This window comes from Podarcis raffonei, chromosome 18, assembly GCF_027172205.1.
Source record: "Podarcis raffonei isolate rPodRaf1 chromosome 18, rPodRaf1.pri, whole genome shotgun sequence".
NCBI lineage: Eukaryota > Metazoa > Chordata > Lepidosauria > Squamata > Lacertidae > Podarcis > Podarcis raffonei.
Genome location: NC_070619.1, coordinates 1,753,422 through 2,318,557, shown reverse-complemented (window position 1 = coordinate 2,318,557; position 565,136 = coordinate 1,753,422). Strand labels below are relative to the sequence as shown.

At 48.4% G+C, this 565,136-nt stretch overlaps 21 protein-coding genes and 1 non-coding gene across 39 annotated transcripts in view; 14 read left to right on the top strand and 8 right to left on the bottom strand.

Annotated features, from left to right (window-relative positions):
- Positions 1 to 6,234, top strand: part of LOC128405847 (uncharacterized) — a 7,826-nt gene extending 1,592 nt beyond the window's left edge. Inside the window, exons 2-6 of the mRNA XM_053372844.1 lie at positions 335 to 394; positions 1,683 to 1,902; positions 2,971 to 3,116; positions 5,181 to 5,297; positions 5,775 to 6,234. Coding sequence (XP_053228819.1) covers positions 335 to 394; positions 1,683 to 1,902; positions 2,971 to 3,116; positions 5,181 to 5,297; positions 5,775 to 6,068 — 837 coding nt within the window. The 3' untranslated portion in view covers positions 6,069 to 6,234. The remainder of the gene's footprint in view (positions 1 to 334; positions 395 to 1,682; positions 1,903 to 2,970; positions 3,117 to 5,180; positions 5,298 to 5,774) is intronic.
- A 7,977-nt stretch (positions 6,235 to 14,211) lies between these two features.
- On the top strand, positions 14,212 to 14,990 carry LOC128405803 (alpha-crystallin A chain-like). The gene has a single exon (XM_053372766.1). It carries the CDS (start codon positions 14,457 to 14,459, stop codon positions 14,964 to 14,966), a length of 510 nt encoding a protein of 169 aa, XP_053228741.1. The 5' UTR covers positions 14,212 to 14,456; the 3' UTR covers positions 14,967 to 14,990.
- Positions 14,991 to 17,411: 2,421 nt separating this feature from the next.
- On the top strand, positions 17,412 to 18,344 carry LOC128405802 (heat shock protein Hsp-16.1/Hsp-16.11-like). Its single transcript, XM_053372765.1, has one exon. The coding sequence runs from the start codon at positions 17,457 to 17,459 to the stop codon at positions 18,078 to 18,080; it is 624 nt and encodes a 207-aa protein (XP_053228740.1). The 5' UTR covers positions 17,412 to 17,456; the 3' UTR covers positions 18,081 to 18,344.
- Positions 18,345 to 20,648: 2,304 nt separating this feature from the next.
- FKBP8 (FKBP prolyl isomerase 8) lies at positions 20,649 to 40,204 on the bottom strand. Of its 2 annotated transcripts, none has more exons than XM_053372762.1 (10): positions 40,082 to 40,204; positions 36,225 to 36,299; positions 30,763 to 31,075; positions 29,827 to 29,996; positions 26,663 to 26,751; positions 25,794 to 26,011; positions 24,594 to 24,766; positions 24,062 to 24,139; positions 22,551 to 22,682; positions 20,649 to 21,181 (listed from the first exon to the last, which is right to left on the bottom strand). In XM_053372762.1, exons 3-10 carry the CDS (start codon positions 31,052 to 31,054, stop codon positions 21,095 to 21,097), a joined length of 1,239 nt encoding a protein of 412 aa, XP_053228737.1. In that variant the 5' UTR covers positions 31,055 to 31,075; positions 36,225 to 36,299; positions 40,082 to 40,204; the 3' UTR covers positions 20,649 to 21,094. The 2 variants fall into 2 exon arrangements, with proteins under 2 accessions (XP_053228737.1, XP_053228739.1); XM_053372764.1 differs by lacking the exon at positions 40,082 to 40,204 and adding an exon at positions 36,550 to 36,623.
- Positions 40,205 to 40,433: 229 nt separating this feature from the next.
- KXD1 (KxDL motif containing 1) lies at positions 40,434 to 45,780 on the top strand. 2 transcript variants are annotated; one of them, XM_053372768.1, is made up of 5 exons: positions 40,434 to 40,546; positions 41,508 to 41,621; positions 43,583 to 43,735; positions 44,271 to 44,317; positions 45,427 to 45,780. In XM_053372768.1, the coding sequence occupies exons 2-5, from the start codon at positions 41,527 to 41,529 to the stop codon at positions 45,651 to 45,653; spliced, it is 522 nt and encodes a 173-aa protein (XP_053228743.1). In that variant the 5' UTR covers positions 40,434 to 40,546; positions 41,508 to 41,526; the 3' UTR covers positions 45,654 to 45,780. The 2 variants fall into 2 exon arrangements, with proteins under 2 accessions (XP_053228743.1, XP_053228742.1); XM_053372767.1 differs by having other exon boundaries at positions 40,456 to 40,517.
- A 3,192-nt stretch (positions 45,781 to 48,972) lies between these two features.
- Positions 48,973 to 90,815, top strand: WDR18 (WD repeat domain 18). 2 transcript variants are annotated; one of them, XM_053372761.1, is made up of 10 exons: positions 48,976 to 49,229; positions 51,714 to 51,824; positions 62,841 to 62,974; positions 65,415 to 65,556; positions 67,679 to 67,822; positions 69,113 to 69,177; positions 69,518 to 69,642; positions 79,645 to 79,811; positions 88,421 to 88,489; positions 89,533 to 89,765. In XM_053372761.1, exons 1-10 carry the CDS (start codon positions 49,002 to 49,004, stop codon positions 89,662 to 89,664), a joined length of 1,317 nt encoding a protein of 438 aa, XP_053228736.1. In that variant the 5' UTR covers positions 48,976 to 49,001; the 3' UTR covers positions 89,665 to 89,765. The 2 variants fall into 2 exon arrangements, with proteins under 2 accessions (XP_053228735.1, XP_053228736.1); XM_053372760.1 differs by lacking the exon at positions 79,645 to 79,811 and having other exon boundaries at positions 48,973 to 49,229; positions 89,533 to 90,815.
- A 39,237-nt stretch (positions 90,816 to 130,052) lies between these two features.
- On the top strand, positions 130,053 to 166,401 carry GRIN3B (glutamate ionotropic receptor NMDA type subunit 3B). The gene is made up of 10 exons (XM_053372571.1): positions 130,053 to 130,691; positions 142,484 to 143,079; positions 143,817 to 144,099; positions 147,505 to 148,266; positions 149,079 to 149,224; positions 151,436 to 151,551; positions 156,585 to 156,736; positions 158,900 to 159,064; positions 159,567 to 159,634; positions 162,390 to 166,401. Exons 1-10 carry the CDS (start codon positions 130,206 to 130,208, stop codon positions 162,793 to 162,795), a joined length of 3,180 nt encoding a protein of 1,059 aa, XP_053228546.1. The 5' UTR covers positions 130,053 to 130,205; the 3' UTR covers positions 162,796 to 166,401.
- A 3,944-nt stretch (positions 166,402 to 170,345) lies between these two features.
- Positions 170,346 to 193,609, bottom strand: TMEM259 (transmembrane protein 259). Of its 3 annotated transcripts, none has more exons than XM_053372577.1 (11): positions 191,873 to 193,609; positions 188,260 to 188,532; positions 183,333 to 183,504; positions 182,302 to 182,412; positions 181,593 to 181,715; positions 181,274 to 181,374; positions 179,408 to 179,465; positions 177,456 to 177,539; positions 176,081 to 176,213; positions 174,339 to 174,438; positions 170,346 to 173,398 (listed from the first exon to the last, which is right to left on the bottom strand). In XM_053372577.1, the coding sequence occupies exons 1-11, from the start codon at positions 192,095 to 192,097 to the stop codon at positions 172,628 to 172,630; spliced, it is 2,151 nt and encodes a 716-aa protein (XP_053228552.1). In that variant the 5' UTR covers positions 192,098 to 193,609; the 3' UTR covers positions 170,346 to 172,627. The 3 variants fall into 3 exon arrangements, with proteins under 3 accessions (XP_053228552.1, XP_053228553.1, XP_053228554.1); XM_053372578.1 differs by having other exon boundaries at positions 183,387 to 183,504; positions 191,873 to 193,608; XM_053372579.1 differs by lacking the exons at positions 170,346 to 173,398; positions 174,339 to 174,438 and having other exon boundaries at positions 176,077 to 176,213; positions 183,387 to 183,504; positions 191,873 to 193,607.
- Positions 193,610 to 194,501: 892 nt separating this feature from the next.
- On the top strand, positions 194,502 to 194,608 carry LOC128405927 (U6 spliceosomal RNA). Its single transcript, XR_008328377.1, has one exon. It is a non-coding gene; the product is annotated as a U6 spliceosomal RNA (small nuclear RNA).
- Positions 194,609 to 198,335: 3,727 nt separating this feature from the next.
- Positions 198,336 to 200,854, top strand: LOC128405701 (uncharacterized). Its single transcript, XM_053372592.1, has 4 exons — positions 198,336 to 198,555; positions 198,824 to 199,485; positions 200,161 to 200,321; positions 200,450 to 200,854. The coding sequence occupies exons 1-4, from the start codon at positions 198,456 to 198,458 to the stop codon at positions 200,637 to 200,639; spliced, it is 1,113 nt and encodes a 370-aa protein (XP_053228567.1). The 5' UTR covers positions 198,336 to 198,455; the 3' UTR covers positions 200,640 to 200,854.
- Positions 200,855 to 202,141: 1,287 nt separating this feature from the next.
- On the bottom strand, positions 202,142 to 207,395 carry NDUFA13 (NADH:ubiquinone oxidoreductase subunit A13). Its single transcript, XM_053372593.1, has 5 exons — positions 207,249 to 207,395; positions 205,235 to 205,313; positions 203,954 to 204,025; positions 202,690 to 202,759; positions 202,142 to 202,348 (listed from the first exon to the last, which is right to left on the bottom strand). The coding sequence occupies exons 1-5, from the start codon at positions 207,346 to 207,348 to the stop codon at positions 202,229 to 202,231; spliced, it is 441 nt and encodes a 146-aa protein (XP_053228568.1). The 5' UTR covers positions 207,349 to 207,395; the 3' UTR covers positions 202,142 to 202,228.
- A 6,106-nt stretch (positions 207,396 to 213,501) lies between these two features.
- On the bottom strand, positions 213,502 to 290,589 carry GATAD2A (GATA zinc finger domain containing 2A). Of its 9 annotated transcripts, none has more exons than XM_053372583.1 (13): positions 290,453 to 290,589; positions 248,753 to 248,841; positions 241,855 to 242,000; positions 239,046 to 239,323; positions 228,643 to 228,772; positions 227,490 to 227,621; positions 226,410 to 226,502; positions 225,142 to 225,270; positions 223,098 to 223,286; positions 219,257 to 219,542; positions 217,937 to 218,229; positions 215,306 to 215,492; positions 213,502 to 214,031 (listed from the first exon to the last, which is right to left on the bottom strand). In XM_053372583.1, exons 3-13 carry the CDS (start codon positions 241,885 to 241,887, stop codon positions 213,898 to 213,900), a joined length of 1,884 nt encoding a protein of 627 aa, XP_053228558.1. In that variant the 5' UTR covers positions 241,888 to 242,000; positions 248,753 to 248,841; positions 290,453 to 290,589; the 3' UTR covers positions 213,502 to 213,897. The 9 variants fall into 9 exon arrangements, with proteins under 9 accessions (XP_053228558.1, XP_053228566.1, XP_053228559.1 ...); XM_053372591.1 differs by lacking the exon at positions 290,453 to 290,589 and adding an exon at positions 274,545 to 274,835 and having other exon boundaries at positions 215,375 to 215,492; XM_053372584.1 differs by lacking the exon at positions 290,453 to 290,589 and adding an exon at positions 274,541 to 274,834.
- A 3,755-nt stretch (positions 290,590 to 294,344) lies between these two features.
- On the bottom strand, positions 294,345 to 320,254 carry MAU2 (MAU2 sister chromatid cohesion factor). Its single transcript, XM_053372581.1, has 19 exons — positions 319,688 to 320,254; positions 316,374 to 316,391; positions 316,085 to 316,150; positions 314,883 to 314,978; positions 314,192 to 314,286; positions 313,627 to 313,654; positions 311,641 to 311,796; positions 309,826 to 309,972; positions 308,919 to 309,009; positions 307,514 to 307,617; positions 305,816 to 305,893; positions 305,162 to 305,227; positions 304,900 to 304,983; positions 304,620 to 304,669; positions 302,783 to 302,860; positions 301,304 to 301,415; positions 299,740 to 299,830; positions 298,575 to 298,702; positions 294,345 to 297,567 (listed from the first exon to the last, which is right to left on the bottom strand). Exons 1-19 carry the CDS (start codon positions 320,237 to 320,239, stop codon positions 297,493 to 297,495), a joined length of 2,115 nt encoding a protein of 704 aa, XP_053228556.1. The 5' UTR covers positions 320,240 to 320,254; the 3' UTR covers positions 294,345 to 297,492.
- A 397-nt stretch (positions 320,255 to 320,651) lies between these two features.
- On the top strand, positions 320,652 to 337,129 carry SUGP1 (SURP and G-patch domain containing 1). 5 transcript variants are annotated; one of them, XM_053372576.1, is made up of 14 exons: positions 320,652 to 320,676; positions 323,515 to 323,686; positions 324,275 to 324,378; positions 326,070 to 326,303; positions 327,122 to 327,245; positions 327,429 to 327,532; positions 329,692 to 329,815; positions 331,255 to 331,634; positions 332,815 to 332,921; positions 333,095 to 333,272; positions 334,175 to 334,281; positions 334,824 to 334,969; positions 335,535 to 335,664; positions 336,515 to 337,129. In XM_053372576.1, the coding sequence occupies exons 2-14, from the start codon at positions 323,544 to 323,546 to the stop codon at positions 336,539 to 336,541; spliced, it is 1,908 nt and encodes a 635-aa protein (XP_053228551.1). In that variant the 5' UTR covers positions 320,652 to 320,676; positions 323,515 to 323,543; the 3' UTR covers positions 336,542 to 337,129. The 5 variants fall into 5 exon arrangements, with proteins under 5 accessions (XP_053228551.1, XP_053228550.1, XP_053228549.1 ...); XM_053372575.1 differs by lacking the exon at positions 320,652 to 320,676 and adding an exon at positions 321,870 to 321,994 and having other exon boundaries at positions 327,471 to 327,532; positions 329,704 to 329,815; XM_053372574.1 differs by lacking the exon at positions 320,652 to 320,676 and adding an exon at positions 321,870 to 321,994 and having other exon boundaries at positions 327,471 to 327,532.
- A 1,343-nt stretch (positions 337,130 to 338,472) lies between these two features.
- On the top strand, positions 338,473 to 355,667 carry TM6SF2 (transmembrane 6 superfamily member 2). The gene is made up of 10 exons (XM_053372594.1): positions 338,473 to 339,015; positions 346,234 to 346,328; positions 346,532 to 346,629; positions 348,233 to 348,336; positions 348,676 to 348,758; positions 349,770 to 349,894; positions 351,384 to 351,485; positions 353,199 to 353,291; positions 354,220 to 354,339; positions 355,401 to 355,667. Exons 1-10 carry the CDS (start codon positions 338,927 to 338,929, stop codon positions 355,599 to 355,601), a joined length of 1,110 nt encoding a protein of 369 aa, XP_053228569.1. The 5' UTR covers positions 338,473 to 338,926; the 3' UTR covers positions 355,602 to 355,667.
- A 1,251-nt stretch (positions 355,668 to 356,918) lies between these two features.
- On the top strand, positions 356,919 to 373,108 carry HAPLN4 (hyaluronan and proteoglycan link protein 4). Its single transcript, XM_053372331.1, has 5 exons — positions 356,919 to 357,597; positions 360,971 to 361,082; positions 362,866 to 363,228; positions 368,332 to 368,634; positions 371,885 to 373,108. Exons 2-5 carry the CDS (start codon positions 360,971 to 360,973, stop codon positions 372,232 to 372,234), a joined length of 1,128 nt encoding a protein of 375 aa, XP_053228306.1. The 5' UTR covers positions 356,919 to 357,597; the 3' UTR covers positions 372,235 to 373,108.
- Positions 373,109 to 375,413: 2,305 nt separating this feature from the next.
- NCAN (neurocan) lies at positions 375,414 to 436,483 on the bottom strand. The gene is made up of 15 exons (XM_053372330.1): positions 435,876 to 436,483; positions 417,036 to 417,115; positions 410,124 to 410,525; positions 408,845 to 409,019; positions 407,043 to 407,170; positions 402,225 to 402,518; positions 397,927 to 398,907; positions 391,565 to 392,845; positions 387,201 to 387,317; positions 384,307 to 384,420; positions 382,420 to 382,578; positions 381,112 to 381,194; positions 380,405 to 380,549; positions 378,108 to 378,290; positions 375,414 to 377,483 (listed from the first exon to the last, which is right to left on the bottom strand). The coding sequence occupies exons 2-15, from the start codon at positions 417,106 to 417,108 to the stop codon at positions 377,344 to 377,346; spliced, it is 4,275 nt and encodes a 1,424-aa protein (XP_053228305.1). The 5' UTR covers positions 417,109 to 417,115; positions 435,876 to 436,483; the 3' UTR covers positions 375,414 to 377,343.
- Positions 436,484 to 465,018: 28,535 nt separating this feature from the next.
- Positions 465,019 to 471,459, top strand: NR2C2AP (nuclear receptor 2C2 associated protein). Its single transcript, XM_053372632.1, has 6 exons — positions 465,019 to 465,235; positions 467,465 to 467,607; positions 468,254 to 468,344; positions 469,897 to 470,002; positions 470,417 to 470,484; positions 470,572 to 471,459. Exons 2-6 carry the CDS (start codon positions 467,567 to 467,569, stop codon positions 470,686 to 470,688), a joined length of 423 nt encoding a protein of 140 aa, XP_053228607.1. The 5' UTR covers positions 465,019 to 465,235; positions 467,465 to 467,566; the 3' UTR covers positions 470,689 to 471,459.
- A 994-nt stretch (positions 471,460 to 472,453) lies between these two features.
- Positions 472,454 to 483,092, bottom strand: RFXANK (regulatory factor X associated ankyrin containing protein). Its single transcript, XM_053372550.1, has 9 exons — positions 482,351 to 483,092; positions 481,391 to 481,546; positions 480,929 to 481,012; positions 480,065 to 480,130; positions 478,996 to 479,096; positions 478,780 to 478,905; positions 476,695 to 476,761; positions 474,655 to 474,735; positions 472,454 to 473,328 (listed from the first exon to the last, which is right to left on the bottom strand). Exons 1-9 carry the CDS (start codon positions 482,391 to 482,393, stop codon positions 473,270 to 473,272), a joined length of 783 nt encoding a protein of 260 aa, XP_053228525.1. The 5' UTR covers positions 482,394 to 483,092; the 3' UTR covers positions 472,454 to 473,269.
- Positions 483,093 to 484,589: 1,497 nt separating this feature from the next.
- On the top strand, positions 484,590 to 491,439 carry BORCS8 (BLOC-1 related complex subunit 8). Its single transcript, XM_053372549.1, has 4 exons — positions 484,590 to 484,741; positions 486,055 to 486,167; positions 490,461 to 490,525; positions 491,195 to 491,439. Exons 1-4 carry the CDS (start codon positions 484,705 to 484,707, stop codon positions 491,298 to 491,300), a joined length of 321 nt encoding a protein of 106 aa, XP_053228524.1. The 5' UTR covers positions 484,590 to 484,704; the 3' UTR covers positions 491,301 to 491,439.
- An 8,620-nt stretch (positions 491,440 to 500,059) lies between these two features.
- On the bottom strand, positions 500,060 to 507,297 carry TMEM221 (transmembrane protein 221). The gene is made up of 3 exons (XM_053372390.1): positions 506,923 to 507,297; positions 502,568 to 502,653; positions 500,060 to 500,673 (listed from the first exon to the last, which is right to left on the bottom strand). Exons 1-3 carry the CDS (start codon positions 507,231 to 507,233, stop codon positions 500,153 to 500,155), a joined length of 918 nt encoding a protein of 305 aa, XP_053228365.1. The 5' UTR covers positions 507,234 to 507,297; the 3' UTR covers positions 500,060 to 500,152.
- Positions 507,298 to 518,261: 10,964 nt separating this feature from the next.
- MEF2B (myocyte enhancer factor 2B) lies at positions 518,262 to 563,233 on the top strand. The gene is made up of 9 exons (XM_053372597.1): positions 518,262 to 518,443; positions 539,191 to 539,269; positions 539,543 to 539,746; positions 540,480 to 540,608; positions 541,437 to 541,605; positions 542,394 to 542,533; positions 548,253 to 548,364; positions 551,321 to 551,429; positions 561,818 to 563,233. The coding sequence occupies exons 2-9, from the start codon at positions 539,216 to 539,218 to the stop codon at positions 562,119 to 562,121; spliced, it is 1,221 nt and encodes a 406-aa protein (XP_053228572.1). The 5' UTR covers positions 518,262 to 518,443; positions 539,191 to 539,215; the 3' UTR covers positions 562,122 to 563,233.
- Positions 563,234 to 565,136: the final 1,903 nt, after the last annotated feature.

Sequence of the window (565,136 nt, the reverse complement as noted above, 5' to 3'; positions counted from 1 at the left end):
GGCTGTTCCTTCAACAACACACCTGCGAGGTGCAAAAGAAGCTTTTTTCTTTTTTTAATAGTTGTGTATTCACTGATGCAACAAGGACAGGTGCAGGAGATGATGATGATGATTAAAATTTGTATACCACCCTATACCTGCAGGTCTCAGGGCGCTTCACAGGATAAAATCACAATATAAAAACACAAAATACATAAGACAAAAACAACCCAATAATCCTCTCCAACACATTTTGAAAGGGCATTGGGTTTCTTGCACCCTGTTTAAAATCTTGTGGGACAGTATGTGCTCCCCCTCCCTAACTAACTTGGCAAATTGGGCTCTCTTCCTATAGACTTCCGTGCCACAGACAGTCTGGTTTGTAAGAAGCCCTTGTCGTCTGCTGGCGTATCTGGTAAGTCACAGTCGGGGTGGGTTTGTGGATTGGGCCTTTTTAGGGTGTCGGGGTGCTTGCCGGTCTCCCCAAGTCTGGTCCCTGGGGGTGGCAAGGAATCCAGCAGCAGGGAAGGGCTGCTTGTGGGCTTCCTGGTTTACATGGCTGTCCCCTGTTGGAGGCAGGATGCTAGGCTAGAAGATGAAAAACTATTGAGATGCTCTTAATATTACTCCGCAGGGTTTGAGGTGGTTAGGAATTCGTCAAATTGGGGCAGAATAAAAGAGCATCTTTTAGGAATTGCAAATTGGCAAAATGAATTGGAGAGGTGCGAAAAGGGAACTTTTCACTTGTTCTCTTGCCGCACCAGGACATGGCAAGTTGTTTTTCACAGAGTCTTGACATCTTCGGTTCGCCAGCCCTAGATGACAAGCTTTTCCAGGAGGTGGGGGCCACTTTAGCTTCTGGGGCGCTAGTAGACTGCCTGACATAAGTTGGAGAGGAGGCCTTGAAATAGTCCTCTAAGCTTTCTTAGAGAATAGAACCTGCCTAGTCAGGGGCAGTCTACCTGCTGAATGTGAAGGGGGACGCGAAGGACTTTTCTGTAGGCTTCCCAGAGGCATCCCAAAGGTGGCTCGATAGATCTGAAATATATCCCTTTAAGCTTGAATTTGTTTTTATTCTGGGTTGTCTTATTTGATGTTTTAATGTGTTGTAAACACTGTGGGTTAAACCAGAGCCCAGGACTTGCCGATCAGAAGATCGGTGGTTCGAATCCCCGCAACGGGGTGAGCTCCTGTTGCTCGGTCCCTGCTCCTGTCCACCTAGCAGTTCGAAAGCACGTCAAAGTGCAAGTAGATAAATAGGTACCGCTCCAGCGGGAAGGTGAACGGCGTTTCCGTGCACTGCTCTGATTCGCCAGAAGCGGCTTAGTCCTGCCGGCCACATGACCTGGAAGCTGTACGCCGGCTCCCTCGGCCAATAAAGCGAGATGAGCGCTGCAACCCCAGAGTCGTCCGCGACTGGACCTAATGGTCAGGGGTCCCTTTACCTTTAAACTGCTTTGAGATTTGTTCTTTAAAATGTAAAGTGGTATAGAAATGGAAATAATAATAATACGCAGCACTGGTGAAACCTCAACAGCCAAATCTCCCAGTGTTTATTCCTTTCACCTCTTAGGATCCACTGCTGAGGTTCAGATTTATGTTTTATTCTCCCTATATATCCCATCCTACATGCCAATGTTTGCTACGAAAGTCTGCGACTGGTGTATGTCTCTAAATCGTTTCCTTTGCTCTTGGCTGCTCAGTTCCAGTTCCTTCGCAAATTCTTCCCCTGGGCTCGCCTCGCCATCCCTGCGGGGACTGCCACGGCCAAAGGATCCCTGGCACAGTCTCCAGACCGACCCGTGCGCCACGCCAAGAAGCGGCTGGGAACCATAGCGCATGTCATCCTTGCCTTTGCTCCTCTGAGGTTCCAGCGTGCTTTCGGATATCTGACCGTCATGGAACGGGATTTGGTCCCCAAAGGTGAGACCCGGGGGCAGGGGCAAAGGAAAGGGCAGGCGTCGCTACGCAGGGCTCATATTTACGGGACCGCCTCTCCTGGTCTGCCCGGCAGAGGACCTTAAGGTCCATGAATAATCATAGTTTAGAGGTCCCAGGCCCTAAGGAAGTCAGACTATCCTCCACCAGAGCCAGGGCCTTTTCAGTGATGGCTCCGACCTGGTGGAAGGCTCTGTCCCATGAGACCAGGGCCCTGCAGGATTTAACCTCCTTCCGTCGGGCCTGTAAGACAGAGCTATTCCGCCTGGCCTTTAATTTGAATTCAGCCTGATCTTTTATTCCCATTCCTTCCCTCCCCTTCCCCTTTTTATGAAGATTCCCCGCTCTGGGACCCCACAGCTAATTCTCCCCTGGCCGCCTCGCTGGCTCAAGTAGGACCAATTCAGCCAGCTAGCCCTGGGGATTATCTGATTGATTTTTGATTTTTTAAAAATTGTTATTCATGTTTTTATACTGCATTTTATGCTGCTGCTGTTATGTAAATTTGTTGTTAGCTGCCCTTAGCCCGGTTTTTGAACCGGGAAGGGCGGGGTATAATTATTATTAGTAGTAGTAGTAGTATTAGTATTAGTATTAGTATTAGTATTATTTTATTTATTTAATTAATTTCATGTGCATTTTTTTACACTCCCCCCCCATTTTGTGGCATTTCTCTTCCACCTTTCCTTCAAGCAGCTTCTCCCCCCCCCCTCCTCATTTAATCCCCACAACAAACCTGTGAGTTAGGTTACGCTGAGAGGTCACCCAGTCCCAGTGAGCTTCATAGCCGAGTGGGAGGATTTGAACCCTGGTCTCCCAGGGCCAGCACTCAAACCAGGGCACCACCCTGGCTCACGCCTGCTTTTCTGGATCTCCTCTTACTGTTCAAAAGCATAGAGTTGTAAGGGACCCTGTGGATTACCTAGTGGTCCAACCCCCTGCGATGCAGGAAGAGGCAGCTGCTCCACCTGAGGATCGAACCTGCAACCTTGGCAAGACCTCTGCAGGTGGTTTTGTTTTTGTCTGTTTTTAATCTTGCTGCTCCTCCTGCAGAGACACTGAACGCCCCCGTCCACCCATCGGGCAAAGGGAACAAAAGGAAAAAGGATGATGTTACTCTAGAGGAGGAGCTCTGCTGGGCTGAGCTTCTCCAGAAAGAATTACCGGATGAAGATGATCCCGAGGACCCGACTTATGAGGTACCTCTGGGACTTGGGAGCACATTGTTAACGCAAGCAAGTTGTTTTCCTCACAGCCATCCAAACGTCGGCCCTTGACTTATTTTGGATTTCATCCGGATCTCCCCTTACCACAGATAAATCCCATAAGTTGCTCCTTGCTTTATTTTTCCTTTAAGACATATAATTATAGAATTGTAGAGTTTGGAAGGGAGACCCAGGGGTCATCTAGTCCAACCCCCTGCAATGCATTTTTCCCCAATAATAATAATTTATTATTTGTACCCGCCCATTTGGCTGGGTTTCCCCAGCCACTCTGGGCAGCTTCCAACAAAGTATTAAAATACAGTGGTCTGTTAAACATTAAAAGCTTACCTGAGCAGGGCTGCCTTCAGATGTCTTCTAAATGTCAGGTAGTTGTTTATCTCTTTGACATCTGGTGGGAGGGCGTTCCACAGGGCAGGCGCCACTACCAAGAAGGCCCTCTGCCTGGTTCCCTGTAGCTTGGCTTCTCGCAGCGAAGGAACCTCCAGAAGGCCCTCGGCGCTGGACCTCAGTGTCTGGGCAGAACAATGGGGGTGGAGACGCTCCTTCAGGTATACTGGACCGAGGCCGTTTAGGGCTTTAAAGGTCAACACCAACACTTTGAATTGTGCTGGAAACGTACTGGGAGCCAGTGAAGGTCTTTCAAAACCGGTGTTATGTGGTCTTGGTGGCCGCCCCCAGTCACCAGTCTAGCTGCCACATTCTGGATTAGTTGTAGTTCCCAGGTCACCTTCAAAGGTAGCCCCACGTAGAGTGCATTGCAGTAGTCCAAGCAGGAGATAACCAGAGCATGCACCACTCTGGCGAGACAGTCTGCGGGCAGGTAGGGTCTCATCCTGCGTACCAGATGGAGCTGATATACAGCTGCCCTGGACACAGAATTAACCTGCGCCTCCATGGACAGCTGTGAGTCCAAAATGACTCCCAGGCTGTGCACCTGGTCCTTCAGGGGCACAGTTGCCCCATTCAGGACCAGGGAGTCCCCCACACCTGCCCGCCCCCCTGTCCCACACCTGCCCGCCCCCCTGTCCCCCAAAAACAGTACTTCTGTCTTGTCAGGATTCAACCTCAATCTGTTAGCCGCCATCCATCCTCCAACCGCCTCCAGGCACTCACACAGGACCTTCACCGCCCTCACTGGTTCTGATTTGAAAGAGAGGTAGAGCTGGGTATCATCCGCATACTGATGGACACCCAGCCCAAACCTCCTGATGATCTCTCCCAGCGGCTTCATATAGATGTTAAAAAGCATCCAATCACACCATACGAATCCTGATTGACTCGGTTTGTTAGAGTATGGTTCTGTTAACGCTTAAGTTTCCGGTTCGATACCCGTAAGGGACAGCTGCATATTACTGCATAATGGGGTTGGACTAGATGATTCCAACCCCATGATTTTACAAGTTCTTTGAGTTCTGTGATACCATTTACAACAGCTGCGGTTCCCCCTCACAAAGAATTGTGGGAGTTGTAGTTTAAGGGTGTTGAGAGTTGTTAGAGAGCTCCCATTCCCCTCACAGAGCTACAATTCAATTCAATTTTTAATTTGCATACTGTCTTTCTGTATACACAAGTAGTTTACAAGCTGAAGAAACAACAAAGATCACACACGCCATAATAATCTGATCCGAAACAAAACAAAAAAAGTCGTAATAAAAACATAACTTTAAAATAAACAACTTATTTCAAAGAAAGCAAGACTCCATTATCGTGTAATGGTACACAATGAAGTTAAATATCAGCAAACAATAATTAAATTGAAATTCACTCTCAACAATTACAATAAAAAAACTAAACTGTTACAAAAAAATTAAAAAACTAAACTAGGAACAATAAAAAACAGCAGGCCCCAATGCCTAAACTCCCACCATGCATACAAAACCATGTAAAAGTGTCAAACTGAGAAACAAATCTATAAAATTTTTGTTTTTTAAATGGGACTTAAAATGGGCCTACAGTTCCCAGAGTTTGGCGCGAAGAGTGATGGATTGATTGACTGAACAGCCACTGATCAGCCCCTTCTCTGTCTCTCCTTCCCAGTTTACCGTCTCTGAGACGGACAGCGAAGAATACAAATCTCAGAACGACACCGATGTCAATTTGGAGGTGGAGGAGAAAGATGGATTCTTGATGCTGAAGGAAGACCCAGCTCAGCAGGTTACGAAAGATGATTTGCCCTGGAGGAGGCAGTGAGGGGGAAAGAAAGGGCCCTCTTCACGTCCTCAGAGGTGCTCTTGACATCTTGCCAATGCAGAAAGAAGACATGTTTCTTCTTATGGCTTAGACTTAAAGATGGGTGGGGGCCACATTCTGCTTTTCTGGATGAGACAAGGAGGCTGTCACACAGCACAGCGTTAACATGTGGAACTCACTGCCTCAAGATGTCCTGCTAAGTTTGCTTAAGGCTTAATACCAATACATAACAGATTTTTTTGTTTGTTTTCCTAGCTTCCCACTCCATTTTCCACTGTGTTTTTTAATTTCTCCCCCTTGCTGCACCCTGTCTTCTCTCTCTCCTATCTTAACCATCATACAATGATCTCTAATTCCTTCTGTTGCTTGGAGTTCGAATCCTGACCGCAGAGCGCAGCTTCCTTCACAGTCCAGCTTCTCTCTCTCTGTGTGTGTTTGTAGGAGGCTCCAGGGAAGGAAATTGGGGCTGGGGAGGAAGCCCTGGACCCCCGCTGCTCCGGGGACGGGAGTGAGCAGCCAGACGAGGAGGTGCCTGACAGTAGCGGGGACAACCCGGGTGCGAATCCCACCAGCCCTGCTCCACCAGAGAGCACAATGCTCCTGCCGTCCCGCGACCCCAGTGCTGAGATGACCTCCAGTGACAACTCCCAAGACCAATGGGTGAATGTGAGCGGAGGTGAGCGTTACAGAATCATAGGATTGCAGAGAGGGAAGGGACCCTCGAGGGTCATCTAGCCCAACCCGCTGCAGTGCAGGAATGGCGGCTAACAGAAGGCCACCCAACCTCTGTTTCGAAACCTCCAAGGAAGGGGAGGCTCCACTGTCAGCAGCTCTTACCCCTGTGTTGCAATACAGAATAATCTGCTCAAATGCAGCCGCAACACATGGCTAATAAGTATGGCAAATGTACAGGTGAAACTTGAAAAATTAGAATATCGTGGAAAAATTCGTTTATTTCAATAATTCAACTTCTCCATGATTGTGCTTTCTACTGGACCAGGCTGAGAGACCATTTAAAGGCTCAGGAACCCATTGCAGGTGTTACGGATTGACCTTTTCACAATATTCTAATTTTCTGATATTGTTAATTTGGGGTTTTCATCAGCCGTACACCATAATCATCACAATTATAACAAATAAAGGCTTGACATATCTCGCTTTGCATGTCATGAGTCTATCTCATATATTAGTTTCACCTTTTAAGTTGAATTACTGAAATAAATGAACTTTTCCACGATATTCTAATTTTTCAAGTTTCACCTGTATTATTAGTAGTAGTTAGAATATAATCCAAAATTTACAATTCATAAACGTCATCTATGATGTGTGTATAAGTCCATGAACAAGAAATTGTTAACGTAATAAATTGCTGTCAGGGAACACCACAACGCAGGCAGAATTATTTCTTGTTTATGGACTTATACATACATTATAGATGACGTTTATGATTTGTAAATTTTGGATTATATTCTAACTAATAATAATAATAATAATACATTTGCCATACTTATTTGCCATGTGTTATGGTTGTATTTGAGCAGAGAGTTCTTAAGATCAGAAAGCTCTTATTTACTTGAGGGCATAGTGCATCACTAGAACAGCTGCCAAATCCAATTCCATAACTCTGCATCTGTTTGGATAATATTAGATATTTTCCAAATAGTTATTTCTAACACAGTTGCATAACTGTTGTTTTTTCACCTGCTGCGTTTTGTATAAATGAGGTCCAACTTCCGTTAGACTTGTCTGCGTCTATCAGCAAATCCGCTTAGAAGCGGCAAGTTCAGTCGGGATTTCAGTCCATTGAATCAATGGAGTGAAATAAATGCATTTGTCGTTCCAACGCAGCAAGGTAAGCAATAATTTTTTATTTATACCCCGCCCTTCCCAGTTCAGAAAACCAGGCTCAGGGCGGCTAACAACAAATTTAAAACACTTAATTGATGCAACAAAAAACAGCATAAAATACAGTATAAAATGTGAATAACAATAAATTCAGAATTCAAAAATTAATTTAGGGGGGAAATCCATCCAATAAACATTAGATGATAACCAGGGCTAGCTGGCTAAATTAGTCCTATTTGGGCCAGTGAGGAGACCAGGGGAGAATTAGCTGTGGGATCCCAGAGCGGGGAATCTTCGTAAAAAGGGGAGGGGGGAAGGAAGGGGAATAAAAGATTAGGCTAAGTTCAAATTGAAAGCCAGGAGGAATAGCTCTGTCTTACAGGCCCTGCAGAAGGAGGTTAAATCCTGCAGGGCCCTGGTCTCCTGGGACAGAGCATTCCACCAGGTCGGAGCCATCACTGAGAAGGCCCTGGCCCTGCTGGAGGAGAATCTGACTTCCTTAGGGCTCGGGACCTCTAAACTATGGTTATTCATGGCCCTTAAGGTCCTCTGCGGGGCAGACCAGGAGAGGCGGTCCCGTAAAGACGAGTAAATACATGGAGAATCCATTCACGTAGTCAGAATGTTTAGTTGGAATTTCCTTTCTAGGGGGCTCCTGCAGAGGTCCTGATCCAACATTCTGCCTAGGAATTTCCATGATTTGCAAGTTGTTTTTAAAATACTTTTTCATTGTTGTAGCCTGTCCTGGAACCTTAGGGCAAAAGGCCTGCACTTATATAGCAACTAATAATAATTAATATTACTTACTAGGTCTTGCAGCTGCTACTATTCTTATTAGTAAGGATATTGAATAATAAAAATGGGTTATGCTAGGGGCTCAATGAACTCGACAGGCTGAGTCTCCGGGAAGCAAAGAATCCGCAAATGAAATTGTGGTGGTCCAGGCGCTCCCTCTTGTGGCAGAACAGCAATACTACAACCTGCTGACCTGGAGGGGATCTTGTACATTTTCTTAGCTGTGGGGGGAGAGAGGTCGCATTCTGGAGGAATGTCATGGGTGCACAGCACGGGTGCCATTTATTTGACCAAATTTATACCCCACTGCATTGCAAGAGAACCTTCCGAGCTGTTTGCAGAAACAAAACAATTAGGGGTTTTTTAAAGTTATAAAAACTGGTATTTGAAATATTCCAAAGGTTGACTTTTCAACTTTGCCCTTAAAAAAAGAAAAGGGAAAGCAGCTGTTTTGGACTACAACTCCCATCATCCCTTTCTAGCAGGACCCAGTGGTGGGGATGATGGGAACTGTAGTCCAAAAACAGCTGGAGACTCAAGTTTGGGAAACCCTGATCTAGAAAGTTTGTGTGTGGTATGACTGTCATCACAATCCCCTCCCTGCCCCCCCAAAAAAATCTGCAAAGACAGGATGCTGGGCGAGATGGGCCTCCTTTAAGTCGGATCCTGCAGCCAGGCTCTTCTTGGTTCCTTATATCCCCTCTATGGAACCTCCATGGACAAAGCTAGTCTACCTTAGGATGGAGAACAAGAGTGGGAGGGGCTACTGCTCTCCACATCCTGCTTGTGGGGTCTTCCCCGTTTGGGACATCTGATTGGCTACCGGAAAAAAATAGGGGGGGGTGAGAAAAAATGAAGAGAAAATGAGAATTTAAAAAGGATTTTTAAAGAGGAAAGAAGAGTCAAAAAGCATAAAAAGAAATGGAATCAGGTTTGTTACATCCCTCTCATCTTAACAATGAAACTACAAATCACTCATAAAAATATAAAAAATGTAGAAGGTGCCAGTCCTCGTGGTTCTGGCTGATTTCAATAGGAAACCTCGGAAGCTGCCTTTATAAAGAGCTGGTCCATTGATCTATCTAGCTACCGTATTTTTGCGTGTATAACATGCCCCCGTGTATAAGACAACCCCTATTTTTTGAGACTCCAAATTTAGGAAATGGGGGGAGATTGGCCAGAGTTGTTGAACTTTTTGGGGGGAGGGTTGCCGATAATCGCTCACCCGCCTGACCGCCGCTGACAATCACACGCCTCAACAAAGCCACCCATCGCCTGCCCACTCGCCACCAGCAACTGCCAATCACCCGCCCAATCACCAATTACAATCTCCTGCTCACGACTGCTGCCAATCACATGTCCCCCCTGCACTATCCGTGTATAAGACGACCCCCAATTTTTAACAGTAATTTATAATAAAAAACCCCTCGTCTTATAAACAGAAAAATACGGTAAGTGTTGTCAACACTGACTGGCAGACTCTCTTTGGGGGGGGGGGTTCTGGCAGGGGATATTTCCTTCCCTTCCGCAGTTGCCAGGGGTTGAACTTTGGGCTCGTTTAACAATCCATGACCTTTTTAACTGGGGAGGGGGGTGTTGGTACGGTTTCATTTATTACTACATTATGTATTTTTTTGGTGGTTTATGTTGTAAAACACCCATGTGATCTTTGGAAGAAAGGAGGCATATAAATTTAATTCTGCATGCCCTATCGCTGAGCAACCGAAACGCCTTTTAAAAATTTGGAATACTGCAAGTTGTTTTCCTTGGGTGTGTGCTGTGCTCACTGCTGATTAGTTTTCCCCCTGGATTGACAACTAATTCCACACACAGAGAGACACACACACACACACACCCCGGAATTGAGAATTTACTTATGTTCCCCTTCCCTAGAATAACAGCAACTGTCTCATCTCCTGGCTGAGACTGGCACTGCAACATAGCGAGGTGAAACTTTCCGACGGTCTGCCGCCTTCTAGCAACCGGATGCCCTCTTTTTGATACGGAAATGTCTTCTCTCTTTGGAATTTGCAATAAAGCCTTACTTTTTCACACTGAAGTGTTTGACTGCTCCTGTCTGACCGACTCTGTCTTTCTGTAGGAATAATAATAATAATAATAATAATAATAATAATAATAATAATAATTTGTTATTTGTACCCCGCTCATCTGGCTGGGTTTCCCCAGCCACTCTGGGCGGCTTCCAACAAGGATTAAAAATACATCAAAATGTCACACGTTAAGAACTGAAGGGCTGCCTTCAGGTGTCTTCTAAATGTCAGGTAGTTGTTTATTTCCTTGACATCTGTTGGGAGGGCGTTCCACAGGGCGGGCGCCACCACCGAGAAGGCCCTCTGCCTGGTTCCCTATAACCTCACTTCTTGCAGTGAGGGAACCGCTAGAAGACCCTCAGTGCTGGACCTCAGCGTCCGGGCAGAACGATGGGGGTGGAGACGCTCCTTCAGGTATACAGGACCGAGGCCGTTTAGGGCTTTAAAGGTCAACACCAGCACTTTGAATTGTGCTCGGAAACGTACTGGGAGCCAATGTAGGTCTTTCAAGACCAGTGTTATGTGGTCTCGGCGGCCGCCCCCAGTCACCAGTCTAGCTGCCGCATTCTGGATTAGTTGTAGTTTCCAGGTCACCTTCAAAGGTAGCCCCACGTAGAGTGCATTGCAGTAGTCCAAGCGGGAGATAACCAGAGAATGCACCACTCTGGTCAGACAGTCTGCGGGCAGGGAGTGTCTCATCCTGCGTACCAGATGGATCTGATAGACAGCTGCCCTGGACACAGAATTGACCTGCGCCTCCATGGACAGCTGTCAGTCCAAATGACTCCCAGGCTGTGCACCTGGTCCTTCAGGGACATAGTTACCCCATTCAGGACCAGGGAATCCCCCACACCCACCTGGTCTCCCAAAAACAGTACTTCTGTCTTGTCAGGATTGAACCTCAATCTGTTAGCCGCCATCCATCCTCCAACCGCCTCCAGACACTCACACAGGACCTTCACCGCCCTCACTGGTTCTGATTTAAAAGAGAGGTAGAGCTGGGTATCATCCACATACTGATGAACACCCAGCCCAAACCTCCTGATGATCTCTCCCAGTGGCTTCATATATATGTTAAAAAGCATGGGGGAGAGGACAGAACCCTGAGGCACCCCACAAGTGAGAGCCCAGGGGTCTGAACACTCATCCCCCACCACCACTTTCTGGAACAGAGGAAGATGCCTTCTACAGAGTTCAATACTGTCTACACTGGCTGGCAGCAGCACTCCAGCCTTTCAGGGAGGGGCTCTCCCATCCCTGCCTGGACATGCCGTTGGACATCCAACACAGGACCTTCTCAGGGCTTCTCCACGCTTACCTGTCCTCCATGCTTTCAAGGCCTGGGCAGAACCAGGATTTTATTTTGGTCTCACCTGTCCTCATCCCCTGTCTGGCTCCGTCCAGCAGATTTTAGCAGCTGTTTTAACTTACAACATACAGTAGTACCTTGGTTCTCAAACTTAATCTGTTCCAGGAGTCCATTTGACTCCCAAAACCGTTCAAAAACCAAGGTGCGGCTTCTGATTGGCTGCAGGAGCTTCCAACACATATAAAAACAATAAAACATGCGTTTTTTAAAAAACCACTTCCCTATACTGGGCTGCTTTCAGATGTCTTCTATATGTTATATAGTTACTTGACATCTCCTTTTAAAGTCATCTAGGTTGGTGACCTAGATCCATAGCTGTCAACTTACAGATTTGAAAATAAGGGACCAGCAGCCTCAAAAATAAGGGATCAGCAGCCAAAATAAGGGATTTTCGGAGCGCAGGTATGTTCGACTTCTGAGCCCCTCCGAGCCAAAGGCAGAAAGCCCAGCCAGCAGCCAAACGAAGCCTCAAGCGGTGGTTCCCACAGCGCAGCAACCCGGCAAAGGGGATGCAGCAAGGAAAACCACCGTCACCTCTCTGCTGGGAAGCGCTGAGCAAAGGCGAGTCCCCAGGCAAGCAGGGAGTGGGGAGAGAAGCTGCTTCCTTTGAAACCCGGGAAATTGAAGGGACATCGTCAATAAGGGACAGCAGCGGGACACGGCACTGGGATAAGGGACTGTCCCGCCAAATAAGGGACTGTTGACAGCTATGCCTAGATCACTGCCTTCTGTGGCAGGGAGTTCCAAAGTTTAGCCAGAAAGGTACTTTCTTTTTTCTGCCCTTACTCTCCCAACATTCTAGTGTTATGAGAGAGACTTCTCGCCCTCCACGTTCTCCAACCTAGGCATAATTTTTATAAACTCTGATTGTGTGGCCTCTTCCTCTCCTTCTCTCTAAACTAAAAAAAACCTGCTAGTTCTGCAACTTTTCCTTGTAAGGGAGCCTTTCCACCCCCTTGGTCATTTTGGGCTGCCCTGTTCTGAACCTGTGGAAGGAGAATAATAATGTAAACAAATAAGGAATGGGTCTCCTAGATGGGCTCCCTTTGTCTTCATCCTGCACCCGGACTTTTCTCAGCTTCTGCAATGTTCTGGCCTGTTTGGGATTTTTAAAGTGATGTTTTCATATGATGGGGAAGGAATGGACCTGACAGCTGCTGCAGGAACTATTTATTGCTAGTTGGTGGGTGGAAAGGAGGAATCTGGGTGACTCACGAGGGGTCAGTGTCTATTTCTAGAGGCCTGGGGGCTTGGCATCCTTGCGATGTTTACTACGGATGCATATAAATAGAAACCTCCTAACGGGATAAACTATGTGAGCAGTGTGTTCCCATAGCTCTGCTTCCAGGTCACAGGTCCATCGTCACGTCTCGGTTCGTCGTTGCAATTTGGCAGCACCCGCCATTTTTAATTTTTTTTAAAAAAATTATTAAATTTTTCAAAAAATAGAAATTAAAGAAAGAAAAACAAAGAACAATACATAACACTGTAAACACACTTATATACATGTTTTCCAAAATGAAAACTAATAAAAATAAAAAGAAAGAAAAGGAAAAATAAAAGATATAAAGTAAAAAGAAAAGAAAAAATACTTTTCATAAACTGGAATATTACAAAATTCTTGCTTCAAATACTGCAATATAGTTAAAATATTATAAAAAACTTCCAGCGCATTCGCCACACGTCTCTTAGTTGTCTTACTCGCATTTACATCTGTTCTTCAATCATTTCCCTTCCTTAGATTCTTTCATAATCCATCAAATCTTTATGTTCTCTGAACTCTTCACAAGGTTAGTCTAGACACAACCAAACTTTCGTATTTGAGCCCTGCTTGTATAAATAATCATTTAAACATTTCCATTGTTTCTGAATTAAATTATTTGACTTATACCTTATTAAATCCGTTAGTTTTGCTAACTCCAGCAGCACTCGCCATTTGGGGTGATCCTCACAGCAAGCCTGTGAGGTAGACCAGGCTGGGAGGCAGCAACTGACCGCAGGACTTGAACTTGGGTCACCCTGGTCCTGGTCTGACGCTCTAGCGTGGCATAACATGTCTAAGACGGCTCAGTCGGTAGAGCATGGGAGCCTTGAATGTCATGGTTGTGGGTTCGAGCCCCTCATTTGGGGTTGGGCTAGATGACCCTTGGAGCCCCTTCCAACTCAACAATTCTGATTCTATGTGGTAATTCAGCAATGCGGGGAGAGGAATAGAGCAGGGCAGTTTCTGATTTGATCCAGGAATGTCCTGCTTTTCCTTAGGACACCCTTATTTTCACTGGAGAAATGTCGGAAGGTCTGGAGCATAGCTGTCAATTTTCCCTTTTCTTGCGAGGAATCCTATTCGGAATAAGGGAATTTCCCTTAAAAAAAGGGAAACATTGACAGCTATGGTCTGGAGATAAGTGACTATATACAACCTTAAAAGACATCTGAAGGCAGCCCTGAATAGGGATTTTTTAAAAATGTTTCATGTTTTGTTAAGGTTTTATACAGATGCAATCGAAATTATTCAGCCCCCATTGCAAATCAGGTTTATTATCAAAACTGACAGACTTTCAGCGACCCAGTCAGATAATAATAAAATTATTATTGTTATGGAATAGGACATCCGTATTTTCATTGGAGAGATATCGGAGGGTACGGATTAAGCGTGCACACATCCACAAAGCATCTGAATGTTGGGGGGTTTCCAAGCCTCGGATCTTGACTGACGTGTCCTTCAGGGTTTAACTCACAGCTGTCTTCCCAGTGACTCAGATGGATGTCGATTTCTATTTTGGCCTGGCTGCGCATGGAAGCTGGTCCCTAATTATAAACTCTCCTCAGCACTGAGAGCAGAGGGATGACAGCAGCAGGTCCCTTGCCTCACTGAGCCCTTTTGGGGGTCTGACTAACAGCCCCCTCCCTTTGCACCAAGTCCTTTTTGGGGGCGAGGAGAGCGTCGGACGCCTGGGACCCCAATAAAAGGTCTCAGGTTCCGGGAGAGAGAGCAGAACAGAGCCGCTTCTGGAGAACAACAGCCCACAAGCAAGAAGACCCTCGAAGCATCCCAAGGCGAAGATGCTGTGCCGACTGCACCTGGCGGCCCCCCGGAGCCCCCTGCTCAGCCGGGCTCTGTGGCCCCCCACCCACTCGCTCTTCGAGGACCTGGAACGGGAGATGGATTCGCTGTGGGAGCTGCTGGGCAACTGCAGCAACTGGCCGCTCCGGGGCCACGAGGAAGCGTCCCGGGGGCCGGAAGAGGCTCCGTTTGCGGTGACCCAAGACATGGCCGGCTTTGACCCCCGGGAGCTGGTGGTCAAGCTGGTGGGCCAGAAGCTGGTGCTGACCGGCAGGAAGGCCACGCAGACCCCCGGAGGACCTTTCCGCTACGAGCTCTTCCGCCGCGAGTGGGACGTCCCGGGCAGCGTGGACCGCCAGCAGCTCAGCTGCTCCATCTCCCGAGAGGGCCAGCTGCGCATCGAGGCTGCCGGGCCGCCCGCCAGGACAGTGCCCATCGAGGTCAGCCGGGCGCCGGGCAGCGGCCAGGAAGCCGCCTCCGCCACGGAAGGCCGCCGGACCAAAGGCTGAGGGGAAAGCGAGGCGCAGCAGAGACTCTGGAGCAGGGCTTTTCTGCCCATGAATGCTTTTCACTATAACCTTTCCCTTTGTGGTGGTCGGTCAATTTGCAGATATAACGCTGGAAAACAGGCGTCTCTATGAACGAAAGGAGAGGCCTGCAGGTCAGGGTGGAGGGTCTTTTTTGTCCTTGTTCATATCTCGTGTTTTGATGCTGTATTTTATGTTGTGAACTGCCCAGGGATCTCATACCCTCCAACATTTCTCCGATGAAAATAGAGATGTCCTATTCAGTAATAATAATAAATATTTATACGCAATACTATTTATGCATTATGGGGTGCTTATTTAAAATCATCTGAAATACGATTACAATTGACCATCATAAGGCCCGGGTCCACATTCTTTGTGTCTAGACAGGCTTTGCCCTAAACAAAAATGTTTTTAGCAGTTGCAGAAAATAATACCGTGACAGCACCTGCCCAACGTCAAGAGGCAGGGAGTGAAAAGATTCATTTCTTACAAATGCAGAATTTGGTATTATGCTTTTATGCAGAGGGCCTTCTCGGTGGTGGCGCCCTTCCTCCCATCAGATGTCAAGGAGATAAACAACTATTTGACTTTTAGAAGACATCTGAAGGCAGCCCTGCTCAGGGAAGTTTTTAATGTTTGATTATGTTTTTATAAGTGTTGGAAGCCATACAGAATGGCTGGGGCAACCCAGTCTAATAATAATAATTAATAATAAATAATAATAATAATAATAATAGTTATTATTACTGTTATTATTCTGAGGTGGTTCAGCTGTAGATTTGGGTCTGTCTGGACTGGCCAGTGTCCCAGGGTCTGACTTGTGAGAGGTAGAAATTCAAGATACACCCACTTCAACCCTGCCCCTTAGCAATTCGAAGTGTGTGCATTAAATTCCATTCCCCGGTTTTCATGGGCTTGAAATGTTTTAGGAGCGCCAACACCTGGGGGAATTTTGAGTGGCAGAAAAAAATATCCTTGCTTCTTCCTCTTTCTGCCTTGGTCCTGGACTGGGAGCTGATGCAAGGAGTTGCAAGAAAGTGATGATGCCATCCCTCTCTCAAGACCTTTCACCCAAATTGTGAGACTTGAAGCAGAAGGGGGTTGAGGCAGAAAGTGAGGAAGTGGATGTGCTTTTTTAAAAATATAAATTCCCTTTCTTAGCTCTCCCAGAACTTCCCTTTGCCTAGCCAAAGCAGGACTGTGACAGTAAAGGAGGGATGGATGGATATGGGAATCTAGGTGAGAGAACTTAACTTGGTGCTGTTTCTCAGCCTGGCCTCCCTCGCAGGGCTGGTAGGAAGAAAACGTGGTTGGCACCTGGGAGGGGGCTGTGTGTGACCCCTCCATATTCCTGCATTGCGGGGGGTTGGACTAGATGACCCGCAGGGTCCCTTCCCACGCCACGATTCTAGGACAAAGACAGAGCTCAGCTTTGGAAAGCAGGTCTTGCCAACAGTATCCTTGTCAGCCCCACAGCCCAGCCTGGCACCCCCCCTTCACAAGAACAGGCAGCCTTTTCTTCTCAGATTACTGTGACCTCGAAAAAAAGGGGGAGGAATTTCTCTACTAGTGTCTAGAGTCTTCCAGAAGGATCTGTTGATTTCCTGTTTTCCATGCAGCAGCTTTGGGGGGGGGTTGCTTCTGGCGCCCTTCCAACACCCCAGGGCACTTTTTTTGCAGGGTGGGGAAGCCTAGCTGAGCCCTGCACCTTTCTCTCTTTCAATTATATTTTATTAACTTTCAACATTTTTAAACATATACAGTCAAAACACAATTTCTCTCCTTTTTCTCGACTTCCCACCCTGTTTTCCGCTGAGTTGTTGCATCTCCCCTCCTGCAGACCCTCTACTCTATCAAATCACAACAACAATATTGTAATCCAATTCCTCCTGTTGCTCATTGTTCATCGTACTGTAATATTTCTTTAAACGGTCCGGAAAAGGCATCCATTCTCCCATAAAACACTCGTCGTTAGCTTTTCCTAATTTTGCTGCTAATTTTGCCAGTTCTGTGCCTTCCCTGGGGCTTCTCAGCACAACACCGGCTAGCAAATCCTCTTGCAAACTGTGGCGTCATTTCTGGACTTCTGCCAAGGCCTTCCCCTCGGCTGCATCTCGACGTCTCTGGAAGGGCCTCCTCGATTCCAGGCCTGCCTGGAACAGCCTCTTACAACACGTTGCGTCAGTCTCTGGGCTCGTGCCAAGGAGCTGGCTGGCAGATAAAAAGCCCGAGCGCACTCGAAGTCAGCCAGACAGAAAGGAACCACAGCCGAAGGAGCTCTGCTTGCTAGATCATCTCTTCCCCGGCTCTTTGGCCAGACGGAAAGGAACCTCAGGCAAAGCAGGTCTGCTTGCTAGATCATCAGCCGAAGGAGCTCAGCTTGCAAGATCATCTCTTCCCCGGTTCTTCGGCCAGACGGTTCTCCTTGCTAGATCATCTCTTCCCCGGCTGTTTGACTGCGGCACCACCATGGCAAGCTATTCCCGCTACCTGCTCCGCATGCTGCCCGTGCGCCGCTGGCCACTGCATGGCTTTGGCCCCATCTGGCTCAGTGGGCCGCAATCGGCTGGCGAGGCCCTCTGGCCGGCAGCCGGGCAAAGCCTCGTCGACCGGGTCGCAGCTGACGTGGAGAGGCAGTTCGTGGAAATGGAGGCGATGAGCAGGGCCTTCTTCCAGGCCTCGCCGCTGCAGAAGTTCCTGCGGGAAGCGTCGCCGGAGGAGAGCGTGGCTCGGGACGGCGAGGCGGGCGGAAAGTTTCGCCTCTCGGTGGACGTGGCTGGCTTTGCACCGGAGGACGTGGCTGTGCAGCTGGACGGCAGGAAGCTGACGGTGACCGCCAAGCGGCTGCATGAGAACACAAGCGAGGAGGGCGGCTGCGTGAGGGAACACCATGAGGTGCACCGCGAAACTCTCCTCCCCGCCGACGTGGACCTCCAGGCCATGACGTGCTCCCTGGCATCCGACGGGCAGCTGTGCATCGAGGCCCCTCGTCTGGCTACGGCAAAAGCCATCCCCATCGACGTGAAGGCGGCCGACCAGCAGGTTCCGGGAACCAGCGCAGAGAAGGACCCGGAGAAGCCGCAGGAGGCTTGAAAAGTGTGGACGTTTTGGGCACGCACCGGCTACTGCGGGAATTAGTGCGACATCTTAGCTCGGCTCCCCATTCAAAAGAGCGTTTCCCGGGATTGACTGCCTTGACTAATATTTCCAATTTATTAATCGCCTTCGAAAGCGATGTACGCTTCTTTTCCTTGTGTGCAATTAAAAATTGTGTGTCTTATTTTTTCCACGTTAATCGCCAAAGTGATTTATGCTTCTGTTCCTTATCCACAATAAAAATGGTGTTTTATTTTTGCACATTGGTTGTGTTTTTGCTTGCTTTCATAGAATTGTAGAGTTGGAAGGGACCACGAGGGTCATCTAGTCCAACCCCCTGCACTGAACCCAAGACCCTGAGACTAAGAGTTCTTGTGCTCTACCAACATCTATTCGGTGGGTCTGCTTTGAGCATGACTAATGTAGGAGGCACAACTCTTCCAATGGCATGGTTCTCCTCCTCCTGAAGACAGGATTCAATTTGGCAGGATTTCAAGACGGAAACCCAAGTTATCGGTTGCTGGGAGGCTTAGTAAGGGCAGACGGCCAGGCAAATTTTTGAGTGCCCCCTGCAGCGGTTCAGTGGTCCTGTAGTTGCAGCCTACCACAGCCAAGCACATTTGGCTAACAAACATCGTTTTGTGGTTGGATGAGATGGATTTACGGCCTTGTCAGTGATTTATAACCATGCGTGGTTGAGCCTCCAGCCAATTTTTTAGGACAGAGGGGAACAATCTTATTTGTGGGTTTACTGCATCATCAGTAAACATCCTAGTTTTACTTTCCAAAGAGAAAGTCAAACCCTGCACCTTCTACTTGTAGTTTTACAGAATAGATCCTGTCTGTAAAATCACCCTGGCCTTGCAGTAGGAGCCCAAACATTAGATGCTTCAGATACCTTAATGTTAAATGTTAAAATGTTTCAGAGAATCAATTTCTTAGAATCATAGGTAGTTGTGTGTGTGTAAAGAATATTTGCAATTGTTTGATTACAGAATTGTGAATAATCATTTTTACAAAAAACAACTATCTGATGTTCAGAAGACATCTGAAGGCAGCCCTGTTTAGGGAAGTTTTTAATGACTGATGTTTTAATGTATTTTTAATCGTTGGAAGCTGCCCAGAGTGGCTGGGGACAAATAATATATATATACCGTATATATTCATCATCACAGTGGGAACCAGGATGCAAAACAGGCCTAGAGATAGCCATTAGCTATCATGAAGGAGAACCTCCATCTTTAGCAGCAATCTATCTACAAATGCCAGATTGTTGGGAGGGAAACAGGAAGGAAGGCCTGGGGCAGCTACAGAGGCATCTGGGCAGCCCTAGTGGGAGGGTGAAAGCTGGAGTAAGTGGACCTCTGGGAGCCCCCAAATTTCCCCAAAAAGGACTTTCTTTTTTTAGATGGTTGCACTAATACATTACACGCACTTAGGAATTGTCAGCAACAGATCTGAACAATGATGTGTGTGTGTTGCTTTAAAAATGGGTTTTTTAAAAGAGCTTCTGAGCTGATTTACTGCAAAGAGCAGGAGCCAGGAACAGTCTATCTGAACAGCTAGAACTCAGAATTTTCAAGCCACAGCAACACCCTTAAACTGAACCAACTGAAAACACATCAATGCTTGCCTGTTGGTACAGCAGCCTTTGTTATAGAGGCGACACAGCCAGAAACAAAATGTAGTTGAAACTACATTACCGGGGAAGGTTTCTGGGGGCCACACAGACAGTCCTCGAGGGCCACTTTCCCAGCAGGTTGTGCTCCCCCATTTTTCATACACAGCTGCCCTCCTCCATCAGGCTCCATATTTATTCTTCGCTAACCCAAAGCTTTTCCATAATGCCCTCCCCTCAAAAAAAGAAAATAAAAACTGCATCAGAATCTTGTGGTCCGCTGCTGACAGATTTTCTTTATTAGAGAATTTGTGGGGCAGTGGTGGCGTTCACAGTTTAAAACCTGTCAGCGGTCGAAATAATGATAATAATTAATAAACGAGAGTGTCCTGCCTGGGCCACGGGCGGGACATGTCCTGGGGAAGGCCAGACCAGTGGGTGCTGGGGTGGGGTGGGGACCCAAGAATGCCGTCATAAGGCTGGTGCCAGAAAGGATCTGGGATGGGGGCAAAGGAGTCATGGGAATTCAGAAGGGGGGATTCAAAAGGGGGCCTCTGCCCCTTCGTTCAGGCTCCAGAGGGGGGGATTTGGGGGAAAACACCCACCCATCCTCACCTCCACTCTCTTCTCCCCACTCAACCCACTGCATGCCCCCCAAAAGTGTGCTGAGTTTCCATGGTGCTCACTTTGTGGGTCAGAATCAGTACAGCTAGAGCTCCCACGGTTCCCTGCACAGCCCTAAACCGTCCCCACGGTTCCTCGTGGCCGGACCAAAGCGAAGAGACAGCCCACCTGCCCCTGTCTCGCTGCGGAGGTCCGTTTCTGTACCCCCCTTCTCCGCAGCAACCCACCGGCTCCCCCTCTTCTGCACAGGACCCTACAAGAACCCCCACACACTTGGCTGCACAAGCTCTGCCCGCCACGCGTCTCCCGACAGAAACCAGAAGGGGCACTCAAGAAAGGATTGATCAGAACTTCCAGTGAAATCCAAGTCCCATTTCCCCCCCCCCACCGCAAAAAGATACCCACAAGTCCGGGTCCCATTGAGATCCTGCAAATTCCAGTCTCTGCAGTCAGAGAGATGGCGCCGAACCTCCCCACCACCACACCACCCTGCCCCACAGATCTCTCTGGTTCCCCTGCCGGCCCCACTGCAAAGGGGTCTGTTGCATCTCGCAACTAAGAGGAGGGTGGGCGGAGCCTCAGGGGAGGGGAGGGGCTAAGCCCCGCCCCCCACCCCAGCTGCCACCCTACAGTCCAGAGCCGCGTGTGCGTCTGTCGAGGAGAGCCGGAGTGGGGGTGGGATGGGGGTGCCGTGGTGGGGAGAAGGGATGGAGGAAAGAGGGGCTGGTTTTCCGCTTGGGCTCCTCGCCGTCCCTGCCAGCAGATGGTGCTAGTTCCTGGCTGCGATGACAACCGACAAGGCCACGCCCCCCAGCGCCACGGCTGTTGCGCCAAAGAGCCACTTCCACGGAATTGACTGGGAAAGAGAGATTGTATTGTCGTTACAATTATTGTTATTGCATTACAATTATCGTATTAATACTGATCGTTATTACTGCTATTATTATTACTATTATTATACAGTCATACCTCAGGTTACAGACGCTTCGGGTTGTGCGTTTTCAGGTTGCGCACCGCGTCGAACCCGGAAGTACTGGAACAGGTTACTTCCAGGTTTCGGAGCTTGCGCATGCGCAGAAGCACTAAATTGCACTTTGCACATGCGCAGAAGCGCCGAATTGCAACATGCACATGCGCAGACGTGGCGCTGTGGGTTGCGAGCGCTGCGGGTTGCGAACGTGCCTCCCACACAGATCACGTTCGCAACCCGAGTGTCCACTGTACTATTATTGTATTAAAACCAATCGTTATTACGGCTATTATTACTATTATTATATTCTATTTCTTATATAAATATTTCAGTCAATGACTAGTAGAGAAATAAGAAGAACAGCATACTATTAAACATGAAGTTAAAAGCAATGTTAAAAATGAGAAATGTCAAAGAATTATGTTAAAATGGTTTAAAAAAAAAACACAACAACACCAAGGTAAGGTGTTAGCAATTCTAAAATGAAGACCAGATCCAACCCCTTGCGTTGCTGGAGTGTCACTCAGCTAAAGCATCTCTGGCAGACGGCCACCCCCGCTCTGCTTAAAAGCCTCCAAGGAAGGAGAGTTCGCAAGTTCCAGAGGGAGACTGTTCCGCTGTTGAACAGCTCTTGCCAACAGTTTTCTCCTGACCAGAGGAGGAATGACCGCTGGGAGGAGCAAAGAGAGCAGGAACTCCCTGCTGCATCTACAGCTGCACAGTCGGGCGCCTTCCTCTGCCCTGCCTGCAAGAAAACACGTCTCTCCCACCTGGGTCTCTGCGGCCGCAGCAGCATCATCATCATCATAATTTATTATTTATACCCTGCCCATCTGACTAGGTTTCCCCAGCCACTCTGGGCAGCTTCCCACGGAATATTAACATACAATAACCTATTAAACATTAAAAGCTTCCCTAAAGAGGGCTGCCTTTAGATGTCTTCTAAATGTCAGCTAGTTGTTTATCTCTTTGACATCTGATGGGAGGGCGTTCCACAGGGCAGGCGCCACCACCGAGAAGGCCCTCTGCCTGCTTCCCTGTAACTTGGCTTCTCGCAGCGAGGGAACCGCCAGAAGGCCCTCGGAGCTGGGCCTCAACCGACCAGCGGCTTGACCTCACCCCCAAAGGCGCACCTCTCCATTGACTCCCGAGACAGACGGATGCCGGCCTGCAGGCGCACAGATTCCTGCATTTGCAGGGGGTTGGACTAGATGACCCATGGGACCCCTTCCGGCTCAGCGGCCGTGTGACCTACCCGGGATGACTTGTCTTTGCACTTGGCGGTGGGTCCGCTGGGGTTGCCCAGCATCTTGCGGTACATCTCCGTCTCCACGCACTTCTGGTCGGCGTGCTTCTTCGCCAGCTTCGAGAGCTCCGTGTGGATGGTCTGGCGGGGGCGGGGGGGTGCAGGGAAAGAAGGAAGACGTATTTTAGAGGAAGCAGGAGGGAGCCTTCCTGGATCAGACCAAAAGGGTCCCTAGACGAGCCTCTTTGGGTTTGTTTGCCGTTTCAAGGGATAGACTGCTGTGGAATGTGGAGGCTCCATTCAGATGCCTCGGTCAGTGTTTGGCTTATAGAAAAACTATACCGCACTTGATTTTTTTTAAAAAAAAGTTGAGCAGTTCAATTATGTGTTTTTTTGGGGGAAATGACTAAAATACATAGACCAATCTACACCAAAAAAAAATTCATTTGAAGAATATCAATAAAACATTGAAAACTGATTTTAAAAAGTAATGTGACCCGCCCAAAACAGAAAATATTTACTATTATTAACAATGTTGGGGTTTTTTCTGTGGGTACACAAAGGTATGCAATTCCGGCACCTTTTTTGTGTAGAAGAGAAGCACAGATTTTTATTTATTAAATTTGTATCCCGCCCTTCATCCATAGATCTCAGGGCAACTCACAGCGTAAAAACGCCAGATAAAAACACAAAATGCATAATAAAAATAAGAACGGGGGGGGGGCATTAACTCCCCTCCCACAAACATTTAAAAGGGTATAGGATGTTAATCAGCCCAAGGCAAGTTTTACTAGCCATGGATATATTTGGGTCTCCAGTTTTGTTTCGCTTTTTGCTTTTTTTGGACTACAAGTCCCATCATCCATAGCTACCAGGACCAGTGCTCAGGGATGATGGGCACTGTAGTCCAAAAACAGCTGGAAACGGTGCAAGAAATTATAAGAACACGATAGAACGTAACAGAGCATCGCAAATGCTGGATTCTGCTGGAGATTGCTGGACTCAGACTCTTGCAGGACAGATGAGCCCTAAAACTTGGGTTACACCTTTTGCTTCTCTTATATATAAGGACTCACCTGCCACCTGCCCTTTGCTAGAGCAACCTCAGAGTTCCCTCACCTGAGCCTACACCCCGGTTGGGCTTTGCCACGCTTCCTGTGGCCCTCAACCCCACCATACCTGGCTCTCGGCTTAATGTGATGCAGGGCAACAGAGTGTTCGCAATGACCTAACAGGCTGGTGGGCTCTCTCCCTTGCTGGGCAGGGATCTGGGGAACCAGCTTCAGGCACCGGGTTGGACTGGATGCCCACAAAGGGTACCAGGATTCTATCAGCCATCTAAGCCAGAAGAAAGCCACATCTGGGGGGAGTGGCGACATACGCCTCTGGCTACCAGCCGTTGACAATCGCCCGGTTCAGGATCCTGTAGCGGGTCAGATTCTGACCGACTTCTGCATTGCAGGGGGTTGGGCTAGATGACCCTCTGGTCCCTTCCAGACCTACGAGGCTCTGAGCCTTACCTTATTCGATGGCTCCAGCTTCAAGGCGGCTTTCAAGATGGGGATGGCCTCCCTGTATTCGCCTTGCTGTGCCAGGACCTAGGAGAGCATAGAAGAAACCCGTGTTTACAGTGGATTGTTTTGCAGGTTTCCAAACTCCGCCATTTTCAAGGACATAAGAAAAGCCAGCTGTTTTTGGACTACAATTCCCATCATTCCTGGCCACTGGTCCTGCTGGCTATGAAAGATGGGAGTTGTAGTCCAAAAACAGCTGAAGAAAAAGGCCCCATACGCTGCAACCCTTCCATGGCTGAGTGGAGGAATTGAAACCCAGGCTTCCAGGCACTCTAACCACTGCACCACACTGCCAGCATCCGGGGGGGGGCATCCATGCACCTTCCGGAGGCCTGGGTTCAAATCCAACCATACCTATGCAAGTCCACCGGGTGCCCCTGGACCGCTCCCTGCCTCTCAGCCACACCTAGGGCTGTTGCGAGGGTGAAACAAGGAGCCACCTGGACCCTCTACCCTTCCCCTGAAAGACAACCCCTACCTTCCCCTTCCGAAAAAGGGCTTTGATGTTGTCCGGCTGCTGTTCCAGGACTTGGTTGCAGGATCGCAGGGCCGCATCGTAGTGGTCCAACTTGAGCTGAGAGGCAGCTAAATTGTTCAGGCACTTCATCTTGACGTCCACTAACTCCTCCTCCTCCTCCTGGGTAAAGTCCACTGCAGGGGGGGGAAGGGGGGTTACTAGAAAGGGGGCGGGGTTGCGGCTTGGACAGGGGTGCAGGTTCGAAATGGCAAAACGAGGGCTCTTCCTAGGAATGGGAGACGTGTGGACCTCCAAAGAATCTGTAGAGCTGGAAGGGACCTTGAGGGTCACCCAGCTCAACTCCCTGGCAGGTGGCCCTCCAACCTCTGCGGAAAAACCTCCAAGAACGGGGAGACCGCCATCTCTCAAGGGAGCTCATTCTGCCATTAAGCAACACTCCCCTGCTTCTGTCATGCAAGGGAATGCAGACCCCCCGCAACCTAAATCTCCCCCTCCGCCGCCCCAGCTGTAGAGAGAAGAAGATGGAATATGCAGCACCATCTCGATATGTCTCCATTCCTTATTAATTATTATTATTATTATTATTATGCAGCCCATCTGACTGGGTTTCTCCACTCACTCAGGCGTCTTCCAACAAATTAAAACACAATCAAACATCAAACATTAACAGCTTCCCGATACAGGGCTGCCTTCAGAGCTCTTCTAAAAGTCGTGTACAGTAGACGCTTGGGTTGCAAACGTGATCTGTGTGAGATGCACGTCCGCAACCCGCAGCGGCGCTTCTGCACATGCGTGGGTTGGATTCAGCACTTGTGCGCAAAGCGTGATTTAGTGCTTCTGCGCATGTGCGGCTGCCATGACATCTGACGGGAGGGCGCTCCACAGGCCCTTGGAGCTGGATCTCTGTATCTGGGCTCCCCGAGTACACCCCGCCTCCACGCAAGTCCAGGACTGTGATGAGTCACTACAAATCCTGCCATGAGTGTTACGTGACGACAGCCTTGCGTTTTTATGTGTATAGGGAGATATCTTTTATCAAATTGTTGTTGCTTTTGATACTGAACTTTCAGGGTACAAGGCAGCTCAAGAAGTTAATGAACTCTTTTGAAAACTGGGGCTCAAAGCTGCTAGCCCTCCTATATTTAGCAAGAGTGCCTGTTAGCCCCACCCCACCCCCATCCGCCATGGGGGACCAGGCACCTTTTGAACTGGAGCCGATAATCTTCAGCGCAATGTCGTAGGAGTTGATAGCCAGAACATAGTCTGCTCGCTGGTAGTGGAAGTTGCCACGCTCCCTCTTCCGGTTCGCCAGCTCAATCTTCTCCTTCCCACTTAGGAGTTCCAGGTCCGGGGCATCCTGGGCCGCTAGAAGTTCCACTTCAAGTTCCAGAGATGAGTCAGGGGGGATGTCCGGACTCCTGATTGGAAAGGCCGAGGAAAAAACACCCCATTCATAAAAAGCATGGGCATTGCCCTACGGGATCAGAGCCAAAGCCCCACCAGCCCAGGACCCTGACTCTGACAGAGGACAGCAAGACTGCAGGTGAGGCACCCCAAAGATCCTGAAGGAGCGTCTCCACCCCCATCGTCCAGCCCAGACACTGAGGTCCAGCGGGTGGTTCCCCAACTGTGAAAAGTGAGGCTACAGAGAATTGGGCAGAGGGCCTTCTCAGTGGTGGTGCCTGCCCTGCGGAACGCCCTAACTGTAGATGTCAAGGAGATAAACAGCTATCTGACTTTTAGAAGACATTTGAAGGCAGCCCAGTATTGGGAAGTTTTCAATGTTTGGTGTTTTATTATGTTTCTGTATATGCTAGAAGCTGCCCGGAGTGGCTGGGGCAACCCAGTCAGATGGGAGGACTACAAATAAGAAAATTATTATTCTTATCCGGTTTACACAGGACACTCATGACACTTGAATCCCACAGGGTCATCCCAGGAAGGGGAGGAGTGGGAGATTCTGGACAAGCAAAAGGATTTCTTTAGGTTTCAGCGGATCCTCTTTCCTTGGGGTCTGATTCTGCCGTCAGCCCTCTGGGGGAAGGGATCCCTCGCCCCCCCCCACCTACCTCCCTTGCCGGCCAAAGCAGTACTTTGCGTCTGAGATAATGAGCGCCGTCTCTCTCATCTCCATCAGCTGTATGCAGAGGTCCAGGGCCTGCAGGGAGAGAAAGTGACTCCAGCAACTGTTGGGACGGAAGGAGACCCCTCCCAGGCCAGAAGTAAGATTCCTGGCAGCTGGTACTCTGAGGGAGAACACAGCCATTTCAGCTAGCAGGAAAAGGGGGGGGGCTCATCTAGTCCAACATCTGGTTCTCACTGTGGCCAAGAGGATAGAACAATTCAAAGTGTTGGTGCTGACCTTTAAAGCCCTAAATGGCCTCAGTCCAGTAGACCTGAAGGAGCGTCTCCACCCCCATCATCCATCCCAGACACTGAGGTCCAGCACTGAGGGCCTTCTGGCGGTCCCCTCATTGCGAGAAGCAAAGCTACAGGGAACCAGGCAGAGGGCCCTCTTGGTGGTGGCGCCCGCCCTGTTGAACACCCTCCCATCAGATGTCAAAGAGATGAACAACTACCTGACATTAAGAAGACATCTTAAGGCAGCCCTGTTCAGGGAAGTTTTTCATAGAATCATAGAATCATAGAATCATAGAGTTGGAAGAGACCACAAGGGCCATCGAGTCCAACCCCCTGCCAAGCAGGAAACACCATCAGAGCACTCCTGACATATGGTTGTCAAGCCTCTGCTTAAAGACCTCCAAAGAAGGAGACTCCACCACACTCCTTGGCAGCAAATTCCACTGTCAAACAGCTCTTACTGTCAGGAAGTTTTTCCTAATGTTTAGGTGGAATCTTCTTTCCTGCAGTTTGGATCCATTGCTCCGTGTCCGCTTCTCTGGAGCAGCAGAAAACAACCTTTCTCCCTCCTCTATGTGACATCCTTTTATATATTTGAACATGGCTATCATATCACCCCTTAACCTCCTCTTCTCCAGGATAAACATGCCCAGCTCCTTTAGCCATTCCTCATAAGGCATCGTTTCCAGGCCTTTGACCATTTTGGTTGCCCTCCTCTGAACACGTTCCAGTTTGTCAGTGTCCTTCTTGAACTGTGGTGCCCAGAACTGGACACAGTACTCCAGGTGAGGTCTGACCAGAGCAGAATACAGTGGCACTATTACTTCCCTTGATCTAGATGCTATACTCCTATTGATGCAGCCCAGAATTGCATTGGCTTTTTTAGCTGCCGCGTCACACTGTTGCCTCATGTCAAGTTTGTGGTCAACCAAGACTCCTAGATCCTTTTCACATGTATTCCTCTCAAGCCAGGTGTTTAATGTATGACACATTAGTGTATTTTTGGTCTTTGTGGAAGCCGCCCTGAGTGGCTGGGGAAACCCAGCCAGATGGGCGGGGTATGAATAATAAATTATTATTATTATTATTATTATTATTATAAGGCAGCCTGAGGACAGGATCGGAGGGCAATAGCCCTCTCTGCCTGCGGCTCCCCAGGATCTGTCACCCGGAGGTAGGGGCTCCATTCAGCTGTCATAAGAAGAGTTGTGAGAAAATCTTAGAGCTGCACCAACACAGGATGGGGCACACCTGGCTTGTCAGTAAGTTGTACATGTGAAAAAGATCAATAATAAATAATAATAGTAAAATTTTATTTATACCCCACCCTTCCAGGTTCAAAAAACTGGGCTCAGGGCGGCTAACAACAAATTTTAAATACTTAATTGATGCAACAAAAAACAGCATAAAACACAGTATAAAACGTGAATAACAATAAATTCAGAATTAAATAATTAATTTAGGGGGGGAATCCATCCAATAAACATTAGATGATAAACAGGGCTAGCTGGCTAAATTAGTCCTGTTTGGGCCAGCGAGGACACCAGGGGAGAATTAGCTGTGGGATCCCAGAGCGGGGAATCTTTGTAAAAAGGGGAGGGGGAGGGAAGGCAGGAGAATGAAAGATCAGGCTAAGTTCAAATTGAAAGCCAGGCGGAATAGCTCTGTCTTACAGGCCCTGCAGAAGTTACGGTAAATCCTGCAGGGCCCTGGTCTCCTGGGACAGAGCGTTCCACCAGATTGGAGCCATCACTGAGAAGGCCCTGGCCCTGGTGGAGGATAGTCTGACTTCCTTAGGGCCTGGGACCTCTAAACTATGATTATTCATGGCGCTTAAGGTCCTCTGAGGGGCAGACCAGGAGAGGCGGTCCCGTAAATACGAGGGACCTAAGTAAACCCCTAGCGTAACGTGAGTCTACCATGTGATGCAGCACCAAAAAAAAGTCTAATGTTATTCTAGGCTGCATCCACAGAAGTCCAGGGTCAACGTCAAGCGAAGGAACAATCCAGGTCTGTTCTGCCTTGGTCAGACCCCACCTGGAACACTGTGTCCAGTTCTGGGAGCCACAATTTAAGGAGGACATTGAGATGCCTGAATATGTGCAGAGGGAGAATGAGATGGCCAAGGGTCTGGAGACCAAGCCTGATGAGGAACGGTTGAGGGAGCTGGGTATGTTGAGCCTGGAAGAGATCTGAGAGCCATCTTCCAACATCTCAAGGGCTGTCCCATGGAAGAGGGAGCAAGCTTGTTTTCTCCTGCTCTGGAACCAAACTGGATCAAGCTGAGACCAACCAGGTACAGTTCCCTCACAACTGGTATTCACTGTCAGCATCGCCCTTGAGCCAGTGCCACGAACTGGACTCATCCACTTCAGCCCCGACTGGGCTAGGCGAGCTGGGTAGCACTTCCAGAGACCACCTTCTGCACAGGAACAGGTCAAAGTGCTGTGGACTCACAGCTTAGAGTTGTGAGCACCGGATTCACTTCCACAAGAAGACAGTCGTCGCACAGCAGAGTATAGCAGAGTATAGCAGAGCATAAATGACTCGGAGAGCAGCTCTGTAGATTATCTTCTTTATTCTATCTACAACTATAATACACAACTATTTACAGAGCTAAATGAGGTCTAAACGAAAATGCTGAACTGCACTGAGTGTCTGCAGCTGCTCTTAGCAGCAACCTTATCTATACACACGATCTCTCTCTAACACTCAGTCTCTCTCTCTCCTTTGATGTGGTGCTGGAGCGGAATAAGTAGAGAGCAGAAACCGCCCCTCCTCTCTGGAGAATCAGCAGAGAACATCAGCAGATTCTTGGATATGGGAGGGGTGAAATCTCCTCATTCACACCCCAAAAGAGAGTTTTACGCACCTGGATGACATCACAGTCCCCCAGCGTGAAGGTGAGGCTGGGGTTCTCCTCGACCACCGTCCCGTCCTGCAGCATGGTCTTAAGGCGGACGGTGACATCCTGGCTCTTAACCGGCCGGGTCTCCGGTCCCTGACCTGCGACGATGACTTTCTTTTTCAGCAAACCGCTCCCTGCGGGGAGGAACCAAGAGAAACATGAAGGAGAGCAGAAAGACGTTTGTATCCACTTTAATTAATTGGGATGATATTTGGTGTTCCTCACTGGGTCAGCAACAAGGCGTTGGGTTTATGAATGAGGGAAAATGGCAAGATGGGACCTTCTGTGTATATTTTTTGCAGATGTATAACTGAATGTGAAACAGATAGATACCAGAAATCTGTAATTTTTTAATCAGAGAAGCAAGTTTTGCTCTTCCTGATTTTTTTCAACAACTTTATGGAAGATTTTTAACATATGAAGCCCTAAAATCCAAACTCATTTATAATAAAAATCAATATATTAAGAGAGAAGCATAATAAAGAAAAATAAAATATAAAATAAAATACTATCCTTACAAAAGAGAGGAAAAAGAGCAGAGAAAAAGTAACTAAAAAGACCCTTTATCACACATCTGTCATATATTGTGTATATATACATATATAAAGGCAGAGAGGGGGATTTTTGAGTTGTTCCTATTTTTATTTTTCTTATGTATTTTGTGTTTTATCTTGTGAACCGTCCTGACACCTGCATCCTTTGCAATGAATTTTGACATGGGGGGAAGGGGACAACGAGGAAAAAGGAGAAGTGAAAGGAGAAGTGGGAGAATCATAGAATTTCTCCAGAAGGGAGAAATAGAGGTGGGCCTGAGGAGAAGCCAATCCCAGCTGCACCGGCGGAACTTCTGCCTGCCACAGCTTTTGCTGAAGGCGCTGTCCAAAGGCAAGGTGCCCTCACCTAACACATCCACCCACTCGGGGGTCTCCTCCGCGTCTTCTGGAGCAGGGGGCTGCGAGGCGGCCGTCTCTCGGCCGTCGTTTCTGGGCACGTCCTCCAGCGGAGGGAGGCCGCTCAGGTCCTCGTCTCGCCCTTCCTCTTCCTCCTCGTCGTTATCCAGGACTTCGAAATCCTCCCCGCTGTCCAGCGTGGAGGTGTTGGATTTCGCCAGCTCGGGAGAGGTCAGGTCCACCAGGCTGGCCCCCGCCCAGTCCGGAGAAATGTCCTCCAGACCTTCTCCCCCGGAAGCCATGGTGGCGGCGGATCAGGGTAGCTGGAAAACGAAAAAGGGGAGGGAAGAAGAACATACGTTTAAAGAAGATCAGGAAATGTTTATTGAATATATGGAGGGAAATTGTGTTTATTTGAAAACGTGGGCAGCATCAAGAGAAACTCAACAGTGTAAATAAGCTTTGATGGATGTAATAACGGAATACTGAATGGTTTAGTTTATATAAAATATGCAGGTATTTATGTTGTGCAAAATGAACCGTGGAAAGAGAGGAAGGGAAGTTACTGATATTTTAAGGATGGTTAAGTGAATATTAGGACCCACGTACCACCTCTCCTGGTATGCCCCACGGAGGACCTTAAGGTCCACAAATGACAACACCTTGGAGGTCCCAAGTCACAAGGTGGTTAGATTGATCTCAGCTAGGGCCAGGGCCTTTTCAGCACTGGCCCCGACTTGGTGGAACGCTCTGTCACAAGAGACCAGAGCCCTGCGGGACTTGACATCTTTCTGCAGGGCCTGCAAGACAGAGCTGTTTCGCCTGGCCTTTGGTTCGGACTCAGTCTGACCCTTATGTTTCCCTCCCCTTACGGTCTTGATTTATCAGTTGTTTTACAATGAGGCTGCATTTTAAATTGCATTTTAACCTGTATTTTAAATTGGGTTTTTTCCCCCCCTATTGTGATTTTACTATAATTTTACTGGTGTTAGCCGCCCTGAGCCCGGCTCTGGCCGGGGAGGGCGGGGTATAAATAAAATAAATTTTATTATTGTTATTTATTAATAAAATGTAAAACAGAAATTTTGTAAAAATTATTTCTAAAAAATAAAATAAAATGGGGAGAGGGAATGAAGGGAAGGGAATGGTGTGAAACCCCTATGAAGAAAGGTTGGGGCGCTTGGGTCTCTTATTTTTTCGGGTACGGCATTAACTTATTTATTTATTTACTTACTTACTTACTTAATTTGTATACCACCCTATACCCGCAGGTCTCAGCCCACCTTTCTCCCTGTATCCCTCCAAAAATCATAGAATCACAGAAACTGTAGCGCTGGGAGGGGGGTCCCCGAAGGTCATCCAGTCCAACCCCCTGCAAGGGAGGAATCTCAGCTAAAGCATCCCGGACAGATGGCCACCAACCTCCACCTGAAAACCTCCAAGGAAGGAGAGCCCACCACATCTTCATGTCGAACAGCTCTTACCCCCGGAAAAGTTCTTTCCGATATTTAGTCAGAATCTCCTTTCTTGCGGCTTGAAGCCACGGGTTCGAGTCCTGCCCTCCCGAAACAGGAGAAAACAAGCTTGTTCCCTCTTTCATTTCACAGCCCTTGAGATACTGAAAGATGGCCATTCCCTGCATTGCAGGGGGCGTTGGATTAGATGACCTTTGGGGGACCTTTCTATGATCTTATCCCCTGCCAGTCTCCTTTTTTCCAGGCCAAACACCCCATTCCTAATAAGGTTCTGTTTCCATCTCAGCCACCCTCCTCCTCTGTGCAAGGAGCTCAATGTGGCATACATGGCTATCCCATTTCTTAATTTTAAGCCCTTGCAAGGTAGGTCTGGCGGAAAGAGGAGACCGGCCCCCAAGCTCACACTTCTTGTCTCAGCAACGATTCGAACCCTGCACTCTCTAGCAGGTTCTAGCCCACATCAGAAGGCAGCCATGATAACTGGGGACTTCCTAGCTTACCATTCAGCTCCTATTTTGACAAGACCACCTCCCAGCTGTTAGGAGGAGACGGGTGCTAATCTCCCCTTTGTCCTTAACAGAACCCCAAGCATGCATATTGGAGAAATCGCCAGCCCCCCCCCCAAGGTTTGGGGGTGGGGAAATGACCCTATGGACAGATCAAGACATCTCCAGGATCTTAGCCACCCTGTGACCCAGTGAGATTGCAGACGCTGATAACTTTTAAAAAAAACCCATAGAGATTTTAATCCTATGTTCAAGAGGTGGGTGGGCAGGGAGGAAGGAGGGAGGGAAGCAAGAATAAGAGAATCTGTAGAGTTGGAAGGGAACCCAAGGGTCATCTAGTCCAACCCCAGGCGATGCAGGTAGATTTCCCCCAGTGTGGGGCTTAAACCCACAACCCTGAGATTAAGAGTCTGGTGCTCTGCCGACTGAGCAATCCAGAGTCGTCCTATTTTTTTCTATGTAGTGAACCGCCCTGAGAGCTACAGATTGAAGGGCAGTATGCAAATGTAATATTTAATTCTTTTTATTTATTTACTTTATATTTATTTATTTATTTATTTATTTACTTACTTACTTACTAAATCTGCATGCCGTCTTATACCTGTGGGTCTTAGGGTGGCTCACAACATAAAATCACAACATAAGACACAAAATAAATAAATAAATAAATAAATAAATAAATAAATAAATATTATTTATACCCCGCCCATCTGGATGGGTTTCTCCAGCCACTCTGGGCAGCTTCCAACAGAATATTAAAATACAATAACCTATTAAACATTAAAAGCTTCCCTAAAGAGGGCTGCCTTAAGATGCCTTCTAAAAGTCTGGTAGTTGTTCTTCTCTTTGACATCTGGTGGGAGGGCGTTCCACAGGGAGGGAACCGCCAGAAGGCCCTCTGCCTGGTTCCCTGTAACATGGCTTCTCTCAGGGAGGGAACCGCCAGAAGGCCCTCAGAGCTGGACCTCAGTGTCCAGGTAGAACGGACACTTTTTTAAAACAGTGGTGATGAGCTGTATTCAATGTTAGTCATAGCAATCAGCATAAACCCATTGAAGTTGCTGGGTGTGACTAACCTAGACCAATATGCTTGAATAGCTCCCTTAGCTGGAGACATATTATATAATATAGTGCTATATTCACTTTTCTATTATTTCCTTTCTCTCTCTCTCTCTCTCTGCAGAAAAGTAATAATATTAATACTAACACTGGGAAGTGTAGCGGATAGAGTGCCGGACTGGGGTCTGGGTTCAAATCCCCCAACTCAGCCATGAACCTTGGGTGACCTTGGGGGGGGTGCAGTCACTGTCTCTCAAGCCAACCTACTTTGTAGGGCTGTTGTGTTGATGAAATGAGGAGCAGGGGGACCACATACAATACTTTGAGCTCCTCAGAGAAATAAACAAATAAATAAATCAATAACAAACAAATCAATCCCACTTTCCCATAACAACAACAATAAATAATAATAAGTAAAGTTGCTTATTCATAGACTTTGTTGCTGGAGGAAGCTTTTCATGGACAAAACTCCCCAAACCTTCAGAAATTCACATGCCTTCCTAATAATGATAATAACAGGAATAATTTCATTATTTGTACCCCGGTGATTTGACTAGGTTGCCCCGGGCACTCTGGGTGGCTTCCAACATACGCAAAAACATAATAAAACAAATCTAGATGTCTTCTAAATCTAAGTAATGGTGATACAGTAATAAATTTGTTTGTCGGTTCTGTTCCTAGAGGAGCCTATTTTGGGGGCCAAGTCTCCCTGAACCTTCAGAAATTCACATGCCTTCTACACTCACAAGCACCCATCCTCTCCCCAGCAGACAGTCCCTGGGGCACCCCAGGCTGACCCCTTTCTCAGGCTCCACCAGGGCAGGGAAGGGAACAAACAACTCACGGTCAGCAGATTCGCAGCACAAACAACAGGAAGCCAGTGCCTGCGCAACATGTCATTAACCTGTGGAACTCCCCGAGGGAAGGGCTCGGTTGCGAAACGCCTGCGTCACATGCAAAAGGCTGCTGGTTCAATCCCTAATGGGATCCCCAGGAAGATCTGGGAATGTGCCCTGCCAGAAGCCCTGGAGGGCCACTGCCAGCCAGTGCAGGCAATGCTGAGCTCCAGGGACACAGTGTCAAGGCAGCTTTCTGCATTCCTTTGCTAAAAGGTTTTTAAGAAGATAAAGTCTCCTACCTTCGAGCAAGTCTGCCTGCAATTTTGCCTTTTGCAGAAGGAATGCTCAAGAGATGGTACGGAACAATATCAGAGTACTATTATGCACAAGGCCCTTAATCTTAGGGTCGTGGGTTCGAGACCCATCTTGGGCAAAAGATCCCTGCATTGAAGGGGGTTGGACTAGATGGCCCTAGTGATCCCTTCCAACTCTATGATTCTGTGTGCATGCAAGGGGGAAAGCAGGAAGCCAGGGCGGGTTCGGATTTCGCCTCTGCTGAACTCCCTAAGTAGATATCCTTATCCAAGACGCCCTCTGTTTCTTTCTGAGCCAAAGCCCTGGCACCCTTCCCTGGGCCCCACCTGCTGCAACACTTCGCAGGGTTGTTGTAATTTATTTGTGCTCTGATCTGACCATTCGGGCAAATGTAATAATAATAATAAGACCTGTCTGGTAGCCAGATTCTGCACCCAGATTTGTAGGCACAGATCATCCTCTAGAATAAAATAGCTTACTAGGGAAATGCTGAAGTTGCCCTTTGGGGAGCCTCAGGGTCAATTTTTATGGTAGCCCAAATCTCAGTTGTACAGGTGTCTGTATATATCTTAATTTTAACTCATGAGCTATTGCTGCAATCTGCTCTGAGTGTATATTTTCTCTTTATGAACGCTGTTTTTATTGTGTTATGCGAGCTGGTCTTTGACCGTAATAAATTATCTATCTAATAATAATAATAATAATAACCACAATTCCATTTTAGCATGCCATTTCAGGATTATAATTAAAATTAAAGCGTTCTGATACAGGCAGGCACGAAAGGACAGCAAAGCTCAGACCCAGCAGCCCGATCCAAAAACCAGGTTGTACCCCAACACACCCAAGCAGGCTGGCAGGCAGGCAAAGACTGCTGCAACCTCAACCCACACGCAGAGAGGAGGCAAGGGCTGGCGAGGCCGGGGTAAATGAAATTAGTAATAATGAAAATAATAATAATAAAGTGTATTTCTAGGCCACAAAAGTGAGTCGAGGGCGCACACCCACACCCAACGCACGAGATCTTGAGGACTAGGAAGCTTATCACAGCAACACGGGGAAACAGAGGGAAGATTTGTGTTGGATTTCAAAGCAGGGTTACGTGATGTGGCCTAGCCTCTGAAACGCCACCCACCCCACATGGGCCCAGGCGCCCCTTGGCCGGGCTCCAAGGTTTAGGCCTTAATCCCCAGGCGCTTCCTCCAATCCCTCCCCCACCCTGCCTAAAACTTGGCAGCCGGGCAGGAGGAGCAAGTGGCAAATCCGGGGTCCTGGGCTTACCGCTATGGGCTTCCCAAGAGCTGCGTGGAGTTCGAGCCCTCGAGTCCCGGATTCAAAAGGCGCCACATGCACGACCTGCAAAACAAGATAAAATTTAATGGAGGGGGAGAGAGAGGAAGGCAGCTAATGCAGAAAGGATTGCAAACACACAAACACCCCCGCCCAGGTTGCAAAGTCCAGGCAACTGCCTTCTCTGAACCACCCCCCTCTCCCCATTGCATGGGTGCAGTCTCTGCCTTCCCCACTGTTAAGAACTCCCCCCACATTCCTGCCCTCCCCTCTTCTCTGCCCCCCCCCCCAAATGTATTGCTTGCAAGACACTCACCTGGTCCAGGAATGATTCCTCTCCCACCAACCCCCACCTCAATTCCCCCACCACTGGCTCAGCTGACAACAGGAAGTCAACGCTACTGGCTAATGGGGCTGCCGGTCAAAGCCTGCCCCTCCCTCTTAAAGGGAAAGGGAGGAAAAATATTTCCCATGCATTATTTTGCTTCCTAAAATTCATAAACAGCCTGACTGTAAAATTATTTATAAATTTTTATTGTATTATTGCATTATTTCATTTTTTTAAATTAAATTATTTTTTAAAATAATTTTAGAAGTTGTGTGTCCTTGTTTTTCAGTTTGATCCATGTTTTTGTATAGGGCTTGCTCCCTAGCAAAAGGGTGTCCAGAACCCAACCTCACAGGGTCGTTGTTAGGGGGGAAACGGGGGGGGGGAGACGTCTGCATGCCCCCTTGGGCTGCTTCTGAAGAGAGGGCAGACTATTGAAGTGTGATAATAAAATGAGGAATAGGATGCAAAGGGCAACAATAAATAAATTTAAGGACTCTGGGTACAGATTAATAGCAAAATAAAGGCATTGGCCTTCATTTCAAATTACACTGCTATAGCCACCTATAGCAGTCCAGCAAGCAGATTCAACTGTCTGAGTAATTCTGTGTACGTTTACTCAGGTTTCTAGTCCTCATGGCAGCAATGCTTTCGAATGCTGCTTGCTGGAAGCTTTTGTGCTTGGATTCCGGACCAGCCCTTCCTCTTGGAACGTGGGATAGCTCAGTTGGTAGAGCATGAGGCTCTTAATCCCAGGGTTGTGGGTTCGAACCCCACGTTGGACAAAAAGATTCCTGCATTGCAGGGGGTTGGACTAGATGACCCTCGTGGTCCCTTCCAGCTCTACAGTTCTGTGAATCTGTGAGTCCTGCTTGTGGGCTTCCCATTGGCTGGCCACTGTGAGAACAGGATCCTGGACTAATAGGCTACATGGGCTCTTCTGACGGGTAATGTGGTTTAGTGATTAGAGCACTGGGAGGCCAGGGTTGAACCCCCCACTTGGCCATAAAGGTCATTGTGTGACTCGGGGCCAGTCATTGCCTCTCAGCCCCAAGGTACCTCATAGGGACATTGTGAAGATAATAAATAAGTCCTATTGCATCCAATAGAACTTACTCCCAGGTAAGGATCACAGTCATAATTCAGCTTGCTCCTGTGTAACCAGCAGCTGGCCAATAGGCACAGGGTCCAAGCCCTGGGGGGCCCCAGGGCATATTAAGAATAAGATCTGTCCCAACATTTAGCTATTAAAATAGGACACTATTCATTATTCTTCTCTCCCCGTTAAATGTGTTATAGATACACAGCCTAGCAACTCATAAAAAGGTAAAGGTAAAGGGACCCCTGACCATTAGGTCCAGTCGTGGCCGACTCTGGGGTTGCGGTGCTCATCTCACTTTACTGGCCGAGGGAGCCGGCGTACAGCTTCCGGGTCATGTGGCCAGCAGGGCTAAGCTGCTTCTGGGGAACCAGAGCAGCGCATGGACACGCCGTTTACCTTCCCGCCAGAATGGTACCTATTTATCTACAGTGGATGCTCGGGTTGTGAACGTGATCCGTGCTGGAAGCACGTTTGCAACCTGTAGCGTTCACAACACGCAGAGCTGTGTGTGTGTGTGTGTGTGTGTGTGTGTGTCACAATTTGGTGCTTCTGCACATGCGCAAAGCGCAATTTAGTGCTTCTGCGCATGCGCAAGCGCCAAAACCCGGAAGTAACCAGTTCCGGTACTTCCGGGTTTGATGTGGTGCGCAACCTGAAGCATATGACTGTACTTGCACTTTGACGTGCTTTCGAACTGCTAGGTTGGCAGGAACAGGGACCGAGCGACGGGAGGTCGCGGGATTCGAACCGGCAACCTTCCTATCAGCAAGCCCTAGGCTCTGTGGTTTAGAGCACAGCGCCACCCACGTCCCTAGCAACTCATAGGGATGTTTAATAATTTAATAGGAGTATTGAGGTGTTTGTCAGGGGATGAGGAAACTGAGGTCCTCCAGATTCATGGAAATGTCATCAGAGGGCACCCTAAGCGTCATCTAGTCCAGCCCCTGCAATGCCATGTCTTTGCCATCACCAGTGATGGGGGTCCAGAATCCAGCAACAATGAGGATGGCCACAGGTTCCATATCTGTTTCATTTCATTTGCACCTAGCAATGAGAGAGAGACAGAACCTCCCTATACAGAGAAAGTCTATCTCTGACTACCGGATGTGGGATAAACAGCAGGCAGGTACTTGTCCCAGCTACAGGAGCTTCCTGAAAACATTTAACTGGCTCAAACCAGCTTATAACCGAGGAAATTCTTGTTTTAGATCCATTCCACACTCAACAGATGCTCCACATCCAGCTGCAGTCTACCTGCCTGCAGAGTAAACCTCAGGAGGCAACTCTCTCAATTTCCCACACCTTGTGGGAAAATGCTGGATGGGGAAGAGGATTAACTTCCAGTGTCCTTAAAAGCAGAGTGCAGACTCGCCTGGATTGCCTAACACAAGAGTCAGGTTATGCATTAACCATTCAGCCAAGTATTTGTCCCACGCACCCCTCCAAGGAGAGGGGAAATTGCAATAGCTGGCATTTAATTGCATTAAGTGTGCAATAAATCAGCTTTTGCCAAGTTTCGCAGTCACAGAATGAGCTCTGTTGTGGCCAAGTTTGCAGATGAAACTAAATTGTTAGGGGTGCAATGCAAATGTAAAGGGATGAATGTTGGAGCCAAAAAAAATTTAAATTTTACATATATGCTCCTTGGGTCTTAACTGGCAATAACTGACCAGGAATGTAACACTGGGTTCATAGTTTGCTCAAATGAAGATGTTAAACCCAGTATGTGGCAGCCATGAAAGAGGCAAATTCCATGCTAGGGATCATTAGGAAATAAATTGAGAATAAAGCTCCTGTTCTAAAAATGCACATTTCAGCCTCAGGCCATGCGCCACTGCCAGGTAGGCTAAGCCAGCCTGTGCCTACCTTGTAGTATGTCAAGATCTACGCTCTGCATGTGCCCAGAAACCCTGGTGAGCCAACATATGCCTACCTTGCTGCCTCTGGAGTAACACCCTCTCCATGTGGCCAGAAAACCCAGGGGGGAAGGTGCGACCGACCATCTTGTTTAAGGAGAAATGAAACCTCTGCACATGCCCAGAAACCGAACTGGGAGCAGATTTTAACTAACCAGTTGTCCAGGGATGCACTCTGCACATACCCCGAAACCCTGGGGGCCAGCATATTCCCATCTTGCTGTGTAGGGAGAAACGCACTCTGCACATGCTCAGAAACTCGGAGAAGGGTGTCAAGCTTTACCTAATTCGTTTTCCATGTTGTTAATATATGTGTTGGAAGCTGCCCAGAGTGGCTGGCGCAACCCAGCCAGATGGGCAGGATGTAAATGTCAATTTTTTATTTATATTTTATTAATAAGAGATAAACTCTGCACATGCCCAGAACCTCGGGGTTCTCCCCCTCCCTTAAATTATGATTTATTACATTTACTTCATTATATATCGTAAATCTAGAGCCTACTTCGCTGTCTGTGGAGATGCGCTCTGCACATGCTCAGGGGCACCCGCTCCGCGTCTCCTTCGCGCTCCTAGCGAGCCGCTTGGGGGCGTGGCCTGGGGCGGGCAAGGGGGCGTGGCCAGCGGAGTTCCCCAATCGAGACGGAGGACGAGCCGCGCGGGGCTAAGCGCGGAAGTAGGCCCCGCGTTGCCAAGGAAACGGGCCGGGTTCCATACGCACGCACGCACGCACGCCGCGCAGGGGGACGCCGAGGTCGCGCCGTGCGTGGGGCCACGCCCCAACCCGGAAGTGAGCGAGCGGGCGAGCAAGCTGGGCTCCGTGCGCGCGCCTGTCCGGGGCAGGAGGCGGCCCTCGGCGGGGGCGCGGTACGAGGGGCCGCCGCCCTCACCTCCGGCGCCTCGACGGGCCCTCAAGGCTCCCCCGCCCCAGCCACGGGCAGGTGAGCCCGGAACTGGCGAGGCCCCTCAGGTAGGCCGGGGGCGGGGCCTCCTGGGAGGGCGGGGGCGCATTCCCTTCCCAGGGGCAGGAGCTGTTCTTGTGGGGGGGACTAAGCTGGGGGGGGGCTTGTGGGCGGGGTCTTCTGCATTAGGTGGGTGGGGCCTTTGCCTTGGTGGGCGGGGCCTTCTCTGCTCTAGGAGGTTTGTTGTGGGCGGGGCTTCTGGTTTCAATGGGTGGGGCTTATTGGGGAGGAGTTTGTGGGCGGGGTGTTTGGTCAGCGGGGTTTTGCTGTTGGGAGCTCGTGGGCGGGGCCTACTTGCATGGGTGGGCGTGGTTTTCTCTTATATGGGAGGGGGTTGTTGTGGGTGGGGCTTCTGGTTGGAGTGGGCGGGGCTTATCTGTTATTGGGGAGGGTCTTGTTTCAGGGGCTTTGAAGGAGGAGGAGGAGGAGGTCAGTGGGGAAGCTTACTTGGCTCCTGTTATGGGGAAGGGGCTTTGCCTGGCGTGGCAAAAGTGCTTCTCAGATAACAAGGGACTTTGATTTGTGGGGAAGGGGCTTTCTTACTTTTCAACAAGAAAAAAGACAGTTTACACTTCCTTTTTTGATCTTGCCACCCAGGAAGGTCAGGGCTGCTTGGTCTCTTCTACTGCTGCTTGCAGCTTGGCTCACTTACTTGATATAACATCCCCATTCCTTGTAGATTAGCGCCTGCCTCCTCTCGCATGGGTGGTGCTGTGGGGTAAACGGCATTTCCGTGCGCTGCTCTGGTTCGCCAAAAGCGGCTTAGTCCTGCTGGCCACATGACCCGGAAGCTGTGCGCCGGCTCCCTCGGCCAATAAAGTGGGATGAGCACCCTTTACCTTACCTCTCATGCAGATGCTCTTCTGGTCTGCGCTTTGCCTGCTAGATCCTCGTGGCTTCCTTGAATCACTTCCTCAGTGTTCTCCCACTTCCTTCTTTCCACCCTGACCTCTTCCTTCTTCTCCTCAGGTACAAGCCCCACGTTAAGATGGAGCCCACGGCCTCAGCCGTCTTCTGCAGCCGGGTCCTTGGCATGGTCAACTCGGAGGATGTGAACGCCATCATCCTGGCTCAAAAGAACATGTGAGTGGCCCCATTTTTATTTTGCAGCACTGGACTTACCCACCTTGGTACTGTTTCTTTCCCTTCATAGAATCATGGGTTTGTAGAGTTGGAAGGTTCCACCAAGGGTCATCTAATCTAACCCCCTGGAATGCAGGGATCACAGCTAAAGAACCCTGGACAGGAACCTCTGTTTGAAAACAAGGAAGGAGAGTTCACCACTAACAAGGGAGTTTGTTCCTCACCCTCTTGAGCAGTAGAATAAAAGTTTGCTCCATCTTCCCTGTGACAACCCTTCAGATATTTGAAGGTGGCTGCTGTATCTCCTCTCAGTCTCCTCTTTTCCAGGCTAAACATTCCCATTTATTTCACTTCGTTCACCTTCTTTCTCCCTTTCCAAGCTAAAAACATGGTTGGCAGTGTGCTCTCCTTCAAAATTCCTGCTCCATGTCTCCATCTTCTTGCCTTACCCTTCCATGGCTCTCAGCATTCACTGGAGGAGGAGTGCTGAACTTTGGAAGTCACTCCCGCAGCAGGCAGTGGTGGTCACTTATTTGGAAGGCCCCACGGAGGACCTTAAGGTCCATAAATAGCAACACCCTAGTGGTCCCGGGCCCTAAGGAAGTTAGATTGGCTTCAGCCAGAGCCAGGGCCTTTTCAGCGCTGGCTCCAGCCGGGTGGAACGCTCTGTCTCATGAGACCAGGGCCCTGCAGGATCTGATTTATTTCCGCAGGGCCTGTAAGACAGAGTTGTTCCGCCTGGCCTTTGGCTTGGAGCCAATTTGATCCCCTCCCCCTCTTTCCTTTTTCCTTTCTCCTTCTGTGATGGAACTCCTATTTGGGGACTTCACTGGCTTTTTTTCTGGCCCACGTAGGACCAGTCTGGATAGTTGGCCTTGATGAAGATTTGACGTTTTCATCCCCCCAAAAGTTTTTGATTTGAGTTTCCACTGAAATGAGGCTGCATTTTAATGTTGTATTTTATTCTTGTTTTTAAATTGTATTTTAATCAATTGTTTTTATAGCTGGTGTTAGCCACCCTGAGCCCAGTCTTGGCTGGGGAGGGCGGGGTATAAATAAATTTTATTATTATTATTATTTATTAAGAGGACTGGTCAAAACTGAAGGAGGATAAGGCCACCAGTGACTACCAGTCACTCTGGCTGTGCTCTCCCTCCAACGTCGGAGACAGTAAATGCCCCTGGAATGCATTTGCTGGCAATTGTAAGTGGGGAGAGTTGCTGTTGCCCTCGGGACCTGATTGCAGGCTTCCCGTTTGGGACATCTGTTGGCCACTGGGCTGGGCTCTGTGGGCCCCCTTTGGCCTGGCTCCCCTTACGTTCTTCATGCTTTTTATAATTAAGTTTTTCCATTAGTACTTTTTATTGAAAGAATTAGCAATTATAATAAAATAAAATAGAAATTAATAAATTACAATTATAAAGATACAAAGGAACAAACATTCATATAATAAAGAAAGAAAACACAAAAATGCAAAGTAATGTACTCCCATACATAAATTGATATAGTGTTATCATCCTAATACCTGTATAGATGTTAATAGCCTGCTACATTCTGTACAAACTCATTCCAAATGTTGTCATTTTATGCAAGCAAATTTGCATCTGTAACAGTCTGTTCGTAAGTAGCGAGTGTTCTCATATTGTCAATCCATTGATTAAAGGTTATCATATCTTTATTCTTCCAGTTCATCAGTATCAGTCTCTTGGGCGCCATTAGGGTGTGTGGAATCCCATTTCCATACAATAGGTACATAATTCAAAATAATATTCTCTGCTGAAAGATTTAACTTTTTCTGCAGTCAGTTATACAATCCAGCACTTTCTCCCAAAACTTGATAAGTCTAGAACACTGCACGTTCTTCATGCTTGCCTGCAGCTCCCAAAACATCCCTTAATCCTGGTAATCTTAAACCTGCCTCTTGAGCCAACCCAAGCCAACAGCTTGTCTTTGTTGCCCAGGCTGGACCGATTTGAGAAAACCAATGAGATGCTGCTCAACTTCAATAACCTGTCTGGTGTCCGCATGCAGCAGATGAGCGAGCAGTTCCTGCACCACACCCGGACCTTAGTGGAGATGAAGAAAGATCTGGACAGCATCTTCCGGAGAATCAGGTGAGGCTGGCCGACCACTAGGGCATTCTTCCCATCTTGTCCACGGGGCAAGTAATGCTGTTGCTTAGAATCTACGGCCTTCCAGATCTTACTAAACTACAACTCCCATCATTCCTTGCTATTGGCTGCAGCGCCTATGGGTGATTGGAGGTGTGGCTCAGTAACACTTTCAGGTTTACAGGTTAGCCACCCCTGGTGTCAGACTGTAAGATGTGGGAGATCAGGGTTCAGATCCTGCCTCAGCCACAAGGCTCACTGGGCAGCCTGTTTATGAGCCAAACCTCCCTCACAGGTTTTGGGGGGATAAAACAGAGAGGGAGAAGGTCTGGAAATTATTCTGACACACACACACACCCTTGTATTTTTGGCTGCTCATTTTTTATTCTACTTGTGTGGCATTAATGATATGCTTTAGTTCAAAGAACCATAGAATTGTGGAGTTGGAAGGTACCCAATCATCTAGTCCAACCCCAAACAATAGAGGAATCCTAGCTAAATAATACCTGACAGATTATCATGTTTGTGTCTCATACAGGACGCTTAAAGGGAAGCTCGCGAAACAGTATCCAGAGGCATTTAGTAGTGAGTATTATTATTATTATTATTATTATTATTATTATTATTATTATTATCATCATTATATTTATATTCCACCTTTTCCCCAGAGTGAGACAAGGCAGCTTACACCAGTGACATGAATGCAGAAGGTTAAAAAAGCATAGAAGTTAAACTATAAACACTATAGAAACAGACCTTTTAAAATACATATTGTAAAAGCAGCACAGCACTTTTTAAAAGCCATTTCCTTAAAAAAAAAACCCCAGTAATATTTCCTAGGGAATAGTTTGCATGTCGCTCTCCAGGCTGTGTGATTGAGCAGTAAAACATCAAATGCAATGCTGTGTAAATAAGTGTAAGGTAGAATTGTAGAGTTGGAAAGGATCTCTAGGGTCATGTAGTCCAATGCAGGAATCTCAGCTCAAGCATCCATGACAGATGGCCACCCAACCTCTGCTTACAAACCTCCAAGGAAGGAGAGTCGACAACCGGCCAAGGGAGACTGTTCCACTGTCGAACGGCTCTTACTATCATAAAGTTTTTTCTGATGTTTAGTCAGAATCTCCTTTGTTGTAACTTGAAACCATGAGTTCGAGTCCTACCCTCCAGAGCAGGGGAAAACAAGCTTCCTCCTTCTTCCATGTGACAGCCCTTAAGATATTTGAAGATGGCTCTCCTGTCTCCTCTCAGTCTCCTCTTTCCCAGGCTAAACATCCTCAGCTCCTTCAAGCGCTCCTAACCAGGCTTGTTCTCCAGACCCCTCATCATCTCCGTCACCCTCGTCTGCATACCTACCAGCTTGTCAGCATCCTTCTCAAATTTTGGTGTCCAGAACTGAACGCAGCATGTTTTATTGTCTTTACAACTCTTGTAAGCCTCTCCTAAAAGTTCACTTTGCACATTTTTCAGAACCCCCAAGCCCAGCGACGATTATTTTCCTGTGCACTCAAAACCCTTTTCACCTGCATTAACTGTAACAGTTTTCACAATGGTCCCATAGGCTAGACCACCTTTCTGCCTTCCACATAACACGCCTAATGCTTCGTTCCGTTGGCGAAGGTGGCATGTGCTTTTTAGCCACCCTCTTACCTGTCCCGTCTGTCAGTCTGCCTCATTACCGTTCTGATCCCCAGATATCCACGAATCTCCCATCCTGGAAGACGACGACTTTGACCCGATCCCCAAAAGCACCGCCACCACCATTGCTACCTCGGAGCAGAGCACGGAGTCCTGTGACACCAGCCCGGACATCATCTCCCCTGCCACCAGCCACGACTTTGAGGACCTTTCCCAGGGGCCGTACGACTCGCCGGCGGTGAATGGGCAGAGCATCACAGACGACGACAACGAGACGGACTAGTCTCTACAGTGAAGCTCTCGCATGGGGCAAACTGATGCGCCGTCTTGACCCCTGCTTGCTTCTGGACTTGCAAACTGGCGACCCCCTTCTTTTTCAAAAAACAAAACAAAACACCAACCAACCTGTATTTTCTGTGTTGTCTTGGCCAGCTGTTTCTTTGCGTCGGGGAGAGAGGGGCAAGCCTGGGCAAAAGTGGCTTTTCTTGCATGAACCGCCGTCTTCCCCTGCGGTGCTGATCTGTGATTTTTATGCCAAATATGCAAAATGGTGAGCAGCTAGTTCACATTTTTTTGGGGGGGGGACACTGCACTGGGGTGTGTGTCTGCCCAATTGGGTGTGTTCACTGAGGGCTACCTCCAGCCTCCCAGCCAACAGTATAACCATGCTTAAGACACACATGAATTTGCATGTGCTCAAAAGATTGTTCTCTAACAGGGATCCTATCAGCCCCAAATGTGCAGCTTTTGGGGAATTGGCCAACCGTGTGTTAGCTATGCGTCCCTGTAACGGCTGCCAGCTGGTTCATTTGCTACCCTGTAAACAGAATAACATGCAAAAAGCACTTGGTTCTATCCAAACCTCTTCGGAGAACTGCTTGAAATGAATCAACATGAACGTGGGGCCATGAATTTCAAGGGGTCTGCCCCAAGAGGAGCTTTCTTCAGTGCAGCCTATATACCCTGAATCCACACAAGGACATTTTTTACAGTGGTGGTGGTAGCGTTCCTAGTGAGAAGAAACAATTTGGGGTTCATCCCCGATTCCATTTTGCCGGGCACAAGTGTCGATAGCGGAGCTCAGTTCCTCCACCACTCGGGGCCTCCCAGTTCCTTGAGCCATGTTTTCCTGCACGCACTCTGTTCATGCATGGGCCTGTGGTTTTAGCTGCATTGTGCCCTGTTCCAAAGAAGTGCAGATCTGCTCCCCTCTCCTGGTTCTCTTGCTGACCTGGTGAGGGTTGGAGCACACAGCAGCCTCCATCGCGACTTCCTCTTAACTCCCCTTTAAAAGTATGTCTCTTCCTGCGCTACTTTTTCCATCATCCAATGATGCACCTTATATCTGACACAAGAGAGTGTATGTGCTTGCCTTGTTAGTGGCGAAGAAGAGCTGGAATTTTTTTTGCGCCTGGCAACCAAAGCGCCCCTTGGGTTTCAGATTTATAACTGCTCGTTGGCCAGAAGTAATGTCTTTAGCATTAACTTTAGAAGTGTAGAATCGATTCTGATCAAATAAAGTCTCCTGGAGCAAAATATACATCAGGACACTTAGTTTGGACAGAATTGAGTGTACACTTCCAGAGTTGACTCTGATTACATTTCTTCTGGAAAATGAGTCGCCATAGCTGCTAGAGGGTGTGGAAATTTGCGTCCAGGGGTTTTCAGACTTGTCTACCCATATTCCATCCAAAGCCCAAGGGGTGTGTTGGTTGCCAGATACAAAATACATTGGCATTAGTTTCAGCTCTCCTAGCCCACTGTGTGCTGCCCATCTTAAGCAGAGGTTGCCCACTGCTTCCACCCTCCTCTTAACATCTGTTACAATCATCCTGTTAGGTACTTTTCCCTAGAGGTATCCAGTGTAAACAGCTAACGCCAGCACAATAGCTTTTTTTCCAGCGAAACTTCCCCACTTCCTATAATTGCCTACCTTCCCCCCCAAATCGAGTGGGTTGGGGGAATCCCAAAAACAAATTTAGAAGAGGGCAGAAAAGTTAAAAGCCGTTGAGCTACCCTAAGTGTTCAGTTGCATCCCAGTACTGGGTTGTGTTCAACATTCGACCTACTCAGCACTGACCCACTGAAATCAGTAGCCACATCCATTGATTTCAGTGGGTCTACTCTTGAGTAGAATTTTGTTGGGTTTAACCCTGATCCCTGCCGCCCCCCTTCCATGACACCTTCAGTTACTGTTTACTGACAAGTGTTTGTGACTCTAGTGTTCAGTTTTTAAGCGCCCATCCCACACAACGGTCTGTATTATGGCTCCCTTCGCCAGAACTCGGGTAATGGCTAGATTTGTTGAGTAAAGGTTTGGGCAAGCTGCTTCCTTTCTCCGCCGTAAATAATAATAAAAATTCCTGAAATGCATTGTAATTCAAAGAATAATATTTTTGTACTGCTACAAGTTTACAGAGATTAATGAGGTAATAACCAATAAAAGAGTTGCATTAATTGATAGACCTGGTGTTTGTGAGCTGTTATTTGTTGTTTTTATTGATTGGCTTTCACGGGGCACGGAAGCTTTTTCAGCCAGGGAGGTCATTTTGGTGCTGCTCAAGCAGCGATTTGACTTTGTCCCCAGAGGTACACTCCATTGCCTCTTGAGACAGACAACTACAAGATCACCACAATAATATGGTTTTAGCACAGGAATGAAGGATTTGTGACCCCCTGGCTGTGCTGGCTGTTGCTTGTGGGAATTTGATTTCCAGCAATATTTGGAATAGGCTGCAAGTTCCCCATCCCTGGTCTGAGAAGAAAGGGGCATTCCCTCCTGAGAAAACAAGAGGCATTCCTTCAATGATATCTAGAGGGATAGCGGCTTTCACCATTCCTCATCTCTAAATAGAGGCATCCCTCAATCTCACATGCAGTAAGTGAATCCTACTTCTTAGAGCAAGGATGGGAGATGTGTGGTTTTTCAGATGATATTGGGCTTCCAGAAATCATCGTCTCTGACCACTGACCACGCTGGCTGCTGGAGCTGAGCTGGGTGTTCAGCCAACATCTTCCTGACCCCCCTTTTAGAAATTAATGGCATCCTTCCGAAAACTAGAACAAGCTTGTGGGAAGTGCCACTTGATGCTTCAAAAACAACAATTGGACGCATATTCACATACTTAATACGAAATACAACTATACTGCCATAATCATGATGATGATAGCATTTTTATTAATAACAACTCAGCCAGAATAATGTGGGAGGTCCGTTCAAATTTTTTGATTTGTGAAGGCGCCTGCTTGAGCTCAAGAGGCAGGGAGTTCCAGAGACCCACCCAGATCCATTAGGGCAGGGGTCTCCAGCTGCTTCCAGACCACAGTTCCCATCACCCCTTGGTAGCTAGGAATGAGGGGAGTTGTAGTCCAAAAAAAGAGCTTGGGGCCCAAGGTTGGGAAACGCTGTAGGGCTCCCATCCCTGACCATTGGGGGCTGAGGGCTTCTGGGAGCTGTAGTCCTAAGGGCAAACTACGCTTCTCCGCCTCTATTGTTTTGTTCGTCACTTCCGGCAATCAGGGGGCGGCGCCTGGAGCCGGAGGAGGCGTGACTTTAGGAGGCGAAGATTCCCACGCGCGCCCTCCTGCGGACGCGCATGCGCGCGGGGAGGAGGAGGCGTGACGGGCCAAGATGGCGGCTGCCGGCGGCCCCGTGGAGGTGGCGCTGGTGTCGGCGGCTGAGGCGGCCTCGTCGTCCGGAGGCGGCTGCTCGGTGTGGGAAGTGGGCTCCGGGGCGTCGGTGGCCGGATACCGCGGCTTTAGCTGCGCGGCTCGAGGGATGGCGCTGCTGGGCGGGGAGCACCTGCTCGGGGCGCAGCTGGGCAAGGCCTGTGTGGGCGCCTGGGAGCTCCAGAGGAAGGTAGGGCTGCGCGCGCATCCTCAGGAAGCCCCGCCCCCGGGAGTGACCCCGCCATGGGGTTCCCATGGAAACCCCAACTCTAGACATGACCCCCCCCCCAGATTCCCTCTAGACCAGGCATGTCTAAAGTCTGTTTCGGGGGCCTAATCCGCCCCCCACGTGGTAGTACAGTGGTACCTCGAGTTACAGACGCTTCAGGTTACAGACGCTTCAGGTTACACACTCCGCTAACCTAGAAATAGTGCTTCAGGTTAAGAACTTTGCTTCAGGATGAGAACAGAAATCGTGCTCCAGCGGTAGCGGGAGGCCCCATTAGCTAAAGTGGTGCTTCAGGTTAAGAACAGTTTCAGGTTAAGTATAGATCTCCAGAACGAATTAAGTACTGAACCCGAGGTACCACTGTATATGTCCTGGTAAAATCCTAAAGAAAGCTCATCAGCTTCAATCCTAAAGAAAGCTCAACAACTTTGGGGTAAAATTGTAAAAAAAAAGCTCAACAACTTTGGTCGGCCCCCACGCATGTTCACTTCATCAAATCTGGCCCTCTTTGAAAAAAGTATGGGCACCCCTGCTCTAGACTGAGTCTTGTTTTCCAAAGGATAGACTGACTGTGATTGATTCTCAGTTAAACATCTGGCTAGTTCAGCTTGAACCAGGTTAAGAGCTTTGAGAACTGAAGAAGAATAGTCACTTGACCCAGGGACAGTCCACGTATATATTGACCTATTCCAGCCTCTTTTTCTTCATAGTGACATGGACCATTCATAATGTAGGAATATTCTTCCCAACTCTGAGCAGGGCAGTGGGGTCACTGACAAGTGACAACCATTCACTATAACGATGTTAACTGCTACTGCTTAGGCAGCACTGACAACACATTTTGGTTCCTGAAATTCACCCTTATTGTGCAGATAAAATATAACGGATAGAATTTGACAGGATGGGGTATTAGTGTGTGAAAACGGTCCAGATGCAACGATCCCCAGGTGGAGGAGATGTCCAGCACCATCATGGCACCCAGACATCTTCACTTGATCGCAAGTGGCCGATAGCCAGCTGCTTTTTGGACCTCCAGCTCTCACCTGCTCCAGTATCCAGCATGGCCCATGTTCAGGGATGCTGGGAGTTGTACTCCAATGCATTCTGGGTGGGGAGACAAGGCTCTCCTCCACAACAGCCTGAAAAGCTATGGGAGACCAGCACCCTTCAAAAACATCACCCCCTCCTCATAATAAATAGACCAGGAGAGAAAACCTTTGATAATGGTACAGTGTGTTTATCTTGGGCTTTGCGTGTGTTTCATTATAAGCATAGCTGTCAACTTTTCCCTTTACTTGCAAGGAATCCTATTTGGAATAAGGGAATTTCCCTTTAAAAAAGGGAAACGTTGGCAGCTATGATTATAAGGCTTACAACACCCTGCAAGGTAGCCCTGTACTGTTAACCCAGCATTGCAGATGGAGGGGAGCTGAGAGAAAATGTAAGAAGAGCCTGCCAGATCAGGCCAGAGGGGGGTCCAGCTAGTCCATCATTCTGGTCTCACACTGGCCAACCAGACTCCCCAATGGGAAGCCTGAAAGCTGGACCCCCCAGTGCAAGAGCAGCGGCTCTCCCCTCCTGTGGTTTACAGCAGCTGGTATTCAGAAACATTACTGCCTCTGACCAGGGAAGCAGAGATTGGCCATTCTGGCTGGTGCCAGTTTGCCCAGTCTTCTTTTAAAGCCACCCAAGTTAATTGTAATCTGCATGCAGAAGTAACACAGTGGCTGTGGTTTCTGCTGTGTGCCAGGGCTTTAAACCGTTAGACCCTCAGAACTGGGTAATCTTTCACTCTAGCTGCTGTAGAATTTCCAGACGTCTTTCCACTCGCATTATGTCACTCCAGCTGAAAGATAAAAGCCAAGCCTATTATGCCTGTCTGGGTTTCAGTTCCTCTCTAGCCCTTCTGTCCTGGATAGCTTGATATCCCGCTCTGCTACAACACAGTTCATTTGCTTTCTTCCCAGCCCTCTTATCGTCTTAAGCTTCCTCCTCTCTCAACTGTGCTCTGCCAGAGTTTTTAAGCATTTTCCCCAAATACTGTAATGGATTAGAACTGAAATCCCAACTCACTTTTTTTAAAAAAGAAGTGTTCAGCCACATCTCCCAGTAGCTTAAACTCCTGACTGGGGGTGCACACAAAGGCATCTTATTTCAGCAGTCAAACTCAGATCTAGGTTGTTTTAAGAGTGGCACCTGCTCTGTAGTAAACTGTAACGTGTATGCAGTCCCACACTGGGGAACAGGTAGGGAGAAGTATCTCCCCCAGTCACACAAGAGACTTCCACCAGATCAAGTCTTCACAGAAACACTGCAGACCATCTAAATGAAGCTTGCAGACCACATTTTGCAGGCCCCTGCTGTACTATGTAAGATATTTATTGAATATGTGTTTATTGAATATGTTTCACGTAACCAGAGGTTTGTTGTTGTTCTTTTGTGTAGGATCAGCTCCAGCAGAAGATAATCTGCCCAGGCTTGGTGTCTTGCTTGGCTGCAGCTCCCAACGGTCTCTACATCTTGGCAGGTATCGCCGAAAGCATCTACCTCTGGGAGGTAAGGAAGGTGGCAAAAGTGGGTGGGTGATCTCTCTTGGCCACTCAGGGGTGGGGTGGGAGGAACTGGTGGCCTTCAGCAGGATTGGAGAACCTCATAAGAACACAAGGAGAACCTGTGGAATCAGGCCAATGGCCCATCTGGTCCTGCATCCTGTCCTCACAGTGGCTACCTAGGTGGCAGCAGGAAAACCAATAATAATAATAATAATAATAATAATAATAATAATAATTTTATTTATACCCCGCCAGAGCCGGGCTCAGGGCGGCTAACACCAATAAAATCACAGTAAAAATATAATAGGGGGGAAAGAGAGGGGGAAAAGAAAAAGAAGAAAAAAACCAATTTAAAATACAGGTTAAAATGCAATTTAAAATGCAGCCTCATTTTGAAGTAGCTGATAAATCATAAGGGGAGGGAAACATGGGTCATACTGAGTCCAAACCAAAGGCCAGGTGGAACAGCTCTGTCTTGCAAGCCCTGCGGAAAGATGTCAAGTCCCGCAGGGCCATAGTCTCTTGTGACAGAGCATTCCACTACATCAGGGCCAATGCTGAAAAGGCCCTGGCCCTAGTTGAAACCAATCTCTCCTTGAGGCTTGGGACCTCCAAAGTGTTATTATTTGTGGACCTTAAGGTCCTCCGTGGGGCATACCAGGAGAGGCGGTCCCTCAGGTAGAACCAGGTCACAAAAGCACTCTCCCCTTAATTAAACATTAGTTCAGATGACAACCTTGAGCCAGGTTAAGAGCTTTGAGAACTTAAAAGAAGGAAAGTCACTTGACCCAGGGACAGTCCACATACATACTGGCCTATTCCGAACTCATTTTCTTAATGGTGACTCAGACCATTCGTAACGTAGGAGCAGGGCTGGGGGGGGGGAGCGAAGGCAAGCAACAACAATTCACTATAACGCTGTTCACCACTCCTGCTCAGGCTGCACAGAAAAAGCATTTTGGTTCCTGAAATTCATTCCGATTGTGCAGACAAAATATAGCGGATAGAATTCTACAGGATGGGGTGTTGGTGTGTGAAAACAGTCCAGATCCAAGGATCTCCAGGCAAACGCCTCCAGATGGTGGAGATTTCAGATGCCATCCTGGCACCCATGCATCCTCACTTGTTCGCAAGTTGTCGATATCCACTTGCACATGCAAAATGTGCCTGATGCCTGGCTTATTTTGGGTTTTAAGTAATGAGTTTTTCCCAACCCTACCTGGGGATGTCAGGGATTGATCCCGGGACCTTCTGCATGCTTGGTCCTTAATGCTTCAGCCCTTGTAGAAGCCACTTCAGTATAGAATCATAGAATGGTAGAGTTGGAAGGGATCCCAAGGGTCATCTAGTCCAACCCCCTGCAGTGCAGGAACCTCAGCTCAAGCATCCATGACAGATGGCCATCCTACCTCTGCTTAAAAACCTCCAGTAGGGAGGTCACTTAAAGATACAGAGCCACTAGCAAAGAGGCAGAACGCAACAGTGGGAGATGGGCTGCTGTATTCCCTCCTCCTCAATCCAAACAGCAAACTAGGTGCAGGCAGAGGGCCTTCTTGGTGGTGGCACCCACCCTGTGGAATGACCTCCCATCAGACGTCAAGGAGATGAGTAACTAGATAACCTTTAGAAGACATATGAAGGCACCCCTGTATCGGGAAACGTGCAGTATTTTATTAGGTTTTTATATATGTTTGATTCCACCTAGAATGGCTGGGGCATCCCAATCGCAATGGGTGGGGTGCAAATAATAAAATTAATAGTATAAGATGTTCAAGTTTTGCCACCATACCTGAAAGAAAAGATATTTGAAAGCATTATTGATGTGCAGAATGAGACCTTGCCACAAGGGGGCAGGAGCTGGCTTTGTCTCCTCACCTGTCCATGATGCTAATCCTGTTTCCTAGGCAAGGAGCAAGGCTGGGAAAGTGAGTTCTTCAATCTGGCCCAAATTAGTTAGCTTTGTTCCTTTTCCTGCTGCCATTTTAAAGATCTCCAGCCAGGTGTTATGCAAGAAGAGACCATCAGTCCAAGGGAGCGCACCCCCAGTCCATTGGCCAAAAAGATGCCCCAAAGGGAAGCCCACAAGCAGGTCTTGAATGCAGCAGGATCTCTTCCCTCCTGCAAGTCCGAGAAACTGGCGTTCAGAGGCATTTACTACCTCTAACAGCAGACCTAGATGATGATTATGATGAAGAATAAATAAATTAGTATACCGCCCTATACCTGCAGGTCTCGGCGTGGTTCACATTATAAAATCACAATGTAAAATATAGCCGTTGTGGCAAGTGACCAATGATAGCCACCTCTGTGAGTTTGTCTAATCCTCGTCTAAAGCAGTCGTGGAATCGATGGCCATCACACCCTCTTACGGGAGCGAATTCCACAGTTTAAAAATGCACCATGCCAAGAAGTCCTTCCTTTTGCCTGAACCTCCCCGTGTAATTAATTGTTTTATTTGGTTAGAGCAGCTTTATGCTGCTCTTCAACCAAAGCAGAGCAGCTTGCATACAGTCAAAATGAAACAGTCTTTCCCTACAGACTTACAGTCTTAAAGAAAACACGACACACAAGGGAAAAGGGACTGGGAGGGAAGAGGAAAACAGAAACTCGGGCACCAGTTTCTAAAGAGTTGTTCCTGTAACGATCAGCTGGCACGGTTCAGGGGCAGGAGGTGCCTGATGGAGCTGGGCTTCCAGCAAAGCTGATGGAGGGAGCCCTGCTTTCTATCTTTCCCACTGAGGCTGCCCCCAGATGAAGGTTGAGGGGAGAGGAGACCCAATTGAGCTGGCCTGTCACAGCAGATCTGATGGAGGGAGCTCTACATCCTACAGTTGCCATTGAAATTATTCAACCCCCATTGCAAATCAGGTTTACAGTCATACCTTGGGTTGAATTAGCTTCGGAATAAGTATTTTTGGGTTGCGCACTGCGGCAACCCGGAAGTAACAGCGCGTTACTTCCGGGTTTCGCTACTCGCGCATGCACAAACTGTCAAAATGACGTCATGCGCAGAAGTGACGAATCGCGGCACGCGGGGACGTGGGTTGCGTTCGCTTCTGGATGCGAACGGGGCTCTGGAACGGATCCTGTTCGCATCCAGAGGTACCACTGTATTATCAAAATTTACAGACTTTTAGCTGTTTCCATTGACACATCAAACAAAAGCAATTTAAATAGCTCAACACAACGGATGCTTTGAGTGGTTTCCTCAAATTCAGCTGAAAATGCAACTTATACTGGCTTCTCCAGTCTCTTAATAGTAATAATAAAGAGGCTGAGGGGATATGGAGAGGGGGCCTGATGGAGCTGGCCTGTCACAGCAGAGCCAACGGAGGGAGCTGTGCTTCCAACATTCAGCTTCTTCCTACGGCCCCGAGTTCCAGCATTACGAGAGAGGGAGAAGAAGCAGCAAGTAGCCGCACTAGGTAGAGCACATATAGCCTGAGCAGGTATCTGGCAGCATACCCTGTTCTCCTGGCTGCCCTCCAGCGCTGCTCCCAAAAATACAACCTTTGGGTCCTTATGCTCCACTTAGCTGCAGATTCTTCTCCTTCCTTGCCTCACAACCCAGTATCCTGTCCCTGCCCCAATTTCTTCTGCACGTTTGAGCAAGGTGGAGAGGAGCGGGATGAATATTGCAAAAGATGAGCCTTGTGGAACTGCTGACGGCGTCTCTTTTCCCCCTTAAAACTTTCTCCTTTTGAAGTTGTCCGCAGCAGCCCAAGACGCTTGCTTGCAGCAACCCTTCACCCTGGGGTGAAGGAAGCGAAAGGACACCCACCCACCAAGCCCAGAAGATGTCACATTTGTGCTTTTTGGTGGCGGCGGGGAGGGAAAATGGTGGGTGGCTTAACAGCAATATTGGCAGCACTGTAAAATTATTAGATCCATCTTGGACAGTTTAAAGCTGCAATGGAATCAAATTTGAGTTTCCTTTTTGGTGACTTCAAATACATAAGTAGAGCCTGCTTGCTGGATCAGGCCAGTGTCACGTCTAGACCAACATCCTGTTCCCGCAGCGGCCAAAAAGAAGCCTCAGTGGGGAAACCTGCAAGCTGGATGCAAGTGCAAGAGCCCTTTCCTCTCCTGAGGTTTCCAGCAGCTATGATTCAGGTGCGTAGCTGCCTCCAACTGCGAAGGTAGAGTCATCATGGCTAGTAGCCGCTGATAGCCTTCCCCTCCTCCTTAAATTTGCCAAGTTCAAGTTAGGGCTGGGCAATACCTGGTTTTGAGCATCACTATTTATAACCAGATAATATCACGATAAGGGACGTGGGTGGCGCTGTGGGTTAAACCACAGAGCCCAGGACTTGCCGATCAGAAGGTCGGCGGTTCGAATCCCCGCAACAGGGTGAGCTCCCGTTGCTCGGTCCCTGCTCCTGCCAACCTAGCAGTTCGAAAGCACATCAAAGTGCAAGTAGATAAATAGGTACCACTCCGGCGGGAAGGTAAACAGTGTTTCCGTGCGCTGCTCTGGTTTGCCAGAAGCGGCTTAGTCATGCTGGCCACATGACCCAGAAGCTGTACGCCGGCTCCCTCGGCCAATAAAGTAAGATGAGCGCTGCAACCCCAGAGTCGTCCACGACTAGACCTAATGGTCAAGGGTCCCTTTACATTTTTAATATCACAACATAGCAATATGTCACAATGTCTGAAATAAGGATGTAGCTATGCAGAGGCACTGGCTGGCTTCACAGTTTTCCCTGCATTGAGATTTTTGTATCTCTCTATTACACACACACACCATGATTTTTTTTAATATATATATAATATTTATTGGAATTTTACAAAAACATCAGTTTACAAAATACAAAAAAGAACATATGAAAAGAACAAAATAAATAAAAAAGGGAAAAAAGAAGACCTAAAAAAGTACATAAAAAAGAAGAAATACAAATAAAAATACAACATACAAAAAACGAATAGGTAAAAGAGAATTAAAAACAAATCCATTTTTTATAACTTTATGCTCATTAACTTGTTTCCTTGACCACCTCACACCTCCCCTTTTTGTATTCCCATTTAGGTAATCAAATCAGCAAATCCTTACCCTCTTTCATTTATCTTAACTCTATATCTTAACATATTATAACACTATATTTTCATCCATTATCAATTCATTTTTGCATATTCTTATTAACTTTGTTGCTAATACCCCCTATTCAATCCAATCATCATTTTAACATTCATTAATTTTACAATATTTCTGTAGATAGTCTTTAAATTTCTTCCAATCTTCTTCCACCAACTCTTCTCCCTGGTCTCAGATTCTGCCAGTCATTTCCGCCAGTTCCATATAGTCCATCACCTTCATCTGCCACTCTTCCAGGATGGGTAAATCTTGTGTCTTCCAATACTTTGCAATCAGTATTCTTGCTGCTGTTGTTGCATACATAAAGAAGGTTCTGTCCTTCTTTGGCACCAGTTGGCCGACTATGCCCAGGAGAAAGGCCTCTGGTTTCTTCAGGAAGGTATATTTAAATACCTTTTTCATTTCATTATAGATCATCTCCCAGAAAGCCTTAATCTTTGGGCACGTCCACCAAAGGTGAAAGAATGTACCTTCATTTTCTTTACATTTCCAACATTTGTTATCAGGCAAATGATATATTTTTGCAAGCTTGACTGGTGTCATGTACCACCTATATATCATTTTCATAATATTCTTTCTTAAGGCATTACATGCCGTAAATTTCATACCGGTGGTCCACAACTGTTCCCAGTCAGCAAACATAATGTTATGACCAATATCTTGTGCCCATTTAATCATTGCAGATTTAACCGTTTCATCCTGCGTATTCCATTTTAACAGCAAGTTATACATTCTTGAAAGTATCTTAGTTTTGGGATCTAACAGTTCTGTTTCCAATTCTGACTTTTCCACCTGGAAGCCAATTTTTTTGTCCAAATTATAGGCCTCTCTTATTTGATAATAATGAAGCCAATCTCGCACTTTATCTTTTAATTTCTCAAAACTCTGCAGTTTCAATTTGTCTCCTTCTTGTTCCAGAATTTCCCAATATTTCGGCCATTTGGCCTCCATATTGAGCTTTTTCTGAGCCTTTGCTTCCATTGGTGACAACCACCTTGGGGTTTTATTTTCCAATAAGTCTTTGTATCTTATCCAGGCATTGAACAATGCTTTCCTGACAATATGGTTTTTAAATGCTTTATGTGCTTTAACCTTGTCGTACCACAAATATGCATGCCACCCAAAAACATTATTAAAACCTTCCAAATCCAAAATGTCTGTGTTCTCAAGAAGCAGCCAGTCTTTCGACCAGCAGAATGCTGCTGATTCATAGTAAAGTTTAAGGTCTGGCAGGGCAAATCCGCCTCTTTCCTTTGCATCAGTTAATATTTTAACTTTTATTCTGGGCTTCTTGCCCTGCCAGACAGGCTGGCTTCACAGTTTTCCCTGCATTGAGATTTTTGTATCTCTCTATTACACACACACACACACACACACACACACACACACACACACACACACACAGAGCATGATTTGCCATAAATTACCAGGTCAAAAATTATGAAACCAATATCATGATATGGACTTCAAAACGGTTTTGGGCCATATATTGCCCTGCCCTTGTCTCAAGTTGGTGGTCAGCACTGCTTTCTGTGGGAGGGGGTTCCATACTCTGTGCTGCGTGAAGAAGTCGTTTCTTTTATCTTTATACAAACTTTGCTGGTGGGGGTGTGGACGCAAGGAGCCTGCCTGCCTTTCTCCTTCCACACCCCCAACCTGCTGTTGCATTCCCTTTTTCCTCCATGGCCAGCTAGATGCTTCTGTGCAAGCAGGGCCCAGGGGCAGCCAGTGACCCTTCACCTGCTGCCGGCACCCCAGCAACCGTGATCTGCGGTCTCCGAAATCTGCCGCGTTCCTCAGAACCGCCTCCGTCAGCAGCCCTTCCGCCTGGCTGCATCAGAGCAGGGAAGCGTGGCAGCCCCCTCCTCGTCCACGAGTTGTAACAAGTCTGGATCAGCTCCTCCTTCCCACCTCTGCCTCCGTCAGCAGAGCCTTTCCACCTGGCTGGCAAGATATCAAAATGCCCCCTGGCTTCTCCAGCCTGGCTAAGACCATCTGCCAGTGAGCCCCTCCCAGAACAGCCTCGCATCAACTGACTCGTCTGCTTGGTGCGTCAATATTGGCAGGTGCTGATAATCAGCCTGGCTAGGACTGACCACTGTGTGTGTGTGTGTGTGTGTGTGTGTGTGTGTGTGTACACACACACACACACACACACACACACACTTATTTATTTTGTTTTGAGCGTTTGTACCCCAAAATGCTCCCAGAATGGCTTTCATACAGTACAGCCGCTGGTGCTTGCAGGCTTACAGTCTACAAAGGCATAGCACACAAGGGGAAAGGAATGGGGAGGGAAGAGGAAAACCCAAACTCAGGCACTGGTTTCTGTAACTATCAGCCAGCACAATTCAGGGGCAGGAAGTGCCTGGTGCTTCCTATCTCTCTCCCTCTGAAGTAGTCTAGTGGAACGGCTTCTCCCCAGGTGACCATTGAGAGGAAAGGCAATGGCATGAAGCTTTCTTCCTGAGGAGCTCAAGGGAGCCTGCCTGGTATTCTGCCTCCTACCATTTCTTCCTTGTCACAATCCTGCAAGTGGCGTTAGTCTGAGGAACTGCAACTGGCTCGCGAGGTCACACCCACTGAGCTTCAAGGCTGAGTGGAAGGATTTGCACCCTGGTAGCCTAGGGCGAGCAGCAGTGTCTATGCAGGTGAGCAATTGGGCAGCTGGAGGGAGGAATAATTAATAATTTTATTACTTACACCCCATCCACTCTAGGCAGCTTCCAGCACATAGAGAAACAAAAAAATAGATCTCTCAGGCCCTCCTCTTGGTTCCTGAGATGAAGTACTCACAAGCGCTATACAGAACTCCTTCCTTGAACTCCCAGGAACCAAATCCTGTGTTTCTGTTTTTCTGTAACCTTATTTTCCAGCCTTATAGTTATTATGCTGTCTGTCCGGCTTTGAATTCAAACAGGGGTGCAGAAAAGTTCAGGGCAGACAAGTCGCCCTCCCTATGGCACACAAGAAACCCTACCCCGTGTCCAGTAACCAATTTGGGGCGGGCCGGTTATCAAAATACATTTAAAGATTTCTGGTGTGCCTTTAAACTCAAACGCTCCTCAGGGTAGCTTCCTTAAGACACAGACCAGGATTCAAATTTTTAAAAATCAAAGCAAGTGGAAACAGCAGTCAAAAGGCCAGCATCACATCTGTGTTTAACTGATCCGCATTGCAAGGAGTCAAAAACTGAGGATTTGAACCCAGCAACAATACAGAGCTTAAAAGTTCGGCCTCTTAGTTAAAGGCAGCTGGAGATAAATGACTTTCTCCAGCCCTGCTTTTGAGAAGCTGCCAGTGGAGGGGGTCAGACAGGTATCCCTTGGGTGCTGGTTCTGGAAGAGGAGAGCGGCCTTGGCATCGCTCCAACCAGATCAGCAGCTCAAGCGATACTCCCAGAGGGCTGATAACTGTCCGCTTATTGTAATGCAAATCATTCCGCGATGCGGATAATAATACGCCAGGCGGCTGTGGCTTGTGGCTTCCTTACAGGTTCACCCAAGCAGCAGCCCCGAGGCTACGAGGCTCCTGTCTCTGTCTTGGTCTTGACGCCTCCTGCCTTGTCACTGTGTCATCAGACAGGAGGATATAGAGGTAGACAACTGGGCTGCAGCCTTGAATACGCGTGCCTGGGAATAACATGCTGGGTGCCTGCTTTGCATGCAAAAAGACCCAGGTTCGTTCCCATGGGGCATCTTCAGGTAGCGCTGCAGAAGACTCCCTGCCTGAAGCCCTGCAGAGCCTCTGCCAGTCAGTGTACACAATATTAAGCTAGATGGACGGTTTCATTTCACTTTTTGTATACCGCTTTTCTGTATTACTGTACACAGGGCGGTTTATGAGCTGAAGGGACAAAAAAATAGACAGCAAAGATCGCACAGATTCTAATAAGAATCTGATCCAAGACAAAAAGAAGTCATAATAAACAACTTCTATCAAATAAAGCAATATTCAGGAATCCATTAGAATAAAATAGTAAGCAGTAAAATTAAAATAGCAAATAATCATAGCATCGTAGGGACTCGTCAATAGTCCAGCCCCCTGCAATGCAGAAATATGCAGCTGTCCCATACAGGGATCAAAACTGCGACCTTGGCGTTATCATAACCAATTGAGCTATCTAGGCTTTAAGGAGTTTGCAATAAAGAATTACTCAACTATAATCAATATACCGGTAAATAATGGCAAGTCACAATGCATAAAACAAAACATACAAAGCCATGTAAAAGGATCAAATTGAGAAACAAGGACACACAACGTATAAAGTTGGTTTAAATATAGGAACTCCTCTCTTCACGGATGCTTCTACTGTTCTCAAAGTCATGTTCTGGGAAAGGCTCCCAGGGCTGGAGGGTGGGTCAAGGCAGGTGGAAAAGCCATTGCCTGGTGGCCGACACAAAGTCCTTCTTCCCTTTCAGTCTTTTCTTCAGTCCTTTGAATGTCAGTATAGTCATGAGGACTAGAATCATTTAACATTTTGCTGCTTCCTGCCTTTGTGCCTAGCTTAGCTGTTGAGCATCTCCAGGTAGGGCTTGGAATATCATACACACAAGCCCCAGCCTGAAACGCCAGAGATTCACTGTAGATCGTCCTGAGCATGAAGGTCTGACAATGTAATTTGGTATAGCTTCGTGGGTTCCTATCTAAATCAGAACAATGAGGACCAGAATCCTATTGTTTCAAAAGTCAGGTGCCACCCCCACCCACTGTAAGACTCTGGGAGTTCCAGGCACCCACGCAGGGTCTGTGGTCCTTTGGAGAATTGAGACACGGTGGAGACTGACATACCTTTAAGAAATATGGTTTAGTCCCCTATTTACACCTTCAGTCTGCCTGGAGGGAGTCCCGATCTTACAGCATGGTCCTTTCAAGAGGGGCTTGTGCAGCCCTGGACTCCAAGGCATCTCTCCCCGCCAGCCTGCAGCCAGCCTGCCCAAGATGGATCCCATCCTTCTCTCCCTTTCTTCTTCCCAGCACACCTTGCTTAAAAACCCTCTCTTTTCCTGCCACTTCACACCCAGTTACCCTGCAGCCTTCCAAACCCCCAGTCTCAGGGCAAGGAGGGAGGACAGCTATCCTCAATGGCCTTCTGTTGTTCCTAAGTGGCCCTTGCTTGGCCAGGTCCTTTGCGTAGGCTAGTCCAGGAATTCCTCTGCAGCATGTATTTCTCCCTCCACATCCCAAATAATAAAAACCCTACCATTTATTAATTTCTAGAGTTTAGGGGAAGGACTTTAACTCAGCAGAGGTGTGACTGCTTTGCATGCAGAAGGTCCCAGGGTCTTTCTCCGCTGGGCTGTGAAAGACCCCTGAGTCTGAAACCCTGGAGAACCGCTCCCAGCCAGTCCTTACAGTGCCAGCTAGGTGGACCAGCATCTCATTCTCTAAAAAGCCCGTTTCCTGCGTTCCTATGAAATGAGCCTTCGCACGGACCAGAGTCTTGCTTTCTTTTTAGAGGAAGGGGCATAGCTCAGCAGCAGAGTACCTGCTTTTCCCATTCAGAAGGTCCCAGGCTTAATCCTCGGTGCTGTATCCAGGCAGAGCTGGAATATCCCCCGCCTGCATCCCTGGGGAAGCATTTTGAATCACTGCAGATCAGGGTTTTCCAAACTCTGGTCTCCAGCTGTTTTTGGACTACAACTCCCATCATCCCGAGCTAGCAGGACCAGTGGTGAGGGATGATGGAAATTATAGTCAAAAAACAGCTGGAAACTGAGCTTTGGGAAACTCTGCTAGTCCTGAGCTTGCAGGTGGTCTTGTTAGGGAAATATTGGGGCAGTGTCAGAAGTGGGTATTAGGTGTTGAACTCTGATATTTCATTTACAGTCTCCCTTGGTAAATCAGGTCCAGGGTGTCATTCGATTCCTAATCTCTCCTGATTTTCTCTTCTCTTCCAAATATGTTGGGGTCGCTTCCCTGCCCCAGGTGTCTAGCGGGAACCTGCTTGCCATTCTGAACCGACACTACCAGGATCTTTCCTGCGTGGCCTTCACAGACGACAGCAGCCACTTCCTCTCCGGAGCGAAGGACAGCCTTGTGATAGTGTGGAACCTGTACAGGTAAGAGATGGAGAAGTTGGAAGGTGTGCTGAGGAGGGCGACTGAGATGATATTGAATCTGGAAGCAAAGCCTGATGAGGAACTGTTGAAGGAGCTTGGTATGTTTAGCCTGAGAAGGAGGGGAGTGAGAGACCATAGAATGGTGGAGTTGGAAGGAACCCTGAGGGTCATCTAGTCCAACCCCCTGCAGTGCAGGAATCTCAGCTCAAACATCCATGACAGATGGCCCTCCAACCTTTGCTTTAAAACCTCCAAGGAAGGAGAGTCCACAACCTCCACTGTTGAACAGCTCTTAGTGTCATAAAGTTCTTCCTGATGTTGAGTCAGAATCTCCTTTCTTGTAACCTGAAGCCATGGGTTCAAGTCCTACCTTCCAGAGCAGGAGAAAACAAGCTTGTTCCCTCTTCCACGGGACAGCCTTTGCTTGAGATATTGGAAGATGGCTCTCCCGTCTGCTCTCAGTCCCCTCTTTTCCAGGCTCAGCATTCCCAGCTCCTTCAACCGTTCCTCCTCAGGCTGTGGGGGTCTGATACAATAGCCATCTTCCAACTCTACGATTCTATGATCCATCTTATTATTGTTATTGTATTTCAGTGTTTTGTTGGAAGCCGCCCAGAGTGGATGGGGAAACCCAGCCCGATGGGTGGGGTATAAATAATAAATTATTATCATTATTATCATTACTATCATTATTATCATTATTATTATTAAGTCCAGTGTTGCATACACAAACTGGCAGCAGCTCTCCAAGGTTGCTTTCCTTCTCCTTTTATATCCCTTCTAACCTAGAGGTTGGACTAGTTGAACCTTGGGCTCCCTCCCAGCTCTGCGATCAGACGATTCTAAGAGGCAAAAGTCTTCACTGACCTTGCTTGCTCTGTTTGCAGAGGTTTCCTCTTCCACAACCTTTTGGCCCACTCGTGTCTGTCTCTGGCTGAGTCTCTTCTTAAAATGAAGGCTCGTTTTCCGAAGCTTCCCACCATGGCTGGCTTTGACGCAGCCCCAGAGCCGCAGCTCTTGCAGAGGCACAGCAGGCAGTTTCTGGGGCAGGGTTGTGGGATGATGGCAGTCGAGCCCATCACACAGACCAGTGGTTGATCAGAAGGAGGCGAGGGTGGAACAGCAACTCATGCAGGGACCCTGTGGGCAGCCGCCTCCTCCTCCTGAAACAATTTAGGTTTCATAGCACAGGAGCTGCCAGGATGCCAAGCCTTCTTCTGTTTGCCTCCCATTGCAAGCAGGCACCCAATTCCCGTTAACCAGGCTGCTTTGGGCCCCCTTTGACAGAAATAATGGCACTATGGAAGCCTCTGACTCTCCCCCCCCCCAACTTTGCACACTGTGCCAACGTTGTTTGCTGGCTCCCTCCACACCGAAGCAGCAGTTGGCATGGAGATGCCAGCACGTCCCTGACCCCCTGGGCCAGCAGAGCTTTTGACAGGCGGCATCTCTTCCTTAATTGCTTTGGCCATTGAGGCTGCAAGGCCAGCCAGCCGGAGGGGAGGCTCTCATGGTTGGATCCTGCAGGCGCTGTTCCCAGCCTCCTTTGCTCGCCACTGTTTGTCAACTGCCATCCAATGGCAGAGGGTGCTCTGAGGACAGCAGTCCGTCCGTCCCCCCATCTCACAGCCCTTAACCTCTTCAGTTTCAGGAGCTACAAAACATCATCATGTTGGGGAAGGGGCCGCATTGTCTTCCAGGCAGCACTCTGGGGGCCAGAGGCGAAAGTGGGTGGGGCAACGGCGAAAAGAAAGAATGAAAAAGTGGATGTGAATGAAAAAGAAAAAAGGAAAAATATACATTACCATACCTTAATATATGGCTGTGTTTATTCTTATTATCCTAATGCACGTTTAATTGTCAATAACCTAATAGATTCTGTGCAAGTTCCAAATATCATTGTATTTATGCAAAGAAAGTCTGCGTCTATAAGCTGTTCCTATGTTGTCAAGCCATTGATTAAGGGGAATCGTACCTCCATTCTTCCAATTCATCAATATCAATCTCTTGGCCAACATTAGGGCGCGTAGAATCCATTTTCGCTGTCCTGTTGTCAGTTTCCATACAATGGGTTCAAGAGCATATTCACCTCTGAAAATCTTGAGTTTTTCCGTATGGTGTTGTTTATATAGTCCAGCACTTTCTCCCAAAACTTAGTAAGTGTGCGACATAGCAGAAGCATTGTCTGTATTACATCTCCAACAAAGAGGTATATTAGATAGACAAACGTCAGGGAGTCCAGACTATAAGAAAATCAACATTGTCTCCCGTGAAAAGCTTGAGGAGAGCCAACTCCAGACATGCCGTTGCTTTTATTTGGGCAAATGCATCCGGAACTGAGCCACGTTCCCTCACACCTGCCATGCGCGTTTCCTGGGACCCCCGCTTTCTTTGCCCTGCTTGCTGTGTGCTGAGGCCTCTTCCTTCCCCCTTTCCCCAGCGTGCTGCAGGCCGAGAACTCCCAGAGCCCAGAGCCCCGCCATGTGTGGTCAAGACACAGCCTTCCCATCACGGACCTCTGCTGCGGCATGGGCGGCCCCATGGCCCGTGCTGCCACAGCCTCCCTAGATCAGACGGCCAAGGTAAGGGAGGCCAGCAGGCCAGGGGAGCGGAGTGCCGCTCCTCAGGTAACAGGGGCTGGCTGCACGGGGGGGGGGGGGAGTGGTGGGAGGTGCCAGCCAGGGAACCCCCAAGGGAAATCCTGGAGGAGGAAAGCTCAGGAATTGGTAGTGGGACACTGAAGAGGGGGAAGATTAGGAGGCGGTCTTGGATACTGAAAAGGCAAGAGGGTTTAGTGAGCAGGAGGAGTCTGTGACAGGGAGCAGTTCAGACTCCCGGCTGAAGCAGAGGAGGGGAGTCAAGTGGCCGCAGAAGAACCAGGGGGTCTCCCTCTCTGGCTGCAACAAGCTCTCTCCAAGAACACGCAGAATAACGAGGAAGGCAAAACAGAGGCTAGAGGTGTGGCAGACACAGCTTGAGACTGCTTGGGAAACATCTGGGAAAGGAGGAGCCTTAAGGTGGACCTTCAGTCCTGGCAACAGCTCCATAGGGGCAAAACCACCTGGGAAGGGTTGCTAAGTTGTATCCCGTTTCCTTGAATAATACGTTAACTTCACTGACCATGGAGCCCTCGCCTTTCATGCTGACCTGCATCTGGCTCCAGTCCTGAAAGCAGGGCAGAAGCGTTGCAAGGAAGCCCTGCGGCAGCTGGATCAAGCCCCTCTATTCCAGCGTCTTTCCCCCAGTGGCCAGCCAGATGGCCCAATGCGAAGCCCCAATGTTAGAAATTAGCCAGGTGCGTTTTGTGACTTGCATGGGTCCAATTGCATCTGTCTCTGGCTGGCCCCTCTAGCTTTCTCCAGCAGGTCAGCAGAAGAGCTTATTTATTGCATTTATCTCCTGCTTTTTTATCCAAGGAGTCCATTGTTCACCACCACCCCTTCTCGGTTAACCCCTGCAACAACCCTGTGAGGTAGGTTAAGAGGCTGTGACTGACTCACAAAGTCCTCCAGGGAGCTCCATGACTGAGCGGGGATTTGAACCCTGATCTCCCAGGTCCTGGTCCGACACTCTTAACCACTACTCCCCACACTGACTCTCTAAACTCCCACCTCCAAAATGATTCAGGGCAGGCTGTGGGGCAGGTGGTTCTCAGGTTGTGGAGTGCTGTACACAGCCTCCTATACACACACACACACACACACACACACACACACACACAAATAAACAAACAAACATGCACATGGCTACATTTTGTACAGATGCAAATGGGAGCAGCAAGAAAATGTAGTATGGAGCGCTTGGTATTCCGTTTTCAGGGAGTTTTTTCTATAAAGATTTGTGTGTGCGCGTGTGTGTATATGTCTTTGAACATTAGGGCTTCCTCCAGGATTGCTGACACCTCCCTCTTGTGCGTTTTGCCTGCATCAGCTATAATAATTCACATACCGGCAACATCATTCTTTGCTACTCATCTCTTGTGGCCTGAACGTTATTCAGCCAAGTCAGCCCAAAAGTTCACGGCAACGGCCGTCAGTGGCCCTGTGACAGCCACTGCCTCTCAGCCTCAGTGGTTCATTGTGGGGATTATATGGGGAACGGAAGAACCAGGCTTGGGATCCTTGGAGAGAGAGGAAGGATAGAATTGCAACAAATAAATAACAGATTCCTTTGAAATTAAACATGCTGGGGAGCATGGGTGGAGAGGGCAGGAGGGGTTTGATCCTGCGGGGGTCCCCGACCCCTGCCCCTCCTTCTCAGGAAGATGGGATTTGGAGCCCAGCAACTTTTGCGGGGGCCACAGATCTTCTCCATCCCTGATCTGATCTCTCAGGAGGGAATGCCATCTGTCATAGGGTCAGGAAGGATGGGACAACAAATGTTATCCCGTCCCCTGGTTTTATCTCATGTTCAGTTGCAAGTTTGCCCATCCATTCCCAAGCCCCTCTGCCGTGTTCCACTGCCGTTCCATCTTGAGCTGCAGGAATTCCTGGCCCACCTTTGTACACCCTTGGCTAATTGGTCCTAAATAAATCCATGGAATTGTAGAGTTGGAAAGGGGCCCCAAGGGTCATCTAGCCCAACCCCCTGCAACGCGGGAGTCTTTTGCCCAACGTGGGGCTCGAACCCACGACACTGAGATTAAGGGGTCTCGTGCTGTACCAGTTGAGCTATCTGTGTGGTTCCTCTTCTCCTCTCTTCCAGCTTTGGGAGATCTCCTCTGGCGACCTCCTCCTCTCTGTCGTCTTCGACGTGGGCATCCTGTCAGTGACCCTCGACCTCACAGAATACCACATGTTCTGTGGTGGCATGGACGGCTCCATCTTCCAAGTCGACCTCTGCGCCTGGGTAGGTCCGATTCCACACATGGCATTTTATGCATTGTGACTTTGCAGTTATTTTTATTGATTGCAGTTTAGTAATTATTTATTGTAACTGTTAAGAGCAAATTTGCTGATGTTTTGCATGTTAATGTTATTGTGCACTATTTATTATATTCTAATACATTACTGAATGTTACTTTATTCAAAATAAGTCGTTCCGTTTTAAAGTTATGTTTTATTACAATTTTCTGTATTGGACCAGATTAATATAAGGTGTGGGGTTTTTTTCTGGGAGTGTTTTTGTGTTGCTATAGACCGCCTTGTGCACTGTAATATGGAAAGGCAGTATACAAATTAAAAGTGAAATGTAGCACTTAACAAAGGAACCCGCCTGCCTTACACACTGAACCAAAGTATGTATGTTCTGTGTTGCTTCATACTGTCAACACTGACTGGCAGCAGCTCTCCGGGACAGGCAGGTGTTTCTCCCAGCCCTACCTTGAAGTGCCAATGAGCTACATGGGAAGTCAGGTGTTGGGCAGGTTAAGAGATTTTGTTTGTATTATATTATTTATTTTTAAAAAGTACAAAATTACAAGCGCACTGAGTAAGATAAGACACACAAAAAAGAGAAGAAACAAATAGTACCAATGTAGAAAACAAAACGGGGGAGGGGGAATATTGTGTACATTCCCCCCCCCAAAAAAGGCGGGGAAATTTGATACTGTAGTTAATTAGACCTTAATCTAACAGGTATTTATAAAAATGAATTCCAAATATCGTTGAATTTATCCATGGCAAGTCTACGTTTGTACACAACTTGTTCATGTGTAGCAAAGTTGTACATACCTTCAATCATTAAAGTGAGCTGCATTGTTATTTTTCCAGTTCATCAGTACCAGTCTTTTTGCCACGGTAAGGGTGCGGACAGTCCACTCTTAGTGTTTTTTAGTGACATTCAGTGATTGACAGGTGGGTGGGTCTGCCCACCTGCCAGTCACTGAACATCACTAAAAAACACTTGTCTAATGGTGGGGCGGGTTGGAGATTTGCCACTTCTGGAGCAGACAAATCTGGGCTGTATGCAGTGCTATTTTTTGAGAAAAAGAGGAGCTGGAACTGACCACCAACGCCTCCCTTGTTCTCGTAGAATGGCCATGTCGCCCACCTGAGAAGGGCTGGAATTGAGTTCCTGGCTGTGTGAACCAGAAGCCCCACCCAAGTACCTAAGGCAGCTTCCTGGTTCCCACCTACACACTTTTCCTGGCAATGCTTCAAAATATAGTTTGTAACTTCCCCCTCCTCTTTCTTTCAGCCCGTGCAAAGGGAGAGGGGCTTCCAGACAGAAAGGGAGTCTGCCAAGATCTTCAAGGGGCATCGGTGAGTGCTGCGGCAAAGGTGGGGTACAGCAACAAAGGGGAAAAATTTTTTACCTACATGTGGTGATTTTTGGTTTGATTGGATTACCCTCTGGGTCCCTTCCAAATCCACAATTCTTTCATTTGATCGGATGGGCGGAATTCCAGCCAGGCCACAGCACTCAGGAGAAGGTGCACAAAACACACAGGTCTGAGGGCTGCCCATCCCAACATAAACCTTAGATTCTAAGGGGCTTTGGCGGGGAGGGGCCAGACATTTGGCTCAGCCCCTTTCTCTATCAATGGAGATGACTTCAATTTCACTCAAGACACAACCTGGAGGCCCTTTGTCTTCCCTCCAGGAACCAGGTGACGTGTCTCTCTGTCTCCACCGACGGAAGCCTGCTCCTGTCTGGCTCGCATGACGAAACCGTCCGGCTGTGGGACATCCAGAGCAAGCAGTGTCTGCGCACGGTGAATTACAAAGGTACGCAAGTGCTGTGTGCCTATGTGCACCTCCGCAAAGGGTTGCAGCGCAGCCCCTGCCTTGCATGCAGAAGGTCCCAGGTTTGAACCCTCTCCTGCATCTCTTGAGCAGAACTCGCACCTGGGGCCCTGGACAGACCTTGCTCCCAAGTAGCACAGGCAGCCCTGACCAAGATGAGTCTCTGTGTGAGGCAGGTTCCCTACAGTCCGTTTGTTCATTTGTTTTTTAAAATTATATTTTTTTAAGTTTCATCATCTTCAACATATACAATCAAAACACAGTTTCGTCTTTTCTCGACTTCCCACCCCATTTTCCATGGAATTGTTGCATCTCCCTTTCTGCTGCTCCTTCTCTTCTTCCTATCAAATCACAACCACAATATTATAGTCCAATTCCTTCTGTTGCTCGTAGCTCAAATCCTGCTTGCAAGTTCATCATGCTATAATATTTCTTTAAATAGTCCGAAAAAGGCATCCATTCTTCCATAAAACGCATACTGTTAGAGTCTCTTAATTTTGCTGTTAGTTTTGCCAGTTCTGCATATTTGTTTTGCAGGTTTATCAAACTCTCTTCGGCGAAAAGCTACCAGTGCAGTACATAAGATCAGATGAAATGCAGAAAGGGAAGGGAATTGCAAGCTCAGTTAAGCAAAGCGCAATAGCTTGCATCCAGCTCAAGTTTTACCCAGAGTAAAAAAGGTAAAGGTAAAGGACCCCTGACAGTTAAGTCCAGTTGCAAATGACTCTGGGGTTGCGGTGCTAATCTCGCTTTACTGGCCAAGGGAGCCATCGTTTGTCCGCAGACAGTTTTATCCGGGTCATGTGGCCAGCATGACTAAGCCGCTTCTGGCGAAACCAGAGCAGCGCATGGAAATGTCGTTTACCTTCCCGACGGAATGGTACCTATTTATCTAGTTGCACTTTGATGTGCTTTCAAACTGCTAGGTTGGCAGGAGCTGGGACTGAGCAGCGGGAGCTCACCCTGTTGCGGGGATTCGAACCGCCAACCTTCTGATCAGCAACCACAAGAGGCTCAGTGGTTTAGACCACAGCGCCACCCACGTCCCCTTCTGCTATCTAGCTGAATGTTAAGATGCTCTGATTTCAGCTGGTAACCGTGATTCCAGAGGGCTGCAGCGGCCACACTAAAAACTCAAGTTTCTTTCCCCAGCCCTGCCTGGAGATGCTAGGAGTAAAAGTGATCCTCCCTGATAGTCCTCATGCTTCCAAGCAAATAGCTGAAATAGGAATGGAGGACTTTGCCTTATGCCAAATCAGACCCGTGGTCCATCTAGCAGAATCCTTCCTGGAGTTTCAGGATCAGAGTCCCTTTCCTGGGAGGTGCCCTTCCCAGCTCAGATACCCAACATGTTTTGTTTATACAACTTTCTACTCCAGAGCAGAGTTTTTAGGTATTCTCAGCAAACTGTTATGGGTTCCTTTCTTCTGGAATTCTTCTCCCTGAACAGGAGAAGTGGTGTCTGTGTTATTATCCGAGCCACCATTTCCTCATATCGAGTCATCTTTACGTAATCTTCATTTCAGCTATTTCTCTTTGTCTAGGGGCAAAACTCTTCTCTTCCCCACCCCCAAGAACACAGCACAATTTGCAAAATCCTCTTAGCCCTGGCTGGTTGTGTGCGTGTGCTTGGCATGTGCCCTGCTTTGTTTTGAAGCGATGCTCAAAGCCTTGCGCTGGCAAAGAGAAAAGGAGCCATAAAGCCTGCATGGCTGAATCTTAAAAACCTCACGATCTGTCTTGAGGATCGTAATTTTCTCAATGTGCTGAGCCGCGCTTGGTGCCTGCACCCTCTTCCCCCTAATCCTGGGTAGAAAAAAGTGCCAGGATATAACAATGCAGCTGGCAAGGGGAGTGTTGGTTCGGCGTCGTCCAATGGGGAGGCAGCCCTTGTCCACCCACTCCTTCCTGGAGAGGAGAGGCAAATTATTTTTGCACAAGTTTTATTAGGAAAGGGGATTGGGAGATAAAGCTGCTGGGTTTTGCAAGACCTTTTGTGGTGCAGCAACATTTGGAAAACTGGCGTGGGTGGTTAGGACTCCAGGCACCAGCCGATGCCCATGCGTCAGCCAGTGTGGGCAGGTGGTGGTGGTGGTAATAATAATAATAATAATAATAATAATAATAATAATAATAATAATTTGTTATTTATACCCCGCCCATCTGGCTGGCCACTCTGTCTGTCCTGACTCCAGGGCTGCTCCTCCATGCTGTGGCTGCCTGTCCCCTTGACCCTCTAAGCAAGTGTTGTGTGCCAAGGGGTGCCCTCAGGGTCCCAGTTATGGAATCATAGAAATGTAGAGCAGGAAGGAACATAAGAACCTCACAGGGTGAGCCAAGTGGCACACGGAGTCCAGCATCCCGTCGCCACAGGATTCACAACTAAAGAATCCCTGGCAGGGGACCGGTCCAACCTATTAAAAAACCTCTGAGGAAGGAGAGCCAAACACCTTCTGAGGAGACCGTTCCGCTGTTGAACAGCTCAAAAACCAGAACACTCACTTTTGGGTTTGAGATTCAAGGGATGACTGTACTGGAAGATGGCCATAATGCCATCCCTCGGCCTTCTCTTCTCCAGGCTGAACATGCCTGATGCCCCTGAAAACTCCTTACTCTACCACACAGGTCTCTCCCTGGGCACAGGAGTTGTTGTTGTTATTATTATTATTATTATTATTATTATTATTATTATTATTATTATTACAGTGGTACCTCAGGTTAAGTACTTAATTCGTTCCGGAGATCTGTACTTAACCTGAAACTGTTCTTAACCTGAAGCACCACTTTAGCTAATGGGGCTTCCTGCTGCTGCCGCGCCACTGGAGCACAATTTCTGTTCTCATCCTGAAGCAAAGTTCTTAACCTGAAGCACTATTTCTGGGTTAGTGGAGTCTGTAACCTGAAGCGTATGTAAGCTGAAGCGTATGTAACCTGAGGTACCACATTATTATTATTATTATTATTATTATTATTATTATTATTATTATTATTTATACCCCGCCCATCTTGCTCGGTTTCCCCAGCCACTCTGGGCGGCTTCCAACACAATATTAAAATACAGTAATGCATCAAACATTAAAAGCTTCCCTAAACAGGGCTGCCTTCAGATATCTTCTAAAAGTTTGGTAGTTGTTGTTCTCTTTGACATCTGGTGGGAGGGCGTTCCACAGGGCAGGCGCCACTTCCGAAAAGGCCCTGCCTGGTTCCCTGTAACTTGGCTTCTTGCAAGGAGGGAACCGCCAGGAGGCCCGCGGCGCTGGACCTCAGTGTCCGGGCAGAACAATGGGGGTGGAGACGCTCCTTCAGGAGCAGTGCAGTGGACTGGAGCTCAGAGACCTGCTACTGATTATGCCTGGCATGATGCAGTTGGGTGCTAACCAGGGCCATAGCTCTGTGGCAAAGGCTCTGCTGGGCACGCAGAAGGTCCCAGGTCCAGTTTGCAGGCAGGACTGGTAGCATCCCCTGCCTGAATCCCTGGAGAGCCACTGCTATCCAGTCTGTGTGTAGACTGATTAAGGGTCTGGAAACTAAGCCTTAGGAGGAGCGCTTGAAGGAGCTGAGAGGAGATAAGATACAGTGGTACCTCGGGTTAAGTACTTCATTCGTTCTGGAGGTCCGTTCTTAACCTGAAACTGTTATTAGCCCACTTTAGCTAATGGGGCCTCCTGCTGCTGCCACACCGCTGGAGCATGATTTCTGTTCTCTTCTCCAGGCTGAACATGCCTGATGCCCCTGAAAACTCCTTACTCTACCACACAGGTCTCTCCCTGGGCACAGGAGTTGTTGTTGTTGTTGTTGTTATTATTATTATTATTATTATTATTACAGTGGTACCTCAGGTTAAGTACTTAATTCGTTCCGGAGATCTGTACTTAACCTGAAACTGTTCTTAACCTGAAGCACCACTTTAGCTAATGGGGCTTCCTGCTGCTGCCGCGCCGCTGGAGCACAATTTCTGTTCTCATCCTGAAGCAAAGTTCTTAACCTGAAGCACTATTTCTGGGTTAGCGGAGTCTGTAACCTGAAGCGTATGTAACCCAAGGTACCACTGTACAGTGGTGCCTCGCAAGACGAAATTAATTCGTTCCGCAAGTTTTTTCTTCTTGCGAGTTTTTCGTCTTGCGAAGCACGGTTTCCCATAGGAATGCATTGAAAATCAATTAATGCGTTCCTATGGAGACCGCTTGCCAGGCTGGCGGTGCGGAGAAGGGCTTTTCTCCCCACCGCAAGCCTTCAGGACAGGTCCGGGAACAGAGGGGAAGGCGCGCAGCGCTTCTCCTCTGTTCCCGGGGCTTGCTGTGGGAGGAGGGTTTTTCCTCCCCACTGCCAACATTCAGAACAGCATTCTGAATGTTGGCGGTGGGAAGGAAAACCCTCCTCCCACCGCAAGTCTTCAGGACAGCCATCCGAAGGCTGGCGCGGGGAGAAGGTCTCTCCGCCCCACCGCCAGCCTTCGGGGGAGGTCCGAGGACAGTGGGGAAGACGCGCTGCGCTTCCCCGCTGTCCTGGAGATTTCCCTATGGGCTTTCGTCTTGTGAAGGAAGCCCATAGGGAAATTGGTTTTGTGAAGCGCCTCCAAAACGGAAAACCCTTTCATCTAGCGGGTTTTTTGTCTTGCGAGGCGTTCGTCTTGCAGGGCACCACTGTAATCATATTCAAATATCTCAAGGGCTGTCCCATGGAAGAGGGAACCAGCTTGTTTTCTCCTGCTCCGGAGGGTAGGTCTCAAACCAAAGGCTTCAAGTTACAAGAAAGGAGATTCTGTCTAAGCATCAGGAAAAACTTTCTGACAGTAAGAGCTGCTTGACAGTCTCCCTCGGAAGGTGGTGGAGTCTCCTTCCTGGGCAGTTTTTAAGCAGAGTTTGGATAGCCATCTGTCATGGATCCTTGGCCTGAAATTCCTGCATTGCAGGGGGTTGGACTAGATGACCCTCGGGGTCCCTTCCAACTCTACAGTTCTATGAACACTGAGGTTGAATAGGCCCAATGGCCTGGCTCTGCGTAAGGCAGCTTCCTCCGTTGCTTTTCAAACAGCCCATTATTCAGAAACATGAGGACTAGAATCTTACTTTTAGCGGAAGGGCCCTAGCCCAGCTTTGCATGCACAAGGTCCCAGGTCCAGTCTCCAGGTAGGACAGGGAAAGTCCCCAAACTAGCTTTGAACTGCTCCCCCCTTCGCAACAGGGCAAAGAGCCCCTTTCCCCGTGTCCTTTATATAACGGCGTTGTTCGTCCCTCCCTCCTCCCCTCCAGATGTCTAATTACTTTTCTCCCTTCTCCGAAAAGAATCCTGTCCAGACGCTGGCAACTCTCTCTGCTGTTATCGGTGCCCCGGGGGAGGCATTAACATCCTTTATCTCGGCTGCGCAGAACACTTGATAAGGCGCTGCCGCTGGCAGCTCAGTTCCCGACACGTCTCTCTTTTCTTCTAAACCCTCCCCTTTCAACATCGGCCTCGGAGCTTCCCTCCTCCCCACCCGCTAAACCCTGAGCCAGGCTGCCTGCTCTGCTTCCCAGCACCGCCTGCCTCTCTTCGCAGCTGCTCCATCCCTTCAAAACTCATCTCTTTTCAGGGCGCAGAAGCCAGTAAATCCTCTGTGCGGTGCAAGCAGCAAGACAGCCCTAATAACGAGGCTTTGGAGCACCGCTCAAACTCGGGTAATTTAATAACATTCCATGTCCGGCGCTTCCACTGAGCTCCGGGGCGGCGGGAGGAGAGAGAGAGAGGCCATCCTTCGTTTTGTAACGAGCTGCAGCTGGTTTTAAGCACTCGCCAGCTTTAGGAGCCGCACTTGGGTCAATAATGGCTGAGCCGGGAGCTGTGCCACGAGAAATGAGCAAGTGAAATAGCGAAAGTCTCCCATGAGCATGCCTGCTGCTTCTCTGCGTGAGTCTCTGCTCCCGCCTCACCTTGGCAGGACTCAGTTAATACCGCCACATAATGGCACGGGTTGCTGTAGGATTCTTTGGTCACGCAAACGTAGTAGTAGTAGTAGTAGTAGTAGTAGTAGTGAAGCAGGGGGCTCCTGTTGGCTCTCTGCATGAGTTGTTGCCCTGGGTTTGCTGCCTTGGGAGTGCAGTAGTGATTTGCACAGAGAACATGGGCAGATGAGTGAACCCACACTCCGTTTCCTGTGCGAGGTGCCGTTCCACTACCTAGGAGGCAAGCCCAAGGCAGTGACTCATGCAGAGATTCAACAGGAGTGCCAGAAGCGGACAGGGTGAAATATGCTTTTCACACTTCACAACAACCCGTCCTCTCCCCGCAGAGAGAGATTTCCCATCAGCACATGCCTTGTTTCAGATCAGAGCCTTCGGCCATCCAGACCACAACCTCCTGAGGGATTTCATTCCACTGTCGAACAGCTCTTACTATCAGAAAGCTCTTCCTGGTGTATAGTTGGAATCTCCTTTCTTGTAACTTGAAGCCATGGGTTCGAGTCCTGCCCTCCAGAGCAGGAGAAAACAAGCTGGCTCCCTCTTCCATGGGACAGCCCTTGAGATATTTAAAAATGGTTCTCCTATCTTCTCTCAGTCTCCTCTTCTCCAGACGAAACATACCTGACTCCTTCAACTGTTCTTCATAAGGCTTGGTTTCCAGACCCTTCACCATCTTGGTCTCCCTCCTCTGCCCACATTCCAGCTTGTCAACATCCTTCTGAAACTGTGGTGCCCAGAATCAGACACAGCACTCCAGGTATGGTCTGACCAAGGCAGAAAAGAGTGGTACCATTACTTCCCTGGATGAAGAAGGATTTCCTTTTGCCTGTTCTGGACCTTCCGGCTTCATTTGATTTCTACAAGCTCTAATGTTATGACAGGAAAGCTGCTCTCTGCTTTCTCCAAGAAATGCGTGATTCGATGCCTTCTCCTCCATCAGTACCAGTGAGCCGCAGTCCAGTCCGAGGCAGAACTTACTATCTTTCTGACACTCAGTTGGGGAAGCCAGTGTGGTTAGAGCATCGGGACTAAGACCTGGGAGAAAGGCCACTGAGCCATGAAGCTCACTTGGGTGGCCTTGGAAGCCAGCCTCTCTCAGGCCAACCTACCTCACAGGGCTGTTGCGAGGATAAAATGGGGAGGAGGAGAACCACACACTGCTCCTTGGAGAAAGGTAGGGCAGAAATGCAATAAATAAATAGAACCAGAGGGTCATCTGAGAGCCAGCGTGGTGTAGTGGTGAAGAGCGGTGGACTCGTAATCTGGTGAACCGGGTTCGCTTCCTGCTCCTCCACCTGCAGCTGCTGGGTGACTCTCAGCCCCACTCACCTCACAGAGTGTTTGTTGTGGGGGAGGAAGGGAAAGGAGATTGTGAGCCGCTTTGAGACTCCTTAGGGGAGTGATAAAGCGGGATATCAAATCCAAACTACTACTACTCCTCCTCCTCCTCTTCTTCTTCTTTTTCTTCTTAAGTTATTTATGGACGAATCCTCTTTGACCTGCCTCCCTGCCACTGGGAAATGGAGATGGATGGGTGTGGCACCCAGTTCTGCCCCAGCGCCTTGCAGATGGGGGGGTGGCGGGAGGCACACTTAAACAAAAGCTCCTGAGAGCTCCAGCTGCGGGCACTGCGGAGGTCCGCCTGGTTTTGCATGCAAACTCCAAAGGCAGAGCCAGGTTTTTTTTGGGGGGGTGGATGCAGAGAAAGCTCACAGGGACACGGCTGGAAATAGATCTGAAGAGTCAAAAGACCAGCCTTGAGCCTTTGGCAGCTGCAAGCGAGGGATTCGAATTTTGTTATTCCGGCTGCTGTTTCCAACGGGTGTTGCTCTCAGATGGGTTGGGAAGGACTTGCTGGATGCACTGTGTGTGTGTAACGCCTGGCTTGGTGAGCAATGAGCTGAGGCCCCTGCCTGGCCCTGTCCTCTTGCTTCCGAAGTCTTCTTCCTCCACTTAGTTTGCCAGGGCGATGGATGCAACAATTTGTGAGTGCAGAGGGGTGATCTGAGGTTGTGGCAGGGAGGTGTCGGGAGCCTGACGGCAGCCCGTGTGGGTAAATGCGGTAATTAAAGCGCTCATTAACTCCGCTGAGTGGATGTGTGCGATAGATCATTACCGCGAGACAACTTGCGAGCGCACCGGGGCCTGGGTGATGGATGGCTCGCTCGGCAGAGGACGGAGAGGCCGCGGAGCTTGGGGCTGTGCCTGGTCGCCCCCGGGGAGGTCTCCAAACAGTTCCCTCCGGTCGCCTCCAGATGCCTTCCTAGCTAATTGGAGGAGAAGCTTGGAGAGCTGGCGCGGGAGCCGACAGCGAGGAGGAACGCAGACACACACATGCCTTGGATTCTGTAGAGCAGAACCACCCAAAGATGGTGGGGAGGAGATGTGATTCCTCGGAGGCTTTTAAGCAGAGGTTGGATGGCCACCCGCCATAGATGCTTCAGCTGTGGTGCTTGCACTACAAGGGGTTGGACTAGAGGACCCCCAGGAGTCCCTTCCATTATTCCCTCAGGCAGGGCTTGGAAAATACACCCTGCTTGAAGCCCTTGAGCGCTTCTGCCAGCCAGTGTAGACCAGTGGTTCCCAAGGAGAATAGTACTGCCCCCTGGGTGGGGCGAATACCTAAGTGGGGGTTGCTAGGGGGCAGCAGGGGGCCCCTGTAAATGACAGTCAGGCTCTGGAAAGCTGGCATCTCCCTGGATCAAGTTTGTCGGCTTTGCTGAATTAATTGAACAATTTTTAATTGGGCTTTGAGTGAACGGGCAATTAATTGCCACTGTTTTGAATTTTATCATGTCATCATCTCCCTTAGTGCGCCGTGCGAGCCGCTGCTCTGAATAATGCTTTTTGTGGTGCAGAGTAGTGAGTACATGGGGCGAGTTGATGAACCAAGCTGGAAAAGGTTTGAGAACCACTGTTACAGACAATCTTGGGCGAAATGAACCCAAAGTCTGGCTTCGTCGAAGGCAGTCTTCCTGTGCCTCTGTTGAATTACCCCTTTAAATCAGTATGAGGACTGGAAACCTTACTGAGCTGTGGGACTTGGCGCCTAAATAGAAGGGTGCATGCTCTGTGTGCAGAAAGGCTGCGATTGACTCCTCGTCCGAAAGCCCAAAGAGCTGCTGGCAGTCACAGTCCTGAGATGGATGGCTTGGTGTCCTGACTCAGCATAAGGCTGGTTTTGACTTATCAAGAACCATGAGGACTATCATCTTGCTTCATTTTCAGGGGAGGGTCCACAAGCTCCATGTTCGAGAGGCCCTTGGGGGCCTCTTCCAAACTCTCCAGTTTCTGTGATTCCGCAGTTAGCCCCTCATACGGCATCCCACATGCCTCTTTGCCCTGCCATAAACATAAAGGGACCCCTGACCATTAGCTCCAGTCGTGGCCGACTCTGGGGTTGTGGCGCTCATCTCGCTTTCTTGGCCGAGGGAGCCGCCGTACAGCTTCCGGTTCATGTGGCCAGCATGTCTAAGCTGCTTCTGGTGAACCAGAGCAGCGCACGGAAACGCCGTTTACCTTCCCGCCGGAACGGTACCTATTTACAGTGGTACCTCGCAAGACGAATGCCTTGCAAGACGAAAAACTCGCAAGACGAAAGAGTTTTCCGTTTTTTGAGTCGTTCCGCAAGACGAATTTCCCTATGGGCTTGCTTCGCAAGACGAAACGTCTTGCGAGTTTGTTTCCTTTTTCTTAAAGCCGCTAAGCCGTTAATAGCCGCTAAGCCGCTAATAGCCGCTAAGCCGCTAATAGCCGTGCTTCGCAGGACGAAAAAACCGCAAGACGAAGAGACTCGCGGAACGGATTAATTTCGTCTTGCGAGGCACCACTGTATCTACTTGCTCTTTGATGTGCTTTCGAACTGCTAGGTTGGCAGGAGCTGGGACCGAGCAACGGGAGCTCACCCCATCACAGGGATTCGAGCCTCTGACCTTCTGATCAGCAAGCCGCAGGCTCTGTGGTTTAACCCACAGCACCACCCACGTCCCTGCCTTAAACATACCTTGCCACTAAATCTTTCCTTCCCTCCAATTTGCTCCTGCAGGTCCCGTCACCAATGCCTTCATCACCCTGGCTCCAACCAACATGCTAAACCCGGAGAGCAAGCCCCGCGTCCCCCTGCCCAAGTTCAGCCGCCACCTCTACACCTTGGAGAACGCGGGGAGCCCTGCCAGCGAGGGGATGATGCTGTGCCTGGGAATGCATCAGAAGGTAGGGGGGTCTTTGGCTGCTTCCCCAGCAAACATGGACCAAGTGGCCACCAAGCTAGAAATCCCCCTTCGCTCTTGAGGATGGTGGGCAAAAGGATGGCCGAATGCTTAACGCCCCAGGTCCACTGGTATAAAGGTCTCCCTAAGACCGATAGATTTGAGGCTATTTCCCGGTGTTTGATCCTCAGTCGGAAAGGCACAGTCATAGAGTCAAGAGTTGGAAGGGACCCAAGGGGTGGTCTAGTCCAATCCCCTGAGATGCAGGGGTCAAAGTTAAGAATAAGGCCTTTTGGCTGCCCAGGTGGAGAATAGAGAGCGGGACGTCTCTGAACTAGGAGAATGTACGAAGGGGGGGAAATGAAACAAAAAGAAGATTCATTGCTCTTCCACTCTCACAGCTCAATCTTCAAAGATGGCGATTGCCCATGGTTCTTGGCTAGAGATGCTCGCAGGAGATCTTGCAGGAGTTCGGACAGTCCTGGGAGATCTCGCAAGCCCATGCCAGAACTGGCACATGGGGAGGGCCTTGTCCCCCACCCCCAGCAAGGCAGGGGGCTTAAAAGGACTTCTGTCTTGAATGCATTTAATAATAATAATAATAATAATAATAATAATAATAATAATATGCAGCCCATCTGATTGGGTTGCCCCAGCCACTCTCACCGGCTTCCAACACATATAAAAACATAATAGAACACCAAACATTAAAAACATCCACATACAGGACTGCCTTCAGATGTCTTCTAAAAGTTGTGCTGCTGGGAGGGCATTCCACAGGGAGGGCGCCAGCACTGAGAATGCCCTCTGCCTGCTTCCCTGTAACCTCACTCTTGCAGTAAGGGAACCACCCTCAGAGCTGGACTTCTGTGTCTGGGCTGAACGATGGGGGTGGAGACATTCCTTCAGGTCTACAGGGCTGAGTTTGTCTTTTTCTTGCGGTTTGTAATTGCTTTCTCTGATTACGCAGCAAACCAAATAAAGACATGTTTTATAGCAGGAGAGGGGGAGAGAGAAGGTACGGAAGTGGGACCCAGGCATGGTGGGCGAAGGGAAGACACCTCTGAGCTCTGCGTGCCTGTGTGCCAAGCCTCCTTCCCCTTCCGATGCAAGCGGGAGCAGGTGGCTGTTCCCTCCTGGAAGAGGCGATGCAGATCTGAGAGAGGGAGGGCTGAATGTTCTGGTACAATTGTCCCTCAGGGAAAGGAACAGGTTGGCAGGAGAGAGAGAGGGAGTGTATTATAATCCTGTCGTTGGGCACTGAGGCAGTGATAGGCTGGAACGTCTCCACCGCACCTTGGCATCTCGAGGGACGAGGTTGGCCGTAACGCATAAATTAACTTCCAGTGTTGGGGGGGCCAGCAAGATCCCTGCCAGTGGCCCATTTAGCTCAGCCTCCTGTCCCCACAGTGGCCAAACAGTTGCGCCAAAGGGAAGCCCACCAGCAAGATGCGAGCGCAAGAGCCCTCTCCCTTCCTGTGGTGTCCAGCATCTGGGATTCAGAAAAATTTCTGCCTCTGACCATGGAGGCAGAGTGTAAACATCCCGGCTCGTACCCTTGATAGCCCATTCCTCCACCATGCATTTGTCCAGTTCACTTTTAAGCCATCTGGATTGCTGGCCATCACCACTTCCTGCGGGAAGGAGTTCCGCAGTTTAACAAAGGATTTTGTTTTATCTGTCTTGAATCTTCCAACCGGGCCTTCCTTGTGTCAGCAGCTTAGATCTGAAGTGCCTCAAGGACTGCCCGATTCCTTCTGCCCTGCCTTGATCACAGAGACCTTCCGGTGGGGCTCTCTTGGTGCTGCCGGACAGGCCCTGCCTCCTTTCTCTCCCTTGACTGCCGTCCGGTAGAATGACAGCTGAGGATAAGCAAAGGGCAGCTGGTCTCTGAGCAGAGGCAACTGAGCACCCCTCCTTTCCTCTTTGAGACTTGGGTTTCACAATGGCTGGGCCTCTGCTCCAATCCAGGAGGTTCTCCTTTCTGCCTGGGACTCTTCTCTTGGGTTCATGCAGGTGGCTTTGAGTGGAGACCACGTGACTTCAGGTGGACAGGGAGCGGGGAAAGGGTCCCGCTACCTGCTGGCGAGCTTTCCGGGGACACCTGGCTGCCTGACTGCAGGGAAACGGGAGGTGGCTTTGCTCTCATGTCCCCCACAACGTCATAAAATCTCAGCCTCCCCACTCAAACCTGCCAACACCCCTTTGCCAGGAATGCATTTCGTTTTCCCAGCAAGGGGTTGCGTCCGATGCCCTCTCGCAGCCGCTCCAAGGAGAGGGAGAACGAGGGAAGCCGGCGTTTCATCTGCCTTGCCTGTTAACCATCGCTCACTGCGGAGGCATTTTCTCCTCTCCTGCCTGTCTCCTCTCCCCCCAAAACACAAAGGGTGCTTTGATGTGTTATCTCTCCTGCCTGTCATTTTTCCCTCTCCACCCGCGAGACTGATGGGGCCGTCTTCTTTGATGGATTAGCTCCTTGCAAAGGGAGGCCTCGTGCCCGCTCCTCTCCCCTGGCACCACACGGCTTGTCCTTTTCTTCTTCTGAGTTTCCTTCAGCTGCGGCGGGCAAAGTGTCCGGCCGCCCACCCCAAGGCTCTCGCCAGGTATCTCATCTAGCGTTCCTGTAACAGATTCCCAGGAGCGTCCGCTGTCAGCCCTACTCCTTTCCTCTGCAACGTTGACAGCGGCCCCAAACCTCCAAGGTGTGATATCTCTTGTTCACCCAGCAAAAGGAAGGATGTTTCCGAACCAGGAAAGGGGGTTGTTCAGGTTGGATTGGTTTGGGAAACTTCAGCTCCCTTGGGGAGTCTGGCAGAATCCTGACAGCAGAACAAGATTCTAGCCCTCATGACTGCTTGGGGGAGGGTGGGAGACTGAAAACTTGTGAGAACACATAAGAAGAGTCCTGCAGGGTCAGGCCAGTCAGGGCCCATCTAGTCCAGCATTCTGTTTCTCACAATATCCAACCAGCAGTGTTTGAAATTAGTACGGCTCCAGGTGCATTTTGCACCTGGCTATCGGCCACTTGCGACCAAGTGAAGATTCCTGGGTGTCGCCTGACACCTCCACCATCTGGAGGTGCACGCCTGGGCATCCTTGGACCTTGACTGTTTTCACACACTAATACGCCATCCTGTAGAATTCTGTCTGTTGTATTTTATCTGCACAATCAGGATGAATTTCAGCAGCCAAAATGCTTTTTCAGTGTAGCCTGAGCAAGAGCAGTGAGCAACGTTATAGTGAATGGTTGTCACTTGTCTTCGCTCCCCCCACTGCCCTGCTGAGAGTTGTGAATGCCTATGTTATGAATGGTCTGTGTCACAGGAAGAAAAAGAGGTCGGAATGGGCCGATACATATGTAGACTGTCCCTGGATCAAGTGACTTTTCTTCTTTGCTTTCTCAAAGCTCTTAACCCAGCCAGGGGCGTAGGAAGGGGTGTGTGGTGGGGGTGGTCTGCCCCGGGTGTGATCCCAGAGGCAAGTGACAAAATCCCCCCTGGGTGGATTGCGCCACCGCACCGCGATGGGCTCCCCGCCGAAGGATCACGCCTCCCCCGGGTGCACGACATGTGCACCGCTCCAGGTGCCGGAATGGCTAGCTCCGCCACTGAACCCAAGGTTGTCCCCTGAACTAGCCAGATGTTTAACTGAGAATCAATCAGAGTCAGTCCCTCATTTGAAAAATAAGACTTAAGAACCGCCTTGCCCCCAAATGGCATCTAGACATTCTGTTTTGGCAACTGCAACCTTGGTTCAAGGAGTCGTTTAGTGCCTGGCTTGTGTATCTGAGTTTCTAACACTGCAGACCATATCCTCCTTCTGGTAAGAGGACCTGAGTGTTATAGTGGAGGGAGAACTTAGCCATTGTAGCTAGTAGGATTAATTTTGGTCAATTCTCTTTTCAGAGCCATCTGTGAAAGGGCCAACGGAGAGCCCTTAATTCCAGCATGTTGTTCTCACAGTGGCTGACCAGGTGCTTATGGGAAACCAGAAAGCAGGACACAAGCTCCTGGAGTCCAGAAGCATCACTGCTTCTGCTCGTGGGGCTCACTGCTTCTGATGCAGCATTTTTTGAGCCATTGGTTGCATTCTGAAAAGCCATTGGCATCAGTTGTGCAGAACCATCTCGCTTGTCGCTCCTGAATTGAGGGTTCTTTCGCTCGTTTTGGAGGCTGTGTTTTTGTCCCCGGTTTGTTTTAAAACATAGCTGCTTTTTTTTTAATACCACCCTCTGACGGAAACATTTTCCAGGGCGGTTTTACCACAGACCGTAAAACAGCAATAAAAAAAGCAGCACAGTTCAATAAAAAGCAAAACCCAGCGTTGACAGAAAATAAATAAATCAGAGGTTGAAAACCTGGGAAAATGAGAAACGTATCTGCTTGGCATCAGAAAGACACGGAGGCAGGGAAGTTTTAAATGGATGATGTTTTGTTGTGTTTTTAATATTTTGTTGGGAGCCACTCAGAGTGGCTGGGGCAACCCAGCCAGGTGGGTGGGGTATAATTAATGAAATCACTACAGTGGTACCTCGGATAACATACGCTTCAGGTTACAGACTCCGCTGACCCAGAAATAGTACCTCGGGTTAAGAACTTTGCTTCAGGATGAGAAGAGAAATTGCACAGCTGCAGCACGGCAGCAGCAGGAGGCCCCATTAGCTAAAGTGGTGCTTCAGGTTAAGAACAGTTTCAGGTTAAGAATGGACCTCCAGAACGAATTAAGTACTTAACCTGAGGTACCACTGTATTACCAATTGGTGTCAGACCAGGCGAGAGAGAGAGAGAGAGAGATCATGTCCCCCACAAGTAGGGGGAACAGCTGAAAAGACCCTCCCATGTTTGCCACCCACCTCCTCCAAGGCAGCCTGGGCAGGTGGACTTAAGAAAGGACTCCACATTCTATGGATTCCATTTGTATTTTTTGAAGCGCCTATCTTGTTGCAGTATGGAAAGCTTTAATGAAAATCTCATGACAACATGGGCAGGTGTCTGGGGCAAGGGTGGGGGGAATGACTGATAGCTACATCATCTTGAGGTCTGGGGGACTTCAGAGGTCATGGGGCTGAAATTTCCTACTCCCAGGCCATAGGAGGATCTTTCACTTGGCTTCCCATTGGGTCATCTGGTCGGCCGCTGTGAGAACAGGCTGCTGAAGCAGACCTTGTGAGGAATGGTTGAAGGAGGTAGATATGTTTAGTCTGGAAAAGAGGAGACTGAGAGGAGATATGAGAGTCAGCTTCAGATATCTAAAGGACTGGCACATGGAAGAGCTGTTCAGCAGTGGGAGATGGTGGACTCTCCTTCCTTGGAGGTTTTAAAGCAGAGGTTGGATGGTCATCTGTCATGGACGCTTGAGCAGAGATTCCTGCATTGCAGGGGGTTGGGCTGGATGACCCTCACAGTCCCTTACAACTCTACAACTCTATGATTCTGTGACTAGATGGGCCACTGGCCTGACCTTTATTATGTCCTTGAAGGTGAAGAAGAAGGACCTAGAGGGGCAGAGGGAGAGAAGCAAGAGTTTCTGTAACCTTTGAAAAAGGACGCAGCTCCCTTGCTATAAAATAGAGAGATTGCTGTGAAGGTCCTCTCGCTGTGTGTTTTGTGTGCGTTGAGAGAGTGAGAGAAACCCCAATAACACAATGTCTTCCTTTTGCAGACAGTAATAATCTAGAGATGATAGGGGGGCGGCTGGAATGAGAGTGCCAGAGCCGGGCTCTGCGGATCCCCCCCGTCCTGCCTGCAGGATAAAGATCTCCTCTATCTCCCATTATCGGCTGCGTGTCTGCTCCGAAATTAGAACAGAGAGTCTCGGGCTGCGTGTCTGGAGTTCACGATGAGCTGCTGCTGCTGAGGCTTGAGGTGGGGGGGGGGGGGAGGTTTTCCCTTTCCCACTGGTGACGGGAGGCAGGTTTTCAGGTACTTCTGCAAGGTGGCAGAGCAGCTGCCTTGCACGCTGAAGGTCCCAGGTTCAAATCTCCAGAGAGGGCTGAGCTAGACGGCTTGATGGTTTAGCTCCATATAAGGCACCTTCCTAGTTAGATCAGCTCTTTGCTTGGAATCATGAGGACCAGAATCTTGCATTATTTGGAAGGAAAGGACCACAGCTCGCTGACAGACCACCTGCTTGGCCTTCAGAAGGTTCCTGGTCCAGTTCCCCACTAATGTCATGGCCAGGTGGGGCCTGAAAACTTGGCAAGCTGCTGCCAGTCTGTGTGGACAATACTGAGGCTGTTGCGGTGTGGTCAGGAAAGGAGCCCTGTGTGGTCAGGCCAAATTGTGAAAGGCCTCGCGTAGCTAGTAATTTCTTCTGCGCTTTGTTGCTTGGGGATACTCCTGTGAGCCAGAGGGTGATGCTCCTTGGTCCCTGCACCCAGGGGTCCCTGCCCCCAATTCCGATGCTTCTCTTTCAGCACGCAGCAGCACAGAGTCCCAAAATGGCTCTCTGGGCACAGAGTGCTGAGCTTTGGCATGCCAAATGGCAAAGCTGCCTCGAACCGCAAAGGTGCCTGGGACTGGTTGGAGGCAGAGGAATGAGGGGGTCCCAACTGGGGGAACCCCAAGGAAGGAAGGCTCAGAGCCCAGGGAGTGGTGGTGGGACAAGAGGGAGTGGTCAGAGGGAGTAGCCTGGGGGGAGGAGGTGTCAGAAACTGGAGAGGTAACAGGGCTTAGTGAGCAGGGAGAGTTCGTGGCAGAGGGAAGTCAAGAATCGGAGGCAGAAACTGAAGCAGGAGAGGAGGGAAGCCAGGAGGCAGAGGGGAAGTCTGGCTGGGAGAGAGTCACAGATGTCTCCCCGTCCTGCTGCAAAAAGCTCCCCTCCCCGCTGGCCTCCCAGAACCAGGAGAGGCATGAAAAGGGTGGAGGAGAGGTTGGCTGCATGACGGCCCAGTCTCCGATTGCTTGGGGGAAACCCTGGAGAGGAGGGGACTGACAGCTGTGGGGAGGCAGGGACTTTGAATCTCAGCAACTGCATCATGGGGGCAAGACCTACCAGAGATGCTCATTGGGCCTGGCGCTCCTGTGCAGATCCTGTTTTTGCTAATAAAGACTTGTCTACTAGTCGCTCAGTGTGATTTACTGCTGCTCTCTCCTGTCGAAAGGCATGTTCAAACCTTGCTCCCTCCAGCGGCCTGCCTTGTCACTCCTCTCTCATGGCCGGCCAGCTGATCGTATCAGTCCTCTCTCTCTCTCTGATGGATGCCTTCTCAAAAAAAAAAAAAAGCCTCTCAAGCAATCATTTTGTCCCCTGTTATCACGTTTGGTGCGGTGTGATCCTCTTCCTTGAAAAGAATTCCAAGGCTGGCAGAGCTTCTCCGGATCTCTTTGTGAGAGATTATCCCTTTAGCTTCTTCCTTAAGCGTTGTGGAAACTCTTTATCAGGGAGCACTTGAAATTATTTGGCTTCCCTCCCCGCCACTATGCTGGAATATAGCTTTTGCTCCGAGGGTGTGGCTCTTAAGCCGACAGCTTGCCTTTGGCTTCACCTCGACCGAAGCAGAAACCTGGGACATACTTCAACCCTAGGCTCAATCCCCAGCATCTCCCCGGAGGGCTGCTGCCAGCCCATGCTGGGAATATTGAGCTAGGTGGCCCCAACAGTCCGACTTGTATGTATTTAAAATAGCTGTGTAGGAACCATGAGGGCTATATGCTTAGTTTTGTGTAAAGCAGTTTCTTGTATCCTCTGCATGGGGGTTAAGGGTTTTTTTATTTCATGCCGTAGTGTGTGTGTGCGTGTGTGTGTGTGTGTTTGATATTACAAAAAGAAGATAACAGATAAAAATTTAAACATGGAAAACAAAGCTATAGAATAGGCATAGAATGGGTACAGTTGCACATTGGTTGAAATAACAGAAGTCTATGAGTACAGTCATACCTCGGGTTACAGATGCTTCAGGTTGTGCGTTTTCGGGTTGCGCACCACGCCGAACCCAGAAGAACCGGAACGGGTTACTTCTGGGTTTCGGAGCATGCGCAGAAGCGTGAATCGCAACCTGCGTGTGCGCAGACACGGCACTGCGGGTTGCAAACACTGCTGGTTGCGAACGTGCCTCCTGCACAGGTCTTGTTCGCAACCGGAGCGTCCACTGTATAGGATATAGGCATTACCTGGTTATCAAGTCTAGTGGGGACAGCCTGGGTTGCTCTGATGGTTGGAGCCTGGTGCTGACAAGGCCAGGGTTGCAGGTTCAATCCCCACAAGGGACAGCTGCAAATTCCTGCATTGCAGGGGGTGGGACTAGATGATCCTCAGGGTCCCTTCCAACGCTGCAATTCCATGCCAGATTTGCCAGGCTTGTTCCAAGGGTCCCGAAAATGATGGTCCTTCTCTCTGTGTATGTAATAGAGGAATGCCAAATCATATAAAAAGAGCATGGGAGTTCTGGTCAAAATCTCAAATTACGCACAATTTCCTCCCATTTTCCAGAGCAATGGGTGCCCAGCGCCCTATGTATGATTTGTCAGCTGTTTCCAATTGGGTTGCAATTACTGTTTGAGCTGCTCAGACCACCTATAAGACTGGTTCTTTTGACAATATGTCTGCACAATGGCATTTTCAAAAATATCCTTGGCTTGTATCTTGAGCCCTCTGTTCTTCTGTCTCCCACAGGGATCCGGAGAGAGCAACCTGGAGAAAAAAGAGCGGCTGTACTCGCAGATGTGTGCGACAAGAGAAAAGGTGAGGCTCTCTTTCCCTGCAACAGGCGAATTTTGAGTTTTGAGAGGCTTGATCTTGACACATTGCAGACTTTATTTTTTCTTGACCAAATCAGATTTATTGCTAGTTAAGTCAACCATCGTGCCATTTGCATACACAGACAGTAAAAACAAGGCAGGTGTATAAGGCGCACTAAAATACCATTAGCATTTTGCTTTGCAGTAAAGTTTTGGCATTGTTTTTTAACAGTAGGCCAGCCATTCCTACACTGTGCACTGCGGCAGGTAATCCTTCACATTGCTCCCCTTGAAAAGCTGAAATTGAAAAATAAAAACCTTGAGAAATAAAAGCCTAATGCCAGGCGGCAAGACGTGCTTTTTGAAAAAAGAACCGTGAAAAATCAAATTGGGCCTCTGGTGGAAGCAGTGAGGGGAACCATAGGATCTTGAGAGTTGGAAGGGACCCCTGAAGTTCATCTAGTCCAACCCCCAGCTAAAGTGTCCCTGACAGATGGCCACCCAACCTCTCCTTTAAACCTCCAAGGAAGGAGAGGCCACAACCTCCCGAGGGAGACGGTTCCACTGTCAAACTGGGTGTGGCGACCCCAACACAACTCTCCAAAGCGACTTCATCTCTCTTAAAAAAGTGGGAGGGGAGAAAAAGGTCAGGCAAGCCTCTGGCAGGGGAAGAGTCACCACTTCCATATTGGATACAGCTATCTTAAGGGTTTGCATGGGCAAAAGCTGTGTTGGCAGAAGCTCGTGGCATCTGGAGTCGCAGTGCCCTCCGGATGGATGCGGGTTTCGCCATCCCAGGATGGAGTGCCTCTTCTGAATAGAGCCATTCCTCAAATTCTGCCTGGTGGGAGACAGGTTTTCTCCACCTCTTGCCAGGGATGGAGGTCGCTGTGGCCCTCACGCCAGCCGCCTTCTTTGCCGCTGAGTTCAGGGTCCCAGGACGGGCGAGAGCAGCGCCCTGAGCCAATACTCTGATCCTTCCTCCGCTTCTCCTCCCGCCCTGGTTCCACTCCCCATTTAGTTTTCAACCCCCTTTTTCCCTTGCAGAACTTGATGGGAGACCAGGAGCAGCTGAAGATCCAAGTGACTCAACTGGAGGAAGAGGTGGGCACCTTGCGCAAGATCAACAAAGGCCTCTTCGACTTCTCCAGCCGCCTCATCATGAAGCAGGGCAAATAGCGGGGGGACGGGACCTGCTCCTCCGAGCCCAGCCTGGTGGCAGCAGAGTGCTCTCCCCTTGGGACAAGAACCTGGCGGCAGCCACACGCAGCGCCTGGGTGCCAAAACCTCTTCCCTGGTCAGAGGGGCAGGAACGCTGTTCATACCCTTGCCCGCTGGCAGGATCAGGCTTCACACATCCAGAAATTGGGGGGGGGGCAGAGATGGTGTAAGTCAGGATGGTTCCAACAGGACGTTACAATCAGACATGGCCGTTCCCCCTCCCTGCTCCTCTTCCTCAAACAAACCAACAGGCCCTTTCCACATCCTCTCGTTTTGCAAAGGATTCTGGGCCGCGCCATACGACCTGTTGCTGCTCCACCGCTGCCTTTGCCGCCAGGGATTGGTGATCAGTAGTACGCCTGCTTCCTTTGGGGAGGGGGCATGCAGGTGGGTTTTGGGGGTTCACCAGCCGTTCTGGCATTCCGCAACTGGCAGGCAGATCTCCTGGCCACAGCCAGTCCAGGAGGAGAACAGTCGTCGTCAGCAAAGAGGCCTCGATTCCTTTTAACACGGTGTTTTTGAGAGCGACAGAGAGCGCCCCCCCCCTTGAAAGCGGGGGAGAGGGGAGAGTCTTGTGTTGCATCGTTCCTCAGGCTGCAGAAATGAGGCATTGGATTCTGGGCTGGGTAAACCTCTCCAGGTGATTTGTGCTTCTCAACGCTTTTCTCCCCTCATTAAAAACATGCACAAATCTCCCAAGCGCTCCCTGCTTTATGAAAGCTAGCCATTCAGGGGTTATGCACCCCCCCAATGCCTTTTTTACATGTAGGGAGAGATTTATTTATTTACATTTTATTGAGCCTGCGCAAATTAGACCTTCCTGCCATTGAACTGAACCACTAACATTCACGCAGCTCCGTCATGCACGGTGCGCCAGATCGTATCCTTAACCCTCCTCTCGTTGGTCAGGACACGCAGCTCCGTATCCCAAGCTGCTTTTTTTGTACTCTGGTGAATCTGCTTCTCCTTCCTGTCCTCTCTCTCCCCCTACAACCCTTGTCTTTCTTCATTTTACTTCCTTTAAAAGAAATACCTCTGACAAATCCTTTTCCTTTTATTTCTTGTTTTTTGTTTTGTACTTTTTTTAAATAAAGGACTGTTTACCGAAATTGCATTTTGGTGGAGTGTTTAGAGAGAAGGCGACTTAAGAGGCAACGGGATTGAAGCATATAAAATTACACATGGAGAAAGTTGACTAGAGAAAGGGTTTTTCCCTCTCACAACACTAGATCTCGAGGACATTCAAAGAAGCCGAATGCTGAAGGCTCCCCTTGCCCTTAGTCATCACAGCTAAATGGAACCTCCAGATTCAGGGGCAGCCTATCCCTGAATGCATCTGTTGCCCTGATACCCTGCCCATAGCCAACCAGCAGGACCCAACTGGCCTTAGGAGGCATTTGCTTCCTCCTTCGGCAGAGGGCAAACTGCCATGGTTGATGGCCGTTGGCACTTGTCTGCAGAGAGGATTCCCCGCTTGCCTCCGGGTCTTTGCAGGGGGCGCATCGCTCAGTACACAGACTCCTAGAATTGTAGTTTGAAAGGGGCCCCAGCAGTCTCATCTGCAATGCAGGAATCTCAGCTAAGGCCTCCATGACAGAGGACCACCCAACCTCTGCTTAGAAACCTCCAAGGAAGATGTGGCTTCGCAAGCTGATCTGCGGATCTCGGGTGCTGCTTTCCCTGCTGCACAACGGGAGCGGCTTGTGCACGTCCCATTCAATCTCGTCTCTCGGCCCCTGGAGCTGAGTGCTCTCATCCTGGCTTCCTGGAGGGGCCTTTGCTTCTCTGAGCGCAGGGTGGGACCAGCAGCTTCCTCTTCGAGCAAGTAGGCGCCTTGGGATGCAGAGATCACTTTCTGGTTCTCATTCCTCCCTGAAGACCCCGTTGTTTCTGCAGCAGTGCCAGGCAGAGGCTGCCATTTTTATATCCGGCTGTTCAGCCTCTAAACCAGCTGTTCCTGGACTTTTCTCCAGCCGGCCGCCATCCCCTTGGTTCCATAAACTCATCCCCAGTGCCCCCTGCCCTGGAAAATGCAACCGCAGTTTGCATGGCACACTAAGAGAACAGCACAATGAAATTCAAAGTGCCAGCGATTAATGGCACACATAATACAAAATCCAGTTGAAGCTAATTCTATGGAAGGGACGAAATTGATTCAGTGGTGGCCCAGTCATTTGCAACTCCAGCGCACCCCTAGAGGAAATGGGGGGGGGAGAAGGCAAAAGACCTATTCGCAAACCGTTACTCTGTGGAACTCCATGCCAGGAGGTGGGATTGCTACTTGCTTAAGGCAACTTTAACATGTGGGATACACATTAAGAGCAAAAGATGCTCTTAATCATGGGTTCAGACGAGATCGGGCGTGTTCAGGGTAGTATGGCCGTAGACATGGGTTCATGGGGTGAAAGATTTGCATTGCGGGGGGTTGGACTAGATGACCCTGAAACCCCTTCCAACAATTCTATGGGAGGAGGGAGAAGCAGTTTATCATCCTCTGAGGCCCTTTTCCGTGTGCTGCTTCCGTGAGAGGTCCGGAGGTTGGCAAGAAAAGAGCAGGGCCTTCTCTGCAGTGGCTCCCTGTTTTTGCAATGCTCTCCCCAGGGAGGTTCGCCTGGAGCCTTCATTTAGGCACCAGGCAAAAATGTTCCTTTTTAGCCAGGCCTTTGACTGATTTAAATGTGTTATGGAAGGGGAGGTCGCTTGTTCCTTTCTGCTCTTATTTTTATTATGTATTTTCTGTTTTTTATGCCATGGTTTTATGTTGTGAACCACCCTCAGGTCTAGGTATAGGGTGGTATACAAATTTAATCAATAATGATAGTATTGCCTGCTAAAACCCGTAACGGTGTTTTTAATGGAGCCTCCATGTCCCAACGCAGTCTACCCCAGAAGGAGGAACAGCCATTACAAGGGGCAGGGGTGGCCACTCATGTGGATGGGTTTAAAATAGAATTATAGAATTATAGAACTGTAGGGACGCGGGTGGCACTGTAGGTTAAACCACAGAGCCTAGGGCTTGCCGATCAGAAGGTCAGCAATTCGAATCCCCCTGACGGAGTGAGCTCCCGTTGCTCGGTTCCTGCTCCTGCCAACCTAGCAGTTTGAAAGCACATCAAAGTGCAAGTAGATAAATAGATACCGCTCCGGCAGGAAGGTAAACGGCGTTTCTGTGCTCCTCTGGTTCGCCAGAAGCAGCTTAGTCATGCTGGCCACATAACCCGGAAACTGTACACCGGCTCTCTCGGCCAGTAAAGCGAGATGAGCGCTGCAACCCCAGAGTCGGCCACGACTGGACGTAACGGTCAGGGGTCCCTTTACCTTTTTATGGAACTGTAATGTCGGAAGGGGCCATGAGGGGTCATCTAGTCCAACACCCTGCAATGCAGGAATCTTTTGCCCAACTTGGGGCTCGAACCCACAACCCTGAGATTAAGAGCATCTTTTGCAAGAGTCTGAATTCATCAGTCAATCCACACACAGAGCTTCTGAATACCAGTTTCTGGAAACCAGAAAAGGGGAGAGGGCTTGAATCCTGCTTGCGGGAATATCTCTGGGGCAGCTGGTTGGCCAGTGTGAGAAGACGATGCTGGACTAGATGGGCTGTTAGCCTGATTCAGCTATCAGGTTCTTCTTCTGTCCTTGTGGAACCTCCAGGTCAGAGGCAGTCTATCTGGATTCTTAACTTCTTCCTGGTATTTTGCCACTGTAGGAACAGGATGGGCTGTTGGCTCTCCTTAAGTTCTTCCTTCTCTTTTTAAAGCATTTTCCCTCTTAAAGCAGGAGTGGTAGACCCAGCAGGCTATTCCCAAAAGTGGGGAGAACCCATTTTGATTTAAAGTGTGGCTTAATAACCCAGAGTGTCTGGACCGACTGCCCATCTCGCATGCCAGTAGGCTTAGATAATAGTGCTTTTAGCTTAATCAATGCCTGCTCCCCTCGTTCCAACAAGGAGCTGAGGGTTGTTTTATGTTTTCAGGAGGAATGCATATTTTGATCTGTTCCCGACCTCGCAAATTAAAGAGTTTTTAACGGGGCCCGTCAGCCAGATGGGTTTATTCCGCTGTCCCCAGAGCACCCCGGACTGAATTTTTTAAAAAAAGAAACAAGCAAACTATTCAAGCTACGGAGGCAGTGATGCTTTCAAATAGCAGTTGCTGGAAATTGCAAGAAAGGAGATAATGCTGTTGCACTGAGGTTCTGCTTGGCCACTGCAAAGACAAGGTGCAGGGTGGGCCCCCTTGGGGGTCTGATCCAGCCACTTCTGACATCCTGATGGACAAATTTGTGTCTGGGAAGACTATTATTGGCCACTAGCCATGACAGCGATGCTTTTGCCTCCACAGTCTGAGGCAGCGATGCCACACCCTCCAACATTTCTCCAATGAAAATAGGAACGTCCTAAGGGAAAGCGGGACATTACTGGAGTCAAATCAGAAACCGGGACGGCTTCTGTAAATCCGGATCTGTACCTGGAAAATAGGGACACTTGGAGGGTCTCAGATGCTGGATCCTGAGCCCTGTATCTGCAGCTGATGTAGGGACCGCCTCTCCTGGTATGTCCCATGGAGGACCTTAAGGTCTTCAAACAAAAACATCTTGGAGGTCCCAGGCCACAGGGAGGTTAGGCTGGCCTCAACCAGAGCCAGGGCCTTTTCAGTACTGGCCCCGACTTGGTGGAATGCTCTGTCACAAGAGACTAGGGCCCTGTGGGACTTGACATCTTTCTGCAGGGCCTGCAAGACAGAGATGTTCCACCAGGCCTTTGGTCAAGACACAGCCTGACCCCCTCCTTTGGCAATCATCACAGAACTCTAGCCCAATGGTTGCCATTAATTTGAATATGAACTGATTTTAGAATGTATTTCAATTACAGTCATACCTCGGGATAAATACACTTCAGGATAAGTATTTTCGGGTTGCGCTTCACGGCAACCCGGAAGTAATGGAGTGTGTTACTTCCGGTTTTTGCCGCTCGCGCATGCTCAGATGGTCAAAACGACGTCACGCGCATGCGCGGAAGTGGCGAAACACGACCCGCGCATGCGCAGGTGCGCAGGTGCGTCTTATGTTCTATTCAGGATGCGAATGGGGCTCTGGAACGGATCCTGTTCGATCCTGAGGTACCACTGTAATTGACTGTGATTTTATGTAAACTGCTATTTTTACTGTTTTACCCACTCTGAGCCCAGCTTTGGCTGGGAAGAGCAGGATATACGTAAATAAAATTTTATTATTATTATTATTATTATTATTATTATTAATAATAATAATATCTGAATATTTGAATATCTCCTACAGTTCATTTATTGCGTTCATATACCCCCTTTTTCTCCAGGGAGCGCATGGTGGTGTTCATGCTTCTCCCTCCTTCTTTTGATCCCCGCAACAACCCTGTGAGGTCGGTTATGCCAAGAGGTGGTGACTGGCCCAAGGCCACGCCTAGGGAGCTTCCTGGACAAGTGGGAGGATTTGAACCCTGGTCTCTCCCCCGAGCCACTCTAACCACTGTGCCACGCTGTCTCCCAAGCCTCTGCTTGCGCGTTTGGGGGGCAGGAGGCAGCAGCACTATTAGATCAGGGTGGCTGGCCAATTGCTTCCGTCCACACCCCAAACTGGCAATCTCCATCCTTTTCTCTTCTCGGGAATAAGGGGCCTCATCTATCTCACTTTAGCCTGTCAGGGCACCAGAAATGAAAAATTGGCTTGCCAGCAGTGGGGTTGGAATGGTCCTTGGCAACGGTGGGGTTTCTTGCCAGGTCACTCTTGGGTCTTCCATCTCCCCTCTGATTCTAGATAAAACCTGGCCTCTGGGACACCATCTCCCCACAGCCCCCCACGGCCTTTCAGATGGGGATTTGGGGAACAGGCCCGCCTGCCTTATATCTCGTGCACCTGCCTTGGCCATCGATCTAGTTAATTAACTGTCGGCCGTTGAGCAGATAAACTATCCATCCTGGGAATTTGCTTAATTGCTTATTTGGCCTTGTTGCTAATATATGGTTTTTTTGTGTGTGTTAAGGAAAACTCTCCCTCTGTGCTATTCTTCCAAGAAGACGATCTTTCTTCCTTTCCCCTCCCACTGGATTCGGTCGCCAAAACTGCTGCCTTCTCAGCCTTGCAGAGAGAGGCTGGTCCTTCGTCCTTTTTGAGTAGCTCCGTTGGTTACAGCATGGTGCTGATTGTGCCAAAGGCTGCAGGTTCAATCCTTCAAGACGGATGTTGACAAGCTGGGATGTGGGCCCAGGAGGGTGACCAAGATGACCAAGGGTCTGGAAACCAAGCCTGATGAGGAGCGCTTGAAGGAGCTGGGGGTGTTTAGCCTGGAAAAGAGGAGACCGATAGCCATCTTCAAATATCTGAAGGGTTGTCACATAGAAAATGGAGCAAGCTTGTTTTCTCCTGCCGTGGAGGGCAGGACTCGAACCCATGGCTTCAAGTTACAAGAAAGGAGATTCCAACTAACATGGAACGGGCTCTCTTGGCAGGTGACAGGCTTTCCTTTCCTGGAGGCTTTTAAGCAGAAGTTGGATGGCCATCTGTCCTGGATGCTTTAGCTGAGATCCCTTCATTGCAGGGGGTTGGACTGGATGACCCTTGGGTGTCCCATTCCAATTCTTACCATTCTATGATTCTAGATCCCCTGATCTGAGAAGAGGCCTTCTTTGCTTTCAGGAGGGAAGCCTTTTCTGAACAGAGGCATGTCTCCACCTCTGGAAAGTTTCTCCTCTGATCAGGGATGAGGAACAAGCCCTCTGACAGATGCTGCTAGATTCCATCTCTGAACCCTAACCATTGGTCCTGCTGGCTGGCCAGGGCTGCTGGAAGTGGAGTCCGAGAACATCCAGAGAGGGCCACTGGCTCCCACATCTCTCTTTCCAGCTAAGACACATCCATTCCCACCTTGACGCCTGGGGAGCACTTTACAGATAAAAGGCTAAATTGAAAGAAGCTCATCGTCTCGCCGGCACGTTAATTCTCCAAACAGCAGTCGATTTCTGCTCCTTGCATTGATTTGTTTACATAAGCAGAAGACCTTTCGGCAATTCTTTTGGAAGCGGGGAGCGGCGGGGCGAGAGGATCCCACAGCCAAGTTGTATGTGCTCATGGAATCCTAAGAGCTGGGAGGGATCTCAAAGATGTCACCCAAGGCTGACTCGCTGCCAATGCGCAAAGTCTGCAGATACCTTTTGGGTCGGCCGTCTGGATCAACCTGCACTTTTGGAACCAAAAATCTGCCCTTTTTTTCCCTTGTGGGGTATCCAAGAGCCCATATAGAGTCCTTACGTAGGTTCCCTATTGGTGGGAGAAAATAACAGAGGCCAACCAGAGAATATTGAGAAGCAAAGCAGCTCGTAAGCCTGGTCTTTATTGAACTGTTGCAACAGGGTGCTCCCCTCACATGCTGGAAAGAAGGAGGACCCCAAACAAAGGCGTGCCTGCCCTTACATAGACATTTTAAATTCCCTGCCCCGGAGCTCCAGACCACCCCTCCATACATCATACATACATCACAGAAGGGGTGTAACCCAAGACCAACCCCCCAGATCATCATACCTACATCACAGAAAAGGTGGTCTACAGCAGAAATCTGAGTGCGTTGTTTATCTCCTGTCTGGCAGGTTACCTGTTAATGCTCGCTTGATTGGATACCCTGGGGAGCCTGGCCAGTCTTTTGTAATGATAAATACTTAGTTCCTGAGCCAGGTCACAGGCTCACCCTATTCATACACAGACATACCCTTAAGACAGGATTTGTGAAGGAAAAGACAATGGGGAGGCTTTTCCATTTTCCTTTGACCTTGCAGAGAAAACATGAGTTGGAAGGGACCCCAAGAGTCATCTAGTCTAACCCACTGCCAAGCAGGAACTGCAACTCAAGCATCCATGTGCATGTGCATCCAACTTCTGCTTTAAAATCTCCATGGAAGGAGAGGATATCACCTTCTGAGGAGACCATCCCACTGCTGAACAGCTCTCACTGTCAGAAAGCTCTTCCTGATGTTTAGTTGGAATCGCCTTTCCTGGAACTTGAAGTCATGGGTTCGAGTCCTGCCCTCCAGAGCAGGAGAAAAGAAGCTGGCTCCCTCTTTCATGCGCCAGCCCTTGAGCTATTTGAAGATGGCTATCAGTCTCCTCTTTTCTAAGCTAAACCTACCCAATTCCTTCAACCGTTCCTCATAAGGCTTGCTTCCCAGACCCTTGATCATCTTGGTTGCCCTCCTCTGCACACCTTCCAGCTTGTCAATGTCCTTCTTAAATTGTGGTGCCCAGAACTGGACACAGGACTCCAGGTGTGGTCTGACCAAGGCAGAATAGAGTGGGATTGTGACTTCCCTTGACCTTAGGGCTGCCATATGCCTGGATTTTCCCTGACATTACTGGGATTTCAAAGGTGGAATTGACGTCCGGGGGGATTTACAAAAGGCGTCACTTTGTCCTAGATCTTAGGCAGGTCAATCAAAAAATCACTTTTTGGTGTTCTAAAAAAAGCTCAGCGATTTTTGTGGGATCCTGGCTTTTCCTTTGTGAAATATGGCAACCCTACTTGACCTGGACTCGTAGAATCATAGACTTGGAAGGGAGCCTGAGGATCATCTAGTCCCACCCGCTGCAAAGCAGGAATATGCCACTGTTCCACTGCGGGATCCAACCTGTAACCTTGGTGTTATCTGCACCCGGCTCTAACCCACTGAGCTATCCAGTACACTTCCTTCCATACAAGTTCAGGATCAGCCCAGACTGGTGTGCTCAGGTCTGTTCAGCATAATGGCTTAATTTGCACAGAAATGAGAAATATATTAACAAAGGTTCAAAATGGAAAATGGCTCCATGTGTGTTGCTCACACTGGAGGGGAGGGGTCCACAAGAGTTTTTCTAAAGGACTCTGAGCTCTTGTTGAGTTAACTGTAAGATGTAACTTAAGTTAACTGTAATAATAATAATAACAACAACAACAACAACAACAACAACAACAATTATAATAATTTATTATTTATACCCCGCTCATCTGGTTGGGCTTCCCCAGCCACTCTGGGCGGCTTCCAATGGAGCATTAAAATACAATAACCTATTAAACATTAAAAGCTTCCCTAAAGAGGGCTGCCTTCAGATGTCTTCTAAAAGTCTGATAGTTGTTTATCTCCTTGACATCTGATGGGAGGGCGTTCCATAGGGCGGATGCCACCACCCAGAAGGCCCTCTGCCTGGTTCCCTATAATCTCACTTCTCGCAGGGAGGGAACCGCCAGAAGGCCCTCGGAGCTGGACCTCAGTGTCCGGGCAGAATGATGGAGGTGGAGACGCTCCTTCAGGTATACAGAACTGAGGCCGTTTAGGGCTTTAAAGGTCAGCACCAAAGATTAACTTAACTTAAGCCTGTAAGACAGAGCTATTCCACCTGGCTTTCAATTTGAATTTAGCCTGATCTTTTATTCCCCTTCCTTCCCTTCCCTTCCCCTTTTTTATGAAGATTACCCGCTCTGGGATCCCACAGCTAATTCTCCACTGGTCTCCTCGCTGGCCCAAATAGGACTAATTTATCCACCTAGCCCTGGTGATGATCTAATGTTTATTGGATGGCTTTCCCCCCTAAATTGATTTTTGAATTCTGAATTTATTGTTATTCACATTTTATACTGTATTTTATGCTATTTTTTGTTGCATCAATTAAGTGTTTTGAATTTGTTGTTAGCCGCCCTGAGCCCGGTTTTCTGAACCAGGAAGGGCAGGGTATAAATAAAAAAATATTATTATTATTAATGATTAGCTAACAGGTAGCTAACATCATGTAAGGTAGCTAACATGTGAGGGTTTGTACACCTGGGATCACGCAAGAGGTATTGGGTTGCCATCTCCATTTTGAAAGGAGTTGCTTTTGAGTCCTCTTGGCCTCCCAAAATGAATGGGTTGAAGATGCAAGTGGAGATGTTTCTCTGAAAGCCACAGGGAGAACGAGGCATGTAAATGGCTCTCCTGAAGGAAAACAGCCTGGAGGTTGGAAATTAGTCTGGAGAGAGAAAGAGAGACCTTTGCTTATAGGTCTGTTTGGATTATTTCACATTTTGTAAGATGCTCAGCCTGTGCTGCACAGCACAAGATATTGTATGGATATTTTCGATGTTTTGATTCTGTTTTGAAGAAAGTTCCGCTGGTAAAAGTTTGAATAATATTTTCAGGGGTGAAATATACTCAGAGTCGCGAAGTGATTTCATGCTCTTTATTCAGCTCATAGTGGTGAGGAGGAATGAATGTCCCCTCAAAGTATCTGCTTTATATACATTATTTACACAATGGGCTGCACATGATTGGCTAATTCCGGAATTCTACTGTAAGCCAATCAGGTTGTGGATTCACTTCTATCTGGAGCATGATTGGGTAGTTCCTGCCAACCAATCATACTGCTGCATTGTTCTAGGACCAATCAGACTGCTGCATTCTGAATCCTATTGTTCTAGGACCAATCAGACTGCTGCCTTTTGGATCCTATTGTTCTAGGACCAATCAGACTGCTGCAGTTTGGATCCTATTCAGCTCAGTACATAACAAGGGGTCTGGACAAGGCTTCATTTCCAAAGGAGCCAGTTCTTATGCTTTCAGTTCCTTCAAGCTTAGCAGTATTTAATATCTGCAACGAGGTCCTGCTTGCCAGCTGCTCTTGGGGGCATTTGGGGGCCACACTGAGAACGGGAGGCTGGGCTGGAGGGCACCCCTTCGGCCTCCTCTGAAGTTCTGCGCTGCTGCAGACAAGACAAGGAGCTCGTTTGCAATTGCTATAAGAGTTTTATAAAGGTCTTATATATATAAAATAAATGTTCATAAATGTAGCAGGCAAACACATACAAATATGTAAACCACATGTCCGAAACCCACAGAAAAGTCTTGAAACCATTTTCTCTCTCCCAAAATGACCTCAATATTTCTCTGCAAGGTCAAAGGAAATGGGAAATCTCCCCATTGTCTCTTTCACAAATCCTGTCTTAAGGGCACATTTAAGATATGAATAGGGTGTGAACCTGTGACCTGTGACCTGGATTCAGGAATTGAGAAGTTATTATAACAAGAGAGTGGCCAGGATGCCCAGGTAGTCCAATCAGGTAACCTGGCAGACAGGAAGAAACAACAGACCCAGATTTCTGCCCCTTCTCTGATGTATTCAGGGGGTGGTCTTGGGCCACACCCCTTCTGTGATGTATGTATGATGTTTCTGGGGTGGTCTTGGACTCCAGGGTGGGCAATTTAAAATGTCTATATACGGGCTTGAATTCTGGTGCTGGAGGAGACTCTTGAGAGTCCCATGGACTGCAAGAAGATCAAACCGATCCATTCTGAAGGAAATCAGCCCTAAGTGCTCACTGGAAGGACAGATCCTGAAGCTGAGGCTCCAAGACTTTGGCCACCTCATGAGAAGAGAAGACTACCTGGAAAAGACCCTGATGTTGGGAAAGATGGAGGGCGCAAGGAGAAGGGGACGACAGAGGACGAGATGGGACAGTGTTCTTGAAGCTACCAGCATGAGTTTGACCAAACTGCGGGAGGCAGTGGAAGACAGGAGGGCCTGGCGTGCTCTGGTCCAGGGGGTCACGAAGAGTCGGACACGACTAAACGACTAAACAACAATGACAATATAAGGGCTTGCGCGCATGGCTCGGGGGTTGCCCCCCCCATTGCAACGGCTTTAATAAAGATCATGCCTGCTAGCTGTTTTGCTTTTCAATATTCTCTGTTGGTCTCTGTTATTTTTTCCTACCGAAAGAGAACCTACAAAAGGACTCTATAGGGGCTCTTGGGTACCCCATAAGGGGAAAGGAACAGTGTTCTTTCTCATAACGCAGTAGTGCGCCTTTAGCTGCTCAACCGCTCACCACAGGCGGGTAGCAATTCTGGAAATATTGGAGGAGAACGACAGCATCCCGCATTTCTGTGCCCTTGACCACACGGCAGGGAGGGGCACTTCCATCTCTCCACCAAGCAGAGACACCATCTCCTCTCAAGTTTGCACGCCTGGCGGGAGATCTTCCTGGCAGATCTCATGCTGTCAGTCATGCTGTCCCTCGGCAGGAATTAAATGTTGGGGGAGAACCCGAGCTTCCTTCCCCCTGTCCTATTTATTCTCCTTCTGCCCTGTCAATCATCCGCTGCTGACCCAAAAGTGCAAAGTGAAGATGCTCGGCTAAGTTTTGCTGACGGAGGAGAGATGGTCGCTCCGTTCATCCGGAGATGCTGCTGTTTTCTTTCACTTGGGAAGAATCCTCAAATCTTAAGAGGTGGGATGAGACAAGATGGATGCAAGAGGACTGACCCGCCAAAGATGGATGGTTCCCTTGAGATTCCTGCCTTGAAGGGGGTAGGACTAGATGAGCCTCAGGAGTCCCAGTTCTACAATTCAATGATTCGTTGTGGAAAACAAGCCCTAGCTCAGCTAGGTATAATTGTCAATTATTATTCCTTATTATCATTATTTATTTTTATCCATTTCATTTACGAACCTCTTCCTACATCTCCAAGTATTCTGCAGTAGAACGTAAGAATCACACATATTAGAAACAATTCTGAATTCATCCAGATACCAACTGATATTTTATATATATCTCCTCTCCACTGAGAAAGATTTGATCTTGTTAAAAATGATCTTATTAGAAGGAGGTGGGATTAGACAAAATCGATGCGAGCAGATCGATCTGTCCAGGACAGCCTGGTTAGAGAGGACTGTATCCATTATTAGTCATACTCAGAGGAGACTAATCGAAATAAAAGGGGCATGGTTAATTTAGGCCCATTGATATCAAAGGGTCTACTCTGAGTAGAAGAATAATTTGAGAGGCAATCAGAATAGATGCACTCTGAGCACAGGTCACAGGTTCCCAACCATTTCTGCGGCCTACTGAGACCAGTGGTGTTAAGTTGTGGGCAAACATATCAGACGACACAGCGATTCTTCCAAAGCAGCTCTTTATCTGTAAGCTGGAACAGAACTGAACTGAGGAGCTCAGTCAGCCTGCTTATATAGAGCTCAAGAACAATGTAACTGTTGCAACTTTCTAAAACTATCCAATCACTGAACGTCACTTTCGATCCTTCATTTGCATAACTATCTACAGTATCTCCCTGCTGGCCCAGGGTGAGAACTTCAGTACATAACAGGTGGGGCAGAAGGCAGGGGAGACCCAGAATTGGGCAGAGCCAGAGGAAGTGAGGGGCAGAGACAAACCACTTGGGTTCCATCCTCCTCTTTCTGTTCCTTCTGCTCCCTGCTGACTTCTACAAGGGGGAAGACATGAGACTGAGGAGGAGGAGGAGGAAGATGACAGGACTGGGCAATATATCAATATATTGTGCAAAAACCGGTTTGAAGACCTTATCATGATATCAGGTTCACAATTTTTGACCTGGCAATATACAATGTGTGCGTTTGTGTGCTATGCAAAACCACGATGGAGCAGGGGAAAGCGTGGAGCTAGCCAATGACTCTACCTGACTCCATCCTTATTTCAGACATCGTGATAGAAGAAGAAGAAGAAGAGGAGGAGGAGGAGTTTGGATTTGATATCCCGCTTTATCACTACCCTAAGGGGTCTCAAAGTAGCTAACCTCCTCCTTTCCCTTCCTCCCCCACAACAAACACTCTGTGAGGTGAGTGGGGCTGAGAGACTTCAGAGAAGTGTGACTGGCCCAAGGTCACCCAGCAGCTGCATGTGGAGGAGCGGAGATGCGAACCCGGTTCCCCAGATTACGAGTCCACTGCTCTTAACCACTACACCACACTGGCTCCCAGAGCAATACAGTAGTACCTCGGGTTAAGAACCTGAAACTGTTCTTAACCTGAGGTAACACTTTAGCTAATGGGGCCTCCCGCTGCCACCGCACAATTTCTGTTCTCATCCTGAAGCAAAGTTCTTAACCTGAGGTAATATTTCTGGGTTGGCGGAGTCTGTAACCTAAAGCGTCTGTAAAGCGAGGTACCATTTTATATTGTGACGTTTAACTGCTGATACATCGCAGTGTTGAAAACCAGATCTCGCCCAGCCCCAATGACAGGAAGGGCACCTCCCTGCTCCCTGTCTGTAAGCAAGAAAGCAGGCAAGTGGGGGCTGGCAGAGGTCACTCATTCAAACACTGACCAGCCCCTGGGGGGCCACAGTCAGAGACGGGGTGACGCGGGGTGTCAAGCTTCACATATAGACTTCGACCTGAACCTAGGATTCTATATTTCATACAATTATGGGACTGTCATCCTGCTCCTTTGGGGGTCCTTTTTCCACCTTTGGGCCCCACCTGCACTCAACTCTCACCTGTGGCTCCTAGAAGCTGCCAGCAGGCGACAGCGGCCACAATCCTGGGAAAGGCTTTGACTGGCCGGCTGAACCAGGTGAGGGGAGCTGATGAGTCTCAAATCCTCAGTGAGTTAGGGGCTTTCTCTGCATGTGAAGATAGGCTCTGGTGGACTGAGCGGACGAGACCAGGAGTGGGTCCAAAGGTGAAGAAGGTGATTTCTGTTTCTGCTGTAGAGGGATGTGAGGGGCAGATGGGACTAATCTCCTATCTTCTAGAAGACATCTGAAGGCAGCCCTGTTTAGGGAAGCTTTTAATGTTTACTAGATTATTGTATTTTAATATTCGGTTGGAAGCCGCCCAGAGTGGCTGGGGAAACCCAGCCAGATGGGCGGGGTATAAATATATTATTATTATTATTATTATTATTATTATTATTATTATTATGTACTGAAGTTCTCGCCCTGGGCCAGCAGGGGGATACTGTAGATAGTTATGCAAATAAGGGATCAAAAGTGACATTCAGTGATTGGATAGTTACAGAAAGTTGTTACAGTTGCGTTGTACTGGAGCTCTATATAAGCAGGCTGACTGAACCCTTCAGTTCAGTTCTGTCCTGGCCTGTGAATAAACAAGAGCTGTTTGAAGAATCGCTGTGTTGTCTGATATGTTCACCCACAACTTAACAATTATTATTATTATCTAGGAGAAGGAAAACTCTGACCCTAAACTTCCGCTGCCTTGTGGGACATCTTTGGCAGAAGAAAAGGCTAAGAAGTAAAGCATGGGTAGGCAAACTAAGGCCCAGGGGCCAGATGCGGCCCAATCGCCTTCTCAATCCGGCCCACGGACAGTCTGGGAATCAGCATGATTTTACATGAGTAGAATGTGTCCTTTTATTTAAAATGCATCTCTGGGTTATTTGTGGGGCATAGGAATTCGTTCATCCCCCACACACAAAAATATAGTCTGGTCCCCACAAGGTCTGAGGGACATTGGACCAGCCCCCTGCTGAAAAGGTTTGCTGACCACTGGAGTAAAGCCTTCACAGTTCTGGAGTGGAGTCCCTAAGGCAGTTGGATGGCGCCTTGTACACCTCCTTCCAGCAACTCCTGCAGCCCAGCTGGTGCCAAATGTCTTGCTCTGCTTTCCTTTGGACCCCTCAGTGAGGCCAAGAGGGGGGTCTTGTCATCTGGGCAGCCCTGGACCGCCAGACACACTGCCCAGGCTTGCACCCCAAGGAGGTGACTTTGGTGCTGCAAATGCAGCAGTTGGGCTTCACCCCCGGAGGCACACTCCATTATCTCTCAGAACTGCAGAGTTAGAAGGACCATTTAGTCGAACCTCCCCAATGCACGAATCACAGCTAAGATGTTGCAAGACAAACATCCCTTTTGAAGTGTGGCTTGCAGCTACTGTTCAACAGTGGGGCAGATTCTCCGTCTCCAGATTCCTTGGGAGAAAGCAAGAGGAAGATATTCCACCAAAATTCAGCCTCCCGTTCGGCAGGAAAAAAAGCAACGACCATCTCAGAAATGGCAAGCAATCAAGATGATTTAAAAGGCTAATAGTTCAGCAGAAGGAGAGAGAGAGAGATGGAGAAATATGACCTGTTGAGTCAGCCCATCTTTCACTCTGGTGACTTTGCAGGGTGCTGTACAACTCGTCTATCTGCAGCTGTACAAAGCAGAGATGAAAGATGTTCAGGGTTCCCCACCCCCGCAAAACCACCTCCTCCTGCAAAACAGTTAACTCATATCGCACCACCTCCTTCTGTCTCAGGAAATCTAGTGTTTTTAGCCTGCAGGGAAGAAAATAAGAATCATAGTACTGTGATGTTGGAAGGGACCCTGGGGGTCATCTAGTCCAACCCGCTGCACTGCAGGAATCACAGCTGAAAAATTCTTGATGCCATCTGCTTAAAATCCTCCAGTGAAGGAAAGTCCACCACCTTTCCAAGGAAGTTGAAGATGGTTCTCCTATCTCCTCTCAGTCTCTTCTTTTCCAGGCTAAATGCCCCCAAGTCCCTCAGCTGTTCCTCATAAGGCTTGGTTTCCTGACCCTTGATCATCTTGGTCTCCCTCCTCTCCTCTCTAGAATAGCTAATGCAATTCTCAGCTGCATCCACAGAAGTCTAGTGTCCAGATCAAGGGAAGTCATAGTCCCGCTCTCTTCTGCCTTGGTCAGACCACACCTGGAGTCCTGTGACCAATTCTGGGCACCACAATTGAAGAAGAATGTTGACAAGCTGGAATGTGGGCAGAGGAGGGAGACCAAGATGATAAAGGGTCTGGAAACCAAGCCTGATGAAGAACAGTTGAAGGAGCTGGGGATGTTTAATAATAATAATAATAATAATAATAATTTATTTATACCCCACCCTCCCCAGCCGAAGCCGGGCTCAGAGCAGATAACAACAATAAAAGTAAAACAGTTTACCTAAAATCACAATCAATTAGTTAAAATTCATTCTAAAATCAATTCAGATTCAAATTAATGGCAACCATTGGGCTAGAGTTCTGTGAGGATTACCGAAGGAGCGGGTCAGACTGTGCCCTGGCCAAAGGCCTGGTGGAAAGATGTCAAGTCCCGCAGGGCCCTAGTCTCTTGTGACAGAGCGTTCCACCAAGTCGGGGCCAGTACTGAAAAGGCCCTGGCTCTGCTTGAGGCCAGCCTAACCTCTCTGTGGCCTGGGACCTCCAAGATGTTTTTGTTTGAAGACCGTAAGGTCCTCCGTGGGACATACCAGGAGAGGCGGTCCCGTAGGTACGAGGGTCCTAGGCTGTATAGGGCTTTAAAGGTTAAAACCAGCACCTTAAACCTGATCCTATACTCCACCGGGAGCCAGTGCAGCTGATAGAGCCCTGGGTGAATGTGATCCCGCAGCAAGGACCCCGTAAGGAGTCTCGCCGCGGCATTCTGCACCTGCTGGAGTTTCTGGGTCAGTCTCAAGGGCAGCCCCACATAGAGCAAGTTACAATAATCCAGTCTGGAGGTGACCGTCGCGTGGATCACAGTGGCCAGGTCAGGGTGAGAGATGTAAGGAGCCAACTGCTTAGCCAACTGTTTAACCATCTTCAAATATCTCAAGGGCTGTCACATAGAGGGTTAAGCAAACTTGTTTTCTTCTGCTCTGGAGGGTAGATCTCGAACCAATAGCTTCCAGTTACACGAAAACAGATTCCAACTAAACATCAGGAAGAACTTTGGCAAGAGCTGTTCAACAGTGGAATCATCTCCCTTGGGAAGTGGTGGCGTCTCCTTCCTTGGAGGTTTTTAAGCAGAGGTTGGATGGTCATCTGTCATGGACGCTTGAGCAGAGATTCCTGCATTGCAGGGGGTTGGACTAGATGACCCTTTGGGGGGGTACCTTTGTTGTAAACAAAAATCTGCCCTTTTCCCCTTATGGGGTATCCAAGAGCCCGTATAGAGTCCTTAAGTGGGTTCCCTATCAGTATGAGAAAATAGCAGAGGCCAACCAGAGAATATTGAGAAGCAAAGCAGCTCGTAAGCCTGATCTTTATTGATCTGTTGCAACAGGGTCTCCCCTCACACAAAGGAAAGGAGGAGGAACCCAGAACAAAGGTGTGCCTACACTTATATAGACATTTTAAATTCCCTGCCCTGGAGCTCCAGACCACCCCTCCATACATCATACATACATCACAGAAGGGGTGTAACCCAAGACCACCACCCCCCGATACATCATACCTACATCACAGAAAGGCGGTCTACAGCAGAAATCTGAGTGCGTTGTTTATCTCGTCTGACAGGTTACCTATTAATGCTCACTTGATTGGATACCCTGGGGAGCCTGGCCAGTCTTTTGTAATGATAAATACTTAGTTCCTGGGCCATGTCACAGGCTCACACCCTATTCATATCTTAAATGTGCCCTTAAGACAGGATTTGTGAAGGAAAAGATAATGGGGAGGCTTTTCCATTTTCCTTTGACCTTGCAGAGAAAACATTTGGTCAGTTAGGGAATCAAAAATGGTTTCAGGTCGGTCTTCCTGTGCATGCTTGGTTGGTACATTTATGAACATTTATTACATATCTAAGACTTTACAATTCTACAATTCTGTGATTCCACATCTTCCAGATTGTCAACATCCTTCTTAAATTGTAGTGCCCAGAATTGGTCACAGTATTCCCGGTATGGTCTGACCAAGGCAGAAGAGAGTGTGACTATTATTTTCCTTGCTCTGTTGAAGCATCCTAGAATAGCGTTAGCTTTTTTTTTTGCTGCTGCATCACACGGTTGTCCAATGTTCATCTTGTGGTCCAACAAGACCCCTAGGTCCTTTTCACATGTATTACTGGCAAGCCAGGTGTTCTCCGTCCAATATTTTTGCGCCCGGTTATTCCTGCCTAAGTGCAGAACCTTGTTTGCCACTATAAAAATTAATTTTGTTTGCTTTGGTTCAGTTCTCCAGTCTGTTCCATAATAAGCCTTTGATTTGGGAGGGGGGGTGTTGGTCGTCGTCTGACTTCTCCCCCTTCCTGGTTTTAAAAAACAGGAGAGCATTTTTTCCCATGTATCCAAAGCTGAAGACGTGGGCAGAACTGGGCTGCAAGGAGAAGGTTCGGAATCCATCAGCTCATTGCAGCTCATTACATTTGCCTGTGGGGTGATCAATATTTTTGGGCAAGGGACATTTGGCAATTATGATTCATTTTATAAAAAACCACCGCTTTTTAAAGTGGTGGTTATTATCATAATTGGTTTTTGGTTTTATGGAGGGAGCTGCTGTTTGGGGCCAGCTGAGAATAAAACAAGATTTTGCAATTTCAACAACCCCCATAAAAGGAGCACGGATCCCTTCAAACAGACCCATTGGAGGGGCGTATGCAGCTCAGTTAGAGTAGACCTATTTCAAAGACTGCACCTAAGTTATTAACGTCGATCCGTTTACCGTATTTATATCCTGCCTTCCTCTCTAAGGAGATCAAGGGGGCTCACAGAGCTTTCCCCTCTCCTTGTTTCATCCCCACAACAATCTTCTGAGGTAGGTTGGACTGAGGTTGAACCACAGAATTGTAGAGTCGGAAGGGACCCCGAGGGGCCATCTAGTCTGACCCTCTGCAATGCAGGAATAGTGAGCTTCATGGCCAAGTGGGCATTTGAACCCTCGTCTCCCAGGTCTTGGTCAGACACTCAAACCACGCTGCCCCCCAATTTCAAGGGGTCTACTCTGGGTAGGACTAAGATTTGGATGCAACCCACAGTCATTGATGGACAGGAATGTCACAAAAGATGGCAGCACTAGCTGCTGCTTGTCCACGTGACCTCAAGGCAAGCTGGTATAGTGGTCAGAGTGCCAGACGAGGACATGGGAGACCCGGGTTCGAATCCTGGGTGACCTTGGGTCAATCACTGTCCCCAAATCCTACTCAGAGTTAGACCCAGTGAAATGAATGAACCTAAGCTAAGTCATGCCTATTAACTTCCATAGTGTCTACTCTGAGTAGGATTAGCATTGAATACCAACCCTGGCTTGGATCTGATTTGAATGGGGGTGGGGGGAGGACAGTGTGAAAATGCCAAAAAACAAAAAGAACAAATGTGATTAAATTTCTTTATTTTGCTGGCAAGGTTTTGACTTATTCCGCACAGCTGGCAGAGACCATCTCTTCACCCCTCCGATTTCCCACGCCGTTTTTTTTAAAGCCTCTGTAAATCTAAAAGCGGGGGAAATAGATTACCTGATTACCTCTGCACAGCTGTTGCGGAGTTTCTGGAAGACCTGCTATCTTTCTCTCGCAGTTCTTTCAAAATGGGAAAAAACTGATTAAAGGAAAAGGGAGGGGGAAATTCACAGAATCGTAGAGTTGGAAGGGACCCCAATGGTCATCTAGTCCAACCCCCTGAGATTCTTGCCCCTCTGTTCTAAAAACTGCTCAAACTTCCACGTGGAGAGAAAATGTGAGAAGAAGAAAGCAGTGATGGTTGGTCAAATGATGTGGGAATAAACTGCAGAGCCAGACCAGGTGTGTCCCTCCCAACTTCTCTGCCTGCCTCTCTCTTTGGCCACGCCCCTCTCCTTAGGCCACGCCCCTAGGGAATCCCTGACAGACAGACATCTAACTTTCAGAAAGTTCTTCCCAAAACCCCAGTGTCCTTCCTTTCTTGCCATTTGGATCCATTGGTCCAGGCCCTCCCCTGTGGAGCAGCAGAAAGCAAGCTGGGCCCATGCCTCCATGTGACAGCCCCTCAGCTGTACTTTTTAATAATAATAATAATAATTTTATTTATACCCTGCCCTTCCCGGTTCAGAAAACCGGGCTCAGGGCGGCTAACAACAAATTTAAAACACTTCATTGATGCAACAAAAAACAGCATAAAATACAGTATAAAACGTGAATAACAATAAATTCAGAATTCAAAAATCAATTTAGGGGGGAAATCCATCCAACAAACATTAGATGATCCCCAGGGCTAGCTGGCTAAATATATATTCTTTATTGAAAGATGAAAACCACACAATTACAAGTGCACAGAGTAAGATAAGACACAAAAAAGGAAGGGAGAAATGTAAGGAAATAGTACCTGTGTAGAAAATTAAACAGAACAACAACAAAATGTGACTTAATCTCAGGCTTGTAGGTTCGAGTTGTTGTAAGAATTCTAAGGTCTCAAATATAGAATAAATATTCATAAATGCACACATATCTAAATACCTGTATATAAACCATGTGTCTGAAATAGTACAGGAGAGCCATTGTGACTCTCCCAGGGACCTCCAATATTCCTCTGCAGGAAGGGAGGCAAATGGGGAAAGTCTTCCCATTGTCTTTTTGCTTACAAATCCTGTTTTAAGGGCATATTTTTGTACGGATAGGGTGAGGCTGTTACCTGGACTCAGGAACCATCACAAACTATCACAACAGAATGGCCAGGCTGCCCAGGTAATGCAATCAGTGACCATTATCAGGTATCCTGGCAGACAAGATTTCTGCTGTAGATCGCCTCCGATGATGTATGTGTGATGGTCTTTGGCTAAGGGGGTTGGGCAACGTCAAAAGTCTTTAAAGTTTCCTGCACACTTTTGTTCAGGGTCTCTCCCTCCTTGCCTTCCACTGGATCCTGCCTCCATCCAGTCTTCTCTGACCGATCATGGACTTAGGGGACTCAGAGTCACATGGGGAGCTGGGCAGCAAAAGCCAAACCCCAGTTTTTACATCAGAGTCCCACATTGGGTGGAAGATTCCTGCATTGCAGGGGCTGGACTACATGACCCCTGTTCTCCCTCCCAACTCTACAAGTCTGTGATTCTGTGAAAAAACGATATACTGGTACATTACCAAATAAAAATAAAAATGTTATTGTAGTTAACCAGACTATAACCTAATACAGAATTTATAAAAATGAATTCCAAATATTGTCGAACTTGTCCCTGGCAAGTTTACATTTCTGTGCAACTTGTTCATGTGTAGCAAGTTTGTACATATCTTCAATCCAACCGTTGAAGGTAGATGCGTTTTAATTTTTCCAGTTCATCAATACCTGTCTTTTTGCTGTAATAAGAGTGTGGAGAGTCCGTTCATATTGTCCCCTTGTTAGGTTTCATATATTGGGTATATAATTCAAATCTTTTCCTCTGCAAATGTAAGATTGTTCCGTAGAGCTGTTGATCGTCTCTCTTACCATCTGCCAGAAATTTTTTGATGTGGGAGATTGTACAAATGTCTGCTTGGGCTCCTTGATCACTGCAGATGGTGACAGCAATCACGAAATTAAAAGACGACTGCTCCTTGGGAGAAAGGTGATGGCAAACCTAGACAGCATCTTAAAATGCAGAGACATCACCTTGCCAGCAAAGGTCCGTATAGTTAAAGCTATGTTTTCCCTGTAGAGATGTATGGAAGTGAGAGCTGGACCATAAAGAAGGCTGATCATTGAAGAATTGATGCTTTTGAATTCTGGTGCTGGAGGAGACTCTTGAGAGTCCCATGGACTGCAAGAAGATCAAACCTCTCCATTCTGAAGGAAATCAGCCCTGAGTGCTCACTGGAAGGACAGATCCTGAAGCTGAGGCTCCAAGACTTTGGCCACCTGATGAGAAGAGAAGACTCCCTGGAAAAGACCCTGATGTTGGGAAAGATGGAGGGCACAAGGAGAAGGGGACGATGGAGGACGAGATGGTTGGACAGTGTTCTCAAAGCTACCAGCATAAGTTTGACCAAACTGCGGGAGGCAGTGGAAGATAGAAGTGCCTGGCGTGCTCTGGTCCAGGGGGTCACGAAGAGGCGGACACGACTAAACAACAACAACAATCTCTGTCATATCTCCAGCAGCTCGATGTCTTAGAATACTCCTTTCATAAACAAGCATAATGGAGTCCAGTAAAGTTCTAAATATTTTGTTGTTGTTGTTGTATGAGTCTTGATTTGAGGTCCAGACACTTGCAACAGCTGAGCAACCGGAGTGCCCCCTCTCCCCAGACTTTCACAAGCCCATTTTATAACCCCATCTATGTGGGGAGATGGGACATCTTGACTGCAGGGTCCTGCAACGGGAAAGGACCCTTTGCACATGCTCAGAGGTTCCCTCCTCACCATATCACCCGCTGCAGGCCAGAGGCTGTGCTCAGAATAGATTCTGGGTCTGCATGGGGTAGTGAGCCTTCAAATTAAGATGTTTCCATACCAAATCAATAAGCACCAAAGAGGCCAGAAGATGTTATTTTGGGAATGTACTATTTTACTATTGTCATAGGACTAAAGCTTTTTAAACTCTCCGATTCCTTTCTCTTTTATAGGAGTCCGGACTTAAATAGATAACAGTTTGTGAGATGTTTTATCGATCCCTTGTTGAGGGGAAAGAGACAATCTTTCTTCCAAAGGGGAGACAATTATCCTTTATATAAAGTGTTAGTTGACTCTCATGCAGGGATTTCACCTTCTATTCCACCACCTTTAAAAACTGCACTGTTACAAACTGCCTGAAAGGCAGTACCCACAGCCGCACCAGTTGGATTTCTGCCTCTTGCACAGTTGCTGGGAGTTCAGTTAGGGAGAGAGAAATGGCTCTGCCAACAGTGATGCCATTGGCTCTCCTCCATAAACTCCCATAAGACCCCAGACAACATGGCCATTTGTTGGCATCCATCTGTCTCGAGAGACAATAGAAGTGACCTCCCCAAGTCACAAGCGCGGGCAGCGTGTCTGGAGGTCCTGGACTGCCCAGACGACAAGACCCCCCTCTCAGCCTCACTGAGGGGGTCCAAAGAAAAGCAGAGCAAAATGTTTGGCACCAGCTTGGCTGCAGGAGTTGCCGGAAGGAGGCTTGCAAGGCGCCACCCAAGTGCCTTAGGGACTCCACTCTGGATTTGTTTAGGGCTTACTCCTGAGCCTTTTTTCCTCCTGAAGATATCCTGCAAGGCAGCGGAGTTTAGGATCAGAGTTTCCTTCTCCTGAATGGGCAGGTGGACCGGCCCCTCTACACCTCAGGCAGAAACCGCTTTCTTGACTCTTGGACCCGTGCCACCCGATTCATCTTTGCATGCAGCCTGTCTTCGCATGCAGAGAAAGCCCCTAACTTGCAGAGGGGTTGCTCCCCTCAGCTGGTTCAGCCGGCCAGCCAAAACCGTTCCCAGGATTGTGGCTGCTGTCGTCTGCTGGCAGCTTCTAGGAGCCGCAGGTGAGAGTGGAGTGCAGGTGGGGCCCAAAGAAGAGGAAGAGGAAGAAGAAGAAGAAGAAGAGTTTGGATTTGCTATCCCGCTTTATCACTACTAAGGAGTCTCAAAGCAGCTAACATTCTCCTTTCCCTTCCTCCCCCACAGCAAACACTCTGTGAGGTGAGTGAGGCTGAGAGACTTCAGAGAAGTGTGACCAGCCCAAGGTCACCCAGCAGCTGCAGGTGGAGGAGCGGAGACACGAACCCGGTTCACCAGTCTACAGTTCTTAACTACTACACCACACTGGCTGTAGTGTAGTAGAAAACAACCCCAGAAGGAGCACATATGACGCCCACGAGAGGTGCTACCCCTCCCCATGCAAGATAAAAGCACAAAATAGGTAAGAAAACAAGAACAACAGCAAAAACATATCCAGTAACGCCACCTTCTATGAAAGATAGTTAATTATCCATTTATTAGCCGCCAAGCAATTGTCATGGCCAGTTATGGAGAAAGCGCGACTCTGCTGTCTCATAAAGCACAGCGGACGAAGGTTTTCGAAATGAGAGATGTGGATAAATGAGCTAATACGAGACGAACGAGGAACGCGCTTGTCTCAGAAGCCTCATCCTTCAAGTGGCACCTCTATTATTTATTGGAAGGCAAACTGTCTGGTTTTGTTTTGCTAAATAGGGCTTTCGGTTTGATACAGTGGCATAGCGTGGTGGAGCGGGGGCTGTGGCCTTGGGCACAATATTTGGAGGGGGAAACAACCAGGCGCCCCATGCGGGGATCCCCACCACGGCAAAGGCAGCTGAGCAGAGCAGCTTGTCAGGTGCTGCCACCGCTGCCAAGGTGCGTCCTGGCAGGACCTATCCCCGCCTACCTGCCGCCAAGGGTCTCTGCTCCCCAGAGCCCAGCCTGGCCTCACTGCCCTGGTGCCGTCAGGGACAGGGAACAGGGGAATTGTTCCCTCTTTGCTCAGTGCCCTGTGCTCCCAGATGGCAGCAGGAGCAGCCCAGGCCCATGGTGAGTGGGCACGGATCGAGGGAGGTGGGCAAGGGGCGACCCTGGCTGACCCGGCCCCATGTTCCTCTCTGTGGCTGTTGTGGGCATTTACCTGCCAAGGGCTCCCCCCTGTGCAAGCCGGCTGGTGGCACAACACAACCTTGCTTGGCTGTGGGGTTGGTGGGTCACCTCGGCAGCACTGGTGGCTTGCCTGCCCTGGGCACCTGCAACCCACGCTACACCACTGGTTTGGTATAAACTTTTTCCTCTGTCAACTGAATTTGCAAAAATTAGAACATGCTGCGAGCTTAGGGGAAAAGGCCAATTTGGGTCCCTGTTTCAAACAAAATGATTTTTATCCCAAGCCTGGGGGCCGCAGTCTTTTCTCGGTGAGTTTCTGGGGGCCGCATGGCAGTGGTGGGTGGGGCTGGAAGGAAAAGTGGGTGGGGCCAATTGTCAGGAGTTCAGCCTACACTCGAGTAGGACCCTGGCAGAGACACATGCCCGACTGGCATGTTCCCTCCCTCCTGGTCTTTCGTTCGGGAGCTTCAAAAGCTTTCTTCAGCCCGAACATCCCAGCGACTGATGCCAAGAGACACCGGCACACTTAGGGATCCGCAGAGTTTGCGCATCATGCGTGATAGACCTCAGCAACTCAGCATTTTGGCTAATCTACTTTATTCACATATAAACACACACAGAGCACGGCAACATGGCTCCCTCTCTGTCTAACATCACACAGCAAAGAGAGAAAAAACAAAGGACAATAGTCCCACTTCATGGAACACAGCAACACAAACATCCTGTCTCCGTCACTTCCCACTCTGTGGAGTCAAAACGTACACCGTCATGTGATAGACAACAATCCCATGACTGCAACCATGGAGCAGGAATTCTAACACCAATTTGGCCTTCGTCCTCTCTAGATCCCCTGGCAGGAACCTCTCTGCATCCTGCAAGCAAGAGGCATGATCCGGGTTCAAGGACGCATGTCTCAGCCAGGCAAAAACACCTGAGGAAGGTGGGAAGGGGTTGTGGCCTGAAGAGGCTTCCAAGAGCCAGGCCTGTGGGCTTCTGGGCTAGCATTACCCTTCGCTCTCTTAGTTCCATGCATCTAATTTCTAGGGGAAGTTTTTCTTTAAAAGCTCTCAGCTCTCATTGGCTCGGACTGGGCCATTTCTTTTCCTACATTTTTATTAAATTCTACTTTTATTTGTATTCCAACATGCTGCTCACTTTTTTGCGGGTCCCTCGGGGCTGAGTAGCAAACCTGTGGCTCTTATTTCATTTGTAAATGTGACAAAAAACAGGAAGGGGGCGGGTTATTAAAGAGATAAAATAAAAACCTTTATGAATAATGCTAACAGAAAACCTCACATGGTTGTTAAAAAATGCTGCCCTGGGGCCCTTTGGGAGGAAGAGTTGGTTATAGATTTAATACATGAACTATTGTTCTTCAGTGACCCTTATCTTCCTGCCTTCGGAACGCCAGCAGATCCGTTTCTGTGAGGGAAAGGGCAGCCATCCGTTCGGCTGGGGCTTACACTCTTGCACAGTCATCAGCCGGTTTTTAAGATTTTTTTTTTAAGGGGGGGACAGGAATTAAGGTTTAGAAAGCAAAAATACAAGTAAGAGGTGGCTGTAGCGGCAGCGCCCCCCTTAGAAAAGAAAATATTTAAAAAGGAGAAAGGAGGGGGGAATGTGTTTTTAAGGAGAAGAAGAAAAGATTTATTTTATTATTATTATTTTAAGAAAGGGTGGGAGGGAATTGGGATTTAAAAAGTAAAAATATGAGTAAAAGGTGGCTGCAACAGCAGTGCCCCCCTTAAAAAGGAAAATATTTTTAAAAAGAGGAAAATGGGGGATCAGCCTGTTGTAGTTCTAGAAAGAATCACTGAATTGTCATGCTGAAAGGGGTCCCCAAGGGTCATCTAGTCCAACCGCTGCAATGCAGGAATCTCAGCTAAAGCATCCATGACAGATGGCCGCCCAACCTCTGCTTTAAAATCTTCAAGGAAGGAGAGTTCACAGCCTCCCAAGGGAGACCGTTCACTGTTGAAAAGCTCTGTCAGAAAGTTATTCCTGATGTTTAGTCAGAATTTTCTTTCTTGTAACTTGAAAGTCACGGGTTCAAGTCCTACCCTCCAGAGCAGGAGGAAACAAGCTTGCTCCATCTTCCATGTGACAGCCCTTGAGATATCTGAAGATGGCTATCTTCCCTGATTTGGGGTTGCCTTCTGAGATTTGCACCATACACTTAAAGCACATCCGAAGAATCCTGGGAAGCGTAGTTTGCAAAGGCTTCTGGGCGCTGCAGCAGAGGGCAGGGGGAAACTACCATTCCCAAGATTCTTTGCAGGAAGGCGCACACTTTCAGCGTTAGGTGCGTGGATCTGCCGAGGGAAAGGAAATGCTTCTCTTTTTTTAATCCTTTATTATTTTATTCACATAATATACATTCTTTACAACAAACAACTCCAAAATAAACAGACAACTCCAAAATAAAATCATATGTAACAAAACCATAAGTCTTATGTTTTTGAAGGGTCGGTGTGGAGTGAACAAGAAGAGAACAGGGATCCAGGAGGCTTTGATGGAGAATGAGAGTTGCTGTAATTAGATATCACTGTAATTAGAAACTACCTGTTTGGGAAGGTCACACTTCAGCCTTGATCTCACAGTGCTAATTGTCCCTAGTAATTGGTTTGGGGAGACTCTGCAAAGTCCCAACCACTGCTGGCAAAGCGAGCAAATTAACGTAGAAAACTTAATTAATCCTTAACGAGTTTTTATTTAGCCATCAACTGTTAAAGGGAGAGTTTCAACGCACTCTTGTTCATTGTAAATCGGACTGGCAAACATTATCCATTCCAAGGTCTACAACCCGTTCCGGGCAACTTGGGGGCGGGGCCAGAAGCAAGAGTGGGCGGGGCCACAAATGCAAATTGTTTGCTTTTGGACAGTAGGCTGAGCCCCCCTCTAGCCAGGCAAGGAAGAGGCATTGCAAGGGTCCAAGGACACAATACCAGCCAGACCAAAAACCTCAAGGAAGGAAGCTGTGAGGCAGGGCTGGTGGGGGCGTGGCCTGGGAAAGAGTGGGTGTGGCCTGGGAGGAGTGGGTGTGGCTAGAGAAAGGGTGTGGCCTGAGGACCAGGTGGAGATGGAGTTTTGGAACTGATAAGACAAAAAGGGAAGCAGGTCTCATTCTGTACCTGGTCCTTGAGTAGCAAAGTGGTTCGACTGAGACCTAGGAGACCAGGGTTCAAATCCATACCCTCCAATATTTCTCCAATGAAAATAGAGATGTCTATTATTATTATTATTATTATTATTATTATTATTATTATTATACCCTGCCCATCTGACTGGGTTGCCCCAGCCACTCTGGGCAGCTTCCAACATATATAACAACATAACAAAACAAAACATTAAACATTAATAAACTTCCCTATACTTAGTTCCTTGGTTCAAGGGTCACATAACTCCATACTCTTCAACATTTATCCAAGGAACATAGGGACGTCCTAAGGAAAAGCGGGAAATTCTGGGATCAAATCAGAAGGCAGGACAGCTTCTGTATATCAGGGACTGTCCCTGGAAAATGGAGAAACTTGGAGGGTCTGCAGATCCCACCCCACCCTTTAGCCTTGAGGTTCACTGGGTGATATTGGGCCAGCACCCCCCTCTTTTCCAGTATAGGAACAGAAGAAGCTGCCATATACCCAGTCAAACCAGTGTTAGAAACTCAGATATACAAATGGCTCCTTAAACCAAGGTTGCAGTTGCCAAAGCAGAATGTCTCGTTGCCATTCTGGGGCAAGATGGCTCTAATGTCTTATTTTCCAAATGATCGACTGACTCTGATTGATTCTCCGTTAAGGATCTGGCTGGTTCAGAGGACAACCTTGAGCTGGGTTAAGAGCTTTGAGAACATAAAATAAGGAAAGTCACTTGATCCAGGGACAATCCACATAGATATTGGGCTATTTGACCTGCTTTTCTTAATGGTGACAATATATGGACCATTCATAATGTAGGAATATTCTTCCCAACTGTGAGCAGGGCAGTTGAATGGGGTAAGTGAAGACAAGTGACAACAATTCGCTATAACGTTGTTCACTGCTCCTGCTCAGGCTACACAGAAAAAGCATTTTGGTTCCTGAAATTCACTCTCATTGTGCAGATAAAATATAACGGATAGAATTCTACAGGATGCGGTGTTAGTGTGTGAAAACAGTCCAGGTCCAAGGATCCCCAGGCATGCGCCTCCAGATGGTGGAGATGTCAGGCGACATCCTGGCACCCATGCATCTTCACTTGGTCGCCAGAGGCCGATAGCCAGGTGCTGAGAGCCAGTGTGGTGTAGTGGTTAAGAGCGGTAGTCTCATAATCTGGTGAACCGGGTTCGTGTCTCCGCTCCTCCACATGCAGCTGCTGGGTGACCTTGGGCTAGTCACACTTCTTTGAAATCTCTCAGCCTCACTCACCTCACAGAGTGTTTGTTGTGGGGGAGGAAGGGAAAGGAGAATGTTAGCCGCTTTGAGACTCCTTCGGGTAGTGATAAAGCGGGATATCAAATCCAAACTCTTCTTCTTCTTCTTCTTCTTCTTCAAAATGTACCTAGAGCCTGGCTAATTTTGACGACTCAGACCAATGGCCTATCTAGCTCACAGTGTTAGAAACTCAGATATATGAGCTAATTGCCAAATGGAACCTTAAGCCTGGGTTATGGTTGCCACAGCAGGCTCTTTCAGCCTGATGCAGGAGCCTCTTCTGAAGTCCTTAACCGGAGGAAATCGGCATCCGACAGCTCATGAGCCTGTACAAAACTAAAAAACCACAGCAGAACTGCCAAGAACCCAGAAGAAGAAGAGTTTGGATTTGATTTCCCGCTTTATCACTACCCTAAGGAGCCTCAAAGCGGCTCACAACCTCCTTTCCCTTCCTCCTCCACAACAAACACTCTGTGAGACTTCAAAGAAGTGTGACTAGCCCAAGGTCACCCAGCAGCTGCATGTGGAGGAACGGGGAATCGAACCCGGTTCACCAGATTATGGGTCTACCGCTCCTAACCACTACACCACACAGAGTGTTGATCCCAGTGCCAGATTTATGTATAGGCTAAGTAGACTGAAGCCTAGGGCCTCTAAATCTAGGGGGCCTCGCCAGCCCTCCCGCTCCCCAATGCCACAGTCTCCCCTCTCCCAAAATTGTAAACCCAATACTTCATGCAAGGGCAGGGCAACTCAGGCTCAGCAACTATTAGGTCTAGCCAGTGGGGCACAATTTGAAGCAGTGGGGTGCAACTTGAAATTTTTTTTTTGTAGGGCCCCAGTTCACAGCCAAAGTCTGCAAAATCTTATAGATATAAATAAAATCCATCTAGATTGCCCTGGTGCAGGGACCCCCTTAGGAGTGGCCCACGGGGCCCAATTTGGCTCATTTGTTCCAACTGCCTTAAGGTCAGCCCTGATAAGACTGTGCAGGGGTTGGACTGACAAGCCCTGCACCTTCTAGGTCCCTGGTGTCAGAGTACAGACTCAATGACTTGTTATGGAAATAAAGAGGGGGCACTTATTGGAAATCAGTTTGTCACCTCTTCCTTCCCAAACCTCGAGACAATGAGCCCAGCCACCTTTTATTCACAGTTGCATAGGCACTACACTACAGCGTGGCCATAAACTTGTATGTTCAACCGCTGAAATATACACCCAATATGTAGCAATGGAGATTTATGTTACTGCTTTATGAATGAACACTGTGTTTTATGAATGGACTCTGTATTTTGTGAATTACCTAAGAGCCACCAGTAGGGAGTTCTAGAATCTGATAGCTAACAAATTGGGTACTACCAAACAGCGAGCCCTATTGCTGAAAGCAGGTAACCAGCAGGGAATGCTTCAGCTCAGCCTTTGCACTGTTGACTGAACACCCACTGCTGTGCAGATAATGGAGAAAGCTCATAAATTGTATCCCTTCTGGCATCCTGGCCAACTCTATTACGCTGGTGTAAACCCTGGTGCACCAGAAGCACAGAATAGCAGCAAATAAAATCCGCTCATACGTCAGCAACTGATAAGATTTATCAACCAGTTCTTCCAAAGTATTCCTAATTTATAAAGCTCCAAAATACAGGCCAAAAGAGAGCAGTTCTGGGAAGAGCAAAGCATACAATGGGCACCACCAGTGAAAAGGCCTTGCTCCATGTAACTCCTGCCCTGTCATTTGATAGCGTGCCCACTTGCCCTCCTTCTTGACATGGAATGCTCTCTATTGGAGTCTCCAGGTCCAGTACAAAGACCATAAGAAGGGAGAGCAGGGACCTTGAAGTTCCCAACAGCTGTTAAGCAAGCAAGCAAGCACACAGGTCACCTTTGTCACAGTCAGGACGCCTGCACCCAATCTTGTTTTCATATAATCTTGTTTTTCCTCAGTAACCAAAATTATGTTATCAACATATACAAGCAGAAAAGTTGTTTTCCTTCATTTGCAAGGAATCGTACAAAACAAAGTGGCACTAATAAAGAAAAGTTCCAGGGTGGCAACAGAAAGCAAACTAAAAATGCTTTTGCAGTTCATCAAAACTATCCAGCAATATCAAGTTATAGGAAAACTGGTGATATTAACAGTAATCCTTCTAGTTGGTTAATTGGTTCGGCAACTTCCATGCACATGACGTGTGATGCTAATTATTTCCCCCAAGAGTTAAATGATAACTAATCAGAGGCAGCTACAGGAGAGGTATGAGATTCATGTTAGGTTCAGATGCCTTGTCAATCCCAGCAGGTATATAAGAGGATGGCCCGGCCTGCAGCCTGGCCAGCATGGAAGACATGTGCTGATAGTACGCAGATCTGAAAGGGCCACAAAGGGTAATCCACCCAAAAGGTATGCTGAAGAGTTTGCTAAAACAGTCAAAGCAGATACAACTGTTGTTAGTAACTCAGAGAAGGTTTGGGAACCTTTAAGCTTCAAAGAGGTGCAAAGTTTAACTTCAGAGGATGCTGAGCCGTGGTTAAATGCCATGAAGGCTGAACGTGATTCCTTAGAGAGGAACAAGACATGAGAATGAGTTCCAGGCCTGCCCAGGCAGAGCCGTCTTTCCTATTGGGCTTACAGGCGCGTTGCACCAGGGCGAGGCATCTCAGGGGCGCCCCAGCGAGTGGGGGAGCTGCGCGGCTTTGCCAGTGGCCTCCCCTTTCCCTGCACACCTGCCAGCTGTGCCCTGTCAACCATATGGCTTCCTTCCCAAGCCTCCGCGGGAGGAGAGCAATGCCCGCAGAGGCTTGGGAAAAGGTCAACAACTCTGGGAAACGGGGCGGGAGCAGAGAGATCTTCGCACTGTGGCGCCGGATATGCTTTAGACGGCCCTGTGCCTAGGCCACAAAAGGTTTACAAAGTTCAGTTATTGCAAAAGTTTTTCATTGTTAATTTTATGCATTTTTAAAAACCACCATGGTATTTAACAATACAGTGGTACCTCGGGATGCGAACAGGATCCGTTCCGGAGCCCGGTTCACATCCCGAACAGAACGTAAGACGCGACAGCTCGTCTGCGCACGTGTGGGTCGCGTTTTGCAGCTTCTGTGCATGCGCGTGACGTCATTTTGAGCGTCTGTGCAAGTGGCGAAACCCGGAAGTAACGTACTCCGTTACTTCTGGGTTGCCACGGAGGGTAACTTGAAAACGCTCAACCTGAAGCACATTTAACCCTAGGTATGACTGTATCATCTTATGTCCTTTAGAGGAGAAATTGTGAATTGTAGAATTTTAAATACCTGTCACCATCCTTGGCTTCACTTAATTTTGTTTATACCACTCTTTCATTTTCTTCTAGTTGTGAGGGTGGGGGAGGGGCCTCACAAGTGGAGTAGCCCAGGGCCGCTCTTCATCTAAATCCGGCCCTGGTTGATGCCACCTAGACCCCAAGGTTCTGCAGATCAGCGCTGCAAAATCCAAGGAGACATTTCAAAAGCTCTCCGTGCTAGAAAAAAGATGTGGTTTTATCCTTTCTGGGCTTGGTTTTTTTGTTTTAAGAAATGCATTCCAAGACGCTTGTTTGAGCCTCTCTGAAAGTCCCATCTTCCCGGGAACAGTGATCTCCTTAAGACTTTCTGCAAGCACTCTCTTGAAAACATCCCTCTCCCCCAGCTCCCTGAAATGAAGTCTGGGGCTTAGATTTTTGAATTCTGGTCACACGCACATCGATGCATGACTGAGGGAAAGCGGCGGAGAGTGATAATAACAGGAGGGTTTAGCTCTGGTTACTAAAAAGAGAGCTCTCGAAAACGGTCTGGCTTTCGCAAGTCTCATTCAATACCTATAGACACCAAAAGGCTTTTCGCTGCCAGGATTAATGCCACGACAATAGAGATCTCTGGAATCCGTAATGGAGCCAGGGCGGGCAGGGAGCCGGTGCCCCCACAATCCTGCCGCATTAACCCCCCTGAATCTGCCGAAGAGATTTGGCTGGCTGGCTGGCTGTGGGCACGCAGGCTGCAATATCCCGGGTGAGTGGGTGGGTGGGTGACGGACGTTTGGCGCATTGGCACAGCCCATCACTCCGTGCCAGCGCTGCCGCTGGGCACCACCTGTTGTCACACGCCCAGTGCGCATAGGTAGGGACGTGGGTCTGATGGCGGAGAGGGAGGGGGTATCTGTGTGGGCGTGGGCGTTTTTCAATTGCAAAAAGTCCTAGGTTTTTTGGGGGGGGGATTTAACCCCTGTGCAACTGTCTTTTCTGAGGCTCAGCACTCAGTTTGCATGCACAATGTCCCGGGAGCATTGCTTGGCGTGCCCAGGATTGGGGGCAGGAGAACGAGGCCTCTTTTGACCTAAGAGGACCCCCGCAGCTGGGTCAGGCCGAAGGGGGCCCAGCATCCTGTCCTCCCAGCAGTTGCCCAAAATGGGAAATCCTACAAACATGATCAGAGGGCAACAGCCTTCTCCAGTTCTGGTTCACCTGCATTCTAAGCTAGACTGGCTCTCTCCATGGAGGCTCCATTCAGGAATCGGGTAAGAAGCGGGGAAGCGTCTGGCTGCTAAATTGATAACGCCAAAGAGGGTTCCTCCAAACCAGGACTGTAGCTGGTGGGGCCACCCTGCCTGGGTGTGTGTGTGCAACTGTGAGTAGGGGGTGCCAAACTGGGTCTTTGACCCGGGTGAAATAAAGCCTAGTTTCGCCCCTGATCTAAGTCCAGCATCCTGTTTTCTTGTTGGACAACCAGACCCATCCAAACAGGACCTGAGTGCAACTGAAAACTCTCCCCAACAGCAGGAACTCAGAGTTGATGCCTCAGATTCTAAGGCAGCCAGCAGGACTAGTAGCTAGCGACAGACCCCTCCCCTCCACAGATTTGTCTAATGCCAGACGAATGGATTTTAAAGCTAATGGACTCTGTGGAGCTGGCAAAATGAGCAGCAAAAGTAAGAAATCAGCATGACAGACTGTTCATGGAGGGACGGAAGTCCTTTTTGGAATATCTGAAAAAATATCATAACCAGGTGGATTTGTGAGCAGAATTTGAAATATGAGCAGCGCTAGAAGATTGATAATATCTGAAAGGCAATTTGTCTTAGAATGAAGTATGCAAATGGGATGGGATTAAGAACAGCAAGGAGGGAAATATGGGAAGTCAAGTCTTAAAGAGAAACACATAACAAATTTGGAATCTGGAATTTATAGGTAAAGATTTTAAAAATTGGGCAAAAAACCAAGGATTTGTCTAATGTTTTTTCAAAGTCGGGCGGGCCGAAGGGGGGCCATCTAATCCAGCGTCCTGCTCTCACAATGGCTGACTGGATGCCCCCCAAAAGAAGGCTCCCAGTGGGACTGGACCACAAGAGGAGCAATTCTGCCCACTTGCCGCTTGGGCAAGCACTCGTTCACCAGCCAGTCCTACCCCGCAGGGTTGTTGTGTAGGCAGAAGCAGAGATTGTCAGAAGGAAGACGAGACCAAAGAATATTATTTACAGTATATGATAAAGGTAAAGGAAAAGGTAAAGGACCATTAGGTCCAGTCGCGAACGACTCTGGGGCTGCTGCGCTCGTCTCGCTTTATTGGCCGAGGGAGCCGGCTTACAGCTTCCAGGTCATGTGGCCAACATGACCAAGCCGCTTCTGGCAAACCAGAGCAGCGCACAGAAACGCCATTTACCTTCCCACCGGAGCGGTACCTATTTATCTACTTGCACTTGACGTGCTTTCGAACTGCTAGGTTTGCAGGAGCAGGGACCGAGCAACGGGAGTGCACCCCGTCGTGGGGATTCGAACCGCTGACCTTCTGATCGGCAAGCCCTAGGCTCTGTGGTTTAGACCACAGCGCCACCCACGTCCCACAGTATATGATAGCCATCTTCAAATATCTCAAGGGCTGTCACATGGAAGAGGGAGCCAGCTTGTTTTCTCCTGCTCTGGAGGGTAGGACTCGAACCCATGGCTTCAAGTTACAAGAAAGGAGATTCTGACTAAACATTTGGAAAAACTTTCTGACAGTAAGAGCTGTTCCACAGTGGGCGGCTGTGGACTCTCCCTCCTCTCTTTTAAGCAGAGGTTGGATGGCCATCTGTCACTGAGATTCCTGCAGTGCAGGGGATGGACTGGATGACCCTCGGGGTCCCTTCCAACTCTATAATTCTTTGATTCTATTATTCATTTAAAAAAGAAACAAGAAACCAGACCAGTCCTTATTCCTGGCGGTGGAGTCAATGTTTCAATGTACTTGCAGGAATCTGGCTCGGAAAAGAGAGAGGGGCAACAGTGACTGACATTGAATTGCACTGTGCAAAAAAACCTTCCGTGCGTTTTGACGTCTGCTTTGGAGGAGCGGTGAGGAAATCCGAGTTGCCCGGCTTTTCCAAAGCGCTACAAGGAAATTGTAAAATTAGCAAGAGGCGGCTTCTCTTTCTGTCTCTCTCTTTCTTTCATTACTGATAAAGCTAAATGGAGTCAGGCTATTCAAGGTTCTCAATTGGGGCTTATGACTTTTAGCCATGCAGAGCACGTTCCGGGGCTGTTACGTACAATGCTCCAACAAGGAGGACAGCGTCAACCGAAAACAAGAGGGAGGGAAACCCGCAATAATTCTGCATCACAAAAACCCCAGAGTTTCGCAGCCCTGCAAACAAACAGGAGCATCTTAAGTGCATCCACAAAACTGTCTTATTCTGCGGAATACGGCACAAATTTATTTGCAAGGAGGTCTTGCACACTTTTCCATCTCCCACGGCTCACCTATCCCCTTCGTTACCCTGAGATCTAGAAACTTGCAGACCCTCTAAGTGTCCCTATTGTCCAGGGACAGTTCTGGATTTACAGAAGTGATTTGATCTCAGAATGTCCCGCTTTTCATCAGAGATATTGAGTGTATAGAGTTATGCGACACCAAAACAAGGAGATAAATAGGACGTTTTTGAGCTTTTTAAAAAAGTAAAATTGCCAAAATCGGCACTGCTGACATGGGTTGCCATACTTTCGGACATTTTGCTAATTTCCGCCCGGAGACTGCTTCTGACGGCAGTATTCTGGGTATGTCCAGGAAATTCTGCAACCCTCCAGTAAGGAACTGGACAACCTTTAGAAGATACCTGAAGGCAGCCCTGTAGAGGGAAGTTTTTCAAAGTTTAATGTTTTGTTATGTTTTTATATACGTTGGAAGCTGCCCAGAGTGGCTGGGGCAAGCCAACAAGATGGGAAGGGTATTATTATTATTATTATTATTATTACTAAATAGGGTGTCCCTTTTTTCATCAGAGAAATGTTGGAGGGTGCGGACCTGAAGCTGAGAAAGCAGGGCCGGTGGGCGTTGGCGAGGAATTCCCCTGGTTTATATCTCACTTTGGCAATTCTCATTGATTGTTTCTAACCCTGGTGACTTTGCTTTGCCTCCACAGTTTTGCCATCTGAAATATGGGAACATTAGCCTACCTTGCAGGCCTGTTGTAACCGTCAACTAATGCACGGAACATTGGAAGTGTTATCATATATATATATTATATTATTAATACAGTCAAGCTATTTATGGCACTCAGAGTCTGTTTCTGTTTCCCCCTCTCTGAACAGTGGAATCATAGAATTGTAGAGTTCGAAGGGACCACCAATGGCCATCTAGTCCAACCCCTCGTAATGCAGAAATCTCAACTAAAGCACCCATGACAGAGGGCCACCCAACCTCTGCTTCAAAATCTCCAAGGAAGGAGAGTCCACCTTCTCCTGAGGGAGTCCTTCCACTGTAGAACAGCTGTTCATGTCAGAAAGTTCTTCCTGAGGTTTAGTTGGAATCTTAAAGCCATGGGTTCGAGTCCTATCCTCCAGAGCAGGAGAAAACAAGCTTGCCCTCTCTTCCCTGTGACAGCCCTTGCTTGAGATATTGGAAGATGGCTATCATATCCCCTCTTAGTCTCCTCTATTCTCAGCTAAACATGATTAATATCCTATGGATATTAATTATTATGAATATGTTATATTTTCCTTAGGTGGCGGGGAAGCGTCTAGCACCAATCAGCCCAGTGGCTTTGACCTCACAAATGTAAGCTGTCTGGTTTCTGTGAGGGAAGGGGAAGGTGTCAGTTTGGCTGGGATTAAAACCTCACGGAGAGCCACACGAAGGAGGACAGGATTTGTGGGTGCAGCCGAACAGAGATATTTGTATGTTTTTATATGTTCTGTAAGCCACCCAGAGTGGCTCGGGAAACCCAGGCAGATTGGCAGGGCATAAATATCATCATCATCATCACCATCATCTGGTAGGGAGGCTTAAGGGAGTCCACAGGCAAGGAGGCTGAAAGATTCGCTAAGGTGAGATAAAAGACAAGGGAGACAGAGAACTGAGATGGGGAAGGCCTGGTGAGGAGGTGGTGCTTTCACACAGCTCCCGGACTCTAACGGCGTTTTAATATTTCGCCACCTTGCCAAAATCCCCTAGTGGTCGGTGAAGGGCTTCCGTGACAGCGAAGGGTAACGCAGGTTGAAAACACAATTACCGCCGTAAGCGAATTGATCTCCAAATAAAACAGGAGAGAAGTGAATGGGGACGGCATTCATCAATAGGCCGCTGAAAAGGAAGAGAGCAGCGAAAGCCTTTTGTGGCTGACGCTCCGCACGTGTGTCTGCGCTTCTCATCCCTGGCCATTTGACCGGCTGGCCTTCTCCGGGGTCCCAGTTAAGGCACAGCCATCCCCACTTCATACGTCCCCTGGGCCTGGAATTCGGAGATAGACTGTGGCTGAACAAGGAGGTTCTACTTAGCTGTCCTGGTTGACCACCATTTGCAGACTGCTTAAAATCCTGAGTTTGGGTCTTGACCTGTTTGTTGTGGGATTTGCTTTCCCTCTGTGTAAGACACAAAGGTGTGGGGAAATCAGGGAAGTGGGGTGGGATGTGCGTCTGCTTGGAGTGGGGGGTTGTCAGACTCCAACTCCCATCAGCCTTAGCTGCCAGTCGGGGATGATGGGATATGAAGTGCAACATTATCCAAAAGTCACAGGTCCGTCCACTGAAAAAGAGGCAAGAAATGGAAGGCTGCCTCTTTTTTATTTTTTTTATATTAATTATTAATTAATTTAAATGGCTGCATACAAATTCAATTTAAAAAGAAAACAGCACAAAGCAATACCTGGTGCAACAACTGCTTCTACTTTAGTAGGGCTGCTACATTACGGGGATTTCAAAGGCGGAATTGACGGGGGGAATGAATTTATCCTGGATCTTAGGAAAATAGTGTGGGGGTTTTGGTATTTTTGTAAAAAAACAAAACAAAAACCCAACAACTTTGGGGTTTGTTTAAAAAACTTCAACAACTTTTGGAGTCTTCCTAAAAAAAAGGAAGATGCCTTTACTAATTTTAGAAGATGCATTTTCTTGCAAGAGAGAGAAATGCTTCTTCCTAGTTTAATGCACATATATCTCGACTTTGACCAGTTTTTTCTATATCACATGTGTTTTAAAAGTATCCTTGTGAATTTTATAAATTTTATGACTCTAAATATGAACAGGAGGAGTTTAATAAGAACACAGTTTGTGAGGGGGAGGCAGGCATTCTGCATATGTTCAGAGCAGCTCTTTCCACTTTTCGCAACCCGGAGCCTGAGCAAAATTTACGCTGAACCCAGCAACTTGCTTCTGTCAGTGGGCAGCCAAAATGAAAGCTAACACCTTTCCCTCATCTGTTGATCTCAGCATCTGTTGTTCCGGAGGTAGACTGTTTCTGAAACTGGAGGCTCCATTCTGCTGTTCTACTAGCATGAGCATAACCAATGGGAGCAGGGGGGCAACTGCCCACCCCCCGAAAATCAATAAAAATACATAGCTAACTGAGGTATACTGCCCCCCCACAAAAATCCTGGCTACGCCCTTGGTACCTAATGCCCCTCTACTGACCTCTAATTAGTGAATTCGGCTAATTGGATCAGAGCTAGCCAATCTTTTTAGCGGTTTTGGGTGTCCATGTCCTGTGGCGGCATCACCAGCCCTGCCTTCCTCTGCCCCTCTGTGTATGCTCAGAGATTCTTTTCCTTTTCATCTGACACTCCCCCCCCCCCGCGTTTCTGGAAAAGTCTGGTGCGCCCCAGCCCAGCCCGAGTCTTCTCCCACCTCTGTGCCTTTCTAGCACCTTCTCCGAACTTTGCACGTGCCCAGGGACACACACACGCGCGCAGCCTGCTTTCCCACAGAGCTGGAGCCGCCCTCAACCTCTCCTCCTTTGACGATCTTTCTCAGCAGCGTCTATTCCGATCCCTTGTTCTCTGCACTCTGCACATGCTCCATTCCTTTGGCATCTCCGATCTCCTCTCCCTCGCTTTGCCTCGTTCCTCCACCCCGCTTCGCACTCTGCACACACCCAGAGCCCACCGAGCTCACGTCCCTCCTTCCCCCTGCACTCTGCTCCTCCCTCGCCGCCTCTCCGCGCTCTGTGCATGCCCAGAGACTCCTTGCTCGCCTCGCGCCGCCTGCATCTCCCTGGACGAAGCGCAGACCTCTCACCTCACCTAGATGACCCTTCCAACTCTGCCATTCTAGGTTTCTGCGATTCTTCCTCGCCCGCGCTCTGTGCATGCCCAGAGGCAGGCTCGCCCTCCTCTCCGCTTCCTCGCCTCGCGCCGCCCGCATCTCCTTCTCCGGAACGCAGACATCTCTTTCCGATGCAGCCTCTATATGTGTGCTTCTTGTGGGCGCGTTAGGCGCCCGTGCCAAGCGGCGCTTCTCCTCTCCAACAGGCTGGCGAGGGTGCCATCATCTCCCAAATACCATCTTCATCCCCAGGTTGGCAGGGTCGCCCTCGGCCGCCCCTAGCGGCGCGCTCCCGCCAGAGCAGCCTCCAGCTCCGCCTGGGAGCGAGCGAGCGAGCAGCAGCCAGAGCGCGGGAGCGGAGGCGCAGCGGCGGAGCGCCCGGCGCGGCGGCTGCGTTTGGATAGGGCGGGGGGGACCTCACTTTCCCTCTGCTCCTGCTCTTTCCCGCTGCTCCCGCTCTGCCCCACTTCAGCGGCCCCTGATGGGCGGGCCCTGGGAGACCCCCTCCCGGCTGCCTCCTTAGGGGACCCCCCACCCAGCGCGGGTGGGGGGCGGGCGCAGGGGTTGCGCGCCCCTGCGCCTTGCGCGCCCTGCCCTATGGAGAGGCGCCGGGCGCTTTGCTGCTGGTGGTGCCTGTCGCTGCTGCTGGCGGGGCAGCCGGCGGCCCGGGGGCACCCGCAGCCGTGCCACATCCTGGCACGGATCGGGCACACCGTGCGCCTGGGCGCCCTGCTTCCCCGCGCGGGCGAAGCCGAGAGCCGGGCGCGCAACGCCCTGGCCCGCGCCAGCCGCACGGCCACCTCCGCGCTGCCCTACAACCTCAGCCTGGAGGTGGTCCCCGGGGCGCCCCGGCAGAGGGACCCGGCCTCGCTGGCCCGCTGGCTGTGCCAGGCGCTGGTGGTGCGCGGAGTGGCCGCCGTGCTCGCCTTCCCCGCGTCCCGCAGGGAGCTGCTCCAGTTGGACTTCGCCGCCGCCTTCCTGGAGATCCCCTTCGTCAGCATCCGGGAGGAGGAAGAGGAGGAGGAGGAGGAGGAAGGCAGAGGGGGGCAAAGTGCGAAGACCCCCATGCCCTTCAGGAGCCGGGTAAGGAGAAAAACACCCCCGCTTTTTTATTTTAAAAAATCCTCCCCGATGGAGAGCCTCCTAGGGCAAGAGCAGTCTACCAGCCCACAAGCAAGTAGGCAACAGATCGACTTAGGCAGGGCTTTTTTCCAGCTGGAACTCACCAGAAACCTCTCATGTGGGTAGCAAGGATTTAAGTTGTGGGGTCAGGTTTTATGTTTTGGACGCAGAACCCATCTCTATGAAACAATTGATCGGTTAGTTAAGTATTTGTACTTATTTACTTGATTTAGGGGGGTGCCGCTGCCCCTGCCACCCTTTGCTACACCCCCATTGCCATTATAAGAGAACAAGGAAGGCGTTCATGGTGAGTTCTGGCGCCTCTTTCTCTATAAAAATAGCACTGGATTTAGGGATCATGGAATTGAAGAGTTGGAAGGGACCCCAAGGGTCATCTAGTCCAACCCCCGGCAGTGCAGGAATCCTGCCCACAGCCGTCCTGGGCTCAAATAACAGACCTTCTGGTTGGGTTCCCTGAGTGATGGACCTGGAAGGGATTCTGTGGGTCATGTGGGGCAGTGCCCACCCTGCTGTGCCGAAATCGCAGCTTTGATTAGTTACGTGGTTGAACCTCCACATTCAAGGGCAGTCTACCTTGGGGAGGCCTCAGGGACAGGTAGCTAAATGAGGCTGTCATTGCCCTTCAGGAGGAAGGCAGCCCTCCCTATCCGAGAGCCTGCTCACAGGATTCTGCTCACAGAATGTTAGAATTGTAGAGTTGGAAGGAACCTCAAGGCCACCCCTCGCAGAGCAAGGATCACAGCTTTGAATGGTTGGTGTCTAGGAACATCCACAGTCAGGAGCAGTCTATCTTGGAGTCACCCAGGCAGCGCACAGGCTAAACGTGGCTATTAATTTAAAATATTTCTCCACCCATTGTAAGCAAAGTCCACAGCAGGTTACAGCTACATTACGAACAATGATCTATTATTTTTTATTGTCCTGAAATACTTGTTATTCTTATTACTTGCATAACTCATTAATACTGCTGTGATTGTGGCTGTCGTACCATTTTATAATGCAGTATTGTGTTCCTTTCTCATAATTCAAGAGTTATTATTGCTTACATAACTTATTAATACAACTGTACTGTATTAATTGTATGTAAGGCTACACATAGGATCATAGAACTGTAGAATTCAAAGGGACCCCCTTGAGTCATCTAGTCCAACACTCTGCAATACAGGAATCATGTCCACTGAGAATTAAGTCCCACTTGAAGCCATGGGGCTTACTCCTGAGTAAGCAGGTAAAGGATTGCAGCCCAAGTGGCTGTTATGTCCGGGGTCAATCTTACCTGAGGGTCCTGGATGCAGGGGGAGAAATGGCAAGGAATGTCTGAAGCTATTAGCTATGATTAATAATCCTTTTATTGCTTCGATCCCTGAGCTTCCGTGTTTGGGAGGAGTCAACCTCTGAGCACCCGAGGCTGGCAAAAGGCAGCAGAGCAGGCTGTCCCTGAGTTGCGAGTACACCTGGCGAACCTCCATTGCAGTGGCAGTCTACCTTGGCTGGAGAGAAAGGACCGGGGGAAGGCTGTGAGCCTCCTCCTCCTTCATCATCATCAGTGTTGCTAGCTGCCTTTTCGGTCCTTTTCCCCCTCAGAGGTCGGCTGCATCTGAAGCTGGAAGCTCGAGGGAAATCGGTTGGTCGCAAATGCCCATTTTGCACCCGTGCTAAGAGGGAAGTTGTGGATGGATAATAAGTGGTCAAGGATAATCAGGGAAGGATATCCCTTTCCCTGGTTGGCTGGACTAGATGGAGACCTCAATTGGTACTTCTTCTTGAAGTGAACAGAAATATATATTCTAATAATGATGATGATGATGAGGTACCCAAGGGCCATCTAGTCCAGCAATGCAGGAATAAAAAATAACAACAGCCCTGTAAGTTCATTGCTTCTGCCCTTAAAAGGTTCTGTCAGCTCCTTATTAGCCTTTGCATTGCAGGGGGTTGGACTGGATGACCTTTGTGGGTCCCTTCCAACTATAATGAAACTGAGCCTCTCCATATAGACATAGTCTACCTCTGAGCACCAGCTGCCAGGGACTAGGAAGGCAGCATCGCCTTTATTCCATGTCGGTCTCCTTTCTGAGGACACGGATCTGTCTCCTGTTTGGAAGCAGGATGTGGTCCTTTTGCCCCAATCTCAGCAAGGCCACCCCCCATCCCACCCTGTTCTTATTTTAGAGCAAAAGCCTCTGCATCCAGGGGGTTGTCTACCCCCTGGTGCTACGGACAAAGAATTAGTGGGCGTCCATTTTGCACCCCACTGTTGGAGACAGGAAACTGGGGTGGGTTTCGGGGGAACACACACACACTGAACTTTTCCTTTCCCACACCTGTTCAGTTTGAACCCAATGTTATCCCTACTCTGAGTAGACGTACTGAAATGAAAGGCACTGCTTACTCAAGATGATCAGTCCCAGTAAATGAGGCACAACCCAACAGGGTGGGTTTTTAAATTGAGGGGGACAATGACTGTCATTCGGCTTTTCGGCTCTCAGCCCAGGACCGTCGGCCTGCCTGCTGGCTTTTAATGCCGGCGATTGATGCAAGAGGCGTCCGATCGCCCCGCTCTGGAATAAACAGGCGCAGCTGAGCAGTTGTTCAAAAAAGAACGAAGCCTGTCGATGGGATGTCATGCTCAGACAGGCTCTGGGCCCCGGGCCCCGTTTGTGGCTCATAAATCAAGATAGGAAAGCAGAGGGGTGGGCGGGTGTAATCCTGCCACAGTCCTCTGGCAATTCATGCTGGGAGTCAGTAATCCTCTCATTGAGCTGGTCTGTTTTACAGCTATAGATATAGATACCGGAAGATTCACTTGATAGCTCTGCTGGTTACAGTAAATGCTGAGAACGCCAAGGTTGCAGGTTCGATCCCCGTACGGGGCAGCTGCATTGCAGCGGGTTGGACTAGATGACCCTCAGGGTCCCTTCCGACTCCACGAGTCTGTGATTCTACATCGATATCCTTCCTCCGCACACATGAGCCCATGCTACTGCATTCTGGTGGCCCAAAGCCACCAGGAACCCCATCTGTGCCAGGCTCTTGGCCGTTCTGCGTTTAATTTTGTTTCTTAACGGGAAAGGATTTGGTAGCTCTCGGCCTGGGAAGTTGATTTATATCAGAGGAGACGGTCTAGCTCAGGGCTGCCGGACGCTGGTGGGTAGAGACTCTCTGGGGGTCTCTGGCTGGGAGGGGGCCTCTCTCTCTGGAGACGCCTCAAACCTGGGACTTTGTGTGTGTGCTAAGCAGGGGACCTCACTGCTGAGCTGTGCCCCCTAAAATGAAAAGATGTTGGTCCTCAAGATTCTGGTTTGAACAGGGTTACCAGAAGCTCAGATCCTTTGGCCCATCAAAATTAGTGTTACCTGCACAAACTGGCAGGAAAAGAGAGGCACCCACGGTCGCCCAGTAAGCTTTGTTGACAGAAGGCAATTTGAACCCAGCACACTCTGCTTCTTCCTCCACCACGCTACCCATTGCACCGCACCACCCCTGAGAGCTGAGAAGCGGCAGCTTTGCTACCGCATACCTCAGTCTGTAGAGCATGAGGCTCTTAATCTCAGGGTTGTGGGTTTGAGTCCCACATTGGGCGAATGTTTTCTGCGTTGCAGGGGGTTGGACTTGATGACCCTTGATGTTCCTACCCACCTCTACAATTCTGCAGTTCTATGTTCTTCATACCCTGGGTCAAAACAGATACCCCCTCCCCCTGGCAAGCAGGCCTAGTGCATAGACTATGCCCCTTGTTTTCCCAGCAGATGACAGCAAAAAAAATTGGTCATTATTATTTTTTGCAAAACTCGGAGGGAGCCCCCCCAACTCTTCTTGAATGCATGGGGAATGCAATTGCAGTGGCGATAGGGGAAGAAATTGCTAATCAATATGTGCTGGGGCACCGGGACCTTGTCACAGCAGCAGCCGTCTATTGCAGCTTCTAGGGACAGTAACACCCCAATGCCGTTTGGATTTGGGGAGCAAAAAGATAGCCAAATCAGGTGCAAAGATTGGGGTGGAATCTGGTTCCAGCTTTAGAAGGAGTTGGTTGTTTTGTGACACCAAACAAGCTCAGGTCTCCTTCTCCGTCTTTGCCACTCAAGGCTGCTGTTTGGAAAAATCCAGGAATTATTCCAAGATGATAAATAGTAATATCCTCCCGGCGTCTTGCCAAGATCTGGGGGCAAAGGGAGGGATTTGATTTGATTCTTTCTTTTCTGTTGTTTCCCCTCCTCTCAATTGCGCTGTCTTGTCACCTGGACATTAGTGATCTCAGAGAATTCCTTCCTCGTCGCTGGTTTCCTTTGGTCCAATTCCCCGCAGCCAATATAGGCAATCTGTATTTTGCTCACAGGTTCTCGATGGGGGAAGGAGGGAGAAAAAAACCAATTCCCTCTCGGCGCAGAAGCAAAAGGCTCAATTTTAAACAGGTTTCCAAATAAACCTGAAAAAGAAAAGCACAGCCTCTTTCAAACATCACATTTTCAGACCTGTGAGGTGCATATTTCCCAGGGGCTGGATGCAGAGAGGTGCGCTCTTGTGGCATTTAAGCACATAAGAAGTCCAGCTTCCTATCTCCACAGCAGCCAGTCAGATGCCTCAAAGGGAAGCCCACAAGCAGAATAATAAGAATAATAATTTTATTATTTATACTCCACCCATCTGGCTGGGTTGCCCCAGCCACTCTAGGCAACTTCCGACACATAATACCAAACATTAAAACTTCCCCATACAGGGCCTCCTTCAGATGTCTTCTAAAAGTCATTTGTTTATCTCCTTGACATCTGATGGGAGGGCATTCCATAGGGCGGGCGCCACCACCGAGAAGGCCCTCTGCCTGGTTCCCTGTATCCTCACTTCTCACAGTGAGGGAACTGCTGAAACGCCCTCGGAGCTGGACTTCCATGTTTGGGCTGGATGATGGGTATCTTTCAGGTATACTGGGCCGAGGCCGTTGAGGGCTTTCAAGGTCAGCACCAACACTTTGAATTGTGCTCGGAAACGTACTGGGAGCCAATGCAGGTATTATGTGGTCCCAGTCATCAGCCTGGCTGCCGCATTCTGAATTAGTTGTCATTTTGGAGTCACCTTCAAAGGTAGCCCCACAGAGAGCGCATGGCAGTAGTCCAAGCGGGAGAAAACCAGAGCATGGACCACTCTGGTGAGACAGGGTGCAAGCAGGGAGGGTCTCAGCTGGAGCTGGCAGACCTGGACGCAAAATTGACCTGTGCCTCCATGGACAGCGGTGAGTCCAAAATGACCCCCAGGCTGTGCAGCTGGTCCTTCAGGGGCATACTTACCCCATGCAGGACCAGGGAGTCCCCCACCCCCGCCCACCCCTTGTCCCCCACAAAACGGCACTTGTATCTTGTCAGGATTTAACCCCAATCTGTTAACTGCCATCCATGTGAGAGCAATAGTCTTCTCCCACACTTGTTTACCACTGTTCTAAGGTAGACTGCCTCTGTTCATGCAGGCTCCACTGAGGAATCATAAGAAACTCAGAAAAGCCCTGCAGTGGGATCAGGCCAATGGGCCACTTAGTCCAAACTCCTGTCCTCACAGAGGCCGACCAGATACCCCAAATGGGAAGCCCCCCACAAGCAAGACCTGAGTGCCACAGCCACTCTCCCCATTTGCAACTCCCAGCAACTTGTGCTCAGAGATACTGGATGCTGGAGGCAGAACATTTGGCCATCAATAAGTTCTTGCAAAGCCCAATTTGCACGGCAGGTTTAGCAGCGGTGTTGTAAATTCCCCGAGATCTTTAGAACCGTCCACCCTGCCTTCTTTGCCTCGCTTTTTAGAACGCAACAGCCATTTCTTTGACGCTGCCACACACCCATCCGTCAAGAAGCCCAGCAGGTGTTGAGGTTCCAGCTAAAAAACAAATTAAAAAAAAATACATTTGGCAACTTTTCTGGAGGTTTTTTTTACCTTGACATCGCTCCCTTCTGCCATGAAAAATAGCCTCGTTATGGAGCAGATAACTTCTGGATCCAAGGTAAAGTGACATCGTAGATCTCTCTCCTGCAACAAATGAAAGATGAGTCAACACGGTCATCGCTTGGCAAGGCGAGGTCTCCCATCTGCAGAGGAGAGAGGGAAGGAGTTGGGCTGAAATAGAGGTGGCTTCAGGGCTGAGCACGGTTTATGGTGCAACACGGGGAAAGTTAACCTCCCCTTGGCCTGTAGATTTCTCCATGCCTGGTCTTTGAAGGGGGCACTTTCTCTCTCCAAATGGAGGAGTTCTTCCATCTCTCAGGCTTTGTTTGGCCCTGACAAAGCCACACCACACAGGCAGTATAGAACTGTAGAGTTGGAAGGGATCCTTAGGATCATCTAGTCCAACCCCCAGGAATGCAGAAAAATGCTGGCATATTATTTACACCCTGCCCCTCTGACTGGGTTGGCCCAGCCACTCTGGGCAGCTTCCAACATACAGTGGTACCTCTGGATACGAATGGGATCCGTTCCGGAGCCCCATTCGCATCCTGAAGTGAACACAACCTGCGTCTGCGCATGCACGGGTCTTGATTTGCCGCTTTCGCGCATGCACGTGACGTCATTTTGACTGTTTGCGCATGCGTGAGCAGCGAAACCTGGAAGTAACGCATTCCGTTACTTCTGGGTCGCCGCGGAGCACAACCCGAAAGTGCTCAACCTGAAGCATATTTAACCCGAGGTATGACTGTACAGTCATACCCCAGGTTACAGATGCTTCAGGTTGCGTTTTTTCAGGTTACAGACCGGCTGAAACCCGGAAGTACCGGAACAGGTTACTTTCGGGTTTTGGGGGTCGCGCATGCGCAGAAACGCTAAATTGCGCTTTGTGCATGTACAGAAGTGCCAAATCGCAACCCACACGTGCGCAGACGTGCTGCTGAGGGTTGTGAATGTGCATCCCGCACGGATTACGTTTGCAACCCGAGCGTCCACTGTATATTAAAACATGAAACATTTTTTAAAACTTCCCTATCCAGGGCTGCTTTCAGATGTCTTCTAAAGGTTGTTTAGTTAACTCATCTCCTTGGCTCTGGGGTCACATTTCTCCATACCTTCCAACATTTTCCCGATGGAAATAGGGACTTCCTAAGGAAAAGTGGGACATTCTGGGGAGAAATCAGAAACTGGGACGGCTTCTGTAAATCCGGGACTATCCCTGGAAAACAGGGACACTGGGAGGGTCTGGCCTTGGGGAGAGGGGCAGATCCTTCCCTCCTCTTGTGAGAGTCATTCATTGAGAGCTTTGGAAACCACCAGTTGACAATGAGGGGCCCAAAATTAAAGCCAGATAGCTTTGTCAATCTGCATCCATTTGCCTCAAATTGTCACCTTGTCCTCCCTGCCATTTCACTCTTTGCTAAATAAAAGCAGCCAGAGCCTGTCAGCAGAGAGGAAAATGTTTGCCCAGGGTGACCCCTGGGGTCCCGCTGTCTCTCCAAAAAGATAACCGGCTTCCATTAGTAAATAATTGCTTTGCCCACTTACGATCTCAAGGACATCCATTGCAGAGACTCCCCAAAGCCTCATTCTCAGCAGGGCTGGAGTTGCAGCCGTATATTTATGGGGTAGCAGCGGAGTGGGGTTTGGGGAGGGGGCAGGAGACAGGGGCTTTCCTCCGCCAGGGCATTCCTGGTGATCTTTATCAGCTGCGAGGCAAGAAGGGTTATGTTAATTTCATGATCCCACAGTGAGGATCCAGAACCCCTTGAGATTTTGCCATGGCCAATTAGTCGCTGCTCCCATCACTGCTGCTGGAAAGTGTGTCATTTGGGGAGGGGGGGAGGCTGACTCCATACGCAGCGCAAGGAGAAACTTTCTGGGAGTCTGGCTCACTTTCGAAATTTGAGGATCGGGGGCTCATCCGCACTGCACTTTGATAATTTTAGACCCCAGACTAGGCAGCCTTATGGCGGGGGCTCATTGGATCAGAGAGGAGGTGGTGGAGGGGTCTGATGTGGCCCTCAAGACCTCTCCCCCCCTCCACCCTCAGGGCTCTCCCCAAGCCACAGCCCCTCTCCACAGGCCACGCCCCTCACCAGTCCTGCTTTAGTGCTTTTGGCAGCCTGGAAATGTGTCCTTGAGCTCTGAAAATGCGTACCCTCCAACATTTCTCTGATGAAAATAGGTAAAGGGACCCCTGACCATTAGGTCCAGCGGTGGCCAACTCTAGGGTTGCGGCACTCATCTCGCTTTATTGGCCGAGGGAGCCGGCGTACAGCTTCCGAGTCATGTGGCCAGCAGGACTAAGCCGCTTCTGGCGAACCAGAGCAGCGCACGGAAACGCCATTTACCTTCCCGCTGGAACGGTACCTATTTATCTACTTGCACTTTTATGTGCTTTTGAACTGCTAGGTGGGCAGGAGCAGGGTTCTATTCCATCACCACAACCATCATTTTATTATTTATACCCAACCCATCTGACTGGGTTAGCGGCAGTATTTCAATAGAACCTCCATGGCCAGTCAGTGCCTACCTTTGAATGCGAGGTCCCATCCCTCCACGGTTTGTGCCATTCCCAAATGTTTCCTTTTCCTACAGAGGCGGGCACCAGCAGCTCCTATTTGTGTGGTGTCATCTTGCAAACCTCCGCCAGGGCTTCCATCCAGCCCACAAATCTCTCTTGCAGCAGAGTTGCCACCCGGAGTCCGGAGCCTGAGTTAACTTTGGAAAAGCTGCCTGGGCACTTTCCGTTTTCCTCCTGCTTCCTGTCCAAAGCGATATAAATGATGGTTGAACTCGGAGAGAAGGTTTTTATTGTGCTGTATTTTCTCTGTCTCCAGACAGTCTATTAGAAAGTTCTGGACATGGGCAGCTGGGGCCGGTGGTTCTCCTTGGGACTTGGCTGAAGCAGCAAAGTCGGCCGAAGGAGGAGATCTGGTGGGCTGGACAGCCCTGTTTTAAAGCCAGGATACCTCAGTCAGTAGAGCATAAGACTTTCAATCTCAGGGTCCTGGGTTTGAGCCCCATGTTGGGCAAAAGTCGATTCGAATAGATGGCCCTCGTGGCTCCTTACAACTCTACAATTCTATGAGGAACAAAAATGAATTTACAAGGGATGGAGAAACACCTCTGTTCAGAAGAGGCATTGCCTCAATATTCCCTGCCGCATGCAAGAGACAAAGGAACACCTCTATTTTAAAAGAGCAATTCTCCGGAAGGTGGAAGAATGCCTCTGTTTCGAACATGGTTTCCCAAATTTGGGTCCCCAGCTGTTGTTGGACTACAACTCCCATCATCCCTAGCTAGCAGGTATGGTGGGAATTGTAGTCCAAAAACAGCTGGAGACCCAAATTTGGGAAAACACTGATTTAGAAGATGCATTCTCTTTTTTTAAAAAAAGGATATTTATTGAGTTTTTCCACCTTTATACATTAAAAAATCAAAAAGAAAAAAAGAAAAAAGTTAAAAACACATAAAGTTTACAATCCTTATTTTCAATAACATATTTCCCTGACTTCCCCACACCTCCCCTTCTTATATTCCAATTCAAATTGTTAATTCAACAAGTTCTTGTCCCCAATTTTTGACCTTTGACGTGCAAAATTAGAGATAAGAAAGAGACCGGTTTTTAAAGGTGATAGGAAAATGTCTGCAGAATGCTTAAAAACTCAGTGTAAAATATGTTAAAATGCAAGTAGGGTTTGAGAGAGAACAGCAGTGGGGGTGAACTTTCCATTTTTCTTTTGTGGTAAGGGCAAGGTCTATAGCAGGCATAGGCCAACTCGGCCCTCCAGATGTTTTGGGACTACAATTCCCATCATCCCTGACCACTGGTCCTGTTAGCTAGGGATGATGGGAGTTGTAGTCCCAAAAGCATCTGGAGGGCCGAGTTTGCCTATGCCTGGTCTATAGTAACTATAACATGCAGCAGAAATTGAAATTCTGGGGGAACCCTGGAGGGAGGGAGAGGAAGTCGCAGGTGGAATGATTGATTGCTAAACTTGAAATGATGTTGAATTGTTGAATTCTGCGTGTGTGTGTGTGTGCAATAAAAACCTATGAGACAGCTGTGGAATAGCCAGCTTCATATAAGCAACATGCTTAAGTCTAATTAATGCATGATGGAGTTAGTATTTATTCATTTATTAGATTTTTATACCACCCTTATCATAAGATCTCAGGGCGGTTCACGGAATAAAATACAGGATAAAAACAAGTAAATAATTGAAACAAAACAGCAAAACAGTAACCCCCCTCTTCCTGTAGACACATTAAAAAGGCTGTAGAATATTAATCAGCCTGTAGAATATTAATCAGGTTATACAATTTTAATCACAATTTTAATTTTTGTTAGTGTTCCATGCTGGGCTTCCAGAACAGAACTGAACAGGCTTAGGATCCAGTCTAAGTCCCCCCTCTCTGGTCCAGGATGAACAAATTATGCCTGTATATATTTGACTGTCCTGGGATTGGGGATTTACAGCTGGCCAAACAGGAATCAGCCAGCTGAGCTGGAGATCCACTGAATCCTAAGCTAGATCCCTGCGGATTTTGCCATAGAATCGCCCCTTAAGTGGGAGGTGGGATTTTGGGTTCGTTTTTCATTATGCATTTTGCTTTTTTATCTCGTAATTTTCTGTTGCAAACCTCCCCGAGATCTATGGACGAAAGGCGGTATACAAATTTTATGCATAATAAATAATAATAATAAAACCAAATTCCTTACTGGTGCCGTGAAGCAAATACCACCCTCTGCTGCGTTGTTGCCGACTGAGATCCCAGCAGCAGATTTTTATTTTTTTATTTTAAATAAACAATTCAACAACATTTCAAATTTAGCAATCAGTCATTCCACCTGTGACTTCCCCTCCCTCCCTCCTTCCATGGTTCCCTCAAAAATTCAATTTATGCTGCAATGTCATAGTAACTCTAGACCTTCACCTAATCTCACTATACAAACAAAAAGTCCACCCCCGCCGCTGTTCTCACTCAAATCCTATTTGCATTATAACATTTTTACACTGAGCTTTTCAGTATTCTGCAAACATTTTCCAACCTTCTTTAAAACTGGTCTCTTTCTGATCTCTAATTTTCCACATCAAAACTTGCCAGTTCTACATATTCCGGCTGCCATTCTTCTTTGGCAGGTACCACCTCCTTGTGCCATTTTTGTACGCATAATATTTGTGTTTCAATGGTTGTGTAAAGAAATAACTCTCTTCTCCGCGGACCCCCCTTGTTTCTCTTTTTTATATATATTAAAAAATTATTACTTTTTTAACATATCATTTTCAACAGTAATTAAACATACTTTTACACCTTACTCATTTTTTTAACTTCCATCAATCCTGTCTGAAAATTTTCCAGTCTAATCTCTTAGTATGCATTTCTTATCTTCCCTATTACAGTGGTACCTCGGGTTACATACGCTTCAGGTTACATACACTTCAGGTTACAGCCTCCACTAATCCAGAAATAATACCTCGGGTTAAGAACTTTGCTTCAGGATGAGAACAGAAATCAAATGGTGGCGGTGGGAGGCCCTATTAGCTAAAGTGGTGCTTCAGGTTAAGAACAGTTTCAGGTTAAGTACGGACCTCAGGAACAAATTAAGTACTTAACCCGAGGTACCACTGTACATTTCAAACTCATAACCAATATCTCTATCTTTAACTACTTGGTAACACTTTGTATATTTCTCCTTACAAAACTTCTTGTAGTCCTACTAGTGTAATTTGCTGATTACAGTTGCTCTTCAAATAATTCAAACCACCCCCCCTTGTTTCTCGTCTTTTCCGGATCAGAACCCCTTCCACCTTCACATGGACCGGAGCAACGACTTTGAGACGCTCCTGGAGCTGCTGGCTAACATATTCCGCTCCAACAAATGGCGCGAGGTCACCTTGGTGCTGTGCCAGGCCTGGGACGTCCCTGCCTTTGTGGACCTGTGGAGCAGCTACGCCGAGCTGGAGAGGACGGCCGTGGTGGACCTGAGCTTCCTTGAGGAGAAAGAGGCCGCCCGCCTCCTGCGCCGCCACTTGGAGGAGTACCGGGAACTTCCCGGCCCCGCTCTGCTCTTTGGCTGCAATGCCCACCACTCCCAGCTGGTCTTCCGGACGGCCAGGGACCTTGGGGTGCTCCAGGAGTTCCACTGGGTGCTGGGGCAGCCCCAGAATGTGGACGAACTTCGGACGGAAGGGCTGCCCCTGGGGCTCTTAGCCTACGGGGAGGTGGGCAGGCCGTCCCTGGAGCAGTTTGTCCACGACGCGGTGGAGCTGGTGTCGAGGGCCATCTCCAGGGCCGTTTACGTCCGCCCGGACCTCGCCCTCATCCAGAACATGGTGAACTGCAACGACAAGCACACCGTCGCCTCCGAGTCCTCAGGGCGCTACCTCTCCCAGTGAGTAAGCCGGGGGTCCCAGAAATTTGTGGTGGCTAGGGGGAGGACGAAAAAGCATTTTAGAAGACCTGTGGCCAGTGCGAGTTCCCGTTCTCAGCAGACTGAGAAGGGGCACTCATCCAGAGGTGCAACGGGCAGGTGATTGAGCTTCACCACTGCATGGATTAGGTGATGCCTGACATAGACGCAAGGGACCTGTCAAGAGATGTGACAGGCTAAGAATGGGGATTCTTCCAGAGATGCAATAGGCAGCCTCTCCTGTGTGCAGGTGATTCCATTTCTTCTTTGCAGGGACTGGGTGATCTGGTCTGGCAAGCCCTGACTCATACAGAGTTGCGACGGGCAGCTGCCTGTGAGGACTGGCAGCTGTGCTGTATCCCTGCAGTGGGAGAGAATGACTGATTCGATTATGCCCAGAATAGAGATGGAGTCATGGAGGCTGAGTGGCAGGAGGCAGGCCCAGATCCGCAGGCTCCTTTGGGAACCTGGGTGCTCCTCATCAGGAGGGGCTTGCACTCACTGCCTGTTATCCCCTGAGACAGTTTTAAGGCTCTGCTACTTCCGCAAATTAACATCCAACTATTGCAGCATGACCAACCGGGAATGTCATGCTCCTGCTCCCCTTTCTTGTGGCAGGTAGTTCCACAAGTTTACATATGCAACCAATGCAGCGTATCTTACCAGGAACCCAGACTCCTGCTTTCCTCTCCCTCCCTCCCTCTTTCTCTCGGTTCCAGGTTTTTAGCCAACACGTCCTTCCGCGGCCAGACGGGGGAGGTCTTCGTGCACAACACGTCCCGCGTCCACACAGATCGCCACTACAAAGTCTGGAGCCTCCTGAGGGACTCTGTGGGGCAGCCCACCTGGGTGACGGTGGGGACCTGGAAAGGGGGCGAGATGGAGGTGGAGGAGGGGACGTGGCCCCAGCACCTGCAGCGCAGGAACCAGGCAGAGGGCTTTTGCCGTATGAAACTGCGCGTGGTGACCTTGGTAGAGCACCCTTTCGTCTTCACCAGGGAGGTTTGTACGAACCAGAAAGAGCCTGCATTTATTCAAAAGTCAGGCGTAAGAGGTGTGGGTTAATGTGCATGACAGCCAGTCATTGTGCAACATTCCTCACAGCCTCTTGGACCTTATGCACAACAGCTGGGAAGTGTACCAAAAGAACAAAAAGAAAAAAGCAGTCGAGATACACGTGCTCCCCAAGGCCTGCTGGTAATTGTCTACATTGACCAGGAAATGTGCAAAATCCCCTCTCCCTGGACAGGTTATGTGCACATTCTCTAGGAAGGCTGGTCAATGTGCAGAACGGCTGGCTGTTAATGCACATTAACCACTCACAGAGGAGGGTGTCCATCCAAGTCAGGCTCAGAGGAGCTCCACTTTCTTAAATTGGTCATGCCCATTGATTTCGGTGGACCTACTCTGAGTATGACACAACCCACGAGGACAAGGAGACAGAGCCATCATTTTATTTTATTTTATTTTTAATTTAAATTTTTAAGAATACATTTTATTAATATTTTCCACACAACAGCAACAACACGAAAAATATTGAAAAATAAAAATACACAAACCACAAAAACCAGCATACAAAAAAACCCACAAATCCATATCTTACAAGTTAATAATATAAACCCTAAAAAGAAAAACAAACATTGACTTCCACCAATCCCACAGCACCTCCTTTATCTCTCATTGTGTCTTCCTGTTTTCCTGATCATCTCTATCCTAGCATCTAGATATAAATCCCTCTTTCTTATCCTTTCACTTCACAAGGTTATTCCAGACTCAGCCAGATTTCTGTCCTCGAACCTTGGCTTTTAAGGTATTCATTTAGGCACTCCCATTCCTTTTTCACTTCACTTTTTGGTTTTTGTCTTATTATATCTGTCAATTTGGCTAATTCTAAATATTCTGAGGGACGCAGGTGGTGCTGTGGGTTAAAGCCTCAGCGCCTAGGACTTGCTGATCGAAAGGTCGGCGGTTCGAATCCCCGCGGCGGGGTGCGCTCCCGTCGCTCGGTCCCAGCGCCTGCCAACCTAGCAGTTCGAAAGCACCTCCGGGTGCAAGTAGATAAATAGGGACCGCTTACTAGCGGGAAGGTAAACGGCGTTCCGTGTGCTGCGCTGGCTCGCCAGATGCAGCTTGTCACGCTAGCCACGTGACCCGGAAGTGTCTGCGGACAGCGCTGGCTCCCGGCCTCTTAAGTGAGATGGGCGCACAACCCTAGAGTCTGGCAAGACTGGCCCGTACGGGCAGGGGTACCTTTACCTTTACCTTTAAATATTCTGAAGAAGACAGGAGTGCCTGGCGTGCTCTGGTCCATGGAGTCACGAAAAGTCGGACACGACTAAACGACTAAACAACAACAACAGCAATATTCTGAAAGCTTACATAACCATTCTCCCCATCATTTTAAGCCAAGCTTTCTTGCTGGGCTAGGGCAGGGGTTTTCAACCCGTGTTCTGTGGCAGCCTGGGGTGCAGTGGGCATCACTGTCTTCTGTTCCTCTTCCCTTCCCTCCCTCCTCTGATGCCCTCTTCTATCTCTGCCTCCCCAAGGCTTGCACAGCTGTTTGTTGCAGCAGCCCAGGCTACAAGCTCCGCAGGCGAATGGTGCCTCTGGGGCTGGCCAGGGGGTGCTGGTTGCCAGGAGCTGAGGCAACCTTGGAGTAAGCAAGCAAGTGGACGAGGGAGCCCAGTCAGCCAGTTGGGAATGGACAGACAAGTGGGCAGCTGGGCAGCCAGGCTGGCAGGCACTGTGCTGGCCGTTCTTGTGCTTGCTGCGTGCCAGGCCTGCCTGGGAGCTGAGTGCCCAGTGCTCAGAAGAGGAGCTTTTCCGCCCTGCAGGCCTGGCAGCACCCACTGCTGCCTCCCAAGGTAATGTCAGGAGATCAGCCTACACTCGAGTAGGACCCTGGCAGAGACACATGCCCGACTGGCATGTTCCTTCCCTCCTGGTCAATCATTCGGGAGCTTCATAAGCTTTCTTCTGCCCGAACATCACAGCGACTGATGCCAACAGACACCGGCACACTTAGGTATCCGCAGAGTCTGCACAGCTTGTGTAACAGACCTCGGCAACTCAGCATTTTGGCTAATCTACTTTATTTATATATAAACGCACACGGAGCACTGCAACATGGCTCCCTCTCTCTAGCATCAAACAGCAAAGAGAAAAAGGACAATAGTCCCATTTCACGGAACACAGGAACACAAACATCCTGTCTCCATCACTTCCCACTCTGTGGAGTCAAAACATACACCGTCATGTGAAAGACAACAATCCCATGACTGCGATCAGGGAGCAGGAATTCTAACAGGTAAGGTGCTGGCCTCATGTTCACCTTTGGCCAGTCTCTGTTGAGCCACTTAGGCTGGGAGCATCCTCTTCCCAGGCTGCCCAGAGGATTCCCAAGGAGAGAGCAGAGGGGAGGAGGCTGAAGGAACTCTCCACAAGGGAGGGTGTTCAGAAAAGCATGAGAGGCTGCCAGCTCTGCAGGCAAGGGGGCGCATAACTGGGCTCCTGAGTCCCACAAGGGTCCTACAGGAAGAAAGTCGTTGGTCTAGGGAGCCGTAGACTCAAAAAGACTGAAAACCTCTGTCCTAGGGATAAGGAACACCCTGCAGCGAGGAGTTCTACCAGTTAACGGCACAGGGTCGAAAGCGGAAGGAGTAACTGAGCTTCGTGAGCAGGGAGAGTCTGTGGCAGAAGCTGAAGCAGGAGAGGAGGGAGGCCAGGAGGCAGAGATGGTGAAGAGTCACGGGGGTTTCCCCCTCCTGCTGCAAGAAGATCCCCTCCCTGCTTGTCTCCCAGGATTAGGAGGGGCATGAAAAGTGCAGAGGGGAGGTTGGCTGCACACAGATGCAGTCTCCAATTGCTTGGGGAAAACCCTGGAGAGGAGGGGATTTAGATGGCTATGGGTGACTTTCAGTCTTGGCAGTCTTGAAAGAGCCAGTGTGGTGTAGTGGTTAAGAGCGGTAGACTCGTAATCTGGGGAACCGGGTTCGCTTCCCTGCTCCTCCACCTGCAGCTGCTGGGTGACCTTGGGTTAGTCACACTTCTCTGAAGTCTCTCAGCCCCACTCACCTCACATAGTGTTTCTTGTGGGGGAGGAAGGGAAAGGAGAATGTTAGCCGCTTTGAGACTCCTTCGGGTAGTGATAAAGCGGGATATCAAATCCAAACTCTTCTCTTCTTCAACTGATCCATGGGGCAAGGCCTAGTGGGGGTGAACTGCTGTGCTTATCAGGCCTGACACTCCAGCAAGTCTGTGCAGATTGTGTTTTTGCTTGTAAAGAGTTAACTCCAGCTTGCACAGTGTGATTTATTGCTGGCTGGCATCTGACATCTAGGGGAGAGAGAGAGAGAGAGAGAGAGATAGAGAGACAGACAGACAGACACTAATCTGTGGTTTATGCAGGTGGATGAAGAAGGCAACTGTCCTGCTGGCCAGCTGTGTCTGGACCCCCGAACCAACGACTCGGCCGTGCTGGACACCCTCTTTGACGAGCTCAACTCCGAGAACGGCTCAGTCCCCGCTGAGTACCGGAAATGCTGCTACGGCTACTGCATTGACCTCCTGGAGAAGTTGGCCGAGGACCTGCCCTTTGACTTTGACCTCTACATCGTGGGGGACGGGAAGTACGGGGCCTGGAAGAACGGCCGCTGGACAGGGCTGGTGGGGGACCTCCTGAGCGGGACAGCCCACATGGCAGTGACGTCCTTCAGCATCAACTCGGCCCGCAGCCAAGTGATCGACTTCACCAGCCCCTTCTTCTCCACCAGCCTGGGCATCTTGGTGAGGATCCGGGACACGGCGTCTCCCATTGGGGCCTTCATGTGGCCGCTGCATTGGACGATGTGGGTGGGCATCTTTGTGGCTCTCCACATGACCGCCCTGTTCCTCACCCTCTACGAGTGGAAGAGCCCCTACGGGATGACCCCCCACGGGCGCAACCGCATGAAGATCTTCTCCTACTCCTCGGCGCTCAACCTCTGCTACGCCATCCTCTTTGGGCGAACCGTCTCCAGCAAGACCCCCAAGTGTTGGACCGGGCGCTTCCTGATGAACCTCTGGGCCATCTTCTGCCTCTTGGTCCTCTCCAGCTACACCGCCAACCTGGCTGCCGTGATGGTGGGAGAAAAGACCTTCGAGGAGCTGTCTGGGATTCACGACCCCAAGGTCAGTGCAGGGTTGGGTAACCTCTGAGTGCTGCCATCTGCTAGCCTTGCACGGCACTGCTTGCTGCACAGCGCCACCTAGTGGCCCTCGCACGGCACTGCCTGCTGCACAGCTCCACCTAGTGGCCCTCGCACGGCACTGCCTGCTGCACAGCTCCACCTAGTGGCCCTCGCACGGCACTGCCTGCTGCACAGCTCCACCTAGTGGCCCTCGCACGGCACTGCCTGCTGCACAGCTCCACCTAGTGGCCCTCGCACGGCACTGCCTGCTGCACAGCTCCACCTAGTGGCCCTCGCACGGCACTGCCTGCTGCACAGCTCCACCTAGTGACCCTTGCATGGCACTGCCTGCTCCACAGCTCCACCTAGTGGCCCTTGCATGGCACTGCCTGCTGCACAGCTCCACCTAGTGGCCCTTGCATGGCACTGCCTGCTGCACAGCTCCACCTAGTGGCTCTTGCACGGCACTGCCTGCTCCACAGCTCCACCTAGTGGCCCTTGCATGGCACTACCTGTTGCACAGCTCCACCTAGTGGCCCTTGCATGGCACAGCATCACCTGCACAGCTCCACCTAGTGTCCCTTGCACAGCACAGCATCACCTGCACAGCGCCACCTACTGGCCCTTGCCATTTATACAACTAATGCCGTAGTCCAGCTGTTGCTCCCAGACCACAACCTCAGAGTTGGGAAGGACCCCAAGGGTCATCTAGCCCAACCCCATGCAATGCAGGAACCTCAAATTAAGATTTTAAGCCTGCTTGCTTCTATTTAAAAAAACCCACCATGTGGTCCCTGTTTTGCTTTTGGGCAGCTGCACCATCCGTCACAAGGATTCCGATTTGGGACTGTCTGGGAGAGCAGCGCGGAAGAATATATCAAGAAGAGTTTCCCAGACATGCACGAATACATGCGGCGGCTGAGTGTCCCCACGACCCCCGCAGGCATCAAAATGCTCAAGTGAGTTGGGGGTGGAGCAGGTGGGAAAACTCGGTTCAGTTTGCATTTGAAGGGAGACCGACCAAATCAACACTCCCCCCCCCCAAGAAATATGCAAGCCAAAACAAACCCATCTTTTGAAATTGTGCTGCCAGCACAGCCAGGACAAGAGGTAGCGTTGGAAAGGTAAAAGAGATACATGAGCGTAGCCCCCTTCTGTAACCAAGTACATAAATAGAAATACTTAACTAAAAGCAGAAATTGTAGAAGGGTTTTGACAGATTTTTCTGAGCACTTGGGGTCAAAAGAAAGTAATTTGAAACAACGGTTGTGGAAACATTTCATTCCAAATCTGCTAGACAAAGCCAGATAAAGAATAATGAGTTGGGTGTCCTTCCCCCCACGACATACGGTAAATCCTGGCTACGCCCATGGATAGATAGATAGGTGGGGTGTATGGGGTGTTAGGGGAGGGGTAGTAATAATAATAATAATAAAGGGACGCGGGTGGCGCTGTGGTCTAAACCACTGAGCTTCTTGGGCTTGCCTATCAGAAGGTCGGCGGTTCGAATCCCCGCGATGGGGTGAGCTCCCGTTGCCCGGTCCCCGCTCCTGCCAGCCTAGCAGTTTGGAAGCACGTCAAAGTGCAAGTAGATAAATAGATACCACTCCGGCAGGAAAGTAAACAGCATTTCCGTGCGCTGCTCTGGTTTGCCAGAAGCGGCTTAGTCCTGCTGGCCACATGATCCGGAAGCTGTACGCCGGCTCCCTCGGTCAGTAAAGCGAGCTGAGCGCCGCAACCCCAGAGTCGTCCGCGACTGGACCTAACGGTCAAGGGTCCCTTTACCTTCTAATAATAATAATAATAATAATAATAATAATAATAATAATAATTGGACAAGACCAAGTGTGGGTCCAGGAGTCAAGAAGGCAGGTGCCTTCACTGTGCTCTTTTCGGCGCCTGCTAAAAACACACCTGTTTAAAAAGGGGTTTCTGTACATGCTGTGGAGGGAAGTGAGGGGCAGGTGGAGTTCATCCACCTGGGAAGGGAGCCTATCTGGGAGAAGGAAAACTCTGACCCTGAGCCTCCCCTGCTTTGTGGGATATCTTCAGAAGAACAGGCTCAGCAGTAAATCCAACACAAAAGCAGAGTGGAGTCCCTAAGGCGGTTGATTGGTGCCTTGCACACCTCCTTCCGGTGACTCCTGCAGCCAGTAGGTAACCAAACAACCCCCTGTGTTGCACAGAGAACGTCAGCAATGTCTAGGCAATATGACCATGTACATATGCAATGGACAATCTTTATTGAATTCCTTCAAACAAAATGAAATCTTTAGTCTCAAAGTCTCTGAAAATCTTTAAATGAAGCAAGGTACCAGTCTGTGTATGATGAAAGACAAGCTGTGAAGCTTTGTGTATACAGCCAATATGATGTCCAACACTGAACAGTGATTCCGGATATAGACTACTGTTTCGTAGAATTCTTCGTCAGCCTGGTGGGAGGATATAGAATTGCTTCATAAATCCATCTTATTTTGAATGAATGTATGTAAATGAAAATATCAAATGCTGTGGAACAGTGTTCATATAATAATGTAGTCACTGCTCATGTCTTCCTTGTTTTCCTTTAAACCCCATCAGTGAGGCCAAGAGGGGGGTCTTGTCACCTGAGCAGCCCAGGACCCCCAGACACATTGGCCAGGTTTGCCCCCCAGGCAGGTCACTGCAGCAGTTTGACTTCACACCTGGAGGCACAGTCCATTGTCTCTCAAGACTGATGGAGGCCAACAATATATACTACTGTTTGTGTACCTGCACTTTGCAATACCTTAGGCCTGAGCTATGCAACAATTCAGGTTTAGCAAAGGTCATGGCTTGCTGACCTGCCAAAGTTCTGCAGCAAAGGAATGGCTGCTTTGCTGAAGATGGAGCAACAGAGGCTCAGCGCCATTTGCCATCATTTGTTCGGTGCTTAGCTCAGTTCTCTAAGGAGCTGGAAACACAGACTTGTAAAGTTGGAAGGGACCCCAAGGGTCATCTAGTTCAACCCCCTGAAATGGAGGTCAGTTGATCTGCAACAGAACTGGGTTATATGGCTCAAGGGCAATTCAGACTGGGCAATTCATACCTCTAATAATTTATGGTGTCTGCTTGCAAAACCTTCAGCGCTTCAGGCTTAGCTCTGTCTATCTGTTTTAATTAACTCAGGGTTTTGGGTCTCTCCTCATCAGGACCAACCCTCCGAAGCTGAACGCCTTCATCATGGACAAGTCTCTGCTCGATTACGAGGTGTCCATCGACTCCGACTGCAAGCTCCTCACCGTCGGGAAACCCTTTGCGATCGAAGGTTTGGGGGGAAACGTCAAAGGACTTTATTTCATGGCTCCCCGAGCCCTGCTCATTTAGCGAGGAAGCGTAGCGGAAGGGTTTTGAGATGGAGAGAGAGAGGAGAGGGGAGGCGGAAGGGGGGCGATCGCAGTCCCAATCTCGCCGTAATGAAACTGGGTCACCTCAATCAATCTTTTAAGTGGGGCTGTTAAATATTAAAGTGCGGGAAATGAGAGATGCCTCTCCGGGGGTCAACTGTTTTCCTTGGGGGGGAGGAGGCAGGAAGACGCAGCGGCACAGTTGGCTCCTTTGGAGACTGCAGACTTCACAGTCTCAACACCACCACCCCAAGCTGTCCTTTAGGGGAAAGGTGTCCCCCCCTTGAGGGCCATGTGCTCTTCTGAGTGACCTATCGGGAATGTGGCGTTAAGTTTGGGGAAAGGTTCATAAGAACATTAGGAGAGCCTGCAGGATCAGACCAATGGTCTGTCTACTCCAGCATTATGGGAAACAGAGAAGCAAGACAGTGGAGACGCGTAGAATCATAGAATGGTAGAGTTGGAAGGGGTCACCAGGGGTCATCTAGTCCAACCCCCTGCAATACAGGAGTCACAGCTACAGCATCCCCAAAAGGTGGTGATCCAACCTCTGCTTAAAAGCCTCCAGTGAAAGGGATCCCCTCAAACTCTCCCACTCTGTCGTGCTGTGACTTGAACTGAACCTTAATAGGTTCTAGAGTAAAGGTAAAGGGACCCCTGACCATTAGGTCCAGTCGTGGCCGACTCTGGGGTTGCAGCGCTCATCTCGCTTTATTGGCCAAGGGAGCCGACGTTTGTCCGCAGACAGTTTTTCTGGGTTGTGTAGTCAGCATAACTAAGCCACTTCTGGAGAACCAGAGCAGCGCACGGAAACGCCGTTTACCTTCCCGCCGGAGCGGTACCTATTTATCTACTTGCACTTTGACGTGCTTTCGAACTGCTAGGTTGGCAGGAGCAGAGGCTGAGCAACGGGAGCTCACCCAGTCATTGCAGGGATTCGAACCGCCAACCTTCTGATCGGCAAGTTCTAGGCTCTGTGGTTTAACCCACAGCGCCACCCGCGTCCCTAGGTTCTAGAGTAGCCCCCATTAAATCAGTGGACTGGAGTGAGTCACCACCTTTTCATTTCAATAGGTTGCCTCTGAGTGGGACTCCCTAAGTCTGCGAATTTCAAGGAGTCTTCTCTGAGTAGAACTCACAATCGGGGGTTTGTCCCTAGCACTTGGGGGATCTACTGAGCCGTTCCCTGCAACTGAAGCTCCTGCACGGAAATCTGTTTCATTTTTTGTTTCTTACTTCCTCTCCACTCCTTCCCACGCTGGAATATTCTGTTTCCCCATCCCTCTGCCCCAGGAAAAGCCAGGGGTCTGCAGGGGGCGGCCTTGCAAACTTTGCTGCAAATCCTCTTTGGGTTTATGGGGTGGGGAGCACCCGATACCCCCTAACGCTTTCGCTCCTTCTTGACATCCCTAATTATTTCCAGGCTGCCCTCGCTGGAGCATCATCTCAAATGCCTTTTGATCTCCTCGTTTCTCATTAGCTCTTTGGCAAACTGGGGAGCCGAGCAGAATACAAATGAACCCATTATTTCTCTCTCTCTTTCACCCCCCCCCACTTGCTTCCCACTCCCCAATAATTGATCCAGTCTCATCTGCCAGATTTATATTTTTTGAGAGGCGGGGGGGTTTCCAGGGGTGGGTGGGTAGGAGATTCTTTATTTCATTTTATAACGTACATCAAACAGAGAGAACAGGTGAAAATTGAAAGATGAAAACGATAGAATGAGTGCAGTTGCAGAGGGGTTCAAATAACAAAATCTAAGCTGAGAATATAAGTTTTATTAGATTATCTATTTGCAAGGCTCGTGATGTGGGCTGCCGTGAAAATGATGCTTTATATGGCGTAAAGGAGTGCCAAATTGCATTAAAAGCGCCAGGAGGTCCCAGTCCTTGTCAAAATCTCAAATCATGCATAATTTTCTCCCTATTCCAGAGTGAGTGGTACCAAATGGCCAGTGTAAGATTTGAGAGGTGTTTTCCATTGAGTGGCTGTCAACGACTGTCAAGAGGAGACTGATTGTTTTGACAATATATCGCCAAAAATATTCTGTGACTTTTAATTTTGAACAGCAAACAATAGCTTCTTTAGTAATGTTTAGTGTTTCTGCCAAGATTAAACTCCAGAAATCTTTTACCAGTTTGTACATTCCACCCTAAATGAGAGTTGACTGCCAGGGGATATTCTTGACCCCGAGGTGAAGTGATTGACAGGTCAGAGAATCTCCCCCCCCCAAGAAAGCAAAGCTGCAATTCTCCTTCTTCCCCAACTGTAGACTGTTTATAACATTAGTGTCTCATATGGAATATGAATGATCTGTAGAAAGAACTCTTATGAACTGAAAGCAGAGACTCTGTATGTACTTTTGCAACCCAAGGAAAACTTTTAATAAAAACAATTAAAACAAAAACGAGAATGGGTTTGGAAAAAATTGTTCTTATTAAAGATTTCCTTGGGTTACCTAAGTACATACAGTGTCTCTGCTTTCAGTTCATAGTTCTTTCTACGGATCAGTTACATTAAGGTGCAAAGTTGCATCAGCAACAATAGTAAGGTTGAATAGATTTGTCTTGTCGGTCCATATCGACTTATTTATCCATCCGCCCACCCACTAGGATATGCCAGTGCCGTAACGCCATTTATATCCATCTGTGGTCAGACTACACTTGTAGAATCATAGAATGGTAGAGTTGGAAGGGGACGCCCAGGGTCATCTAGTCCAACCCCCTGCAATAATAAATAATAATAAAAATAAAAATATTTATTCCCCGCCCTTCCCGGTTCAGAAAACCAGGCTCAGGGCGGCTAACAACAAATTTAAAACACTTAATTGATGCAACAAAAAACAGCATAAAATACAGTATAAAACGTGAATAACAATAAATTCAGAATTCAAAAATCAATTTAGGGGGGAAATCCATCCAATAAACATTAGATCATCACCAGGGCTAGCTGGCTAAATTAGTCCTATTTGGGCCAGTGAGGAGACCAGGGGAGAATTAGCTGTGGGGTCTCAGAGCGTAATCTTCATAAAAAGGGGAGAGGGAGGGAAGGAAGGGGAATAAAAGATCAGGCTGAATTCAAATTAAAGGCCAGGCGGAATAGCTCTGTCTTACAGGCCCGGCGGAAGGAGGTCAAATCCTGCAGGGCCCTGGTCTCATGGGACAGAGCATTCCACCAGGTGGGAGCCATCACTGAGAAGGCCCTGGTCCTGGTGGGGGATAATCTGACTTCCTTGGGGCCTGGGACCTCTAAACTATGGTTATTCATAAGGTCCTCTGCGGGGCAGACCAGGAGAGGCGGTCCTGTACATACGAGGGCCCTAAGCCACAAAGGGCTTGAAAGGTCAAAACCAGCACCTTAAATCTGACCCTGTACTCCACCGGGAGCCAATGCAGCTGGAAAAGCACTGGATGAATATGCTCCCATGGCAGAGACCCTGTGAGGAGCCTCGCTGCAGCATTCTGCACCCGCTGGAGTTTCTGGGTCAGCTTCAAGGGCAGCCCCACGTAGAGTGAATTACAGTAGTCAAACCAGGAGGTGACCGTCGCATGGATCACTGTGGCCAGGGAGGGGCGGGAAAGGTAAGGGACCAACTGCTTGATGCGGCAAAACAGCCCACAACTGTTGCTGGTGGGGCTCTAACCACCAACCTCCTGGTTAACAGCCAAATGCTTAGGTTTCTGTGTCCAATTTTGGTGACCTCGCCTCAAAAATGGGGATAGAATCAGTTCAGAAAAGGCCACCCGAATGATCAGATGGAACGGATCAAATGTGAGGAGAGGCTGCAGCATTTGGAGTTTTCCAGTTCAGGGAAAAGACGAGTGAGAGATGTCCTGAGGGAAGTTTATAAAATGATGTGTGACATGGAGAAAGTGGGGGGGGGGAGTTTTTAATATTTGACATTTTATTAAGTTTTTATATGTGCCGGAAGCCATCCAGAGTGGCTGGGGAAACTCAGCCAAATGGGCGGGATATAAAATTATTATTATTATTGTTATTATTATTCCTTCCTCTCCTGAAACACTACAGCTTGCATAAAGCTGAAGGTTTGGGTTTTCAGGACGGATGAAAGAAAGGACTTTTTTCACGCAGTTAAACTATATTTTTTTTATTTATTAACGTTCTTATGTTACATCAGTAAAGAATATCATCTTACAATACAATGCTTATTATCATATAATTTTCAACATGTATGCAAAATTTATATACAAAGTTTATATACCTAAAGATAACAAAAGAAGGGGGGGGACAAGGACAAAAAACTATTCCAAAGTCGTATGTGTACTAACACTTTGGACTTCCTGTCTATCCCATTGTATATTCCTTTTTTACAATTGAATGTACTCTTATTACTGTATATTTCTTTACATTTTGTCCAATGCATTCCTATATCAATATTTACCCTTGGTCTTATTTCTCAACTCAGTCTCTCTCCAACGTCAATCGAATGCTAGCATAGATAGCGAACCTTTGCTGTATTTTTGAACATATATCTTATATCTATCCCAGTTTTCCATAATTTTTTTGTTTTGAGTTGCCTCTCAGGCTGTTTCTCAACTGCGCCATTCCAGCAAATTCTTGTAGCTTGTTATGCCAATCTGTTATTGTCGGCGCTTCTTCTTCCTTCCACCCCTTTGCCACCAAAGTCCGAGCTGCAGCCATTGCGTATTGAAGATATTTTAATGGAACCTCCATGCCCAGAGGCAGTCTATCTGGATCCTTAGGTTCTCAGGGGGACTTGGCCACGGTGAAGATGCTGGACCAGAGAGGCCACTGGCCTGATCAGCCAGTCAGGCTCTCCTTGTTTTACGTTCTAATATCTGACTGATATTAGAACCAGAAGGCACTCTGCACATGCTCGAAACCGAGATTGGTGTTCCTCCAGCAACACCCTTTATTTATTTCTTTTTTTGCATCAACCCACCTCAATATCTGTGTTTCTGCCACCTTCCAGGCTACGGGATCGGCCTTCCCCAGAACTCGCCCCTGACCTCCAACATCTCGGAGTTCATCAGCCGCTATAAATCGTCCGGCTTCATGGACCTCCTGCACGACAAATGGTACAAGATGGTCCCCTGTGGAAAGCGGGTCTTTGCTGTCACCGAGGTACGGGGGGGGGCTGGGGAAAGGGTGGGTTGCGGAGCACACAATTAAAGGACAATCATGCATTGTTGCAAAAGTTGGGTGCCAGCCCCCACTCTCTGCAAGATTCAAGGGGGTTCCAGGCCCAGGTTCTGTGGTCCATTGGGTCTTCAGCTGGTTTTGGACTACAATTCCCATCACCCCCGACCATGGGTCCTGCTAGCTAGGGATGATGGGAGTTGTAGTCCAAAAAAAGAGCTGGAGGCTCAAGTTTGGGAAACCCTGGGTTAGAGTATCAGACTAGGACCTGGGTTCACAGAAGGCTTCCTCCTAGGTATTTTAGGCCAGGATATACCGAAAGAAAAGAGGATTCTATTTATGTATGCTACTACAGCTGCAAGAATGCTGATTGCTGATTGCACAAAATTGGAAGAAAGACTTGAGAAATACCAACTAAAGAACAATGGCAAGAGAAATTGATGAACTATGCAGAACTGGCAAAAATGACAGACAGACTAAGAGAAAAAGACAGAAACAAAGAAAGTCTATAGGCTGGACGGCAGGATTTAAATAAACATCCGCATTGTTAGTATTAGAAAATGTGTAGAAGATAGAGAAATAATATGGTGTACTCATTTTTATGTTTTTAGGTTTGATTTTTGTATAAATATGTTATTAGTAATTTTTTCTTCTAGGAGGCAGCAAAGTGGGTGAAAGGAGAAACAAACCAGAAGCGGAACTTGGGGGAAGCCTAGAAGGGGAGGGAGGAATATATAGTAAATGTTAAGAATTTGAGATGTGTGTAATGAATGAAAAAGAAAAATGAATATATATTTTTTTAAGGACCTGGGTTCAAATCCCCGCTTGGCAGTGAAGCTCGCAAGGGGTGGCCTTTTGGGTCCAGTCACCGCCATCGGCCTTGCCAGCCTCGCAGGGTTGTTGGGGGGATTAAATGAGGAGGAGAAGAGCCACCTTGAGGAAAAGGGGGGCATAAATAGAATGATAATAGATACAGTGAGGGGGGGAAATATTTGATCCCCTGCTAAATTTGCCTGTTTGCCCTCTGATGAAGAAATGACCAGTCCATAATTTTAATGGTAGGTTTATTGTGTGGGACGCGGGTGGCGCTGTGGGTAAAACCACAATGCCTAGGACTTGCCGATCGTATGGTCGGCGGTTCGAATCCCCGTGGCGGGGTGCGCTCCCGTCTTTCGATCCCAGCTCCTGCCCACCTAGCGGTTCGAAAGCACCCCCGGGTGCAAGTAGATAAATAGGGACCGCTTAGTAGCGGGAAGGTAAACGGCGTTCCGTGTGCTGCTCTGGTGCCGGCTCGCCAGAGCAGCTTCATCACGCTGGCCACGTGACCCAGAAGTGTCCTCGGACGGCGCCGGCTCCCGGCCTCTAGAGTGAGATGAGCGCACAACCCTAGAGTCGGACACGACTGGCCTTCGGGCAGGGGTACCTTTACCTTTATTGTAGCTGTGAGAGACGGAATAACAACAGGAAAACCCCCAGAAACCCAGAAGATAAAAGTCAGAGATTGATGTGCATTATAATAAGTGAAATAAGCATTTGATCCCTTTGCAAAAGATGACTTAGTACTTGGTGGCAAAACCCTTGTTGGCAATTACAGAGGTCAGACGTTTCTCGTAGGTGGCCACCAGGTTTGCACACATCTCAGGAGGTATTTTGTCCCACTCCTCTTTGCAGATCCTCTCCAAGTCAGTAAGATTTCGAGGCTGATGTGTAGCTACTCGCACCTTCAGCTCCCTCCACAGATTTTTGATGGGATTAAGGTCTGGAGACTGGCTAGGCCACTCCAGGACCTTAGTGTGCTTCTTTTTGAGCCACTCCTTTGTTGCCTTGGCCTTTGTGTGTTTTGTGTCATTGTCATGCTGGAATACCCATCCTCGACCCATTTTCAATGCCCTGGCTGAGGGAAGGAGGTGCTCACCCAAGATTTGACGATACATGGTCCTGTCTATCGTCCCTGCGATGCGGTGAAGGTGTCCTGTCCCCTTAGCAGAAAAAGACCCCCAAAGCATAATATGTCCCCCTCCATGTTTGACGATGGGGATGGTGTTCTTGGGGTCGTAGACAGCATTCCTCCTCCTCCAAACATGGTGAGTGCCCGCTGTATGCGTGGGCTCCGAGCTGTGCTCATTCTTTCCCTCTCTCCTTGCCCAGACCCTGCAGATGGGCATCTACCACTTTTCGGGGCTCTTTGTCCTACTTTGCATTGGTCTCTGTGGTTCTTTGCTGACTTCCCTCGGAGAGCACATCTTCTACCGCCTCATCTTGCCTCGCATCAAACGCAAGAAGAAGTTCAACTACTGGCTTCACACCAGCCAGGTAAGAGGTCGCCTCCCAAACTTGCCAAAGCGCAGGACGGCGATCCACTTGCAGGGCGGCGATCCACAAGTGGCAGCCTCCTCTTCTGTTCCCCTCTCTTAAGCCTGGGATGGAGGGCGGCTGGTTCATCCACCCACCGCATTCCTCCCAGGTGCGTCTGCAAACAAGAGAATTCCTGCCTGCCAGAGACCAGCTAGCTCTTTGTGTCTCAAAAGAACCGGCTCCCAAGCTTGCGTTGTTGATAGGATTTGCAGCTTAAATTCAAATAAGGGAAGGCTACTTCTCAGGGGTGGCGTTGCAAGGTGTTTCTGGTTTCAACAAGTGGGTTGGGATGGATGACCTCCTGGGATCCCATCCATCTCTGTGATTCTGTTGCATGCTGATTGGACCACTTTCCTGCTTTCTGCTCACATTGCAAAGCATTTAACTGTGAAAACCTGAGGATTCCCAAGGAAATCTAGCCTCACCATTACTTTCTTAATTTGTTTTTAATATATGCCAGAAAATCCACCGGGCGCTGAACATGGGTTTGGAGGAGCAGAGGAACAAAAAGCTGAATTTGGAGAAAAGGTAAATAAGGAAACATTACGCACTCGGCCTGCTGCTTGCTCTGAACTCTGTTGCTTTATCTCCGGATACATTTTGCAGCCGGAAAGAATTTGGCTTCCATTGTCCGGATTTAATCGGCTGCTAAGGAGGAGCTTTGGGGACGCGGGTGGCGCTGTGGGTTAAACCACAGAGCCTAGGACTTGCCGATCAGAAGGTTGGCGGTTCAAATCCCCGTGACGGGGTGAGCTCCTGTTGCTCAGTCCCTGCTGCTGCCAACCTAGCAGTTCGAAAGCACGAAGTGCAAATAGATAAATAGGTACCACTCCGGCGGGAAGGTAAACGGCGTTTCCGTGCGCTGCTCTGGTTCGCCAGAAGCAGCTTAGTCATGCTGGCCACATGACCCGAAAGCTGTACGCCGGCTCCCTCGGCCAATAAAGCGAGATGAGTGCCGCAAGCCCAGAGTCGGCCATGACTGGACCTAATGGTCAGGGGTCCCTTTACCCTTTACCTTTTAAGGAGGAGTTTATGCCATTGGGCTTTTCTTCCTATATACATAAAATTGTAAGGCTATTGTCATGCTATCGTCTTTTAAAAATGATGCAGGGGGCACTAAGAAAGATGGAAGTGTAGTGATGGAGGAAGGGGGAGGCTGTTGTTGTAGGACAGGGCTGTCCAACAGGTCCACGATCTACTGGTAGATCCCTGCGAGGTTTTGGTAGATCACGGTAGATTGCTAGCTCCCTTTCCTTAGCGGTGGTAAAATAGATTCCAGCCCCCTTGGCCCGTCCTCCATTGTAGCACAATCTGCCGAAGGAGAGTTTTTAATTCTGTGAGTAGATCACAGTCTCTTGGGAGTTGGCCACCCCTGTTGTAAGAGAGGCAGCCACTCCACATCAGGATTTGACCAGGTGCCCAGTATAACTAGCACATGCAAATTCCATGCAAATTAGCATATGCAAATGTCATGCAAATTAGTACAGACAAACGTTATGCAACACAGCGCAGGGAAACGTTATGCAGCTTAGCGTTGGCAAATGTCACGCAAATGTCCCCCAAATTAGCAAGGGCAAATATGCAAACCAGCACAAGCAAATGTAAATTGGCATAGGCAAATCTTATGCAAATTTCCTTTGGGAGCCTGTGCACCAAGCTCTTTAACTACCCAGCAGTGCCCCCGCAATTGGACATGAAGCTCACTCCTGGGTGACCTAGGGGGGCAATTACTGCTTCTCAGCCTTCCCTACCTCACAGGGTTGTTGTGCTTTTTCCTTTTTGTCCAAACAAAGGCTTTGATCTAAATACAGTAAAGAGAGGGGGGAGAGGGAGAGGGAGGGGGGGGAGAAAGAAAGAAAGAAAGAACGAGAAAAGAGGTGAAAAGAGAGAGAAATAAATTTCAGAAAGGAAAGTACTTCCGATGCTTCATCTATTCGCTACAAATATAAACAATATTCACCCAACAATCTTTAACAAATATTAACAATGACTTTTCTCTGATTAAACATGTCCATTTGCCATCTCAGCTCAGTCCATAAGTTTTAATAGCCATTCTTCCATCGTTGGTCATGATTTGTCCTTCCACCACATTAGCGCATGTAAAAGTCTCACGGCCATGAACATAGTGGTACCTCGGGTTACAGACGCTTCAGGTTACAGACTCCGCTAACCCTGAAATAGTACCTTGGGTTAAGAACTTTGCTTCAGGATGAGGAACAGAAATTGCACGGCAGCAGTGGGAGGCCCCAGTAGCTAAAGTGGTGCTTCAGGTTAAGAACAGTTTCAGGTTAAGAACGGACCTCCGGAACGAATTAAGTTCTTAACCCGAGGTAACCACTGTACCTTCTAACAAATTTCCATAGTCCTTTTCTAACTGTATACCCATAAGTCCCAGCAGGAAGAGGTCTGGCTTCAGCCGAAAACCAGCCTTCAAAATTCTCTTAATCTCAGAGTCATGGGTTCGAGCCCAAGTTGGGCACGTTTCCTGCATTGCAGGGGGTTGGTCTAGATGACCATTGTGGCCCCTGGTGGTTCCCTCCCTGCTAGAAGTGAGGTTGCAGGAAACCAGGCAGAGGGCTGTCCCGGTAGTGGCACCCGCCCTGTGGAACGCCCTCCCAGCAGATGTTAACAAGATAAAGAACTACAGTGGTACTGGGTTACAGACGCTTCAGTTTACAGACTCCGCTAACCCAGAAATAGTGCTTCAAGTTAAGAACTTTGCTTCAGGATGAGAACAGAAATTGTGCTCTAGCGGCGCGGCAGCAGCAGGAGGCCCCATTAGCTAAAGTGATACCTTAGGTTAAGTACAGTTTCAGGTTAAGAACGGACCTCTGGAACAAATTAAGTTCTTAACCCGAGGTACCACTGTATCTGACTTTTAGAAGACATCTGTATTGGGAAGTTTTTCAATGTTTGACATTTTATTTTGTTTTTATATATGCCAGAGTATAAATAATAAAATTCTAATAATAATAATAATAATAATAATAATAATAATAATAATAATATATTATTTATACCCCGCCCATATGGCTGGGTTTCTCCAGCCACTCTGGGCGGCTTTCAATAGAATATTAAAATACAATAATCTATTAAACATTAATTATTATTATTCCAACTCTACAGTTCTATGCTTCTATTATATGTTCCCACTGTGCCATCCGTATACAGGGTTGTTGTGTTGAGGACGATCTGCCTTGAGCTGCTAGGAGGAAAAAGTGGGGCATGAATGAATAAATAAAGCCAATTCTCCCTCTTTTCTCCTCTCTGCCTTCCCCCAAAGGTGCAACATCCAAAAGAGCCAAGAGGAACCAGAGGCCCCCCCGCCGCCCCCGCCGCCCTCCAACCAGCCAGGTTGGAACAACCTCCGCCGGGCAGCCGTGAAGAAGGAGGACAAGCGCGTCCACTTCAACATCGAGAACGCCCCGGACGAGGCTTCGGATGAGGAGCGAGAGGCCCCCGTCTGGCACTGCATGAACGGCCAGGATCCGCAGCAGCAGGGCAGCAAGGAGGACAAAGAGAAGGAGCTGAAGGAGCTGGAGAGGAAGATCGAGGACATGCGCGAGCAGCTGCGGGCTGCCCTGGTGCGCAAGAGCGAGCTGATGGTGGCGCTGGGGCCACCACCCAAGGCGCCCCGCCTGCCGCCCGCCCTCAAGGCCTTGATCAAGGAGAGCAACGAGGACAGGTGATGCCCAGGGGCAGGGGCCGCCTCTCGCCGGCTGGCTGTGCGGGGCGGCTCCAGCCAGTTGTGGAGACGGACAGCAGCAGCAACATGTGCTCGGGCTCTGGAACACTTTCGGAAAGGCTGCAGGAGGACTTCTGCGCTTGAGTGCTGCTGGGATACAGCTTGGGGTGGCCAGCCGTGGGCTCAGGGAAAAGGTTTGCTCTGGACTCTGCCATGTTTCCCGGAGTCGATTTGCAAGAGGGGGCTGCGGCAGGTGGCGTGCTGAGCCTGCACTTTGCATGCAGACGTTTCCAGGATCAACTCGCGGCAATGCCAGTTTTTGTTTTTTTAAAGATCTCAAGTAGCAAACAAGTCCCAGGAGAGAGCCATTATATATATATAAGGCTGCTGTGTTCGTACGTTCAGACCCTGACACGCTAGATCTTGCCATCGCAAGCTGGTTCTCGGTAGGTTTGCCAAGCGGCTGCTGGGCGCATAGGAGCAGGCCTGCAAGCAATCAGTTGGCGCACTCTCCAGCCACCAGGTGCTGTCCCAGTGAAACGTATATTGGAATGGCAGAACAATCAGGGAAGGGGAAGGCTGAGGTCCAATCCTTTCCAGTGACACCAGGGCTTGGGAGGGCGGTTGTCTTTGAGCCCCTCCACGTAGGACTCCAACTCCCAGCATTCCCAGGGCCAGTGGTCAAGGAGGAGGATGGGAGTTGGAGTTCTGCAACACCAGGAAAGCCATGGGTGTCCTCAGCAGTGTCAAACGAGAGATGGGCAAATGTCTCTGTTCAGAAGAGGCATTATTTCCTGGGAGCAGGGAAGGCCTCTTCAGAGGTCAGGGCTGCAGACCAAGAGGCGGGAGTGATGGGCACCAATCTGGAGGGTTCGAAACAGGACCAGACAAATTCGCAGAAGAGGGGAGAGCGATTGCGGGCTACTAGTAAGGATGGGCAGTACCTGGTTTCCAACATTGTGATAGATATCACCAGCTAAACATTGTGATACATAGATATGTCACGATGTCTGAAATAAGGATGGAGCGATGTAGAGGCATTGGCTGGTCCTGCATTGTGATTTTTGCATAGCACACAAACACATCATGATATCACGAGATGGACTTCAAACCGGTTTTGGATGATATATTGATATATCACCCAGGCGTAGCTACGAGCCAGGACAGCTGTGCTCTCTGTGTCCACAGTCAGAGCAGCCACACTTCTGAATCCCAGTTGCTGGAGACCTTGGGGCGGTGTGTGTCAGGGGGAGACGTGCTGCTGCTTGCATTTGGGGGGCATCTGGTGAGGACAGGGGGCTAGACTAGATGCCTCTCTTTGTCCTCAACCAGCTGAAAAACTCATCTCTGGTTCTTTTGAGCTGCGAGTTCAGCAGTTTCTTGGAGGGGCACAAGACTCCCCCACGATCCCTGGGGTGGACGCCCTATGGTCTGACTGTTAATGGCAGATTAAGATGTTCACATTTCAGAGCCTTTCAGTCTATTTCTGATGGGGCCTTTCCTTCGCTTTTCTGCAGGCAATTTAATTTTAATGCATTTATTCCTTACGACGACCTGTTGGGTTTCCTGCACAGCTCAGAGGCCTTTGGTCTAATCAGGCTGCAACCTGGCAATATTATTGTTGTTAATAATAATTAATAGATTGCATTGTTTGGGCTCAGATTGCTAGCATTTCTCACCTCCTGTTCAAATGCAGGTGTTGGGCTAGGCTGCCAAAGAGGTTCTTAAGCAATGATTGACAAGATCGAGAGCCAGTGGGAGCCACACGGACTCTTCATGCACCCTCCCCTAGCCCCTCCCTTGAGTGGCCCTTAATGGCTGGCATGGGCCCAATCCGCACTATAGAGATAAAGCAGTGCCAAGCTGCTTTAAATGTTCTTGGGTTTTTCTCCCAAAGTATCCTAGTTTGCTTGGGGCACTGAGAATCAACAGCAATTCCTGGAGTGGTTTAACAACCAATTAACCACTTTGAGAATTGCAAATTCTCTAGGAGGGAGAATAGGGGGCACCCTAATGATTCTCCTCACCCAAACTCCACTTCCCAGGACTCCATGGGGGAAACTGTGGCTGTTTGAAGTGGCACCATAACACCAGAAATGCATAGCGGACTAGGAATGCCGGAATGGAATCATGTGATTTGGGCCTTACAGATCCTTGCCAGCGCAGTGTAGGCTACTATCCACAGTCTTCTGCTGGGATATCATCCCATTCTCAATTTTACGATGAACAATCCAAGATCTGTTGAGCAGCACAGGTTAGGCGAAGGTCAACTGAAGCCAGCAGCTCAGGTTTCGCAAAGTTTAGCCTAAGTAACTTGAATAACTGGAGGACTGGGTAAGGGGCTTGTGCAGAGCTTAGTGGGTTTTTTGTTCAGGCAGCGCCAGTTTAGCAAAACTGAGTGTGGTGTTCTGCTTTGATCAAGCAGCTCATGTTTAGCAATGCTTAGCTTATAGCAAAGATTAACTAACTTGCCAAGGAGCAGAGGGACTTTTTTGCGGATCTGCAATTTGACTGAGCTGCGGAATAAGCGGAAATCTTCCAAAATTAGGTTGCAGAGGACATATTGCAAATGACATCATTGCTCGGGCAAAGATCAGTTCCCGGAAAAGTCTTGCTTTCGTTAATCAACAGTATAATTAAGCTCAGATGTGATGCCGGTTTTTGCCAATGCTTCCAGTTGGGACAAGGGAGGGGGGCATAGCTATTGGGGATCCTCAGGTTGCTGATATAATTTATTATCCCCCTCCTCCTTTCTGCTTATCCTCACAGCACGTAGGTGCAGCGAATGAACCTGCTGTGCCCATTTTGCAGCAGGGAAAAACTGAGGCTGAGAGGCAACAAGCCAGTTCACAGTTCATTCAACATTGGCGCCCTCCAAGAAGACCCACAACGAAAGAGTGAAAAAATTCACCCATGCAATCATCACTTGCAAATACATATTGAAAGAGCCAGATCGGTGTCTGTGAAATATGGATGGATTGTTGAAGGGAACATCAAAATTCTGCAAAATAGAATAGTATACAAAGAACAACTTTGTAACATGAAAAGGAACAAATTAAAACTGGGATTACTTTTAAATGCTCATTTGTTAGAAAGAGAATTCAACCTGCCTGTTATTTTGCTCTGGTTGTACAGAGCATTTTAAATTGATTTTCTGTGTATGTGCATGTATCTTCCTATATATATAATATTGTAAGGCTGTCATCACGCAGATCTGGGCTTGCACTACAAATCCTCCACTGTGGGCTGGGTGATGCGGACCCTACATTTTTATGCATATAATAAGATATATACATGGATGGGTGGCTTCATAATAGATCACTGCAGGAGGTGCGTGTTCAAAACCAACTCATGCAGGTTGATTCCCTCCCCCTCCCCAAATTAGTATTTCAGGTTCTTCCCATTCTAATTTGTTCATATGCAGAAACATTGTTGTTCTATTGACACATCTACACCATATATTTGAACACATGGCTCCCCCTGCCCCAACAGTCCTGGCAACTGTAGTTCACCCCTCAAAGGGTTACAGCAGAGGTCCCCAAACTAAGGCCCGTGGGCCGGATAAGGCCCGAGGGACTCGTTTATCCGGCCTGCAGCAACCCCTGCCACCCGCTGCCACCGCTCGCTCTTACCGGCGCTGCGCTGCGTGGCTGCCCACTTCCGCGTCAGAGGAGCACTGGAAATAGTTTGTGCGCATGCGTAAGCATTATTTGCGCACGCACAAGCGTTCTTTCCAGTGCACATCCGGGTCAGAGGAGGCCTGTGCACATGCGCACAAGCTATTTCCGGTGCTCCTCCGACCCAGAAGTGCGCCGGAAATAGCGTGTGCGCATGCATATGGGCACGCCCTCCCACGCCCTCTGGCCCGCCAAACGATCGGCACTGGAGACACCGTTCAGTTTGCTGACTCCTGGGTTACAGCATGAGTAGGCAAACTAAGGCCTGGGGGCCAGATCTGGCCCAATCGCTTTCTCAATCTGGCCCGCGGACGGTCCAGGAAGCAGCGTGTTTTTACATGAGTAGAATGTGTCCTTTTATTTAAAATGCATCTCTGGGTTATTTGTGGAGCATAGGAATTTGTTCATTTTCCACCCTCCCCAAAATATAGTCCACAGGGTCTGAGGGACAGTCGACTGGCCCCCTGCTGAAAAGGTTTGCTGACCCCTGCGTTACAGTGTCCAGCACCATTAACGAACTACGGTTTCCAGGAATCTGTATGGAAAGGCAGCTGCGTCAAATGTTTGGTATAGATGTGCACTATATACTAGCCGCAAGGGACGTGGGTGGTGCTGTGGGTTAAACCACAGAGCCTAGAACTTGCTGATCAGAAGGTCAGCGGTTCGAATCCTCACGACAGGGTGAGCTCCTGTTGCTCGGTCCCTGCTCCTGCCAACCTAGCAGTTCAAAAGCACGTCAAAGTGCAAGTAGATAAATAGGTACCGCTCTGGTGGGAAGGTAAATGGCGTTTCTGTGCGCTGCTCTGGTTCGCCAGAAGCGGCTTAGTCCTGCTAGCCACATGACCCAGAAGCTGTACGCCGGTTCCCTCAGCCAGTAAAGCGAGATGAGCGTCACAACCCCAGAGTCGGCCACGACTGGACCTAGTGGTCAGGGGTCCCCTTTACCTTTATATACTAGCCTGCTTTGTGGAGGTTTGATGTTCATACCCCATTTCCTTGCAGATGTAATGCTGCGGTACTCTAATGATGCAATTCCCAAGCAATTCACCCCAAATCTCACCTAGCTACTGGCTAGGCAAAGGCTTGAAAAAGGAACACAAACCGAACCCGCAAACAAGGTAAAAATTCAGGAGGGGGGGGGATCCCTCTCTGCTGGAAGAATTTATTACAAAAATAACAGCACCTTGCTCAAAAACCCCAGCTGTCAAATATTCATTAAAAATAATAATCTCAGTACACCCACATTTCAGAGCTCATTATACCTTCTGCTTCAGGGGAAAGAAAATGTAGCGGGTTCTATTTTTTTATTTATTAAAAAGAGACCTCTTTGTTTTTTTATTCAGCCTAGCCAGAAGCTGTTGTGATTATACTCAGGATGCAATATTATTTTCATTCATGAATTGCCTTTCACATAAGATATATGAAATGCAGGACACGGGATAAGATTATAAGGGGGCGGGGAGGTAAGAAAGACTTGGAAAAGAACCCAAAATGCAATCTGCATTCCAAGTAAGATGCTCTGTTTGAAATAATTTGATGCATTTTTGAGAAGCCACCAATGCCATCTCTCCTGAATGCATCCGTTGCAACTGATGCGGCACCAAGCTCGGTTTTGGACTCCAAATCCCATCAGCTGCTGTGTTATACAGCTGCACTGGCTGATGGGAGCTGTAGTCTAAACTTCTATAGGGTGCTTGGTTGGCAAAGGCTGGCATTTAGCCTTTGGGCACCCAGAGGGGGCCCTGTTCCTAATGATGGGCAGACGGATGGTACAGGTAGCCTGCTAGATGTTGCTTGACTACAATTCCCATCATCCTCAGCGATGCTTGCTGGTTCTGTTGGGAGTTCAGCAACACCCAGTGTGGGGTAGGTCTCCTCTCCTTGGAGATCACGGATGGGGCCCATTGGATCCCGTCAACATGGCCTAGGAACAGAGGATGATGGGAGTTGTAGTCCAACAGAACACCTCCGGTTCAGTCGCTGGCATCTCCCTTTAAAAATGCAACAATAGGGCAGGGCAACAAGCAATTTCAGCTTTATATGATGCCAGAATTGCGCTGGATCATCTCATTTCCTAGAATCGCAGATTTGGGACACCCAAGGGTCCTCTAGTCCACCCCCCCCGCAATGCAGGAATAAAATAACCAAACTACCACAGATCCGAATTAATGCAAGCCCAAAGGCTCCCTGTTAGGCACACATGCAGCTACTTGACCAAATATTTGGATGTTGACAGATAATATATATACAGAACAAATTTAGAGGGGGTTGAATGTATGAGAGAACGAACTTTGGAACTGTGGTTAAGCCTTAGATTTCGGTCTCGTTTCAAAAGACTAGCTCCATTGCTTATTACAATACTCAGTAGACTTTAAGGACTCCCCAAAACAGCTTTCTGCCGTCTTCTTAAAAAAGATTAGGATGCTTTTTTGGAAGAGTTGTAGCTGAGTTGCACAGCACCCGCTTGGCAGTCAAGACGGTCCCGGGTTCAAATCCTGAATTTCCACGTAGAGCTGGCCGTGTTCCCTGCCAGTAAGTGTAGAGCTGTAAGCTAGCTGGACCAACTGCAAGGTAACTTTACTGCTCAGAATAATGAGGACTAGGAACTTCTATTTTGAAGGTAAAAGCATCTCCTTTGCATGCAGAAGATTGCAGGTTCAGTGTCCAACAGCATCTGCAGGTAGTGGCTGTCTCAAAACCTCTGAGCTAGACGGACAAATGCGCTAACTTCTGTCACTTGTTTGCTTCTGCCTAGCTGTGTTCCGGAAACTCACAAAAACTGCCTAGAATTCTTGACATCTGGAATATAGAGGGTGGTGTTTCTGCAGATTATACGTTGGGGCAAAATAACCTCAAGAAGTTGCCACAGATTTCAGGCTGCAGCATGGCAGGTCATGCTCAATTTAGGCTGATAACCACTGGGTGAAACTCTTCACAGGTGAGGCTGAGGATGCCAAGATCAGTTTGGACCACTCCTTGAGGTCTGGTCATTGGAGTGGAGAAAATAAACAACACAGCATTTCAAAGAAATAAGGGTTGCAGCCAGTGTTAGACTTGCTCAAAGTGAATTTACGGAAATCAATGCATGTGACTAATCTAGGTCCGTTCTGCTCTGAGAAAGCCTTCGCTGGAGACAATGCTAAGAGGTCAGGCTGAGACTGCGGACGGGAGCTGCTGGGCCGTGTAAGAAACTGAGATATGAAAGCTAGGAGCTAAATGGCACCTTAAACCAAGGTTATGGGTGCAACAACGGAATGTCTAGGCTCTTTTTAAATAACAAGAATACAAAGCTGAAAATTAATGAACTGCAGCTAAAATCTTATGTTCATTTTTTTCACATGCTCTAGACCTTCCCTTGACCACCCCGCTAATATTCTTAAGAGGGTCTCCTCCAGTCTTCAGAGAGTAGCTGGAAGTGGGGAGGCAGAAAAAGGTCCTCCTTTCCTTCCACTGCAGTTTTAATCTGAAATCTTAGGCTCAGTACTGCACTGCTCTCAGAAACTGCTCGCGCTAATGAAATTCCGTCGCAAAACGCGCCTAGAACAATGGGAGTTTCAAACACGGCTGCTGGGGATGGCTGATGCGACGAGCATCACGTTTGTTTAATTCTGGGATTTTGCGGGGTGCAGAGCAAGTATTTGTGGTGCTGAGCAGAAGACAACTGTTTGATTTTGGGACGAATGTGTGTAAAATGGAGATTTGGTTTTTCAGCCCTCCATGAACGGGGTGTTTCTCCGGAACAGAAGCTGCCTTGCAGACATGACTGGATTTTGCACGGCTTGGGGGGCGGGCGAAGTTCTCCCTCTCCCCCCACCACCCCAAATCGTACTCTGTTCCACCCCAAAGTTAAGGGAAAAAAGGAGCACGGAAGCAATGCTGTTAGATATAGTATTTATTATATATATAATATATATAATATATACATACTTTTTTGTACATTAAATAGAATGAACTCTACTCTTCATTCCTGGTATAGTTTGGTGTGATTCTTCTCTTTTTCTCAACCCCTCAATCCTTTCTGCCTGACGACTACAACGTAAAAACCCTAATGTCCGGTTACCTACAAGCACTCCATTGCCAAGCAGCGGTGGGTGGGCGGGCAGCGAATGATCCCACCAACATATTGCACATGAATGGGGGTTGGGGGGGGGGAAATACCACCACTATGCTTGTTGTCGGCCAACCCACCCTCCACCCCAAAACTACTTTCACGTCACCCATCTAAGGGGTTCTCCCTTCCCTGGCTTTAGGGTAGAGCACAGCAGCCAAAGGTGATTTTGACTGCAAAATCAGAGCATCTCACAGACGCTCCTGGGCTCCAGTCTCGAAAAAGGCTGCTGCTTGCTTAAGGGTGTACCTGCCTACTGCACTTTGCACCTCATGGCAGAACTAAAAAAATAAGAATTAAGATTCCCAGGGTCCTTGGCTCCTGCCTGCTCCCAGGGACCATGTGGCAGGACAGGGCAGGGTTTCCTTAGGTCCAGCCGCGCTACCCCCTGAACCTTCCAGCCTCGGAATTCCCCTTGCTATTGCTAGATCACCTGAGTACAAAGGCACTCAAAAGTTTGGAGCCAGCTGCGTTCTACGATGCTTCCTATTCCCAGCTAGCGCACACACACATACACCCCACAATTTAAGGGGTACAGCTCTGCTCCAGAAAGGGATGGGCAAAGACTCCTGGGAAGCGGGTCCTTTTCCGGGAGGGGTGCCCCCTGCCCCCCACCCCACTCTCTTCTTTATGTTTCCAGGAACTTAGGTGGCATTTTTTGATGTGCACACTCTTCAAAACACATCCTGCTTACGAGATAAGGCACTGGGCTAGGAAGCTTTTTAGGGTGGGGGAGTGGAGAATATTCCTAAATTGCCACGCTGCATAAAACATGAACTGAGTTCACCTGTCAACATCTGTGCAAGGGCATAAGAGAGAGGGAGCTGCAAGGGTTCTCACCAAATGACAGCTTAAAAAAAACACACCACCCAATTTTTAAAGCACCCAAAAAGCCCCCTCATTTAAGAAAGGGTATTGAGAGCCACCTGGTCCTCTCTCATGATGGCCATGTCAGACTGAAAATCAGGAGCTGCTCCCTCTTGCAGTCGCTAAGGATGCACCGTTAAGATGCAACTTGCTAGAACCTTGGAGCTCTGGGAACAAAATAACTTCTGGGCTTTCCTATGTAGAGGTTAAAAACAGGGAGGTGGGGGGACGATGACACACAGTCCAGCGACCAGGCAAGCCACTGCAAAGTCAGCCAAACGTTTGGGGGGGTGGCTTTCTGAGGACCCCCTTCCCCAGTGGCCAAAAAGGGCTTCCTTATCAAGAGAGAGATAGAATCCACCTCCAGATCTTCCCCATCACGTTAATTTTTAAAAGCGCCTTTCTAACAAGAAAGATCTACTGCTGTTTTACTCTGAAAGAGGCTGCGTATATGCGTCTATAAACGCGGCTTCTTTCAGAGTAAAATGCAGTCTGTCCCCCATGCTAAAAAGGAAAAAAGGAAAGGAAAAAACCAGGCAGAACTTTCTATGACTCCAGCGCTTCTGGGGTGACAGATCTTTGAGAGCGGTGGCTGCCAGGAACCCCAGATTTAAAGGGGGTTCATCTTCAGGGCCCCCTTCCGCACAAGGGTCTCAAGTCCTTCTCCAGCAGCCACCCGTTTCCTCCCCTCCCCGGACACAGAGTTCGCCATGATACCCGTTTCGGTCGCCTCCCCAGCGCCCCCTCCTGACAAAAGCAGAGAAGCACAGGGAAAAAAACTGCAGTAATTCCAGGGCAAAATTAAGTCCACATCTCCGGCAGACACCAAAGGAGGAGGGGCGAGGAGTCCCATGATTTGAAAAAAGCTTGGTGGGGTGGGGGGCAGAGAGACTGGCGGGGGGCTGTGGCTCCGTATGCCCAACAGGAAGGAACCAGAGGACTCTCTTCAAATGCGGGGGGCGAACTGGCTATGGGTGTGAGCCCCTCGTTTTTTTATTCACATTTTTTCCTTCCTTTCCTGGGTTTGGAGGAAGAAGGGGTGGGAGAGAGAGAGAAAGGGGGGGCCCGGTTCTCTCCCTCTCCCTCTGGCCTTTCAAGCTCTGCACCTCCTCAACGGAGGAATTGCAGGTGAGCCCAGGGAGAATGGACGGTCGAACTGAGAAGCATCCCGTCCGCCAGGAAGCTCAGGAGAGGCGGCGGGAATCTGGGCCTGCATCAGCCGCACTGTCCAAAGGCGCCGGCGCCGAGGAGTCCGCCTGCGCGAGTCCCTCCTCGGAGGCCTCGCCTGGGGCCCCGCTTGCAGCAGAGCCGAGTGGACAGCGGCCTGCAAGGCAGTCTGTGTCCGGGGGTTTGCCGCGGCCGGCTGAGCTCTCTGGAGGTTGTGGGTTGTCCTCGCGGGCTGGACTGAGGGGGGTGGCGGCAGCAGCAGCAGAAGAAGCCGATCCGCCTGGTGAGGGAACCCCAGCGGTGGACGTGACCTCGATGGCAATGGACCCTACAGGAGCCTCTGCGAGGTCGCTGCTGACCAGAAGGCGGGTCATGACACTCGAGGCAGACGCTACGTCCTGGAGGTCCCCGCTGGGCCCGGCTGCTTCTGGCGCGACGCTGGGGTCCAGGAGGGAGCCGCTCAGGTTGGAAATGAAGGAGGCCTCTGCGATGACGGCGGTCTCCGCCACCCAGTTGAAGTTGTCGCCCAGGGAGGCCACCGTGGCGGCTACGACGGCTGCTGTGTGGGCATCCTCGGGTGCCAGGGGGCCGTCCCCAGCGGGGCCCCCGTCCAGGTGGGGCCGCGGTCCGGCCGGGTCAGCGGGAGCAACGGTGTTGTTGTTGTTGAGGTTGTCCTGCAGGGTGGTCTGGGCCCCACCCTGCTGGTTCTGGAGCAACATCTCCTGGATCCGGATTTGCTGCAGGATGGCCGGCAGCTCGTAGTGGTGGAAAAAGTAGATCATGGAATGCTGTGGGAAAGGCAAGGGGCAGAGGGGGTGAGCTGGGGGAGGGGGGCAAAGACGGCTGACATCTGCACTGGCCAAGCCTTCTGAATCGTGGCCCATTCCGCTGCCTGCTTCCCCCTCCCAGCCCCTTGAGCAAAACTGGGTGTTTTGCTTATCCACCGAAATAACTCAGGCCAGCACTGAAGAATGCAGAATTCTGTGCCCCTTTTTTGAACTTTTTAATTGACATTTTCACAATACAGTAAAAGGAACCAACCGAACATCTGAAGGTAGCCCTGTTCCATCATGGTTGATGTTGCACTGTGTTTTTAATATTTTGTTGGGAGCCACCCAAAGTGGCTGGCACAACCCAGTCAGATGGACAGCACATGAATAATAAACTTATTATTATTATTATGAAACATTTTTATGGAACAGCCCTTCAGATATTTGAAGATGGGTCTCATTTCACCTCTCTGTCTAGGCTCCAAATGGCTCCTTAAACTAAGGTTACGGTTGCCAGAAAGGGAATGCCTAGTTGCCATTTTTGGGCCAAATGGCTCGAAACTTGTATTTTTCAACACGACTTTTCAGTTCCTGAAATTTGTTTTATCTGATCATGCAGATAAAATAGAACGGACAGAATTCCACAGTGTGTGAAAACCGTCAATATCCAAGGATCTCCAGGCAAACACCTCCAGATGTTGGAGATGTCAGGAGCCATCCTGGCACCCGGGCATCTTCACTCGGTTGCAAGTGGCCAATAGCCAGGTGCAAAATCCGCCTGGGAAATTTTGAATGCTGGTTCCAGGCTAAATGCACCCAGCTCCCTCTACTGTTCCACAAAGTCCTGCTGAGTTCTACATCATCCTGCTTCCTTGCTATGGCTAGTTCTACATCCTGAACGGTTAACCCTGTGGGTTTTCCTGCACTCCAGACAAACATAGTGAAACTGCCAACGTACCTGTATGAAAAGCCACGATGTGACCAGTGCCAAGCTGCTGTATTGCCCATTGAAGCGGTAATGGTAGGCATAGAAGGCAAAATGGTACAAGTAGAAAAACCTGGAGAGGAACAGAGACATGGGGGAAAGGGGGTTAAAGCACATCTATCAATACTGGACTGCTGCAGCACACGCTCCGTAGGGCTTCAATCACACTTGATCTGAAGCTGCAATTAGTGCAGAATGATGGGTACTGACCTCTTGGATCAGCTGAACTAGCCCTGTTACAGACTCCACATAAAGACCGTTTCCACATTTATAAGAACTTGACCTTTTATCATGGCAGCACCTGTGGAACTCCCTGTCTACTGATGCCAGATGCCTTCGCTGTGCTCTTTTCGGAGCTTGCTAAAAACATGCCTGTTCAAAAAGGGGCTTCTGAACATGCTGTGGAGGGAAGGGAGGGGAAGGGAGCCCATCTGGGAGAAGGAAAACTCTGATCCTAAACCTCCGCTGCCTTGAGGAATATATTTGGGAGAAAAAAAGGCTCAGGAATACACCCTACACAAATCCAGAGCGGAGTTCCTAAAGCGGTTGGAGGGTGCCTTGCATGCAGGTGCAAAAGGTCTTGCTCTGCTTTCCTTTGGACACCAGCAAGGCTGAAAGGCAGGTCTTGCTGTCTGGGCAGCCCAGGATCTCCAGACACACAGCCAGGCCTGCGCCCAGGGAGGTCACATTGGTGCTGCAAACACAGCAGTTTGGCTTCACCCCCAGAGGCGCACTCCGTTGTCTCTCGAGACAGATGGATGCCAACAACCCAGAAAGTTGATGTGTGTTTTAATCTGTTTCTAGTCTATTGCTATATTAACTTTCTGAAGGTTTTAAGTTATTGTTGCTAGTTCTTTTCTTACAATCGAACAGTGTAAGTACAGTGAAATAAATAATCTCTCTCTCTCTCTCAAATCCACCTCTCCCCTGCCACACAACTGAAAGATGGGAACGGAAACATTGTGGAAGAAGGGTGGAAGTCAACCGAATAAGGACCACTGGAAACAGACAGGGCTGAGTTCAGTGGTCAGATCTGGCACAGAAGAGAGCCAATGTGGTGCAGCCGTTACTGAGCTGTGAGTGGTGTTAGAAACTCAGAAATAAAAGTTGGCTCCAAATGGCTCCTTAAACCAGGGTTACAGCTGCCGAAACAGAATGCCTAGTTGCCATTTTGGTGCCGGAAAGCTGGAAAATCGTATTTTTCAGTATGACTTTTTGGTTCCTGAAATTCATTCTGATTTTGCAGATAAAATAAAACGGGTAGAATTCTACAGGATGTGTTGCTAGTGTGTGAAAACAGACAGATCCAGGGATCCCCAGGCAGGCACCTCCAGATAGTGGAGACATCAGGCGCCATCCTGGCACCCAGGCATCTTCACATGGTCGCAAGTGGACAACAGGCAGGTGCAAAATGTGCCTGGTTCCTGGCTAATTTTGAACGCTGACCGGGAGACCATGCTTCAAGTCCCACACTTGGCGATGAAGCTCACTGCGTGTGACCCTGGGGCCTGTTCCTTGCCTCTCAGAGAATCAAAGAATTGCAGAGTCGCAACGGACCCCAGGGTCACAGCAATGCAGGAACCACAACCTATCTCACAGAGCCACTGCATGAATAAATGAATAAATGGAAGGAGGACGTCACAGGCCACCTCAAGCGGGCTGGGGGAAAAGGAGGCCTATAAACACCAGGAATTAGAAGCTCTGTGTGCCCTTACCTCAGCCAATGCCTCTTGCTGGTGTTGGTGTGGCAGCAGATGGCGTCGTACTGGTCTGCCAGCCACACGATGAGGATGATGTAGAAGGCTGTGGTGGTGTCGTTGAAGAACTCGGACATGATCGCCTCCATGCCTGCCGCAGGATGAAGGAGAGGAGGGGAGAGAGAAGGCCAGCAAGTCATCAGGGAGCTCAGCATCCCAAGAGAGATGTATGAAGAGCCTGCTGGATCAGGCCAAGGGCCTCCTAGTCCAGCATCCTCTCCTCACAGTGGCCAATCAGATGCCCCAGATGAGAATTATTATCCTTATTATTTATATGATGCCCATCTGACTGGGTTGCCCCAGCCACTCTGAGTGGCTCCCAACAAAATACTAAAAACACAGTAAAACAACAACCATGAAAAACTTTCCCATACAGGGTTGCCTCCAGATATCTTTGGAAAGTTGTACAGTTCTTTATCTCCATGGCATCTGACGGGAGAGCGTTCCACAGGGTGGGCGTCACCACTGAGAAGGCCCTCTGCCTGGTTCCCTGTAGCCTTCCTTCTCACAAGGAGGGAATGAGGGAACTGCCAGAAGGCCCTTGGAGCTGGACCTCAGTGTCTGGGCTGAATGATGGGGAGATGCTCTTTCGGGTTTACAGGGCCGAGGCCATTTACGCCTTTCAAGATCAGCAGCAACACTGTGAATTGTGCTCGGAAACATACTGGGAGCCAATTCAGGTCTTTAGGACCAGTGTTGTATGGTCCCGGTAGCCGCATTCTGGATTAGTTGTAGTTTCTGAGTCACCTTCAAAGGTAGCCCCACAGACAGCACATTGCAGTAGTCCAAGCAGGAAATAACCAGAGAATGGACCACCCTAGCGAGACAGTGTGCAGGCGGGGGGGGGGGTCTCAGATAGAGCTGGCAGACAGTTGCCCTGGACACAGAATTGACCTGCGCCTCCACAGACAGCTGTGAGTCAAAAATGACCCCCAGGCTGCATACCTGGTCCTTCAGGGGCACAGTTACCCCACGAAGGACCAGGGACTCCCCCACACCCACCTGCCCCTGAGGGCCTGAGCACAACAGCAGCAACTCTCCCCCCTTGTGATTCCCAGGAACTGGTGCTCAGGACCTAAGCTTGCGCTATGACCCGGTACAGATCCCCACTGAAGCTCACCGGGTGACCAGGGGCCAGTAGCCTCTGACTCTTTTCCAGCCTAGCCTACCTCACAGGGCTGCTGGGAGGATAAAACAGGGAGGGGAAAGAATCGTGCCCATCACCTTGAGCTCCTTGGGAGGAAAAGGTGGTGCGCAAGATGTAAGAGACAGAATGAATGGGCCTGGTACATCAAATGCAGTTCTTGGCATTCCTGAGAGGCGGTCTCCTTACCCACAAGAGCCAAGATGACGGTCAGCAGCGGGGCTGCCGGGAAGGCAATGGTCATGTTCATCTCCAGCATTTGCAGAAGGTCCACTGTGAGAGGGAGGAGGAAAAAACATTCAAGAGGAGAAGAAGCAGTTGCAGCCCAGGGTGGGGGAAGAGGAACCCTCAACACAGATGACCCCAGGGTTGATCTCCAGTTAGAAGGAATGCGAGAAGCAGAGGCGAGAGAGAGGCTGCAAATTTTGCCAAATTTTGTTTAGAACATCTCGGTCGACAAACTGTGGTTAGTGCTAACTACAACTTGGCTTCAAAATACAGTGGTACCTCACAAGACGGAAAACTCGCAAGAAGAAAGAGTTTTCCGTTTTTCGAGGTGCTTCGCCAGACGAATTTCCCTATGGGCTTGCTTTGCAAGAAGAAAGCCCATAGGGAAATCTCTAGGGACCTCTTTTAAAATGCTGGCGGTCGGCAGCAAAGACTTTCGCCCACCGCCGGCCTTCAGAAGAGCCTTCGCTGCCGACCCCCAGCATTTTAAAAGCCCCCGGGACAGCGGAGACTTCTCCGCTGTCCCGGGCGATCTTAAAATGCTGGCGGTCGGCAGCAAAGGCCTCCTGTCCCCGGAGCTTGCGGGGCGGGAGGTGGGGAGAAGGGCTTTTCTTCCCACCGCCAGCCTTCAGAACAGCCTTCTGAAGGCTGGCGGTGGGAAGAAAAGCCCTTGTCCCCCCCCCAGCCTTCAGAAGAGGTCGGGGGACAGACTGTCCCCGGACCTGATCTGAAGGTGGTTTCCATAGGAACGCATTGATTGATTTTCAATGCATTCCTATGGGAAACCGTGCTTCGCAAGACAAAAAACTCGCAAGAAAAAACTCGCGGAACGAATTAATTTCGTCTTGCGAGGTACCACTGTATTATTTTTAACTTTGTAAATAAATTAAGTTAAATTAGCATTCCACTGCATCTCTCTCTTTTTTAAAAAAAAAAGTATCAAAGCAGTTTCAGCAATGAAACCATTAAAAAGTTAGACACCAATTAACCATTCTTTATCGCCTGTATAGGCTGGGCGGAATAGTTTCCAGCAGGTGTTTAAAAATTGGCACAGAAGGCACCTGCTAAATCTCTAGTGCAGTGGTTCTCAAGCTTTTTTCTCTGAGTCACACTTTCAAAATAAAAACTTGCTCGCAGCACACCCATTTTTTTATCAATAAGAAATACACTGGAAAACAAAACAAAAAAAACTAGCAGTGCTTGTTTTATAATATAGAACACAACTACTTCCTAATACGATCCAGAAAGTATAAAACAACGCAGTTACATAAAAACTGTTCAAAATTTATTTGATTGCCCTTGAATCTTCCTGCCACACTTGTCATTCTCTCTTGCAACACCCTTTGACAACCACTGCTCTAGTGGCAGGGAGTTCCACAGGACTGGGCCAATTACAACGATGGCTCCATTTCTTGTTGTCAAACCAGCCTCACCGACTCGGGGAATAACCAGCGACACTCCTGCAGGTGGCATCAGTGATCAAGCTGGAATATAAGGGCTCAGGAGGCCCCTGAGGAACCCTGGGCCTAAGTTGTTCAGGGCTTTTAAAATTAATACAAGAACCCTGAACCTGGATTGGCAGCAAAGTGGGCAGCCAGAGCAGCCGCTTCAACAATGGCCTCACATTCTCTAACTGTTATATACAAGGTCTCCCTCAGGAGGTTGTCGAGGTTTTTAAGCAGAGGTTGGGCTGTCATGGATGCTTTAGCTGAGATTCCTGCATTGCAGAAATGATGACCCTCGGGTTCCCTTCAAACTGCGGACCTTCTGATGCTGACTGATCCGAAGTGGCAAGTCTTGTTTGAACCCTCTACCCAGGGGGTTGGGGAAAGAAGAAAACTACTGTCTTTGTCCTCCAGTAAATGGGCCACTTGGGCTCTCGGAACGCCAGCAAGACTGGATGAAATACTTACCGATAAAAACGAAGATCTGGTGGTGCGAGTATCGCAGAAGCATGGAGACAGACAGCGTCTGGAAAAGAGAAGGGATGGGCAAGTGTTAGAGCCCTGGGCTCCCTATGAATGTAGGGCAGTGTCACCCCCCCAAAAAACCCCCCTAACCAACCAAAATTCTAATAGTTGCAGACACCTGCCCTTTCGCCTGAATTAAATGCGAAGGCACTGTACACATGAGCTCCCAAATAATTAGCTTTTAATAATCTTATCTCCAGTGCTATTTAATAGTCAGTGCTTATTTAATCATCTTCTTCCCTGGAGGTTTCTAAGCAGAGGTTGGATAGCTATCTGTCATGGATGCTTGAGCTGCAATTCCTGCCTTGCAGGGGGTTGGACTAGATGACCCTCGGGGTCCCCTTCCGACTCTGTGATCCAGGGGTGGCTCAACTAGGAAACTAATGAACCTTAAGCTTCGGGGCCTCCAATTCCAGAGGGACCCCAGAAGCGAATTTAGTCCACACTGCCTAAAATTTTTGAGTCGCACAAATTGATTAATTTGTTGTTGTATATACAATATTTCAACAATCCCAAAGTTTGAATGTCAGTAGTGCAGATGTTTTAAAGGTGTGGTGATCTGTCATGGAACAACCCTCTCCCCTTGAAGAAGATGATTTCAGTAATTATCCAGACCTCATTACTGGTTGTGAAGGCCTCTGAGCTGCATCCCTCAGTATCACCCAGCCAGGAACTTCACTGGGTTCTCAGTCAATTATTTTAACCACAGACCACTCAGGGAGCTTTGGCTGGCTCCTTCATTATACACCTTTAGGCACCAGGTGAAGTTGTTTGTCTTCAACCAGGCCTTTGGCTGATATTATATTATTATTATTATTATTATTATTATTATTATTATTATTATTATTATTATTCTGTCCATCTGACTGGGTTGTCCCAGTCACTCTGGGCAGTTCCCAGCAGAATAAAACATTAAACATTGAAAACTTCCCTGAACAGGGCTGCTTTCACCCCCGGGCGCCACCACCGAGAAGGCCCTCTGCCTGGTTCCCTGTAACTTCACTTCTTGCAGTGAGGGAACCCCCAGAAGGCCCTCGGAGCTGGACCTCTGTGTCCGGGCTGGACAATGGGGGTGGAGACGCTCCTTCAGGTCTAAAGGCCCGAGGCTGTTAAAAGGGTATTCACATTCAATATCCTTTTAAATGTGCTGTGGGAGGGGGGTTATTGATTTGTTGTTGCTCTTATTTTTATTATTTTTATTATGTAACACCGGTCTTGAAAGACCTACATTGGCTCCCAGTACGTTTCCAAGCACAATTCAAAGTGTTGGTGCTGACCTTGAAAGCCCTAAACGGCCTCGGTCCAGTATATCTGAAGGAGTGTCTCCACCCCCATCGTTCTGCCCGGACACTGAGGTCCAGCACCGAGGGCCTTCTGGCGGTTCCCTTACTGCGAGAAGCCAAGTTACAGGGAAGCAGGCAGAGGGCCTTCTCGGTGGTGGCGCCCTCCCTGTGGAACGCCCTCCCACCAGATGTCAAAGAGAACAACAACTACCAGACTTTTAGAAGACATCTGAAGGCAGCCCTGCTTAGGGAAGCTTTTAATGTTTGATGCATTATGATATTTTAATATTTTTTTGGAAGCCGCCCAGAGTGGCTGGGGAAGCGCAGCCAGATGGGCGGGGTATAAATAATAAATTATTATTATTTTGCAATTTTATGTTGTGGACTGCCTCGAGATTTAAGGGTGAATGGTGGGATACAAATTTAATTGAAAATATAATAGTAATAATAATAATGTGTGCTCAGGCACTCTCCTGGGATCTCCTGGGGCTGAAAAGCAGCCCACGAGCTGACACAGAATACTCACGAATATGACCATGATGACGAACGCTGCCAGGTACGAGGTCCGCGCCATCCACATGCTGATGAATCGGTAGTGTTCCCCAGATACCACATTGCGGAGGAATCCTGAGCAAGGACAGAAGGGAAGGGAAGGCAGCAGTGGTGGGGATGGACAGGAGGAAAAAACAAGGTGGTTTCAGCAACAAAGATCTCCCAAAGTGGACTTAGTCCAATTAGTTGGCTCTGGCACCATCTAGTGTTGGACTTGCACCAGAGATTGCAACAGCCCAGCCCAGATCTGTAACTGAGTGAGAACAGAGACCAATTATATACATATGCTAAACCTTTGTTCTCTTCGTTTTCAGCCAAGGCTTTCACGCTGGACATGAGGATGTCGTCGTAGCCGAGGAACTCGTCCAGGAGCAGGCGGCTGAACCGGTCTCCAAAGCACTGGTCACGAGTGGGGTCTGGGATGGAGAAGAGGGTTTGTGAAAACAGGTGGAAAGAAAACTGGCTGTGCTGATAGCAGCAGGAAGAAGAAAGTCGAGGGGTGTTTGTGCATTTCACGGGACGCTCAGAAACATTCCAACTGCTGGAGGGGAAGGAGTGGGCATTTTGTGATTTGGGAGGGAGGCACCATGGCACAGGGAAAAGAAAAAGCTGGGGCCAAGTAGTGGCCAACGCAGGCCTAAAAGCAACAAGGAGCAATCCCGGGTTCTAATCTTGCCACCACCCCTTTAAGTTCACTAGGTGAATCAATCTTTCAGTGTGGCAGAACAGGAAAGGGAATCTTTGTACAAGTTAACGCTTCATTATCCCCTTTGCTGAACCTTTGTACTTTTGTCCTTACAGGCTGTGACACTTAATGATTTAAATTGTTGATTATGTTTGCAGCTATTTTCCCCCGTTAACAAATTATATAGATCGACAGAGATAATAATAATAACAAGAACATTTGTACCCTGCTGCTCAACCTCCCCCCCCCGCCCCAACCAGGCACAGCAAATGAACAAAGCTCCACCCTCAGCTGAACAGAAAAGCAAAACTTCTTACCCAGCGTCACCACCATGACAGGGATGCTGAGGCGCTGGCGGGTGCTGTGCGACAAGCGAAGGAACCCGTATTCAAAGGAGTATTCCACGATGTACTCTTCCTGGGGCCAGACTGGAAGGATTTTTTTAAAAAAATAGAAAATTGTATTTTTGAAAAGGCCAAGAGGATGGAAACCCAGAGGTGCCCCCAGGGGTACTGCCTCAGCCTAGTTCACCACAGCACGCCCGTCGATTAAAAGAAGCCTCGTTGGGCGCTCCAAGGAGCTGGGGAAAGTTCCGAAAAGGACAGGGAAAATGACTCTGCTATGAGGAAAGCTTGCAGTGTTTGGATGTTCTTACTTAAGGAAATAAGAGGTGACATGCTAGAAGCCTGTAAAATTAATGCAGGACATGGAAAAAGAGAAAAATCTTCCTCCCTCTCTCATAACATTAGGAGTTGTGGACGTCCAATGAAACTGAACGTTGAGGGATTCAGGACACTGTCCCGCCCCCCCCATACAATTTTTACTTAATTTCCAATTTTTTACAAATTGACTTTAAATCAAATGCTTACATTCGTTTCCTGATAGATTTCCCACTTACACCCCCCGTGTTTTTGTATATATCAAACACTTGCCTATTGCAAAAATGCCTCTAGTACAATTACGTTATCATTTTCCTTCTCCTGCTCCTTTCCTGCCTGCAATTTGTTTGTAGTGCTTTTCCAAATAGTCCCCACCCCCCAATGCCTCCATTCTTCTATAAAAAGTGCATCTTTTCAACCTCTTAATATTGCTGCCTGCCCCTCTCCACGGCATTAAGGTCATTGAGAGCAGGCCAGTTTCAAAGGCTGCATACCCCGAGAGTGCGCAGGCAGCGGGGCCTTCTCTGCCGTGGCCCCACTCACTCTCAAAAAGGAACCTCTCCCACACACAAGGAGAGGAGGCAAACACCGAAAGAAAAGGAAAGTGGCAGGTGCAAAGGGAAGGGTGTGGCAAAGGTGAGGAGTGGGAAGGAGGGTTATTTAAAGGGTCTGCAATGTCGTCTCTTTACCTGCTTTGGCTAGCATCTCAAACTGGGACACCGTCTCGCTGAGGGGCTGCATACCTTTAGACGCCGACTCGCCGCTGAAGGAGAACTCTTGGCTCTCGTTGGGGGCTGGCACCTTGGCGCCGCCCAGGCGGGAGGGCTTGAGGAAGACCTTGGGCTCGATATCCAGCTCAAACTGGGATCAGCGGAAACAGAGGAGAAGATTTCAGGGAAACGCAGGAGCTGCCTTCTACCAAACATCAGATCCACTGGTCCTTCTAACTCAGCGGTTTCCAAAGTGGGCATTGCCTGGGGGGGTGCTAAGGGGCAGGGGGGCAGCGGGGGGGGGGGCAGCGGGAGGTGCAAATGACCACCAGACTCTGAAAAGCTGGCATCACTGGATCAAGTTCATCCATTGTGTTGAATTAATTAAGCTAAATAATAGGACTGGGCAAAACTGGTCTGAAGTCCCAATCATGATGTTGGTTGCATAGTTTTTGACCTGGCAATATATCATGAATCATAATGTGTGTGTGTGGGGGGGGTGCTATACAAAAATTACAACGTGAAGCCAGCCAATGCCTCTACATAGCTCCATCCTCATTTCAGACACTGTGATATATCAGTAGATCGCAATGTTTAGCTGGTGATATATCATAATGTTGAAACCAGGTATCGCCCAGTCCTACTAAATAGCTTAAACAGGATTTTTTGGGGGGAAACGGGCAATTAACTGTTACTGTTTTGAACTTTAGGGCTTTTTATAGGGTAGGGTAAGGGATGTGAGTGGTGCTGTGGGATAAACCACAGAGCCCAGGGCTTGCCGATCAGAAGATTGGCAGTTTGAATCCCCGTGACGGGGTGAGCTCCTGTTGCTCGGTCCCTGCTCCTGCCAACCTAGCAGTTCAAAAGCACGTCAAAGTGCAAGTAGATAAATAGGTACCGCTCTGGCAGGAAGGTAAACGGCATTTCCGTGCGCTGCTCTGGTTCGCCAGAAGCGGCTTAGTCATGCTGACCACATGACCTGGAAGCTGTACGCCGGCTCCCTCGGCCAATAAAGCGAGATGAGCGCCGCAACTCCAGAGTCGGCCACGACTGGACCTAATGGTCAGGGGTCCCTTTACCTTTTTATAGGGTAGGGTAGGAGGCACTGGGGATGGAACCAAGGGGGCAGAGACCCAGTATTTTTGGGAACCACCGATCTAACTCATTGGCTTCTATTATTATTATTTGTCCGCCATAAGGTTGCAGGGCACATGACAGCAATTTAAAAGAAGCAATATCCAAAACCATTAAAACCATTTACAGTCAGAAGAAGAGGGTGAGTCCCGACACACACACACACACGCCTTCATCTCCCCCAGATGCAACGAAGTGCGTCTCTCCCATTCAGTCTCTGCAGCCACAGCAGGAGCTGCAACTCTCCAACAGGTTGACTTCACCCACTAAAGCCAACCAACCACATACTGTATTTTTCGCCCTATAGGGCACACCGGCCCATAGGGCACACCTAGGTTTTTTGGGGGGGGGGAGAAAAAAATTATTCCCCCCCCCCAGGCGCGGGGCTGGGGCGGGGGAAGCCTGAGCTTCCCCCGACCCCAGCCCCCAGAACAGGCTGCTATCCGCAAGCCTAGTGCTCCGCTGCACTCCCTGGGTTTCGGGCTGCAGGCTGCTGTCTGCAAGCCTTGGGAGCCAGGCGGGAAGTCGCGCCGGGCTCCCAAGGCTTGCGGATAGCTTCCTGAAGCCTGGAGAGCGAGAGGGGTTGGTGCGCACAGACCCCTCTCGCTCTCCAGGCTTCAGCGAAAGCCTGCATTCACCCCATAGGACGCACACACATTTCCCCTTCATTTTTGGAGGGGAAAAAGTGCGTCCTATAGGACGAAAAATACCAGGTGTCAAAGATCATGGCAGCCTGGTGTGTCTGCAGCATAATGAACATAGCTAAGAGCCTAAATAAATGGGAGTAACATCTTGAGGACCCCACCCTGCCTAACCCTGAATGAGAATGCAGATTCACAGTCACATCTGACCATTTGCTGCATCTGTGGGATCGGCCTCTGTACTTTTGTGCACTATAAGCAACAAGGCATTTCTCTCAGGGGGCGATAAAGAATCTAGTCGTTTACACTGCATTTGACAGCTCCTCTCAGGAAGAACATTTGTTGTGCCACAGAGAAATAGTGCATCATTGTTAAGGATCCAAAATTACTCTTATAACACGCAGCAACCTTTAAACAGCCATATGGAGAAGCTAGACACACACACACAAGCCCCCGCAGCCTCCTGCCAACCTCCCCCAAGGCAAAATAATCTCTAAAGAGAGAAATGAAATAGTCCCCCAGCCCTGAAAGGCAAGATGAGGTCTAATACGAAGCACAACTGCGGTGGCAGACAGCAAATGGTAGCTTTCAGCTGGTTTATTTAATCCCCGTTCTGGGTTCCACTCAACGCAAATGGAAATATGTATATATAAAAGAGGAACCATATTGGAGAAAATTAAATGAAATTAAGGAGTAAATTGAGTGAGTTAAATCAGCTGCGTTGCCACCCAGGGACTCCTGGCAATTTGTTCACACAAGGCATTAATTTGGTTTAACAAACCTTTAATGTACTACATGCTGGTTCGATCGCAAGGGAGGAAAGGAAATTACTGTTTGGTGGGTGGGGAAGAGGACCCGTTAATTATTGCCGACTCTGTAGGGCTTGGAAGAAATGAAACAAAAACCCAGCCCAGCAGGACCACATAATGTTTTTCTGCACTAGTGAGAAACAGAATCATAGAATCATAGAGTTGGAAGAGACCACAAGGGCCATCGAGTCCAACCCCCTGCCAAGCAGGAAACACCATCAGAGCACTCCTGACATGGTTGTCAAGCCTCTGCTTAAAGACCTCCAAAGAAGGAGACTCCACCACACTCCTTGGCAGCAAATTCCACTGTCAAACAGCTCTTACTGTCAGGAAGTTCTTCCTAATGTTTAGGTGGAATCTTCTTTCTTGTAGTTTGGATCCATTGCTCCGTGTCCGCTTCTCTGGAGCAGCAGAAAACAACCTTTCTCCCTCCTCTATATGACATCCTTTTATATATGACATCCTAAACAGACCTTTCAGTGTGGCAACAGCTGCCCTCTGGAACTCCCGGCCTCTTGATATGAGGCAGGCGCCTTCACTCTACTGTTTCAGACACCTGCCAAAAACTTGCATACATTTACTATATGGGCTGCGTCCAACGAAGTTCTACTCAAGGGTACACCCACTAAAATTAATAGGCTGTAATGTCACACCTTTTAATTTCAACGAGTCTACTCTGAGTAGGACTAAAGGCAGAGACAAACCCTATATACTTTTGGAAAGCTGTTTGTTCGCAATGTTATTTGGAACCTCTTTATAACATCAAACCATATTTTGCATCACAGTTCCCAAGATCAAGGAGCATGTTTTCGTCCAAGTAGGGATACAACTGGACCCAATTCTGAATCAAGAATATAGGGCTGAACCTTTCAAAGCTGTACTGATAGATCATTCATTACTTGACGGCTTCCTAGAAGCAACTGTCTAGCTCTGGGACTAGATGGGAGTGAAATCTGACGGGACAGGAGTCTGATGGCTTTAAAAGACAATGAGCATCTTGGAGGCTGAGTTTTGTCAGAATCAAGTACACACTTCCAGAGTTGGCACAAAATACATTAGCTCTAGTAGATGAGCCACCAGAGTCAGTGGAGGGCCATGAAAATTTGCGCCCAGGGATTTTTAGATTCGTTTACTCATGTACTAACTGAAACCATAGGGGCACATGGATTGCCAGATGTGAAATATATTGGCATTATTGTCAGGTCTCCTGCTCCACTATCTAAGGAAGCAAGAGTCATGATCAGAGTGCAAGGACACATTTCAGCCAGGCAAAAAATGCTCACGGAGGGTGCGGAGCAGGGCTGGTGAGGGTGCATGGTGTTATGTACTGAAGTTCTCACCCTGGGCCAGCAGGGGGATACTGTAGATAGTTATGCAACTGAAGGATCGAAAGTGACGTTCAGTGATTGGATAGTTTGTATGCAAATGAAGGATCAAAAGTGACGTTCAGTGATTGGCTAGTTACAGAAAATGGTTACTGTTGCATTCTAGTGGAGCTCTATATAAGCAGGCTGACTGAGCTCCTCAGTTCAGTTCTGTTCCAGCTTACAAATAAAAAGCTGCTTTGGAAGAATCGCTGTGTCGTCTGATATGTTCGCCCACAACTTAACTCGTGGCCTAGGGGAAAGTCCCCAACACTAAATAAAGAGGCCCAGAATGTCCACACTTAGGGTTTTCCAGCTGCTGGTGTTGCTTACGCATTGCCTTGTAACTGAGGCTGCTCTCAAACAGTTCCTTGGGGCCTCAATTAGCCACTGAGAAGTCCTCTCTCTCAAAAGCATCCAGGTTTTGCATTCCCAGCAGGGAGAACCAGTGATGACGGATCGTACCCAAGAGGATCTCCACAGCAAGGAGATGGGAAAAGAATGCAGTGGGTGAGGCAGTCCTCATCCTACAGAATCACAGAACTCTGGAGTTGGAAGAGACCCCTTTAGGCTCATACATCCAACCCCCTGAAATGCAAGAATCAAAGCTAAAGAATCCCTTGCAGGTGGCCGTCCAACCAGTGATAGAAACTGTGACATGAAAGCTAGGAGCTAAAGGCACCTTAAACCTAGGTCTTGGGCACTGAAACCGAGTGTCTAAGCAGGCTTTTTTTATAACAAGAATACAGAGCTGAAAATGAATGAATGGCAGCTAAAATCTTATGTTCGTTTTTCACATGTTCTAGTCCTCATCTGAAGACTGCAAAAAGCAAAGCCATACTTCCCATGCACCAAGAACAATGGGAGTTTTGAAAGCTGCGTCCAACCTCTGTTTAGAAACTGCTAACGAAGGAGAGAGTCCACCCAGTTAGAGATGGTCTGCTCTGCTCCACCCTACCTTGATGGAGCTGTTCTCAAACATCTCCACGCTCATTTCCTCCTCCTCTTCTTCCTCCTCCTCCTCCCCGCCAGCTGCCTCAACCACCATACCCGGGAAGCGGTCGCTCTCGCAGAACTGGAGGAAGATGGGGGCGCGGCTGGAGTTGCGCTGGATCTCCACCCGCAGGATCCCGTCGCGCGGCCACTTGTCTCGGACGTGCTCCAGACAGTTGATGGGGGAGCGGGAGAAGGCGATGTGGATATACGCCAGGATGAAGAGCACAAACAGGGCCTGGAAGAGGGAGGAGAGAGGCGGAAAAATTAGAAGCAGGAGAAACAGGAATCAAGGACCGCATTCCCTTCTTAGAGTAGTGCCACAGGCTAGTTTCTGCACACTGCACCCGTCTCTCTCTCCTCCATCTGAACAAGCAAGTGGCATTATCAGAGGGTCAACCTTCCTGGGGTCACGTGACTGTGCTGGCTGGGGCCAGATGCAAAAGTGGGCGGGGCGATAGGCAGATGCCAATAGAGGCAATAGATGGCAAGCTAGTTTCTAGACACACCGACAGGAGCCAGCCAGCAATAAATCACACCCTGCACATTGAAGTTAACTCTTTATTAGAACAGGATCTGCACAGACCTGGTGGAGGGTCAGGTGCAATGGGCACAGGAACTCATGCCCAATAGGTCTTGCACCCATGGATCAGTTGCCAAGACTAAAAGTCCCCTCCTCTCCAAGCAATCAGAGACTGCGCCAGAGTGTAGGCAACCTCTCCTCCACCCTTTCATGCCTCTCCTGGTTCTGGGAGACAAGGGGGGAGGGGAGATTGTCGCAGCAGGAGGGGGAGACACCCGTGACTTCACCAGCTGGACTTAGAGTTGGTTAGAGTGCAGGGCTGATAACGCCAAGGTTACAGGTTCAATCCCCATAAGGGACAGCGGCATATTTCTGTATTGCAGGGGGTTGGAGTAGATGATCCTCAGGGTCCCTTCCAACACTATGATTCTATGAGAATCACTGTCCCACCACCAATCCCCAGGCTCTGAGCCTTCTTCCTTTGGGGGTTCCTCTGCTGGTACCTCCCACCATCCCTCTGCATCCAACCAGTGCCTGACATCCACACACTTACACACCCCACTCTGTCCTATAGAGGCATTAGCAGAGTTCATGGACACATCCCAGACCACACAAAGATGAGAGAAGGTTTTTTGGACACCCCCCCCCCCCAAAAAGCTGTTGACTGAGAATTTTTGTGGGCTAGTTAGCTTCTGTGTATTGATTTGCAAGGCTGAATGAACAGGAAACTTCCTCAAATGTTTACAACAGGGATAGGGACCCCCGGGGCCTCCCAGAAGTCATTGCACTCTAACTCTGGTCATCCTTGAGTCTTGGCCAAGTGGGTTGAGTAGAGCCAAAGGAGTTACAGGACGGTAGACCTTGGCTGACCGTTTCGAGGAGCTTCCAGAGCATGTTCTCTCCCAAGTCATCACCACCCTAAAACTCTGAGGGCAGTGGCACTACCAAGAGGGACCCCCCCCTCCAGTGAGAGACCCCTCCTGAGAGTGTCTGAAGGGAAGCGGCCAAAGTCAGCTTAGATATTTGGTACCCGAGTCATGAATACTAATATCAGGACCTTGAACTGGACCCAGGAATGAACCGTCAACCAATGCAGCTGTTGTATAACAAGGGTCATGCGAGTCCGAAACGGAGGCCAGCCAGTAAACAGGCAGCTGCATTTGGGATGAGTTAACGTTTTTCAGGTAGTCTTCAAGGGCAGCCCCACACAAAGTGACGTAGCACCTGTCAGGATTTCCTGCAAGAAGCTTGAATAAATGACCTACAAGCTCCCCTCTGCAATTCTATGAGCCTGGACTCGCAAAACTGTCCACGCAAGTTGACAGCTCTCAATAAGTTCTGCTAGGGGGGCTGTTTTTGTGGGGTTAACAGAGAAGAAACTTCCTTTTGCCTGGCCAGACCATCCAAACTCAGAACTGCAACGCATGACAGGCACAGGTTCTCCGGTCAAAGGCCTTTATCCAAAGATGCTAGAGATCAAACGAGGAGCTTTTGCAAGCTCTACAACCAAGCTACAGCATATGTCAACATTAGCATTCCTAACACTTCTGGTGTGTGGTTAAGCCACCGAAAAACCCCACCTTCCTATTTCTTAAGAGTTGTGATGTTGGAAGGTACCCCAGGGGTCATCCAGTTAAAACCCCCTGCAATGCAGCAGTTCTAAACGGCTAGTTGCCAGTGTTAAAAACTGGGATAGAAAAGCTAGGAGTCAAATGGCTCCTGGGATCTGGGCTGTGGGCGCCAAAACATAATGTCTAGTCGCCATTTTGGGGGGTCGGCAACACTATTTAATTGTAATTTTGATAAGCATGAACTAATATGCAATTCACATGAGACACATTGCTAATATCACGTTTTTATCAGAAATTGTTAATACACGTTAATTTGGTGTTTGCAATAAAAATATTGGTACCATACTTCAGTTTTCAAAACACTCTACTCTTTATTATTAAACTCCTTAACATATTGTCTATCTTTAACTTTGAGGCTTCAAAGCACATACTTTACAGTAATCCTCGAGCATCAGCTGGGCGCAAGAAATGGCACCCAGACTTTTTGAGGTGCTCGCAAATGGATAATATTTTGGCGCAAAATGCACCTGGCGTCCTGCTAATTTCAAACCCTGCTAATCGCCTGTGTCAGTTAAATGTTGCAACCGGCCAACCAGTAAGAATCCAGTAAGCTTAAGAGAGGAGTGGGGAGGGAAAGTGTTTCCAACTCAAAATTTAGGTGCCACAAATTATTTCCATGTGACTGTGCGCAAATGCTGTGTTAAATGTATGTTTGAAGCTGGAAGTGTTTAGGATTCAGCAGGTGGAAAGTAGAATCATAGAATCATAGAGTTGGAAGAGTAAAGGCTTCCTTGATATATAAGGGGTGGGAAGGCTTTCTCTGACAGAGGAGCACATTGAGAAACCTTCAGGAAGGACCAGTGTTGGGTGGAGCCAGGGGCAAATGTGGGAAGAGCAAGAAATGTATTTTTTACTTTGCGTAGACTAGTTCCTACACACCTTGTCTCTGCTCCGCCCAGGCAAGGAGGAGGCCTGATCTGAGTTAAAAAACACATTTCCAGCAAAGGAGAGTTCAGGGCTGGCAAAAAGTGTGACTAGGAAGAGGCCTGAAAAATGGAAGTTTGGAGGGCCACATCCAGACCCTGAGGTATCCCCAGCACAACTTATTTTATTTTTATTTATCCATTTATTTAATCTATATACCACTCTTCCTCAAAAGATCTCAGTGCAGTTCACATAACAAAATACAAGATAATTGAACCAAAACAACAACCCCCACCGCTTCCCACAGATACATTTAAAAGGCTGTAGTATATTAATCAGCCAAAGGCTAGTTGAAGAGGAATGTTTTCATATGGTGCCTAAAAATATATAGTGGAGGCGCCAGGCAAACCTCCTTGGGGAGAGTATTCCACAAACAAGGAGCCACTGCAGAAAAGGCCCTGTTCTCATGTTGCCACCCTCACGTGGAGGAGGTACACAAAGAAGGGCCTCAGATGTTGAACACAGTCAACATCCCCCCCCCCCACAAAAAACCACTTTACCTTGAGAAGTACGAAGAATTCAAATATACGACGGAAGGAAGGTGGGAAGAGGCGGGCGTAGGTGACGGCCATCTTGAAGAAAAGGGCATGGAACAAGCGGTCACGTACGTTGATGAGGGGGTTCTGGTTGAGGTTGCGGACCCCACGGTTGTTTCCGGCAGGGGCCCTACCACCCACATTATTGTTCATTGGGTGGTGGTGGTGGTTGGCTTGGTTCTCTGACATCCTTTTCCAAGACAGGTGTTAGCTTTCCACAGGCGAATTCAGATTTGGTGGGCAGCCCAACTTTGCTTGGAGAAGAGAAAGTGTTCAGGAAGCAGCCTGAGGGGTCGTCTTGGTAAGGTTTCTCCAGGGGGTGGGGAGAAGCGGCCGAGGGGGAGGTGGGGGGAAAAAAAAGAGTCACTCCTTCCCCACAAGCGGGAAAAAATAAATCCACGCACAGCAGGATAAAGAGAAATTGTCTTTTAAATGGGCTGATGCAAAAGTTTCAGTAACTTTGTAATCCGGTGGGAATTTTTTTTTGGGGGGGGGGAGGCACCTCAGATACTTTTGAAAAGTCACCCAAAGAAAGCAAGGGAGGGAGAATGTTAAGCTTCCTAGGTTGCAATTTATATAATGTTGGAAGGTAGCGGGGGGGGGGGGCGGGGAGAGACTGAATCTAATGGGACTTTTGGGTCGGAGGGGTGCAACACTAATAGTCCCCAGAAAGAAGAGGAGCTACCCCAAGACAACAGAGCAAAAGGGAGTCTGGGGGGGTCCAACACGGTAGGGTTCCGAGGGGGGAGGCAGAGAGAGATCCTAAAGAGATCAAGTTGTGGGTTTTCTTAAGGGGGGGAGCCAAATATGTGTGGTGAGGAGAGGTGGTGAAGCCCTTCTTTAAATTGGGGGAAAGGGTCAGACAAAGAAGAGACTATGCTAGCAAAATAATTAGGGGGGGGGATGCCTAAGTTTAAAACACCCCAAGTTGGGCTGGGGAGAGGAAAAGAAAAAGGGGTGGGGGTGTTAAAACCTTTGCTTTAGATGTTGAGGGCTGCCAAATCCCACCGTTGTGGGAAGAGGATCAGGTTGAATGGGGGGGGGAGGAAATGCCAGCCTCAAAAAGGGGAGAAAGAGAAAAGGAGTCTTAAAGCCCCTTCCTTTTTGGGGGGTTGGCTGGAATGCTAAGCAGACCCCAAAATCGAAGGGTGGGGGTGAAAGATAGATATAAGGAAGATATTAAAGGGAGGAGGAATATGCCTATTTTAAAACACCCCAATCTAGGGGGGGGAAGGAGGAAGATGGATGTGGGGCGATTGCGGGGGGCCCCCAAACCCCACATATACACCCTTCCCCTTCAGAACTGGAGGGTGGGGGAACAGACACCTTTCCCCCCAAAAAAAGAAATACAAGGGAGGGGGCGAGGGAGGAAGGAGGACTAACTCTCCCCCCCAAAATGGGCCCACCCCCCCAAAAAAGAGAGAGAGCCGCCCCACAGATGTCAATAGGTGTGGGGAGGGGGGGTGACAGGAAACCAGGCTGGGGTGGGAGCGAGGCCCTACGGGGAGGGAGGCTCCAGCTGGGCCGGCTTCTCCCCTCCTTTTCGGGGCGCCTCCTCTGAGGGGGGGCCGGCGAAGGAGCGCCCCGCCGCCGAGCTGCCTCCTCTCAGTCCCCCTTCGCGTCCGCGCCGGCCGCCGCCATCTTGTTTGGATCTCTTCCCTCCCATCTCCTCTTCCTCCTCCTCCTCCTCCTCGCCCCGCCCACCACGACGGGCGCGGTGACGTCAGCGGGAGGAGGCGGGGCGAGAGAGAGGGAGAGAGAGAAGCGCCGAGCCGGGAGAATGGGAGGGACGGAGAGGATTCTGGGAAAGCACGCAAAGGACGCAAACCCTCTAGTAGAACGTCATGTCTAAACCAAGGAAGAGGAGGAGGAGGAGCTCCAAAGGGGATGCGGTCAAGATTGAGAGGCTGTAACCCAATGCTTCCGGCTCTGAATTAACATGTGTCCTAGAGGGCGGAGATGAGCTGAGCTTGAGTCTTGACTGATCAATTTATTTTTTTAAAAAAGCACTTTTATTTTTCCCTGAATGTGATTGCGTACGTTGGGGGAAAATGTTCAAAAAATGTTTTTTTTTCTTTTACTTCCTCCACTCACCCACACAATACTTTTCATGAATGCACCTCCACCTGTTGAATTTCTACCTGCGTCGTGAAGAAAGCTATTGCAGATGCCGAAGGAGAACTCCCCATCCCCCTCCCCCCTCTTTTGACCTCTTTGATTCCCCAGTACCTATGAATACCGGAAGCTGCGGTCGAAAACCGGAAATTATGTCCCATCGCAGAAGCACTTTTCCTACCTCTTTGTCCCAAGGTTCACCCGCCCCGTCAGCCTCATTATGAAGACCCCGCCTCCTTTCCCCATCATGCATCGCCAGAGCAATGCCAAGTTTCCTTTTTGGTTTCTCCGATTCTTTTGCTACTTTCCTTTAAAAAACTTCACTCCAGAGGAGAAGAGGCGCAGAATCATTTCCTTTGATTAAAAAATGCGAGAAAGAGTCTAATGGGAAATAATGGCTTTCCATTTGTGGTCACCATAAGCTGATAATATTTCCAGTATCGGAGCTTTATATAGCAACTGCGCGCATGTAGCATACGTGCTCGCTTCGGCAGCACATATACTAAAATTGGAACGATACAGAGAAGATTAGCATGGCCCCTGCGCAAGGATGACACGCAAATTCGTGAAGCGTTCCATATTTTGCAATTATTGCTAAGTGACATTTTGCAATTCTAGCTAAGTGATCCACATGCAAAATATATTCATACATGTATATGTGTTTTTAAAAAATAAATGCATCCTCCCTGCTCTCTTTCCTCCCCCTCTCCACTTTGCTAACCTCATAACCACTTTTGCAATGGGGGGAAGAAGGGCTCTGCCGTAGTATTTGCATAGTAGGCCCATTTAAATCAGTTACCTGCTTATTTGGTTCTCTTTTTTTTCTATTCCCATCTTCTTTCCCCCTCCAATCTCAATTCATTTCCCCTGCCTTTCCCCGAGTTTGTCCCTGCACAACAGCCCTGCCAGGTAGGCTGCAGGTGAAGATGCCCTGCCTGGGCCTCTAGCTCCAGGTTAGACTGTCAGGCAGTAGGGATCCTGGGATGGGGCCTCTCAGGCAGGTAGCCACAGTCCCCCAAGGGGGAGCATGGGATGGGGCCGGCTGGTTGCCAGCATCCCCCAGCCCCTATAAATCTTGGGGTTAGCCTGCCCTGGGGAGAGAACATGCCACGTTTTGGACTTGCTGCTTGATGTTCTGTAGCTGGTGCCAGAGAAGCCAATAAAGCCCCAGAACCCTTTCGGTTCCTGTGTGTGATGCATAGCTGCCAAGCGTCCCTTATTTGGCGGGAAAGTCCCTTATCCCAGCGCTGTGTCCCGCTGCTGTCCCTTCTTGAGGATGTCCCTTAAATTTCCCGGGTTTCAAAGGAAGCAGCTCCTCTCCCTCCCTCCCCGCCGGCCAGGGAGGAGGGAGGCTCCAACTGTGTTGCTTGGCTGCGTTGCTCACCCAATAAGGAGTCTAAGAACGACCGGGGGGTGGAGCTTGCATGCCTTGTGCCAATCAAGTCGGCCGCGTTGCCTGGGGACTCGCCTTTGCTCAGCGCTTCCCAGCGGAGAGGTGACGGTGGTTTCCCTTGCTGCATCCCCTTTGCCGGGTTGCTGCGCTGTGGGAACCACCGCTTGAGGCTTTGTTTGGCTGCTGGCTGGGCTTTCTGCCTTTGGCTTGGAGGGGCTCAGAAGGCGAACATACCTGTGCTGGGAAAATCCCTTATTTTGGCTGCTGATCCCTTATTTCTGAGGCTGCTGGTCCCTTATTTTCAAATCTGTAAGTTGACAGCTATGGTGTGATGCATAGCTGTCAACCTTCCCTTTTTTTGCGGAAAATTCCCTTATTCCAGCGCTGCCTCCCGCTGCTATCCTGGATTGTTAGATATCCCATAGACTGTCCCTGGGACAGGTGAGGCTGCTGATACCTTATTTTCAAATCTGAAAGTTGACAGCTATGGTGTGATGGACTTGGAGAGAGGGCTGGGGAAAGCGACCCCCTCCTTGACCAAGATAATAATAATAATAATAATAATAATAATAATAATAATAATAATAATTTATATCCTGCCCATCTGGCTGGGTTTCCCCAGCCACCCTGGGCAGCTTCCAACAAAACACTAAAATACAATAACCTATTAAACATTAAAAGCTTCCCTAAACATGGCCAAAACCCATTCATCCAGCTGGGAAGGCATGTCGGAACACAAAATGTCTTTAATTATTAGCAGCTAGATACTACCACAAAGCAGCCACTCAGATTTGGGGTGTATTGAGCAGGAGAATTTGGAAGTAGTAGGAAGGAAAATAAGAATATTTGATAGGAGGAAAAGGAAAAGGGAAGTAGATAAAATATCTACAGTCATATGTGGTGGGATTGTCCGCTAGTTAGTGAATTCTGGAAACAGATTGGTATAGAAATAGCGGGAATTGTGGGTAGGAAGGTGGAAATATCTAAATTAATGGTTCTTATTAGCCTGAGTAGCACCGAGTTAAAAATAAAAGAGGAATGTAAATGGGTAAAACTGATGGTAATTGCAGCCAGACAGGTTATAGCGAGTAATTGGAAAAATGCAGAAGAGCTAGGGGTGAACCAATGGAGGAAGAAACTGAAAAATATTATAATTTTAGAATATCTAACTGTGAAGATACACAAAATGAAAGGGTTTAAGGTCAGTGAGAAGGAGGAGGATTGGTTTGAGAAAATATTGAATTATTTGGGCAGGTTTGAACAATTTGGGGCAATTAAAATGTTAAAAGTTAAAAAAAACTTGTGGATGGAGGAGTGTTAACGTATATAATTTTGTACATATGGTTGATTTGAATATGTTATTATTGATTATGTATATCCAATGTATCAGCCGCCTGGGGGGGTTTCACTGTTTGTTTTCACTGTTTGTGTTTTGGTTTTTTTGGTAAAAAAAAATAAAAAATAAAAATAAAAAAAGCAGCTGCTCAGCTGCAAGCTTCCCCAGAAGTCAGATTCCAATCCTCGTCATTCTGAATACATACAAATTTTGTTATCTGGGCTCTAGTGGCCACGTCAGCCGTGCAGAATTCAGCGGCCAGGTTGCAAGACGATTTGAGCATATTGCACTGATCCTGGTCCGGCTGCACTGGCTGCCAATTACTTTCCGGGCCCAATTCAAAGTGCTGCTTTTGACCTATGAAGCCTTAAATAGTTCAGGACCACAATACTCTTTCCATATGAACCTACCCAGACCCTGAGATTGTCATCTGAGTCCCCTCTTTGTATGTGTCCCTTCTGAGGGGCACGAGAACGGGGCCTTTTCTGTGGTGGCTCCCTGTTTGTGGAATGCTCTCCCCAGAGGTGCCATTGCTACATGATCTTCAGGCACCAGGAAAAAACATTCCTTTTTAAAGCGACCTGTGGCATTTACCTGTCTATGGGTAGGATGTTTTAATCTGGGTTTTTAAAAAATAGAATTGTCTTTTAGATTGGCTTTTTCATGCTTGCGTGCGTTTGGTTTTGCTGATTAAAGTATTGTAAGTGCTGTGGCAAAAAAAAGAAAAAGCAACTAATAAATTTATTTAACACTTAATAATATTTCCTCCCAATTATATTTTATTAAATTTCAACTTTTTAAACATATACAATCCAAACACAATTCATCTTTTCTCTTACTTTTGTTGACTTCCCACCCTGTTTTCCAGAGTTGCTCTTTCTCTCTATTATAATCGAATTCCTTCTGTCGCTCATTACTCAAAACCTGCTTGCATGTTCATCATACTATAACATTTATTTAAATAGTCCGAAAAGGGCAACCATTATTCCATAAGAACACACACCATTAGCTTCTCTTAATCCTGCTGTTAATTTTGCACAGGCAAATAATGCATCCTCATAAGGAGCAGAATGAAATTCAAGAGCTCTTGTCCGTCCCGACTCGCACCTTAGTCCTTGGTAACCTTGCCATTTCTTGCAGGAGGAAAAAACAAATATTGTTCGACGGGGCGGCCAAGCTATTATTTAAGCATTATTTCCTTTGTGTGCTTTGTGAGCAGAGTGTTTTGAAGCACTCCAGCCCTCATTGCTTAGATACTAGCTGGGTCTGAACACAGCAGAGAAAATGCCTGCGAAAAAGAAACGCTGAACGGAGCCCCGGAAAGCAGGAAATCTGCCACACAATACGGATTGGGTGGGGCCACACAAGCTGAAGGGTCCCAGCCCCAATACCATCCTCTCAAAAAATTATCCGAAAGGCAGACTATCTTTCAGAGGTGGGCAACGCCATCCTTGCATCTTTCCTGGTCTCCCTTTTCGCCTCCTTTCCCATCATCTCATGCACAGAAATCAGCTAAGCAGTGGTCACTGAGATCAGCTGTGCTAGAGGTCAGCTGCGTGGAGGAGCAGGAGGAAAGAAGCATCTCTCCAGAGCTCAGCTGCTTCGCTGGTGGATGAGCACGGATACTCGTTGCGCTCAGCTCCCACCAGGCGTTGCCCAAACCAGTAAAGTGCGTTGCTCCCTGGAAGAAGACGACAGCCGTGATGCCAGCTGGCTGGGGCTCCCATGAGACAATGAGGCCGCCGCGCATCGTTTGGGCTGATCTCGTGATCCGGGTCCCTCTCCACCAGGGCCGGTCCAAAGGTAACCCCTGTGCAACTGTACTCATTACATGTGCTTCTTTTTGTTTTGTTTTTTCCTGTTTTAATTTTCATCGGTCATTACAGCTGTTCTCTCTGCAGCCCTGCAGAGGGAAGTTTTTTTAATGTTTAATTTTTGTTATGTTTTTATATATGCTGGAAGCTACCTAGAATGGCTGAGGCAGATGGGTGGGCTGAAAATAATAAATTAATAAATCATTTTTTACCACATTGCAAAATGAAATGGAAAAGAATATTATCTGCCATTTCAGTGGCACCCAAAGAGATGCAAGACGCGACCTTTGCGGCAGCCATGAAGCAGCACCAAGGAAGCGAGGGTCACAATTTGGGCCAAAGGAGCAAGAGGACACATCTGCCCCAGCGCTGCCAGGATTGCACCCGAGGAGCCGAGGCGGAAGACAGAAGGGAGCCCATTGCCCCGGCCTGCCATGCAGTGCCTCCCTCATCCGCTCCAGAAAATGGAGACTCTCAAGAAAAACGTGCCGTCCGAACGATCCTCGTCGACCTGAGACCCATCCTGGAGAAAGCATTGGATCTCTCGGACTCTTCTCCAGGGATGTCGGAGAGAGATTCCCAAAACGATGAAGAACATATGCAGATGGAGAGTGGAGATCTCCCCACTGAAGGAGGAGGACACAGCTCAGAGATGGCCACTGCTGCTTCCATAGATACCAGCATCCCTGAGGACACCTTGCCGCCGCTGCCCAGGGCTCCCTTCCGAGCACCCAGTGCCCACGCTGAGAGCACCCACAAGGCCTCTGAGATCTGTCCTCAGTTGGACGACTCGACTGAGCTTGAGGAAACCACGCTGCTGGCTGCGTTGACCCAGGAACCGAAACTCAGAACAGCTGTTTCCTTGCCTAAGATTACACCGCCAGAGCTAGGAGAAGACCATCTATTGCAATCAATCAAGGTAAATTCACACACCCAATATGGGTGCTGTTGTGACCCAGGTCTGTCCGTGCGTGAGGATGGGGATGGGTTTTCAACCAGGGATGAGCAGATTTCTTTTTGGTTCCCTCACCGTCCAAGGCCTGGTTGCTTAGTGCAACTGGAATGCACCTTAAACATGCTCAAGGGCAGAGCCTTGCAGGTGTCCCTATTTTCCAGGTACAGTCACACGTTTACAGAAGGCATCCTGGTTTCTGATTCGATCCTGGAATGCCCCGCTTTTCCTTAGGATGTCCCTATTTTCATCAGAGAAATGTGGGAGGATATGGAAGTTATGCAACACTTGAAGCAAGGAGATAAGTCACTAGACAAGCTCCATCTGAAGGCAGCCCTGGAGAGGGAAGTTTTTTAATGTTTAAAGTTTTATTATGTTTTCATATATGTTGGAAGCTGCCCAGTGTGGCTGGGGCAACCTAGTCAGATGGGCAGGGTATAATTAATAAAATGATGATGATGATGGAATAGGGCATTCCTATTTTCATCAGAGAAACATTGTAGGGTATGCCCTTGTCACTGCAAAGTCATGCCTCTCTTCCTACCTTCTTGGGTCAAGCGTTGGACGTGCCCCCAATTTAAAACAATACCTTGCCTCTTTCTCTTCCCGCCCCACTCCGCTCGCCTGCCCCGCTTCCCCCAGCCTCCCGCCTCCCCCCCAGACTTCCATCTCCCCACACAGCTGCTGCTGCAGAGGCTGCAGGAGACGACCACCAGCCGGCATCACTCGCTGATCGCGCAAGTCCTGAGTTCACTGCGGGAGGAACTCTTGATGGAAGAGCAGCGGCTGCCTTTGGATGGTGGGTAAGGAAACTTCTTTCTCCCAGGCGCACAGATGTAAGATGGGGCACACCTGGCTTGCAAAGGATCTAGGGGTCTCAGTGGACCACAAGGTGAAGAGATTCATCCTCTCTCTCTCTCTGCACTTCCAGGGACAAGGCAAGCCCCCTCCTGCAGCTGCCCAGCATCAAAGCTCCAGAAAGGAAGACGGGAGGCCAGAAGGTGAAGCCTTTCAAGCCCAGCCAAGTGGCCACTGAAAGGATGCTTGGCAAGTTCACCTGGCGCAGGTGCCACAGGTCTGTCTATGGGGCCGGCTCAGCCCCACAAGCCACAGACCTTTGAGTTGCTGCAAGGTCTTTTATTAAAGATGATGTTGCTGTTGTTACAAGACAAACAACTTAAGATCATTGGTTTCTATGGGTCCATTCTGACCCACAGAAGTTTTGCTGATAACAGGGGTTTGAACTGAACTTTACTCAGAATAGAACCCACTAAAATTAATCGACCCAAGCCAGTCAATGTCTTTGGATCTCAACAGCTCTACTACTCAAGCTGAACCAATTATTTTGCAAGGTTATATATATAAATAGATAGATAGATATAGATAGATATAGATGATAAAAATAGATTCATGATTGTGGGGGTCTGTTTTTTTCTTAAATAAATAAAATGAAGTCCAGTGTGCCGGCTTTAATTTTTTGCTTTTTGGACCTGTGACTGTGGCTGTTCATAGAATTGGAAGGGACCCCCAAGGGTCATCTAGCCCAACCCCCTGCGATGCGGGCTTCGAAGCCAAAGAAAGAATCCCAAGCAGACAGCCATCCAACTGGTTTAAAAACCTCCAAGGAAGCAGAGTCCACCATCTTTAGACAGGTTTCCTAACCACACAATCCTATCCACATCTACTCAGGCAAAAGCTGAGCTCAGCAAGGAGTTACTCCCAGAATAAGTGTGTACAGGATCAGGGCCTGAGCAGCTGCATAATTTCTGGATGCAAGTCTGTAAACACACACATACCACATTTCATTATTCTAGTGGTGAAAGCACACCAGACAGCATTTTTTCCAATTTCAGTCCCTCCGCATGTTTTTCTCTTTCGGGGGCAATTTTATTTATTGAATTCATATTCCGCCTAGTCCTCCAAGGAATTCAAGATGGTTGTTAAGGTTAACAGCCCTTAACCTTATCCACAGAACATTAAATTTGATGTAATTTGGCACTGATCCGTTAAAAATTTGGAGAAACCAATAAATATTAATTGGCAAATAAGAAAAAGAGAGAATCTTATCTGCAGAACAACAGTCCTGTGAGGTAGGCTAGGCTGAAAGGCAGCGATCGTCCCTCAAGGTCCCAGCCATGGAGCTTCATGGCTCAGCTGGAATTTGAACCTTGGCACCCCATCTCAGAGTCTGATGCTCTAAGCCATGCATAGGCAAACTCCGGCCCTCTAGATGTTTGGGACTACAATCTCCATCATCCCTGAACACTGGTCCTGTTAGCCAGGGATGATGGGAATTGTAGTCCCAAACATCTGAAGGGCCGGAGTTTACCTATGCCTGCTCTAAGCACTACACCTTGCTGCCTTTCTCTTGGACTCTCAGCTGCTCACCCATCGGAGCCCCTGTCAAGATCTTGCCCACTCCCAACACCCCGAAATGGTTAAGACTTGCAGTGCTGATAACAGCAAGGTCGCAGGTTCAATCCCCATATGAGAAAGCTGTTTATTCCTGCACTGCAAGGGGCTGGACTGGAAAATCCTCAGGGTCCCTTTCACCTCTGTGATTCTATGACATAAGAGGGAGGATGGTTACAGGAGCACAACAGAAACACGCAACGGAAATGTGTTCCCTTCCAGATTTGTTTATTGAGAAATATATTGTGAGAAACGGGCTGCCCACCCCACAGCCCTCTCCCCTTGCCTCCCGGGCAGCTCACACGTAGAACTGGCACCCGAATTTCATTTCTTCCTGCTTGCTCTGCGGGTGCAGGAAGTAGAGCTCGTCTATCGTGGGGTTCGTCCAGCGGGTGGTGTGGTAGCGGGACTCGCCCACCTGCAGGGAGGAAGAGGAGAAGCTATCAACAATCTGTCGGCCTCACCTGGGTCAGGCAACAAGGAACTTAAAAGAACAAAAAATAACCCAATATCCTTATGATAAGTGATACCACCTCTGACCACTTATCGTGGGGGCAATGAGGTTCAGTCTGGCAGCTTCCTTTGGTCGCTTGGGAGAGCCCCTAAGCTCGCCATAGGTGAGCGCTAATTCAAAAGAGGACGCTCTCATTCCACTGTACAAGGGACTTTGCTCTTTTAAGGCCACGGGGGTGGGAAAGTGCTTGAGCAACCCCATTTTTTTACACTGCACCCCAGAATCATCCCCAGGTTGGTCCTCACCTGCCAGTCGGGGACGTCCTTCATGATCTTGGCTTCCTCGTCCAAATTCTGCCGCAAGAGGCGCAGGGTCCTTTAAGAGGGAAGACGAGAGATGGACAAGAAAGTGAGGCACAAAATGAAAACAGCCGAGTTGCACAAGTCTGTTGATTTCAATGGATCTACTCAGGTGTCAGCGGGTTATTTCTGCGGGTTGGAAGCTGGCTTATCTGCATTTTTATTTGATCCATTGCTAATTATCACAGCAACACCTGCTTGGAGAAGGACCTGGGTGTAACTCAAGGATTTTGCAGGCTTCTGGCCACTAAGCAGAGGTTGGGTGGCCATCTGTCATGGATGCTTCAGCTGAGATTCCTGCATTGCAGAGGGTTGGACTAGAGGACCCTTGAGGTCCCTTCCAACTCTACAATTCTATGGGGGAAAAAACCTAAAAAGCTGGCAGAGCCAGTGCTTTGACTCCCAGACTATAAATACCCACTTTTGATGGAACGTGGGTACTGCCATGCGCAACATTGATAAGACTCTCCCAGCTCAAACAAGCGAATGAAGCAATGATGAGGCTTTCAAGTTCGCTTGCAAAAGATGAGCATAGATAGCCAGGTAATGTCGAAAAGCATGGAGCAAGAGGCTGGGCACATCTTTCCTTTCCTTTGATAGGGTCCCTGCTAATCACTGGCAGTTTAAATATGGACACACTTGCATTAAGAGCTCAAGGTTGCATCTTTGGCTAAACCTCTTCTGTGTTTTAGAAACTGAACGAGGGCATTTGCACGTAAACGCTGGCGAGCTGAACGAAGCTTACTCCCAGGATCACAGTCCGACTGACCCAAATAACACAGCAACACACGATTATTAACAACAACAACAACAATAATAATCCAATTTCTTACCCACCCTGCACTTTCAGGTCCCAATCACAACAACTTAAAATCCAATATTTAAAACACTTTAATGGTTTTAATGATGCAAACCACCTTGGTATATATTTTTAAATTGATGGAGCAATATACAGATTTTTAAAAAAAGAAATAAGTACACACTGCCCCCTGGTTTGTTTATGGGTATGCTTACTGGATCAAGGCAAACACCTGCGTTTGGGGCTCTCCTCGGGGAGGGGCAGTGCCACAGCGGCTATCACAACAAGCCCCCTGGGCTTCTAAACCCACCACAACTTCACGAATTCTGAGGTCTATGTCCATAGAGAAAGGAAGGACCCAGGAGGGGCGCGTCACTTGCTTCAGAGGAATCCCGTGGGATCCACACATACCTCCGGTCGTTCTCCGCCAATAGAAGAGGATAGATGGCAATCCGTGTCTCCAGTTCCTCAATGTTCAGACGTCTGGCGAAGGGAGAAACACAACAATAACAACACCCCGCCCATCTGATTGGTTCAGCTTCTGGGTTTGACAGTGGGGAGGGAGGAATCCTGTTGCGTTCTGCGCATGCAACAACAGGTGAATCCTGCCCCTTGTTTCTCTTTTCCAGCGGTACTCTTTAACCAGGGTTTCTCAACCTTGGGTCTCCAGCTGTTTTTGGACTACAACTCCCATCAACCCTGGCAGTGATCAGGGATGATGGGAACTGTAATCCGAAAACAGCTGGACACCCAAGTTTGAGAAACGCTGCTTTTAACATATTGGTGGAGTATTATATCCCCATGACGCTTGGCCACTGAAGTTGACAAGTCTGTAGCTGCTTAGTGTGTGTGAACATGCACCAGAGTCAAACACAGAGGAAGGCATCTGCAAGGAAGTTGGGAATGGACAGAAGGCTGCCTCGCTAGGGTGGTCCATGCCCTGGTTATCTCCTGCTTGGACTACTGCCATGCGCTCTGTGACTTGGAAACAGCCCTGTTTAGGGAAGTTTTTAATGTCTGATGTTTTATTCTGTTTTTAATCTGTTGGGAGTCGCTCAGGGTGGCTGGGGAAACCCAGCCAGATGGGTGTGGTATAAATAATAGAAGATTAATAGTAGCAATAATAATAATAATAATAGTAATAGTAATAGTAATAGTAATAGTAATAATAATAATAATAATAATAATAATATAATACCAGTCCTGAAATATCTTCACTGGCTCCCAGTCCGTTTCAGAGTCCAATTCAAAGTGTTGGTGCTGACCTTTAAAGCCCTAAACGGCCTCGGTCCAGTATACCTGAAGGAGCGTCTCCACCGCCATTGCTCAGCCTGGACACAGAGGTCCAGCTCCGAGGGCCTTCTGGCAGTTCCTTCCCTGTGAGAACTGAGGTTACAGGGAATCGGTGGCTCAGTGTCCAACCCTCATTGTACAGCATGAGACTCTTAAATCTGAGGGTCATGGGTTTGAGCCCCATGCTGGGCAAAAGATTCCTGCATTGCAGGGGGTGGACTGGATGACCCTTGGGTTCCCCTCCAACCCTACGATTCTCTGACCGCTGGCTGCTGGGAGTCCAATGGAAGGTGGGCAAGTCTGATGTGGAGGCTTAGATTTTGCAAGAGAAAAGGGTCGTTTCAGCTTCTTTCATCTCCCACGCAGCAGCTACTCAGCAGAAAGGCTAGAGAAACTCACCTCCTCTCTCGGTTCCACTTCACTATATTGTAATAGCCGACGATGAGGGTCCCCAGTCCAATTGCAAAGAGGCTGTAGCCTGGGGAAGGAGAAACACAAAACAAAAGGGTGAGAGCATTCAGCAATTGCCTATACAAAGATCCCTTGAATTAAGGTTACTAGTCCACATTGAGGTTCTGGCTGCTTTGACAGCTATTGCCTTTTGGATGGAGAAATTAAGCTGAGAAGCTGTTCCAATGGCCAGTTCTAGTACTATAATGCTCGACCGAGTAAAGATTATTGTCTTTGTACCCGAAAACTGATTCTGAGCACTCCCTATCATTTGTGAATTGCATATGCATATCATTGATTTACTGAACTGGCATGTGCTGCCTTAACAAAATGTTTGTTTATAGGTTTTTCCTTGTACTTTTAGGGGCATTTTTCATTGTTATTTGGTTGGCTTTTGATGCTGCCCTGTTTGGGCTTCGTTTGCAGAACGAGCAAACAAATGATAGATGATAAAGAAAGAGAGGACACATGTGAGCCCCTGAACATTTTGTCTCCCCCAACCCTTTGGAGAAGAAAAAGAGAGTGGGACTTGACCTCTATGCAGCGGTACCTTGGTTCTCAAACTTAATCTGTTCCGGAAGTCCGTTCCAAAACCAAAGCATTCCAAAACCAAGGCACGCTTTCCCATAGAAAGTAATGCAAAATGGATTAATCCGTTCCAGACTTTTAAAAACAACCCCGAAAACAGCAATTTAACATGGATTTTCCTATCTAACGAGACCATTGATCCATAAAATGAAAGCAATAATGTACTCCAGTCATACAATCAATCAATCAGTAGCTGAACTGGGTTCTACACAGTCACAAAAACAAAAAGAGAGAACTGTAAAAACATAAATGCAAAATAAATAGCAAAAACAAAGAGACCTCAGCGTAACACTCAAAACAAAAGTGTGGCACTCAAATCGGAAGCATAACACTCCAAATGGAGCATGTTAGGCTTCCGAAAAAAGTTTGCAAACCGGAACACTTGCTTCCAGGTTTGCAGTGTTTGGGTTCCAAGTCCCCCCCACCCCCCGGTAAATCTTTATTGGTTTAAAATACAGATGTAAATGATCATTTACAATGAAGGTAAATATAGAAAAATTCAGTACAGAAGAAAAAACATCATGACATAAGAGTAAGAAAAAAGTTACAAAGACGAAAAAGAAAAGAAAGAAAAGATGAAGGGAAAAGGAAAAAAACAACCCCAAACATTTATACAAAATCATATTCATCAAATAAAAATTTCTACTTAAAACTTCCAATCATTCTCATTATATTATTTCTATTACCATGGTTTTGTCGCACAAAAATTAATGAAACGAATACCTTAGTGGGATATACGAAAAAGGATATAACGCAAAGCTGGGTTCCAAGTTGTTTGAGAACCAAGGTCCCACTGTACAGTGGTACCTCGGGTTAGGAACTTAATTTGTTCTGGAGGTCCGTTCTTAACGTGAAACTGTTCTTAACCTGAAGCGGCACTTTAGCTAATGGGGCCTCCTGCTGCCACTGCAGCGCCTGAGCACGATTTCTGTTCTTATCCTGAAGCAAAGTTCTTAATCCGAGGTACTATTTCTGGGTTAGCAGAGTCTGTAACCTGAAGCGTATGTAACCCGAGGTACCACTGTAACGCAAAGCTGGGTTCCAAGTTGTTTGAGAACCAAGGTCCCACTGTATTCCCACGACATGAGGCGCCCCTGACTGCGCTCCCCCTTTCAGAGGAATCCTGGCCCCCAGGCGACCCTCAGAGGCCCCCCCCAGGCAGGGGGCCAGGCTGGGAAGGGGGGCCAATGAGAGTGGACCCCGCCACTCGGGGAGCCGGGACTTGTGTTGGGGGTGGGCAGGTAGTTAGGTATTTCTCTTGTTTTCCTTGATTTTTGGGGATGGGTCTCCCCCCGCCCCTTTCTGACCCAGCTGCCCGAGCCCCCCCTCCCCCCACCTCCGAGGGACCCAGGCGTCCGGGCGCCCCCCTCCTCACCCGAGAGCCCCCTCCGGGGCAGGTTCCTCTTGTAGTCGATGGGGCCGTATCCGCCCGGCGGCGGCATGTCCTGCTTCACCTTCCCGGCTCCCGCCGCCATCTTGGAAGCGGGACGAGCGCTCCGGGCAGCGCGCCCTCTGACGTCAGAGCCGCCGCCGGGCGCCTTGGCGTGACGTCGCCCCCGCCCCCTGCCGGAGCAAGCGGAACCCCGGCCGCCCTCTCCGTGCTACCGTAAGCCCACGAGCAGAGGCGCACGCCATTCTTGGGAGCAGGGCGCAGTTCAGAAAGGAGCGATCCTCAGGGCTCTTAGCCAAGGCTTGCAATTGAAATACAAAGACGTTGCTCTGTTTTTCCCCCGCCCTCAGCTGACTTCCCTGGCTTTTTTCTGGCCCACGTAGGACCAGTCTGGATATTTGGCCTTGGTGAAGATTTGACGTTTTCATCCCCAAAAAGTTCATGATTTGAGTTTCTACTGAAATGAGGCTGCATTTTAATGTTGTATTTTATTCTTGTTTTTAAGTTGTATTTTAATCAATTGTTTTTACCTGGTGTTAGCCGCCCTGAGCCCCGTCTTGGCTGGGGTATAAATAAAATTTTTTATTATTATTATTATTATTATTATTATTATTATTATTATTATTATTATTATTTCTGGAGGCAGTGGAAGGCAGGAGTGCCTGGCGTGCTCTGGTCCAGGGGGTCACCCGAAGAGTCCGACACTACTAATTGATTTCTGCATCGCAGGGTGTCGGACTCAGTGCCGGATTTACGCAGAAGCTCAATAAGCTATAGCTTAGGGCCCCGCTCTCTTGGGGGCCCCAAAAAACTGAAAGGAAAAAAACCACTGGATGTACATTTCCAAAATATAAGACAAAAAACAAATAAAATAAAACCTACCTACAGCAACAGTGTTTTGTGTTGTGTAGGCTCTTAGGATGTAAGTCATGGGCTCTGCCTGCTTCCTAAAATATCTCTGGTTTGCTCATTTCTATATACAGTGGTACCTTGGTTCTCAAACTTTAACCCCTTCTGGAAGTCTGTTTCAAAACCAAAGTGTTCCAAAACGAAGCTTAATAATTATTTCACTATAAATATACTGTACTTCTTCTTAATTGTATTTCAGTTCAACAATTATTTTGATAAAATACATATTTTGCTATGTGAAAATGGCTTGAGATACCTAGTAAAGGTAAAGGGACCATTAGGTTCAGTCGTGACCAACTCTGGGGTTGCACGCTCATCCCTCCGAGGGAGCCGGCGTACCATATAGCATATATTCAACACAAAAAACAGCGACAATTTGTTGTTGACAAAGGACAGCTGGACATATAAAGGGCCCCATTACCTTCAGGAGCTGAGGGCCTCATCAAACCTAAATCTGGCCCTGATTGTAACTGAAACAGAAAGAGGGGAAGTTGCTTTTTTATTTAGCGCATCAAGCACAGAAAGGGCTTTCCCCCCACCCTCAGCTGATTTCTGCATCGCAGGGGGTCAGACTAGATGACCCTTGGGTCCCTTCCAACTCTCCCATTCTGTGATTCTCTTTACACAAGGAGACCATCAGCAGGGATTGAGCCGGGGAGCTTCTGCATGCCCAGCCGGTGAGCAGCGGTCTCCCTCTACCAGCCACCCTGGCCAGCCTTCAGAGGGCTTGCTTCCCAGGAGAAAAGGATAAATTTGCCCATGTGCAAAAAAAGTCTTAACAGGTTCAGGGAGAAAATTGTATGTTTGGTAATGTTTTGGAAGAAGTTCAGTGATTTTTTTTTTTAATTAATATCCCTAAATTGTGTGTCCTTCTTTCTCAATCTGACCGTTTCCCATGGTTTTGTGGTATTTCATGCATTGTGATTTGCTGTTATTTTATTGATTAGTTTAGTAATTTTAAAAAACTATTTAATGCTCTGGTTCATAGGGTCATGGAGACAACTAAACAACAACATTTAATGATTATTTGCTGATATTTTGCTGTTTATTACATTCTAATAAATTACTGAATACTGCTTTAGTTGATTGGAGTCCAACAATGTGAGGCAGTGTGGTGTAGTGGTTAGGGACTAGGGTCCAAATCCCCCTTAGCAGTCCTGAAGTTCACTGGGTGGGGCTTTGCTTCTCCCTGCCTAAGCCTACCTGACAGGATTGTCGCGAGGATGAAATAGGTAGGAGTAGAACCAAACACACGACCTTGAGCTCCTTGGAAAATAAAGGCAGTATATAAATGTAAATAATAATAGTAATGATAATTAATAAATAGCCTGCCTCACAGGGTTTAAATGACTCCTCAAAATGGCTGATGTGGAGACAGAAATTAGAAGCAGCCGGTCAGATCAGCAAAATTTCCGATGTTACCAGAGGGAAAAGGGCAGATGAAATGAAACTGGGCTAAGGTACTGGATGCTTTTGTGTGTGTGTGTGTTCATTTGCTCCCGATTATTTTTAAATAACTTGCCCTGCTTAGTAAGAAGTCCTGTTAAGAGTTGGGAGAAGCCCTCTAATCCAACGCCCTGCGGCGCAGGAATAAAGAGTTTAAGGATGTTCTTACTTATTGCCGGTTCTTAAGATTTTTAATGCACTCTGTGCATGTTCATAAATACTCGGAACACTCTCTCTTCTTGGAGGTTTTCTAAACAGAGGTTGGTTTGCCATATGCCAGGGATTCTTTAGCTGCGGTCCCTACATTGCAGAGGGTTGGGCTGGATGACCTTCAGAGCCCCCTTCCAACTCTACAATTCTATTGAGCTGAACTGGAACTAGTAAGGTTATAGACTAGTAAACCCACTGAAATGAATAGGCAAAAATAAGCCATGTCCTTTTAATTTCTATGGGTCTGCTCTGAGCGGAACAATATGCAGCTGAAAAATAGGTTAATTGGCTGGATGGAAATCAACCAACCCTGCTAGGTAATCCTGTCTTTTAGGCCCAGTATCCCTGAAGGAGCATCTCCACCCCCCTCGTTCTGCCCGGACACTGAGGTCCAGCGCCGAGGGCCTTCTGGCGGTTCCCTCCCTGCGAGAAGTGAGGTTACAGGGAACCAGGCAGAGGGCCTTCTCGGTGGTGGCACCCGCTCTGTGGCACGCCCTCCTGTCTGATGTCAAGGAAATAAGCAAGTATTTCTGACTTTTAGAAGACATCTGAAGGCAGGGAAACTTTTAATATTTGATGCTGTATTTTGTTGGAAGCTGGGGCTGGGGAGGGGTATGAGAAATTTATTATTATTACTATTACAGTGGTACCTCAGGTTACATACGCTTCAGGTTACAAACTCCGCTAACCCAGAAATAGTGCTTCAGGTTAAGAACTTTGCTTCAGGATGAGAACAGAAATCGTGCTCCGGTGGCGCGGTGGCAGCAGGAGGCCCCATTAGCTAAAGTGGTGCTTCAGGTTAAGAACAGTTTCAGGTTAAGAACAGACCTCCGGAATGAATTAAGTTCTTAACCTGAGGTACCACTGTATTATTAGAACCGAGGAGGTGGTGGTCGTCGTCCCCCCCCCCCCCCCGGTTTGGGAACCACTGTTCTAGTCCTTAAGAGCAAAGTGATACGGCATGAGCAACGCCAGTCTCTGATGACATTTCTCCAGGATGCAACGAGTTTAAAAACAACCCCCCCCCAATTTTCACCAAGTGTCTTCTAGATATGTCACCCCACCCCGTGTCATTCTTCATGTCTGCAAACACCCCCCCCAATAAATTGTGCTAGTGATTTTGCTGTAGCTGAGGAGGAAGGCATGGGGCATGAGAGCATGCCAAAGGATGTTTGATCCAGGCTTGGTAAGGGGGAGCTCAGAGATATCTGGACGGCTCTGCAGAATGCTGGCTAATTCCCCACGCTGGATCCAGTTCTTGGCTACCTGGGCAACACAGATTTTCTGCAAAGAAAAGGCCCAGGACAGAGGATGCTGCCTTATACTGAATAAAAACAGCACCTCCTCAGTGGCTCTCTGGGATTTTTGGCACGGAGTCCTTTGTAGCCCTATGTGGAGATGCCAGGGATGGAGGACAGCTAAGGTCAGATACAACCTAATGGTTTCAGGTGGTCTGTTCCATGTGTGACATCGCGGGACCCTTTAGACAGCAGTGCCAGATATCATGTGTGTGTGTGTGTGTGTGTGTCTGTTGGGTGTTGAGCTAGGACCCGAGAGAGAGACCAGGGTTCGAATCCTCCCGTTCAGCCACCAAGCTTGCTAGGGGTGACCTTGCGTCAGAAGCGATCACCCTCAGCCCTGGCCGACCTCGCAGGGTTCTTATGAAGGTGAAGAGGACTCCCTCCCTTGAACTCCATGGGGGGGGGGGAAGGTGGGATATTATAACATATAGACAGGTCCACGTAGAATAGTTAAAACCCAAATATCCACACTTGTGGGGAGGGGAAGAAGAAAGAAAGAAAGAGGAATTATAAGGAGCTTTTTATTACAATGCAACAGTCATAATCTGAAGAGGGGACCCCCCCTCCTCACTCCCCCCCCCCCACCCCTGTACAGCAATGGTTGTTTTGTAATATTTTTTTTTTGTATTTTTAAAAATTTATTTTAAATTAAGTATCTAACTTGCTGCTAACAAAATACCAGACTGGCTCCCCACTGCCCCACCTGCCTGAAAAAAAAGAGAGAGGTTCAACTGCATTAACCCTTCCCCACCCCTTCCTCTTTATATATAGATATATATATTTATATATTTATATAATTTTTATTTTTCATTTTGCAACGAACCCCTCTCCTATCAGCACTAGATCTAGTACCAACATGTTGTTAGGAATAAGTCATTTTAAAAACTGGGGGCTGTAATTCCACCTCTAGAAAATAAAAGTTTTTTTTTTTAAAACAACCTTAAAAACACAAAAGAGGGAACAAACTGTAGGTGCTCCTTTGATTTTAAAGCTTGGAGTATTCTGTTTTTTTGTGTGGGGTAGGGGTGGGGAATGCAATTTAAAGCAAAAATAAAGGTTACCCAAGGTGCTACTAGAAATTAAACATTTGGGGGGCAGGGGGGAGAGAATTTGCTTGTAGGGAGGAGAATGAAGTCTGGGGCACTGTGAGCAGGGTCTGGGTTGTGCTTTGAGGACAGCGACCAGCCCTGCGGAAAACTCTTCAAAGAGTACAAAGGCCGTTTTGCACCCCAAAAAAAAAAAAACTGGTAGCAAACGGCGGCTCTCGTGGCACAGCTGAATCAATTTTCTCTCCCACTCCCTTTTCTTAAAAAAAAGCGCCTCTCCACAAAATTTCCTTTTCCAAAATCCACCGGACCTTTTCTTTACTCCAGGTTGCCTAAAACTGCATATGCTCCTGGAGAACAAAGTCCAACTCCCCCCCCGGCCACAGAAAGCGCACGGCGGAAGGATGAGAGGGGGTGGGAGGGACCCAGTAGAGATTTAAAAATAAAAATTCAAAAAAATTATACATCTCTTCTTCCTTGATCCCTGTTGGGATGTTTCAGGTGGGGAAGGGGGAAGAGAGGCTCAGCCCCCCCTCCCCACGGTTCATTCTCTCCAGATGAAGGGAACTCCTTTTAAACTGTCCGGTAAAGTTTTTGGGCTATCAAACGTCCGGGGCAAAACATCTATCTGAGACAGGATCCTGTTTATTTCAAAGAAAGACAAGACAGGTGCGCCTCCGACCCCCACCTTGACGCAACCCCCCTCCCCGCTGAGTCCTGTCGCTCCACATCTTCGGGGGGGGGGGGGCGGAGAGTCCGTTTTGCATTTGTTCACAACATAAGTTATCAGTGGGTTTGTCTTTAATTAAAAAATAAAACCAACAACCCTAAGAAGCCGCTCACGCCCCCTCCACCGCAACAACCCCCTGGCTGCCCCCTCCGTTTTTCACGTTGCCACCACGGGAATTGCAGGGGGGGGAAGCAAAATCGAAAAAGGCAGGGCTGGAGCCAGTCCGTCCCCTTTGCGGATTTCTCTCTCCACAAGCGCTGGGTCCCAGTTCCACTTTCCGTGAGCGGGAAATAGTACATCCTTGATCGCTAACGACCGTTGTACGATCGCTCAGAAACGGAAATAATTATAATAATAATAATAATAATAATAACGACAACGATAAAATCTAAAAAGGAACTAAAAAAAAAAAGCGGCCTTTTTTTTTCCTTTAAAGGGGAGGGTGGGACGAAAGCAGGCGAGAAAGACAGAGAGAGAGAGCGAGTTTCTTGCGCAATTAATCCTCGTTCTGTACTACTGCTGGCTGGGGGGAAGAATGACATGTAACTCCCCCCCCCCAAAAAAAATGCTAATAAGAGAGACAAAATAAGTTGTGGCCAGCAGGAAAGAATGATAAAGGCGACTCTCCTCTCGAAGACAGCAGAACAAAAATGATAATAATGGAAATGCGAAAGTCCGGTTGCCTAATGTCCGTTGCAACCTCCCCGAGTGTCCGTTCCACCCTGCAGGGAAGTGTCGTTGCCCCCCTGCCGCCCCCATTCCTTGCTGAGAGCGGCGCTGGTGGGAGCAAGCTTTTCCCTCCTGCGACCTTTGCAGGCGTGATCCGGGCGAGGCTTGAAAGCAGGCTTGCCGCTGTTGTTGTTGTTTTCCCCACCGGATGGTGGGATGCTGGGCAGGTGGCGGAATCAAAGGTTGGGTTGGGGAGGGGGGGAACGGGGGGGGGACAAGAAGAAAAAGGGAGAAGTCTTCCACTCTAGGCGGAGGTTCCTGCGTTATTTCCACGTGGCAGACTGAGAGATGGATCGCGGGGGGATCATGTCTAGGAGGTACTCACGCTGCCGGTCCACAGCCGAAGCAGCAGTTTTATGCACAGCGAGACTGGGGTTGACAAAGTTCAGCGTCCCACCTGGAGGGAGGGAAGAAAGGAAGGAAAGAGGGGGTCAGGGTGTGTGTGTGTGGCACAGCACAGGTCTGCATAAACAGGGTATGTGGTAACTGACAATCGTTCCCGCTAATGGCAAACTCTGCCGGAGCGTGCAGATGGTTTTGGAGGCAAAGCTCAGTCAGTAGAGCACGAAACTATTAGAGTCTATTAACCTCAGGGTCGGAGGTTTGAGCCCCACCTCGAGAAAGATTCCTGCATTGCAGGGGTTGGACAAGATGACCCTCGGGGTCCTTTTCAGCTCTACAATTCTACTATTCTATTAAAAAAATGGGGGGGGGGCAGAATGCAAGGTATCAAAAGGATCAGTTACTGAATCATATGTTCATTTATGCTGGCAATGTGAAAAAGCACAAACCTTTTGAGTCTGTGGTTTTTAAAGAAAGCACTAACATGAAGGAGCGTCTCCACCCCCATCTCTCTGCCCGGACACTGAGGTCCAGCGCCAAGGGCCTTCTGGTGGTTCCCTCATTGCGAGAAGTGAGGTTACAGGGAACTAGGCAGAGGGCCTTCTTGGTGGTGGCACCCGCCATGTAGAACACCCTCCCATCCAAAGAGATAAACAACTACCTGACTTTTAAAAAACATCTGAAGGCAGCCCTGTTTAGGGAAGCTTTTAATGTTTGATGCATTACTGTATTTTAATATTTTGTTGGAAGCTGCCCAGAGTGGTTGGGGAAGCCCAGCCAGATGGGTGGGGCATAAATAAATAAATAAATAATAATAATGAATTGTCGTATTATCCCTTTGCCGCTGAGCTACAGCCTCTCCCCCCAACACAAGCCTCCCAAAAGACAATGAGATTCTTTTCATCCATATGCAAATGTGAACCAATCAATTAAAAATTGCATTCCTGCACTGCAGGGGGTTTGGGCTGCATGACCCTTTGGGCCCCCTCCCAACTCTACAAAAAACACAAACAATCATGAATCAAAGTTTTATAAGCAGGGCCCTGAGAAGCCACCGAAAGAGAGAGAAAGCGTCCCAGGAGGGAAATTCTGCAAGGCGGTTTGGAGTCCCAGAATGCTTTGCAAAAGGCACCGAAGAAGAGAGAGGGGAAGACGGAGGGAGAACTAATAATTCTAATTAAAGGAATAGAGAAGCACCCTTTTCACCCAGGAGAAGAAAAGAGAAGAGAAAAGAGCCAGCCTTGCCCCCTTTGCCGGCTGGGCAAGGGAGCGCAGCCAGCGAGGGCAAATATTTGTTTTTAAGAGTGTTCTCGAGAGCAAATGGTCTACCTGCGTTGACGAGAGTCTTCTTCCAAGTGCAAGCACTTCCTTTGCCGGCGGGTCTCTGAGCACGCTTACCTTGCCTGCCGCCAAGCACGGCCACACTGGAGGCGGCGTTCTGCAACTTGGGCGACGGGCTAAATGCATGCAACACTCCGCGGGGGGTGCTGGCGCTGCGGGGAAGCTGGCTGGAGGCCTGGGCGAGGGAAAACGGGAAGAGAGGAGGAAGGTGAGAGAGGCCGGAGCAAAAGTCCCGCTTGGTGCCCATGTGAGAACTCTGGGAAGCATTCGGCGTTTCCCAAACTCGGGTCTCTGGCTGTTTTTGGACTACAACCCCCATCACCCTAGTGCTCAGGGATGAAGGGAATTGTAGTCCAAAACCAGCCAGAGACCCAAGTTTGGGAAACAGTGTTCTAGATCTGTAAGGATGATGGAAGTTGGCCTCATACTGGAGATGCAGGTGGCTGGCTAGTGGAGTATTTCCTGCACGGGCCGGCAGCATCTCTCCAGGGTGTCAGACTCAGGTGTCCCTCCACCCTACTGTGGATCGGACCTGGGACCTTCTGCATGCATAACAGGTGGTCCAGCCCTGAGTGGTGGTGCTCCAGGCAACACTCAGCCTACCCTAGGACCTTCTACAAGCGCAGAGTCATGGTCATCCCCTTAAAATCAAAGCTAAGATCCCAGCCCTCATTGTTTTAAACAGGCAGAGAGGAAGCTGCCTGACACCGAACCAAGCTGTCGGTCCATATGACAGAGGTGCACGTAGCACTTCCACTATATGCTGGAAGACACAGCTCTTTCCCCTGGTCCTTGGCACCCAAGAGAGGTGTGCGCATGTGGATTACCGTATTTTTCACTCTATAAGACGCACCTGACCATAAGACGCACCTAGTTTTTGGAGGAGGAAAACAAGAAAAAAAAATTTTGAATCTCAGAAGCCAGAACAGCAAGAGGGATCGCTGTGCAGCCTGCATTCTCTCCATAAGACACACACACATTTCCCCTTACTTTTTAGGAGGGAAAAGGTGCGTCTTATAGAGCCAAAAATACGGTATATTGTAGCTGGCATTGTCTCGAGAGACAATGGTGGGCATCTTTGGCGGTGAAACCAAACCACTGGTGAGCAGCAGCTCCTGGGGTGCAAGCCTGGGCAGTGTATCTGAAAGTCCTGGGCTGCCCAGAGGACAAGACCCCCCTCTTGACCTCTCTGAGGGGGTCCAAAGGAAATCAGAGCAAGATGTTGGACACCAGCTGGGCTGCAGGAGTTGCCAGAAGGAGGCGGACAAGACGCCATCCAACTGTTTTAGGGACTCTACTCCGGAATTGTGTAGGGTGTACTCCCAAGCCTTTTCTTCTCCCAAAGATACCCTGCAAGGCAGCAGAAGTTTAGGATCTTCCTTCTATTTAATGGGCTCCCTTCTCAGGTGGACGAGCCCCACCTGCCCCTCACTTCCCTCCACAGCATGCGCAGAAACCGCCTTCTTGACCACTGGACCCCCTCTTGGTCTCATCCGTTCCATCTACTGGAGCCGATCTTTGCATGCAGGAGAAGCCCCTAACTGTGGGTTTGAGACCCACTGACTCCCCTTACCTGGTTTAGCTGGCCAGTCATTACAGCCAGCCACCCCTCCCTATTTTAGGACCCACCCCTGTTCATCTGACTGCAAACTGATTTTATTATTATTTACTTTATTACATTTGGAACATAGGAAGCTGCCTCCTACTGAGTCAGACCACTGCTCCATCGAGCTCAGTATTGTCTGTACAGTGGTGCCTCGAGTTGAGAACTTTGCCCCAGGATGAGAACAGAAATCGTGTGCCGGCGGTGCAGCGGCAGCAAGAGGCCCCATTAGTGAAAGCACGCCTCTAGTTTCAGGTTAAGAACAGCCCTCCGGAACAAATTAAGTTCATAACTAGAGGTTACTGTACTGACTGGTAGCAGCACTCCTGGGATTCAGGCAGAAAGTCCTTCTCAACCCTGTTTGGAAACGCCAAAGATTGAACCTGCGATCTTTTGCTTGCAAGGCAGGTGGTTCTACCACTGAGTAGGGTTGGGCAACATCGTGATATATTACCAGCTAAACATATACAATACATCACAATGTCTGAAATATTGTGGAGCTAGGTAGCGGCATTGGCTGGCTTCACATTGGGGTTTTTGCACAGCACACACACCATGATTTGTGATATATTGCCCGGTCACAAATTATGAAACCACTATCCTATGGACTTCAAACCAGTTTTGGACGATCTACCAATCTATTGCCCAGCCCGACCACGGAGCCATATATCCCACCTTTTCCTCCAAGGAGAGCTCCAAATACATGGCTCTCCTCCTCCAGGCCTCACCCTTCACAACAACCCGGTGAGGTAGGCCAATGATCTTGTATTTCTATACCACTGTCACCTGGCACAGGTGGGGAAATGGCTCTCCCCTTGGGCCTGCAGACCAAACTAACTGGAAAGCTAAGTTGGATACAGCATGCTGCTGATAACGCCAAGGTTGCAGGTTCAGTTCCTGTAAGGAAGAGCTGCCTGTTCCCGCATTGCAGGGGGTTGGGCTAGATGACCCTCAGGACCCCTTTCAATGCTTCGGTTCTTATGAACTAAAAGCAAGGGAAAGTGCCGTGTCCCCACCTGCTTGAGCGAGTGATGCTGCTGTGCGATCTGCTCGGGTTTGGTCTGGACGGGGGAGGCCGCCTGCTGCAGTATCCGCTGCTCAATCTCCTGCTCCTGCTGGAGGGCCTTGACGAAGGCGGCCTTCAGCCGGCTGGTGTGCTCGGCTTTCAGCGCCTTCTTCTGGTTGGAGGACATGCATGTCTCGCACATGATGGAGCCGCTCTTCTCCTCCCGCCACCGGCAGGTGAAGTCCGTCTTGCACTGGACACATGTGTAGGGGTCCTGAGAGGAAGGGGCAGCAGAAACCTTGCCTGCAGGGAGAGGGAGAAACGGAGTAAGTCAGCCCAGAAGAAGAAAAAGCAAAACAGGACAGCCTTTCCCCACCCCCAACCCATCAATTTCCCAGAGTTGTGGGATGCACGCAGGTCACAGAATTGCAGAGCTGGAAAGAACACCCAAGCCCTGTTGGAAATTCGCCAGCTTGCGATGCCCAGGCGCTAAGATGGCACCTGACTCTCCACCATCTGGAAGTGCACGCCTGGGGATCCTTGGAGCGGGACTGTTTTCGCACACTGATACCACATCCTGTAGAAGTCTATCTGTTATATTTTATCTGCACAATCAGAATGCATTTCGGGAACCATAATGCTTTCATTGCGCAGGAGCAGTCAGGATGGAATGGGCCAATAAATATGTGGGCTGCCCCTGGATCAAGTGTCTTTTCTTCTTTAAGTTCTCAAAGTTCTTAACAGAGAACCATCCAATCTCTGCTTGACAGCCTCAAGGAAGGAGAGCCCACCACTTCTGAGAAAGTCTGTCCCACTGTTGAGCAGCTTTTACCCTCAGAAAATTCTTCCTCATGTTCAGTTGGACTCTCCTTTATTGTCATTTGTAGGGTTGCCATACGTCCAGGAAAACCCAGACATGTCCTCTTTTTGGGGGCCCAACATGTCAGATGGGCATGTTTTACATTTTAAAGGAAATGTCTGGGTTTCTTTGGGCTCAGGCTGTTCTGCCTGCCGTGGCATTTCTAGTCATCTGAATCCATTGGCTCAGGTCCTACCCTTCTTCTTACTAAATAAATGAAGTGGATTAGCAATCCTTCCATCTCCGCAGGGAATTCTGGGAGGGGAATGGGGGCGGGGTCCCCCAACAACTCTCAGCACCCTTATCAAACTACAGCTCCCAGAATCCCTTGGGGGACACCACAGCTGCTTAAAGGGATATCACCCTGCTTTAAACGTATGCTGTGAAGGTAGCCTTGGATTCCAGTTTAAAAAGGAGAAAAGAAGGATTTTTTACGGAGGAGAGAATGTGTGTGCACGTCCCTCTTCTTACCTTGAGCTTCTAGGAGGTTCTGCACCACCTCCTCCAAGCCCACCAGGTAGATGAACTCATTGTTGGCCGCGCTGGGCAGGAAGTTCATCTCGGGGGCCGGCGGCTTGGGCGGAGGGATCTCCAGCAGCGTCTTCTCCAGCTGCTTCCGCAGCGCCAGCTTGGCGGCCGCTTGGCGGCTGGCAGGGGAGTCATTGGAGTTGACGATGGAGGCTACACTGGTGGCAGTGGCTGCAGCGTTCACCTGGGCCGCCGTCACGGCCGCACCTTTGAGCGAAGTTGGCGAGGCCTGAGGGAGGGGGGAGGAAAGAAAAGGGGTGGTGTTGAGCTTGGCAGCGGGTTGGACTAGATGACCCTCAGGTCCCTTTCCAACCGCTATGGTTCTAGAACTCTTATGATTCATGCAGACTCCACCACCCTGGTGTCGTCACACTGAAATAATAGCTCATTGCTTGCTTGCTTGCTTTTAAAGGTTTTGACAGTTGCTACCAGTAATTTGATCACTGGCTGCAAAAAGGATCGGGAACAATGAGTTAGATAAAATTGCTATAAGCTGCTTTGGTGATTGGGAGGTTTAATTTGAAATTAAGCTCATTTTCCGGTGTCTCCTTTTGCCCACACCACGGATGTCAGTTTATATCGCAGGTGTATGTTCTGCATTATCTTGTTAATATTATGGCTACAAACTTGTCATGGCCTTTGGCTAGATTACAGTGCTTCCCCAACTTGGGTCTCCAGCTGTTTTTGGACTACAACTCCCATCATCCCTAGCTAGGGGGACCCGTGATCGGGGATGATGGGAGTTGTAGTCCAAAAACAGCTGGAGTCCCAAGTTTGGGAAACCCTGGGCTAAAATAATAATCTTATTGATTGATTCAAATAGTTTTCTTGTTTTATTCATTTAAAAAACCCCAATGAAGCTGAGTATAAATTTTATGAAATAATGATATATCATCACAATAACCACCCTCGTTTATTGCCTACCATTCACCCTAAGGTCCTACAGCAGGTTACAATATCAAAAACACTTTTTTATTTTCTATTTATTCCATTTATATACTGCACTTTATCCAAAGATCCTATGGTGGTGTACAACGTTATATAGCATAGTAGTACCGTATTTTCCCCCCTATAGGACACACTTTTTCCCCTCCAAAAATGAAGGGGAAATGTGTGTGCGTCCTATGGGGCGAATGCAGGCTTCAAGAAGCTATCCACAAGCCTTGCGCGCCCGGGGGAGCTTGCGGATAGCAGCCTGTTCTGGGGGCTGGGGTCGGGGGAAGCTTGGGGGATAATTTTTTTTATTCATTCCCCCCCCCCCAAAAAAAACCCTGAGGTGCGTCCTATGGGCCAGTGCGCCCTATAGGGTGAAAAATACGGTAATTAAAAAATCACAGAAAAAACCCGTAATAACAGACTCCCTTCCCCATTTTTAAAAGGTCATAGATTGTTTAATGGTCAAAGGTCTGGTTTAAGACTTTAAAACAGCCTTTGCAGTCACAAAAATAAGGCAGGTTCTGAAAATATACCCCTCGGAATTCAGTAGCCAGGTTGCTCATCAGGGCAAGACGGTTTGAGCATATTGAAGGAGCATCTCCACTCCCATCGTTCAGCCTGAGGTCCACCTCCCTGCCATCAGTGAGGTTACAGGGAACCAGGCAGAGGGCCTTCTCGGTGGTGCGCCCACCCTGTGGAATGCCCTCTCATCAGATTTCAAGGAGATAAACAACTATCTGACTTTTAGAAGATATCTGAAGGCAGCCCTGTTTAGGGAAGTTTTTAATGTCTGATGTTTTATTGCTTTTTTGTCATTATCATTAATTCTGTGGTGAGCCGTCCAGAGTGGCTGCGGAAACCCAGCCAGATGGGTGGGGTATAAATAATTTATTATTATTATTATTATTATTATTATTATTATTATTATTATTATTATTATTATCATCATCCTGGTCTGACTGCACTCACTACCAATTAGTTTCCAGTCCCAATTCAAAGTGCTGGTTTTGACCTATGAAGCCTTAAACGACTCAGGACCACAGTACCTCAAGGACCGCCTCTTTCCATATGAACCTGCCTGGACCCTGAGATCACCTTCTGAGGCCCTTCTTTGTGTGCCTCCTCCTCAAGAGGTCCAGGGGTGGCAACACAATAACAGGGCCTTTTCTGCAGTGGCTCCCTGTCTGTGGAATGCTCTCTCCCCAGGGAAGTTTGCCTGGGGCCTTCATTATACACTTTTAGGCGCCAGGCAAAAACTTTTCTCTTTAACCAGGCCTTTGGCTGATTGACATCCAATGCCCGGGGAGGGGAGGGGGGTTATTGTGCTGTTCCTGTTTTAATTTTTATTATGCATTTTGTGTTTTTTATATTGTGGTTTTATCTCGTGAACTGCCCTGAGACCTGCGGGTATAGGGCGGCATACAAATTTAAATAAACAACAACGTGTCTTCAACATTTGCCAAAATCTGTTTAGCGAAGGTGCCAAAATCTCTGGGGAGATTTTGAAGGCTTAGGACCTGCTGCACAGAAGACCTCTCCTTCCCCCAGCGCCCCCCCACCCCAAGCGTCTGAAGTCAGAGAAATCGCCACTCTGCTGATCTCAGCACCCAAGAGGGTCTGCAGAGAAAGAGGCTGCCTTTCAGACTTTGGGGGCCTGAGTTGTTCAGGGCTTTGAACACCAACATAATAATAATAATAATAATAATAATAAAATTTTTATTTATATCCCGCCCTCCCCAGCCGAAGCCGGGCTCAGGGCGGCTAACATAAAATAATCAAACAATCAAATAATCCAACATTCTAAAAACATGTGCAACTTCAAACTGGACACGGAAGGTGGCCAGAATTTTAGTAGCAAGAAATTGGAAAAACACAACAATACCCAACACGGAAGACTGGCAAATCCTAATGGTAGAACATCTGCAGCTACCGAAAGTGACAGGAAGAGTAAGAGGCCAACCAAAACAAAAAGCCTTTAAGGATTGGAGAATCTTTAAAGAATATGTATAAATACAAGTTCGTAGGGAGGTAAAAAGAAATGATATAAGAAATATGTGACTGTGCGGTATAAAGTAATGGATAGACAAAGTACAGTGAGATAAATTGGAAGTCAGTTTTAAATTTCTTTTCTATAAATTTTATAACTGTGTTCAATACCAGGAGTATATATGATGACAATTACCGTATTTTTCGCTCTATAACACGCACCAGACCATAACACACATGTAGTTTTTAGAGGAGGAAAACAAGAAAAAAAATATTCTAAATGAAATAGTGGATATATTATTTTTGTGGTTCATGCTGTGGCCACAGACATGTGATCTGACAGTGAGTTTGGAGTAGCCCAATGCAAAAATCCTGAGGATCCATGTGGATCCATGCTTTGTAACCATGGAGGAGGGAAGGAAGGGGAACCATGGATCCTCTGCTCACGACTGCAGCAGATCCCCCCGCCACCCGCAGGCATTCGCTCCATAACACGCACAGACATTTCCCCTTACTTTCTAGGAGGAAAAAAGTGAGTGTTATGGTGCAAAAAATACGGTATATTAATCTTCTTTTATCTTATAGTGTGGTGGTTTGTTTGATTTTTCTGTCACTTGTTTGTTTGACTGAATGTTTGTTTACTTGTATGTACGTCTGTTTTTCATAAATGTATTTATTTTAAATTAATAAAGATATATTAAAAAAAACCAAAAAACGAACTGGACACGGAAGTGAACTCGCAACCACTGCAGCTGTGTTAAAACACGAGTTATATAACGCATAAATGAGACTCCAGCTAGTACCACCTGGCTGCTGCCTCTGGGGTGGCGCCTGCCTGCCCCCCGCTCTTGCAGCTCCTCACCTGTGGGATGTTGACCAGGAGGCTTGCGTTGGGGACGTTGGCGACGCGGATGAGGCCCTGCTGAATGATGCGCTGGCCCTGGATCTGGACGCTGGGGACGGAGGCCCGCGGGGCCAGGAGCAGGGGAGGGGGGCCCGAGCTGGAGTGCTGGCGGATGTTGTGGATTTGCTGGGGAGACACAGAGATGGGCTGATATAGATGGGATCCGAGGGGGGATGGAAGAGAAATTTTAGAAGAGGGGGAGCGGAGGGTGACAGCCAAGGGGGAAGGAGGCAGAGAGGAAGATGGCGCAATGGGGGGGATGCAGAAAGGAGGGGGGAATAAGAGAGCAAGAATATTAACTTCTTTTTCCCTTTGAAGACAAGAAATGGCAGAAAAACTGATCCTCCACTTAAAGGTACCCCTGCCCGTACGGGCCAGTCTTGACAGACTCTAGGGTTGTGCGCCCATCTCACTTAAGAGGCCGGGGGCCAGCGCGGTCCGGAGACACTTCCGGGTCACGTGGCCAGCGTGACAAAGCTGCACCTGGCGAGCCAGAGCCGCACACGGAACGCCGTTTACCTTCCCGCCAGTAAGCGGTCCCTATTTATCTACTTGCACCCGGGGGTGCTTTCGAACTGGTAGGTTGGCAGGCGATCCTCCACTTATATCCCAGCTTTTCCTCAGGGAGCTCATGGTTCACCCCCTCACTGAATCAGAACAACAACCCTGCCAGGTTGACTGAGAGGAGACAGGGGAGCCATCTTCAAATATCTGAAGGGCTGTCACATGGAAGAAGGAACAAACTTGTTTTCTCCTGCTCTGGAGGGTAGGACTCGAACTCATGGCTTCAAGTTACAAGAAAGGAGATTCCAACTAAATTTCAGGAGGAACTTTCTGACAGTGAGAGTTGTTCCAAGAGTGGAGCACACTCCCTATGGAGGTTTCCAAGCAGAGGTTGGGTGGCCCTCTGCCATGGATGCTGAAGCAGAGATTCCTGCATTGCAGGGGGTTGGACTAGATGACCCTCGGGTCCCTTCCAACTTTACCATTCTATGATTCTATAGGTTGGTTAGGTTGAGATAGGCAGTGACTGCCTCCTTGCCCCCTGCCAGGGAGTGCCCAGGGAGTTTCATGGCTGAGTGGGATTTGCAACCTGGTCTCTCCTGGGTCCTGAAGTGACCCTCTCACCACTGGTTCTCCAGGGGACAATTGGGCCACACCACAAGGTTGGAAGCTGACATTTCGGCCTTTTCCCATCTGCCAAACTCCCAGTCATAATGAAACACCCAACTGAATTCCACCAAGATTTAAGAGCATGGAGTTATCCGGGTCCTTCGCTTTCATAGAATCATAGAGCTGGAAGAGACCCACAAGGGTTATCTAGTTCAACTCCCTGTAATGCAGGAATCTTAATGGGTGTCCTCTGAGTAGGGCTAGCAGCTGATGCATCCCAATGTCTGAATGAAGCGCCATTTAAAGCAGGAGCCCACTACAGAATCACAGACCTGCAGAGTTGGAAGGGATGATGAGGGCCACCTAGTCTAGTTCAACCCCCTGCAAGGCAGGAATATGCAAGCTGTTCCATACTGGGATCGAACCTGCAACCCTGGCACGATCAGCATTGTGCTCCATCTAACTCAACACTCTCTACACCAGAGCTTTCCAAACCCTTCATGTTGGTGACACGCTTTTTAGACATGCACCATTTCGCGACACAGCCATTCAGTTTCACTAGTAAACTGGAGGTTAAACTAAGCCCTTTTGCAGCCCTAGGAGGAGTGCAGGGAATGTTTGTGCAACACACCTACACACTGCAGCCGACACACTAAGGTGTTGCGACACAAAGTTTGGAAAGCTCTCCTCTACCCTGACAGACCGTGGCTCCCCCAGGGTTTCAGACAGGGGTCCCTGCTTGGAGAAGCTGCCGTAGACTGAACCCAGGACCTTCTGCCTGCAGGGTGCATGCTCTGGCCCTGAGCTGCAGCCCCAACTGAGCCCTTCAAGCTGAGGCTGTGGGGGCAGAAAGAAAACGGAAAGCACAAGGTGGGGAAAAGCAGCTCACCTGTGCTCCTCGCACCAGAGGAGGCATGACTATCTGCGTGTTCTGCTGAGAGCCCAGCTTCAAAGATGCCTGCTGCCCTCCGCGGATCAAGGGGGGAGGAATAACAGTCCCAGGAATACGCGAGGAATTCTGTATGGCATGAGAAGACAAAGGAAGTGAAGGAGGAAGTCCGGTCCAAAAGCACCCCACCCACCTATGCATCATTTGTCGTCAGAATCTTTGCTATAAACGGACTAAAGAAGAGCGGTAGGGCCAGTGTGGTGTAGTGGTTAGAGTCGGGCTAGGATCTGGGGAAGACCAGAGTTTCCCAAACTTGAGTCTCCAGCTGTGTTGTTGGACTACAACCCCCATCATCCCTAGCTAGCAGGACCAGGAGTCCAAAAACAGCGGAGACCCAAGTCTGGGAAGCCCTGCTCTAACCACACCACACTGGCCCTCATCACATGGTTGCTGACAAGGCACAATCACAGGGTTTTTGTCAGGGAATTAAACAAGGAGAGGGAGAATCATGTAAGCCGCCTTGAGTTCCATGGAGAAAAAGGGGGGATATAAATGCAAGAAATAAATAGATTTGCTTGGGGTGGGGGGCGATGTCTTTCTTGCCCCAGAACCTCCAAGTAGGCTGCCTGTTGCCCACCTGGGGGTGAGCGGCTGGGGGAGACTTAAGGTCCCAAGAGTCAGCCTCTGGGGGGTCTTTCCACTGGACTGAACCCAGCAGAGGCTTCTTCCTGTTGTGTTTCTGAATAAGCAACTCCCCTGGGAGACTCCCTGTACTGGGCTACATTTGAGATGACTCAGTCAATCCCAATGCAGAGAGAAGGTGTCTAATTCTTAACCGCTGGGTGCTTAAAAAGAAGAAGAACATTTTAACATTTTGAGGGAAGGAGTGAAATGTGGCGGCTTTGTAATTCAGGAAAAAATATATATCTGGGGAGCACCAGTGTAGATTTCGGTTCCCTTGCTGTTGAATAGCTTTGGATTTCTGTCAGACCTGCAAACTTGCACTGTTCTGTTAGTGTGAGCAAGATCTGCTTAGTCCCCCCAATAAACAGCACAGAAACTGACCTGCCTACGGTTCAAGCAAGGCTGCATATTTGCTGGTCTGAACCAACTTGCAAGAGGTCTCATCTGCTGGGATGGCTCTGGAAGAGCATTCGGGCCAACAAACTGCATTCCCCTCCTTAACCTCCTCACTCCCCACCCAAAATGCACACACAGCTTTGCTTCCATTTCTGCCATGTGCAGACGGCTCCCTTGTGTTTACTGACCTGGAGGAGGGCTGACTTGCTGGAGGCGATGCTCTGCGTCCCTCGCACCAACGGCGGGGGAGTCGCCACGGCATTTCCTGAGGATCCGGTGGGCTACAAGGAGCAACAGCCAAAAGGGACACGTTGAGGGGCGGAGGAGAGAGATCAAAGAGAGATCAATTAGGGAACAGACAAATGAAAATCCTTGGGAGTGTTGCGGTAGTTGGCTTCCCCACCTGCCCATACCCAGCACTCTCGCTTCCTGTGTCCTGGGGATACAGAAACTGTGTTGTATTGAATCAGACCATAGTCTGTCTAGCTCAGATTTGTATACCCTAAATGGCAGTGCATTCAAACAAACCATCAATTTTTATTGTGTGTGTGTGTGTGTGTGTGTGTGTGCGCGCACACACACACACACACACACACACATCGTATTTTTCGCCCTATAAGACACACCACCAGACCATAAGACGCACCTAGTTTTTGGAGGAGGAAAACAAGATTAAAAAATATTCTGAATCTCAGAAGCCAGAACAACAAGAGGGATCGCTGCGCAGCAAAACAGCGATCCCTCTTGCTGTTCTGGCTTCTGGGATAGCTGCGCAGCCTACATTTGCTCCATGAGACACACACACATTTCCCCTTACTTTTTAGGAGGGAAGAAGTGAGTCTTATGTACTGTTTATCACACTCTGTGGAGCTTACTTCTGAGTAGGCTTGCAAGGGATTGGGAATATTTTAAACCAGGGGCACCCAAGGGTGAATCTTTATTCTAGGTGAGTTCACCCAGAAGGCTTTTGCACCCAGTGGCAGCATGCGGCCAAGAGATTCTCTCAGAGGAAATGCAGCCCTCGATGGGCTGCTCACACCTGGCCTACAGTGTTAGAAATAAGTAAGAGCTAGGCACCAAATGGCTCCTTCATCCAGGTTTACAGTCGCCAACACAGAATGCTAAGTTGCCAGTGTGGGACCTGACAGCTCCTAAGTCAATGTGACTGTTTGGTTCCTGAAATTCTTGGGACACCCCACCCACCCCCAGCGCACAGCTGCCTTGGCGATCCACCGCGGAGTAGCCAGCAGCAAGCGAAGTGTTCTCACCTTCTGAGCCGTCGTCTCCTTCTGTATCTGACTCTGCCGCAGTTTCTTCAGCAGGACGAGTTTGGCCTCCTCTAACCGCAGCTCCTCCTTCAGCTGCTTGATCATCTGCTCCCGCTCCTCGGGGCTGCTCTTCTGCAAGAGGGAAAGGGGGCTCAATTCTCCAGTTAGGGGGGTTGCCAAAAGGGATGACGTTTTGGGGAGGGGTCTACAGGGAAGAGAGGTGGCAGCCATGGGGAGGTAAGGGGTGCAGGACTGGCCCCAGCCGGCAGAGTGGATCCAGACCTCCTTCCTCCCCTCCTTGCTCTATGGGCCCCTTTGACAGGTGGGTGGGGCTGCTCACCTGTCAATCACCTGTCATTACAGATCCCCAGTGACGACCTTTTGTTTTGCTTGTCTGCAGGCGTGGTTTGGGGACAGCACCTGCAGACTGGAACTGTCACATGTGGCATGTGACTCTTAATCTCAGGCTCATGGGTTCAAGCCCCACGTTGGGCAAAAGACTCCTAGATCACAGGGGGTTGGACTAGGTGACCCTTGGAATCCCTTCCTACTGTACAATTCTATGCGATGAAGCAGGCACCTTCACCAGTCCCTTTTCAGCACCGGCTAAAAACATTTTTTGTTTAGACAAGCCTAGTCAGATATTTAGAAAGCTGGTGTGAGTTTTAATCTGCTTGCAGTCTACTGCATTTTAGCTTTTTAAATATCTCAATTATTATTGTTAATCTTTCTTAGTGATATTATTTTTCAATAATAAAACTGTACAGTGGAACTTCGGAAGCCGGAAGCCTGTAAACTTGAACATTTCGGTTCCCGAACAATCAAAAAAAGGAAGTGATTTTTCCAGCTTTCTAATGATTTTCAGAAGCCAAACGTCCAGAGTGGTTTCCGATTGGCTGCAGATAAAGCCCCAGAGGCTGCAGAAGTCAAGGCAAGGAGTGACTGGGTGAATCAGTTTTAGCAAAATGTGCGTGGATGAGGGGCAGAAGAGATGTACAAAAAGGGATTGCTTGTTTCAGCGCTGCACTCAAGGAAAAGTCCCAGCGGAAGACAGAACAGTAGGGAGCTATGAAAACAGAAAGCTCACAGCTGCCTGGCCTGAATGCATCGAGGGAGGAGAGGCAGCTACGTTAAGGCAAGGGCTAAGACTTACCATCAGCACCTCTGTGCTGGTCTCCTTTAACGGGATTTTCGTCAATCCATTCATTCTTGGGCTCGACGGCTCGTTGTCCGATAGTACTATTACATCAGGCGAAGGGACCCTCCTCTCTCGCTTGACGTCGCTGGAGGAGCCACCCACACGCAAAAAGAAAAGCAGAGAGAAGAGAAGAGAATAAATAACAGTAAATTAAGACAACACAGTGAAACAGTTCCATCTGGCTGTTGTTCAATTAATACCCCACCTTCCCCAATGTATGTCTTCATCATCCCTGACCACTAGTCATGCTGGCTACTGGCAGATGGAGTCCAGTAGCACCCAGAGCGCCAAAGGTTGTTCGGTCCTGCAGTAGGAAGAGGGATTCCTCTTTCTCAGGGGAGAATGGCTCTTCTAAACAGAGGCATTCCTCCACCTCTTGTACACAGCAACCGAACTTTTCAGGGCACTGTCCCCCCTGATCCCATAAACTCACCCCCAGTGCCCCCTACCCTGAAGAAGCATCGTTCAGAAGTGGTTTGCACAGCCCACTGAAGCAGACAACAATCAAATTCAGCAACAACTGGGTGCACATTCATTCAACATCCAACTGAAACTATTTAGTTTCGACAAAATCGATGAACTTGATCCAGGGATGCTGGCTTTTCGACAGCTATTTATACCCGCTAGGCAGTGGCACTGCCCACTTGGAGAACCACTGCAGTACAGAATGCTCCTTCTGAGAGCAGGGATGGGGCACCCATGACCCCCAGATGTTGTTGCACTATAACTATGTCCATCACCACTGGCTGTTGGCTGAGAAGGCTCTAGGTTTTGGAAGGCTGGCCAAACATGCGGACTGGTCTTTGGAAGGGAGACACCAATATTTTTATTCATTTATTACCAAATGTACATCTCCTTCAAGGAGATCGAGATGGTGAGTATGGTTCTTGCCACACATACAAGCGCTCCTCATGGCATGCCTGTGAGGCCGGGTAAACTGAGTGTGAGTAGCCCAAGTTGCAAGGCAGAGTGGGGATTCGAACCCAGGTCTCTCAAGGTCCTGAGACTAGGAGCTTCTAGTTCAGCTCAGACACTTAGATCAAGCTCTCAGGGCTTTCTGGTGTGAGACACGAAGCTACAGGGAACCCTGTGGAATGCCATCCCATCAGATGTCAAGGAAATAAGTATGATGATGATGATGATGTTTAATCTTACTGTTTATTAGTAGATTCTAATGAATTATTGAATATTGCTTTATTTGATAAGTTGTTCATTTGAAAGTTATTGTGACTTTTTATATTGATAAGATTGCTATTATTCATGTTCAATGTTTTATTATGTTTTTGTATATACTAGAACCCTGGCTTGTATCTTTTCCAAATAAACTTGCACTTCCAGGAGAGAATGAGAAGTTTGATGGGTGGGGTACAAATAATAAAAGTCTTGTAGTAAATTAGCAGAACTTTCCTGTGGATGCAGCAATACTTAGAAGAGTCTCTAGAGGGCAGCCTAATGCAGTTCAAAAAGCATCATTCCCCCAAATGGGGACAAAAGGTGAGAGAACTAAGCCAGACCTGTGGACCCAATAGGACCCCCTGCAATTAAACCATAACTCAACGGAGACCCACTAAACTGGAGAGGCTCAAGCCAGATAAAGCACGGCTTGTGAAAGAGCACACTTCTTTCCCTGCAAACATTACGCAAAGGGTCCTATTCCTTCTTAGAATTATAGTGTTGGAGGGGGTTCTAAGGGTCCTCCAGCCCAACCCGCTGCAATGCAGGAATATGTAACTGCCCCTTATTGGGATCGAACGTGCAGCCTTGGCATTATCAGCACCAGGCTCTAACCAACGGTGGTCCCCAGGCCACCTTTCCCAAGTCGCAAGGTGGTTAGACTGGTCTCAACTAGGTCCAGGCCCTTTTCAGTACTGGCCCCGACTTGGTGGAACGCTCTGGCACAAGAGACTAGGGCCCTGCGGGACTTGACATCTTTCTGCAGGGCCTGCAAGACAGAGCTGTTCTGCCTGGCCTTTGGTTTGGACTCAGTCTGACCCTTATGTTTCCCTCCCTTTATGGTTTTGATCTATGGGCTACTTTTAAAATGTGGCTGCATATTAAATCACATTTTAACCTGTATTTTAAATTGTTTTTTTCCCATTATGTTTTTACTGTGATTTTATTGGTGTTAGCCGCCCTGAGCCTGGCTCTGGCCCGGGAGAGCGGGGTATAATTTTTTTAAAATTATTATTATTATTATTATTATTATTATTATTATTATTATTATTATTAATAATAATAATAATAATAAAGTAAAGGTAAAGGGATCCCTGACCATTAGGTCCAGTCGCGAACGACTCTAGGGTTGTGGCACTCATCTTGCTTTATTGGCCGAGGGCGTACAGCTTCCGGGTCATGTGGCCAGCATGACTCAGCTGCTTCTGGCGAACCAGAGCAGCGCACGGAAACACTGTTTACCTTCCCACCAGAGTGGTACCTATTTATCTACTTGCACTTTGACGTGCTTTCAAACTGCTAGGTTGGCAGGAGCAGAGACTGAGCAACGGGAGCTCACCCTGTGGCAGGGATTCGAACCACCAACCTTCTGATCGGCAAGTCCTAGGCTCTGTGGTTTAACCCACAGCGCCACCCGCCCTCACTTCTTTCAGTAGACAATAAAACAAGCCCCTAGCTCAAATACTCTCTCACAGGCCCCCTCTTTATTTTGATAAGGAGACCTGATTCCAGAGAATAAGATAAATAAATAAATGGATGGATGGATCTAAACACGGGACTTTTGCTGCAGACTCAACTTAGTTTCCACTCGCTTGTTTTTTTGGTTTGCTTTTTTTAAACATCATTTAATGCATTTACATTCCACCTTTTTATCCAAGGAGCTCAATTCTTTCCTCACCCCTTATTCTACCCACAGAACAACCACCCTGTGAGGTAGGCTACCCTGAGAAGCAGTGACTGACAGACACCCAGTGAGATTCATGGCTGAGTGAAGGGATTTGAACACTGGTCTCCCAGCTCCTAGTCTGACAATCTAGCCCAGGGTTTCCCCAACTTGGGCCTCCAGCTGTTTTTGGACTACAACTCCCATCATCCCCGACCACTGGTCTTGCTAGCTAGGGATGATGGGAGCTGTAGTCCAAAAACAGCTGGAGGCCCAAGTTGGGGAAACCCTGGGCTAGCCACACCACACTACACTGCAGAAGAGCTCTTCCAGCAACCCTCAAGGAAGCAAGCAAGCGTTCCTGTTGTATCTGGCGGTAGTCACACTCTGAGCAGAGGAACCAAAACACATGGGCACAACTAACATTGTGCAATACAGAAAAGAGCCCTGCAGCTGAATCAGGCCAGAGGGGAGCCATCTGTTGGTTACAGTGTGGTGCTGAGAACACCAAGGTTACAGGTTCAATCCCCATAAGGGACAGATGCATAGTCCTGTATTGCAGGGGGCTGGACTAGAGGGCCCCTTCCAACTCTGATCCTATACTAGCCCACCCTCTTGTCCTCACAGTAGCCAAATAGATGCCCCAAAGGGAATCCCACAAGCAGGACTACAGCACAACACTGACTCTCCTCAGTTACGACTCCCAGAAACCCATATTTAAAGGTGTTTATTGCCTCTGACCGTGGAGCCCATTCATTTCAATGGGTCTACTCAGAGTGGAACTAACTCAGGTAAAACTTCTTTCTTGCAGTTGATGCAGATACTGGCCAATGTACAGCCATACCTCATGTTATGTTTGCATCCTGTTACGTTCTTTCATGTTATGTCCCGCGGCGACCCAGAAGAACCGGAAAGGGTTGCTTCCGAGTTTCGCCGTTTGCGCATGCACAGAAGTGCTAAATCGCACTTCACGCATGTGCACAAGCGCCAAATCGCACCGCGCACCTGCGCAGATACGGCGCTTCAGGTTGCACTCTTTTCATGTTGCGAACGGGTCTCCGGAACGGATCCCGTTCGCAACCAGAGGTACCGCTGTACCCTTCCTTGAAAACTTTTCAATTCTGGCTTGTGGTTTTTAAAGTGTCAGGTTTTGCAGGAATGAACTCTTGAGGAAGAAAGCAGTTTCTACCAGGCCAATGCCAAGTTGAGCAAACGGGGCAGACAGCTTAACGATTTCAAACAATGAAAATAAGGCCCTCTCTTTGGGAGATACCTGGGTGTGGGACGTCTGCAACATTCCAGCCTTGACTACAGAAGGGAATGTCCAGTCTTGATCACAGAATCATAGAATTGTAGAGTTGGAAGGGACCCCAAAGCCCATCTAGTCCAACCGCTTGCAACGCAGGAATCTCAGCATCCTCTTCTTACAGAGGGCCCACTATACCAGCCTGCTTTTAACAAAGGAGAGCATGCGCCTATAGTCTTCCCTGCCACAAAATACCGTACTATCAAGCAGAAAGCTTCCCATACCATTAGCTTCTGTTAAAACCCCCAGCACGCCCACCCCTCCAATTTGCGAACTGTGCAAGATGTTTTCTCTGATCCGGAACCTCTGCTACCTTGTGGGATTATTATTATTATTATTATTATTATTATTATTATTATACACCACCCTTCATCTGAAGGTCTTTGGGAGAAGAAAAGGCTCAGGAAATCCAGAGTGGAGTCCCTAAGGTGGTTGGATGGCGCCTTGTACGCCTCCTTCTGGCAGCCCAGCTGGCACCAAACCTCTTGCTCTGATTTCCTTTGGATCCCGCATCAGCGAGGCTAAGAGGGGGGTCTTGCTGTCTGGGCAGCCCAGGACCCCCAGACCCACGGCCCAGGCTTGCACCCGGGGGGGGGGGGGAGTGACTTCAGTGCTGCTAACACAGTGGGTTGGCTTCACCCCCTGTCTCCATTGCCTCTCGAGACAGATGGAAGCCCAAGGCAGCAGCAAGATGTAAATTCAGCCTGGGAAGTGGTCGGATTTTGGGTTCAGAAGCTCCTGGTTTGATGCCCAGAATTTCCAGACGCGGCTGAGAAAAAGAGACTCTCCATCCGAAACCCTGGAGAGTCGCTGGGGATCCTGAGCTGCACTCTTGCACAGAAAAAGAATTGGCCAAGTTTTAACCCCTTCTGCTATGTGCAAATTAAAATCTTTCGCACACGGTCACCCTTGTATAATCAGTTATCACAGCATCATCATAAGACGGTGAACTCCCCCCCTCCATGCCGCCAAAAAAGTCACATGATCCCATTGGTCATGTGGATTAAAAAAAAACAACCCCAAAAAACAATTCCTTTCCACATCCTGGAAAAAGTCATGGCAACCAACCGGTCGGAACCGGTTTCGTGACACATTTGCTTTCATTTTGTGGAGTGGGAAGTTGTTGTTGTTGGGGGGGGTCGGAAGGAAGGGAGGAGGAGGAGGAGGAGGAAGAGAAGGCGGAGACAGGTAGTGGAAAGAAAATGGAGGGGGTCGGAAGGAGGAGGAAAAGTCTCTCTCATTCAGACACATACAGAAAAAAAGGGCAGGCAGGCAGGCAGGCAAAGACGAAGAACCTTGAAAAACTTTCTGAAACCAGCTGAACTGTGAGATTCTGCAGAACCTGTTTTGTACACCTAACATTTTTTTTATTTCTGCATTTAACATCGTAATTCCTCCTGCTTCGTTTTAAGGCACTAATTTCATTGGCTAAGTTGCATCGTTTTGCATAATATCTTTATATATTTATTGCAGTGACTACCAAACAGAAACTTTCTATTCTTATGGCAACAGATATTATGATTATTATTTAGATTTGTATAAATTCATTAAATTTATATATCGCCCTTCATCCAAAGATCACAGAGGGTATTTTACAACATAAAACCACAAAATGCATAACATAATATACATATTTTTTTTAAAACCAAACCATTACTATATGTGGCTTCAGAGATTAATGGCATCCTACTAGGTTCAAGGAAAAACTTTTATTATCTACCTACTTTTATTTATTATCTACCTACTTACACAATTTAACGTTTCTAGGTGGGTTTCCTCCAACTAAGAGTAGACCCATTAAGGAACTTAAGTTAATTCGTTCCTTTCAATAGCTCTGCTCTCTAGCTAATGTTGGATATAACCCACAATGGATTTGTTTTCTGTATTGATTTGCATTATTTTAGTTTTTTTTTTTTACTGCAACGTTTATTGTTCATGTGGGTATTTCTATTTTTATATTATCATTATTTATTTTCAATGATTTATATGCCGCTTATTAACAACAGCCACTAAGCAGTGTACAGTATAATAAATTCTAAACAATGCAAATATCTATTATGATTACCATCATCATCATCATCATCATCAATAATTTTATATACCAAAAGGTCCTACAATGCAAATGATTTATTTTCAACAGTTTATGTACCACTCAATTACAACAGCCCCTAAGCAGTGGATAATAAACTCAAAACAATGCAAATAACTATTAGAATTACAGTGGTACCTCTAGTTGCGGACACGATCCATTCTGGGGTGCCGTTCGCACCCTGAAAAGTCCGCAACTAGAGCGGTGCTTCTGTGCAAGCGCGGAGCGCGATAGAGCGCTTCTGCACATGTGCGAAGCGTGCAGAACACTTCTGCGCAGGGGGCGGGCACAGTGAAACCCGGAAGTATACACTTCAGGGTTTGCCATATTCACAACCTGAAAAGCCGCAATGTGAAGCAAACACAGCAAGTTAGAAGAGACCCTGAGGATCATGCAGGAATATGTAGCTGTCCGGGGATCAAACCTGCAACCTTGGCATTATCAGCACTGCGCTCTAACCAACTGAGTTATTACTATTTTCAACAATTTATATATCACTCAACTGCAGCAGCCTCTACGCAGCAGCGTATAATAAACTCAAAACAATGCAAACAGCAGCAGCAGCTGAAAATGAAAATATCAGGGTATCCCACTTTGGGTACAATGGTGGGAACTGTATGCAAATCTAGGAAGACACTGCAAAGAAAAACTGTGCACAAAAGCACACACTTCTACTGCCCACAGCGCTTTTTAGGTAGGGCCTCCTCCCTTGCTCAAACGTCAACATACCGCATACGTTTACTTGGGAGCAAGCCTCCATCAGGTCCAGTGGAACTTATTCCCCCCAAATATTAAAGTCCTTTTTCAGGGGGTTGGGCGTTGGAGGAAGGAGAATAGAATGGTTGCATTGGAAGGGACCCCTGCGGGTCATCTAGTCCAACCCCCTGCAACAGCTGTCCAGGCAGCTTTTTTTTCTTTTTTCTTTTACTGCAGCATTTATTGTTCATGTGGGTATTTCTATTTTTAATATTATCATTATTATCATTATTATCATCATCGTTATTCATTTTCAACCATTTATGTACCACTTATTACAACAGCCCCTAAGCAGTGGATAATAAACTCAATACAACGCAAATAACTTTTATCTATCTACTATCCATCCATCCATCCATCCAAGCTGCTTCTCCATCATGCTGTTGGAAAGTTGCCTTGTACGGAGCCCTGGCTTCATTCAGCTCAGCCTCCCCTCCCCTGTATTGTTCACTTGGCAGCAACTGCCCAAAGTTTTAGGGTGTGTGTGTGTGTGTGTGTGTTTGTCTTCCTCAGCCCCCCACCTGGATATAAATCAGGATTAGAACCTGGGAGGTTTTGGGTACAGATGCTCTAGCACAGAGTTCAGGCTCCTGCCTTTAAAAGACAAGAAGAAGATTCTAGCCCTCATGGTTCTAGATCCAAACTTGGGTCTCCAGCTGTTGTTGGACTACAATTCCCATCATCCTTGACCACTGGTCCTGCTAGCTAGGGATGATGGGACTCGTAGTCCAACAACGGCTGGAGACCCAAGTTTGGGATCCACTGATCTAGAATCTGAAATCAGACAGGATGCAGAGTCAGACACTAGCTCAGTATTAAAGAACAAAGAATGGCAAGTATTGTCTCCTACCAATTACTGGTGGAAGCTGCCCAGGCGAGAACCTCGCCTACCTGGAGATGGCAGGGACTGGACATGGGGCATTCTGAGCAGAGGAACCAAAACTGATGGACACAGCTAACATTGTGCAATATAGAAAAGAGCCCTGCACGAGGCCTTCCTCTAAAAACGTAGCAAGGTTCCAGTCCCTATTGTTCTGGATACACAGCAGATTTGAATCTCCCTCCCAGGTCTGGACAAACAGGAAGAGTCATGTGAGTGTGTGCCTGCAGTAACTTATCTTGGGGATGAAAGAAGTCTCTGTGGAATCCTGGAGGTTTTTCTCAAACAGGAAGTAAAAAGAGCCCCCGCCTCCTCAAATAAAATAAAATATCTCAGAAGAACATCTTTGCAGAGTTTGAAATTGTGTGGTGAATAGTCCCTGTAGGGTGGGGTGTGGAGAACAAACGAACACACACACAAACAAACGACACACACAGAGCTCATCAGCATAACCTGTCCTCCCGGAAGATCCAGTAGGTCAAGGATCCTTGTTATCAATCCCAAATAAATCTTTTAAAATTCAGCACAGCCTTAAACGCTACCAGGCGTCAGGTAGTTTTCCAAGAAGGGCGAAGAGACACCTGGGCAGGACGGGGCAGTTGATATTAAAATTAAAACGTGGACCTTCTCACATTTCCATCAATTGTGCCCACAGAATAAATGGCTCCTGGGTTAAGAGTTTAAAAGAGCAGGGAAAGCGGAGCCTGCAAATGGCCCCCCCAGAATGCTGCTTGCTCATCACCAGCCTTGGAAAACACTTTTTAGAGATGGCCGCTGTGCGTGTGTCTTTTGGCCAAATGAAGGCATGCACTTAGAATCATAGAATCCTAGAGTTGGAAGAGACCACAAGGGCCATCGAGTCCAACCCCCTGCCAAGCAGGAAACACCATCAGAGCACTCCTGACATATGGTTGTCAAGCCTCTGCTTAAAGACCTCCAAAGAAGGAGACTCCACCACACTCCTTGGCAGCAAATTCCACTGTCAAACAGCTCTTACTGTCAGGAAGTTCTTCCTAATGTTTAGGTGGAATCTTCTTTCCTGCAGTTTGGATCCATTGCTCCGTGTCCGCTTCTCTGGAGCAGCAGAAAACAACCTTTCTCCCTCCTCTATGTGACATCCTTTTATATATTTGAACATGGCTATCATATCACCCCTTAACCTCCTCTTCTCCAGGCTAAACATGCCCAGCTCCCTTAGCCAAAACTTACAAAGAAGACACCATGCCACTCAAGAAAAACTGCAAACTGCAGCCCAAAATAAATAACAACCGGCTTTTCACCTAAGACTGGGCCCAAGATTCTCCCACTAGTCTGCTTTAAGAACATAAGAAGAGTAGGCAGAGGCAAACTCGGCCCTAACAGAACCAGTGGTCAGGGATGATGGGAACTGTAGTCTCAAAACATCTGGAGGGCCGAGTTTGCCTCTGCCTGAAGAAGAGCCTGCTGGATCAGGTCATCTAGCCTGTTCTCGCAGGGGCCAACCAGGTGCCTTTGGAAAACCTCAGGTAGGACCGGAGCGCAAGAGCAGCTCTCCCCTCCAATGGCCAAGGATGATGGGGAGTCGAACATCTGGAGGGCCAAAGAGGCTCCCCATCCCTGCTATGGAAGGAGGTCCCCTGGAGGCATCTTGGTGTTTTCCTGACCTAAGAAGTCACATTCATTCTGCATGCAAGAGACGGAGGAGTGCCTTTATTCAGACCAGGACCTCGAAAGACCTGCCCCCCCCCCGGGGGTTATACAGAGTCAGACCCTTGGATCCACGAGTTCAGAACTGCCCACTCTGACTGGCTGTGGATCTCGAGGGCTTCAGGCAGGAGTCTCTCTCAGCTATACCTGGAGAATGCCTCTCTTCAGAAGAGGAATTCGCCCTGAGAAAGGAGAAATGCCTCTTCTTTGATCAGGGACAGGGAAACCAGTGGCCCTGCAGATCTCATGGGAGGAATGCCTCTCTTCCGAAGAGAAATTCTTTTCTGAGAAAGGGGAATGGCTCTTCTTGGATTAGAGATGGGGAAAATGTGCATCCTCCCAGGTGCTGTTGGGACACCCAAGGGTGGTATAATAATAATAATAATACAGTGGATGCGCTCAGGTTGTGAACATGATCTGTGAGGAATGCACGTTTGCAACCCGCAGCGGCACGTTTGCACACACGCGGGTTGCGATTCGGCACTTCTGCGCATGTGCGACCGCCAAAACCCGGAAGTAACCCATTCCGGTACGTCTGGGTTTCAGCCGGTCCGTAACCTGAAAAAACACAACCTGAAGCGTCTGTAACCTGAGGTATGACTGTAGTAGTAGTAGTAGTAGTAGTAGTAGTAGTAGTAGTAGTAATAATAATAATATACTATCCATATACTCTGGGTCGCTTCCAGCACATATAAAAACACAGTAAAACGTCAAATATTAAAAACGCCCTGATACAAGGCTGCCTTCAGATGTCTTCCACCAGCTGTGTAGTTCTTTCTCTCCTTGACATCTACAGGCCACCTACCTTTTTGAGGTGCTCATGTCCACCGGCTCGTCTCCCGTCTGCACCTCCACTTTGATCGTGGCTTTCATCTCCCCTCCTTTTAACAGTCCCTGGATTCTCCCAGATGTGGGTTCACTCTTCACCTTGAGGTCTCCCCCTTCCGCGTTGGCCTCGGGGGCCCCCAGGAGCCCCTTGTCCATCTTCATCTTCTTGCAGTCCACGTCGTTCTGGGTGATCTCCCGCTCGAGGGCGCGCTTCTGACTTCGCGTCCGGCAAGCTTCTTCTGTCATTATGGTACTCTGATGGTGTGGGGAAGTAACACGAGGAAAGGAAAAGGGGAGGGAAGAGGAAGAAGGTATGTCATCCAGGCAGCACAGATCAGAGTATCACAATGTGTTGTGGTTTTTTATAATAGTAATAAAAAAGCAGCAGTTTGCACTAGCTGCTTAGGGAGTGCAAAAGGGGGTGCTCAGCTCTGTTTTAAGCAGCACTCACAACCCAACCCATGGAGAAATAGAAGAATCCGAAGTCAAAATGGGTTTTTGGAAATCAGGGGCAAGTTCACTGCAAGAAGATATGGAAACCCCCTACCCACAATTTTTTTTAAAAAAAATCTGCTTAATTTTGCTTGCCTCCCCCTCCCCTTTAAAAACCTGCCCGTTATCCTGAACACCTGCTTCTCATGACTGAAAGTTTCCAAGTCCCTCCTGGCACATCCTGGGGTTTGGAAAAGGCCTTGCATTTTATTTTTTTAAGGTACAGAGAACATGCCTTTTACTGCTAAAGAGATTACAGGCTTTATTCCGCCACTGGCCCTAAAAGCCACCAGAGAGAATGTCTTAAAGGAGAAGGGCTGTGGGGGAGCCATTCTCTGCCCCTCTCCCTCCCCACCGGTTTTGCACAGGAAGTGCTCAAAACTCGTGGAAGTAGTTGGGAGAGATTTGGGGGGCTTTTAAAAAAAAGTTTTTAAAAAAGTGGTGGTGGGGTGGAGGGTTGCATTTTGCCCCCACCCTGGGGGGCCGTGTGTTCCCTCTCCAACTGTACCTGCAAGAGAGGCAGACACACACACACACACACACACACACCAAACCTCTTCTGATTTGGGGGTTGGCGTGGCGGGGGCGGGGAAGGGCAGGGAGCAAAGAGCTGAGTCAGTTTGTGATCCCATGACATCACTGGGTCCACACATGACCCTTTCCCAGGATTCAGTGGGAGAGACAAAGCACTTTCCAGAAAACCGGTCTGAACTGGTTCCAGACAAGAAGGCTATGTGTTGTTAACCCCTCGCAGCAGAGAGAGCGCGAGAGCGGCTGCGGCCACCGTCCCTGAATCTGCTTGTGGGTGGGTGGGGTGGGGCTGGGGGGCTGCAGATGGGCATTCCAGAACACAGAGTCCCAGGGAAGAAACGGGAAGGGGGTGGGGGAGACCACCCCACGGCGTGCTCTTAAAGGGGCAGCGCAGGTGGTGGTCAGCCGGCCGGGCTTCAGAAAGCCATTTTGGAGAAGCGGGGTGAGACGGGGTGCCCGTAAAAGACAGATATGGAAAAAAGGGGGTGCAAAGTCAAGGACTAGGGGGTGTGCAATAAACACCATGAGCCCAGCCCCCAGGAGAATCACCCAGCGGGGAGTTGGCAAAGAAAAAGCAACTTTTCTCCAAACCAGGAAGGTGGGGGGGGGGGAAGGAAAGGCTTCCCAGGATGCATTGCACAGAAGGAAGAAACTTCCCCCTCCGTAAAAAAACAAGGTGGAGGCAGGAAAAGAAATGCTTTTGCCGCAGGTGGCCTGTCCCTGCAACGGAAAACCCTTCCAGACTTCACAGAGCCGAAGCAGCAGCGCATTTAGCAAACCACGAGGTCTAGGAAGCTGCTTTGTCAATTTGGGAGAGAGCCAGGATTCTCTGGCATCCAGCCTGCTGCCACCGGCTGCCAGGAGTGCCAACCTGAATAAAATATTGAGGTGGGGGGCAGGTAAGCCCCACCCCACAGAATCAATCACATGCTGCGGTGCATGGACACCATTTGAATGGCAATGCCCATCAACTTTGGAGAGGGGCGGCCCCCTCAAATATTCTAGGGTGGGGGCCCAAGGGACCTTGGCCCCTAGGAACTGGCTCCTCAGATCAAGGGGCTTGCCCCCCCCCTGCAGATGGTGTAGGGACTCCCCCCTCCCTGCAGGCAGCATAGCCAATGGTTAGGAGTGATGGCAGTCGGAGCCCAACATCGGGGGGGGGGGTTGCAAGTGCTCCCCATTCCCAAAGCTCACAATTTGTCTGCAGAATTGTGCACCCTTAGAGAGCTGCCAGTGTGTTGTTTGTTTATTAAATAGGTACAACACCCTGCCAGGGCGGTGGACAGCACAAAGATGCAAAACAGAAGCACAAAATGCGCTATGAACAAAGTTGTGTTTGTGTGTGTGTGTAAACACCTTGCACAACCGGATCCCAGCAGGACTTTAGGAGGAAGGAGAACTGGACCTACAGCGCTCCTTCCTAGGGGTAGGGAAGCCGCAAAACTCCTGGGCAGAGACTTCTTTCAATGGCCAAGGAGCCTTCCAACTCTGCAATTCTATGATTTAGTGGTTAGTCCAGCCTGCAAACTAAAGGAAGAAGAAAACCTCACAACCTTTGTCAGTTTCAGCCTAGTTGCCTCTCTGCAATTCTTGACTCGCCACTTGCTCAACACCCGCCACCCCTTTCCCTGTCTGTCACAATAATGGGGACAGGCCCTTCTATCACCTGGAAGACAGGAAGTTGGGGTTTGTTTGTTTGCAGCCCCAGAAACGTTTTTTTTTAATACCCCCAACCGCCTTCCTTTAAAGAAATGGAGACAAACCTGGTATAATTCAGGCAGTGTCTTTTCCAGCATGGGGTGCCTCGTGACAGAATCCTATCACATATTGACATAAATTCACCTCCTGCTCGGAAGAGAGGCGAAGGGAAAAGGAGCTTGCGGGAGAGTAATACCGCTTTCTTTCGCCACTGCAGGGAAGGTTATAAGGGAAAGGAAAGAAAAAGCAAAGGGTAAATTTCAGTTTATGAAGGTGAGGAGAGCCCTGCAGCTGGCTAGACCAGAGGGGAGTCCCATTGAGTCCGGCATCGTGCCCTCACAGTGGCCAACCAGATGCCCCCAAACAGAAATCCGCAAGGAGCAGCAACCTACCCAGCGGCTCAGCCAGCAACTCAGACAAAAAGAAATCAGCTATACAGACATTTCCATACATAGCTGCCACTACAGCCGCCAGAGCAAGTTCTACCTGCTGCCCGAAAATAAAGGAAATCTTTCTTGATCCTGTGAGTTTTGGGCAACCAGCTAACTCTGCGTGCAAGCAAACGTATTAGGAAAGGGGCGGTTTGCAACACATTAAAACATCAAATCAAACAATCCAGAATAAAATAAATTCAAGCTTCAAGGAAAATATTTCAGATCCTTCTAAGGGACCCCAGTTGCCAAACTGGAACCCAGAGGTCTCCGTGTGGTCGCAATTGGGACAAGTGGTACAAGTGCATAAGGCAGCTTCCAAAGTTCCTATTTCCACCTCTGATGCAGGGATATTGAGGGAAGAGCTTTGGGAAAGGGCATCACCCTCACCATATGGACAGGTCTACACGGGAGGAGGCATGCTGATTCTTTGAACACGTTCCTTGTTTACCCAAGCATTTGGTGGTGGCTGAAGAAGACTGTTGCAGGCAGCCCGAAGACCACTGGATAGAAGAATGCTGTAACAGCTCTGAGATGTTTTTAATTGCAATTGCTTTAAAAATGTTTCAGCTTTATTTCTGGATTGCCCATCTCTCTGCTGCCCTGGGCTCCTTCGAGGGGAAGTGGTGGGTTGGGGTTATGACAGGCGCAACTGGCTTTGTGGCTAGCCCTACCTTGCAGGGTCGCTGTCTACAGCAAGGACAGGGATGTTGAAGCCTGTGGGGGGTGGGGACAAGGCACTCTTCCCCTTGAGTGTTTTTGTCTGGTTGGAGTCACAGTTGGAAGGGACCACAAGGGTCATCTAGTCCAACCCCTGCAATGCAGGAAGCTTTTGCCTAATGTGGGTTTCGAACCCACGACCCTGAGAGTAACAGTCTCTCAACCAACTGAGAATTGCCCTGGAATCCCGATCGCACCTCTCGCTTGCCTGGATGCATGCAGAGGGGCATGTGAGAGTCCATGTATAGAAACTAGCTTGCTTTCTAAAAAATATAAATGTCATCTGAACAGAAGCAGCAACAACAACCTGCAAAGGAGGGCCACATGCACAGACCTCTCTGAGCTCCTTCTGGAGGAAAGTAGGGGTGCAGGGAGGATAAACCGAGCAAGCCAATGAAAAACAGAAAGCCACTCAACTTAGCATGCAGAACGGCAGCCTCTCTGGACAAGAACCAGGGCTGTTGCCTCCAGCACTAATGCAAATCAAAGGCTACATCTTAAGGAAATGGGTCTCCAGAGAGAGCAGGATGCTGGAGAGGCGAAGAACAATCCCCACTAGACAACCTAGGAAAAACATCGGTGTGTAAGGAAGGCAAAGAGAACAGGACGATTCCACGGCTACCAGTCAGAATGGCTGCTGTTCTGCCAGCATGGTCAGAGGTGGTAAATGCCTCTAGATCAGGGTTTCCCCAAACTTAATTCTCCAGCTGTTTCTGGACTACAACTCCCATCATCCTTAGCTAGCACGACCAGTGGCCAGGGATGGTGGTAATTGTAGTAAAAAACAAACAAAAACCCACCAATAAACAGCCTAAGTTTGGGAAACTCTGCGGTCTGGATTCCAGTTGTCCTTGTGGGCTTCTCATGGGGGCATTTGCCTGGCCACGCTCAGGACAGGATGCTGGGCTAAATGGCCTGATCCTGCGGCCGCAGGGCTCTTTTTATGTGGCGAGCGCTCCATGCGAGTGCAAATAGCTTGCGCCAACTTTCATTTACAAGCTTTTCAATGTCAAGTGAAACAAAAGTTTCTTCCGCCTGGACCTTTTTTATTACACTCTTCCTCCCTTGATCCTTCATAAACCCACCCTTTCCTTATTTATTCTGTTGAATCAGAACCGTAGAGTTGGAAGGGACCCAAGGGTCACCTAGTCCAACCCCCTGCAATGCAGGAATCTCAGCTAAAGCATGGAATTGTACCTGTGGACATACTGAAATATGTATTTTTTTTAAAAAAAGGAAGGCCCCCTCCTCTCTCCAAGTAAACAGAGTAGTATTCTTGGTTGTAATAATAATAATAATAGTAATAATAATAATAATAATAATAATAATAATAATAATGATGTTATATATGTTTTAGCCTTAAAGAAAAGCAGAAAATAAAAGTTTCTCTCCTTTATGAAACAGGTCCCTTAAAAAAAAAACAACCCAACACATTTTCCCTACATTCCTAGAATTATTTGGAAAAAGAAAAATATCAGATATTACAGCTCATATTCCGGAATGTAGTTGTCTTCAGTTCTACTCAGAGTAGCTCTTTGAAAATAATGTTGGGCAGGACAGTGCAATCCAGTCAGGTCTACTCTGAAGTAAGCCCTATTAAATTTGCTGGGGCTTACTCCCAGGTAAGGTTTAAGGATTGCAGCCAAACTGTAGGTCCATTGATATCAACCAACCTACTTACAGCAGGACTCAAGTTGAATAAAGACTGACACTTATTTTAAAAGGCAAGTTCTATTTCATTAACCTGATATGTATGCACATATATATATATGCTATGTCTGAAGAGAGAGAAATCAAGTTGCATTTTGGGATTCTTTTAAAAAGGTGTGTGTGTTTGGAGTCAAAGCTTTAAAAACAAAACAAAGGGGGGGGGGACTCCACAGAGTCGAGCTTTGAGCTGCAGCACACGAAGGGTTAAGCCCTGCCATCTTCATGCCATTCACTGATATGTCCATTAAGGGTGTTACATAACAAAATGGCAGACCTTAACCCTTCCTGTGCCACACATCCCCATCGCTTGTCAGTCACAGGAGCCAGGCTGAGTTGAAAGCAGCATGAGGACACAACCAAAATACAAAAAAACCCCCAAACCCCGCCTTCTTCGGGGGGGTGAGTGTAGAGAAATGGGGAAAAGAAAGGACAGTGGGTGCTTTAAGGAACCCTACCATGCCTGCAAAATAAATAAATAAAAGTCGGGGGTGTGTGCATAAGTTTGTTTTTTTAAAAAACATTTTGTTTGGTTATTCAGGATTAAAGCTAATTAGAAGTTATTTAATTTAAAAGCCACAGGGCAGTGTGGAAAGATTCTGAAACATGTTGTTAGGCAGTATGTTTAATACTGGGGGGGGGGGTTGATGTGGGGGGGTGAAGGGGACACAGTGCCTCCCAATGTCAGGGCCAGGGAAACTTCTGTGTCCCTCCAGCTGTTGCCCCCCACATTGTTTGATAGTGTGCGTGTGCATGTACATGTGTGTGTGGCAATGGGAGTTGTAGTACAGCAGCGCCTGGAGGGCCACAGAGCTCCTGCCCTCTGTGGATGGAATATGCATTACATGCGCACGCAACTTCAGGATCTCTGAAGGGGACGCAGTGCAAGGAGCGGAGGTCTTCCTGCAAGCACCCTTCTTCCACACAACAGCAGCACCCCAAATCCCTCTCCTTTACACATAGGGAAGAAAATGGTGCTTTTGTCCAGGAACTTCAACCACTAAAAAAAAGGGTCTGCAGCTGTAGTGGTCACACTCATATATGACCACAACGCAGAAGCCAGGCAGTGGATACGGGGAGAAGGAGGTTTCGATGCTGCTTTTTCTTACAGGGAGTCCCATTGCAGGTGTCAAGTCCAACAAGTGTAGCGTTAGCCACCACTACTATGCCAAGGAAGTCAGGTTTCACCTGAAGTTTCCACCTGTTGACTTTTGGCAGCTGGTAGGAAAGGACAAGGACTTGCCCCCTTACATACCTATGGGGCATAGCTGTCAACTTTTTAAAAGGGAAATTCCCTTATTCCGAATAGGATTCCTTGCAAGAAAAGGGAAAAGTTGACAGCTATGCTATGGGGTTAGGTCCTCCTTGCTCAAAGTCAGGTGGAGAAGAGAGTATCTGGGAGCAAGCAGAGAGGCTTCCCTACACACACACACCAAGGACCAGCCACCTGCATTTTACGGGTCCAGTCCTACCTGGGTCACTTACGGATCATGGCAATTTCACTGCAACACCTGGGCTCAAGTGGCCTTGTTTGCCAGCGGGAGAAAGAGAGGGAGGGAATGCATAGGAAACTAGGCTGAGCACACCTCAGACGATACGTGGTGGACTTCCTATTCCTGCCTCTTGCTCTCGCACACACAGATTTTGCAACACAGGAATATAGGTCTGTCGCATCAAGCAGCATCCGAATTCCCTCAGCGCCCAGCCAGAGATGCCTCGGGAGATGAGCACCACCAGCCCTCCCTGGCAACCGATCTTAAAACTCCAAAACTCAGGGGCTGTTTGAATTCCTCTCTGCCACCAATTTGCCTCCTTCGCTGCTTCCCATGGCAGAGAATTGCAAGAACTGCTTGTGCTCGTTAACTAAAGGCTGCCCCTTAAACAGTCTCCAAGGTTTTCCTGGCTATATCAGATGAGTTACTGCCCGTTCCTAACCGTGCCACCACATACCCCAGATTGTTTGTAGGGGGGCAGGTAAGCCCCCCCCCATAATCGATCGCAAGAGGCGGTGCACACATACCATTTGAATGGCAATGCCCATCAACTTTGGGGGGCCTTAGCCCCTCAAATATTTTATTGTGGGGACTCAAAGGGACCTCAGCCCCTAGGAGTGAGCTCCTATGCTTGTATTGCACAGCTACTGTGGGGGGGCTTGGGGGGAAATGTGACCCACTGTCCAGCCCTGAGGACTCTCTCTTTTTCCAGGCCACACCTCTTCTCTCCCAGGCAATGCCCCTCATCATGGTAGTCCTTTTGCTTGGTTGTAATAACAGAATCACAGAACTGTGGAATTGGAAGGCACCAAGGGTCATCTACTCCAACCCCTTGCAAGGCAAGTGGGGGGTGGGTTAGACAAATCTGCACAGGACAAGACTTATCAGCAGATACCAGCCACAGTCACTTATGTTCTCCCTCTACCGTTGCTGGGAGTTGCAAGTGGGGAGAGTTGCTGCTGTTCAGTGTTAAAAACTCAGATACATAAGCTAGGAGCCAAATGGCTCCGTAGACCAGGTTAGGCAAACTAAGGCCTGGGGCCAGATCCGGCCCAATCGCCTTCTCAATCCAGCCTGCAGACTGTCTGGGAATCAGAGTGTTTTTACATGAGTAGAATGTGTGCTTTTATTTAAAATGCATCTCTGGGTTATTTGTGGGGCATAGGAATTTGTTCATTCCCCCCCCCCAAAAAATATAGTCTGCCCCCCCCCCAAGTCTGAGGGACAGTGGACTGGCCCCCTGCTGAAAAAGTCTGCTGACTCCTGCCGTAGACCAAGGTCACAGTCGCCAAAACAAAATGTCTAGTTGCCATTCTGGGGTAAGTTGGCTCTAAAGTCTTATTTTCCAAATGATGGACTGACTGTGATTGATTCTCAGTTAAACATCTGGCTAGTTCAGACGACAACCTTGAGCTTGGTTAAGAGCTTTGAGAACTTAAAAGAAGAAAAGTCACTTTATCTAGTTCCCATATATACTGGCCTATTCCAACCTCTTTTTCTTAATGGTTACTCAGACCATTCATGACGTGGGAATATTCTTCCCAACTCTGAGCAGGGCAGTGGGGGAAGCAAAGACAAGTGACAACAATTCAGTATAACATAGTTCACTGCTCCTGCTCAGGCTGCACTGAAAAAGCATTTTGGTTCCTGAAATTTATCCCGATTGTACAGATAAAATATAATGGATAGAATTCTACAAGGTTGGGTATTAGTGTGTGAAAACAGTCCAGGTCCAAGGACCCCCCAGGCATGCACCTCCAGATGGTGGAGATGTCAGGCAGCATCCTGGCAAATTCACTTGGTCGCAAGTGGTCAAAAGCCAGGTGCAAAATGTGCCTGGTTAATTTCGAACCCTGCTGCTGTTGCACTCGGGTCCTGCTTTGGGTTTCCCATAGTGAACATCTGGTTGGCCACTGCAAGAACAGGATGCTGGACTGGACGAGCCCTTGGCCTGATCCAACAGGCTGATTCTTACATTTGGAGCCTAAGTCCTTTATCAGGGCAGCTTAATGTTTCTGGGGAAACAAGAAGCTAGGGCTGGTCCCGGCGGATTGCCCTCCAGCAACTGTAGTACCTTGCCTTGGAAAAAGCAAAACGGGAGAGTCCAGGTCTAGTCGCCAGAACCAATTCTTATCATTTTTCTTTTTTCCAGACACCAGGCCACAGTGACATCTTAAAATCATCATCCTCATCCTCAAGGGTTGTCACCAACTAAGTTCTCCTCAGAGAAGACCCATTGAAATTAATGGATCTTACACAGTCAAGTCCGTCAGTAAGAAAATAAGAATAGGCTGCTGGATCAAGCCCATCTAGTCCATCATCCTCTTCTCACAGTTGCCAACCAGATGCCCATTGCAGGAAACCCCAAGTCGGATTTGAGCACACGGCCCCTCTGGTCTCCTGAAAAGCATTTGCTGCCTCCGACCGTGGCGAGCAGCCACTGATCGCCTCCTCCTTCTCCATGAATCTGCCCAATCTTGCTTTAAAGCCATCCAAGTTGGCGGCCATTCCTGGGAGGAGTGAGCTCCACAGTCCGGTTTCTGTGGATCCGCTCTGAGTTTGACTACTGTTGGGCTCAACCCTCCAAGTCACACAAGACAGGAAGCTCCTACCTGTCCCAGCCGTTCATGGGTTCCCAGGAAAGGTGTGCTCAGTCCTTCCGAAGGTTGTTTTGGGGAGGGGGATCCCGACTACAAGAAACCTAGGGAGAAGGCAAAAGAGAAAAAGGTGTACTGGGTTACTGGTGGGGCAGGCAGAGATTTAGACAAGAGGTTTGTAGACCTTAAAAACATAACCTGGTCCCTGCTGGATTTGGCCAAAGGGAGCCCATCTGGTCCAGCATCCTGTGCTCACAGCGGCCAGCCAGATGCCCACAAGGAGGACCAGAGCAACCAACTCTCCCTGCTTGGGATCCCCAGCAATGGCATTCAGAAGTACTGACCATCACAGTGGAGGGAGAAGATGGCCATTGTGGCTGATAGCCACTGGCTTTTTAAAAAAAGAAGGGGTGGAAGATAGGAGCCTGATCCCAACATGTTCCCTGATTGTTTTGTATCCCGCCCTATACCCACCAGTCTCAGGGTGGCTACAACATAAAATCACAATATAAAAACACAAAATACACAATCAAAATAAAAACAAAAGCAGCCCAATTAACACTGATGCAGAGATACAAGTACCCTGCTGAAATAAAAAGCATGAGCTCCAGAGCTCTTCTCATCTGAAGCTGCCTTCGACCGAGGTGGACAGGTGGGGTTGTTAAGAGCAGGATTTGGGGATGCCTGAGGCCTTGCGGGAATTGCTGGGACATTGACTCTTGTCAGCCCCCCTAGGCGGCATGACCAACGATCAGGGACGATGATGGAACTTGTGATCCCCGCACCATCCGGAGGTTCCCCACCTTACTTTGCTCCAGGCTTCCCAGTCCAAAGGCCACATTCCCTTTCAAGGGTTTCCACCCCCTCTCTATCCTGTATTTCAGGATTTCCCAAACTTGAGCATCCTGCTGTTTTAAGACTACAATTCCCATCATCCCAGACCACTGGTCCTGCTAGGTAGAGATGATGGGAGTTGTAGTCCAAAAACAGCTGGAGACCCAAGTTTGGGAAACCCTGCTCTATTCAAATGAAGACATTATTATTATTAATTGCCTTTACATCCCACCTTTTCCTGCAGGGAGCTCAAGCTGGTGTACATAGTTCCTCCCCTCTCAGCATTTATAATTCAAACAACAACCCTGTGAGGTAGGTTAGGCTGAGAGGTAGCGACTGGAGCAAGGTCACCCAGCGAATTTCCTGGCCAAGCAGGGACTCGAACCCCAGTACTAGCCCAACACCTGAATCACTACACCAAGGACATACCCCAGCCAGGCAAACAAAGGTGCAAAGCAGGGCTGGGGGCTGGAGGGAGGTGTATGGCCCTTGAACCTGAGGCCCCCACCCCTGTGGTCTACTCTGACTGATGGTGGGCTCTTGAGGCATTCAGGTCGAGAGGGGTCTTCCCCAACCCCAGAGGACCTGAGACCTTCTACATGCAAAGCAGGTGTTCTACTGCAGAGCTATGGGGACTGCCTTCTTTCAGAAGCTGTTTCTAATATGGCTTCAGCATTAGAAATTCAGGTATATAAGCTAGGAGCCAAATGGCTCCTTAAACCAAGACTGCAGTTGCCAAAATGGAATGTCTAGTTGCCATTTTGGGGCAAGACAGCTCTCAAGTATTATTTTTCAAAGGATGGACTGACTGAGCTTTGAGAATGTAAAAAAGCGAAGTCACTTTTATCCAGTGACAGTCCACAAATCTATTGACCTATTCCGACCTCTTTTTCTTATAATGGAGACACGGACCATTCATAACATAGGAATATTCTTCCCAACTCTGAGCAGGGCAGTGGGGGAAGCAAAGACAAGTGAAAACAATTCACTATAACGATGATCACTGCTACTGCTCAGGTGGCACTGAAAACACATTCGGGTTCCTGAAATTCATTCCAATTGTGCAGATAAAATATAATGGATAGAATTCTACAGGATGCGGTATTAGTGTGTGAAAACAGTCCTGATCCCCAGATGGTGGAGACGTCAGGCGCCATCCTGGCACCCGGGCATCTTCACTTGGTCACGAGTGACCGACAGCCAGGTGCAAAAAGCGCCTGGCTAATTTCGAATGTTGTATGGCTTGGCCCCAGGGGTGGAGAGAGAAAAGATTGTCTTGAAGTCCTAACTGAGAGTAGTTCTTTGGACACGGACTTGGCATTATATTCAGCTTGAAAAGCAAAAATGAAAGGAAATGAGAATGTACCGAGGCAAGAGGCTCTGCTTTGAGCCAGGAAGTTGGTGGCTTAAGTATATCTTTAAAAAAGGTGCAGCCCATCCACACCTGTCACTCACGCTGCTTTTTCACACTGTAGTGGGGGGGCCTCACAAAGTGGTTGCAAGGCTGTCCCTGGTACTAACGGAAATGGCCCTCCCTGTCCCATCACTATGTGAGCCATGCAGAACCACCCCCAAAATCTGAACCATGGCACCTCCACCGCCAGTATTTGTTTGGCCAGGATTCTTGGCTTGTATCTAAGCTTAGCAATACTCAAAGGAGACCCATAGCATCGGAGTAAATGACTTACATAGGCCCATTAATTTGAATGCATCTGCCTTAGGTGCACCAGTCTCTCCAGGCGGCTTCCAACACATATAAAAGCAAATTAACATGTCAAACATTAAAAACTTCCCTATGCAGGGCTGCCTTCAAAAAGTCAATGGTACCTTGGTTTAAGAACAGCTTAGTTTATGAACAACTTGGATTAAGAACGCTGCAAACCCGGAAGTAGGTGTTTTGGTTTGTGAACTTTGCCTTGGAAGCAGAACATGTTCCGCTTCCTGTCAAGTGTGTTCCATTTAGCTCACCTTGGTTTAAAAATGCTTTGATTTAAGAACAGACTTCCTGAACTGTAGTTTTATTTCCTTGACATCTGACGGGAGAGTGTTCCACAGGGTGGGCACCACCACCGAGAAGGCCCTCAGAGCTGGACATCAGCGTCTGGGCTGAACAATGGGGGAGTAGATGCTCCTTCTGTTATACTGGGCTGAGGCAGTTTAGGGCTTTAAAGGTCAGCACCAACACTTTGAATTGTGCTCAGAAACATACTGGGAGCTGATGTAGATCCTTTAGTGTTATATGGTCCAGATGGCTGTTTCCAGTCACCCGTCTGGCAGCCGTATTCTGGATTAGTTGTAGTTTTCAAGTCACCTTTAAAGGTAGCTTCAGCTGGATGTAACCTCTTGTGGCAGTGCGTTCCACAAGCTAATCGGGATCTATTCTGCACAAATCATTGTTAGGAAGCTGCAGCTCAGTGGTCAAGCGTCTGCTTTGCCTGGTTCAATCCATGACTTCTCCAGGGAGGGTTGGGAGAGACCCTTGTCTGAAGGGATGGAGAGCAATTGATGCCACTCAGTGCTGGACTCTGCATAAGGCAGCTTCCTATGTTCCCAGTATATGCAGCCAGCATGGGCACTGATCGGGGGGGATGATGATAGGTAGGAGGTAGAGCCCAGCAACATCCAGAGCATCCCAGATGTTCCTCTATCCTTGGCCTATATGGAGGGACACACCTCTGGGCTACAGATGGGCCCAGGGTCCTACTCTGCTGCACATATGGCAAGTATCATAGAATCACAGAATTGTAGATTTGGAAGGGACCACAAGGGTCATCTAGTCTAACCCCCTGCAATGAAAGAATCTCTTTGCCCAATGTGGGGCTTGAACCCACGACCCTGGGATTAAGAGTCTCATGCTCTACTGACTGAGTTATTTCAGCATCCAGGGCACATAACCCAAATGCTCACTTAAATAATGCTCAAGTGCACATCTGCAAACCAGTAAGTTACAGGTCGGGGCAACGGACAGGTATATTACAGAAACCCAATACTGGAGGGGCTCTGAATTCGAACATCCACCCCACCCCACACACAAAAAAGCAAGGAAACACACAAATTCCTGGCCCCCAGGGGTCCAAGGTTAGGCTTGAAAAACCACTTGAATAAATTAACCCCCCCTCCCACCTCAGAAACTTGGGATGGGGCAGAAGTCCCCTCCCCCAAGAGCTGTAGGAGAAGAGAGAAACTTGAGTAACTGGCCAACGTTCCTTTATACAGGGCCACAGATCATTTTATTATGGCATGAAGCCTTGCTCTTCTAATTTAAAAGAAACAAAAAACCAGAACAACAACATAAACGAGCCTCTCCTTGGGCAGAGTTTTGATCACAAACACAGCTGACACAAACCCCCAACTGCACAGGATATTAAAACTAGAGTTGGAACACCTTTGCCCCCCCCCCAAAAAAAGTAGCACGAGACTGAAAACACTGTTTTTCAACACACACACACTTAAAAACCCTTGTGCCCCTTAGGATTCTGGAAGGATGGAAGTTGTGGATCTTGACAGGTTCTGTTGTTGAAACAGGAAGCCCCTTTGGGTGTGCCAGGCGAGGCGTAGAGTGGTATCTTTTGTAAGATTATATATATATATATATATATATATATATATATATATATATATATATATACACACACACACACACACACACACACATATATTAGGTGCAATGTTTCAGAATCTGCTTCCCTTCCACTCTCATTCTGCTTTGCAAAGAAGAAATTACCAGCTGGCCGGCTTTCTGTAGGTTCCCTCCTCCTGTTTCCCGGCCAACTCCAAGTCAACTTCTCTCACGCAATTCCCCCCCTCCCTGAAACTGCCTGTTTTTTTGGGGTGTGTGATTTGCTAACAAGAGAGGGGAAGAGAAAAAGGGGTCCGGCTTTGGGGAGCAGAAAGAGGCGAGCCCAGCACCCCGGACCCCGGTGTTACCTACGCGCGGAAAGTGCCTGGCATCCCGAGCAGCTGGGAGCTGTTTCTCCCGTGGGCGTTTCCAAAAAGAGGAGAAGGGGAAAAAGAAAGAAAGAAAGAAAGAAAGTCAGGGATGAGGCTCTCGCTCGCCTCTTAAGGGAGCCAATACCAGGAGGCTGGCTGGCGGTGGTGCCCCTCTTGTAAGCTGGTTTTAAGCTTCCGGGGCAGTTGCAGGAATGACCTTAGGACTCTGGAGCGGGGAGGGAGGCAGAGAAGGGACCGTCTTCAAAGAGGCAGGATTGCAAGGCAAGATTAAGTCCCCCGCGCGCCCGGTGCCATTATGCACAAAAGCAAAGTGGAAATGGATCCTGCGGGGAGGGGGATGCCGCCCCACCGCCACACAAGGCAGCCAGCCACTTACTGGGGGGGGGGGTATTGTGGCTGCTGTCTGCTTGCTTGTTTTGCAAAAGTCAGCTCCGGAGGATGAGGGCGGTTTGGGATTTATTGGGGGTGAAGGAGAGCAGAGCGCGCTCAGAGTCCCAGGAGAAGAAGCTGCTTCGCTTCCGCACGGAGGACCCCAAGTGGGAACTCGGGAAGCCGCTTTGTGTTGAGTCCATCTGGCTCCCGGGGTTGCCTACACTGACTGGCAGCGCAAGGGGGCCTTCCCAGTCCTCACCTAGGTTTGCACCCAGGACCGTCTGCCTTTAAAACTTCCGCTGCAAATAAAGGAGGATTCCATGTCCTCATCGTTCTGAATAAAGTGCTGATTCTGCTGGGAGTGAAAGAAGGTGCCCATGCTGACCAGTACTGTTTACACTGGCTGGCAGCAGCTCTCTCGGGTTTCAGACAGAGAATGCAAAGCAGGTTCTCTACCAATCAGCTACGGCCCCTCCCTAAACAGGAAGCTGTCTTAAGCTGGGTCAGTGGTCCATTGAGCTCAGTACTGTCCGCACTGACTGGCAGCAGCTCTCCAGGGTTTCAAACAGGAGATATTTCCAGCCCTAAGTGGAGTTGCTAGGGACTGAACCTGAGACCTTCTGCATGCAAAGCAGTTGCTCTACCATTGCCCTTCCTCCTTAGGACATCCACGGCAGGGAGTGCTATTTTGCTGCCTATATGCCCTGCCATAACCTGGCTGGGGCTACTGCTAGTTGAGGTGGTCCCTTCGACATTCATAAGAATGCTGAGTGGCTCTGGATATACTGCCTCTAACCATGGAGGTTCTGCTGGATCAGACCAAGTCCTCACATCCTCCAAGCAGCCCAACTCAGGGAAACCCAGAAACAGGCTGCAAAGGCAACAGCCTTCCCTGGCATTTTTGGTGTCCAGCTCCTGGAACTCAAGAGATAAGACTGCTCTTCAATATGGAGGCTCCACAACAGCCATCACAGAATAAATCACAAAGAGATCTGCTAGGCAGACGGAAGGGTGGCTTGTCACAAGCCGACAGAACCCCAGACAGGGGCTAACCAGATGGCCATGGAAGGCAATAAGCAGGAAAAGGAAGGCCACTGTCCTCCTGGAAATGGAGGGACCAAACGCCATGCTGGTTCTGCCACACAAAACTGTGACACACACACACTCTGCACCCCTGAGACAGCCCTGCTTTAATATTTCACAGAGAGGTGAGGAGAGACTCCAAGAGGGAATTTCTCACAAGTTTCAAACAAAGCACTTTGAGACATGGGGTGGGGGTGGAAAAGAGAGATACGGGTAAATTGTGGTTTGCTTATGTTTTTGTTTGTTTTCAAGGGCTAGGTCCAAGATCACATGACCTGTTGCAACAGCTTTGCAAAACTTTGTAGGAGCAGCAAGTGGTGGAGAGGTGTTTATGGGGATATTTCAACTAGGGAAGCTCTTGGTTTCCTTAAAGGTGATGTTTGCATACAATCCCCCCCCGCCCCCCGCTGCTGGATCAGACCCAAAGGAGACCCACCTAGTCCTGCATCTTGTCATCACAGCGGCCAGCCAGATGCCCCAATGGGATGCCCACAAGCAAGCGAAGACAACTCTCCTCTACTGTGGTTTCCAGTTAAAGGCATTCAGAAGCACCTACTCTCTCCCAAATGTGAAGACAGAGCATAGCCTCCTCCTCGACTCTTAAATGGCTCCTTAAACCAAGGTCGCAATCGCCAAAACAGAATGTCTAGTTGCCATTTTGGGGCAAGACGGCTCTCAAGTCTTATTTTTCAAAGGACGGACTGACTGCGATTGATTCTCAGTTAAACATCTGGCTAGTTCAAAGGGCAACCTTGAGCAGGCATAGGCAGACCTGGCCCTCCCAATGTTTTGGGACTACAACTCCCATCATCCCTGACCACTGGTCCTGTTAGCTAGGGATGATGGGAGTTGTAGTCCCAAAACATCTGGAGGGCCAAGTTTGCCTATGCCTGGTTAAGAGCTTTGAGAACTTAATGAGGAAAAGTCCCTTGACCCAGGGACGGTCCACATAACTATTGGCCTATTCCAACCTCTTTCTTTATGCTGACTGCTCCTGCTCAGGCTGCACAAAGAAAGCATTTTGGTTCCTGAGATTCTTTCTGATAGCGCAGATAAAATATAATGGATAGAATTATACAGAACATGGTATTAGTGTGTGAAAACAGCCTAGATCCGAGGATCTCCAGGCATGCACCTCCAGATGGTGGAGACATCAGGCGCCATCCTGGCACTCAGGCCCCATCAATTGGTGGCCGATATCCAGGTGAAAATTATGCTTGGCGCCTGGCTAATTTCGAACACTGGTTCTCACAGCAGCCAACCAGGAGCCTGTGGGGAACCCCCAAGCAGGACCTGAGCACAAGAGCACTGCCATTCATGGTTTCAAGCAACTGGAATTTGGAAGCAATTACTGCCTCTGACCATAGCCATGGTGGCTGGAAACCATTGATGGCCTGCTTCTTCCACCTCCAGTATGACAGTCTCATCCTCTTTTAAGGCCATCCAAGCTGGTGCTCATCGCTGTCTCCTGCAACAGTGAGTTCCACAGTTTAACTCCGCACTGTGTGAAGGAGGGTTGTCCCGAACCTTCCAATGTTCAGCTTCCGTTGATACCCATGAGAGAGGAAAACTTCACTCTATCCACTTAATTTCATAAACTTCCAACAGTCTTACCTCTTTCTCGCCTTTTCTCTATGGGAGTGCAGAGGGAGGCTGTGGAGGGGTGTGGCCTGGGGCAAGTTTCTCAAGGGGCAGACACAGAGGCTGGGGGGGGGGGTATTTGGCCCCTCAGGGGCTGAGGTTCACAATCCCAGATTTACAAAGTGGTGTTGAATTTCTCCCTTCCAAGGCCACAAATGACAAATCTAGTACTGTATGTGCAACTGGGGGGGGGGGTCGGTATTCTGTGTTATGAGCCACAATGGCAGCCCCAGGCCTCTGGAATCAAGTTACCAGCTGAAATCAAGACAGGGCCTCAGTGTTTTCGGCAGCTACTGAAGAACTTTGCATTTAAGGCCCCCTTTCCTTGAAGCAAACATTAATTGTGCAATTGTAGAAACGGTACTTGTTGATTTTCAAGAGTTTGGGTTCTTTTTTCCATTTCATCTTATTGAATGCTGATTCAGTAGCTGCCAACTGTTTATAAATTTGTAAGATAGGCTACTAAATAAACAGAATCTTCATGTGACAAGGAAAACATCAAAAGCTGGGAGAGACACTGGAGATGAAGCCCACGGCTCTCCAGCTCTCCTTAATGGGCTTTGTGGAAGCATTTGAAGAACTTCAGAGAGAAGCAGGATGCTGGAACATGTGCCTCCCTGCCACCCGACTGAAACAGAAAGCCTGCTCTCAAAATCTAGGAGGGTCCCACCATATGTTGAAAAGTTAGGTGATGATCCATCAGAGTATACAATAAGAACATCAGAAACTGCCTTTTATCAGGTCAGTTCCACTGGCTCCATCAGAATTTCTACACTGACTGGAACAGCTCACCAGCAGTGTCAGAAATCCCCCAGGTGCATTTTGTGACTGGCATCTCCACCTAACTGGGTCTTCCAGCTTTCCTAAGCAGGTAACCAGCAGAACTTATTTATTACCTTATTCTCCCACCTTTTTCTCCAAGGGGTGCATGATTCACCCTCCCTGTGATGACCCTGTGAGGTAGGTTAAGAGGCTGTGACTGGCCTAAGGTCACACAGTGAGCTTCATGACTGCGTGGGGATTTGAACCCTGATCTCCTAGTTCTAGTCTGACCCAAATCACTATACCGCACTTGCTTCCTAGAGTACTTTTGCTATGGGGCAGCTATATAAATTAAGTAGGTAAATAAATAAATATATGGGGAAAGCTAAATGTCACTTAGAGAAGGATCTGAAATATTTCCCTGGAAGCCTGAATTTGCTTTACTTTGGATTGTTTTATTTGATGTTTTAATGTGTTGTAAACCGCTTTGAGGTTTTTCCTTTAAAATATAAAGCAGCATAGAAGGGGGGGGGGATTGGCGAGTAGACATTCTGCTGTGGTGACCACAACCCTGGTTAAAGGTGCCACCTGGCAATTAGCTTATATATATCTGAGTTTCTAACACTGCTACACTGCTCTCCAGGGTTCCAGGAAACAGCCTTTCCCAGCTCTTCCTGGAAATGCTAGAGATTGAACCAGGAGCCATCTGAATACAAAGCATTACTCTGCCACCGAGCTACAAAGTACTCAGTCCTCAATGTTCCGAATAGAGATGATTTACACAGGAAGCCACCCTACACTCATGTTGCCCACACTGACTGGCAGTGGCTCTTTATTCATTGCCACGAGGACTGCAATCTTGCCCTTTATTTTTAGGGAAGGGGCACAGGTGTACACACAAGGCCCAACAGGCACCTCTGGGTAGGGGTGGGAGAGATACTGTATTTTTCCGTCTATAAGATGCCCCCTATTTTGGGGGACTCAGATTTAAGAAAGGGGGGGAGATGTATCCGTGTATAAGATACCCTCTAATTTTTAACATTATTTTTTTAGGAAAAAAACCTAGTCTTATACACGGAAAAATATGGTATCTGCTGCCTGAAACCCCAGTGAGCTGTGCTGCCAGTCAGTGTGGACAATACTGGTGTGGTCCGATTTGGGATAAAGATTAGAGCTGGGTGATATATCGATATAAAGTCCCTAACATGATATTGGTTTCATAATTCTTGACCTGGCAATATATCGTGAATCATGATGTCTCTGTGTGTGCGTGCACTATGCAAAAATCACAATGTGGGGGAAACTGTGAAGCCAGCCAATGCATCTACACAGCTCCATCCTTATTTCAGACATTGTGATATATCAGTAGATCGCGATGTTTGGCTGGTGATATATTGCGATGTTGAAAAGCAGGTACCGCTCAGCTCTAACAGAGAGGCAACTTGCTCTCATCCCAGCAAGCCCCTCGTGATGGCAGCCAGAGCTTTCCCGCAGCATCCTTGGCTTTCAGAGGCAGCAGGAGTTTTCGCTCCCGGTTCCCCAGTGGATTGCACAAGGAGAAGGCCTTAAAATGGTCACCGTAACAGTATGCTGGCACCAGCCCAGGACTTAATATAGCAGAGCCACACCCACTTCTTCGGGCCTGGTGTGTGTACGTGGGGCCTGTGCGTGTGAGAATGGAGCTGCAATCGCCTCCTCCAAAAGCAAAACAAAAAAGCGCCCCCCCCATGCCATCCTCACCCACCACCAGGTCAGACACAGAGGAAAAAAAACACCCCAAAAGTTTTACATCCTTCCCTGCCTGCCTTCCCTTCACTAAAGGGGTGTGTGTGTGTGTGTGTGTGTGTGTGTGTATGTGTGTCTGTGTCACGTGCACAGGAAGAAGTTGGTTCACTTGCTGCAAGAGAGGAGGAAATAAATTTTAAAAATCCATCTGGAAATGAAAAATGGTTCGCCCTGATGAGATCATAATCATTTCTTTTAAGAGGAGGGGGTTGCAGACGCCTGGAAATAAGTGTTTGGGCGGGGGCTCAATATGGAGTGCCCTGCAGCTGGATCTGGCCCAAGGGGGCCCATCGAGTGCAGTCCCCCCCCCCCGTCCTCACCAACCAGATACCCCCAATGAGAAGGCCACAAGGAGGCCTGGGGCACAAGATCCACCAGCACTGTTCGGAGGTAGACAGGGGAGGGAGAACCTAGCCCTAGTGGCCAGTAGCCCCGGAGAGACTTCTCCTCCATGTATTTGTCTTATTCATTCTATTTACAGAGTTTGTTAAAAGATCAACAATAATCCAACAACATTTCAGGCTTTGCAATCAGTCGGTCAACCTGGGACTTCCCCTCCCTTCCCTCCATGGTTTCCCCAAAATTTCAACTCGTGCTGCATATTAGTTACTCCATGTCGTTGCTTCTGCAAAAAACAAAAAAACCACAAAACTCCACCGTCCTTCCCACTGCTGTTCTCAGTCAAATCCTATTTGTGTCTTAACACGTTTACACTGAGTTTTTAAATAATCTACAAACATTTTCAAATCCTACTCAAAGTCACTCTCTTTTTTATCTCTAATTTTACAAGCCAGACCACCCAATTCTGCCGATTCCAACTGCCACTCCTCTTTCGGAGGCACCGCTTCTCCCCATTTTTGTGCATATAATATTCAAGCTGTCGTTGCTGTGTAAAGAAATAGATTCACCTGGTTTTTGAAGGGGACATCTGTTCCCATTATCCCTAATAAAGAGGCTTCTGGACTTTCTGGGAGAATTACCTTAAGTATCTTTTTTATCTCATTATAGATCATTTCCCAAAAGTGCTTAGCACTTTATACGTCTATCATATGTGATGAAACGAGTCTTCTACTTCTTCACATTTCCATGAGATGTTTGACGCAGATTTATGCATCTTCGCCAACTTAGCTTGGTGTCAGGTACCACCTGTATATCATTTGCATTCAGTTTTCCCTCAAAGTATAACACTTTCTCCATGAGATATAAGCCAGGCGCATGCAGGAGACAGACCCAGATGAAATGAGAGTCCTCCCAACATTAAAAAGACCAGCTCCATCAAGGCTCCTTTCCCACAACTGTCACCAGGCAGCAGCCATCCCATTAGGCTGCCTCCGAGGAGGAGAGAAGAAGCGGGACACTTTCCATCAGCAGCTGCTGAAAGACTAGCTCCATTCAGCACCACCTGCCCCTGGACTCCTTCTATGCCAGCCGGCCATTCTGTGTGGGAATCAGTGCCCGGGTTTGCTTTATTCCTCTGCCCTCCCTGTCCCTTTTGCCTTGCATGTTGTGTTTTTGTCTTTATTTCAGATTGCAAGCCTTGGTGTTACGTAAGCCACTTGAGGAACCTTTTTTTGGCTGAAAAGCAGGCCATATTATGTTATGTTTTGTTATATTAATTATATTAACTTTATTATTATTATTATCCGGAGGCCCATTCGCAACATGTGCAGAACGCAACCCGCATCTGCGCGTGTCGCAATTCACCGCTTCTGTGCATGATGTCATTTTGCACGTCTGCGCATGCGGTGAAACCCAGAAGTAACCCTTTCTGGTACTTCCGGGTCGCCGCGGGATGCAACCTGAAAACGCTCAACCTGAAGCAAGCATAACAGGAGGTATGATTGTATTATATTATATTATATTATATTATATTATATTATATTATTAATTACCCTGCCCATCTGACTTGGCTTCCCCAGCCACTCTGGGCAACTTCCAGCAAATATAAAAGCATAATAAAACATTAAAACTCCCCTATACAGGGAATAGTTCTCTTTCTTGTGACATGATGAAAGACAGGGAGGCAGTGTTCTTGTAAGCTTGCCCACTGAAGAAAAGAAATGCCCCAATCACTAGGGACAATCGTAATTCTGACAAATGCGCTTAAATAAATAAAAATCAAACAACAAAAACAACATTTCCTGCACTACAGAACGCAAACCAAGATCTGCTGTCTGATCATTTCTCCAACAAATCCACTGTATGATAGGAGTGTGCTGGTCCCCTCCATCCACACTGGACACTTCTGCAATTGTTTTAATGCAAAGGAGAATTAACAGAGCTAGTAGCAGGAAGCATAGCCAGCTTCACGAGGCCTGGCCCTTCTGGAGGAATAGCGGCCCTTTTTTTTTACTTTCTAAATTTCTCAAGAGGGAGTCGCCGGAGAACTCCTGTGGTTGCTAAGCAACCACCTTGGGGACCTTAGCTTGGCGGACACCATTTCAAGAGGTACAATATACACCCCCCCGCTATAATTATTATTATGTTCATATATATACACACACACATTGCAGACAGGCAGGCTTTGTTTGTTTGTTGCAAAGTTTTGCTGCGGCCCCTAGCTTGGTACATTTGCAGCTCTTGTATATTTTGGGGGGAAAGGGTCCTTAAAAAGCGGGGAGAAAAAGAAAGAAAGAAAGAAAGAAAGAAAGAAAGAAAGAAAGAAAGAAGAGTTGGAGGGAGAGGCATTGAAAGGTGTCATTAACAGGAAAGTGAAGTTCTTAATTTAGCCACAAAGAGAGAGGAGGTTGGCGATTGCAGGTGGGGGAGGGGAGGGAGAGAGGGGAAAAAAGCATAATTAGCCCAGAAAAAGGTTTCCTGCTGGCTGGCCAATTTGCCTCGATTTTTTGGCACAGAGGGGACCAAAGTCATCTAGCAAATGAGATGCAAGCCCCCCCCACCCTCTCTCCCCACCCACAGATTTTGTGACGCTCAGCTGCCCAAAGGTAGCTCAAGATTCCTGCCTTTTGCTGGGGAGGGGCAAGATCCGCAAACCAGCATGGCTCAACTCACTTGTGGATCCCCCTTCGGGGGCATCTGGCTGGCTGCTGCTGTGAAAACGGGATCATGGGCTGCATGCCCCCCCCAGTATGATCCACGAGGAAATCCAGATGTTCTTGCAGACAGCTTGAAAAAGAGGATTAGACGAACTCATGGGGGAGGAGACGGCTGTCAGTGGAAACTGAATACCAGTTGCTGGGAGCTGTAACTGCGGAGCTCTCAGGCTGCTTATGGGCTTCTCTTTGGGGGGATCTGGCTGGCCACTGTCAAGACAGGATGCCGGACTAGATGGGCCCCCTTTGGGCCTGATCCAGCCGCGGGCCTCTTCTGATAATCCGATTACGTCTATAGGATTGAGTTCTTGGCATGTCGAAGTGCATCAAAGCTTGCTGTTTGTTGGCTAACATTTTCAGCACTGGCAAAGGGGAAAAAAGGGAAGTCTGCACCTGTGATTACAGTCATACCCCGGGTTACAGACGTTTCAGGTTGCGTTTTTTCAGGTTACAGATGCACCAAAACCCGGAAGTACCAGAACAGGTTACTTCTGGGTTTTGGCAGTTGCGCATGCACAGAAGCACCGAATCGCAACCCACGCGTGAGCAGACACACCGCTGTGGGTTGCAAACGCTGTGGCTTGCGAACGTGCATCCTGCATGGATCATGTTCGCAACCTGAGCACCCACTGTATTTGTACACCACTTCCGAAAGGGGGGAGGACAGCACCCTCAAGGTAGTTTCAGCAGGTACCTTGGAAAGAATCCCTGAGTTGTCCTCCCAATGACATCACACAGTCCACTTGGCTGCGCAGAGCAGTGATATCACCATGACATTAGCACATGACTCCCTGGCAGAGTGGACCAAGGCTGCAATCATAACCCCACGCACCTGGGCATAAGCCGCATTAGAGTCAATGGGACCTACTTCTGAGTAGACATAGTTAAGAAATGCCCATCCTCCCAAAATTGCTGTTTGAGCACCAAAAAGATTCAAATAAAAAGCAGAGAACATTCGGAAATGCCTTATTTATCAGTTATAATTATTATTACAGGTAGCTAGACATGTTGCTCTGTCGCAGTTGAAACAAAATAAAAAAATTCCTTCCAGTAGCACCTTAGAGACCAACTATGAGCTTTCATGTGTATCTGAACAATTATGATTACATCTATGTATTCTACCTTTTCTCACAGGAGCTCAAGGTATGCATGACCCGCCTCCTCCCAATTCTATCCTCAGATGGGCGGGGTATAAATAATAAAATTATTGTTATTATTATTATTCTGAGCTAGATAGACCAGCAGTCTGTCTCAGTCAAAAGCAGCTTTCTAGGTTCCTATTTAAAACTAGGACCATGAGGACTAGCACCTATAGCTTAGTGGTAGAGCACTAGCTTTGCAAGCAGGAGGTCCCAGGTTCAACCCCAGGCAGCTCCAGGTGGCGCTGGGAATGTCTGCTGCCTAAATCCCTGGGCAGCTGCTGCCAACTGGTCTTGACAGCGCTGGATGGGGCAGTGGTCTGACTCAGCAGAAAGGCGGCTTCCGGGGTTCAAGGCTTCCTGAAACAACTCCCTGCTCCCTGAAGAACCTGTTGGGTTAGAAAGAGCAGCCTCAGAGGCTCTGCACTCCAACCACCTGAAGTCGAGTGGAAGAGGGTGAGCGGCAGCAGGGCCTTGTCAGTAATGGGACCATGCTCTTGGAACTAATCTGCAAGAGAGGCGTCATGGTTACTATATTTTCAGCACCAGATGAGAAAACAGGGCGTGAAAGCTGTATTTTAGCTCTTAAGCTCTGTCAGTGCTTCATGCTGGATTTTAAAACTGCCTTCTGTTTAGAGCCGAGTTTCCCAAACTTGGGTCTCCAGCTGGTTTTGGACTGCAACTCCTCCCATCATCCCTAGCTAGCAGGACCCGTGGTCAAGGATGATGGGAATTGTAGTCCAAAGACAGCCAGAGACCCAAGGATTAAAGCCTTTGAGGAACTCTCCCCTCTGGAAGCCTGCCTGGTGCCATCACAGTCAGCTTTTAGGCTCCAAACTAAGACCCCCCTTGGCCTTTTTGAGATCATGCTATCTTGACACCTGAGATAGAATCATAGAGTTGGAAGGGACCCCAAGGGTCATCCAGTCCAACCCCCTACAATGCAGGAATATCAACTAAATCATCCATGACAGATAAACAATAATACTAATATTAATAACAATAATACTCTACAATGGTGTGCATCTTATGGGTGGCTTTAAAAGGGAGATTGGACAAATCAATGGAGGTAAAGGCTATCTGTGGCTGCTAGACATGAGGGAGGCTATGCTCCATCTCTGTGCTTCTGCCTGCCAGCTGCTAGAAAACAAAGGGATGTGGGGGGCGGCAAATACTCCTGTGTGTTTCCAACAGGCATCTAGGTGGTCACTGTAAGAAAAGGATGCTGAACTAGACAGACGGGCCATTGGGCTGACCCACCAGGTCTCTTGAGTTCTTACAGGTTGAGGTTTTCCTTACTTTGCTATATGGTCAGATAAGCATTTTCAGCCATTCTGGCACAAGGGTTTTTCTGATTTTGAATGTTTTTTATTAAGAGCATGCGTGCGCGCGCACACACACACACACACACAAAAAAAAAACACATATGAACTACAAAGAACTATTATGACTGTTTAGAGGCACTGTGGTCTGTCAATACTCAGTAGGTTCCAAAGATCAGCATATGGCAGAGGCAGCGTGATTTACGCGTTCTGTTAACATGCATCATAAACCCTAGCTGATCAGAGACAAATCTGCCCCTCTTGCCCTTTTTATTTTTACTCAGTAGCTTTTATTACTAGTGTGATGCTCCAACTTCCTTTTACTCCAAAAGTGTAAGCCTGGATATATTATCCCAGAAGAGTGCTACTGTTAGTCTGGCTGCCACTAATGAGTGGCAAATCAACACCTTGCTTTTTAAATCCTTATTATCATCAATAAAGATATAGTGTGCTTTCTTCTATCTTTTCAAAAATTGGCTTCTCCTTTATTTTTACCCATTTTGTATTTTATCTTGTTGCAAAGCCCCTTTGGGGCAAAGCGACAGGCAAATGTGAATAATAATAATAATAATAATATTGCAATGGTGTGAAAGAGGAACAGGTTTAGGAAGCCATTGCCAATGGGGCTTTTCCTGGGGTGTGGGTGCATGGCTGATGCTGAACCATGCCAATGCTAAATGCCAGGCCTGCATGACGTAGCCAAAGGTTGTCCCACCATCAAGGAACCCTGAATATTGAACCTGCCACTTGCTCCTATTCCCCTGCGGCAGCGTTTGCCTGCCTGCCTGCCTTGTCCTCCCCATCCTCTTCCTCAAGGAGGAACTCAAGATTGCCAACAGGACAGGAGTTTGCCTTCTTTGCTTATTTCATTTTGTAAACTGCTATGCACACAAAGTTGCTACAGAGGGAAAGAAAAAGGAATATATGCAATTTTTAAAACTGCAATTTGTTCCTCTGCATCATTTTTTTAAAAACGCATTTTGTAAGAAGGATAAAGAGAGTCCAGCTTCTGAGTCAGGCCGAAGGGATCCCATCTAGTCCAGCATTCTGTCCTCACAAAGGGAAGCAGGTCTCCCCACTTGTTCCCAACAACTGGTTATGAGAGGCTTTATTGCCCCAGATAGTGGAGGGAGAACACAGACATCGCGGTCAATGGCAGCCTTAATTCTCCATGGACTGGTCTAAACTAGTATTTCCCAAACTTGGGTCTCCAGCTGTTTTTTGGACTACAGTTGCCATCATCCCTGACCACTGGTCCCGCTAGCTAGGGATGATGGGAGTTGTAGTCTAAAAAAAATTGCTGGGTACCCAAGTTTAGGAAACACTGGTCTGATCTAAGCAGCTCTGTACTTAATCTTGTTTTTAAGTTGTATTTTAATCAATTGTTTTTATACCTGGTGTTAGCCGCCCTTGGCTGGGGAGGGCGGGGTATAAATAAAACTTAATAATCATCATCATCATCATCATCATCATCATCATCCAGTCCAGCATCCTGTTCTCACGATGGCAAACCAGACACCCCTTTTACAAAGCCTGCAAGCATAGCCTGAGCCCAAAAGCAATTCTCCCCTCCTCCCCACTTCTGGTTTTCACAACTGTACAGGTGTGCAGAGCACAGCTATCATGCCCAGTATCCCTTGAAAGCACCCCTCCCTCCTCCACAGTGTTCAAAATTCCCCAGGCACCAGGCTCATTTTGCAACCGGCGCAGGTCCAATTGCAACCCTGCGGAGATCTCTGGGCGACTGAAATCTCCATTTAGCCAGCCCTTCCAGCTTTCTTAAGCGGGTCAGCAGAACAGCTCAATTACTGCCTTTATACCCCCCCCTTTCCCTCCAAGTGGTGCATGAGTCACACTCCCTATCACGACCCTGTGAGGGAGGTTAAGAGGCTGTGTCTGGCTCCAATGTCACACAGTGAGCTTCATGACCAAGTGGGGATTCGAACCCTGATCTGCCAGGTCCTAGTACGATGTACGCTTGAGGCCTAGGATGCCTTGATTTCTCAATTCTCCCTAGTACTACGCTCTAGCCACTGCCCCACCCTGCCAACCTAGAGTCCTTCTGCTATGAGGCAGCTCTATAAATCAGTGGTGTCCAAAAAATTTTCAAAGAGGGCCAGATTTGGTGAAGTGAAGGGCCATGGAGGCCGACCAAAGGGTCAACCAAAGTTGTTGACCTTTTTTTAGGATTGAGGTTGAGGGGCTTTTTTTAGGATTTTACCCCAGGAAATTAACTGCCACAGGGGCCAGATTAAACTGGCTGGCGGGCCGGATTGGGCTCCCAAAACGGACTTTGGACATGCCTGCTCTAAATGAAGTCACTGAATAAATTTGAGGAAAGCAAAATGTCTCTTGGAGAAGGATCTGAAATATATTGCTGGAAGCTTGAACTTCTTTTATTATGGATTGTTTCATTTCATGCTTTAATGTGTTGTAAATCGCATTGAGATTTTTTTCTTTAAAATATAAAGCGGTGTAGAAATGAAATTAATAATAGTAATAAATTTTAGGCGGGGGGAGCATCTAGACAGTCAGTGGTGGCGACCACAACCAAAGCTTAAGGTGCCATTTGGCAATTAGCTTTTATATCAGAGTTTCTAACACGGTTCCTCCACGAATTTATCTCTGACACTTTAATTTGCAAGTTGCTCCAAGACATCAGTGGAACATTGTCCAAATATTACCAGGAATGAATGAACAAATGAGACTTGCTCAAGGATTCCATGGAGGCTGTGTGTGTCCGTGTGTGTCCATGCATCAGGGCGTGGGAGCAAGAGGGCACACAACACCAAATGCCCCCCCCCCACGGGGCAGATGCGTCCTTCCCTGCAGCACCCACCCTTCTTGCGCACCCCCCCAACTCAAACTCCCGGGAGACGTCTTAAGGATCCAGATGCTGAAAAACAGCCAAGGGTTGGGATGTTTGCCAAGTACACAGCGATGCTGATGCAATGCTGGGACACGACTACGCAACATCCTCCCTCCCCTCCCCCCCTGCCCATTCACGCAGCAGCCAGACGCCAAGGTGCCTTCGCAGCAGGAATTTCTTTAAAAAGTAGTGTGGGATCTTCACCGTGCAGCCAGGTGATTGTAATAAGGCGAAGTTTATGCTCCCACTGACCCAGGAAAAGGAGAGGCGAGGAACAGGCAGAATTCTGGGTGTCTGTTGGGAACACGAGGGAGAACTCAAGGCATCCTGGGTCTTCAGCCTACCAACCCTGACATCCTGGCTCCTAACCAGCTGCAAACTCTGGGGAAACCTGCAAGAGTTATGAATGCACAGGGGCAGCTCTCATTGGGTCCATCTGGAGCAGTGTGGCCTTCCCGGACTGGCAGCTGCCCTCCAGGCTTTCAGAGACCCTACCTGGAGACGTCATTGGGGATAAAAGCTGGGACCTTTTGCTTGCAAAGCAGGTTCTCCACTTCTGAGCTACGGCTCTTTCCCCACAGGGGTATTTACTTATTGGTTTTTAATTGCCTTTCTACCCCACCTTTTTCTCCTAAGAGCTCAAGGTGGCAAACATGATTCTTCCCCTCCCTCAATAGACCCCCACAACAGCCCTGCAAAGCAGGTTACCTGGAGGCAGGGAATGGTCCAGTGAGCTTCACAGTTGAGTGGGCATTCGAACCCTGGTCTCTCAGGTCCAAGTCTGACCCTCTAACCACCACACCACCCCAGGGCTGGCTGATATATTGATACAGTGGTACCTCTGGTTAAGAACTTAATTCGTTCCGGAGGTCTGTTCTTAACCTGAAACTGTTCTTAACCTGAGGCACCACTTTAGCTAGTGGGGCCTCCCGCTGCCGCCATGCGATTTCTGTTCTCATCCTGAAGCAAAGTTCTTAACCCGAGGTACTATTTCTGGTTAGCGGAGTCTGTAACCTAAAGCGTCTGTAACCCAAGGTACCACTGTATATCATCCAAAACCAGTTTGAAGTCGATATTGTGATATTGGTTTCATTATTGTTTACCTGGCAATATATCGCAAATCATGGGGTGTGTGTGTGTGTGTGTGTCTGTGCGCTAAGCAAAAATCATGATGCGGGAAAGACCATGAAGCCAGCCAATGGCTCTACACAGCTCCATCCTTATTTTAGACACCGGGATATAGCAGTATATCATGATGTCGCCTAGCCCTACACCACACTAGCTCTCGCCCCCAGTGAACAGCTAGCCTTACAACAAATCCTGTGTGAGAGGCCAACTTTTACCACCCCTGTCTGTTTTAAAACCTGTTATTTCTGGAGACAACAAGGTTACCCCCCTGGAAATTATTACTTTGCAACTGCTGCAGACCTCTCCCTCTGTCTTTCTCCCTTGTGCTCAAGCCACCTTCCTCTTCTACTGAATTATGGGAGAGCTACCCATTTTAGCACGGGTGGTGCTGCAGGTTAAACCACAGAGCCTAGGACTTGCCAATCAGAAGGTCGGCGGTTCAAATCCCCGCAACAGGGTGAGCTCCTGTTGCTCGGTCCCTGCTCCTGCTAACCGAGCAGTTCAAAAGCACGTCAAAGTGCAAGTAGATAAATAGGTACCGCTATGGCGGGAAGGTAAACGGCGTTTCCGTGCGCTGCTCTGGTTCGCCAGAAGCGGCTTAGTCCTGCTGGCCACATGACCCGGAAGCTGTACGCCGGCTCCCTCGGCCAATAAAGCGAGATGAGCACCGCAACCCCAGAGTCGGCCATGACTGGACCTAATGGTCAGGGGTCCCCTTTACCTTTTTATCCATTTTAGCAATATTTGGGTCTTACCCTGTCCTGACCACCTATTAAACCTCACTCCCCCATTCAGAGTTACACACACACACCCCTACACCTTCACAGGGTTTTTTTTTTAAGAGCAAGGGGAAGTACAGAGCTCAGAAGCGAAAGTAAAAACCATGAGCATTTGCATGCATGATAGCTTTTAACCCCAGAATCTGTAAAGCCACAATCCCAGGCCCTGCAAGCTCCGAAAAGGAGCGGGGGTCTTCAGTTCAATCAGCATGAACAGGACTTATTTCCAAATAAAACCGCTCTTAAATAAATAAATAAGAGGATAAACTGAAGTACAGGGAAGAAGCCCTGCAGGATCAGGCCCAAAGCTTCCATCTACTGCCTCTGAGAGAGGACAGTCAGCAGAGAAATTCACTTAGCAATGTCAGGGAGTCCAAAGCCCTACCCAGTGGGATCACCCCAGTGATCTAGTCTTCAAAGACATGTTGCTAGCTTGCATGCCATGAGACTTAAAAGGAAGATTATCCATGGGCAAGAAGAATTGCTGGATCAAACCAAAATTCCATGTAACCCAGTGTCCTGTTCCCAACAGCGGTCAGTCACACACTCCAAGCAAGACCACAAGGGCAGCATTCAACTAAGTTTCACAGCAAGTACACCCGCTGAAATGTATGAATACAACCAAGACAGGTTTGTTAATTTCAGTGGGTCTACTCTGAGTAAAATGGAGCTGAATACCACTCCATGGCATCAGTCTCTGTCCTCCGCATGTGATAATAACTCTGCAATGTAGCACAGAGGTAGCTGCCAGCATGATGTTCTCAGGCAGTGTTCGAAATTAGCCAGGCGCACTTTTTGCACCTGATTATTGGTCACTTGCAACCAAGTGAAGATGCCTGGACGCCACAATGGCACCTGATATCTCCACCACCTGGAGATGCATGCCTGGGCATCAATGGATTTGGACTGTTTTCACTTACTAATACCACATCCTGTAGAATTCTATCTATTTTATCTGTACAATCAGAATGTATTTCAGGAACCAAAGTGCTTTTTCTGTGCAGCCTGAGCAGGAAACAGCGGTTTAGTGAATTGTTGCTTGTTTTCTCTTACCCCACTGCCCTGCTCACAGTTGGGAAGAATATTCCTAGGTTATGAATGCTTCCTGTTACCATTAAGAAAAAGAAGCAGGAATAGGCCAATAGATAGGCAGACAATCCCTGGATCAAGTGACTTTTCTTCTTTAAGTTCTCAAAGTTCTCAACCTAGCTCAAGGTTGTCATCTGAACTAGCCAGATGTTTGACTGAGAATCAATCAGTCCCATCACTGGAAAAATAAGACACGAGAGCAATCTTGAACCACAACGGCAAGTAGACAAAGTTTTGGCAAATGGTTTAAGGAGCCTTTTGGCACCTAGCTTATATATCTGAGTTTCTAACACTGGAGCCCAACATCAGGAGGGTGACAGATTCCCCATTTCTGATTTAAGAGGCATCCCCCGCTCTCCATAAATAGAGGCATTCTTCCATCTTTTGCATGCAGTAGGGAATGCTGATTCCCAGGAGCAGGGATGGGGAACATCTATAGGGCCCCTTCAGAAGTGTCTGGACTCCAGCTTCCATTACCCTGACCACTGGTCATGCCTTCCACCCAGATTAGCCATCCACCTTATGCTGTCTTATGGCAGCATAAATCCCATGTTTATCTTTATTTATTTCCAGTGCTTGAAATTAGCCAGGCGCCAGGCACATTTTGCGACTGACACGGGTTCATTTGTGACCATGTGGAGATATCTGGATGACAGGTTGGCGAATGGCCCCTCCAGTTGTCTTAAGCAGGTCATTTATTGCATTTATCTCCCACCTTTTTCTCCAAGGAGTACATGGTTTACCCCCCGGCTCAGTTAATTCCTACAACGACCCTGTGAGGTAGGTGAAGAGGCCATGACTGATTCCAAGGTCACCCAGCGACAGAGTGGCGATTTGAACCCTAATCTCTCAGGTCCTAGTCTAACGCTCTAACCACTACACACTACAGGCTTCCTAGAGTCTTTCTGCTATGGGGCAGCTCTATAAATTAAGCAGGGAACTAAATATGGAGAAAGCAAAATGTCACTTAGAGAAGGATCCGAAATATTTTCCTTGAAGCTTGAATCTGTTGTATTCTAGATTGCTTTATTTAATGTTGTAAATGGCTTTGAGATTTTTTTATTTAAAATATAAACCAGTAAAGAAATGAAATTAATAGGAATAAACTCCACTGCAAAATGGCACCTACACATACTGCTGTGGTGCCTGTAACCCAGGTTTAATTTAATATATAACCTAATTTGGTGATTAGCTTATATATCCAACACGATCTCGTTCTCCAAATTTGGAAGCCCCTCTGTCATGCCAAAGGTGGTTTTCAAGCAATACAGAAATACCCAAAAATGTTTTTCTGAAGGCCTTCTTGAACCTACTGCCAACCTGTCACATTAGGCAACCCCTCTTCTTTGGGAAGGACCGCAGTTCAGTGAGAAAGCACCTGCTTTTCATGCAGAAGGTATCGGGTTCAATCCCCAGTGCTGGCTGGGAAAGGGTCCCTTCCTGAAACCCCTGAGAGCTGCTTCCAGTCAGTGTGGACAACACTGAGCTAGATGGACCAAGAGTCTGACTTAGTTTAAGTCAGCTTTCTATGCTCCTAGTGTTCAGGGAGATGAATATCCCTCTGTCTGCTCTGGAGAGGGGAACAACACCTGTGGCCTCTGGCACCAACATCTTCCCTGACCATTGCCCATAATTTCTGCTTTGCAGGGGGTTGGACTAGATGACCCTGGGGACCCTTCCAACTCTACAATTCTGTGGTTGCTGCGAGTTCAAAGACAGCTGGAGGGCAGCATGTTGGATATCACTGGGAAATGTTATGTTTGTGGGTGCAAGACACCCTAAATTCCTGTGTCCAGCAGGAGTTAGAATTTAATCAAGGTAAATGTTAAAATATATTTCCTGACTAGGAAATTGCCCGGGGTGATGGACAAAAGGAAGGTAATTAGCCATTAGTAAGGCAAAAGAGGAGGGCCCCCTCCCTCAACTCAGAATTAGTTTTGGAGAAAAAGCAGAGTTTTTAAGTAGAGTTTCAGAATTGGCTGTGATGTGGGAAAAGGCAGAGCACAATGTTTAGCTTTCTGCTTGAATCCAAGGCCGCAGCTATGGGAGAAACAAGACGCTTTTGGGGTGTTAATGCTGTGAACCTCTCCACTACAGGCTTGGGCGGGATATCTGTGTAAATAAGCCATACATCCTAGAGACACCCGTGTCTTCGCTGTGCCTCATTCCCAAAGGCCAAGCGCAGACCCTGGCGAAGCACTCGGAACCCCTGGAATTCTGCATGACTCACAGATTAGGGTGGATTCGGCTAGAGAAGTGTTTCCCAAACTTGGGTATCCAGATGTTTTTGGACTACAATTCTCATCATCCCTGACCACTGGTCTTGCTAGCTAGGGATGATGGGAGTTCTAGTCCAAAAACAACCAGAGTCTTCCCTGATGGAAAGCGGCTCCCTGTTTATATACAGACTCTGCAGACTGAAGAGGGGCAACATCTGTGGCCTTCTGGCATCGATAACACCTGGAGAGGAGCCCCCATTCCCCTCCCTCCCTCTCTGTGGCTTAAAGCGATGCCCATTAGGAATGATATTTTGAGAAGGATTTGAAGGTGATGAGGGAGATTGGAGGGGGTGCGGGAAAGTAGAGAAGAGGAACTACTTCCCTATAAACAGCGAGTGAGAGCAGCCATCTGAAGCAAAAGAAGACCTGGCTAACCAGAAAGCCTGAAGCAACAGTGGCCAGTCCATGGAGTGGGAAAGGAAACCGTCACAGAGACAGAGCTCAGTGGAAAATAAAATAAAATAATAAATGCAAAACTCCAGGAAGAGGTGGGGCAAGATTTCTGGTGGGGGAGGGGGCAGGCAAGAGTGAGAAAAGGTCTCTGCCAGGCGAATCCGGCTACAGGGGGAAGCTTAGGTCCCGCCCCTCCAGCACATCACCACCATCATCATCATCTTCATCCTAACAGGAGGACTGAGGAGGGACTTTTATTCTGGAACAGAATCCTGTCTGGCGACCTGCCAGGTTTAGGTGCTAAGAGAAGACGCAATTATGTCCTCAAGCTCCCCTCCCCTCCGAATCTTTTTTACCTCTCCCTCTCTGTCCCCCCCCCACGCCCCATAAAGCCAGTGGCCTGCTCATTCAAAGTCAGGAAGCCATTTCAGGCGCCCCAGAAGCCCCACTGACCTGTCTCCTAAGCTCCCCCCAGAAGTACTCTCCCGCCCCACACTCAATAAAACAACTGTTTTGGGGGGGGGGAGAGGGGAGTTATTTTCTAAACCAGGCTTTGTATTTAAGCGCTCCGGCCGCCCTCTGCCTCCCCGCCCCCACTCCACTCCAGTCTCTCTCTCTCGTCTTCCCAAACTGGGAGGGAAAGGAGGGAGTGCGGGATGGTGGCAGGAGGAGGAAGAGGAAGTGAAGAAGCAAGGCCGGGGAAGGAGGACAAAACAGGGCTCTAACTTTTTGAAACAAGCTTTTTTCCTCCTTCCCACCCAAAAGGCCGCGGTGGGTGTTTTTATCAGATAATGCTACAGAACCCGGCGAGCGGAGTAGTTTGGAAACTACTTCTCGTGGAAATAAAAGTGCATATTGTCAAGAGGAAGCCTCCTCCAAAACACAAGGTCCAGCTTCCTGTCTCTCTCTGTGTCCCCCCCCCCCACTTCCATCCTCGGTGAAGCGCCAAAGAAAGAAGAAAAACCCACTTTCTTGCGAGTTTTTATGAACACGAACCCTTTTTGGAAAAGAAAAAGTTCTTGGCCAGCTGCTTAGCGCCCACCTCCTCCCGAAATCCCCCTCGAAGGTTCGGAAGACGCTTTGCCAGGAAGTCGAGTAAGCAAAATCTCACGCCTCCCCCCCCCCGCCCGCCAGGCGAAGGGGCCGGAGGCGCAGCAAACTCCCAGGCCAGCCAGGCCGGGGAGATAAGGAGGCTTCCAGCCACAGCCCCAAGCCCGCTGCTCGTGCCCCACTCCTCCCGAGGCCGCGGGAATCCCACTCCCACCGCCGCGCTCCTCCTCCCCCACCCCAAGGGGGGAAAACCCCAACTTTTAAAGAGACGCACTTACAAAGCCGCTTCAACGATCCCCCAAATCGAAAGGGCGGGTGGGTCCACTTCTTTTTAAAAAAGCCTCCCTTTTCTGTCCACCCCCTTCACCGGGGGGGGGGGGAAGAGCAGCCTCCTCTTTCGAACCGGCCGGCGAGGTCCCTCCTCTCTCCCAATCCTGCTGCGCTCTCGCCCCCCTCCGTTGGCCAAATGCGCTCTTTACACATGGAGTCGCTGGGCGCGAGCATGCGCGCACCGCCCGCCGCCGGCCCACTTGGCTCTTGAATCCTCCTCCGATCTTCCTCTTCCTCTCTTCCCTCCCCCGGCCAAGCTCTTAATTAGATGGCAGCAGGCAAACTCCGCCCCTGCCATCTCCTTCCTTTTTCTCCGCCCGCCCTCGCCAACTCCGCTCGAAAAACTTTGCGCAAAATGGAACGGCTGGAAGAGCGCGCGCGCAACGAGGAGACTCGGGCAGGAGACAGGCGTAGAAAGAGAGCGCAGCGAAGGATCGGCTTGGAGATCGGGGCAGAGAAGGAAGGGGGGTGGCTGAGGATGCGACGGGGGTGCTCCCCACTTTTTTGGTGTTCCTCTTTCTCTTGGGGGCCACGTGGAGAGGCTGGACCGCGGCAGACCAAGTCTGGGTATGTGCCGATAGAGAGGCAGGGGGCTTCTCTCTGCGTGTCCCACCCCGGCGGCTGCCACTGCTACATCCGATGGGGCTTTGCATGCTGGGGGGAGGAAGAGGAGAAGCCGCCCGGCCTCGCTAGGGCCTCGGTGCCAGAGAGGGCTTGTTGTCGGACCTGGAGTAAGCGGAAGGAGAATGACGGCCGCCCGGGACTCGCAGCTGCCTGGCGCTTTGCGAGGCCCAGGGGTGCTGACGACACGCCTTTGCTTGCTGCGTTTACTCGGGAATAAGGGCGGCCGCGGCCGGAACGGTAATCCCTTTATCGGGGCCGGCCGACTCAACTGTCAGCAAGCTTCCAGGTGCTCCGGAGCTCTCCGCTGACGCTGCGGAGTTGAAAGCCAGCTTTCAACGGTTGGGGCCTAATGCGAGGGACAGGGTAGCTCAGTCGGTGGAATCTGACTCTCCGGGTCGTGGGTTCGAGCCCCACGTCGGGCAAGAGATTCTTGCATGGCAAGGAGTTGGGCTCGAAGCCCCTCGCAGCTATGCAGTTCTATGGTTCTCCCACCCACTCCACCACAATTGCTCGGGACAGTTTCCGCGAAATTGGGGCATTCACAATCTGGGTTAAAATGAGAGCTATAAAGAAGCACCTATGGCCAAACCCCTTGAGGCCTCCAATCACTGCTGGGCTCCAAACTTCAATCAGCCACAGCCATCATAAGGCAGGTTTCCTTTGTGTTCCCCGTTAAAACCAGCGCTTGATTCGGAGCTGGAGGACTGTAATTTTAATTTGTTTTTGGGGGAGCAGTTGGGCACCTGCTTTGTATGCAGGAGGTCCCAAGTTCAAGCCACTGGGGTGGGGGGCACACACATCAGCCACCTCCGTCTACTGCTACTGGCAGTGGCTTCCAGGGGTCGCAGGCAGAAGCACCCCACCTCATCTTCTATTTAGAAGGAGAGACTCCAGGAATTGGCTGCATGAAAAGCATTGTTCTACTCAACAGTAGAGCCACTGAAATGAATGGGCCCAGTCTAGCCATGTCCTTTCATTTCAGTGGGCTGTATCTAATGCTAATTCTATCCAGGAATTAGAACTGTTGAAATTGATGGACATAACCAACACAGGTCCATTCATCTCAGTGGGTCTGCCCTGTGTAGAAGGTGCAACTCAGTGGGTCTACTTGTGAGTACAACTTTGGATGCAAAGACCCTGCTCCAGTCTCTTGTGGGCTGCAGCTCTTAGGCTTCTTCCATCAGCAACTTTGAAGTCTCTTTAAGGTTACCATATTTATTCAAGTCTAATGTGCCCTCGGATCTAATGCACACCTAAATTTTCAGAACCTTGAAACCAAAAAAGGTATTTGCTGGCGAATGCAAATGTGCCATCGAATCTAATGCGCACCTGAATTTTCGCAGCATAATTTGGCCAAATGAGATTAGATTTGAGTAAATACGGTATTAATAACTTCCATCCAATCTCTTGTGCCCACTACTGCTCCCCCGCCCCATCTTTGAGGATGAGATTTCAAGCCTACACCAGAGGCAAGTGCAGCGGCAACACGCCCAGCCCTTACACCAACTACCCTTTGGTGAACACAATAAAACCTGGAATGCAAAGCAGGTGAAAAGGTGTGGTCTGGCTGGTCATGAGGCTGAGGCTGGCCATGATGGCTGTCAGCATTCCAAGGTCTTTTAGGTGTCACGTTCTGGGGTGTGCCTTTAAGGTAACGCTGTGCTTGAAGAATGGAGGGCATCAGCTGTGCTGCATTAATTATACTCCCTGGTGAGTTTGTAGGAGCAGGGTGGGTCCGAAGGGACAATGGCTATCTACTGTCTTTTTTCCCCTTCTTCACCTAAACAAATGGAATAGAGGAAGACCTTTTTCGTTTTCTTATATTTTGCCAGGGAAACATGGCCAGCTTTCTTAAACCTAAAATTCTCAACAGGAGGGCAGATCCTATAAGCTGAAACAGGAATCTGCTACAGAAGACGCTGCCCAGTCCTATGGCATTTTAAGAGGGAGTTTGGACCACGTGCAAAGTTTAAGGTCAGAGTGGCCACGAAATAAAGCCCAATACCAGTCCTGCTTAGAGTAGACCTGCTGCAGTTGATGGGCATGACTCACTTTGGCCTTTTAATTGCAGCATGTCTGTTGTGAGTACGGCTAGATACTCCTCTTCCCCATAAGATGCTGGGGCAGGTTACAGCAATGTTGAAAGACAATATTGAAATTGTTTAAAGAATTGACAATCAGGAAGGAGAGGGTGGGTCCTAAAATATAGCAACACAGGAAGAGCCCTGCTGCTCAGGGCAATAGGCCATCTAGCATATGATCCTCTTCTCAAAGTGACCAACCAGATGCCGCTTTTGAGAAAAAAACACAAGCAGAACACAAGTGCAACAGTATCTCTCCACTTGTGATTCCCAGGAACTGAAATTCAGAGGAACAAATAAGGGTGTCAAAGGTGAGGGTTAAAAAGGTGTCTTTTCAGCATACAGTAAAGTTCTTTCCTTCCTGGGATGTTTTTAAGCAGAGGTTGAATGGCCTTTAGCTGAGATTCTTGCATTGCAGGGGTTTGGATTAGATGACCCTCAGGGTCCCTTCCAACTCTACAGTTCTGATTCCATACAATTTAAGGTGCCATGCTCACCTCTGTAGAGAGGGGGTTCCACAGCTTAGGGGCTGCCACAGAGTGACCTGTTTGGCAGCTGCTTCCCTTGTTCTACACTGGCTCCCAGTATGTTTCTGAGCACAATTCAAAGTGTTGGTGTTGACCTTTAAAGCCCTAAACGGCCTCAGCCCAGTAGACCTGAAGGAGCGTCTCCACCCCCATCATTCAGCCCGGACACTGAGGTCCAGCTCCGAGGGCCTTCTGGTGGTTCCCTCTTTGCGAAATGTGAAGCTACAGGGAACCGGGCAGAGGGCCTTTTCAGGAGTGGCACCTGCCCTGTGGAATGCCCTCCCGCCCAATTTCAAGGAGATAAACAACTACACGACTTTCCAGAGACATCTGAAGGCAGTCCTGTATGGGGAAGTTTAAAATATCTGATGTTTCATTGTATTTTTACATTCTGTTGGAAGTTACCGAGAGTGGCTGGGGCAACCCAGTCAGATGGGTCGGGTACAAATAAATTAGTATTAGTATTATTACTAGACTCTAGCTGTCCCTGACTATTGCCCCGCATCCCCAATGGAAGCTAATGGTGAGGTGCATGTGATCTCCCTGACCTTGTCTGAATAATAGGTTTGCAACTAATAGCATGCAGTGTTAAGAACAACATAACCTATGGATAATTTCAAAGATGTAGTAAGATTTCAGTCCCCATGGTTTTGGTTTTTTTAAAAGATAGGAGTGTCTCCGAGTCCTACCTGGAAATTCCTGGAATTAAACCTGGGACCTTTTGCATGCAAAGCAGAACATACAGTACAACCTCTTGCAAATATGGGAACAAAGACAGTCTCTCTGGAAGCAGGCCTAATAAACTAGGTTAATGCCATTTCACAACGGTGAGGCATGGAGACAACAACGCCAAGTCACAAATCACAGGCCTACATTTGCACATTTGTTTAACTATTGATGTTCTGATTCCAGGGCCTTGGAAGAGGAAGAAAGCATGTTGGGTCAAGCGAGGAGGGCCTTAGTTAAATACTGCTAATATTTTTAAATGAACAAAACGTGGAGTGGTTTCCCTTTAGGTTCCTTCCAGCTAAGGATAGTGGCGACAGAAATAGCAAGGGTTACATCATCTGCTTTCCTAAATATTAATGTACACACACACACACACACACACACACACACACACACAGTGTGTTCTCTTGAGACAGGCCAGAGATTGCACACCGTTCTGAGAGCGAGGGAAGAAAAGGGGGACAGTTCAAGGTATACCTGTCTGCCTGGTAGGCTGTGTGAAGGCTAGTCACCTCCCCTAGGGTTAGCCAATGTAATGCCTTCCAGATGCTGTTGGAGTACACTTCTGCTATCATCATCTCTGACCATTGGGCCATGCTGATTGCCAAGAACGAGGAATGTAACAAGAGCCCTGCTGGATTGAGCCAATGGCCTATCCAGTCATAGAATTGTTGAGTTGGAAGGGACCCCAAGGGCCATCTAGTCCAACCCCCTGCAATGCAGGAATCTCAGCTAAAGCATCCAGGACAGGTGGCCACCCAATCTCTGCTGAGAAACCTCCAAGGAGTCCACCACCTCCCGAGGGAGTCTCTTCCACTGTCAGAAAGTTATTCCAGAAGTTGAGTCAGAATCTTCTTTCTTGTCACTTGAAGCCATGGGTTCAAGTCCTGCCTTCCAGCAGCCTTTTTTCACAGTGGCCAACAAAATCTGCATGGTACCAAGCTGGTGTGTACCTCTGATCTACACAGACCAGAACTTCTTTTTAAAAAAATCATTATAATGAAGCACAGGAATATTTCAGCACATGGCAAACAATACAATGACAGAAGAGCAGGGGAATGAGAAGAGGTTTGTGCATAGGAACCATCCATACAGCGGAGATGGTGATTTTAAAATAAGAAGAGCCCTGCTGGATTACACCAAAGGCCCATGTAGTCTGGCATTCAGTTAGGAACATAGGAAGAAACCTTAATAGTGAGTCAGATCATTGGTTCATTGAGCTTAGTGTTGTCCACACTGACTGGCAGCAGCTCTCCAGGGGTCTCTTCCCTGTCATGCTTGCAGATGCCAGGGACAGAATTTTCTACATGCAAAGCAGATAATCTATCACAGAGCTATGAGGTTGAGCCCCAAGGACCTTCTGGCAGTTCCCACACTGTGAGAAGTGAAGTTGCAGGGAACCAGGCAGAGGGTCTTCTTGGTAGTGGCACCCACCTATGGAATGCCCTCCCATCAGAAGTGAAGGAGATAAGTAACTATACAACCTTTAGAAAACACCTGAATTGGGAGGGAATTTTTTAATGTTTAGTTATGTTTTTATATATGTTGGAAGCTGCCCAGAGTGGCTGGGGCAACCCAGTCAGATGGACGGGGTACAAATAATAAAATTATTATTATTATTCCTTGCTCTCCACCCAGATTGAAAGCCCTGCCCATGGCAGAGAGGTGTATTATAAACCACCCTGTGAGTCTCAGATGAAGGGTTGTATACAATTTTTAACAACAACAACAGCAGAAGGGCCAGTGCTCTTTGGGGTCTCCCTGCTCCACAAAGGAGATGATGCTTTCAAAATGGCAGTTGTCTTTTTCAAGCCCTGGCATGGAAATCACTCGTGTACTGAATCCTATTAGGATCTAAGTTTTGCTTTTTTGGTTTTTCAAAAGGAAAACACATTTAAAGGGTGGTTGGGGAGCCTCAGGTCCATGGACAGAATTCAGCCCTCCAGCTTACCTGGCCCTCAAAACTCTCCCGATACATCACCCCATAGGAGCCAACTCCTATGGTCTGAGAGGTCTCCCCCCCCCACAATAAAATGTTTGAGGGGGCTGCCCCTCCCCCAAAGTTGATGAGCATTGCCATTCAAATGGTGTGTGTGCACCGTGTCATGTGATCGATTATAGAGGGTGGGGCTTACCTGGGCCCCCCAATATTTGATTCAAGTTGGCACCCTGCATCATCCTGTCACAACTCCTGCTTCACACCGTCCTTGAGTGTTTTAGTTTGACCGCACTGTGCCTTTGATCTGTGATAAAGCCTCTTTCCTTGCCTTGATGGAGGATGGAGAGAAATGTGTGGGTGAGCAGAAACCAGCCTACTGCCCAAAGGTTAAATTTGCACCCATTGCTCTGCCCAGTTTTGCCTGTGGCCCCACTCACCACCTGCATGCAGTCCTCAAAAACATTACCAGAAGGGAATGCAGCCCTAGAACTGAAAAACGTGCCCCCCCACCCCAAATCCCTGACTTAAAAGGATTGTCTGTGTATTCATTGGAGAATTAGCACCCTTGGGTGTCAGACTTTAGCGGGGCTTGTTCAACTGGGCTCTTAAGTGAAACCACTTAGCATAACTTGTTCAGGTGGATGCGGAAAGGTGCACTTGGAATGACAAGGAGAAGATGAGTCAACTTACATTAAATAAATAGGTTTGTGTACAGTATATGAAAGGCGGAGGGAGGGGGAAAGGAATCTGTTGACCTCAAAGCAAGATTTGCACACCTGGGATTAAAATACAACTCATTGTTTTTCTGAACTGCTGATGGGGACAAGAACAGTAGTGTGCTGCAGAATTCTGGAGGTGGCGCAGCTCTCCTGCGCACTACACTCCACCCTAACAGTAGATGGCTTTGGCTCTGGGGGGATCAGTTCCCAGTGCTCACTTCCATCTTTTAAAATGGGAATAAGCAGCCTTACAAATAAGTCACCAGCCCACATTTATCTTTTTGCTGCTGCTAACCATATTTTAAAATGGTTTTCCAAAAATGCACAACTTGTGTCAAAAAGGTTAGAAAGAAAGAAGAGACACAGAAACGGGCTCTCATAAAGCTTCCCAACCTGTTCTGCCGGAGATGATTCTTGCTCTTCCACAGGTAACCAAGGTGTGGGGCATTTGGAAGCCTGCTATTATCCTGCCTCACAGATTGGGTTGGGATATGTGTTCTTGAACTCTGAGAATGCCCCTGAGGAGCTAGAACAGACATGAAATTCCCTCGGCATGCAATGGCCTGCACCCCACTTTCCAATTGAAATAACTGGGAGTCCTGGAAAAGTTGTGGACAGCGATTAGATTTCGCACCAAGCGAAAAGTTGTTCCTTTTTTCCTCTTTTAGCTTCCTGCTTTTCCTATGGCATCCTTCCTCATCCACATTTCACAATCTGTCCCTGGATGGGAATAAAGACCTGGGCTAATCTTCCAGGGGCCACATTGCGGTGATGGGCAGAGCCAGAAGGGAAAGTGGGCAGAGCAATAAATGCAAATTTTACCTTTTGTACCATAGGTACAACACATAGGTGTGTTCTACACCCACGCCCACACACCCCTCTGCCCTCCATTCAGGTAAGCAAGATGCATTGTCAGAATTAAAGGACTGCTACCCAAGGAGATAAAGAGGCAGGGCTGGTGAGAGATGCTGGCCTGGGTAGAGTCCCAAGAAGTGAAAAAAACTTGGCACAAAATGGCTCCTTAAACCAGGGTTACAGTCGCCAAAACAGAATGACTAGTTGCCATTTTGGGGCCAGGCAGCTTGAAAGTTGTATTTTTCCAATATGACTTTTTGGTTCCTGAAATTCATTGATTGTGCAGATAAAATATAATGGATAGAATTCTACAGAATGTGTTGCTAGTTTGTGAAAAAGGTCCAGGTCCAAGGAACCCTAGGCATGCACCTCCAGATGGTGGAGACGTCAGGCCATCCTTTTGCCAAGGCATCTTCACATGGTCGCAAGTGGCCGATAGCCAGGTGCAAAATGTGCCTGGTGAATTTCGAACGTTGGTCCTGAGGGCCAAATGGAGAGGCATGGATGGAGCTGCTTTTGTGCAATGGGCCTGAAGTTCCCACCCTTGCTCTCTCCCCCCCCCCCCCACTTTATAAACTACTTTGTACATTCCCCTAACAAAATAAAGTCTTAAGGGAATGCGGCCTCGCATTGGTTCACATCCATTGTGCTATACTCATATTGCTCCATTTCTCTCCCACATTCCTTTGCCATCAACCTTTCTAATTGTAAAGTCATTGGAACAGAGACTTCTCGTTTCTCTGCTGTTGCTCATGTACCCCTACAGAGCCATGTTTCTAGAACATGCACACTATAAACGATCATGCTTTCTGCAGGCTATGAAATGTGGCCCACCCTCCCCATGCAACCTGCAAAAGTAAGTTAAGATTGTTTTTTGTACATCAAGTTATAGAAAACAATCCCCACAGCAAAGACCAGCATCAATCCAAAGCCATCAAAGAGAAGCATCAGGCAGTGTAGTCTGAGGGTCATAACCAGAGTTAAGATCATCATTATAAAACTAGCAGTTCATAAAACACTCCGGGGGGGGGGGGAGTTGCATTGTTTTTAAGGTGGGTGAAATTCTTCAGAATAGTTTTATTTTTAAAGGCAGGTTGCATCCAACTAAACTAGAGTAGCCCCACTGAAGTGAATGGATCTAAGTAAGTGGTGTCCTTTAATATTAGTGAGCCTACTCTGAGGATGACTAGCACTGGACACAAGCTAGCGCTACTCAGAGTAGACCCACTGAAAAAAACAGACATGCTCGGTTCATGTCCATTAATTTCAATGGGTCTACTCTGAGTAGGAAATTGTTGGAGACAACCAAGTGTTTACTAGGGTGAGAAAGAAGCTATCACCACTTTCAGTAGCAAGACACCCGCTCCCAACATAAACAGGAAAGGTGTGTTTCATAACCCCCCTTTTAAAAGAATTTTGCAAGAAAACATTTCAGTGAGTCAGACTGAAGCTTCCAGTCTGACATGGGCTTTTATACATTTGGCAATTGTTCAATGAATGGAAGTGGGGACACACAGAAGCAAGCTTTCGAAGTAAATACAGTTCCATGCACAAAAAGTTTCTAGATAACGCCCCCTGCTTCTGCCTTTATGCTGGAATCTCAGCCTGCACCAGGCAATTCTGACAGTGAAAAGTATGCTGAACGTTGAGGGAGTGGCAGGTGCTGGTTGGATATTTTAAACTGGACCTCACATTCACATGACACTAATAACTTGCTAATAAATGTGTGCTCCATAAATTAGTCTAACTGCCATCATCATGGGGCTTCCAGCAACTGGTATTCAAAAGCATTGCTGTCTCCCAGCAAGGAGGCCCTGAGCACAACCATCATGGCTAGCAGCTGGGAATCATGGGTTGGTGTTATATGGGTTGGTGGGGCATCCGGTTCACTGCTGTAAAAACAGGACTCTGGACTGCTTGGTCCTCCTTTGGCCTGATCCAGCTGCAGAGTTCTTCTTTGGGCTGCATTCAACTAAGATTTACTCTAGAGCAGACCCACTGAAATTAATGGGCCTACATTAGTCATATCCATTCATTTCAAAATGCATACTTTCTAGCATTGGATACAACCCTATGTTCTTAAGTTCCAATTCTATTTCCATTCAGTTTTACCAGACCCTCCAAGTGTCCCTGTTTTCCAGGGACAGTCCCAGATTTATAGATGCTGTTCCGGTTTCTGATTTGATCCCAGAATGTCCCACTTTTCCTTAGGAGATCCCTATTATCATCAGAGAAATGTTGGAGGGTATGGTGGGCTGTCCCAATTTTCATGGGAGAAATGTTGGAGGGTAGGGTGTTATGCATCCCCTGAGCCAAGGAGATACCGTATTTTTTGCACCATAACACTCACTTTTTTCCTCCTAAAAAGTAAGGGGAAATGTCTGTGCGTGTTATGGAGGGAATGCCTACGGGTGGCATGCCTACGGATTTTCCTCCTCTAAAAACTACGTGCGTGTTATGATCGGGTGCGTGTTATAGAGCGAAAAATACGGTAAGTAACTATACATCCCTTAGAAGACACCTGGCGGCCATCCTGTATAGGAAAGTTATTTTTAATGTTTAATGTTTAATGTTTTATTATATTTTTATATATGTTGGAAGCAGCCCAAAGTGGGCAGGGTATAATTATTATTATTATTATTACTACTACTACTATAACTGTTATGGAATAGGACATCCCATTTTTCATCAGAGAAATGTTGGATGGTATGTTTTACTAGATGACTCCCAGTACTATGAAAAAATAAAGGAAAAAATAAACACCCCTTTATTTCTACATTTCCGTGTTAGTTGCCTTTCCCTGTCTCCTAAGGTTAATATCTCCAAATACATTTCTCACAGGGAATGTGCCACAGCTGTCTAGCACAGGTATGGGTGGGTGCACAGCATGGGCTAATAAACTCCCCCCCCCCCAAGATTTGCACAGCTGACAACCTTCCTAATTTTTCAGCTGTTGTCTTGGAGATAATGGAAAGGTAGAACAAAGGCGCACACAAAAACACAACGCAACTCCATCTCTAAAATAAGTTTTTGAATGGAGCATGAGAAAGCAAAGGTTTGATTCCTAACCTATAAGGAATTGTTCAACCCAAATCCCCAACCATGGCCTGTGTAAGCGGAAGGGGCACACACAATGGATCTCCAGAGCATGTAACATTTTCTTCCAAAAGCACATTTCTTGGGGAGAGAGGGAATGACATATGAAAATAAGAAATCCCTGCTTTTGGTGGCCCCACCCCCCAGCATAAACACACAATGAATGGCTTAATGATTTGAAAAGTAGGGCAGTTCTCTCATCACCTGAGGACTTAACATCCCTGTCATTGTATCCAAGAGGAAGGAAATGTCTCACTTCCCCAGCTATTTCAGGAACAGAAATCAATTGCGGGGTAGGGGAGGGGAGAAGGGTGGTTAGCTGAGCATTCCATCATAGGCTATTGGAATTGCATTCCTGGGCCACCCTAGGCAGTGAAGTGAAGTGGTTAGAGCACTAGTGCATCCATCCGTCCGTCCCCCCAAAAAATCATGTCTCAAGCAACCTGCCTCATGGGCTTAGAATGAAACAGATTCTCCCTTTGGAAGGGTGGGGAACACCTGTGGCCCTCCAGATGTTGCTGAATTACAACTCCGGTCATCCCTAACCACTGGGTCATGTTGCCTGGGGCTGGATGGAAGCTGATAGTTCAGCAAGGTCTGAAGGGCCACAGGTTCCTCGCCGCTGTGCTAGGTACCTGGGCTACTGGCTGGCTCCAGGTAAAATATCTGAGGGGCTAGTTTACTTCTGTGGGCCTGCATAGCTCGACACCCCTCTTCTGACCCTCCATGGATTCATCGGGGGGGGGGGGGTTAGGGGGAAAAGATGCAGCTCGGAGGTAGAGAACATGCATTGCATGTAGTCAGTCCCAGGTTCAATCCCCAGCAGCTCCAAACAGGGCTGGGAAGCTCCCCTGCCTGAAACCATGAAGAGCAGCTGCCAGTCAGTGTTGATCTGGTTCAGCATAAGGCAACTTCCTACATACAGCTTAGATCTGGTTTTTATCTTAGTACGAGTTTCAACTGCCCTATCAATGCCAGGACGTTTGAACAGCAGCACTGCTTCCTGATGACATAACAATTACTTTACACTGATTTAAGCTGTAGCTTCTTGCCATATAATGCCCTTAACAATTTGAGATCCGGGCATCTCGCCATATTGTCCTGCTGGGGACCCAAGATCTGCAAGGGATGCCCTGCTGCAAGTTCCAGCCTTAAGTGTGTTCAGTACTGTGGGCCCAATTATGTGGAGCTTCCTCCTGACTGGGAGTAGAGAGGTCTTCTTGCAATGGCCTTTCCATTTCAAGCAATGCACTGCAGTGAAGTTTTCTGTTGCATAATAGGTTTTATCCACTACATGCTTTTTGTTATTTTTTACAGAGAGTTTAGAGATCTAGGTAATTAAATGGCATATGAATACTGCATTTTAACTAATATAACTAGTTAAATCTGAGGACCAGTCACCCGTCAGAGGGCCTTCTCAGCAACAGAAGCTCCAGTTGTGGAAGGCACTTCCTCTGGGAGTTAGGCTGACCCCAGCATTCATGGTACTGCAGAGTTGGATAAGACCATGAGGAATCCTTTGCCCATTGTGGGGCTTGAACCCACAACCCTGAGATTAAGACTGAGCCAGGTTAGAGCAATGTACTCAGCTTTAGATGCTGCCTGAGGACCTGCCTTTCTGTGAAGACTGTAATATCAGCCTGTGTAGTGAGAAACAAGCATCCTTGACAACATTATGTGATATTTTATTATTGGGTTTTATTTACGTAGTTGCTGTAACCAACCCTGAGGTCTTCTGATGATGGGCAGGAATGAAGGTTTATATATATATATATATATATATATATATATATATATATATATATATGCGCTTGTCATGAACTATATTAATTCCCCCCAGCCCTCATAAAAACTTTAAAAGTGCACTGCAGTTCAGTGGCTGATCTGGTTTGGCATCCTGTTCTCACAGTGGCCAACTTGATGTCCCAATGGGAAGCCTCCAGCAGGACCTAAGTGCAACCACAGCAACTCTCCCACTTCTGATCCCAAACAACTTGCATTATGCCTCTGATCCTGGAAGTAATGTATGGTTATCATAGGCAGTAGCAACTGATAGCCTTATTCTCCATTAATTTATCTAATCCTTGTTGGGAGCCATTACTACTTCTTGTGAGAGAGGATTCCAGTTTCATCATGCACTGTCTGAAAAAGTATTTCCTTTGTCTGTTCTAAATCTTCCAAGATTCATCTTCATTAGATGGTCCTGAATTCTGGCGTTATGAGAGATGGAGAGAACAACTCTCTGTCCACTTTCGGCACTCCAAGCATACTTTTAGACACCACACTGCTCGCATATGGCAGGGTTTATACACCAGACAAGTGACTTTACGTGTCTGAGGGCACTAGACTCCAGTCCACGACAGCTTCCACCATAATACATTTGTTACGTCTTTTTAAGGTTTAATTTCTTTTTCCTGCCAGAGACTTAACACAGCTAGCCAAAATGTTGCCTGGAGCGTTCTTTCCTTCCCTTTGCTGCTCTTTCGTTGCTCAGCCTTCTGCCACCAGCAAAACTTCCATCTCTAAGACAAAACAAGCCCCTGCATGCCTCTAGTTGTACCTCTTGATTTCCCACCTCCCTGATCTCAGTTCAGCTTGCCCTTCCTTCTGGAACACCTGGACCCAGTGGATTCCCATACCACCCTGTGCATAATTGCACCAACCCCACCCTCTTCCCGAGTCTCCCTAACCGGCTCTTCTCCTCTCCTGGCATCCTCATTGAGCCCTCCATGTTCCCTCACATACATCTCTAGAGACTATATTTGGAGATGGGCTGTAGCCTAGTGGTAAACTGTTTTTCATGCAGAAGGCATGAATAATAATAATAATAATAATAATAAATGTTCCTATTTAAACCAGCCCTCTGTTCATAAGCATGAGGATCGGAAATTTACATTATCTTTAGAAGGTCCACAGCTGAGTAGTATAGCACATGTTTTGCATGTAAAAAGTCCAAATCGCAGGCACCTCTAGGCGCTGGGAATACCACCTGACTGTGAAACCCTGTAGAACTATTGCCAGTCAGTGCAGAAAATACTGGGACAAACAGAGCAATGATCAGATTTTGTTTAAGTCAGCTCCATATGTACAAAGCAAATTCCTTCTTCACCCACCACTCTTGGTACCTCTTTTCTTCCTTGTTTATTTTTTGATATTTCTATGCCACCCCATAACAAAGTCCTTTGGATGGCTGGTGATAAATAAGGAGGGGGGGAAGCTAATAAAGAATTTTAAAAAAAAACATTTAAAAGGGGAGGTGGATGAATAATTACATAAAAACAACAAAACAGAACTCCCATGCCACACCCCCAAAATAAAAAACATCAAAGGCTCAGATTATTGAAGCCAGCCTTTGCCAACCTGGTGCTCTCCAGATGTTTTGGACTACAGTTCTCATCTGCTCTAGCCAGCCTGGTTCTATGATGTCAAGGCTGATGGGTTCCCGACTGTGCTGGCTGTGGCAGCTGGGAGTTGTAGTCCAAAACACCTGGAAGAAACAAAGGTGGGAAAGGTTAATATAAGTTCAGGAGACCCAAAGCCTAGAATCAGGTGTGGGAAATCTTTGCCCCTCCCCCAGATGTTGATGAACCACAGCTCCCATAATCCCTGGCCATTGGCCATGTATGCTTGGGGCAATGGGAGCTGCAGTTAGCAACATCAAAAGAAAGGACTTCATCACCAGAGAGATGGGGCCAGGCAAGCCTCCTTGGGAAAGTTACTCCATAAGTGTGGGGGTGTGTAAACTACTGAGAAGGCCCATTTTGGACCAGGTTTCCAGATGATTCTGAACAGCAGCCCCGACAGACAGTGTGTTGCAATAGTCTTAACATAAAGATAGCCTGTTCTTCAGCAACTCCTTTCCCCCACTTAATGTGTGAGGGGAGATGTGCCAGACACTTACCATCTCCTTGCTTAAGCTGCCACCTACATGCAGAACAAAAACTTTGGGGTCTGGATCCAGAAAGCTACATAGAATTGTAATGTACAACAGGGCTGGACACATACGCTGGGCTCCCTAGATGTTGTGAACCACAATTATTATTTTTTAACTCTTAATTTCAATTATCTGTAAATGCTTTTATTGATAATTTTAATATTGCTTGTAAACCCCCTTAAAAGCCTTGCGACAATCAAGTGGTATATTGTTAAATGCTGTCCTCAGTGCTCATTCTTTCAGCACCCCCAAAATCCCTCTGAACCCCCCCTCCCACAAACCATCTCCAAAGCCCTCCCATTAGATGTCAAGGAGATAAGTAACTATATAACCTTTAAAAGACATCTGAAGGCAGCCCTGTATAAGGAAGTTTTGAAATGTTTGATATTTTATTATGTTTTTTTATGTGTTAGAAGCGACCCAGAGTGGCTGGGGCAACCCACTCAGATGCGTGGGGAACAAATGAATGAATGTTAGCCATTGATGGTAAAGATGATGATGATGATTGCTCCCCCTGAACCTAAACCACCCACCCCTCCTGCTTCCTAGTATCAAATCCCTCGACACCTTAGCACAAACCTCCCTCTGCTCATCCCCTCAACCCCCCCAAAACTCCTGCTTCTCGGCCCCTCAAACACCCCCAAACTTCTACTCAGCCGCAAAACCTGAATGCCCCCTAAACTCCAAACGCTTCCCCAGATTTCTCTCCTCAACCCCTCCAAACCCCCCAAAAAGCTCCCTCTGCTCAACCTCTCGAACACCCCCTGCTTTCTGCCCCTTAACCAACAAAACCAGCTGGAAAACACACAGACGTTTACATGGCTCCCGGTGAGAGCGGGTGCTGATAAGGCCACGTAGGGACAGCTGCCTATTCCTGCCTTGCGGGGGTTGGGCTGGATGATCCTCAGGGTCCCTTCCAACTCGAAAAAATTCTAGGAATACTCACACTGGCCTGTCAGACAGACATGTATTATATTATATATACATAGTGCTTTTCTTCTTGGAAATAAGGTGCCAGTCCTGCACACCCCCTTGAGTACCGCCAGAAAAAGCGCAGACGCCACACACCTCTCCTCTCCCCTCCCCCACACTGCATCCTCGCGAGACAGAAAATGGGGGGGCTCCTTTGGGAGGAAGGGCGGGATATGGAAATTTAAGAAATAATATTAAAATAATTAAAATATTAGAAATCCGCCCCTTTCCGTTTGCTCCCCCTTCCCCCCGAGTGACACGCGGTGGGTGTTTGTGCGGCGGGGGTGGGGATCCCCCCCCAAAAAATTTCCCCCTCACGCAGGAACTTCTTTCTTCGCCCTCCCCTCGAAGCCCCCGAACGACGGCCCCGCGGACTTTACCTCAGCTTTTCCTCCCGAGGGCCTCCTCCTCGCTCGTCCTCCTCCTCGCTCGTCCTCCTCCCTCAGCGAGGCAAGGCCCGGCTTGGCCCGGCTGAGGGGAGGGAAGCGCGGTGGGGGAGGGGAGGAGGCTCCCTCAGGTGGCCGCTGACAGGAGGCGGGAGGAAAGGCCCGGGAGGCCAGTGCGCGTGCGCGCGGAAGGGCAAAGGGGAGGAAAAGGCGGGCGATCGGCTTCCAGCCTCGGGCCACGCCCCCTCTTGCCTCTCTCGCTTTCGACGACGCCGGCTGCTCTCCCCGCCCACTTGCCGACCGCAGCCTATCCGCCGGCTTCGCGGCGCCACGCCCCCTTCTGTTTTTCCTCTCCGCCGTCACTGCTTTCCCCTTCCAGGCCCCGCCCCTCTCCGATCAAGCCACGCCCCTCCCCTTTTCGCCTCGCACGTCTGCGTGCCTGTTAGCCGCACCCACTTTCTGTAGAGGCCACGCCCTTTGTGACTCCCCGCCTCTCCTCTTTTCGCCTCGCGTATCTGCGTGCCGGTTCGAGGCGCGCCCCCTCACGTGATATTCTAATCCGCCGATTTTGTTTGATAGGCAGCGGGATGCGGCCAATGGGAAGTTCTAAAGGGTGAGGTCAGTGTAGAGGGAAGGGGAGGAGTAGGCCAATAAGAACAAACAGAGGGCGGGTCTCAAAGGAGCCTTCAACCTCATCGCACCCGGTTTAAGACACGCCTCCTTCGTCATTCCCCTTCTCCACGCCCCTTTTCTTCTGTCATAGAGTTAGCTGAGAGACAATCGCGTCTTCGGGTAAGAAAGCGAAAGCATCAGATGGTGGATATCATTTCCGCCCCATGGAATCAGAGTGGCAGTCGGTCTCTATGGGAAAATCCTCTTCGTTTTTGCATTGATAGTTAAAAATAAAAGGCACACAGGTGCCATTGCAAGTTGGTGTATTAATATATTGCTTTGTCCAACAGGTATCTCTATGTTGCAGACTCTGTGCAAGCACATAAAAGTACAATTTATTGCACTGGCCCTTCTCAGGTTCCCATTTGAAAGCAATGGAGTTTTGAAAAATAAAAGTTATAATTGTTTTTACCCGCTTTGTAAGGAGTTTTGTATTTCCTCCCTAAATTTTCAGGGTCACAGCTGTAACTGGGGATAGAACCTATGTACTGCCAATAAATAAATTCTCATTTTCCAGATTATGCAGTAAGATTCTACTCCTCAGGGAAGGTTCAATAGGAAGTTAGGAAAGGACAGAATGACCTCACCTCTCACAGACACTTATTAGGGTGTCCGTATCCCTCTCTCTCTCTTTTTGCTTTTGCTGTGGTTTTTTTTGTGTGGTGACCTACTTCTTAGAGCCTAGGTTTTCAACCAGTGTGCTGTGGCACCCTGGGGTGACTTCTTCCTGCCAAAGCTGTCTCTGTTGAAAGATAGTGGAGCAACCTGGACCCGTTGACCCCAGTGGATTCTACACTTGAGTAGGCCTTTGCTGGGGAAACCCATTTTCATCATTATTGGGTTGTAGGCAATGTTGGGTCCTGCTCAAGAGGAAACCCATTAAAATAGGTGGGTAATGGATGGGCAATAAACTGAAACAGTAATAATACCCAAGAGACCTACTAAAATTGATTGGTGCGGTTGACTCAGGGGGTCACTGGCCTCCAGTGGGTCTTCCCTGAGCCAGATTTATATTATTATATTAATATAATATCTTATCTTCTATAGGGTTGTTGCCAGTGTTAACTTTACTCAGTACAACTGAAACTGAAACCATTGAAACTGATGGTTACGGCAGACGGTGTCATTGACTTCCAGTGAAGCCTGTGGGGGTTAGAACATGGTAAAGGGACCCCTGACGGTTAGGTCTAGTTGCGGACAACTCTGGGGTTGCGGCACTCATCTCGCTTTATTGGCCGAGGGAACCGGTGTACAGCTTCCAGGTCATGTGGCCAGCATGAATAAGCTGCTTCTGGTGAACCAGAGCAGCGCACAGAAACGCCGTTTACCTTCCCGCTGGAGCGGTACCTATTTATCTACTTGCACTTTGACGTGCTTCAAACTGCTAGGTTGGCAGGAGCAGCGACTGAGCAACGGGAGCTCACCCCATCACAGGGATTCGAACCGCCAACCTTCTGATCGGCAAGTCCTAGGCTCTGTGGTTTAATCCACAGCGCCACCCGCATCCCTGGGGTTAGAACATAGCAACCTTCGAATCCAAGTCCCAGTGTTAAGTGGGGTTTCCCCTGTATCCCACAGGGGACCCACAGAAATAATGTGGTCGGTAAAGGGAGCTGTGGACTCGAAAAAGGTTGAAAACCTCTGCCTTAGGGCACAGATGTAGAAAACACATTGATGGAGGTTAAAAAATGCATACCATGATGCTGTGCATGCACACTCAGAATGAAGCCCTATAGAATTCTATGGGACTTACTCCCAGGTAAGCATTAGGCACATTTGTGGGCTAATTTAATCTTATTTCTAAATCCCTGAAATGGAGCAGGGCACTTGAATCAGAACCGGATGTGTTGGCTGATTCAAACTCCCCAACCCTTTACCGCTGTGCTCCACAAATGTTCTCATCATCCTCTGTGAAGAATGGATTGTTGGCGCATCAATTAAGCAAGCCCAACCTATCAAAATCAAGGCCCAGTACCATAACAATCCATGTCCTTCAATTGATTCTTCAGCTCTCTTTGACTGACAAAGCCAGTTCACCAATAAGAAAGTTTTTAAAGGGATAGGTTGGGACTTAAAAGTGTCTCAACAGGCTCCATGCTTCTATTAAGGAGAAATGAATGTGAGGGGCTGAATAGCTCTGCAAGGGAGACTTTAACTTGCTTTTCTTTCTTAAGAATAGTAGTCAAAATTTCCTCCTACTCATTCTCTTTTTTTGCAAGGCTTACCACCCTGCAAGGAAGAGCAGTATTGATTAGGCTCCCTAGCACAGGCAGGGAAAACTGATGTGGAGAATCGATGCAGAAGGGGCTTAACTTAAGACACCTGGTGAGGCAGGATTAAAACCAGGGAACTTGCTCAATTCCCAGCTCAGGTCTTAAGAGCGCACCCACTCCTCCACCCTTTTACAAGTTTGCGTGTAGCCAGACAGTTCTTTCTCAGAGCATGAAACATGCAAACAAATGATTCAGCTCTCCGGGGGATCAGGGCTGATGAACAAGAACTGCTGCCTCTTCTACTCTAGTTTAAGCATAAGTATTTTTGTGGGAGATTGCAGCCAACTATAACCATAGCATGTGCCATGCTAGTTATTGCACCAAGAGGTTAAGACCATAAATCTGTATCCCTAGACTCAGCTAGGCTGTGGTCATACCCCTCACCTAGAAGGAAGGTAAGTTTTCTCCAGTTGTTCTTTCTATTATCCTGAACACTGTAAGTACTGAAGGTCTCGTCTGGGGCTCCAGGCTCAAACCTCGTAAATGACTCGCTAGCCATTTTTATGCTTCTTGACCTACAATTGAGAAACATTTTACCATATCATGTAACCATGATGTTTGTACCTGCACTTTACCTACTGCTTAATGGATAAATGCACAAATCAAAGAACTGTAAAGTTGGATGGGTACCCCAATGGTTATCTAGTACAACCCCCTTGCAATGTAGAATCTCAGCTAAAGCATCCATGACAGATGGTCATCCAACCTCTGCTGGAAAACCACTTGGTTCCCACAGGCACCACTGCTCCTACCTAGGAGTCAAACCTTGATTAGAAACCAAGCTGAAAGGAAGCACCTGCATCCAGACACCTGCACACAGTTCTGCTCAAAATAGAGAGACACACCCAATGACAAAAGAGAACCCGAGGTTCTCCGAAAACCCACCCCATGGACTAAGGTGAAAAGCCACTTTTGCTCCTGAGAATGAAGACAAAATAAACCACTGTACATTTTTTTTAATGTCTGCACGTTATCGCTAGGAAAAGATTAAACACTTTTTTGGAAAAAGGCTAAAAGACAAAACTGTACAAATTTACTAAAGCGCACTTTCTTTTTTTAAGTACATAAAAAGAACTCTTTCACAGAGAGCCTGACATCAGCAGGAGAGAGGAGGACTGTTAAGAGTGACCAAGCAAATAATTTCTCACATCAAGTTGAGCAGGTGCCACACTTTTAACTGTGCAAAGTTACAAAGGTGCCCACCTAACTGGCCCAAAGGAGGGTTTTCTGGGAAGGTGGGGCCCCTGGTCGTAAGACAGGGGTCTGCTGGGATGGGGTGGGCAGGTGGGAAACTTTTGGGGAGGGGGGCGCAGGTATTACAGCAGACATACTCAACACACGGCCTGATAGAGCCAAGCCCTCCAAGCGATTTCAACACGGGGCTTCCCCAAAGGGGTGGGGAGTTTCTAACCCAAAGTGTGGAAGAGTTCTCTCAGGATCAACTTAGTGCTTTTTTCCAAGTTGTAAGAACCACTTAATGCCTCTCAAACACACTTGTCAAAACATGCTTAATTTGTCACTAATATCACTTTTTCCTCTCTCTTTTTTTTAAAAAAATAAAAATACTAATGCCAATATTGAACAACCTGACCTCTTGTTAACTCTAGAGATGGTGCCCGAAGGGTGTCTTGGAGGTGGGGGCAGAGGGAGGGTGAAGAGTTCAGCCTCTGCGGCAGTATACACTTCTGGTCCCTGATCTGGGAAAATCAACATAATCATCGCCTCCCCTTTGCCTGAAAATCCTGGGAATAGGCCATCCTTCTGTGCTGCCCTCAGACAAACAAGCAAATGAAAGATCCATTCCATTCAAAAGGGTTTGCAGAAATGTCAGGTTTGCAGATCCAGCTTGACTTGGGTCTCAGCTGAAAAAGCAACTGAGGAAAGGAGGAGCTAAACACTCCCCCCCCCCCCCGCAAAAGGCAACAGGTCTATTATCACTGGTCTCAACACCTTCCTGGAACATTTGGTAACTCTGGTGCTCTTTATCCCAAGTGTAGGACAAGTCTGTCAGAGAAAAAGCAGGTCCGAGGGTCACGGCAAGGATGAGAAAGACACAGCTCAAGGCTGAAGGGAAGCTTCAGTTCATGATCTCTTCTAGGGGTAAGAGAAGCAGAGACTCCGCTCTACTGAGCCAACACACTCAGCTTCTTTGAAACATTACTTCCAAACCCTTTGCAGACACTGAAAGCAACTTCCCTGCTGGGACTTTTTTTTTGCACATCATCAACCATCTTCAGAAAACCTGGAGGGTCTGCAACAGGTTTCAGTAGCAGAATGAAGCAGCCCCACGAGAGAACATGATTAGATAGAGGACACAGGTCATTTTTTCAGTTTATGAATACAATGGTACCTCCAGTTGTGGATGGGATCCATTGTGGAGGTCTGGCCGGATCCCAAGGTTTTTGAAACTGGAGAGACTGCTTCTGCGCACATGCGCACAGCAATAGAGCGCTTCTGCGCATGCACGCAGGGCAAAAACCCAGAAATATACTTCCGGGTTTGCCGCTTACGTATCCCGAAGTTTACGTAACCGGAGGGAAATGTAAGCAGAGGTACGACTGTATTCTTGATTTGAAAAATCCATGATTGAATGCTCAAGTTAATCTGGTTGAAAGGAAATATTTCCTTTTTAAAAACAAAAACCCACACACGCACACTAAAAGCATGACTGTGTCCCTGTGCTAAAAACAGAAGTTCTGCACCAAGAAAAGCAGGATTCTGCAACACGATTAAATTATGCAAATTGATCACAATGCATAACTAGTTTTAGTACTCTGCATAAAATATTCCTGTTTTTGCTAGCCAGAGCAGGGCAAGGGCACACTTTTATCCCAACACAGGAAAGCCTCTTGATTTCTACGATCTCGGAACATAATTGCCCACAGAAAACTTTCAAGTCCACTGAGGGCTGGGAACCTGCCTTTTTGAGAAAGAGAGAGGAGATTCTACATGCACTGAACTCTGGCCCCAGTACCACATCCTGCACTTCTCTGGTGCCCCTTGGTGTCCATCTATGCAGGCACATTCAAGCCAAGCCTTCATTCCTTCTTGCTCCCACTTTCTCCATTGAGGACAAGAAGGCTGGGAGAAACAGGGTCCTTTCTGAGCCACCTTGGTAAAAGGTGGGGGCGGGCAAGGGGCACTTGGCTCTGGTAAGCTGGAGGTATGGCAACTGGGGCAGCCTGCATCTATGAACCTCAGGAGCTACGGAAAGGAAAAGGACAAGGTTTGATGAGCTTGCCTTCCCAGTGGGAAATCACTGATCTGGGTGTTCTGTTTTGCTTTTAAGAAACAAAGATGAAAAAGCAATTAAAGGGAAAGAGATTTATCATGGGGTGGGGGGGTGGGGAGCCGACCCGGCAGATTCAGTAGTAGTTGCGATCTGCTCTCCCGCATGAACTGCCCAAGCCTCCCGTCCCCAAGAACATGGAACAAATGTTCCCTGAAGTGCCCCACACTCCATTTTCACTTTGCTTCTATGCACAGTTCTTTCTACTATATGCCAAGCTAAAAGGAGTCAACTGTTAGGGAAAGCACAGTCCGTGTTGGCTGGTGGCTACCGGACCACCGAATTGATTTCCTTCAAAAAAACAAACGTAACAGCCTTGGGAGTGTGCCAGTTAAAATGCAAGGATGTGACATTATAACAGGCAGGTTCAAATTAGCTGGGTGGTTTCCTCCCCTGCTTCCCCACACCCAGTTTTTTTCCTTCATTAGAGAAAATTGTCTGTAAAGTTTTGTTGAAAGGAATCAGCTTAATGGAAAGAACACTTTTCCATGTGAATTGCGTAAAACCTAATTCTGGGTCAGGGAACGGATGTATCAAAACCCCTTCGCACAATTGTGTGTGTGTGTGTGCAATGCAGACACACACACACACCTGCAATCCAGGCAAACCACAGAGACCGTAAGAAGGAGCTGAGAGTGGCCATGCTATCCTGCAAGTCTGTGAAGTATCCTTCCCTAACGCAACACTTGCAAGGCAAGGAATCAGCAGCCCACTGTCTGTTTAAAAAAAGCTCAGCGTAAGAAAAACCCCAACTCTGTCGCCTCCTCTTCTCCGAGTGAAGACTGCACATCGGCCTCCTTTCACAACAGGCTGGCCAGACTGGTGGTGGGTCCGTTCTGCGCCTGGAACTGTACAGGTGGGGGTCCGTCTGTCCACTGCAGGTGGGGGTGGAGAAACACACACACAAGCTGAGGGTCAGTGAGCAACCAAAGTGGGAAATGTTATTTTACCCTCAAAACCAGTACCATTTAGCAGCCTGTATTATGGGGATGCTTGACTGTTTACATTTAAGTAGAGTTTATTAGCCACTTTGCTACTGAAAAAGCATCATATGCAGCATACACACTACTAAACAATACACTCCCCAACCAAAGCCCCTAAACAATACTCCAGCTCACAAATAAAAATATCCAATTAACCTATAACATTTAACAAGAAGTTAAACCACCACCACCCCACCCTCCAAATGAAACAGCACCCACCCAAGTTAAACCCCCATCCCTGTTAAAACAATAATTTTAACACAGCAGGCCTCCCTCCACAATTGGAAACCCACAAGAAGAGCCTAAGCACAACAGCAACAACTCTCCCCACCTGTGATCCCCAGCAACTGGTATTCAAGGGCAGACGGCCTTCCCAACAGTGGAGGGGGAGCACAGCCTTGTCCTCCTCCATGAACTGATCTAATATATTTTTAAAGCCATCCATAAGAACTGCCCTGCAGCCCATCTAGTCCAGCATCCTGTTCTCACAGTGGCCACCAGATGCCTCAAAGGGAATCCCACGAGCAGGGACTGAAGAGCAACGGTGGCGACTCTGCCCAGCAAATGACATTCAGAGGATTAATTATAATAACTGTCACCATTAAAATTTATATACCACCCTTCACCCGTAGATCTCAGGGCAGTCCACAACACAGAATTACAATATTAAAACCACGAAAGACATGGCAGAGGTAAGACCAACAGAAAACCAATAATCCCCCCTCCCACAACACATTTAAAGGGGCACCCTAAACCAGCTCAAATCTGGAAGTTCAGGATGCCTATATAAAGGCAGGCTGGGAAACAGATGCTGCTGGCCTCCTATCGCCCCCTGAACATGAGCTACAGTGGTGGCGGCTGGGGCCAGAATCCAGCAACGTCCGGAGGGTCTGACATACCGTGATGAGGTTGTGCTCTGGGAGACTACAGGCCTCGATGTGGTCCTGCAGAAGCTGCTGAGAGAAGTTCTGGTGCATCTGCGCGGCTTCGTGGGCATCAATGGCGTTCCCACAGGCTTTGTTCAGGTCTTTTTTTCCGCAGAGGGAAGGGAGAAAAGAGGAAAGGAGAGTGAGATGGCAGACTCCTGGTGGGGATACACACCTAGTCTCCGTCCATTTCAGAAGCACCAGCCACGAAGATGGTGCAATGTTAGGGAGGTAGGCAGGCATTTGGCCTGTCAGGCCTAATTGCCTTTTTACTAGAACACTAACCAGAGCCGAGGGCAATAAGCCGCACAGTCAGAACTTTCCCCAATATCTCCCCAGGAAGATCCAGGTGCAAAAGATATACAGAGTTAAATTTAGAAAGGGCTTTTCGGCAAATGATATAGAATAAAAAAGATGTTTAAAGTGATTATACCAAAAAAAAAACCCTGGAAGCTTTTATCTTAGGGATTATAGAGACAGAATTCCCCCAAAAGATGATTAAGTTGTTCATGTAGAATTCTTTATGCACAAAAATGGAAAGAAGTTCCCATGAAAGAAGAATGAGTCTCTGCTTGCCATGTGGCAGAGCAAACATGGCAATAAAATAAGATGATAAACACCTATATGGTAGCTGCACGGAAGGTCCTTGGGAAGCCCAGGAAATGGCCACCATTTCGTTTTCACTACCAGGAACGAAGCAAAGGTTCTGTATTTGAATGTGGCATCCTGACTGTTCCCAAACAAAAAAAACCCCTGCATTTTGCCTTCTTTCTTTCTTTAAGAGGCCTTATTTTGCAGCGATTGAAAACCGGAGACTTTCCCCCTCTCCAATCAAAGTTGATTATCAGGCACCTGGAGGAAGAGGGAAAGTCTCTCCCCCCTCCCTCCAATAACTAGGAAGAGAGTTCACCCTCAAGGACAGTTTGGCAGGAAGTTTAAAGGCAGCACATAAAAAACAAGTCAGACTCTTGGTCTATCTAGCACAGTATTGTATACTATTGACTGGCAGGTGCTCTCCAGGGTCTCGCCATCTGCTAACTGCCCCTTTTGAAACAAAACATGCCATCAGCGATTGAGCTGGGGTCCTTCTGCATGCCAGGCAGCTGCTCTGCCACTCACCGCCTTCTCTGACACTTACCTCGCAGGAGAGCCGATGACCACAGCTGCACGGACATGTCTGGGATCTTGCTTGCCAACTGCATGGCAGGAACCACCATGTTGTTACTCTCCTAGGGGTAGCAGAGCAAAGGGTGTGAGCAAATCACATGTGGACAAATCCACCCCCACCTCCAAATTTCTGCATGAAATGCCGCACACCAAACCGCAGGAGTGGGCTGTGCCTGCCACCTCTAAAAAGACTCCCAGGAATGGAATTCCAGAATGCCTCACACAAACACCGTTTGGAATCACAGTACAGTAGAGCAGGAAGAGACCCAAGAGCTCATCTAGTCCAACCTCCTGCAATGCAGGAAAGCTGCAAGGCCGCTTGAGAAAACTGGGCTTCCCCCACCCACAAACAGTAGTATTTTCTAAACTTCCGGTAGCTCTCTTCCAAGTTTTGATTTTGATGTACGGATGGGTACATTACCCTCAGAATGAGTGGTACCCACCATGTTCCTGTGCGAGTCACTATTCCACCTCCAGATCATAGGTTCCTACAGAGACACGGTGCACTGCCTCCTCTGAGGAGCTCCACTGCGTGCATTGCTGCACTTAGACTGGATGAGTATTCCAACCTCAGGTAAAGCTGTGGCAGAATTATCCAGCTCTAAATGGAAGCAACTCCAGAGCAGCCAATCACACCGAGATGCAGGAGGCAGCCTCCTCCTCACCGAGGGCTCAAATAATCCCATCATTTCACTTCTTGCGGCAGCCTAGCAGAGTTCTCCAAAGGCAGCACTTTGGAAGCAACTGTTCTAAACACGTGGACAGTTATCTGTAGGACTTATTTATGTACAGCGGGGGAAATTGCTGTCTGCACTCCAACAGTGTGGAGAGCGACCCAAATGATCAAGGTCCTGGAAACCAAACCTTATGAGGAACGGTTGAGGGAGTTGGGTGTGTTTAGAATGAGAAGATATGATAACATGGAAGACAAGATGAGCTTGTTTTCTGCTGATCTAGAGGGGATGACCCGAGATTCTGGCTAAACATTAGGATGAACTTTCCAGGTGGTAATAGCTGTTCAGCAGTGGAACGAACTACCTTAGGTGATGGACTATGCCTCACTGGCAGTTTTTAAACGGAGGTTGGATGCTTTAGCTGTGATTCCTGTATTACAGGGGGTTGGACTAGATGGCCTTTGGGTCCCTTCCAACTCTATCATATATTCTATGATTCTATGATTCCACCAGTTTAAAGGGAATACGGTGCAGGGGGAGGGGGATTTACAGTTCCAATCTCCTCAGCAAACCCCTGGACGTCTATTCTGTGCATCTCTCCCCCCCCCCCCCAAATAAGCAAACCACATCACAGAAGTTGGCAACTGATTGTGAGTGTCACAATGTGCCCAATATACCCCTGAGGCACCGCTGCTTTCTTGGCAATTTTGTAAGCAGAGGCCTGATGAGCTCAGGGGAATGGAGAGCATTGCTCGGCGGCATTCTTAAGCTGGATTGATTCCACGCTCCAGTCCCCTTTGGTGACAGAGGAGAAGTGAAACATTGACAAGAGCACGATTCTAGAGAGCCTGTGCTGCTCACCCTGTGATTCCCCAACACATAGAAGATGTGACCCAGGAGGACGAGGGAGCAGGCTGTTAACCGATTCAGGTCTTCCGCGTTTGACATTTTCAACGTCTCCCGCAGAAAACGCCTGTCGGAAAGAAAAGGAGGAGCCTGAAGCGACAACTGGAATGCAACAAGCCCTGCTGGTTTTTGTCCAGTGACCAGAGGCACTTAAAAAGCTGGAATCCCCCACTAACACCCTCCCTGCAAGGTGGGTATTTCCCCCCCAAAAAATGTTCTGTGGATTTCTAGGGGACTGTTAAGGAGCGAAGCTGATGGTGTTGCCATTCTGCCAGTCTCTTGCCTGCAACTGAGGAGACTGGATAACTTTGGAATTTGGCTGATAATGTGGAGGATGTATTACAGTGGTACATACGCTTCAGGTTACATACGCTTCAGGTTACAAACTCCGCTAACCCAGAAATAGTGCTTCAGCTTAAGAACTTTGCTTCAGGATAAGAACAGAAATCGGGCTCCGGCAACGCGGCAGCAGCAGGAGGCCCCATTAGCTAAAGTGGTGCTTCAGGCTAAGAACAGTTTCAGGTTAAGTACGGACCTCTGGAACGAATTAAGTACTTAACCCGAGGTACCACTGTACCTGCCTTTTATCCTAAGTCCGCAAGATAGCTCACAACAATTTAAAATCAGACACTGATACAGTCATACCTTGGAAGTTGAACGGAATCCATTCTGGAACTCTGTTCCATTCCCAAAAAGTTCGGAAACCAAAGCGCAGCTTCTGATTGGCTGCAGGAAGCACCTGCAGCCAATCGGAAGTTGCGGAAACCCTGTCGGACGTTCGGTTTCCAAAAGAATGTGTGAAAACCAGAACACTCACTGGCTACCTCAGTGGGAGAGAGGGGAAGCAGAAGGCTCACTCCATCATCTTTGCTGGGGGCCCAGCTCCATCAGGCACCTCCTGCCCATGACCTTTGCCAGCTGGTCAGTGCAGGGAACTACGCATTAGAAATTGCTGCCTGTTGTGATCCTCCTCATCTCTCCCTGTCCCTTTTCCCTCGTGTGTCGTGGGGTTTTTTGCAGATTGTGCGGGCACCAGGGACTGCCTTGTTTTGATTCTATGCAAGCTGCCCTTGGCTGAACAGCAGGATGCATAACACTTTACATAATGATAATAGTAATAGTAGTAATCCAAGTTTGCTGGGAGGGGGAAGAGGACAGAGCGATCTCTCCAAAAAGGGGAACAGGCTAGGGGATGCCTACCTGTGCCTATCACCCCAGCTTTGTCAGAACAATGAGGGTTTCCCACCCCACTCTCATTCATTCCAATAAGCCACATCTGCACAGGATGCAGCGCAGAGAGGCAGGTTGCCACTTGACTTCACTAAGTGCCATAAAAAACCAGGCAGCCCCCATTCTCACTCTCTGCCCTCACTTGCTTTTTCCCTCCCTCTGCATAAGCTGGAGCAGCCAGCCAACCAATCCCAAACGACTCACTTGGCTTCGTTGTACCTCCCTTGGAAAAAGGAAAAGAGACCTCGGATGTAGAAGGCTGCGGCTCTCAGGCAGTGGGAGCTGGAGGAGAGGCAGATGCAACAACAAAGAAATGGGCATTAATGGCAATTGATGGGCAGTGATGGCAATTAACTCTCGATGCAGAGACTGGGGAAGGCACAAGCAGAGGCTGTACCCAATAGTTCCCAAACTTTCCCCTCCACAGGACACTTCTGCCTTGCATTCAAAAGGTCCCATGTTCAATCCCTGGAGACATTGGGTAACACAGGGCTGGGAGAGCCACTGCCTGTCAATGCAGACAGCGTTGAACTAGAGGGACCAATGGTCTGATTCAGTGTATGTTTGCTATTCTTCTTCAGAATCTACCCATGCAAGTGGATTAAGGCATGGAAACTGTGTTTATATTATTATTACTAAAATCTGTATACTGCCCTATACCTGCAGGTCTCAGGGTGGTTCACAACATAAAGGCAAAAAATACATAATAAAAACAAAAACAAGAACCACCCAATAATCCCCCCTCCCCAACACATTTTAAAAGAGCATTGGATAAGATCTGGTTAAAGAGGGGCATTTTTGCCTGGCACCTAAAGGTGTATAATGAAGGTGCCAGCCAAACCTGGGAACAGCATGAGAAAGAGATGCCCCCCCGACTTCCAGATCAGCTGAGTAGTAAAAGCCTGCAATAGCAGGCAATGTGTGTTGGGCTTGTTTTTACGCTACAGCCAACTAAGCAGATGGACTATGACAAAGCTGTCCACTGCGAGGTTCGATGCCAAAGCATTTTGCTGCTGCTATTGGTGGCTGCCTTGCTTCCGCTGGCCAGTCAGGGGAAACTTAAAGCTGACGCTGTGTGACTCAATGGAAGTGCCAGCACTTCTAGGCTTATTGACATGCAGTTATTCTGGTGCGCAAAGAGAGCGCTCACCTCAGGGGTCTGCAAAGGTATTAGAGCCAGCATCAGGTAGTAGAGTGTGGGAAGACCCAAGGGCTCCAATCCCCACTTGGCCATGAAGCTCACTGGGCCAGTCACCTATGCTCAGAGTTAACCTACCTCACAGGGTTGTTGTGGGGATTAAATGAGAAGGGGGAGAACTGTTTATACCACCTTGAGCTACTTGGAGGGAACGGTGGAGCATAAAGGAAATAAAAGGAATAGGAATGAAAATAAAAAGCACTTGCTTGTGTCAGGTGGTCACTACTAGTGTTAGAAACGTAAATATATAAGCTAGGCGCCAAATCGCTCTGTAAACCAAGGTTGCAGTCACCAAAGTGGAATGCTGTATGCTGCCTCTTTGACCGTAATAATAAGCGTTCATTCAAAACAGAAAGTCTATTTGTCATTTTGGGGCAAGATGGCTCTAAAGTCTTATTTTTCAAATAATGGACTGATTGTGATTGATTCTCAGTTAAACATCTGGCTAATTAAGATGACAATCATGAGCTAGGGCAAGAGCTTTGAGAACTTCAGGAAGAAAACCACCTGATGCAGGGACAGTCCACATATCTATTTGGCCTATTTGGACCTTTTTTCTTAATGGTAACTGCTTCTGCTCACGCTGCACAATAAAAGCATCTTGGTTCCAGAAATTTGTTCTCTATTGTGCAGATAAAATATAATGGATAGAATTCTATGGGATAGGGTATTAGGGTGTGAAAACAGTCCAGATCCAATGATCCCCAGATGGTGGAGACATCAGGCACCATCCTGGCGCCCAGGCATCTTCACTTGGTTGCAAGTGGCCGATAGATAACTTCAAACACTGGTCACTACTAACCCATAAATCTATTTGCTTCCAAGCATAACTGGCGCACATACCTCACAGGGAAGTTGTGATCTGGATTTATTCTTTCCAATAAACTGTAAAGCTAGAGGAGAGGAGAAAAAGAAGGAGGAGGTTTAATGTTCCGCAATACACATTAAAAACAGCGAAAGGGTACATCTGTGGCTTTCTCAGATGTTGCTGGACTCTCAGCAGCCATAATCAATCCTGACCACAGGCCACACTGGTAGGATGAGGTTGTTGGGATTCCATAGATGTTCCCAACCAGTGCTCTGAAAGGCAGCTCCAGGACTGAAGCCAAGGGAATCTTCCTACCTCTTGATGCCGGTTCCCCTCCCTGATGTAGACGCTCGCCAGGTTAGTCACGATGAAAGCCCACAATTCCTGGTGGGTGGTGAGCTGTGGGTGTGGGGAAGAGGAAAAAAGGCAAAGTCAGAACATGACTAAAAACAACAACAACCCAACTCATAGAAGGCAGGATTTCCCACTTTTGTTAAGGAACTGTGTTTGAAGGAGCATGCCTGGATACAGGAAGCCAATTTCTGGCTCTGTGTTGAGACACTGAATCCAGCCTTACCCTGAGTGCTGTGGTGAACTGAGCTTCCGCGTTGTCCATGCAGTTTACGGAAATGCAGTACAGCCCCTGCGAGGGAAAGAGAGAAATTAACATTCCAAGGTTCAACAACTCTGGCCTCTAGAGAGAGGGGTGGGGTGGGAGAGAGCATAGAAGCAGCAGTGGGTATAAAACCCTTTTGGCATGAAACTTGATAGAAAATAGAAATGAACAATCCCCTCTCCTCACTACAAAGGAATAGAGCAGGGACCCCCCCCCAAGTTTACTTTCAGAGAAACTGGAAGGGGCGAAGAAGCCGGAGCAGCTTTTTCTGAACTAACAATTTGTCTTTTCTATTCTCTTGCAGCTTTAAAAAATTTAATGCTTATCGCTGCAATAATCTTAGGCAAACTGCTTTATACAGTCCGCCTGGAAAACAGTTTATAAATACTGCAAATAAATCAATGTAAGTTGTTTAAAACAATAAAGTATAACAACAAATAAATTTTAACTGGATAAGTTGAAGGAGGTTTACCCCCCACCCACCCCTGCCCCAATTACATGGCTTAAGAAGAAGAAAGACAGAGTCTGTTGGGCTTAATTTTTTTAAAAAAAGAAATCCTCTGTGCATTGTAGAGCTGGAAGGGAATCACAGCAAACTCAGGCTGCTATACTTACCAGCAGAGTGTGGAGCTGAGCTGCGTGGTTTGAGAAGAGCCGAGGAGACTGCTGGCAGAGCTGGCAAACCTGGGAGATCTTTTGGAAGACGAGGCAAATGGGAGGGAGAGGTGGCATTTAAGTCAGTGCTGTGGGTTTCTTTCCCACACTGACGGATCTTTCCCCACAAAGCCCCAGAAGGGTCACCTCCCGCCCTCTGCCTGCCATTCCTCCACCATCTTTCACCAGCCCCAGCTAAGTGATGTCTGCAGTACTGCTGCTGCTGCAGTAGAACACCCATCTCTCCTCAAGGTGGGGGAGCCTTGGGGCTTTCCCCCAGACCAGCCACCCCATTTCTGGCCTCCAGCCCCTTGAGGGTTCTTGCCTTGCTGGGATTGTTTCCTTGCACTCCAATGATGCCTCGATTGACCGGACCAAGGACAGAGAAGTGTGTCCTGCTCTACAAAGCTAAAAGAAACTAGCCTGCTCTACAAAGCTAAAATGTTTACCTGTTGTCCCACCTACTTTTGCCTCTGGCCCCTGGAAGATTATCCAGCAGAGAATGTGGCCCTTGGGCTGCCCACCCCTGTGCTAAGACAGCCTTTGCCAAACCACAGCCCCTCTCCTGATCACAGAATTGTAGAGCTGGAAGGGATCCGATGGTCATCTAGTCCAACCCCCTGCAATGCAAGAATCTAATGAGCTGTAACTGCTATCAGCTGTTTTGGACTGCAACTCCTACCAACTCCAGGCTGCACTAAGTGCTTCTCAGCGCTGCTGCGCCTTCAGCAAGCACCGCGGGGCTTTGCCTGCTCCTTTGCCCTCAAAGGATGTGAGAAAGGAATCCCTGGAATTCATTTTTATAAATACCGTATTAGATTAAGGTCTGGTTAACTACAATAATACCGTAATTTCACAATATTTTTTTTCTTCTCTTTTTTTGTTTTCTATATGGGTACTATTTCTTGTTTCTTCTTTTTCGTGTCTTACCTTACTCTGCACACTAGGCTTATAACTTTTTTACAACCTGAGGTTCCTGTAGCTTAGTTAGATGAACTTTTGCCTAAAAACAAAGGAATGAACTTTGTCATTTCCAAATCTTTTGAAAAGAGGTCACCCCAATATCAATAAATCAATTTTTGTATATGTAACTGTATAATGTATTATGTAATATGAACAGCATGTATATAGGAAAAATCGAGTTTGCAAATTTTCTAATACTTGTACAATGTTTTGTACACTGTGAATCACGTATTATTGCTTAGAATAAATCGTGGTTGTACTTTGTCTTTGTTTCTGCAACAAGCACCATAACATTCCCGCATCACTTGGATTGCATGTTCTGCACACAGATTACTTTTTGGTATCTGGAGTATGGATGGCTCTTGCTTCCAGTGCTTTTCTGATGCTTTTAAAAGTTCTTTTACAGATGTAAAAATTCTAAACAGTTCCAAAAAGTTTTTAAGAGTGCTAATACTTATGAGTATTATGCTAATACGTTACATATACGGTGATTTCAACTCTTCATTTTGGGGTGACCTTTTGTCGCAACTGAGAAGAATTAGTCCCTTTTTCAGTGTTTCTAAGAAAAAGTTCATCCCTTTATGATATAGGAAATTGTTTTTATAACCCTACTGCACACTTGTTAATTTTGTACTTTTTATTTTTCCATAAAGAATATAAAGCAGGAACCCCTGGAATACAGAAACTGGGCTCTACCTCCTGCAGGGCTGTGGCTTTGTGGCCCGTCACGAGGCGGCACATGATGATGTGTTCCAACAAAATCACTTGGAAGGAAGACAAGATAGGGCTGCAGTCCAGCACTGGAAGTGAAAAAGAAATGGTGGCGCCTTTAGTGTGGGTGGAGAGGAGGGCAAACGCAGCTGTGATAGCCTCTCCAAGGGCAAGTGGAAAGAGCTGCTCAGCAGTCTTGATATTCTATGGGCACTTCTTTGGGCTGGCAAAGCCACCTTCTGGCCCCAGCCTCCTTTCCAATGGGGAAGGGGGGGCGCGTAACTGAGCACACCAAAAAGGGATATGCCAGAAGCAGTGAGGCGAGGGGTCCTTGCATTTCTGAAGTCCCAGAGGGGAATAAAGAAAACTCGCTCATTCACATATGCTTACAAATACAGTGGTGCCTCGCAAGACGAAATTAATTAGTTCCTCGATTTTTTTCGTCTTGCGAAGCACAGTGTCGGGAAAGTTTTGGAAAAGCTTCAAAAATCACCAAAGTCTTCAAAAACCTCAAAAAAGGCTACCACACCGCGTGCTATGAGTTGCTCCTCGAAGTCAAGTCGCAACTGTATTAACGGTGTTAAGAAAAAGGAAACAAACTTGCAAGACGTTTCCGTCTTGTGAAGCAAGCCCATAGGGAAAATCGTCTTGCGAAGCAGCTCAAAAAACAAAAAACCCTTTCATCTTGTGGGTTTCCGTCTTGCGAGGCATTTGTCTTGCGAGGTACCACTGTAGATCTTGGTTGACGTAGTAACAAAAGGATACCATATTTTTCTGTGTATAAGACGATCTTTTTGCTTAAAAAATAGGCAAAAATTGGGTGTCGTCTTATACACAGATAGTGAATGCAGAGGGGGGATGTGCGATTAATGGCAGCAGCAAGCAGGAGATTGGCAGTGGTGATTGGGCAGGTGATTGGTGGCTGCTGGCAATTGGCTGTGGCTGCGGCAATTGGCGGCTGTGGCAAGTGGGCGGGTGGGCTGCTGGTGGCGGCAAGTGGGCAGACAACTGGCGGCTGCAGCGAAGTGTGCAATCGGCAGTGGCAGGCAGGTGGGTGAGCGATTGGTGGAAGTCACCTCCCCCCCCCCAAAAAATGCTAAACAACTTAATTTTGGGTTAAAAAAATAGGGGTCGTCTTATACACAGAAAAATACAGTAAATGGTATTTGCTGGTAGTGGGTTGGAGATGGGGGTATGACTGGCCTTAGAAAAGGGGACTGACAACCCTCCACAAAAAAGGTGGCAGTGATAAAGGGGAGGTGCATAGTGGGGGTGGGGGAGAAGGACACCCCCTGGTAGAGATTTAACATGCACATGGTGAGCATTCGAAGCACGGAATCTCAAAAGAACGAAGACATGGGCAGGGAAGAAAATAATTCCTGCTGCTCACTTTTGAGTTTCTCCAGCTGCATAAGCGCCTTGTCCGTGTACTTCTGTGCCTTCTCCAAGTATCCGGCCTGCATTGAGTGCATTACTGTCACCTGTGGAAACAAACAAACAAAAGCCTTTTACCATCATTCTGCAAGAAAACAAAAGAGCCAGTGTGGTTACAAGTGCTGGACTGGGACCTGGGAGACCAGAGTTCAAATCCTCACTCAGCTCACTGGGTGACATTCGGAGCAGTCACTGCCTCTTGGCCTAGCCTACCTCACAGGATTGCTGTGAGGGTTAAATGAGATTGGGGGCGGGGGAGAGAACGATGAACGATGTACTCCACTGTGAGTTGTCACACTCATCCCTCACAGCAAAGATAACTTGACCCACTTTCCCACCAAGGGCTATAAAAGAGAATTTTTCATTAGCTGCCCAAAAACTAAAAGAAACCTGCTCTTGTATTTCCTGCAGGGGAGAGCTGAGCTGGCAGTTAATAGGAGCAAAACATTGGCTGGCTTCACGGTTTTCCCGACATTGTGATTTTTGCATAGTACATACATATATATATATATCATGATTTGCGATACATTGCCAGGTCAAAAATTATGAAACTGTTATCACGATATGGACTTCAAAACAGTTTTGGAGGATATATTGATGTATCACCCAGCCTTAATCTGGTATGAGTCACATGCATTGCATTTTAAGTTCTACACAGCTAGACCCATTGAAATTAAATGGACCTAAATTTCCAGTAGATCTACTCTGAGTAGGACTAACACTGGATATAAACCAAGCCTTTGGCCTCCCCTACCATGGGCCACGTGGCCCCTGTGACCTGGACAGAACAGTAGTGCAACACTGGTATAACTTCCTAGGATGTGGCCCCAATCTTGGGTTCACAAGTGCATTGAGCGGCTCACCAGGTAGACCAGCACACACATGTGCTCCTTGGGTAGCCAGTGGAAGAGGTCAGCAGGGTTGCTGGGCAGGATCTCGTCGTCATGGAGGGTGGAGATGGTCTGGATGCACTGCTGGAGCTGCTTCAGGCAAGGCTTGACACTCTTCACCTGGGGAAAGGAAGGGGTCGCCTCAGCAAAGAGAAAAGCTGCCACCTGCTGATTTTAATGTTGTGAAGCGCCCTGAGATCTACGGAGGAGGCAGTATACAATGATTATTAATCCCATTGAATGAGGAGGCGGGGGGGGGGGAGGGCTTCCCCTCTGTTCCTCTCCCAGCTGCCTTCCTTCTCTCCTGCTACCCCTCTTGGCTACAAAGCTGTCATGGCACTGCTGGTGTGGGTCCAGGCTGCAACCTGGATGCAGTTCAATTGTTAAGCAGATTTCTAAGTTGTTAGGAGAGTGCCCTGGGAATCCCAAGAAACTCGAAGTTTTCTTTTCGGAATTACAGATAATGATGTAACAAAAGAGTTGGTTAACTTATTTAAGTATATAACGACAGCAGCACAAATACTGTATGACCGAAGATGAAAAGGAGGAGAGGTTCCAAAAAAGGAAGAATGGCTTTTGAAAATGATAGGAGTATGCGGAACTGGCAAGATTAACAGCAAAAATTAGAGACCAAAATTACAAAAAAAAACCTTGAGGACTGGAGACCTGTTACTGAGTATTTTAAAAAAAACTACTAAAGGGAGATGAAATATGAGCAACAGCATCAATTATTAAAATAAATAGGTTAAACTGTATGTATTGAATAGTGTATATGAAACAGGCAGCATTCAAAGGTAAATATGGAAACCATGTAAGGGGAAGATGGGAAGTCAATAGATAAAGTAATTTATGGTCTATGTTAAAATCTGTAAGGCTTTTTTGTGGGTGAAAAATCAATCAATGGGGTTGTGTGTTTTTTTAAAGGAGAGTACCCTGGGAAGAGGGAATGATTATTAAAGCACCCTGGGAGTCATAGCTCTTGAAGAGGAATGGGGGCATCCAAGCAACTCCCAGCACCCTCAACAAACTACAGCTCCCATAATTCTTGGGGGGGAGGCATGACTGCTAAAGTGCTGTCACAGGGCTTCAAATGTATAGCGTGAAAGTGGCGCAAGGGTGCCTTAGTTGGATACAAGCCACGGAAATGATTGGAGATGGCTTAACCGAGGCCTATTCATTTCAATGGGTCCAGTGTTTCCCAAACTTGGGTCTCGAGAAGATGAAGAGTTTGGATTTGATATCCCGCCTTTCACTCCCTTTAAGGAGTCTCAAAGCGGCTCACATTCTCCTTTCCCTTCCTCCCCCACGACAAACACTCTGTGAGGTGAGTGGGGCTGAGAGACTTCAGAGAAGTGTGACTGGCCCAAGGTCACCCAGCAGCTGCATGTGGAGGAGCGGGGATGTGAACCCGGTTCCCCAGATTACGAGTCTACCGCTCTTAACCACTACACCACACTCCCTCTCGAGCTGTTTTCAGACTACAATTCTCATCATCCCTAACCGCTGGTCTTGCTAGCTAGGGATGATGGGAGTTATAGTCCAAAAACAGCTCGAGACCCAAGTTTGGGAAACACTGGACTAGTCCCAATAATATTTGCTTGAATACAACCCAAAGGCTCCAATCCTAACTTCACTTATCTGGGAGCAAGCCCAAGTGAATTCAAAAAGACTTAGTTCCAAGAAGACATAGCTAAGCTTGCCACTACAAGTTTTTTGCTTCTAACCACTGCAGGATGCAAGGATGGGGGAGGCGGAAACTGCCAGGCATCTGTAGTGCCTTCCACTCACCTGACCAGCATCCAGGTAATGTGTCACTTGCAGCACCAAGAAGAAGACTCGCAGAGACTCCTTCTGGATGGGGTTCCCCTGCCAGTTCTCCACTATCTGCCCGCACAACGTAAGGAGTGGATGCACCTCTTGTAACTTCCTCTCCATAAGGAGCAGCTGGCGAGTATGAAAAAAAGGAGGGAAGAGGCAAAAAAGGAAATAAAATGGCTGCAATCAGAAGATCAAAGTAAACCTTGCCTGTCATGTGACTACTTTAGAATTCTAAATCTGGTCCGGAGGGGTGAGGGACTCTCCGGAGAAACATTTGAGAAGGCTGCAGGGCAAACAAGAAGGATAAATTCATTCATGCAGTACTGGATGTCACCCAAGTTTTTTTTTTTATGTTTTTATTGTTTTGTTCCAGGTAATTAAAAGGAAAAGCTCTAAGCCCCACCCCCCGGCCTGTTCCCAGAACAGTGGTTATCCCCCCAAAAAACCAATATATTGGTTTTATTGGCATAAAATGTGCATATGGTTCATTCATGTCATCTGGTAGAGTGTTTGTGAGTTAGCTTTTCCATTAATGCCAGGTGACATACCACAGCTGTCCACTCCACTATCAGGTTAACACTTAAAGTCCTCCAGTGTTTAGCAATTGCCATCACAAGAGGTTGTATGAGTTCTTATCCCAGAAGGTGCAAATTCCTCCCTTTCCTTTCCCATAAAAGCTAACACTCTTAATAAAGTCTTAAAATTAACTTAAGATGTTGCGCTTTGTCAAAACTTGCATTTCCAAACATTGTTATTTTTCATGGGAACATTTACTAGAACTCATGACCTTTTGATTTAAAAAATACAGAGTGATATCAAACATCAGCCCTACTCAGAATAGACCCACTGAAAATTAATGGACCCAAATTAGTCACGTTCATTGATTTCAATTTCACTGTGTGAATGAGAAAGTGTGGGGGAGAGGACTGTTATTATGATGACTATTTCATTATTAGGCTGTCCATCAGTTGACTTTTTATATTTTTATCACTGATATTCTGTAATGTGTTTTTAATGTTGTACACCACCCTAGGGGCTTCTGATGAAGGGTAGTATATAAACTGAATGAATGAATAAAATAATAGTACAGTGGTACCTCGGGTTAAGTACTTAATTTGTTCCGGAGGTCCGTTCTTAACCTGAAACTGTTCTTAACCTGAAGCACCACTTAAGCTAATGGGGCCTCCTGCTGCTGCCGCACCACCGGAGCACAATTTCTGTTCTCATCCGGAAGCAAAGTTATTAACCTGAGGTACTATTTCTGGGTTAGCAGAGTCTGTAACCTGAAGCGTATGTAACCTGAAGTGTATGTAAGCTGAGGCACCACTGTACTACTCTGTAGAGCAGATGCTGGATATAACCAACATTATTTGTTTTAAAACATCCCCATAACATGCCATTTGGGTTTCAAGGCTGTGTGGCAAGAATATAAGCAGAGCCCTGCTGGGCTGCACCCCATTTATTTCTGTATTTTTATCTTAATTCAAGGATTCAAGCAAGCAGCAAGAACTAGATCAGAGATGGAGGAACATCTGTGGCTCTACATATCCTGCTGAACTAGCAGCATGTGACCACCGGCTACACAAGTGGATGCTGGAGTCCAAGATCCAGAGGGCCAGAGATTTCCCTACCCTTGATCCAAGGAGAAGCATTCCCTACTCTCAGCAGAGAATATGACTTCTAAGGTTGGGGATAGGGAACCTGCCACCCTCCAGATGTTGCTGAATTACAACTCCCATCATCGCCCCTGACCATTGGCCGCAATAGTTATTGGAGACATCTGTGGGGGGGGCACACAGGCTGCCAACTTCTGTATTAAAGATATGTTTAGGGTGATGTGTGGCTTAATGCAGCCTTCTATTTGTAGGCCACAGCTGAACTGCCCATCTGCAGGTTTGCAAGCTAGCAAATCCAGAACGATTTAAACCCATTTCTCCAAACACACATGCAACTTACCATGCCTTTGCTTAGCAGAAACAGGGCTCTGAAAGGAGAGAAAAATAACAAACTGAAGACTCTAAAATACAGGCAAGACAACCAGAAGTGCAAGGAAGCTAAGAACTTTCAATTAAAGTTTTTATACCATGCCTTTCCACTGCAATGAGCTTAATGTATTTAAAACATCTAAACACAATTACAAGCAAACATCTAAACACAATTAAAAGCAAGCATCTTAAAACAATTCTATTCTCTGACAGCTAATAACTTCAAGGCTGCCAGGAACAGTATCTTTTGGCCATCTTATGCTTGGGTGAACAGGAATACTTTTCAATTCCTCCTGAAAGCTGATAATGAGAGAGAGAGAGGGGGGGGGGAAGGACATTCCACAAGCAGGGAACCACCACTGAGAAGGCCCCCATCATGAGCCTGTGACAACCAAGCAGCCCCCAAGGAAGCTTTGTAACTCTCTCTTGGAAGGTTGAATGAGCCCCCAGAGTACCCCTAATAATCCCGGCCCCCGCGCCCAGACTCCATCAACTTTGGTGGCAAAAGACCAGTTGCCCCATAAGAAAGGACTCACCTTGTATATTCCGACCCTACCACACGGGCGTATTCTGCTCCAACCCCCAGGAGGTCACAAGCAGATACCAAATCTTTTTCAAGTGTATGAAGTTGCTAAATGGAGAAAGAAATACACACACAGTTACATTTCGAAAGTAGGCTACTTCTTCCTTTCAAATCTGATCCTACAGCTAACTGCAGAAGCTGACAGTGTCAGTACTGAGTTTTCTATTACTGTTGGGGGAGGGGCTGGTGGTTTTTCATTTGTTTCCTCAACGTGTTGTATGAAATATAAATGTGTTATATCGTATATATTATACAATGCAATTATGCATATACATACACACACATATATATACACCTACACACACACTCAATGTAAGCCACTGGGAAACCCTTTGAGTGACAAGTAAGTAGAGAGTTTAATCAATGAAAACAAATCAGTCAGCAGAGCATGAGATTCTTAATCTCAGGGTTGTGGGTTCAAGCCCCACCTTGTGCAAAAGATTCCTGCATTGCAGGAGGTTGGGCTAGATGTCCCTCGTGATCCCTTCCAACTCTACACTTCTTTGAGTAAGTAAACTGATCTGCTCACTTTTGCCTCTGGCCCCACCCACCACTAACACACAGCCCCACTTAAGGTCACACAGAAGGAAACACAGTCCTCCGGCTGAAAATGGCTCACCACCCTTGGCTTAAAATAAGCATACCGCCAGCTGGAAGAGGAGGCGGCAGTGCCAGTATGGAGTCTGCTGTGAAATCTGGATGGCTTTACGAAGCAGGGGTTTTGCAGTGTCGACAGAGTTCTGAAACAAAACAAATCAAATAAAAAAAATTGGATATAAAGGGAGGGACCCAAAATAGGAGAATCAACAAGAAGATGTCAGACTGAGCTAAGAACTTCAGCCAGTACAGATGTACCTTGGAAGTTTAATGGAATCCATTCCAGAAGTCTGTTCGACTTCCGAAGTTCAGAAACCAAGGCGTTTGGGAACCGAGGTATTACTGATTAGAAATTCAGATATAGAAGACAGGAGCCAAATGGCTCCTTAAACCAAGGTTGCAGCCGCCAAACCAGAATGTCTAGTTGCCATTTTGGGGGCAAGACAGCTCTAAAGTCTTATTTTTCAAATGATGGACTGACTGTGATTGACTCTGAGTTAAACATTTGGCTAGTGCAGATGACCACCTTGAGCTAGGTTAAGAACTTTGAGAACTTAAAGAAGAAAAGTTACTTGATCCAGTCCATATATCTATTGGCCTATTCCTACCTCTTTCTCTTAACGGTCACATGGACTATTTGTAACGTAGGGCTATTCTTCACAACTGTGAGAATGGCAGTGGAGTAAGTGAACACAAGCAACAACAATTAACTATAACGTTTTTCAGCACTCCTGCTGAGACTGCACATAAAAAGTATTTTGGTTCTTGTTAGCTTGCACAGATAATACATAACTAATAGAATTATACAGGATTAGGTATTAGTGTGTGAAAACAGTCAAGAGCCAATGATCCCCAGGAATGTTGAGAAAGCGCTCTGTCCCATTCTGAGTAACCCAATCTGAGCACGGAGGGAGTGTCTGTCATCCCTCCTCTTGCACTCTGCCAGGCACTCAGGATCAACCGAGCGCTCTGTCTCTTGCCTGCCACCACAGATACACACTCCGACATGCAATCCCATGTATCAGCAAGCAATAACACTGCAAGAGCCTGGCTGCCACATCAGGCCAAAGGCTGATTCAGCACTCTGATCTCAGTGTCCAACAAGATAACCTCATGGGAAGCCCACAAGCAGCACTGTCTCAGCTTAGCTCTATTTTGTAAAGCACCTTTCTAAGTCTTCTCTGGCTGCTGACCCCACTGAACTTTGGGATTTAAAGAACCGAGTGGGAAATATTCTTTCTCCACTTACCTCTTGACAATACAGCTCCGACAGCAGGCTGGCAGCTTCAAATTTGACATCCTCAAACTGCGGAATCTGACAGCATCCAAGTTAAGCTAATATAGTAAAAAAAAATGGTGGAGCAATTGTTTTAAGGGGTATCCAAAAAACAGGGAGCCCAGTTGCTTCTCAAAATTTATATTAACAAAACCAAAGCATGGAATCAATGGGGCTTGTTAAACACTCTGTTGACATGTAGTTGTGTTTTCCCCTCCAAGAAGCAAAACCCCAGTTTCCATGAGACCAGAAAAAAGGATACTTGCTGTGATATCAGCCACTGTAAGAGAAACAGAGAGAAATGAGGTATTCTGGAATCAACAAAAATGAAGCTCTCGACATAAATGGAAGGGGAAGACTTTGAGACAGCTTTGAGTTGTCACTACTGAGCTGTCTTGTCCCTCACACCACATTTTAATCCTTTCCACAACAGGGACATAGGAAGCTGCCTTCTACTGAGCTAGACGTAGCAATGTTTCTCTCCAGAGATTCAGAACAGAGTCTCTCCCTGTCCTACTTGGAGATGCCAGGAATTGAACCGGGGACCGCCTGAACGCAAAGCAGGCGCTCTAACCACTGAGCGATGGGGCTTCCCACTGGAAATAAAAGATGAACAGAACACCCTTTTTGGGTGTCCACCTTTCACTTCTCTTTCTTTCTTTTCTGTTCTCAAGATGCCGACACAGCCGTGCCCCTTGAAAAAGTCCACAGTCCACTTTCATTCTCCCCACACACTTGCTGATGGTCTCAGTTCATTCATGGGATGCCCCCACACCTACTTTATCCAGTGTAGGTGTGGTGGTTAAGAGCGGTAGACTCGTAATCTGGTGAACCGGGTTCGTGTCTCATGCAGCTTCTGGGTGACCTTGGGCTACTCACACTTCTTTGAAGTCTCTCAGCCCCACTCACCTCACAGAGTGTTTGTTGTGGGGGAGGAAGGGAAAGGAGATTGTTAGCTGCTTTGAGACTCCTTAGTAGTGATAAAGTGGGATAGCAAATCCAAACTCTTCTCCTCCTCCTCCTAAAGGGCTCCAGCTCAGCCACAGAGCCCCTGCTTTGCATGCAGAAGGTCCCAGGTTCAATCCCCAACGACATCTCCAGGCATGGCTGAGAAAAGACTTCTTGCCTGAAACCCCTAGCAGCTGCCAATCAGTGTAGACAGTACTGAGCTAGGCTGACCAATGTTGACTGACTCAGTGCAGTTTTCTACACTCCTACTGAGTTGCTTCCTCCTGCTTTGTTGTTCCTTTTCAAGGGTGTTCTCTTTGCTCTCCCTTCTATTAACTGAGGCAGCTCACACCACCAAACACAACAAGCAATAGGGGCCCTTTCAACCTCCTGCTTATTCTCTAACACACCGCGACCTCAAGGTCTCTCCTTCTCACTGTTCCACATAGGCACTGCTACATGTATGCACAGCAGGGGAAATTACGTAGCTCAAACCCTTTCCTGTATGTCTACATGTAACATTTTAACAAAATGGGAGAATTTTGGGCAGCTGTCAAGAAATTCCTACACCATTGTAATAATACAAGGAGTTCAAGCTTTCTTCCTGCCCTTCCTGTTTAACACTGAACTGGGGATGAGGACGCCAATAGGACCATAGCCAAAAACGGCCAACGACAGAGAGATGGGGGTGGGTATCAACATGCTCTGCGAAACCATGAAGTTTGCAAAAGTACAAATATGTTTTTTTGAAACAAAACAAAAAATAATGAGGGCAAAAAATACAGCCCAATGAGGGCAGGGGATTGTTATCCTATCAGAGACAGTAGCTGAAGAACTTTTTGAATTTTTTTTATTGTTCTTCACCTAACGGCACACTCCCTCCACCCCGATATATCTACACCTAGCAAACTGTATAACAGGCATCCCCAACCTGCGGCCCTACAGATATTTTGGCCTACAACTCCCATGATCCCTAGCTAACAGGACCAGTGATCAGGGATGATGGGAATTGCAGTCCAAAACATCTGGAGGGCCATAGGTTGGGGATGCCTGCTCTATAACATCCACTATCACATTCACACACATAACATGCACCTAATATAAATACTTGACATCCATCCCCAAACACACACACACAAGATATATACATCCACGCAGATGTAAAAATACTCTGCGTCCCCTTCCTGGACATGCAACACACGACAGACACACATACGACATTAAAATGCAACACCCCTCCACATCACACATGCATGCATACACACAAACACTTGTGCAAGCACATAACATTCTCTCTGTAATATATAAACGCATATATGCACTGTCTCTCTCACGCACAAGCAAAATATATCGTATCAGTGTGTATGTGTATATATACACCGTCCCCCACAAAATGCAATACACACACATGGGCAAATCACTCTCTCTCTCTCCAGGCTTGATTATTGTAACTCGCTCTACGTGGGGCTGCCCTTGAGGCTGACCCAGAAACTCCAGCGGGTGCAGAATGCCGCGGCGAGGCTCCTTACGGGGTCCTTGCCACGGGATCACATTCATCCAGTGCTTTACCAACTGCACTGGCTCCCGGTGGAGTACAGGGTCAGGTTTAAGGTGCTGGTTTTGACCTTTAAAGCCCTATGCGGCCTAGGACCCACATACTTATGGGACAGCCTCTCCTGGTATGCCCCATGGAGGACCTTAAGGTCCATAAATGACAACACTCTGGAGGTCCCAAGTCGCAAGGTGGTTAGATTGGCCTCAACTAGGGCCCTGCGGGACTTGACATCAAGACAGAGCTGTTCCGCCTGGCCTTTGGTTTGGGCTCAGTCTGACCCTTATGTTTCCCTCCCCTTACGGTCTTGATCTATGGGCTACTTTTAAAATGAGGCTGTATTTTAAATTGCATTTTCACCTATATTTTAAATTGTTCCCCCCCCCTATTATGTTTTTATTGGAATTTTACTGGTGTTAGCCGCCCTGAGCCTGGCTCTGGCCAGAGGGCGGGGTATAAATAACATTATTATTATTATGACATATACACCTGCACAGACAAAACGTATCTCTCTCTCTCTGTGTGTGTGTGTGACAGCCTTCTCATTCACTGCTCCCTTCCTAGAGAAGCCAAACTGGCTCCCTTCTTTGCTGTCCTTCAGCCCTTCTTGTTGCTGAAGACCTTCTTGTTCCAACAGGCTTTTGGGAAATGACTGCTGGCCCTGTGCTGCTTTTATTCTCATCTGTGTCTTTTCAATGGAATTATAGCTAAAATCTTTCTCTCTCTATATATATATATATGTGTGTGTGTGTGTATGCACACACCATATATTCTCTCTCTCTATACATATAACACCACCTGTAAATCCACGTGCAACATAAATACAGTGTATCTGTTATCTGGACATACAGTGCACGCACACATACGCATCTGCACACAATACATGGCATCCCACACAGGCACACAAACACGAATGTGCACGCACAGCCTTCCTTCCTTCCTCTCTCTTTCTATACACACACACACACACACGGGAAATAAGCTCGTGCTCCTTTGTCACTGTGTATCTAACACGCCTGCACACAAACGCCTCCCGCCACCCCATATACGCCCGTGCGTGTCCGGCCTTCCCTCACCGCCTTCTCGAGGTGGCTGCGCGCCTGCTCGCCGTTCCGCGTGTGGTGGTAAAGGACGGAGCCGAGCTGCAGGTGGGTCCGGGCCTCGACGCGCGCCGGCGGCTTCCTGGGCAGCACGGCCTGCAGGCAGTGGACGCAGAGGCGCACCTTGGGCGGGCTGGAGGTGCGGAAGTGCTCGGCCAGGCCCAGCAGCGCCACGTACCACGACTCCGAGGAGCCGCCCGACGACGAAGAGGCCGCCGCGGCCGCGGGAGACGACGACGACGGAGGGCCTCCGGCCGCGGAAGAGGAGGCCGAGGACGACGACGAGCCGCCGCCATTGCCGTCCCCGCCTCCTCCTCCTCCCGCCGCCTCAGCCCCGCCGGGCGGCCCGCCCGACGGAGGCTGAGGCGCCGCCGCGGACGACGATGAGGGGGCCGTGGTCGCGGACACCGAGGAGGAAGAGGCGGGCGGGGGCGGAGGCGCCGTCGTCGTCGCCGTTGCGGAGGAAGAGGCCGCGGCGGCGGCGCCGGAGCCACCGGCTGCCCCGGCCGCAGCGCCCACGGCCGCCATCTTAGATTTACCTCAGAAATGATAAGACATGGATTGTCAGGGCCGAGGGGAAAGGGGGCGGGGCGGCGACGCGCGCGGGCCTAGCGCAAAGCGTGACGGGAAAACGAGTGCCGGCGTTGTATGAAGGAAGGAGTGGGATGGGCTCTTGGACTACAATTCCCGTCAGGCAGCGGGGTGGGGAGGAGTGACGGGAGTTGGAGTCCGACAAGCGTCTCCGGAGGGGAGAACGCGAAATGCGCCGCGAAGGCGCCGGGCTCCCGTTTCAGCCGGCGCGAGAGGTAAAGGAGATGCGCTCCTCTCGCGAGACTTTCTTCCGCACACCGGCTGACGCTTTGTGTACAGTATTTCTGTCTTTTTATTATTTCTGTTTCATTTTTTATTTGTGTGCCGCCTCCCCACAAAACTGTGGCACATCTGGTGGTTTTGGAGTCAGCCTGGTTAGTTTAAAATAAAATAAAATACGTTTTTAATGTTTTTATTTTTTATTCTAACTTTTTGGTGCGTGTGGTCCGGGATTTAACAACAAAAAATTAATACTACAAATTTCATTGCCCTCCTATAACAATTTACATTGTAAACTTGAATTGTTTTCAGCCTTCATTTAATTTTAACAATTGTTTTTAACTTTAAAGAGTGGTGCTGTGTTAGTTCGGTGTTCACTTCCCAAGATAGAAATGTTAACTATTTTTCGTAATGCAATACATAAGGATTTAAATTATAATCCTTTCGAGGATAAAAATTTAGCAACATTCAAGGATTATAATATAGTGCATATAGTATTTCTATATTTCATTGATTTCATAATTTCAAAGCGGTTTACAAAATAAAACGGTATAATCAAGAAAACAACCCTATTTAAAACATACAAAAGTTAAAATATTAAAACGATGAAAATATATAAAATACCAAAACGATAGAAATATCCTATTATATTTTTCTATTATAATAATACTGTAGTTATAGCAGATAATAGTACATATTTACCATAATATTATAGTACGCTATTATACGAAATACAGTACAGTAATATTAAAAAACCTGCTAGCTACAGTTGTACATAGTTCCTCGTATATAATTGTTTCTAAACGGTAGGGAACGTCCTCCTTGACGTTCAAATGGCCAAATGTCCTCAGTCAAAATAAATGCGATTATTTTAATAATATTGCTAAATATTAGTATGACTCAATATCATCGGACATTACTATGCAGGAGTATTTTCTCCCAGTTCCCTTCGCCTCATGGGAATTGTAGTCCTCCCTTAGCAAACTACACTGAGGAATGGGGAGGGGAAGCTTAATTTCCACAAAACTCGCGAGAGCGCCTTCCTCTCCTTTCATTGCGTCTCCAAGTCTCGCGAGAGCAGCTTTCTTCCTCCCCAGTATATCTCAACCCCCCGCGCAGCGCTTGCCGGGAATCGTAGTCCGCCCCGTCTCCCGCTCCCTGGCTGCTTTATTATGCCTCCAGCAGCAGCCGAAGCCGATGTTAAGAATCCTCAGAGATGCTGCTGGCCTGAAAAGACCGCCTTCTTCACCTCCCTGCTTTCCCCGCATTCCCCCACCCCCTCAACCAGGCGTGGACTACAATTCCCGGCATCCATCCAGGCGCGACCATCTTGCCTCTCCTTTCTCCTCTCCGGCCCCCCCCGAATGCAACGCGCCTGCGTCAACGACGCTGGCGGCGGGCTTTCCGCGCGGTGCATTGTGGGAGAAGGGTGGGGCATCCTGAGAGCGATGGACGGCAGCAAAGATGCGCCAGGTGAGTCTGCCCTCCCCCGCCCCGCCCCTTTCCAGCCAGGTAAGCCCCCCCCGCCCCACTCCCTTCTCCCTCCCCCTCTTCTCCCTCCCTCCCTCCCCACTGGGCCCCCACGAATTAAAAAAACAACCCCTTTCTCTCCCTTCGCTGGGCCTTCCAAGCTCTTTCTCTGCTGCTGCGGCTGCTTTGGGGGTCGCCAAGCTATTATTGCAGGTCTCGTCGTTATTATTGTTACTGTTGCTACTACTACTACTATTAATAATAATAATTAAATTCGTTAGCCGCTTCATTTCACCCGAGGCAGTCCAAAGCGTCTTAACAATACTAAACATTTTAAGTACAGTGGTACCTCGGGTTGAGAACTTAATTCGTTCTGGAGGCCTGTTCTTAACCTGAAACTGTTCTTAACCTGAAGCGTCTGTAACCCGAGGTACCACTGTATTCATTTTGCACCTGCCTTTTGACCACTTGCAACCAAGTGAAGATGCCCAAGTGCCAGGACGGTGCTGACGTCTCCCCCCCCCATCTGGGGAATCACTGGATCTGAGCTGTTTTCACTCACCAATACAGCATCCTGTAGAATTCTATCTGTTATATTTTATCTGCACAATAGAGAACGAATTTCTGGAACCAAGATGCTTTTTCTGTGCAGCCTGAGCAGGAGCAGTGAACAACATCATAGTTACAGTGGTACCTCCTGTTACAAATGCTTAGGGTTACAAATTCTTTGGGTTGCAGACTCTGCTAACCTGGAAGTAGTACCTCAGGTTAAGAACTTTACCTCAGGATGAGAACAGAAATTGTGCGGTGGCAGCGGGAGGCCCCATTAGCTAAAGTGGTACCTCAGGTTAAGAACGGTTTCAGGTTAAGAACGGACCTCCGGAACGGATTACATTTGTAACCAGAGGTACCACTGTAATTGTCGCTTGTCTTTGCTTACCCCACTGCCCTGCTCAGAGTTGTGAAGGATATTCTTACATTATGAATCGTCCTTCTCACTTTTAAGAAAAAGAGGTCGGAATAGGCCAATAGATATGTGGACTGTCCTGGGATAAAGTGACTTTTCTTCTTTAAGTTCTCAGAGTTCTTAACCTAGCTCAAAGTTGTCCTCTAAACTAGCCAGATGTTTAATAGAGAATCAATCACATTCAGTCCATCCTTTGAAAAAATAAGATTTTAGAGCCATCATGCCCAAAAATGGCAACTAGACGTTTTGGTTTGGCAGCTGTAACCTTTGTTTGAGGAGCCGTTTGGCTCCTAGCTTATATATCTGAATTTCTTAACACAGGACTCAATCCCTGACATCTTCAGGCTGTCTGAAATCCTGGCAAGAGCCACTGCCAGTCAGTGTAGGCAGTGCTTAGCTATTTGGACCATTGTTTTGACTCATGTACATGCCAGATCCTGCTTTCAGCTGAGGGTTGTAACAGATGTCCTTTGAACCTCTTTCCCTTTGCAATGATTATATGAAGGGTTAATATAATTTCTTTTGTTTTCTTCTGGTGCCCCTTCTTCTCGGCCAGGGAAAACCAGCCGGTGGTTTGGCATCACGATGCCCAAATCGGAGAAGACCAATGTGAACATCCTCCACCAGGAGAAGCTGATCGCCCAAAAGAAGCGGGAGATCGAGGCCAAGCTGGAGCGTCAAGCCAAGCGCAGCCATTTGGCTAGTAAGCAGGCCTCGCAGGCCAGCGAGTACGTAGGATTGCATTGTTCATACCTTTCTGATAGGCTGGGAGCAATGGGCAGGCAATGCCTGTGTGATGGGGCCAGAGGATGCAGGAAAGCGCATAAGTCTAATAAATACACAAAGTAAGTGTCTCTGAGTGAGTCCCTGCTCTTCTCATGTCCCATTCCAGCTGACCTCTGAGGAGAGGCTGACTGCATTTGCCTCAGGTGTGAATTGAGCCTTAAATTATTCCTGATGCTCAAGATTTAGCAATCAGATTATGAGGCTGTTTTGATGCAATCTCCTGCTCAGCATCTGCCAGGGGCCAGATATTCCTGGCATGAGCAGTCGCTCTGAGCTTCCTTCCAGTCTTGTGGCATCAGCACACAGATCACGTGGAAGTCAAGGGGATGGGATGGCAACCGAGGACACACAGTCCTCCTTTTGTGAGTCTTTTGAAAACAGTGATAGAACTCCGTAAGAATGAGCATAGGCTTAATTTGCGAAGGGAGGGAGTCTTAGTTATTGGATTATTATTATTTTTTGCTGGTGGGGGAAGCTGTGCTCCACAGCAGCGCTGTGGCCTCTAACCTCCTCCCCCTTTAACCCCACAGTGATGACAGCGGAGATGGAGAAAGCTCTGTTTCCAACAAATTTGCCAATGATGGGAGTTTCCTCCAGCAGTTCCTCAAGCTTCAGAAGGAGAAGTTGGGCAGCGGTAAGCACTTGTTCCTGAGTCCACTCTGCCAATTCTGTGTGCCTGTTGTAAGTTCCAAGGGCAGGGAATTTCTTTCAGCACAAAGAGCCATGTTCTCTTCTGGACAGATCTTTTGGGGGCCACATGTCAATAGCAGGCAGGGCAATGAATGTCAATTTTTTCCTTCTATGCAGTAGAGTGAGTTTCTGCACACACTCGTGCACCAGCCCTCTCAAAGAAACCCGTTTTCTTTTTTCTTTCAACTTTTATTGAAGTCAAACAAATCAATGCAAAAAAATTTGCAGAAGTACAAATACAAAAAAAAAAGAAACAGTGTAGTATATCAGGAAGAAATTTAAATCAAGTGAGCAGACCATTAGGTAAGCTAAATTTTACATTGTACCATGGAGAGGGAGTCCAGGTATTGGCTATATACATGATTAAGTTGTCCCCAGACAGCATGGACTTTTTCAGGATCCTCTGAGCTTTTCGCCACATGTAATTTATGCACCTTCTTTGTGGGGGCTTCCTGTTTGTAGGGTGCTCTCTCCAGAGAGGCTCACATGGCACCTTTGTGACATATCTTTAGGCACCAGGGGAGAGCATTCCTCTACACCCAGACCTTTGGCTTTTAAACAATGTCCTTTTAAAGCAGCGTGAGGGGTGGGTGGTTGAGGTGTTTTTGTTTGTTTGTTTGTTTTACTACTATTATATTTATCTTGTGTTGTATGTTGTGTCCTGAACCCGTGGTGTACCTGGCAGCAGGCCAGTATGCCAAGTCCAAGGGTCAATCCACACAAGTCCAAAGGTCAGGAATGAAGTTCAAAGTCAGAGCCAAGTCTCAAATCCAGCAGTCAGGATACAGCCCAGAGCCAAAACCAAAACCCAGTCCCGTAGAGGTCCAGGAGCACTGAAGCCAGGGTCTGCCAACATAGGTAGTTGAGCATACCCAGCACCTCAGCTCTGCTTCACTTTTGTACTTTCCATGCTGAATGCAACATCTGGGCTTCGTGAGGCATGTGACCCTCACCTGCTCCAAGCCTACTCCAACTGAGGAAATCACATCCCTCCTTCCAGAGCTAGCAAGCCCCACCTGGACAGCTAGGGAGCTGGGCTGTGGATCCTTGCTTCCTCAGCCTTCTGGAGTGACCCTCCTGCTGCTCCCTACGCCTCAGAGCCTGCTATGTTTGTGGGAACACGGGCCCCTCTGGCTCTTGCAGTGGGTCCTGCTGCTTTGGTTCCTGTGCACTGACCCCCCCATCCCCTCGCCATCCTCCATCCCCAGTGTGTCCCAAGTACACCCCTTGCCGGGGTCCTCTTCCTCCTCCCTGTCATTCTTCCAATTCATGACATGTTGTAAACTGCCCTGTGGTCTGTTGAGGAAGAGCAGTGTATAAATTTAGTTAAGAATAATAACAATACAGTGGTACCTCTAGATACGAACGGGATCCGTTCTGGAGCCCGTTCATATCTAGAGCTAAATGTAACTAGCGACGGCGCGTCTGCGCACATGCGCATTGCTTTTTGCCGCTTCTGCGCATGCGCGTGACGTCATTTTGAGCATCTGCGCATGTGCAAGTGGCGAAACCCAGAAGTAACACGCTCCGTTACTTCCGTGTTGCCGAGGAGCGCAACTCGAATGCGCTCAACTCGAAGCATATTTAACCTGAGGTATGACTGTAATGTCAGCCTCTGTCTCCCCACCCCTCCAGACGCTTCCTCCAGCTCTGCCAAGGCCTCTGCGGCAACCCCCCCGGCTGCCAGCACCGCAAAGAAGCCCTCACTGAGCGGGAAGCGCCCCAACCTGAGTGTCACCAGCATGCTGAACCAGGTCAAGAACTACACCCATTCCAAGCAGACGCCCGTGACCAACCGCCTCAGTGTTTTCCAGTCGCCAGACGATGAGGATGAGGAGGAAGACTATGAGCAGTGGCTGGAGATAAAAAGTAAGTGGCGTTTCTTTACAAAGCAAGGGAACAGGGCCCTCTGCCCTGCACAGCTTCCCGTCGTTTTTCCAAAGGGGGATTCTGGCCAGCTGAAAAGATACTTAATTTGTTTGAGCGCTTAAAATTCCACTCAGTGTTGTAAAAGCAGTTAAAAACATGCCTTGAGAGGGAGGCACATGTCCAGGTCAGGACCAACACCCTCTCCCCATGCCCCAGCCTTATTTATTGATTAATCCCACACTTGAGCCCAAAAAGGGCTTTTAGGATGGACCTAACACATCACTGAGTCTTTGCCCTTAGGCCTACAGTCTTAAAGGGACGCAACACAAAAGGGAAGTGAGCTGGGAGGGTGTAGTTTAGACCACAGTTGAGTAAACCATGGCTTGATATACTGTAGTTGAGAAAACCATGGTTTGATAGTTCACGGTTGAGTAAACTGTGGTTTGATATAGTTGATATACCATAGTTGAGTAAACTGTGTGAACCAGGCAATTGTACAAACAATAACAAGGAGGTTTACAAAATAAAACCAAAAACAATACAGCGTAGACACAGCTGCCCCAGTGTTCAGTAGGTCTTGGTAGGTCAGTCCTGCGTGCCTGCGCCTTCCTCCCCACCCCCACCCCCGTATTGAAAGCATCAGGCTTAGGTTGCTGCCTGCTGTGGTTCCATCGTTTCATCCTCTTTCTCCTCGTTCCACCCACCCCGCTCCCTCCTTCTCCCCCGCCGTCTCGTGGGCCTACTGCTGTGGTTCTTAAAGAGGTAATGTGCCTGTTGGGTGTGTGAGTTGAGCCCCAGTACTGACAGCCTGCTTAAAGTTTGTCCCCCAGAGGACACCCGGACTCGCCGAGTGGTGGAGAAGCTGGCCAGGGTCGTGGCGGAAGGGGGCCCCGATCTGGAGAAGGTGGCGCTCGAGGACTGCAAGGACAACCCGACTTTTGCGTACGTTTGCTGCTGTTCTTGTTCCTCCCTTGTGTGGTCAGTCATGGTGCAGGAAGCCAAGGACAGCCCTTGACTCCCCTCCATGCTTGTTGCTATCCACCTCTTCTGCTGTGCACCTTTTACACTAGGACGCTTCCAAGACCCGATCCCCCTTAATGCCCTTTTTTCTCTCGCACCCTTCAGATTCCTGCACGATAAGAACAGTCCGGAGTTTCTGTATTACAGGAAAAAGCTGGCGGAAATGTGGAAGAAGGGTCAAGATCCAGAAGAGGCCTCTTTCCAGAAAGGTAAGGCGAGGGTCATTGCTCCCCTCCAGCAGTTCTTGCGTTAGCTATCTTTTTATAGGCAGAACTCTCCAAACTATTCATTTTGGTGACGCACTTTTAAGACAGGCATCGTTTTGTGACACAGTAATTCAGTTTTGCTAGCAAACCGGAGGTTAAACTAACCCCTTTCCAGCCCTGGGAGGAACACACCTACACACTGCAGTCAACACACTAGTGTGTCATGACTCACAGTTTGGAAAGGTCTGGGCTACGGGCTGGTTGTGTATAGAGATCAGCCTGGCTAGCATGGCACCCTCCAGATGTTTTGCACTATGACTTCCATCAGCCCCAGGCAGCACAGACATTTTGGACTACAACTCCCACAATACACCATTGTGCCTGCCAAAACATCTGGAGGGTGAAGTTTGGTGTTGATGATATTAGAGCTGAGAGCTTTCTTTAAAAAAAAAAACCAACAACAACAGTAGATTGATCTACTGATAAATCAAGCCGCAGATTTTTAGTTTTAGTTTTTTAAGAAAAGATAATTTGGCTGCTACCCTAACCCCTCATAACCTGAGAGGAAGCCCCATTGAATTCAGAACAACTTATTTCTGAGTAGACATGGTTTGGGTTGCTGTTAGCTGCTTTTGGCTCAGATCTGTTGGAATCGATGGCGGCTCACTTGAGGCCTAGTGTCTCCAGGGGACCTGCTCTGGGCATGCCTAACTCTTGATCCACCCTTAATTATTTCTTGAAGAACTAATATCCTGCCTTCAGGGTGCAAAGCACCAATCAAAAATAGTTTACAACATTTTGTATTGTTGTTGTTAATATTTTCAGAGGCAGTAAATGCTTCTCTGTACCAGTTGCTGGAAACGGCAGGAGGGGAGAGTTGCTCTTGCACTCAGGTCATAGAATCATAGCACTGTAAATAATAGTAATAGTTCAGTCCCCTGCAAAGCACTAACAATTAATTTGCTTGCTATGCGTGTCTTTTGGCCATTCACAGACGTACCATAAAGACAGCTAAAAATAGTTTTTAAAAGCAGTCTAGGAAACCTGCTGTGAAGGTAGGTTTAAGCAATTTGAATGAAAACTCCTAAGGCAGACCTCAAGCTGGAAAAGCTTGTCAAAATGAAAACTGTTTGTGAAGAATATGGATTTTGGGTGTTTCAGAGCAAGAGGAGGGCGTGCAAAAGATCTAGTTCACCATCTTGCCCTAACTTGCCAGCAAGGTGCCCCATGGGGAAACCCACAAGCAGGATCTGAGCGCAAGAGCCCTCTCCCCTCCTGTAGGTTCTGGCAACTGGCATTCGGACGCATCACTGACTCTGAGCAGCAGCCAGGCTTAGGTGTTTACCAGATGTGACATTTAGTCAGTAGACCAACCTCCTGAAAACCCATACAATGAATTGGGCACAGATTCCTTCAGACAGGGTGACAACCTTAGTCTAGCATGCCTGTCTGCCTTCTGGTTTGCAGGTGTGAGTGCCGCTGCTTGTGTAACAGACCAGGGTGGGGTGGGGAGAACCAGGAGGGGGTATATCTGTGCCAGGAGTGAGCAACCTCTTGCCCTCTGGGTGTTTCTGAGCCACCAGAGTTTTTTCCAGGCCCTTTTATGTGCACAATGAGGCAGTTAATGTCAGTGGTTATGCTCTGAGACCATACATTTAAAGTGCCCTGAGAGCACTGCATACAGTCTTGGCTTCTTCTGGGAGCTGTAGTTCATTAAGGGGGCTGGAAGTACATTATTCCCTTCAAAGAGTGACAATTCTCAGAGTGCCCTGTGAAGTGGGGTTGAAGGTTAAACCTCTCTGGGTATTGATCCGGGGAAACCAGCTTTTCAAAGGCTGAGAGTCATTTACACCTCTGCCACCCCCTTCCTTCTTAGCACCCCCCCCCCCGGTAGCCCCACTGCCCCCAGGGAGCAGTTGACAATATTGGGACTTACCTGTGGATCTGTTCTGAGTGCAGCCGGCATTATTTCCTCCTTTTCTGTTTGTGATCAAAGTGGGGAGGCGAAAAGGCAAGAAACAGACTGAGAAAGAGAAATTTTAAACCCTCCTCTTCCCGCTTATTCCGTCCCCTCCCCTCCCGGGGTTCCTTAAAGCCAGATTAAGAGCTTGTGGCTGTTGGGTATGTGAGTTGGGGGCACCGTACTGACAGCCTGCTTAAAGTTTCGCCTCCAGACGACGAAGAGACCAAGGACTGTGCTGAGAAGCTCGCCAGGTTCGTTGCCGACGGGGGCCCCGTGGTGGAAATGGTCGCCCTGAAGAACCACCGTGAGAACCAGTCCTTCAGGTGCGGAGGGTATATAAATGTAACAACGAAGCAATGAGGAAAGTGTATGGTTGGCATAAATCTCCTAAACCTCCTACCCACCTTTCTTTGGTGAACTAGGCTCACCTGTGAGGAAAAAAGGGAATTTTTTCATTTTAATCAATCCACTTGCCATAACAGCCCTTATATCACTAGGTGGCGCCACAGCTGTTTGAATATTTTGAATAATGGTTACCGTATTTTTCGCCCTATAGGACGCACTGTCCCATAAGGCGCACCTAGTTTTTTGGGGGGGAAATAAAGGGGGGGAATTATTTTTCCCCCCCAGGCGCAGGGCTGGGGAAGCCTGAGCTTCCCCCGACCCCAGCCCCCAGAACAGGCAACTCTCGGCAAGCAGCGGGAGCCCAGCGCAGGGCTCCCGCAGCTTGCGAAGAGGTGCGCGAAGTCTGGGGGCGCTGGGCTCAGCGCGCCCAGCCTTCGTCATGCAGGCAACTCTCCGCAAGCAGCGGGAGCCCAGCGCGGGCTCCCACGGCTTGCGGATAGCTTCCTGAAGCCTGGAGAGCGAGGGGTCGGTGCGCACCGATGCCTCTCGCTCTCCAGGCTTCAGCGAAAGCCTGCATTCGCCCCATAGGACGCACACACATTTCCCCTTCATTTTTGGAGGGGGAAAAATGCGTCCTATAGGGCGAAAAATACGGTACTTAATTTTATTACTTCATCTCAGTGCATCATTTTTTAAAGTTTTGCACAGTATTTCAGTTTTGTTTCATTTTTATTTTTTTACATGCTTCAGGATTTGGTATATATTATGTGTAGCTCGCTGCATTCTTTGACTATTTTTTTATATTCCATTGAGTTTAACACCAAATCGGGTATTTCGAACATTACCATTGTGGGAGATTTCCAACTTCCATGTTTTGAACAGTTCTTGTTGGAAAAATGTGACATTCATTGTTCTCGTTCTTAAAAATCCAACAAAAATTATTAATGAAATTATTATTATTATTATTATTATTATTATTATTATTAATAATAATAATAATAATAATAATAAATTTATTTGAAATAGATTTTCTTCCCTTTGTACGCTCCTTTTGCGGGATGCAGGTGGTGCTGTGGGTTAAACCACAGAGCCTAGGGCTTGCCGATCAGAAGGTTGGCAGTTTGAATCCCTGTGACGTGGTGAGCTCCCATTGCTCGGTCCCAGCTCCTGCCAACCTAGCAGTTCAAAAGCATGAAGTGCAAGTAGATAAATAGGTATCACTCTGGTGGGAAGGTAAACGGCGTTTCCGTGCGCTGCTCTGGTTCGCCAGAAGCGGCTTAGTCATGCTGGCCACATGACCCGGAAGCTGTACGCCGGCTCCCTCGGCCAGTAAAGCGAGATGAGTGCTGCAACCCCAGAGTCAGCCACGACTGGACCTAACATTCGGGATCCCTTTACCTTTATGCTCCTTCTGCAGATTTTTGTATGAGCCTGGCAGCTCCGGCTACAAGTATTACCGGCAGAAGCTGGAGGAATACCGGAAAGCCAATGACGACGCCGAGGGGGTCCCTCCCATCCCGGCAGCCAACCTGAAACGCAAAGTTCCTCCCAAGGGGGCTCCCTCTCCTTCCTCTTCCTCCTCCTCCTCCTCCTCTTCCTCCTCCTCCTCCTCAGTGGCACTGCTGCCTACACCAGCCGCCCCTCCTGCAAAGCCCCCGCAACCGCAGCCACTGCCACCTGCGCCTGCCACCAAAAAAAAGAGGAAAAGCCGGTGGGGCCCAGAAGAGGAGAAGGTGGACTTGCCTCCCCCAGAGCTCGCTCAGCAGACCAAGGACCCCTCGCCCACCCCGTTGTCAGGTGAGTGGCGGTTGCGGGTCGGGCAGCGCTTTGTTCATCCCTAGAGACCAGGGCACTCCTGGACTGATTTAGAGGGGAGGCCCTCCTGTTCCCACACTGGCCAGCCAGCTGTAGCCTTCTCACCATTCTGTTGTAGACTGGCTCTCTCCATGGAGGCTCCTCTTAGGGGTCAGAAGAATCTAGGAAGAGCCTGACCGCTGAATCAGGCCAAGGAGACCCATCTAAGTCCAGGGTCCCACACTCACAGTGGCCAACCAGGTGGGAAATCAGCAGGCAGGATCTGAGCACAAGAGCAGCTGGAATTCAGAAGCATCACTGCCTCGGACCACGGAGGCAGGGCACAGCCATAATGGCTAGTAGCCATCAATAGCCCTCTCTTCCATACATTTGTATAATCCAACTCAGCTAGAAGCAGCCTACTGTTGATGGGGTCGGCAGGGCATAGCGACACCAAGTGTGTCACAGACTGGTGGGAGGCAGCAGCCAGGGAACCCCCAGAGGAGGGAGGCTCAGAGCCTGGGAGTTGGTGGTGGGACACCCAGGAGAGGTCAGAGGGAGAAGATTGGGAAGATGTGCTGGATGCTGATAGAGCAACAGGGTTTCGTGAGCAGGAAGAGGCTGTGACAGGGAGCAGTTCAGACTCTGAGGCTGAAGCAATGGGGGGCGGTTCCCAAGAGGCTGCAGAAGAATCCAGGGAGTCTCTCTTTCTGGCTGTGACAAGCTCCCTCCACCCTAGTCTTTGAGAATGCGCAGAACAATGAGGAGGGCAAAACAGAGGCCAGAGGTGCGCAGGCACAGTTTGAGACTGCTTGGGAAACATCTGGGAGAGGAGGAGACTTAGAGAGGGTGGAGGGCAGGGCCTTCAGTCCTGGCAACGGCTCCATAGAGGCAAGACCACCTGGGAAGGGTTGCTAAGTCGTATGCTGTTTCCTTGAATAAAGGAACTGACGAAAGCCTGGCATCTTTCGTGCTGACCTGTGTCAGCCCTGACACTAAGCTTGTGAGCTATTGCAGTATATGTGAAAAAAGGAATCTAATCTCTTGACTCCTTCTTCCCCCACCTCACTCCTCCTGGCCATCGCTTCCTGTGTTGGGCACAGATAGAAGTAGGGGGGGGGGATACTGTCTCCCACAGTGTGCAGTCAGGGCTAACCCTTCCAATTCTCCTCCTTGTCTTCAGTCCAGGACCTCAAAGGCCTCGGCTATGAGAAGGGGAAGCCCGTTGGGCTGGTGGGGGTGACGGAGCTTTCGGACGCCCAGAGGAAGCAGCTGAAGGAGCAGCAAGAGGTAACTGGTTCACATCTCCGCTCTCTCAGTGCTCGCTACCTGCCGTCAAGAGTTCGAGTCTTCCTCAAGCGGGGGCCCAGTTTGGTGGGCCCGTCCGACTTCTGCAGGGGTGGGGGAAAGCATCATTCTGTCACCCGTCAGTCACGGCTTCTTCTTTCTCCACCCGCCCCCAGATGCAGCAGATGTACGACATGATCATGAAGCACAAGCAGGCCATGCAGGAGATGCAGATCATGTGGGAGAAGACGGTCAAGGAGCACCAGTCCGGCTATGACAGCGACGAGGAGGTGGACAGCGAGCTGGGCACCTGGGAGCATCAGCTGAGGCGCATGGAGATGGACAAGACGAGAGGTGTGTATGTCTGGCAGCGGGGGCCTGGTGGTAGGCAAGATGGGATGGCAGGCCCTAGTACAGCCTTTCTCAACCTTGGGTCCCCAGATGTTGTTGGACTACAACTCCCATCATCCCTGAGCTCTGGCCTTGCTAGCTAGGGGTGATGGGAGTTGTAGTTCAACAACATCTGGGGACCCAAAGTTGAGAAAGGCTGCACTAGGCGCTTCTGCATATTCCCATTTCTGGAAGCCACACAAGAGGAGTCGTGAGCCAGAAGCAGGGGACTCAGCTGATCAAGGCAACTTGAGCTGGCAGTACATCGCCGGCTGCTGCCAGCACAGCACAGGCAGGCGGGAGGGAGGTTGTGCTGGCAGTGGCTGGGGAGCCGTAATGTGTCACTGGCTCACACCGGTTTCAGACTTGTAATGCTGCCCAGGTCTTCAAGGGGTTTGTCTCTTGCATGCCTTCTGGTTAATCCACAGAAGAGTTTCCACACTGGCAAGGCGACAAGACCCTTCGCTTTTTCAGCAGCTGGTGCATTTGTTCCTTAAAAAACAATGAAAGAAGAACTTCACATTTGAAGAGTTGAGGTTGTGCTGCCTCTCCACACAGCACAGTGTTCACTATGGAGCTCGCTTCCGCAGGAGGCAGCAGTGCATCTTTAGGTGGCTGTAAAAGAGGACTGGGCAAATTCACGGCGGAGGGCCAGGCGATCAACGGCTGCAGCCACAGTAGCTGTGCTCTGCCTCCACAGTCAGAGGCAGCAATGCTTCTCCGTTTCTGGAAATCCCAGGAGTGGAGAGTTGCTCTTATTCTCAGGTCCTGCTTCTGGGTTTCCCATCTGGGCACCTGCTTGGCTGCTGTTTTTAATCCGTCTGCCTCTCCCCCCCCCCCCATGTCCTTTCATCCTCCTCTCTCAGAGTGGGCGGAGCAGCTGACTCAAATGGGCCGTGGGAAGCATTTCATTGGGGATTTCCTGCCACCTGACGAGCTGGAGAAGTTCATGGAGACCTTCAAGGCCCTGAAGGTAACATGCTTTTGCACCCCCTGCTCTTCAGGCCCCCCTCCCCATCTCTCACACACACCTCTAAGTGCCACATGCCGGAAACAAGCTTGCAGGGAGTGCTGTCTCCCTTGTGGGATCCCAGAAACTGGGCTGGACAGATCCTTCTGCTGGATTCTGCAAATCTCTTAGTGTTAGTAACAGCAGAGTTTGATTTCACCTATGCTCTCATTAAGCCTTTGACCTGGTTTGGAACTGCCCCTGAGCATGAGCAGAGGGCAGTTCCCTTGCCACTGAACAAGTACAGTGCCCTGAGCCCTGCCCGTAGTGGAGAGGGAAATGGTTCTGTTTGTGCCTGGCTGGCTGCTCCTTTCCAGAGAAGCTTTCACATTCCACCTCCTCTCGAGGAAATCAAATGCCGAGTGAGGCTACCCTCCAGGGGTGGCGTTAGGAGGTGATCCAAGGCACCTGTGCCCCAGAGCTTTTGTAAGCAGTCAGCACACACACCCCCCCGACTTTGCTCTCCTTCACAATGCAAAGCCCCCTGGTTTTCTTTAACCTCACAGGAAGGTCGCGAGCCAGACTACTCCGAATACAAGGAGTTCAAGGTGACGGTGGAGAACATCGGTTTCCAAATGTTGATGAAGATGGGCTGGAAGGAGGGCGAAGGCCTGGGCTCTGAGAAGCAGGGCATCAAGGCCCCCGTCAACAAGTATGCACCTTGTCTCCATCTCTCTCCTCCACCTCCTCTTGGTTGTTGTTTTTTTACTAGGGTCTGCTACTCCTACTCACCTCCCCACCAACCCCTTTCCCTCCTACACCAGACCAACCCTCCCTTTCGCCCGTCACCTGTCCCCTCTGTTCGCCCCGAGCTCCTTTGTACCCCCAACAGTGTTCTCTCTCTCCTGCCTGCCATCGTGCAGGAGTTGGCGTGGCCACCGACTGGCAGCTACGTGAACTGCACCATGACAACAACCTCACGTTCTTATGTATATAGGAAGATACGGCCTTCCCCCATACGGTGCCTTCCTGGACGTGACCCAGGGAGGCCACTTCGGTGCTGCTCACACAGCAGCTTGGCTTCACCCCCAGAGGCACACTCCATTGTCTCTTGAGACAGATGGATGCCAACACCAATCTGGAAGCTCTGTTGGTGGAGCATGTGCCTTGCCTGTCGGGTGGTAAGAATCTGTCCCTGGTACAAGTCAGCTTCTGAATCCTTTCCTAATAAGCACCCATGGAAAATCAACTTAGCCTCTTTTTCTTCCTTGAAACAGGGGCGTGACAGCAGTAGACGGGGCGGGGTTTGGGATCGACCGCCCTGCCGACCTGACCAAGGAGGACGATGAATACGAAGCGTTCCGCAAGAGGATGATGCTGGCCTACAGATTCCGGCCCAACCCGCTGGTGAGATCGCCTGGACCTCATTCTTCTTAACCCTCTGCCACCACCTTCTAACCCCTGCCCCACTGACAGGGCCTGCTGCAGCCCTGCCAGCCTGGTCACTGACATGCAGCCCAGGGGGCAGCCCCACCTACCAACTTCCTTCACTCCTCTAATCTCAGTGCTGCCCTTCACTTAAGGCGGCAGGGAGGAGGATGGGAGCAGACCTAGAATGAGTTGCTTCTCTGCCTCTCAGGGTTGGGCGATAATCTGGTTTTCAGCTTTGTGATATATTGCCAGCTAAACATCACGATATATATATCAGTGTCGGAAATAAGGATGGAGCTATGTAGAGGCGTTGGTTGGCTTCACGGTTTTCCCCACGTTGTGATTTTTGCATAGTGCGCGCACGCACATCACGATTCACAATACATTGCCAGGTCAGCGGTTATGAAACCAGGATCATGATGTGGACTTCAAACCCATTTTGGACAATATATCGCCCAGTCGTAACACACACCATGATTTGTGATATATTGCCAGGTCTAATAGTATGAAACCGATATCACAATATGGACTTCAAACTGGTTTTGGATGATAATATCACACAGCCCTACTGCAGGCCCCGCCCTCGAAGTTTGTGAGAGAGCTGGAACTACACAGAGGGGTCCCTCTTCTCTTGGCACCCGTAGGGAAGGATTGTCAGGTTTCGTGCGCAGGCTGCCAGTCCGCACCCACATCCCACCCAGGCCACTTGTCATCTTTTCTCTGCGGAGGTGGATGTTGGGGGGAGGGGACTGAGGCTCTCCTGTGCTCCCCTTAGTCCTCCTAACTCGTCCTCTGACCATGTTTTCTTCCTCTTCCCCCACTACAGAACAATCCCAGACGTCCGTACTACTGAGACCCAGCGACCTGCTTTTCCTCCCCTCTTTTCAAATCGTCGGTTGGTTGGTTTACTGTGTTGCGTTTATGGAATCGACATCTCTGCCCCCAACACCACCCCGCTTTTCCTTTGAAAGCACTCTTGTTTTTAAAAAACTCAAGACCGGTCTCGTTTGCCCAGCCCATAGCAATCATGGGGAGGGGGCTGCGCTGTTATTGTTGTCTACCCCCCAAGTAAAGAAGCAGCCTTGGGGATTCCTGTAGCTGGATTTGGGTGAGAGGGTTTGGAAGTCAACCCCCACCCCGAGCTATCGCTCCCCGGGGGGCTGTCAGGAGTGAGGTGGGTGGGGTTGTGTGTTTGGGAATGTCTTCAGATATATTGGCTGAGTAACACACAAACACACACTTGATTTGGGGCAGTCCTTTCGCTCTGATTGCCCAGAGAGGTTCCTCCTGTGCTGGTGCAGGGTAGAGCAAGCGAGGGCATTTTGACCCACATAGAAGCAGGGGGCAGGGGGTGCCAGGGGGCCACCTCTGGAGAGAGGCAGTGGGGAGATTTGGACTCTTCCCCCCCACACACACACATTCTCTTTTCAATAAAATAAATCAGGCCACAATATTAGTGTAGGGGGAGCAGCCAGAGCGAGGGGGTGTACACACTCTTGCTTGGGGGCGGGGGTCATGGGGTGATACCAGTGGCTTTCACGACCCCATTCAGGGCTGTTCCTGCCAAGGGCGTCACTTTTCACCTAGCGGTGGAGCAGAACCTTTTGGGCGATGGTAGATCCTGTTTTGGAGGGCAGACAATCCCTCTTCCCTCCACCCCCCATTTTGCTAGGAATGGAAATTTGTTTACTTGCTACACTGAGTGAAACAAGGGGTCCCCGCTCTGCCTGGATTCTCACTGAAGTGGAAGCTGAAAAGCCTCCAGGTTCTCCCCCAAAGGAGAAAGTTTGGGGCAGGGGTGTGGAGAGATGGAACGGAGACGGGCGTTCCCTCCCCAAAACGTCTAGGGAAGCCCCCTTGCCCCAATATACATCTCATTCTCTGCTGTTTTAGTCGAGAATCTCTCCTTCCTTTCTCTCTCTCTCAACTCCCACACCCCCATAGCAGACTTGTACCACTTCTATTATTATTATTATTTTGGGATGTCGTGACCTTTTTGGTTTCTATTTTTATTATTATTATTATCATCATTTCAACAATGAAACTGTAGCGTTTGGCTTTCAACAAGTTAATAAAGCTGTCTGTAAATCTAAAAGGCAGGTTTGTCTTTTGTTTCGAAAACCCACATAACGTTTTGGGATTTCGCCAGAGAGAAGGGGTGAAGCCGCCTGATGCGCAGGAAGCAATGAGTGCAGGTCTTGCAGGAAAGGTTGCTGGAAGATGGAGAGGGGCGCTGGGGAAAGGGGGGGTGTGCTCACCCCAAACGCGGTAGTAATCTCCTGATTGCAAGACTTGCAACCCGTTCTTGAACCTTAGACCTTCTTCACAAATGGGCGCTCCTAGAGGCAGACGAAGAGGGCGGTGCAGTTTTCGAAACCGGTGTGCCAGCCTGTGCCACGTGGCCGACCCTTGCTCCTCCAGGATTGGCGCAGCCCCTTGAGGAAACTCTGGCTGGCACAGGGCAAGGTCAAGAGGCAACTTCCTCCACCCCTGAAAGATCTCTGGGGAAAGGGCCTCAGGTCAGTGACAGAGCCTTGCATGCAGAAGGTTGCAGGTCCACCTGCCAAGGGCATCTCTGGGTTGCACTGGGAAAATCCCCTGAGTCTTGTCTGGGGAGCCCAGGACCTCCAGACACACTGACCAGGCTTACCCTCCAGGGAGGTCACTTTGATGCTGCAAATCCATTTGACTTCAGCCACGCAGGCACACTCCATTGTCTCGAGACAAGCAGATGCCAGTAATTTGAAACCCTGGGGACAGTTAGAAACTTGGATATATCAGCAAGGGGCCAAGTAACTCCTTAAACCAAGGTTGCAGTTGCCAAAACAGAATGTCTAGTTGCCATTATGTGCTTTGCCACCTGGGGCTCCCAGCGATCAGCTTGCCCAGTGGTCAGGGCTGGTGGTAATGGGAGCCCCAAGAAAGGATATGTGGACAGGACCACCTTGGGAGAAGCAAATGTTTAAAAAAGCTGTGTCGCCCTTTTAAAAGGTGGGTCCCTGGGTCTTGTGCAAGGCAGTCTTTCTCCTTTGACCTTTGGACTGCCAAATAGTTCCCTTTTGCCTATGGGGTGGGCAGTGTGGGAAAGCGGCTGGCGAGGCGTCGCTGGAGCTGCGAGAGGAACGCCTGCGTGTCGGGCTGGCCGGCCGGCCGCTTAACCCTCCAACTTGCTTCCCAGTGCGTTCCCACGACCTTGCACTCCCAGCCGGCTGAGCCACGCGGAACTTTTTTTCTTACCATGAAACCCCATCCACTCTTTTTGACCATCGCCTTGTTCCTCTTTGCCTTCCCCTTCTACATGATGGACGGCCTGGCCGTCCTGGACAAGTGAGTATCATGTGAAGGCGTCGTCGGGGGGTGGGGGAGAAATAATAATAACCCTGACCATTGCTAAATCTCCTCTCTCCGGTGATCACCCTTACCTGGCCATCTGACCCTGGCCCTCTTGGGAGCAGCTGAGGCAATCGTGGGTAAAACATACATTCTGGGTCCTACCAACATTTCTCCAATGAAAATGGGGACATCCTATTCCATACACCGCAACATTTCTCCGATTTAAATAGAGGCGTCCCCTCCAATCTTTCTCCGATGAAAACGGGGACGTCAGCTTATTGGAAATTTCCCCTATTGGAGCATGGCCATTCAAAGAGACTGTGTGGTGACTGCTGATTTTATTTCTTTATTGCTTTAAGAAAGGAATTCTTAGTTACGTATTAAGGCCAAGGAGGTGGTTTGGGGGTTTTGCAGGCCGATCTTGCAACTTGTCAAGAAGGTAATTTTAGTGCCATTTTGGTGCATTGTTTTACTGGACTGTCTACGCCGCTGTTTTGCTTTATTAGTTGTTAAGGACATAAGAAAAGCCTCCTGGATGAGACCAGTGACCCATCGAGTCCAGCATCCTGTTCCCACAGATGCCACAATGGGAAACCTGAATGCACAGAGCCAGGATTTGTGTTGTGGGGGTGGGAAGGGCACCCACATGTCCTCTGCTTGGCTCTGTCTAGCCAATTCAGAATGAAATGTTTCAGCAGCTGTAGTTCCAAATTACTTTCTTTTGACTCCAAATGCTCAGAAAAATCCGTCAAAATCTTCTTTCATTTGAAAACTAGGAAGTCAAATAAAGAATTAACATCAGGGAGTACCTTTTATGCAGCTGGCGAGTATATTTTGCAAAATTACAAAGAGCGCGCCTTTTTTATATTGTTTTTTAAAAGGTTTATTGGATTTGCTGAAAACCTTTTCAGCACTTCCTTCTCAAATTCTTCCTTTTCCGCAATGCAGTTTTTCTAGTAAGCACAGCCCAGGGAGACGCTCTCTTGCCCTTCTCAACCTTAGCCAGGTCTTTGCTCTCCGCAAGGTACAGAATGACGTCTGCATGGCACAAGTGGTGCCTGGCTGAGCAAGAAAGATGCTGTAGTATCCTGAATTCTGATGTTCTGCAGAGAATAGCTTGCACATTGCAATGAAGGATGACATGATACGCTGCCTGCAAAAAGCAGGCACTGACTTTTTCTAGGGAAATGCTCGCTAGAGAGGGAGATGGTGGCATCTCAGCAAGCATTTCAATTTCAAATATTCAGATTATTTCTACTTTTAGTTAAGCTTTTTTTAAAAAAAAAAATCTTGCAAGCAGGATTTGAGCCCAAGAGCCCTCTCCTGTCCTGAAGCAGCTGGAATCCAGAAGCATTGCTGCCTCTGACTTTGTTTAATCCTGTGGCAGGGAGTTCCACTGTTTAACCATGGGACGCTTCTTCAATATAGCCATCTGAAGAAATGGGCATGCTCTATAGGGCAACAACATCCCCTATTAATGCAGAGCGGTTCCTGCAGCACAGGGGGGTTGGGGGTCCGCTTCAACTCAACAATCCTATGATTCTATCTGAGGATTGACAAACATAAGAATTGGGGCACAGATCCCCAGCATTTTCAGGTGTTGCTGGAAATGTCCCCAGTCTGAAATCCCAGACCCTCCAAGTGTCCCTATTTTCCAGGGACCGTCCCGGATTTACAGAAGCTGTCCCGGTTTCTGATTTGATCCCAGAATGTCCCACTTTTCCTTAGAATGTCCCTATTTTCATCAGGGAAATGTTGGAGGGTCTGGAGTTATGCGACCCCCAAGCCCAGGAGATAAGTAACTGTACAACCTTTAGAAGGCATCTGAAGGCAGCCCTGGATAGAGAAGATTTTTGATGTTTAATGTTTAAATATTTATTGGAAGCTGTCCAGAATGGCTGGGGCAACCCTATCAGATGAGTGGGGTATAAATAATAAAATTATTGCTGTTATTATTATTAGTAGTAGTAAACAGGACATCCCTATTTTCATTGGAGAAATGTGGGAGGGTATGTAATCCTGGAGTTGCTGCTACTGGTCAGAGCAGGCGATGCACCTATTTAAAACTGCCCTTTTCAGAAATGTGTGGATGGGGAAGAGGCGTTTAGGGAAGAAGCAGCTCAGTGGTTGCAGCATCTGCCTTGCACAAAGAGAACCAGGTTCAGTCCAGTCCAGCTTCAGGCAGGGATGGAAAAGGCTCCTTGCTTCAAACCCTGGAGAGCTTCTGCCAGTCAGTGCAGACAGTATTGAGACAGATGAACCATAAAGGCAGCTTTCTTTGTTCTTGTTCAGTTTAGCCGGTTTATGAACAAATTCTGCATTACTTCCAACGAAACCTTCCCACTATTGTTGCATTGGCATTGTAATAAACAAAAATCTGCCCTTATTCCCTTATGGGGGACACAAGAGCCCTTATAGAGTCCTTTGCAGGTTCTCCATCGGTCAAAGAAAATAACAGAGGCCAACCAGAGAATATTGAGAAGCAAAGCAGCTCGTAAGCCTGATCTTTATTGAACTGTTGCAACAGGGTGCTCCCCTCACATGCAGGAAAGGAGGAGGACCCAGAACAAAGGTGTGCCTGCCCTTATATAGACATTTTAAATTGCCTGTCCTGGAGTCCAAGATCACCCCCAGAAACATCATACCGACATCACAAGGGGTGTAACCCAAGAACATGCCCGCCCCCCAATACATCATCCCTATATCACAGAAAAGGCAGTCTACAACAGCAATCTGAGTGCGTTGTTTATCTCGTCTGACAGGTTACCTGTTAATGCTCACTTGATTGGATACTCTGGGGAGCCTGGTCAGTCTTTTGTAATGACAAATACTTATTTCCTGAGCCAGGTCACAGGCTCACCCTAGTCACACACAGACGTACCCTTAAGACAGGATTTGTGAAGGAAAAGACAATGGGGAGACTTTTCCATTTCCTTTGACCTTGCAGAGAAATATTTGAGGTCAATTTGGGAGGGACAAAATGGTTTCAGGACCTTTTCTGTGGGGTTTCAGACATGTGGTTTTTATATGCAGTTATGAACATTTATTCTATCTATCATCTATCTATCTATCATCTATCTATCTATCTATCTATCTATCTATCTATCTATCTATCTATGGCCTTAAATTTTTTATTTCAACCTCTACGACTCCAATAGTCAGCAAATGGCATAACAACTTTTGGATGAGACTCCCCCCCTATTATTTCTCACATCTATTTTTCTTTTTAATGCATGCATTAACATTCCATGCCGGATTTCTCACTCCTGTTTACAAAGTGGACAATTGCCCACTTATCCCTGTTTGGCTATCAGCTTTCTAACTGCATAGAATCATAGAATTGTAGAGTTGGAAGGGACCTCTGAGGGTCATCTAGTCCAACCCCCAGCAATGCAGGAATCTCAGCCAAAGCATCCATGGCAGACAGCCATCCAACCTCTGCCTAAAAACCTCCAAGGAAGGAGAGGCCACAAGCAGAGGAGTGGCAGGTGAAGTTTATGGAATATGCTGAATTAGCAAGTTTAGCTAGTAAAATTAGAGAGTGAGATGAGTCAGTCTTAAAGGAGGGTTGGAAAATGTTTGTAGATGATATTTAAAAAACCTCATTATAAATATGCTAAAATGCTAACAAGTTTGGATTAAGGACAGTAGTCATCGAGATACTGAGAAAAAAGTTGGAGGAAAGAAGGCGTGGTATAATTACAATATGCAGCAGTAATAGAGAAATTGAGGAAATCATGGTGGGGAGTGAGGGAAGTTGATTTTTGGAAAATCAATTACAGTGGTACCTCGGGTTAAGAACTTAATTTGTTCTGTAGGGTCGTTCTTAACCTGAAACTGTTCTTAACCTGAGGTACCACTTTAGCTAATGGGGCCTCCCGCTGCCGCCACCGGAGCACGATTTCTGTTCTCATCCTGAAGCAAAGTTCTTAACCCGAGGTCCTATTTCTGGGTTAGCAGAGTCTGTAACCTGAAGCGTCTGTAACCTGAAGCATCTTTAACCCGAGGTACCACTGTAATTAAACAAAGAAACGAACAACTGTCAAACATACCGGTATTTACTGCAGTTTCCCCCTACTATTTTATTAAGGGTTGTGTAGGGTCCATTCACAAACACACACACACACACACACACACACACACACCCTGCTTGGCCTGGTCTGGCAGCTGTAGGACTCATGTCCTAAAGGCTCTGCTGGCTGACGCCTGATGCACTCTGGACAGGCGGCCGGACTTTGATCTTTTCCCTGCGCTATCTGGGAAACAGGGACCTGCTATCTGGCCCAGCAGCCTGGTGAATCATAGCTAGGCTTACCCTTGAGCGGGGATGGGCAGGTTGGCGACATGCAAGCAGCCTTCCTATTAGCCACATCAGCTAATAAATAGCTCACAAGGTGGTTGTTTTTAAAGGAATAAATAGAAACCCCAAGTTCAGGTGCAGTCTATCTCTAAATATCCATTAAATATATATATATATATATATATATATATATATATATATATATATATATATATATATATATATTTTCAAGTAGTATAAGTAATGGTAAAGGTAAAGGTAAAGGTGAAGGACCCCTGGACAGTTACCGGTAAGTCCAGTCAAACTTGACTATGGGGTTGCAGCACTCATCTCGCTTTACAGGCCAAGGGAGCCGGCATTTGTCCACAGACAGCTTTCCAGTCATGGGGCCAGCAGGACTAAACCGCTTCTGGCGCACCGTGACAAGTGCCAGAGCGCACGGAAACGCCGTTTACCTTCCCGCCGGAGCGGTACCTATTTATCTACTTGCACTTTGACATGCTTTCGAATTGCTAGGTTGGCAGGAGCAGGGACCGAGCAACGGGAGCTCACCCCGTTGCGGGGATTCGAACCGCCAACCTTCCGATCAGCAAGCCCAAGAGGTTCAGTGGTTTAGACCCCAGCGCCACCGGCATCCAATAAGTAATGGAGGATAGTTCAGTCAGTAGAGCATGAGACTTTTAATCTCAGAGTTGTGGGTTAGAGCACCACATTGGGCAAAATATTCCCGCGTTGCCGGGGGTTGGACTAGATGACCCTCGGGGTCCCTTCCAACTCTGCAGTTCTACGATTCTATATACCACTCAATCACACACAAACAGAGAGAGAAATTGCATTTATATCCCACCCTTTGCACCAAGGAGCCCAGGGTGGCATATATGTATTTCACAGAATCATATAACTGTAGAGTTTCCTAAGGAAAAGCGGGACATTCCGGGATCAAATCAGAAACTGGGACGCCTTCTGTAAAGCCAGGACTGTCCTTGGAAAACAGGGGCACTTGGAGGGGCTGAGCTTCCTGGGTTCCTTGTAATTCAGCCCTTTGTTCATGAGGACCAGAATCCTGCTCTCCTCTTCCAGGGAAGGGACCCTAATCCAAGCGTGGAGTTTTATCGCTTGTGCATCTGCTGAAGGAGCCCTTTTAAAAAATCTGAACCGGATAAATCTTCTTCCTCCGTGATCCACTTGTCCTCTGCTAGCTTCCACTGCAGGCAGCGATTGATCTGGAAAGACCCCCTGTGCAGCTCTGCGGATGCTTTTTCTAGAGCCATATATATATAATCTGCTGCAAGGAGGTTTCTGAGTTTGGTCTGGATCTGCATTGCAGCTGTGTGGCTGATGCACAGTGGCTGCTTCTGAGCTGCCTCTCTCTCTCTCTCTCTCTCTCTCTCTCTCTCTCTCTCACACACACACACACAGAGAGAAAACCACCTTTCAATTTGCAGCTCAGGGGCTGTCCCTACCCCTTCCCGGGTGACATCTGCAAGTGCTGGAGCTGCAGGTTTGCAGAGGAAAAGGGTTTTTTGTGTGACCTGAATGTCAATTCGGGTTTTGGACCAGGGTTGCAGCAGAACAGCTCCTGTGCATGCAGAAGGCTGCAGCCTTGATCTCCAGCCTTGATCTGCACACAGACTTTCTGCCTGGAAGCCTGGAAAGCTATGGCCCTTCCTCAAACCCAAAGTGGGGCTCTAGTCCTCAGGGTTTGGAATAAAGAGCCGAAATGATACCCTCTAACATTCCTCAGATGAAAGCGGGGGTGCTTCCCCTCCCCGTGCAACTGACCCTCCTCGCCCTGCAAGGTTTTGTTGTTCCCCACCCCACAGAGCACTCCCTACCAGAAGGAAGGTGCTCTATTAGGACACACAACATACAACCTCCACCCTCCTGAGAAAAGCCCTTCATCCCAGTTTGATGTTATTTTATTTTTCAGTAGCTTGCCAAAAAGAAAAGCACAAACCAATGAATAAATTTGATAAAAGGGCAAGATTAGATGTGGACTCACAAAGCATTTTCATGGCCTCCAACATTTCTCCGATGAAAATAGGGAAATCCTATATAATAGTACTATTAATTAATAAATAATAATAATAATAATAATAATAGTAGGTTATTACCTTTAGAAGACATCTGAAGGCCCCATATAGGGAAGCTGTTTTAATGTTTAATGTTTTATTTTTGTTTTTATATATGCCGCAAGCTGCCCAGAGCGGTTGGAGCAACCCAGGCAGATGTGTGGGTGGGTGGGGTATAAAAATTGTTGTTGTTGTTAACTAGGCCACCTCCATCCCTAGAGAAATGTTGGAGGGTATGCTGTCGATGTCTCCTAGGCAGGACGGCTGTGCTCTGCCTCCCCCCAGATGTCGGCAGCATACTTCTGAATCGAGGCCAGGATGCTAGACTAGGTGGGCCCTGTGGGCTTGATCCAGCAGGATGACTCTTACGTTAAAGTAGCAGGATGTCTGGTGAAATATACTCAGAGTCGCGAAGTGATTTCATGCTCTTTATTCAGCTCATAGTGGTGAGGAGGAATGAATGAAAGTCCCCTCAAAGTATCAGCTTTATATACATTATTTACACAATGGGCTGCACATGATTGGCTAATTCCGGAATTCTACTGTAAGCCAATCAGGTTGTGGATTCACTTCTATCTGGGGCATGATTGGGTAGTTCCTGCCAACCAATCATACTGCTGCATTGTTCTAGGACCAATCAGACTGCTGCATTCTGAATCCTATTGTTCTAGGACCAATCAGACTGCTGCCTTTTGGATCCTATTGTTCTAGGACCAATCAGACTGCTGCAGTTTGGATCCTATTCAACTCAGTACATAACATCTGGGCATAGGAAGAAATGGTTAAGCCATGCACAACCAAACGTGTTGCTTCTTTTTCATTGTTTTCTCCTCCTTGCAGCCCCTCGGCCATCGCAGTGACTGCCTTCGGGATCCTCTTATTCCTGTTTGCTCTGGTTTACTCCGCAAGTGACTCTGAGGATGCCCTCTTCTACGGTAAGTCTCTCCTTTCTCTTGGGGCATCTTCCTGCCTGCCCCCCCCCTCCCTGCTTCTCTTTCTCTGTGTGTGTGTTTAACGTATGTGTGTAAACAGTTGGCCACCTGGTCACCTTTACAAAAAAAAATGTCGCTATCCCTCATGAAACTCAAAAGTGCATTCAGTGGAAAACACAAATATTTATTTCCCCATATCCCTGCAGTGTTCGTTGTACTTTCCTTCGTGTCGGGAATCAGCGCCGTCATTGTTCTGGAAGAAGATGGCTACATAAGCAACTTCCTGGAAGGCTACACGAGACAGGCAAGTCCTCGCAGGCAGGAGTGCAACCGGGAGGGCGCGGAGGGTGTGCGACCCATATCAGACGCTTCAAACCTTTCTCTGAGCGGTGGGTGGTTTTATCACATAAAACCTTTCAGCCAGGTTTCCTTTCAGCCAGGCCCCCGAAGACACAAGACCTTTTAAGAGAAGGGGGTACATCTGTACCTTTCTACAGCTTGGGCATAGGTAGTGACACCATTAACAGCCAGTGCTCAAAATTAGCTAGGCACTCTTTGCACCTATTGGCCACCTGTGACCAAGTGAGGACGCCTGGGTGCCAGGATGGCACCTGATGTCTTCACCATGTGGAGGCGCATGCCTGGGAATCATTGGATCCGGACTGGTTGTGCAAATAATAATATTATTAACAACAACAACAACAACAACAACAACAACAACAACAATAATATATTTATACCCCACCACTCTGGGCGGCTTCCAACAAAATATTAAAATACAGTGGTCTGTCAAACATTAAAAGCTTCCCTAAACAGGGCTGCCTTCAGATGTCTTCTAAAAGTCTGGTAGTTGTTGTTCTCTTTGACATCTGGTGGGAGGGCGTTCCACAGGGCGGGTGCCACTACTGAGAAGGCCCTCTGCCTGGTTCCCTATAATCTCACTTCTCGCAGGGAGGGAAGACTCCCTGGAAAAGACCCTGATGTTGGGAAAGATGGAGGGCGCAAGGAGAAGGGGACGACAAAGGACGAGATGGTGGGACAGTGTTCTCGAAGCTACCAGCATGAGTTTGACCAAACTGCGGGAGGGAGTGGAAGACAGGAGTGCCTGGCGTGCTCTGGTCCAGGGGGTCACGAAGAGTCGGACATGACTAAACGACTTTAAAAAAAAAGGTTCTAGTCCTCAGCGTTTTGAATAAAGAACCGATTCAAATAGGCAGCTGCCTCAAGTCAAGTCAGATCATTGATCCATCCAGCTTAGTGCTGTCTACACTGGCTGGCAGCATCTCTTCAGGTTTTCAGATGGGGATTTAGGTACCATTTCCTCAGCCACAGCTGGAAATGCCAGGAACTAACCTGTTTGTGTGTGTGTGTGTCTGTTTCATGCAAAATCTGCTTTTTGGCCGCAGAGTCACAACTTTTAATTTCTGGGGGACGTGCAGATGTTGAAATGGATGGTAGAAGGACGGGACGGGTCATAGAATCCTAGAATCCTAGAGTTGGAAGAGACCACAAGGGCCATCGAGTCCAACCCCCTGCCAAGCAGGAAACACCATCAGAGCACTCCTGACATATGGTTGTCAAGCCTTTGCTTAAAGACCTCCAAAGAAGGAGACTCCACCACACTCCTTGGCAGCAAATTCCACTGTCAAACAGCTCTTACTGTCAGGAAGTTCTTCCTAATGTTTAGGTGGAATCTTCTTTCCTGCAGTTTGGATCCATTGCTCCGTGTCCGCTTCTCTGGAGCAGCAGAAAACAACCTTTCTCCCTCCTCTATGTGACATCCATTTATATATTTGAACATGGCTATCATATCACCCCTTAACCTCCTCTTCTCCAGGCTAAACATGCCCAGCTCCCTTAGCCGTTCCTCTGGCCGTGACTGACATCTTGGTTTCTGCTTCCTATAGGGTGAGCCATACCTAAGCACAGCTCACGGTATGATGAACTGCTATTGGTCTGCCACCACCCACTTTGCCCTCCAGCTGGCCATGATTGCAGCCATCACTCAAAGGTGAGACAGGTCTGTTGTCATAAACTTGTAGAGCTGGAAGGAATATCAAGGGTCATCTGTTTAAAAACCTCCAACAAAAGAGAGTCCAGAGGTCGTCCGTTCTGTTGGGGATTTTGCAGAACCCTTGTAAAGGTGCCAGGCAGAAATCCAACTGGTAGTGCTTTGTGGAGTCCCTGGGTTTTTGCAGGTCCTGGAGCTGTTTGGGGGGCATAAAAACTCTCTCTGGGACAGAGGGGGGAGGATTTTTCAGGCTGGGGGTGAGGAGTGGGGGAATAGACCCCAATTGTACTTGGTGGGGCTGAGTAGGCCAGCTGTGCTGACTCTCTGTTTGCTGTCCAGAAAGAGTTTCCGGAACTTTGGGCTCTACTGGGTCGGATCCCTCACCATGAACTTTGCCGTCTACCTGCTGGGGAATGTGGTTGGTGAGTTGCTCCCTGAGAAACGCTTGCCATAATCCTCCCTTTCGAATGAAAAATGGGAAGAGTTTAGTTCTCCTTACCTCAGCTTTGGCTGAGATTTCGGCACTGCAGGGGGTTGGACTAGATGACCCTTGGGTCCCTTCCAACTATACTATGCTTCTTTTAGGGATTTGCCCAGACGCTGGGTGGGATTTCTGACACACCTCAACAAACTGCCTTTCTTCTGAGCCAGACCATGTGGTCCACCCAAACCAGTATCGTCCACACGGACTGGCAGCAGGTGGGGGGCAGATGATTCCACCATCCATGTTCTAATAAAGTCCCTCAGGAGAACTGGGCTGACTGGCGTCCCCAAGATTTAACTTTGTGGCTTAGGGCCCTCGTATTTACGAGACCGCCTCTCCTGGTCTGCCCCACAGAGGACCTTAAGGTCCACGAAATAACCATAGTTTAGAGGTCCCGGGCCCTAAGGAAGTCAGACTATCCTCCACCAGGGCCAGGGCCTTCTCAGTGATGGCTCCGACCTGGTGGAACGCTCTGTCCCATGAGACCAGGGCCCTGCAGGATTTAACTTCCTTCCACAGGGCCTGTAAGACAAAGCTATTCCGCCTGGCTTTCAATTTGAACTTAGCCTGATCTTTTATTCCCCTTCCTTCCCTCCCCTTCCCCTTTTTATGAAGATTCCCCGCTCTGAGACCCCACAGCTAATTCTCCCCTGGTCTCATCGCTGGCCCAAGTAGGACTAATTTATCCAGCTAGCCCTGGTGATGATCTAATGTTTATTGGATGGATTTCCCCCCTAAATTGATTTTTGAATTCTGAATTTATTGTTATTCATGTTTTATACTGTATTTTATGCTGCTTTTACAATTAAGTGTTTTAAATTTGTTGTTAGCTGCCCTGAGCCCGGTTTTTGAACCAGGAAGGGCGGGGTATTATTATTATTATTATTATTATTATTATTATTATTATTATTAACTTGTGGGTGGACTGAGACCAATCCTTGCTTCCCAGGGAAATACGGTTCTGAGATCCGTCCGGACTTCTTCCTCAACGTCCCTTTGCTCCTTGCCCTCATCTGGGCTGCCTCCAGGATCTATGCCCAGCCCAAGACGTTGTCCCTCGAGACGGCCGATAAGGTAATGGAAGAAAACGCCTTCTAAGCCAAAGCATCCTGACTCTGATAGCTAGGAAACCCATCACCCCAGAAAAACCCCAGAGGCACCAGCGTTCTCTTCCCTCCAGCATTTGGTAGGAGGTAGACTGCCCTTTTGAGTGGAGGTTCTTCTTAGCTGCCCTAAACCACTGTCAGAAGAGCCTCCTTGAATCAGAGCAAAGGTCTGCCCGGTCCAGAATCTTGTTCCCAATCGACCTCCCCAGTGCTTCCTCTCTAGACACCAGCTTTCTTTCTTTCTTTTTTAATCACACATCAGGAGATTTAAGTACCGCTTTCAGCAGGGACAGCTCAGTTGGTTAGAGCACAGGGTGCCGATAACACAAAAGTTGCAAGTTCAGTCCCCATATGATTCTATGATTTTATGGTGGTCAAAGCAATCTACGGTCAGAATAAAACAATAATGTTATCAGAAACACGCCCTGCAAAAATCAACAACAATGATGGAAAGCATTTGAAAATAAGAATAAGTAAAGCCAACTATCAGTTTAAAAGGAAACACGTTGAGACATCTGGATAGGCTCGCCTAAATGAAAAAGAGGAAAAAAGCTTTCAGCAGGAGCCAGTCAGCCAGGAGTTCCAAAGTTCGGTGCAGTCACACCCAAATGATCGCGGTCACCCTGTGAAGTTGGCAGTTCTGCAGATTGAAGTGGCTGAAGGAGCCTGCATGATGTGAGGTGATGTCATAGGTGACCTCATTTTCCTTTCTGCAAGTGGTTCAGGGTTTTTATTTGCTTGTTTGAACTTGGCCCAGTAGCCAATTGTTAACTAATGAAGATCTCTGAGCACAGAAGTGACATGCAGATGGCGTCTCACTCCTGTCAGCAACCCTGATGCAGCATTTTGCACCAACTGCGGGTTCCAGCTCAAGTGCTAGGAAATAATAATAATAATAATAATAATAATTATTATTATTATTATTATTATTATTATTATTATTAATTCTCCACCCATCTGGCCAGGTTTCCCCAGCCACTCTGGGCGGCTTCCAGCACATATAAAAACATCATAAGTCGTCAAACATAAAAAACTTCCTGAAACAGAGAAGCCCCACATGTGGGGCGAGATAGACTGCGAATGTCTGCAGAAGATACACTCAGTTACTACAGCGAATGTGTGCCCCATAGGCTTATCTAAGGGCCTATAAGGAACTGTCTCGGTGGCTCAGACTGCCCAGCGCAGTGCCCTGTTTCTGACAGAGGACAGCAAAATCCCCAGAGCCGGTCAGACCTCCGTGCCTGAGTTTCAGAACTAATAATAATAATAATAATAATAAATAATTTTATTATTTATATTCCAGCCACTCCTGGTTTATAGGCTCATGCCACACATATCAAACGCACTATCAGCTCAAGACCCGCAGGGGGTTGGACTAGATGGCCCCTGGGGTCCCTTCCAGCTCAACAGTTCTATAATTCTGTCAGCTTACTTTCCTTTTTCCTCCTTTGGGGAAGGTTTCGGAAGAGCAGCGCAAAAGCCTCCTGCAGCGCCCGCTGGACTTGGTCCTGGTGGGCTTCTTCCTTTTCGACATCAGCTTCACTCTGTTCCGGGGACTGGTGAGCATATGGTTATCTTCCGGAGGCAGCATTGCTCAGTGGTTAGAGTATCTGCTTTGCGGGCAGAATGTCTCAGTTTGGTCCCCTCCAGGTAGGGGGTGGGGGTGGAGGATGCAATTCCCTCCTTGAAAACCTGGAGACCCGCTGCCAAGTCAGTGAGACAGATGCCCAAACAGAATTCATGAGGACTAGAACCATCTTTTTTTAAAAAAATCATTTTTTTGCCAAATATATTTCATTAAATTTCCAGAAATTTCACATGTGCATTCCAATACAGAATAGATTCTTCTTTCACTTGGTCAACGTCCCCTCCCATTTCCCAGGGCGTTTTTTATTTCTCCCCCTTGCTGCACCCTGTCTTCCCTCCCTCGCATTATGACAATAATTCAATAATCTCTCATTCGTTCTGTTGCTCATAGTTCAAATCCTGCATGCAAATTCATCATACGATCCTATTTCTTTAAATAGTCCGAAAAAGGCTTCCATTCTTCCATAAAGCAATCATTGTTAAGTTCTCTCCTTTTAGCGATTAGCTTTGCCGATTCAGCATAGTCCACCACTTCACTAATCCTTCTTCTTTTTTCCATTTTTATGCATAGGGAAAATATGCTGCTGTTTACATACATAAGCAGCATAATCTTCTTTCCCTATAATCACTAGAAGAGCTTGATTTTTGAAAATATATAATCACTTTAAACATCTTTTTTATCTCATTACATATCATTTCCCCAAATTCCCTTGCTTTATAAAACAAAACCCAAATCCTTATCAGTTCTGCTGTTTCATGGTTGTGCCCCCCACTGTGGCACAACTTTGACAGGTTTGTGGGGTGGGTGGGCGACCCACCTGGCAATTGCCCATCATTGTAGCCATAGGCTGGTGGCTGGCCTCTCCCATGGCAGCCAGCCAGGAGTTGGGTGCTTGGGAGACATAGCGCACAGGGCTTCCTTGGCTGGCTGCTGGCCGAGTGACCAAGTTCCCCACAAGAAGCTGGCTCTCTCTACCTTGTGCCAACTTCGTCCCCCCAATAAAATATTTGAGGGGGCTGGGACCCTCCATAGTTAATGCACACTGCCATTCAAATGGTGTTGCACCGCAACATGTGATCGATTATGTGGGGGTGGGCCCCTCAACATTTTATCCAAGCTGGCCCCCTGCCCTAATGTGCCATACATAAGACAGGGGGGTGTAGCTTTAGAGGGGGAGAAATGTCCTTGTGGTCCAAACTGGGACCCATGCTAGGCCAGATTTGGCCTGGGGGCCGGAGGCTGCCCACCCCTCCTCCCATTAGGTAAAGGGACCCCTGACCGTTAGGTCCAGTTGTGGATGACTCTGGGGTTGTGGCGCTCATCTCGCTTTAGCTGGCGTACAGCTTCCAGGTCATGTGGCCAGCAGGACTAAGCCGCTTCTGGCGAACCAGAGCAGCGCACGGAAACGCCGTTTACCTTCCCGCCGGAGCGGTACCTATTAATCTACTTGTACTTTGACGTGCTTTCGAACTGCTAGGCTGGCAGGAGCAGGGACTGAGCAACGGGAGCTCACCCCATCATTGCGGGGATTCAAACCGCCGACCTTCTGATCGGCGAGTCCTAGGCTCTGTGGTTTAACCCACAGCGCCATCCGCGTCCTTCCATTAGCTGCTCCTAATTTCTCCTGATAAAAAGCCCCACCAAATTCCGCCCCCCATCCTCTTTGATCTGCTCTTGCCTCCAGGTTGTTCTGGACTGCAAGGCGGACGTCTGCTTTGACTACATCAACCAGCAGGAGCCGTACCTGCGCGACCCGGTGGCTTATCCCAAAATCCAGGTGAGCAGAGCCTCTTATTCTTCTGCGGGGGAAAGGGAGCGTCCGTGGAGAGAGAGAGGTTTTCCTCCCTCTCTCATAGCACCAGAACTCACCGAAGTCCATACCCTCCAACATTTCTCCGATGAAAATTGGGACGTCCTAAGGGAAATCAGGACATTCTGGGATCAAATCACAAATTTCTTGTGGAAGAAATTGGGACTCATACTTGGCCAACTGTTAGTCCTGAGCCCTGCTTTGATCCATTGCACACCTCAATCTGCCACAAATTAGACTACGTCACTGAGTGAAAGGAAGGGGGGGAACTCTCTCCCTGGGGCAGCCAGACTGGCTCCCTCCTCGCTGTCCTTCCACCGCAGGCAAAGGCTTTTCTATTCCAGCAGGTCTGTGTTTTAAGGGCTTTTTGATAGCACTGTTTTTATTATGTGCATTTTATGATTAAAAAAAAAAATCTGTCGGAGTTTAATTACATTTGACTCTTTTACATGTTTCAAGCTTTCTGTATTTTATCTGTGGCTGTTTTAATTTGTGGAAGCCGTCCTGGCTGCAGGAAAGGCAGGATAGGAAGAAGTATAAATATAACAACAACAACAACAACAACAACTGGATAGCTCAGTCGGTTGGAGCTGGGCGCTGATAACGCCAAGGTTGCAGCTTTGATCCCCGTCTGGGACAGCTGCATATTCCTGCATTGCAGCGGGTTGGACTAGATGATCCTCAGGATCCCTTCCATCTCTGATTCTATGATTCCAACAACAAGCCTTTGCAAGCACACTGTTTCTCATTTAAAATATTTTTAAAAACTTGGCTTGCTTTTTGTCCTTGTGCCTCAAAGGCAGTCAAGAGTTTCTGCGGTCGCCTAGAGATTTGACCGAACTCTGACTGCTGCCCTGCTCTGCCTCCTAACTCTCCTGCCTGCCTTTCTTCCCAGATGCTCGTCTTCCTGTTCTATGGCCTGCCATATTTCTGCCTCTGCCTTTACGGCTTGCTCACCCCGGGAAGCTTATGGATGCCCGACTGGGCCCTGATCTCCGCTGGCGCCGTTGCCCAGGTAACGTGGACACGTGTGGACTGCAGCAGGGGCTAAGGAGCTTTCTTCTGCTTTGTCACAGGACACCAGTTCCAATTCTGGGATTTCCACAGGGTATTCTGAGGGAGGCGAGGGCCGAATTCCGTTCTGGGCAGCTTTGCGGGGGCCACATCCCAATGGTGGCGGGGCCATGACCAGATGTGGGCGGAGCAACACATGCCAGGTTTCTCTGTGCAGAGCAGGCTGGTTCCCAGACCGCCTTGCACACAGCCCTCTCCGCCCTCCTTCCCGGCATGCTCAGATTTCACGGACACCCCGGTGAAAATGTTTAAGGAGGGTGGGAAACAGGGCTGGTGGGTGTGGCTTAATAGAGTGTGGTGGAATCTACACACATATAAAAAAACGCTGTGAAAATGCTTTTTGAAAAAATATTTTGAGAAATATGCTAAATTTGCTGTAGCTCACCATCGCCATCTAGTGTCACATTTGAATACTGCACTTTTAAAAAGGTAAAGGACCCCTGATAGTTAAGTCCAGTCACGGACGACTCTGGGGTTGCGCGGTCATCTCGCTTTACTGTCCGAGGGAGCCGACATTTTGTTTGCAGACAGTTTTTCTGGATCATGTGGATCCACTAAGCCACTTCTGGCAAACCAGAGCAGCGCACGGAAACGCCGTTTACCTTCCCGCCGGAGCGGTACCTATTTATCTACTTGCACTTTGACGTGCTTTCAAACTGCTAGGTTGGCAGGAGCAGGGACCGAGCAATGGGAGCTCACCCTGTTGCAGGGATTTGAACCGCTGACCTTCTGATCGGCAAGTCCTAGGCTCTGTGGTTTAGCCACCCACTTTACAACACACTTAAAACATTTTATTTGCAACTGTATAGCTGAGTCCTGTGTGCGGTTTGTGGAGAGGGGTGTGGCTTAAGAGAGAGGGTGTGGCTTGGGGAGAGGGGTGGGGCCTGCCTTCAGATGTCTTCTAAAGATTGTCTAGTGACTTATCCCTACCCTCCAACATTTCTCTGGTGAAGATAGGGACGTCCTAACAGCCCTCCTCTCTCTGTCTGTTCCTCCTTCCAGGCTCAGTTCTCTCATACTGGCTCTTCGCTCCACCAGCACACCCCGTTTCCTTACCGCACCCCCGAAAGTGCCTGGTGGCTGGTCACCCTTTTCAACCTTGCCTACGCTGTGGGGCCTCACCTTCTGGTGTACCGCTGCCTTTGCAATCCGGCCTTCTTCTCCCCGGTGGTCTCGCAAGACGACATCAAGAAGAAGCAATGAGGCAGAGGAGCCGGGGGTCGCCTCCCTCCACTGTCCGGCTGCAAACCAGATCGCATTGTGCAAAGCCAAAAAAGCACAAACCCTGCTCGCCAGTTTGCCTGTGGGTTTTTGTTTTTTAATATCTCTGTGGCTTCATGTCCACTCGGGGGCTCTCCTGAAGCTCCCAGCAGCAGCAGCTGCCTTGTCTACTCAGTGCTAGCACACTTCACAGAATTGTCAAGGTGGAAGGGACCCCTGAGGGCCATCTAGTCCAACCCCCTGCAATGCAGGAATCTCAGCTGAAGGATCCCTGGCAGACAGCCACCCAACCTCTGTTTAAAAGCCTCCAAGGAAAGAGTTGAACAGCTCTTGCCATCAGAAAGTTGGAGTCCCCCTTATTCCTGTTTGAATCCGCTGGTTCGGGTCCTGCCCAGACTAGCCAGCCAGGGCACCACAGTCAGCAAACATCGCCAGGTGTCTGGACAGAAAGAAGCCGAGCCACTCTCTCAAATTTCAGCTGTAGGCTGCCTCTTTCTGTGGCACTTGTGTGATGCTCTTGGGTGGTCTTTGGCTAAGGGGTTGAGCAGTTTCTAAAACCTTTAAAAGCTCTTATGTGCCCTTGTTCTGCACCCTCACCTCCTTGCAAGGTGGGAGACAGGAAAAATAAAGATCTTCCTTGCTTTCCTTTTCCAGTTCCTGCCTCCACTCACTTTCCTCTGACGGAGAACAGATTTAGGGGGACACTGGATCCCTTGATGGAGAGATGGGCTGCAAAAACCAACCCTGACTAGAACAATGCTGACTTGCAAACAAAAGGTGTTGTTGCACAAGATAGAAGTGGAAACCTAGAATTGGAATGAGCATGGGGACACTCACATATGTCATTGTTTACAAAATAAAAACATTTATAGATGGTTTTTGAACTGCTTGCTTCTTGTTCAGTGTGTGTTTGTGTGTCCTCACCCCGCCCCCCCAAAAAATCTTGAGGTTTCCAGTGTCCCCAAACCACCGTGGCATTCTTTTAACTTGATGCCTTTGAAATCTGGTGTTATAACCAGTGCTTTTTCGGGGGGTGAAGGGGGGACTCATCCTGATATTTGTTTGTTTGTTTGTTTGTTTAACACGGGCCCAGTTGCAGTACCCGAGCAGGGGCTAAATGTAAGATGTGATTAATAAACTCAAGCAAACTGATATGCATTAGAAATGACCACAGCTTTATTGATTACAGATATAAGTGGGTTTTGGTCTCAGGCATTGGGTGTTCCAGCCCCCCAGACCAAAAAAAGAAATTACTTAATTTTTTAAAAACGTAAGGGAACTCAGTTTCCTCAAGTTCCTACTCAAACCCCCCCCCACCTAGTTATGACTGTTTCCTCTGTTTTACATTATAAAATTTTAAAAAATTACCAAAAAAAGAGGAAGCGGAAGAAAAAGAACACACCGGGAAAATCCCCAAAATTGGCACTGGTGTGCTGCGCTGTGGCGTCTACGCTTGTGTACTTGGCTGGAGTCCCCCAGCTTTGAGGTTGCTTTGGAGAAAAGCACCCAATAGGTTTGCAGGTTCCCCTTTAAAACATTTTTTTCCCTCTCTCCTCGCTCCCCACCCCATTTTTATCCCAAACCCTCCTTTCTTCTGCCCTCATTGCAGGCTGTTCCCTAATGCAGTTGTCCTTCTGCAAAACTTCTTTCCCTCCCTCCCTCCTTCTTTCCCTCTCTCCTCCTCTCTCTCCTTCCCCCCCCCCCCCCCCATAGAAGTCTGCTGACTAAGATTTGACAAAACCGAGGAGGCTGCAATACCGTCAGCATTATGCTGATGAACTGGGGTTGGGAAATAGAGGACAAGGAAGGAGGTTGAAAGGTGGGGGGAAACTCAAGGCACTCGGGGTGGGTGGGGCGGGAATCCTCTTTCTCTCTCAGCGCCCCCCCCTCTCCTGCATCATCTCCATCTCAACTTCGGCTGAGCTTCTGAGATTTCTCTCTTTTTGCCCTGGGACGTCCCTCTTCTCAAGGAGAAACAGTGAGTCCTCTTTTTTTTTTCCTGCAGGGTTGTCCTTTTTATTTTTAAAATCAAGTTCCTTCCCCGGGTCCGTTCCCCCCCCCCCCACCTGCCCCACATTTCACCTTGATGAAATGCAGTGCTGGCTCGTTTGGGGTTTTGCTGCAGGATGCAGAAAGAGAGAGGGAATCATTTTACTGGCTGACTTGGGTACCACTTTTTTGCAGGGATGCAGAGCTCTGTAGGAGGGAGATGAGCCACATCTTTGCAAAAAAGGGGTTTGTGTCGGATAGATGCAGGGGAGGAGAGAGATCAATGCAGAAAGTGACCACTTAAATCCTAGAAGTGGGAGGCACTTAATTGGGAAAATGTTTGTTAGTTTGTTTAAAAGAAGACTCTTCTCTCGCCAAATTTTAAGTAGGCTGAAACATTTTAGGAGGGCTCTGTGGGATGCTCAGAGATGTTCATAGATAGGGCATCCTTTCTCCTGGCTGAGTTGGGTACCACTTTTTAAATTATATTTGTTTGCTTTATTTCTGCAAGGTGTTCTATCGGATGTAGTGGAAAGGAAACTATCCCTGGCTGAATGGGGGCGGGGGCGGGGGGGGGCTTAGTTCTGAAAATGGCCTTTTTAAAAGACTGTTTTTGCCACATCTCGAAGGGGACAAAGAGATCAGGGTTCGGAATCTTCCTTCCTGACCCTGCTTCTAAAGGGATGGAATAATAATAATAATAATAATAATAATAATAATAATAATTTCTTGGCCACAACAGGAGGTCAGGAGAATTTTGTAAATCCCTTCTGCTTTGTGTCCTTGCGAGGAAAGGATGTTTCTTTATATGGGTTAGGCAGGACAGAATTATTTCTCGTCTCTTGAGCAAAGTCTTGCCTGCCTGCCAGAGACTTCAGTATCACCTGCCACCTGGGTCTTTAACAAGCAAACTCCACCCCCTGAGGCCCCCTGCTGCTTACCTGCAATCGAACTCCAAAGGATGTAGGAAGTTGTTTTATAGCCTTAGACAGATATAGATATATATTTAGATATATATATCTGTCTCACCTGGAGATGCTGGGGACTGTACCTTTGCTCCACCTTTTAAAAATGAAGTCAAGGTCTCAGTCCTCATTGTTCTGGCTTTAAACAGTGACTCTGGAAGGTGGCTTATACTTAATCAGGCCAGTCTTGCTTAGTATTGTTTATTATTATTATTATTATTATTATTATTATTATTATTATTATACTGCCCATGATGGATAGCTCAGTCCAATCTAATCCAAATAACTTTATTGTACTACCCGTTGGCCAGACAAATCTCAATCAAAAATAAATACAAGCAAAAGGGGTGTCGTGCCACAAAGAATGGTCTCTATTTAGATCTGTGCATCTCCCTTACAGTTCACGGCTATATTGTCTTCTTTCTGATCTTTTTGGCTGCCAAAGCAAATGGCAACATTAAGAGTCACTGAAGTGTTTACATCGCCAAGAAACCACAGGACCTTTTCTGCCGAGCAGAGGATAGCCCAGTTGGTAGAGCAAGAGATTCTTAATCTCAGGTTCGCGGGTTCAAGCCCCATGTTGGGCAAAGGAGTCCTGCATTGCAGGGGGTCAGACTGGATGACCCTCGTGGTCCCTTCCAGTTCTATGATTCTGTTAAATTTATTCCCACCCACCTGGGGGGATAGCTTAGTTGGCTAGAGCGTGGTGCTGATAACACCAAGGTTGCAGGTTCAGTCCCCATATGGCGCAGTGACATATTCCTGCATGACCATCAGAGTCCGTCCAACTCTACAATTCTATGATCTATAGGTGTCTGTGGAGGGGATATATTGACTGAAAATGTCTAGCAAACCGGAGGATATTAGCAGACAGGATTATAACTTGTTTTTATATGCAACAACAGCAGCAAGAATATTATTGGCACAAAAATGGAAGCAAGAAGAATTAGCGACGAAAGAAGAATGGCAAATGAAATTAATGGACTATGCAGAATTAGATAAATTAACAGGAAGGATTCGAAACCTGCGGGATCAGAGATTCTTAGAAGACTGGAGTAAATATTTGAACTATTTGAAAAGCAATTGTGACAAACAGATTGCACTAGTAGGACTGCAAGAAGTTCTGTAAGGAGGGCTTTGTGAAATATTGCAAGGAAGACTTTGAAAAGAATTATTAGTTAAGGACAAGTAAAAGTAATAGAGAAATTAAGAAATGCAGAACAAGTGATAAAGAATGGAAAATCTTCAGAGGTGGTTGACGGAAGTCTAAAATACTGTATAAGATAAGAAGTTATATTAAATGATTGTTGGAACTGAAAATGTCTAGCAAACCACTTTGGTAGTAGTGGGCATTCAGCAAGCCCACATGACAGTGACGTGGGATTGAGGATTGGAGTGGTCATTTTGTGATATTATGGCCGTGGACAAAGCTGTATTGTCACTTTTGAATAAATGTTACTTTATTAAAATGATAATAATTTTAAGAAAATCTCCTCCCTAGGGTCCCAGGGTGGCTTGCGGCAACGTTAAAAGCAATTTTAAAAACTTACAGCCACGAAAGGAGACATCTAATAAGAATAACAAAAGCATCTAGTGAAAAGGAACAAATGTCTGTAAAACTGCTTGTATTATATTTAGATTTCCAATCTTTCAGTGTTATAAATATATGCTAATGGGCAGCGGCTCCCTGGGAGATGCTGTAGACTGAATTTTGGACGTCCTGCATGCAAGGAGGGACTCTGCAAAAGAGTAAAGGTTGCAGGTCGTGTGCCTCTGAATAAAGGGCTGCCAGAGTTGGAAGGAACCTCAAGGGCCATCTAGTCCAACCCCCTGCAATGCAGGATGCCAGACTAGATAGATAGGCCACTGGCAGACTCTTTTATTCTCTTGAGGCTGCCTCCGAAAACTCCGGCAGTCTCCTGCCAGCCCAGGGGTGGATCTGCTATGAAACTAATGAAGTTTCAGCTTCAGGGCTCCTAATCCCAGAGGGGGCCCCCAAAAGCAACTTTAGTCCACATTGCTTAAGATTTTTGGGACTTTGATGCATGTATGTAACGTTTCACTAATTTTCATCCCTAACTTGAAAACTATAAAGCATAGGAACTTTGTTTGCACACCAGTGACTTTGAGATCATCCAGTCCAGCAATTTTAATCAAAATCCGAGATGTAGTAGTTAACGTTTTTCACAAAATTGTGCTGATCTGTCTTGGAGCAACCCCACTGAAGAAGACCTTGTTGCCAAGGGGCCCCCATGACAGTTCAGGCTTCAGGGGCCCCACAAATGTAGGTCCGCCAGTGTTCCAGCCCAGAGCTCAGCCGCCTTGTTTGCGGACTCCAGAGTTGGTTCTACAAGCCCAGGCTCCTTGCCCATCAGCCGCCTCTTCCTCCCTCTCCAGATGCTCCCTGCGAGGGCTGTGACAGGCACCTGCCTCCACCTTGCCATCTTGACCCTCTGCTTCCGGCTCGCGGCTCCTCAGAAAGGACGGAAGAAAGTCGTGCATGTCTCAGGTGCGTGGCACATACGCGATTCGCTGAGCTGCCCAGCGGATTCATGCAATAGGCGCCAAAGCACTTTGGCCTTGTACAGTTAACCCCAGTTCAGCAGTTGCCAAAGTGGTGCCTGGGGACACAGGGGTGCCCTCGAGGTCTTCCTCTGGTGCCCATGAAGGCTCCACACAAACTTCCTTATTTGTAAAGCAGTGAAGGCGGTTATGCTACTCTCCCTCGAAAAGGACATAGAGTTGAAGGGGACAGTGATCTCTCTGGGCTTTTCAGGGCTCAGTCCAGTTCAACCGATGTGGCCTGGGGGAGAGGGGTGTGGTCTATGAGAGGGGGTGTGGCCTGGGGAGAGTGGGTGTGGCTCCACAAATTGACATATTTGCCCATCCCTAACCTGGATCAGCTAACCTTGGATAGCTCAGTTGGGTAGAATGTGGTGCTGATAATGCCAAGGTTGCAGGTTTGATCCCCTTTTGGGACAGCTGCATATTCCTGCATTGCAGGGGGTTGGACTAGATGATCCTCAGGGTCCCTTCCAACTTGACGATTCTATGATTCTAACCCAGACTTTTTATTTTGCCTGCCAATCATGGGGCTTGTGGAGTACAGTCATACCTTGGTTCTCAAACGCCTTGGTACTCGTATGTTTTGGCTCCCAAATGCCAAAAACCCAGAAGCAAGTGTTCCACTTTTCAAAGCTGAATGTCCAACGCGGCTTCCACTTGAGGGCAGGAAGCTCCTGCAGCCATCTATTGTCACTACCATTGCAAGATGTGTTTGACTAACCTGCAGAAAACTGGAACAAAAATTCTGTAAACAGGCAGATGATTTGTAAATGATTAAGTGCATTATCGTTTACCTTCCCGCTATAAAGGTAAAGGTAAAGGTACCCCTGCCCGTACGGGCCAGTCTTGCCAGACTCTAGGGTTGTGCGCTCATCTCACTCTATAGGCCGGGAGCCAGCGCTGTCCGCAGACACTTCCGGGTCACGTGGCCAGCGTGACAAGCTGCATCTGGCGAGCCAGAGCCGCACACGGAACGCCGTTTACCTTCCCGCTGGTAAGCGGTCCCTATTTATCTACTTGCACCCGAAGGTGCTTTCGAACTGCTAGGTTGGCAGGCGCTGGGACCGAACGACGGGAGCGCACCCCACCGCGGGGATTCGAACTGCCAACCTTTCAATCGGCAAGTCCTAGGCGCTGAGGCTTTAACCCACAGCGCCACCCGCGTCCCTTCCCGCTATAAAGCGGTACCTATTTATCTACTTGCACTTAGGGGTGCTTTCGAACTGCTAGGTGGGCAGGAGCTGGGACCAAAAGACGGGAGCTCACCCCGCCGCGGGGATTCGAACCGCCGACCATGCGATCGGCAAGTCCTAGGCACTGAGGTTTTACCCACAGCGCCACCCAGGTCCCAACGTTTCCGTGTGCTGCACTGGTGCTGGCTCGCCAGAGCAGCTTCGTCACGCTGGCTACGTGACCCGGAAGTGTCTCTGCACAGCCCCCGGCCTCTTAAGTGAGATGGGCGCACAACCCTAGAGTCGGACACGACTGGCCCGTACGGGCAGGGGTACCTTTACCTATTTAAGTGCATTATCATTTTTATTTATTCAGTACTGCTTTTTCTTAAGAAAGGGGAGGGGGAGATCCCAAATCTGTTTAAAATCCCCACATATTAACCCAGTTTCAGTATGACACAGCTCACAGCCCCATCTTGCATCCATCTGTCCTGGGTTCGAAACCTGGGATGCTTAAAAAAACCCCAACAAAACCCTTCTCTTTTCTGCTTGCAGAGGATGACAGTGGTGCCGTCGTGGTGCAGACAGCTCCGGGCAAAGTGGTCACCCACCGGGGCGGCACCATCATCCTGCCCTGCCGCTTCCACTACGATGTCTCGGCCCACGACCCTGACGAGATCCGCCTGAAGTGGACCAAGCTTGTGGAGCCCATGTCCTTTGAGGACGTCTTTGTGGCGATGGGCGTGGAGCGCAGGGCTTTCGGGAGCTACAGGGGCCGCACGGCGCTGCAGGAAGACGGCTCTGGGGACGCCTCCCTCATCATCCGGAACGTGACCCTCCAGGACTACGGGCGCTATGAATGCGAGGTGACCAATGAGCTGGAGGACGATGCTGGGATGGTGAACCTGGACTTGGAAGGTGAGGGGAGACGGGTGGGTCGGGTGGGGTGGGGCCCACCGGCCAGGTCTCCACAACCCCCTGTAGGAGGAAACTAGTGGGAGATAATAGAATCCTAGATTGTAGAGCTGGAATTGACCCTGGGGATCATCTAGTCCAACCCCCTGCAATGCAGGAATCTCAGCTAAAGCATCCCTGACAGATGACAGTCCAACCTCTGCTTAAAAACCTCCAAGGAAGGAGAGCGCACAACCTCCCAAGGGAAACCGTTCCACTGGCAAACAGCTCTTAACATCAGAAAGTTCCTCCTGGTGTTGAGTCAGAATCTCCTTTCTTGTAACTTGAAGTCATGGGTTCGAGTCCAGAGCAGGAGAAAACAAGCTCGTTCCCTCTTTCATGTGACAATCCTTCAGGTATTGGAAGATGGCTATCATATCTCCTCTTAGTCTCCTCTTCTCCAGCTCCTTCAACTGTTCCTAATCAGGCTTGGTTTCCACACCCTTGATCGTCTTGGTCGCCCTCCTCTGCACACCTTCCAGCTTGTCAACATCCTTCTTACTTGTCTTACTTCTTACTTAATGGATCCTCCTTGTCCGCAGGCAGCCCACCTCCTTGGAGGGTCTGGCGGGGTGAGGGGAGCAGCTGTTGCCTTTACCTCTCCTCCTTATCAATTTCCTAGAGGCCCCCGGCTGACCACTGTCAGAGGCAGGATACTGGGGAGGCTGGAACATCTCTGAAATTTTCATCTATCCACCTTTGCCTCCTTCAAGTCAGAAAGAGTGGGGGAGCCCCTCCAAAAAGAGAGTTTCTTTCCTGTTTGGGAACTTCATAGCCAAATAAGTTGGAAGTGTGTGAGAGCAAGAGAGAGAGAGAGAGAGAGAGAGAAGGAAAGCTGGAATACGACAATACCCTCAATGCTATAATTCACCCCACCTCGCGGCAGCAAAAGCAACCCAATTCTCTCTCTTGTTGGGATGTTTTACGAATCCACCAGCTGCTATCATTCTTCCTGGTTTTTATTAGCTTCTGACACCGAAACCTGCAGCGACAATGAAAGTCAATAAAAGCAGCAATAAAGCACCCCAGAGACTCTCAAGCAAGGGAGGCGGAGGGAAGAGGAGAAGGAAATTGGGGGAGGGAGACAGGACCCTGCATGCTCTCCGTGAGGGTGGGAGCTGCAAGCAGAGGCTACTAGCTGTCTTTCATCATACATTCCTGCTATGGGCCACATCCCATAGCAGTGGGCAGAGCCAGAGGCGAAAGTAGTTGGAGCAACTGGTCTCAATTAGTTAATCACTGAATATCTATCTGTCTTGCAAAAATGTGGTTTCCACAGACTTGGTAGAGTGTCAGGCGTAATGAGCAGAGCAGCTCATTCCCTTTTGTCTTCCTCCATGGAAATCAGTTGCCAATAATGCCCACCTCCCCACAGACATCTATGGCCCCTCCTCTCCTGGTCATAGAATCATAGAATCATAGAAGAGTTGGAAGAGACCACAAGGGCCATCGAGTCCAACCCCCTGCCAAGCAGGAAACACCATCAGAGCACTCCTGACATATGGTTGTCAAGCCTCTGCTTAAAGACCTCCAAAGAAGGAGACTCCACCACACTCCTTGGCAGCAAATTCCACTGTTTTTTGTTTTTTTAATATTTTATTTAGGATTTTCTTGTTTTACAGAAGTGTAATGCCTCGTATTTTTCCCCCCATGTAACATTTTTACAAATCCGTTTCATTTGTTGAGGCATTAGGGGGAGAAGAAAAAAAGGGGGGGAAGAAAGGGGGTGGAGGGAGGGAAGATGGATGGGGGTGGGGTCAGGTGGTGGTGTTTCTATTATGCTTAGTGTATGTAGAGTTTGGTGTCAGCGTTGTTTGTGTTGTTCACTTGTGTTCCTTTGGTGGTGAGAGAGTTTGGGGTTGGCGTAGGGTGTGATTGTTTGTTTGTGGTTGGCTGCGGTGATCTTTGTTTTCGTGTGTGAGTGGGGTGGGTGGGTTTTTTGGATCAGGTTAGCCATATTGATTTGTATGCTGTTGGTGGATTATTGTCATTGTCTTGTTGGGCTGTGTATGTGATAAAGGGGAGCCATACCGGGGTGAAGGCGTCTTCTTCTGTTTGTCCCCGTGTCAGTTTCAGTTTATTAGTTAATTTTTCCAGTAGGGCTGTTTCCCATACTATTTGGTACCATTGGTCCATGCTTACTCCTGACAGGTCTCTCCAGTGTCTGGTTATGGTGTTTCTGGCTGCTGAAAGTAGGTGGGTTATGAGTTCTTTAGCAAATTCCACTGTTGAACAGCTCTTACTGTCAGGAAGTTCTTCCTAATGTTTAGGTGGAATCTTCTTTCTTGTAGTTTGGACCCATTGCTCCGTGTCCACTTCTCTGGAGCAGCAGAAAACAACCTTTCTCCCTCCTCTATGTGACATCCTTTTATATATTTGAACATGGCTATCATATCACCCCTTAACCTCCTCTTCTCCAGGCTAAACATGCCCAGCTCCCTTAGCCGTTCCTCATAAGGCATCGTTTCCAGGCCTTTGACCATTTTGGTTGCCCTCCTCTGGACACGTTCCAGTTTGTCAGTGTCCTTCTTGAACTGTGGCGCCCAGAACTGGACACAGTACTCCAGGTGAGGTCTGACCAGAGCAGAATACAGTGGCACTATTACTTCCCTTGATCTAGATGCTATACTCCTATTGTCCCCAGCCCCCAAGTAATTGGAGACAGTGCCTTCATGCAGCCAACCTCTCCTCTGCACTTTTCATGCCTCTCCTGGTCCTGGGAGACAAGCAGGGAAGGGAGCTTGTTGCAGCAGGGAGGGGGAGACACCTGTGACTCTTCACCATCTCTGCCTCCTGGCCTCCCTCCTCTCCTGCTTCAGCTTCTCCAGAGAAGCAGACACGGAGCAATGGATCCAAACTGCAGGAAAGAAGATTCCACCTAAACATTAGGAAGAACTTCCTGACAGTAAGAGCTGTTTGACAGTGGAATTTGCTGCCAAGGAGTGTGGTGGAGTCTCCTTCTTTGGAGGTCTTTAAGCAGAGGCTTGACAACCATATGTCAGGAGTGCTCTGATGGTGTTTCCTGCTTGGCAGGGGGTTGGACTCGATGGCCCTTGTGGTCTCTTCCAACTCTATGATTCTATGATTCTATGATTCTGCCTCCGAGTCTGGACTTCTCTGCCACAGACTCTCCCAGCCCGCTAAACCCTGTTGCCCCTTCAGCTTCTGACACTCCCTCCTACCAGTCTTCTCCCTCTGACCACTCATCGTTGTCCCACCACCACTTCCCAGGCGGATCCTTCTGCCCTCAGTGGCTCCCTAGCTGGTTCCTCCCACCCTCCCTCTACATCCAAGTAGTCCCTGACACTCTTAACAAGGCAATCACTCTCAGTAAACAAGAAAAATAGAAGCTTTACTCTCATCAGAAAGCCTGACAGGGTTCAACAGATGCAGTGATGAAAATCTGGAAAGGATCCTCAAAAGTTGCAGAAGTCCATAAAAAGGTAAAGGGACCCCTGACCATTAGGTCCAGTCGTGGCCGACTCTGGGGTTGGGGCGCTCATCTCGCTTTATTGGCTAAGGGAGCCGGCATACAGCTTCCGGGTCATGTGGCCAGCAGGACAAAGCCGCTTCTGGTGAACCAGAGCAGCGCACGGGAACGCCGTTTACCTTCTCGCCATAATGGTACCTATTTATCTACTTGCACTTTGACGTGTTTTCAAACTGCTAGGTTGGCAGGAGCAGGGACCAAGCAATGGGAGCTCACCCCGTCGTGGAGATTCGAACTGCCGACCTTCTGATCAGCAAGCCCAAGGCTCAGTGGTTTATCCCACAATGCCACCCGCATCGCAGAAGTCCATAGTCCTTCTCAAAATGGAAAAGCGTCTGTTTGCGACTCTCTAGCAATTGTGTGTTTGCGATTCGGCTGCAGATTCTCCCACACAGAAGAGGCATTCCAGCTGGTCAACATCCTTTTTCAATTGTGGTGTCCAGAACTGGACACAGGACTCCAGGTGTGGTCTGGCCAAGGCAGAATAGAGTATTGCTATTACTTCCCTTGACCTGGACGCTAGACTTCTGTTGATGCAGCCTCGAATAGCATTAGCATCTTTTGCTGCTGCATCACACTGCGGACTCATGTTCAGCTTGTGGTCCACCAAGACCCCCTGGTCCTTTTCACATGCACTGCTAGTAAGCCCATACTATTCCCTCCTGAGAGTGGGGAATGCCTCTCCATTGATCAGGGAGGGGGAACCAGCATGCTTCAGCAGTGTTAACGGAGGAATCTGAGGGCTCCCTTGGAGAAAAAACAAGGAGACCAGCCAGGAATACCAGAGCAAAACAGCAGCCAGAAGGCTTGGTCTTTATTGAAGACCGTTGCGACAGGACTCCCACCTGCCACCAGGTGGAACAAGATGGAAGCCCCAAACAAAAGAGAACCCAAACTTTTATTAGCTGCTGATCCCCCATGTTACACCCCCCCAAACTATATCACTAATGCATCATGGTTACATCATGAAAGGGGAGGTCTGGTGGCAGTAATCTGAGCATCCTGGACCCTGCCCCATGGTTCCCCTTGCCCTCCACCAAACACCCATCAAGCGGAACAAAAAAGATATTTACATTTCCCTGTTTCCCAGCCAAGTGAATCACACCTTTTTGTCTTCATCTGGGTTTGTTATTTCTGGAATGGCTACCTGTCTGGCACTCAGGTATCAGGAGGCCAGGGATCATCACTCAGGCAGAGGAGCTGCTGAGGAGCTGAGCTCACATGTATATATGGAATTCTGAAGTTTCCCCAGTGAGCCAGTACATAGGTACATTTATCAGTGAATTCTTACATTTGGTATTGTGCAGCAGAGGCCCTTTGAATAGACAGGAAGAAACTGTGTTGAAGTGTTTTGTGGGGACAAATCACAAAAGTCACAAAAGTGATGGTGCTGATTTTGGTAGTGGGCTGCATGTGCATGATATCTGCTGGAGGGGCAACACCCCCCCACACACACCTATACATAAATTCCTGCAACAAGCAGTCAGGGTGATGATGGGAGCCGGAGTCCAAGAATGCCCGGAAGGTCCTGATCTGCTCTGAGGTCTGTTTTTTACTCCTCCTCCTCTTCTCTTCAGGGGTGATCTTCCCTTACCACCCCCGCCTGGGGCGCTACAGCCTGAACTTCCACGACGCCCAGCAGGCCTGCCTGGAGCAGGACGGGATCCTGGCTTCCTACGACCAGCTCCACGAAGCCTGGCTGGAGGGGATGGACTGGTGCAACGCCGGCTGGCTGCAGGACGGCTCGGTGCAGTACCCCATCTCCAAGCCGCGGGACGAGTGCGGCCGGAAGGAGACCCCCGTCGGGGTGCGCAACTACGGCTACCGCCACAAGGACGACGAGCGCTACGACGCCTTCTGCTTCACTTCGAATCTGAACGGTGAGTCTAGAACCGTAGAATCACAGAATGGTAGAGGCGGAGGGTCCCCCAAAGGTCATCTAGCCCAACCCCCTGCAAGGCGGGACTTGCAGCTAAAGGATCCCTGCTTAGGTGCCCAAAGCAACCTCTGCTTAAAACTCCCCCCCCCCTCATTCGTCCCACTGTCAAAGGACTCTTCCTGCCTAGCGTCAGGAGGGGGGGGGGGACACACACATTTTCCCAGTCTGCTTTCTTCGAGCCATGCATCATTTTATAAACTTCTAGGCTTCCTCGCTCCTCCTCGCACCCTCCGGAAAAATCTCAGAGCAGCATTTAACCGATTGCTGGCCTTTTCCGCGTCCCCCAGGACCAGGCAAGGAGGCAGTAATTCAGCTCAGAATGATGGATGAGCCTGGGGGGGTTTGTCCAAAGGCGTAAATTACTCTTCACTGGGAGGGTCTGCGGGGGGGGGGGGAGTTGGCAGGAGGGGGGCTTCATTTGTGTAATCAGGGGCAGGATAAATAGCCCCGGATCAACTCGGAAATGGAGTGCCTTTTGCTGCCTCATCCATCTTCCTGAAGGCATGTGTTTAATTCTCCTCTCATAGGGCTTGGCAGCGTAAAAATGGAGGGGGGTTTTTGTGGGGAAGATCAGGGGTCTGCAAACTTTTTCAGCAGGGGGCGGGTCCACTGTCCCTCAGACCTTGTGGGGGGCCGGACTCTATTTGGGAGGGGGGGGAATGAACAAATTCTTATGCCCCACAAATAACCCAGATGCACTTTAAATAAAAGCACACATTCTACTCATGTAAAAACACGCTGATTCCTGGACCGTTTGTGGGCCGGATTTAGAAGGCGATTGGGCCGGATCCGGCCCCCGGACCTTAGTTTGCCTACCCATGGTCAAGATATATCCCACACATGTGTGTGGCTTTTGTTTTTTTAAGGAAGAAAAGGGGATCTAGGAAGCAAAACCCAATAGCTCAGCTGGTGGAGCATGAGGCTCTTAATCTCAGGTCGTGGGTTTGAGCCCCACATGGGGCAAAAGTTTCCCGGCTTGCAGGGGGTTGGGCCAGATGACCCTCGGGGTCCCTTCCAACTCTGTGACTTGTGGTCACTAAGGTTTTTCTTCTGCTCGTTGTTGGCATCCATCTGTCTGGAGGCACAATGGAGTGCACCTCCGGGGGTGAAGTCAAACCGCTGCTTTGCAGCACTGAAATGAGCTCTTTCTGCTCTGCCAGGAAAGTGAGCACACCTGCTAAATCTGAGCTCCAGAGTACATTTTAAGGACGTGGGTGGTGCTGTGGGTTAAACCACAGAGCCTAGGACTTGCTGATCAGAAGGTTGGCGGTTCGAATCCCCGCAATGACGGGGTGAGCTCCCGTTGCTCAGTCCCTTCTCCTGCCAACCTAGCAGTTTGAAAGCACGTCAAAGTGCAAGTAGATAAATAGGTACCGCTCTGGTGGAAAGGTAAACGGCGTTTTTGTGCACTGCTCTGGTTCGCCAGAAATGGCTCAGTCCTGCTGGCCACATGACCCGGAAGCTGGACGCTGGCTTCCTCAACCAGTAAAGCGAGATGAGCTTTTACCCCAGAGATTTACCCCAGATTTACCCCCGAGTCGGCCACGACTGGACCTAATGGTCAGGGGTACCTTTACCTTTACCTTTAAGTATGTCTTTGTCACTGAATTACCATTTTAAGCCTGCCTGAAGCAAGTTGCTGTGTCAGTGAGTAAATGCTCTTTTCTTTTTTTACCTTTTGAAAGAAAGTTTGTGTGATTATTGTTTTAAGGGGGACAAAAAGGGGAAATACCAGGAGAACCCAGTCTGCTTTAAAGTTAAAAGAAAGGAGATTCCGACTAAATATACGGGAAAAACTTTCTGATTGTAAGAGCTGTTTGACCGTGGAATGTGTTAACGGAGAAATCTGAGGGCTCCCTTGTCGGGGGGGGGGGGGGAGGACACCAGCCAGGAAGACCAGAGCAAAACAGGAGCCAGTAGGCTTGGTCTTGATTGAAGACTGTCGCGAAAGGACTCCCACCTGCCACCAGGTGGAACAAGATGGAAGCCCCAAACAAAAGAGAACCCAAACTTTTATTATCTGCTCATCCCCATGTTACACCCCTTTAACAAATGCTCTCCCCCAGGAGGTTGTGGTCTCTCCTTTCCTTGGAGGTTTTTAAGCAGAGGTTGGATGGCCATCTGTCAGGGATGCTTTAGCTGAGATTCCTGCATTGGACTAGAGGACCAATAATAATAATAATAATTTATTTATGCCCCGCCCTCCCTGGCCAGAGCTGGGCTCAGGGCAGCTAACACCAGTAAAATTACAAAAAAAACCCACAAAAAACCAATTTAAAACACAGGTTAAAATATAATTTAAAATGCAGCCTCATTTTAATAGTAGCCAATAGATCAAGACCGTAAGGGGAGGGAAGCATAAGGGTCAGACTGAGTCCAAACCAAAGGCCAGGCGGAACAGCTCTGTCTTGCAGGCCCTGCAGAAAGATGTCAAGTCCCTCAGGGCCCTAGTCTCTTGTGACAGAGAGTTCCACCAAGTCGGGGCCAGTGCTGAAAAGGCCCTGGCCCTAGTTGAGACCAGTCTAACCACCTTGTGACTTGGGACCTCCAACGTGATGTCATTTGTGGACCTTAAGGTCCTCCGCGGGGCATACCAGGAGAGGCTGACCCGTAGGTACATGGGTCCTAGGCCGCATGGGGCTTTAAAGGGCTTGGAGGTCCCTTGCAACTCTATGATTCTATGATCCTGAATTGCTTATCTAAAAGGCTAATTTTAAGTAATCTAAGTAGATTTAGATTACTAGATTTACCAAACTAGATCTAAATAGATTTGGATTAAGTAATCTTAAATACAGTGGTACCTTGGGTTACAGACGCTTCAGGTTACAGACTCCGTTAACCCAGAAATATTACCTCAGGTTAAGAACTTTGCTTCAGGATGAGAAAAGAAATCGTGCTCCGGCAGCGCGGCGGCAGCAGGAGGCCCCATTAGCTAAAGTGGTGCTTCAGGTTAAGAACAGTTTCAGGTTAAGTACGGACCTCCAGAACGAATTAAGTTCTTAACCCGAGGTACCACTGTAATTCTAAGATGCAAAGGAATGGCACTCTGTGAACTCAGAGACGCAACGAAGGATAATATCCAATCAATATATCCTCTGCTGGCATCTATTCGCATCCTAACACCACTCAACTTGGGAATCGCTGCTCTAACCACTGCACCACATTGCCTCTTCCCCTCTTCTCCCTCCCAGGCAAAGTCTACTTCCTCAAGACCTACCGCAAGCTGAGCTTCCCGGAAGCTGTCCAGGCGTGCAAGAAGAACGGAGGCGCCGTGGCCAAAGTCGGCCAGCTCTACGCTGCCTGGAAGATCCAGCTCTTGGACAAGTGTGAGGCCGGCTGGGTGGGCGACGGCAGCATCCGCTACCCCATCGTCAACCCCAGAACCCGCTGCGGGGGCCGCGAGCCTGGCGTCCGCAACCTGGGCTTCCCCAACAAGAAATACAAGCTCTTTGGCGTCTATTGCTACAGAAGCGCCACCAGTGGAGGGTCCAAGGTGGCCGCCAAGGAGGGAGCAGGCAAGTGGAAACCTTTGCAGGTGTAAACAAGGTCGGCTTTGAACGGACATGAATCCTTGCATCTCCCTCCATCTTCCAGCCTCGAGGGACTGGGAGGGTTTTTCCTTGACCTTCCTCTGGAGAAGGAAACAAGTCTGCTGTGAAACATGCATTTGCTGGTCGAAGAGTCCCGAAAAACCAGAAGAGAAGGGCCGTTCCAGATTCAGTTGATTCTTTGCGGACTTCCAGAAACCCTGGGAATCCAAGTTGCACCCAGCTTCTCACAAACCATGACTTACGATGCCCGCCCCCCGCTCTGCTTGAGTCTTCTTTTCCAAGAAACCCTGGCTGTTTGCAGTTTGCTATTATATTAACGCTTCAGATATAGCTTTTACAAGGTGTGTGTGTGGGGGGGGTCTCCCCTGCCTTTTGCAAAGGGAGGAGGCACACAGGGATTTGTCGCCACTGAGGATTCAGCAGCCACCTGTCGCGAGGGATCTGCTCCCCCCCCCTTATAAACTACAAAATGAAGACAAATATTTCTTCTTTTATGCATGGTATTTGGGAGCGCCACAGTTAATTGGACAGCATTGCGTTGCACTGAAGGGCACTGCAGTCGCGCTGAGCTTCTTTTCTCTCTTCATCCTGCAACCTGAAAGGGGGGGAGGCACACACCCCATTACCGTTCCCGCTCTCCGTGCTCCTCCAGAGGTCATTTTGCCCAGACAACCAAATCCTACAAGTTTCTGTTGTCGTCTAGAAAACTGGAAGCGCATGTTCATCAATGTGTGGTTTGTTGGGAGAGACTGTAGGGTCCTTGGAGCACAGCTCCTGTCATTTTGTTTTGTTATCTATCTATTATAGGGGGTTGGACTAGATGAGTCTTCTAACTCCACAGTTCTACAATTTATTGTCCTTTTTGCTTACTGCCAAAGGCCTTGTCTACATGGACGACACTGTATACCTGTTAATAAAATTGTGCAGGGTGGTGTCAATTCTGTGCTCTTGGCTCTCACCTGTGACTCCTAGAAGCTGCCAGCGTGTGACAGTGGCCACAATCCCAGGAAACAACCTTGACTGGCCAGCTGAACCAGGTGAGGGGAGCTGATGGGTCTCAAACCCTCAGTGAGTCAGGGGCTTCTCCTGCATGTGAAGATTGGCTCTGCCAGATGGAGCAGACAAGACCAAGAGGGGGGTCCAGCGGTAAAGAAGGTGGTTTCTCTGTGTGCTATGGGGGGAAGTGGGGGTTGTCTCCCACCTGGGAGAAGAAATACTCTGGCCCTAAACTTCTGCTGTCCAGAACCAGAGGTGGAAGCTGAAGCAGGGAAGGGGTCATTGTGGCTAGAAGCCATTGAAAAGCTTTACTCTCCATGGGCAAATGCCCAGCCCTCTTTTAATGGCCTCCTGCAGAAGTGAGTTCCACCATTTAACTCTGCACTGTAGGTTAAATATTAGTTCTCTTTAGCCTCCCAGTTTCATTGGACGAGTCCCAGAGGCACAGATTGGCTGGATGCAGAGTAATGGCAGGAAAAAAGTAGAAGACCCAGTTCCACAGAATCCTTTTACAGAGTCTAAGACAAGCCTTGTTTCGCAGTCTTTGGCTTCATCAGTAGTTGTTGTTTAGTCGTTTAGTCGTGTCCGCCTCTTCGTGACCCCCTGGACCAGAGCACAGCAGGCACTCCTGGCTTCCGCTGCCTCCCGCAGTTTGGTCAGACTCATGCTGGTAGCTTCCACAACACTGTCCCACCATCTCGTCCTCTGTCGTCCCCTTCTCCTTGTGCCCTCCATCTTTCCCAACATCAGGGTCTTTTCCAGGGAGTCTTCTCTTCTCATGAGGTGGTCAAAGTCTTGGAGCCTCAGCTTCAGGATCTGTCCTTCCAGTGAGCACTCAGGGCTGATTTCCTTAAGAATGGATGCGTTTGATCTTCTTGCAGTCATCAGTAGTACAAACTCATATATGATATCATAGGACAGTGGATCTTATAGCATAGTAGTAGCTGCTGTAGCTATAAGATCCACTGTCCTGTGATACCATATATGAGTTTGTACTACTGATGAAGCCCAAGACGGCAAAACAAGGCTAATATTCCGGAAATCCTTGTCTTAGACTCTGTAAAAGGTTTCTGTGGAACTGCAACAACCTTTCGTGTGGATTGTTGAACTCTATGAACAGACAGGTGGAATAGACACTTTCACATATACAGACGTTATGCATAAACTGATTAGAGAATGAACTGATCCGCTGAGTCTTCTACTTTTTCCGTTGAACTTTATGAGCTACTTCTGTTGAAATCTATGATTCAGTACAATGAATAGTATATATTATGTTTTCAAACATACAGCCGGTTACGTCTTGTGTGTTTATTGAATATGTTTCACGCAACCAGAGGTTTGTTGCTGTTTTGAGTAATGGCGGGAGGCAGCAGCTGGGGAACCACCAAGGGAAGAAGGCTCAGAGCTTGGGGGCTGATGGTGAGATGACAAGGAGTGGTCAGAGGGAGGAGAGGGAGACCACCAGGAAAGGGAGGTGTCAGAAGCTGAAGGGGTATCAGGGCTTAGTGAGCGGGGAGAGTCTGTGCCAGAGGGAAGTCCAGACTCAGAAACGTAAGCAGGAGAGAAGGGCGTCTGGCTGCTGAAGAAACCAGGGAGTCCCCCCTCCTGCTGCAACCAGCTCCCCTCCCTGCTTGTCTCCCAGAACCAGGAGAGGCATTAAAAGGGCGGAGGAGAGGTTGGCATATATCGTGGGGAAGAACTACAGCTCTGTATGCCAGGCTTTGGGGAAAGGGACAGCAGATCACCCAGTTTGCACCCAGAGTCCCCAGTGGCATCTCCAGGTAAGCCAGGTAAACTCACACCTGAAACCCCAGAGAGCTGCTGCCAGTCAGTGTGGAGGAAAACTCTGAGCCAAATGCACCATCCGTCTGACTCGATGTGTTTCCTATGCATCCTGCTATCTTAAAATTTCAGGATTTCTGCGCACCAGTCACAGGGGCATCTGTTGAGGAAGGATGCACCAAACATACACAAACACCTGCATTGTCAACCCCACTAACTCAGACCTGATTACAAAAACTTCATTTAAAGGGGAGAAAGAGACTGCCTTGAATTGCATGCTGCAAATGTGCTATGGAGGCGCATAACCCAGAGTAGTGCGACACCCGTGCGCAAGGTTTCCGCAAGCTTCAACCCCGGAGCGAAAGGAAGAAAGACAGACAGTGGTCTTAGGAACTGTTAAAAAAATTTATTAAAATGTCCAGCAGTACAGATACCGCCAAAGGATTCCTCCCCACACCTCTCCCCCCCTTTTTTGCACACAGGGGGCGGGGGAGAGAATGCCACAGGCGGAGGGGGCATAGAAGGGGAAACACACAGAGGAATACCGGACACTGCAGTTAACAAGGAAACAGCAGAGATCAGGGATACATCTGCCACACGCCCAACACTCTCTTGTGTGTGTGCACACTCACACAAACACATTTCACCACCCACCCCCTTTCTAAATTTTTGCATGGAAGGCTGTTTTCTGTTGCAGACATGGGCACTCACTTCACATGTGGTGGAAGAGAGCTGTTTGGGTCGCCTCCTGCCATCCCTGGGAATCGGACTCGCTGGACAGTTGCAGACCCTCCAAGTGCTCCTATTTTCCAGGGACAGTCCCGGATTTACAGAAGCCGTCCTGGTTTCTGATTTGATCCCAGAATGTCCTGCTTTTCCTTAGGACGTCCCTATTTTCACTGGAGAAATGTTGGGGGGTCTGGAGTTATGCGATTCCCAAGCCAATAAAATAAGTAACTATGCAACCTTTAGAAGACATCTGAAGGCAGCCCTGGATAGGGAAGTTTGTTCATGTTTCATTTTTATTATGTTTTTATATCTGTTGGAAGCCACCCAGAGTGGCTGGAGCAACCCAGTCAGATGGGCAGGGTGGAAAAAATAAAATTATTATATAGAATAGGACGTCCCTCATTTCATTGGAGAAATGTTGGAGGGTATGGAGGTGGAGCACAGCAGCACCTTGGAGTGTGTGGGTCGGTTTCAGGCCCCCCAAATGGGTGGGCTGGGTGACACAGCACAGTTGCATCATGCTCTCTCTCACCTGCCCACCCTCCATGCCATCTCTGCAGGCTGCACTGAGCGAGGGCCGCATGGAATGAGACGGAGGGCCATGAGCTACGATGTCAAAGAGCAGAGAAGCGCTCAGGGTGTTCTGTGCTAATGGAGCCCAGGCAGGGTTAAGAGTTGCACAAAGCACTTTCCATGTGGTTACCCGCCTGCCCCCCCCGAAATACACACACACACACACACACACTCCTCACAATTGTGACATTTGTGGAAATCATTTTCCGGTGGGGAAAAGAGGGTCACACCCAAAGGTCGAAACAGGAAAGAGTCTGTAAACAAACAAACAAACAAACAAACAACAAAACCTGGGGGGGGGGATTGGGTAAATCTGGGCTCCATCCTGACCAACCCCTCTTCCTGTGCTGGCTATCAAAATGAACTTTGATAGAGCACTTTGGTAGGCATGTTTGCAGCACCTCCTCTGCAACCCTGACGACGGCCCTGTAAGGCAGGCTGGTGGTTCTGATCCCCCTGCTGCTGCGGAGGGGCAAGTAGCGAAGGAGGGAAGGGATAGTTCCCTGCAGGTGATTAGCTGGGGTAATAAAGGGCCTCTCCTCCTCCTCCGAAGCCAAGTGGAGAGGGAGGAGAAGCTTTCAGAAAGAGAAAGTGAGCTTGAGAGAAGCAGATGTCAGGAAAAGAGAGAGAGAGAAGTGTATGTAAAAAAGACCTGTGGATGAGAGAGGAAGAGGGAGAAAGAGGGAAAGATGCTGACAGACTGCCTTCAACAGAATAAAGGTTTGCACAGCGGAGCTGCCTCAGGTAGCCTGAACTCAAGAAAACCTGTTTTCTGCAACCCCTGCAGATCCTTAGAAAAGGTGCAAATCATCTTCTGGCATTGTAAACTTGCACATGCCGACAGAAGAGATTTATCCACAGGGGAGGGAAGACGTGGGGGCATCAACGATTCCCATCTTTTTCTCGCTCACACACACTTGGAAACCCATTGCATCCGTGGGGGAGGGGGAGGAAGGTCAAGGGGGGGATGGGGCGGGAAGCGGAATTGGGAGCTTGTGCTTTCTTTCCCAGGCCCGTCATTAAAAGTAGTTCCCGTCTTCCTCCGTCCAGTCCAGCTTTGGGTGCTGCTTGGAGTGTTTCCTGCGGTCCTTGCGGGATTTGTGCTGGTGGTGCTTGTGGTGGCGGCGGTGGTGGCGGCGGATTCGGTGGGACCGTCTGGCTGGAAGGCGAAGGGGCGGGAAAAGAGATTTAGTTGCAAAGCTTTGCTAGGTTACAGGACACAGGTGGCGCTGTGGGTTAAACCACAGAGCCTAGGACTTGCCGATCAGAAGGTCAGCGGTTTGAATCCCTGCAACGGGGTGAGCTCCCGTTGTAAAGTTGCAAAGTAAAGGAAGATGCCAACATGTTTTCTCTCCTGCTGCTGACTGAAACAGAGGCCAAACAACTGCCTCTCACCCTTCAGTCCTGCTGGGGCTTTATGGAGGACGAGAAGTAATGAACAGAGTCTCTTCTGAGCAGGTCAAGTCAAGCCTGGGCAAAGCCCACGAGCTTTATTAACTACAAACCCTGAAATTTGGGATCCCCTCCAAACAGGTGCCAAAGTTTTGAGCTTGTTTTGCGCCATTTTGTGCCGCAAACCCTGAGGTTCATACCAACCCTGGTTCCTGCATTGCAGGGGGTTGGACTGGATGACCCTTGGGGTCCCTTCCAACTCTACAATTCTATGAGTCCCAGAATCCTCTGGTGGTGGCGATGGGGACCCTCAAACAAACCATGCTGAACACACAGCCTCAGGTCGGATGCGCGATGGCCCCCCCCCCGAGCCGCTTCCCTGGGGACTCACGTTTTGTGCAAACGATTCTGGGCCTGTCCCACGTCCCGTTGACGTGGCATTTGATGGTGGGCACGTGCCTCTGCAGGAAGCCTTCCTGGCACTGGTAGCGGACCGTGGCGTGGACGCTGTACTTCTCTCGCTTCTTGCCGATGGGGAAGGCGTTCTCCACCGTGGGGGGAGGACCACACAGCACTGGAGGGGAGAGGGCAAAAGGGCAGAGGAGGAGGCCATGAGAAATTCCCTTTCCTTTCACTTTTAATTTGTATGCTGCTTTTCCACATTACTATGCACAAGGAGGCTTACAAACCAAAGAAACAACAAAATCGAAAGAGGAAATGTTCCTGTGGTTGGTTTGTTAGGAGAATAAGAAGAGTCCTGCAGGATGAGGCCAAAGGTCTGTCTGTCCAATCACAGGCCTCCAGGAACCCATAAGCAGGCATAAAAGACACCAGACCTCTTTTGAGAGGAAGTGTGGTGTAGTGGTTAAAGTGTTGAGCCAGAACCAGGGAGGGATGAGGGTTCGAATCCCTGCTCAGTCTTGAGGCTCACTCTAGGTGACCATGGGGGCTAGTTGCTGCCTCTCAGCCTAACCTAACTAAATAATAATAATAATAATATGCTGCCCATCCAACTGAGTTGCCTCAGCCACTCTGGGCAGTTTCCAGCAAAATATAAAAGCAAAGTAAACATTAAAACTTTCAGATGTCTTCTAAAAGTCAGATGTCAAGGAGATATTGTCAAGGAGATGTCAAGATGACAAGTCAAGTCAGATGTCAAGGAGATGGGAGGACATTCCACAGGAAGGGAGCCACCACTGAGAAGGCCAGGATGAATGACAGGGGTGGAGATGCTCCTTTGGGGACACAGTGCATTGGGGGACACTCTGGCCTGTGGATTAGACCTTGGCGCTGGATATTTTGCCAGGAACAGATGCACTAATAATGATTTACTGCAACTGTTGAGAGTGAATTTCTGTCCAATTATTATTTGCTGATATTTTGACAGTTAATTTTATTGTGCTACTATATTCTAACAGATTATTGAACATGTATTACTTTATTGGATATATTACTGATATCTATTTATTGTGGGTATATATGACTTATTTTAAAGTCATAGATAAGTAGATAGCAAATTTATCCTACCAATATAACAAACATATCTGTGGAGAGCCTATAATGACTATTAACGCTCTAAGATACATACAAATGAAATGAAATTGCCAGCTCTCACCCACCAACACCCCACAGAATCGGAAGCCTGTGATTTCTTGGGTGAACAGCTTGTGGTTAATGCAATTTCTCAGATAAGGAATGGGGTGGGCCTGGGCTTCAACCGTCCTCACGGCTTCATTTCCGAACACATTAATAAAGAGGAAATTGAGGTTGTCTGGGGAGAGGGCTTGAAGAGGGAAATGTTTCACCGCTGATGGCTTCCGTGGGTCGGGAAGCAGACAAATTAAGATCCCAGAGGGCTTGATTATGTGAAACTCGGCTTTAATTCACTCTCTGCATTTCAAAAAAATCAACAGCAGCAAATAGTCCCAAGACAGAAAAGGTGATGGGTTGTACAACTGGGATTGCTCAGCTGGTTAGAGCACTGTGCTGATAAGGCGAAGGTTGCAGGTTCGATCCCCATGCAGGACAGCTGCATATTCCTGCATTGCAGGAGGTTGGACTAGATGACCCTCAGGGTCCCTTCCAACTCCACAATTCAGTGATTCTATGCTCATTCATGTCCTCATTCCTGACCATTGAGCAGCGCTGCCTGCTGGGGTGGAGGTTGGAGTGGGACGGAACCAGAGACATAACAGGCAGGACAAAGATTCAATAACAGACAGGGGCCAGGCAGAAGCAATCCTAGAGAGGCAGTGTTGCATAGTGGTTAGAGTGCCGGACTAGGAGTTGGAAGAGACCAGAGTTCAAATCCCAACCCCCTTTCGGCCACAAAGCTCATATGTGCCATTCCCTGCCTCTCACTGCCTAAGCAGTGTTTCCTAAACTTGGGTCTCTGGCTGTTTTTGGACTACAACGCCCATCATCCTAGTGGGTCAGGGATGATGGGAATTGTAGTCCGAAAACAGCCGGAGACCCAAGTTTGGGAAACACTGGCCTAGCCTACCTCGCAGGGTAGGGGTAGGGGTGCTGTGCGCGTTAAAGGAGTAGGGGGAGAACGTGATGCATGCTGCCCTGAGCTGCTTGGAGAAAAAACTGGAAACTCCGCCTTCCTCCTCTTACCTAATAAGAGACTGGGGCGGGGCCTATCCACACGCCAATGGCCAATCAGAGAAAGGGGAGGGAGTTTACCTGTATCCTTTTTGCAGACGTAGGGCAGGTTGTAATTGCAAGGGACGTCATTCCATTTTCCGGTCTCGTGGGACACCAGCACCACGCAGTCCTCACCGCCAGCGAAAAAGTTGTCCGGCTGGTTCTGGCGCCAGTTCTCGTATTGCTAGCCAACAGCAGAGGGCGACAAGGAGTTAGAAGCCGACAGAACAGGGGTTGGGCTAGAGGACCTTTTAGGTCCCTTCCAACTCTGCGATTCTCTAATTCTAGAATACAAAGAGGCACTCAGGGCGGGTGTCACCGTCACCACCAGGTAGGAGCAAATCTCTCCGTTTCACTTTTGCTCAGCTTCTCTCTCTTTTTGTAAAATCTGAAGTGCCATTTGCAAATTTAACAAGGAAAGGACAAAAGAGAAAGAGATAAAACAAACTGAAAGAATTTTTTTTGTTTTGATTTTAAATAATAATAATAATGTAATGTAACTTTGGAACTCCCTGCCAATTGACACAAGGCAGCTGGCTTTGCTGTACCCTTTTCAGCACCTGCTAAAAACATGTTTGCTTAGCAAAGTTGAAATGCTGACATGTGTTTTAATCCTTTTTTTAAAAAGGCTTATGGTTGATTTAATTTTTTTCAAAGGTTTTAAATAGTTGTCTTTAACCAGTCCGTCCAGCTCAGCGGCAGCCGGCCCGGCTCCCCTGCCCTTTCCACCCACCCGCTGGGCTCACCAGTCCGGTGTTGTCTGTCCACTGGAAATCCTGCTCCACAATGCGGTCGTTCAAGCCAATCCATGTGTTCTCCTGTCCAAAGCCTGTGTGGAAAACAAGGAGCGAGTGGACACGGGGCGCAGAGGAGAAGGAGATCACGGCTGCTACCTGTGACGGCTACTTTCCACACCTGCTCCAAAGTGCCACTGACTGGGAATTGCAACAAGGGTGCAATTGCTGCTGTCCTGCTCAGGTTCTATTCGGGGGGGGGGTCCCCACTGGGGTGCATCTGACTGACGACCAGGGGCAGACCTACATTCTGGGGGTCCTGGAGCTTTAACTGCCATGGTGCACCTTTGCATCCAGCAACGAGGTCTAGGCAGCTGCGAGGGCTGGGCGATATATCGATATATCACCCCAAACAGGTTTGAAGTCCATTTCGTGATACCAGTTCCATAATTTTTGAAATGGCAATATTCACGAATCATGATGTGTGTGCAATGCGAAAAGCTACCTGTTGCTTACTGTTGTAACCATTGTTTTCTCAAAACTTATCTTCTGCACCATGAAAATAAATAAAAACAGTACTAAAAATAAAAATTCACGATGCGGGGAAAACCGCGAAGCCAGCCTATGCCTCTCAATAGTTCAGTGTTCTGCCTTGGGATCCAACTCTACGATTCTGTCATGATATTTGCTAGAGAAGGTCTATTTCCTCACATGCCCTGCCTGTGAGATTCCCAATGGTACACTGTTTGGAGATTGATTGATTGATTGATTGATTGTTGATTGACCCATTTTTTTTAAAAAAGGAAATTGATTAAGCGATTTTAGAAATTTAGATTCTATGTGCTCTTAGGACGTCAAATTAGGAAAGAGACCTAGCTGGGCACCATATAAGAGGGACTTTGCTTCAAATAATTTCAATGGTAGAACAGTCTCTTTTCTATCTAAAGAATTTTTGTATAGCGAATGAGCATTGCTAGAAACATGGTCCCCATGCGCTTTTCTGCAATTGATGTCCTTTGCTTTGATACTGGTCATTGACCGTAATAAAACGACTAGTACAGTGGTACCTCTGGTTGCGAACGGGATCCGTTCTGGAGCCCTGTTCGCAACATGAGCAGAACGCAACCCTCGTCTGCGCGTGCCGCGGGTTGAGATTCACTGAAGTAAACGTAACAAGCGGTATGACTGTACTTGATTAAGTGATTTATACATTCTTTTGAAAATAATTAAAGCACGCTCTTGCTTGGGATTCTTCCCCCTGCCCGCCAGCCCTGGGGCACCTCCTTCTCCTCAACCCCCACCCCTGGACTGCCAACCTACTATTGATGAAGTTGTGCTCCTCCCATGAATGGATGCTGGTCAGGTGACCCGACCGGTGGCGGCAATCCCTCTCTGCGTCCTCCCAGGAGCGTCGGTGGGCAAAGTAGCGGTAGCAGTGGCCCTGGAACTTGTTCCAGTTGTGGTCGCAGCCCTCCGTGTCTGAGCGGGAGAGAAAGGAGAGTGAGAATCGGCAGAGGAGCCCTGAGAGTTGACACTCGTCTAAGGCGAAGCGTGGGCACCCTGTGGGCGATTAGAGGAGGGAGCGTGGGAAGGGGGGAAACTTCTTCTTCTTCTTCTTGATTAAAATATGTATTATTATTAAATAAATTTAGCTGCGCTGATAAAAAGACAGTTGGAAAAATATATATTAACAAAGCTGTATTCGACGGATGAAAGTATAAGATGTTTCACATAATTGAGAATTGTGGACTCAGGGACAAAGAATTATGAAGCGTTAAAATTGAGATGTGGAAATTATGGAAACAACGAGGAGAAGCAGGAATAAGGTGTGGAGATTTGCTTCAGAGATCCCGACTGTGGGGAGCTCCGAAAAATTAATAAATATATTTTGGACTATAATTTGGTCTTCTTTTATTTTAGTTTTTTATTTTAATTGGAGTGTTATGATTGGATATATTAACTGGATGTTTTTTACTGGAAAATCAATAAAAATGATTTTTAAAAAATATTAATTAAATTTGACATTTGCAACAAACGTCAATTTCACCGTAGGCTGGCTTCTGATGCTCAAGGAAGGTGAGAAGCAGGGCAGGTGAGGGGGCGTGGCTTAGGGAGAAGGGGTGTGGCCTGTGGCCAGGAAGTATGGCCTGGAGAGAGGGGCTGGGGGCCGTGTGCTTATCCTGAAAAGAAAATTTCCACACCAAATGAAGTGGACAGTGAAGCTGGCATGCGAAGCCCTTCCTATAATTTTGAAGGAAAATGTCACCAGTCTACTTTAACTGCAATGCTTCTGCAGCCAGCCATTTCTTAGGAAATACAGGGAGTGTTGATTCCTTTATTGCACTGTCTACTCAGAAATAAGTCCCACTGTATTCAATAGAGCTTGCTCCCAGGTAACTGCGTCAAGACTGGGCAGCCTTACACTGTGATCCTAAGCATTTTTACTCATAACTAAGTACCATTAAGTTCAATAGAATTGACTGTCTGAGCATTCTCACAGTTTCCATTATTATTATTATTATTCATAGAATCATAGAATCATAGAGTTGGAAGAGACCCCAAGGGCCATCGAGTCCAACCCCCTGCCAAGCAGGAAACACCATCAGAGCACTCCTGACATATGGTTGTCAAGCCTCTGCTTAAAGACCTCCAAAGAAGGAGACTCCACCACACTCCTTGGCAGCAAATTCCACTGTCGAACAGCTCTTACTGTCAGGAAGTTCTTCCTAATGTTTAGGTGGAATCTTCTTTCCTTATTATAGTAATTATAGTAATTATTATTACTATATATAATAATTATTACTATTACTACTACTACTACTACTACTACTACTACTACTACTACTATTATTCTGCCTTTTTCCCTGACAGGGCCCCAAGGCAGCTTACTAGCCAAAATCTTATTTCATTCCATTTATCTGTGGAAGGTGTTGATCCCTTCCCTCCCACATTTTCCCTGTACAACACAAGGTGACCTATGTTGATGTGCATATGACGTCTATGTGTGCAACAAGATCAAACCATAGCTGTCAACTTTTTCCTTTTCTTAAGGGAAATTCCCTTATTCCGAATAGGATTCCTCGCAAGAAAAGGGGAAATTTGACAGCTATGGATCAAACACGGGAGAAGCTTCCTGGTGTAGAATAGGATGCCCCTATTTTCATGGAAGAGAGGCTGGGGCAGAGGGAAGGGGCTCCCCGCTCTCACCTCGGTCGCAGAGGCTACCTCCGTAGCTGGGCAGGCAAAGGCAGACGAAGGAATTGATCTCATCAATGCAGGTTCCTCCGTTCTGGCAGGGGCTGGACAAGCAGTCGTCAATATCTGTATGGGGAGGAGGAAAGAGGAGACCCATTTTAGAGGGGGGCTGGCCTTGAGAGAAGGGGTGTGTCCCACACAGAGCCCCAGTGGCCATGCATTTGTGGCTCCCCCCTCTGGTCTAACTGCAACTTTAAAAACAAAGCTAAGGTCCTAGACCTCATTATTGTGATTTTGAACAGCAACACAGGGAGCTGCCTTCTACTGAGCGAGAGGGGGTGCAGCCTGATGGGAATCCAGTGAGGGCCACTCGGCGAGGCTGTGAGAGCCGCAACTGGGATCCTGGCCCTGAGGCACTCCACCCCTGATGTAAACCTCTGCCACCCTGAAGCTGCCTTTTGACTCTGACCATTGGTCCAGCCAGCCTGCGGCCATACAGATGGCCATCTGTCATGGATGCTTCAGTTTGGATTCCTGCATTGCAGGGGGTGGCCTAGATGACCTTTGGAGTCCCTTCCAACTCTACAAGTCTATGATTCTAAGACTCTAACAGATCCCACTGGTCTCGGGGAAAGAGAGGTCACTTCCTATCTTCTTAGCATAGAATCATAGAATTGTAGAGGGACCACGAGGGTCATCGAGTCCAACAGAAATCTTTTGACCAACTGGGGCTCAAACCAACCATCTCAAGATTCAGTCAGACTGCTGCCCCAGAGAGCCTGTGAGCCACAGCAGCCTGGCAGGAGGGGTGGGTGTGTGGCCCTCCACACCTCTCTATCTGGCCCTTGAGGCCACCTCCATGGACCGGGTTCCCTGTAACCCTGGAAAGAGGCAGGCCTCCTGCCCCTGTCTCGTGCGAAGTGTGTGATCTTTCGCACGTCCGTCAGGTGTGCGTGGGTGGCCCTAGATGTGCTGGTGCATCAGAAAAGCAGCATTGTGAGAGCCTTAATTCTCCTCTTTGGATGCAGCTGGCTGCCTCCTGTCAAAGCCCAGATGGGCTCTGAGCTCAAAGCTGTCCTCCAGATGCACAGCCGCCTCCTCCTTTCTTGTGTTCACAGCCTCACACGGCATTAAATGAGCACATCAGGAGAGCCTGCAGGATCAGGCCAGCGGCCCATCTGGTCCAGCAGCCTCTTCTCACAGTGGTCAGCCAAAGGCCTTTTCGTTTATCTGTCCTGAATTTTCCAGCACGCAGCTTCAAAATCATGGGATGATAGAATTATTGGAAGGGGCCACGAGGGTCATCTGGCCCACCCCCCTGCTATGCAGGAATCTTTCGCCCAGATGCCTTTTCCCTCTAAAGGGACACCCTTCCTCAGAGTGGACCCACCGAAATTTAGCAGCAGCAGCAGCTGGGTGTCGCCTGGAAGATGGAGCAAGCTTGTTTTCTCCTGCTCTGGAGGGTAGGACTCGAACCCACGACTTCAAGTTACAAGAAAGGAGATTCTAGCTAAACATCAGGAAAAACTTTCTAACAGTATGAGCCTTCCTCAGGAGGTTTTTAAGCAGAGGTTGGGCGGCCGTCTGTCATGGATGCTTTAGCTGAGATTCCTGTATTCCAGGGGGTTGGACTAGATGACTCTTGGGGTCCCTTCCAACCAGTGCCAGATTTACATATAAGCTAAACAAGCTATAGCTTAGGGCCCCTCTCTTGGGGCCCCCCCAAAAAATTAAAGGAAAAAAACCTGGATGTACATTTCCAAAATATAAGATAAAAAACAAATAAAATAAAACCTACATACAGCAACAGTGTTTTGTGTTGTGTAGGCTTCTATTTGTTATGTGCAAATGACTTTAGATACCTATGTGGTCCATAAATTACCATATAGCATATATTCAACACAAAAAACAGTGACAATTTGTTGTTGACACAGGACAGCTGGACATATCAAGGGCCCCATTATCTTCAGGAGCTGAGGGCCTCACCAAACCTAAATCCGGCCCTGCTTACAACTCTTCTGCAATTCTATGATTTCGTTTGTACCCACTACCCCTGCTGAAAAGCCCTCTTTTATCCATCTGTTGAGAGAGATGGGTCCTTCCCTCCAGCGGTTAGAAAGCTGTCAGCCCGCAGCACCCGAGTTTGCTGTTAGAGGGAGGTGACAATCACACACAATCACACAAAAACACACACAGTGGCTAAATGTGAGCAGATTTCAGGTTTGAGTCTCACATTGGGCAAAAGATTTCTGGGATGTGAAACACAAGAGCAGTCAAGTACAACATTCCTAGAGTGAAAATGTTTACACATGGGGAGAAATGTTTGTCCAGCCAGAAGGTCAACTTCCTGTTTCCTTCTGGGCTGGGACAAACTTCCTCTGCATGTGACCAGAGGTGTGTGTGGCCTCACCTGTGCAGGTAACGACAAAAGCACAGGGCAGGGCAGCCATCTGCTTAGCCAAAGATGCTCTCTTGGCCTCCAGTCAAGAGAGGACAAAGGGATAGTTTCCAGGTGTCTGTTACTTTTCTAAGCTAAGTCTGCCTTCTGTGATCCGATTGTGAACAGAATGTGAGTAAACTCTTTTTATACTTTTAAAGAAGACTGTGTTGTGTCTTATCTTTTATGGGGGAATAAGGGGAAAACACCAGAACAGTTATTATAGAGGCTTTAGCGAGCCTGAGCAAACGCATCCGCTGTGAGTTTCAAAGGGGGAATGTTAGTCTGCTAAAATTGTGAACTTGTTAACACAAGTTGGAAAGGCTATAATCAAACAATATATCCTCTCCTGCATCCCTGAATATTCCCACAAGATTCATGCATTTCAGGGGGCTGGACCAGATGACCCTCCTGGTCCCTTCCAACTCTTCTAGGATTCTAGATCCTCCCTCCCCTAGCACCCATTCACCTATTTCGCAGTTCTCTCCCGTGAACCCCCGGGGGCAGCTGCAGGTGGAGAGGTTTCCGCTGGACTGGCAGGTGCCCCCGTGCAAACAGGGGTCGTTGTCGCAGGGGTCAGTTTCAGCTGCAAGGGGGGGGGGAGGAGGAGGAAGAAGAGACAGGGAGGAAAGCAGTAAGATCAGGCCATACCAAATTCTGCGCCTTTGTAAAATCAGGATGCAAAAGGAGAAACATCTCTGCATAATCTCGCTTTGCATAATCCACTCTGCTTCTGCTAATCGCCAAACAGGGGCCAGGAGAAAAAGCTGCATATTATTACTCTGAACACTGAGTTTCCGCATACAGAGCCCAGTATTCATCAGGCATTGTCTTTTCAAGCAAAGCTTAAGGAGACTGGAATTTCCCAGCAGGATCATACCAAAGGCAGACCCTCCCAGTGTCCCTATTTTCCAGGGACGTCCCTATTTCCATCTGAGAAGGGTTGGAAGCTATGGAGTTATGTGACCTCCGAACCAAGGAGATGAGTTAACCAAACAACCTTTCGAAGACATCTGAAAGCAGCCCTGGATAGGAAAGTTTTTGATGTTTGCTTTTTAATGTTTTTATATATATTGGAAGCTGCGCAGAGTGGCTGAGGCAACCCAGTCCCACAGGCAGGGTATATTATTATTATTATTATTATTATTATTATTATTGGTAAAGGGACCCCTGACCATTAGGTCCAGTCCTGACTGACTCTGTTCTTGCGGTGCTCATCTCGCTTTATCGGCCGAGGGAGCCGGCATACAGCTTCTGGGTCATGTGGCCAGCAGGACTAAGCCGCTTCTGGCAAACCAGAGCAGCGCACAGAAACACCATTTACCTTCCCGCTGGAGCGGTACCTATTTATCTACTTGCACTTTGACGTGCTTTCAAACTGCTAGGTTGGCAGGAGCAGGGACCGAGCAACGGGAGCTCACCCTGTCGTGGGGATTCGAACCGCCGACCTTCTGATCAGCAAGTCCTAGGCTCTGTGGTTTAACCCACAGCGCCACCTGCGTCCCATTATTATTATTATTATTATTATTATTATTATTATTATTATTATTATTAACATCCTTTTTTTTCATTGGAGGCATGTTGGAGGGTATGCCATAGGCCTGATCTAGCAGACTCTTCTTAGGTCTGTAAATCAGCCGGTCATAATGACCCATTCTAACGAGGCAGTTTGCACCGTTTAATCCCCATTTAACGATTTCCACACTCCTCGCTTGGCTCGGAAATCGTGGGACTCAGCCAATAAATCAGGGGTCTTGGAAGCCGACTGAGAGTCCCCTGCCTCTCCCCTTGTGCTGGAAACATGTTCGGGGGGCCAAAGACGGGTATCCCCTCCCTCCTACAATTAGCGAGGCCCCTCTTTCAAACGGTCTCCGGGGAAACAGGTCAGCAATCCTCTTTTTCAAGAAAGCTAGAGAGAAGGACCCGTGTGGGTGTTTGAGCAGTTGCCAGGAATCGCAGGCGTCGTGATCACCTCTCTGAAGCAAAGGCTGCGTGTTGAAAGCACCTTTCATCTTCCGAGTGGCACTTAAGCAGCTGGAGAGGACCAGGCTCCCTCTCTGCACATTCCAGCACAAGAAATAACCATTAAAAAGCCATTGGCGCAGGAGCCGCTCTCTTATCTGAAGAAGACGCCTTCAGTAGAGTCAGCCTATCGATTCTCAGGCAGCCCGCAGTGGGGGCGAGGGGGGACCTTTTTATGTCTGAGCACCACATTCCCTCCAGGCTCCCAGGATGTTTCCCAGCACAACCCAAAGTGCTGGTGCTGACATTTAAAGCCTTCAACAGCCTCGGCCCTGTAGACCTGAATGAGCGTCTCCACCCCCATCATCCAGCCTGGACACTGAGGTCCATTTCCAAGGGCCTTCTGGTGGTTCCCTCATTGCAAGAAGTGAAGCTACCGGGAACCAGGCAGAGGGCCTTCTTGGTGGTGGTGCCCTCCCTATGGAATGCACTCCCGTCAGATGTCAAGGAAATAAGCAACTTTCTGACTTTTAGAAGACATCAGAAGGCAGCCCTGTATTGGGAAGGGTTTGAGGTTTTATTATGCTTTTGCATATGCTGGAAGCCAACCAGAGTGGCTGGGGCAACCCAGTTAGCAATGCTTCTTTATCCGTGTTTCTGGAAACTGTAGGAGGAGACAGGACTCTTGTGCTCAGATCCTGATTGCGAGTTTCCCACAGGCATCTGGTCAGTCACTGAGAGAACAGGAAGCTGGACTAAATGAGCCACTGCCTCATCTAGCTCATTCTTCTCTTCTTATGTGATGAGTGCAGCAGGGGCCCTGCCACTCCGCTACAGCCATTTCCTTCAAAAATAAATCAAGATTCCAGCCCTCATTGTTTTGACTCACAGGCTGTGTGCTCTCGTGCTCTGGTCCTGCTTGGGGATTTCCTGTGGGGACTGCCCACTGTGAGGAGACAGGATGCCACCGGCCTGATCCATACTTTCCAACACTTTTCCGATGACAATCGGGGAAATTGTATTCCATGCCTTCCAACATTTTTCTGATGGCAATAAGGATGTCCTAAGGGATGCGGGTGGCGCTGTGGGTTAAACCACAGAGCCTAGGACTTGCTGATCAGAAGGTCGGTGGTTCGAATCCCTGTGACGGGGTGAGCTCCCGTTGCTGTATGCCGGCTCCCTCGGCCAATAAAGCAAGATGAGCGCCGCAACCCCAGAGTCGGCCATGACTGGACCAAATGGTCAGGGGTCCCTTTACCTTTACCTTTAAGGAAAAAGAGGCCACTCCGGAATCAGAAAGCAGGACAGCTTCTGTAAATCCTGGACTGTCCCTGGGAAAGAGGGGCACTTGGAGGGTCTGGGATCCAGGAGGGCTCTCCTCATGCTCTCACATTAATAATTCTCCTTTGCTGTTACTGAATGTGCAGGAGTCCTGTCCCACTTTGTCTGTGTGTCTGGGTGCGCCAGTGCGCTGATGATATTATTTTCGCTGGAGATATTATTTTTCCACGTCCATTTGTAGCCCCAGGAGCGCTATTTAATATTAACTTGGTTGGTTTTTAAATTCCTGCCTCTGTGTTCTTCCCCCACCCCTCCAAAAGTCTATTTGCTTTCCCCATTCCTTCGTGAAAGACTTCAAAGGCTGTGTAGCAAAGCCTTTGCCGCCAGGACACTTCCACGCCGACTATTCTGATGCGCGGAGGCGGGTGATGAATATTGGATTGGAAGCTTCCCTAAGGGGTGTGTGGAGAGCTTGGGGTGGCAGGAAGGGAGGAAATAAAGAAATCAAAGGTGGTTCCTGACAGCCCATACAGACCCTCCAAGTGCCCCTATTTTCCAGGGACAGTCCTGGACTTACAGAAGCCATCCCTGTTTCGGATTTGAAAAGGTCCCGCTTTTCCTTAGGACGTCCCTAGTTTCATCCAAGAAATGTTGGAGGGTCTGGAGTTCTGTGACCCCCGAGCCAAGGAGGTAAGTAACTAGACAACCTTTAGGAGACATCTGAAGGCAGCCCTGCATAGGGAAGTTTTTAAATGTTTCATGTTTTATTATGTTTTTATATACATTGGAAGCTGCCCAGAGTGGCTGGGGCAACCCAGTCAGAGGAGCGGGGTATAAAGAATAAAATTATTGCGATTATTATTATAGAATAGAATGTCCCTATTTTCACTGGAGAAATGTTGGAGGGTATGTTCTCCCCCCCCCCTCCATCTCTTCCTCACAAGAGCCCTGTGAGGTAGGTTTGGAAGAGCAGCAGCAACTGGCTCTCAGGGTCACTCAGTGGACTTCTTGGCTGAGCAGGGACTTGAACCCTGGTCTCCCCCAGGTCTAACCACTACTACACATTACTGTATTTTATGTGAACTGCTTAGGGGTTTTTCAGGGGGTTGGACTAGATGACCCTCGTGGCTCCTCCCATCATTATGATTCTATGATATTAGCCAGGCTTAAAAAGGTAAAGGGACCCCTGACCGTTAGGTCCAGGTGGGAATGACTCTGGGGTTGCGGCGCTCATCTCGCTTTATTGGCCAAGGGAGCCGGCGTACAGCTTCCGGGTCACGTGGCCAGCATGACTAAGCCGCTTCTGGCAAACCAGAGCAGCGCACGGAAACGCCGTTCACCTTCCCGCCAGAGTGGTACCTATTTATCTACTTGCACTTTGACATGCTTCTGAACTGCTAGGTTGGCGGGAGCAGGGACCGAGCAACGGGAGCTCATTGCAGGGATTCAAACCCTTGACCTTCTTATCTGCAAGCCCTAGGCTCAGTGGTTTAGACCACAGCGCCAACCGTGTGCCAGGCTTACCAGAGTTCAAAACCCCCAGCACCTCCCTCACCTGCCCAAATGTTTTCTGGGTGGCAAGAAACTCACCAAGCACGGTGGCATTGACCTCCCCAATCCACGCCAGGCCCTCCACCTCCTTGGCTGCAGACACGTCGCCTCCTTTCTCCTCTCCACTTCCCCCGTCAGACTCCATCGGAAGGATCTGCCCCGGGGCAGTGGGGAGGTAGCTCTCGCTCTCTTTCCCAGTTATGATGCCATCGCTGGGATAAACAGGCAGCTCAGAGGTGTCGAAATTGTGGTGTGCAGGTTCTGATGTGCTCCAGGGAGGCGAGGGAGACTCAGGCGTCCCCCGAGATGCCAAGTCCTCGCCGTCTTCTGATCCTTTCGGGAGGAACCCAGGAGGGATCAAATCACGGGCTGTACTGTGGCTGGGAGTTCCAGTGGTGCCTTTGCCTTGCTGGGGGCCAGAGCTACTCCCTACCAAGCTGACGGCTTCTGGGACTGGGGATCGGTCTGCCACGGCATCATCAAAGTGACCATTCATGCTCGGAGTTATGACCTCCCAGCGGTCTTCTGCTTTGGATAGATTCAGGACCTTGGTGACGGCCGGTCCGTCCACCAGCCCTGAGCTTGCCCTCCCTTTGATTTCCATTGTGGCGGCTTCCTCGCCCCCCACCGCCCCCCAAGCATCAGCCTCCCCAGAAATCAGCCGTGCCACTAGCGGGTAGTCATTGGCGGCCATTGGGGAAGGGATGTCCTCTGCCGAGAGGGTGACGGCTTCTTCTCCTCTCAGCTCAGCCAGTGCCACCTCTGAATGCTGGGTGGTTTCTTGCAAGACGGGGTCTTCTCCTGCTGTGTCTTCCTGTTTCTCTGATCGTTCTGGAACCACCCTGGGCAAGTCTTGCCCAGCTTCCTCCAAGCCAGGGAGCTCCTCTGCAAAACTCACAGCCCTGGCATGGCTTTCTCGGAAGTCGTAATCCGACTCTCCACTCGCCTCATCGGCCCGGGACTCATTCTTCAGAGGAGTGGTTGGCGTGACATCGCCGTTTCCAGAGAAGATCTCCTCGATCTCCCCAGGCTTAGTGATCCCTTGAGGGTAGTCTCCCCGGATGCTGGTACCCATGACAGAGCCTTCCAGAGCATCGTCTGTTGTCATGGCAACTGCCTCCAGACGGTGCAATGGCCCATTGGGTGTGGCTGGCGAGGAGGCATCAGGGTGCTCATCAGAAGTTGGCCGTTCCTGGCTCTCTGGCACAGAGGCCTCCTCGTGTCCCTGGGTGGTCTTTTCAGAACTGGGGTCCTCCAGGAAGTCCGAAGCAGGGGAGAAGGTCATTTCTGGGTGGCCTCGATGCTCAGGTGGTGCTAACCCTGGGAGCAAAGACAGGGGATAGAAGTTTATAAAATTATGCATTGATAGAGGAAAGCTAAGGGTTTCTGGGAAATGATATACAATGAATTGAAAAAGATCTTTGAATTGACCAGTCCCGAAAAACCCAAAGCCTTTTTATTGGGGATAATAGAACGGAGGTTCCCAAAAAGCTGACCAACCTTTTTATGTATGCGACAACTGCAGCTAGGACTTTACATGCACAGCAATGGAAAGGCAAAGAGATTCCAGTTAAGGAAGAATGGTTTATAAAACTGGTGGACTGTGCAGAAATGGTGAAACCGACTGCTAAAATAAGAGGACAAAAGAATGATATTTTCATAGAAGAATGAAAGCCATTGGTAGACTACCTATCAAATTATCTTCCTTATATGATATCATATGCAGGATTTGGGATATGAGCAATGGAAAAATAGAGAATGGATTTTGGGGGCTTAGAAAATAAATGCAGGTGTGTTCTAATGCAGCTGTTAAGGGGGAATAAAAAAACTAGGGAAGGAGGGGTGGGAAGTCAAGAAGAAAATGAGCAGCAAAAAACCACAATATATGTGATTGCAGGTATGTAATAATTTGGAAGATTTAATTTAAAAATTATAAAAAAGAGGAAAGTTTTCCTCTATCTCTCATAACACTAGAACCTCATTGAATGAGGCTGAATGTTTGGACCCCATCAGTGAGGCTGAGAGGGGGGTCTTTTTTCTGGGCAGCCCAGGACCTCCAGACACACTGCCCAGGCTTGAGCCCCGGGGAGGTCTGACTTCACCCCTGGAGGCACACTCCATTGTCTCTCAAGAAATGGATGCCAGCAACAGCAGTGTATTATTATTATTATTATTAGTATTAGTATTAGTATTAGTATTAGTATTAGTATTATATTATGCCCTTAATGTTGCACACCACCATGGGATCTTTGGATAAAGGGTGGTATATAAATTGAATAAGTAAATAAATTCTTAAGACATATGCATAATAAAAAAAGGAGAATAAATAGAACACACCAAATTTCCCCCACTGAACATGGCCTCTTCCTTTCTGACCTTCTCTGCTTCCCCCCTGCCACACGCCAGCCACCCGTTTGTCCGTGGTACAGTCACAAAAGGCTCCCGCCACGATTGATGCAAGGGAGCGTTCTGGAGTGGTTGCCGTGGCAACTGCCTCCTCATTAGCAGGCTGCTCCTGGCTGCTGAGGTCCTCTTCTGCTCCAGGGGGCGGGGAATTAAGAGATAGCATCCTTAGAGGGGTTATTTTTTTGGTTGTTGTTCCTATGCACCACAGGTGCAGGTGATGGAGCCCTCAGATCCAGGGGTCCAACATGGACCCCAATTCTCTTTTTTGGGCTCACACACCCTGCCGGCCTTGCTTTGCAGCTTCAGACCGCCTCCCCCTCCAAGTGCCCCTATTTTCTGGGTTGCCCAGAGTAGCTGGGGCAGCCCAGTCAGTGGGGGGAATTAATAATATTTATTGTTATTATTATTATTATGAAATAGAACAGGGATCAACAACCTTTTTCAGCAGGGGGCTGGTCCACTGTCCCTCAGACCTTGTGGAGGGCCGGACTATATTTTGAAAAAAACATATGAACAAATTCCTATGCCCCACAAATAACCCAGAGATAAAATAATAAAAGCACACATTCTGCTCATGTAAATACACTAGGCAGGCCCCACAAATAACCCAGAGGTGCATTTTAAATAAAAGGACACATTCTACTCATGTAAAAACACGCTGATTCCCAGACCGTCTGTGGGCCGGATTTAGAAGGCGATTGGGCTGCATCCGGCCCCCGGGCCTTAGTTTGCCTACCCATGGAATAGAATGTCCCTCTTTTCATCAGAGAAATTGGGGGGGGGGTGCAGCTGCCCTGACATCTTCTGCCTGACTGGGTAAGTGTCCTCAAACTCTGGTGATGCCTTTTGCTCGTGAACCGAGAATTTTGTGTGTGTGTGTGTGTGTGTGTGTGCGCAGCTGAAATAGTTACCAAAAAAAAAAGTATGATTGTTGCACGGCTGGAATCAAATAATCATAGAGTTGGCAAGTCCCCTGAGGTTCATCTAATCTTCCAGCAAAAGCGGCCGACTTCACAAAGTTAAAAATGAGCCCCCGTTGCCAAGCCTTGTTCTTTTGCCTCTAGCTCCTCCATCAACCACCTGGCCTTCAGAAGGTTTTGGAGAAAGAGAGAGCAGCAGCCTCCGGAGTGGAAACGCTTCTGCTAAATGGTGGGAGATAAGCCCTATGGAACTCCCTTCCACAGGATGGCCACCGCCCCAGACAGCTTTAAAAGAGGGTTAAAAGAATTCCTGGAGGAGAGGGCCTGGTGGCTAGACTCCACCTCCACAGCTGCAGGCAGAAATGCTTCCGCAGTCCCAGTTGCTGAAACTGCAGGAGTGGGAGAGACTCTTGTGCTTGGGTCCTGCTTGGGGGGGCTTCCCATTTGGGGTATCTGGCTGGACAGGATGCTGCACAAGATAAGTCTCCTTTGCAGATATGTCTCACCCCTTTTACAAGCCCTGAAACAATCACACAGGCAGCTGGAGCAATATTCCCTCCTTGCCCAGCAAAGGACTGGAATCCAGGTAATCTTTCATACCCCTGACTTGGAAGGGCTGTAAAACCTCCTGGCTCAGGGTTGGAGCTGTGTTTGGAGACAGACAATCTCACTGGTCTCTAAGGTGCTACTGGACCATTTTTTATTTTTATTTTTATTTTGACTGCGTCAGACCAACACAGCTACCTACATACGTGAATCTAGAATCATTGCAAGGTGTGAGACTTTCCTGAATGCTCCCTGCTTGATTTCTCTCTTTCCCTTTCTGATCCTAGAGAATTTTGCACTTCTCACCTAGACCATTTCCCACACATCTTGACTCCCCACCCTGACTTCTCGCCGCCTGGCTACTTTCTCTTAATTTGAGAGCCATCGCCTGGGACAATTTGGCAAATTCTCCACATAACCCTGAGTGTCAAAATTATGCATATTTGCAAAATAACTCCGCCTGCAGAGACCACACACACATACATACGCTTCTTCCTTAATTGGCTTTAAGGCTTTTTTTTCTGAGCGGAAATTATGCATAAGTGCATCCCATCAAGATGCAAACATGCTCTAATTGGCATAGAATGCCCACTTTGTGCCTTGTGGATTGCGGGCGTTTTGAAGGTGATGGCAGGTCTTTTGGGGGAGGGGGGAGAGAGGGAGGAGGAAATGACAGGCTCAGCACTGGGAGATTCTGGGGTGATAAAGGGTAGGCAGAGGGCAAGGCGGATGAAGGGGAGTCTTGACTATTATGGGATGCCTCCACAGAAGCTAATAACATTTCAGCCCTGCAAAATTGAACATGGGGGATTCATCAGGTGGATGTATTATGAGAAGTCTTCCTGAATTACTATAAATTAGCGCAGTGCCACAAATGTTTCGTTTAAGGATGTCAGAAGAGCCACGCAGTGGCAGGATAAGGCCAGTGGCCCACCCAGCTGTTGAATCATAGAGTTGTTGAGTTGGAGGGGACCCTGAGGGTGACCCCGGAAATGATCTCTTTCAGCTTCTGCCTTCTGGAAGAAGGTACAAGGTTATAAAGACTAGGACTAGCCACCTGAGAAACAATTTCTATTCAAATGCGATTTTGGTTTTAAACGCAGTGTAAGGTAGTCTCTGTGGGAGTATATTGTATTTAATTATGGGGTATCAGAGTTTTTTGGGGGGCTAACCAGGCTGGGATAGCTGGGATAGCAGGCTTGTTGGTTTTTGAATGTCTGATGTAGATTCTTTCAATTTCGTTGTTCTGTATGGGACAATGGCAATAAAGATTATCATATCATATCCATGCAGGAATCTCAGCTAAAGCGTCCATGACAGGCGGCCTTCCAGCTTCTAGCATCCTGTCCTCATGGTGGCCAACCAGTTGCCCCAAAGGGAAGCCCACAAATAGGATGTGAGAGCAAATAGTCTTCACCCATTCTTGTTCTCCACTGCTCTGCGGTAGACCAGCTCTGCCCATGGAGGCTCCATTTAGAAATCGTAAGAAACTAAGAAGAGCCCTGCAGCCATCTGGTCCAGTGTCCTGTTATCATAGCAGCCAGCCAAATGCTCCAGCGGGAAATCCCCCAGGACCCAGCACAAGAGCCCTTTGCCCTCCTGCAGGTCCCACTTTTGCAGGAGAAAGGGGCTACGATGAAAGGGGATGACAGATTTTAGGCATCCATTGGCATTATCACAGGTTCTTCCTGCCCTGGGGGTCCAGGGGGCATAGGTTTACCCCTGGGGTAGATCAGGCCAAGATAGCAACAGAGAGAGGATAACCTGGTGGGAGACGGAGTGGGATAGCAGCTAGGGGGTCAGGCTAGGACCCCCCTCCGCCACGGAAGCTCCCTGGGCAATCTTGAGGATAATAATAATAATAATAATAATAATAATAATAATAATAATAATAAAATTATTTATACCCCGCCCACCCCGGCCAGAGCCGGGCTCAGGACGGCTAACACCAGTAGAATTACAGTAAAAACATAATAGGAAAAAAACAAATTTAAAATGCAGGTTAAAATGCAATTTAATGCAGCCTCATTTTAAAAGTAGCCCATTGATCAAAACCATAAAGGGAGGGAAACATAAGGGTCAGACTGAGTCCAAACCAAAGGCCAGGCGGAACAGCTCTGTTTTGCAGGCCCTGCGGAAAGATGTCAAGTCTCGCAGGGCCCTAGTCTCTTGGGACAGAACGTTCCACCAAGTCGAGGCCAGTACTGAAAAGGCCCTGGCCCTAGCTGAGACCAATCTAACCACCTTGCGACTTGTGACCTCCAAAATGTTGTCATTTGTGGACCTTAAGGTCCACCGTGGGGCAGACCAGGAGAGGTGGGACCATAGCTACGTGGGTACGTGATGATGGTTTGTACCCCACCTATCTGACTGGGTTGCTCCAGCCACCCTGGTCAGCTTCCTCACAGGGCTGTTGTGAGGTGGCAAGGATGAACCATGCACACGTCACCTTGAATGTGACTCACTGCACCTTCAGAGCACAAGCTCTGGGTTTGACTGAAATGAAAACAGATCTGGAGATTTGCTTACCATTCCCTTCCACTTCGTTGGAGAAGGCGTAGATCACCCCGCCCCGTAGGGCAGAGGCAGGGCTCGGTGCCTCCCTCGCGGTGGCCTCGATGGAGTTGTCTGCCATTGTGCGCACTGCCAGCGCCAGGACAGAGAGCGTTGTGGGCACTGCGGTGCCGTCTCCCCCGTCGATGCTCGGCTGGCTGCCGCCACTGTCTCCTTCTTCCTCTCGCCGTCTCTGGAAGTAGCGGCCGTTCAGCCCAGAGTAAATGCTCTTTCGGGTAGATTCGGGGAGGCCAGCAGGAGCCGGAGGAGCCTCAGTGCCAAAGGGGCTGTGGGTCCGGAACGGGGGCTGGGGGCTGAGTGAGCTGCTCCCTTCTGTGGTTCCATGCAGCCAAGTTGGAGAGGTTGGACGGGCAACATCCTCAGGTGGTAAGCCATCGTCAGAGTCTTCCGGAGGAGGGGACTTGGTGATGGTTTGACCGGCTTTGGCCGACTCTTTGCCAACGGTCATCTCGCCATTGCCATGCTCCTTCATCTCACCAACCGGAGTTTGGTCAGCTGTATCCAACGGATGTCCACCGTCCGCCCCACCCGGGATGGAGACGGTGAATGGTCTTGTAGATGCGGGACCTTCCAAATCCAAGGGGTTTGCCTTTGGTGCTGGTGCTGCCCTCTCCTCCCACGGATCCACAGACCCAGCCGGGAAAGCCGTCACCAGCTGGAGCTGCTCGTCTTCCTCCAGGAAGGGGACGGCGGCCTTCTGTGAGGGAGCGTAGGGATCCTTTGAGAGCTCTTTCGAGTCTCCCGACATGACGGCGTCGTCATTCTCCTTGGGGAAAAGCTCATTCAGCAGCGGCAAGTGGGAGTCGTGCTCCACCAAGACGTTCTCGATGCCTGGATCCTGGCTCCCCTCAGAGTCCTGATCCATGGGCTCCCGAGCCACCTGGCCGTGGTCGACCCCCAGTGTGGCTGGGCCTGGTTTTGTGGGCGGCTGCCAAGCTGGAAGGAGAAGAGAGGTATTAGACCGCTTGGGTTTGAGGCTGACCTTTACGCAGTGCTTTTTTTCTGGAAAAAAGGTGAGGAAATTCATCAGTGCCACCCCCACCCCCCAGGCAGAGGCTAAATGTAAGATGTGATTAATAAACTCAGCAGAAAAATACAGTGGTACCTCGGTTTAAGAACAGCCCTGTTTATGAACTATTCAGTTTACAAACTCCGCAAAACCGGAAGTAGTGTCCCGGTTTGCGAACTTTATCTTGGTTTAAGAACGGAAACTGAACGGTGGAAGGGTACCGGTGGCAGGAGGCCTCATTAGGGAAAGCGTGCCTCAGTTTAAGAACGGACTTCTGGAATGGATTAAGTTCATAAACTAAGGTACCAGTGTATACGGATTAGAAATGGCCACAACTTTACTGAGTACAGATGGATTTTAGGATCAGGTATTGGGTGTATATCCATCCCAGCCCCCCCCCCAAACAAATAATAATACTTACTTTATTTTAAAAATGTAAGGGAAGTCAGTTCCCCTGAGTTCCTGCTCAAGAATACTCCATTCTAACTTTACCAGAGCCTTAAAAAAGTTTCATCTTCCTAGCCATAATCTCCTGTCCTCTGAGGCATTTAGTGCATAAGAATTGCTATCCTGGGTCAGGCCCCAAGACCAGTGGCCCATCAGATGGTCCACTGGGAAGCCCCCAAGTGGGGATGGAGGCGACAGCCACCTCAGAACCCTCCGGTAACAGAGGGAGATTGTTCCTGAACGTGGAGGTTTCATGTGAGAACAGAAGAAGGTAAGGAAAGCCTGTTGGACCAGGCCATTGGCCCATCTAGTCCAGCGGCCTCTTCTCTCAGCGGCCAGCCAGATGCCTGTGGGGAACCAGCAAGCAGGATCCGACCACAAGAGCAAGACTCTCCCTTCCTGCAGTTCCATAAACTGGTATTCAGAAGCATTCCGGCCTCCATTGTGGAGGCAGAGCTGGGCCGATGTGGCTAGTAGCCATTGATAGCCCTCTGCTTCTCCAATCCTCTTTTAAAGCCATCCAAATTGGTGGCCATTGCTTCCTCCAGTGGGAAGGAGTTCCACAGTCTAACTCTGCGCCGTGTGAATAAGCCTTTCCTTTTATCTGCCCTGAAACTTTCAACATTCAGCTTCACTGAATGCCCATGAGTTCGAGTGTTAGGAGAGAGAGAGAGAAAAGTTCTCCACTTTCTCCAGGCCATGCAGAATTCTCCCTCTCCAAATTGATTCTTGCGTTGCAGAGGGTTGGACTAGATGACCCTTGGGGGTCCCTTTCAACTCTACGATTCTGATTCTTCCTTTTAATTAGCTGTGAGAACAGGCAAGGAGAGACGTGGAGAATAGGAAAGACGTGGATTTATGACGCTCCCCCCCTCCAGCCCCGGCTGGCTCCCCCCGATACTGCTGCTATACAAGTACAGGCACTTTGTTTTATTAAAAGGAAGGGAGTTTGGAAATGCCATTTTATGCTCTGCCTCATGCCAAGGGTGCGCTCATAAATCAGCCGGCATCGCCAAAGGCAACTTCTGCAGTCGCTTGGGCCGACGAGAAGAAAATTGCATCCCACCATCCCCTGACCACTTCCCAGCTCCAAATGCGTCTGGAATGATTGCACCTTAAATTGTGTCACCTCAGAGAGGAGTGGCTGCAGGGAGCGGGGAGACGGTGGGCTGCGGGTGGGGCCCGGCAACCCCATTGCAGCATGCAGGATTTGAGCGTGGGAATAAATAAAAATATAAATAAATTTGTATTTATACCCTGCCCTTCCCGGTTCAGGAAACCGGGCTCAGGGTGGCTAACAACAAATTTAAAGCACTTAATTGATGCAACAAAAAACAGCATAAAATACGGTATAAAACAAATATAACAATAAAATCAGAATTCAAAAATCAATTTAGGGGGAAATCCATCCAATAAACTTTAGATGATCACCAGGGCTAGCTGGCTAAATTAGTCCTATTTGGGCCAGCGAGGAGACCAGGGGAGAACCAGCTGTGGGATCCCAGAGCAGGCAATCTTCACAAAAAGGGGAGAGGGAGAGAAGGAAGGGGAACAAAAAATCAGGCCAGGTTCAAATTGAAAGCCAGGCAGAATAGTTCTGTCTTACAGGCCCTGCAGAAGGAGGTTAAATCCTGCAGGGCCCTGGTTTCATGGGACAGAGCATTCCACCAGGTCGGAGCCATCACTGAAAAGGCCCTGGCCCTGGTGGAGGATAGTCTGACTTCCTTAGGGCCCGGGACCTCTAAACTATGATTATTCATGGACCTTAAGGTCCTCTGTGGGGCAGATCAGGAGAGGCGGTCCCGTAAGTACAGGAAGTCTCTGCCTTCTCCCATCCCCTGTCTAGCAAAAGGGTTTTCATAAAATTACTCCGCTGGGAGCAGTTTGGCCTGGGGGTTCACTGATATGCGGATGATACCCAACTCTACCTCTCCTTTAAATCAGAACCAGTGAAAGTCCTGTGTGAGTGTCTGGAGGTGGTTGAAGGATGGATGGTGGTCAACAGATTGAGGTTGAATCCCAGCAAGACAGAAGTTCTGTTTCTGGGGGACAGGGGGCGGGCAGGTGTGTGTGGGGAACTCCCTGGTCTTGAATGGGGTAACTGTGCCTCTAAAGGACCAGGTGCGCAGCCTGGGGTTCATTTTTGACTCACAGCTGTCCATAGAGGCGCAGGTCAATTCTGTGTCCAAAGCAGCTGTTTACCAGCTCCATCTGAGACCCTGCGTACCTGCTCCCTGTCTTGCCAGAGTCATGAGTGCCCTGGTTATCTCCTGCTTGGACTACTGCAATGCGCTCTACCTGGGGCTACCTTGGAAGGTAACTTGGAAATGGCAGCTAATCCAGAAGGCAGCAGCCAGACTGGTGACTAAGGGTAGCTGCCGAGACCACAGAACACCGGTCCTGAAAGACCTACATTGGCTCCCAGTACGCTTCTGGGCACAATTCAGAGTGTTGGTGCTGACCTTCAAAGCCTTAAATGCCCTCAGCCCTGTATACTTGAAGGAACATCTCCACCCCCATCGTTCAGCCCAGACACTGCTGCATCTTGTGGGAGTGGAAGTGTGTGGACAAGGGCCAGCTTCCGTCTGCCCTGAATATCCTTCAAGCACCATCATTTCATTGAAAGAAGGAAAATGAAACAATGCCAAAATGACAACAGAGTTTTCAACAAAGAGCAAATCCTCTGTGCTATATTTTACATACAGTATTTGCATTTCCACTGCTCTGTGTTTTGATTTGGTCACAGCTTGCTGTGGGAAAAGTGCCATAAAACTTAAACTCAACCAATCGACCCAACCTTTGTAGCAGTAGGCATCAAACTTGGAAGCTGGATCTGGGAAGCCCGTCCGGTTTGAGAACTGGTAGACTGTCCGGACGCCAGGCTCGTCCCCTCCGCACTTCTTCCGCGGGATCCGGATAGGGTAGCGGACGCTTCCGTCGGCCAGCCATCCTGGGTCGCACTGGTCCAGCCCTTCTCTCCAAGCGAGGTACAGCTGCCCTGCAGTCGCCAGCCGAGCACCTCGGCTCAGGCAGTGCTTTTGAGCCGTCTGAAATGTCAGCCGTCCAGGGCTGGAGGCATAGAACACCTTTCCTGAAAGCAGGGAATGAAAAAAAGTTCAAATTGCATTGCTATTTTGTATACACACCACTTGACTGCTCCCCAAAATCCCCTCAAACCACTCAGAGCAGTGTGCAGAAACTTAAAGCAATAAAGTTATCAGGAAAACAGTTTGAAACATACTATTATTATGCAATGCAGAGGAATTACGATGGGAATTAGTGGAGGTAAAGCTAATTATTATTAACAATAACAATTTGAGGTTCCCTCTTGGACTTTTTGTTGGGAGAAGAAGAGAATGGTGCAGCGACACTTTGACTAAAAAGAAATGTGGTTTAACAGAAATTGGAGAAGTTGAACTGAGTCCTTTTTCTAATGTAAATTAGCAGGAGGAAAACAGAAGGAGCCCCTTCTTGTCTTTGGTGTTTCTTATCTCTCTGTCCTCCCCTCCTCTTTTTTCCTTTCTTTTCTTGTTCTCTTTCTCTCTTCTTGTCTTTTCAATTCTATTTGTCCTAGGTATTACTTGAGTGTGTCGTGAAAACTTTAGTAAAAATCAGTTTGAAATTCAATAATGATGATGATGAAAAAGAAGAATAAACATACAAAAAGTTGAAATTCCCAGACAGGTTAAAGTCCACATCAATTTCCTAAAGCATCTGGGCAGACTTGTCCAAACAAGAATGCTTTTGGCAGGCACCCAAAAGAAGGCACCTGCTTGATATCGATGGGCAACGAGTGCGGGTTCTGCCACACTAAACAATCTGAGTTGATGCACTTATATCATAGAATCATAGAGTTGGAAGAGACCCTGAGCATCATTGAGTCCAGCTCCCAGCAATGTAGGAACATGAAGCTGTCCAACGTGGGGATCAAACCCACGACCATGGCGTTACCAGCACCATGCTAAAACTGAGTTGTTACTGGCAGGTTTGCTGCTCTGGTCTCCTTTGGGAATCATAGAATCACAGAATTGCAGAGTTGGAAGAGACACCCAGCATCATCTAGCCCATCCCTCTGCAATGCAGGAATGAATGAATTGTATTATTACGGTCCCAGACCAGTTCCGGCTCACTTACAATACCAGAAAAATCATAAAACACAACAGGAATACATTGAATTGCAATTGGGTACAACAGAGACAATACAGCAGCAGTTATAAAATATATATTAAATCTTGATCACTAAAATACAACCTAAAATTGTCATTTAAAACCTTAATCATTTTGGTAGTACAGCTTGTTCCCTAAGTTTTATGTCGCACAGAATTTGGCCACCTTTAATGTGATCTCTAGATCCTTGTCACTCTATCAGGAGTTTTAGACATTGAAGTTCGGACCCATTTGGAGATTTTTGCATAGCAGGAGTGATAAATACCGAGCGTATATCCCTGTAGAAACGGCAGCATAACAAGAAGTGAGAGACAGTTTCTACCTCCCTCAAGCCGCAGGGGCAGACTCGTTCAGCGTTTACCCTCGAATCTGCCCTGCAATAAGGCAGATGGTAGCACGTTGAATCTAGCGAGGGTAAATGACCGTCTGTATTTGGGTATTTGTAATTTTGACAAATGATTTGCTGGGGTAAATCCTCTCCCATTATCTTTTATTGCTGGGTGTTTATTCATCTGGCTCACGTGGCATTGCAGTTCCATATCCCAAATTTGTTGGTGGATTATTGCTCTAGCTTTCTCATAACCTACAACTATCAGGGCCTGTGGGGAAGCAATGCAGGAATCACAGCTAATGGAGACAGCTTTCTCCTCCCTGAGTAGGTCCAATCCTCTGTTAAAGCCATCCAGGTTGGTGGCCATGACTGCTTACTGTGGCAGGGAGTTCCAGAGCTTAACTCTGTGTTGCGTGAAGAAGTCCTTTCTTTTCATCTATCCAGAATCTCACAATATCTCTTCATTGGATTCCCACGAGTTCTTCAGGCCACGAGGGAGGGAAGAGAAGCTCCTCTCCATCTACTCTCTCTCACTCATCAGTTTACAAACTTCTCTCCTCTCTCTCTCTCGTTCGCTTTTTCTTGGAACTTAAAAGCCCCAAACACTGCAGCCTTTCCAGAGTCACTCCATCCCCTTGATCATTTTGGCTGGCAGCAAAGTTGCCCAGGGTGAGGGTCCAGGGTGACCCCCGCCTTCACCCTCGGCCTGGACTGAGCTTCAGAGAGGCTTCTGCCAGACTCTGAGGTTCCTGTGTTCCTTAAACAACCATCATTACTTAAGGAACAAAGCCAAGACAGGATAAGTTACCCTTTTGTTCGATTGTTCCCTTTCTCCAGCGGAGACAAAGAGGAACTCGAGCGTGGCCGATTTATCAAAGCGATGCCTGCTTACGATTCCCCCTCCGGGATCTCGGGAGAAGCCTGCGATGGTTTTTTGATGGTGCCTTTCATTTCATTAGCAAAGCTGTCTGGGGCTGTTGAAATGGGCCGTTTCTGCTCATCGTGACTGAGGATCAACCCCAGGCAACGATCCATCAGCGTTCCCTCGGGTTTGCGTGTGTGTTTTATTTCTAAACAGGCTGAGGATTAAAATCTTCTTGGGCTGTTTTCAGAAACACGGCTTGGCTGTCTGGGAACCTTTCTTCTTGACATCCAAAAGGCAGAAAATGTCCCAAAACAGAGCAAAACTGGGCTTTGGTGTTTGATAAAGGGAGCTGCAGGTTACGGCCTCTTGGCAAATGCTGGATTAAGGGGTAGTGGTGAATCCAGACCCTCCAACATTTCTGTGGTCTAAACCACAGAGCCTAGGACTTGCCAATCAGAAGGTCGGCGGTTCGAATCCCCACGACGGGGTGAGCTCCCGTTGCTCAGTCCCTGCTCCTGCCAACCTAGCAGTTCAAAAGCACGTCAAAGTGCAAGTAGATAAATAGGCACCACTCCGGCGGGAAGGTAAACAGCATTTCTGTGCGCTGCTCTGGTTCGCCAGAAGCAGCTTAGTCATGCTGGCCACATGACCCGGAAGCTGTACGCTGGCTCCCTCAGCCAATAAAGCGAGATGATCGCCGCAACCCCAGAGTCGGTCACGACTGGACCTAATGGTCAGGGGTCCCTTTACCTTCACCTTTAAGGAAAAGCATGACATTCTGGGATCAAATAAGAAATGGGGACAGTTTCTGTAAATCCGGGGCTGTCCCTGGAAAACAGGGACACTGGGAGGGTCTGTGAATCAGAAGGTGGAATCTGCAGATAAGTCTGGGGTTTGCATTGCAATCACTGGGGCAGTGGACTGGAGTTGCGGGGTGCTACGTCCTATTGCTATACTTGCTTGTGATGAGGACGTAAGAGAAACCTGCTGGATCAGGCCCAAAGGGGGCCCATCAGGTCCAGCATCCTCTTCTCACAGAGCACCAGAGCCCTCTCCTCTCCTGCAATTCGGAAGCACTGCTGCCTGCGATTGTGGTGAGCAGCCATCCATAGCCCTTCTTCATGAATGGGTCCAATCCTATTTTAAAGCCATCCAAGTTGGTGGTCATCACTACCTCCCTGCAGAAGGGAGTTCCACAGTTTAACGCTGTGAAGTCCTTTCTTCTGTCTGCCCTGAACCTTCCAACATTCAGCTTCGTTGGGAGTCCATGAGTTCTGGCATTACGAGAAATGGTTAAAAGCTAATATCTATCCACTCCATGTATGCTTGTTTTTGAATTATTATTGTTATGCAAGAATCTTTTGCCCAATGTAGGGCTTGAACCCACGACCCTGAGATTAAGAGTCACATGATCTAGCAACTGAGCTATCCCAGGAATAGCCTGTTTCCCTTTAGGAAGGTTATTTGGCATAAACACAAAACTGTAGAGTTGAAGGGACCCTGAGGATCATCCAGTCTAACCCCCTGCAATGCAGGAATATGCAGCTGTCCCATACAGGGATTGAACCTGCAACCTTGGCGTTATTAGCACCATGGTCTAAGCAGATGAGCTATCCAGGCTAATGCTTTGGCTCTCTCTTTCTCTCTCACACACACATTTCTTCTTGAAGGAGAAATCTGGACCCATAAATTTATTTCTCTTGCATGATGCCGGAAGTTAGCCCTGAAGAGGCAGCAGTGGTCTAGTGGTTAGAGTGTCAGACTAGTAACTCAGCACCTGAAGCTCACTGGGTGACCTTGGGCCTGCCACTGCCTCTCAGCCTGGCCTACTTGACTGGGTTGTTGTTGTGGCGAGAGATCTACATGCCGCTTTGAGCTGCTAGGAGAAAAGGTATGTTATAAATGCACAAAAGAAATAATGGTAAATGAATAAGATGTCAACCCACTGAAAACAATGAGCAAGACTGCTCTGAGCAGGATTAGCTGGGAGCAAACCAGAGTAAGATTCTAGGCCTCATGGTTTTCAAGCATAATGGGTGGGCATGGTTATCTTAGAGGTCCATTAACTTCAATGGGGCTTGCTCTGGGGGGAACTCGCTTGGCGACAATGCTCTGCACCCATTGCTTGACCAAGAAACTGCATTGCAAAATTCAGAGAGGTCCGGATTTCAAAGGACGGCTGTGGTTCTGTTTCCAAAAGTTCTGGCTGCGTCTATTTCACCCCCTGCCCCGTTTGCATGGGCCATACTCACCCCGAAGCTCCTTCGAGTAGCAGTAGACATCGTAGGCCTCCCCGGCATCCCTCTCCCCATAGCTCCGGACTCCCGGGAGGGTGTTGCGATCCCCGTAGCAGCCAGGCCTTGAGAAGGTGATGGGGTACCTGTGCCAGGAAGGAGCAGGGGAGCGTTGGATGGGAGGGAAGACGGAGGGGGAGCACTGCAAGCCAGGATTCTCCCAGAATCCTTTGCCAAAGGAAAAGAGCTGGTTGGATGGAGGTCCAGCAGCCGGAATGCCTTTGAAGGGAGGGGGGAGAACAGAGCAGGGGGGCAACCCAGGGAGAGGAGGGGGAGGGGGGAATGGGGGTGGGAGGCAGGACAGGGAGCACGTATCAAAATGACTCAGCAAAGGGTCCCGATTTGTTTTCCCCTGCCTCCCTCTTGGAAGCTACGAAAGAAAGGCAGACTCTCCAATGTTTCTCTGACCAAAATAGGGGCATCCTATGTTCCTGTTCAGGAAAGTTTTTAACGTGTGATGTTGTATTGTGGTTTTTCTTCTTCTTTTTTTGCGGGGAGCTGCTCAGAGTGGCTGCGGCAACCCAGTCAGATGGGTTGGTGGCTTCCAACATATATAAAAACATAATAAAACATTAAATCTTAAACAAATTCCCTATACAGTGGACGCTTGGATTGTGAACATGATCCATGTGGGATGCACGTTCGCAACCTGCAGAGTTCACACCCCGCGTCTGCACACATGCGGGTTGCAATTTGGTGCTTCTGTGCATGCGCAAAGCACGATTTAGCGCTTCTGCGCATGTGTGACCGCCAAAACCTGGAAGTAACCTGTTCCGGTACTTTCAGGTTTGGGCGGTCTGCAACTCAAAAAAACGCAACCTGAAGCGTCTGTAACCCGAGGTATTACTGTAAAAGGTCTGCCTTCAGATGTCTTCTAAAGGTTGTGATTTACTTATCTCCTCAGCTCAGGGGTCGCGTAACTCCAGACCCTCCAACATTTCTCGGATGAAAATAGGGACATCGTAAGGAAAAGCGGGACATTCCGGAATCAAATCAGAAACCGAAACAGCTTCTTTAAATCCAGGAGTGTCCATGGAATATAGGCACACTTGGAGGGTCTGGAAAGGTTCCGTCTTAGAACCAGAGCTTTATTAGACTGTTTCTCACTTTATTAGACTGCTGTAAGCAAATGAGAAGAGCATCTGTTGGATCAGAGGGCCACCTTGTCCAGCTTGCTGCTCTCCCAGGGGCCAGCCAGGGGCCCCAATGGGAACGCCATAAGCAGGATCTGAGAACAGCAGTGAAACTCCCCTCTTGCCGTTTCCAGGAACAGGGATTCAAAGATAGACTGCCTCTGATGCTGGAGGTGATGTAGCTGCCTTGTTTATTTTTGTTTATTTTTAATTCATTAATCCGTTTATTTAATGGACCTATTTATTAAATGGATCTACCGCTTGGGGTTTTTTTCTGTTAAAAAATAACAACCTCAAAGCGGTTTACAAAAAGAATGAAGCAATCAGAAGAAAACTAAACCCTCAAAAAACTAAAGCACATCAACGGTTGAGATATCTGCACAGACTTGCTTAACCAAAAATGTTTTAAGCAAAAAGGCACCTGCCAAGAGCCAGCGAGTTCCAAAGTGTAGAAGCCGCCTACGAGTAGCTACTGACAATCTAGGAATTTTTATATTCCTTCCCCCCTTTAAAGCTGTCCCAAATTGGGGGGGAAATTGACGTATTAACCAGGGGCAGTATTGAGACAGAAAATCAGGATTGCTCCTTATAAATCAGAGAACAGTGGCAGATGCCTTCTCCATGTACCTGACGGTGCGGTCAGAGAGCCACCCTGCGTCGCAGTTGTCATAGCCATCCTCGAAGGCCACTTGGAGGTGGTCAGGGGAAGCGATGACGGCCGAGTTCTCCTCGCATGCCTTCTGGGCCTCTGGGAAGGTCAGCGCGTAGCGGTTGCTGGCAGCTCGGTAGTGGAAAACCACACCTGGGCGGGCAAGGAAATGGGCACAAGAGGGTGTAAAATTCCTAGGACCTTTTTGGCATTGCTCGCTTTATATTTTTCACTTCCCTCTAAGAGCTGGTTTCAATACCCTTTAGCAGGCAGGCAGAGTGAGTGCCAGCAGTAAATCACACTGTTCAAGTTGGAGTTAACTCTTTGTTAGCAAAAACACGATCTGCACAGACTTGGCTGAGCATCAGGCCTAATCAGCACAGCCGCTCATCCCCAGTAGGTCTTGCTCCGACGAAGCAGTTGGCGAGACTGAAGGTCCCTGCCCCCCACAGCCGTCTAAGTCCTCTCCTTTCCAGCACTTTCCCCAAGCAATCAGAGACTGGGCCTGCATGCAGCCAACCTCTCCTCCTCTCTTTTCATGCCTCTCCTCATTCAGAGGCTCTGAGCCTTCTTCCCTTGGGGCTTCCCCAGCTGGTTCCTCCCACCATGATTCTGCATCCAACCAGTCCATGACCCCTTGAGGAACTGTGGAGGCGCCACTACTGAAAAGGCCCTGTTCGCTGAAGAGACCAGCCTCGTTTCGAACAAGCAAGACCAGGACCAAAACTCCCTCTTAAGAATCCACTGCAACTGGAAAAAGTTAAATCTTTCAGCAGAGAATATTCATTTGAATGATATACCTGTTGTATGGAAATTAACAATGGCACAATGGAAATGGATTCTATGCACCCTAATGGTGGCCAAGAGACTGAAACTGATGAATTGGAAAAATAAAGATAGGATACCACTTAATCAATGGACCGACAATATGACAACACTTGCAACTTATGAATGGACTGCTTACAGACGTAGACTTTGTTCCGACAAATATGACAACATTTGGAATATGTTTTTACAGAATGTAGTAGGGTATTAACATCTAACATAGATATTAGGATAATAACACCATATCAATTTATATCAAAATCTATGGGAGTATATTACTTTGCATTCTTGTTTCTCTCTTTTTCTTACATTTGTTCTCCCCCCCTCACTTTCCCCCCTTTGCATCACTTTATTTCCTTATCATTGAAATTCTTTCAATACAAGTATTATTATTCTTTTTAAGAATGCACCACTATTGCAGATGCTTCTCACCTGTGACTTCCAGGGGCACCAGGTCCTGCTCGTCGTGGATCCCGGCCACCACCTCACAGCGGTAGAGCCCGGCGTCGCTGGCTCGGGCGGCTGAGAGCAGCAGAGTGGCATTGTGGCGCCAGGAGGGGTACCCAGGCAGAGAGACCCTCCCCTCGTAGCCTTTGGAAACCTTCACCACGTTGTCCTTGGCCACCAGGATGGGGACATCCTCTGGCTGCCCCGAGGCTGACTGGACCTTGCTCCACTTGATCCGAGGGGGGTCAGGCGGAGCGTTGAGCCCAAGGGAGGCGGGCAGCTGCAGGAGGAAGAGGCAGGGCAGGGCGACGGGCTCCGCCAGGCCAACCCGGAGAGGCTGGTGGTGGACTTTGTTGATGTGGATCACCTTCGCATTGTCTTGGGAGCCTGCACGGAAAAGATGGGTTTGTTTTGTGGCTCCCAACAATAACCCTGCGAGGTAGGTTGGGCTGGGAGAGGCAGGTCACCCTAACCCCAAGCTTCATTGGACAGCGGGGATTTGAACCCTGATCTCCCAGTTCCTAGTCCAATGCTCTAACCATTACACCTTGCTGGCTCCAGCTCAGTCATACTTGGAGCAGGTCAGCTAAAATCAATAGGTTTTTGGACTCCAATTTGGAAATTACAAAAGAACTCAAAATTTAAATAAATATATAAAAGTAGAAAATTTCTGCTTACAACCCTGCTAGTGATGTTAATTGCTTACAATTTTGTAATGAGTGTAATTAGAATTGGAAAATGTACAAATGCAATGATATAAAGATTAATTTTGAAAGCCATGAGGCGGGAGAGAAGGAAGTTGATAGGCTCTAAAGAGCCAGGGACGTAAAGTGGGTAGTAATGATGTGAATGTATATTATTAAATGGAAATAAATAAAAATTATATATAAAAAAGAAAAGAAAAAGAAAACCAATTTGGTATTTTGTAACAAAAAGATATTTCACCTGCATGGTACTTTGATGTATTTGCTGCCTGCATTGAAATGTAAGTAAAGCTTCTTTGCTTTTCGTTACTAAAACGTGTGGTGCATTCTTAGCAACCGGGACAGAGAAGGGAAGGTGAGCAGTCCACAGATAGAGGGGTAAAAAGGCACAATTGCCTAATTCCTTGCTTCCAGCAAGCTGCAAAAGCACACTAGTGTTTTTACTGTGCTAAAAGGGCTTCACAGCCTGTCTCGCTCATTTGGTTAGAGCATGATGCTGATAATGCCAAGGTTGCAGGTTCAGTCCCTGTATGGGACAGCTGCATATTTCTGCATCACAGAGGGTTGGACTAGATGATCCTCAGGGTCCCTTTCCAGCTCAACAGTGCTATTATTCTGCTCTCTCATTTCTCCCACCCAGGTGGAACAGGAGGTTTAAATTTTTTAATCCTCAATCCATCCCCATCAATCCGGAGGCACGCTGGCTTTCACACTCCCAAGAAAAGGCATCCCCCACACTGCCTGGAGAACAGTGGGCCAGAGAAGGCTGCCTTAACTGGTCACAGAAGGGAATTTTTTGCAGCAATGAAAAGCACCGCTCTGTGGACTTTGCAACCGGTGAAATTAATCATCTCCGTGGCTGCGACGGACACCCGTGCTCCTTCTGAGCATTGATTTTCTGCTGCAGCCAGCTGGACCCAATTATAGGACGAGGGGGAGGGTAGCCAGGAAGGGGGGAGGGAGTTAAAAAAGAGGGAGGAGAAGAAACAAAAGGAAATTGAATGGATAGTCCTGAAGCCAAGATGAACCACAGAGCTTGGCTCTCTGGGACCATCCAGCTCCCCCCTGCCCTTTCTACAAGCAATAAGGGCAGCTTGGTACCCTGTTTTTCAAAGGCTAGGAAGCTGAGTTACTGAAACTGCACTCCAGGGATACTCACATGCATCCTGACACTCGGCTGCTAGGTGGCCCATCCAGGAAAGGGAGGGCTGTGCCGTGCAATGGTTAGCACGGCTCCAGATCTCCTGCAAATTTCCACCATGGCAATTAAGGATGCGTCATTCCGCAATGTGGTTAATTGATCTTAACTTTTTGATGGTTTTATTGCGTGGGGTTTTTATTGCTGTAAACAGTTTGTGTGTGTGTGTGTGTGTGTGTGTGTGTGTGTGTGAGAGAGAGAGAGAGAGAGAGAGAGAGAGAGCGCAGTATACAAACACTTTTATAAACAAAAACATAGTAAGTGGTTTGGTCTTCTATGAGAATGCAAGAAGAGCACTGCTGGATCAGGCCTAAGGGGGCCCATCTAATCCAGCATCCTATCACAGAAACACAGAATTGTGCAGTTGGAAGGGACCCCCGAGGGTCATCTAGTCCAACCCCCTGCAATGCAGGAATCACAACAGCAAGGCAGGTTGGGCTGAAAGAGACCCATGTGGTTTTCGGCAAGCCAGACCATTCCTTACCCTCCAAGTGCCCCAATTTTCCAGGGACAGTCCCGGAATTACAGAAGCCATCCCAGTTTCTGATTTGATCCCGGAATGTCCCGGTTTCCCTTTTCCTCCATGTCTCAGAGGACAATTAAAAGTGGTTTGTATGTAGGTGCAGAAAGAGAGTCCTGTTTATAAGGAAAATGAAATCACTGAGCTAAATGAAGGAAACGGTGAATCTGGCATACGAAGCCCTTTCTACATTTTTGGAAGAAAATGTCACCAATCCACTTTAAATTCTTTAATTGCAATGCTTCCGCAGCCAGCCATTTCCTAGGAAACGTGGGGAGTGTTGATTCCTTTAATGCAAATGGAGCCTTGCCCTGTCTACTCAGAAGTAAGCCCCATTGTATTCAACAGAGCTTACTCCCAGGTAACTTGGTCAAGACTGGGCTGCCTTACACTGCGATCCTAAGCATTTTCACTCAGAACCAAGTCCCACTGAGTTTAATAGGATTTTCTGTCTGGCATGTTCCTGATCATTCTCAGTTTATTCTCCTATTATCATCATCATCATCATCATCATCATCATCATCATTATTATTATTATTTCCTGTTTTTTCCCCTGACAGGGACTCAAGGCAGCTCAAATCCTATATCCTATTTCCTGCCATTTATCTGTGGAAGGTGTTGCACACAATCCCTTCCTTCGCACATTTTCCCTTCGCAACAACCTTGTGAGGCAGGTTCAGCAGATAGGTTGGAGTTGGCTCAAGGTGACTAGGGTTGATGTGCCCACTAGGTCTATGTTTGCAGGAGAAGCTTCCTGATGTAGAATGTTGTTTTCGTTTAGTCGTGTCCGACTCTTCGTGACCCCCTGGACCAGAGCACGACAGGCACTCCTGTCTTCCACTGCCTCCCGCAGTTTGGTCAAACTCATCTTGGTCTCTTTGAGAACACTGTCCCACCATCTCGTCCTCTGTCGTCCCCTTCTCCTTGTGCCCTCCATCTTTCCCAACATCAGAGTGTTTTCCAGGGAGTCTTCTCTTCTCATGAGGTGGCCAAAGTCTTGGAGCCTCAGCTTCAGGATCTGTCCTTCCAGTGAGCACTCAGGGCTGATTTCCATAAGAATGGATGGGTTTGATCTTCTTGCAGTCTATGGGACTCTCTAGAGTCTCCTCCAGCACCAGAATTCAAAAGCATCCATTCTTCGTCGATCAGCCTTCTTTATGGTCCAGCTCTCACTTCCATACATCACTACTGGGAAAACCAGAGCTTGAACTATACGGACCTTTGTCGGCAAGGTGATGTCTCTGCTTTTTAAGATGCTGTCTAGGTTTGTCATTGCTTTTCTCCCAAGAAGCAGGTGTCTTTTAATTTCGTGACTGCTGTCTCCATCTGCAGCAATCATGGGTGTCCCTATTTTCATCGGAGAAATGTTGGAGGGCTTTGCCTTTGGTTCATCTGCCTCGCTGTCGTCTGCCCTGCCCTGAGATGCTGTGAGCTACTTCCCTTCCCCAAGTCCTGACTGCTCAGAGAGGCATCACAACATAACCCTCTTGTCTTTAGGGTGGGGAGGATAAATGTCAGACCAGGAAGTCAGAATTTTGGCCCAGATATTGGATCTGTGCAGCCACAGAATGGCAGAAATGGGGTGGGGGAGGTGAAACACCCTGCCTGACACAACTTGGCAGAGGAATTGAGATTCTTTTTTCCCTATTCTCCCGTGCATCATTCCTTATTCATGCCTGTCTTCCAGTTACCATTAATACTTAATTACCCGTACATTATTTGATGCTTATGGCTGGCAGGTCGTTTGCAGCTTGTTTGTTTACAGTGGGTTGGGGGGGGTAGGAGGGGGCAGAAAACAGATCCCAGATTCTTGCCTGCAACTACAAGGTTTTCCCAAACCCAGGCTTCTGCTCCCAAGCAGGATCTTGTCCCTAAGATCTCTCCTAGGAAGAAAAGCTGCAGCAGCATTTGGGACTCTTTGGATTAGGCTTGTAAGAGGCGACTTGATAGAAATTTACAAAATTGTGCAAGGCGTAGAGGAAGTGGACAGAGGAAACTGGAACTCATAACTCTAGAACCAGACCGTGCCAGTGTCCCTATTTTTAATGGAGAAATGATGGAGGGTCTGGAGTTATGCAACCCACAAGGCAAGGAGATAAGGAACTAGACAACCTGAAGGCAGCCCTGCAGAGGGAAGTTTTTTAATGGTTAATGTTTCATTGTGTTTTTAAATATGTTGGGAGCCACTCAGAGTGTCTGGGGCAACCCCGTCAGATGAGCAGGGTATAATGAAATTATTGTTATATCAAATTATTATTATTATTATTATTATTATTATTATTATTATTATTATTAAATACGACATTCCTATCATGGATGTTTTAGCAGAGATTCCTGCATTGCAGGGGTTGGACTAGATGACTCTCGGGTCCCTTCCAACTCTACGATTCTACTATTGTACGATTCTGTTTTCATCAGAGAAATGTTGCAGGGTATATAAGATCTCTCCTAGGAGGAGAGGCTTCTGCAGTGTTTGGGGCTTTTTAGCTTAAGGTAAAGATGAGTAAGGGGCAATAGGATAGAAATTTATAAAATTCTGCGCAGCAGCATTAGAGGAAACTAGAACTCGTAACCTTAGAACTGGTGGACATCCAATGAAGGCGAACCCTGGAAGATTCAGGGCAGAGGAAAGAATGCAGCCGAGAGTTGCATTGTGCATGGCAGGGAGAGAGCGGGTGGAGAAAAGCCTTTCTCCCTCTCTCTAAGAGTCGAACTCAAAAGCTGAACGTTGGGACAGTCGGGACGGATAAAGAAAGAACTTCTTCATACGGCACAACTATGGAACTCCCTGCCACAGGAGGCGGCGAGGGCCACCACCAACTGGGATGGCTTTAAAAGAGGAGGGGATAAACTCAGGTAGCAGAGGGCTATTGGCGGCTATGCTCTGCCTTCGCAGTTGGGGCAGCCGTGCTTCTGAATCCCAGTTGCTGCAAACCATGGGGTGAGAGTGGGCCCCTGTGCCTGGATCCTGTTTGTGGGCTTCCCTTTGGGGCACCTGCTTGGCCACTGCGAGAGCAGGAGGCTGGACTAGATGGACCATTGCACTGATCCAGCAGCCAGGCTCTTCTCATGCTCTGGTGGAGCCTCCAAGCCCAGAGGCAGTCTATCTCTATCCCCAGGTTCTTAAGTGTATTTGGCCTGATCTGGCTGCCACTCCTTATTTTCTTGTCTTACAGGCTAGAAGGAGCAAGGTGCATGTATTGCAGCCCACCAACAGCGTTCCGTCTAGGTCAGGGGTCAGCAACCTTTTTCAGCAGGGGGCCGGTCTGCCGTCCCTCAGACCATGTTGCGGGCTGGACTATATTTTTTGGGGGGGAATGAACGAATTCCTATGCCCCGCAAATAACCCAGAGATGCATTTTAAATAAAAGGACACATTCTACTCATGTAAAAACATGCTGATTCCCAGACCTTCTGCGAGCCGGGTTGAGAAGGCGATTGGGCCACATCCGGCCCACGGGCCTTAGGTTGCCTATCCGCTTGGACTACTGCAACTCACTCTACGTGGGGCTACCTTTGAAGGTGACCCGGAAACTGCAATTAATCCAGAATGCAGCAGCTAGACTGGTGACTGGGAGTGGCCGCCGAGACCACATATCTTCTGAGAGATCTGCATTGGCTCCCAGTACGTTTCCGAGCACAATTCAAAGTGTTGGTGCTGACCTTGAAAGCCCTAAATGGCCTCGGTCCTGTATACCTGAAGGAGCGTCTCCACCCCCATCGTTCAGCCCGGACACTGAGGTCCAGCGCCAAGGGCCTTCTGGCGGTTCCCTCATTGCGAGAAGTAAGGTTACAGGGAACCAGGCAGAGGGCCTTCTCGGTAGTGGCGCCCACCCTGTGGAACACCCTCCCTTCAGATGTGAAGGAAATAAGTAGCTATCCTATCTTTAAAAGACATCTGAAGGCAGCCCTGTTCAGGGAAGTTTTTAATATTTAACGCTGTATTGTTTTTAATACTTGATTGGGAGCCTCCCAGAGTGGCTGGGGAAACTCAGCCAGTTGGGCGGGGTATAAATAATAAATTATTATTATTATTATTATTATTATTATTATTATTATTATTATTACCCGGGTCTAGGTGCTCACAGGAAGCTGGCAAGCAATGCCTGAAGGAAGCAGCTTCCCTTTCTTCTTCTTTTTGGCCACAGATCCCTGATTTGGAGGGAGGGGAAAGCCTTCCTGAACTTGTTGCCAGAAGCACACACCCCCCCCACGCAGGTGGCATTCGGCAATAGGCTTCTCCTGGAAATGGAAGTTCCATTTAGCTGCCCTGATTAAGTCAACAGGTGACAAACAGAGTCAGACTCTTACAAGAGCAGTTCTTGATTGTGCAAATGAATGCCACATCTAATAAATGCATTTTTAGGGCAGTGGGAAGAGGAAGAGAAATGAAATTGTCCAATTTTGTTTTATTTTTAAAAAAATACTGCTTAATGTCCTGTTCCTCACCACATCTGATGGCAAGCAGAACTTACCCACAACAGAGAAAGGCAGGAGCAGATATCCAAGCAGGACCCAGCAGCCAGCATCATCCATTAAATGGACCATCCTTAATCTGGAATAACAACAACAACAAATCTTATTGATCATCATCATTTTATTATTATTACATTTATACCCTATCTTCCCTCCCAGGAGCTTAAGGGGCTGTACAGATAGGCAGGGTATAAATGATAAAATTATTGTTATTATTATTACATTGTTCTCCTGCTCCCTGTTTTATTCTCGCAACGACCCCAGGAGCTAGGCCAGGCTGAAAGACTGTGGCTGGACGCGCATTGACTGGGAAGTTCTCTGATACAAGTGAATGTGGTCGCTCTCCCCAACTGCTTTGATTTCATCCTCATGCTAACCCCACGAGGTAGGCCAGATGGAGAGACAGTGATACCCCTCCCCAAGTTCCACATGGTGAGTTGGGGTTTTAAAAACTGGTCTCCCAGGTCCTGATCTAACTACTACGCCACACTCCCTCCAAGGCATGTCACTATGCCTGTTAGCGCACAGGGAAGTAGAGTCAGCAGAGGCCTAAGCTCAGCCTCTGCCTGCCTGCCTGCCGTCCTACCAAAAACCACTCTATGGGGTGACCCTCGCTGCCATCTTCCCCCTCTTCTGCCTCTGTTTACCCTAAGCAAAACTCAGCAGGTACCTATCTCAGATCCACCTACCTCTGTGTTGCTTTTTGAGGTCCCTCCCTCTCTCTAGATACATCTCACATCCATTTCTCTACATAGCTGCCCAAGATCTATCTATCTAGAGCGGTATATAATTTAATAAATCATCATCATCATGCATTGCAGAGGGTTGGACTAGATGACCCTCAGGGTCTCCTCCAACTCTACAATTCTATTCTGCCTGTCTATTTCCCTCCCTATCTCTCCATCAATCTACTTATTTATCTAATCGCTCTCTCTCTCAATGTCTCTCTCTCTCCCTAATCTACCAGCTAGCTAGCTAGTATCAGAACTGATCACAAGAGCCAACTCTTAGAGCAGGCAGAGGCAAACTCAGCCCTCCAGACGTTTAGGGACTACAACTCCCATCGCCCCTAGCTAACAGGACCAGTGGTCAGGGATGATGGGAGTTGTAGTCCCAAAACATCTGGAGGGCCAAGTGGGCCTATGCCTGTCCTAGAGGCTGAGATCCCTTCACACCCACCCAATGAAGTATTTTAGGGGGCCTGGCCATTCAAATAGTGTGTGTGGACCACATCATGTGATGGCTTGTGTGGAGCAAGCAGGGCTTATCTGCCCCTCGGCCGCCAACATTTTATTTAAGTTGTCACTCCTGGGGCTGACTCAGGGCCTTACAATCCTGAGCTATGGTTCTGAACGAAGGCAAACAACCTTTTCTCACCCAAAAGGTTTTGATCCACCTTCCTTCCTTTTTTTAAAAAAAGGCTGGGATCATTCTGATTCCAGCAGCATCTGACAGCCTTTTTTTCTTTTCTGGAGAAGAATTGCGAAGAGGGAGAGAGAGCGAGAGAGAGCAAAGATGCGCGGTCTAGTGGGGAGGGGAGGGGGCCCTTTCATGTCAAGGCAAGTTTTCCTCTCCAGCTGCAAATCCCCCCCCCCCCTCACAGCGCCCTCCGCCGCGACTCCTCCTCGCATCAGCCGCCTCACCTCCTGCCAGTTCAAAGCGCAACGAGGCGGCGGCGGCGCTTGGCAAACGGGGCGCGTCTCCGAGCACCCCCCGCCCCCGCCGAGAGTTTGCTTTGAGGGCTTCTCAAAGGAGACAGCTCCCTCCCTGGGGGAATGCGAGGTGCTTGTTGTGGGTTACAGGAGGCCACGGAATTGCGTGTGCGTGTGAACGCTTCTCCCTTGAGCTCGGCGGCCCAAGGCCCTCTGAACGCCACTTGCTGGGAATCGAATACATATTTTAAGACATTTTCTTTTATATTGTCGACTCCCCATTCCATTTCCCGTGATGTTTTCATTACCACCCCACCCTTTTGCTACTCCCTGCATTCCCCCTTTTTTTAACATAGTCATAAGACAAAAACCTTTAATTCTTTCTGTTGCTCATATTTCGGAACATGGGAACTGCAAGGTTGTTGCAGTGCCTGGGTCCTGCTGTGGGTGGGGGACTTCCCTTTGGGGGCTTGTGGCTGGCCACTGTGGTGACAGGAGGCTGGGATATGACGCACCCCCTTGGGCCTGGCCCAGCTGAAGGGATCTCCCTAGTTTCTTGTGATTCCTAAGTGGAACCAGGAGCCTGGGAGGAACGTCAATGAAGAGAGTATCCTTCAGAGCATCTCCCCCCCCATCGTCCAGCCCGGAGACTGAGGTCCAGCTCTGAGGGCCTTCCAGTGGTTCCCTCCCTGCCAGAAGTGAGGCTACAGGAAACCAGGCAGCGGGGCCTTCTCGGTGGTGGCGCCCGCCCTGTGGAACACCCTCCAGTCAGATGTCAAAGAAATAAAGAACTTATCTGACTTTTAGAAGACATCTGAAGGCAGCCCCATACAGGGGAATTTTTAATGTTTGGTGTGTTGTTGTGTTTTATATATGCTGGAAGCCACCCAGAGTGGTTGGGGCCACCCAGTCAGATGGGTGGGGTTGTTGTTTAGTCGTTTCCGACTCTTGGTGACCCCCTGGACCAGAGCACGCCAGGCACTCCTGTCTTCCACTGCCTCCCACAGTTTGGTCAAACTCATGCTGGTAGCTTCCAGAACACTGTCCCACCATCTCGTCCTCTGCCGTCCCCTTCTCCTTGTGCCCTCCATCTTTCCCCACATCAGGGTCTTTTCCAGGGAATCTTCTCTTCTCATGAGGTGGCCCAAGTCTTGGAGCCTCAGCTTCAGGATCTGTCCTTCTAGTGAGCACTCAGGGCTGATTTCCTTCAGAATGGAGAGGTTGGATCTTCTTGCAGTCCATGGGACTCTCAAGAGTCTCCTCCAGCACCCAAATAATAAAATTATTATTAATTATTATTATTAAGGAAGGAGCGAGTCAGCGTGGTTAGTGTGTCAGACAGTGATCTGCGAGAGACTGGGGTTCAAATCCTGCACTCAGTTTTGAAACTCACTGGGTGACCCCAGAGGACCTGTCACAATCTCTCCGCCTGACCTACCTTGCAAGGTTCTTGTGGGGCTTCAGTGGGGAGGTGGAGAAAGAAGCTTCTCTAGGAGCTCCTTGGAGGAAAAGGTGAGAGATAAAGGCAGGCCATAAAATAGCCCCTCAGGGGAGACACATTAAGCAGCGCCTTCCTCTTCGGGCCCCATCAACGCTAATTATTTGTGATGGAAAAGCGGAGCCTGTCTCCCTTGTCTCCAAGAAAGTCAGAATTTGCATTTCAATGGGGATTGGGAGGGGGCACCCAGGCACTCTGAGTGAGTGATAATGCAGCCCTTCCGTTTTCCCCTGGGGAGGGAAGGGGTGGGATGGTTCGTGGTGAAATTCATTTCTTCCCCGCAAGCGGCTTCCGAATCAAAGCCACGTCGCTCTCAGAGCCTAGAGATTCAACAAGGAATCAATAATAGCAATCAACAGCAATTAAAAAAACAAAGGCTGGGCTATAGATCAGTGGCAGGACCAGAAATAGCCCCCCCCCCCATTTTCTATGTGTGCCACTTGAAGATACGGCGGTTGCGGCTGCAGACAACCCACAGGTTGAAGGAACATTTAAAAGATGCGAGGCTCGCTCGGAGCACATTTTCCTCCCCTCCAAACAATCGCGGAAAATGTAGTGTATCCTCTCGCCAAGCTACAATTCCCAGCACCCTTAACAAACGACAGTTCACAGGATTCTTATTTTGGGGGGGTGGGGTGGGAGAGCGGGACTCACCTATTTGTTTCATGAAATGTATAAATAAACAAACCTCAAAGCAGTTTACAACTTGAAAAATCATCAAGAGGAGAAATCAACAACAAAAATAATTTAGTGAGGCTGGGGTATTGTTTAGTGAGGGGTTGCTGTTATTGATACTATCTTTATTTTAGTTCTCGCTACGATTTGTGTTCAATTTGGCTGTGGGTTTTTTTATGATTTATTTATTGTTTATGACAACTTTGGGTTATATGTGTAATTATGTGCTTTTTCATGTAGTAAGCCGCATTAAGCATGGCTTGAACTATGGGAAGGCATCATACTAATACTAATTAATGCTAATGCTACTAATGATTTTATTATTTATTCCCTGCCCATCTGACTGAGTTGCCCCAGCTAATAAACCATCAAATAATATAAACTTTTAGATGCCTTTTAGATGTGTTCTGAAGGTCAGGCAGTTGTTTATCTCCTTGACATCTGACCTCAGGGCATTCCACAGGGAGGGCGCTACTACCGAGAAGGCCCCGTGCCTGAATCTCCGTGTCCAGGATGAGGGATGGGGGTGGAGACGCTCCTTCAGGTCTTCGGGGCTGAGGCCGTTTGGGGCTTTAAAGGTCAGCACCAACACTCTGCAGGTTTCCTATTGGGGCATCTGCTTGGCCACTGTGAGAACAGGATACTGGACTAGATGCTGGGCCACTGGCCTGATCCTGCTGCCATGTTCTTCTGCTGTTCTTACCCTCCTTTTGCACAAGGCAGAAATTGAGATGGTTCCCTTTAAGCATGACTGCTGTGAAAATATTTCCAATCGCCTGTCCCAATAGAGGGCTTGCCGGTGCATTGACTTCCTCCCATATTACTTAGGGGGAAGCAGGAGGTTTTTATTCCAGTCAGCCACAAAATAAGATGAGTCATTGAAAAGGGAAGGTGGGAGACACACAGACAGAATTATTTCTAGACTCGTCCCCTGAAGACGAGTTCAGGAAGGGGGGGGTGGCAGCGGTGCTTTCAGGCTTTGCTCCCTTCGGAAAAGAGAGGCTAGGAAGCATCAAGGCTAGAGAGGAAGGCTGGCAAACCTGCAGCCTTCTGGATGTTGGTTGGACTTGAACCCACAGCAGCCCGGGTGGCCGATGGTCAGGGGTGGCAAAATTTGGAGGCTTGTTCCTGATCTAAAAGGTAGCACCTCCCTCCTCCATGGGCTAATGTTCTGACTTGGCACGAGGCAGTTTCCTATGTTCCTGCTTACAGCAGCTGTTTATTCAAATCCATGAGGACTAGCACCTTATTTTGTCTTTAGGGGAGCAGCTGCAGCTGAGTGGTGGAGAAAGCTGCTTTTGGTCCAGGCCCCAACACCCCCAAGGTCAGTCTGGGAGGGACTCCTGCCCGAAACCCTGGAGAGCTGCTGCCAGCCTGTGTAGACAGTACTGAGCCAGATGGGCCTACTGGACTGACTCTGCATCAGCACAAGAGTTCCTGGCAATGAGAAGGCAGCAGAGAGGGGAAACAAGAATTAGCCATGAATCCTGCATTGCAGGGGGTTGGACTAGATGACCCTGGGGTGCCTTCCAACGTGACAGTTCCATGATTCCTCCATTCAGATCCCTCAAATGGCTTGTTCCTTTCCTCCTCCTCCTCCTCCTTTTTTCCTCCTATGCTTGAGCCGGCCATTCCAGGAGCATCTGCCCAGCTTCGCGCAGAGCAAATTAAGCCGCTCAGCCCTCCCTCCGTTGCCCAAAGACTCTCAGCCTGGCAAAGAGCAGCTAAGTCCTTCCCCGAGCAGTTTCTGCTGTGCGTCCCTGAACACAAAGGGAAGGAGAGGATGCCCAGCGCCTTATTAATCACGAAGACAGCCAGGGAGTCTTTTAAAACAGACACGTTGGAGGGGTCTCTTGTCTTGATAAATGCAGCGAGGCGTCCGCTGCTCTCCAGAGAGGTGGCAATATCAGGCATTTGCAGCTGGCTGCAGGAGTGTTTCTTTTTGCTGGGAGGGGGGCAACGCACACAGACAGTGTTGTGTTTTCAAAGGACGCCCCCTGTCCTGCCCCCCTCTTGGCCAACCCCAGCGGCTCTCTTTGGGAGACGAGCCCACTTTCAAAGAATCATAGAATTTTGGTGTTGGAAAGGGACCCCCAAGAGTCATCTAGTCCAACCTCTCCAGCTCGTCAACAACCTTCTTAAATTGTGGTGCCCAGAACTGGACACAGGATTCCAGGTGTGGTCTGACCAAGGCAGAATAGGGTGGCATGATTACTTCCCTTGATCTGGACACTAGACTTCTGCAGATGCAGCATAAAAGTGCTTTATTTGTTGCTGCATCCTTGCAAGGTGTCAACTTGGGAAATCTTTTCTTAGGCCTCGATATTTTCCTCCAGCAAAATGCTTTCCCTCTCTGTTTCTTCCTGGGTTGTTGTTGTTTTACAGCTCCAAACACCACAGAGAAGCTGACACCTTAGGGATAACTTAGTAGAGCATGAGACTCTTAATCTCAAAGTCACGAGTTTGAGCCTAGCATTGGGCAAAAGATTCCTGCATTACAGGGGGTTGGACTAGATGACCCTCGAGGCCCTTTCAACTTACAATTCTTTGGTTCTGTGGATCCTTCATGACTTTGGTGGGTGCATTGCACAGGTTTTGCCACAGATTTTTGATCTCGTGGGTGCCTTGATTCCGCCCCTTCATTCACAGTTTGCCTATTAAAAATACTGAGAAAAACCATGGGAGGGGAGGAATTATATTGACAAAATTGTAAACATGTACAGTGGTACCTCGGGTTACATACGCTTCAGTTTACAGACTCCGCTAACCCAGAAATAGTACCTCGGGTTAAGAACTTTGCTTCAGGATGAGAACAGAAATTGTGCTCCGGGGGTGCGGCAGCAGTGGGAGGCCCCATTAGCTAAAGTGGTGCTTCAGGTTAAGAACAGTTTCAGGTTAAGAACAGACCTCCGGAACGAATTAAGTACTTAACCTGAGGTACCACTGTATCCTGTTTGGCTGGGCCAGTAGGGAAAGGATTAGAAAATACCTGATCAGGAACCTGGGAGAGCTCCCAGGTCCGCGGCTGATCAGGACCCCGGACAGCTCCCAGTGGCCTTTGCTCTCTGAGCTTGAGGAGATGTTGTCTCAGCAAAGGCTTAGTCATCTGAGGTCTTTAAAGCGCTGGCAGGGCATGACCTTCCAGTGACTCTGCCCTCTTGGGACAGCTGCTTGCAATATTTATCTTCTCTTGTAGTTGCATGTGCTAGCACACAGAGCTGATATGCAGCGGCAGAAGTTAACTTGAGTTGATAAGCTGGAATGTAAGAAGGGGTTTAAGAAGGATATTGACAACCTGGAAAGTGTGCAGAAGCAGGCAACCAAGATGGAGAAAGGATCTGGAAACAGAGTTTTATGAGGAATAGTTGAAGGAGCTGGGGATGTTTCGCTTGGAGAAGAGGAGACTGAGAGGCGATACGAGAGCCATCTTCAAATACGTGAGGGGCTGTCACATGGAAGACGGAGTGATATTCTTTTCTGCTGCTTCCAGGAGGGGGGAATCCAAACTAATGGATTCAAATGGCAAGAAAGGGGATTCCGACTAATCATTAGGGCACTGTTTCCCAGAGTGGGCAATACCACCCCCTGGGGGGCACTGGAATGATCTAGGGGGCAGTAGTAGCCTCAGGTGCAATTGAGGTACGTTGAATAAAATAAGGGGATGGTGGAAGCGTAAAGAAAGAAGAAAATTTTGAAAAACATGTTTCATCTGTTGTACAATGAATAAGGTGTCTTATTTACAACAATGTATTTCTTTACGATGTTGTAGGTAGAAATATAAATATACAAAAGAACACATATTTGTCCCTGCATCTTTCTGTTCGTATGTTTAAAGAAGGTAGATTTCCAGGGGGCCACTGAGGTTTTTTTTTCCTGAAAAGGGGGCGATAGGTCAAATAATTTTGGGAACCTCTGCATTAGAGAGAACTTTCGGATGGAAATAGATATTTGACAGTGGAGCAGACCGACTCCTTCAGAAGATGGTGGACTGTCCTTCTTTGGAGGTTTTCAAGCAGAGGTTGGGTGGCCATCTGTCATGGATTCCTTAGCTGTGATTTCTGCATTGCAGGGGGTTCGATTCCAGAGGTTGATAGACCTCTCCTGTATGAATTTGTCTAATCCCAGTTGGTGGCCCTCAAACCCCGTGTGGGAGTGAGTTCCATGGTTTAACTATGGAACTATGTTTTCTTGCGACCCTCTGGTTGGTTCGGATGTAGTTCTTTGGCACCAATAAATCTGATTTTACCAGGGACCAACCAGCAGGTTACATAAGAGTGAGGAAGTTTTTGGATTCTCAAGGACTTGTCACCAGGCTGGATGGGGCAGGGCAAAACTGGCTTGATGTTGAAGCTGTGGAAAGGGGGGTTTATTGGGCTGTTCTTGTTTTTATTCTGGTTATGTATTTTGTGTTTTTATATAGTGATTTTATGTTGTGAACCACCCTGAGACCTGTGCGTGTAGGGGGGAATAATAATAATACTTTAGACTGAAGATGGAGGAGAACAGTGCAAGGTGACTCGGAAACTACAACTAATCCAGAAGCGGCAGCTAGACTGGTGACGGCCGCTGAGGCCACATAACACCGGTCTTGAAAGACCTACATTGGCTCCCAGGACATTTCCAAGCACAATTCAAAGTGCTGGTGTTGACCTTTAAAGCCCTAAACGGCCTCGGCCCAGTATACCTGAAGGAGCATCTCCACCCCCATCGTTCTGCCCGGACGCTGAGGTCCAGCACCGAGGGCCTTCTGGCGGTTCCCTCATTGCAAGAAGCAAAGCTACAGGGAACCAGGCAGAGGGCCTTCTCAGTGGTGGCTCCCGCCCTGTGGAACGCCCTCCCATCAGATGTCAAAGCGATAAACAACTACCTGACATTCAGAAGACATCTTAAGGCAGCCTTGTTCAGGGAAGTTTTTAATGTGTGATATTTTAGTGTATTTTTGGTTTCTATGGAAGCCGCCCAGAGTGGCTGGGGAAACCCAGCCAGTTGGGCGGGGTACAAATAATAAATTATTATTATTATTATTATTATTATTATCTGCAACTCTCCATCCCATCCTCAATCTATGCACATAGGAACTCAGCACACAATTGATATTGAACATGCTCAGACTTCATAGAGCTGTTTTGGGGTCCCCCCTGCTTCTTCTCTAGAGCTTTATCCTAAATATTTTTGTGCTTCCACAAATATCGAGGCTCCCTCAAGCCCCCTGCACTTCACGGGGTTGGTCTTGATGACCCTTGGGGTCCCTTCCAGCCCTGCAGTTCTATGTTTCCATGATAAGCCTCCACACCCTTTCCTCTTAGGGAATTGATCTCTGCTGGGAGTTTTTCAGGTAACACCTAGGACTTCTGCAGAATCAAGAGAGACTCCTAATGTTGGGCAATTCTGAACACCAGGGAGAAATTGGGGAAGAATTTCAGGAGTGTGTGTTTTCTTTGCACAGAAAGCCAAGCTAAGACAGACAGGGTGTGCCACAGGGGGATCTTGTCAAATGTCTCTCTGTGACAGGGAAGTGGGGGTGGGGGGGTGGGAGAGGTCCCCTAAACATGCACACCCCCAGACCCACCACTGAGCGTGACGTGTCCCTTTCTGTGACATCCATTAGCTCTCCATTTAGGGAGGAAAAACTGAAAGCACGATTAAAATAAAACCTCCTCTCTTGCCTGTTTTCCCTCGACACACACGATCTCAGCAGCTTGTCAAAAATTGTCACTTTTGCAGGGGGGGTGGAGGGGAGGAAGGAAAAGAGGCCAGAATGCGCGATGCTCTGCCCGCCTTGCAGAGCGGGCCAGATCCCGACTCGCCGCGTGGATTTTTCGCAATTAGAGAGGTGCTCGTGCGATGCTGTTTGGCACCAGGCGCATAAAGGCTTTCCCTCTATTTGTGCTCTTGCTCCAGCACCCCCCCTTTCTCCATGCCCCCCCCCATCCTGAGGAAAGGATTTGCCATTTTGGCATGTTTTTGGCACAAAATCACATTGAAAAGCCAGATTAGCCTTTGGGCTAGGTCAGAGAGAGCATATCCAATAGATAAAATATGATGATGGCGCATGCCCATGCTTTAGCAAAATTGACAAGAGGGAAGATTTTACACACACACACACACACACACACACACACACACACACACACACACCACCCTCACATCTGCTACAACTTGAATAATTCATAGCGCTCATGAATATGCCAATCTGGTGATTGGTGATTAGGTTCACATAAAATGCAATTTAAATCTTGGCAGGATACCGGATACATCCCCCTCCCCTTCTCTCCAGACCCTACGCAAAGCTTTGCTGCAATTTTCCTTCTCTTTGTGGAGCAGTTTCAGAGCCCTTTCGACCGAGATTTGCACCAGGGTCCAGAGAATGCTGTTGGGGAAATGACACAGCCAGAAGAAGCTCCTGCAGGATGGGGCTAGTGCCCCACCTAGTCCAGCATCCTATTCTTGTGGCGTCCCAGACGCCCCAACTGAGAAACCCACGAGCAGGAGCTGAGCACTAGAGCACTCTCTCCCAGGGTTAGAAATTCAGATGTATAAGCCAGGCGCCAACTGGCTCATTAAACCGAGGTTGCAGTCACCAAAACAGAATGTCTAGTTGCCATTTTGAGACAAGACGCCTCTAAAAGTCTTATTTTTCAAAGGATGGACTGACTGTGATTGACTCTCAGTTAAACATCTGGCTAGTGCAGATGACAACCTTGAGGTAGGATAAGAGCTTTGGGAACTTAAAGGCCCAAGATTAGAACCTGTTTGGCCTAGTGGTTAGCGGCAGGGGTCGGCAAACTTTTTCAGCAGGGGGCCGGTCCACTGTCCCTCAGACCTTGTCGGGGGCCGGACTATATTTTGGAAAGGAAAAAAAAAGAACGAATTCCTATGCCCCACAAATAACCCAGAGATGCATTTTAAATAAAAGGACACATTCTACTCCTGTAAAAACACGCTGATTCCCGGACCGTCCGTGGGCCGGATGTAGAAGGCGATTGGTCTGCATCTGACCCCCAGACCTTAGTTTGCCTACCCATGCTCTAACCACTGACCTGCTGGCCTCACCACCCCCACACCCCACCCTGCAAATATGCAGCCAGCCACAATTTTGCATCTGAACCTAGATTCGTTTTTGGATCCCCTGTTTCTTTTGATGATATTTACATTTTTGGCTTGGACGGTTGCCATGTGCTACCTTTCCTCGCCTCGATTCCAAAATGCCAAACTTGTTCCCTCCCCCCAAAAGGCAGATGGTCCAAATTCACACCATATTGAAGGGAAATCAGGAAGGAGAAAAGTTACACCCACTCTGCAGACTAGAGAGGAGAGAGAGGGGCGGGGGAGAGATTCTGGCTCAGTTGGGAATTTCAGGCCGACCCAATGAGACAATTCTTATATCGCAGGGCCAATGGACCGTTTCGTTTATTTGTTGATATTTATTGCACTGATATTTATTGCTAGTTGACCAAGGGGTCATCTAGCCCAACCCGCTGCAAATCAGGAATCGCAGCTGAAGAAATCACAGCTATTCTCCAAGGCTCATGCGACTCTCCATTTAACAGTGAGATAGGTTAGACCAGCATTCTCCACCTGTGGGTCCCCAGATGTTGTTGAACTACAACTCCCATCACCCCTAGCTAGCAAGGCCAGAGCTCAGGGATGATGGGAGTTGTAGTCCAACAACATCTGGGGACCCACAGGTTGAGAACCGTTGGTTAGCCTGAGAGAGGCAGTGCCTGGACCCCACAGTCACCCAGTGAGTGTCCTGGCCCAGTGGGGATTCAGACACTGGTCTCTCCCAGGTCCTGATCTGACACTCTAACCCAGGCTTCCTCAACCTCGGCCCTCCAGATGTTTTTGGCCTACAACTCCCATGAACCCTAGCTAGCAGGACCAGTGGTCAGGGATGATGGGAATTGTAGTCCAAAACATCTGGAGGGCCGAGGTTGAGGAAGCCTGCTCTAACCCATGGGTACCCTGGGTGAGAGCATCATCTCTGCACGCAAAAGGACCCAGTTTCATTCCCCACCAGATCTGTCTCAGGACCAGGGACAGATCCCTTGCCTGGAAACCTCAGAGAGCTGCTGCCAGTCAGTGTCGCCAGCCTGAGCTAATTGGACCAATAAGGCTCCTTCCTCCAACGAGCTCAAGGTGGTGTATCTGCAGTCCCCACAACAACCCTGTGAGGCAGGTTAGGCTGAGAGTCACAGATGCTTTAGTTGAGATTCCTGCATTGCAGGGGGTAGGACTAGATGATCCTTGGGGTGATTTTTTGATTCTATGGGAGGCAGGGGCGGGCCCAAGGCCACCATCCAGTGAGCTTCATGGCAGAGTGGGGAGATTTGAACCCTGGTCTCTCGCAAATCCTAGTCTAATGCTCTAATCCAGGCATCCCCAACCTTCGGCTCTCCAGAAGTTTTGGGACTACAGTTCCCATCATCCCTGACCACTGGTCCTGTTAGCTAGGGATCATGGGAGTTGTAGGCCAAAACATCTAGAGGGCCACAGGTTGGGGATGCCTGCTCTAACCACTGTGCAACACTGCTGGGTGCCTACACTGTTTTGTTTTCAGGGCCTGATAGAAACTTTTTTTCCTTTAGCAAGGATACTCAGGCAAGTACACCTGACATGCCTTTTAAAAGATAGTTTTATTCTGTTCAGTATATATATATTAAATCCTGGCTACTTTTTCGGGTGAAGCTAACTTGTTTTTAATATCTCATTTTTATTGGTCATTTCAATGTATATTTTACGTAAATCACCTGGAGGTTTTGACAAGCAATTCTCTCAATCTCTCTCTCTCTCTCTCTCTCTCTCTCTCTCTCTCTCTGTATTTAATGTACTTATATCCTGCCTTTCTCTGCAGATTCAAGGCAGCTCCCAACACGTAAAAACATCATTACAAACTTCAAAATAATAAAAGGAAACTGGGTCCCTTCCAACTCTACCATTCTATGATTCGTTGATTCTATGAAAGCAATAGTTAAAAGACATCAGGACACATTTAGAACCAACAATTAAAATCCAGTTCGTCCTCGCAGCAGCTGAATGGTCAGCATTGCCTGGACCTTAGTGTTCCTAGAATCCTAGGATTATAAAGCTGGAAGGGACCCCCAAAGGTCATCCAGCCCAACCCCCTGCAATGCAGGAATCACAGCTAAAAGTTTCCGAAGGCTTGTCTGAACAGGGAAGTCTTAGCCTTGTGGCAGAGTCTCTTGGGAGTAAATCCCACAATATATGAGCAGTCACAAAAGAGAGAGATAGAGATTGTTGGCATCTGCCTGTCTCAAGAGACAGGAGTGAAGTCAAAGCACTGTGTTAGCAGCACTGAAATGGCCTCCCCATGGCGCAAACCTGGGCAATGTGTCTGGAGGTCCTGGGCTGCCCAGAGGACAAGATCCCCCTTCTGGCCTCACTGAGGGGGTCGGAAGGAAAGCAGAGCAAGACGATTGGTGCCAGCTTGGCTGCAGGAGTTGCCAGAAGGAGGGACTCCCCTCAAGATTTGTGTAGGGTTCACTCCTGAGCCTCCTCTTTTCCTGTATATATCCCACAAGGGAAGATGAAATTGGGGGCGGGGAAGTTGCATTTTGCCAAAAAGAAAAGGTGAGTGTTTTAAGGGGCTTACTCCCAGGTAAACGGGGATATGATTGCTGTCTTGCAGAATCCATTGAGGGAGAGCTTGTTTCAAAAAGCTCTGAATATCGGTCACTGGAGTGGATTGGCATAAGGCAGGCAGGGAGGGAACCACTAGAAAACGTTCCATTGATGAATTGTCACAATTAGCCAATGAACACTTTGATTGCAAATTAAAGAGAGTTCCAAAGTTAATTGCCACTGGCCATCTGGACGTTTCCCCCCTGGCACATCCGACCGGCTGAATTAGTGCAAAGATTTCACCCCATCGCCGGTTATCAAGCCTTGGGCTCCAATTATACGTCGACTCCAGAGATCTCAAAGACTCCCCACAACCTGCCCATGGACCCACCAACGACCCATAGGCAGAACTCTTTGGAAAACCCTCCGAATGGAAAACCACTGGCTTATGTGCAAATCAGCCTGCTAGAGAGGCAGCGTGGTGTAGTGGCTAGAGGGTTGGATTAGGACCTGGGAGAGACCCGGGTTCGAATCCCCGGTTCGGCCATGAAGCTGGCTGGGTGTGACATTGGGTGGGGGCAGTTGCTGCCTATCTCGGCTTAACCTACCTCGCAAGGTTGTTGTGGGAACTAAGTGAGGAGCAGTGGTGAGCTATCTATGCCACCTTGAGCCCTTTGTGGGACAAAAGTGGGATTTGACCTCAATAAATAAATAGATGTCTCTGTCAGTAGAGCATGGAACTCTTAATCTCAAGGTCGTGGGTTTGGGCTCCACGTTGGACAAAAGACTTCTACATTGCAGGGGGTTGGACTGGATGACCCTCGTGGACCCTTCCAACTCTATAATTCTATGAAATAAAATGTTCTCTGAGGGATATAAAGGCTCAGCTCAGCAAAGGCCTGAAAGCATCCATGAGGAGCTGTCCCAGGTGCTGAACAGTTTTGGAGCCTGACCTGCCTTGACCCCCCCAAAACCCTGTACTTTTTGTATACCACATTTATATCCCACAATTTTCTCTGTGGATCTCAGAATCATAGAATGGTAGAGTTGGAAGGGACCCCAAGGGTCATCTAGTCCAACCCCCCACAATTTAAGAAGGGCATTGACAAAGAGGAAGAGGAGATCAGCCAAAATGATCAAGGCTGCTGATGGATGTAATGTCTTCCATTAATCTGTCCAGCATTTTATTACACTTTAAAAAAATAATAATATCAGCCTTCATCTAAGCTGTGCAGGTCTCTCCCCTGTTTTTATCCGTAAAACTGTGAAGTAGTTTCGGCTGCGCAAGGCTGTGTGAGCTTCAGGGCTGCCTGGAGGTTTGAAGTGGAGACCTGGTCCAGCAATCTAACCACAACACACCAGATCTCATATCCTGCAGCAGGGAGTTCCACAGACTAACAGAGTGAAATGGGGGAGAAGCACTGTGCTTTTGCAAATATGAAACCTGACAGCCACAACAAGTAAGACGAAAAGCATATTAAAAAATTTCAAACAGCAGAAAGGCAGCCCTGATTGCTGCCAAAAAACCCATTTTGCAACAGTGATTCACATCAAACCAAAGACAGAGGCTTCAGTCTCCTGTGCAGGCTTACTAGGGAGCACATCCCACAGAGCTCCATCAAAGTTACTTCTGCGTAGGCAGCTGAAATAAAACTGCAACATAAACCCAGCTGATCTCAATGAGCTGGGATCAGAACGGCAATTTCTTGTGAGCAACATAGATATTACATAACACTCTACCCCGAAGCCTTAATTAGAAAGCTCAGCTCTGCAGCCATTTCCCAACTCAGGTCTTGCAGTGCAACCACCAGAGACACGTTCCTCTGGGCATGTGCAGAGGACAGTTCCCTCTGCACTGGCTTGGCCCCACATCTTTCTTGTACACTGTGGAATAAGGGTGTTCAGGGGACCCTTTTCCACCAGCACTGGAATCCTTCATCCCTGAGGTTTTGAGAGAGGCTGGTTTCAACAAAGGCAATCTGTAGATCCCTGGAAACCCCTGCAGCCTGAAACCTCTGGCTAGGACTGGGGAGAAGAGTGAGATTTAAGAAATAAGAAAGCAAATGAACAGGAGATAAGAAGAGCCTTCTGGAGCAGGACAAAAGCGGCCAAGCTTTGCAGTATCCTGTTATCACAGTGACCCATAAGAACCTGGAAATCTAGACAGGCTGCCTCTGGACTGGGAGGTTCCATAAGATGATCATCATCATCCAAGATTCTTAATCTCAGGGTCATGAATTCAAGTCCCATATTGGGCAAAAGATTCCTGCATTGCAGGGGGCTGGACTAAATGACTCTTGGGGTCCCTTCCAACTCTACAATTCTATGGTTCCAAGGCTTTTAGAGCCTGCCTGCTGGATAAGGCCACTGGCCCATCTAATCCACCCTCCTCTTTTGGGAAACCCTCAAGCAGGTCCAGGCACAAGAGCCGCTCTCCCCTCCTGCAGCTTCCAGCAACTGGTGTTCAGAAGCATTGCTTCCTCTGGCCCTGGAGGCAGAGCAGAGCCATTGTGTCTGGCAGCCAGCCTTAGCCTTCTCTTCCATGAATGCGCCTAATCCTCTTTAAAGTCATCCTAGTTGGCAGCTGTCTCTACCTCCTGTGGCAGGGAGCTCCATAGATGAACTCTGCACTTGCATGAAGAAGTCCTTTCTTCCACCTATCCTGAATGTTCCAACACTGAGCTTCGTTGGACACCCACAAGTTTACAGTGTCTGTTTCAATGGGTCTACTCTCCATGGGACAAAGAGTAGGTTTAAACACATTTATGGTTTTATTTCTTCCACAAATTTATTGCATTGCAATAAAATGCCACAAGAGCTGCCCCATGGAAGAGGGAGAAGCTTGGTTTCTCCTGCTCCTGAGGGTGGGACTCGAACCCGTGGCTTCAAGTTACAAGAAAGGAGATTCCACCTAAACATCAGGAAGAACTTTCTAGAGCTGTTTGACAGTGGAAGGGACTCCTTCAGAAGGCGGTGGACTCTCCTTCCTTGGAGGTTTTTAAGCAGAGGTTGGGTGGCCATCTGCCATGGATGCTTCAGCTGAGATTCCTGCATTGCAGGGGGTTGGACTAGATGACCCTTGGGTCCCTTCCAACCCCCCAATTCTATGGGTCTAGGAAATACACCACTTTCCCCTCTCCCATATCAGGGAACGGTTGGCATTTGCAGGGAAGATAGTGGACGATAAGGATAGCCCACCCACCCGGTGCTTTTTCCTGACTGCTCCCCCCACAGTGACCTCTCCCCTCTTGGGATCTGTGAAACATACAAGGACCCCAACACCAAGTTCAGGTCATTGGATCCATGCTTACAGTGTCACTTACACTGACCAGCAGCAGCTCTCCAAAATTTCGGGTGGGGGTCTCCCACACTCCTCCTTGGGGATTGAATCTTGGACCTTTGCATACATGGAGGCTGGTCTGCTGCTTGTGAACAAAGGGCTGATTTAATGGGAACTTATGAACTTGCTTTATACTGAGTCCATCTAGCCCAATATTGTCTGCACTGACTGGCAGCAGCTCTTTGGGGCTTCCGGCAAGGAACTACTTCTCCCGCTCCACCCATGAGCGGTGGTCCTTTCTGTCTCATCAAAGTAAGACCCCAGTCCTCCTGGTTCAGAACGAACAGAAAGCTGCCTTATTCTGAGCCTGACAGTTGGGTCCATCTAGCTAAACATTGTCAGCACAGACTGGCAGCAGCTCTCTAGCGTTTCAGGCAGTGGGTCTTGTGGTCTTACCTAGATGATCCAACCCGCTGGACTGCTGTCCTTTCCTTTGAAAAAACAAAGCAAATTTCCAGTCCTCGTAGAACCATAAAATTGTAGAGTTGGGATCTTTTGCCCAAGGTGGGGCAAACCCAGGACCCTGAGATTTTGAACCTCATGCTCTGCCAACTCAATGTGGGTCTGCATACGGGGGCTAAAGGAAGCTGGGGTGGGGGGAGAGAGACTCTCCCAGGTGCCAGACCCTTCCCAGCCCCATCTAGAAGTACGGGTGCATCTGAACCTTCTGCCACCCTCCCACTGAGCAACAAAGCCTTCTAGCTCCGCACATAGCTCACCCATCATGCTGCATTTTGGATCACCAGCTCATGAGTCGCAAGCACGATCTCCTGTTATCGCTGCTGCTGCTGCTGCTGCTGCTTATATTATTATTATTGCAATTACTACTACTACCGTGGTCGTCTTCAAATGACACCCTTCCCTTCCACGCCAGCCTCTCCTCGCTCCTTTCCCAGACCTGCTGGTCCCCTTCTGCACAACCCCCTGGAAACAAGGCACCCCCCCTCTTTCTCCCTGTTCACACAACACCCAGATGTCAGCAGGTTTCCACCCCTGTGCAATTCCTCTCCTCCCTTTCTAACAAGCGTAAAGCTGTATTATTCAAGAGCTTACCCATCTCATTATCACACAACTCCCTGCGTTCACACTTTGCCTTTCCCTGGGTTCGGATTCCCAAAGGATGTTGGTGTGTGTGTTTCAAAAACAGACCTGCTCTCTGGCAACCCAGAGGATTTTCTTCTGCTTCTTTTGCCCAGTGTTCTCTTTTTCTTTCATTTAGCTTGTTCTTACACTTACACACCAACACACTTTAAACTGGAAGGGCTCCACCTCCCTCCCTTTTCCTCCCCATTCACCAGAGCTAACACCATGCCAAGCCCTGAACTCCCAAAATTCTCTCTAATTCTTTCCCTGCCTTTCTTTGGATTAGCTTATTCCCCCCCCGACACCCCTCAAAATAAGTCCCTTTTCACTCCGTGCTGGAGACAACACACGGAGGGAAAAAGCAGCTTACATTTCCAAACACTTCTATTCTCTTAGCAGATTGCAACAAAAAGAGAGAGAGAGGACTCGTTTGCTTTGGGGACTGCAAATTTTTCCAGCTGGTCAGTTTCCAGGTGCTTGAAATGGACAAGCCGGAATCTCCCTCCCCTCCCTCCCCCCAAATGAAAAGGAGGACTCATTCGCCCAAGGATCTCCCATATTCTCTCTCAGATCGCAAAAAAAGGAAAAAGGGTTCATTTCCTTCGGGGACTGGCAGATTTTGGAGATTTGCAGCTGATCGGTTTCCCACCTCCCCCCAAATCAAATGGAAACAAACGCTTCTCCCCAGAAGCTCCCCAAAGGGGCGAGTTATTACACACAGAGAGAGAGACTCCCCCATATACACACTTTCTCTGCCATCAGTGCCCCCTCCCCATTCTGCAACCCACGAGCGAACCATCCTGCCCCCGAGTGAAATGAAATGACATCCCTGCAGGAAAAGAGAAAGAGGTCTCCAGGACAGAATCAGAGAATAACGTATTTTAAATTCAGCTGATCCTAATATTTGCAAAACAAGATTTTCAATGAAGTTAGGGCTGGGTTTTGGGGAGGGGTTGGGCTATTTTTAAAAAATGCAAACAAACAAACAAACAAACAAACACGCCCCTACCTGACTCTCTCACTCCTGTGCCTCCCTTTTTTTTTTCAGAGTCTGCAGGAATGCATCGCTTCTCCCAGCAGGGAAGAAAAGACTTCTCCCTCGCCCTCTCTCGCTTCTCCAAGCAGCGGCGGAGGAGGAGGCGACGGGGCCACCGGCTTCCGAGGCGGAGGGCGATTTTTCAAAGGTGGGGTGTGCGGGGTGGGAGATGGACCCACTCAGAGGGGGCTGAGCCCCACCAGCAGCATCCCCTGCAAAGGAGAGGATGGAGGGGGGAGGAGAAGAGGGGCAGGGTGGGTGGGTGAGTGGGTTTGTAGAAGGGGGGTTCCCTACAGCCAATCCTCGCTCGCAGCTCTGGAAACAAAGGGGGCAGGCAGCCCAGATCAGCCTGGGGGGAAACTGCAGAGAGGCTGGTGTCGAAGGGACCCTTTCGTGGCGCCCCGCTGGTTCTCCATGGGGGGGGGTGATGGTTGTGGGGTGGGGGTCTCGCCTCTCCCCTCTCGCCTCCTCGACCTGCCTGGGCTGATGCTCTCTCTCTCTCTCTCTCTTCCACCTGCACGCCCAGTTAGAGAGGAATAGCAGCTGCTGGTGGGACTGATGGTAATGCAAGGCAGAACTGGGAAAGCGGGGGGGGGGGGATGAAGAAAGAGAGTATCAGGTGCGCATGCGCTTGGGTTCCTATAAAGACACACAGACATTCCCTCTCTCACACACGCACACACAATCTCTCTTAAAATTACACTTACACTTTTCCGACGGGTAGCTCTCGGGCATGCAACTTTTGCAAAACAAATATGAAATAAGTTCGTGGGTGTTTGGAGAGAGGTTTGCAGGAGTTGCTCACCTGACCAGATCTGGGTGTATAGATTTTTTCATTAGGGTTAGGCTTGCCATAAACAGCCTCGGTACGATTCTACAGTGGGGAGTTTTTAAAACAACAACAACGACGACGACGATGAAAGGCAATTCAGTATTTGAAAAAAAATTGAAAACACCTCCACACCTATCTTTCTATAAAGCATATAGGTAACGATTGCATAGGTGAAAAGGGTATTTCAAATACAGATCTTGACTTGCATGTCCTGCTGAAAAAGGGAGAGAGGAAGGAATAGACACCGAAAGGACAATGGGGTTACAGCCAGTGCAGGGGTGACAACTTGAATAAAATGTTGGGGGGCCAGGTAAGCCCTGCCCTGCATAATCGATCACATGACTCAGTGCGCACACAGCCTTTGAATGGCAATGCCCATTCACTTTGGGGGACCCCTCAACTATTTTATTCAGGGGCAAAGGAGTTGGCTCTGATGAGCCAGTGTTAGCGCAGCTCAGGGTGGTCCCACTGAGATCCCTGCATTGCAGGGGGTTGGGCTAGATGACCACTGGGGTCCCTTCCAACTATTCTATGGTTCTTTGAAAACAAGGAAAATTGACTCACTTGGGGCCATTAATTTCAATGGGCCCGCTCTGCCTTTGTTGGTTACAACTTACAGTTTTAACTAGGAGGGAGGACAGCAGTTAATTTCTGTGGGGAGTTCTCATTAGGTCTAGGTCAGGGGTCAGCAACCTTTTTCAGCTGTGGGCTGCTCCACCGTCCCTCAGACCTTGTGGTGAGCTGGACTAGGGGTGTGTGTGAACGAATTCCTATGCACCGCAAATAACCCAGAGATGCATTTTAAATAAAAGGACACATTCTACTCATGTAAAAACATGTCCGCGGGTCTACCCCTGGTCTACGTGAACGCTCCCCAATGGATCGCGCTCTCTCAGTGAAGAGAGGTTTGGGGGCAAAAGGACCAGAATAGCCCCTCTGCCTTCCCGGGAACTGATGGGGTGGAATGATGGGGCAACCCTCTTGGTAATGCAACTCATTACCAAACTTAAAACCATGGAGAGACCTGGGCTGAACAAAGACATTGGATTCTTATCTCATTATACATGACAAAGCCATTTTTCACCTTCTCACCCCTTGCTTTTTCCTGCAAGACCTATTGCAGTCGTTAAGAGTCGTCAACAGGCTCATCACAGCTATCTGCCAATCACCCATTCCCACCACCCTTCTGAGTAATACCCCTCCCCACCTTCTCACTATATAGAAGGATCTGGCAACTTCTGTTTCAGTGTATCTGAAGAAGTGTGCATGCACACGAAAGCTCATACCAAGAACTAACTTAGTTGGTCTTTAAGGTGCTACTGGAAGGAAAAAAATTTTTTGTTTTGACTATGGCAGACCAACACGGCTACCTATCTGTAACTGGGGCGGCCCTCTGTCATGGATGCTTTCATTGAGATTCCTGCTTTGCAGAGGCTGCACTAGATGGCCCTCTGTTTAGTATACTATAGGATCTTATAATTCTACTTCTACTCAGAGTAGGCCCATTGGAATAAATTAAGCCAAAAGTCTGTGGATATCAGTGGGCCTGTTCTAAGTGGTAATTAGATGGCTGCAACACTTAAGGGCAAGTAACACTGTTACGCAAACCCTTAGCTTGAGATCAGTCAAGTTGCCTGCATTGTAGGGGGTTGGACTAGATGACCCTCAGGTTCCCTTCCTACTCTAGAACTCTATGATTCTATTACTTGCCTCATATGTGCCTGTTTGGCTATGTGCATCTGCACGCCTTGCACTTTTACAAAATGGCACACAATATTTGTTCTGCTTTGGTGAGGAGCAGACATTTCAGCACGGCGTGGCCATCCTTTGGAACTCCCTGCTTCTTGATATCCAGAAAGAGTCTTTGCTTCTTTATAGCCTTAGACCCCTGCTGAAATCTTTTCTGGGTCTATAAATTGGCTACCTACATTTGTTTTAAATGTTCCTCTGTAATGACAATTAAAATTAAAAGGGGTGATTTTGACAGTTCAGAAGAAAAATCTGAGAGGACACCTTGAGGAAGCAGTTCACCAGGGGCGAGCAGGTGGGCGGGAAGGCAAACACCCTGAGAAGCTGAAAGAGGAGGGGGTTGTTGGGTGACAGGATATAGGATATAGGCACCCTCTTCCTTCCCCTGCTAACGAACCTCAGCCACCAGCTTGCACAGAAAGAGCACTTTTTCTCTCGCCCTACAAAGCTGGGTGTGGAATAATGGAGAAAGGGGAGCCTTTTTCCTCGCCTTTGGCAGCGTCCTCGTGAAAGAAGAAGTCCCCTATTCATTTCCATAGGATGTGCGGGGCGCCCTCTCTCAAATCCTATAGAGTGGAGGTCTCTCATTTCCTATCTGATTGTATAGGCCTCCTTTGCATAGCGAAAGCCACTGACTCTATTTCCTGGCATTTATGAATTGACAGACGGGGCAGGGGATCATTGTTCTGTTGTGACATATATATACAGGGGTCTCTGTCTCTAGCTAAGCCGGTGCAGCTGTGTGGTGTATATTTGTGTGTTAAGCTGGTGGGGGGAGCCTGCTAAGAGACCCCCCTACCCTCTACTGAATAGAGAAAAGGACCCAAAAAAATGATGGCAAGTTTCAGAGGCTTCTTCCCTTGCAAGGAAGAAGCTTTCGCAGCATTTAGCTCTCAGCCCTACCTGGGGATCGGACATGGAATCCTAGAATTATAGAGTTGGAATGGATCCCTGAGGGTCATCCAGCCCAACCCCTTGCAATGCAGGAATCTCAAGTAAATCATCCATGACAGATGGCCACCCAACCTCTGCTTTAAAACCTCCAAGGAAGGAAGGAAGACTGTTCCCCTGTTGAACAGCTCTTACTGTCAGAAAGTCCTTCCTGATGTTGAGTCAGAATCTCCTTTCCTGTAACTTGAATCCATTGGTTCGGGTCCTGCCCTCCAAAGGAGCAGAAAACAAGCTTGCTCCATCCTGATGTATGGATGTGAGAGCTGGACCATAAAGAAGGCTGATTGCCGAAAAATGGATGCTTTTGAATTCTGGTGCTGGAGGAGACTCTTGAGAGTCCCATGGACTGCAAGAAGATCAAACCTTCCATTCTGAAGGAAATCAGCCCTGAGTGCTCATTGGAAGGACAGATCCTGAAGCCGAGTCTCCAATACTTTGGCCACCTCAGGAGAAGAGAAGAATCCCTGGAAAAGACCCTGATGCTGGGAAAGATGGAGGGCACAAGGAGAAGGGGACGACAGAGGACGAGATGGTGGGACAGTGTTCTCGAAGCTACCAGCATGAGTTTGACCAAACTGCGGGAGGCAGTGGAAGACAGAAGGGCCTGGCGTGCTCTGGTCCAGGGGGTCATGAAGAGGCGGACATGACTAAACGACTAAACAACAACAAAATTGAGTTGATCAAGTCTAGTTCCAGATTTGCTTGTAACCTGCTTGTAACTTCAAGAGTTGTCTTGAAAATGATGGTTTCGCTGTACAGTGGTACCTTGGGTTACATACGCTTCAGGTTACAGACTCTGCTAACCCAGAAATAGTTCCTCAGGTTAAGAACTTTGCTTCAGAATGAGAACAGAAATCGTGTGGTGGCAGCGCGGCAGCAGCGGGAGGCCTCATTAGCTAAAGTGGTGCTTCAGGTTAAGAACAGTTCCATGTTAAGAACGGACCTCCGGAACAAATTAAGTACTTAACCCGAAGTACCACTGTATATGTGGTAAATCTTATTACAATTGTTTGGATGTTCTAATACTTGTCAAAATATCAAATTATGCATCCTTTTCTCCATTATAGCACCCAGTGTGAGATTTTGGGTTGTTTTCCATTGGGTTGCAATTACTATGTTAGGTGCCAAAATCATGTATAAGACCAATTCTTCTCACAATATATCTACATTGGTATCATCAGGAACATTCAGTTAACATTAATTTTGGACAACAAACTTGCCCTAAATTTACCAAGCTTATCACAAGCACTCCAACAATTAGGTGATATGGAAGAAAACATTTTTGACATTTTGCAAAGGACCGAACCCTTCTTCCTAATGCTCTGATCAAGTGGTGGGAGCATCTTTGGAAAATAGTTCTCTTTCCTGTTACCAGGGATCAAATATTAGTCGTATCCATGCTGGGTTAGTGATGGCAATTTTTTATTTTAGGCTGCAAGAAAGAGCAAAATTGCCATCAAACTAGGTCACATTTCTTTTTGTAAAAAAGAAAGATGTATGATTCAGTCTATAAAGATGATGGAAGACAGAAAACCTGCAGGAATCGGGGGGGAAGGGGGGGCAGAAGGAGCAAAGAACCAGGTCGTGTGTGTCTTTTCATTCCCTTCTGGTGGAAAGTTTCCAAAAGAGTTATTTCGGAAGGTACAATTTCACATCTGAAGGGAATCCCTGCAGCGCTCTGTCCTGCACAGCTGGGCCGGGTGTGAAACTGTGATGGATGGTCTGCAGCAAAGGCTTTGGATGGCAAAATTCATAGAATCGTAGAGTTGCAAGGGAACCTGGGGGTCATCTAGTCCGTCCCTCTGCAATGCAGGAATATGCAGCCGTCTCCAGGGATTGAACCTGCAACCTTGGCATTATCAGCGCCCGGCTTTAACTGACTGAGCTATCCAATTTCATCCATTAAAAGCAGTGATGACTTCTCCATTAGAGTGAATGGGGTGGGTGCTGGGTGCCCCATGAGCCAGTGATAGGCAGAGCTAATCAATGCCTCCTTTGCCCCGTCTTCCTCTTCCCGGCAAGAGTCGTATTTTGTATTCTCATTTTCTATTTTTTTCTGTTGTGAATCACCCTTGGAACTTCAGATGAAGGGCTATGTACAAATTTAATTGATTATTATTATTATTATTATTAACAACAACAACATCCATGCCACACATTTAAAGCACATTTCATAGAATCACAGCATTGTAGGGCTGGAAGGGACCATGAGGGTCATTTAGTCCAACCCCCTACAATGCAGGAATCTTTTGCCTGACATGGGGTTCGAACCTACAACCCGGTGGGTTCTTTTGACCAGGAATCTTTTGCCTGCCCTGTGGGCTCGAACCCACAAACCTGAGATCAAGAGTCTCATGCTCTACCGATTGAGATATCCCACCAACCTGAGTTTTCTCCTCAAGGAATCCTGGGAACGGTATTGCCAATGGTGGCATGGCAGGTGAAGAGTCGGACTAGGCCTTGGGAGGCTCTGGGTTCAAATTCCCCACTTCTCCGTGAAGCTCACTGGTCGACCTTGGAAGGCAGTTGCTGCCGCCTTATTCTAACCAACCTTACAGGGCTGCTGTGTGGATGAAACAAACAGGAAGAAAGAACCAGGTACACCACATTGAGCTCCTTGGGGGGGGCGGCTCAGAAATGCAATAAATAGAATAACAGATGACCCAGCAAGGTGCTACAATTCCCAGCACCCTTGGCAAACTATAGTTCCCGGGCTTTCAATGTGTGTTGTGCATGTGACCAGGGCACCACTGAGATGGAAGAGGAGGAAGCTGGCAGCAAGAGCCATTCAATAGTGGAATGGACCCCCTTCCTTGGAGGTTTTGCAGCAGAGCTTAGACGGCCATCTGTCCTGGATGCTTGAGCTGAGATTCCTGCATTGGACAGGATGACCCTTGGGGTCCCTTCCAGCTCTCCTCATCTGCCCCGCAGAGGACCTTCAGATCCATGAATAACCATAGTTTAGAGGTCCCGGGCCCCAAGGAAGTCAGACTATCCTCCACCAGGGCCAGGGCCTTCTCAGTGATGGCTCCAACCTGGTGGAAGAGCTATTCCGCCTGGCTTTCAATTTCAACTTATCCTGATCTTTTATTCTCCTTCCTTCCCTCCCCTTCCCCTTTTTATGAAGATTACCCACTCTGGGATCCCACAGCTAATTCTCCCCTGGTCTCCTCGCTGGCCCAAATAGGACTACGTAATTTAGCCAGCTAGTCCTGGTGATCATCTAATGTTTATTGGATGGATTTCCCCCCTAAATTGATTTTTGAATTCTGAACTTATTGTTATTCACATTTTGTGCTGTATTTTATGCCGTTTTTTGTTGCATCAATTAAGTGTTTTAAATTTGTTGTTAGCCGCCCTGAGCCCGGTTTTCTGAACTGGGAAGGGCGGGGTATAAATAAAAATTTATTATTATTATTATTATTATTATTATTATTACCAGCCTCCACTGCTCAGAGAACGATCTCTGAGCAGCAAGACTCCAGGGGTTCCGAGCATTTGCCCAGAGTTTGATTCCTTGGAATGAAGGTCAGCGGAGACTGTGCTGTCTTAGGATATAGAATCATAGAATTGTAGAGTTGGAAGGGATCCTGAGGATCATCTAGTCCAACCCCCGCAAGGCAGGAATAGGCAGCTGTCCTGTATGGGGATTGAACCTGCAACCTCGGCATTATCAGCACCAGGCTCTAAGCAGCTGAGCACATACACACAACCTGAGAATAAGACGGGGAGTCTTGCCACATTAGCACCCTAACAGATCTTCACATTAGTCACAGCTTTGGGTCCAGCACAGAGCAAGCAGGTCCTCTGCGTTTCCGGCTTCCAGCTCAGCTCTCACCCACCACAACTCTGGCTCTTCTTTTTCTACCTAGCAGCTAGGTGAGGGGGCTAGAGGAAATGCCCACCCATTAGCCCAGAGGGCACCCTCACAACTCGTGCGACCATAGCTCATTTTTTGGGAGGGGGGCGTTCTGGTGAGAACTCACAAGTGGCCAGCCAAGATCATTGTCTTACAAAGAAACCCGTCCGGCCTTTTTCAGAGTATTTAAAGAAATATTATGATGCAATGAATTTGAAAGCAGGATTTGAACTATGAGCAACAAAAAGAATATTACAGTTAGGATATAAAAAAAACTGTAGATCTGGCTCAGCAAAGGGATAGAATTAAAAAAAACACTGTGGAAAATGGGGTGGGAAGCTGAGAAAACAAAAAACCCCAAATTATTATGTATTGGAATATTGTGTGAAATTTATGGAAATTTTATGAAATCTATATTTTAAAAAAAACAAATAAACCTGTCTGGCTATTTCAGCAGCAGAATCTTCTATTAGATTCTAAACCCCGCTAGGTATAGGACTCTGAGAATTGTAAGGGACTCGGGGCATCGTCCAGACTGACCCCCCCTCCAACACACAGCACTATTCTTATATGGGAGCTTGATGCATTTATCAGTCTCTCTGCCTATCACACCCAAGCCCCATGCGAATATATGCAGCACAATTGCATCTTGCAAGGGGGGTATGTTCTAGGGATGGCCCTACATGCAAAACCCTGTGTACTCCAACTGCTCTCTCGCAAGTAGCCCCACCTTCAGGAGCTGAGTGGGGCTTGCCCAGCAAGTAAGGCAAGAAAAGCTGGCGGGAAAAAATGAGCTTTTAAGCTCTCCACTTTGCATGCAATTAATTTGCACGGTTTTAAGCAGCTGGCTTTTGACCTTGAAATCGTGCAAATTAATTTGGTGCAAGATGCAATTGTACTGCACATGCACACACCCTGTTGGCAACGGTGTCCCCTTCCCACAAAAAAATCTGCTGGTGCCTGCTCCCTGAGTCAGGAAGGAGCAGCAGCCTGGAATCTGTGTGCATTACTCCTCTTTGTTCTTTCCCTTTCCATTTCTCATCTCCCCCTCCTTTCTCTCTTGATTTTTCTAAGCTGTGGAAGAGAAGCCAGAGGCTACGATATAGCAGATCTGATCTCCCAGATGTGTGAGGCAGTAAAATGCATTCGGTTGGGGGGCCGGGGGAGGAGGGAGAATAGTTAATATACCAAAACAAAACACAACCCTTCCTAACGCACACAAGAAAATAACAATAGATCACGCTCCTGTCACATTTATCTGGAAGCAGAAGGCGTTCCAGCAAATTGGCAGCTCTGTGGGATGTGTAGGAAGACAAGAAGATGCCTTATGCTGAGTCTGACCCCACAGGGGGCCTCAGTATTGCCTACACAGGCTGGCAGCAGCTCCCCAGGGTTCCTCCTACCTGGAGATGCCAGCAGGGATTGAACCTGGGACCAAAGCACCTCTGCTGAGCTACTGCACTTCCCCCAAAGAAATGATAAGATACTAGTCCTCATTGTTCTCATTCAGAATGGGATATAGGAAGCCAGTTTATACCAAGGAACACTGTCCGGCCTTCATGCTACAGAAACTCAGATACAGTGCTACCTCGGGTTAAGAACTTAATTCGTTCTGGAGGTCTGTTCTTAACCTGAAACTCTTCTTAACCTGAGGTACCACTTTAGCTAATGGGGCCTCCCGCTGCCACTGCGCCGCCGGAGCACGATTTCTGTTCTCATCCTGAAGCAAAGTTCTTAACCCGAGGTACTATTTCTGGGTTAGCGGGGTCTGTAACCTGAGGTATCACTGTATATCAGCTAATTGCCAAATGGCACCTTAAACTTTGGTTGCGGTTGCCACAATGCAATGTCTGCAAGCACTTTTTCCTTCCTTTTGCAGTGGGGTTTACAGTGCATGAAAACACCGGTTTACAGTGCATTAAAACACCAAATAAAACAATCCAGAATAAAACAAATTCAAGCTTCCAGGAAAATATTTCAGGTCCTTCTCTAAGTGACATTTTGCTTTCCTCATATTTATTTGCCTACTCAGTTTATAGAGCTGCCCCAAAGCAGAAGGTCTGTAGGGAGCCAGTGGGGTGCAGTGGTGAGAGGGTCGGACTAAGACCTGGGAGATCCGGGTTCGAATCCCCACTCAGCCCTGAAGGACACTGGGGGCCTTGGGGGCTGGTTGCCATCTCTGAACCTAGTCTCAGGGTTGTGGGGAGGGTGAAATAGGGAGAAGGAGAACCATGGACACCACCGGGAGCTCCTTGGAAAGTAAAGGTGGTATATAAATGTTTTAAAAAGAAAAAAGAAAGAACCACCATGATGCCACATGAAACAGAATTCTGGGAGCTGTAGTTTATGAAGGGAGGGATCAGGAGACACCCCACCCACCCCCCGTTCCCCATTCCACAATATATTGTTTCCAAGTCACCTTCCAAGGTAGCCCCATGTAGAGCGTATGGCAGTAGTCCACGCGGGAGATAACCAGAGCACGGACCACTCTGGCGAGACAGGGATCAGGCAGGAAGGGTCTCAGATGGAGCTGGTAGACAGCTGCCCTGGACACAGAATTGGCCTGTGCCTCCATGGACAGTGGAGAGTTCAAAATGATCCCCAGCTGTGCACCTGGTCCTTCGGGGGCACAGTTACCCCATTCAGGACCATTCAGGACCCCCACCCCTGCCCACCCCGTCCCCCCAAACAGTACTTCTGTCTTGTCAGGATTCAACCTCAATCCGTTAGCCACCCTCCATCCTTCAAACACCTCTGGACACTCACACAGGACATTCCAAATGTCCCTGTTTTCCAGGGAAAGTCCCAGATTTACAGAAGCCATTCCGGTTTCTGATTTGATCCCAGAATGTCCCGCTTTTCCTTAGGATGTCCCTGTTTTCATCGGAGAAATGTTGGAGGGTATGCATTCACCGCCTTCGCTGGTTCCAGTTTAAAGGAGAGGTAGAAGCCATGGATGTCATCAGTCTTTGTGAAGAGGTGTGTGTGTGTGTGTGTGTGTGTGTGTGTGTGTGTGTACACTCTTCCTCCTCCTGAAAGGAGATTTGCCCTTTGGAGCACCTCCTCTCCAACATGTTGGGGAGAGCAAGACGAAGAGACGAATGACTTTACACTGCCAGGGGTGTTCCTGACACACGTACAGCCTCCCCGGTTCCGATCCCCTGTCCAGGTGGGCCTCCTTCCCCACTAGAAGCAGCAGAGAGAAAATGGGGGGTGGGGGGAGCAGGAAAGAGTCGTCTGCATTGTAAGCCCCTCTGCCCAAGACCCCAGCTGCAAAGGAGATCATTAAGGGATGAATGTGATCCCTTCTTCAGCAACCGGGTTCATTAGCAACCAGGACCTGAGAGGAATAGTAATTAAATGTGGGGGGTGGGCACTGGGTGTGTGTAAGGAGGCCAGGGGGAAGTCTGCCATCACACAATTGGCTGCCTGTTTTGCACTGGGGAGAAGGGGAGTATCCTGTCATCTGCACAGTCCCTGGCTCGAAGGCAGCTCGACCATAACCACTAGGCAATGGTGCCTTTTTGGAGGCGATGGGCTGTTGGGTGGTCAATCCACCGCTCACATTGATTCGCTTGCCTGTTTCCCCCCACCCTCAAAAGATGAATGACAGAAATTTGGAGAGGTGGCTGGCTCCACCTAAGAGATTCTCCAAATATTCAGCCCCATAGAGCTGCTTTCCACTACGCAAAGCCATAAAATGAGCTGCCTTAGTGAGAAGGTTGATGGTAGTAGCACATAACGCATTCGGCTTGGTGTGGACCTATCAAAAATGCAAATACAGCATATAGGGTGTGATATTGCATGTGGAAATAGGTTAAGACTAGGTGTCAACTTGAATAAAATATGGGAGGGAGGCAGGTAAGCCTCACACCACATAATCGATCCCATGACATGGCACACACACAACATTTGAGGGGGCCCGGCCTCAAGTGGCAGCGAGTTCCGCAGTTTAACTCTGCATTGCGCGAAAAAAGTCCTTTTGTCTGCCCTGAATCTTCCCTGGATGTCAACGGATTCTGGTGTTGTGAGAGAGGGAGGGAGACTTTTCTTCTTCGCCCACCTTCCCCATGCCATGTGCAACCTTCTATCCTTTGGCTTGCCCTTTCTGAACCCTGGGGCGAGGGAAACGGTGCACTCCTTGGTGGACTGGCCAGCGGTCTGATCAAGGCCGGCTCTCCTTGCAAAATGGCCCCAACCCGGGAGCAGAAATGAGGCAGAGAATCGCCAAGCCGGCGGGCTGCCGTTTCGCCTCGCCCTCCTGTCCTTGCAGCGAGGCACTCTGGGCGACGCATGTGGGTCCAGCAGGGCTTTCCTGCCCCCTCGTCCTCCCTCCCCTCTCAGTGAGGGGTGCTGGCACTCTCCCTCCCTCTCAGCTGGCCCAGGAGAGGGGCACATGCGGGCGGCGTCATCCCAGCCCCACAGCCCTGGCCCAGGCATGGTTCCAGCCTCAACGAGTGAGCCTGTCGTGGGGGCGCCTGGATCTCCCCCTCGGAAATCCGCCCCCCAAACCATGTCACTGAACTCTACAATAGGTGTGGAGACGAGTTCAGTAGCCTCCTCTTCTTGTTTCGAACTCTCACTGGGTGCAGGAGCACAGGTCTGGCAGGGACACCAGGAAATCATCCAGACTGACCCCCACAAACGGAGAGCAATATTCATTTTCACACAGCACACTAAGAACCCCATTCCTCAGCACACAAATGCAGAGATTAGTTTTGCCAGGGTGCCGGTCTTAAGGAACCCGGGGCGCTCTTGTTTCTCGGCCCAAAAAAGGCCATTCCATCGGCGCCGTCTCTTCTAGACAGGGCTGCCTGGAAATCCAATCCCGTGAATTAAATTGACATTTTCAGATAATTCCCCACCGCCGGATTATTCCAACCAAATGTCAACTGAATCATAAACGCCTCAGATCCCTGGTGTGGAAAGTTCACTCCCCAAATGTTTCTCTGATCCCGCAACACTTTTGCCATCAGACCTGGGGGAGGGGGGCACTGGTGGGACATCAAAGAATCATGGAGCTAGAAGGGACCCCGAGGGTCATCTAGTCCCACCCTCTGCAAAGCAGGAATCTCCGCTCAAGCATCCGTGGCTTTCGTTGAGACGAAGTGTCACCAGGGTTAACTTGCGTAGTGCGAAAAGCCTGATCTCCAAGGTGGGCGTCTCAGAGCTGACATTTTGCCGGTGGCAAAGCACTGGGGAAACTCCGAGGGACCGCGCCCCCTCCCCATAAAACTCAAGCAGAGGGTGAAGGGACAGCTCTCTCCTGGAGGACAATGGGGGGAGATTGGAAGGTCACCGTCCAATAACATTGCCCTGGAAAAAGGGAACTTCTTTTATTCCAAATTTAGGGCATTTTGCCTCATTCTTTAAAAAAAGCAATTTTATTAAAGGTTTTCAACATATTATACAATATAAACCAAACAGAGCTAAGACCTAAAGAAAGCAGGAAAAAAGAAAACACCCCCACCCCCCATTTTATATTCTATCAAGCTTCTATCTCAATCTTCAGAGATCCACGTCTCCCCAGTTCCCACCTGGGACAGCTCCCATCTGGATCTCTGCATGGCAGGGGGTTGGTCTAGACGACCCTCGGGGTCCCTTCCTATGATTCTTTGAAATATGCACCCTGAGGGCCGCAGCAGCCCCCACCACGGGCGTAGCCGGGTTTTTGTCGGGGGTGTGACAGGCTTTATGTCATGGGGGCCGGACCCGCAATTAGGTGTTATTATTTTTAAATTTACGCCCATGCCGCCCACCCTGCGCACCCCCTCTCCCTCTCTGGACCTGCTCGGACTTGCAGAACCCCCCCCCCAACACAGGCACGCAGCTCTCCCGAACTCATCTCCTGGGGGCCATTCGTCTTCATGTGCCAAAGGGCCGGACGTGAGTTATTGTCTTTTCCCTCTCTCGAGGAATGTCGTGGCACCCACCAGCCCTTGCGCAGTTTATGGATGGGGATATAATGGGTGCCCCTTGGCCCCCCTCCGCACGCCCCACTCTCCTGGCTGGACGGGAAATTGGCAAGGAGGGGGTCCGACGCGTTGCCAGGCAGGGAGGCGGCGGCGGAGACCAGAATGCGGAGTCGCGCCTCTCGCCTCGCCTTTCTCTGACTTGGGCACCGCGCAGCCGGACCCCGGTTTGGGGCAACTGGGGGCTCATCCGCACCCTCTCAAAACCCACCCCGTTGAGAACGGAGGCCTTTTGTGGACTCTTTAAACAAAGATTACAGCCGAGTGAAATCGCGGGCAGGATTCGAGACAAGAGCGGCGGAAGAAAAACGATAAAATAATTGTATTGGGGGGGGGGGATTGGCGATACAATGCAGTAGAAAAGGTTTGAGTAAAAACACTGTGGAGGTGAGAACTTATGGAGCAAAGTGTTTGATTTGAAGGGTATTGTGATATGTCTGCTCCATCTTTTTTTATTTTATGAATCATATGATGTTTCTACTGATGGGGTGATGTGCCGATTTCTGGTTCCTCACCTCAAAAAGGCGCATTGCACAGCTGGAAATGGTTCAGACCAGGGACATGGCATGGAGAAAGTGGACACAGAAGACATTTCCTCTCTCTCTCTCAAAGAACAGTCGGGAGGGACCCTGAGGATCATCTAGTCCAACCCCCTGCAATCTTCTTCTTCACTGGGGAGAGCCACGCAGCCTCTCCCCATTTCCCAGCGCTCATTCTCACAGCATTGCGTTGTAAGTGGGCCTTTCTCTGCTTCATGGGGAAAAGGGAAGGGTGGAGCTCACAGCTGCCACTCACTTTCTCATCTTTCTCTCCATCTAAAGCCCAGACATGCTGGGAGCCTCAATTGCACCTCCCTGGAGGCTTCACCTGGGGAGGAAACCCTGGCTAGGCCCCCCTCCCCTTGCTATGGCTCGGCCCTGCAAGAAGCGAAGTTACAGGAAACCAGGCACAGGGCCTTCTCCGTAGTGGCACCCGCCCTGTGGACAGCCCTCCCATCAGATGTCAAGGAGATGAAGAACTATCTGACTCTTAGAAGACATCTGAAGGCAGCCCTGTATGGGGGAGTTTTTAATGTTTGGTATTATATGATGTTTTTATATGATGGTGATGATGATGCAGGATGGTTATGATCTACCCTCCAGTTCTTGAAAGCCACAGGAGGGGAGAGGTACTTTGAGAATAAAATGTTGGCCTAGATGGGCCCCATTTGGGGCTCTGCTTCTCTCCCCCCCCCCACTCCAACCAGTCTTCTTTGATTCCCAAATGCTGCCTGGCTAGTTTGCAGTCTTGGAGTGCACCCCTGGGATTTGTCCAGGGATGTTCAACGGTGGCCTGCCTTCCCAGCACACTGCTAAGTCATCCCTGTAAATCTTTACAAGATGGGATCCTTGTTTCTGCGTTATTGTCCATATCAAGCGATCTCAGCACCAGAGGCAGAGATGACAGATTTATATCCCAAGAGAGGGGAGGGAGGGGCGCAGAGCTCGGAAGATTTTCCCCCCATCATAAAATATGAGAGGGAGCCACTGGAGTCTATTGAGGAGTTGGAGAGGGACAGCAGCAGCTTGCACTCGGGAAATGGATAACGGCCCAGTGATGGGATTTTATATCCCAAATTGCACTGTAACTCAAAATACTGATAAATGCTCCTTACAGAGAAGCATGAATGCTTTGATGGACAATCTGCGGGGGAGCTTTCTCCCTCCCATGTTGTGGGCAGTAAATGCCTCTGCATACCAGCTGCAGGGAACTGCAAAGTAGAATCAAAGAACTTTTGAGTTGGGAGGGGTCCCAAGGGTCATCTAGTCCAACCCCCTGCAATGCAGGGATCCCAGTGAAAGAATCCCAGGCAGACAGTCATCCAATCTTCCGGGGGGGGGGGCAAAGGGCTTGTTAAAACCTCTTTTCCCAGAAGCAAAATGAGTTTTAACTCACATCTCTTGCACAAATGACTCTTTCACCCCTTATCTCCCAGCGTCAACAGGACGCAAAGGTGCCCAAGTTGGCCTGAACCCGAGTTACTAGCTCCCACACCCCCAAGAGGAAGCTGAGATGGGTGGGGAAGGTTTTCACCTCAAAGGCCGCACAGAGTCTTCTGGGGGCCGCATGCCTGAGGCAAAATTGGATGGAGCAACAAATGTAAAATTTACCTTTCTATAATAGGTTAGTCTCCACACAGACACCCCTCTCTGTCCTCCATCTAAGCATCTTCAGAGTTCAAGAAGCTAGGCTGGACCAGTGAGGGGAGAATTGAAAGGGCCACCATGAGGCTTAGAGGGCCACATCGGGCCTCCAGGCCTAATGCGCCACATTCCTGACTTAGGGATACAGCCATCCACAGTTGAGGCAGCCAGACTGAAAGCTTGGATGATGCCTTCCTAGAGGTGATTGCCAAACATTCAAAAAGGAGAGATATACCGGTAATACAGTTGTTATGGGAGACTTCAATTTCCCCGATAACTGTTGGGACTCAAACTCTGCCAAGAATGTAAGGTCCAACAAATTCCTCCATTGCCTCACTGACAATTTCATTTCCCAGAAGATAGAAGAACCCACAAGGGGTGCTCTGGTCCTCACCAATAGGGAGGAATTGATTGAAGAAATGGAAGGGCTTGGAAACTTGGGAGGAAGTGATCATGTTCTCCTGGGTTTCAGGATACAGAGGCAAGGGAAACTGAGTGCAGTTGGACTATAAGGGCAATTTCAAAAAGCTGAAGGAGCTACTGGGTGTGATCCCAGGGTCAGAAATACTCAATGAAAAGGGAGTCCAAGAAGGATGGGAGTTTCTAAAAGGAGAAATTTTGAAGGCCCGAATGCAGACAATTCCAACAAGAAAGAAAAGTGGGAGTTCTAAGGAAACTGGTGTGGCTGCATAAGGAGCTTACAGATGAGCTGAGAGTTAAGAAGGGCATGTATAATAATAATAATAATAATAATAATAATAATAATAATAATAATTTATTTATTTATTTATACCCCGCCCTCCCCAGCCAAGACTGGGCTCAGGGCTGCTAACTCCAGATATAAAAACAATTGATTAAAATACAACGTAAAAAACAAGATTAAAATACAACATTAAAATGCAGCCTCATTTCAGTAGACACTCAAATAAGAAATGGAAGAAAGGGGAAATCACAAAGGAGGAATATACACAAGTAGCCAATAGCTGGAGGGTGAAGGTCAGGCTGACCAAAGTTCAGAATTAGCTCAGGCTTGCAAGAAAGGTTAAAAAATAATAATAAAAGGTTTCTTGGACTATGTCCGAAGCAAGAGGAAGAACAAGCATGTGATAGTGGAGAAGGCAGAGAAATTCTACTGGGTGACTGGGAGAAGGCAGAGAACTGCTCAACACCTCCTTTGCCTCTGTCTTCACCCAAAAGGGAAGCGATGCTCAAGCTGCTGATAAGAGGAGCTGACTGTGATGTGGACAGACAGCGCAGAGCAGTGGCGTAGCATGGGTTGTCAGCACCCGGGGCAAGGCAAGTAATTTGCGCCCCCTAACCCGTGGATTTGCCCTAACCCCCAGATGTTGCGCCTGGTGCGGCCGGCCCCCCCTGCACCCCCCACGCTACGCCACTGGCGCAGAGCTCTCTCAGCCTGTTTCCAGCCACCGCCACCTGACCATTGACCAGGATATCCATGGAGTGTTTGATCCCTGTTAAAAAATTTAGCTCCTTCCTCCTCAGAAAGCTTCCAGGTTTCACCTCGACATCCGCTGCGGCAACACCTGCCCTCCCAGGTGCCCTGAGCGAAGGACGTGCAGACTCCTAATTGGGCCTCCGTCTCCCTGAGCCCCTCGCCTTTCCTCTCCAAGAGTTAATTCCTGAGTCTGGAACTGTCACCACAGCAAGGCAGAGGCACGTTCTGGCTGAAGGCGCAGCTACAGAATTTGTCAGGCGAGCGGCCGGTCGCTTGGGGGGAAGAACTTTGCTCTTCTCAAACTCTCCGCTGCTTCCCAGCAGTTTCTCTGGATTGCTCCCTTTTGGGGGGCTGAGGACCTTTGGGGTATCCATGGGAACTCTTTGGATCAGACTGCAGGGCAGGGCTTTCTGCCAGACAGAACTCAGTTCCAGAACCTCCAGGGGTCAGCAAACTTTTTCAGCCGTGGGCCGGTCCTCTGTCCCTCAGGCCTTGTGAAGGGCTGGACTATATTTTGGAGAGAAAAAAGAATGAATTCCTATGCCCCACAAATACCCCAGAGATGCATTTTAAATAAAAGGACACATTCTACTTATGTAAAAACACACTGATTCCTGGACTGTCCGCAGGCCGGATTTAGAAGGTGATTGGGCCAGATCTGGCCCCCGGGCCTTAGTTTGCCTTCCTCTAGGAACATGTCCTCCAACACAGGGATGCCCAATTTAATAATAATAATAATAATAATAATAATAATAATAATAATAATAATAATTTATACTCTGCCCATCTGATTGGGTTTCCGCAGACACTCTGGGCAGTTTCCAACATACTGTATATAAAAACATTAAACATTAAAAAAACTTCCCTATCCAGGGCTACCTTCAGGTGTTTTCTAAAGCTTGTCTAGTTATCTCCTTGGCTCGGGGGTCACATAACTCCATACCCTCCAACTTTTCTCCAGTGAAAAAAGGGACATTCTAAGGAAAAACGTGACATTCCAGGATCAAATCAGAAACCACGACAGCTTATGTAAATCTGGCACTGTCCCTAGAAAATAGGGACACTTGGAGGATCTAGCTTTTGAGCCTCATCCTAAGGAAAAGCGGGACATTCCAGGTTCAAATCAGAAACCAGGATGGTTTCTGTCAATCCAGAACTGTCCCAGGAAAATAGGGACACTGGAGCTTAAATACTCCTGGTTGCAGATGGGGCCCCCAAGTGTTTGGGGCTGCAGAGGTGCTTGCAGAGATGGCAGGTTCTTTTGGGAGGAAGGCGGAGAAGAGAGGCAGAATAAACAAGCAGGAATTGTAATTATCCTATTAGGATGGTGCAGCAAAAAGTCTCCAGGCAGCTGACTGCCTTTAATGGGTGCAAACCGTGACCTCCTCCGCCGCTGAGCTGCATCGCTGCTCTTTGAAGATGCTGCGCAGGGCAACAGCTGCTTCCCTCCGACCCCAGGTTTATTTATCCGTACCTTTATTAAACCCACCTTTGCTCCAGGGAGCTCAAGGCCGGCGTGTTGGATGGTTCAGGACAGACAGAGCCGGATTAAGACCTGTAGAGGCCCTAAGCACTTAAAAGATTTTGGTGCACCCATATATATCCAATTTAAAATATATACAATAATAAACCGTAAGATAGCAATTTATTTTTCAAAATGAAACACAAACCTACAGCAGATGAATGCAGAAGCTGTTGAAAATAATGAAGGATTAACACCAGAATGTATTAAGGGAATTAATGCAATATTTTGAAATGCAGTAGAACTGTGAGATGATTAGGATTCCCTCTGATCTTGAAGCGTGGAAAGCCAGCTAAAAAATAACAATAATTTATAATTAAGCATAACATTGGGATTTGTTTGATTATTGGATAATTTGTATAATTTGGAATATATAATTTGGTTTGACTGGAAATTTTTACTAAATATTATTTTAAAAAAGAAGAAGAAAGAAACATAAACCTACAGCAGACCCTCCAAGTGCCCCTATTTCCCAGAGACAGTCCCAGATTCACAGAAGCCATCCCAGTTTCTAATTTGATCCCGGAATGTCCCGCTTTTCCTTAGGACGTCCCTATTTTCATCAGAGAAATTTTGGAGGTTATGGAGTTCTGTGACCCTCGAGCCAAGGAGATAAGTAACTAGACAACCTTTAGGAGACATCTGAAGGCAGCCCTGGATAGGGAAGTTTCTTAATGTTTCATGTTTTATTATGTTTTTATAGGTGCTGGAAACTGCCCAGAGTGGCTGGGGCAATGCAGTCAGATGGGTGGAGTACTATTATTATTATTATTATTATTATTATTGACTAGGATGTCCCTATTTTCATTGGAGAAATGTCGGAGGGTACCTCTTATTCTGTTCTTTGAGATGTGAAGTTCCCTGGTTGCCAAGCCTCCTCTCTAAAAAAAAACCAAAAACCAAGGTTGTTTGGCTGGCAAACTTATTTACCATCCAGATGCTGATTAATTAAATTATCCTTCTCTGAAGAGTGCAAAAAGCCCCACCTGGAATTAAGCCTCAAACCCTCTGCCTTTCGAGAAGACCTGGTGATGCATCTGGCAAAAGAAGGCCTGAGTTGCTATGGTGATGTTGTGGGGGGGCAGGGGGGAGAGAAAATCGATTCATTTTTCTTCTCTCTCTCTCTTTCTCTCTCCCCAGTCCACCCACAAACCCCCAACCTGCCCTCTCAGGGCAGGAGTCGGATCAATTGCTCTCCGAGTCGCTTCTGACTGCCCTGGCAATATGGACAGCCCTTTGCCCCCCCCCCACCGCACCCCAAGATGGCAGAACAAAAGCACTAGGTTCCTGGCTGCAGCCCCCACCCACCTAGCAGCCGTCTCCTTTCCACGCAGCCTGGAACATATTGATTTCTGCAAATATATATATATATAAGGGCCTTTCTCCCCCCCCCTTTTTTCTTAGAGGGCAGCATGCATCATTTCGCTTACTTCAAAAATGTATTTTGTCTTTATTAATCAATGTTATATACTGCAGTGTCATACATCCTGCTGATTTGCAACAATATAAAAATGTAAAACTATAACGTAAAGATTAAAAGCTACGTGTTCTTAGCTGCCTGCATAGACAGAATAGAAAAGTTTTGAGCAGGTGTTGGCACAGAAGGTGCCTGCTGAATCTCCAGTGGCGGGGTGTTCCACAGCACTGGGGGGATGACAGCAAAGAAGCAATTTCTCCTAACTAGACAGCCCTGCTGGCTTCTTCTCCCCCAGGGGAGGGGGTGTCTGGTGGAGGGTCCCAAAATCAGACACTATAAGTGAAATTTTCAGGGGGAAGCCTCATAGACTCAGACTCTGGGCACATCTCCCTACTTACTGGTTGTTCCCATGTACCCCCCAACTATCCAAAGCAGGGGTTCCCAAAGTAGGGGGTACTGCCCCCTGGGGTGATGGGATTACCTAGGGGGTGCTAAGAGGCAAGGGGCGGCAGGGGGGTGCTTGAGGGGGGTCCCTCCTAGTGCACTTAGAATATCCTATTTACCATTGGCGAGGCAAAAGCGAAACACCTTCCTCGCTTCATATAGTTCAGTTGGTTAGAGCATTGTGCTGAGCATGCCAAGGTTGCAGGTTCAGTCCCTGCTTGGGGCAGCTGCCTATTCCTGCTTTGCCGGGGGTAGGACTAGATGACCCTCAGGATCCCTTCCAACGCTACAGTTCTATGATTCTATGATGCCATATTCAAGCGATATGGACTTCACACTGGTTTTGGACAATATATCAATATAATGCCTGGCCCTACAAGTGACAAGAAAGTTCAGATAATGACAGTGATTGCCACAATTACATACCCTCCAACGCTTCTCCGGTGGAAATAGGGACATCCTTAGGAAAAGTGGGACGTTCTGGGATGAAATCAGAAACTGGGACGGTTTTTCTAAATCAGAGATGTCCCTGGAAAACAGGGACCCTTGGAGGGTCTGTAATTAGATAATGCAAGAGAAGCGATTTGAGCATTTTATTCTCATGGAATGCGCCTTGGATACGCTGCAATGGACTAGTGGCAAGGTTTATAGCAGGGGTCAGCAAACTTTTTCAGCAGGGGGCCGGTCCACTGTCCCTCAGACCTTGTGGAGGGCCTGACTATATTTTGGGGGGAGGGGAATGAACGAATTCCTATGCCCCACAAATAACCCACAGATGCGTTTTAAATAAAAGCACACATTCTACTCATGTAAAAACACCAGGCAGGCCCCACAAATAACCCAGAGATGCATTTTAAATAAAATAGGGATGTTTGGAGGGTCTGGCCATGGAGGCTTTAGTTGAAATTCCTGCATGGTACAGGGTTGGACCAGATGACTGGATCGCAGCACATACGCGCACATTCTCTTGGCGCAGGGCGCTCAGCACAGGACAGGCCTGCCTCTGTTCAGCCCTGCTCTGCCTCGGCCCGGAAACGAGCCATCCATCAATTGCCAAAGCTAATTAGCTCCAGGGAGGCACAAAATGCTCACTTCTTGCGGAGCAGCGTTCCCTGCAATGGGTGCATTCAGAATGCATAAAGCAAGCTGATGTTGTCGCTGCCAGAGGAATAAATCGGCTCATCAGCTCAGTGTTGGCTGGGGTGCGTGTGAGTGCCTTTTTGGCAAGAGGGCCCCCCCCATCTCGATGAGGAAATAGGAAAACAACTGAGATTAGTGGAGGGATAACTACGAGGAAATGGTTCCTGGCTTCATAAAAAAAAAGGTGTGTGTCCCATACCCTCCAAAATTTCTTCAATGAATATAAGGTAAAGGGACCCCTGACCATTAGGTACAGTCGTGAAAGACTCTGGGGTTGCACACTCATCTCGCTTTATTGGCCGAGGGAGCCGGCGTACAACTTCCAGGTCATGTGGCCAGCATGTCTAAGCCGCTTCTGGAGAACCAGAGCAGCGCACAGAAACGCTGTTTACCTTCCCGCCGGAGCGGTACCTATTTATCTACTTGCACTTTGACGTGCTTTCGAACTGCTAGGTTGGCAGGAGCAGGGACCGAACAACGGGAGCTCACCCCGTCGCGTGGATTCGAACTGCCGACCTTTTGGTCGGCAAGTCCTAGGCTCTGTGGTTTAACCCACAGCGCCACCCACGTCCCTGTGTGTCCCATACCCTCCAACATTTCTTCAATGAATATAGGGACATTCTATTCCATCATCATCATCATCATCATCATCATCATCATCATCACCATACCCTGCCCATCTGACTGGGTTGCCCCAGCCACTCTGGGCAGCTTTCAACAGAACAAAACATTAAGCATTAAAAAATGTCCCTTTGCAGGGTTGCCTTAGGGTGGCTCTGGGGTCACATAACTCCATGTACTCCAATATTTCTCTGATGAAAATAGGGATGTCCTAAGGAGAAGCAGGACATTCAGGGATCAAATCAGAAACTGTGACAGCTTCTGTAAATCCAGGACTATCCCTGGAAAATCCCTTGGAGGGTCTGGTGTCCCCCCTGCCCAGCACCCCAGAAAGCTGCTGCCAACCAGTTCTAACAATACTGAGGAAGGCTCTTATTAATTCTTATTCTGTTACTGGCATCCATTTGGAGAGACAATAGAGTGCGCTTCAGGGGGGAAGCCAAACTGATTTCAATGGGTCTTCTCTCTAAGCATTGCCGAGTCTGGATCCAGCTGAGCTCTCCTGGCCCGTTCAAAACTGCCAGCCCCACTCCCCAAAGAAAGAGGGAATCTTAACGAAAACAATAAGGATCCGTGCATTATTTTGGAAAATCTTATTTGAACGCATTACCCAATCAAGGGAATTATGTAAATTGTTTACAACAGTTGTCTCTTTTTTCAGCAAACGTGCTTTCACGGGGGAAGGCTCTGATTAAAATCCAATTAGAAATCCCCGTTTTAAACCTGCAATTTAATTCATTAAGCGGCTAATAAGGGCTGCTTATAATTCTCTCGGTCTTGCTCCTTGGCAAAGCCCCCACTCCTGCTTCGCACTGTCAGCTCAGCCTTCCCCAACTGGGCACTCTCAAGATGTTTCAGTCTACAGTTCCCATCAGACTCGGGTTCGAATCCCCCCCACCTGGCCGTGAAACTCCTTGGGGGAACCTGGGGGTCAGTCGCTGCCTCTCGGCCTCATCGTGACTGACGGGGCTGTTGTGAGGATTAAATGACGAGAAGAAGAATCATGTCTGCCCCCATGAACTCCTTGGAGAAAAAGCTGGGATGGAAATGCAATAATAAACATATCTACTATATATTTAGAAAATGACTTGTCAGCTAGGGATGGGAAATATATATTGTCCAAAGCCAGTTTGACGTCCATATCATGATATTGGTTTCATAATTTTTGACCTGGCAATATATCATGAATCATGATGTATCTGTGTGTGTGCTATGCAAAATTCACAACATGGGGAAAACCGTGAAGCCAGCCAGCTCCATCCTTATTTCAGACATCGTGATATAGTGGTATATCCCATATGTCCTTCCCCCCCCCCCCAGGACGTTTCCTCTTTTTCATGGGAAGAGTCGTCATAGCGATCCAGTTAAAAGTAGATGTCAGCAATTGTCTCCCCGTTTTTGCTCTTCTAAACATGGCAACCCGACTCAGGGTGATATATCGCAATGTTGAAAACCCACCCTGCTCAGTTGTCGCACACAAATGTCTCCAAGAGACTCACAACATGGTTTAGGAGCGTAAGCATGAATGTAAAAATGGTTTGTTTATTGCTTTTCCACCCCACATTGTCCGCAAAGGAGCTCAAGTTTTCCCCACCTCCTTGTTGAACCCCACAACAACTGGTGAGGTACGTTAGGCTGAGAGAGGTCGTGAATGCCCCCCTGGTGAGCTTTATGGCTGAGGGGGAATTTGAACTCTGGTCTCTCTCAGGCCCTGCTCTGGCGCTCTAACCACTATACCACGCTGACTCTAAAAATGCTCAGAGGCACCTGATCTGGAGTCTGGTGAAGACCTCCCTCCCTTCCCCTTGCGAGGAAGAAAGAGGAGGCAGGAGACATCCCAGAATAGCCATGGAGGAAGAGTCATGAAAGGTCAGGGGCCTTCTCAGCAATTGCCCTGCTTGCAGAAGGCTGAAGTGGCAACGTTGCTGAGGTGTGCAATGGCGGTGGTGGCAGCATAGCCCCTCCCCCAGTGTTGCCCCCCCAATGCTGTGGTGAAGGCCAAGCAGCTCTCAGACAGCTGTCGCCACACTGTAGTCCACAGCGCCACCTGCCTGTGGGCCAAATGAACTGCAGCAAGACAACACTCTTACATTCTTATTATATAGTACAATCTTGGGTTGTGTCCTGGACCCCCAGCCTACCTGGCAGCAATTCAGTATGCCTAGTGCAAAGTTCAAAGTCCAAGGTCAATCCACACCACCAAAGTCCAAAGGTCAGGAAACGCAGTCCAGGGTCAATCCAAGCAGCCAAGTCTGAAGTCCAGGGGTCAGGATACTATCTAGAGTCAAACCCAACACACAGTCCTGTAGAGGTCCGGGAGCATCCAAGCCAAGGTCCACCAAACTGGGCAGTTGAGCAGACCCAGCACCTCCGCTCTGCTGCCCTTTTGCACTTTGCATGCCAGTTGTAGCATCTGAGCTTGATGAGGCATTCCTGCATTGCAGGGGGTTGGACTAGATGACCCTTGGGATCCCTTCCAACTCTACAAGTCTTTGATTCTATGACCGTCCTCTGCTCCAAGCCTGCCCCAGCTGAGGACCCACACCCCTCCTGCCAGAGCAAGCGAGCCTCACCTGGCCTGGTAGGGAGCTGGGCTGTGGGCCTTGCCTGCCTCTGCCTCCTACACTGCAGCAGTTCTCCTACACTGTGGGTCCCCAGATGTTGTTGGACTACAACTCCCATCATCCCTGAGCTCTGGCCTCGCTAGCTAGGGGTGATGGGAGTTGTAGTTCAACAACATCTGGGGACCCACAGGTTGAGAAAGGCTATCCTAGAGCATCCCTCCTGTTGCTCCCTATGCCTCAGAGCCCGCCGTGTTCGTGGGATAGAGGCCCCTCTGACTGGTGATGGGTGCCCCTGCTCTGGTACCTGTGCCCCGACCCCCACCCCTCACCATCCTCCCTCACCCTGGGAGTACCTCCTTCCCCATCCTGCCAGTACATGACAGGTTGCATCCCATGTGAGTCCGGCAGACCTTAGACCCACTGGCATTTATGAAAGTCCTTCCTCATGCAAGATGTAGTTAACCTACGGAACTCTCTCCCACAGGAAGCAGTTATGGTCACCAACCTAGGCAAACTTGTGGAGGAAAAAGATTATCAGTGGCCACTTGCCACCATGGCTACACCATGACTCCAACCTCAGAGGCAGCTCTTCAGACATTCCTATGGGTCCAGAAATTTTTCGGAATCCCCATTTGAAATCCCTCTTTCCCTCCCTCCTTCCGACGGTTCTGCAAAACAAGATGGTTATTATTATTTTTCAGAGTTCTGCCACCCCCAACCACTCCACCCACCGCGTTTAAACAGCATGAGATTTAAATGTTTGCGGTTTTTTTCTTCCGTCATTTTCCTCCCTTTCATTAATGTTTTGCCTGACCCTGGCAGAAACAGAACAGCGGCAAGCTATGGAGATAAATGACAGCCTGACAAAACAATGGGAGAAAAAGGATGCAATGTTTTGTTTTCAAAGAAAAATGAAATTAAATAAACCGAGAGAGTGGAATCCGCCTCCCTTCTGTTTGGCTCAGTTGCATTCCATGGAGGCAGCTCAGAGAGGCAGAAAATCTCCAGGTTCTTTTCCCAAACAGCCACAAACACACACCAAAGGTGGGATTTGCACAGAGAGCAGAGACTCTCCAACATTTCTCCAAGGAAAATAGGGATGTCCTATTTCATTAAAAAAGGGACACGGGTGGCGCTGTGGTCTAAACCACTGAGCTTCTTGGGCTTGCCGATCAGAAGGTCGGCGGTTCGAATCCCCGCGACAGGGTGAGCTCCCGTTGCTCGGTCCCTACGTCTGCCAACCTAGCAGTTCGAAAGCACGTCAAAGTGCAAGTAGATAAATAGGTACCACTCCGGCAGGAAGGTGAACGGCGTTTCCATGCGCTGCTCTGGTTGGCCAGAAGCGGCTTAGTCATGCTGGCCACATGAACCGGAAGCTGTACGCAGGCTCCCTCGGCCAATAAAGCGAGATGAGCGTCGCAACCCCAGAGTCGTCCGCGACTGGACCTAATGGTCAGGGGTCCCTTTACCTTTATTTCATAAAAATAGTAATGATAATAATTTTATTATTTATACCCCGCCCATCTGACTAGGTTGCCCCAGCCACTCTGGGCAGCTTCCAACATATATAAAAACAGAATAAAACATTAAGCTTTAAAAAACTTCCCCATAGCTCCATACCCTCCATCATTTCTCTGATGAAAATAGGAACGTACCAAGGAAAAGCAGGGTCAGATCAAAAACTGGAGCAGCTTCTGTAAATCTGTCCCTGGAAAATAGGGGCACCTGGAGGGTCTGAGAAAGGATCCTGGGTTCAGTTCATAATGTGTGGTACGAAGTGCCCAGCATCGGATTTTGGGCTGCTTTCAGCTGAATTGCAATTGCTATTCGAGCCGCTGAGCTCCTAAGACCCTAAAAACCTAAGAATGGCCTTTTGGATCAGCCCAATGGTGCCTTTGGTCCAGACTCCTGTTCTCACAGTGGCCAGTCAGATGCCTCAATGTCAAACCCTCACGCAGGATCCAAGCCCAAGAGCCCCAGGAGACAGCAATGGCCACCGACCTGGATGGCTTTAAAAGAGGACTGAGCAAATTCACGGAGCAGGAAAAAGTGATTGATGGCTACTAGGCAGGATGACTACACTCTGCTTCCACAGTCAGAGGCAGCGCTGCTTCTGAATAATAATAATAATAATAATAATAATAATAATAATAATTTATTATTTGTTACCCGCCCATTTGGCTGGGTTTCCCCAGCCACTCTGGGCGGCTTCCAACAAAGATTAAAAATACATTAAAATGTCACACATTAAAAACTTCCCTGAACAGGGCTGCCTTCAGATGTCTTCTAAATGTCAGGTAGTTGTTTATCTCTTTGACATCTGGTGGGAGGGCGTTCCACAGGGCGGGTGCCACCACCGAGAAGGCCCTCTGCCTGGTTCCCTGTAACCTCACTTCTCGCAGTGAGGGAACCGCCAGAAGGCCCTCGGAGATGGACCTCGGTGTCCGGGCAGAACGAGGGGGGTGGAGACGCTCCTTCAGGTATACTGGGCCGAGGCTGTTCTTATGATTCAAGGAACATTTCAGAAGCCTTTGGACATCACCAGATGAAGTCCTTCATTTCTCCTGTCCCTAAATTAATCTAGTCTAGGGACAGGAGTAATCCCTGTTCTAATGTAATAAGGTCATCAACAGAATGACCTATGCATCAACTGAAGTCTAGTGTCCAGATAGTCATAGTCCCGCTCTGTTCTGCCTTGGTCAGACCACACCTGGAATATGGTTTCTGGGTACCACAACTGAAGAAGGATGTGGACAAGCTGGAATGTGGGGCGAATAGGGCAGCCAAGATGATCAAGGGTCTGGAAACCAAGCCTGATGAGGAATGGTTGAAGGAGCTGGGGATGTTTAGCCTGGAAAAAAGGAGACTGAGAGGAGATAGGAGCGCCATCTTCCAATATCTCAAGAGCTGTCATATGGAAGATGGACCAATCTTGGTTTCTCCTGCTCTGGAGGGTAGGACTTGAACTTCAAATTACAAGAAAGGAGATTCTGAATCAACATCAGGAAAACCTTTCTGACAGGAAGAGCTGTTCGACAGTGAAATGGGCTCCCTCAAAAGGTGATGGGCTCTCCTTCCTTGGAGGTTTTTAAGCAGAAGTTGGGTGTCCCTCTGTCATGGTTGCTTTAGCATTTCAGGGGGTTAGACTAGATGACCCGTGGGGTACCTTGCAACTCTACAGTTCTATGATTCTAAGGTACAGAGGAACACAAACCCATTTGTGCTACATGGAACTTTGTGATATTAATTTATGGCGTTCGATTCTGGTACGGAAACCTGTTCCTGCGAGCTGTTGCTGTATTTTCGTTCAGATCTTATAGTTGGCTACATTTTCCTATAAGTAAATCTGTGAGAAACGGAAAGGTAGAGTGTGAAATAAATTATTCCCTATTCTGCCTCCCTCACGGACTGTTCAGCTTGAGACCGAGGTGGCCGGCGCCAGACAGAGAGAAGCGGTAACCTGAGCAGCGAGGCAGCGGGAGGGCGGCAGGTATCGCTTACTCCCACGGTGTGAGGCTTGAAGTGGGACAAAGGGGTGATATGGGCCATTGACAGGTGAGCTGGGCCTGGCAGGGATGATGGGCGTGGAGAGCTCAGGGCAGGCAGAAGGGAATCACCACAAACTTTTATTGCACCAGCCAAAGGCCATGGCATAATCCAAAAACAGGGCAGGCAAAAGGTGAAATGGGGGAAATCCTACATCCAGCCACTGGATCCTATTTTATTTTATTTTATTTTATTTTATTTTATTTTATTTTATTTTATTTTATTTTATTTTATTTTATTTTATTTTATTTTATTTTATTTTTATACCACCCTTCATTCTAAGATTATTGCTATTACCATTGTTATTATTCAAACTGATGGAAGCCTTAGCTGAGATTCCTGCATTGAAGGGGGCTGGAGAAACTCAGCCAGATGGGTGGGTAAAAATATTATTATTATTATTATTACTATTGATCATGATGGCAGCGCACTGGAGTCAAGAACAAAGAAAATGGATTCTAAAGCAGTATACCAACTTTTTGGCCACCCTGTATAAGTTGGTGGCCGTCCTTGCCTCCTGTGGCGGAGAGTTCCGCAGTATAATGATGCGGTGCTGCATGAAGACTGCAACTAAATAAGTGCATCTCATAGACCCGCTGGTGAACACCAGCAGGCGCCTCGCAGGATCTGGCCAAAGATCCGTAGAAACCCCAGCACCCTCCGAAAGAAGGAACCCCCAGAATCAAGACCTCCAATTTTTATTTTTTGATTTTTTAAAAAAAACAACACACCAACATTTTGCCTTAAATCGCCTTCCTTCGCGCTCCTCTACCGCCACCTAGTGGCCAAGGTGAGATTAGGTCAAACTTGGACATTTCTTTATTTTTTCGTTTTTCGCTGAGCCTGCAAACCTTTTCAGACTTGCCTCCGGGCGCAGGAAGCAGGAAGCACGTGGCGCCAGAGAGCAACTTCCTCCTCTGTTTTCTTCCAGTCCCTTTTCAATCCCAGTTGCGCTTCTCCTGCCTCTGGGACAGAGACGAAGAGCATATATATGCCGCAGAGATTGTATTTGCAAGAAGCGGCGCGGCTGCTTCTTGGATCCCGGCATCGACAGCTTCTCTCCCAAATCTTTCGCAGGTTGGTAGAGGGGAGGAAGGTTGCCAATGTTTGCTTTACCCCCTGCTCCTCCGCCTTGCCTTTTTCTCCGCTGCAAACCGAGCAGCGCTCGGAGGATCTGGCAGATTCCTGCAGATTAAGTGGCTGTTAATTAAATAGGCCACAGGAACAGATCCAGGGCGTGTGTTTGTTTTTGTGCGTTTGTGCTTCTTTCCTGGTACGTTGGCAACCCCTTAGATTGGGAAGGAGAGGTGGCAAAAACGAGCGGCCTCTAGTCTTGGCGCCCCTGGATTTGCTTTCCTGGGAGTAACCCCATTAATCACAGGTTTGCGTGTGCGGGTGTAGTTTTGAAAAGACGTTTACGGGGTGTGGAGGAATAGTTTCACAAGTTGTGTGTCTTTGTTTCTCAGTTTGATCCTATTTTATATGTATTTTATGTATTTATATTTTATGTATTTATATGTATTTTATTCATTGTGACTTGCAGTTATTTTATTGATCATAGTTTAGTAATTATTGCAATTGTTCGGAGTGAATTTCTATTTAATGATCATTTGCTGATGTTTTGAGGGTAAATTTTATTGGGTACTATTATATTCTAATCAATTATTGAACATTACGTTATTTGATATAAGTCGTATTTTAAAGTTACGCTTTATTACAACTTTTGTACTGGATCAGATTATTATAAGGCGTGTGTTCTTTGTGGTATTCAGTATTTTGTTGCTGTAAACTGCAATATAGAATAATAATAATAAATAATAGATTTTTACTTATACCCTGCCCTTCCTGGTTCAGAAAGGGGGTATACAAATTAAAAGTGAAATGAAATGTGGGAACCTGCCTTATTGCTGATCCAACTAATTCAGTATTGTCTGTATGGAGAGCAGATGTTCTAAACCAGGGTTTCCCAAACTTGGGTCTTCAGCTGTTTTGGAACTACAACTCCCATCATCCCTAGCTAGCAGGACCAGTGGCCAGGGATGATGGGAATTGTAGTGCAAAAAAAAACATCCTGAGACGAGACCCAAGTCTGGGAAACACTGGTCTGGACAGTGCTGGTGCTAAGGAGCTGGGAAAGAGGCACAGATTGCAAAAGGGGACATGATGTTGGCATCTGTCACTTTCAAGAGACCATGGAGTGCGCCTCTGCAGGTGAAGCCAAACCACTGCATGAACAGCATCAAAGTGACCTCCTTGGGGCGCAAGCCTGGGCTGTGTGTCTGGAGGTCCAGATGTGGTCCAAAGGAAATCAGGGCAAGACGTTGGGCACCAGCTGGGCTGCAGGAGTTGCCGGAAGGAGGCGGACAAGGAGCCATCCAACCGCCTTAGGGATTCCACTCTGAATTTGTCTTGGGTTTACTCCTGAGCATTTTCTCTCCCAAAGATGTCCCACAAGGCAGTGGAGATTTAGGATCAAAGTCTTCCTTCTCCCCGATGGACTCTCTTCCCAGGTGGACAAGCCCCACTGGCCCCTCACTTCTCTCTACAAGGGCTTCTTGACCATTGGACCCCCTCTGCTCACTCTTTCTGAGCCTGTGTTCGCTCCCCTCACCTGGTTTAGCCAGCCAGCGGGGACAAGGAAAAAGAGAAATATGAGTTTTTGTTTTTATTTAACATGATTTATATGCTGCTCTAGGGACACAGGTGGCACTGTGGGTTAAACCACAGAGCCTAGGGCTTGCCGATCGGAAGGTTGGTGGTTCGAATCCCCACGACGGGGTGAGCTCCCATTGCTCGGTCCCTGCTCCTGCCAACCTAGCAGTTCGAAAGCACATCAAAGTGCAAGTAGATAAATAGGTACCGCTCCGGCGGGAAGGTAAACGGCGTTTCCATGCACTGCTCTGGTTCGCCAGAAGCAGCTCAGTCATGCTGGCCACATGACCCGGAAGCTGTACGCCGGCTCCCTCGGCCTATAGAGCGAGATGAGCGCTGCAACCCCAGAGTCGTCCGCGACTGGACCTCATGGTCATGGGTCCCTTTACCTTTATATGCTGCTCTCAGCTGGGAAGTTCTCTTCCAAATAAAAGCGTCATCTGGTGGGCAGCCCCCTCTCTCTCCCATGCCTCTTCTTCGATCAGGGATTGCAAATACCTGCAGGGGCTCCTCCCGATGTTGCTCTGGACTCCAGGGGCACCATTATCACTGACCATTGGACACACTGGTCTCTGCGAGTCGGAGGTTGGGGGTCTCATTCCCAAAATGATTAATTTAATTCCATCCTCTTCCATCTTGGTCCTCCTTTAACAGGTAGCTGTGGTTGGAAAAACGTAGGCACACACCTGTTGGATTTCTGCCTGCATCTCAGTCTGTACATTCCTACACTTGGGTGGCCATCTGGCTGGTGTCACGATGGCAGCGACATCCTTGATTTGCTCCGGGACGGTGAGCAGGTGAGAGATTTTTTTGCTGTCCGCTGAAGATGCAAATTAAAGAACTGAATTGGAATGATCATTGTAGCAGAAGTAATTGTCAGTAATAGCAACATGATAGTGATAGTAATTTCTATAGTGTGGCTTCAGATAGCTCAGTTAGTAAAACATGGGATTCTTAATCTCGGGGTCATGGGGTCAAGTCCCAGGGTTCAAGTCCCAATGTGCTTGTCGGGGACCTGCAAGACCTGGGTTCAAATCTCTCACCCTCTACTCAGCCATGAAGTTCACTGGGTGGCCTTGTGAGCCAGTCACAGTCAGCTTGACCTACCTCATAGGGTTGTTGTAAAGATAGAAAAATGGGAGGAGAACATCGTGTGCCACCTTGAACTCTGTGAAGGAAAGGTTGGATGCTAATGTACTAATAAATAAACTTTTAAAATGTCTTGTTTATCTTTTCATCCCATTTTCCTTCCAGATGTGTTTGAGGTGGCTTATGGGATAGATGTTTTATTATAAAAATCATAAACATGCGTAGTTTTCTCTTTCCTCCCCCCGCTTCTCCCTCCTCCTAAGCGGGTTGGGCTTGATGACCTTGTGGGGTCCCTCCCATCTCCTAATGGCTTCTGAGAAAGCCCGACTGCAGTGCTTTTGTGCATTTTTGCAGGGTCAGCTCCGTGCTCAACCGAGACGTGAAGCAGTTTGGGAAGAAGTTTATGTTTGATGGGAATGAGGAGACTTGCTGGAACTCAGATCAGGTGAGATGCAAGAGAAAAACTGCAGTGCTGGCAAAATAATCCATTTTTTTTAATTGATTGGAGATCAATTTTATTGCACTTCCAGCAGTGACAGTAATAATAACATGGAGCTGGAGTACTTGCAAGGCTTTCCCTCCATTTATATCTTGGTCTTCCTCAACAACGCTCCTGCAAGACAGGCTGATCTTCATATTGTCCCTGTTATTATTTTTTGAGTCAGGGGATTTTTTACTGAAGTTTCCAAAATACAATAATAGAAACAAACTAATCTACAAGAAATAACGAGTAGAAAGAAGCTAAAGAAAGAAGAAACAGAAAAAAAGAAACTGCAAGCCCCTCTCTACTCACTGTTTCTTAACTTTCATCCCTTACCTTCTCTGTAGAAAGCAATTATTTTTAAAGGTTTTTAATTGTTTTTCACTGATAATTTCATTTTTCTTTTTTCGCATGGTTTTTCTTTTTTGGTTAAATAATCAAGCTGTATATAATTTTTAGGAAATAAAAGACATAAATAATTCTGTCTCGTCCCAGCTCAGACTCACTCATCCATCAAGCCCAGTACTAAAGGAAGGAGCTAGTCCTCATGGTTCAAAATAAAAGGGTTGGCTTTGGTCAGGTATATAGGAACTCATTATCCCAGCTCAGACTAAGATCACCCATCAAGCCCAGTGCTGTTCTTTAGGGTCCTGTGCAGAGGGAAGCCATTCGCAGAATCATAGAGCTGCAGAGTTGGAAGGGACCCCGAGGGTCATCTAGTCCAACCCGTTGCGATGCAGGAATCTTTTGCCCAACATGGGGTTCCAACACACGACTCTCCGATTAAGAGTCTCGTGCTCAGCTTATCTCATGACGCAAAGCAGGGACTGAGCCTGGCGATTTCACTTGCAAGCTGAACTCCAGCTTTATTAACATGTGATCTTGAAATTCTGGTGCTGAAGTTTAGTGCTAGTTTTGGGCTGTGAACCCCCCCCCCAAACCAAGGAATCAGGACAACCAATTGGGGTCACAAGTTAATGCCAAAAAAATCCAACCTTGTCCAATAGACCCCAAACAGGGGTCAAAATTTGGTGCTTGTTTGGTGCCCCTCTCAACGGAATAATCGACACTCAAACCAGGAGCCATAGGGCAATTACTCAGTTGGGGGGGCATGAAACAAGGGGTTTGTGGCACAAAACAAGCACTAAACTTTGGCATCAGTTTGGGAGGATTCAGAGCAGGCATAGGCAAACTCCAGCCCTCCAGATGTTTAGGACTACAATTCCCATCATCCCTAGCTAACAGGACCAGTGGTCAGGGATGATGGGAATTGTTGTCCCAAACATCTGGAGGGCCGGAGTTTGCCTATGCCTGGTCCAGAGTTTTAGGGTCACATGTTGATGAAGCTCTGAACTCCTTGTTTCCCCAGGGAAGGGCTCCTTGCAGTATTTTTTGTATTGCCTGGGGGAGGGGGGTGGAAATAAAACATTGCAGTTTTGGGTTGAAATTCCTCCCCTTGAGCTAAAAGGTTTGTCCCTGATTGACGGCTGCTGTTGGTTTCTGCTGTTGGTCTTAGGGTGCCACCCAGTGGTTGACGCTGGAATTTCCACAGGCTGTCCGGCCATCCCAGATCCAGATCCAATTCCAGGGGGGATTTGCTAGCCAAAAGTGTGTTGTGCAAGGTAAGGACAGCGGTAGAGGCAGAGGCAGCAGTTGCAAGACTGCTTCTTGGCTTGCTAGTAAAACTGAATGGCTGCGTTGCGAAATGGTGCATGTCTAAAAAGTGTGTCACCAACATGGAAAGTTTGGAAAGCTCTGTTGTGGACAGTATGAGGTTGGGGGAGATGGTAAACGTTCATTTTTTTCACATAGTGTGCATGCAAGGTTTATGTATCAGCGTCAGGCAAGTAGGTCCTTCTTCCATTCATTTATCAGTTTTCGTTGGCCGAAGGACATGGCAAGGAAGTGGAATCTGCAATACACAAAACACAACCCCAAAACCCCACCACCCGCCTTGCCTCAATCAAAGAACCCTGTCCCCCCCCCCCCCCCGTTAAATATTACCCTTTCCACATCTCCTTTCAAATTTCTCCTAGGCTGCCAGAACAGAGGCGATCTTTCCCCGGTGGCGGAATTCTACCCTGAGGATACAAATTCTCTGCAAATATCCTTTTTTTCCCTTCCCTCCCAGTTCACTGGGACTCGGGATGGAGTCCAGAATTTCATTTTCCTTAACTGTTCCTCCCTCTACCATTTCTCCCTCGAGGAAACTCCTCTCGACAAACTCAAGATCACCTTTGAAAACAGCACGGATTTCTTCGGACGGGTGATTGTCTACCAGCTGGATGTCCGTGGGGTGAAACTTTGACCCTGGAAGTCCTCATGTGACTGTTTTTTTTATTTTGTGCCTTTTTCACAACAGCCAAAACCTCACAAATCCGATTCTGCAGTTGTTCTGCGTTGCTTCTGAAATGGAAGTGTCTCTTTGCCCCGGTTTGCAATTTGAGGACATCCCATAAGTTTACTTACGGCGGGAATACAAGTTGTAGCAATAAAAAAATTGAATTTTATTTTGACTGAGATGATAAATATTACTAAAGAAACAATTGTTTGTTATCCGAATTAATGCCTTTGATGATTCTAATGTAAACATAATGCCCAAAGAACTGGTCTTACACACGATCTTGGCAGCTCAATTGGTAATTGCAACTCAGTGGGAAACACCCCAAAATCCTACACCTGGAGGGTTAGTGCTGCTCACTCTGGGAAATGGAGGAAATTTGAGATTTCCATGAGGACTAGAACCTCCAGGTGCTTTTTATGCAGTTTGGTGTCCGTTTCTCACATGGCCATCAGCACTGCAGGGGGTTGGACTAGATGACCCCTGGGACCCCTTCCAACTCAACAATCCCGTGATTCTATGTACGATGGGACAGTCATTTTCAAGACGACTCTTCTCACAAGTCTGGCAAATCTGAAACTAGACTTTCACGTGGACTTTTGTCATTCTAACCCGTGTGCAACTGGGCTCATTCTGAGTGTCTGTCAGATACTTTTCTTTTTCGCCTTTCCGTTGTTGTTCATTGTTCTCTCTGTTTCATATGCATCACAAAATGAAATAAAAATATCTTTGCAACAAGAGGAGTCTGGATAGCTCAGTCGGTCGGAGCGTGGCACTGATCATTGCCAAGGCTGCAGGCGCGATCCTTGTGTGGGACAGCTGCATATTCTGCCTTGCAGGGGGTTGGACTAAATCAGGCACCCTCAAACTTCGCCCTCCAGATGTTTTGGGACTACAACTCCCATCATCCCTAGCTAACAGGACCAGTGGTCAGGGATGATGGGAATTGTAGTCCCAAAACATCTGGAGGGCTGAGTTTGGGGGTGCCTGGACAAAATGATCTTCAGGGTTCCTTCCAACTCTGATTCTGTGAAGACAGTCCATAATTTCAAAAGGTGTCTCCCCTTCCCAGGAGTGGCTGGCAGACTCCAAAAGCCAAACCAGGGCACATTTTCCACCCAGTTGGCTACCACTCCCTCCATTTGGGTGTTGCTGCTGATCTTAGGGCTATAAGCTCTGTGCACTCAGCTCTCACCTGCGGCTCCTAGATGCTGCCGGCATGTGACAGCGGCCACAATCCCGGGAACGGCTTTGGCCAGCTAAGCCAGGGGAGGGGAGCCGATGGACCTCAAACTCTTCGGGAGTCAGGGGCTTCCCTTGCAGGTGCAGTCAGGCTCCGGGGGATGGAGTGACTGAGACCAAGAGGGGGTCCAACGGTCAAGAAGGCGGCTCAGGACCGCAACACCTCAAGGGCCACCTCTCCCCATATGAACTGAACCGGACCCTGAGATCATCCTCTGAGGCCTTTCTTTGTGGCAACATGAGAACAGGGCCTTTTTCAGTGGTGGCTCCCCATTTGTGGGATGCTCTACCCCAGGGAGGCTCACCTGGCCCCTTCATTACATACCTTTAGGAGCCAAGCAAAAGCATTTCCCTAGAACCAGGCTGATTTTAGATGTTTGTGGGAGGGAAGACTTACTGGTTTCTTTGTTATAGTGTTATATATTTTTGTGTTTTATACTGTAAACTGCTCTATGATCCTAAGACCGTAGGCTGGTAAAGACATGTAACAAATAGTGAACAATAATTTATTTTGTATTATTATGCCAAGATATTCATTCCTTTATTTAAAAAGAAAGCTCTCACAGCTGCTCACCTGGAGTCCTGGTTCGTCCTAGGTGAGCGGAAATAAGCAAGCCTGCTGTTTAAGACAAGCACAGTGTAGCAGAGTTGCCTGCTTAGCAGTTTCAGCAAGTTTTCTAGGGACAGAATAGTTTCTTCCATTAATCAGGGATGTTCAGTTGTTGTCATTTCAAATTTTAAAAATACAGTACATAGTACTTTTTTTTTAGCTCGGGAACCAGCAAAATTCTCTCTCCCATCGCACGCATCCCAGCTCAGAACAGTTTGCAAGCAGCAGCGGGGAAAACATCAGGCGCCTTCTGATTTGCAGCTTGGCTTGCTTCTGCGAGCCACCTGGAGTTCCTTTGCCTCCAGAAACTTCTCCTCTGGCTGGAGTCTGGATTTCAGGGGTTCCAGAATAGTTGTGGTGCTTAGTGGTCATCAGGTTGATAAATGAGACCTCCGGGTACAGGGCGGTATAAAAATTCAATAAATAAATAAAAAATAGTAAGCTGATGGCAACAAGCAGGTTGGGGGGGGTCTTGTCTTGCCATCAAACCTAACCCCTCCAGTGCCCCCTCTTTCCACGAGGGCTGTAGTAAACTTTTAAAAGCCCGGTGACTCTCAAATATCCAACCCTGTCTCATGTGCCTCAGATCAGCCGCTCAGTGCAGAAGGCTTTCCCTTGATTCCACCTTCAAAGCAGAGAGAAAAATGGTGGGGGGCAGGAAGAAGGCCCCCCCCCAGTCTGACAAGAAGTCCTGTTTCACTCAGGTTCTTTGCTCCGCAATAACTTGAGGATATGTTTTTCCATCACGTGTTGCACTAGGGAAGGGAGAGGGAAAGCAAAGAATGAATTGATTGACTTGTTTTTTTAAAAAAAATAATAATACAGAATTCCAGTCTACATTTATTTACTTCAGTAAATTTATGCACCTGTTGATTTATTTCTTTAAAAAAAGAATTTCAACTTATATTTATTTATGTCATTAAATTTATGCACAGCTTGATTTCCCCCCTTAAGTCCCCTCAAAGTGGTTTTATGAGCAGCTTAAAAGAATAAAGGCAATAAAGAGTAAAAACAACTCTTCCTTGCTGATGTTCTCTTTGGAATGCTTTAAACCAGGGTCTCCCAAACTTGGGTCTCCAGCTGTTTGGGGGCTGCGAGTCCCATCTTCCCTTCTGTGGAAAACAGCTGGAGACCCAAGTTTGGGAGACACTGGTTTAAACTAAAAACAGGTCAAAACGGACATCAGCATTCCTTGCACTTATATACACTTTCATTTTCCTCAAAGTGGTGAGCATTTTTCTCTACTCTGCCACCACATTTAATCCTCACACACAACCCTGCCAGGTAGGTCAGGCTGGGAGAGGCCGTGACCCCAAGGTCAGCAGCCAGCGAGCTTCATGGCCAGTGGATTTGAGCCCTGTTTCTCCCAGGTCCTTGTCCCACTCCCTAACCACTACGCCCCGCTGCCTCTTTTACGCGCTTGGTGTGTGGGTGAGGGCCATAAAGGGCCTCCTCGCGAGCATGCAAGCCCCGAAATGCTTTCCCAACCCACTCTTGGAGGTTCTCCGCCATTCTAAGGTAGCTGGCTCTGTCCATGGGCGCTCCATTGAGGAATTGGAAGAAACTAAGAAGGCTTGGGGGACGCGGGTGGCGCTGTGGGTTAAACCACAGAGCCTAGGACTTGCCGATCAGAAGGTCGGCGGTTCGAATCCCTGCGACGGGGTGAGTTCCCGTTGCTCAGTCCCTGCTCCTGCCAACCTAGCAGTTCGAAAGTACGAAATGCAAGTAGATAAATAGGTACCGCTCCGGCAGGAAGGTAAACGGGCGTTTCCGTGCGCTGCTCTGGTTCGCCAGAAGCGGCTTAGTCCTGCTGGCCACATGACCCGGAAGCTGTACGCCGGCTCCCTCGGCCAGTAAAGCGAGATGAGCGCCGCAACCCCAGAGTCATCCACAACTAGACCTAATAGTCAGGGGTCCCTTTACCTTTTTTAAGAAGGCTTGGATGAGGTCAAGGGGGACCCCCACCTTGCCCAGTCTCCTGGATGCCCCAACAGGAAGCTCCCCACAGGCAGAAGGACCTCATGAGCACCACAGTCCCTTGACATGGGACCCTCTGGCCCCTCCCATGTTTCCGAACCCACCTTTCTTGTGTCCCAGAGCGACTGCCAGGTCCATGGGGGTGTATCCTGAATCTGCCTCGGTTGTGAGATCAGCACCATGGGCTGAGAAGAGGGAGGGGAGACAAATATTTTATGCATTTTATTTTAGTGCTATGGTCCTTTTTTTTTTAACTTTACACACACATTATTTATTAAAGTCCAAAGACCCACAAAAGCAATTTCAAAAGCAAATACAGCAGAAATACATTCCTAGGCAGCCATTGTGTTTTATCCAGAGTGTGTTGGTTTCTATTTCATATTGCCCTGGAGAGAAATTTTGCCACGGCCAGGGTAATATCATTTGCCTTACCCTCAAGGCGATACTTGAGATAGAAGATTTCAGGATTTCCAGGCAAGTTTGCCGATAAGGGTTTAATTAACTGGTTTCTGCCTTGTTTATGCAGCCCAGAATGTAGTAAGAGATGTCCACAGGTTGCATGTGATCACTGTATGAAATATCCCATAGTCTCTGCCTCAAGGATTTAAGGGCAATATCTTAAAAAGCAGAGACATCACTTTGCTAACAAAGGACTGTATAGTTAAAGCTCTGGTTTTCCCAGTAGTGGTGTATGGAAGTGAGAGCTGGACCATAAAGAAGGCTGATCGCCAAAGAATGGATGCTTTTGAATTCTGGTGCTGGAGGAGACTCTTGAGAGTCCCATGCACTGCAAGAAGATCAAACCTCTCCATTCTGAAGGAAATCAGCCCTGAGTGCTCACTTGAAGGACAGATCCTGAAGCTTAGGCTCCAATACTTTGGCCACCTCATGAGAAGAGAAGACTCCCTGGGAAAGACTCTGATGTTGGGAAAGATGGAGGGCACAAGGAGAAGGGGATGACAGAGGACGAGATGGTGGGACAGTGTTCTCGAAGCTACAAACATGAGTTTGACCAAACTGAGGGAGGCAGTGGAAGACAGGAGTGCCTGGCGTGCTCTGGTCCAGGGTGTCACAAAGAGTCAGACATGACTGAACGACTAAACAACAACAATCATAACCCAAGATATGTTTCATACAACAAACAGCGTGAGAACACAGGCAGAGTCTATTTTGATACGATCTACCAGTCAGTCTGCCATTTAGGGCTTCAGATGGGAATACATTTAATCTGGGTTTGGGCTGGGTGTTCACCAGTATGCGGATGATACCAGCCTTAAATCAAGCACTGCTAGGAGTCGTTTCTTTCCGTTTTCCAATGTATTTCTTATCAATAAAAAAATCCAGACCGACACGAACAAATTTTCCTTCTCAAAGTGTGGCCCAGAGGAAAAAGTTGGGAGAACCATGGCCCTAACCACTGCACCACACTGCCTCAGAGATGTTTAAGTTGCCACCAAGAGAGAAATATGCCCTATAGCATATTTCGCCACATCAAAGTCCATTGCAGGCAAAACAGGGAGCTTCGTGGCAACTCCAAAAAGCCAGCAGAGGCATTGTGGCAAAACCCAAAAATGCTTCCATGGACTTACAAAGAGCTGGCAGCAAACTACTGCACTCACAGTAGAGGTAAAGGGACCCCTGACCATTAGGTCCAGTTGCGGACGCCTCTGGGGTTGCGGCGCTCATCTCGCTTTACTGGCCAAGGGACCCGGCGTACAGCTTCTGGGTCATGTGGCCAGCGGGACTAAACCGCTTCTGGTGAACCAGAGCAGCGCATGGAAACGCCGTTTACCTTCCCGCCGGAGCGGTATCTATTTATCTACTTGCACTTTGACGTGCTTTCGAACAGCTAGGTTGGCAGGAGCAGGGACTGAGCAACGGGAGCTCACCCCGTCACGGGGATTCGAACCACCGACCTTCTGATCGGCAAGCCCAAGAGGCTCAGTGGTTTAACCCACAGCACCACCCTACTCACAGCAGACCTGATGAAATTAATGGACCCACGTTATTATCGCTCGGGGGGAAGGCCCGTTGGTTGACCCCCTCGTTCTCAGCTGTGGCCGAAAGGAGGCAAACTTGGCTTCTCCATCCCAAAATAAGATTGTCACTCAGGTACAGAAGCACATTCACCCGACACCACTTACCTAGCAAGGCCTCAATGCATTTGACGTGGTTCCCGCGCACAGCATAGAGGAGAGGGGTCCCGCCATTCTGCAGAGGCAACCGAAAAGCATCAGCACAAGGAGGAAAAAACACCCCCACACACACACTTTCTTAGGCAAATAGGCAAAAAACTGAAAATCCTTTGTTAAAAGATATCATTGAGATTTAGACGGAATATAAAAGAAAAGAGAAGATAGTTATAAAAGGGGAAACCAGTGAAATTTACAAAATATTTGTAGAATTGGAGAAAGCCTACACCCCCCCCCCCACATGGCCTGGCTCAGAGGGCTGGCACTCAGAGCAGGTTGCTGGCATCCGCCCATCTTGAGAGTCCTTCCTCTAAAAATAAATCAAGGTTCTAGTCCTCAGCTTTCTAGAGTGTTTCCCAGTCTTCCCTAGAGATGCCCTCTGTATGCACAGACGGTGCTCTGACGGCTGAGCTGCAGCCCTTGCCCTTAACAACAAAATAGGTTTCCAGACCTCATGGTTCTGAGTACAGGGCTGATTTATATAGGAAGCTCTCTTTTACTGAGTCCCTCTTATTCAGGGTTGTCTACACAGACTGGCAGCTGCTCTCCAGGGTTTCAGGGGATGCCCCCAGCCTTCTGAGGGTCTTCTGGATACAAATCAGATGCTTAACCTTCCCCTAGAAATAAATCAAGATTCTAGTCCTCATGACTCTGAAGCAGCAGCAGAGCAGAACTGGACAGGAAGATGCCTTATACCAAATTAGACCACCGACCTGCTTAGCTTAGCCCTGTCCACACTGGCTGGCAGCATCTCTCCAGGTGTTCACTTTCCTAGGTCTGACTGGAGATGCCATCAGGAATGGAACCTGGAACCTTCTGCATGTAAAGCCCCTCTCCTATCCTACTTCTTAGGGGTGTTGTGAGGCTGAAAACTGGCCGAAATGTGGCAGGGGGTCAGCAAACCCTCAGACCTTGGGGGGGGCGGACTATATTGGGGGGGGGGAGAACGAATTCCTATGCCCCACAAATAACCCAGAGATGCATTTTAAATAAAAGGGCACATTCTACTTATGTAAAAACACACTGTTTCCCAGACCATCTGTGGGCCGGATTGAGAAGGTGATTGGGCCGGATCCAGCCCCTGGGCCTTTGTTTGCCTACGCATGGACTTTCAGCCTTTCTCAACCTGTGGGTCCCCAGATGTTGTTGAACTACAACTCCCATCACCCCTAGCTAGCAAGCCAAGAGACTCAGGGATGATGGGAATTGTAGTCCAACAACATCTGGGGACCCACAGGTTGAGAACCGCTGGACTAGATGATCCTCAGGGTCTCTTCCAAGTATAAAAATGCTGCAACCCTTTCCCATTGGGAAGTCGTCCCATCCTCTGGATTGCTGCGGCTGCCCTTTCCCGAACCTTTCCCAACTCTGCAGTATCCTTGTTGAGACAAGGCAGATCTGTCTAGGTGCTTTGGCTGTTGATCTCAGACCCAAATAATCCTGGTTTCTGCATCAGGCAGATGCAGCGTTCCTGTTAAATCAGCCCTTCCTTTGCCTTCATGAGGACTGGAATCCTGGGTGATGTATGTATTCCCATTTACAGCCAAGAGGTGGCAGAGGAGGGCGACCGAGATGACCAAGGGCCTGGAAACCAAGCCTGATGAGGAACGGTTGAAGGAGCTGGGTACGTTTAGCCTAGGAAAGAGGAGATATGATAGCAATCTTCAAATATCTCAAGGGCTGTCAGAGGGAAGAGGGGACAAGCTTGTTTTCTCCTGCTCTGGAGGGCAGGACTCGAACCAATGTCTTCAAGGAAGACATTTAGCAAGAACTTCTGACAGTAAGAGCTGTTCAAGCATGGGATGGAAGGTTGTCGACTCTCCTTCCTTGGAGATTTTCCAGCAGAGGTTGGGTGGCCATCTGTCCTGGATGCTTGAGCCGAGATTCCTGCCTTGCAGGGGGTTGGACTAGATGACCCTTGGTGGCCCCTTCCAACTCTACAATCCTATGATTCTATGAATGCGGGGCCTGCCAAAAGCTGATTCAGGTCGGCAGGGTCATACCTGCCCCCCTTCCACCCGCCGATGCAAAAGTTACCCAGTCGTAAGTGTTGATGTCCACGTCCTTCTCCAGGAGCAAGGTGACGATGTCCGTGTAGCCCCCCATGCTGGCGAGAGACAGGGCGCTCTCCCTCTCCTTTGCAAGGACGTGGGGGTCTGCACCCTGGGGAGAGAGGACACACAGGGCTGCAGCCGCGGCAGGGAAAATGCGGGGGACCCCTGCGCTTCCCCCTCCCCACCGCACGTTCCTTACCCATTGCAGCATGCTGCGGATGGTCTCAATCTCCCCAAAAGCCGCAGCCCACATCAGCGGCGTGAAGCCCCGCTCGTCGGGCTTGTTTAAAAGGTTCTCGCCTGTCAACATTTCCAAAATTAGGGAGCTTATTGACACAGGGGTAGGAAAGTGCAGGGGTCTTCATGTAGGCCGCACAACGGTCTTTCCCGGCTAAGTGAATTAAGTTATGGTAGCATTTGGTCAGGGGTCAGCAAACTTACTGCGCCTTGGGCAGGTGTCTCCAGTGGCGATCACTCGGCGGGCTAGAGGGCGGGGGAGCGCGTGCCCATACGTGTGCACACATGCTATTTCCGGTGCACTTCTGGGTCGGAGGAGCACCGGAAATAGCTTGTGCGCGTGTCCACGGGCCTCCTCCGACCCAGATGTGCACCAGAAATAGCACATGTGCATGCATAAATAACGCTTGCGCATGAGCACAAGCTATTTCTGGTGCTCCTCTGACCCAGAAGTGGGCAGCCACGCAGCACAGCGCCAGTAAGAGTGGGCGGCAGGCATTGCCACAGGCCGGATAAACAAGTCCCTCTGGCCTTATCCAGCCCGCGGGCCTTAGCTTGGGGACCGCTGCATTTGGTTTTACAACAGATTTCTCTCATTCTATGCACTGTTTGTTTTTAATTTTTGTGATTTTCCTGAGCACTGGCTGGAATAGCTAATGATTTAAGCGGTGCAATTGGGGCGGGTGATTAATAAAACTAAGGGGGCAGTAGAAGTATGAAAAGAAGAGAATAAAAGAAGAGAATAAAAATTTGAAAAACCATGTTTCATCTGTTGTGCAATAACAAGTAGGTTTTGAGGAGGGTTATTTGAAAGAAGAAATATTGCACTGATATGTTAAGTGTTGCTGAATAATGATTTGATATAACCTTGCCTGGAGGAGAATTTTGCTGATCATAGTAAATAGCTGTCAAATGATTAAATAAAAGTTTTAAAAACATCTTAAATAAATAAACTGACCCTGTGAGGCAGACTCTAGCTAGTGGGCAGGAAGTCAGAAGCGGGTGGAGGGGGCGGGGTGCTCCTATCTCACCTTTCCTCAGATTTTCTTTCAACAGGACCAGTTCTCCCTGGGCTGCCAACTGATGAATAGAAAGAGCTGGAAATGTAAAAAAACAAACAAACAGGATTTCATTGAGAACTGAAGAAGGGAATAGAATGCAGTCTTACAGTAAGGGACTGCACAGAACCCAAATTCCAAGCCAGTTTTTGCAAAATGATTGACCTGTTCTATAAAATATGCAATGGTATTCAAACCATTCTTGTCTTTGCATAATTAATCCTCAGAGGGAGGAGGGAAGCAGACGCCTTTCATGATCGCTAGAAATGTCATTCACTGGCAATCATGAGGGATGGAAACTTGACTTTTGGATTAATGCCTTTAAAAATAAATAGAATAAAATGGCCTGAGGAGGGGAGGGCGGATTTGCTCTTGAGCCCTCTGTTCATGAAGGGAAAAGGAACGGCTTGGTGGGTGTTAGAGACCATTGGGAAGTCAATTAATAGGGAAAGCAGCACAACAGAATCATAGAACCCACAACCCTGCGATTAAGATTCCTGTGCTCTACCAACTCCGTTAACCCTGAATCTTGACTGATTTTTAACAAAAAACAAATTGATTTCCCTCTTCAAGGTGCTTGTCTTCTTGAACAACAAAAAAGTGTATAGCCCGTCAGTTTACCAAGTGGTTTGGGAAGTCAGTTCAGAGGAAAAGCAGCATAACAGGATCGTGAACTTTGGCTGATCTTAACAAGGGGCTAGTCCTCTAGAGCAACAGGGAAAAATGTATAAATGGGGAGAACTGAAGCAACCTTGGCTTCAGCTGATTCACAGCCCCCGCCCCCCATTCCCCAGCTAATGGAAAGCAAAAATGTTTTGTGGCACAACAACAACTCACTGTCCAAAGTGGCCGGCAAGGCAGATGCCTCGTTGCCACGCTGCCGGTTGGTCAGGGTGGTCGCCAGCTTGAGACTGCTTCCATCTGCATTTTTGAAGAAAGACAGACAAAAGATGTTAAACCTGGAACCTTCATTTTTCAAGGACCGGTTCTCTCCATGCGAACCAACCTGGACCCGGCAATCACCACCTGAGGCCCTTCTTCATGTGCCTCCTCTGTGAAAAGTCCAGAGGGTGGCCACACAAGAACGGGGCCTTTTCTGCAGTGGCTCCCTATATGTGGGACGCTCTCCCCAGGGAGGCTCGCCTGGCACCTTTGTTACTTATCTCTAGGCACCTGGGGAAAACATTCCTCTTTTCCCAGGCCCTTGGCTAATTAAACAAATTAAAAGGTATACACATTAAAAGTGAAACGAAATGAAATATCCTTTTTGAGGAGAGGCGACCGGGTTTGAAGACTTGCCATTTGGTGCAGGAACAGCTTGGTTTGGGTCATCTTTCTCCTCCGAGTACGGATACAGCCGCAAGATGACTGATGCCTGATCGTCCTCCGGGTCGCTGGCGGGCATCTCTGAGTCCTTTGAGGGGGCATTGTGGGTCATTTCGGCGACAGGAGCTTCTGGAGAAATTGTGAAGGTGTCTATGGCGGCGGCAGGTCTACAGCGCCCTGAGAGCTTTGACACAGCAAAGAAACAGGAGCACAAGAAACTGCCCTCAGACAGAACCAGACTACTGGTCGACCTGCTTGTGCACTGCCTACCCTGACTGGCAGCTGCTGTCCAGAATCCAGGCATGTCTGTGTCATTGGGGATTGCACCAGGGATGCAAAGCAAGGTGCTCTGCCACTTCTTCAAAATTAAAAAGATTCTAGTCCTCATTATTCTTCCGAAAGCTGCCTTGTACTGAGTCAGGTGGGGGGCATTCCCAACCTCACCAGCAGATGCCCAGGACTGAACCTGGAACCGCCTTCAGACAAATTGTGCATTCTGTGGGAAGGGCAATAGCTCTGGGGTTAAGGATGAGGCGCTAGTCCTCATGGTTCCAAGTAAAAGGCTGGTTAACAGGAGCAAAGGAAGTTTATAGACAGTGAGGCCACTGGTCCACCAAGCTCAGGGCTTCCAATACTGACTGGCCGGAGCTCTCCCGTGTTTCCGTCTCAGGGGGAGCCTCTCAAATTCCTACCTGGAGATGCCACTGAGAATTGAACCCAGGCCTACAGCATACAAAGTATTATTATTATTATTTATTATTATTTATTATTATTATTATTATTATTATTATTATTATTATTATTATTATTATTATTATTATATTTTATACCCTGCCCAACTCTACTCTGATTTGTTTACAACCCTTCTGAGGTCACCCCCGGGCCAAGTCTTGGAGGGGTTTCCTGCCTCCAACACGTGACGTAAAAACTCACCAGCCTCTCCCATTAGAAGGGCGATGACGTCAAGTTTACACATAGCCCTTTAGAAAAAGTTGGCGATCATGGTGCCGCCAGATCCGCTTTGACGCATCTCCCCCTCTCTTTGCTCCCTCTGCCCGTCCGCGCAAAACTGAAAGTAACTTTCTCTTCCCACGATGCATTTGCAGCCGCTCCCGCGGGGTGGCGGCGGCGGCCTGGCCCTTTAAGAGCTTCTGAATGAGGTTGCGGAAGCCGGGATTGTTATGAATGAGCGGCGCAGCTCAGCCTCCGCCCCGCCCTCCAGCTCCGCCAATCACCGGCCACTAACTAAGAGGAAGCGCTTCCCCCGAAGGACGGTTTAAAGGGCCAGCCGTTCAATTGTTTTCTTTTTTAAAAACCCTCCAGAAAATTTGGTTTTGATTATGCTTTAATGCATTGTATTTATTTAACGTATTCATTAGACCGCTGTTCTGAGCCAACGCCCGTCCAAAGCAGCTTCCAACTGACAACAATAAAATACTGTTTTTATTACCCTATAAAACTGTTTTTAAAAAATATTTTATTTTTTACAAAATACTACAAAATTTAAAAAGTTAAAACACTCCACATAAACTTTAACAGCTGTCATCCTCAGAACCAATGAGCACTGAAGATGACCCAGAGGCTTTAAATGTTTTAACAGCAGGCAGCTATTGCACTGGTCCAGCCCCCTGCAGGCCGTAGTGATAATCTCTTCCATCCTTTGTCACCCTAGTGCTTCCCAGATGGTTTGGACTACAAGAAGAAGAAGAGAAGAGTTTGGATTTGATATCCCGCTTTATCACTACTAAGGAGTCTCAAAGAGGCTCACATTCTCCTTTCCCTTCCTCCCCCACAAGAAACACTCTGTGAGGTGAGTGGGGCTGAGAGACTTCAGAGAAGCGTGACTGGCCCAAGGTCACCCAGCAGCTGCAGGTGGAGGAGCGGAGACGCAAACCCGGTTCCCCAGATTATGGGACTACCGCTCCTAACCATTACACCACACTGGCACCACACTACAACTCCCATTAGCCTCAACCAGCATTAGGGTCTACGCTGAGTAGAACCTCAATGGTCTAAATCATACCCAGAGTAGACCCATTGAAAGGAATGACTTGTATCGAACTGAGTCCTACTCAAAAATTAGACCCACCGAAAGCAATGGACCTAAACTGGTCACTTCTATTCATTTCAGTGGATCTACTCAGTGGCATAGAATTGTATCATAGAATTGTAGAGTTGGAATGCAGACCCTCCAAGCACCCCTATTTTCCAGGGACAAACCCGGATTTACAGAAGCTGTTCCGGTTTCTCATATGAACCCGGAATGTCCCACTTTTCCTTAGGAAGCCCCTATTTTTACTGAAGAAACGTTGAAGGGTATGGAATTATGCAAGCCCTGAGCCAATGAGATAGGTAACTATATAACCTTTAGAAGAAATCTGAAGGCAGCCCTGTATAGGGATTTTTTAAATTAATGTTTAATGTTTTATTCTGTTTTTATATATGTTGGAAGTCACCCAGAGTGGCTGGGGCAACCCAGTCAGATGGGCGGGATACAAATAATAAAATTATTGCTATTTTAAGGGAATAGGATGTCCCTTTTTTCATTGGAGAAATGTTGGAGGATATGGGAAGGGACACTCAGAAGCATCTAGTCCAGCCTCCCGCAATGCAGGGATACGCAGCTGTCCCTTATGGGGCTCGAACTTGCAACCTAGGCATTATCAGCGCCACGCTCTAACCAACTGAGTAATCCATCTGACCTATAGTTTGAAAACTTTCCAGGGGAAAATGAAAGAGAGGTCATTTGCAAAGGCACCCGTTTCTGTGCCAGACAAATCTAAGGCCAGCTGAAATTCTAAAGGCGCATATTAGGGAGTAAGCCCCATTGAACCCTGGTGGCCTCACTTTTGAGCAGCCATGCATTTATTGGCTAGAGTGGGGAAACTCTTGCATTCGGCCAGGAGGGACCTCCAAGGCCCCTTATGGCTGGTCTGTCTCGACAGACAATGGAGTGCGCCTCCAGGGGTGAAGCCAGCCAACCGCCTTAGGGACTCCATTCCGGATTTCTGGGGGATATCCAGGACTCCTGAGCCTGCTCTCCTCCCGAAGGGACCCCCCAGTGGAGAGTTGGGGTCAGAGTTTCCCTTCTCCCCCTGGTCGAGCCCCGTCCGCCCCTCACTTCCCTCGACAGCGCCCAGTGGGAACCTTTCTCACCGGACGGTGTTTCCGAGCGGCTCCCCTTTCGGCGCTGCACGCGGCCCGTCGGAAGTGGCCCGGCAGCTGTCCTCCTTGTCCGGTGCCGCGGCCCGCTTTCCCTCCCGCCGCTTCGCGCTCTCCCCGGGATCATGGAGGAGCCGGAGATGCAGCTCAAAGTGAAGAAAGGTAGCGGCGGAGGAGCCACTTCCGGTGGTGTCGCGCCCAAAGGCGTCCGGGCACGAATGGGGAGGGGGGCGCGCAATGATTCGCAGGAGCGCAAAACCGCAGCCAGGATTGTGTGTTTGTTTTAGGGAAGCGCCCAAAAAGCGGCCCCAGCCCCTCTTTTCCCAAGCTCATGCCTTCAAACTGAACGCCATGCGCCAAGAGCGCCTCTGAGCATGTGCAGATAGCATTCCCCTGGCAGAAAGCCGCCTTCTCTCCTGGACACGCTGGAGCCCCGGAATGTCCTGCATGAGCAGGGAAACGATGTTTTATTGTTTACAGTGGTACCTCAGGTTACATACGCTTCAGGTTACAGACTCCACTAACCCAGAAATAGTGCTTCAGGTTAAGAACTTTGCTTCAGGATGAGAACAGAAATCGTGCTCTGGCAGCGCGGCAGCAGCAGGAGGCCCCATTAGCTAAAGTGGTGCTTCAGGTTAAGAACAGTTTCAGGTTAAGAACGGACCTCCGGAACGAATTAAGTACTTAACCTGAGGTACCACTGTATTATTATTATTAAATCATATTTAATCCACAGAAAGAATAATAACATTATTCTTTCATTAGTATTAATATTACGCCGTTGTAATTCCCTTCATGTCAATAGTATGTAGTAGGGGGGGGGGACAGAGTCATAGCCATTCCCACCTGTGTTTATTGTGGGGGGGGACACAGTTGTGTTGCATTGGAAATGGCTTGCATTAGACCCATTGAAAGCAATGGCCCTGTGAGGTGGGTGAAGAGGTCGCCCCGTGTGCTTTGTGATGGAGTGGGGATTCGAACCCTGATCTCACAGGTCCTTGCCTGACACTCTCACCGCTACACCCCACTGGCTAGACCTTCTGCAATGATGCAGCTCTATAAATTAAGTAGGTAACTAAATATGGGGAAAGCAAAATGTCACTTAGAGAAGGATCTGAACAAAATTCCTGGAAGCCTGAATCTGTTTTATTCTGGATTGTTTTATCTCAACCACATTGTGATTTTTTTCCTTTAAAATACAAAGATTTTTCCTTTAAAATACAAAGTGTTATAGAAATGAAAATAATAATAATTGCAATTAAAAAAAGGCACCTAGACATTCTGTTGTGACCACAGCCTAGGTTTAATGTACCATTTGGTAATTAGGTTATATATATGAGTTTCTAACACTGGTAATGGTTGTAGTAGTAGTAGTGATGATGATGGTGGTGATGATGATGATAGCTGTCTGGAAAGGATTTCCTGGCTTGGCAATGAAGCTGCAATTAAAATTAACATCTCCCCATTCTTCCTAGTGACAGACAAGTTTACGGAGAGCATGTATGTCTTGGCCAACGAACCTTCTGTGGCTCTGTATCGGCTTCAGGAGCACGTCAGGCGCTCCCTCCCGGAGCTGGCCCAGCATAAGGTATGCCACCTTCGAATCCAGGAGTGAAAAAACTCAAATACGCACCATGCTTCATCATGGACCCTGCATTGCAGGGGCTTGGGCTACGTGGCCCTTGGGATCCCGTCAAATTCTGTGATTCGCTAGCACCAGATAAGCTAGCTGAACCTGCCCCACTTCAGTGTATCTTTAGGGGTTGTGGGGGTCACTGTTTTAAACAGTCCTGCCTTTCTCCAAAGAATCCTGGGACCCGTGGGTTGCTGAATATAGGGAGGCCCCTATAGTCCCCTCTCAGAGCCAGTATATGCAATTCGCCAAGTGCATTTTGGTGCTGTAGGAGACTCTTGAGAGTCCCATGGACTGCAAGAAGGTCAGACCTCTCCATTCTGAAGGAAATCAGCCCTGAGTGCTCACTGGAAGGACAGATCCTGAAGCTGAGCCTCCAAGACTTGGGCCACCTCAGGATAAGAGAAGACTCCCTGGAAAAGACATTGGGAAAGATGGAGGGCACAAGGAGAAGGGGACGACAGAGGACGAGATGGTGGGACAGTTTTCTTGAAGCTACCAGCATGAGTTTGACCAAACTGCGGGAGGCACCGGAAGACAGGAGGGCCTGGCGTGCTCTGGTCCAGGGAGTCATGAAGAGGCAGACACGACTAAACGACAAAGCACATTTTATACCTGTCAGCCCTCTGCAACCGAGAGATTAGCTTATATGGCGCAGCTGTATAAATTAAGTAGGTAAATAAATATGGGGAAAGCAAAATGGTTGGCGCCTCATGTCTCCACCATCTGGAGGTTCATGCCTGGGGATCATTGGATCTGGACTGTTTTCACACACTAATACAAAATCCTGTAGAATCTATCAGTTCTATTTTATCTGCACAATTGGAATGAATTTCAGGAACCAAAATGCTTTTCATGTGCAGACTCAGCAGGAGTGGTGAACAATGTTATAGTTAATTGTTGTTGCTTGTCTTCACTTACCGCACTGCCCTACTTACAGTTGGGAAGAATATTCCTACGTTATGAATGGTCCATGTCATCATTAAGAAAAAGAGGTTAGAATAGGCCAATAGATATGTGGACTGTCTCTGTATCAAGTGACTTTCTTCTTTAAGTTCTCAAAGCTCTTAACCAAGCTCAGGGTTGTCCTCTGAACTAGCCAGATGTTTAACTGAGAATCAATCAGTCCGTCCATCATTTGAAAAATAAGACTTTGGAGCTGTCTTGCCTCAAAATGGCAACTGGACATTCCTTTCTGGCAACTGCAACCTTGGTTTAAGGAGCCATTTGGTGCCTGGCTCATATATCTGAGTTTTGAACACAGCCCAAAGCTCCAGTTCCAAGGGAAGAGGAATTGAGTGTTAAATCATCTTGGGAATTGTAGCTCTGGGAGGGAGAATATGGGTCTCCTAACAGCTCCCAGTACCATGGATGTACAGTGGTACCTCGGGTTACAAACACCTCGGGTTAAAAACACTTTGGGTTACAGACTCCGCTAACCTGGAAGTAATACCTTGGGTTAAGAACTTTACCTCAGGATGAGAACAGAAATCGTGCGGTGGCAGCGGGAGGCCCCATTAGCTAAAGTGGTACCTCAGGTTAAGTACGGTTTCAGGTTAAGAACGGACCTCCAGAATGAATTAAGTTCATAACCAGAGGTACCACTGTAGTAAAATCCTATATCAGAGAACCTGCCAGCCTTCAAATGTTGTCACCTCCCAGTGTTCCAGCGGAGAGTCAGATAGGATGGATGAGTGTAGAAACATGTGCAAGCCCACAGCTAATGCTTGAAGTTTTATAGTGCTTTTATAGTTTGCTGGAAACAGCCCAGAGTGGCTGGAGCAATCCAGTCAGAATTATAAAATTACTACGACTACTACTACTACTACAGAATTGCCAACCCTGCCCTCCATCAGGAGAGGGCCATTTCCCTCATCTCATTATATTTTGTATTTATTGATTACATTTCTTTCTCACCCTCTTTCCTCCAAGAAGCTCTAGGCGGCGTGTATGGTTCTCCCTCTCCCCATTGTAGCCCTCAACAACCCTGTGAGGTAGGCAGTTGTTGTCATCGTTGTCGTTACGGTACAGATTTGCGGGCTTCTTCATACAGCGAAGCCAGCCTTCGCAGCACAGAAACAGAACAGGGTGCACAAATGCAAGCCCTGAAAACGAGATAATCAGCCAACTCTAAAGCAACACAACCATCCATGCAAACTCCTGAAAACGACAAAACCATTTCATCGCATATAAAGCTTATTTTTCCATAAATAACTGGGTTACCGGAGCTGCTGGTGGTGAACATGAGTCTCTCTTCTGCTCCACCCCTGTCTAATCCTCACAACCTCCTGCGAGGTAGGCTAGGCTGAGGGGCAGTGACCCCAAGGTCACCCAGCCAGCTTCCTGGCCCAGTGGGAGGATTTGAACCTCGGCCTCCCAGGTCCTACGTGTGCAGATCATTCTCTGGAGGGAGGGGTTGGTTCTTACTGGGAGGGGGAGATGTTGGAGGAGAGGGTATTTCGGGTTTTGTGAAAAGGGATAGACAGTCAATACAACAGGGAGGGCAGATGTTATCCGGGCTGCTTGTTCCCAAACTTATTTAAAAAGTCCCTTGTTTAATTTAGGGGCTTGTATTAATAGTGGTGCCGTAGGGAGAGCAGGGTTTTGGAAGAGAATGCTAGCAAAATGGAGAAGGTCACCCTGCTGTCTTTCTTCCTTAAAAAAGAAAAAATTCACCAAGGATTTATTCATCTTTTCCAACTAGGCAACAACTCACGGATAAGCTGCCCTGGCGAGAGAGAGGGATTTGTTATTCCCCAGCTCCGAGTTAAAGAAAGCAACCTCCTCCCTCTGTTTCCCCCACCCCTTAGCTATCTTTTGGGGACTGGGATCTGCTGTTTGTTCCTCCCCTGTCCCATTAATGTGCCGTTAATTCCATTGTCTTGAGCATTAGCCAGCTTAAGCTAATGCAAGTCATCCAAGGGAGGCGATCTGAGATTTTTTGAATTTTCTGGACTTGGGGGGCATGAGTGTGTTTTGCATTAAGCCACAGCTACCTTTCATTCACCCCTTTAGTTTTTTAAAAAAGAAGTTAGTGGGCCTTTGGGGTTGGCATCCGTCTATCTCGGGAGGCAATGAAGTGCACCTTTGAGGGTGAAGTCAAGCTGTTGGAAGGTTGCAGCACCTGAGACCAATGCGGGAGAGACATATTGCATTGCAGCCGGGGCAGATGAAGGCGTCTAGTTGTGCTGCTGCAGATGCACCAGGGCATTTCCTCTCTGTGTGCTACTCCTGGCACAGCCATTCCTCCTCTCATCACTGCTATGGATGCAATCCTGACTGCAGACATCTTTGTAAGACACAGTCTGCCAACGGTCCCATAGAGCACCTCCTTGGGGATCCTGCCATCTTCCATTCTGTGCATGTGGCCAAGCCAGAGTAGACATCGCTGAGACAGGAGCACGAACAAGCTGGGAATGTGGGCTTGGGGGAGCCCATTTTGGTTTGAGACTCTGTCCTGCCATGTGATGCCCAAAATCTTCCTGCTGCAGCACCTGTGACCCAGTGTTAGAAACTCAGATATATAAGCTCATCACCAAATGGCTCCTTAAGCCAAGGTTACAGTCACCAAGACAGAATGCCTTGTAGCCATTTGGAGGGCGGTTGGCTCTAAAGTTGTATTTTTCAGTACGACTTTTTGATTCTTTACATTTATTCTGATTGTGTGGATAAAATATAACAGATAGAATTCTACAGGATGGGGCCTTAGTGTGTGAAAACAGTCCAGATGGGGGAGACGTCAGGCCCCATCCTGGCACCTGGGCATCTTCACTTGGTTGCAAGTGGCTGATAGCCAGGTACAAAATGCGCCTGGCAAATTTCGAGTGCTGCTGTGACCGTATAATAAATGTTTGATTGGCTAAGGCGTTTGTTTTCTCTGCAAAGGAGGTGACCCATTGTGTCTCTGAACCTTGGCTTCTGTGGCTAAATCTGCTGTCCACCTGCAGGGCTTTCTTGCAGATAAGTTCAGATATTTAAGCATAACAGGCCAGACTTATTTTGGAGAAGTCGGAGGCTGCCCATTGCCCCTCTGAATGACTCATGCAATTGTAGAGTTGGAAGAGACCCCCCAAGGGTCGTTGCAGCCTTTTCTCCTTGGGCAGTTTGTGACCAGAACCCCCACCCCAAAAGCACTAGGGTTGGGTCTTTGGATGTGCTGCATGGCAGTGTTTAGCGCATCAAGCTAGAACTGAGGAGACCCAGGTTGCTTCTTGGAGATCATCACCCTGTCACCTTTCCTCCTTGCAGGCCGACATGCAGAACTGGGAGGAGCAAAGTCAAGGGGCCATCTACACCGTGGAATACGCTTGCAGGTACTTGGGGGAAGCCTGTAGGTCTGCATCCCTATCCCAAAGATGCTTCCCAAGCACCCATAGATAGGCTGCGGTTGGGGGGAAGGCAGCAGAGGGCCTCCGCCGTTGATCCCCATTTCCATGGCTAACTGTACTAAGCTGAAACCAAAACCCACACTGCTTAAAATTAGAATTCAGACTTCCAGGTATCTCATCGCAGCCATGAGAACTCGGAACTTGGCATGCAATTCAGAAGTCTAGTGACCCCGTGAAGGGAAGCTATAGTCCCGCTCTGTTCTGCCTTGGTCAGAACCCACCTGGAGTCCTGTGTCCTGTTCTGGGCTCCACAATTTGAGGAGGATATTGAGAAGCTGGAAGTGTGGAGAGGAGGGCAACCAAGATCTGCTAACCATGCCTGATGAGGAACGGTAGAGGGAGCTGGGCATGTTTAGCATGGAGAAAAGGAGACTGAGAGGAGATATGAAAGCCACCCACAAATTTCTCAAGGGCTGCCACATGGAGGAGGGAGCAAGCTTGCTTTCTGCTGCCCCAGAGGGGAGGATCCAAATCAATGGCTTCAGGGTAAAAGAAAGGAAATTCCAACTCAACATCAGAAAGAACTTTCTGACAGCAAAATAAAAATAAGTAGTAATAATGCCGTCTCAGGTGCTCTCTCTCTCTCTTTTCCAGTGCCATCAAGAACATGAAAGACAGCAGTGTTTATTTCAAGAGCATTGAGGGTCTGCTCAGGCACACCATTGCAGTGAAAGACCGCCTGAATGCTGCCCGCAGGTAGCTCCAGGAAGCCCCCACGAACCCCCCTCCCACCCCCAGAGGAGTCCCAAGAGGCCAAGAGAGCAGCAGTGTGCACTGTGTTGATTGTGGCTGACTTTTTAAATTAAATATTGTTAATATTAAAGCTCAGCAAGCAGCAAGCCGATAACAGAATGTTTATTGCAGTGGTGGGAGGGTGTGTGTGTGTGTGTGTGTGTGTGTGTGTGAGAGAGAGAGAGAGAGAGAGAGAGAGAGAGAGAGAGAGTGTCTTCCTGTGTGCTGAGAGTGAGGGTTTTTCCTACATTCCTTGTGCTTGGGAAAGGTGTGGCAGGAATATGTGAACTGACCTTATCCCAAGTCAGGACTTTTGGCCAGTATTTCCTACTTATCTCCAGGATTTGAGACTCACGTAGTGGGCAGGGGTCTTTTCCCCAGCCTGGGAACCTGGGACCTTCTATTCACAAAGCAGATGATGGGCAACCCAGTCAGATGGGCAGGGTACAAATAATAAAAATATTATTATTATTATTTGTAGTATTATTATTTGTATTATTACAGCTGAGTTGCAGCTCTTCTATTTTTTAAAAAAACAATCAAGTTAAGGTGCTAGTCCTCATGATCAGTGCTTTTTTTCTATATACTCACCATGAAGTTGTTACAGGAAGTGCCACACTTCTTAGCAACAACAAAGGAGGTGCTGGTACTACCTACTTTTGAGGACCCCCTGAAAGAAAGCACTGCTCATGAATCTGACTTAAAATCAGAGCCTAGGAAGGTGCCGTAAACCAGGTGGAACCATTGGTCCATGTAACTCAGCAGATCCCCAGAGTTTCAGGCAGGGAGTCTTTCTGAGCAGGTGCCGGCGATGCCTGGGATTACTTGGGAGCAAATCTGTAGAATAATAGAATTGTTCCTTTGGAAGGGGGCCCATGGGTCATCTAGTCCAACCCTTACAATGCGGGAATTACAGCTAATTTGGACGCTGCTTTCCATCCTCTGTAATTGGAGGTTCCATTACTAGTCACTTGGTGATACAGTAAGATCGCATCTTATGTGGGGGTTTGGGTGCAAGGGAAATTGTGTATATCGCAATGGGGGGGGGGAGAATATGCCATACTCCCAGAGCCCATGCAGTCCAAGTGCAAAAAGATTTTAAACTGTCCACCTGGTTTGGATTTAACCCGCGCAATTTCAACCAGCCTGCCCTCAACCACGTATGGTAGGAATTGCACAAGTGTAATGATGCATAAGATGCAATGCGTCTGCCCTCACCAGGCCAGGATGGATGGTGGTTAACGGCTTGAGGTTGAATCCTAACAAGGCAGAAGTTCTGTTTCTGGGGGACAGGGGGTGAACAGGGGTGGGGGACTCCCTGGTCCTGAATAGGGCAACTGTGCCCCTGAAGGACCAGGTGCACAGCCTGGGAGTCATTTTGGATTCACAGCTGTCCATGGAGGCGCAGGTCAATTCTACGTCCAAGGCAGCTGTCTGCCAACTCCATCTGAGACTCTACCTGCCCGCAGACTGTCTTGCCAGCGTGGTCAATGCTCTGGTTATCTCCCGCTTGGACTACTGCCATGCGCTCTCCGTGGGGCCACCTTGGAAGGTGAATTGGAAACAACAACTAATCTAGAATGCGGAAGCCAGACTGGTGACTGGGAGCACCTGCCAGGATCATATAACACCGGTCCTTAAAGGATCTACATTGGCTCCCAGTACGTTTCCAAGCACAATTCAAAGTGTTGGTGCTGACCTTTAAAACCTTAAACAGCCTCATCCCTGTATGCCTGAAGGAGCGTCTCCACCCCCATCATTCAGCCAGGTCCAGCACCGAGGGCCTTCTGGTGGTAACCTCACTGCAAGAAGTGAGGTTACAGGGAACCAGGCAGAGGGCCTTCTTTGTGGTGGTGCCCTCCCTGTGGAATACCCTTCAGGTGTCAAGGAGATAAGTAACTATACAACTTTTAGGGGACATCTGAAGGCAGCCCTGTATAGGGAAGTTTATAAGTGGTTGATGTTTTACTGTATTTCTGTATATGCTGGAAGCTGCCCAGAGTGGATGGGGCAACCTGGTCAGATGGACGGGGTACAAATATTATTATTATTATTATTATTATTGTCAGAGGCTCAGGAGCAGAAGAGCAGGGGAGAGAGCAAATAGAGAGCGGAGGAGAGGAATCAGAGGGGAGCGTAGGGGAATATGACAGTGGACCGAGAGATTCCATGAGCTTCTCCAGCGAATCAGAAGATTCCCAGGAGGGGGCGCCTATGGTAAGGGCGAGGCGAATCCCAGAGGGGACGATCCATAAACAGGGAACCAGAGGGGAGTCCCAAAGGAGTAGCGGAGAAGTAGGGCCAGTTCCCCCACCAGAGCACAGTGGGGGAGAAGAGGCATGGGAGTCAGGACCAGCGTCTCCTCCATCGGGGAGTGGGGAGACGGAGGGAAGGGCAGGTCCAGCTAGCCTCCTCGAAAGGGGGAGCAGTGACACAAGTGTAACGGTCAGAAGGAAAGTGGGAGGCTGCGCGCGCGCGCCAAGTTCAAATGTGGAGGAGCGCGGGACAGCAGAAAACCCGGATTGGGAGCCAGGTCCTAAAGCCCGAAAGAGGGGGGAGGAGGAGTCGGGAGAATCAGCGTCAGAAGAATCTCGGAGGGCAGAGACTCCGACTAGCAGAAGGACCCAGAGAAAGAAGGAACAGAGGAAGAGGTGGAGTAAAGCTAGAATCTTAAGCTGGTGTCAGGGGGGCGGAGATTCAGATGGGACTTCTATGATCTGACGGATAGATGTAGCGTTGCGCGCTGCACGTCTGGAAATGAGACTGAACTTCAATAAAGACTTTTGAACTTGAGCAAGAAGCAGCGTTGGTCTTGTGTGAGCTGGGACCTTGGGCAGCGCTGACAGTAAGTCCCATCTCAATCCAATAAACTCTGCGAGCTCACGGAGATAGGCAAAGATGACGACTGAGGAAAAAGTCAAGCAATTGCAGGAAGCGGTGTCAACGCTCTACGTTCTGCGTCTAGGAAAAAAGAAGAAGACACAGCTGCGCTCTGCCAGGATCTGCAAGCCAGGTGGGACAAATGGGGAAAGGAGGGGCAGCTGGGAGCCAAGCCGGAGGGAGTTAGCCTCGGGAAAAGGGGGGCAAGCCTTGTGACCCATTTTGACGGGAACCTGCAGCAGTACCCTAACTTCAGAGCAGAAGTAGTCTTCGCGCTCAATTTGCTTCGGAAAGATTTTAGAGATGAGGAGGAGAAAGTGGGTTTCATAATCACTCATCTGCATGGGGAAGCTAAGTCGTGGCTGCGAACTTTGCTACGCGAAAATGACCCCGCCCTCAAAGATTCAAGCGCTTTTATTGGAGCCATGGACGCTTGCTTTAAATCAACGGTGGATGTGGATGTCGCTAGAAGGGAAATGCATGGATTGCGACAAGGGAGAGCGACGGTGCGCCAGTATCATTCCCGCTTTTTTGGGTTAGTAAATGTGCTGGGCTGGCAGAAGGACTCAGCTGCCGTCAGGGATCTGTTCTGGGAGGGGCTGAATGGAGCCGTTAAAGATGAACTGGCGAGGGGGGAGAGACCCCAAAATACAACAGAAGTAGTCCAAAGGGCGCTTGCAATTGGGGTGCGCCTGGAAGAACGCCCGTGGAGCAGGGAGGAGGGGCGAAGAGCAAACACGTCAGTTAGAACGACTCCCTTCCTACCCAGAGAGACAGAGCGCGCTCAGTCCACGCCTCCTCTCATAAGTGGAGAGGAGCCAATGGAAATCGGAGGTGCAAGGGCTCAGACAGCAAGCAGAGCCCAGACACCAGGAGCAGTCAAGGCGAAGGCTCCTAGAGGGAGCAGGAAGTGTTACATCTGCGACAGTGCACAGCACATGGCGAAAGAGTGTCCCCAGAGGCTCCAGAAGCACACTGCAGCCTCAGCAACTGTTAAAGGAGGAATTCAGCAGGCAGTTGAGCAGCAGGGAAAAGGCGACGCCTGGTTGGAGATGGAGGCTCTGGGGCTCAACCAGGCGAGTCAGTGAAACAGTCCCCAGAGATTTTGCAGCCCACAGACCCCCTCCCACCCAAACCAGTGGTGCAACTCACTGCATCGCTCCAGCTGCCCGATGGGCTCACCCTGGAGGTCCCTATTACCATTGACTCTGGTAGCAACGCAGACTTTGTAGGGTTGGACTTCGTCAAGCAGCATCGCATAGCACTCCTGCCAGCCACGATGCCCCTAAATGTTGTCACGGTAGATGGCAGGAAGATACTGGGAGGAGAGGTGGTACAGCAAACACCGCCGCTGGTGATGCAAATTGGAAACCACCGCGAAGTCATCAGTTTCAACGTCACCCACCTGTCGGACACGCCCATAGTGTTGGGCATGAGTTGGCTGGATAGGCACAGCCCGGCATTAGCGTGGTACCAGCGGCAATTGACCTTCTGCTCTTCCTACTGCGCAGCGCACTGCATCCAGACCTGCCAGGAAGGAGAGGGGCAAGAGGATGCACCGCAGCTACACCTAGGCGTGGTGCAAGCGGTGCCCAACAAGTACAAGGACCTTTTGGAAGTCTTCTGCGAGAAGGAAGCAGACAAGCTGCCTCCCCACAGACCCTACGACTGCAAGATTGACCTCCTGCCAGGGGCGACGCTGCCAACTGGGAAACTGTACTCCATGTCTGAAGACGAAATGCAAGAACTCAGGGAGTTCATAGATCGCAATTTGAAGCGGGGATTCATCCGGGAATCCAAAGCAGTGGGGGGCAGTCCCGTGTTTTTCGTGAAGAAGAGAGACACGCCCGAACGGAGGCTCATAGTGGATTATAGAATCATCAATTCCAGGACAAAGCCCACAGCATTCCCCATGCCCAAAATTGACGACCTGCTCGCGACGGTGAGGAAGGGACGGATCTTCACCAAGTTGGATTTACGAGGGGCCTACAACCTTATACGCATGCGGGAGGGCGACGAGTGGAAGACAGCCATGTTTACGCCTTTAGGAACCTATGAATACAGAGTCATGCCGTTTGGTCTCCAAAATGGCTCCCATTGTTTCCAAGCTTTCATGCACCACGTGCTAGCGGGACTCCTCTACAAGAAGTGCGTCTGCTTTTTAGATGATATCCTGATCTTTTCGGACTCGCAGGAGGCGCACGAGGAGGACGTCAAGGAGGTCCTGCAGAGACTACGGGAGCACAGACTTTACGCCAAACTGGAGAAGTGCCAGTTCGACACGACAGAGGTGGATTTCCTGGGCTACAAGCTGTCCGACAAGGGACTTGCCATGGACAGCGCCAAGGTCCGCTCAGTGTTGGACTGGAAGAGCCCGCGCAACCGGAAGGAGGTCCAGAAGTTCGTCGGTTTCGCCAACTTTTATCGCAAGTTCATCAAGGGGTTCGCGAAGGAGACAGCGGCCATCACGGACACCCTCAGCTCCAAGAAGAAGAAGTTCACCTGGACGGACCAGGCGGAGCAGTCCTTTCGGAGGCTCAAGCGTCTCTTCGCGTCCGAAGAACAGCTGCTACACGTAAACCCCAGCAAACCGATGAGGGTTGAAACGGACGCCTCGGACAGAGCGGTGGGGGCGGTCCTGTTGCAGCAAGATCCGCAAGGGGACTGGAGACCGTGCGCATTCTACTCCAGGAAGCTCAGCACGTCGGAGCAGAACTACACCATCTGGGACAGGGAGTTGCTGGCCATTCATGCAGCTTTCAAGGCGTGGCGGCACTTCCTCGTCGGAGCCAGACACACGGTGCAGGTTCGCACGGACCACAAGAACCTGGAGTACTGGCGCACGGCGAAATTCCTGAACCAGAGACACATCCGCTGGGCGGAGTTCTTTGCAGATTTCGATTTCCGGATAGAATACATCCCGGGAGACAACAACGTCATGGCGGATGCGCTATCCAGGAAGCCGCAGTATCTCGAGGAAGCGGCACCGGCAGCGGCCAAACACATTTTCGCACCAGAGGTGTGGGCGTGCGCTTCAGCCGCAGTGGACCTGGACGCAGTCCGTCGTGCGCTACAGGCGGATTCGTTTGCGCAAACCAAGATGGAGGAGGTGCGAAACGGCACAGCGAGGGACGACGAGTTCCAGATACGCGACGGACTACTCCTCCGCAAAGGGGCTCTCTACGTACCGGGAGAAGACCTTCGCGCGAGAGTCTTGCAGCAGCTGCACGACGCGCCCAGCGCTGGGCACTTCGGCAAGGACAAGACGGCGGAATTAGTCACCAGGGACTTTTGGTGGCCCAAGGTGCGGGGAGAAGTTGCGGATTACGTTTCCAGGTGTGACACCTGCCAAAGGGCCAAGCCAGTACACAGGAAGCCGGCGGGTCTGCTGGAACCGCTGCAGACGCCGCTCGAACCATGGGAGAAAGTGGCCCTGGACTTTGTTACAGATCTGCCCAGTTCGCGCGGCAAAACAGCAGTACTCGTGGTCGTAGACCTCTTCACCAAAATGGCGCATTTCATTCCGTGCGCGAAGGTGGCCACAGCGGAACAGACCGCCAAGCTGTTCATAGACCACGTGTTCAAAGCTCACGGCCTGCCGCGGTCCATCCTGTCCGACCGGGGCCGCCAATTCATCTCGAACTTTTGGCAGAAGCTGCTGGGCATCCTGAACGTCAAGATCAACTTAGCGTCGGCACGACACCCGCAGACCAACGGACAAGCGGAGAGGGTCAACGCCATCATGCAGCAGTACCTGCGATGCTACGCCAATCAACAGCCCTCGACCTGGGTGGACTACCTACCGCTAGCCGAGTTTGCCTACAACAACACGAAGCACGGGTCTACAGGGGTGACACCGTTCTTCGCCAACAATGGGCGCCACCCCAGAACCTTCCCGGGGTTGGAGACCGAGGCAGAGGGGGAGCCACGGGGGGCAGAGCACTTAGCCGCAGAGTTACAGGAGGTCCATGAGCAACTCCGAAGGCACTTGGAACTCGCGAAACACGCCTACAAGATGCAGGCAGACAGGCACAGGAGGGTTGGGGAAGACATACAGGTAGGGGACTGGGTCTGGTTAGCAGCTCAGGCAGTGCCGGCCAGAACGCTAGCTAAGAGGAAGCTAGGACACAAGCAGCTGGGACCTTACCAGGTCGCGGCACAAATCAATCCAGTGGCCTACCGGTTGACACTCCCGGAGGGCTCCAGAATGCACCCAGTCTTTCACAGGTCAGTGCTCACGCCTTACAAGGCGCCCCACAGGTTTCAGGCGCCAGGGACCGCACCAGCTCCACGTAGCCCATCGCCAGCAGGGGAGGGACCACAGAGGGCGACGCCACTCAACGAGGTCACAGAGATTTTGGACTCCAGATGGGGGGAAGAGGGAGTTGAATATCTCCTCGCCAGGGAGGGTACTCCGGCCAGCGCCAACGAGTGGGTGCCGTGCTACGCCGTGGAGGAGCACTATCTCAAAGACGAGTTCCATTCGATCTTCCCACACAGACCCATGCCGGCGGAGTATTTTGACGACTGGCTTTTCACACCCACACTGTCAGCCAGCACGTTCCAAGGTTTCTCCTCAGATGAGGAGCCGACGCCGGGGATGAGCTCCCCGGAGGGGTCGCTCTCGGGGTTTGCCACGGACCGCTCCTATTGGTGGGACACTCAACCAGAAGTGGGGTGGAGCAGGGAACTGCTGAGGGGGCCCTTGCACACAGCCTCACCCGAGGGACCGGGGGGAGAGGAGGACATGGACGTGTGGGGGGAGGATCTTGGTTTTGAGCACGACAGCAGAGAAATGGAAGCAGAGGAAGTCGATGTCGACGAACCCATCGTGGGGGGGCCTGATCCCGCTGGACGGTTGCACACCAGGGAGAGAGAACGGAAGCCAGCACTCACACCCCCAGCGCTGGAGCACCTGGAACCCACACCCGAAGAGGGGGAGGGGGGAAGGGGGGGCTTCGAGGGGGGGATGGATGTCAGAGGCTCAGGAGCAGAAGAGCAGGGGAGAGAGCAAATAGAGAGCGGAGGAGAGGAATCAGAGGGGAGCGTAGGGGAATATGACAGTGGACCGAGAGATTCCATGAGCTTCTCCAGCGAATCAGAAGATTCCCAGGAGGGGGCGCCTATGGTAAGGGCGAGGCGAATCCCAGAGGGGACGATCCATAAACAGGGAACCAGAGGGGAGTCCCAAAGGAGTAGCGGAGAAGTAGGGCCAGTTCCCCCACCAGAGCACAGTGGGGGAGAAGAGGCATGGGAGTCAGGACCAGCGTCTCCTCCATCGGGGAGTGGGGAGACGGAGGGAAGGGCAGGTCCAGCTAGCCTCCCCGAAAGGGGGAGCAGTGACACAAGTGTAACGGTCAGAAGGAAAGTGGGAGGCTGCGCGCGCGCGCCAAGTTCAAATGTGGAGGAGCGCGGGACAGCAGAAAACCCGGATTGGGAGCCAGGTCCTAAAGCCCGAAAGAGGGGGGAGGAGGAGTCGGGAGAATCAGCGTCAGAAGAATCTCGGAGGGCAGAGACTCCGACTAGCAGAAGGACCCAGAGAAAGAAGGAACAGAGGAAGAGGTGGAGTAAAGCTAGAATCTTAAGCTGGTGTCAGGGGGGCGGAGATTCAGATGGGACTTCTATGATCTGACGGATAGATGTAGCGTTGCGCGCTGCACGTCTGGAAATGAGACTGAACTTCAATAAAGACTTTTGAACTTGAGCAAGAAGCAGCGTTGGTCTTGTGTGAGCTGGGACCTTGGGCAGCGCTGACAATTATTATTATTATTATTATTTCAAAACCTCCTGTGTGAGCGGCCACCACCTTGTGGCAGGGAGTTCCGCCAATTAACCAGGCTGCGGGAATAAGGAAGAGCAAACGTCTTTAATAGCTGAGAGGCCTTCAGAGAACCAGCGGGCTCCCCATACACCTCTGCAAAGACGGGTTACCCACGTTTTCTACACCAAGGTCGAATCTTTCCCCGTGCCCGCCGTTTTGCGGGCGAGCACATTCCTCATTTCCTGTGTGACGCCGTTCCATGGCTTCCCGTGGGTTTGCAGGAGGCCGGACTCCACCGAGAGGGTCCGGTGCATCCGGGGAGCGCTGTAGCAATCCTTTTCCAGGGTTAGCTCTGCGCTCCCCGACGAGGTGACGTTGCTGCTGGCCGGTGTGGTGAGGTGGGACTTCTGTTCAAGGAACGGCGGGTAGGAAAACTCCCGGTGAATCTCTGGGCGCGGCCGGGGAGCAGGCATGCCCTTGGTGTTGTTGAGGGGGGCAGCGGGCAGCTCCCCGCTACGGGCCGAGTCGTTCTCGTAGAGGGTGTGTGAGAGCTCGCCCTGGCTGAGCCCCGTGGCTTTGGCAGCGCGGATCAGGGCGTGCGTCACAGTGATGAAGAGGACCAGGATGCCCGACGAAAGGACGCAGGCGCTGGTGATCCCGGTTTCAGTCTCAAACTGCACCAGCATGTACATGGAGAGAGCTGGAATCGAGGGCGAGAGGATGCAATTTAATCCACAGCAGTGGTTTTTTTATACAGATAAAAAAGAGACTGCCTGCAGAGTAAACCATGGTTTGCTTTAACCAGGTTTGACTGTGTTTGGACAGCACAGGAGGCCACTGCGGTTTGTTCAACTAGGGTTGCTATATATCCTCTTTTTCCTAGGCACAACCTCTTTTTCATGGGTATGTAAAATGAGAGCTGTTATAGCGATCCAAAGTTAAAGTCGACAAATGTGTCCTCTTTCTACTCTTCAAAATATGGCAACCCATTTCAACAAATCCGCAGCAGTGATTTTTTTTTAATAAAAAGGATAATGCTTGCACAGTAAACCATGGTTTGCTTTAACAACATTTGACTGTTCGGACAGACCAGGATGCCACGGAGTGCTTTTAACTGTGGTTTGTTCAACAGACTGCATGTTTTCTGGCAGGTAAGCACTAGAATTAGAGAGGGGGCACAACTTAATATACATCAGTGATAAAAAAGAAGTCTGTACAGTAAACCGCAGTTTGCTTTAAAAATGTTTCTGTTGGTTTTAAATGCCTGCATTATTTTTTTAAAATGGAAGTATTTCTAGATTTACACACACACACATAAGAACATAAGAGCAAGCTGGGTCAGGCCAGTGGCCCATCTAGTCCAGCATCCTGTCGTCACAGTAGCCAGCCAGGTGCCTGGGTTAAACCTGCAAGCAGGTCCCCAAAATGAGAGCCCTCTCCCCTCCTGAGGTTTCCTGCAACTGGGAGCCAGAAGCATTGCTGCCTCAGACCATGGAGACTGAGAACAGCCATCACGGGTCACAGCCCCTGAGAGTTGCCTCCTCCATAAATCTACCTAATCTTTTAAAATCATCCAAGCTGGCAGCCATCACTCCGTCCTGTGGCAATGAGTCACGTAGTTTAACTCTGTGCTACATATAGAGGTCCTTCCTTTTATCTGTCCCGAATCTTTCAACATTCACCTTCCTAGGATGTCCATGTTTGTTGCTGGAGAGGAAGGAAAATTTCTGCCTATCCACTTTCTCCATCGTTTTATAAGCTTCTATCCTGTCGACTTTTACTTGCCGTTTCCCCAAACCAAAAAGCCCCCAGCACTGCAAACTTTCCTCATAGGGGAGTCAGTCTGCCCGCTTTCTCTGAACCTTTTCCCACTCCCCAATATTCTTTTAGACGTGAGGCAACCAGAACTATGAGCAGCTTTCCTGCTTTCTGTATTATTTTCTAAAACAATAATAATAACAAATGTACGTTTTAAGCATTGCTCAACTTGAGGGCCTGTGAAGAGAGAAGCTTTAGCTCAGTTGGTTAGAGTGCTGATAGCACCAAGATTGCAGGTTTGATCCCCGTATGGGACAACTGCATATTCTCCACCCCCATCATTCTGCCCAGACGCTGAGGTCCAGCGCCAAGGGCCTTCTGGCGGTTCCCTCACTGCGAGAAGCAAAGCTACAGGGAACCAGGCAGAGGGCCTTCTCGGTGGTGGCACCCACCCTGTGGAACGCCCTCCCAGCAGATGTCAAGGACATAAACAACTACCTGACATTTAGAAGACATCTGAAGGCAACCCTGTTCAGGGAAGTTTTTAATGTGTGACATTTTAATGTATTTTTAATCTACGTTGGAAGCCGCCCAGAGTGGCTGGGGAAGCCCAGCCAGATGGGCGGGGTACAAATAAATTATTATTATTATTATTATTATTATTATTATTATTGCATTGCAGGAGGTTGGACTAGATGACTCTAGGGGTCCCTTTCAATTCTAGGGTTCCTGAATTAGAGCCAGCTTTCTTTGAAAGCGCTTTTGCCCTGGTCCCACCAGCAGAGGGTGGGGAAGAGCTAGTCTAAGGAGTGGGCAGGGGGAGGAGCCAAACTCACCTGCCAGGTAGGCCGAGACCCCGCAGCAAAACAGGCCCACAGCCACGTGACGCACCTTCCGGCTGTCCACGAGGAACCAGTCGCCCCTGCGGCAGGAGGAAGGAACAGAAACCTGTGGTTAATTCATTTTCACGTATTTATATGCAACGCCTCTGTGGTATCGCCTCGAGCTTTAGGGAGTTACATCAGCGAAGCAAGGGGTGGGGGTCTCTGCCCCAAAGAGATTACACACTGCACCAAGCTAAGCAGTGGGTTCCTTACCTGGGATTCCTGCATTGCAGTGGGTCGGACTAGATAACCCTTGGGGGTCCCTTCCCTATGATTCTAATGCATGGTGTGCTCTGTGTGTTGCCCCTTCCCAAATCCTTTGTAGCCTCTCGTTCCTTCTCCCTCCCTCTGACCCGGCAGTGCTCTTCTTAGACCACTGAGCAGACCTGCCAAACTCAACAGGCCTGGCCAACGTTGGCTCCTTGATTTCAACACGTCTCCTTTGAGTAAGACCCCTTACTCCGGTTCATGCTAAAGCGTCGATAAATATTTGTCCTAAAAGTGTTTCCACAGGACATGGGGTGTTTTTTTCCCTGGAAGGAGGGTGGTGTTAACCCCCGGTTCCCCCCAAGAATAAATCAAATATTTGCACCTCAATCGGTAACTGTGGAGATGAGGATAGCGGGACAACAGACGCCCCCACGTGAATGGTGTTTTTAAAATCCGCAATGTTGCAAAGGGACGGTGTCTTGGGAACAGAGAGAAAATATTGGACGCCCTCCCTGCTCCTTCCTCGCCTGCCATTGTCCCCAAGAATAGAGAGAGCTTTGTTTTGACCGTCCCCTACTTTCCGAAAAAAAGGAGGGGGGTTCGCTGCAGGCCTGGACGGACTTTGTTTGCAAAACTCTGAGAGAAAAAAGGAAAATGAAACAGGGAGAGAAAGCATGGAGGGGAGGGGGGAATCTCAGAAAAGAAAACCTCAAAGTGGTAATTCAGAATGACAGCGGCAATGTGGGAAAAGTTGGCGGACGTGAGCTGGAGGGATAATGAGCAGAGTTTCTCATACGGCAGGAATTTTTGGACGGGTGCAGATGGGGGCCCCAGCACTCTGTGGAGTAACGTAAAAGCCAGCATCATGCAATGGCTGATTAAGTACAGAAATTGCAGCAGCGACTGTCAAATCCACCTTCCTGCAAATGCGTTGTTGCTGTTTTTAAAAAACCAAGTTTCTAGAGCACATGACAGAAGGTGTGCCTGAAAGTGCTCCAGTATTTTTAAATTATGGATGGTTCGCCAGCTATGGCTCTTCTTAAGAAAAAAGGCAAAAAATCCCTAAGTTTTTAGGCCTTATTGACTGTACTCGACATTGCAGGGCCCACTTCAGTCTGGTTCAACTTCTGGACCTTACAGTGTGCTTGAAAATGTGTGGGCAATGCTTGCTTGAATCTGGCTGTGTGAGCGAATGCTTTTTTAAAAAAAAATGTTTCTGGATCTTTTGATCATAGACATGGCAACGCCTGCTTGAATCTGGGGTATGTGTGGCTTTTAAATCAAGTATTTATCACTATGGAGATGTGAATGTTTAAACCTTGTTTCTAGACCTTGTTGTGACACAAGATGTGCATGCAAGTTTCTAGACCTGTGTGTATGTGTGTTTAAAAACCCATGTTTCTGACCTCATGACACTACACCACATTCATGAAAGCATATCCTCCAATATTTCGCCAATGAAAATAGGGGCATCCTATTGCATAATAATAATAATAATAATAATAATAATAATAATAATCTTATTATTTATACCCTGCCCATCTAACTGGGTTGCTGCCACCACTCTGTGTGGGTTCCAACATATATAAAAGCATAATAAAACATTAAACATTAAACAGCTTCCCTCTACAGGACTTCAGATGTCTTCTAAAGGTTGTCTAGTTACTTATCTCCTTGGCTCGGGGCAGGGGGGTCATATAACTCCAGCCCTCCAACATTTCCCTCCAACATTTCTCCGATGAAATGTCCTAAGGTGAAGCGGGAAATTCCAGGATCAAATCAGAAACTGGAATGGCTTCTGTAAGTCCTGGACTGTCCCTGGAAAATAGGGGCACCTAGAAGGTCTATGGAAGTTTGTAGAACTTAGGTGTGTGTATATATATGTTTAAAACATGTTTCTAGACCTCATGACACTTGACATGCATTAAAAGTTTCTAGTCCCTATGACTGTGGGTGTCTGTGTGTTTAAAAAACCAAGTATCTAGATCTCATGATGTTGGACATGCACTGATGTGTCTCATGCTTCTAGAACAGCTCAGTTGGTAGTGCATGAGACTCTTAATCCCAGGGCTGTGAGTTTGGGCCCCGTGTTGGGCAAAAAGATCCCTGCATTGCCGGGGTTGCACTAGATAACCCTCGAGAACCGTTCCAATTCTACAGTGCTATGAATCTATATTGATTTTTATCCTTTGAATATATAAAAATACCTGTTAATTTCAACGAATTGCTGTACATCCCTGTGAACCAGAGGTTAGCTTACAATCAAGCAGTACGTACATTTTGTAAATTAAAAAACAACAATTAATCTGGCATGAGACTCTTAATCTCTGGGTCATGGGTTTGAGCCGCACATTGGGCAAAATATTCCTGCCTTGCAGGGGTTGGACTAGATGGCCCTCAGGCTCCCTTCCAACTCTACAATTCTATGATTCTATGTTTCTGGGTCTAGGCATTATGACTGGATGTGTGCGTGTTTAGAAATCCAAGTTTCTAGACCTTATGATGACCTTCAGGGAAGTGCCAGGGCAATGCCCGCTTGAATCTTAAACTCCTGCAGTTGTGGTACCAGTTCAGCCAACTTGCTCTCTGCCTTCTGCTTCCAGCAATTTAACCCTGACCTCCTGACATCCCAGCGTGTCGTTTCTGAGCCGTGCTAACGCATGTATTGCATGGCGGACGCCGTCGTTTCTTTCGTGTTTGGGGACAATTTGGACATGCCTTTGGTTAATGATTTGGAGGAGGGCGGCAAGGGGCAAGGAGAGGGGGGAGCATGAACAGCCACCTTTGACGAAGGTGAGCCAGACCCGGCCTCTGGGTCGCGTGCTCAGAAGAAGGCCTTTCTTCTGGAAGACCTGTAATAAACTCGGGGGCTACAAGACCCGGAAGCCCATGGCAAGTTAATTATGGCGAGTTCCTTGGATGGGTGGACAGATTTCATTGATATCTCATACATACAGGTAGAGCCCGAGACCCCTTAATCTCAGGGTTGTGGGTTCAAGTGCCACGCTGGGCAAAAGATTTCTGCCTCGCAGCGGGTTGGACTAGATGACCCTCGTGGTCCCTTCCAACTCTGCCATTCTATGATTGTATCTCGCTTTTCTTCCAAACCAGCTCAGGATAGGACAGCAACAGATTGAGGTTGAATCCTGACAAAACAGAAGTACTGTTTTTGGGGGACAGGAGGCAGGCAGGTGTGAGGGACTCCCTGGTCCTGAATAGGGTAACGGAGCCCCTGAAGGATCAGGTGCGCAGCCTGGGAGTCATTTTGGACTCACAGCTGTCCATGGAGGCACAGGTCAATTCTGTGTCCAGGGCAGCTGTTTATCAGCTCCACCTGGTACGCAGGATGAGACCCTACCTGCCCGCAGACTGTCTCGCCAGAGTGGTGCATGCTCTGGTTATCTCCCGCTTGGACTACTGCAATGTGCTCTACGTGGGGCTACCTTTGAAGGTGACCTGGAAACTACAACTAATCCAGAATGCGGCAGCTAGACTGGTGACTGGGAGCGGCCGCCGAGACCATATAACACCGGTCTTGAAAGACCTACATTGGCTCCCAGTATATTTCTGAACACAATTCAAAGTGTTGGTGCTGACCTTTAAAGCCCTAAATGGCCTCAGTCCAGCATACCTGAAGGAGCGTCTCCACCCCCATCGTTCTGCTCAGACACTGAGGTCCAGCTCCCTTCTGGTGGTTCCCTCGCTACGAGAAGCCAAGTTACAAGGCAGAGGGCCTTCTTGGTGGTGGCGCCCTCCCTGTGGAACGCCCTCCCACCAGATGTCAAAGAGAAAAATAACTACCAGACTTTTAGAAGACATCTGAAGGCAGCCCTGTTTAGGGAAGCTTTTAATGTTTGATGCATTACGGCATTTTAATATTTTGTTTGAAGCCGCCCAGTGTGGCTGGGGAAGCCCAGCCAGATGCGTGGAGTATAAATTAATTAATTTATTATTATTATTATTATTATTATTATTATTATTATTATTATTCGAGATGGCTTAAGAGCCCCCTCCCGCCCAAAGTAGCAAACTTCAGGCCGATGTGTCCGTCCCCCCCCCCCCGCGCCCCCGGCCCTCTTGGCCGGGCCAGTACGCACCTGTCGGGCCCCAGAGCGCCCCCCGTGGGCGCGCACCGCTCGGCGCCGCAGTAGCCGTGCAGGAGGCTGAGCAGGAGGCAGCTGAGACTCAGCACCAGGCAGAGCGAGGCCAGCACCGCCGAGAGCGGCAGCAGCACCCGGCGCGCCCCCTCGGGGAGACCCGCCGCGCCCGCCGCCCCGGCCCGGCTGCCCGCCTGGATCTGGAAGATGAGCATGGACGCCAGGACGGCCATCAGGCCGGACACGGTGCCGAAGAGCAGCAGGGCGCCCAGGGCGCGCGGCCCGTAGGGGGACGGAGGGGGCGCCGGCATGGGGCCGGGTCGGGGCCGCGGGGAGAGCCGGAGACGGGAGAAGGTCCCTGGGCGCCGTCGAGGCAGCGCTTGCGGGGCGGAGGCGAGAGCGAGCGAGCGAGCGAGCGGGGAGGCGCCTCGAAGGGGTGGGCCGATCCTGCCGCCCCCCGGTCGCCGGGCGCGGCGCCGCCTGCGCAACTCGCGCGCCTAAGGGACTAGCGCCTTGAAACTGGTCAACTGCAGCGGAGCCAGGAGCCAGGAAAGGGGGCGCTGCCTGACCCTCACCCAGTTTCCCATCGCGGCTCTGATTTTCTCCCCCCCTCCACCTTAGGGACTAGCGCCTTGGAATTTGCCAACTGCATCGGGGAGGGAGCGCAGAGATCGGGAGACGGGGCGGGGGGGGGCTCCTGCAGCGGAGGATGGAGGCGCTGGAACCATCACCGCCGTACCCGATCGCCCGTCGCAGCGCCGCCTTCGCTGCTTCCGCGGCTTAGGGACTAGCGCCTTGAAATTGACATACACCACGAATTTCGGGCAAACCTGGAACTAGACTTGGTAACCAAAACAAGGCTGATATTATGGACTTTTTGTCATTTCAACACCTGTGCAACCACTCATTCTGCCTGCCTCTGACAGTTTTGTTTTAATTTCCTCCAGCTGTTATCCTTGTTCCTGGGGGGGGGGGGTGAAAATTAAAAAATGCCTAAAGAAACAGCAACCCTGTGAAGAAAGTTAGGCTGAGAATCAGCGACTGGCACCCAAGGCCCCGGGCAACACTGGTCCCAAGCAGCTGGCAGACCTCTTAACCGGACGGCAAACCACGTTGGGGGAAAGATTCCTGCTTTGCAGGGGATGGACTAGATGACCCTCAGGGTCCCTTCCAACTCCACAATTCTATGATTCTGCCTTTTCCTCTCCTTGAAATAGGGCAAGAGCCTGCCAGCCAGATGCATAGATTCAGGTGGTGGCCGTGTTGGTCTGACACAGTCTATATATATATAAATATATATATATATATTTAAAAAAAACTTAGAGACCAACTACGTGAAAACTAGGACTAATATGTCCAGGAACCTCACCAAAATGCTAGAGAGGGTGCAACTCCACAGGCACATACCTCCACATGTGGTGGGAGTGCCCCAAAATCCAACTATTCTGGACAGCAGCCACACGAGAAATATGTAAAATAACTAAGCAAGTATTAGACATCACCCCAGAACTGGCCCTACTAAACATCTTCCAAGACAATAATGCCCACTTACACCACAAAGAACTCCTAACCCACCTACTTTCAGCAGCCAGAAGCATCATAGCCAGACACTGGAGAGACCTGTCAGGAGAAAGCATGGACCTATGGTACCAAATAGTATGGGAAACAGCCCTACTAGAAAAATTAACCAATAAATGGAAACTGACATGGGGACAAGCAGAAGAAGACGCCTTTACCCCGGTATGGCTCCCCTTTATCACATACACAGCCCAACAAGACATTGACCTAAATCCACCAACAGCATACAAATCAATATGGCTAAACTGATCCAAAACACCCACCCACCCCATTCACACATGAAAACAAAGACCATCATAGCCAACCACAAACAAACAACCACACCCTGGGCCAACCCCAACCTCTCTCACCACCAAAGGAACACAAGTGAACAGCAAAGGACGTGCACAAGCAACGCTGACACCAAACCCCACATATATTAAGTAAAATAGAAACATTGCCACCCGACCCCCCCATCTCCCCCCCTTTCTTCCTAATGTCTAAACAAATGAAACTGATTTGTAAAAATGTTACATGGAAAAGAAAAAATATGAGAGAGAGACATTGCACACACTTTTGTGCATCAACAAAATATTTAATAAAAAAGAGAGAGAGACCAATTACGTTTGTTCTTGGTATAAGCTTTCGTGTGCTGCCATCTGAAGGCAGTGCCCAAAAGAGCCTTTCTCCCCAGCGTGGGAGAGAAGCCGGTGAGCGTCCGACCCAGAGGGAAGGGTCAGCGGCCAGGCCTGCTTTCCGTGGGTGGCTTCTTCCGCCACAGAGCTCTGTTGGGGGGAAATGGGAGCCAGGCTCTAATTTTGCGGGGAAGAGATTGTTGACTTTGGCAGGACAGGCCGTCTGGGCTCCTGATGCCATGCAGCCCCTGGGATTTTCCAGGTCCCACGTCGCCAGGATCAGAGATGATGCTCTGAAGAGGCCTGAATCGGGCTCGGAAAAGAGGATTTGTGACCATTTCTCTGCCCATTTCAACAGGTCCGGTAGGCTTGCAAAGAGCGCCACAGAAACCTGCGCCACCTGTTTGGCAGGGCGCCGTTTCCCCTTTCAACGTACGCTTAGTACTTTTTATTGCTTTTTGACATTTCATTTCACTTTGCAGCAACAAAACAGACAACAAAGAACACCCTATAACCTGATCCAATACAAAATGTCATGATAAAACATAACTTTAAATTGGAACGACTTATATCAAATAAAGTAATATTCAATGATCTATTAGAATATAATAGCACACAATGAACTGGACTCTCAAAACAACAGAAAATAACAATTTAACAGAAATTCACTCTTAGCATTACGATAAATAATTACTGAACTATAATCAGTAAAAATAACTGCAAGTCACAATGCATAAAATACCACAATACATACAAAACTATGGAAAAGGATCAGATTGAGAACATGTTTTATGACATGTAGCCTGAACTCAGTCCACCCCCCAGTGAAATGGGTTGACAGAAGACTCAGACCCAAACAAAGGTGATGCCTTTCTTTGCAGAGCACATAGCCTATGAAATTTTTGCCTCAAGATGTGGAATCACAGAACCATAGAGCTGGAAGGGACCCTGAGGGTCATCCAGACCAACCCCCTCCAGTGCAGGAATCTTGCCCAACATGGGGCTTGAACCCGTGGCCGTGAGAACAAGAGCCTCATGCTCTACCGAGTGAGCTGTCCTTCACTCTGAAAAGCATTACAGGCTCTTAAAAACACATTTAAAGTACATCTCGGCCCCCCCAAGGAATCCTGGGAACTGTAGTTTACCCCCTCACAGAGCTACAACTCCCAGCACCCTTCACAAACAATGATTGCCAGGAATCTTTGTGCTTTACATGTACTGTATGACGTGAGGTTACGATGAGTGAATTATAGCGCCTGAAGAGGGCGCCAGGCCTTCTCCAGAGTCAACGGCAGGAAAGACCCAGCAAACTCAGCAGGAAAAAACAGTCAGAACTTTTAAGATCAGAAATATTCCAGATGAGAATCCCTACAGTTGGTTTTTAAGAAAATCTATAGTAGATCATTCACAATATTGGCATATTAAAGAATCATAGAATTGTAGAGTTGGAAGGGACCGCCAGGGTCATTTTCCCCAACCACCTGCACTGCAAGAATTGGCCAAGAACCTGGAGGAAAAGAAGATAGGACGCCATCTACCTCAATATTGCCTACACTGACTGGCAGCAGCTCCCCAGGATTTCAGACTCGGGACATGGCCAGCCGTACCTGGAGATGCCGGGAACTGAACTCAGGACCTTCTGAGTGCAGAAATGTGTTACAGAGCTACAGCCGTTCTCCAAACAAAGTGAGGTGGCTATTATTATTATTGAATTTATATACCGTCCTATACCCAGAGGTCTCAGGGCGGTTCACAGAATAAAATCAAAATGTAAAACCACAAAATACATAATCAAAATAAAAACAACAACCCAATAGGTAAAGGTAAAGGCACCCTTGACCATTAGGTCCAGTTGCAGACGACTCTGGGGTTGTGCGCTCATCTCGCTCTATAGGCCGAGGGAGTCGGCGTTTGTCCGCAGACAGCTTCCGGGTCATTTGGCCAGCATGACTAAGCCGCTTCTGGCGAACCAGAGCAGTGCACAAAAACACCGTTTACCTTCCCACCAGAGCGGTACCTATTGATCTACTTGCACTTTGACGTGCTTTTGAACTGCTAGATTGGCAGGAGCAGGGACAGAGCAATGGGAGATCACCCACCGACCTCCTAGGCTCTGTGGTTTAACCCACAGCGCCACCCGTGTCCCTAACAACCCAATAACCCCCCCATAAGACAAAACAAAACACATTTTAATTATTATTATAGGATGTCAAACAGATCAACCTGGCGCCTAAAGGTGTATAATGAAGGCACCAGGCGAACCTCCCTGGGGAGAGCATTCCATGAATGGGGAGCCACTGCAGAGAAGGCCCTGTTCTCGTGCTGCCGCCCTCTTGAGGAGGAGGCACATGAAAGAGGGTCTCAGAAGATGATCTCAGGGTCCAGGTGGGTTCATATGGAAAGAGGCAGTCCTTGAGGTATTGCGGTCCTGAGCCATTTAAGGCTTTATAGGTCAAAACCAGCACTTTGGATTGGGCCCGGAAATTAATTGGCAGCCAGTGCAGTTGGACCAGGATTGGTGCAATATGCTCAAACAGTCTTGCTCCGGTGAGCAACCTGGCCGCTGAATTCTGCACCGGCTGAAGTTTCCAAACCGTTCTAATCCTCATGATTTTAAGTGGTTATTTTAAACAGGAAATTTATTGTTAGCCGCCCTGAGCCCGGCTTCAGCTGGGGAGGGCGGGATATAAATAAAATTATTATTATTATTATTATTATTATTATTATTATTATTATTATTATTCTACATAGTCAAATACAGCTGGTCCATATAACTCTGTACTGTCCGCACAGACTGGCAGCAGCTCTCAAAGGTTTTCAGTGGGGGGGGGCATACCCAGTCTCTATCTGGCAGTGCCAGGAATCAATGCCTGCATTTTGTCTCTGGAACTGCAGACCCTCCAAGTGACCCTATTTTCCAGGGACAGTCCTAGATTGACAGAAGCAGTCCTGGCTTCTGATTTGATCCCAGAATGTCCCGCTTTTCCTTAGGACGTCCCTGCAGTGGTACCTCTGGTTAAGTACTTAATTCGTTCCAGAGGTCCATTCTTAACCTGAAACTGTTCTTAACCTGAAGCACCACTTTAGCTAATGGGGCCTCCTGCTGCTGCTGTGCCGCCGGAGCACGATTTCTGTTCTCATCCTGAAGCAAAGTTCTTAACCCGAGATACTATTTCTGGGTTAGCGGAGTCTGTAACCTGAAGCGTATGTAACCTGAAGCATATGTAACCCAAGGTACCACTGTATTATCATCAGACAAATGTGGGAGGGTGGGGAGTTTGGTGACCCCTGAGCCAAGGAGATAAGCTACAACGTTTAGAAGACACTTGAAGGCAGTTTTTAAGGTTTAATGTTCTGCTGTGTTTTATATCCAGTGTCTACTGGAAGCTGCCCAGAGTGGCTGGGGCAACCCAGTCAGATGGGTGGGGTAATAATAATAATAATAATAATAATTTATTATTTATACCCTGCCCATCTGGCTGGGCCTCCCCAGCCACTCTGGGCGGCTTCCATAGAAACCAAAAATACAGTAAAATATCACACGTTAAAAGCTTCCCTGAACAGGGCTGCCTTAAGATGTCTTCTGAATGTCAGGTAGTTGTTTATCGCTTTGACATCTGCTGGAAGGGCGTTCCACAGGGCGGGCGCCACTACCGAGAAGGCCCTCTGCCTGGTTCCCTGTAGCTTTGCTTCTCGCAATGAGGGAACCACCAGAAGGCCCTCGGCGCTGGACCTCAGCGTCCAGGCAGAAGGTTGGGGTGGAGACGCTCCTTCAGGTATACTGGACCGAGGCCGTTTAGGGCTTTAAATGTCAGCACCAACACTTTGAATTGTGCTCGGAAACGTACTGGGAGCCAATGTAGGTCATTCAAGACCGGTGTTATATGGTCTAGGCGGCCGCTCCCAGTCACCAGTCTAGCTGCCGCATTCTGGATTAGTTGTAGTTTCCGAGTCACCTTCAAAGGTAGCCCCACGTAGAGTGCATTGCAGTAGTCCAAGCGGGAGATATCCAGGGCATGCACCACTCTGGTGAGACAGTCCGCAGGCAGATAGGGTCTCAGCCTACGTACCAGATGGAGCTGGTAAACAGCTGCCCTGGACACAGGTTTGACCTGTGCCTCCATGGACAGCTGTGAGTCCAAAATGACTCCCAGGCTGCGCACCTGGTCCTTCAGGGGCACAGTTACCCCATTCAGGACCAGGGAATCCTCCACACCTGCCCGGCTCCTGTCACCCCAAAACAGTACTTCTGTCTTGTCAGGATTCAACCTCAATCTGTTAGCCGCCATCCATCCTCCAACCGCCTCCAGACACTCACACAGGACCTTCACCGCCTTCACTGGTTCTGATTTAAAAGAGAGGTAGAGCTGGGTATCATCCGCATACTGATGAACACCCAGGCCAAACCTCCTGCTGATCTCTCCCAGCGGCTGCATGTAAATGTTGAAAAGCATGGGGGAGAGGACAGAACCCTGAGGCACCCCACAAGTGAGAGCCCAGGGGTCTGAACACTCATCCCCCACCACCACTTTCTGAACACGGCCCAGGAGGAAGGAGCGGAACCACTGTATGACAGTGCCCCCAGCTCCCAGCCCCTCAAGACGGTCCAGAAGGATGTTATGGTCGATGGTATCAAACGCCGCTGAGAGATCCAGCAGAACTAGGAAACAGCTCTCACTATATAAATAATATAATTATTTATATTATTTATAATTATAGTATACATAATATAATTGCTATTATTATTATTATTATTATTATTATTATTAAGGACACCCCTCTTTTCACTGGATAAATGTTGGGGGGTATGTCAGCGTGCAGAATGGCTTTGACTGGCCGGCTAAACCAGGTGAGGGCAGCTCAAATCCTTGGTGACTTAGGGACATCCCTGCCTGCAAAGTCAGGCTCTGGTGAAGAGAGTGGATGAGGTCAAGAGGGGGGTCCAATGGTCAAGAAGTCTCCAGAGGTAAGTGAGGGGCAGACGGGGCTCGTCCACCTGGAAAGGGAGTCCATCTGCGAGAAGGAAACTCTGATCCTAAATCTCCACTGCCTTGCAGAATATCTTTGGGAGAAGATAAAGGCTCAATTCACAAGTTCACAAGTCCCTAAGGCGGTTGGAGGGCGCCTTGCACGCCTCCTTCTGGCAACTCCTGCAGCCAAGCTGGTGCCAAACGTCTTGCTCTGCTTTCCTTTGGACCCCCTCAGCGAGCCCAAGAGGGGGGTCTTGTCACCTGGGCAGCCCAGGACCCCCAGACCCACAGCCCAGGCTTGCACCCCGGGGAGACAAACAAATGCCAACCATGTTCTGCCTTGAAGCCTAGACTGAGGGTGCTTCAACATGGGGTGCCCTCCGAGGCAGTAAACATGCATCTTTCTAGGGACTGTGGTTAAATCTTCCAATTCTGCAAAGAGGGGCAGGCAATTAACCGGGGTGTTAATGAACTAATCCTAATGGTTTAATTGCTAATCTTAATTGCTCCCAGAGATGGTGGGGGGAGAATCACTTCTGATGCATTTGTCCTCTGCAGACCCTGCTCCCCGAAAGCAATGTGCAGATGTGTTTCTTCTGGACCTGCCCCCCGCCCCAAATCAGTTTACTTTGCAAGTAAACTGGTCCTGAGGATAGAGAACGACTGTGGCCAACGTCATGTGTGCACTGCTTCCCAAACCATCAGTCAATGGGAGTGTGCCTGAGCCGGCAGGCTCCTCTTAAGTTTTTATTTTCTTTTGTTTTTTGCATTAACACCCCCCCCCGTCATAATGTTTGATTGGTTTCATTTTACTTTCCAGTGTCCATCATAAAATGTTTAAAAGCAGGACTGAGTTCCCTTACCTTTTAAAAAATTATAGAGATAGATAGATGATAGATAGATGATAGATAGATAGATAGATAGATAGATAGATAGATAGATAGATGATAGATAGATAGATGATAGATAGATATAGATATAGATAGATGGTAGAGATAGATAGATGATAGATGATTAATAATAATAATAATAATAATTTATTTATACCCCACCCATCTGGCTGGGTTTCTCCAGCCACTCTGGGTGGCTCCCAACAGAATATTAAAATCCAATAACCTATTAAACATTAAAAGCTTCCCTAAACAGGGCTGACATCTGGTGGGAGGGCGTTCCACAGGGTGGGCTCCACTAATGAGAAGGCCCTCCGCCTGGTTCCCTGTAACTTGGCTTCTCACAGGGAGGGAACTGCCAGAAGGCCCTCGGCGCTGGAGACGCTCCTTCCGGTATACTGGACTGAGGCTGTTTAGGGCTTTAAAGGTCAGCACCAATACTTTGAATTGTGCTCGGATCAGGAAACTTTTTCAGACCATGTGGTGGGCTGGACTATATTGGGGGGGGGATGAACAAATTCCTATGCCCCACAAATAACCCAGAGCTGCATTTTAAAGAAAATAACACATTCTACTCATGTAAAAACATGCTGATTCCCAGACCGTCCACGAGCCAGATTGAGAAGTCGATTGGGCCGCATCCAGGCCCCAGGGCCTTAGGTTGCCTACCCCTGTGATAGATAGTCTGGGGGGGTTGGGATGGATATACAGTCATACCTCAGGTTACAGACGCTTCAGGTTGTGTTATTACGGGTTGCGCACCGCGCCGAACCCAGAAGTACCAGAATGGGTTACTTCTGGGTTTCGGTGCTTGCGCATGCACAAAGCACTAAATCGTTCTTTGCGCATGAGCAGAAGCGCCGATTCGCAACCCGCGCATGTGCAGACGCGGCGCTGCGGGTTGCGGACGCTGTGGGTTGTGAACGTGCTTCCTGCACATATCACATTCACAACCCAAGCGTCCACTGTATACCCAATGCCTGAGTGCAAAACCCACCTATATCTGTGATCAATAAAGTTGCGGCCATTTCTAATCCAGATCTTTGTTGGCTTAAGTTTATTGATCACATCTTACATTTAGCCGCTGCTGGTGCATTTGTGTGTGTGACACTGCGACTGGGCCCACAGTGAACAAAGAAAGAAACTTCGTGGTGAGTTCTCCCACCTTTTCCCCCCAGAAAAAAATCACTGCTTTGAGAGGAAAGGGAGTACTGAAAAATGAGAGAAAGGAACAAGCTCATAATCTCTCTTTCGAAGGACACAGGGTACCAGATCAGCCCTTTCCTGGGCTGTCACATCTCCGCTACACTCCCTCCTACTCTCCTGGCCTCCTGCCAACCGGGCGCATGTAACCGGAGGCTCTGGGTTGCATCAGTTTCCCCTCCAGCACTTGTAAACACAAAACTTTCTCTGGGGACTCTCTGGCTGTCTCTCGTTCTCCAAGGATGGGGGATTCAGCAACCAGAGAGACCTCTCTTATCAGAGAGAGAGAGAGAGAGAGAGAGAGGTTTGCCGTGCACGATGGAAAGAGGAGTAAGCCCTCTAGTCTTGCACAGACACTGTTACAATCAGAGAATTATAGAATTGCGGAGTTGGGACCCCCAAGGGCCTTCTAGTCCAGCCCCCTGCAATGCAGCAACCTTTTGGCCAATGTGAGGCTTGAACCCACGTGTGTCAGTTTGGAGTTCCAGTATGAGGTTGTTAGAAGTGAAGCATGGGGGAAATAGGGAAATCTTTATTCTGGATTAATCCGCCCGGGACACACTTGTCCCTGTTTGATAAGATTGCAGGCCTTTCAAGCGGGAGCTCAGCAAATTCGGACCAGATTTTAAAGGGCTAAAATGGGGCTGCAAACTTGAACTGGTGTATGTCTGCAAAATGAGAAGTGGGGGATCCTGTCACTTGTACTAAATCAGCATCTTGGGGGGGGGGTAATACCAAGGGTCCAAGAAATACCCTTCACACACTGCATAGTTAAACTATGGAACTCACTGCCACTGGAAGCAGCGATGGAAGCCACCCTAGATGGCATGAAAGAGGATTAGAGAAATTCATGGAGGAGGAAGAGGTTGCCAATAGCTTTCAGCCACGATGCCTAGGCATCTCTTTGGTCTGATCCGGCACATTCCTGCTATTTTCTGACTCTGGGGCAGAATCTCCTGCAGGGCCTCAGATTTTCATTTTCCGCATTTCTTGTGCCTTGAGGTGTGTGTCTCTGAGAACGCAAAGAGTGCTTGACTGTTTGAGGAAGACAACCACACGTCTCTGTGTGACATTCCCTCATTGTCCTCCTTGCCAACTGTACCCAGACTTTTAAAGGGAGGCAGTTTGTCTACATTTGCCTGGTTTTTCTCCTATTGGCTTTTCTTTGTAAGCTCCTCCAAGTGCAGAGAAATTTGTTGGTTTAAATGATTTTTAATGCCACTTTGGCTAAAAACCACAACAAGACACCCTCCCCTCAGGCTTGCAAATGACAAGCTGAAAAGATAACAGCACAAAAGGAAAACGGATTGGGAGGGAGAAAGAAATAAGCAAGTTCAGAGCCAAGTTTTTAGCTACCTGTTATCAGTGTAACTCTGTAAACTGCATCCACCATACTCTGAAATCAATGGCACAGCTACCTTGATTCCAGTGGGTCCATTCTGAGTGGAGCTGAGTTGGAAGGGACCACAGGGGCCATCTAGTCCAGCCCCCTGAAATGCAGGAATCTTTTGCCCAACCCACGACCCTGAGATTAAGAGTCTCATGCTCTACTGACTGACTATCCCAGTGTTCTATTTACCTGTTTATTACATTTATTACATTCGCATACCCACCCACGCCATCCAAGCAAGTTTTCTGCGTGGTGTACGCAAAGAATAAAATACAATTCATATTTAAAAAACAAAAAGCCAAATACAACAAAGGAGCTAAATCAGAAAACACAGAATACAAATCTTTAAACTCAGTGAGTGCTGCCTTTTCTCTTTGCTTTACTTTAAGCGCATCGCGTGTCTGACTCACGTGTGAAAGCGGCGTTTCAGAAGCGTGTTTGAAACCACGTGGTGGGCGGGGCCAGCAGGCGTTCTGAGGGCGGGGCGTGCGCGGAGGTGACTGTGTACCTTTCTGCCCGCCCCACCCCTCTCTCTCTGTCAGCCAATCGAGCCTGCATATGCAAACGACCCGGCCGAATCCGGCCCAATCAGAAAGCGAGGGGGCGCGGCTATGCAAAAGAGGAGTCTTCCCATTCTGAGCCCAGATGCCGGAGGCGAGTGAGGCGCGGAGTGTCGCGGGCGAGCTTTGGGCAAGGGCGCTTTGCAACAGCAATCATCATATTTCAGTGTTTGCAATTCGTACAATGCTGTTTGCAAGAAGAGGACCCCACCGGGCAGCGGCGCCGGGGCAGAGGATCTGCTACTGAGGCGGAGAGCTTGGCTTTTCCCCCGGCAGAGGGATAGCAGGACCGCACACCTGAGCACAGGTGCGTCAGGTAAGCCCCAGGGGAGGCGAGGACTCCAAAGAATGAATGGGCTGGCGAAGCTTAGAGAGAGAGGTGTGTTGGTTGGGGTGGGGGACACCTGGAAGGCTGGGAAGGCTCAGAGGTCTCCACGCCTGCCATCCTTGCAGGAAACGGGTCCTCCTGATGCACCTCGGTATTGTCTACACTCGCTGGAAGTGGCTCTCGGGAGTTTCAGAATGGGAGTTCAACTTGGGGTCGAACCTGGGATTCCTGCATTGCAGGGGTTGGACTAGATGACCCTTGGAGTCCCTTCCAACTCTATAATTCTATGATTGCATATATATAAAATCATCATCATCATTATTTATAAAGTGCTGTAGATTTGCTGGGTGCTGTAGAGAGATTCAAATCTTTGCACCGTTTCTGCAGGAAGCCTTGTCCTCTTGATAGTTGTGGCACTAAAGGAAAACGGAATGGGGAGGGGAAAGGAAAGCAAGTGAGAGCAGGTGCAAATCGAAAGACGAAAAGCAAAATAACCTTTCGGAGTTACGGTGTGGTAACCCCAATTTGCAGACGGGCTCTGAATTTCCTTCTGACATGGAGGCGTTGTGCTGTTCTTATTTATGGTGTCAGGCATGGGAGGCAAGAGAGTTATCTAGTCTGGTCCCACCACAAATCCATCTCTCCAAATTCTTGCAAGGACAAAACGGGGAAATTAAAGGATGTTAGATAAGTGATCCAGCCTTCTGCTTAATGGGGGTGAGGGAAGATTAAACATATTAATTCTCCCCTCTCCTCCAATCTCCCAATCTTCTCCATCTTTCCCTAGAGGAGATAGACTCAGTTGTTAAGCTTGGGTCTCCTTTCTAAAATCTAATCCCAATTTCTTTAACAAAAAAGGGGAGGATTTTTGGGGATTTGTGGGAAGTTTTAAATAGCAACTCAGCGTTACAATCTGCGGAGAGTTGTCGCTTTTCCTTCATAAGGATTTTTTATATCATTTTATAACGTATATAAAACAGAGAGAGCGGTTATAACCACAGATGCAAACTGAAAGATGAGGAGCAAAACTTTAAAACAGGTGTGTCGAATGAGCACAATTGCGCGTGGGTTAAAATAGCAAGTCCAAGTATATAATATTGGCGTTACCTGATGATCAAGTAGAGATCCATATTTGCCAGGCATGGAGAAATGTCAAATAATAAAAAAGAGGTTCTAGTCCTTGCCAATATCTCAAATTTTCATGTAATTTTCTCCATTCTTGAAAGGTGAGTAGCACCAAGCATCCCGTGTCAGATTATGGGCTGTTTTTCACTGAGTTGCAATTACTATTTCATTTCATTTCACTTTTAATTTGTGTACTGCCTTTCTATACACAAGTCGGGCATCTGAGTACACACCCATTATCTAATTCTATCTTTCAAAAGGTGTCATTTTTTTTCTAAAATACAGTATAAAAACTGAGTTTTTGACTTACACTGTGGTTTTTACATTGCAATTTTTTTAGAACTGCCATGAGATATGCAGATAAATGGTGGTATACAGATTTAATAAATAAAAATAAAATTTGCAAGCTGAAGAAACAACAAAATAGACAGCCAAGATCACATACCTAATAACAATCTCATCCAATGCAAAAAAGTCACAATGAAAACATAACTTTAAAATAAACAACATATCAAATAAAGCAATATTCAATAATCCATTGGAATATAATAGTAAACGGTAAAATTAAATATCAGCAAATAATCATTAAACAGTTTACACTTAACAATTACAACAAAGAATTGACCAGACTTTAATCAATAAAAATAATAGCAACTCACAATGCATAAAATACCACAAAACATACAAACCATGGAAAAGGATCAGATTGAGAAACAAGGACACACAATTTACAGAATTATTTTTTTTAAATATCCCTGAACTTCTCTCTTCCCAACTGCTTCTGCTGTTCCTAAAGTCATGGTCTGCAAAGTTTTTGCAATGCCTCCATTCCCTTGTCCTTGCAATGAGAAGAGTGATTTTTGAAAAATTTAAGGCGATTCCATGACCACCGTGAACTGTACTTCCCCCCCCCACATCTACAATCTTCTGTCGCATCAGTAATGTGTCTGGAACTGCACAAGTTTGGGATGTCTCATGGCAAATTGCAGACTTTCCCTAAAACCGGCTAAGAATAGGGGTTTTTTAAGAAATGAAACAAGTACAAACAAAGATTGTTTTAAAATAAACGGCAGGTGCACATTTTCGTAAGGTGGAAAAGCTTGTCTAAACAAAAATGGCTTTCCGGAAAGAGAAAGTACTGAGAGCGGGCCCTTGATAAATCTCAGCACATATTTATTTCATAAAATTTATATACCGCTTGATTGGGAACAAACAAACAAACAAACCTCAAAGTGCTTTACAAAGAGAATGAGAACAATAAGGTAAAAACTACTCTTTAAAACATTCAAATGATAAAATCAACAAGATACTAAAAATGTATTAAAAGATACAGCAACATTTGATGTGTCCGGTTCGGCTTTGCCTAACAAACGTGTTTTAGCAGGTGCTGGAAAAAAAGATACGTGCTGCGCTGGTGTCAACGGGCAGGGAATTCCGGAGTGTAGATGCTGCCACGATAAAAGATTGATTTCTTGCAAAAGGGGAGCGGGTATTATGCCGGCACCTGTAAGTCGTCCCAATGCCACGGTTCCAAACTATGGAGAAGGCATGTAAGGGGTTGGACGATCACACAGGTAAACTGGTCCCAAGTTTTTAAGGCCTTTCTTGAGCTCAGTAGCAAACTGGCAACCAGTGCAGATCTCTGAGCAGAGGTCTTATATATGCTGACAAGGTCACATCAAAAGCCCTGCTTTGAGTTACTGTGGAGAGAGCATCTGATATTTTAGGCACCTGCCGGAGTAACTCTTGAGCAGGGGTCAGCAATTTTTTTCAGCAGGGGGCCGGTCCACTGTCCCTCAGACCTTGTGGGGGGCCGGACTATATTTTGGAAAGGAAAAAAAAAGAACGAATTCCTGTGCCCCACAAATAACCCAGAGATGCATTTTAAAGAAAAGGACACATTCTACTCATGTAAAAACATGCTGATTCCCAGACCACCTGTGGGCTGGATTGAGAAAGCGATTGGGCTGGATCCGGCCCCCGGGCCTTAGTTTGCCTGCCCATGCTCTTGAGAATCCTGTTTCCTGAGCTCTCTAGAGCTTGATATAGTTGTGCCCAAGCCTTGAACTTTGTAGTGGGCATGGACGTAGCCAATATATTGGGGGGGAGCTTTTGTGAAGGGGGGCAGAACCTCAGATTTGTATTGATTTTGATTTAATGGGGGGCAGCTGCCCCCCTCAGCTATGCCCGTGGTAGCAGATGGGCAGCAAGTGCGATTTCCGCAAGAAAGGTGTGTGTTTATTTTTCATACCCCGTCCATCTGACTGGGTTGCCCCAGCCACTCTGGGCGGCTTTCAGCTTATATAAAAACATAATCAAACATTAAACATTAGAAAGCTTCCCTGTACAGGGCTGCCTTCAGATGTCTTCTAAAAGTCAGATACAGTGGTACCTCGGGTTACATACGCTTCAGGTTACAGACTCCGCTAACACAGAAATAGTACCTCGGGTTAAGAACTTTGCTTCAGGATGAGAACAGAAATCGTGCTCTGGCGGCGCGGCAGCAGTGGGAGGCCCCATTAGCTAAAGTGCTGCTTCAGGTTAAGAACAGTTTCAGGTTAAGAACGGACCTCCAGAACGAATTAAGTACTTAACCCAAGGTTAAGTACTGTAGTTCTTTATCTCCTTGATATCTGATGGGAGGGTGTTCCACAGGGCGGGCACCACCACTGAGAAGGCCGCCTGCCTGGCTCCCTCTAATCTCACTTCTTGCAGTGAGGGAACTGCCAGAAGGCCCTCGGAGCTGGACCTCCGTGTCTGGGACGGACGAGGGGGGTGGAGACAGGGCCGAAGCATTGCAGGGTAACGTTGCAGGATTGTAGCCCAAGTCGTATCTAGCTGAGTCTCCTGCTTTCAACAGTGGGCAGTCAAGGTGTCTCCAGGAAGCTGATCATGGGAAATGTGCACAAAATGATGCACAGCGTGGATAAAATTAACAGGGAGAAGTTTTTGTTCCTCTCTTGTGCCCTTCCAAGGAGAGCTTGCAATGAAGGTGGATGTTGTAAGTCTCCAGACAGACAAAAGGAAGGCTGCTTTAGGCAGCACAGAGAATTCAGACTCCTCTTTTCCAGGGACATTCCTGGATTTACAGAAGCCGTCCGGTTTCTGATTTGATCCCAGAATGTCCTGCTTTTCCTTAGGATGTCCCTATTTCCATCTGAGAAGTGTTGGAGGGTCTGGAGTTATGTGACCCCCGAGCCAAGGAGATAAGTAACTAGACGATATGATAATCTTTATTGCCATTGTCCCATCCAGAACAACGAAACTGAAAATCTACACCAGACATTCAGAAACCAACAAACCTGCTATCCCAGCCTGGTTAGCCCCCTAAAAACTCTGATACCCCATCATTAAATGCACTACCACCTGAAGGCAGCCCTTTCCGGGGGAGGGGCATCTGGCTGGTCATTTATTTTGACCGGAGACTGGACTAGATGGGCCCAGGCCCCTTTGGGACCTGCTGCAGAGACCTTCTTAAGTGGGAAAAACCCCGAAATCATGCTCTTTCCCCACAAGGGAGCATTAAGCAGTAAATGCTCCTCCAGCTTCTCTCCTCCCCACCTGAAATTAATTTCTGGAAAGGACTCTCTCCCCAGAGATCTGTCACTTTTGGCAATGGAAACTTTCCCAGGCATTTCAATTGTAGAGAGAATTAATTTGTGATTATTGTTGTTATTTGTAGTTCTCCTCTTCCTCTGTAGCTGCTGTTTCAGAACTTGGTATCGGTTAGTTAAATGACATCGAGGCCTAGATCAGAGAAGGACTATAAACCTTGATTTCCCCCCCAGCCCCTAAAAAATGCACCCGAGCTGATGAACATTCCTGTGGGAGGGAGTTCCATAGTTTAACTCGGCACTGTGTGAAGAAAGGTCCTGTATTCATCTTCCTTGGATTTTCACGATTTCAAATGTTAGGAAAGAGGGAGAAAAACTTTTCTCCGTCCACATTCTCCATGCCTAGCATAATTTTATAAACTGCTGTCATTTTTCGATCTAAGCTTCTCATTTTTTGAATTTAAATTCTATTCCCTGCATTTCTGTAGCAATTTGTCTTTAAAATTTTGAAAAAAAAATCTCCAATAATTTAGTGCAAATTTCTCTGTTGCAGTGGCTAGAATATTGACCCAGGACCAGGGTTGGAATATCCGTTTGGGCATGAAGCCCAGTGGGTGTGACTCTGGGCTAGTCACTGCTTCTGAGCTTCTAACCTACCTCACAGGGATGTTGTGGAGAATAGAGAAAAACCGGGATATAAATGCAACAAATAAAAAAACCAAAGATAATAAACACATTTTTGTAGGCTGTTTCAACTAGGAAATATCTCCTCAAGCAAAGTATTTTTGTAGGTCGTCTTTTCTTTTAGGTACTAAGATATTCGTGTTTGGAAAACTGCATTGCAAAGTTTGGATAAGTGCGAATCTCCAAGAATGCCTGCATCCTGCTTCTTGCATTATTATTTTTTTGATACCGCATATTTGATCGATTTAAATGTGAACTGGATCAAAATTCTCCCCCGTGCCTTAGCTGCTGGAACAAAACCCACTCTGCATATCCAGAGATCTGATTCTAAAATCTTAAATTTGGGCAGCGGAGCCTTGGAGGCCAGACTGTGGGATTCTCTGAGCAGGGTACACAATGTCTCTGTTACACAGCCTAACCAGGTCTACTTGGAAGTAGAATTTAATAGGGCTTGCTCCCAGGTAAGTAGGGTTAGCCTTGCAGTCTTAAGTGACCATCACCCTCACTGGTCAGACGACAGGTCCACCTAAGGTCCTTTCTCCAATGATGGTCAGCGCACAAGCCTGATGAAAGTGGATAGCTCAGCTGGTTAAAGTGTGGTGCTGATAGCGCCAAGGTTGCAGGTTTGATCCCCTTATGGGACAGCTGCTTATTCCTGCATTGCAGGGGGTTGGACTTGATGCTCCTCAGGGTCCCTTCCAATTCTATGAAACAGCACTCCTTGAATTCCTGGTGTCCAGCATTGAGCAACTTGTTGTAGACTGCCCCTGCACATGGAGGTTCAGTTCCAATAGAATGTCATATAAAGAGTCTTGTTGGGTGTCAAAGCAAGCACACATCTATTCTGACATCCTTTCACCCACGACAGATGGCCAAACAGATGCTTGCCAGTAATAATCATAATCATAATAATATGCCACCCATCGGACCCTCTCTGGGTGGCTTCCAGCAAAACATAAAAACACAAGAAAACATCAAACATGAAAAGCTTCCCTATGTCTTCTAAAACTCAGTCCTTTATCTCCTTGACAACTGACAGAAGGTTGTTCCACGAGGCAGGCGCCACCACCGAGAAGGCCCTCTGCCTGGTTCCCTGTAACTTCACTTCTCACAGGGAGGGAACTGCCAGAAGACCCTCGGAGCTGGACCTCCGTGTTTGGGCTGGACGATGGGGGTGGAGACGCCCCTTCAGGGATACAGGACCTGAAGATGTAAACACTCCCGCAATATTTTTTCTCTCACCCCAGTCTGATGTCCAGAGGTAGATTTTCCCTGCCTGAGGAGGCTCCATCTCACTTTGGGATTTACGTCATTTTTCTTTCTTCAAGGCTGGGTGGGATTCCACCCCCTCCGCCCCCTGTCTCAGTATAAACCCCCTTCCCACCCCCCACCCCGACCACTTTGCAGAGGAGGCTTGTGACCGGAACAGCGAATGGGGAACTGCTACCCCCCCAAAATAAACTGCGACTTTCACTCTGCGTCACTCCAGAAATTAGCCAGAATCAGCATGGGCAGGTGGCATTTCTGTGCGTGACGCAGAAGCCAGGACTTTAAAAATAAAAATAAAAATGACTATTTCTGTAGAGGCCAAGAAAAAAACCCCCAACCTGATGTATTAGGGTGAGCCTGATAATCACTAGATGAGTTTTTAAGTTCGGAATCCCAGTACGTTGCTGAGTGTTTTGCTGCCAAACACCCAAGTATCAAACTCTTGAGCCTTTGGCCTCTGAACCGACAGTTTTTCGGATCGTAAATCATTCTCAAAAATAAGGAATGCAGGTGTTAATGTGCTTGAAGGGACTTCATATATATCACATTTAAGTCTCCCCCTCCCCCAATGAGCTGAAAGAGGGTTCTCTTCATCCTCATTTAATCTCCACTGCAACCCTGCAAGGTTGGCCAAGGCAACAACAGCTCCAGAATCGCTCACTGAGTTTTTGGCCGAGTGGAATTTGAACCTGGGTTCCCACGTCCTACATATTCCTCTATTACAGGTGAAACTTGAAAAATTAGAATACAGTGGTACCACGGGTTAAGTACCGGTACTTAATTTATTCCAGAGGTCTGTTCTTAACCTGAAACTGTTCTTAACCTGAAACTGTTCTTAACCTGAAGCACCACTTTAGCTAATGGGGCCTCCTGCTGCTGCCGCGCCGCCAGAGCACAATTTCTGTTCTCATCCTGAAGCAAAGTTCTTAACCTGAAGCACTATTTCTGGGTTAGCGGAGTCTGTAACCTGAAGCGTATGTAACCCAAGGTACCACTGTAAGTTCATAATCATCACAATTATAACAAATAAAGGCTTGACATATCTTGCTTTGCATGTCATGAGTCTATCTCATGTACTAGTTTCACCTTTTAAGTTGTATTACTGAAATAAATGAACTTTTCCATGATATTCTAATTTTTCGAGTTTCACCTGTACATCATGCATGTCATCTAATATATGTACATTCCTCTATTTCACATATTATCGTTTCTCCACGTTGCTCAGATTTCAAATCCTGCCCGTGATTTCATTTAATTGCTAAATTAAAATAAATAAATAAACCCCAAGGCTTCTATGCTGCCATAAACTGTCCATCGTGCCGATCTCTTATTCACGCCGTTAGCTTTGCCAGTTCTGCAGAGAGCGCTGATTTGTAGGAGCTGTTCTTCTTTCTCTGGACTTCTTTCCAGTTCTTCGCAGATAAGATTCTGGCTGCTGTTGGATATTTGGCGATCTTCTTGCACATTTCGCATTCCAGACGAGCAGTTTGTGGGGAAAAGTCACTTTGACCAGCGGCGAGGGTGGGGGAGTCTGTTAGACGTGAGACAGGGAGTGGACCTTATGAGCATTTTTAAAATGAATTTTCTCAAATCTTGGGATGCTCTTGAGAGGACTGAAATCATGTGTGCTTCCTAAATGGAGCTTCCATGGACAGAGCCCGTCTTCCTTGGAACGGCCGAGGGCAAGAGTGGGAGGAGGCTGTTGATCTCGCATCCTGCTTGGCCTTTGGGGCAGCTGTCTGGCTACTGTGAGAACAGGACAGCTCTTGGGTAGCTCAGTCAGTAGAGCACCAGACTCTTAATTCCGGGGGTCGTAGGTTCAAGCCCTGCACTGCATGAAAGATTCTATTAACAAAGATTCTCACACTATTAACAAAACAACTTTAAAAGCACATTAAACAGCACAACCACGAGAAAAATCATATTATAAAATTCACAAGAGGCTGCAAAGGATTTGGGAAGGGGTGGCTGGCCAGGAGGAGTTACCAGGTGGCCCTCTTTATATCCACTTTAGAGGGCATGTTTGTAAAGCAGGAATGGAGATTTGGGGGGGGGTGGAATGTGCGTGGCCCCCAGAGTCCTCTCTATGCGGCCCTTGAACCTATCCTGCAGCTCCCTCACCAGCCCTTTTTGCACCCTCGTCAAACAACTACCATCTGGGATAGCCCAGAGGGTAGAGCACAAGATTCTTAATCTCAGGGTTGTGGGTTCAATACTGGGCAAAAGATTCTCGCCCTGCAGGGGGTTGGACTAGATGACCCTTGTGGCCCCTTCCAACTTGACAATGCAATGAATCTGTGATTCTAGGACGCTTGGCTTAGAGGAGCCCCCTTTGCCCTGATCCAGCAGAGCTCTCTCTGTGTTCTAAGGAGAGGATGCAGTCTTTATTTGCAGCGCAGTTGTTCTATTTGTGGGGAGAGCTTTGTGGGGGGATCCCCCCCCCAAGCATTTTTGAACCGGTCAAATCTTGGCCGTTCTGTTCAAGGCAGAGAGGGACTTTTTGCTCTCTGACACATGGTCCTGACTGGCGCTTCCGAAAGGCAAGACACCCCCCCCCGTGGCCCCCCGCTCTTCCTGGCTACCTATTTTTGTGGTCACGGCCAGCCTCATCCCCCGGTTTCCTGTCGTCTGTTTTATTTTGGGACCTTGGCTCAGCCTCCCATTCTTATTTTCAGCTCTCTCTCTCTTTTTGCATTTTGTTTCCACATTATCTTCTTCCCATGCTGAAGCATTTGGAAGCAGGCAGACGCAAACAAACAAACAGCAAAATCCAGGAAAATGATCCGCACTTTCGGAAGCAACCTGTAAACTGGAACGCAAACCACCCTCTGACTTTCACACATTGCCGAATCTTGCAGGTACAGCTCTCCAGCCGAATAATTTCCGTAAATATTCAAAAAGTAGGGTGAAGATTCCACAAAAAAATCAAACTCAAATCCATGCAATATGTTGTTCATGTATCATGTATCCTTTACCCTAAGGTTCCCTGGTGGATTGTAATGTTAAAACACCATACAGTGGTACCTCGGGTTACATACGCTTCAGGTTGCATACGCTTCAGGCTACAGACTCCGCTAATCCAGAAATAGTGCTTCAGGTTAAGAACTTTGCTTCAGGATGAGAACAGAAATTGTGCTCCGGCGGCGAGGCAGCAGCAGGAGGCCCCATTAGCTAAAGTGGTGCTTCAGGTTAAGAACAATTTCAGGTTAAGAACGGACCTCCGGAACGAATTAAGTACTTAACCCGAGGTACCACTGTATTGAAATCTATTGAAAACAACTTACACAAGAGTAAGGTACAATCACACACACACCCATCGAGGGTCAAAAGAGGAAATGGCTTTGCAAAAAACATTTCCGCTAGGCAAAATTCACATCCAAAGACGGGTGTGTTAGGTGTAATTGGTACTAAAATGCTGATTATAGTTTTCATGGGGCGATTTTAAAATATAATAATGTCAAGCCAATTTTGGGAAGAGTGGGTCCCTGAATTGAACACGGAAAAGCGAGGAACCAAATGAAATCGGCAGGCTGTCCCATCCCGACTGTGAGAGAAGCCAGCAGTTCTGTTAACTTTCCAACGGACGGATGACCCAGAAACATTTATTGGGGAAATTAGCAGCAGGGGTGACGAGGGACACCTGTGCAGCCCAGATCCTGGGGTGTAAGCCCTGAGAGACTGTTGGATCCTAAGGAGGGAGGAGCAGAAGGCCCAGGAAGGAGGCCAGGTCTGCACTGAGAGGAGCTGAGCTCCAGCGAACATGTGGAACCTTCACAGTGAGAGGCAGTCTATCTTGGAATGGAACAAGCCGCAAAGGTGGGCTTCCTTTTTCTCCCCATTGCCCTCCACCTTGAATTGCTTGGGTAGAAATGTTGGCTGCCCAGCGTTGAAATTAGGATACATCCCCTCCAACATTTCTCTGATGACAATAGGGACGTCCTTTTCAATAATAATAATAATAATAATAATAATAATAATAATAATAATAAATAAATTTTATTATATATACCCCTCCCACCTGACTGGGTTACCCCAGACACTCTAGGTGGCTCCCAGCATATATAAAACCATAATTAAACATTAAAAAATGTCTCCATACAGGGCTGCTTTCAGATGTTCTCTAGAGGTTGTATAGTTATCTCCTTGGCTCAGGGGTCGCATAACTCCACACCCTTCAACTTTTCTCCAGTGAAAATAGGGACATTCTAAGGAAAATTGTGACATTCCAGGATCAAATCAGAAGCCATGACAGTTTATGAAAATCTGGCACTGTCCCTAGAAAATAGGGACACTTGGAAGATCCTCATCTATTGAGGATTGAGGCTCATCCAGTAAGGGGTTTTCCTCCTGGCCTCACTGTGTTGGTAGCTTGTGTGTGGGCTGTACTACTAAACTGAGAGGATTCACCGGATATTTAAAAAATCCCTGCACATAGAAATCTAGCTTTTCAGGGAAAAAGCTAGGCTGGAGTTAGGACTGGGCCAAAATGCCGTTCTCACATACACCTTTTTTTCCTGCCCTTGTTGTGAGTGGTGAAATGGAGGGGGGTATTTTTGCCGCTGGAGAGGCAAAATTTAGGTGAGGGATGTGTGCGAAACTTGCTCCCCGCTGATGGTGTTCTTCCTGGAAACTCCCAGTCCCCAGGGAGGCAATACTTGTCCATGATGCCGTGATCCTAGTGGATCCACATGTGTGTGTCCACATGGAGGCAGATCCAGCCATGTGACCCATAGAATTGTAGTGCTGGAAGGCACCCACAGGGTCATCTAACCCCCCCTTAACCTCACCTCCTGGGGCAAACAATGGCCACCTATCCCTCGACACCCATGTGCCGTGCTGAGACGCATGGGAAAAATAACAGAAAGTACCTCTGGGGAGTTTTGCCCTCCCTCATCTCACAGCTCTCATTACAGCTCCGAGGAGGAAGTTTGCAGACTCTGCCGCGATGCAAAAGAGCCATAAATGGCTTCATCATATGGCAGGGAGGTCCAGCCAGTGCTTAAGCCTAATTTTCTGGGCCTGGGAAGTTGCTTGGAAAGTTCAAAACAAAACCAGGTACACGCTGAGGGAGAAATCAAATTTTATTTCTGCCATAAAAAAGTGGACTCCCTTTTGAAGTTGTGGGCTGCCCTTCCTTGGAGGTTTCGAAGTGGAGCTTGGGTGGCCACCTGTCCTGGATGCTTGAGCTGAGATTCCTGCTTTCCAGGGGGTTGGACTGGATGACCCCTGGAGTTCCCTTGCAAGTCTATGATTCTGGACTAGATGGGCCCCCTTTGGCCTGGAAGAGCAGCAAGGTTCTTTTGATGTACTTCAGCACAGAATCATAGAATTGTAGAGTTGATGAAACACACCTCAATAGTGGGGTAGGAGAGCTGGGGGGGAAATCCACACGTGGAAACCCCTGACAATTAAATCCAGTTGCGAATGACTCTGGGGTTGTGGCACTCATCTCGCTTTACAGGCCAAGGGAGTCGGCATTTGTCCTCTTCTGCAGACAGTTTTTCCAGATCATGTGACCAGCATGACTAAGCCACTTCTGGCAAACCAGAGCAGCGCATAGAAATGCTGTTTACCTTCCCGCTGGAGTGGTACCTATTTATCTACTTGCACTTTGATGTGCTTTCGAACTGCTAGGTTGGCAGGAGCAGGGACCGAGCAATGGGAGCTCACCCCGTCGCGGGGATTCGAACCGCCGACCTTCTGATTTGCAAGCCCTAGGCTCTGTGGTTTAGACCACAGCACCACCCACATCCCTAGTACATAAGTAGACAAATCTAAAAATCCTGGAACACAATTTTTCATGGCCCTCTAGCGACTCTGGTGGCTCATTTACCAGAAGTCATGTTGTTGTTTAGTCTTTTAGTCGTGTCCGACTCTTCGTGACCCCCTGGGCCAGAGCACGCCAGGCACTCCTGTCTTCTACTGCCTCCTGCACTTTGGTCAAACTCATGTTTGTAGCTTTGAGAACATTGTCCAACCATCTCGTCCTCCGTCGTCCCCTTCTCCTTGTGCCCTCCATCTTTCCCAACATCAGGGTCTTTTCCAGGGAGTCTTCTCTTCTCATGAGGTGGCCAAAGGATTGGAGCCTCAGCTTCAGGATCTGTCCTTCCAGGGAGCACTCAGGGCTGATTTCCTTCAGAATGGAGAGGTTTGATCTTCTTGCAGTCCATGGGACTCTCAAGAGTCTACTCCAGCAACAGAATTCAAAAGCATCCATTTTTCGGCTTCTTTATGGTCCAGCTCTCTTATGGTCAGCCTTCTTTATGGTCCAGCTCTCACTTCCATACATCAATACTGGGAAAACCATGGCTTTAACTATACGGACCTTTGTTGGCAAGGTGATGTCTCTGCTTTTTAAGATGCTGTCTAGGTTTGCCATCGCCTTTCTCCCAAGGAGCAGGCGTCTTTTAATTTTGTGGCTGCTGTCACCATCTGCAGTGATCATGGAGCCCAAGAAAGTAAAATCTCTCACTGCCTCCATTTCTTCCCCTTCTATTTGCCAGGAGGTGATGGGACCAGCGGCCATGATCTTCGTTTTTTTTATGTTGAGCTTCAGACCATATTTTGCACTCTCCTCTTTCACCCTCATTAAAAGGTTCTTTAATTCCTCCTCACTTTCTGCCATCAAGGTTGTTTCATCTGCATATCTGAGGTTGTTGATATTTCTTCCGGCAATCTTAATTCCAGCTTGGGATTCATCCAGCCCAGCCTTTTGTATGATGAATTCTGCATATAAGTTAAATAAGCAGGGAGACAATATACAGCCTTGTCGTACTCCTTTCCCAATTTTGAACCAATCAGTTGTTCCATATCCAGTTCTAACTGTAGCTTCTTGTCCCACATAGAGATTTCTCAGGAGACAGATGAGGTGATCAGGCACTCCCATTTCTTTAAGAACTTGCCATAGTTTGCCGTGGTCGACACAGTCAAAGGCTTTAGCATAGTCAATGAAGCAGAAGTACTTGTTTTTCTGGAACTCTCTAGCTTTCTCCGTAATCCAGCAATGCATTTAGTATTTAGTTATGTAGGTAAAGGTAAAGGTACCCCTGACCATTAGGTCCAGTCGTGGCCAACTCTGGGGTTGCGGCGCTCATCTCGCTTCATTGGCCGAGGGAGCCGGCATACAGCTTCTGGGTCGTGTGGCCAGCATGACTGAGCTGCTTCTGGCGAACCAGAGCAGCGCACGGAAATGCCATTTACCTTCCCGCCGGAGTGGTACCTGTTTATCTACTTGCACTGCATGCTTTTGAACTGCTCGGTTGGCAGGAGCTGGGACCAAGCAATGGGAGCTCACCCCGCCGCGGGGATTCGAACAGCCGACCTTCTGATCGGCAAGTCCTAGGCTCTGTGGTTTATCCCACAGCGCCACCCGCGTCCCACTATTTAGTAATGTATTTAGTTCTAACTCTGGAAGTGTAGACTCAATTCTGACCAAACAGCCTCCTAGAGCAAAAGATGCATAACTTTAAAATGAACAGTTTATATCAAATAAAGTAATATTCAGTAATCCACTAGAATACCATATAATAGTACACAATGAAATTAAAGATCAACAAATAATAATTAAACAGAAATTCACTCTTAATTACATTGATTTATAAGCTGTAATCAATAAAAGTCACAGGGCATAAAATAACACAATGCATTTTGAAAAGCAAAGACACTGGCTGAAGGAACAACAGAATAGGAGCGGATTTCTGTTTAATAGTTATTTGCTGGTATTGTGAGAATCAGTTTTGTTGTGTGCCATAATATTTTAACTCATCTTATGTTCTTAGATGGCTGCGTGTTTCACACATCCTCAGATAGGGAGAAGGTTTCAAACAGAAGCAAGAGAAGTGAAAATCGTCACTAACTGCATATACAGCCCCTCTGTCCAGTTTGGAAAACAGGGAGGAAAATCCATGATGTCAATCAAGTCATTTCTTTACCCTCATGAGGACTAGGAGCTTAACTTCTGTATACCAATACCAAGAAGAGGGCCATCTAGAACAGGGGTTAGCAAACTTTTTTAGCAGGGGGCCGGTCCACTGTCTCTCAGACCTTGTGAGGGGCCGGACTATATTTTGAAAAAAATATAATGAATGAATTCCTATGCCCCACAAATAACCCAGAGATGCATTTTAAATAAAAGGACACATTCTACTCATGTAAAAACACTCTGATTCCCAGACTGTTCATGGGCTGGATTGAGAAGGCGATTGGGCTGGATCCGGCCCCCAGGCCTTAGTTTGCCTACCCATGGTCTAGAACAGAGGTCAGCAAACTTACCGCACCTCAGGCTGGTGTCTCCAGCGCCGATCGCACGGCGGGTCGGAGGGCGGGGTAGCGTGTGCCCATACGTGTGCGCACACGTTATTTCTGGCACGCTTCCGGGTTGGAGGAGCACCGGAAATATGTAGCTTGTGCACATGTGCATGGGCCTCCTGCAGCCCGGATGTGCACCAGACATAACACTTGTGCATGCGCAAATAGCGCTTGCGCATGCACACAACCTATTTCCGGTGCTCCTCCGACCTGGAAGTGGGCAGCCGTGCAGCGCCAGTAACAGCAGGCAGCGGGGGTCGCCGCGGGCCAGATAAATGAGTCCCTCGGGCCTTATCCTGCCCGTGGGCCTTAGTTTGGGGACCCCTGATCTAGAAGCTGTCTTCTGTGCCTGAGAGGATGTTCCGTGCTTTTATGTTGAAGGGGATCTCAGATTATGCGCTTCCCCTTTTTTGGTAGTTCTATTGAGCACAGAGGGATAATTTTATCTCCAAATAATGGATTTCATTTCACTTTTCATTCCATACCTTCCAACATTTCTCAAACCATCTCTTGAGGACTAGAATCTTGTGGAGTTCCCATGGCACGTAGATCCAGGGGCCATAGCTCAGGGACAGAGTTTTGCACGCCAGTTGGTGTAGGATGCACTGACAAAGCTCAGTCGGGAGATTCTTAATTTCAGGGTTGCGGGTTCGAGCCTCAACTTGCTCAGAAGATTCCTGTGTCACAGAAGGTTGGACTAGATGACCTTGGGTGGCCCCTTCCAGCTCTACAATTCTATGACTGTAAGGCAGTTTCCGAGGCTCCTAGTAACCCTTATAGGAAACTGATTGGGGAGATGGGTTGTATTTGTGGATTACTGATTTATAACTAAGGCTTTATGTAGATGGACTAAAAGTCAAGAGTAACTCTTCGTGATATTTGGGGCTATGCTACAGCAAAGTAAAAGTCTAGTAGGAATTTTAAAAAGAGCAGTCGATGGGAAATGAATAAGAAGAAAATAGAAAAAAATGCGAAAATAGAAAAGGACGAAATGCTGAAATATTTTAAGTTTTTGAAATGTAATTTGGAAATGGGATGTAATATTGATTAGCAAATAAAGGTGAGAAGTGAAGCATCAATCTGGTGGGGGGGAGTCAGCTTATAAATGTGTATTATTTGATGTTCGTTTGTTAGAAATTTTGAAATTTAGTAAAAATTAATTGGCAAACGGGGGGGGAATGATTGGGGAGACCATCCTTGCCTCTCCCTCTCCCTCACACAAGCAACTCCCCCCCCCCTCTTCCTCTTTCCTGCCTCCTCTAATGAGTTTCCCAGGGAGGAAGCAGCTGATGAAACTGGGCAGCTCCTTACATAAGCTTTTCCTGCCTGCGTTATTGAGGTTGAATCCTGACACGACAGAAGTGCTGTTTCTGGGGGATGTGTTGGGGAGTTGGGACTCCCTGGTCCTTCGTGGGGTAACTGTGCTCCCGAAGGACCAGGTGCACAGCCTGGGAGTCATTTTGGACTCACCGCTGTCCATGGAGGTGCAGGTCAATTCTGCATCCAGGGCAGCTGTTTACCAGCTCCAACTGAGACCTTCCCTGCCTGCAGACTGTCTTGCCAGAGTGGTGCATGCTCTGGTTATCTCCCGCTTGGACTACTGCATGCGCTCTACGTGGGGCGGCCTTTGAAGGTGACCCGGAAACTACAACTAATCCAGAATGTGGCAGCTAGACTGGTGACTGGGAGCAGCTGCCGGGACCATATAACTCCGGTCCTAAAGGATCTTCACTGACTCCCAGTACGTTTCCGAGCACCGTTCAAAGTGTTGGTACAGTGGTACCTCTGGTTGCGAATGGGATGCGTTCCGGAGGCCCGTTCGCAACATGAAAAGAGCGCAACCTAAAGCACCATATCTGCACAGGTGCGCTGCACGATTTGACACTTGTGCGCATGCGTGAAGCGCAATTTAGTACTTCTGCACATGCGCAAGCGGCGAAACCCGGAAGTAACCCTTTCCGGTTCTTCCGGGTCGCCACGGGACGTAACCTGAAAGAACGGACCTCCAGAATGAATTAAGTTCTTAACCCAAAGTACCATTGTACTGAGCTTTAAAGACCTAAATGGCCAAAGATAGGAAAATGTTTATTGAATATATGGGGGGGGGATTGTGTACACTTGAAAACGTTGGCAGCGTTAAGATAAATTCAGCAGTGTAAATAAGTTTGGATGGGTGTAATGATAGAATACTGAATGGTTTAGTTTATGTAAAATATGCAAGGATTTATGATATGCAAAATGAATCATGGAAAGAGAAGCGGGGAAGTCATTGATATTTTAAGGATGTTTGAATGAGTATTCTAAATTGTAAAACAGAAAATTTAATAAAAATTATATAAAAAAGAAAAGAAAGAAAAACCTAAACGGCCATGGTCCTGTATGCTTGAAGGAGCATCTCTGCCCCCATTGTTCAGCCTGGACACTGAGGTCCAGCACTGAGGGCCTTCTGCTGTACAAATAATAAAAAAATAACTATTAATACGTTGGCCGTATGCCCTACAGAGCGACTGGAGATCTGGATCCCAAGTGGAACCAAAGGCTTCCTCTTGCTTTGGCCGACTCTTCCATTTAAAAGACAACAAGTGACTTTCTGCTCCTTCGTCGTTCAACTTGATTGCACGTTGCTCTCTCTGTGTTCCTTTGTTCATTCATTTATCTATTTCATAAAACGTATACAACACTTCATTGTAAAAAGAAAAAAAAAGGAAAGAAACCTTAAAGTTTAGATAAACCAATAAGGGGAAATGGAGAACAGCGAAGAGCACATGAGAGAGGGTACAGCTGGTCAACTTGGTTGTGACCTGAAGTGTCGCATGCGCTGCAACATTCAGTTGCAGCATCGACTGGATTGTCCTTAATGCCATTGTCAGCCTACATAATTGAACCTTAAACAAAAGCCTTCTAAGTGGAAATATATACTAGAGCTGGGCCAACCCCCTGCAATGCAGGGATCTTTTGCCCAAGGTGGGGCTCGAACCCACAACCCCGAGATTAAGAGTCTCATGCGCTACCAACAAAGCTACATTAGCAACCACATTTTATTATTATATTTATTTATATCCCACCTTCTTCCCAGACAGGGACTCAGGGTGTCTTACAGATAAAACAGAAGCAGCTAAAAACCTAGAGAGAGAGAAACAATAATTAAAAAGCCATTAAGTACTAATTAGAATTAAAATTCTCTGTGTGTACTATTAAAACATACAGGTAATTAAAATGCAACCAGCATGGCACCAGCCCCCTCATTAAAAACAGTCAGTTCCCAGAAGCCTGTTGGAACCAGAGAGTCTTCACCTGCCAGCGGAAGGAGAGCAAGGAGGGAGCCAGTCTGGCTTCCCCAGGGAGGGAGTTCCTACGTTGCCTGGGAGGAGCCACCACCGAGAAGGCCCTGTCTGAGAGGGTGGCGGGACTGGGAGAAGGGTCTCCCCACAAGATTTGGGCATGTTCTTTCTCCAACGTAGCATTTTTATTCCTGCTTTACCCTGGCAGGTGCCTTTTTGTAAAAAGCGGTTTGGTTGTCCCTGCGAAACTCAGAGAAGTGTGAATCTCGAAGGACAGCTGTGCTTCATTGGGCACGTTGTTTCGGAAGGTACGGATCGGCTCGATTTGGGTTCAAATGCAGACTGAATTGGATTTCCCCACCGTCCCTGGTCTGGCAGGAGACCCATCCTTGATTGATCGCTGCTGCTAAAGATTCCGACTGTACAGTTCTATGATTCTCTTGGAAAATTTAGTACTTAAACAAGCACTTTTCCCTATGTTTGATGTCTGGGGAGAACGGGGGTGGGAGTCCCTGCAGGAATGTTTCCAGAGTTCTCTGTTACCAAACTGAGGGTCCCGTGTGCATTTTTCTGGACAGTTTTTTTTAAAATTACGGTACCTTTTGGCGCCCTGTGTGGGTGGTGACCTAAACGGCCGCTGTCGTGGGAACGGCGTCACTGCTTCCTCCCATCTTCTTAAAATTAGTTCTGATTGGCTATATTTAGTCCCCAGCGCTCAATAAGACAGAACAGGACCTGAAGAGGATTTTTTTTTAAAAGCAGTGATTCGGAACCCACCGCCGGAAATGGAGCTGTTTGATTTGCAACAGATTTGTATATTTCAGGTCATAGAACTGTAGAGCTGGACTGGATACCCAGGGCACATCTAGTCCAGCCCCCCGCAATGCGGGAATCACAGCTAAGGGAGAGATGTTGTGTGCCAGCTGCCCTGTGGTGCTGTGTTTCTACTTGCGATGAGTTTCCCCCGCTTTGGGGATCATGGAAGAAGAAAAGTCACTCACCCTCTGCTGTGGTACAGCCCCTTCTTGTCACCCTAAGGCTGTACCAGGACACAACAGATGTTTGTTGTTTGTTTGTTTGTGATACTCTTAATGTTTGTATAATTGTTTAGTTTTCTTTCTAATTGCTTTGCTCATTTGCTGCCTTGGGTCAGCTTTGGGAGGAAGGGCGAGAGAGAAATTTAAAATAATAATTTTCAGATTTTGCAAAGGCTCCATCACAAATGCTGCAAGAGGGGCTGTTAACTGCAAGTCAGGAAAAAAACACCCTTTATTCAAGGTTTATAATTGCTACATGTCAGGCCCTGAGTACAGATCTCTACAGGAAGGGCTAGAGGACAACGATCAGGAGTCCGAGTTCTGCTGAAAGAATCACAACAGATAAAGGAAAGCAATTTTCCACACAGTGCAGAGTTAAACTGTGGAATTCACTGCTGCAGGAAGCAGCGACAGCCAACTTGGATGGCTTTTAAGAAGGATTGGACTAATTCATGGAGGAGAGGGCTAGCGATGGCTACTAGCCGCAGTGGTGATGCTCTGTCTCCAGCCAGTCTCTTCGCTTGTTCCTATGCAACCTCCCAGTCCAGGGGCACTCTATCTGGCTCCCCAGGTTCTTTGGGGTATTTGGTCACTGCGAGAACAGGATACTGGACTGGGTGGGCCATTGGCCTGATCCAACAGACCCTTCTTACATTATTTTAATGCTCTGACAAACGGTCCTGCCTCCCCCCACGAGCTTGAAAAGGCAAAATGCCACCCCACGCTTTCCATTTTCACTAAAAGTCCGGTTTGGGGGGAGGAAGTGTCTTTGCAAGAAGTCCATGTTAAATTGGGCAACCTGATTTTGCAGTACGTGATTGAAACCTGCAAAAAAACCCCAAAGACAATCTGGAAGTTCCCTCCCTGTTAGGCCTGGGTAACATCCAGTAACATTGTGATATATCAGCAGCTTAGGTAAAGGTAAAGGGACCCCTGACCGTTAGGTCCAGTCATGACTGACTCTGGGGTTGCAGCGCTCATCTCGCTTTACTGGCCGAGGGAGCTGGCGTACAGCTTCCGGATCATGTGGCCAGCATGACTAAGCCGCTTCTGGCGAAACCAGAGCAGCGCACGGAAATGCCGTTTACCTTCCTGCCGGAGCGGTACCTATTTATCTACTTGCACTTCATGCTTTCGAACTGCTAGGTTGGCAGGAGCAGGGACCGAGCAATGGGAGCTCACCCCGTTGTGGGGGTTCGAACTGCCTACCTTCTGATCGGCAAGTCCTAGGCTCTGTGGTTTAACCCACAGCGCCACCCGCGTCCCTATCAGCAGCTTAAATACCTCCATATACTGATAAAACACAATGTCTGGAATGCATCTCGGCTGCTTCCTCCTCCCTATCTCAAATTGTCTGAAACCGGCATCTTGATCTGAACGCCATACTGGTTTCAGACAATTTGTCAATTTTTCAACCCAGCTCTACAGAGTGTGTGTGTAAAATCATACATTTTTATTTTCTTTAGCCATCTGCCCAGCTGTCTCCATCTGCCCCGAATTGCAATGGGCCGGAAAAAGATCCAGATTAGTCGGATTTTGGACCAAAGGAATCGGCAGGTAAGCACTTTTTAAAAAACAAAAGCCAAAACCAGTTACAAAGAGGGCTGTGGAGACTGGACCAAGGAGAGGAAGCCCCATGGTCTGAATGTGGGCCCCCAAAGCTCTCTGTCTGGCCCTCGTGAATCTCCTTAGGCCACGCCTCCTCATATAGCCACACCCCCTCTCCCAGCAGGGCTTCTTCAGCTGCAGCCCCTGCATTGTGTGGGGTTGGGATGGATGACCCCTGGGTGTCCCGTCCGACTCTGCGGTTCCGCCACTCTCCCCTTCCAGGTCACGTTCACCAAGAGGAAGTTTGGGCTCATGAAGAAGGCGTATGAGCTCAGCGTCCTGTGCGACTGCGAGATCGCCCTCATCATCTTCAACAGCGCCAACCGGCTCTTCCAGTACGCCAGCACAGACATGGACAAAGTGCTTCTCAAGTACACAGAGTATAGTGAGCCCCATGAAAGCCGGACCAACGCCGACATCCTGGAGGTAAAATGCAAGTTTATCTATTCGCTTTTCATGGAATCCTAGAATTGCAGAGCTGCAAAGGGGCCTCCAAGGGTCATCTAGTCCAACCCCCTGCAATGCAGGAATTTGAAAGTTGTTCTAAATGTTTTTCTGCCATTGTGTTTTACTGCTGTAGCCCACCCTGCGTGCTGTCTTCACTAGCACCATCCACTTCAGTGCACCCTTTCCCCCAAAATATATGCATTTTTGCAAACCTCAGTTGCCAAATCTCAAGGGGTGGCTGTGTTTTGGATTTTGGTACCATTCCGGAAAGGGCAAATTTGGTAGGTTTTGGCTTTAAATGCAAACTGAACCGCTCACATTCCCTAGACTTAATGGAGAGAACAAACAGAGATATTGGAACGTTGCCAAACAGCGATGTCCTGGGCACCTTTTCCCTTTATATCTCTTTGCATTTAATATATTATGTTATAACCTTGGAGGTCTGTTGGTTGGTCCCCTTCTTATTTACTTAAGCGTGCATTGATTAAGGCACTGCAAAAAATCAAAGCAATACTGTGCATTGCATTCTGTCGAGATACTTTTCCTGTTCTTGCTGTCTTATCCTTCTTGCACATTTGTGGGATGTGAACATCGTTTGCAATTGGGGTCAGTATTATTTATGGGGAGGGTTGGGCGTTTCTCATGGGGGGGTCAAGGTGGGATTGTTGTTGTTTGTCCCCAAAACTCCTTCTCTGTCGCCCGCACTCCGTAGACCCTGAAAAGGAAGGGCTTGGGCATTGAAGGTCCCGACCTGGATCTGGAAGAAGCTCTGGAGCCAGCGAGGAAACTGAGGCAACTCGGCGAGGGTGTGGACCTCACGCTGGCCCAACCCAAGCTCTGTGTGAGTAACAGCTTTTAGGGAGAGAACGGGCACAGGATTCAGACCATTGATATTGCCCGCACTATCAGCTGCCTTCTGGGTTTCGGGCAACAGGCAATTCCAGCTCTGCCTGGAAATATTTATTTAAAAGCATTTCTGAACCACTAGATGCTTTAAATACTAGGTGCTAAGTTATTCTCAGAGTAGAGCCCTTGAAATCAATAGACTTCCGTTCATCATTTGCTTCATTTTACTCTATTCCCCATCATGCATAAACCACTTGATTGTAAAGACAAACTCTAAGCGGTTTACAAAAGCAAAGCGAAACATTTAAATGACCCTGAGCAACAGGCTCTTAATCTCAGGGTCAAAAAAGAGGCTGTAATGGGCCAATATATACGTGGACTGGAGCAAGTGGCTTTTCTTCTTTAAGTATTCAAAGTTCTCAATCAAGCTCAAGGTTGAACCAGCCAGATGTTTAACTGAGAATCAATCACAGCCAGTGCATTATTTGAAAAATAAGACTTCAGAGGCATATGCCCCAAAATTGCAAGCAGACTTTCTGTTTTCACAACTGCAGCCTTGGTTTGAGGAGTCATTTGGCACCTCGCTTATATATATGAGTTTCTAACAGTGCATGCAACAGTATTTATGGGTTTGTAAAAGCTGGACCATGCCTGGCTCCTTAAACCCAGAGCGCAGGCTCCCTTGGCCTCCAGATCTGTCTGGTTGCAGGTGGGAGAACACCCCATCCGATATTCCCCGGGTTCCGAGTTCAAGAGGCAGCCACAATTCTCAGACCACACCTTTCCTTGGCTAAAGGTCTTTGTTGCTCCATCTTCCTTTCAGTCTGCACCTTCCCTCTCCAGCCTGGAAGGGGGGTCGATGAGGACTCCCCCCTCTGGGAGCGAAGGTGGGGCGGGCGGCTCCCGGGAGTCCCCTCACCAGCAGAGGCACCTGCCAGCCCTCCCCAAGCACGCCACCCCTCCAGTGCGGTCTCCAGCGCCCCTGGGAGCAGGTATGTTGCGACCGCAGCAAGAGACCTTCATGGGCTGGGATTGGGGTCTGGGGCGGGTGCTTCCGAAAGTCACCTGGGTGCACCAGGACCTGGGTTTGAATTCTCACTCAACCATGAATTTCACGGGTTGGTTGGTTGTTGTTGGGATTGAAGGAGGGAGAGAACCAGCTTCAGCTCCGTAGAGGGAAAAGGGGGGATATAAATGCAATAAATCAACAAACAAATATTTCTAAATGTTTTAAATAGCTGTTCAACTGTTTTCACTAATGGTCTTGCTCTTTTTTTTTTGCACACTGCTTCAAGTTGCTGGGGTTTTTTTTTAATTTTATTCTGTGAACTGGCCTGAGATCTTTTGATGAAAGCCAATATGTTGTTGTTTTTAGTTATTTATTGATTTAAAATCAAGCAGCATATAAATTCCATGAGATAAAAAAAGAATGTGGATCATGTGCTTTGATTTATTATTATTATTATTATTATAGCTAATTTTAATTATTTCCCACCCAATATTTTAAATTGTTGTCCTTCCTGGTCTTTTCTTATTCTTTTTGTGAACTGTTCATTTAGAAATAAATTAAAAAATTGTCCAGTAGCACCTTGGAGACCAGCTGAGTTTGTTCTGGGTATAAGCTTTCGTGTGCCTGCACACTTCTTCAGATAAACATGCTCATTTAGAGTTCCTTTTCACAACCAAGAGGTATATGAATTTTACGAAATAGATAAAAAATGAAGCATGAAGGTTCTTGGAACTGGGAGCCCCTGACCTGTCTGCTTTTCTGCCCCTGCAGGGATGGGCTACCCTCTCTTCTCCCACGGCAACCTGGGTCGGGCGTTGTCCAGCAAGCCCCCTCCTCCGCTTTACCTGGGGGCCGACCCCCATCGAGGGGAAGGAGCCCTGTCTGCCGGCAGGAGCCACGTGGTGTCGGCCGTGAGTAGATCGTGGCTCATGAAGCCTCCGTCTCCTAGGCGGGGCAAAATCTGGGGGTGCCAAGGCTGGGCATCTGCCTGCAGTGGGGCAGGGGAGAGGCAAGATAAGAATAATAGAATCGTAGACTTGAGAGAGACCCGAGGGTCATCTAGTCCAACCCCCTGCAATGCAGGAATCTCAGCTAAAGCACCCAGGACAGACGGCCACCCAATCTCTGCTGAAAATCCCCAAGGATAGTCCACAACCTCCCAAGTGTACCTTGTGCTGTTGAACAGCTCTTACCAAACAATTAAACCCCTGTGTTGCAAACAATTATCACTAATATCCAAACCAAGTACAACAATGCAATATCAATATAAACTCTTTATATAATCTACACAGAACATTGAACAATATGTGTGTGTTTAGTCGTTTAGTCGTGTCCGACTCTTCGTGACCCCATGGACCAGAGCACGCCAGGCACCTCTGTCCTCCACTACCTCCCGCAGTTTGGTCAGACTCATGTTTGTGGCTTCGAGAACACTATCCAACCATCTCATCCTCTGTCGCCCCCTTCTCCTTGTGCCCTCCATCTTTCCCAGCATCAGTGTCTTCTCCAGGGAGTCTTCTCTTCTCATGAGGTGGCCAAAGTACTGGAGCCTCAGCTTCACGATCTGTCCTTCCAGTGAGAACTCAGGGCTGATTTCATTAAGAATGGATGCGTTTGATCTTCTTGCAGTCCATGGGACTCCCAAGAGTCTTCTCCAGCACCATAATTCAAAAGCATCAATTCTTCGGCGATCAGCCTTCTTTATGGTCCAGCTCTCACTTCCATACATCACTACTGGGAAAACCATGGCTTTAACTATACGGACCTTTGTTGGCAAGGTGACGTCTCTACTTCTCAAGATGCTGTCTAGGCCTGTCATTGCCCTTCTCCCAAGAAGCAGGCGTCTTTTAATTTCGTGGCTGCTGTCACCATCTGCAGTGATCATGGAGCCCAAGAAAGTAAAATCTCTCACTGCCTCCATTTCTTCCCCTTCTATTTGCCAGGAGGTGATGGGACCCGTGGCCATGATCTTCGTTTTTTTGATGTTGAGCCTCAGACCATATTTTGCGCTCTCCTCTTTCACCCTCATTAAAAGGTTCTTTAATTCCTCGTCACTTTCTGCCATCAAGGTTGTGTCATCTGCATATCTGAGGTTGTTGATATTTCTTCCGGCAATCTTAATTCCAGTTTGGGATTCATCCAGCCCAGCCTTTCGCATGATGTATTCTGCGTATAAATTAAATAAGCAGGGAGACAAAATACAGCCTTGTCGTACGCCTTTCCCAATTTTGAACCAATCAGTTGTTCCATATCCAGTTCTAACTGTAGCTTCTTGTCCCACATAGAGATTTCTCAGGAGACAGATGAGGTGATCAGGCATTCCCATTTCTTTAAGAACTTGCCATAGTTTGCTGTGGTCGACACAGTCAAAGGCTTTTGCATAGTCGATGAAGCAGAAGTAGATGTCTTTCTGGAACTCTCTAGCTTTCTCCATAATCCAGCGCATGTTTGCAATTTGGTCTCTGGTTCCTCTGCCTCTTCTAAATCCAGCTTGCACTTCTGGGAGTTCTCGATCCACATACTGTTTGAGCCTTCCTTGTAGAATTTTAAGCATAACCTTGCTAGCGTGTGAAATGAGTGCAATTGTGCGGTAGTTGGAGCATTCTTTGGCACTGCCCTTCTTTGGGATTGGGATGTAGACTGATCTTCTCCAATCTTCTGGCCACTGCTGAGTTTTCCAAATTTGCTGGCATATTGAGTGTAGCACCTTAACAGCATCATCTTTTAAAATTTTAAATAGTTCAGCTGGAATACCATCACTTCCACTGGCCTTGTTATTTGCAGTGCTTTCTAAGGCCCATTTGACTTCACTTTCCAGGATGTCTGGCTCAAGGTCAGCAACCACACTACCTGGGGTGTACGAGACATCCATATCTTTCTGGTATAATTCCTCTGTGTATTCTTGCCACCTCTTCTTGATGTCTTCTGCTTCTGTTAGGTCCTTACCACTTTTGTCCTTTATTATGGTAATCTTTGTACGAAATGTTCCTTTCATATCTCCAATTTTCTTGAACAGATCTCTGGTTCTTCCTATTCTGTTGTTTTCCTCTATTTCTTTGCATTGCTCGTTTAAGAAGGCCTTCTTGTCTCTCCTTGCTATTCTTTGGAAATCTGCATTCAATTTCCTGTATCTTTCACTATCTCCCTCGCATTTTGCTTGCCTTCTCTCCTCCGCTATTTGTAAGGCCTCGTTGGACAGCCACTTTGCTTTCTTGCATTTCCTTTTCATTGGGATGGTTTTCGTTGCTGCCTCCTGTATAATGTTGCGAGCCTCCATCCATAGTTCTTCAGGCACTCTGTCCAGCAAATCTAAATCCTTAAACCTGTTCCTCACTTCCACTGCGTATTCATAAGGGATTTGATTTAGATTCTATCTTACCGGCCCAGTGGTTTTTCCTACTTTCTTCAGTTTAAGCTTGAATTTTGCTATAAGAAGCTGATGATCTGAGCCACAGTCAGCTCCAGGTCTTGTTTTTGCTGACTGTATAGAGCTTCTCCATCTTTGGCTGCAGAGAATATAATCAATCTGATTTCGATACTGCCCATCTGGTGATGTCCATGTGTAGAGTCGTCTCTTGTGTTGTTGGATCCCCTTCATGGATCACTGCCTTGCCGTGGCGAAGGGGCTTGAAGAACTCAGAGAAGCTATGAACTACGCCGAGCAGGGCACACAAGATGAACAGGTCATAGTGGAGAGTTTTGACCAAACGTGATCCACCTGGAGGAGGAACCGGCAAGCCACTCCAGTATCCTTGCCAAGAAAACTCCATGGACAAAGACAACAGGCATATAAAAGTTATGACGCTGGAAGATGAGCCCCTCAGGTCGGAAGGCATCCAACATGCTACTGGGGAAGAGCGGAGGGCAAGTACAAGTAGATCCAGAGCTGATGAAGCGGCTGGGCCAAAGCCGAAAGGACGCTCAGTTGCAGATATGCCTGGAAGCGAAAGGAAAGTCCAATGCTGTAAAGAAAAATATTGCATAGGAACCTGGAATGTAAGAACCATGAACCTGGGTAAGTTGGAGGTGGTCAAAAATGAGATGGCAAGAATAAATATTGACATCCTGGGCATCAGTGAACTAAAATGGACGGGAATGGGCGAATTCAGTTCGGATGACCATCACATCTACTACTGTGGGCAAGAAACCCGTAAAAGAAATGGAGTGGCCCTCATAGTCAACAAAAGAGTGGCGAAAGCTGTACTGGGATGCAATCTCAAAAATGATAGAATGATCTCGATACGAATCCAAGGCAGACCTTTTAACATCACAGTAATCCAAGTTTATGCACCAACCACTGGTGCTGAAGAAACTGAAATAGACCAATTCTATGAAGACTTACAAGACCTTATAGAAGTGACACCAAAGAAGGATGTTCTTCTCATTATAGGGGATTGGAATGCTAAAGTAGGGAATCAAGAGATAAAAGGAACAACTGGCAAGTTTGGCCTTGGAGATCAAAACGAAGCAGGGCAAAGGCTAATAGAGTTCTGTCAAGAGAACAAGCTGGTCATCACAAACACGCTTTTCCAACAACACAAGAACAATATGAAAAACCAAATAAACAGAAATCTTATAAATCTCTGAAAGTCACAAAATGTGTACTCTTGATGGATTTTCTTGAAAACGTAGAACCAAATAAACATAAGTCTTATAAGTCTCTGAAAGAAGCAATGGGTCAGATTCTTATCTGATGAAAACAAGCCGTAAAGCTTTGTTTTAGGACGTCCAACGCTGCCAAAGTGGTCCGCAAACGGACGTAGTGAACAGTGATTCCAGATATACCCACTCTTTCGTAGAATTCTTCTTCAGCACAGCAGAAGGATACAGAAATGCTTCATAAACCCATCTATATGGTGAATGGCATTGTATAACAACAATATCTGTGGAACAGTGGTCATAGAATCATAGAATCATAGAAGAGTTGGAAGAGACCACAAGGGCCATCGAGTCCAACCCCCTGCCAAGCAGGAAACACCATCAGAGCACTCCTGACATATGGTTGTCAAGCCTCTGCTTAAAGACCTCCAAAGAAGGAGACTCCACCACACTCCTTGGCAGCAAATTCCACTGTCGAACAGCTCTTACTGTCAGGAAGTTCTTCCTAATGTTTAGGTGGAATCTTCTTTCTTGTAGTTTGGATCCATTGCTCCGTGTCCGCTTCTCTGGAGCAGCAGAAAACAACCTTTCTCCCTCCTCTATGTGACATCCTTTTATAGATTTGAAGATGGCTATCATATCATAAAGTTATGTAACCACTGAATCTCCTTTCATGTAACTTGTAGCCATGGGTTCGAGTCCTCCCCTCCAGAGCAGGAGAAAACAAGCTTGCTCCCTCTTCTTAGTCTCCTCTTTTCCAAGCTAAACATCCCCAGCTCCTTCAACCGTTCCTCATCAGGCTTGGTTTCCAGACCCTTGATCATCTTGGTTGCCCTCCTCTGCGCACCTTCCAGCTGGTCAGCGTCCTTCTTAAACTGACCTGCCCAGAACTGGACACAGGACTCCAGGTGTGATCTGACCAAGGCAGAAGAGAGCAGGACTGTTACTCCCCTTGATCTGGTCGCTAGACTTCTGTGTATGCCTCACCCTTTGGACAAGCGCAAACTCTTAAATTTGTTCCTATTGATAAGCAAGGGGGCCGCCACCTAATGAGTGCAGCCATTCGACATTTTCCACCTAGCCTCGCATTGTGTACACTAAGCTGCCCGTCCTCATGATTCCACGCTGCACGGGGTCAGACTAGATGACCCTTGGGTCCCTTCCAGCTCTACGGTTCTAGGGCCCTCGTATTTACGGGACCGCCTCTCCTGGTCTGCCCCTCAGAGGACCTTAAGGTCCATGAATAATCACAGTTTAGAGGTCCCGGGCCCTAAGAAAGTCAGACTATCCTCCACCAGGGCCAGGGCCTTCTCAGTGATGGCTCCGACCTGGTGGAAGGCTCTGTCCCATGAGACCAGGGCCCTGCAGGATTTAACCTCCTTCCGTCGGGCCTGTAAGACAGAGCTATTCTGCCTGGCCTTTAATTTGAATTCAGCCTGATCTTTTATTCCCCTTCCTTCCCTCCCTCTCCCCTTTTTATGAAGATTACGCTCTGAGACCCCACAGCTAATTCTCCCCTGGTCTCCTCACTGGCCCAAATAGGACTAATTTAGCCAGCTAGCCCTGGTGATCGTCTAATGTTTATTGGATGGATTTTCCCCCTAAATTGTTTTTTGAATTCTGAATTTATGGTTATTCACGTTTTATACCGTATTTTATGCTGTTTTTTGTTGCATCAATTAAGTGTTTTAAATTTGTTGTTAGCCGCCCTGAGCCTGGTTTTCTGAACCGGGAAGGGCGGGGTATAAATAAAAAAATATTATTATTATTATTATTATTATTATTATTATTACGACTGATTTAATCTGAACCTAGGAAATTGTGTGCCTGGTGTTTCAGGCAGGGGATGTTCCCAGCCCTGCCTGGAAGGGCAGGCTCCACCCCACTGTTCTATGGTCCTTTCCCCAGCGGGGGACTTTGGTCTCACATTTCAGTGGTGCTCTGTGAGAGCCCTGCAGCCCCCCTCCAACTTTGCCTGGCGTGACCACTGAGTGGCGCACTCCTGTGATCCTGGATTATCTCCCCGCACAGCGTTCCTTGTACCCTGGACTTCAGAGCACGACTCCCGCCTTGTCTGCAGGAAGCACCTGTCTCCCAGGGCACGGGCTGCCGGGCTACTACTCTCTCTCCTCTAGCCACCCAGGTATGCTTTTGGTCAGCCTATCAGGCGTCATCTTGCTGAGGGCACTGGGGTGGGAACTGTGGAACTCCTGTCCTCAGGCCCAGACCTGTTCCCTAGTGAGCTGCTGGGAACTGTAGTTTGCCACCTCCTCCCTGAGCCCTGTTGGGGTGCAGTAAGCCACCTTAAATCTCTCACCCAGCTAGCTCAGTATTGCTGACACAGACTGGCAGCGTCTCTCTGGGGTTTCGGACCTCCCCAGCCTCACCGGAAGAGACTGCCGGAAACAGAACCCAGGACTCTTTGTGCAAAGCCACCAAACTGCAACTCTTCCCTTAAAAGTTCCTAGTGCCCATTGTTCTAAATCATGGGGAGGCAACCTCAGGCCCGGGGGCCGGATCTGGCCCAATTGCCTTCTAAATCCAGCCCACAGGCAGTCCAGGAATCAGTGTGTTTTTACATGAGTAGAAGATGTCCTTTTATTTAAAATGCATCTCTGGGTTATTTGTGGGGCATAGGAATTCGTTCATATTTCCCCCCAAAAAAAAAATATTCCAGCCCCCCCCCAAGGTCTGATGGATGGTGGACCAACCCCCTGCTGAAAAAGTTAACTGATCCCTGTTCTAAATAAAGACTGGAACGGTGGGAGGGGGGGAGGAAGTGGGGAAGGAAGGAAGGAAGGAAGGAAGGAAGGAAGGAAGTGTTACGGCTAAAATCTGGGTGCGGGGCTACTCTGCCACCCAGCTCATCGGACTAAGTCCGCGGGTCCCTGCGGAAGAAAATGAGCTCAGCCGGAGACAGGAGCAAGATGCGGAGATCCAAGGTTTATTGCGCAACAGGTTCAAGGCGAGATTGAACAGCGAGAAAGGGGTGACATGAACTTTTGAAACTCCCTCCATGTCCCAGAATACAGTGCAAAATACATCCCAGTTACATCATGAATACATTAAGGAGAGGTTGGGTTACACCGGATTAACATATGGAGGAGGGAGGGGGGAATATGCAGAGCTGGAGATATGCGCAGATAAGCGCTTCCTGAGTGCCGGTGATGGGAAGACAATGGTCCATGTATGCATAGTCTGCCACCTGGCATTGCCCGGAGGAAAGGCTTGGCAGAGCACCTTACTTGAGGGATTACGGAGGACAGGGGAGGTGTCATAGAGCCCTAGAGAAATTGAGCAAATTGGCACGTTGATTTTCTATGGATTGTATAGAGTTTAGTCCCTTTTGACATTGACAATTGGGAATAAATGGATATATTGTAGCGAAGAAGAAGGTGAAGAAGACATGCCCCCCCCCTTCCGTAACAGACGGTTCAGAGCCAATTTGAAGAAAGGGGTTGGCCTGTAATTGTGGATATAATGGAGAAAACTCTATTCCAAAAGTTTTTAACGTGGGGGAATCCCCACCAAACCTGAATAAATGAACTCAGATTTCCTCAGCCCTCCCAACATAAAGGGGAAAGGGGGGGATTAATTTTTGCCAGCCTGACTGCTAATGACCACAATCAATATCTTCTTATACCAGCCGCTCCATATTCTCCGTGGAGGGGCTGCATGATGTAATACGTTTGAATGCTGAATGTGTGAAGTGCATGCCTAGAGTCAATGGATAAAACAAACACCATTTGAAGTTCTGCTGGATGCATGTTCAATGGTGATTGGATTTGGATTTGTTTAAAAACCAGTAACAGACCCTCCAAGTGTCCCTGTTTTCCAGGGACGATCCTGGATTGACGGAAGCCGTCCTGGTTTCTGATTTGATCCTGGAATGTCCCACTTCCAATGGCAAAATGTTGGAGGCAATGGTAGGATGTCCCCATTATCCTCAGAGAAATGTTGGTGGGTATGGAATAGGGAGTCTGTATTTTCATCAGATAAATGTTGGAGAATGTCCCTATTTTAACTGGAGAAATGTTGGAGTGTATGCAATAAAAATTGGTGTGTTTTTTAAAAAAAAGATTTCAGAGCAGATAATAGGAAGAGCCTTATTCCCACATTTCGTAGTCAGACTGTGGAACTCCCTGCCACAGGAGGCAGTGATGGGCACCAAGCTGGATGGCTTTAAAAGAGGATTGGACAGATTCATGGATGGGGAGAGAGCTACTGAGAGCTAATAGCCACAATGGCAATGCTCTGCCCCCACGGCAGCGACGCTTCCGAACCCCAGTTGCTGGAAACCTCAAAGGAGAATGCTCTGGTGCTCAAGCCCCAGGTGTGTGTTTTCCTTTGGAGGCCCTGGCTGGCTGCTGTGAGGACAGGGTGCCAGGGCACTTCTGGTTGAAATTGTAATTGAATTGAAATACTTTATTGTCACTTGTACAACTTGTATACAGTGAGATTACACGAGCACCCCCCACTCAGCTCTCTTAGTCTTAATTCCCCTCGTTTACTGACGCACACCCACCAAACCCCAAAGCCACCTGCCCTGTTGTTATCTTTTCATTCAGCAGCCTAACAGCCCATGGATAGAAGCTGTTCTTTACCCTGCTGGTACAACTAATCATGCTTCTGTATCTTCTGCACGAGGGCAGGAGATCAAGAAAGTGCCGGCCAGGGTGTGAATCATCCCTGAGAATTTTCCTCACTCTCCTGAGACAATGTTCTTCTGCCATGTCGTCCAGCGGATTCACGGGACAGCCCATAATATCTTCTGCTGTATTCACCACACTCTGTAGGCACTTCCTATCAGGTGATGTCAAACCAGAGTACCACACCGTGATGCAGTAGGAAAGGACACTTGCTATTGTGGACAGTTAGAAGGAGATCATCAAATGTTGACTGACATCATTCTGGTGGTCTTAAGGAGAGAAAGGCAGGGGTGCGCAGCAGCAGCAGCAGCCCACAGCCCAAAATATTACCCCCTCCGCTAGCCCACAGGAGGTTTCATGTCCCAGCTGAGATCACAGTTGCTTCCCTCCGGTCTCCAGAGACCCTCAAATCCTGACAGTCTTCTTCTTTCCCCAACATCTGTCCTGCAGAGTTTGCCCCTGGTGACGGACCTTCTTCGCATGCCTTCGGCCTGCAGGCGAGCACAGTGTCCACTTGGCCGCACCGAGAGATGTCCGTTGCCTCCCACCCAGTGCTGGGGTAAGAGAGAACTTGGGGACGGGGGACGGGGGTCCTCAGCCTGGGAGAAAGGGCCTAGGCACCCACCTACAAGCTCCAAACATGGCTGGAAGTGCGAGTGTGTGTAACAGAGATACCCATATAAGCCATGGGGTTATAGCCTGCTGAAGAGTCATTTACTTTATTTATTGAAGATATTTATACATACTGCTACTCATAACAAGAAATCAGAGTGCCGCCCTCGGCGATGTGTTTTTAAATTTCCTTTTTGTAACGTATATAAAGCAGAGAGAACGATGACAACAGCAAACAAAAATCAAGAGGGTGAAGGCAAAACTGTAAAATAGGCACGCAGGGTGAGCACTGTTGTGTGTACGTTATAGTAGCAATGTCCGAGTAAAGGATATTAGTGTTGACTGATCATAGAATTATCAAGTTGGAAGGGACCCCCAGGGGCCATCTAGTCCAACCCCACTAGCCTCTGATGACCATTGAGTCATAAGAGGGCACACAACTGTTTGTATGTTTCTCCTCCTATTTACTGTTAATGAGACGGGAGTCGGGTTCATTTGAGTTATGATGTCCTGGTAGATGGATGTTCAGCCAGCCTAGGTGTTATGTACTGAGTTGAATAGGCTCCAAACTGCAGCAGTCTGATTGGTCCTAGAACAATAGGATCCAAAAGGCAGCAGTCTGACTGGTCCTAGAACAATAGGATTCAGAATGCAGCAGTCTGATTGGTCCTAGAACAATGCAGCAGTATGATTGGTTGGCAGGAACCACCCAATCATGCTCCAGATAGAAGTGAATCCACAACCTGATTGGCTTACAGTAGAATTCCGGAATTAGCCAATCATGTGCAGCCCATTGTGTAAATAATGTATATAAAGCAGATACTTTGAGGGGACTTCCATTCATTCCTCCTCACCACTATGAGCTAAATAAAGAGCATGAAATCACTTTGCAACTCCAAGTATATTTCACTGGTGACGAGGATGGGATCCCGCTGAGCTGACTGCCACACGCAGCACCGCCACCTGCCGCACCGCTGCCTCGCACCGTGTATCCAGGCTTCAACTCCGGGACACAAGGAACTCAGAATGGCAACCGACAGCAGCTTCTCGCCGTTCAACCCAGCATCCGGGCTCTCCTTGCGCCTGAAGACGTCGCAACTGTTCCATACAAAACAATAATGGAACAGCTGAAGGGGCACTTTTCGCCACAGCCCTCAGTGGTGGCTCGTCAAAATGCCTTCTACGCAAAGCGGCAAGCCCCTGGGGAAACCATAACTGGGGCTAGCCGTCACCAGGGTGAACCACACTAGCTTACAAGTGGACGTGGACGCCATATGTACTGCTTCTATGTTATTTTGATACCAGCTCTCGTAGGAACGCCATGATTTTAAGTCAGAGAGTTGGTCTGGAAGTCTGGAGCAGGGTGTTCTCCCCGCTCCATGCAATTTCTCCCTTCTCCCTCTTACCTGTATTATTTGCGGGGAGGGGGCTTCAGCAGCAGCCACAGCGGTGCAGAAGACATACCCTGCAAGAAAGAAGGAATCCCTGAATGTGTGAATGGTCTGTCACAGACCAAACGACCAGGGACGGGGCTTCAAGAAGCCGTTGCAGGAAGTCCCAGGTGAGCAGAGGGCTCTTGGGCTCAAATCCTGTTTGTGGCCAGGGGCGTACCGATGGGAGACAGGGGGGCGGGCTGCCCCAAGTGCCATCCTGAAGGGGGGTGACATTCCGACGCGCCCCCTGCCCTCGCCCCCCAAACCCGCAAATCACGAGCGGCAAAGCAATGAAATCCCCCTGTCCCCTTACCTGTGAGGCGAGAGGCCGTTGTCTCGGCTCCAGGCCCTCCCGGGATGCGGCGGCTCCCAGGCTGAGCCTTCTCCTCGCTGCAAAACAAAGGGAGACATCAGCCGGGTGCCTGGCTCCCAACCACACGAGTCCCAGTCTGGGGCAGGAGGGTGGGGACCTGGGAAGGGGGCATTTCCTCCTACCTGATCTAATTAACTGCCCCACCCTGAACCCCTCCGTACGGGCGTCTGGGCTCCGCCCCGACCAGCCTGGCACAGAGGCAGCAGCCAAAGTCTCCCCCGGCTCCGGAATCACCCTTGAGGTGTTTTTGATGGGGGGAAACCTTGGCTGCTGCTTCTGCGCCAAGTACGGCCAGGAAGGAGCCATGCCCGTACGGAGAACCGACGGAGGGTGAGGCAGGCGAGGATCAGGATCAGGCGCTGGGAACCGCCGCGATGTTCTGTCATTTTTGATCCCGGGAGCAGGCGCTGGAGCCTCATCCCTGGAGGCGTGGTCCTGTGGAGGAAGCAGAAAGCATCTGATGAGAAGGGGCTGGGGCGGATGAAAAACTACTGCCCCATTTTTTATTACCCCCCCAAAAGAAGTTCCACAAGGACTCCTTCCTTCTGTCCCAGTACCTGATGTTCGCCACATTCGCCACGTCCCTCCAGGGATTTCGCCAGCACGAAGTAGACGTTGGGGAAAGGCTCCCTCCCTGCAAAGGAAATGGAGGAATCAGCAAGCGCCTGGATCCCAGATGACAGCACCAGTCTGGCGCGTGAGGGAGGGGGGGCACAGGAAGGAAACATTCCTAAAATATGGGGCACTCTGTTGGCATTTCCACTTACCTGAAGTGGGAGCCTTTCCCCCCTCGTACTGGCGGGCCTCTCGCCTAAGGAAGAAACAAGTTCTGTTAGTCTGATTGCTTGGAGGAGTTGGAACCAAATAAATATACAGACGATAATATTCATTATTATCACCTCTATATTTAGACATGTTGATGGACAAATTTTGGAGCCGATTTTGTGCCCCACCCCTCACCTGCACCCCTGGCAGGGGCCCACCTCACCACCCCCTAGCTAGGGCCCTGCCTGGACTACAGAGAAACCCTCTTCATAAAAGTACAGGGATCTCTAAATCTGGCCTGGGATCACTGGGAAACACTTCCCCTGCCACACAAGGTCACAACATACCTCTGGATTTTGCTGGGTTTCCCTGCACCGCTGGGCTGCTGCTGGTTCCCTAAACCACGGCCCTGCAAAGGAAGAAGGACATTGTGCTCTCTAGGGGGGCAGAGCAAGCACCCCTGCCAGGCTGCCCATGCCCACGTCACCACAGGCTGCCAGCCTGCTCCTGCCTGGGCGCCTGACCCCTGGCTTGGAAGGAGGGGAGCGAGGGGCTGGGGTGAGATGGGACTGCAACCCCCCAACCCAGCCCTGTTTCACGCAGGTCAGCGCCATGACCTCCCTGTAAATGTGGGGAATGGATTCCCCATGGAATTAACTTACCACAATCTCCAGTGGTTGATTCATCCTTTGGCGTCTCAGGAGCCTCTTTTGTCCTAGGAGACAGAAAGGAAAATAAAAAACAGAGGAAGAGGTTACAGGTGGGAAATGTCCGGGAATCCCAAAGTTTAAATTCAGAGACCTAGACTCAGGATCCAGCCTGGACCTCAACCTTTCTCTGTTCCCTCCCTGTGTCCTATTAAAGATTGTAAGCCCCTTGGGGCAGGGACCTTTTGATCAAGGGTCACGCGCAGTGATGGCGCAAAGAAATAATAGGAAAGTAATTTCACCAGGCTCCTGCCCCGTGCAAGCTGAGGCCTGCGAGGCACCTTTCCCTGAATACTCCAAATCGTCCACATCCTACCATTTCTTTCTTTCTAGGGTTTAGAGGTGTCCCCTACAAATTCAGAACAGTCTTTTGCCAACGCATGATAATAGAGTGAATAAGTTTGGAATAGAGTAGTTGCTTTGGGCTCCTTTATGGATCACTGCCTTGCCGTGGCGAAGGGGCTTGAAGAACTCAGAGAAGCTATGAGCCATGCCATGCAGGGCCACCCAAGATGGACAAGTTATAGTGGAGAGTTTTGACCAAACGTGATCCACCTGGAGCAGGAACCGGCAAGCCACTCCAGTATCCCTGCCAAGAAAACTCCATGGACAAGGACAACAGGGATATAAAAGTTATGACACTGGAAGATGAGCCCCTCAGGTCGGAAGGCGTCCAACATGCTACTGAGGAAGAGTGGAGGACAAGGACAAGTAGATTCAGAGCTGATGAAGTGGCTGGGCCAAAGCTGAAAGGTCGCTCAGTTGCGGATATGCCTGGAAGCGAAAGGAAAATCCAATGCTGTATAGAAAAATATTGCATAGGATCCTGGAATGTAAGAACCATGAACTTTGGTAAGCTGGATGTGGTAAAAAATGAGATAGCAAAAATAAATACTGACATCCTGGGCATCAGTGAACTAAAATGGATGGGAATGGGTGAATTCAGTTCGGATGACCATTATATCTACTACTGTGGGCAAGAATCCCATAAAAGAAATGGAGTGGCCCTCATAGACAACAAAAGAGTGGCGAAAGCTGTACTGGGATGCAGTTTCAAAAATGATGGAATTATTTCGATACGAATCCAAGGCAAACCTTTTAACATCATAGTAATCCAAGTTTATGCACCAACTACTGGTGCTGAAGAAACTGAAATTGACCAATTCTCTGAAGACTTACAACACCTTCTAGAAATGACACCAAAGAAGGATGTTCTTCTCATTATAGGGGATTGGAATGCTAAAGCAGGGAGTCAAGAGATAAAAGGAACAACTGGCAAGTTTGGCCTTGGAGTTCAAAATGAAGCAGGGCAAAGGCTAATAGAGTTCTGTCAAGAGAACAAGCTGGTCATCACAAACACTCTTTTCCAACAACACAAGAGACGACTCTACACATGGACATCACCAGATGGGCAGCATCGAAATCAGATTGATTATATTCTCTGCAGCCAAAGATGGAGAAGCTCTATACAGTCAGCAAAAACAAGACCTGGAGCTGACTGTGGCTCAGATCATCAGCTTCTTATAGCAAAATTCAAGCTTAAACTGAAGAAAGTAGGAAAAACCACTGGGCCGGTAAGATACAATCTAAGTCAAATCCCTTATGAATACACAGTGGAAGTGAGAGACAGATTTAAGGATTTAGATTTGGTGGACAGAGTGCCTGAAGAACTATGGATGGAGGCTCGTAACATTATACAAGAGGCAGCAACTAAAACCATCCCAATGAAAAGGAAATGCAAGAAAGCAAAGTGGCTGTCCAACGAGGCCTTACAAATAGCAGGGGAGAGAAGGCAAGCAAAATGCGAGGGAGATAGTGAAAGATACAGGAAATTGAATGCAGATTTCCAAAGAATAGTAAGGAGAGACAAGAAGGCCTTCTTAAACGAGCAATGCAAAGAAATAGAGGAAAACAACAGAATGGGAAGAACCAGAGATCTGTTCAAGAAAATGGGAGACATGAAAGGAACATTTCGTTCAAAGATTACCAAGGACAAAAGTGGTAAGGACCAAACAGAAGCAGAAAACATCAAGAAGAGGTGGCAAGAATACACAGAGGAATTATACCAGAAAGATATGGACGTCTCGTACACCCCAGGTAGTGTATACAACAAAGATCTGTATAGTTAGAACTATGGTTTTCCCAGTAGTGATGTATGGAAGTGAGAGCTGGACCATAAAGAAGGCTGACTATAAGAGAGCTGGACCATAAAGAAGCTGAAAAATGGATGCTTTTGAATTCTGTTGCTGGAGTAGACTCTTGAGAGTCCCATGGACTGCAAGAAGATCAAACCTCTCCATTCTGAAGGAAATCAGCCCTGAGTGCTGACTGGAAGGACAGATCCCGAAGCTGAGGCTCCAAGACTTTGGCCACCTCATGAGAAGAGAAGACTCCCTGGAAAAGACCCTGATGTTGGGAAAGATGGAGGGCGCAAGGAGAAGGGGATGACAGAGGACAAGATGGTGGGACAGTGTTCTCGAAGCTCCCAGCATGAGTTTGACCAAACTGCGGGAGGCAGTGGAAGACAGGAGTGCCTGGCGTGCTCTGGTCCACAGGGTCACCAAGAGTCGGACGCGACTAAATGACTCAACAACAACAACAACAACAAGTTGCTTTGGGAGACAATGATCAGGCATAGCCCAGTTCTGTGAAGCTTGGAGGGGGTGTGTGAGGCATCTGGGCTTTAACAGTTCAGTGGTACCTCAGGTTAAGAACTTAATTTGTTCTGGAGGTCCGTTCTTAACCTGAAACTGTTCTTAACCTGAGGTACCACTTTAGCTAATGGGGCCTCCCGCTGTCGCCGTGCCACCGTTGCACAGTTTCTGTCCTCATCCTGAAGCATCCTGAAGCAAATTTATTAACCTGAGGTACCATTTCTGTAGAAGCCAAGCCCTGGCTCCGTGGCTCACCTGAACAAAGCGAATCCTCCTGCCGCCACATTCTCACAGCAATGGTGGCTGTTCTGCTGCTTCTCAGTCCAGCTCAGCTCCAGCCCCCCCCCCCTCGGGCCCCCTTCTAGAACCCTCCGCTCTCAACCGACTCTCACCTGCCCCCCCGTTCAAACTCCCTTTCCAAGCCTCCTTCCATCTTCCGTCTCCACCAGAATTCCACTCTCTCTCTTCCCCCTCCCTCCCTGCTTGACATTCCCTTTGGAACTGTAATAGCATCACCTCCATTGCCATATTGCAGAAAAGGGGAAGAGGGGGCTGATGGGGAAATGTCCGGGAATCCCAAAGTCTAAACTCAGAGACTCTGACTTATGTGTCGCAGGAGGACTCAGGATCCACCCTGGACCTCAACCGTTCTCTGTTCCCTCCCTGTGTCATACAAAAGATTGTACACCCCTCGGGGCAGGGACCTTTTTGTCAAGGTTCTAGTTACAGGTCGGTAGCAGTGTTGGTCTGCCATAGTCAAAACATAAGAAAAATTCCTTCCAGTAGCACCTTAGAGACCAACCAAGTTTGTTATTGGTATGAGCTTTCGTGTGCATGCAGATATCTGAAGGTATCTGAAGAAGTGTGCATGCACACAAATGCTCATACCAAGAACAAACTTAGTTGGTCTCTAAGGAGCTACTGGAAGGAATTCTTTGCTTTTTATCAAGAGTCACATGCAGTGATGGTGCAAAGAAATAATAAAAAATAAATCTCACTAGGCTCCTGCCCCGTGAAAGCTGTAGCCCGCTAGAAGCCTTTCCCTTAAAACCAAAGGCTGTGTACACACCATCCATTTGGGGCTCTTGCAGTGTGAAAAGGGGCTAATTCTGCACAGCTGCATTGCTGAGAGGCAGGGACCTGGCAAGCTATCAACAGCTGTCAACAAGTCAAACCAAGGAGCCAAGCCCCGTGCACCAGTGACGGGTGACACGAATAATAATAATAATAATAATAATAATAATAATAATAATAATACTGTGGCTCATCTCCTCTAGGCCTCCTACCTGGAGAATCCATCTTCTCTACAGGTCTCTCACGGTCATCTGACAGGCATCCCCCTTGCAGGGCATTATCAGGCTTGCTTGCAAAGCAGCACTTTGTGACATCAGCTGGCAAACGGGCCAGGCTGCTGGGTTGTCCGGCAGCTGAATGAAGAAAAATAAAACCAGGAGGGTCAAAGTGTGCTGGGATGAGGCCACCATGGGTCAGGCCAGAGGGGGCTGGTGGGGGGGTGTGGTTGTGCCTCCCCTTCTTCTGCATCTTGCTCCCCCATCCATTCCTTCAGCTGCTTGAGAGAATCAGAGCATGGCAGAGTTGGAAGGGGTGCCAAGGGGCATCTAGTCCAACCCCCGGCAGTGCAAGGATCCTGCCCACAGCCAGCCCCTGGCTGGGCTCCACACTCCCACCACCTTCTTCCCAGCCGGATGCACAGACCCCTTGCCATTCTGCATGGGGTGGAGAAAGGGGAGAGAGAGATGTTTTGCTCTCTGTCCCTCCAGACATGGATATGAGAGCCCTGTCAATATCTCAAGGGCGTCCCAGGGAGGACGTTTGTCTTCTCCTGCTCCAGAGGCCCTCAGGACCTGAAGCCATGGCTTCAAGCGACCAGAAAGGAGATTCCGACTCCAGGAAGAACTTTCTGGCAGCAAGAGCTGCTTGACAGTGGAAGGAAATCCCTCGGAAGGCGGTCGACTCTCCTTCTTTGGAGGTTTTTCAGCAGAGCTTGGACGGCCACCTGCCATGGGTTCTTGAGCTGAGATTCCTGCATTGCAGGGGTTGGACTAGATGACCCTTGGGGTCCCTCACAACTCTACAGTTCTAGGATGCTCTGATTTAAAGTCCATCCAGTGAGCATTTAAAGCACATGACGTCCCCCAAATGATCCTGGGCATTGCAGATTCCCTCTCACAGACCTACAAATCCCAGAACCCCTTACAAACTACAGTTCCCAGGATCCTTTGGGGGACGACGCCTGCTTTTTAGAACAGGGAGGAGAACCTGCAGCTGACTTCCCCAAGTTTCCTAGGAACCAGGAAGCGAAGCTCAAGTGCTTCTAAGAGGCTGACTTCACAGAGCAGGGGGGGTAAAATATTGCTGCCTCCCCTGGATGTCCATTTTCGAAATAGAAGATAAAAAACAAAATAAAACCTACATACAGCAAGAGTGTTTTGTGTTGTGCAGGCTCCTATGTGCCAATAGCTTTAGATACCTATGAGGTCCATAAATTACCATGTAGCATATATTCAACACAAAAAACAGCTGCAATTTGTTGTGGACAAAGGACAGCTGGACATATAAAGGGCCCCATTACCTTCAGTAGCTTAGGGTCTCATCAAACCTAAATCCGGCCCTGCGTCGGATGTTCGGCTTCCAATGAACGTTCACAAACGACTAAACAACAACAATATATATGTACATAAAGAGAGAGATGGAGGAGGGAGATAACTATAAATAGCAAGAGACTTATTATTTATTTATTTATTTATTTTCAGGTTTATACATTTCAATAATTTTACAGTCATTTTAACATTTCAAAACTTGACTTCCTTCCCCCTCTTTCTGCCGTTCCTTATATTTATTTTTTAATATTTCCTGCACATCCAAATTAACTTAAATTTGTTCATTTATTCATCTACTTTAAATATACACTCCTATGAAACTGCAGGTTGTTACAATAATCCTGCCCATGTTCTTATCTGTTTGCAATTTGTTTGTAAATATTCAATAAACAGAGGCAACTTATATGACAAGAGATGGAAGTTTAAAAATGAAATAAAATAAAATAACCCATAAGATTAGGCGCGTAAAATAAGCACAGTTACATATGGGTTACTATTCAGCAGAGTTCCAGATTTGCCAGGCTTGCGGCAAACGTTGCCTTGAGAAACGATGCTCAAGATATGTCAGAAAGGAAAGCCCAGCCGTGTGAAAAGTGCCTGGAGGTTCTAGCCATGTTGAAATCTCAAATTGCACCTCGTGTTCTCCATTCTAGCCGTTTCCCAGAGTGAGTGGCGCCAAGTGTCCAGCATTAGATTTGGGGCTGTTTCCCATTGAGCTGCAATAGCTATTTGTTCCACCAAAATAATAGACAAGACCAGTCCTTTTCTCTCTCCTCTCCAATAGATTTGATTAAAGTTTGAAAAATATATATGCAAAGGTTAATATTAAACACCTGATATCTTTTTATCAAAGGTCAAAGAAAGTAATGTAAATAAAAACACAAACTCAAAGGAAAGGGGGGAGGAAAAGAGAGAGTTTTTTGGGGGAGATGACTGCAATTCAGTGAGAAATGTGGAAGTCTGCCACAGGTAAAGTTCTCAAAACGCCTCTGTGAGTCTGGATAGCTCATCTGCTTAGACCATGTTGCTGATATCGCCAAGGTTGCAGGTTCGATATCCGTAAGGGACAGCTGCACATTGAAGCGGGTTGGGCTAGATGACCCTCAGGGTCCCTTCCAACTCTGCAATTCTGATTCTATGATCTCAATCATGCAAAAAACCGACCTCTCCATTCCCCATCAGTGAGACAGGAGTGCCCTCTTGGGCGAGGTTTTGCTGCCACCTTGTGGCACCTTCATTCAACGATGCCTTTGAGTCTCAGGTTCTGCTTCTACATCCTCATTTTCTAAGCTTCCAGGAGGCACAAATCAGAGAGTCAATTCTCAGCAACATCCCTTGAGATTTATGTGTGTCTTTGGAGCTATTTGCGCATTTGAGGATGGGAGCTGAAGTTGCAGGCTTGGGGGGGGGGGCAGCATCCAGAAGGTTTCATCCGGCCAAGTTTCACTCTGAGTACCCTCCCTGAAATGAGCAGGCCGAAGCTGTTCATCTCTGCCCATGTGCTCTGATTAGAACCAAGAATGGAAACCAACCCTTTGCTGCCAGGCCCAATCGTCAGTGCCCATTAGCCACAAAAGCTGCACGGAAGCCTCCATGTGCAAGAGCAGTCTACCCCAGAACATACGGTTCTTAGGGAGCAGCAATCCAGAAAGCCAACAGAAGAAGTTCTTGGAAAACAGTTCTTTAAATCTGGAGATGATACAAGGTGTTTTGCTTGCCTTCCAAATAAGAATTTTGGGAACTGCTATCGCTTCCCCCTCTCTTTTCTTGTATTCCCTGCAGAGCAATGGGTCGAATCGGCGATCAGCCTGCGCTGGTCTCTGGCTCGCCTCCCCTGCGCCCGCCCATCAGTGTCAAGTCCGAACGGGCTTCTCCGACGGCCCCATGTGTCTCGACTGGCCCCCAGGCCTCTCAGTGCGCCCGCCCTTCGCTCGCTGATGTCCCCATGGACCTACACTCCCGAGACGACTACGTCAAGGCTTACCATTACTCTCTCCTCCTCTCCCGCCCTCTGGCAGACGAGCAGAGGCACCCCGGCGTCCCCACACGTCGCCCACAACCTGCTATGGATGAGTGGCAGAGATAGTGGCATGCTCAGCGTGTTCACATGTACGGATGGAGCCAGGGAGGGAGCATGTGGTTGTGTGAATGTGCGAGAGCAGGATTTCTGTGGCCTTGAGCGTTCACAGGGAGTTTTCTCCAAGGATTTGGGGGAGCAAACTATCCCAAATTTGGGGGAGCAGGCTAGTTTCTCACACGCACAAAATGAAAACAGTGTCAGTGGGTTGTTTAGCCAATGATAGTCTACACAGAGTAAACCCATTGGCATTAGTACAAATAAGTAATTCATGTCATTTAATTGCAAGGGGTTTCAGCCAATATTCATCCTCCTCAGAACAGATCCTTTGAAATGAATCGATATGCATAGCTGTTAACGTTTCCCTTTTTTAAAAGGAAATTCCCTTATTCCGAATAGGATTCCTCGCAAGAAAAGGGAAAAGTCGACAGCTGTGTGATATGGCTCACTTTGTTCTGTTAATTGCAGGGGTCAACTCTGAGTAGGAAGTCATTGGATGAAGCCCAGTGGATTTACTCTGAGTAGCCTGGACATTTTGCCTCTTATCTCAGCTCCGGCAAATGTTAGAAGCGTGCTCCCAATTTTAAAATGAAAGCTGGGGATTTGGAGGTTGCAGTTCATGGGGGGACGTCACTTCCCCTCCTTGCCCACCCCTCACGGGCACCCATAAGTGGGGCAATTTGGGAAAGCAACTGAAAGAAAAGATGGGGTCGTTGTTTCCCCATTGCCTGTCTCATCTAAATCTCCAGAGATTTGGGAGGAAAGTCCCCCCTCGAAAAAAAATAAAAAGGGATTGACAGCAGATTCCAGGATTTATAAAAGCAAATTATTTCACCCCGTTGTGTATAAATCACTTGCGGAATTACTGGCAGCAAGCTCTGGCGAGGTCCCCTGGCGTAGAAAAATGGTTGAGAGGAAATCCACAAAGGAGAAGGACTATCACTGGCAGCTAAATGGAACCTCACTGTGCAAGGGCAGTATACCTCAGAATACAATGGACGATGCCTTTGGTAAGTTTTCTTGTTTTTGAGATAAGAGGGAGAAGACCAGGGAGCCAGGAGGGGAATCGTCGAACCAGGGCCAGTTTGCAACTCGGCGAAGAGATTGCACCCGTCCCAAAAGTAAATTTATTTGACTGAACATGACTGAAGATGTAAATCTTGAACATTGCAGGTGTGTCCTGCATTGGAGTCCGTGAATGTAGTAAATAAGCAAACAAATGTCTTGTGCTGTGGGGAGAAACACAGGTAAGCCCCACCCCACATAATCACATGACACAGCATGCACACACTATTTGGATGACAATTCCCATCAACTTTGGGGGTGGGCAGATCCCTCATATATTTTATTGGGTGGGGGGGCGTTGAAGGGACCTCGGCCCCTAGGAGTTGGCTCCTGTGCACAGAAGACAAAATCAGGATTGAATATTACCTTCACAGACCTGGGTAAAAAGTAGCAACATGAGTTTCAACAGGGATAAATGTAAGGTTCTTCACTTAGGCTGGAATGCACAATATAAAGTGGGGGACACCTGGCTTGCGAGTCGTATAAGGGAAAAGATGGAGGGATCTTTGTGGACCACCAGCTTAATGTTGAATCCACAGTGTGATGCAGCATCAAAAAAAGCTAACGCCATTCTAGGCTGCATCAACAGAAGTCTAGCGTTCAGATCAAGGGAAGTCATAGTCCCACTCTGTTCTGCCTTGGTCAGACCACACCTGGAGTCCAGTGTCCAGTTCTGGGCACCACAATTTAAGAAGGATGTTTAAGAAGGAGACCAAGATGATCAAGGGTCTGGAAACTCAGCCTGCTTTCAAAGGAAGCGATGAACACCAAAAATGCATTTATTGAATATCTTCTTGTAAACCTCTTTGAGGTTTATTTAAAACAATAAAGAGGTGTGTAAATGTTATGAAATCAATTCCACCCCCTAAGAAAAAAAACGTGGCTAGAAGGGGGATACTTTGGGGGGAAATAAACCTGGGGTGCACGCCTGGAGAAATGACAAAGAGGAGAGGGGATTTGACCAGCCAATTGCCTTGAATAATAGCAGGGCATCTCGTGTTTTCTAGAGAGGGTTTGCTGATTGCCATGCTATCATTAGCATATATGCAAATTGGGCCATTCCTAGACTGCACAATTCTTAGCTGGGGGTTGTTTGCTGAAGTCTGGGTTTGCTATGGCAACCGGCGGGTTTTGAATAGAACCAAAGAGAGAGGTTCACAGTCAGGGTAGTGTGTGTGTGTGTGTGTGTGTGTGTGTGTGTGTGTGTGTGTGTGTGTGTAAGAGGAACTGTGAGGTTGAAACCCTATTCGAACAACAATTTCTGCATAAATGCACTACATCGAAGCTAAATCTTGCTATCGGTACTTCGTCTGTGCTTTGTTTTGTTTTTAATTTTAAATGATATCAAATCTGGAACATAGAAAGCTGGTTTCCATTCTGAGCCAGGCCATTGGTCCAGCTAGCTTAGTATGGCCTGCACTGACTGAAAGCATCTCCTTGGAGCTGTGGAAGGGACACTTTCCACAGGCCGGCCTGGAGTTTAAAAAGTGGATTTCCCCCTAAACATTAGGAAGGACTTCCTGCTAGTGCGATCAGTAGAATGGAAGGTGGGGAACTCTCTGCTACTGGATATTTTTTAACTAGAGGCTAAAGATTCCCTGAATCTGTTGTGGGCTGGACCCTTTGGGGATCCTCTAACCTTTCTTCTCCATTTCCAGATTTGATTCATTAAAACACCTACAATTAACCAGCCAGAGTGTCTTTAACCGGCAACCAGCCCTGATAGAATTTTTTTAATTATCATTTGTTTTGTTTTTGTTGTGGCTGAACTGAATGCAAAAGGAAAGTTGGTAGATTTGAGGGCTTTAAATACGATCAAACAATTTATATTGTCAACATAAAAATGGGTGGAAGCCCTCTGGTACCCTAACCACTGAATATAATTGGCATTTTGTTTTTTAAAGAATATGTTTCTAGTCCACATTGTCAGCATCTTAAGAGCTCCAGTCTAATTAGAAC

What these genes read in the sequence shown, in the direction of transcription:
- TMEM259 (XM_053372577.1), bottom strand. Translation starts at nt 192,097, where the DNA reads ATGTCAGAGAACCAAGCCAACCACCACCACCACCCAATGAACAATAAT. An exon ending in TGAGATGCTAGCCAAAGCAG is followed by an intron (nt 182,413 to 183,332) that starts GTAAAGAGACGA and finishes AAATCCTTCCAG; the next exon opens with TCTGGCCCCAGGAAGAGTAC. An exon ending in TGAAAACGAAGAGAACAAAG is followed by an intron (nt 181,375 to 181,592) that starts GTTTAGCATATG and finishes GTCCTTGCTCAG; the next exon opens with GATTCCTCCGCAATGTGGTA.
- GATAD2A (XM_053372583.1), bottom strand. Translation starts at nt 241,887, where the DNA reads ATGCTGGAAAAGACACTGCCTGAATTATACCAG. An exon ending in CACTGCCTGAATTATACCAG is followed by an intron (nt 239,324 to 241,854) that starts GTTTGTCTCCAT and finishes CCACACCATCAG; the next exon opens with AGTACCATAATGACAGAAGA. An exon ending in GCAAGTCAGCCCTCCTCCAG is followed by an intron (nt 225,271 to 226,409) that starts GTCAGTAAACAC and finishes CATGCCATACAG; the next exon opens with AATTCCTCGCGTATTCCTGG.
- TM6SF2 (XM_053372594.1), top strand. Translation starts at nt 338,927, where the DNA reads ATGAAACCCCATCCACTCTTTTTGACCATCGCCTTGTTCCTCTTTGCC. An exon ending in GGCCTGGCCGTCCTGGACAA is followed by an intron (nt 339,016 to 346,233) that starts GTGAGTATCATG and finishes TCCTCCTTGCAG; the next exon opens with CCCCTCGGCCATCGCAGTGA. An exon ending in TGGCTTATCCCAAAATCCAG is followed by an intron (nt 353,292 to 354,219) that starts GTGAGCAGAGCC and finishes CTTTCTTCCCAG; the next exon opens with ATGCTCGTCTTCCTGTTCTA.
- NCAN (XM_053372330.1), bottom strand. Translation starts at nt 417,108, where the DNA reads ATGGTCCATTTAATGGATGATGCTGGCTGCTGGGTCCTGCTTGGATAT. An exon ending in GGAGCACAACTTCATCAATA is followed by an intron (nt 381,195 to 382,419) that starts GTAGGTTGGCAG and finishes TTTTCCACACAG; the next exon opens with GCTTTGGACAGGAGAACACA. An exon ending in CGTCTGCAAAAAGGATACAG is followed by an intron (nt 378,291 to 380,404) that starts GTAAACTCCCTC and finishes TCTCCCCTCCAG; the next exon opens with TGCTGTGTGGTCCTCCCCCC.
- RFXANK (XM_053372550.1), bottom strand. Translation starts at nt 482,393, where the DNA reads ATGTGTAAACTTGACGTCATCGCCCTTCTAATGGGAGAGGCTG. An exon ending in CCTTCTAATGGGAGAGGCTG is followed by an intron (nt 481,547 to 482,350) that starts GTGAGTTTTTAC and finishes CAATTTCTCCAG; the next exon opens with AAGCTCCTGTCGCCGAAATG. An exon ending in TCCGCAGCATGCTGCAATGG is followed by an intron (nt 478,906 to 478,995) that starts GTAAGGAACGTG and finishes CTCTCTCCCCAG; the next exon opens with GGTGCAGACCCCCACGTCCT.
- LOC128405701 (XM_053372592.1), top strand. Translation starts at nt 198,456, where the DNA reads ATGCCAGCTGGCTGGGGCTCCCATGAGACAATGAGGCCGCCGCGCATC. An exon ending in CCACCAGGGCCGGTCCAAAG is followed by an intron (nt 198,556 to 198,823) that starts GTAACCCCTGTG and finishes CTGCCATTTCAG; the next exon opens with TGGCACCCAAAGAGATGCAA. An exon ending in ATCTATTGCAATCAATCAAG is followed by an intron (nt 199,486 to 200,160) that starts GTAAATTCACAC and finishes CGCTTCCCCCAG; the next exon opens with CCTCCCGCCTCCCCCCCAGA.
- LOC128405803 (XM_053372766.1), top strand. Translation starts at nt 14,457, where the DNA reads ATGCTGTGCCGACTGCACCTGGCGGCCCCCCGGAGCCCCCTGCTCAGC.
- KXD1 (XM_053372768.1), top strand. Translation starts at nt 41,527, where the DNA reads ATGGAGCCCACGGCCTCAGCCGTCTTCTGCAGCCGGGTCCTTGGCATG. An exon ending in ATCCTGGCTCAAAAGAACAT is followed by an intron (nt 41,622 to 43,582) that starts GTGAGTGGCCCC and finishes TTTGTTGCCCAG; the next exon opens with GCTGGACCGATTTGAGAAAA. An exon ending in AGCATCTTCCGGAGAATCAG is followed by an intron (nt 43,736 to 44,270) that starts GTGAGGCTGGCC and finishes TGTCTCATACAG; the next exon opens with GACGCTTAAAGGGAAGCTCG.
- NDUFA13 (XM_053372593.1), bottom strand. Translation starts at nt 207,348, where the DNA reads ATGGCGGCGGGAGCCGGGAAGGTGAAGCAGGACATGCCGCCGCCGGGC. An exon ending in AAGTGGAACCGAGAGAGGAG is followed by an intron (nt 204,026 to 205,234) that starts GTGAGTTTCTCT and finishes TCCCTTCGCCAG; the next exon opens with ACGTCTGAACATTGAGGAAC. An exon ending in AGGACGTCCCCGACTGGCAG is followed by an intron (nt 202,349 to 202,689) that starts GTGAGGACCAAC and finishes TCCTCCCTGCAG; the next exon opens with GTGGGCGAGTCCCGCTACCA.
- NR2C2AP (XM_053372632.1), top strand. Translation starts at nt 467,567, where the DNA reads ATGGCAGCGACATCCTTGATTTGCTCCGGGACGGTGAGCAG. An exon ending in TGCTCCGGGACGGTGAGCAG is followed by an intron (nt 467,608 to 468,253) that starts GTGAGAGATTTT and finishes GCATTTTTGCAG; the next exon opens with GGTCAGCTCCGTGCTCAACC. An exon ending in AGGATACAAATTCTCTGCAA is followed by an intron (nt 470,485 to 470,571) that starts ATATCCTTTTTT and finishes TCCTCCCTCTAC; the next exon opens with CATTTCTCCCTCGAGGAAAC.
- MEF2B (XM_053372597.1), top strand. Translation starts at nt 539,216, where the DNA reads ATGGGCCGGAAAAAGATCCAGATTAGTCGGATTTTGGACCAAAGGAAT. An exon ending in TGGCCCAACCCAAGCTCTGT is followed by an intron (nt 540,609 to 541,436) that starts GTGAGTAACAGC and finishes TCTTCCTTTCAG; the next exon opens with TCTGCACCTTCCCTCTCCAG. An exon ending in TCCAGCGCCCCTGGGAGCAG is followed by an intron (nt 541,606 to 542,393) that starts GTATGTTGCGAC and finishes CTGCCCCTGCAG; the next exon opens with GGATGGGCTACCCTCTCTTC.
- GRIN3B (XM_053372571.1), top strand. Translation starts at nt 130,206, where the DNA reads ATGGAGAGGCGCCGGGCGCTTTGCTGCTGGTGGTGCCTGTCGCTGCTG. An exon ending in GAAACCCTTTGCGATCGAAG is followed by an intron (nt 151,552 to 156,584) that starts GTTTGGGGGGAA and finishes GCCACCTTCCAG; the next exon opens with GCTACGGGATCGGCCTTCCC. An exon ending in GGGTCTTTGCTGTCACCGAG is followed by an intron (nt 156,737 to 158,899) that starts GTACGGGGGGGG and finishes CTCCTTGCCCAG; the next exon opens with ACCCTGCAGATGGGCATCTA.
- BORCS8 (XM_053372549.1), top strand. Translation starts at nt 484,705, where the DNA reads ATGGAGGAGCCGGAGATGCAGCTCAAAGTGAAGAAAG. An exon ending in CGGAGCTGGCCCAGCATAAG is followed by an intron (nt 486,168 to 490,460) that starts GTATGCCACCTT and finishes TCCTCCTTGCAG; the next exon opens with GCCGACATGCAGAACTGGGA. An exon ending in ACCGTGGAATACGCTTGCAG is followed by an intron (nt 490,526 to 491,194) that starts GTACTTGGGGGA and finishes TCTCTTTTCCAG; the next exon opens with TGCCATCAAGAACATGAAAG.
- HAPLN4 (XM_053372331.1), top strand. Translation starts at nt 360,971, where the DNA reads ATGCTCCCTGCGAGGGCTGTGACAGGCACCTGCCTCCACCTTGCCATC. An exon ending in GGTGAACCTGGACTTGGAAG is followed by an intron (nt 363,229 to 368,331) that starts GTGAGGGGAGAC and finishes TCTTCTCTTCAG; the next exon opens with GGGTGATCTTCCCTTACCAC. An exon ending in CTTCACTTCGAATCTGAACG is followed by an intron (nt 368,635 to 371,884) that starts GTGAGTCTAGAA and finishes TCTCCCTCCCAG; the next exon opens with GCAAAGTCTACTTCCTCAAG.
- SUGP1 (XM_053372572.1), top strand. Translation starts at nt 321,886, where the DNA reads ATGCAACGCGCCTGCGTCAACGACGCTGGCGGCGGGCTTTCCGCGCGG. An exon ending in AAGGACAACCCGACTTTTGC is followed by an intron (nt 327,246 to 327,428) that starts GTACGTTTGCTG and finishes CGCACCCTTCAG; the next exon opens with ATTCCTGCACGATAAGAACA. An exon ending in AGACCTTCAAGGCCCTGAAG is followed by an intron (nt 334,282 to 334,823) that starts GTAACATGCTTT and finishes TTAACCTCACAG; the next exon opens with GAAGGTCGCGAGCCAGACTA.
- WDR18 (XM_053372760.1), top strand. Translation starts at nt 49,002, where the DNA reads ATGGCGGCTGCCGGCGGCCCCGTGGAGGTGGCGCTGGTGTCGGCGGCT. An exon ending in GCGCACGGTGAATTACAAAG is followed by an intron (nt 69,643 to 88,420) that starts GTACGCAAGTGC and finishes TGTCTCCCACAG; the next exon opens with GGATCCGGAGAGAGCAACCT. An exon ending in TGTGTGCGACAAGAGAAAAG is followed by an intron (nt 88,490 to 89,532) that starts GTGAGGCTCTCT and finishes TTTCCCTTGCAG; the next exon opens with AACTTGATGGGAGACCAGGA.
- LOC128405802 (XM_053372765.1), top strand. Translation starts at nt 17,457, where the DNA reads ATGGCAAGCTATTCCCGCTACCTGCTCCGCATGCTGCCCGTGCGCCGC.
- TMEM221 (XM_053372390.1), bottom strand. Translation starts at nt 507,233, where the DNA reads ATGCCGGCGCCCCCTCCGTCCCCCTACGGGCCGCGCGCCCTGGGCGCC. An exon ending in GGCGCTCTGGGGCCCGACAG is followed by an intron (nt 502,654 to 506,922) that starts GTGCGTACTGGC and finishes CTCCTGCCGCAG; the next exon opens with GGGCGACTGGTTCCTCGTGG. An exon ending in GGTCTCGGCCTACCTGGCAG is followed by an intron (nt 500,674 to 502,567) that starts GTGAGTTTGGCT and finishes CCTCGATTCCAG; the next exon opens with CTCTCTCCATGTACATGCTG.
- MAU2 (XM_053372581.1), bottom strand. Translation starts at nt 320,239, where the DNA reads ATGGCGGCCGTGGGCGCTGCGGCCGGGGCAGCCGGTGGCTCCGGCGCC. An exon ending in TTCTGCTAAGCAAAGGCATG is followed by an intron (nt 311,797 to 313,626) that starts GTAAGTTGCATG and finishes CATACTCGCCAG; the next exon opens with CTGCTCCTTATGGAGAGGAA. An exon ending in TGTGTGTGCTGGTCTACCTG is followed by an intron (nt 309,010 to 309,825) that starts GTGAGCCGCTCA and finishes TTGTTTCCACAG; the next exon opens with GTGACAGTAATGCACTCAAT.
- FKBP8 (XM_053372762.1), bottom strand. Translation starts at nt 31,054, where the DNA reads ATGGCTTCCGGGGGAGAAGGTCTGGAGGACATTTCTCCGGACTGGGCG. An exon ending in CGAGTGGGTGGATGTGTTAG is followed by an intron (nt 29,997 to 30,762) that starts GTGAGGGCACCT and finishes TCCTCCCCGCAG; the next exon opens with GGAGCGGTTTGCTGAAAAAG. An exon ending in TGCTTTGGCCGGCAAGGGAG is followed by an intron (nt 26,012 to 26,662) that starts GTAGGTGGGGGG and finishes CTTTCCAATCAG; the next exon opens with GAGTCCGGACATCCCCCCTG.